The 558148-nt window shown below is 49.5% G+C and overlaps 10 protein-coding genes, 2 long non-coding RNA genes and 1 other non-coding gene across 20 annotated transcripts in view; 4 read left to right on the forward strand and 9 right to left on the reverse strand.

The window, feature by feature from the left end:
* The window catches only part of LOC134163401 (uncharacterized), a 17539-nt gene extending 14785 nt beyond the window's left edge, over positions 1-2754 (forward strand). The window contains exon 3 of the long non-coding RNA XR_009964725.1: positions 2033-2754. This is a non-coding gene — a long non-coding RNA (uncharacterized LOC134163401). The remainder of the gene's footprint in view (positions 1-2032) is intronic.
* Positions 2755-149044: 146290 nt separating this feature from the next.
* On the reverse strand, positions 149045-162902 carry LOC134163402 (uncharacterized). Its single transcript, XR_009964726.1, has 2 exons — positions 162048-162902; positions 149045-149699 (listed from the first exon to the last, which is right to left on the reverse strand). It is a non-coding gene; the product is annotated as an uncharacterized LOC134163402 (long non-coding RNA).
* Positions 162903-220716: 57814 nt separating this feature from the next.
* IRF8 (interferon regulatory factor 8) lies at positions 220717-430171 on the reverse strand. Its single transcript, XM_062618370.1, has 9 exons — positions 430168-430171; positions 226888-227062; positions 225729-225912; positions 224602-224690; positions 224030-224141; positions 223660-223707; positions 222596-222979; positions 222161-222276; positions 220717-221080 (listed from the first exon to the last, which is right to left on the reverse strand). The coding sequence occupies exons 2-9, from the start codon at positions 227059-227061 to the stop codon at positions 220904-220906; spliced, it is 1284 nt and encodes a 427-aa protein (XP_062474354.1). The 5' UTR covers position 227062; positions 430168-430171; the 3' UTR covers positions 220717-220903.
* On the reverse strand, positions 232461-244839 carry LOC134163495 (dual specificity protein phosphatase 22-A-like). The gene is given in 6 exon segments (XM_062618362.1): positions 232461-232913; positions 236925-237096; positions 238047-238121; positions 240935-240984; positions 244668-244773; positions 244775-244839. Coding segments are annotated over 6 exon segments (663 nt in total). The 5' UTR covers positions 244828-244839; the 3' UTR covers positions 232461-232706.
* LOC134163498 (cytochrome c oxidase subunit 4 isoform 1, mitochondrial) lies at positions 248894-253638 on the reverse strand. The gene is made up of 5 exons (XM_062618366.1): positions 253495-253638; positions 252726-252805; positions 251126-251293; positions 249919-250050; positions 248894-249158 (listed from the first exon to the last, which is right to left on the reverse strand). Exons 2-5 carry the CDS (start codon positions 252802-252804, stop codon positions 249022-249024), a joined length of 516 nt encoding a protein of 171 aa, XP_062474350.1. The 5' UTR covers position 252805; positions 253495-253638; the 3' UTR covers positions 248894-249021.
* EMC8 (ER membrane protein complex subunit 8) lies at positions 253591-263785 on the forward strand. Its single transcript, XM_062618363.1, has 5 exons — positions 253591-253926; positions 259255-259331; positions 260721-260790; positions 261314-261408; positions 261675-263785. The coding sequence occupies exons 1-5, from the start codon at positions 253717-253719 to the stop codon at positions 261832-261834; spliced, it is 612 nt and encodes a 203-aa protein (XP_062474347.1). The 5' UTR covers positions 253591-253716; the 3' UTR covers positions 261835-263785.
* GINS2 (GINS complex subunit 2) lies at positions 273926-278490 on the forward strand. Its single transcript, XM_062618364.1, has 6 exons — positions 273926-274335; positions 274861-274975; positions 276028-276127; positions 277204-277330; positions 277714-277840; positions 278012-278490. The coding sequence occupies exons 1-5, from the start codon at positions 274246-274248 to the stop codon at positions 277837-277839; spliced, it is 558 nt and encodes a 185-aa protein (XP_062474348.1). The 5' UTR covers positions 273926-274245; the 3' UTR covers position 277840; positions 278012-278490.
* GSE1 (Gse1 coiled-coil protein) lies at positions 278883-379117 on the reverse strand. 3 transcript variants are annotated; one of them, XM_062618361.1, is made up of 18 exons: positions 379102-379117; positions 376295-377989; positions 344345-344510; positions 296053-296271; positions 292495-292694; positions 290862-291043; positions 290522-290719; positions 290141-290332; positions 289705-290027; positions 288961-289285; positions 286967-287547; positions 286251-286363; positions 285197-285467; positions 284926-285048; positions 284440-284811; positions 283381-283656; positions 282911-283014; positions 278883-281317 (listed from the first exon to the last, which is right to left on the reverse strand). In XM_062618361.1, the coding sequence occupies exons 2-18, from the start codon at positions 377855-377857 to the stop codon at positions 281183-281185; spliced, it is 5343 nt and encodes a 1780-aa protein (XP_062474345.1). In that variant the 5' UTR covers positions 377858-377989; positions 379102-379117; the 3' UTR covers positions 278883-281182. The 3 variants fall into 3 exon arrangements, with proteins under 3 accessions (XP_062474345.1, XP_062474343.1, XP_062474344.1); XM_062618359.1 differs by lacking the exon at positions 379102-379117 and having other exon boundaries at positions 376295-378254; XM_062618360.1 differs by lacking the exon at positions 379102-379117 and having other exon boundaries at positions 284926-285033; positions 376295-378246.
* KIAA0513 (KIAA0513 ortholog) lies at positions 421762-449613 on the reverse strand. 4 transcript variants are annotated; one of them, XM_062618372.1, is made up of 13 exons: positions 448902-449613; positions 432586-433071; positions 431739-431838; positions 431264-431337; positions 431082-431152; positions 430073-430280; positions 429614-429654; positions 428964-429042; positions 428529-428606; positions 426903-426932; positions 424451-424531; positions 424077-424171; positions 421762-423967 (listed from the first exon to the last, which is right to left on the reverse strand). In XM_062618372.1, the coding sequence occupies exons 2-13, from the start codon at positions 432912-432914 to the stop codon at positions 423918-423920; spliced, it is 1236 nt and encodes a 411-aa protein (XP_062474356.1). In that variant the 5' UTR covers positions 432915-433071; positions 448902-449613; the 3' UTR covers positions 421762-423917. The 4 variants fall into 4 exon arrangements, with proteins under 4 accessions (XP_062474356.1, XP_062474355.1, XP_062474357.1 ...); XM_062618371.1 differs by lacking the exon at positions 448902-449613 and adding an exon at positions 439772-440041; XM_062618373.1 differs by lacking the exons at positions 426903-426932; positions 448902-449613 and adding an exon at positions 439772-440042.
* Positions 449614-455944: 6331 nt separating this feature from the next.
* FBXO31 (F-box protein 31) lies at positions 455945-484074 on the reverse strand. 3 transcript variants are annotated; one of them, XM_062618367.1, is made up of 10 exons: positions 483659-484074; positions 476511-476582; positions 474518-474604; positions 470223-470299; positions 468713-468880; positions 467321-467395; positions 465478-465587; positions 464602-464755; positions 463630-463979; positions 455945-462507 (listed from the first exon to the last, which is right to left on the reverse strand). In XM_062618367.1, exons 1-10 carry the CDS (start codon positions 484047-484049, stop codon positions 462285-462287), a joined length of 1707 nt encoding a protein of 568 aa, XP_062474351.1. In that variant the 5' UTR covers positions 484050-484074; the 3' UTR covers positions 455945-462284. The 3 variants fall into 3 exon arrangements, with proteins under 3 accessions (XP_062474351.1, XP_062474352.1, XP_062474353.1); XM_062618368.1 differs by lacking the exon at positions 474518-474604; XM_062618369.1 differs by lacking the exons at positions 470223-470299; positions 474518-474604 and having other exon boundaries at positions 483642-484074.
* Positions 484075-484422: 348 nt separating this feature from the next.
* Positions 484423-484495, reverse strand: TRNAM-CAU (transfer RNA methionine (anticodon CAU)). Its single transcript has one exon. It is a non-coding gene; the product is annotated as a tRNA-Met (tRNA).
* An 8841-nt stretch (positions 484496-493336) lies between these two features.
* On the forward strand, positions 493337-502716 carry LOC134163504 (microtubule-associated proteins 1A/1B light chain 3B). The gene is made up of 4 exons (XM_062618377.1): positions 493337-493485; positions 496267-496322; positions 498766-498872; positions 500918-502716. Exons 1-4 carry the CDS (start codon positions 493446-493448, stop codon positions 501090-501092), a joined length of 378 nt encoding a protein of 125 aa, XP_062474361.1. The 5' UTR covers positions 493337-493445; the 3' UTR covers positions 501093-502716.
* Positions 502717-506515: 3799 nt separating this feature from the next.
* Positions 506516-557759, reverse strand: ZCCHC14 (zinc finger CCHC-type containing 14). The gene is made up of 13 exons (XM_062618376.1): positions 556657-557759; positions 542686-542809; positions 520093-520166; positions 517271-517342; positions 516956-517065; positions 515016-515110; positions 514868-514922; positions 513547-513820; positions 512089-512180; positions 511036-511163; positions 510285-510425; positions 508726-510198; positions 506516-507536 (listed from the first exon to the last, which is right to left on the reverse strand). The coding sequence occupies exons 1-13, from the start codon at positions 557218-557220 to the stop codon at positions 507481-507483; spliced, it is 3258 nt and encodes a 1085-aa protein (XP_062474360.1). The 5' UTR covers positions 557221-557759; the 3' UTR covers positions 506516-507480.
* Between the last annotated feature and the right edge of the window lie 389 nt (positions 557760-558148).

Below are 558148 nucleotides of genomic sequence, written 5' to 3' on the forward strand. Positions count from 1 at the left end.
GGACCAAGGAAGTATCAGGTAAGGCAGACGGCCCTTCTAAGCATCATCTTATCCTCAGTTCCTTTGTAGGGTGATGAGGATGCTTCTAGCATAAGCTGCATCTGCGATACTGTGGTACAAGCAAAGGGAAGTATAAATAAGCAGAAAAGCCATAGAGGGGGTGATGACAGTCATAGCAGAAAGAGAGAAACAGCTCTGTCAGATGGTAGTAGATGGGTGTCAGCCTCAAATGGATGGAGATGCAGCTCTGTGCATTTGTTTCATCCATCATGGAACATTTCTTGTTGTGTCATGTGTTGGCGATCCACCACCTGCTGGCTTGTCAGCAGAAAGGATTACAGAAAATACCATTGCACTGGACAGCTGGATCCATTTTGTACACATTGATGAACAACCCCACCCCCTGCATGGAGACTTTGCCCTTTGGGATCAGGTTAAAAAATGATTTCATGTCAAGTTTCTCTGTGAAATTTCTGCTATATTTGTCTGAAAAACTCAAGTAACTGGCTTCATCCAAAAACTAGCTATGTAAGGGGTCACTGAATGTGGACTGATTGTCCGTCAAAGACTTTTTCTATGCTCATCAAACCACTTTCCCAGGACATGTTTTATTAAAGAGAAGGAAAGGGGGAAAAATGAATTTTCCAAGTAAAATTCTGATTGTTTTAAGTTGCTAAACTGAAATCAGGTAATTATATTTGCATGACCACTGGTGTATAAATTCTTCTTGAATGAAGGGGAAAACACAATTCCCTAAGGGCTGGCCTCAACAAAGACTCTGTTGCCCAGTGAAATAAGGATTCAGGGTCCAATACAGAGAGTTGCACGGTGATTTTTTCCCTAACTACTCATTAAAATAAGTTCCTCCAATTCCTACTGAACCTTTTAAGCAAGTGTCTCATTTTCAGAACCACTTTGCTAAACCTGAATTGAGGGAAGTCAGCGCTGCCCATCATCCAACGAGGCTATGCTTCTCTGTGATCCCATTCCCATCCTGCTGAAGACACTCGGGGCTGAGCTACCCATCGAAGTGTCCCTGAATTCAGTTCCCATTTCAGCCCTTGCTCTCCTCTGTGGCAGAGCATAGGAATCTCCTTCCTTTTCTCCCTCTTTCCCTCCCTTCCTCCCTCCCTTGCCATGCAGCTGCTCAGCTCTGCAAGGGAAAGGCTCCCAGATGTGCTTGGGAGGGAACAGTCAGAGCCCTGAATTCCACTCCATTCTGGGTGGACTCTTTGTATATTTTGTTTTAAGGAGAAAATATGTAGAGAGACCTTGGAGAAGGGCCGGGGACCCATCACATCCCTGTGAGCACACTAACCACAGGGCTAGGAGGTCCTGCAAGTCATTCACCTTTGGCTTGCCTTTGCCTGCAAGATGGACCGATGGCTGATGGGCAGGTCTTGGCATCATTGGTGGCTGAAGCCCATCTGCATCACACAACAGGTCCCTAAGCCCTTTCCTGGAGATGGCTCAAGGTGACCAGATCCTTTGAGAAAATGATGCTTTACTCCAAAGCCAGTAAGCACTGCAACGCCTAAACACCCACATTTGGTATTTTTGGCTTATAAATGATGTACCGTATCAGACCAATAAATATTCACACAGTTGTTAAGTCTTTTGCAGAGCTGGTTTTACTGCATTTTAAGTGCATTTAGCTACGGTACTTGGTAGCTACTTGATTATTGCGTGAGACAATACATTTATGAAGTGTTTGCCTTCATTTAATTAATCACTTCATTGATATGTAATACAAAAATGGTATGAAACTAATTGTTTCCATGGAAACAGGAACCCGACAAATGATTTCATATCACAGCTTGGCAAAAGAAAAAGAAGAAACTTCTGTAATTGTTCCCATTAACCAAGCACAAAGGATTTATGTGCAATCTCTACTACACTCTGCTTCACTTCTGTTGTGAATTAGGGGAGAAAAAGTCAGCACAGAACCACATAAAAAAGCACCAAAACAAGCTGTGCTTTATTGAGTATTTGTAGTTCTGCCACCAAAATAATTTTCCCTTCTGCTTTACAGGTTTCTGGCCAGCAACACCAATGACTGTCACAGCCAGCTGCTAATTCAGAGATGTCATGCACAAGGCCCTTAACCATGCATGAGCAGTGTGCGTGCAGGAGCAGGGAGAACATCCCCTACCATGCTGTGGGACTGAGCTATGGGTTGGAGACAGGACAATCCTCATCTCAGCGGTGAGTGCCTAGAAAGCGTAGGCAAAACCAACTTCTGGAGCAAGTAATTGTGGCAACCTTCCACAGCCCTAGGTAACTGAGATAGGCTGCCATGCAAATAAGCCTGTGTGGGCACAAAATAACCCAAACTTCACCTTAACTGAGGTTTTCCCCTATTGTCCTATAGGATGTATAGGGGTCATCATATGACTGGGTCATCTCAAGGGCTCTGTTGCTTTAGAAACACACCATTATCACTGTATTAGAACAACTCATATTTTCCAGTTCTCCCAGTTTCACACCAGACTGAGATTTCCTCATTGCGGGTATCTCAGTGAGGAGCAGGAGGTCCTACCAAGGTGCTTGATGGTCATGGACCATCACGTGCAAGATTAGCCTGCCTAGTTTTCATAAGACCCAGTGGCTTTACAATGCTATGGGGTGGCCTCCAAAACACCCTCCCACCATTCACCAATTTGCCTGGGAGGGGGGTCTGCCCCTAAACCCAGCCCCATCACACACAACAATACAAGGGAACCAGCAGCACAGACCCCATCCTGGCTACCAGGCCACTGGCCGTGCAACCCCACTAGCATCTCTAGAAGCACAGAGACATGGATTTGCTCCATCCTGGGAGCCACCACATAACAGTTTCTCCCTAGGCTAATTGCTGCTAATTGTGCCACTTTGCTATCTCACCAGCCTGAACAGGGCTGATAGGGTATCAGTGAGATAAAGAGCACTCAGCACAGGTAACTGGTAAATGTTGTCAGACCTGGGGTGGGGTGAGCTGCCTTTTGGAGGGGTTATCTCTCCCTTGGAGAGTCCAAAACATGGCTTTCCTACGGGAGACACTGCTGTCCTAAGGATCATTCCTACGAGAGACACCGCGGACCTAAGGATATGTGGAAGGTAGCTTCCACTGCCACGCTCCTCTAAGCTTTTTAGGAGATGCTATAAAGGATTTTGGTGAATGGGGATTTGCAAACACTAGAAAAGCAAGCTGGCATTTATTTTACAGTAATTCTTTTAAATTTACTTAACATGCAGTTTATTCTTTTGAGTGCTTTTTGCTGTTGCTAATTTAACACTGTGGAAATGATGGTTTCATAATTTCTCCCCATCTGTTTTTCCCCACAGAAAAATAAATTCTATTCATTTAACAAACACTGTATCTCTCTTTTATTTTTCACCATCTCTGCTGACCTACATGGGGTAATTCAGCTCCTTCACTGGCCTGAGCACTAGTTAGGAATTACTAACACCTGCTTACCAAAGTGGAAACTTGGACCAGGTGTTATCGGTCTGCACCATTTGTTGAAGATTATTTGGAATATTATCCTTGAAAATTTTGCAGCCAACTCAGAAAGAAGTCTTGAGTGTGGATGTAGATTCTGGCTATGAGTATAATCACACATCACACATGAATGCAATGCCGGGTGGCATCAGGACCTACATTTTGTCTTGCATTCAGGTGTCTTGGTGCTTGTTAGGTTATCACTAATTTGTTAGATGGATGAGTCAATAGAGCTTGTCCATGATTGTCAAAGTCAATGGCAGTGCAACTCACACACCTGAGAAATCCTCTGGGTCCTCTAAACCAAAGCTTGGGATATTTTCCACATCAAGTATCTCCACATCTTAGAGCAATGTAGGATAGATGGATAGGCAGGCAGACAGACCGAACTTTCACTTCCTCAAAGTACCTCAATCATCTGCTTTTCCTTTTACCCTGCAAGTCTGGTCCTCTTTCAGTTTGGTTTAAGTTACCAAAGTTTCTCAGCTTGTTACAGTAAAGCTCATAACAAAGTCTGTGGCCAGCTCGCTCTTTGATAATTCCTTTCCCCCCATTTGTTTATCTCAAGTACTGAGCTTTGTTCCAGGCCCAAAACCAAAAGCCTTTCCACCCTGTTCTCTTCTTGACTTGTTGCAGATGTAACAAAATAAATCTTTAGAAAGAACAAACCTTCACTTCCTCTCTCCTGTCTGATTCAGTCACAAACCCCAGGAAAGAAAAATAAATCACAACGTGGGCTAGCTCGATCTCAAAGGATACCACATTTAGTCCTGTAGGCCACCATTCCAATCGGACATGTCCATTCCTTGGAGAAGTCAGTGATCACAGTGACTGAATGAGCTGAGCAGCCTCAACCCAGGCTATTGCACGAAACCACCCAAAGCCCCATACATTGTCATGAGAAAGATGCCCATCTTTTCCATACTTCCCATTCTACATGTTATTTTTGTCCTCCATAGTCTGACAATTGGGAAAAAGATCTGATAACCATGAGACCCTTATATTAAACGTTGAAGTCAAGGGCCAGCAAACAACTTGTGATCAGCCTGAACTGAGGCTGGTATGTAACGGTGAGCAGAGGTTGTAAGCACAACCGAGCCGTTGGTACCTTGCCAGAGCATGTCTCTTGGGCACTGAAGGGTGATGTGCACCACTGGCTATTCCCACAATCCAACTGGTGGCTCTGCCCCTCTAGTCTCTCTCCTGTTACCCACCTAAATATTTGACACTGTAATCAGAAAAATCAGCTGCAAGATAGGTTTGTTTTGCTCAACTGGCCATAGCAAAGAGATAGAAATGTGTCTCCAAATAGAGCTTCTTCTTCTAAGAGATGTCTCCATGCAAAAGCTGTGTTGCTCTCCCATCAATCATTAAAGGAAGTCTCAAATGATCTGTAATTGCAACCAAACTATAGTGGATTACCAAACTCTTTTTTTTTCAGCCAACATGCCATAGATCCCATGTATGGATCTACCCAGTACCCTGTTCTAGCTCTGGGGTGAAACACATCATCCCAAAGCTCTTTCCAGTGCCCCATTTCACTATGCATTGCCTTGGACTAGGACCAGGCAGCTGTTCATGGCGTTCCCACCATGGGAATTGCTAGTGAAGTGGGGCACAAGTTCCTAATATGAGGTTAGCTACATTTGCCTAACTGTGTCTTCAGTTGACATGGGTCTAAGCTAAAGACAGACCTAGGTTTAAGCTGGTCAGTACTGGAACTGTATAAATGGGATGATTACACCAGATAGTATCTGTCCTATTGGTTTTTACCCTTTCAAGTGTTCTTGGGGTAAGAAGTACAGAACCATGAACAATGCTGAAGTCAGAAGACATTTGGGTTATGCCTCTAGTCTCATACCTTCAATCCAGAGGGATGAATCAAGACTTTTCTTTCTTTCTTTTTTTTTTTTTAACTTAAACAAGAGGGTTTTTTGCACATTTGAAACAATCTGTACAGTTAGCATTGAAGAAGGTGTAATTAGACACTTTGAGAACTGGAAGAAATTAACTCCAACCACAGACCATCACTCAGACTATTACTTAATAATACTTGCCAAATGTGCAAAGTACTTAGTTTTAGAATAACAGGAAAGCAGTATAACTTCTCATCGAGAGCAAAGGCTTTGGTCTGTGAAGTGTGCACAGAAAAGTCAAAAGCCACCATTCTCCAAAGCCAGAAGATGCTTTGCCACATCCCATCACCTGAGGGGTACCAAGGCACTGGGCCGGGACAAATACGCTTGGCCATGGTGCTGGTCTTTGAAGGATGTGATTCACAGTCCGCAGCCCCACGGTGCTTGAATGGCTGGAACAGAGTCAATGGGAGCGACCAGCCTGAGGTGCAATGATCTGCGTGCGAGAAGATCGCCTTCAGTTTCCAACATGCCAAGGAAACCGCTGAGAAATTGCTGTTTTCCGTCTTCTCCAGCACCAGGCAGAGATGTTGACTCACGCCATGCTACCGAAGACTGGCTAGAAAGGGATTATTGTGATTTCTGCCCATTTCTTTCCTCACTACAAAAGGCCCCATTCATCTGGCTAATTTTGAAGGGGAGAGCAAGGGGTATCAGTAGCATGAACTGTATCTGAGTGTCTCAACCACATTTCAGCAAGCCACGCTTGTTGGCCAGTCCAACCTGGTGAAATAGATATCTTTCATTTGGAGCTTTTTAGTGGATCGTTTCTCTGATTTTAAACAGAAGCATCTTTTCTGGCCATGGCAAGTTTAAAAAGTACTGACGAAGCAGGGACGGCCATTTCCATAGCAAAAACAAGAGGCCATTCAAAAAGTGGGGGGAGAAGTTGTTCTTGCAGCAGATACACGTTTCTGCTGCTGCAATCAGCGCTCCTACATTTGCCTACCTAAAGGTACCCTGTGTGTATGCAACAAGGCTGTGTCCAGAAGAGAGAATCTCGTGCTTTATTTCAAAGCACTGTTCAAAAATGGATTAAAAAGCCCCGAAAACGTACATGATGTCTTACATGCTTAACTGCTTGTCTTTGTGGAGCACAACTGGGACTGCCTGTGTGTGTGGGAAGAGCTACAACATAATTGCTTTCAGCAGAATATCACTGCAGTCTATAATTAAAATATATGAGGTTGCCGGTTTCAAAATCTTTAAGTGATTTCGTCTGTATTTGGGTGATTATGTCTCTCTGAGTGGCTCATTTAAGATGATGCTTCTATTTTCAGCACACAAAATGGTTGCTGGGCGAAAGAGAAGGGTAATTTTTGTCCTCTGCCTCTTACAGCTTCCAGGTATCAAGGGAAGCCTGGAGAGATAGAGATCAGACTTCAACATCATGTCCCATCACTGGGGAAATCTTTAGTGAAAGCTGCCCATGAAGTGTCATTCCAGAGATGGACTGGAAGGTGTCAAGAAGGAAAAGAAAAAAACGGGGGAAAAAATAATTAACAGAAAAATCTGGCACCTCCTAAATCACAGTGACAATTTCAGCACTGTGTTTACACAGGGTAGTAAAAATAAATTGCCTGAGACTGATTATACCCACATGCCACTTGCCAAGCAACAGGGATGTCCCAGAGTATGGGAAACCAAACACAAGGAAACACGTGCCAGTGGCAATCATCATCAGTGCGACAGCATTGGTGACAGGACTGCTTTGTCCCATCCTCGGTAAGTGGAAGCAGCAGTAGGAAAAGGGATGTGTCACTCCTCCCCAGCACTCAGACACGATTGTGTGAAGGGTGACATTGGAGGCCACCACAGAAGAGAAACCCTGTAAGGACCACGGACAAATCAGCAATGTGGTTTTAGGGTATCCTCAAGCTTTGATAAATTAAACCTGCATAGCCCCTCTGTGATTTCTGCCACAGGTGGGATCTTGTGAGATCAGCTGGGGAGTCACAACTCCATCCATGGTCCTCTCCTAAAGTCTTCATGGTCCCATCCAGTTTGCAGCCAGACCTACCCTGAACCGCATGCTAAAGGGAAGGGACCTCTCTGTAACTGCATTAGGAACAACAGCAGAGGAATATCATGGTCCCATCTTAAGGTGAATAACTCAGGGTATGCTTGCCCTTAACACATAACCCCCAAAGTGTCCCAGATTATCACAGGTGGGAGGTAACCCTTTCTGTATCCCCATCATAGTGCCCCTAAAAACCTGTCTTGCATTTCTGTCTTTAAGAAGAGGTCTTTGCCACAGGAGGCTGGATGTCTCCTCACAGTGGTACAGTCCCGTGTCAGAGGGCATGGCTAGTTTTGGTGGGTTCAATCTCCCCAGAAAGCTTGTAGCTCTAATGTTATGGCATTGTTATGGCACTGTTGTGGCATCAGTTATCTGATGCATTCTTATAGCAGTGAATGAGCATTATCCCTCATCAAAAGAAATTGCATGTACTGACACAATGGAGAAGGTAAAAAAAAGAGATCAAATCACTCAGCCCATTTAACATATGTGACCATGTACAACTGTCTCCAGCAGAACAGGGCCTCTGTAGTCAATATGGTTGTTTATTTCACCTGGTGGCAGGGCCAGAGGAGGCGATGCAGGCACTGAATTACCTTGCCAGGGCTCTCTGTTGCACTTAAGGAGAAAGGGCAAGAGAGAAAACCTCTGAAGAACAATTTTGAGCAAGAGAGGACAGTACAAGTGTGCTGACTGCAACATGCAACAGATTCAAAGGCAGCCGAACTACACAGAGATGTCATGAATGAATCTTGTGCATATTCCAGTCACTTGTGGGCTCTGGCTTTGAATATGTGTAAAATGTCTTGGCTTTGTAGCTTTCAGCAGAGCAATAAACCAGCTAGAGATGTGTTTGGCTCCTCTTGACAGATGCCAAGGCCAGCCATACCTCAGCACTGCTGGGAAGCATCCTCTTCCCAGTACAGGAGGGAAGCTGTTAAAGGTATGTCATGAGCTGTTAAAGGTATGTGTGGCATGCAGCGTTTTTGATCAAAATAAGTAATATAAGAAGGCAAAGATGATAGCATTGCTGTTATAATTGTAATGAGTCACAAATGCTATTTTGACGGTTTTCTTTGAAAGAAATATACAAAACCCAAGCGATTTAATTAAAGATCTCCAAGGCTTTGTAATCAGCATGGCCACAAATGAAGGCAAATCTACTTTCATGTGGCAGAATATATGAGTAGGTTCCCCATTAAAATAAAAAGAAAGAAGAGAAAAAGACATTTTAAAGAGTTTTGTTTATAACAATACTAGGATACAACATGAAGGATCTATATCCCCCCCTGAGAGAGAAAGACTGTGATTAGCTTAGATAATGCACAGAAGGTTTGGGGGTTTTCTAAATGGTTTCTGAATATATGAATTACATTACACATGTCTGCTGTAACACTGAGCACATCTCCAGTGGCTCCTTTGGCAAATACGTTTGGGAACAAGAAAAGGAAGAAACTCCCAAAGAGTCAAAGACAGTGACAGGTAGCTAAAAGCATTCACCAGGCTCAATTTCCGAAGCTCTTTCTGAGCTTTTCCAGATCAAATGCCCAAAACCCAGGATACAGAAGCAGCCTTTGAAGCTGCTGAGATCTTTAAACCAAAGAAATAGGATGGGTCACTCAGCAAAAGCTTTTTATTTCTGGCAATCAGGCATAGGGAAAATGAACGTCTTTGACCTGAGTTTGCATGGTGCTCTGACCACCTGGGACTGATCTGCTCAGAAGAGCAGGAAACACTGTGAGGGTTTGATACTGGTAGAAATAGCTACCATTTCCTTTCAATCGTATCACCCTTGAGCCTGTGAGATGCACAGAATCCTGCATGCATCCAAGATTTGCTGCAAAACATCAGAGAAATGGCAAGAGGGCAGATTAATCCCATTTACTCCAAAGAAGTCCATGATTAATGCAACTTGGACAGGGCTGTAGGAAGGGGGATGGCTTAAAAAGATGGAGGGAAGTCTGTGGCTGTCCTTAGTTGATACTATATATGGTATTTGGTCAGTTCTGTTTTAGAAGCTGCAGCCAGAATCACATTTTTATTGTATTTCTTTTTAAAGCAGAATAAGAGGTCAAATAACTTTACTGCTCTCAAAGAGCCCATGGTGATGGATAGTGCTGCGGGTGGCAGCTGCTAAGCTTTGAGCCCTGGGAGCAAAAGCAGGGGTTATGCCCCCGATTTGGCCTCTGCCAGACCAGTGAGCCCTTAGACTGTCTGCTCCTTTTCCCTTGGGACACCCCCAGCACAGATTTTGACCTGTGTTGACTGGCTTGGTGTGGAGTTGTATTGGGTTTGATGCATGAGCCCCCTGGACCAGAGCTGCGGTGTCTGTGGAGTGGACAGATGTGGATTAGCCAGAGCCAGGGCTCCATGGTAGAAAAAGGTCTGTCTTGTGCTGTTACTGATTCCCATCACACGAGTAACAACAGAGTAGTGCTAGAACCTGTATGGGTGGTGACTGCAGATGTTTCAGGTGATCAGAGAGGTTACTCATAGGTGATAACTGATGGCCACAGACTGAGAAACATTGTGTGGGACAACAGGACAAACAGCAAGAAGTGAGTTTCTGTCTACCTCAGAAAGATCCCAGAAGATCACAGTTCCTTCCCTGTCCCATCCTGCTGCAAAGAAAGCCATATGCTCACCTTTATCCTCAGCCCTCAGTGCTCCTTTCAACCTGTCCAATAGGTCAGGCTTGTTTAACGGGACTGCTTTGCTAGCAGGACAGGTCCACCTTTTATTCCCACTATGAACTGCCTGCCCCATCAGGTTGATTTCTCGGGGCTAGGGCCATCTGATTGACCCATGTCCTCTCCAACAGCACTTGGTTAGGGTCCAAAGCATCTGGGGACTGCAGCCTCACAGACTTTTCCCTCTCTGATTCAACCAGCACTGATAACCAACACTGCTGAACGCGCAGGAACATCCCCCATTCCCTCCACTCCCCTTTTACATCTGCTCTACATTTGCATCTCAGAAATTAGAGAACTTAGTTATGCGGCATTACATAGCTGGGGCTGGAGTATGGAACTGATTGGGTATTCAAGCTAAATAAGACGAGTTTAAAGATCTTTCCAGGAAATTGAGTGGAACACCCAAACTGACATTCGGTATTAAATATTATATTTGTGCAGTTGCTCTTTATAGCCCGTTGGCATTGAACATCTGGGAGCACGATTTATAACATACAGAAACTGAATACCTGCTCAAAATTATGCTCATCAGAGCTCAGAAATTAGAATATTACTGTGTACACTCTGAGCCAGTCCGTTCCTAAAAGGTAGGGCTATTAAAATATGATTAGTTGAGCCATATCTGGTCTCAGAAATGTCATACAACATTACAACTGAAAAGACCTTGATGCAATACTGTTGGCAAAGTCCCCTGCTTGATCAGCAGCGAGATGCCAAGGAATGAACCTTGCAAATACTTGCCCCAGCACCATGAGGGAAATTAAAGAGAGAAGGGGAGTCTCAGAGCCCTTGGTTGTACCGATTGAGGTGGCTTTAGGCTCTCCCTTAGGGCAAGCTGGAGCAGAAAGCTTGTAAGGGTTTTTTTTCTGATGTAGGAAGAGCTCTGCTTCCCTTTCCTGCCTCAAGCACATGTTATTTTCACCCAGGATGTGGTGGGATCATCCCCTACCACAGCCCCATCCCAAACCCCAGCAATCACAGCTCCCCATCCCCAACATGTTCACATTTCCAAGAGCTCTGCACACTCCATGGGTGGTCAGGATTGCATTTCCCCCCCTTTGCTGGAGAATAAAATCCAAACAACAACCACAGAAAACCTGCAGATTCTGGGCTCAGGTTGAGGTAATTAAGATCTTCTTGCTTCTTGCAACACAGTGTTATATATACATTTATATACATAAAAAACTCCTTTGCAATATATGATCATCTCTCCTAATGAGGTGGATTGACCTAATCAGGTCGGCATTGCACCGCATTAATCACAGTAAGTATTTCTGTGCCAAAACCTCTGCAAAGGGCAAATCACCCCTAGGGCAGGGCTCAGCCAAGGGGGGCTCAGCATTGGGTGTCCCATCCCCAGTACCCCCAGGCAGAGCCCCCCCAGGCCTGATCTTGGCTTCCCCGGCTGGCCAAGCGGCTCAAGGCAATCTCCTGCCCTGCAAAAGCCACTTCGAGGCACTGATGGGTCGGTGCAATTACAACAGCAACCAAATCCCCCAGAGCCAACCCTTGTTCTCTGTAATTGAAGACATTTCCCATAGGCGGGTGGCATATTCTGCTTTTCTAAGCGTGGCTGCTCTAAACCAAACATCTGAATAAGACTCAGTTTTGCAAAACACAAGTCAGAAATGCAGTCGGGGGTCTTTTCCTCCAGGTCTCAGTCAGGTCCCAGCCCTGGTGCCCCCACTTCGCTGTTCTGCTCACCCTACGCAGTGCAGAATCCCTCCCTAAGGCGAAGGCACTGCTGCATACCCGGCCCGGCGGGACCTGCCGCTGCCTGGCTTTGTCAGGGCTTATTACTCCGTGTTTTCACACTTATCCCCAAGGTGTTGAACTCGCCCTGAAGGTTAATTAGTAATTTATTGCGCTGTCATCAGTTCGAGGCTACTAATGGCTTCAATTTAGCCCCAGGGCTTTGTTTTTTTTTTTTTCCTCTTTTTTTTTTTTTTTTCTTCTTTTTCCTCTTTTCCTTTCCTCCTGCCTGCTTTGGAGGAGCTGGGAGTTGCAGCGCATGGGAAAGCAGCAGTAAAAGCACCCAGAATTAAGATCCAAAGGAATAGGTGAAGATGCCCCCTCTCTAACTCTATACCCCTGGCCGGACTTGCAGAGAAACAATGTGAAGCAATTCACAGAGAATTGCAAAGCTTGGGGTGGTTTTTGTGTGCTCCTAAACGCTCAGCTTGAAGTAACATCCTTTGGACAGCTTTTTCCAAGGCAAAGCAGCCACAGGGCATGAACCTTGGTCCAAATGGTGCTGCGTGAGCTGTCCCTGCGGTTAGCAACATCCCCCTCTCCCCTTGCAGGACGCAAAATCATCTTTGGCTAGAGAAATGTAAACCAGCTTCGTGCTCAGTGAGACATATGTGAGTGGGCAGAGGGCAGCCTGAGAGGAGGACACACCGAGCCCATCACCCCGCGTCGGGGAGCCTGCTTTTCGCATGCATGGCTTCGAGGCTTGGCTGGCTTAGCAAAGAGCTGTGGTTTGATCCAGCAAGGGCTGGGCTTGGGGAACACTGGGATATGGAGGTATTTTGCCCTTCCTGTGATGTGCGTCCATCGGGCCTCAGTTTCCCCATTTATTTGTATGGTGGATGTGCAAAGCAACAGGCATCCTGAAAGCAAACTGTCCTTAAACCCCACAAACCTGCCCCAAACCCCTCCATCCACCCAGACAGCACTTAGATGCTGTCTGATCAACAATCCCTCTTCATCCTGCCCTCAGATGCTGCTTCCTGGGGCTTGCCTGGTGGAGCACCTCTTGCAGAGCAGCCACACATCAATTTTTCATTGTTTTTTGGAAAATAAGCACATTTCCTGCGTTTATACAGGCTGTTAGGTAAACTGGTCATAGGGAAGGAGGATGTGAGGCGCTAATGAGGACTGGCTGGGGTGACTGCCGCAGCCTGTGTCCAGGGCAAGAAGGGATGGCTGGGATGGAAATGTCCCATTAGGACTGAGCCATGCAGGGTGCAGGGACAGGCAGCGCCAGTTGGCTTTGCCACCATCAGCCCTTCCCTACAGGGGACATGGGGAAGGCAAATGTGATTGATTCTGAGTGCCAGGCTCTCAGTGCATTGGGGATTCATAGGGAAGAGGGATTGGCTGAAAGGGAATTGTGACAGGAAAAGAAACTGTGTGACCTGTCAGCCAGAAAGGGAAAAGGTATGGATGTGTCTTTGGATTTTGATTTAAAAAAAGACCCCAATGAACCACCTATATTTAGTTTTCACCTTCAGCTGCATGCACGTGGGTTCCCTGAGTAACATCTGCTGTTCCCCTCCCCTGTTTAATTTATGGCCGTTAACTTTAGGGCTAAGGACAGTTTATGGAAAAAAACACCTGCTTTCCCCTACTCCCAGGGCAAGGGTGGAATTTTCTCTGACTCTGCATCCTAAATAAAGCTCCGTTACAGGCCCCAGTGATTCATACCATGGCTCATGCACACATGCCTTATGTTAGGAGGCCCTGTCAAGATGCTCATGCCCCTTTGGAGTTCGAGGACTCAAGCACAGGCTTTGCACAGACCTCATTTATACACATCACTGGGGCTTTCTGCAGGGCCCAGGGGAAACCTGAGCCCTGGGACTGGCTGCCCTGGTGTTGGGGTATGTGCTAACCTCTCATAGAGTGACATGGGGAGCAACGTGTATGTTATTAGGATGCCAATAAAACCACCCAGTTCTGGCTATCAGCCTGTTTTTGCTCCATCCCATATTTATCTCAGCAGGCTCCATCATTCCGAGCTTTTGTCCAAATGCACCTTTTGCACGGACCAAGCTCAGGCTCTGGTTTCTCAGCAAGGCAGTATCTCAGCCCTTTGACACAGATCCCTGGCTCTGGTTCTGTCATTATAAAAGATTATCTTTCTGTGATGGAGCTTTCACTCATGAATGCTTGTCAAGAAAAGGAAAAAAAAAGGGGGAAAAAGAGGCAAAAAAGAAATCAAAATGAGAAATGTTGGCAGCAAATGGATGATAAAACCTGGACGCTCATCCAAGCTTGTATTTGAAAACTGATAGCCAGCACTCAGGCAGCACGCAAAGACCCCACACATAGCAAACCACCCCTGGTCCAGAGCTCTGCACAGCACGCAGGGATATAGCATGGGGAGGCTTCAAACCCTCTGCAGCAGCCACCCCATAGACCCCACATCAGAGCAAGGGGAGGCTCGCTGGCTCTTTCCAAAGGGGAGCAAAGCAAGGTGATGGTGGTGGTGGTGGGGGGGAGAAGCCCATGACTAATCTGGTAACCTTTCCTTTTAGTGTTTAAGAGAACCCGAGTCTGTTTACAATAAAATGGAGTGATATTTTTCATCCTTCCAAATGGAACAAGGATTATATAAACAGAGCAACCTCAGACACAGCAAACACCTGTTGAAGGGAACCGGCTTGAAAAGACACGCAAAAATCTATCTGTCTATCTATCAAGGCCCCTGTCGACTTGTGGTCAAGTTCAAGTTGAAGTGCACGTCAGAGATCTGCTGATGGGGGAAAGCTGTGATAAGCAAAAGCATTAGCAGACGTCCATGGGTTTTAATCAGGAGGTTAGAGAAGGAGCAAAGAAGAGATATCTACCTCTTGAAACCAAAAGAGTTTAACTCTGCAAGTTGTAGATAATTCCTCAACCAGATCAGAGCAACTTTTCCTGTTCTCTGGCATCTCACTTCCAAGAAGAAACCCCAAACTGGGAAGTTACAGAATAACCTGTCAAAAATCTCCCTGTCTTCCTTCGGCTCAGGTTTCAGTCGTGCACCGAAACATGTAGGTTTCCATTTCATCCAAACTGCTGTGGTTTTGATTTTTCCCCGAACTAATCAAATTAAAACATAACCTTGTTCACATAATCCTACAGGCTGGGTCTGAAATCATTAAGTGCTTCTGCTTCAGCCATGTCTCGTGGTGGCGACTTCCAAGGATTAATTATGTATTTCTTACCACAAAATAGAGCTACATCATATCTTCCCTAATTACTGACCTAAAACAACTAAATCCGTTTTGCTGTTTTTTTCACACAGGTTTGTCAAAACCACCCAGCTTTTCAAGCAGAGCCATGCCAGGAAAGTCCTATACCTGCAAGACAGCCATGGTTTTAGGATGAGCTCTAAAGCAACAGAGAGATGAAAGATGCTCAAGTCCTGGTTTGGTCTGTTGTGCTAGCAGCAGACCAAACTCTCTGTGCTTTGGGAGCCTGCTGGGATGATGCACCAGGAGATGGCCTGGATTTTGGCCAGTCTGGTAGTACTTCCAGGCTAGCTAGAAGCTGCATCCCCCATGGACCACAGCAGCCCCAGCACTGGAGCCATGGAAGACTATCCTCCTGCCATCCTGCTGATGGACCAGGCCTGTAGCCTGGGGCAACCCACAGCTGAAGGATTTATTAGGGTTTGGCATATTTGACATCAGCAGTAGGTGTGCTTGATGACTCCTTTTATTGTGTCGTTTGGTTAGAACTGAAGAAATGAGCACAGACTTTTCCAAAACGGAACTGGAGGAAGATGTGTCATCCTTCAGAAGCCATTCCCCCTCTCCCTTGAGAAGTGATATTCCCCATGAGCTGTGAGAATAGGAATTTCCAAAGCTATTGTTCAAAACCGTGACAATTTCATCCTCATTATGACATTTTCCTTTTCCCACCCCTTCCAAGAGCAAGGAAAAGAAATATTACCTATTCCAGCACACCATAGGGCAGATTGCTCAGCTTGCATATATCAGCATAGCTCCACTGACGCCATGGAGGCATGCCAGCTTACACTTATCCCAGAACCTGGTCTCCTATTTTGTATATCTCAGATTTCGGCAGGTTTCCCTGGATGAGGATGAGGAGGGCTCCAGTAAAGTACAAACTACCTGTTTATCTGACATCCCATCCCAGCTGACAAACCGACACCGCAGGACCATGCGTATCGGAAACATGGCTGATAAAGCACAAAGAAAAACTTCATCTTCCGCTGTGTGCACGCTGTTGTAATTCTCCCGAGAGCTTTGCTTAAAAAAAAACCTATTTTTCCACCTGTAATGAGAGGGGCTGTCTTGCTTTGCCTGGGTTCTGGAAGTGCGCGTTGACAGGCTGTGTGTAATGTCATCTCCCTGTTTTAAACGCTGTTCCAAGCTCGGAAATCCAGCGGGATGTATGGAGGGCTGCTCCGGTGGAAGGAGGAGGAAGAGGGTTATTTTAGTTTTTAAGTTTTTTTAAGGGCACTGGATTTGGTCTTAACCTAACAAGTTGACACAGATGATTATTAACCAACGTGATTTAAAGTGGAGTCCTTCAGACCGGCGAATATTTGCAATCATTTGGTGCCCAGTTCACCATCTATCCACAGCAGCCTCTGCACTCATTTCACATAAAAAGCACCCAAGGTTTCTCTTCATATATATTTTATGTACACTATCAAATTAATTAATTCTCGCAACCTATTTAGGTCCAGAAATTAGAGGAATTAAAGGCTAGAAAATATCACTAAGTTGTTGTAAATTTTCTGTATGAAGTGTTGGCTCCATGCTAAGGAAATGTGCTCCCATGGGGATGCTCACTGGATGCTCATCTGTGCCTAAGGACAGGGGCTGCTGACTCGTACCAGCTCTTCCAAGCCAAGCACATTTTGCAAACTGTACTGCTACCCTGAGCCCTATTTTCCAAGAGACACAGGTCTGAGTCAATGGGAATAATGGAGTATGGTATTCCCAGTGCTGTGAGATAGTCCTTTACTGACTTCAGTTCTAAGTCTTTACAGTCTCAGCTCTTTCCAGTTACACCATCAGATATTGGATTAGTCCTGAAGTCATGGCAGTCATCCTCATGATCCTTCTTGGTTTCACACATCCTCCGTGCACCTCTTAACCTGCCTTTTTCTGTACCTATTTCTAAACCACAGCCAGGAGGAAGATCCATGGAAATGGTGACTTATTCCAAAATCCACCTTTTTCAGCCTTGTTTCACCTCACAGACTTTTCATGAGATTGTACTGCTGTTCACCACTGCCTTTTGAGTCTGTGGTCAGTGCACATAACTGAAATGCAGTATTTTACCAAGACATTCATTGCCCTGCAATATCAAGCCTTGGCCACAAATGTCTTTTCTGAATTCATATCTATATTTACCAAGACAGCAGTATCTAATAAGCAATTAATGGTAATTTGGTTTCCTGGCACAGCACGTGGGACTCTTTTTACCCTGTTTCTTTTTTTGGGTGTTACTGGGTTTTGTTTGTTTGTTTTCTGGGCTTTCTTTTTTCAGTTCTTTCCTATGGGATTCTTCATGTTGGAAAGGAGATAGTAAATCACAGAGCTCTTAACACTTTCTCTTTGTGGAGAAATGTGGCTTTTCATTTTTGAATAATTATTCAACTTGTTCCTTAGTATAGTCTTAATATAGCTGCTTTACAGTGTTCCAGTAACAGCCAGGCACTATCTCATATCCTTACAAAAACACACAGCTGAGCACTCTTAAATATTTATCTCATCCCCAAAAGAGAGAGGACTGGTATCAGTAGATCTGAGCCAAGGCTCACATCCAGGTTTAGAGCCCAAGTTCTTAGCTCACCCTGAGTTTTATAAAAGGGTCAAATTTGACCACCAAAGCCTTGCTTCTTGGCTTGGCTCAGCGGTCTTCATGCTGTTTCCTGCAGATTCCCATTTTCCTGTTCCATTCTGTCTTGGGAATTTCAGCTGGATGAACTGAATAGACCAACGACACAAGGGGTGTCTAATACACGCTTTTCAGGTTCAGTCCTGTGAGAGATTCTTAGGGGACAAAAGGATGACTGAGTGCCCTTTAGTCCAACATCTTGGAACCAGCAGGAGGGAACCAGACTGCAAGTTCAGTTTTGAGTTTCTAATGTGACGTTGTAGGATTGACTTGCTCTAGATCAGTTCTGACCAAATTGTGATCCAACCACTTCCAATGATTTTGCAATATTACAAAAAGCTCTGACACTAGCCAAGTCATTCCCATATAAACAAGAACAAAATCAAGCAGATGAAACTTGGATCTGGACAACGGCGCTCAGATCCAACTTGTTGGCTTGAGCTTTCCTGTAGCTAACATCCAACTTGGGCAATGAGAGCCGTAGAGCAGAATTTGAATGACTTTCTCTCCTTTCCCAGCCTGTCCAAAGAGTCATTGCTGTACCAGGCAATGACCATTGTTTCTAACACTCAGTGCTTTCTCTATTTATACATGCACTCTCTCTCAAGGTCACCTTTTGGCTGCTGCTTTTCCACCTCCTGGAGTCCAGCATTATCTCTACCAGTTGTTTCCAACTATAACACATTCTTGATGTTTTTTTTTACTTTTCAGATAACATCAGAACTAATTCCAAGCTACTTTGCCTTCCCGCCAGTACGTTTTCAAGCTGACAGGAGATGCATGTGTCTTGTATTTCACAAGATTGGCTTCTCACTCAAGGCATGTGGGCACAATGCGATCGTGTCAACGCATTACGTATAACACTAAATTGGACTAATACAAAGTTAGCTTTAAATTAATAGCAGTTTAAAATGTATCTATACGTTGTCTGATTACCAGGCTGTTAGAAATCCAAACTGAAGACTAAGAAAACAGGCATAATCACATTCTGGTATTACACAGCATCTCCACAAACTGCCTCATACAAATTCCTGCTGGGTAGGTGGTCTGCCTCTGGATGGAGCTCCACAGTTTGGTGTCTTTCACTGATTTCCATTGGACTATGCAAGGAACTAGGTACTGTAACCCCAATTCAATCATTAAGGGCAGATGATGTGCCCTTACTAAGGTGGTCCCACCAAAAGCTTTGCAGTCCCACAAGTCCGAACCAGATCTAGTTGGGCAGCTACAGCTATTTTATTTGCGCCAACCCAACCATAACCCTAGCCATTACCTCATGTAATGTCTCTCTGCCTTCACCTTTCTCCTCCAATTCCTCGTCCCACCACAACAGCAGCAAGAGCCCAGCTTGGCTCTGGTTCCTGAGCCTTTGGGCCACAACAAACAGCTTTGCCTAACACTGATGAGAAATCTCAAACTGCTTTTCAATAATCCCACTCCCACCAAGGCCAGTGTGTCAGCTCCTCGGTGGCTGCACATCCCACTGAAGCCACTGAAGCCAACAGAGCTGTGCTGAAACACACCACCTGACTCACTTGGCTCTAAACCTTTGATTATTGACTTCAATGAGATGAAACTCTGGGCCTCCATGACTTTTTGTTGACCCCAGAAGAGTTTAAGCAATAAACTGTTCTCTTGTCATGTACAACTCCCATAGGATCCCTCAGTCCAACAGACCACAAGTGTTTTCAAGGTAAGCAGTCCAGCACTTGGAGAGAACAACAACGACACTATGGCTGAGAATGGTAATTGTTCTCTATTGCCTCCAGTGATTTGGACATTTCATAATTCCCCTGCTGGCTGACAGCTGGATTCTTCCCTAATTACAAACCAGTTGTAGTTGAAAAATCAGACATTTCCTGGAATTTAAATAACCAATTTTCCACCAGTCAACATCCAACAAAACAATCTTACAGTTTCATTCTAAGCCCATTGGAAGTAAAAAATATTATCAGAACATGCTCAATAAGTGAGGGAAAAAAGGGATTTTGATGACTTCACATGATCAAATACACTAATCCTGGATCTTTGTAATCCAGTTTATTTTGTAAGTTGTTGAGGTTTTTTCTTTGCTTGTTTTTGATTCATTTTTTTAGGCAGAAATAGTACCATTCATATTCATTGAAAAAAAACCCAAAATTCAATGTTTTTAAAAGGCAGCATGCTCTTAAACACCGTGACTGTATCTTTTAAATACAGAGCTGGCATCTAACAATACAATTATTCATTTGTGCCTTAGGAAACATATCTTCATATGAACAAATATTGATTTTTCCTCAATCTGTTGGCACAGGATTTGTTCATTTCGTCTCTGCAGCAAATTGCTGTGACAGTAAGGAACAACTCTAAACTCCCAAGTCTTAGGCCATTGAGAAGACAAAAGGAAAAGCCCTTAGAGAGCTGCTGGCTTCCAGGAAACTCCATGAATGGAGAATGATGGTGCTGCATCCTAATTACATCCTTGGGGAACTATGGAAACAGTGGAGCCCCAAACACTCAACGCTGGTGCAGTCAGTAACAGCAGCACTGTTTGACAGTTCATCTTCTCGGCTGCTATGCTCTGTTCCAGAACCCAGTTTCAGGCACATGTACTTTTTTATTTAATCAAACTCTATCTTTTGTGAGATAGAAATAACCCTTCAGCTGTAACTGATTAAAGAGGATGGTGCTTGAGTTTGCAAGCAGCATGAAATGGGAGATGGTAGAAATTTTAAGAGCCTGCTTGTCCTTGCGAATGGTGTGACATGACCTCCTGAATGGAGGTCACTTAATGGAGTCTTTGCCTTAGCTAAAAGAGGACAACTGCAAATGGGAAAAAAGCATCTCATACTTAAAATGACCTTTGAAGCTGCGACTGTGCAAAAGAAACCTGCCCCAGATTTGAAACCTTGAGGCAAGAGCTTGGAAGTTGTAGAATATGGGGCATCCATGTACCAAATATTTTCCAGAAGGAGCTATTTTATTTGGGACAGAAACTAATGGAGCTTCCAGTTCTCTTTGCATAATGGAACTCAAAGAATGTATATATTTTGCATTGGGGTTTTTATTTTCCTTCCCTTGGGAGCAGCTGGGTTTTCCCCAGAATATCCCATTCTAATGGTCTTGTCTATTTTGGCATCACCTTCATGTTACTTGCTTTGCATATGGGAGGAGGGCTCCATAGACAGCTCAGCCCCTTCCATCTTCAGCCTCTGGGATGCAAACTGCCTCCTCGTGTGAACACAGTGCTGTCAGCTGGGCAACATGCTCAGGGAAGGCAACAGAGGAGCCAGGAGGTATTTGCACATGTGGGCTCATTGATTAAACCAGAGGCAGCTTAGGACTTCTCTGCTCAGAGCATTTGCACAGATGAGCCTATGAAGGGATGATGCAACTGGGACCATACAGCATTGTCCCATCCCCAGGTCATTTAAAGCACAGGTGAGAAGCTGTGGCAAATGCTCTGGAAACCACAGAACTCATCATGAGGTATAATTTGTCCCTAGATAGCGTGCTAGACAATGTAGGGTTTGCCAAAGGCATTTCAAAAGCTTCTTTGGTCTTTATCAAACAAAAGGGAAACCAAGGAAAAACACCTGTTTTAAGGAATAAGAGCAATTCTGGAGAGCATATGCAGAGGCTTCCAGAGGGGTTTCAAAATGGACTTGTCAAGCAACTTAAATGGAAACGTTATTCCTGAAGTTTATTCTAAGATTTGTGCATACTTAACCCATAAACCCACAGCAAACAAACACTGTATAAAAGCCTCAAGGGTAAATAGAAAGAACAAATCCCACATAGATCATTACAGTTGTGTTGGGGGAAATCTTTGTAGAAGAGACTGTTTGACTCATTTTCAGTCTTTCTGCCAGCACTTGGTTGTATATAGCACACAGGAGAATATATTTCATCCAGTTAAATTCTGCTTAGTGGGGGTACCAAAGCCCATTGAGCAAAATTGATGATGCCAAACTAAATCTTCACCCAGTTATTAGTGCTTGAAAGGTATGTGAAGATTTTTAATAATGAGGAAGGCTAAACAGAGATGTCTGTTTTTCATAATTGCACAGTGCTCCCAAGACAGCTGCTCAGCCATCTTGAAAATCAATGTTTTGATGCCCTTTGAACCTTCTTTTCCTGTTGAGTGTCTCTCCTACAGGTTGCTCCCCAGGATGAAAACAATAAAAGCAAATATATAACAGTAAAGGCCTGAGGTTAATGTCTTTAACAAGATAATGTTACTTAAGGGAACTGTAAACCAAATCATTCCTAAATTCCATTTGTTCTTTGCAATCTAGGATATATTATGAAACCATATGTGTGCATATGGATGCATACACAGTGAGCAAGATTTTTTACAGTAATGACTGCTTTTTCACATTGCACATACCAGTATTCCCATATTGCATGGTTTCCTGAGAATTACTATTATTCTAACCGTTAATCCTTTTATTAATAACTTGCTATTGCAGCTGCGTCAAAGAATCACATCGTAACGTAGCTGGCTATGAGTCTAACGTGCAAGATCTAAACAAATTTGCACCAGGTCATTTTACCAAGAAGCATTTCTTTCTTTGGATTTAGTATCAAAAGGTAGTTCATTCCAACAAACTGGCACATGCCCTTAATGGTTTTTAATTTTCACCAGAGAAGAACTTGCTAAAATTACTTCAAGCTGCATTCCTTATGTATATATGGATTTGGGAGGAAAAAAAAAGAAAAGAAAATATGAAAGGGTAAACAGTCTCCTCATGCACACGGGCTGTTTTTATACCACTGAAAATTTATCTCAAGACATGTTCAGGTTACTCTCTCCAGAAGTTACTATTGCAGCATTCCTGGATATTCCCTGCAATTCAATTAACCTTGGGCAAATTTGATATGGAACAATACCCTGTCCCTACGTGTGTGTCTTTTCTTGATTTTCATAGAAGTGGTAGATATAAATAAGTGTAGACCAAAGGAGTGAGACTAGTTTATTTAACTTTATATTATCTACAATACTATAAATCCTGGAAATAAACCAGAAGCATAATCCTACCAAAACATTTTGGAGGTTGTCCAGAAAAAATCCAAGGACACTTGTTTCTGCTGATATCTATATCATTGAACTAATTTCCATTAAAAAGAACAAATGAAAATCCCTGCCAGGGGGAATCACAGGCAATCGCATTCACTTTACAATGATAAAAGTCTCAGTTCCATGCGCCTTCAAATTTCAAACCTACTTAGATGCTGAGGTAAAGGATATGAGAACTTGATGACATAGTCACCATGAAACACCCTGTTTGGAAAATTGGAAAGCCAGGAGTCTGGAAAATGTCACTTCTTCCTCCTCTTTTCTTCCTCGTGGGTCTGAGTTTTGCTACTGCCCATACATAACTCTTAGAGGGCAATGAATATTTGGCACAAGGACTGCCATAGGCATCAGGTACTAGGGTATTTGACTGCGAATCAAGAATCTCTACAAATGGTCAAGAGGGAAAAGAGAAAGCTCTTCAAGACTATTTATAGCAGTAATAGGCTTAATCATCCCTTTCAATTATCAACACAATCTAGCTATGTTCCTGCGAACCATCACAGCTCTCTGGAGAGCATCATTTTGCCTTGCAGTACAGTATTCTTCATACAGCCACACAGACTGGAGGCTTTAGAGCACGGATGAGCACAGCAGGACTGCATGGCCTTACCCAAGAGACTTTCCTTCTGGGACAGAAAATAGGTACGTATGGAGACCAGGGCAAATTGTATCTTTTGCATGCTCCCTTGGGATCATTGAGTTTCTCATTAGCCTAATAAGCTTCAGCAGTTGTTTCCTCACCTATTCTTTGTAGAAGAGCAGTATCCTTAAGAACTCTGATGCTAGTCCAATCCACCCACTCCATGATGTGCACGCATCATCTATTAGCAAACCCTACAAGACACAACAGAACGAGACCTCCTTCCTCAAAGGGAGGTGGTCAGGGACTCTGCTTTGACATGGGCCACCAGTGTGGTGTCAGCATGGACTGTGACCTCTGTGGGCAACAAAGCCATGGTGCTCCAACAAACTAAGGTTTAAAAGGACTTGTGCAGGGTTTCAGTGCTGCCCTGTAAAATACCTTTCAGAAACAGGAACATTACCTCTTTCTCCTTGCAGAGATTGAAGGTTTTCACACCAAAACATGTTTTAGATAGGCTCCACGTGTTTCATTTCCTCTTCTAGCATTAATTACAGATTAACTTAACCTCACCATGCTATCACAGCTGCTGGTATAACACAGCTTTAGGGCAGTGAACATGTTTATCATTAATTGTTAAAACGCTTCTTTCTGCACCCTCAGCAGAAGCATTGCTGCATAGTCCAAAACAGAAGGGATAAACCAGCACCCTTGTGTCATCCTTCCCAACTCAGGTTACATCTACATTGACCCATGTAGAGTCTATAAAGGGATAGGAGATGCTGTTTAAACCAACAGATGCTTCATACTTACTTATTAAAGGAAACAGATGAGCATGCTGACAGATTTTCTTGATAGTAAGTATATTCCTGGAACTAATATCTTCTGTAAAGGATTAAAGATCCTACTGTATGAAGAAATGAAGAAATGGCAGACAAATTTCACTGTCACTCATCTTAAGCTTTTTGAAGTGGAGAAAAAAATGAATTATAGCTTGGGAAAACAGCTAAAAAGAGAGGAAGAAGATTTGACAAACATTTATCTATGAGTGGTGGACATAAGGCATAAGGAACAATTGCTCAGTATTTCTCAGAAGCTGGAATCTTCAAATTAGATGATGAGGCAGTGGTTCTGAAACAAATGGAATCTTTCTTTCTTTAAATACCTCATCATAGTATGAGGCAGAAAACATTGCCCTAAGGATGTTTTGGGTACCAAGTGTACAAATTTGTCCAAAATTCCACTGTCCTCTCTACTGCCACTTGGAAAAGTATTACAAATTTTAGTACAGACATGAGACACTGAATAAAATCAGCTTATTCATCTATAAAACCCTTTTAGCCCTTTTAGATCTCAGCCCTGTTTCCACTGATTGAAAGTTCCTCATGACTTGCAACCGATTTTTAAAGCCATCCAATACTGCAGCTTTTTACTGTGTGTTTACCAGTGTGAAACTTTCATTCTGGAAAGAGGAATCCCCTTAGCACACGATTTGGGATCTCTGGAGGTGGAGACATATGTATTTCTAACATTTATGCCAGAATGACAAACTGACACTCTACACTAATAAACATATTCTGAAACAACTGCAAAGAAACATTTAGCTCGACCTCCCACCAGCAGATTATTTTTAGATTATTTCTTTTTTAATAAACCAAAAAAGCCACAAAAAGCCCCCAAAATCTTTTAATCTAATCTTGGCTATATTTTCCCTTTCAATGCCTAAGGGATATGAGATTATTTATAACAGGAAACCTTTGATTTCTGAGCTTTTATGTTTTTGCAGTGTTCCAACTCACACACACACACACACAAAAGTGTGCTGATTCTTAAGCAAAAACACAAATTGCAGCATGCACCCAGGGCTAATTCTCCCATTCAACAACACTACCCCTGCTGCCTCCTGCTAGCATGACGTGGAGCAGAATTAGGTCCATGAAAAGGGTTTGGATAATCCCACCCTTAAGCAACGCAACCTCGGGAGCAAGCAAACCCATTGGAAGAGTGCCTTACAGGAACAGCCAGAAGACACCGGTGACAGACACATTAAGGATCCCCTTGGGCATTTGCCTTCCCATTAGCACGGTCAGTACGAGGTCTGCATGCCGGGTCAAGGCAGGGAATGAACATCTCCCTGACAACAGCACAACTGTAGGGTCCCCCGGTGTCCTGAAGGTCAGTGGAAAGTTTCTCGCTGACTTCAGAGGTTGGAATTAAGGCCATGAGAAGCTTGCATATGGCACTAAACCCATTTTTCCACATTGTACAACATGAATGTATATAACGGTAAGTGTAAAATCCCCCTTCATATCTTGGAGAGGAGCCTTATCACCTCACTATTACCCATCCTCTCCAGTCCCATCCAATGTGCCTGTGACCTTGCACTTGAATAAGTGTGTTGTAGCTCTGGCAACCTTCTTTTTAAGAGGACCTTGTTACATTCCTCCCACCAAACTGTCCTTGATTCTTAGATTCATAAACTAGGCATCTCCAATCCCCCATGAAGAAGCCAGTGCCTTTCCAAGTGACAGATCTCAGTCACTGAAAGAGATGATAGCATAAGCACAGGGCTTTGATCCAGTTTGGTGACTTGTGCAGGCACAGGTATGCTGTTATTGTCAGTTAAACTTTCCCTAAAGGGCACAACCCAATGGAAAAACTGCTTCTGACAAAATTTCAGCTGCATGGGGGCTTGTCCAGCAGAGAGTATTTCAGGATCAGGTGTTGGATCACTGTTTCCTTTTGAGTTCATCAGGGTCTGCAGTGACAGGACAAGGAGCAATAGGTTTAAACTAAAAGACGGAGGGTTCAGGTTAGATGTAAGGAAGAAGTTCTTTACTGTGAGGGCATTGAGGCACTAGAAAGAGTTGCCCAAAGCTGTAGTAAATCCTCCATCCTTGGCAATGCTCAAGGCCAGGTTGAACAGAGCCTTGGGCGACATGGTATCATGTGTGGTGTCCCTGCCCATGGCAGGGGGTTTGGAACTGGATGATCTTAATGTCCTTTTCAGTGCAAACTATTTTGTGGTTCTATAATTCTAAAAGCCTCTTTGATGTCTTGGTCATGGAATCATAGGTTGGAAGGAACCTCGAGGATCATCTGGGTCCAGCCTTTCTTGGTGAAGTGTGACCTAGTCTAGATGTCCCATCACCCTGGTCCATACAAGGGCTCAGAATAATGGTATGTTTGTTATGAGAGATTAATCCTTTTTTCTTGGAAATTTCTGCTTTGATTTATTTAACAGTTAATAATGTTGCTGAAAGCAAAATGAGGGCAAGAAGCTCCTCAGTGGATGAGAATTTACTGCCAGGCCCTGTCACTTCCATTGACAATTTCTTTCTAGTGATAAAATATACATTGAACAACGTGAGTAAAACTGAATGGGAATATGCTCATAGAGATTGGCATCAAAGTCTAAGCGATTGCAGACCTGGAAAAGCTAAAAAAAAAGAAAAAAATCATGTAGTGACACATTTCTTGCAAGTTTCAATGCTCAGAAAAACAGTAAAGTTTCTCCGCATGTTTTAAGGGAATATATATAAATATATATAAGTACATAAAATTAGGTCTTTGCAGATGGTATGATGAATGGCAAACTCAGCATATGAAGGGTAAATCAGATTTCTTCACATGGAAATTTTCCTCTTCCTGCATCTGAAGTTTAAATGGGATTTTAAAGACATTTAACCAGACCCTATATAATTTCAACCCCAATAGCGTCACGTGGTCCCTTTTAATCTTGCCTTAATTATTGTTATGAAGAATGTGATAATGGTTTTCCTTTTGCTGGCAAGCTAAGAAAACTGATTTTGTTCCTGGCTTAGCCAGTCACTTTTTTAAGCAGTTGGGCTGAGCCTAGTGCCGACTGTGGTCTGAGGCTGGTTTATCCTTTGACTTCCCCACTGATGTGATGAGGCTAGACAGAGGAGGCTTCAGAGAGGATGCTGCAGCACATCCCTGGCTGCATCAGCCAGAATCTTACCCCTGACCCAGCCATTCCTGGTTGTTTCTTCACTTGTATTCACACACACACACACAAAGACAGTGGCTTCTTTCAACCATGACAAAAACCGGCGCCATCGCACATGTCCAGCACAGAACCCACTGATGTAGGATCAAAACTTGGTTGATCTGGTTGAATTTAAAAGAAATAAGAATATTATTAGGACAGGAATTTACTCCTCAACCTTGGATAGAGGTTTTTCAGGGACAGAGAAAAGATGTGGCAGAGATGTGACAGATAGGGATGTTATTTGTCCCATCTTATCAAAGTTGCAACCACTTTGCAACTGCAATGACTGGTCCTTACATGGATAGAGGCTTGATCCAGTCTGGTTTACACATGTTTCAGAAGTGGTCACCTATCAGCTAGGAAGTCAAACCCACAGACTGGAATAAACCTTAGAAGATAGCTTTTAACTCACAACAGTCAGAATAATAAAAATAAAAAGGCTGCGCTGAACTGTGGCAAAAACATTTCTTTCAAAGTTTAGTTCTTTTCTTTCCCCATGAAAAATGATGGCTCCCCCTACCTTTTCTTTACCTTTAATCCCAGCAATGCTGCGTTTATTCTAGCTGACCACGTTCTTTCCTTCTCCTCTCCCCCTCTCTTGCACCGGAGCATTAATGAATGGGAACATTTTTCTTACTTTCAGAGGCATTGAGAAAGGTTTCAAAGTAAATTCTCTGGAAGCCCAACAAGAGCCCACACTTCCCCCTGTAGTGTGCTCATGGCGAGGAACCCAGCGAGGAGAAATCACCGTGACCCCATCCTCATCAGGAAAAATAAATACGTTTTCTTCCATCTGAGCTGCAATTCTGCGTGGAACAATTTAAGCTTTTCCTGCCACCTCCAGGCATTGAGGTTTGTAATTGAAATCCTGAGGAACAGAGTTGGCCAGCAGACAAACAAGAAACTGTCATCCTTGTGCATCTGCTTTGCTTTTGGATGATTTAACTGGCCAATTGATCTTTGCTTTTCATTAATATTTAATTCCAACCTCTTTCCTCCTGAACAGGGCAAGGTGTTATAAGTGTTACTCTTTGGAACCAGGAATGAAAGCTTCCTTCCACCATGCCCCTCTGCTGAGCTACCTCCAACACAGCCTGGAAAGATTGCTCCAGGGGGAATAAGGAAACCATCTGGTTTCTTGGGATGCTTAAAGTGCTTGGCTTTTCTGCCAGAAAGAAACTGATCACTGCCAGCTCTAGCAGAAGGCTTTCCAGTGTGATGCCTGCCTATAAGAAATCAAGCAGACTGGTAAAACCTTGTGATCTTCAAAGCTGGTCCTGTTTTGACAGCCCAGAGGACCTTCAGAAGTCCCTTCCAACCTAAATTATTCTGTGGCTTCTTTATCATAGTCTCAATGTTCATAAGGTGATAAAGCCCAGAGGCAGGCACTGATGCACAATGCTCCAGCCCAAAAAGGAGTCAACATGTTGTGGAAAATCACTTACAAGTAAATCTTCAATCAGAAAAGTGGGGAGAGGAACTGACTCTAGAAACCTGGATGCATCGAGCTCCAAGCCTCCAGCACCCAAACCTTTTCAAGGGCCCTTCCAAACACCATCTGTGACTGAAAGGAACCTAAATCCCTCCAGAGGATACCCATGTCTAAACACAAGAAGCTGGCAGGTACCAGCAGGGCTCCAGTAAACTCTTACAGACCTCCTGGCTTATTTACAAGGTGTCTTAGCTACTATAAACAGCTGCTTTTTTGTCCATGAATTGTACCAGGAAAGGAGCAGGGAGCAGGAAAAAAGCAAGGAAACTTGGCTTGAGAAAACACCCAAACACATCAAGATGAAGAAACTGTACAATGCTCGGAGCTGGCTTCCATCCTCTGCTCCCCCTTCCCTCCTAGGGTAGTTCTAGAGGCACATTAGGGATCTATACATCCGTTGTTATTTACCTTGGACTTGTGCTGATACTACTCATCCACCAGCTTTGGTGACCCTGACATAAAACTCTAAGGAACAAAAATGGGTGATAATCCCAATTAAAATTAGCTGGAAGCTATTCAACACACATTTTCCCCTTTCCAAGACATCAAGGCTTTGACTAACTAAAGATACTTGGGAGAAGTCATTTGTTTTCTCAAGGCTTGATTTTGTATTGAGTTGTTTTTTTCTTCTTTCTATTGGTGGAATAAAAACCAATATTCCACCAATATGGAAGGCCCAGATAATTTCTACAGCACCATTTCTCTTTCTTTTGGCTTTCTCTGTCTTTTTTTTTAATGGATTTTTAACCAGTTTAGGGCTGATAATTTTGAAAGAGTAAAAACATCCCCCCAAAACATAGTAAAAAATATTGGAATAAAAGAAAAAAGCTGCGGTCATGAGCTAACCTAGAAAGTTCAACTGACATCAAAATACCCTTTGAATCGATGGGCTTATCTACACATTTTCACACAGAAGATGCCCTAACCAGAAGAGTTTGCATGTCCTCCCACCTGTGTGCCCTGTTTTACCTTCAGAACTAGGAGCAACCCTTGTTGACAGCTATGAAAATCCTGCATACCTGCAGAAATCCCAGTCCTTTCATTAACTGTCTTCTAATTAAGGTGCAGGCAACTTCTCAGGAGCAATGTTAGTGGGGGAAGATCTCTGGTTTGTCACAACGCATCACAGGGAACTGGGAGAAAATAACCAAGTTGTATTGGATAGAAAGAGTTCAGTTTGGTCCTCCCACTTTTCTAGCTCCAAAGTTCTCTGTTTTGTCTTGGACTCTGAGAGTTTTGATGCCATTTTAGGAGAAAAAAAGCCTATATCGGCACATTAAAAAATGTGAAAAGATGATCATTTCGCTGCACTGTATATTCTACCCCAATGAGCACTCTAACAGATGTAAATAAAACCAGCTTTTCCTCTTCTGACTTGTCCCATGAAGCTCTAGCTGGGCCTCTACATAATCCATGGGATTTCTGAAGCTTTTAGTTTTAACTAAGTAATTTGTACGTCTGCCTGAGATGCTTCCAAATGTGCAGTAACTTGAGTTTGGTATGCTCCCAACCACCTAATTAAAACCATGGAATAAAATCATTTGGCTTAGGTGATTTTTAATTCTTCTTTCCTCCTCCTTTTATTTTTTAATCAAAAGAAACCTTCTGAGTCACATATCTAGGGGATTATTCTAAACAGCACTTTGGAAAGGGCACACTCTGGAAATCCTATATAGCAGCGGAGGAGAGTTGTCACGCATGTGTGTAGAGCTCATTTAGACTGAATGCCAAAGGTTATGGTACACACAGGAAAAAATCAAATTGCTTGTGATCCTTCTTTTACTGCAGCATCCCTTTCAGGATGATGTAATGAGGAAAAGAAGATTTCCTCTTCCAAAGCCTTAACGAGGATTTTGGAACAAGTGAAGAAGGAGCAGCCCTGGGGGGCCCAGTGCGGATGTCAAAAGCACTTGAGGAGTATCAGGGGAATGGTGCTGTTTGGGGCACCAGCTCTGTGCACAGTTCCAGAAAAACCCCATCTATTGTGGGAGAAGGGAAGAGTTTCATCCAGAGGAAACCTACAGTCTGCTACATGCTACCCTTTATGGGGAGAAACTTGAGCAACATGATGCAAAAGCTTTTCCCCTAACACACGCAGCCTATTTGGAAGCAGCAGCCTGTGAACAAGAAATGGCTTTTCTCCTTTCTGTGTTGATATAGTCAACAATCAAGATCTGTGCTTTTTGTTGTCATTGTTTGGTGCAATAACACACAGATTGAAGTTTGGTTTTCACGGTATCTGGCTAGGCATGTTGACCTGATGTGGATCAAAGACTACATGGTAGAATTAAGCAAATACAATCAGTGTAATATGATTCATTCTTGTCCTGCTCAACAGATGTTTGAACAGATGTCAGGTAAAAAAAAAAAGTGCTGGGGAATTAGTGCATTATTCTAAATTAATGTGTTTAAGAGAAGGGAGCACCTTTATTAATCCCATTTAAGGTGAAGGAGAGTACTTGTGACTTTGGTTACTGGGAAGTTATTCTCCCTTTGCCTTTTAGTGGCCAGCAATCACTAGTTCCCCTATCAGAAACACAACAATGTTGGTGGGCTAGGATGCTTGCCTGTCAGCCTTCTCTGCTTAAATCTCCATCACCTTGGGAAGCAATATTGAAAATACAAAGTAAATAGAGGTTTGAAAGTGTTGAGTCATTATTGGCCTACAATACGAGGAAAAGGTTTGATCTGGATTGTGTTGTACAGTTTCCATCCTTACATTCTTGGGAGCTTCCTAGGTGCCTTGTTTGCTGTTTGGTAAACATGGTAGAAAAACCTAGCTTTTCTTGGTATTTCTCAGTCAGCATTAAAAATGAGGGAGTCCTATTATGCACCTGATTAGCCATATAATTATAGTAACTGGATGCACATCTGGTAATTGTGGAGGTAATGTTTAGCTAAACACTCATTTACCCGTGTATCTGCAGACTTATTAACCACACAGAGATTCTACCACCCAATTTACAGTCTATAGACATAGCTAAAGCAGACCTCTAGCTTCCACACTTTGCTTGGCCACGAATGTTTCTTCAGCATTTAAAAGCTGTGCCTCCTTTGTCAGGGAAAACTCCATAAACACTAAAAAAGAACTAAAAAGGAAAAGAAGCCGATAAAGAGCTCCTTGGAAAAGTGCCTGGAGATGACTAACCCATCTCAAATTCTAGATATTCAGAGGGAAATTGCCTGGCCCACCAGGGCAGCAGTGCAAGACAGGTTGGTGGAGGTGGGAAGTGAATTTCTTACATATTCAGTGAAATTCTTGTTTGATTATACTCTAGATTGTAACCAACTGATGGGAAAAACCTCGGGTTACAGGTGGCCTTTCCTTACCAGTTCTATTTGCTGGAGAGCTGATGTTCTCCAATAACCACTCTTTAAAAAGGAGGACAAACCAAAACAAATAGATGGGAAGGTTTGGGGTGACTGTTCCTCCACACAGCACTTTTGTGTCAGAAAGGAACATCAAGCCCTTCGTCTTTGAGGGTCATTGATTTCTTCAGGGATCCTGGATGGCTTCCCTATGAAACTGTGGAGATCATTCTTTTTATAACTATCTCATGTCACTGGGGAGCATTTCTCCAGCCAACACATTCACTCAGCCACCAATGTTGCCTGACATTTACCCTATGATGTGGCTTAGTTAACTCTGTCTGGCTATGCAGAGGCATCCACATAAGGTCATACTTTGCAAGAACAAGGAATTCCCCAGCCACATTATATTAAGGCATCAATGTTTGGGAAAACCATGCTTCAAACAAATTGCTTTCTCTACTACTCATTACCTTCTCCACATTTTATTTGCCATCAGAACGTTACACCTTTGTCCACTGCACACAGAGAATTTCAGACATCTTGGTAACTTTTCAACTGGTGAACATACGTAGATACAAAACACAAGACTGTTGTAGGGATATGGATCTTGCTTCAGCTATAGGGCTTGGGAGTTCAGTTAGGAGAAGAGTGTATCAGGAGGCAGCAGCAGCCTGATGGGCAAAACTCTTCCTACTTCAGATTTGCTCTGCTGCTAAGGCACTCTGGGACCCTCATCACTTCACCTCCACATGGGCTCGATTCCTTCCTATTCACCTATTTTGCCTATTCCAGAGTCTGGTCCTAAAGCCAGCAAACAGGCTGGGTACAGGATGCAGATCCAAAAGCTCCTACCTGGGCTTATTTCCAGCAGTATATTTGTAAAATGGTTTTGCTGAAGAACCCTTTCAAAGGGCAGCGAGAGGCACAAATGCCCCCCTTTGCTGTATTTCAGAGCAAGCTGAAATAACCCCTTCAGCAAACCAGCATCCCTTCTGTGATCTGGTGGCCAGCTTCTGTCCTGTTTTTACCCAGGAGGTGCATCATAACGCTGCTGGTTGACAGGGACCACAGTGGTTATTTTAATTTTCAAAACCAGAAGAGAGACAGAAAAGAAATGCTCCAGGCAAAATTCTTGCACATGAAGTGCTCTAGCCCTAAAGGTGTGATGAAAGCATAATCCTGCACATAACCCTTAGTTCTGCTGCCTAAAATAATACTCCAGGATGCTGGCAGGGGAATACTATGCTTCCTGTGAGTGTTTCAGTTCACATTCTCCCAAAAATAACACAGCGACTGTTAACACCTGCACTTTTCAACGTTTCCTTGCTAACAACAAGGAGATTAATGGGTTCCATTCAAAAAGACCTTTTCAACCTCATTTATGATGTTGAGAAACTCAGGAAATTTCTTGCTAATCCAAACCTTGATAATCCCAGTATCCTTCGAAAAAAATCTCTGCCCAGGGCATATAGCAGGAGAGCAATTTTATCAAGGTAGAAAGGGATCCACGGGGCGTCAAAGCAGGTGGATCCCTGCATTAAACAGAGACGAAAAGATGGGGGGGGGGGGGGAAGCAGGAACAGAGATTACCCAACCTGCTGCCCAGTGGTGCAAACCCCAGGCACAACTTCATTTGACTGAGTTTTAGCTTCCATTTTGGAAAGCCTGTGAAGATGGGAGGCAGGGAGGGATTCCAGCAGTTCCCCAGGGGAGCTGCTTTAATCCAGTGCTCCCTGGCAGGATTAGACCAGGCTAATCCTGCTGACAGATGCCAGGGTGATGCTTGATCCAGCAGCTCCTGATGGCTTAGTGCCACAGCAGGCAGGGAACAGGCACGAGAACCAGAAGCTGCCGGTTAGCGGCTTCTGGGACTAGTTCAATCTGTGATTTCCAGAGGAAGTTTTCCTCCAGTTTTTCCATGTACAGTTCCAGCTTTCATCCAGTTGCTCAAATGACATCTTAATGACCAAGGTTTGCTAAGCACACTCATGAACCAGAAGTGCAAGGGTCAGGACCTGTGCAACTGCAGCACAACCAGAGGCGAAACAAAGCAGAAAACCACTGCCCAGGTTCAGCACACGATGGCCAGAGACACCAGGGTGGCAGCTGTTCACTTGCCACCTTTCAGAGGGCATGCTGAGGATGCTCTTAGAAAAATACCAGCCTCAAAGAAGGAAGGTTTGTACAGAACTCAACTACTGTTATTGTCCTCTATATTTTCCTGCACTCCTATAGGTAAGATCAGCTATCAATTGTCCTAGAGGAGCTACAGTTAACAGACATGTACCTCTCCTGGAGAGGGAGATGGGTATTTCTCATGCTAAGCTGTAACATCTTCCTTTTCCCCAACAATGAGCAAATTAACTTCTGTGCCTCTAAGATGAAGAGAACTGCTTTGCTCTGGAAAGCCCTGGTGAGTAGGGATGCTGAAATGGGTTGAGGCAAAGAGCAGCAGACAGGCGGCACACCTCAGGATTTCTGATTGAGTAAAGCTAACTAGACCCTTCTGCTGCCAGGGGAAAAGAACACATCTAGATGGTGACTCCATCCCAGAGAGGTCTCAAAGCTTTAGGTGGCCAGACTCAGGCAATACATGCCCTGTGCTGGTGCTCCCTTCCTGCTTGCTCTGATCCCCTTGCTTTCATTCCCACCACCCATTGATCTGACACCCTTAAATGACTACTTATGGTCTCTGTCTCATCCCCAAGACTCTGTTCAGCCCAACTGGAAGTCTTAATGAGGCTCAAAAATAGTATTTTTCCAAGTCAGCATTGGGTACAAAACCTTCCGGTATGGGAGCAGGAAATAACAATGTACCACCATTGTGAAAATTTTTACAAATTGTACTAATTGAGTTGTTTTGTAGATACCAAGCAGCTGGGGGAGGGAAACCAATGTGGTCATTTTAATCCATTCCGCTCAATAGGAAGTTTTCAGGCAGTTTCAAACAATTGGGGCTGAGAAAGTACAGCTGATGTTGTGTGTGTACACAACAGTGCGCAGCCGAAACACAGAAAGGTCAAGCCATTGAGGGCTGGTAGCTGAAACCCATTGTTCAGGAAGCCAGGTTCCCCATGGACCTGCAGGAAGCACAGGGCAAAGCTAAGGCTACCTTTGCCAAAGCTTCTGCAAATATTTTCCCAAGGCACAATTTGTATGCTGCTTGGAAAACAGAAAAAGTAAGGGGCATCGTAAACACATCAACAGGCATGGGGGAAAAATACCTTCTGTATGTGTATGTTTTCCCAGTGATGATTCACACAAAATATAGGGGTCTTGGTAGTGTCATCTTGAGTGAGAAAAGATGGTAGGTCTGAGCCTGTAAATGAAAAGAGATGCCACATCTAAGCAAAGATGTCTTCCATAAGCATAATCATCTCCTTGATCTATCTAACTAATTATTTCAGCTTGGGAGCTCTTCACAATACAGATTTAACAGTGAGAAGGATTTTATTTCAGTTCATTAGACAGTCTTCTCCTCTGGACCACTTTCTGGGTTGGACAGACTAAAATCAAAGAAATCTGGTCAAGAAGTGAGCAGAAACTTTGTTGTTTCTCTTAAGAAAATGTTGAAGCAGCCCTCTAAAACTTGTCCCGAAGTCACTGCCTTCTGATACCTTTTTTCCATGTTGCTCAGTCATTTCATTTTCCCAGAGGTAACTTCCTTTGCCTTTATATAGGGAAAATAAGCAGACTACAAAGAAATCTTGCTTACTGTCAGGTATTTGAAGAGCTTGGATTGGCTCTGGACTCAAGCTGCTGTAGGTAAGTGTCAGATCTGCTGCTTTCCCAGTGTTCATATCTGACCATCCTCTAAAAAATTACTCAATTCTTTTAAACCATGAACTACATGCTGCAGTCACTGCAAATAAACTGATGATGGTCATAAAGTTTGAAATAGTCTCTCAGGCCAAGATCTCCATGCTCTTTATGTTCCCTAAATAGTGAGAACATCCCAGAACCTCTGTGTACAGCTCTCTCAGCTGTGCTGTTACCAGATCCCTTCAATCCCAGTGGTTAGTAATTGCAACAACACAAATTGCTCAGCTAAAAGGTAAGCTGGGAGAGATGAGAAAAACATAAAGGAAAAAAAGGTCTGGAAAATAGTGCAGGAAGTTGTTGATTCTGAACAGAAAAAGCAAAGTTGGCATTTTTATAGAAGGATATCAAATCAAGAAGTCTTATGAACAGAAAACTTCTGGAAGAGCAGAGTAATAGGAAGTGCTGTAGAAAAAGTAAAGGATAACATTATAATGCCCACACGTGAGATTTCTTTCAGTGCTATTGCCTGCTCTACGTGCTTACTGACTTCTATCCTGATACAGTGCTTTCCCAAAGCTGAGCACATGTTTTCATTCAGTCTCTAGAACCAGCTACAAAGTCACTAGCAAAGCATATCATGATCTCAGACCCAGCGCAAGCCCATGCACCAGCATAGCATAGAAGCATTTGTGCTTCATTGAACTGCGGTAAAGATCTTTCAAAATAGAAAAAAGATGGTGAGAAATCACCATGTTTCAAAAGCTGGAAATATTTTACCCTTCAAGAGCAATGAATGAAAGATAAAAAAAAAGAAATAGAAGCCTGGCCAGTGCATTACTAAGTTGCATAGGTTTCATATGAGTGAAACAATCCAATGTCAATTTGGGAGTCTCAGGTTTCCCTTTGTCAGAACAACAGAATGAAATTCAAGGAAGTCTTCATATTGTGATGGTCCTAAACCTCCATTTACCCTGACTGACACGTGGCCCCAAGTCTGTTGGAAGCACAAGAGCCATTTCTGAAGAGTTCAAGAACAGTAAACAATCTTAAAGTTGCTACCTAAAGCCTTTTCTCCAATGGTGAGAAAAGTAGAATCTGAAATTCCATTCCCCCCCACCCAGGAGCTGAATTCTGATAAACCACTGAGAAGTGCCCCTGAATTGAATGATGGATTGCTGGTTTACCCCAGGATAAAAGCAGGATTAGGCTCAGGTATCTTGAATGCAACGAGTCTGAGGGTGGGCAGGCTGAACACTGTTGGGTTTCAAATGCATGAAGAGCCAGACTGCAGCAGTGGCTCTGCTCCACCATGAGTAATTAAGTGTTTTTCAGTTATTCTAAGAAATGAGATAGTAGATTCAGAGATCACGTTCCACTCGCGATCTGCATAGGATAAAGCAAATTTTCTCCTGTTCCATCCAGCCTCCTCTGCAGGGTTCCTGCTTTCTGCATTGCCTGCATGCCAAGGCAAACACAGATATTCCAAGGAACAGGAGGGATTTCAAAAACCTGCCCTGTTCCAGCAGAATAACCATAAAGCTGTTCCTAGATATGCACAGATAATTTTTGTGCTAATCATAAAGCAAACTCCTCTGCAAAATATTATTCATGGGACTGAACATCTGCCAACTGCAAAAACATTTTCTTAGCTTGTGGATAAACAGTCGTGCAGTATCTGCTTAAGATAGAAAGGCCTCCACCTCCCAGCATTAGCGTAATTTCACACTTTACCAAATAAAACACCCAGAGGTTCCCGAGCTGCATGCAGGAAAATTGCAGCAAATTAAAGAGTGCAGCAATTCGGTTTTGTCCAAACTGCTCTGGTCTTTGTTTCAATTTCTTTGCCTGATTTGAGCTGAGCTTCTGAATTAGGAACAGTGGGTCTGGGATTTATTTATTTATTTAGGATACCATTTTAGGGGAGGGTGTTATTTAGAGAGAACAGGAGAGGGGGGGAAAGGCTTACCAAGGTCAAGACAAACTAAAAGGAGCTAAATAAGGAGGCAGAGTATGCCCAACAGACCAGTTTAATCCTGCCTGTCTGCATCCATCTGCTGTTTGGATTTGAAACACAATGGCTTGGGACCTCATAACAAACATACAGACAGCAAACAGAGACCTCAAAGAAGTCCAAACGTCCATGCTCAGTATCAGAACTAATTAGAGATTTCTAGTACCATGTAGATGAGTTTTTGAATCAGGGCAAGTTCACCAAAGCCACACCATCTTCTCATAAAGCTTAGTAATTAGTGCCTTCCCAGCCATAAAAAAAGACGGCAAAAACTCTACCCTGGACATCAAGGACTTTACTCAGCCACAATCTCAACACAAAACCCACAGTTAATCCTTTGACTGTCCATGAAACTGAGTTCAGTTTATCCTACTGCACTATCCCCAGAAGAGGACCCCAAAGTCATTCCCTAACTTTACTGAGGCTCTGGGCAAACCCAAAGGTGTGAGCCAGGTCTGAACAGCACCATCTGTCAGAGGTGCTGGAATGTGACCTTTTAATCCTGGTCCATCCAGGAGAAAAGGAACATCTCTGTGCTGGCCTGTTGTGCACGTTTTGCCTCATTTTTCATCCTGCTCTTGACGTTCAGATCAGATACCTCAAGCCCTAGAACATTTAATTATAGCTCATGCCATCATTTACCTTGTCCACTAAGCCTTTGATTACATTAAGCAAGAAAGAAAATTTCATCTATGTTATCCATTTATTCCTTAGGCTGAAAATAAAACCAGAATTGGCTAGAAAGAGATGATATTTTTCTTCGAGACAGCTGAAGGAAGCATGAAAACCGCTATCCAGGATATCCGGAACTTGGCTGGTTCTCTTCTCTTCCCTGAGTTTGCTCACCAAATGATTTTTGTTTATTTTATAAAACGCCTGTTCCTCTTTGACAGGTGTCCTACAGGCAGAAAATGTGTCTTGGCTAGGGACACATGAGGGAATTAGCTCTGGGTTTCTTCTAGGGAGTAATGGGAGTTTCTCTGTCTGTGCATGGGCAGCAATATCCCTTTCTATGTTGAAGTTAGTGTGAGACATTCAGGCACAGAACTTCAGAAGTGATAAAATGACTGAGAATTAAGTGGCTATAACAAAAGTAGAAGTGAACTTGCAGTGGCAGGTGAAATCGGATGTTTGGAACCATGAATTAAACTGAACGGAAAAACCAAGTCAGGTTTGCCAAGGTTTGGCAATTTCAGTATGGAGTTTTGAAAATCCAAATTAAAAACATCCAAGTTCCAAATATGCAAAGTCCAAATTACAAAATTAAGAGAGCCAAATGGGCAGTTAGCCAGCATTTACCCAACTTTTACCTCTGCTTGTTTTAAAAACACTTGGTTACTATCAGTTGCATAAATTTAATTCAAGCTTAAGTATTCTGCAAGTTTCTCTAGTGAATGAAGGTGGATGAATCTATTCTAGCTGTAAAAACCATTTACCAAGAGCAGCGCTGCTCATTTCCACTTCTGCCACAGATGGTCTGCAAAACCTTGGGTCCCTTTGGGTGAGCCCAGAGTCACTAGAGCTGAAAAATCTCAGTTCCATTGGATATGATTAAATAAAAGGCACCATCCAACAACAGGAAGATTTACTGCATGAGCCACTGTGGTTTTTTTAGTTTAAGTAGTACCTGAACAGTAGTAATGAGAGGGTGGTATAAAGATACAGCCCCATTCACTTGTCCTTAGGACCAGCTTACATGCTCACCCAACAACATGATTAACCAATTTAGTAGAGAAGTGAGCCTTACAAAAATCATACAGCAATTTCTGCTGGCTCAATCAGGTCAACAGAGTCCTAAGGCCAGAAGAAGGGAAAGGATGGAGACAACACGGCGGGGGGGAGGAAAGTCAGAATCGCAGTGGTAGTGATGGAGACCTATATTATCACAATACACCCACATTATTTTGACATTAGGTTGCCATCAATGAAATAATTTCTCATTTTGATACCTTTTATTGCAGTGTCATCCAAGCCACCTTATAGTACATAAATTCAATGCTTAATGCTTCCCTGAAGGCTAAAACTTTACAGGAGTTAATGTCTAGATGGTAAAAGCTAATGAGCCAGAATTGTTCTTCACACCCCTCTCCCAGAGCAAGCTCAAGGAAGAAACAGCAAAGGAATGAATCAGCAAGGGCTGGGAAAGGGTATCAGATTAATAATACAAGTCAGGGGAGGACAGGGAGTAGCTGTACACATCATCCACATGAGTATAGCCCACAAAACTCAATATAACAAAGCACCAAGAGTCATGCTTTACTTGAAACATGTTCCACTCAGTTGCTTAATCACTGTAATAAATGCAAATGGCCTCAAACATTGAAGTGCTCTATTAAACAAGAGTACTTTAGGACCAACACTGCCAGAAGAACGGACTCCTTTTCACCCACAGGTAGGAGTCAATCAGTATTTCCGAGAAGTTTTGTAATAGACAATTCGTACCTTGAGTAGAGGTACCAGGACTTTCTAAGGAGATTATTTTTGCACCTTTTATCTCTCCTTCAAACTGCCTGTTTCGAAGCCTTGTTTTGAAAGAAAAGGCAGTGGAAGAACTCTATTTAGCAGATTTTGTAAATATATGGGCAGATTTTATTGATTTGGGGGATAAAATTTTGCATTTCAGCTCACACAATGGTTTTTGTATATCCCTGGCACTACAGGACTAATTGGGAAGGCTCTTCACGAGCCTTCCCAATTGGGGTGGTGACTAATAGGTGGATGAGCTTCCTCTGTCCTAGCAAAGTTTCCTTTACCACTGCAACTGCTCAGCATTAGGTTCAGAGGAGTGGCAACCAATTGACACGAAGATCTGCTCCTTGGGACCCACCAGACTACATCACGGTCACCTTTGGGGTCTAAGAAATCAGAAGAAAACTCTTTAATGTGGGTGGGACATTTAAACAATCGATGAAAGGAGTGAACCAGAGCCCAGCCAGCCATTTTAAGTGTCTTTAGCATATTTCAATGAGAGCTTTCATGCTATCCAATGTGTGTCAAGCCATCCTCTTGGCCTGGCAAGCATCCAGATGGCAGTTCCCCTTTTCCCCTCCACAAGTCGAGAAGAGAGAAGGAGTTAGAAAGTGACATGGCAAATCTCCAGTCCTCTCTGAATATATTTTACTAATATGGCAATTAATATCATGGACCAGTGCCTACTTCATAAAAGCAAATTCAATGTCGGTAGGAATGCAGAGTGCGAGTGATTTAGAAACTACGATTTCTTGGACAAGGGCATACTTAAAAAGCATGATCTCATAAATCTGTGGTTTCTCCACATTTTTAGGTTGTGTATATGAGAACTCCCACACCAGATAGCAGGACGTGTAACATTCTTAACTCCATGAACCCTAGTCACATGATGGTAATTACTGAAGACCTTGAAACAAAAAGACTAATAAATTCAGCATTAAGAGCACAGCTCCTGTTCAGTTGCTCATAGTACAGAGCTGAACTTGGACAGAACCCATGTATGGAAAGGTCTTATCCTTTAAAGCATCTTGATTTCTCAACATGTTGCTGATCATTTATATACCTCTGTCTGCATTTTGGACAATAGTCCATGCAAGTGCTTTTGAAGGGCTCAAAGCATCTAACCCAGAGGGTGCTGGCTCCTAATTCCTTTGGCCTCGTCAGAAATCCAGCATCAGTAACTTCAATAGGGAGGAATGATAAAGTCCAGCTCAGTGAAGTTTTGCTTTTCAAATATAGAGGCTCTTTAGAGAGCAGAGTCAAGTAGCTTGGACTGGCTTGAGAAATATGGGACCACATGTATGCTGGTGAAGAAAAGCTGCTTGAAATAGGAAGTGGGTAACTTGGCAGGAATGGGGAGGAATGGGGTGGCAAGCTCTCAAGAGGGAGAACAGTAGGAGCAGAAGTATTCGCCATCCACTGCAGTGGATGAGAAGCACCCCCAGTTTGGCATCTCCCCAGGTCAAACTCCTATGGATGAATGCAGGTTATCACACTAAAACTTCCCTGTCCTCCTCTTTCCAGAGCCATCAACAGAGGTTACTGTGAGGGAAAAACAAGAGATATTCTTCTCTTTGCTGCTGCTGTGGGTCTCTGCTCTGATTCCTGGTGTGGTCTGTGCATGCCTGGTGCTGTGACTCATTAACTGAACAGAGCACAGCTTGCCTCAGTGTTCAACTCTTCTGCCATGGGTAAAGCTGCCAGCTCTTTGAAGGAGATAATAGGTTCACTGCTTGTCCAGGGCAAATTGGCACCTCTCCACTATGTCAGAGCTTTACATACATATTCTTTAAATGAAGCAGTCATCAAAATGCTGCTTAACTCTGATAATTGCAATTATCCCATTCTTTCAGTGGCCCACTGTAAACAGAGAGTTCACTGTCTTGTCTTTTGCTCTTGCAATAGAGTCATCTCTGTCCCAGGACTTCCTCTTTGGCAACAAGCAATCCCATCTGAATCACTACCCAGCGCTTGCTTCATCCTTAGACTCTGATGGTCTGATAACATTTACTCAGGACTATAAGCAATTAAAACAGAGATGACACATTAAAACGATCTCAATTTAGAGCCCATCTTTAAATGATTATTTACAGCTGATTGGGAAATGGAATTTCTGTTCTGCAGGAAAGTCAAACGTTTCAAAATTCCCTTTCATCACAGACTGGAATGCAACCTGAATTTGGCTTAAATCCCATCTTAGTTGGACTTTTGGCACCTGGGACTTAGAAACTGCTTAATGTCAGCCATCACTTCATCCTAGAGAAAAGTGCAGCTGTTTCCACATGGGGCAACAGACTAGCCTCCATTAAAATGTACTTCAGCACCATCCCATTATTTAGTCTTGGGACAGGGAGAATCCCTTCTTTCTCCCCAGAGCTTCCACATGGGAACCACTGTGCCCAGACCACACATAACATGAGACAAACCCAGAGAGACACAAGGGCAGAAAACATGAACTTTAACCCAGTAGAGTCAGGACTTGTCCATGGAAGAACAGTTGCAAGTCTGAGACCTTTCTGTACTGGATGGAGATGAAATCTGTACCTCCGTCTTTTCATTTGAGGAATCTACCCACCAATTTACAGATAAGGTCACAACAGGCTTTTCCCCATCCTCTCCTATTGCCTATAAAGAGAAAGCAGCAGTTGGTGAATGCGAAAAGTCTCACTTTGCACATCAGGCAGATGAGATTTCCCCAGCAGAAGAGCACTGCGGTCTCCCTTCTTAGTCCTTTCACATTGCACACAAGATGAATCAGCAGACCCTGAATGCCCTCCTATAGTGATGAATTCATCTGACACAACAGGATCTGCACTTATGGGGAAAACCACTGTGATGACATCAGAACTAAATATGACCATGTTCCATGAAGTCACTCTTCGGATTGGAAAATAGATTGTTCTTAGAAGTAGTGCTCTTGCAAAAACTTTGAACTGACATTTTTGGCCATAACCATGTTTCATCATCATCATCTTTGACCAAACTCACTGCCACTTTTGGTCATTACTCACTACTCACTTTCCGTAGTGGGTTAAGCAAAACAGAGCTATCATTAGAGCTGATGTGATTTTTGACCAACCCCCCAATATTCAACATGGTTAAATACATAAATGTGCATAACTGCTGCTCTCCAAGCAAGATTCTGCCGCGCAGCTTCAGGATATCTCCAAAGAATAGGATTCTGAGGAAGACAACAGTGGTGCTGGGTCAAGATTTCTCAGAAGCACATACAAGGCCAGACGGCTGTCTCAAGGGTTTAGGAACATGGTTGGGTGAGGACAAGATGCTCCTCCGTCTGAGAAGGCAAGCATATTCTCCCAGTTCCCAATTCTGTATAGATGGGTGTCTTGCTGCTCTCCAGCCAAGGGTCAAAGCAAAACTGGTCACTCACTGTTCTACTCTTTCTACTGGAGTTGTTGGGGGAGTCAAGGGGGGCTGAAAGGAGGCTGTAGCAAACAATGGTCCCATCCCCAGTATGGATGATGGAAGGCCTGAAATCCTTCACTGTGCCACACAATTAATCTGCTGCAGTATTTGGACATGCCTTAAATTTTTGCCCAAGCCAGGACTGAAATCATGGCTATTAAAAGCACCATTCTTCACCTACATGCTGTAAAGGGCTTTTCTTTCACAACTGCTTGAGTGATAGGTCATTACTCAACTGCCCTTACATAAAAGCTATTTTCTTTGAGTTCCTTGCAAATCAAATGACTTTCTGGTTTATTGAAATTGCATTGGTTTGAGTACCCTTGTCATCACCAGGTCCCTTTGACACCTATGGCAAAAGAGCCCACAGGAAATTTGCCACAGAAAGCAGGTAGGGAAAGAGGGAGCAGTGGCCTTTTGTCAGATGAAAACACATTTCTGAATGTAAAGCGCTCCTGAGGGAGAAAATCAGAATATGGGCTCTGATTCAGCAAAGCAATTAAATACGTGCCTTAAGTCAAAGCCTTACTTAATTCCTTTGACTCCAATGGGATTTAAGCAAAAACTTAGGACTTAACTGAATTCAGGTCTAAAAATTCTTTTGACATTTTTTTCCTCCTGGATTATGGTGAAAGAAAGTGGTTACAGTGCATGCTTTTGGGAAGCAGGGGGGTGATGAACTGTGATGCACATTGAGGCTAATGTAAAGCTTTAAAAAGCACTTGGCAGGAACTGAGTAATAAATTAAGCAAGTTGCTCAACTGGTTGTGCTTTGCAACCAAAGCCATTGTCTTCCAAAGTCTTCAGCATCCTAACTTCCCAACTGGCCTCAACTACAGTGTGCCCCATCAGAGGAAATTTTACACTTGATAAGTCCTCTAATATGCCAGGGAGAGTTCCTCCCTGCTCTCCTGCCCTCCTCCTACCTCTTTAATAAGCATCACCATTAGCTTTAAAGTACAAAGGGAGTTCACTTTGCAAGCCTTTGTGTTCTTTGCATGTTAGGATAGCGAAGGAGCAGTTCAAAAAGCAATCTGCCCAGAAACCACAGTTTATTAGTCCCAGAAGTTTCATTTGCTCAGGTCAGACTGAAAGCTTGGCTGAAGATACAGTAGAAATTTTTCTCTGTCAGGCAACAGAAAGCAGTACAAAGAACCCAGCTGTTAGGTCTCATAGCCCAGGCCTCTAATTAAAACAGTGGAAAATTAGATAACTTCACAAATTCATCACTGCCACCACTGGCTGTCAAAAAAAAAAAGCTTGGGGGTTACCACCCACCTTTTGTTTATGTTGCTAACCAGTGTCTCCATCTCGTGTGTGTGTGCGTGCATGCACAGAGGAGTTTTTCTCCCTTCCCCCCTGCTTTCAGCCACTTTCTGCACCTCATTCAAGAAAGCTTCCGATGAGACTGGAAAGTAGGCTGTAAACCAGGTTTGCAGACATGCCTTCCCGGACAGATTTTCCTACAGGGAAAATGAAAAGGGCTATATTTTATTGTTCTCAAAGGAAGAGGCATTATTCTTCCCAAAAGATACAGTCAATGCAGTGCTTCTGAATGTCCGGCCCGAGGTCAACAAATGTCACTTGTAGGTTGTTATCATCTCCATATTAAAAAAAACCCAAGCAAACAATACTTTTGTGCCCTAAAATAAAGGAGGGAAGACCTTGTAGTGCAGACACTTAAACAGGCAAAAAAGAAAGGCTCCATCCTTTCAATTGTTCAATTGTTTGAAAAAGTTCAATCTGTGTTACAACTGATGAGTTCAATAACTCTCAAGACAGTGATTAAAAACATCTTTTATATTAAGCCTTGCTTAAAGAAAAAATATCATCTTTCAAAGAACAAAGGAGAGACTTACACCTTAACTATGCAGAGCATGAACCGGCTTCTTCTGCAGTTGTGGCACAGGGAACCACAAGGAATCAGACCATGGTACTACATAGTACAAGAACCAGGCTGAAAACACAAACAGTTCAAGAATACTTAGAGTGGACAACAAGTTTAGGGCTGCATCTGGGAACTGGTCTCAGCTTAGGTTTCATTTGGGACTACAGCATGGCAGATGCTCCCATATACAGTAGGGAAATCCAAATGAGACAGCCAGCTCCATGGTTTGGTACTTTTCTGGTTACAAACACTGTCACAATGCCCTAATATCTAAATCTGTGAGCAGAGCCCAAGCAGCCATGGCTGGTGAGGGCAGTAGGCTGTGATCTCTCCTGTCCCACATGTCCATGCAAAGGTGGGCTGGGGCACCAGCAGCCCCTGTTGCTTCTCTGCTTTTGTGCCCTTGCACTTGGGAAGGGTGGAAAATGAGCACTGTTTTGGCAGAGAAGGTAGGACTGCCAAAGCATGAATAAGAATAGAGCTAATCAAGACAACCTTCAAGGTGAAGAGGAAGATGAGGCATACAGCTACTTCAAGATACAGGATGCCACTGTTACATTAATTCATCAATTAGCTTGCATTCACAGAGCAGGAACAACTAGAAGCTCTTTATTTGCCTCCCTAATGAAACAAACCACATATGCTTCAAACCACCATGTAAGGCACATGTGGTTGCGTCAACCAAATGTATCTTATAACCAAGGTGAGACGGGAGCATTCAGTCAGCTCCCAGCAGCTCAGAAGTGGCTCAGTCAGAGACTTGTGTGACCTTACACACTACGGCTGCTCCTGTGGTGGCCCAAACACATACCCGAAGGACAGAGCGAAGGCGGAACACATGCCTACACAAAAACCTTGCTGAAGTCACTCCTGCTGCAATCAGACCTACATGGCTTACAGCAAGGCCAAATCGCCCACAGCCCATGGCGTTTTGCAGTGATTTGTGTCTTTGGCTTTCTATAATTGGCAAGATCCTTCTAAAAACAAAAAGCACCACCACCAACCCCTTCCCAGTTCTCACCAACAAAAGGTAAAGACATTGAGAAGGACGGCATTCTCTTATCACATGTTACCTTCTAAATCTTGAGTCTTCCTTTGTACTCTGACAGTAATTTCACATATAGACATGGCTGCCAAGCGAGGTTTGTTTGATGTTCTTTCCTGCCTTTGTAATGGAGTTTCCTTTTAAGCAGGAGGAGGCGGAGGGAGAGGGGATGACAGGGGCTTATAAATATGGAAAAGACACTTTTTGGCATAAAATTCGCGTCGCATTTAGAATATCTCTGACTCTTTTCTTCCCCCCTCCCATTAAACCGGCCACCTTTGGGATTGTCCACTTGGAAAATATTAAAAAAGGAAGCACAGAAGGGAAAATCATCATTGCTGGAAAACATTCAAAACCCTGGGACGCCAAGGTTTTCACCCAAAAAATAGCCCTTAACCAAGTCCTCTACAAATTCTGGACTTACGTCAGTATTACCTCTGCTCCTCTGAAAAGCCAGACTACCACTGATGCATCTATGGCAGCTGCTGTCAAAAAAGTAATGAGTGAGTTAATTTTCTCTGAAGTGACCAGATTTTGGCTAACTTATGCAGTCCATTGGAGAAAAGACACAATACTCATGGTAGGTCTTATTATTAAGGTTTAGAAGGCAGCTCCCATGTTCCCTATTGATAACACAAAGCCAGGGATGATCCAGTCTGCTAGGACAATAGGCAGAGAACTGCCCATCAGAGCTGTTAGCTTACACTATGCAATAAGTTATCTCAAAGATCTGAGTGGTATCCTCAAGGTTACACAGGAAAATGAGAGAAGGAAACAGCTGCCATCCAAAACACAGCCACCTCATCCTATAAGCCACTATGCTGATGCTCCCACATCCAGTGCCAGAGGACCAGACCTGGGGTGCTTTCACATCCAGAGCATGAGAATGGCTAATTTAAAGCACTGCATGACCAGAAAGGACACATCATAATTGCTCTGAGTGCAACACAGGACCTCATTGTGTTATCCCAAGAGTGAAGGGATTATGGGATGTACTTGGAAGTACACCTGCCTAGCCCAGAGAGCTCCTAGCCGCCAGTGGCTGATGAACCCAGACTCATTCAGTTTGACTCAGCTTCCTGCTTGGTCTTCATTTCCTGAAGCTTGGTCAGAGCAAGAGCTTCTCAAGAAGGCTCTACATGTCTCCCTGCTATTTAGAGCATAATGTATATGCATTTCATTTATCCCCATGACTGTTTTCTTTAGATTGCTCTTGACACTACACACTTTGCCTAACACATGAACCACCCCCCCCGCTTGATAAATTTATATGTCTTATAAACAAGAGCTAAAAAATGCAGCCAACTGCCCCACAGCCCTGCCAATTTGAGCATATGGAAGAACAAGAAGATGTCAATGGATCTTTTCTTTTTCTGTAGGAGCACTAGAATTCGAAGCAGAAAGATCCTTTAGTCCAGCTAATGAGGGATTGCTCCCTGTAGTATATTCCCCTCAGCACTAAATGACTCAATTGATAGCCCTCCCAACACTTCCCTGGGGGAACTTATTCCACAGCCTAATAGATCACACTGTCAGGACTTTTCAGCCAGCTGTATTTCAAAGGCTACAAAACGTGCTCTGGTGTTTGACTTGGAAGCTCTTTAAACAGTTTTTGGCTCTCATATTTGTGATACCACAGGCATGACTTCAGCTGTTGGGCCACACCATTCAAGTGCTGCACACCTCAGTCCTGTGCATACGCTCCCACATGCCTGGGACTGGACTCACACGACTTGCTCTTCAAGGAAAGGATTTCTGCTGAGTGATGGTGTATGGGGAACTGAAGCCTAAATTGTCATGCAAGCTTGGAAGCTTTGGGCTGACATTAATCTAGGGAAAATTATTCAAGAAAAAAAGAAAAATTAGGGTATTTGATGCCACCAAATTGCCAAGAAATGTCTATACCGCTAATAGAGAAATCCTGTTTGCGTTCTGTACTGCACTGTGGGCCCAGGACCAACAGTAAAGCTCCTAGTTTTCTGCAGGTGTCCTTCTCTTAGCCTGGCTTCAGACAGTATGCAAATCCCATCTATCTGTGCAGCAGGTGGGATCAGAGCTGAGTGCTTTACAGACCTGATTTCCCCCCCCTCCTCAGCCCTACCATCACTGTCTCAACAGCATCACTGTAAAAGCAGGGCAGCTGGAGGCACTGGATCCATTTTTCATTGGGATAAATAGAGCCAAAGGGAGAGCTTTTCAGTGTACTGCTGGAGCTAGAGGTATCCCACTGGAAGGACCAGAAGGTCTCTAGAGAGCTGGTCCTGAAGAAGTAGCTTGCAGTATTGGCGTTGTAGATTGAATCCATGGTAACGGTTGAAAAACTGGTGCTGAAGTTAAAAAAACCAAAGAGAATAAAGCTTTCCAGCATCTGGAAAGCACATACTGTTCTTCTGACAGCACAGGTTTAATGCTTCAGCCACAGATACACTCTGGGATGATGCACTGCTTGGGAACACTTCATAGCATTTTGTAGGGTTATTACAGGGGAGCAGAATACAGCTTTTACTGAAGCCTTCCTAGGACAGGTTCATTATCCAGACAGCAATATTAGACCTGGATAATTTACATCCTTCAACCACAGTTTTTTTCTCTCTAGAAGTTTTAAATATAACATCTCAGTTTTCTTTGAAATAGAGATTTTGGAAAAGCTTTGAGATATTTGGAAGTGGACAGAAAGTAAATCATGTCTCACCTAGAACAAGCTCCTTTTGTCATCATCTGCATTAACGTAATGCTTGTAGTTATCTGCCAGAATCATGTTGTGCTAGATGCTGTGCAACAGAAATAGGACCCACTTTACCCTGAAGTTTATAATCCACTTGAGCTAGGACTTAAATGTTCTGATTTTATACCTAAAAATAAACCAGAATAGAATGTACTCTTCTCCTGTTACCACCCCCATCACCAAGAGGAGAAATGCCACTTTTAAGCTTGAAATGTGAAGGTTTAAGGTCTAACGAGTGAAATAAAAACTGTACAAACTGATCTAAGACTTCAAATGTGCGCAGAATGCTCTCGCTTTCTTAGCAGAACAGAGTTTTTAATGCAATTTAGGCAGGGAAGTTACATAAGGCATCCCTCCTCATGCACTTTGCTGGGAAGTAAAGGTGTCACTGAAATTCCTGTGCTGTTAAAGTAAAGGTGGACAGTTGAGAAATATTTAGGGGAGAAACTGGCTTGAAACAAAACCTCAAAGGTGCTGGTTTCTTTCCCCTCTCCCAAAAGACTTTGCAGTGGTTTGAAACCACTGTACTGATTTGACTGAAGTTGTTTTTGCACACCATTCAGATCTTTGTAAAGGATCACACTTTCATTGTCAAAGTCAATGGAAACAAGGTGAGGATTTCGGCACTACAGACGTTTGACGTATTTTAGATCTCTGAAAATGGAGAATCTAAGTGTTGTGGCTTAAGCTGTTTCTTTAGCTAGAGGCAGACATTGATGGTCCAACAAAAATACTGGGCACGACTTCTGGGAACTAGGTCTGTTCTTTGATAGTTCTCACACAGGTTTTTCTTCTTGTTTAGGTAACATTATACCATGTAGATATGAAAATGAGAAGCTTTGATCGATTCCACTTTGCACAAAATTCATTGAACAGGCTCCGGGAAGGAAAGATGACAGAGGGGATTACTGTAGATGCTGGCTTCAGATAGCGTTGCATTCCTTCTACCACATTAAGCTGCTTTATACCATGCCATGACTTGAGAAGATATGATAATGTAATACAATAGGACATGATACCACATAGCAGCAGCTGAAAGAGGAAGAATAAAGAAGGAAAGGAAGGTTTTGTTTGGGAAAGGATTATCTGTTTCCGATGAGGGCATTCCCTCCAGCATTTGGGTGGGTATTCAGTCAGGGAAGGGTCTGCTAAAAGAATAGCTAGCTTTGAGTATCCTCTGGACTTCTGAACACTGCAGATCTAAAAGTACTACAATCAGGGGTTTACAGTCTGCTAACACCTTGTAATCAAGAGAGTAAAACTCAAGTGCAGGATGAAGTTTTTATCTTTCCGTATATCCAATCCAAACATTGTTCTGCTTTCTTAAAGGATTAGTAATTATTATGACAAATAACATTGCTTCATTCCAAGTTACTTGGCAATTTCTTATGAGCTGCTTCCTGAGACCTCACACTGCACGAACTTGGTGGAACAGCCACCATCTTTGTCACAAGTTTGGAGAATCATAGTTGGTAAGCCTGGTGTCTACAGAAGGCAAAGAGTTATTTTACTTATGGACTGACTGAAATAGGGCTGGTTTCATCATTTTGTCTTCAAATTATTCCTGCACTCTGATTTAACCCATTAAAAGCTATATCCATTTCTAGGTGAAAGGTATCCAAACTGAGAGTTCTGCAGCTTGGCAAAGATGCTTTCAATTTTCTGAAATATCTTGGTTATTATAGACAAACACCGGCTAAATTTAAATCTAAGTACTTGGTCTCATGTTAAAAAAGAATCATCAATTTTCATTGAACACACTCCCAAAATCCACTGATCTTTTCTTAGAATGTATTTCTGCAACCTACTCAGTTGCAGAAGGCACAGTTACCAGCTTGATGACTACTATGGGAGGAGGAAAAGGAGGAAAAATGGAAGGTATGTTCTAAAAAATCCCTACTAACAATCCTTTGGAAAGGCCATGAGAGCAGGGCATTGGAACAGAAACTGCCCATAGCAAATGTGCTCACTAAAATGTTAGTGCTTACTTAAGTGCTTTCCTGAATAAAGGCCCGAATTCCTGTTTTTATTCAGTTTAGTAACAGCGACAAAAGGATTATTTTGTAAAATGGCTTTTTGATGTCATTTCAGCAGATTGTACTAAGATTTGAGCAACAGCCCAAGTCCTGTTATACTCCTTTTGTGAGGAGATGGGACCAAACACTGAAAATTGATTCTTAGTGTTTGACAACACCCCTTAAAAATAGCTTAAGTCCATCTTAAATGGTTGTCACCAAACCTCACACAAAGCTGGGGATTACAGCACTGCAACACTTTTGAGATCTGGGCGAGGCTGTACCTGTCACCTGAAATAAGGACATGCCTTGATGCTAAGCTGCTGTGAGCCAGATTTCACCTCTTTCACCCCAGGTTTCAGCCCTTGGAAGCTGCAACCCACCATCATCAATGCTAGGCATCTCACAACGTTGTAGCTCATGTCAACAGGCTGGAGATAAATCAGTAGAGCTATCCTCAGTGCAGAAACACGAGTAGACTGTAAATCCCCTTCAGTGAGCTAAGTGTATACATACGTTAGCTCACACTGAGCTCTCTGCTGTCACAGCAGTCCCTGAGCTACATGGTGTAAAGTCATCTCAGCTAGGGCAACATGAGCTGCATTCCCAAGACTAGGAGTCTACATCTAGTCTACTGGTGCTGTATCAGCAACAGGGAAAATAAATAGATGATGCTTGTTTGCAGAGGGCTTTCTAGTCATATTCTAGTCATTTCATTCACCGGGATCACCAAGAAGCACATCTTCCTTGTGCTTGGATATAGCCAGCTTTGACATCCAGGGGTTAGAATGTATCCAGCCTTCCATTGCATGCTACGACCAGCTAGCACTGGATTTCATGGAAGTCTTAGAATCTGTCTGAAGTTTGGCACATCTTTCTAAAAGCATGAAGCCAAGCAATAGACTTTGGGTGTAATTTCAGGGGTTTTATTGTGGTTGCAGGTGTCAATACAGGTCCTGAGACAGAGATCCTGTAAACTGGAGGTACTGGTACCAGCCTTCACAGAAAACAATACCTACGCTCCTATTATGTTGTTTTTAGAGCAAAACCTGAGGTGCAGCCTAACCTGAAGCAGAAATACTTGTAGCTCAGATCTTGGTATTAAGCCCAGTATGGTGCATATGCCCACTACTGAATGCGACGGATGGGATCCACAGTATCCTCCAGTTGTTCTTAGATATCAATGTTCTAAATTCCAGAGTTCAAAACTGGGCCCAGTTGTTACTATTCTAAGATTTTACTTTTGAGACTATTACCATATAAATCAGTGTCTCACATACACCACAACCACAGTAAACACCAGCATCTACCTCATAAGGGTGGGGATGGGGAGAATGGTAGAAGGGAAAAAAGTAATCAGTTGGATTCTTGGTATCAGGCCTGAGTGCTCTCATAGAAATGGATTTGTTCATCACAAAACTTGAATTCACACCATTTCCCTGATCCAAGAAGACAGATGACATCAGACCCTTGGCAAGAGGTGCTTTAGAGGAGACTAAGCCATATACTGACAGGAATATTCACTGGAGCTATTGCTCATACTCTGTGTCCAAGGTTTCATCACGGCTTGAATATGGACCTCATCCTAGCTGACAGTAAAAATGCTTTGTGGCAACTGACAAATGAGGCGGTACCCCATAGATTTAAGTGTGATTGCAATACACAACATCAGCCCAAGAGCCTGAATTGAATAGGGAATAAGGGTTGACACCAAAAGTCTAGCTGGGCTCAAAACAGCAGCATGTGCTACATACTTCCAAGATTGCTGTATCTTCATCTCTGCCTGTGGGGGAAAATAAATGGATATGTTGGGTCAAATCTGTGTTCCCTGTTGTATTTTATCACTGCTTTACAGGCTTACAACTCATGAGTGAATAGATAAGGGTGATGTAAAGTAGTTATCTAGAAGAAAACACTGGATTCTTTAAGACATTGAGCACAGTAAAGGATTCATTTCCAGCAGCTAAAGGTTAGATCTAATGGGCTTTATTCTCCTCTATTCAGAGTCCTCTGCAGCTGACAGTGCTTTAGCAATTAGGCTTATCTTCCAGCTTAGAAGCAGCTGAATCATAAAAAAGTCCTCTGCCGTTCTATTTGGAATGAAAATTGGTGACCATTTTGGCTTCCTCTTGGAAAACAAGCTGGAGGATAATCTATGGGTCACCCGCCAGAGGAATCACGGGAAACAAGAAAAGAGCATCAACAAGGATGCAGGCAACCACTCTGATTCTGAACAACCAAAGTCTGGATTTCCATCTTGGCAGCTGGCAAGACTGCAGTCTCTGGTCCCAAGCCCAAAGTCATGATTCCCCTCCTCATGCGCACGTAAGCAGCTTAATCCAGAGCGATGCTTTTAAGTGTGACTCAGATGAGTGTGTTTGGAGGAGAGGATGTTTTGGGGGGGATCTCAAAGACCTGGCTGAAAGCCACTGGCCTTAAAAGCAGAAAGAACATCTCCACTTTTGCCTAGATCCTCAGCCAGCATCTGGAAATACAAGCTCTTCCCCAAAAGAGATTTTCTGATGCAGCCAGACTGATTAACCCAAGGTAAAGCACTGTCATGCTACCAGCTCTCAAAGAAGAGCACGGGGTCAAGGAGAACACATTCTGTCCCTCTTTCTGCCCACCTTATGCCTTTGGACTTATGCATTTTCCTTTGGAAGTAACCAAAACACCCAAAAATTTCACTCGGGAAGAGGGGCAGGCAAGGGATTTGTCTGGTTTATTAGTGTCCAACACAGAGGAGTAGGACTGGAAAATGCCAGCAGTTAAACCTTTCTCAGTACTCTCTACAGCTGTGCCTTGGAACTTGAATTGTTCTTGAAGTGCGCCACATGTGGACATGCTTAAGAAAAAAAGATGCTGAAATTAGGAAAACATTATTTCACTGTAGGAAAAACACATTTCAGCTGCCTTCACTGCTGTTCAATGAGAAACTTTTCCAGCAGAGAGAGAACTTTGTGAGGAAATAAAGACACACACGCTAGAAGAAATTCTGGGATTTGGGTCTGGGTGGTTTGAGGCATGGATGTCCAAGATAATATTTCTTTGTGTTAACCAGGCTGTGCTGCCCTTCATAGGGTTCAATGACTGCAAGAGGAGCACAGCTCCTTCAAAGGAGGTGCTGGCTTTCATACATAACCATCTCATGCATGATTAGAAATGGCTGAAAGCTCCACCTGGTACTTCTATGAGGCAAGAATGCATTGTGCTCAGTATGAAGGAGGGCTGGTGCCACCCCATAGCCTGACAATACCCTGACTCTTTTCCCAGAAGAGTCCTGGTCCTAGAGACAAGGGAGATGGCCAAAAGTTTACATGAACAGCTCTAGTGGTAGTAATTCTCTGGTAGCGACCAGCATCTCCAGATGGTCCTCAGATCAAAGCCAAGAGGAACCAAGAGGTGGATATATGTGATATATATATATATATATATATCAAATAACTTCTACAGCATATGTGCTTCTCTAACAGGACAGGAGCCATGCAAGACTTGAATTTACCTCTGCCAGAAACTGCTGCCCATCCTTTGTACAGGGTGGCCAGGTTAAATCACCCAACAGAAGCAGGTTTGTAGGTCATTGGCAGAGCTGCAAGAGCACAGGAGAAACTGCTTTGTACTAACAGCCATCCAACTGGACGAGACCAGAAACAGACTGAAGTTAAGGAGTGTTTCTGAAGGCAGTATTTTTGATAGTTTGTTTTTCTGGTTTGTTGGCTCTTTCTCAAAAGGGATAGTGTTTCTCGAAGGGAAGTTTCTTTTTGCAAAGTGACTGACCCGCTGGCACCAGCACAAAGTTTTAAGAGATGAACTCATACTTCTGAGTATGATTCCTTTGCACTGCTGAGAGCTGCTAATGAAGAGGAGCAGAGAGCAGCTAGAATCATAGAGGGAAATAAGAGCCAGCAGCTTGGGAAATGGAAAGCAGGGGGTAACAGAGGCCACAGGGACCTGATCTGCTGCAAGCATCTCTGAACCAGAGGGGCCAGTTCACCCCTCCTCCATAGAGAGAGGGCTTAAGGACCCTCAGCAGCATTTGAGCCTCAAAAATCCCTCGTTCCTCTTGCTCATCTGCTGCCTGATTCTGAAGGAGCCTAATCTCCTCTGGGTTGCTTTGAAGTTACCCAGGGATTTAGATTTCTGCCTCTTTTAAGGCAAGGCAGAGTGCTGCGGCCGAGCTAGGCAGCAACTTAACTGTTCCTCCATCCCCTTAACACAGAACAGGCACTGAAACGTGACAGCGTTAGCGGGGGTCAACTCTTCCCCTCCTCCTCTGTCCATAAAACACTTCTTTCTCCTGGCTGGTTTTGCAAGGGAAGGGATCCAACATGCTCTGTCCATCCCTTCTGACCAGCAGTAACATCACTGCCTTCTGCTGGCTCCCTCCTCCAGCCTGGCTGCAATACCCTGTGTAGTACAGAGCACAAGACATTTCTGCAAACCCATCTGCTTCCACTACCCCCCAAACTGGCCTGTGCATGCTTCCCAAGGTGCCTTAGTTCATAAAGATGTTAAAGGGTAACCATACCAAGCCTTGCAGCTTGCAGAAGTATCGCAGAGGGTCACAAATGCAGGTAAATCTCAGAAGCCTTGTCCCATCACAGTGATTTTCACCCTCAGAATCTGCCTGGCTTTGTACACAGCACCTTCCACTCAAAGAAGCCATTACACTTTGAAAAAGGGAATCTGAGATGTTAAGATATATTTAAGACAGATTGCTAGTCTGATTCTTGAAAAGGAAGAACAGAGCCAAGGTCATGCTGTGAGTCACGAGGAGAATAAAACTGAATTCTTGAGGACAACACTTGAAAGCAGCATCACAAGGGACTTTTCTCTCCTATTTTTCAAATATTCTTGAAATTTTTCACCCACAGTCACTGGACCATGGCATTAAAGGAAAAGCACCTTCAAAATACCATAAAGGCTTCGGGGTTTTCAGTTTCCAAACACCTGAAAATCTACTTGCTCACTCCAAATTGCTTATCAGTGCTGAGGATCTTGCTGTGCCGGGAGGCTTTTGATTCCTGTTCCACTCCAACCTTCAGGCCTTGCCCAGCACAATGAAGGCTGTTAGCAAAAGGAACCTGGCCAAGAGCAGATGCCAGGAAGGTTACCCAGGCTTTGTTCACATGTCAAACAGGGATGCACCCATGGAGACAGAAACAGGAGACTCCCAAGCTGATCCACAAGTCTCCATCCAGGAGAGAAGGTGGCTGAGATCATTTGTTTCTCAGTGGAAACCATGGGGCTTTATACTGAATATAAGGGAATTCCCAGGCAAAGAGTTTAGGGGAGTGAGAGATAGCACCACCTCTGATTTTTATTCCCTTTAACAGCTTATCTTCTCTTGCATCATGAAGCATCTGGGAAGCAGCCAAGGGCATACAGCAAGGGAGACAGCAAGTGGAGAGGGAGAGGAAAAAAGTCAAGGGGAATACAAGTATATTTATAAAAATCAGAACAATAGTTTCCCAGAGCTGTGATAAGAACTATTTTCTACTCACAAAACACTGATTTTTCCCATGCATTTCTCCTGTTTATTCTTAAAGAGCAGAACTCCTACAACTTCCCCCAAACCCAAAGCTGTCATGAAAGTAGAAGCCAGGGTAGGAGTTAATCCTTCTTCCTCCCAGCAGGGAAGCCATCTGCCTGCAGGCTTTGGAAAGACCATGAAGCTGGTGGTCCTAACTCAGTCCCTGGTGGGCATTTGTTCAGATTATAAAGATCAGCGTGCTTTATTATCTGCTCCCTCCAGTCTGAATCAATTGGCAAGAGCATCTCAAAGGGTGGCCTGGATTTGTAAACAAGCAGAGCTTTGCATCCCCAGCCAGCAGTACCGTGCTTCATTGGCAAAGCTGCCTTATGCTGTATCCCTCTGGCACTCTGCCTGGTTCTTGCAAGTGTTATCAATCGCTTGCTTCCATGAACATTAAAGAAATCAAACTTTCCTTCTTTTCTCCTCCTTTTTCCTCCCCCCCCCCCCCCACCCGTCAGCAACTTAAAAGGAACCAAACTTAGATCAGGGTCAGAGGCATAAAATGTCTGTTTCTCATGCTCTGAGGAAATCCTAGCAGTTGGATGGTGGATGAAGTTCTCTCTCAGCTCTTTCTGGACACGAATTCAGAGAAAGGCTGGGAGGGATTTGCCAGGATCTTATAATCCTGCCCTCATCCCCTCCTTCCTGTTGCAAGGAAGAATCCTCTCTGCACATCGTTCCCAGAGATCTCAGAGTAGATCCCACGTATGGCAACACGCATGTGTTCTGCCTCGGATGCACCCCATCCAACACAGCAGCTCTGGTCTGAAAACCCCTGAGCCACTCCACTGATTTTAATGCAATTGCTCACACAAGCAAAGACAACCCCAGGGCTGCAGGTGAGGATGAGGCAAAGTCACATGTGATCAACACTAGATCAGGAGAGGTAGTTGTGTGTGTAGCACCCACTGGAATCAATGCATCAACATCTCTAAAGAGAGAAGTCACACTTTCAGTATGCATTTACCCATGTAGAATTAGATATAAGCTTCACTAATTCAACACATCCTTGCAAGAAGCTAAGGAAAAATCAGGCTCAATGGAATCCATCCTCCCTATATAATCACTGGTATTTCAGTAGAAAGCCAAACAAGAGCTTTAGCAGTTTCTAGGTAGAAGAATGACCTCTATCACCCCTGCAACTAGCTTCTCATGAGCATATCTGACTAAATCTTATAGATAATTTATATAATATTATTATCTTTAATTAATTAATAATTTATAGTTTTTTTTTTATTAAAACTTATAGAAAAAAGAGATGTAGAGTAAATGAGAAGTGACCCACTCAGTAGTAAATGGGAAAACAGAACTGGGAGAAGAAACCAGCTATCACCAGGGTTCCTTATCTAGGCACAAGACATGTTTTCCCCCTCTGCACCCCACTTTCAATCACAAAGCAGCATCTCCTTTTTTCATTCATGCTCTTTGCCCAAATAAGAACAAATGGGGACTAAAACAAAGAAGGCTTTTAAGTTCATGTTTAAAATAGCCTATGCATTTTGGAGCTCCTTCCAGCTTCATCTCGGCAACATTGTGCTGCAAGCCAAGGTTTTATACACTGTGTCATCAGGGGATCACATTTACAAATAAGATTAAAAAGTGAAATAAAAATCACTTGAGATGGGGATAACTCACTTGCTGGCAGAAAGCGAGAGTCTGAATTGATCTCCTGGCCCATGCACACACTTTTCCATCTGCCAATAACACCCAGCAATTAGTCAGTGCCGCAGCACGCAGTGTTTATAGCCGAGGGTTGTAATGAAATCAGCATCTCACACGGGGAACTTAACCCCTTGGTAGATAATTGGGATGACAGAAGTTGCCCCTATGGAGTAGAAAAGGAATACCTAGATCAGTGCTGGCTTTGACACACAAAAGTCTCTGAAAGCATTCAGAGCCCTTAAAGGGCAATTGATAAACTAAAAGAAGTCCCTCTGGCATACAAAAGCCTGGAGTAGGGCTTTAGATCTGGGTACAACTGCCCAGGGTTGCCCTGAGGATATCCAAGGCACAACCACCCCCTTTCTGCCTCCAGGTTGGATAGACTTAGGTGAGCATCAGCTTGGACATTGTACCTCCACTTCCACAGCCCTTCCAGGAAGGGCCCAGCAGTTGTCTTGTCTGCTCAACATCAGGGAGCCATCTGCAAACACAGACCTGGAAAACAGTTTAGGAGGTGGGTTAGGACTGTTGAGAGCTGAGACTTCTTCATTTGTGACACATACCATCCATCCTGCACTGCTAAATGTACCCCAGGATGTGGGGATCATGCAGCAAACACACATCATGCAAATAGCTTTAAGATGCAGACAGCACCCTGGGTCTGGACACGTTAGGCTCATTGCAAAGCCTTCCAGAACTTCCAGTCATTAGGCCTACAGAGCCACATTCCATACGCTGGACATCTTCTCCAGCTGTAATGAGAAGGAATTCTGCTGGATCGTGCGCCCACTAACTCTGGACCTAACCACCAGTGCCCTGAAAAACTGATGTGGTGTAAATTATACTGTGTAGGTCCATTACGCCATAGCCTTCAATTTGGTTTTCCTTTCCCCTAACAAACTGTTTTATGCATGAGACATTTTTCCAGCCCAGGCTTTCCTAATGAACACTGCAAGGCTTACATAAACAAAGAAATGAAGCGCGGCAGTTCAAGACTAAGGAGAAAATATCACAACCATACCAACAACATCAACAGTTTAGAGAAAACGCTTGGAGCTGTCAATACCCTGAGATGAGTGGTGAAAGGTTTGGGATATATTCCAGCTTGGAGTAATAGACAGCTTGCCTGTTTGCTTGCAGACCTTTGGGGAAGACTGCACTTCAGAAATGGCACTAACTACATGGAAATAAGAACATGGAAAAGCCCAGACCAGGATAAAAGCTAGCAGCCATGAAAAATCTGAAATTCAAGAGCCTCTTTTCCAAGACAGGACATAACAGCTTGGCTCCCCAAAGCTCAGGTCTTAAAATATATCTCAGCACTTCACAGCTGTACATTCCTAACCCCAGGCTGCTGTCTGCACACGTCCAGGGCATGTAAAGAAGTCAAAGTGATCCTGGTAGAGGTGTCTCAAGCCATGCTTTCTTCCTTCCAAAACAAATACACAGTGGTGCAATGATCCCGTAGAACTCCTGAATGAAGTTCTATGAGCCATACTGATATCTTAATTCTGTGCTGAGACTGGGCATGAATCCACACGCAAGTCCAGGGCTCACCTTTTGGGCACAGATTTAAGTGCCCTTGCAAGCTTGGCACAGCTTTCAAGCTTTCAAAGCATACCGGGAACAGAGCCCACAAGTGGACGTCGACCAAGACGAGAATAGCCAAGCTCAGCAGACAGAGCCATGTTTAAATCCAGGGGCCAGCACTGGTGACAACAAAAGTGAAGAACTGAAGAAATCAAAGAGGTAATGGCCTCAAGCAGCTCCAGGGGTGGTTTAGACTGGATATTAGGAGCAATCTCTTCACCAAGACCATGATCAGGCATTGGAACAGGCTGCCCAGGGCAGTGGTGGGGTCACCATCCCTTGAAGTGTTCAAAAACCATGTAGATGAGGCCCTCAGTGATATGCTTTAGTGATGGTTTTGGCAGTCCTGGGGTAATGGTTGGACTTGATGATTTTAAAGGCTCTTTTCCAATCCAGTTGATTCTATGATTACTCACAGGTGACTTGCACTGCAAGCATAGCCAAGGACCCCAATCAAGACGAAGAACCAGCAATGGCAATGCAGCAAAACACCACCCAAGGGTCTATTCCCAGAAGAACGAGCAGCAGCCAGAACTGAGCTAGTAGAAATAGACCCCAGGAATGTAAACCCCACCTACACTGATGATGGGATTTACTCACCTGTCTGATGGACAAAGGGAACCATCAGACAAATTCAGGCCAGTCCCAGCTAATGGAGTCCTGTGCTCCTAATGAGAACCCTATGCTCCTCAGGACAATGATTGGGGTCAGATGCTGTAGAAGCTCTGGTACATGGGTATCTGTGAGGCCATGCAAGGCTCAGGACCTCGGCACAGCTGTTCTGCAGCTGCATTTTGCCTGTACACCAGCAGCATGCGGCTGGGCTATGCAGATGGGCCCAGAGAGACTTGCAGCTTCCTTGAGCTTCTGCGCTCAGGCTCAGCGCCCATAAAGCCGAGTTTTTACAGGCCTCCCTGTGTGTGTGTGCATGGATGTGCGTATGTAATCACTGGGATTTACAATACATTTAGGCATCACTTGGGGCCAACGTTTTCAAATGCTATATCCAGAAGCTTGGATCCACTGGGTCTTTGGTTTGATTTAAAGCTGGTTTGTTTTGGATTTGAAAACATAGCCCTCCTCTTCAGCACAAATTGACTTCCTGAGCTTGCTTGCTTCCCCCAGACTCTTCTTCTGGCAGCTCCTATTGCTTTAGGGTTTGTATATAACCTATCATCTCCTGGGGACATACCTTCTCTCTCAACCTTTTCCTCTTTTGATCACTGCATGCGTAAAGTTGTTTATTCAGTTGGCAATAAAACACTCCCTGTCTCAAGCAAAGCTAAGAGAATGAATCAGGTAGAGTTGTGTCAAATCTGAAAGGCTTTAATGAACTCAAATTTGCAATATTTGTCTTCTTCCCTCCTTATTTGGCTTCCCCTTCATGGCTTTCTTTCATGGTTACATTTCTATGCTGTCCATCTTCCTAGACCTCTGGTTTCTCAGTTTGTATTTTTATGTTTCATATTGCTTAGTTTAACCAAGCGAAGGGGAGTCCAGACTCTCAACTTAAAACCTTCATCAGCGTAGATTTACAGTAAGACATGTAGTTTCTCATGAGACTTGTCCCACACAGCTCTGCTGGAACGGAAGATGTGGAGAGCCATGGGGAAGCTGCATCTTAAACCGGCTCAGCAAGACTCGGAGCGTAACTGTCAGCAGCAGAAGTGGCTGGCCAGGGGGAAGGCTTCAGTAATGAAACCAAGGTGGCCAAGCTGCCGACAGCTGCTGAGCAAGCCAGAGGAGAGGTGGGTTTGGGAACGGAGGGGAATATTTCATCTTTTCTGACTTGATGAGTTTGCGTTGGCACAAGACAATGAAGAGCAGATGTCAGACGGAGATGCCAAACTACCCGGTACTTTTTTACAGAAAAAAATAATGACACTCAGACCACTAATGTTTTCAGTTTCTCAACAGCATCCACTCACTGTTTTTAGAGAAACCCTCCTTGAAGTCCTCCAAGAATGGTTTCTAACAAGTGCTCATTGCGGTGCTCCAGCAGCAAACCTTTCACGTGGTGCTCCACATCTGCAAACTAGCAATCAATAAAACCCACTTCCAAGAGGTAGCTGGATGCTAAGCAGACTCTGAGCCATCTGCATCAATCAAAGCAAACTTACCTGGGGACTGTTAAACATTAATTTCTTGCTCAGCACTTTCTCATAGTCCAAGTAACCTGTTTTCTTCTCTTTTGCTGAGGGGCTGTGTTAATTCCTAGTCATGGAAGCATTTAGGTTAGAAGAGATGCTTAAAATCATCAAAATCTCTGTAAAAAATTACTGTGTAACAAAAACACTTGGAAAACTGAAAAGCTTAGCTGGACTTATTTCATCATGGGTGCACTCTGGGCAAACCAAATTGAGGAAGTTTCAGATCTAGGAAACGTGCCCTATGAGCACCCAAAATAATAATAAAGGTAAAATCACAATGGAATTGTTCCTTGTAGCTGGCTGACTTAGCAGCTGCACTATGTCTGCAGCACAACCATAGAATACTTCTGGTTTACTAGACACTGAAGCACCCACTGAGAGCAAAACAGATACTGGCTGATGAATGGATGCTGTGGCCTCCAACCAGCCCTGAAACCCACCCAAACTAAAACTTACCCACCCTGTGCATGCATACAATCCCCTTTCCCTTGAGCTCTGGTTCCTGTGGGTGTTAATGTGATCCAGGCAGAGGGATGTGTTCACTCTAGAGTGTGAGTGCTGATGCTGTGCTAGAAGTTACAGGCACACAAGTATTTGGCATCTGTTCCACTCCCTGCTTACGCACTGTGAAAAAGCATCGCCTTGGTCCACAGCAAACTGTCATATTTGTGGTGTTTTAAGACATCTTGTTGCGGAAAACCTCCTAGTTTTCCTTCTTGTTTATAACAGGGTTGTGGAAGGTTAAACTGCTTTGAAATCTCTGGGATTTAAGGATGTTTTCTCATTGCAAATGCAGAACAATAGTAGTCTGGTTTGGGGTTTTCATTTCTTCATTCTGCTCTGCCAGGTGATCAGGTAAAGCAAAGCAAAGACAGGTCAACAGAGGAGGAAAAAACGTGGCCTTTGGTAGGGGAAAGAGGGATAAAGAAGAAGGAAGGGAGAGAGAAGGGAAAAGGAAGAGATGTTAATCCTGACCTCTCCTGACACCTAGTCCTCTTGGCTGGGGTTGACACCTGGAGACCGGCACCTCAGATGAAGATGGGGTGCAATTGCTGCCCATTGCTGCTGAGACCCTGATGTTTCAGGTGCTCATGGGAAGAAGGAGGAAGGAGGAATCTGACCTGTCACAGGGGCCACTAGGCCATTTCACATCCGATTGGCATCAACTGGCATTCCATGGGATTTGTGAGCAAGGAGCATCCTGGAAGAGGTAGTGCATGGGGCAAAGGGACTGATGCCTGAGCTTGGGCTGCTGCAAGGCTCCGCACAAGCTGGGACCATGTAGGACCATCGAGCTAAGCTGAAAATCCTCTGTTTTGGTGATATTAATCATTCCCAGAAGAGCGTTCTGCTTTTATAAGTGTTCCCCTTAAAAACAACAAGATCCATCCCATGAAAACATGCTGACCACCTGAGGGGTTATTTTTTGGAGAACACGAAAGGAAGAGGGAATTACACCATGATGTAATCAGATGAACTGAGATTCAGAAGCTGTTCAATTCAAGGGTTTAAAAGATCTGCATTTTTGCTGGAAAGATCATACAAATCTAGTGTCTGAACTATAGTTACCTCTTTACAACCTGCCAGATTTTTCTCCATTAATGAAACACAGCAAAATATTCCAGTTCCCCTTCTACAAATCTATTGCGGCATGTCCTGGAATCCAGATCATGTCTATAAACGCATATACTATTATCTTTACTTCCTCCTGCTTATTGGCAATGGCTAGTAATCTTTCAGTTGTGGTACACAAAGCCAAACATGAACCAGTATTTTCCATTATGGTTGTAATTTTGGCCTGTAATTTTATCACTCAAATCTAAATCCACTTCAGAAACACCATAAACTAATTGTCACAGGATAAACTTAAACTTCTGAGTGGTTTATAAAAGTAATTTAATAAAAGGAAAATAAAAAACAAATGTAAGCCATAATATTTTTTGGCAAAAAGGTCAAATATTTCTTTCTCTTTACCTCATCTGAATGCAAGAACCTGTTTCTTCTAAGTGCACTCACAGCAGGTTTGTTTGTCTTGGATTATGCAGTAGCAGATACAACATTTGTCCAGTGAGAGTTGTTTAAAAAGACCAAAAAACCTCCAAAAGCAAGGTAAACAGATCAAATTTGTATGCAGCAAAGATATCCTTGCCCTAATTTTTTAAAAAATATCAAATGCTAAGTGCTAACAATATGACCATGTTCTTATTACACAGTTTAAGCTGTTTTCACAGTTTGCAAAACCAAACACTTCGCAACCCGCTGTAAGTTTATGTTAGGCCATAATCTGAATGACTGCTGCTTAGCCTGCTTCACTTCATTCATATTAAGAAACAATATACAGAGGATATAAAGTGATCAACTGTGTTTACACTGATGGGGGGAAGAAAAGCCTTTGCATAAGTAGCAAATAAGGAATCCGGGTATGAACATTAAGACGGCTGCTGGTCATTTATGAGTGGAACGTTGTAGAGTACAAGACAAATGATAAGTTCCTGAGTGAGATCTCCATGCGTATCCCCAAAATAACCCCTGTGTCCCACGCATGACTCCAGGGGTCACACATACCACTGTGCTTCCAAGGTTTGCAGGGGTGCTTGGTATTTTGACGTTGACGCGTGAGGGTCTGCTTTGCAGGGGAAGGAAGAAAAAGCAGCCACATGTCTATTCATAAAAAATAGATGCTTCAAAACTGCAGTGGGAGCCTGTTTATAATAAACCAACAAATGATATAGAGGCTGCTGTTTGGCACAGGAATGGGCTGGGAGAGGCTTGTATTACATTTCTCTCTCTCAGTGTTCATGGTATAAGGCAGAGCAGGCTGAAATTTATGCTCTTCTTGGTATTGTCATTCTGGCTGTGCTGCTCTGGAGACAGTTCTGGCATAGCCCCTTGCTTATGCTAGACATTGCATCTCCCTAGATTTATTACCAGAGGTTAGGGTGAGGGCACAGGGGCATTTCTGGCTTCTTGATGGTGATGGAGGCACTTGAAGAGGCCAGGACAGACACAGATAAGTAGCCTGAGAGCCAGCTACTGACCACCACCCTCCCACTTTCCTGTGCTTTCTTGTATTATGGGCCAGCTTGGTTGTTAATACAAGATCGTTGTTGCTGTCTGGGTTATGTGCAAGTTTGCAGAAAATTAGGAAAATGATAATTACTTAATTTTTGTAGTATTTTTGTTTTGCTCAGGTTTTGCTCTTTCCTTTTGGCTTAGCAAGCAAAGCTATGCGATTGAGTCCCACCCATCCATCCATCCATCCATCCATCCATCCATCCATCCATCCATCCACCTATCCTATCTTCATCTTTGGGTCATCAAGACATTTTCTGCCATAGGCAGCCCAGAAGGGTTGTGTCAAACTTTCAAAGAACGAAGTCATTAAGTGACATGGTCTAGTGCTGGACTTAGCAGTCCTAGGGTAAAGGTTGGACTTGAGGAAATTAAAGGTCTTTTCCAACCCAGCTGATTCTATTATTCTAAGTCAGGAAACCCACATCTCACCAGGATTTTCTTTCCCAGTGCCTGAGCAGGAGCAAACCTCACTGATCATGCTTTCCTGGACCATGTTGCTTCTTTTGGATGCAGCAACTTCTCCATCACTGTAAGAATCAGTGCAAAGAAGATGTGTTGTGTTCTCCAAGTCTGACAGTAGAAAGAAAAGGCCTCCCAAATGTAAAAAAAAATGTTACCCTCAGCATCTCTATCTCTGAATCATGTTATGAAGGGGCATCTCTCACCCTGTGAGAGAAAAGCTAGCCCTGGAGAAGCTGTGCAGCCACTTCCATGATGTATTTTGGTACCAAAGCCACGACTATGGGTCCACAAAGTTTCTGTGCTGGAGATGCTGTGGTTCTCCATGTCCCTTTGCAGAGAAGCAGCAGCTCTTCAGACCAACTTCCCTGCAGGATTCCTGATCATAGTATTTTGGTACTGAGTTTGATAAACACAAAAGCTCAACGATGTGGGTTGCAAAACCAGTCTCCATCAGGACTAGGAGAAACCTCTGACTGGAGCTGCTTAAAAATTTTCTCCGTTAAAGTAATCACTCTAATGCTTTTTCCCTTTGAGAAATGTTGAAAAACTCTGATTAAAAGCTTTTTCAGAACTGGATATTACTATTTATTATTGTTATTATACAGAATTCACTCTCCACTGTCAGTGAAACAGGAGCAGCATAAGATACAGAGCTGGAGTTACAGCGTGTTCTTGACCCCAACAAATTACTCCTCAATGCAACAGCCAGGCAGAAAATGGAAATCAGGCAGAGAAAAAACAAGAGAAAAGTGGTTTAAAATACAAACCTCACTGTCTGTAATGTACATCACAGTTTTTAACATAATGTTGTTTCATCAGGGTACCACTCCCCAAATGCTCAGAAATTCTATTATGTGATTAATAATACATATAAATGTACATATATACACATACACGTTTACATTGCATATATACAGAGGGAAAGGAATTATTTTTGGTGGCAGGCCATAGAAACCCCAGGGTTCAGTTCCCACCAAAGTGGACAATTTATTTACATTTCTTCTCAGTATTATGAATTGATCTTTCCACCAGCACAACTCAGAGATACTTAGGTCATTTCTTTCCTTCTTCTCCCTCTCTGCTTTCTTTATGAGATAATAGTCAATTAGGACTCAAAACCAATCAGGACTCTTACACTTATTAGGACTTGATCCACTCCTGACATTACTTGATAAATTATTCCTCTGATTTCTCAAGAGACTCAGTGTCTGAAAGATACTGAGTCTTTTTAACCACTTTTTATGCTTTCTGCATGCAAGATTGCCTTTTCCACGTCACCTGGAAGAGGGACACAGCTTGTGCTGTTGAACTTTGGACAACAGCTCCCTCCAAGTCCCTTTTTCTCTTGGGTTCTTACGACATTAGAATCAGAATCATAGAATTTGGGTTGGAACAGACCTTAAAGCTCATTCAGTTCCAACCCCCTGCCATGGGCAAGGACAGCTTCCTGTAGACCAGATTGCTCCAAGCCCCATCAAACCTGCCCTTGACACACATTGGGGGGTCCCTGTGTTTAGGCTGCAAAAGAGAAGGCTTCTGGATGAGTTTTGTCACTTGTTTAAAGATAGTTTCCATTGGGGATTTTTTTCTTAATGTTGTTATTGTTGGTTTTAAATTATCATGTTCCCATTGGCCTCAAATCAGGTTTGGAAGTTGCAGAGGAGGGACCGGAAGAGGAAGGAGTGGGAATTCAGGGTGAAATATCTCTAGTGGAAATGTGAGGAGGGGGTGCAGCAAAGACCGAAAATCAATAAACGGAGTGGAGGGCATCACAGAGAAAGAGAGAGGAATAATAACACATGTGCCCTCTAGCCAGTACCAGTGTTTCTTATCTCCAGCTGGATCGAGTGTCCCCATGTTTAGAGCTGAGGAGGGGTTCCAGCTGGGGAAGGGATGTGATGCCTCAGAACTGTGGTGACCCAGGAGCTTGGCACATCAAGGCAGCCCTCATGGAGCCCCTGGTCCTCGCTCCACCCAGTGCATCAGCTGGGTTCCCCTCTCATGTCATGTTTGGACCAATAAGTCTGCAACTGCAGCGCTACCAAATCACATGCCCTGTGATATTATTTCCTTTCATGGCCAAGTGATTTTTTAACAACCCGCTGCCAACTGCAAGTGGTATTGTTGCAAATGGTGCCTGGAATGAAGAGAGAAAAGAAAGAAAAGAAGAAAGAGAGAAAAACGAAAGAAAGGAAGAGAAAATGGAAAGAGAAAAATCGAAAGAGAAAAATAGGGAGAAGGAGATAAAAAAAAAAAGAGAAAGAAAGAGAGAAAAAAGAAGTCAATGAAACAGAACAGATAATTTTGCAATTTAATTTTCCATCTTCTGTAATAACGGTACCAGTGTCATGCTTGATGGATGAAACTGCTACATATGGCCTCTCAAGATTAATTCCCCTCCTATAACTTCAGCAGTGATTTTCCAGAGCAGCCTCTTGGCTCCTTTATGCAGTCTTCCCCCCAGGTCCCTTTCCCTCTCCCTTCCCCAGCCTTCTCCTGCTTGGAAGAATGTTTTGGATCAAAGCCGACAAGGAGAATTAGACCGGGTATAAGGGCTGGCTTTCATGTTTGCTGAAGAGACTCAAATCCTTTTCCTGAAGGAGAGAGCGGCTTTTATGTAGAAAACATCAGCAAAGCAACAATCAGACCTGAATATCTTCCGTTCCTTATCTGAAACTGCTGACTACTGCACAAATACGGCATATCTGCTCCTTCCAGGATCTTGAAGGAACTACATTTTTTACCATCCCGCTTGGGCAGAAATCACTGAAGCCCATTAAAAGTTACACCGTAATCTGATCTCCATATTTTCTCAAGCCAGGAGATCTGGAATTTAAAGACAAGGTTTGATCTTATCTATTTTTTATCTGATGATGCTGGCTCCACCAAATAAGATTTATCTGTAAAGAAAATAATGCAATTAATGTCCCAGCTGCCAAAGCCTTTATGGAGACCTTTCAGTTTTTGCTACTCAGGGCACTCCAATTAAATGTAACTCTGTAAACCTGAGCAAACCAAACCCTTATCTGAGAACATGCAACGGTCCTAAATTCAATTTGTGGATTTGGTAAACCCTGTGGAAAGGGCTCAGGCTTTCTTTGCTTTTTGTGTGTGTGAAGGGGACGCAGAGACACTGTTCTGAATAAAACCCAAGTTCCTCTCCCTTAGCCTGGCAGGGAGCACGCATACCGCTAACAAGTGCTATTACTGCATTTACGTCATTGAAGAATTCTCTCCTTCTGGCATGCTCTCTGGCATCCCACATCTGAAGGAGCTCCAGGGAAAATGAGACTTGCTGTCCTGACACAGGGGCAAGGGATACACGTGAAAGGTCGTTCCCCAAGCACCACAGTGTCCTTGGCTCACCCTGAGTGCCAGACCTAACTGGACCTCACTGACCTCAATCTAGTAGGTTGTCCAGATGCTTGAACATCTCCAATAAATCTCCTCTGAGTAAAAACGCTGAGGGAGATCTTCCTCAAGCTGGGGCTTTCTTAGTTCTCCAGTGTTTTGGAGACCTCATGGAGTGTCCCATGGCACTCTTTAAGCAAGATGGATACCTTGGTCCTCTTATGCAAAGTGGGAATGGACACAGAAAACAGAGTTTGAGAGAGCCACAGTAGCAGGAGCAAGGCTGGGTTAGAAAAGAGTGGAGGGACAATCTGGGACTGCCATTCCTCTTTGAACTGAGCAATTCGTGATGCCACCCTGGGCATCACCCACAGAGTTTCTCAGCAAAAGCAAGCCAGATGCAGCACGTGGTGTGAAGGGTTGGCAGGACTTGGTTAGAAGAGGACGTTTCATAGTGAGCGTGAATGGGTTCATTCACTGCAACTCTAATTTTTGGCTTTACTTTCCCGTGCGAAAGCAAAACATCATTTCTGGCTGATCTCACCTGAATTATTTCCAAACTGCTTTTCCTCTGAGTTATTTGGGTTTGGAAACAGTCTGAAAAAATTAATTGTGCACCCAGTCCTAGGGTTTTACCCTATCAGCTGGCTTCAGAGATCCCCGAGCTGCATTTTGTCTGCAGCAGCCTCCAAGATGGAAAAATATGTTCATGTCCCAGAATCTTTCTCAGCCTTTCAACTACAGCACAGGTTTTTTTCTTTTTTTCAGAAACCTCTGGGAATTTACCATCCTCCTCCTTTCTGGATCACTTTTATTAAAGCTTACTTTCTCCACTTAAAACTTCATTTCACAGGATTAATGTTGATGGCCTTTGCCTTACCTCTTCATGATTGTTTCCCTGCTGCCCCCATTTTCTTTGTTCATGGAAGACCATCAACAGAATTCTCTTGTTGTAAGTAAAAGTCATTTTTTGATAAACATTGCTTGGTGTAATATGTCTTTTTGTTTATTAATGGTGATGCTACTTAATAACAAACTGAGGCCTTAACATATGAGCATTGCAATCCTGGCTGGAAATAATTTAAAACAACTTTCACAGATGTATAGGGCAGGGGCAAATCACAAATCCACTTCGTTCACAACCTGGAGTAATTAACCTGAAGCCATTGGCAATAGACAGAGCCCCTCTCTCTCAATGATAGACCCCAGATCTTCAGCTGATCTTTACACCACCTTCAACTGATCCCTGTTGATGATCAGATACGCTGAAGGCTTTGTAGTAGTTTAGACACGCTGAATTTGAGGGCACTGGCCACTCGACATGGAGAATGATGACCTGGTGGCCTTCAGAGTAGCTCAAGAAGGTGGTGAGAAATGAAGATGCCACCCTTGGCAACAACCAAGCCTGTCCAGACCTCTTTTTGACCTTGCTTTCCTCTGATAGGAGCCTATTCATCTTCTCCTGATCATGACAAAAGCTTTCATGTGGATGATCAGGGCAGAAGCAAGCATTTACCCCATCCCACCTAGGAACAGGCTTTTAATACACCTCTGGGATGTGATGGGCCTCATCAAACCAAAGACCTTGCCCACCACAAGCTGAGGAAATCAGTTACGTGCAGTAAAACTGAAATTTCCATTCCTTGTGTAAACACCATGTATCTCTCCAACGGTGTCCATAAAAATGCGGGAAAGTGCAAACTCAGCAGCTGGAATAGGCTGGGTACCTCCATGCAGTGAGCCTATACCAGGTGGTCTCTGTCACAGGAGGTGATTTATGTTAACTCTCTCTCTCTCGGGCTGCTTTTATTTAGTTAGTGGGAGTTTGACAGCCCAGAGGTCACAGACACTCCAGTCACTAGTGGTTTCTCTACTGAAAAGAGAGGGAGGGGGGAAACAGGATGGGATGGGGAAAGAAGAACTGAGCTGAATGCACGCTAGTGTCAACCACTGGAAAAACAGCAGGTCCATAAATAGTAAAGGGTTTGGAAGATGAAGGACGATGAATAGTGCCTTAATCACAAATGAAATGTCAAGGGAGGAGGGGGAAGGGGTTCTCTGTCCTCTCTTGCTTGAGATTTAAAACCAGGGAGACAGTGTCCTTGGGGACCACGCAGTGACTTTTTTCTGTGCATCCAAGGAAGGAGCCTGCCCAGGATTCTCACAGCTTTTTTTTTTGTTAACTTTTCTTTTTTTTTTTTTTTTTAACCATGTTCAGTTAAATTTTTAGAAAATGAGTTCATAACACTGCTGCTTTCTTACTTCTCCTTTCTCTTTAGACTTGTGCAAGACACTTCAGATAAATCCTTGCTTCAGTGTCATCAGCCCGTGGGAAGGCACGGGGAGAGCAGTCCTTCTTGAGATATCCTTGGAGAGCTCAAGGGGAAAGATTCAGTAAGGAGGAGAAGCACACCCCAAGGGCTCAGACACAGAGGAGGTCCTGTACATCCCTGAGATGCAGTCATGCTTTGGTAAATTGACATATTTCATGGTCTTATGGGAGGTGAGAGACCTTTGCTTAAATCCAGATGGAGGAGGATTCGGTGCCTGAGGTCTGCCTTGCTGAGTGTAAACGCATGTGTGCTCTCAGCACCCTCTGAAATGAAATGATGCTCTCCATCTGCTCCAGAATACTCCTGCAACAGCACTTCTGCACCCCTGCTGAAGAACCATGCCACAGGCAATATGGGTCTGCAAAAACTCCTACCTAGGTGCCTGCTTTTACATATAGGAACAGTATTAATTAGCATCAGCAGTCCTGATTTACTCAGGAAATCAATGGAAGAGCAACTCTGAAATCCTTAATACTTAAACCAATTTCATTTCCCCTGAGATTCAAGGTCTGAGACCTGGGACATTGCTACACCCTTGCTTTCTGTGCATGGCATGTGTTCCTTTGACTTTGTCTTCATTAGAGATGTGTAATTTGTGATATCAGCAGTACCTCTGCACAGAGCCAGGAGTAGTGCTATTGGCTTTCTTGGAGCTACTCTGGATTTACATCAAGGTGAATGAGATCAGTCCATTAGCCTCCCTGGCAAGCTCCCTGGAACGTGGTTACAATTTCATCTGGTCCCTGAAACGCTCTACTTCTAGCCAATGGCTTCCCCTCCCTAGTAGTTACATACATCAAGGTCACCAAATCCCAGATGTCCTCCAAGGTCCCGGGGGTCATGGTTTGATTTCACACTGGACAATTTGCTGCTAGAAGAAAAATAGTCTGGGACTTATTTTCTAAGGTTCACAACCCAGGAAATGCAGGAAACTGTTCAGTTCAGGTTTTTCTTGTGTGACAGATCAGCTTTTTTATACATCTGCTGATACAATGCTCAAGGATAATTTGACTTTCCTTGGGGAAAATCAACAGCTGGAAAAGTTACAGAAAAAAGAGCTTTTCCCAAGAAAATCTCCCCTCAAGTTCATAAGAAATTGCCGTGACCTAGAAAGTACAGAATAAGAGTTGATTGGGCTGGAAGGGTTTGAGACAGACGTTATAGATAATTCTTCCCCAAGGAAGATATGGCTTTTTCTGCTTTATGAAAGAGACCTATTCCATGGGAAGGGATTTGGACTTTACCTTGTGGGCAGTCCCTGTGCAGCCAATGGCGAGGCTTCTGAAAGGATAGTTGTAGAGCAGCAGAGGAATGCTATCAGGCCAAATTGGGCACTTTTCTCCCAGGAGTGTCCTGAAGGACCACTGAAAGGTCATAAGCACTCAAAGATCTCATGATAAGGTGGACTTCACCCATGTAATCCCATTGCAGAGGACCTGCTGTATGGTTTGTATCTAATGAAGATAGAGAACAGATGAAGGGAGGTCTAAAAGAACACTAGGGTTTTTGGGGATGGGGGGATCGCTGCTGTCTACAGTGGCTAATGAGAAGAGCAGTACAGAAGCAATGTGTTACCATTACACTGCAGGAATGACTCAATCCATGCAAACAAGGGCTACTCCTTGCTCCTGGCTTATGGACGTCCATCCTGCCGATGCCAACACAGCACCTATGGGACTCCAAACAGATCCTATGGAGAACAAACCAGTGTTGCAAATCTTATTTCCAATGTGGGATTTTTTGCTCACACCCTGACTATTCATCAAAAGTGTCATGATCTGCCTGCTTTTGGACAGAAAAACAGTGGAAAAATATGGATCATATTGTTGTAAAGCATATAAGTTTCATGACTCACACAGAGCCTAAGTCGTGTGTGATCAGTGTTTCTGAAAACTGAGCAAATTATTAAGGTACTCAGGATGCACTTTAAGCTCATTATAAGCAGCCAGTTAAAATAAGTCTTGTCCATACATGTTTTTTTGCTCAATGAGGTGTTAAATAGGAGATACTCTTTAAACAAGCTAATCCGTCCACGAGAAAATATACAAAAGAAAGGCTCTGGAATGACATTTACCGCTCCCCAGGCACGTCAGAAACGCCGCCTGTCTTCTCATTCACCATCTCTGAGGGAGAAAAGGATGAAGTGGGAAGGTCTCCGTCTTGGCAAAACAGCTGCCGCAGACTTAAAAGGCAAGTGGCAAAGGTAGAGAGGTCTGACTGAGATCACAGGCACTTCTGGGCAGATAGGATCTCCGGGAAGCGAAGACAAGGTGTGAGAAGTCTGTTCTTTCTTGTATCATCGCAAGGGCTCTTTTTTGAAGATAAGCCCATTTCAGGGGGGGTGGGGAGTGTCTTTGCACTTCAAGGGCGGGCGGGTTTCCACCTCCTCTCTGTTTGTTTTCTAATTTTCTTTTCACTCTCATGTCGGCTCTTCCTGACCCTCTCTCTCATCAGCATCACCACCACCTCTTCACAGGGCCCCGCAGACAGGGGTTAAGAGGCCTCAAAGGGAAGAGAGTTTTTTTTTACAGCTGGGTCTGGAGGAGATGGGCAGAGGCTCAGGTGAAAGGGATGTGCAGGAGGCAAGGCACAGGGGGAAATGCCAGGGCGTCCAAGTGTGTTTCAGAGCAGCTACCACTACAGTGATGGACCACAAGGAAGGTCCTGGCTCACCTTCCTAAGCATCATCCCCACACAGCCCAGATACAGAAGCAGAGCATGGCAGAAGAGCCCAAAAGAGCTCAAAGAAACACCCAAAAAGGGAGCATTTTAGCAGGCAACTAGCCTAATGCTCCTGGTGAGCGGCACTCCAAGCTGCTCATTCGAAACCAAACTGTTGGTTGTCTCCCACCACCTCTATGCAGAATGGAACTCTTCATTTATAGTCTCTGCTACTTGAAAAACCTAGTAATCCCTAACTTTATGAAGCAGAGGAGGGCAACCTTGCAAACAATCTATGGATAAAAAGGTTGTGGGTTTGCTATAAGTCCCAAGGATGGGCAGGTAGCAAGAGCAACACAACTGCACTGTTCTGCCACTTCTGTTAAACATTTTGACTCTGGGGTCTTCTGGAGATACGGGATGTACAGAAAGCAATGCTTTCATGTACGTGTGATGTTCAAACTCAACGCAGTGTCATCCAAACCAACACAGCAGGGAGAAATCCAGGTGTGGCTTTCTGTGTCGTTGAGTTGTTCACACAAAGCACAACCAAGTTCAGAGAACAAATAAGCAAAGAGAACAGAAGGGAGCATTGCCAGTGAGGAAGAGGGAAATGAAGTGGGAAAGGTCGGTAATTTCCCACTTAATTCAGCCCATGTCTCCTAACCCCCCACCGCTGATTCCCCTTTCTGATTACCCTACCTACAAACCCCGTAATACAATCGCCTATCTTTTCATCAGCTCTTCCTTCCTCTGGGTCTAATCTCTTATGACACAAATGAGGGAGTTCAGAGTTTTATTAGTAGAAACGGGGGATTTCAGGCTCTGAGCCCCCGCCGCCAAGCAGGGACCTGCTGGAGGGCTGCTGCCCGTGTCAGGTTGTTGTACAAACATTACCTCCTGCAAATCCCCGGCTTGGTCACCAAGTCAAGCGGTGGAGACAGTTTGCCCAGTAGTTTGACCTTTCACCTCCCCTTTACTAAATAGACCTAATTACTGCGTTTGTCTGTCATTTAAGCAACAAATGACTCCATTGAGGTCATTTGAGGGAAGCTGGAGTTCTTTGCTGTCATCTCGAGAGAGCTCGGCTAATTTTATCCTGCTGGGGAAGAAAGCCCTGTGAAATTTTGCTGGAAGGCTCGGTTACAATTGCTGTTTCCTGGGAAGGGTCTGGTGACACTGCTCAAGGAAGCAAGGTATGCCCCTACCACCACCTCCTAGTTCACAGTCCTCTGTGGTTTCCAGCAACCGTAAGAGAAACCCTAAAAGAGAAACTTCCTGAGAGTGTCTAAAGCAAATCAAATAATGATAGGAATAGTAATAACAACAACAACAGCATCGTGATATGCAATTATTTATTCTAAATCCAGGTTTTGACATTGGAAATGTCATAACTTCCAGGGCGCTGACCACTTTTTGTTCAGCCAAAAGGAGAGCCAGAAACTACAGATGCATTTGTTTCAATGGTGTTTCCTCTGCAGTTTTCAGTACTTGCAGTCCTGCTGAATCCCAGTCGTGTGCTTTGTGGGTAACATGGAAAATACTGATGAAAGCTGTTAAGCCTGAAGAAAACTCGGGGAAAACAAAATGTGCGAGTGGAAGGACTAGGCAAATGTAGAAAACGGTGGTGTTTCCCCTCTGCCAAGATACATAACAATCTCAGAATCAACTGTGGGGAGATAAATACACCTACCTACACACAGAGTCCCAGAAAACACTCTATGCGTCCATTTGCATACAGATTTGTATAGAAGTAGATCTGGAAGGGGCAAAAAAGAGGTCACCTTGGCTAACTCCAGGTTCAATCAGCTCTCCCAGACCCATTCCTGGGAGATGTGAGCCTGACTTATCTTCAGCACAATTCCTCTCCCAGCAGTGGAGACCCTCAGTCTCTCCAGGCCATCCCTGGCACATCCTTCCTTAACAAAACCAATATATCTAAGCTCAGGCACAAGAAACCCACAGAGTCCCTGCTAAGACGTGTTTAGACAAGCTCTGCCAAGGCAAGTACTTTACCTCATTTATATCACCCCTCTTGTTCCTAGCCTGGGCACATCCCTGTGTTTCCAGCTCCTTCACTTCCAGAATATTTCTGCAAATGATGTTTTTCTAGCTTGCCCCTTTGACTGCATCTCTGTACACATCATGCTCTGGCTCTTCTCTGCTGCATCAGATGTTAGCTGCCTATCCTCACCTTGCAGCCCACCACCACCCATGCCCTCCTTATTCTTTCATATTTAAGACATGGCTCTGGACCACAGGAAGCCCACCTCCATCCATGCCTTGCTTAATTCAAACAAGCACCTCCCCATTTTCTGCCAGGGTCCTCCTCTGCATGCAAGGGGTCCCCCTTAAACATCTGCAAAACCTCTCCAGCCTCCTCAGCCCCCTCCGTAAAGATATCCACCACCATGGTGCCTTAAAGACAAAACAAAGCATGACAGCAGCTTAGGTTGTTGTTGTTCCCATCATGCTAATGTCAACTGAGTGCTTCCTCAGACAGTTCCCTTCCATCTCCATCCATCTACAGCCTCTCCCTGTGGGCTGTACTCCACTGCTGCAGCAGACTGAGCCAAGGAAGCTGCAAGGGATGCTCAGCCTCTGCCACCAGCCAAAATCCCTCTTTGGGCCACCCCACAGGGAAAACACCTTGCTTGGAGCTGGTCTGAGGGATCAGAGCTCCAAATGGGAGCAAGGAATGGCTTTTTATCCTAAGTTTCTTCAGCCCCAAGCACAAGAGGGTCTTGGTGCCTGGCTGAGGCAAACCAGCAGCATGGTAAAGCCCAGGAAAGGCTGGCAAATGAGCAGAGCCCACCTTACAATTGAAAGAGACAAACACCCACAGCTGAAGTTTGAAAGGCGAGAAGACGGTGACTGATGCAGGCACACTCAGTGATCTGATTCAGTCCCATCTTTCAGCAGGGCTTAGATTAAGTTCATCAAACCCAGATCTTTCCCCCTTCTTTTCTCTGCTGACACAAGTGTGCACCGCTCAAGGCATGTATTATCAGCAAAATGCAGTGTTCTTCACAGACCAAAGCAATCCTGCAACAAGGCAAAGAAACAGTTAGGCTAATCCAGGGACTAAGTGTCTTGTATTTTCTCTTCCCTTGTAGGTGAGTCCCAGGGAGTCTCCCAAGGATTTATTTTCTTTCTATAAACAAGGGTTTGTTCGACCAGAATCACTATAGAAACAGTTGAACTAATCTTCCAGTGTTATCCTTGCCTGAAGGTGAGAGCTATACGATATAGCCTGGGTTAAACTGGAACAAAATATAACCAAAACCCTGCCTCTTTCGCTGTATTTAACAGCAGCTTGTAAAGCAGCATGAGCTGTAGCATGTCACAGCATTGCTGTCGCACAACATGCCACATGCATGTGGCTTTGTGGGGGGGGCTGAGTCTCCGATTACCTATGGGACAAAATGGTTTTGGGAAGGAGAGCCGAAAAGAAATGCATCCATTAACCGCGATTTGCTGGCAAGAGTTTTTCATGTGCAAATAACAGAAGCAGGAAAATAGAGAAGGGGTTTTATCATTCCCCTGCTGCAAAATTTAAATAAACATAATTTCTTATGCTCAAAGGACGTGTTGATGAAAAGGTTAATGTTATTACAGGTGCTTAAAGGGCTCTAAAAGCCTTATATCACTACATGGGATGAAAATGTATAGAGACAGCGAACATTGTAATGACATCCTTCTTAGTTCCTTCACTGACAGATGCCCTGTTTTGTTAGAACACAGGCAGTATTTTAATAAGGTTGAAACTCAGTCAAGTTTATAGCTCTTCATATGAAACAGAAGGATTTTCTGCCTTTTTCAACCCTTTTTATTTCTTCTTGTCCCCTAAATCTCATCTTCCTCTCACTGTCATCCGTGAAGTGAAGCATTGTAGAATACACGTCAAGGAAACGTGGCAGCACCTCTGAGGGCCAAGTGTTCCTTTTCCTTCTTAAGGAGATGACGGATTTAGTTTAGATTTTGGCATCACTGCGCTGACAAAAGGGTTGGTCTTACCTGATGTGTTTTGGTACCATGTTTGAAGTGACGTTAGAGGAGGTATCAACACCTCCCAGGACTGGAATGGAGAAAAGAAGAAGCATAAAAAAATTATTGGCATGTAAAAAAAAGCAAGAGGTAATTGCAACATCTTACCTAGTTCTCAGCACTTTTTAGTTCAAGGAACTGTGAGTGTACAATTGCAGCCATCATAATCTCCTAAGGCTCAGATCAAAGGCATGGAGTCTGCATACCAAAACAGGGGAAGTTCAGGCTAGATATAAGGAGGAAGTTCTTTACTGTGAGGGTGGTGAGGTGTTGGCACAGGTTGCCCAAACAAGTGGTAAATGCCCCATCCTTGGCAGTGTTCAAGGCCAGGTTGGGCAGAGCCTTGGGTGACATGGTCTAGGGTGAAGCATCCCTGCCCATGGCGGGGGATTGGAACTGGATGATCTTAAAGTCCTTTCCAACCCAAACCATTCTATGTTTCTATGATTCTATGATTTGTTGTGTAAAGGGATGGGGCTATTATTTGTTTCTGAGTGTGGGACAGTAGTGTACAAACCTCAACTGAAAGCCAAAAAGCCAAACCCAACCAGGGACTGTTATGTTTTATTGATTTGTATTGAGGATGGGTGAAATTAGTTCAAGACATGGCTTTTCAGGAAAAATAAATATCTATGGGAAAGAATTGTCAAACACGCACATAAAAAAAAAAAAAAAGGAAGAAATAAAATAAAATGAAGAGCATGGTGGAGACTTTGAGCCAAGCAGTGGGAGTGCTGACCTCCTGCTGTCTGTGTACCTTTCCTGAATAAATATTTCTGCCATACACAGATAAAAGATTATTTTTATAACAAAATTAGCTTCTGTCCAATGCTACACTGGTTTCTCTCTCTAGGCAAAATGCAGAATTTCAGTTGCTTTGTATTGAACGGGTAAGTGGAAACATCCTGATGCTTAAGGTGCTTTCCAACCCTAACTGTTCTATGATTCTGTGATGCTCAGAAATTAAATGGACAGCCTGATAAGAAAGTAGGGTCTGGATTTTTTTTAGTCCCTTTCATAAATCTACCTGATTGCTGCAGATGCCTGGTCCTGTGTTTGTTTCTTGTCTTAGCACTGGTCTAACACCACTGATAGATACTGGTCAACCCTGAGATGTGCTGACCTTGGGCTGTGTTGGTTTTTGGATAGTTCCCACTTCCCAAAGCATGCCATTTGTGCTTCGGGGTGAATCTCATACCTGGGGATCATCCTTTTGCCTCCCATCTGATGGTGAAAAAGGGAACTCCAACATCCAAACGTCATCTTATGGACATAACCAAGGTCAGGGCATAGCAATAGGCTACCATGCTCTGCAAATCCTCCTTGCAAGGCTACCTTTACAATAGGTGTTTCTTCAGAGGATGGTCTTTTAATAATAGCACATGAAGCAGCCATGGGAGCAGAGTTAAAGCCACTTTCCTTTGGCATCTCGGGGGCACTTGAGGACAAATGTTTACATCTTCATGTGTTGCACATGTTGGGACAAAGACAACACATAAAGAAGTCTGAGACACTCTGCTTCCTTCTAATCAGCAGCAAAACAGTGGAAATACAGTCTTTTTCGTTTCCTTCATGAAAAAAGTGCATGAAAGCCTGAAGCCTTTAGGACGCTGGCTATCCAACTGACTAGCTGAAGAGCAAACCCCATCTCCAGAGGAAGCTGGTCAGTGTTACTGCTAACATTGCTGCCTCTGATTTATAGGTTATTACTGCTGAAGACTATTTACCCCATTTTCTCATGGTTGTCTCCTCCTAGCCACGTATTAATTAGATCCAGCTACTAGCTGCACACCTATATTTTCATTTAGGTTGTGCTTTGGATATGTTTGAGTTAATTTTTAATAGACTCGTGTCCTTTTAAACTCCCTTCATCTTTAAAAGTCTTTTGCAAACCGGAGAAGAACAAACCTCATTGCTGTTCTCACATGCACGTACCCACACACAACTTGGTCACCCATGGTGGCTTTTGCAGGTTTGCCTTAGTTAAATAAATGTCCTTCCCTCCACATTTGAAGTGTTCCCAGTGGAAAAGTGAGGTAATGTTATTTTGTTATCTAAAACAACCAACGAGTTTTTTAAAGGATGACCTCCGTGTGTCTGTGTATATACAGACACACTCGCTCATGCACAAGCACATGCAAGCAGAAATGCACATAAAAGACCCCGTTATGAGTTTCAAACTTAGGTAAACCTCCTGTAGCCCTCATTAAGATTTGGGCTGGACTTGGCTCCAAGGTTCAAACTCCATCTGCTCCCCTCAAAAGATCTTTGTTTTCATGTCATGGGGATGAGGAAAGCTGATACATGGAGATTTTTTGGCTCTGGACTGCTCCCATCCTCCTTTTAAAATCTGGGGTAAATCAAGAGCAAAGTGGGTCTGGGTTTAAGGACTGGGAGGGTGGGGGGGATTTGCAGTTGTTGGGAGCTGCTTTGGCTGATGTAGCTCTATAGCAACATACTATTGAACAGCATTTTCTCTCTTCTTGGCTTTAATGTCATGCAGTAAGGATTTCAGATGGATTTTGCCCTTCTTGGAGCCCTTCAGATTCACACAGAGAACAAAATCAGCACAAAAAAAAAAAAAAAAGAGAAAAAACCCCAAGCACACACAAAATTCCAACCAACCAACCAACCAACCCAAAAAAATCCCATGCTCAAAAAAAAAAAGGAAAAAGAAAGTAAAACTCAGAAAAACTGCTGGATTGCAAAATCCCAACTGGTTTGGACCTGTTGCTGGCCTCTTCTACTTGTCATCCGCCTTCCTTATCTCTCCCTCTGCCCTTTCCCTTCCCCTTTAAACCACAGGGAGCATTGATACAGTCATTTATCAGTGTCTTGCGGGCATTTGTGTCTCCCCAGTCCTCCTGTGTTGACTTTCCACCCCTAATCACCCGCAGCCCTCACACCAGCATCCCCGGTGGGTGAGGAATCACTGCTGCCGGTACCCGGGTGAAGCAGGGTGGCCGGGCTGTGCAGCCAGGCGAGCACCACTGCTCTCTTCTGGAGGATTATATATTATATTCTGCTTATTTATAGGAGCAGAGAGGTATTTTTGCCTTTAGATTAAAAGCTGGAGACAAACAGATAAAAGGATGGAACTCTGTGGTAACTGAAAACCGGTTAATACCCCCCCCCCACACACACACTTTAAATGACCATGTATTGTATTTTGTAATAAATTAACTTCTCTTCCATGCTTTGATAAAGGAGGGATGAATCTCTCTGTGGTACCTTGGTTGCGGCGCTTAATTAGATTGGTTTCAGTGGGTTGGAAAAATAAAACTTGATTTCATAACAAAGAGTGAAACCACAGACAAGCTGGTGTTGTAATTGAAATTGAGTTGATAAGGAAGAAACGATCCCAGAGGCACTGGGGGGGGGGGGGGCAGCAATGGGGGGTGAAATCAGGACTTAAATCAGGTTTAAACAGATGTTCCAATGTCTGGATTTTGCCAAACATTTTATGTTCACAATGTCCAGGATTTTTATTTGAACCTTTGTCTAACCAGATGGTAAAAACCTGTTCAGATCAAAGAATCAACCTGCCTCTTTACCACCACATGACCCCAAGTATATATATATATATATATATATATATATATATATATATATATGAAGGACTTCAATTAACTCTATTTATTTTATTGTCTGGTTGCAGTTGTATTTCAGGAAGGTAGATCAATACTTTGGGGCATTGCTGCTCTCTCGGCTGATGGCAGCAGAAGTAGCAGGAAATGGGGAAGGAAAAAGAAGAGTCTGTCCTTGCTGGGCTGTAAACCCATGAGCGATAAGATTTTATTATCATGCAGTTCCAGGGAGGTTTAGATAAGGTTAGGGTCGATTTAATAGGATCCAAGCTGAACTTCCAGACCCCCAGAAAAGTCTTTATATCTTTAATTGCTCTGCAGAGAGGAAAAATTAATAATTTTATTCATTTCATTTGAAGTATTACGAAGCTTAATATATGTATTTTTATTTATGTAACCCCAGGATTAAATCATGTGATAACGAGTGGCTATAACTCCTGAACGAATATTGCTGCAAGAGCAACCAGATGGACACGTTCAGCTGCGGTATGTAAAACGCCAGCAAAACCAGACCTGCAGCAGAGGCAGATAACGGGGTGAAACACTGACCCTACTGCAGTGAGCAGCAAAGCCCCGTGATCGGGAGAGGACCAGGAATTCACCCGGCTCTGCCCCTTATCACTGGGCACAGCTGGGGAGACAGGGACACATCTGGGGCTGGGGGAAAGCCTGCAGTTTAAAGGCTGCTGCTTGAGTTGTGGGTCTGGAGCACAGGGTTTGCAGCCCACGGCCAGGCACGGCTTTTCAACCTCCTCTTCCCACATCCCTGCTCTGTTTTGAAAAGAAAGAAGTTTATCGCTTGGGCAAAGGCTGTCAGGGAAGATGGAGGGTGGAGGGAGGGTTTTAGGCTTCAGAATGGGGTTTAGAAGAGGGACATGGCAGATTGCTCCCCACAACGGTGATAGGAGACCCATATAGGGTGAAATACAGGGGACCTAAACCATTTAAGCACTCTCCAAGCTCTTGTTTGTAATATTAACTTATCTAATACCTAATTCAATGCTATCTTCTGTGAATAGTGTATAACATAAAAATCCATATATAAATACAAATATACATATATAGACATAAAAATGCAAGTACAGCCTAATTTATTAAGGCATTTAGAGCCTTGTAGTGAAGTAAATCAGGATTCATAAATACAAACTCAGGCTAATCAGTACAATTTGTCTGCACATTGGCACTATTGTTCAAGGAAGGTCCTGGTCTCATTCCTTGCTTTGTCTCTCCCTGAGTATCTGGGTATTATCTTCTTTATGCTCTTAATGTCTGTGTCTGTAAAACAGTAAAAACTACCTTTGGCTACCCAATCCTTAGTTTACACAGTTACATGCTACAGCTCACCCTTTTTTCCACTCAAAAAGCAGCATTTCTACTTCAGATCATGTCTCCTTGCAAATCAAAAATGAAATAACCCAGCAGCCCTAAATGTATTTCTAATTTCCTTCAAATAAACCATTTTGCTATGTCTGGAAAGTATATTCTAACGAGGAAAGTAGGGAGAGCTATCAAGATATTTCTTGATCTCTTAATTTTATATTCATCATAAGAAACACTTTTTAATTTTTTGAAATAATTTCTTCTTTTCCCTTCTCAGATTCCTTTTATCCATATGATATTCCTTCACCCACATCCATCAGGAATTTGAAAAGTTAATGTATTTTTTACAAAGGAAAAATGTATTTTTTACGAAGGAATACCTGTAGCATCAACTCTGTATAAAAATACACACAAAGCTCTGTACAAACCAGGCATCCAGAGAAGCTGCCAACACTTAAAACATGCTTCCCCCCCCCCAAAAAAAAAAAATAGAAAACTCCATAAATAAAGGTCAAAACTGTACTCTGTAAATGGTAGGAATATAACCTGGGTGTGAATACTTGCTCTTAAATTCTTTGTAATCCCGGCAGGAAGCAAATGTCATGTCGGAGGGGATCTGAAAGACAAATTGCTCCTACGTTTGCAATCAAGGCTGCGTTAGACTGATGAGTCCAAAAGCACAGAGTGTAAATTAATAAAAGCGTGACCAGGACTTCCAAGCAGATGCATGACACTGACATTTAATTTAGTTTTCCCAATTAGTTAAAAAGAGAGCTTAATCAGGATGCTGTTCCAAACACATGGAAATCAATTATTCTCTTTTATTTCCATCGAGTTTAGTCAAGGTCCATTTATTTAAAGAACAAATATTCACATTCCTGGGGCAGAGGGATCTGCTGGCATGACATCAGTTCTCAAACTGTAGGGAAGGTACAGTTTGTGCTCTGCTGATTTTTAAAAGGCATTTGGAGAACTTCATTACTTTTGTCTCTTAAATTTTATCTCTCATCTTGTAATAATTATCAGGACCATTCAGGTTTATTAATTCCTAAAGAGGAAAAGGAGCAAACCCCTGTGGTGCAAGCAAACATGCGGGGATCAGAAGGAGTGGAGCTGGTCAAATCTCTTCTTGTGATGATGGGAGAAAATGTATGTGCAGAAACACCAAAGGCAAAGCTTACCTGGGTAAAAGAAAAAGAGCATTAAAACACAAAGTCCTTGGGGGGACTTTGGGCTGGGAGGTCGGCTGGTCTCAGCCTTGTGGTAATTATAGACACCAAGGGTGTGGAGGGGAAGGAAACAAGGCTATATCCAAGTTGCATGTTAATAAATATGCAGGAGGTTATTCTCCTGTTTGAATGCATAAATCTTCCGTGAGTGGTCTGTGTGCGCCTGGAATGTGAGGAGCTGGGCTGAGCCAAGGCAAAGTCCTGTCCAAATTTCACTACTTTCCAAAACGATGCCTCATTTATTAGTGTAGGCAGCTCCGAGTCCCCTGGGATTAACGTCTTGGCCGCCCAGAGTGATTAGATTGGAGATCAGGAGGAGCCCCGGAGTCTGAAGCTCAAAGCACTTCATTCAGCAGCGGCAGGGACTTGGGATGCAGGGGAACTCCAGTTCTGTCGGGCGGCAGCACGGAGGACCTCAGAAACGCTCCCAGCATGGGGAAGACACACCAAGATACATACAAATCACTGTTTTCACACCAGGTGTGATATTTACATATAGCTGTACGTGGATATTTACATATACAGTTTATAAGTTAGTGTTTTAATATAGAATTGTTATCGCTTTTATCAATAACTGCGTAATAATTAAAAGTGCAGCAATTGCATTTTTTGTCTACTCTGTTTTTTTCAGAGAAAGCTTTAACTTTACAAATATTTAGATGAAAGAAGGAGGCTCAGCTGCAGGTTTGCTCTCTGATTCACCAAAACCAAGGGTCTTCCAGCAACAGATCCTCCACCCCATAAATGTCCCATTTGGTACTGGTGGATCTTCCAGAGTTGGACTTTCATCTTTCCTCGTTATTTAATCCAAAATCAACTCTGTAAATCACTAGACCATGCACAGTGCCTCCCTCATGAGAAGCTTCTGATATGTAGCAGAGTGGTGAAAGAGTTAATAGCTCTGTTTGCAACCAAAAGGAGAGAATCTCCTCTTACACCTTCCTGAAAACAACTTTGGCCCCCAGTGCCATTAGCTAGACATGTTATATGGGCATATATTTGAAATATCTTGGTTTGGAGAGCACTAACACTCTCTGTTCTGCCCAGATCTCTTGATTTTCAACAGATAGCCACCACAACAGGAAATTAATAAAACTGAGGTTATCCATTACCGAATCAACTGCAAACTAAATCTCATCCTATAATTGCAAGAAAACCTATCCCACTCCTTGTTTAGTGTTCAGAGTTAGCTGGAGGACACTAAACATAATTCTATGTTATAGATACACCAACTTATTAGCAAAGACTTGGGGCTAAAATCCTTTCCTCTTGTTTTTGTTTGCACAGGAAGGGCAAGGAGGGGAGGGATGGGAGGGAGAAGACAGCTTCTGGGCTCCCCTGGCAGTGTCGTCTGATATCAATCGTGCCGTGGGTTTTCCAGGTTTTTGTGGGACCCTCCTTGAAAATGGAAGAGAAATTACCATAAAACCTTTACAAAGACTCCTATGAAACCTCACTATAATTTGAGAGCATCCTCTTGGGAAAGGGGGAAATTTCCAGAGGCCCAGATTGGAGGTCTGGTGGGATCCAGGTGCCTCACCCTCCCTTGCAGGGCTCTCACAAATGCCTATGAGCAAATTTCTCTGCAAACTTCTGCAATTATTACTCGCTGACTATGGTCAAAGGCAGCAAAAAGGAACACATTCCTGCTTGTTTGGCATCCTAGTCCACAGTGGGGGTGAACCCAGCCCTCCCTAGAGAAGCTAAAATCCTTATTCCAGAGGCAGTTTGTATTTTGGCAGAAGGGAAGGGTGCTGAGCAGATACATTCCCAGTTTCAATCAGCCACCAGGGAACATCTCCCAGTAGCATTAGTATATCCTAAAGCCTACAGCTGCATTGGAGCATGGAGAAGGCATACGATGGGCCACTGAAGGTCACTCTCCGTCTTATCTTGGGGTGAGGTCCCCTCCGAATCCCAAATGGGCTCATTGCATCCCATCCCAAGGTCTTCGGACGCCGCAAGGATTTGTCTTGGAGAAAGAAGGATGGGCATGGAGTTTTTTGGCTCTTCTTTTTGGGTGAGCATCAAATAAGTGTCAGGGGGATAGGTGCGTACGTGTGCTGCTGCACACGGTCAGGCTGCTCCATGCCCCAGAATAGGACTCTGGAGCTAAAAAGAAGCACACACACACACATACAAAAAAAAAAATACATATTTTTTGATATTTTTCCTGCTAATTTCAGGAAACTGTCCTAAATTTCCACTGCAAGGTAACCCGCTCCAATTCACTGGGGAGAGGAAGTTTAAGCAGACTGTTTGTCCCCAGTCTCAACCACACACACAGACACACAGACTTACGGACACACACCAGAGGAAGGGATTGGATGCCATAAAACAAGGCAATTGGGAAAGGGAAAAGAAGTAGCAACATTGTTGGCCATTAATAGCTCTTTTCAGCCTGAAATGTAGGTCTGTAATTGTTAACAAACTGTAATAGAAACAATCAGCAATGACAGAAAAGCAGCATCCAAAGGGCCTGATCTAAATTTACATCTCCCATTTACTAGAAAGTGGTTTTGCATTGGGAACTCTTTCAGCATTGTTTCAGAGCAAGCTCTATTTAGTCTTTCGCAGGAAAAGCAGGTCCTAGGATTTCCTCATGAATTACAAATAGATCCCCCAATCCAAACTCCTGGTTAATATACTGCTCCAGTACTCAGTGAAGTTGCAGGAGGAGTCATTTGGCACTGGACCTCGGCCCAACTATAATTAAGGATGACATTCTTCACATGTGCCTTTCAGGCATATTTTATTTGATTTCTTTTTTTTCAATACTCTTGAGAATTAGGATAGTTTGGGATTGAAGAAAGAAAAGGGGAGGGAGGAGGAAAGGGGACCTGGGTGTTAAGTGATAAGCAATTGAACTGCAGCTATTTTCAAGCCGGTAAGAGCAAAAGCACTTAGAAATACAGAGGAGGTGGGAGATTTTTGGTGCCAGGCTCCAGGATGGACCAAGTGTGCTCCTGCAGCAAGATGACTTGGTGTGTGCTTGTGATGTACCCTGCTCAGAGCCCAGAAGATGCTTTCACAGACCGATGGTATAATCAGCGCAATTCAATGTGGTTCAAGAGGCTGTTAAATCCAAAGTGGCTTCAACCTGGAGCAGGGAGGACTCCTGTCATCACTGTTACTCTAATCCACCAGGCTCTGTGACTTTTGGCAGCTTATCTCTAAAAGCAGAGCGTGCCGTTGCCATCTTCACACTGCCTAAAAACCAGCTCTGCAAGCGCTTTACCTTGCACCTTGCGGAGACATCTGATGGTGGGCAGAGGATGTACAACCATGTGCAATTCTCATCTGCACAGATCCTATGGGAAAGGATCAGTGTGATTTATCTTAGCCAGTATTTGCAAGGTATCCTTTCTATTGTTTGCTAACTGCCGCTAGGTTTGGACAGCAGGCGGAGGGGTCAGAGCCAAGGCAGAGAACAGAGATTTGCCGGGATCACGCAATGCTCCAAGCCTGTCTGCAGTAAACAGAATCTCCTTAAAGGTCACATCTTCAGGATCCCACTGCAATTGCCAAAGGAAACTGCAATCATTTTTCAGTCCTTTAAACGCCAGACTAAAATGTACTCAGCCACAATTTTCCTACATGTTCCTGGTTTGTGAGGAGACTACTTAGGAGTCATTTCCTTGCCAAGAAAAGCTTCTCTTTCCTCCTGAACCCGGGACAGACCCGGGCAGCCCTCTGCAGAGTTAGGGGTCAGGGCACAAGGGATGAAACCTTGCAACTGGACCCCGTAGGGCACCCCAATGTAGACGCCTTTTGCAGCATCAGCAAAGCAGTTTGGACAACTAAACCACTTTCTTTGTCACTCCGAAACCCCTCCATCAGCAGTGTAAGAAGGATCAGCTCCAGGCTGAGAAATCATAATACCTTTCTGGGTAGAAAAGTCATCAATTGCATCTCTTTTTCCTCTCCTAAATCATCTATGAAAAAACTTACATTTCTCATGAACACTTCTCCCCCCGCAACTCAGCAACAACTGCATTTATAAAACCACTTTTCATCCCTTATTTACAGCAGGGAATTGGGTCTATCCTTGTCACTCATCCTCCCCAAACACACAGTAAAAAACTCAGCTTTCCTGGCACAGGCTGCAATCCACCCAACTAAGGCACATCACCAGCTCCAAAGCTTAAGTGCGACCCCAGTGTGAATTAAGTGCTGTCAAACCTGGCAAGAAAAGAGTCCACCCATAGGACTGACCCTAAATGAATAGCCACTGTGTTTACATGAACCACCCAACAGATTGCTTCTCTCTTACCCAGAGCCCCGACGTGTGTCAATAAAAACCTCTGGGTTTCATTAGGCAGCCCCTGCCTGGGTACATAAATAATAAGGCTGTTGTCAGATCTCCCTATGGTGTGTAAGGGCAGATCTGGAAACCTGAAGGCCGTGACCTTCATGTTTCTCAGCAGGGACCGAAACGCCCTCGGAGCCAAAGTAGTGGGAAAATGAGAGTCTGTGTTATGCTTTAACATGATACTGACAGGCAAATGTGATTTCTCAGAGTTCACTCCAGCGAACACTGATCTGTTTTATAATCTCAAGTGCTGGCCCTGCTGCAGCTCCAAGGCTGCTGCGGGAAGGGGATGGAGGCACAGGGAGCTTCCTCTTGGAGTTCCGCTGGGATCACAGGGGGGGACCTTCTTGAGGAGAGGGCGAAAAGGCACGGTCGTGTTTGGGATGAGGAATGAGGAGGGTTATAAAGAGAATGAGGAATGAGGAAAGTTAAATGGAGGATGAGCTCACTGCTGTAGGGGGGGGTTTGTGGCACAGTAAGATGTCAAAGGGGAGAGCTGGGAATCCTCACCCCACTGGGGTGAAATCTTATCAGGAATGGGGAGAGGCAATGTGCCAGCTGAGAGGTTACTGTGCCATTGGGAGCTAGTAGTAGTGAAATGGGAATGATCCAGGCTCTTCCTCTGACCTCCAGCCCCTTCCTACCACAGCCATTTCCAGGAAATCCCTGCTTTCTTCTATGGGGAGGGATCTGCTCAGCCAGCTGGGAGCAGGCTATGCTGGAGCAGCGTGGCCAGGAGAGACCCTGGACGTGCAGGTCAGGGTGGGAATAAAAAATGCCGTTAGGGTTTTTCAGTGCTGACACCTCCACGTCTCCATATGAGCCCAACCCTGGTAGGACTAGAACCAAAACAAGGAATCCCTTTGCCAACAGCCTCCAAACCATAAAACCCACTTAGACCATGGCAAGGCAAAAGATGGAGTGATGCTCATCGTCTAAAAACGGGCTGGGATGAAGGGAATGTGTATTCAGGATGCTTGCAAACACTGCAAGGGCTGGAGGAATATGTGAGTGAATGGCTCAGTGGGGTTCAGGGATGCTTCTACCTTCATCCTGATGCCTGCTCAAGGAAGAAGGATGCTGTGCAATGTCTGAGCATGTTTGTCATCTATCTTTTGTCAGAGGAATTAACTATACACACAGGCTGTCTCAGGAGGGTTTTCCCTGCCAAGGTGAAGTTTCAGGAATGGTCAATAGGGCTTTCAGCCTCAGAACAGGGAATCACTCCCAGAAGGGGCTTTTTGGCCAGCAAGGCAAGCTGCTAACACCGGCATCAGTGAGAGATGGGCATGGAATTGCGAGGTACCAGGCCAACATCCTAAATTTGAAGGGCGAAAAGGAGAAGGTCAGGAGATGACTTTATGAGTTGTGGAAGCAACGGTGGCGTTTTTCCAGGAGTACACTATGTCTTTAGCCCAAGAATGTATACCATGCACCGCGCGCCGGGTGACAGAGTTAATCACCCAGTGAGCAGGAGGAACCGGGGCACCCGGGGCAGGAAACGCTTCCCAGAGGGAGCAACCGTGGGGCTGGAGACCGGGAGAAGCTCCATCCCCACGTGGCGGGAGGAGAACCATCCCTCTGCATGCGTTGCGTGCAAAGCCAACGCAGCCCGGCCCCTGTGTGGTCTAGAGAGGTTTGCGTGTGTGGTCCTGCAAAGCCCTGCTCATCTGTCCAAAGGCTGCTAACTGCCTGCTGAATGACCACGTCTGTTTACTTTAGCTCTGTCTGCACCAACTGAACTCTGATCGCTGCCTTCCTCCAGCTGGGCCGGCTCAGGACCCCAACGTGAAGGAGAGCGGAGAGAGATCTGTGTGTGTGTGAGGCTCCAAAAAAAGAATAGGCTGCAAATGGACTACAGTGTAAATCACGGCGAACAATTTATGGGCCATTTTCTCTCCCATCATTTCTTCTCTGATCCCCAACCCCCCCACCCTCCTCACTCAAACAGACCAGGCTCATAAATTGCCCGTGTTGAGTGCTGGCAGAAAGGTTTTTCATGTTCCTGACAGCTGCAATAAAAATATGCCTGTGTGTCTGGTAATTGTGTGTGCAAGAGGGGGAGGTGGGTGCCTGTGCAGGGTGCTCATGTGTGGGTGCGGATGCACATGAGATAGTATAGCATGTGGGGGTGTTGGGGTGATGCACGTGTGAGCTCTGAACTCATGCATGTGCTGTGAGTGCATGTGTGTGCTGTGAGTGCATGTGTGTGCTGTGAGTGCATGTGTGTGCTGTGAGTGTATGTGTGTGCTACGAGTGCATGTGCTGCAAGCGCATGTGTGTGTTGTGAGTGCATGTGTGTGCTGTGAGTGCATGTGTGTGCTGTGAGTGCATGTGTGTGTTGTGAGTGCATGTGTGTGCTGTGAGTACATGTGTGTGCTGTGAGTGCATGTGTGTGCTGTGAGTGCATGTGTGTGCTGAGCGCATGTGTGTGTTGTGAGTGCATGTGTGTGCTGTGAGTGCATGTGTGTGCTGCGAGTGCATGTGCTGCAAGCGCATGTGTGTGTTGTGAGTGCATGTGTGTGCTCTGAGTGCATGTGTGTGCTGTGAGTACATGTGTGTGCTGTGAGTGCATGTGTGTGCTGTGAGTGCATGTGTGTGCTGAGTGCATGTGTGTGTTGTGAGTGCATGTGTGTGTTGTGAGTGCATGCGTGTGCTGAGTGCATGTGTGTGCTGTGAGTGCATGTGTGTGCTGTGAGTGCATGTGTGTGTTGTGAGTGCATGCGTGTGCTGAGTGCATGTGTGTGTTGGGAGTGCATGTGTGTGTTGTGAGTGCATGCGTGTGCTGTGAGTGCATGTGTGTGCTGTGAGTGCATGTGTGTGTTGTGAGTGCATGTGTGTGCTCTGAGTGCATGTGTGTGCTGTGACTGCATGTATGTTGTGAGTGCATGTGTGTGCTGTGAGTGCATGTGTATGCTGTGAGTGCATGTGCTGCAAGCGCATGTGTGTGTTGTGAGTGCATGTGTGTGCCCTGAGTGCATGTGTGTGCTGTGACTGCATGTATGTTGTGAGTGCATGTGTGTGCTGTGAGTGCATGTGTGTTGCGAGTGCATGTGTATGCTCTGAGTGCATGTGTGTGCTGGGAGTGCATGTGTGTGCTGGGAGTACATGTGTGTGCTGTGAGTGCATGTGTGTGCTGTGAGTGCATGTGTGTGCTGAGTGCATGTGTGTGCTGTGAGCATATGTGTATGCTGCGAGTGCATGTGCTGCAAGTGCATGTGTGTGTTGTGAGTGCATGTGTGTGCTGAGTGCATGTGTGTTGTGAGTGCATGTGTGTGCTGTGAGTGCATGTGTGTGTTGTGAGTGCATGTGTGTGCTGAGTGCATGTGTGTGCTGTGAGCATATGTGTATGCTGCGAGTGCATGTGCTGCAAGTGCATGTGTGTGTTGTGAGTGCATGTGTGTGCTGAGTGCATGTGTGTTGTGAGTGCATGTGTGTGCTGTGAGTGCATGTGTGTGCTGAGTGCATGTGTGCGCTGTGAGTTCACTCGTGCTTTGAGTACGCGTGTGCTCTGAGCACGTGTGTGCTCTGAGTGCATGAGTGTGCTGTGACTGCATGTGCGTGCTGCAATTGAATGTGTGTGCTCTGAGTTCACACGTGTGCTCTAAGTACATGTGTGTGCTCTGAGTGCATGTGTGTGCTGCAATAGGACATGTGCTGCAGTTGCATGGGTTTGCTGTGAATGAGTGTGGGTACTGACAGTGCACGTTTGCAGTGATTGCAGGCATGTGCTGTAAGTGTGTGCATGTGTTCTGATTGCACATTCATACTGTAACTGCATGTTTGTGCCGTGATTGTTCATGAGTGCGCATGTGCCATGACTGCATATGGATGTGTGTGCCATGACTGCCTGTGCGTGTGCTGTGATAGCATGTGTGTGCTAATTGCACCTTTCTGCTGCAATTGCACATGTGTTGTGACCACAGGAACGTGTGTGCTGTGCTCTGTGTGCATGGTGACTTCATGTGTCCATTTGTGCATTTGCCAGGCAATGATGTGCATGCATGCAGAAGGCCAAAGGTTTCCTATGCATGACAATAAGCTGTGAGCAGTTGTGGGTGCACACAGGCATGAGAGCATGTACAAGCAGGACACACTTTTAATGTGGACATGGGAAATGATTTTTGCACCCCAGGGGAATGCTTGAGATTTGAATCTTTTTTTTTTTTTAAATCAAGATTAAAAATTCTAATCATGATCTTTAGTAAACACACCCTAATTGAAAATACAGTGATTTTTGGGGCTGGATCAATCACAGTGTTTATTCTGATCATTCCTAAATACTCCAAATACTCCAAGCTGGGAATTTCTTACTTAAAACCAAGACGTCTAGGCTATTGCTTAGGTTAAATTTTGAGACCCAAAATGAACTGAGCTGATAAGCACAGAGAATTGAATTCTTCAAAGCAATGAAATCTCAAATCAAAAGTAAGTTTTGCAGCTGTAATGCAAATAATCTCAGTCCTGAGAGCCAGTTAGGGAGGAAATAATGCTCAGTCACAGGATTCTTAGAAAACAGCTTTCTCCTTTTCATCACTTCTCCATATTCCCTCTTTGAACGACGTTATTCTCACAAGAAGCTCAATGGGAAGAAACAGGCCAGCAAATCCCAGGGTGCGCAAAGTGTTACCCGCAAAAACCTGGGAGCTTTTGTCTGGGGAATGATGTTTTTCTCCTCTAGGTCTGTATTTTTCCTTGACCCAGTTTGGTTTCTCTTGAGTGTTCACCAAAAACACTCTTTCAAGAGTTTGCGCCCACATTTGCGTCACTAACGGTTTGAAAAGCTTCTAATTAGTAAAAAGACTAGAAGGGTGATGACCAAGATGCAGAGTGCCATGTGGGGAAAGAAATCAGGATTTAGTTAAGCAAAATCAGAGCCCACAGACCTCTGCATTCTGTTAATTTATAGCTACAGGTTTGTTAGGAAAAGCAGAGAGACCATAGCCTGCTCCAACACTATTCCCAACCAACTAAACTGGAAGAAACCCCAGACAAAACCCAAGCAGGGATGTGGATGTGTGCAGCAAAGAGGGGATCAAGCCCCCTGGAAAAGGGAAGTCTGTTTTTATCTGTGCTGTTTGCAAACACTGCAAGTGTGTCTGGGCAGGGGCAGGAGGAAAACAGCACTGGGGTGTTTCTGAGTCCGAGGATCAACAGCCCCGTGTATGCCTGGGCTTTGTAGCTGTAAGTGCCTCTGTAAGGAACAAAGAAAGTGGGTAAAAATTGAATTATCCACTTAAGGTTGTGTCAGCTTTCCATCATAAATCTTATTTTTCTTTGCAGAGGTTTATCACTCGTCAGTAAAAATTCCTCCCAGCCTGAACCTTTGCGTGCATGATATGGTTTCAATACTTAAAAAAAGGCTTCATAGGTATGTAATTTAATAGGGTATAAAGTTATCATCTTATGCAGAGAGAAATATGGTTTCTTGCAGCCATACCAGAGGAATGGAACCTGGGGCTGGTGGGAGTGATGGCTGCAGGGGAGCTCTGGTAACCCTGCGCTGTGAAGAGGCAGCTTCCAGGGGGCCCCACTTAAGGCAGGCCCCAGGCCAGGCACCCCCTTTGCCATCACGACCTCCACAGAGCCAAGGGGAAACCATGTGGGCACGAGGGATGCTCTGCTCCTGCATCCCAGGGGCTACCCTCCCTGTACAGTGCATCCTCAGATATTGACCACCTGTGTTGTAATCTATCTTTATTTAAAATGAGAGGCTCTCCACGTTTTCTTTATTTTCACCTTTCATTTTCTATGTTCCCTTTCCTTTCCCTTTCCTTTCCCTTTCCTTTTCCTTTCCCTTTTCTTTCCTTTTCCTTTCCTTTTCCTTTCCTTTTCCTTTCCTTTTCCTTTCCTTTTCGTTTCCCTTTTCTTTCCTTTTCCTTTCCTTTTTCTTTCCCTTTTCTTTCCTTTTTCTTTCCCTTTTCTTTCCTTTCCTTTTTCTTTCCTTTTCCCTTTCCTTTTCTGCCTTTTGCCTTTTTCACTTTTCCCTTTTCACTTTTCCCTTCCTCTCTTTTCCCTTTCTCCCATTTCCCTTTTCCCCTTTTCCCTTTTTTCTTTTTTCCCTTTCCCCCTTTTTCCTCTTTCCTTTTCCTTTCCCTTTTTCCTTTCCTGTTCCCTTTCCTCCCCATTTTCACACATTTTCCCCTATTCTTCAGCTTATTCCTACTTTTACTCGTGTTCTTATCCCTATCCCTATTCCCTCTCAGCCATTCCTTCCCCCTTCCCACGCGGCCGCGGGGGTCCCCGCAGGGCCGGGGGAGAGCGGAGGGAGCCGGGGCTTGGGGGCCTGCGGGGGGGTCCCGCCCGGGCGCCAGGCGCTGCCCCCGACCCCCGCATTAACCCCGCTGACACGGGCGGGCGCCGCGGAGCCAGCGCGGCCCCTGCTCGGCCCCGCCGCCTCCCCCGGGGGCTGCCCCGAGCACCCCCCCCCCCCCCCCGTCCCCCAGCTCTTAGGGGCTGTCAGCCCCCCGAGGCACGGTACCCCCCTGTGATCCAATCTCTGGTCTGGCTGCAATGTAGGGGTGGATGAAATGGGGATAAAAACGGTGGTTTTGGACAAAAAATTGTCACAGTCTAGGGGAAAAACCCTCCATCCCACCGTGTTGTGTTGGTGACCCCGCGATGTTTCCCATGCAGAAATCCTGCCCAGGGCTGGGGGATCCCTGCTGGCACTGAAAGCCCTGAGATGCCGCACAAGAATGGAGAACTTTCAATCAACAAACGTAAGCCCATAAGGAAATCTCCTTGCAGCTCCTTTTTACCTCCCTGCTCCATGCACCAGGGTGCTTGGCAGCCTCTAAAGCCTGGCAAGGGGGTTTCTCCTGCATCCTCCTCTCCACAGACCACGTTTCTCTTGCTTCTTGTATATCCTCCTTTTTCCTTTTCAGCTTTAGGGCTGAGGTCCGCGTTTGTTACGAGCCTGCTTTGCTCCCCTCCATGGGGGAACTGGGAGATGGGGCTGCACCCCTCAACAGGCTGCAGGGGAGACCTGATGCAAGGAGGATGCCCTGGCCCCCCAGGAGGTTGCGGGGTGAGGAGGACCACGCTGGGGATGCCCAGCCTTACCCCACCGCAGCGGGGATGAGGCACACGCAAGGGAAGGAGGGAGGGAGGGCGGAGGGAAAGCTGATCCTGAAGTTTCCATCATCTGAAATTGAAGCGCATGTGCCTATAATGAAATATTTCCTCCCATTTCATGGCAGCTCAGTAATTCCTGATGGCAGGGAGCCTGGGAAAACAGATCCCCCCTGCTCCCACCCACAGCGCCTGACCGCACGGCCAGGGACAAACAAGGGCTTCGTTTTGCCGGGCTGCAGCGGCTGGACACCTTATAGCATCCCCCAAACGCAGCCACCCCGTTCCCCCTCCTCCATCAACGGGAAATCTGCGTTTCCATCGATATGTCAGTGCAGCACTGCAGCAGCCTCGCCCCCCCCCATCAGCAGCACCGCGGTCCCCCTGGTGCTGTGACCAGGGACAACAACGAGCGCTGCCACCCCCGGCAATAGCCGCTGCTTTGATTTACTTTGGAATTATGTGGTTTTTCCAGCTCCCCTAAATTTAATTAAACTCTGACCAAAATTCTAAGCTGGGAAAAGAGAATAGAAAAGGGCTTTTGTGCCAGAACAAGCACAGTAATAATATTAATAATAACAAAAAGCAAAAACAAACCCTTACACCCTTACGGGCTGGGCTGTAGGAGTTGAGGCTACTGGACTGAGCCAGGCAGTGCACTGGGAGTCCTCAGGCCCTTTTGAAATCCTCCTGACACCGGCTCGATGCAGCAGAGGATGCCAGAAGGCTGCTGAATCCGATCTGATGCTGCAGCATCAGGTTTCCTTTTGAAATTGCATTTTTCCTAGCAAAGATAAGTGAAGCATGAGTAGACTGCTGGCTCAGAAATAGGCAGAGAGGAGGGTCGGATGGAAATGCAGCTCGTGCCTGGGAGCAGGAGGTGTTGATGGGGAGCTGGACCAGCTCTTGTGCTGCGCTGGTAGAGAGCATGCCATGAAGGAGGAATTCCATGGGGGGAATGCAAGACTTCAGCTGCAGCCACTCTCAAATCCTAACTATTTCTTGTCTCCATTTGTGTTACAGCAGCACCAGACCTGGACAAAGCCCCTGCTGTGGCGAGTGCTGCATCCCTTGTGCATAGACCTTGCTCCCACCCGAGTGAATTCCTGGTCTGCTGCTGTGACAGAGGGTTTACACTCATTTTAAGGCAACACAAACACCCCATGCCCATGCCCATGGGTGCCTTGCTCAGCTGGGGCTGATGCACAGGTTTTGCTATGCGAGTTAATACCTCCAAACAATCTACTCCCTACCCTTTGATGTAAAACCACGGTTGGTTTGGGCTTTTTTAAATCACAGATGCTTGTACCCTTGAAGAAAACCAATAACTTTCTCCCTCCTGTTCTCATTCTGTTCCCTTCTAGTTTGATCAGGAGTTGGTCAGAGTGTTTATTCAGGCTTAGCTCCTAAGATGCTGCAAACAGGATGAAGTTAGGATCATATAAATTCCTCAGCCAGATAAATGTCTGGTGTAATCTTGTATCTGTCCCTGACAGTAGCCAGTACCAGATGCTTCCCAGGATGTGACAAGACAGCTTTGCCGCATCTACAGATGGAATTACCTGTCCACAAAGAAACCATATTCTTGGCACCTATTCCTGGTTTGATGGACTTAAACAAAAAGAACAAGAGTCCAGAAACTGAGGGCTTTATTAATTGTATTAATTATTTCCTTACTTCTACCTTTTTTTTGGGTCAATGGGAAAACAGCCTCAAGGCTGTAAGTCACCTGCGGCTGCAGATGAGGAGGTGTGTGAGTGCCATGATATGATTCCCAAATCCAGAGGCTCTGTGTTCCTTCTGCACATGGGATTTGCTTTGTTCCCCTCATGCTTAATGCGTCATAAGAGTGGGAGGCAGGACCTTGGAAGTGTCCCACTAACATGAGTTTGCAATGAACATTACTCATTTCTTGGTACAAAAACTTAACTGGGGGATTTCAGGGTCTGATGCAAAAAGACCAACAGGGAAAATTACTGTATCCAGCATTTTACATGGCTGCTTAGGATTGCGGAGCCTCACACTTATTAATGCTCTGGCACTGATTAGATCTAAGTTTGATTAAATGATGTTGGGAAAACAAGGCATCCTAGATTGGAAGCAGAAGGGAGTCAACTCCTGCAAAGGAGTGTAGGACACAAACCATGAGCCCCATCCAGCAAACCCAGTCCAACACGTTTGTGTTTGTGATGCTCAGAGGCACTACTTAAGGGACGACCTATTTCGTTGTGCTGGAATTCAGAGAACAGCAATAAAGTGTATTTAGTGTGAGTGTTCCAGGACAAGCCAGGAGGGATTGAATCCTGGTGCATTCCCTGTAGGAAAAAGCTCCTTTCACTGCAGGTTTCCCCCTACGAAGCACTCTGATGATATCCCCAGCCAACACCAGTCATGGAGCCCCTTCCTTTAAGGAAAAGGAGTTTATTTAATAGCAACTCACACACATGGAGACACACACATTTACTCCTCTGTTCTTGGTGGGGCTGGATCGCCACCAAGTTACACTCATGTCAAACCTATCAGCACCATCACTGGCCCTCCACTTGTGTTCCTTGGCACCATGTAAGTCTCCTTCATCTCCTGCTCTCTTCCTTTTTGGCAGCACAAAGCTCCCTGCCATCTCCAGCTCTCTTCCTTCTGTCAGCAAAGAGTACATACACAGTGCAGTGAAATCGAAGGGGAGGATGAAGCAGCATCTAAAAGACTATCTGGGAAGCAGCAAGGAAACATCCTTCCCATCAGCTTTTCATGGGAAGTCTTGGCAGGGCAGCGGAATTCCCTAGTGACATCCTGCAGAATGGGAGCTGGTGGCCAGGGAGGCCTGAGGAAGGGCTGGAAGTCAGCCCCTGTCTTGAACAGTACTGGGAGACCATCCCTTATCTTCTCCTGGTCCCATCCCATGCCCAGGTCTATCCCTCACAGTAAAATGCTGCTTTTCCTGGAACATCTTCCCTTTTCCCACACCACAGGAAATAAGGACAAACATCAGCTCAGAGCAGACACCTGGATCTGAATGCCAAGGAGTGGCAAAGCCACCGCGCAGGGGTCTGAAGGTTAATTAATCGCCATAATTAATAACAAAGAAAAAATAACTGTGCTTTACCTCTTTATGTCAAAGATCAAGCTGCTCCCTCCTCTCCTTCCATGCCCTGAAAAGACTTTGAGGTGAGACAACATGAAGAGGGTAACAAGGCAGCTCACGTAAATGCCAGGCAAGTGAAAATGCTATAATTTGTATTACTCCTGTTGCAACTTTGCAAATTAAATAGGAATTACTTGAATAATTGGGTAATTAATACTATAGTGTAAATATAATGTTTTGTATTATATAAATGCATTTATGAGCTCAAAATGAAGCAAAACCCAGCTTTCTGAAAGCACAGTTTTTGCCTCTGTGGGGCATCACCCCTCTTCCGCTCTGGCTTTAGGGGTGCGTGATGCCATGTCTATGGTGCGCACATCTTGACTCACTGCTATCTCTCATTAGTGAGCACTCTCAAGAGAAAAGTAATGTTCTTTATTTGTCCATTTTGCTTTGTTTTTTTTCCCACAATCCAAAGCTTCTCTGAGTCCAGTTACTTTCCCAGCCACTCCATTTTCAGACTTTCCGAGTTCGAAAACCTCTTTATGTGGTGGTTTACTGGAAAAGCTGTTCACATCTGTAAACAAAACTTACTCTTCCTGATTTTATCTTTCTCCATTTTGTTGTTTCCGGTTGTTATTCATTTTGGCCGATACTTCTACGGGGACTTTCCAAAGAAGAGAATCCAAAGCCATATGAAAATGCATCTGAACAACATCCAGGAATAAAAGTGGGGACCGATTATAAATACGAAGCGTGACTACCTTTTACTGGAAGAACTGAAACACACAGGAAGAAATTCATGCTGGATGAAATCAGCCTGGGAGAGCCCACCCCGAGGGTGATCAGCTACTGTGCTTAGGTGTTTTGACGTCAGAGCAAGATGTAGGGAGAAAAGCATCAATCCCAACAACGCTTTAAAGTCCCCTACAAATAACTTTCAAGCCTGAAAGTTTACCTGCTTCTCCCCTCTGGCCAAAGCAGTTGGTGTAATGAGTGATATCCCTCCATCCTAAAAACGCTGCTCTGTTCAACCCTTGGCATGGCACTTTCTTTGCTTCCATGCTCCATTATTATCATCATTCTAAAGTACAATTTGGCTGCACACTGAGAGCCCAATCAACCTCAAAGCAGTCCTAGATGGGGGAAATGAAATGCATTCAATCAGCTTGGAAGCTTGTAAGCATCCCTCTGATTATGAATCCCTTGGCCAAACCCTATAGATACAGTTACAACTTCCTTGGTAGTTTTGCCATCCCCTTTTCCTGGTTCCCAATTTATGGAAAATTCATCTGATTTCTTTAGCCTGCAACCACATTTTCTCTGTCTTTTTAAAACCCTTTCCAACGAAAGAGCTCACATCTTTCAGTTATCAGATGGGACAGCGCAGCCTGATTTCCAGCAGGAACTAACCCTGCACTGATGAGAAGGGGTGCAATTTGATGAGCAAGCAAATGGGATGAGTTGGGAGCTTCTGCAAGATGCAGAACAGGCAGGACGAGCCCGCCAGCCTCCAAGCAGAGACCCTGACCCTAATCACACACCGTCATTCCTTGCTTTTTCCCTCTGCAAGAGCTCCTGGCAGCATCCCAGTTCAGCCCATGATGCCATGGATCCCTCCAGTCCCATCGGAGAGAAGCAGGCAGAGGTCTAAAGAGGCAGCAGCCATTGCGCAGTGGTGTATGAGCAAACTTCATTGCAGTCTGCTTTTCCTATGGAGCAGACCTGTTTTCTTTGATTCCTCCAGAGGAAAAAAGCTCATGTCCACCAGGAGTGAAGTGCAATAAATCTGCCTAAAGCAAAAGCAATCAAGCCCAATGAGTAATTGTGCTTCCATAAATGTGCAGGAAAGGAAAGAAGTATTCAGGGCTATAACGTACCCTCCAGGAAGGTTTCAGTGCTGTTAGATACAGCCCTCATCCAGCCAATTTGGGATCTCACTCATCCTCCCCAACACCACTGACAATGTGAATCTACCCAAGGGTTTAAAAGTCATGGCTTTAAAATCTGGTTGGGTCCTATTGTGTTTAAAAAGAAGTTTGTGGGCAAACAGGATGGTTTAGCCATCTGTGTAAATTCTTACACACCTGATACATTAGCCTTTATGGAGACATGGTTAAACACTGGGATTATCAATAATCCAATTGTATTAAGCAGTACCAGTTATAAAGGTGAGAAAGAGGAAACAGATCTGGAAGGGGGGTGTTGGGTTGCACAAGGGCACTTCAGAACCTGTCTGGATGTCAGTGATGGTGACATTGATCTCTATGACTTGTCAGGGGTTTATTAGGTCACTGCTTGGAGGCTGTAGGGACCTTCATCCAGGCAGTCCCGGTTCCTGAACCACATGTATGAAGTAAACTATGGATGGCACATAGGGAAACTGGGACATTTCCCAGCTGCAACCCACAGTGACATTAACTGGGAAGGACTTGTACTTGAGCACAGAGGTCTGCACTGCATGTGATGGATGCAAAAACCCATGTTCACCTGAGCAAGCCAGCTCTTCTGCAACTCATTACACGGCTGAGATCATGCATGGTGCAGAGCTGTTTTCCAAGCCTTCAGGTAAATAAAGCCTTCAAAAGTACCAAACCCCATCTGCTCTTCCTTCCTCACGTCCCAGGGCTTTCTTTAATAAATCCCATACCGGGGAAGTGGAAAGCAGTGTTGCTTTCTGCTTTTGGAGCTTTTCAACAACACTCTTTATGCTTTTTTTTTTTGCCAAAGACTATGAGGGCCAGAAGCCAGGTCTTCTCCTGCTTCTTCCGCAGAGAGGAAGAGATCCCTCATGGGAGGGACATTAAAGATGTGACCCCCTGAAAGCAACGGCCACGTCAGGAGGACAGGACTGAGACAGGAAGGGACAGTGGTCCTTTTGCTTGCAGGAAGCCACCGGCTGCCTTGGGAGGCTATGTTTTGGAGGGGGATTTCTGCAGAGCTCCCTGACTCCCAATGTCACCCCTTTTGATGGCAGCAGTACCAGTTCTATTCAATCTATGCCCTTGCTCTTGGCTTTCCCTCTGAGCACAATGGGTCTGTGGCAGAAAGACCCTTTCGCTTGGGGAAAGGCATTAGGATTTCTATAAACAGAGATAAAATATGCTTCTCGGTGACAAATGGGTTTTACTGCCTGTGTCAGGCATCGGCTGCCAAGTGCCAAACTGGCAACCTCCTTCCAGCAGTGCACATGTATAAGGCATCCACGCTCGTGGAATTGCTGTACTTTTATGGTCATGCATACAGGAGGCTTTAAACACTCTGGATTTCTGTGCATTAAGATGTGCTGGCTCAGACATCCCTCAGCAGCTCATAGGTGCTCTGGAGAGTGGGGCTGGCACAAGGAAGAGGCTCTGCAGCATGCCTGCCCTTGGCTGTGCCATCCATCACTGAGGAGCTGTGCTCTGCTCTAATGGCTCTTCTCACAGGTCTCTGCTCCTTTGTCCAAGTGACTAAACAAATACTGTCTCTGCTTTCAGGTCAGCATCCTTAGGTGGTGATGGCAATGACGGTGATGCCCTGGGCTTGCACAGAAAATGGTAGGAAACAGGCTCTTACAGGACAAAAGAAGAAATTCCCACGAGGAAACTGCAGAACCATGGAAAAACTCACATGGCTTTGAACGTAACCACCTTTCACCACTGCGGTAAAACCAAACATTGAATCAGAAGAGCAAAAAACAAACTACCGCCAAAAATGTGGCTGAGGACTACTGGGAAATAGGGCTGTGTTTTCTTTTTGTTCTCCAGACATATATGTATTTAAAGCAAGGAAAAGCTCTTGGTTTTGGAGCAAAATTTCAGCAAGCAGAGAAACATTCTGAACTACAGAGGATTTGGATGGGATGTGACAGCCCTTAAAATACACAGACTACCAGAAAACAATCTTTGCATGTCTCTTACTAGCTTCCCTAAGGAATACCATGACTCTGTAGGTGTCCATGCCTGCTTTCTTTGAAGGGAATGGCAAAACTTACATTGACATAACTAAAAGCAAAATTGAGCCCATTAACTGTAAAAGCTCACAGGCAAACACATATGCACCCATATGCACTTCTCTGTGCTTTCCTGGCCAAAATTCTTTCAGTGCGCACCTGCTTTCTGTTTGTTTTGGTGAAAACATGGAAAAGTTCTAACTTTACTGAAAACAGTTCTGATTTCTCTAAAAAAAAAGAAATATAGAAAAATCAAGTAAAGCATCAGTTGCTGATTTATTTCTCTCCTTTGGGTTTTAGTGGGGTCTCTATAAAATCCTCTGGTTGAGCCAGCTCCATTTATTGCCAGTATTGTACTTGACTGAATGAAGGTCCTGCATGTTTTGTTTGTTATTCTGAGTCATATCATAAACATTTTAGCAAAACGGCCAAAAACTAACAGGGAACACAGAGAAGCCAAAATCACCAGATGGAGAAAAGCACATCTTAAGGGGATGACATTTGGCACGAGAAGCAGAAGAGAATTAGAGTTTGGTTTGATCTACCCCGTATTGTATCACCGCTTCTACTTTGCAGGAAATTGTTGAGGTTGAGCTGAAATAAAGATCAAGTTTTAGAGCATTTTCTCTTTACACATTCCTTTGGGACCCTGCCTCTTTCAGTATGAAACCTATTAATTATAAATACATACACACACTCACATCCAATTCTATTATTTGGGCTTCATCCCACCTTTCAGAGGGAACCAGATGAAAGTAATAATCAGTTAATTCAGCTACAAAGCAAAAAATAGTAAAAAAAAAAAATAAAAATCAAAGCTAGATAAACATATTATGTTCTCATGGAAAACAACAACAAAAAGAGTTGAGCTGGCAAGCAGATCAGCAGAGCTCTCCCACACCTCTGTCAAAACGGGGTACCGTCATCTACTGATGACAAGCAACACTGAGCAGAGATCATGCTGTCCCTACTGTCCCTTGGGTGTGTGGGGTGCAGAGCATCCCTGCCTGGTGTTGGCATGGGGACAAGGCAAGGATGCTCAGGGCATCTTGGGCTGTTTTCAGCCTCATGGGAGCTGCTAGCTCTCCAGATTAGGTTGTTGGTGATGGAGCCTTCTATATGGCTTGACATCTTTCTGCATGCAGGGCAGGGGGAGAGCTAAGGGCAACAACCTGTTTCCTGACAGAGGCTGGCAACTTCCAAGATGCCTCTTTGGAGATTCAGACATCATATCCCAAGAGTCACAGGGCTCACATCTCAGCCCTGTATTGATTCAAAGTTGGAGGAGAAACAAAGGGAAGAGGACAGGACTTGCTGGATAACTCCTGATTTAACGGGTTTTTCTGTTCTCACAGAAAGCAATGATGGAGATGCTTTCCTAAAGACAATTCAGAGCACTTACACCAAACCACAGAGAGCTTCTAGCTATTTTAGACAGCAAAATGAAGTAATTCCATTGATTGGTGTAAAAGTCTTCACCTAGCCCTCAAAATTTCATCCTTTTCCTTTATACTGAGGGCTATGAATCATACCTGTGGTTATTTGATCATGTCAAGTATGATTATTAAAGCAACCAGGGAGTTATACTGGTAAAGCTTTAGGCCTTGGGGGAGAAACCATGATTCCCACTCCATTGTGGGGCCATGAAGGTATCTCATCCCCTAAAAAAATAAATGGTTGTGCTGGACTTGACTGCCTATTATCCAAAAAAAATAATAACTACAAGGGGACCACCTGAGAGCTGGGTAAATCCAGAGTTTTGCTAAGGATGAGCAATTACAGCAGCTGCAAAGCTGGACCAACACGCTTTGAAGTTACGTGCCTAAACGACTGCAGAGAGTTGTTATTAAGCTGAAAGCTGTTCTCACCATAAACTCCAGTAAATGCAGGAGAGCCTGGAAGAGAAGAGCCGAGGACAGCACGTATCCTGTTACATTTTGAACCGCCCGGATTCAATTTTGAGCTCAACATGAGACCCACAAAGAGAAGCCAGGAAAAATCAGCCTTTCCGAGTCAATGTGCAAATGAAAGAACAAAAAGGATCCACCTCCAGTAAAATCCCAAGTTAAGCAACAGCCTAATGCTCTGTGAAGTTATTTCCCCTTCAGTCATGTACGCTTGGCCCTCGCCGAGCAGCTTTGCTTTTGTCTCAGATTAGGTTCACTTTGTACTAATATCCAAAGTTTGCAGCTCGGTTAAAGTGCACTTGGGTTGCACAAAACAGGACATGGAAGCAGGGCTGGATTGCAGAGCATGTCATAAGCCGTTGCTTTCAGTGGCTGTATTATTCTGCAGCAACAACTTGTTCAAGGACGAGCCTTGACGCTGTGCAGAAGCACATCTGCGAATGGAAGCGGATGATGCTTTTTGTTACGGGGGAGTCTGGTATTAGAAATGAGATGCTGTGAGCTGACACCAGTCCCAACAGGTCTTCAGCCAGGCCTGTGTCTCTAGGGGAAGGGTGGTGTGTTTATGCACTGCAAAATCCCAGCACAAATCTGAACTCAAGTATTCTATGTATTGTATGAATGCATGGCAAGGAGCTTCCCTGCCACAGTGTGTGGAACACCCCAGCTGCAGAAATACATGTGTATATACTAAATCAATGGGGCAGTCCATGATTGGAGGTGCAAATACACATTTTTGGGGATACGGATCCTCCTTCTTGAGTAGAAGCATCTCTTTGCCTGAGATATCTTCAGCCAAGGACTTAAGTTTAAAACAAATGCAGTGGCTTTGCCCTTTTCATAGAATCATAGAATCAACTGAGTTGGAAAAGACCTCTAGGATTATTGAATCCAATGTTTAATCCAGGACTGCCAAGTCCATCACTAAACCATGTCACTAAACCCTAGGCATGTCCATCATGTGAGAGACCCATGTTTGCTTTGGAAACTTCAGTTCTGGAGAAATCCCACACAGGGTAACCAACAGTGTTCACAGATCTGGCCTTTGGTTTGCAGAGAGGGATCATAACCATTCCTATGGACCAGAACAGCCCTGGGCATCACATGCTGCAATAGGTCATAAAGGCATTTGTGAGAGAAGCAGAAGGCAATCTTTTGGGTCAAGAAACCAGCAAGCTGATAGTTTCTGCCCTCTTTGAGACTGATTGAAGATAAGATACTCAAACAACAACAACAAAATGCTTTCAATCGGGACTGTCAAGTATAGAAGGATACTTTTGGTAACAAAGAAATTTGCCACTCACTGCTGTTGCTTTGGTGTACAATTTCTGCTGTTGCTCTTTATTCAGAATAGGTCACCGAAAGAAACTAACACAAAAACAAATTCCAAACTATAAAGTGGGTTTTCCAGATAATGCATTATTTCTTAAGGGAAGAAAAAAAAAAGAAATAACCTTCTTGGATCAGTCTTTTTCCAATCATTCTTTGTTGGCCTTCTTATATTTTCCAGCATGTTTGCAGGATCCGCTATCATTCTCAGCTATTACTGAGAAGGTCCCAATCCTCTCAGCTGTCCTCACATATGTCCACATAGCAGGACCAGGTCATCATTCAGCAGGCCTAAAGCAAAACACAACCAAAAGCAAAGGTTGTTGCTAGCATTACAGAAACCTCAATGGCTTGTTCACAAGGCTTGGTTCGGCAACCAAAAATTTGGGCTCTGGCTTACACAAACTAACCAAAAGCCTCTTGGATTTGTGAAATTCAGCTGGAGTTTTGGGAACTCTTGGAAAGAAGGTGGGATGGAGAGATTTTGCTTTTTTTCTTGAGTTTTCTGTGGTCCAAGGAGTAGACAGGGTCCTGATGGTGGAGGAGTGGAGGAATTGTAGAGCCATGGCTTTGGGAGATGATGCAAGACCATGCATTGCAGTGGTAGCAGCTATAGAAGAGTTAATATTGTCTTTACCCTGACCTGCCCCCAGGTTTTTAGGGCCTAAAAAGAGAAACATGTGCTGCTCTAGAGTTTGGGGGCTGAGGTGTTACCTGATTTATGCCTCTAGTGCAGGAACCCAGAATATTTCAAAGTCATGGCGCTGTTCTTCAATGCTAGCACTATGTCATGCGCTTCCAAACCCCATCCCAAAGCTCACACTGGACTTCCCTGTAGGTCCTGTCTCATACTGGAACAGCCAAAAATCCATTAATCAAACCCTGATCTCACCTGCATGCCTTTGAGGAGAGAGCTGTCAATTACAAGGTCTACTTCTTTCCACCCATGCCACCGTAGATTCCTCATGCCCTACCACACGTGAACATGATGAAGACCTTTCCATTGCCTCTTTTCTCCCCCCCAAAAGGAGGACACTAAACCTATGGCTTCCTCCTCAGAGCACTCAGAACAGGCAGTGCGCTGGCTCAGAGGCTGGATTATTTCTCAGTGAGAATTAGGAGGCTTGTAAGAGAGTGCTCACATATGCTGCAAGCAGAATTTCCTTCCAGAGGGTTGCATGAGGTTTCTGACCACTGTATCTGTGTGTTCTTCAAGATGACGTATCGTGTTACTAATTCCCCTAATTGCATGTCTGGGTTAAAAACAGACTGAGTTTTCCTAAGAAGTTACATTCTTAATAACATTACTTAAAACACTGTGGTAAATTCAAGTAAATTTTTAACTGATGCACGTACATTATAAATCAGGATATACATGCAGATAATGTTTACCTTAAGCTTGTTTATCTGACTCTGCCTCTCATTTGTTCCGTGCTTTGCCAAAATGCAGTGATACAAGATAGAGTGACTGGAAGAGATTCAAACCTTCCTTTTTCAGGCTCCTACTGCGTGGAGTGTTTCCAGGAGCGCAATACCCCCAAAATAGCCACACATAATACTCTTTTTCCCAAGAAGTCCTACTAATAAAATGGACAATTGGATGCAGATTCTCCCTCTCTTCAACAGCCCAAATACAGTGCCATGGTGAGGAGGATTTGTTCCTGACTGAGTGCACACTTGAAGAAGGTCCAGGAGCAAATAGCCTCAGAGTAAACTTGGATGCAGGACAGTTCTAACTGATGCACTGATTTGCATGGCGTGTTAAGGACATCCAGCCCTGCCAGGATGTATTTTCATAATCTAGAGAATATTTTAGGTTAAAGCATTGTTTTTGCTCCAGAAACAGTCCCCCTGGAGACCCCCAGTGAGATGCCTGAGGTGGGCACCAGCAGTTGTGAGACATCCTTGACCCACCACGGCAGCAGCTGCCATTGCCTCCCACAGTGATCAATGGGACAACAAGGGGCTGAGTCATTTTAGGGGGGAGGACACAGCTTTGGCAGTGGAGACCAAGATGCATAGAGGCACTTGACATAGGAATGAAGCAATCTGGAAGGTGGAGTCTTTGTGATGGGTGGGTGTTGACTTTCCAAATCCGTTTTGGGGGTTTTTTTCAACCATGAATATCAGTCCTGCAATTTCCACAGAGACCAGGAAATGACACACATGTGCATTGTTGTCACCTCCAGAAAGAGCAGGGAGGCTGCTTTTGGCCATGGCCCAGCAGCAGTGAACATGCACTTTTGGGAAAAGCATTATCTCACCCCTGAAAGGTCACTTGCAGAGGGAAGCAATTGCTTTTCTCCTTTTAATGCCAGCATCTTCACTAGAGCATTAGGAAGCCAATGGTAAACACTCGGCATGGAGAAAATGTCCTTTGGAAACATAGAAAGTTGAAAGAAAACACTGCTCAGGAGGCAGCCAGCCCAGGGGTGGTATTTTAGGGGAGATTCCCCCATGTCTCAGAGTGCTGCCACTTTTTCTCCCCACTTTCCCTTTCCCCACCAGCACCACTTTGGGATGTCCTGCAGCATGAGTAGCAACATCTAAGGTAAATTTTGTGATGGATGTCATCTTCTTCCAGTGAAGAGTGAGCCAAAAGATCACCAGTCATCAGTAAATGTGACAAATCACCAAGAATTTACATGTCCTCCTAAGCCCTCTGACTGCACAAGTGGCCACTTCAAGTGCAGTGAATATTGGAATGGATGGTTTCTGAGATGTTTCACTACACTGGTTTCACCTCCTTTCTCAGATCTCCATTCACCCGCTGGTGGACGCTGCCAATGGAGCCAACCTTCATTTCAAGCACTAGTGAAATACATATTTATGCAGGGCTTACTTATTTAATTTGTTATTATAGATAATATGTAGACAGCTTAGGAGGCAGCAAAGAATGGCAGGAAAATACTCATGTTTTAGATATTTGAGGTGCATCACGTGTGATGCCCTCGGTGGAGCCCCTGCCATGCTGAAGTAATGAGCTTATTGCAACACACAGGAAGAAAGACGTTTGCATCACTTCCCAGCAGCACACAGATTTTCCTCTCCTGGGTGTTGAACACTCCAAAACTGAAAACAGTGGATTTTTATCATTTTTTAAGAGGTCAAACTCTTTCATTTCCGAAGACCAGTCTTAAAACCAATGATGACACTTCCTATCATTTTCCTTCTTCCTTCAGTTATCTTTCTCCTATTAAGATTAGCTAGATCTGCATTAGCTAAAATGCTTTCAAGAGCTCTGTTTTGCCACCAAGATCATTGTAGTGCAAGGGACTAAGTATGAACATGTCTCAGGCCAAGGGCAGTGATGTCCAGGAGGGAGAGGAGCTATTTTCCACCCCACTATACGCAGCCAGAGCAGCCGTAGAGACGTGTTTGCATCTTGCTGTGACTTTGCTATGAATAATGGATTTCCTGTTTGTTGGAACTGATGAGCTGGAGCAAATAATAACAATTAAGAAAAACTAAAACTGGATGGCTGTCCCGAAATGAGTGTAACATGCTTTTTAAGGATAGAAATCTTGTGTGGTGAATAAAATTGAAGCCCAAACTAGTTAGGTTTTGTTGTTTTTTTTCCAGTGCCAAGTTTGTTCAGCTCTGGACATTGTCCAGGGAGCCTTTATTATTATAGAGAGAAATAAAGGGGGGAGTTTGATGAGATTCTCTCTTCCACAGGTAAGAAGGGAGAGGCTGGATGCAAGCAACACCTTCTTGCTCCCATCTGCAGCACTTCAGCTTTGTGCTGAGTCCACTGGGGGTGGGCAGGTCCAGAAAATCCCTAAATCCCTTACAGACCTTTAGGAGGATTATTTTGACCCCCCCCATATCTAATTAAAGCAAACAAGCTCTTGAATTGCTCTTTATGGAGGAATCCAAGCACTGTCCTTCATGAACTAAGCCTGACCCTCTCTGACCATGCAGGTTAAAACTGAAGACCCCACCACCTCCATGTGGCATGCCTTGATTTACACATTCCTCCCCAAAACCATCATGTGGGCTGCTTCAGATGCCTATGGAGAGATGCCATCCCCTGCAGACTTGGCACGCTGAGAAGCAGCCTCCAAAGTGTTTGTGGGCTCCTCCTTGATTGCTTAGCGCAAGGCAGTTTAAATACAGGTTAAATTAATGCATATTTGGAAGTTAAGAGTTCATTTACAGGCCTCAGATGGTCAAACCCAAGGAACTTCTCCTGGTGTTGGTTTGCATTCTGTGGGCAGTGTTGCCGTAGGGCTGAGTTTCCCTTCACCACAAGCCTGGTCCCATTTTGGCAAGCTCCGGCAGGCAACCTCATAAAGTTGTTAGAGACACTCATCCCGTGTGCCCTTCATTAATGACACACATCTTTATTGAATTACTCACCCTCATTTTCCCCTGTGGCAAGCCCTTGGCTTGTTTTCTAGCACTGACCTGGGGTAAAGTGGCATCCGTGGCAGGTGGTCCCAGCAAAGGGATGCAAAGTTGGTGCTGAAACTTACCTGTACCATTCCCCTGCCTTCCCCTGCACAGCTGGAAGCAGCTGGGTTGTGACAGCTCCTAAAACATGGAAAGCATATTGATACCAGATGGGTAACTGTGGGAGGTATTCTGCAGGCTGGAGGCACTTCCTTGAGATGCAGGGTCCTCCCCTATTGCTAAAATAAGAACTTATTATAGGATGGCCTGCTTCTATTCCTAAAATAAGAGATGCCAAACCCCAGTAGCATCCTGGTCAGTCGATTTGGGTTGTTTCTGTTCGTGCTCTGTTTTCCCGTATATTCACCCCATTTTTCCTGCTCTTGTTGCATGGTGGGAAGTTGCCTCTCCCAGACATTCAGCCAGGGTTGAATTCCTCCTCTATCCCTTCTTTAGCAGATTTTTCCTTCCTGCTGAACCACCATTGGTGATACCTGCGATCTTCCTAAAAACCTTGTGTCATGGTGAAACCCTCAACAGAAATACAGCATTATCATTTTCTAACTTTAGTTTTAATAAGTGTTGTACAATATTTAATAAAATGGAGCTTTTTTCATGTAAGGGATAGCACTGGAGCAGCAACAGCACTCTCCAGGAGGCAAGCCTTGTAGTGCGAGGTCAGATATTTTATCAAACAGAATCTGGTAGATGTTGAACAAAGCTTGAATGGCTTTAAGGTTCAGAGTCCTTTCAAACTCTTTTTTTCTAGTCCAGGCAGAGAAAAAGAGCCATTTGTTAGAAAAACAGTGTCAGGGAAGTTACATATGACATTTGCCAACGTTACATCATCAAAGCTAAATCTCTGACAGATCTGTAAACAATAACTTTTCATATAAATGTCTACAGAGCCTAGAGTATGTGCCTTTCAGCACGGTGTTTCTGTGTTTGCAGCGAGGAGAAAATGTATCCAACAGGATGAGGTCTCCTTACATTGATGCTGGTTTTAGATCAGGATGACTTTTCATAGAAAACCCTAAACTGAGGATTAGGGATTGTTCTTTGCATTGTTTGAATTTATGACATTAAAATTGAGTCTTTCCTTTAAAATGAGAATAAAATACTCCAGCCTGGGGTAGTTTTCCATAGCACTTTGAATGTGTGCATGTTTCTCAGTGCCAGGTCTTGGACACTAAGGCAGGATCTGGCTGTGAAAACCAATCTCCTTTACAAAACAGTGTCCTGGGAATAACACCCAGGAAATGTGCAGTGAAATAGTTGCATCTTTCCTCAGTGTTCCAACAGGTCTTAGGGAAAGAGGCAACAACATGGGGCTCCAAGCAGGTCTGGGGGTGTCAAAATGGGTTAAAGCCACACGTTAGCTCTCCCAACACTCTCCAACAGCTCTTCCAGTGCTCCATCAGCACAGAACTCAAACCAGGGCACTGCTGCGCACGTGCCAGTCCTGCTGGCAAGGGCAGGACTTGGCTTGTTCTGCCTATCCAAGGATCAGGTACATTTTGATTTGAATAAACAAGAGATCAAGGTATTACAAAAGCCTTCCAGCAAGCTGAGAGGCTTACATCCTTTCTTGCTTTCCTAGCTGTCTGCTTTTCCTGCTGTCCACACTGCATGCGACCCTGCACTCTAATTAAATGGGCGTTGCTGAAAACACAAATCTGTGCTACCTTTCTGAAGTTTTTCCCTGCAGGGTGCACAGTTTCAGCCTGCTCTGAGGAAAAGGTGATATTTTATTCAATCTTTATATTTTACTGTCCAAGGCAGAGCAACTTGAAGCTCCAACTGATTTACAAGGACATCAAAAGGATGCGATGCTTTACGGCGTTGGGCCCAGCATCCCCAGAATGATTTTCCATGGGCTGGAGAGACCGCATGAGAAATTCTGCTGGACTGCTGTTGAAGTGACAGGCTCTACACAACAGCAGATTTTCACTTCATCTATGTTTATAGCAAAATGGAAACAAAATGTGCTTTAAAGTAAACAATAGTATTTCCAGAGTTGGGCTGATTTTCTTGCTTTGGTAAGCTCCTAACCAAAGCTTTTCACACTGCAGGCAATGACAAAGAGTAAAGCAAGGAGAGTGAAATCACATCCAGGCCAAATTCAGTGGAAAAGTTGCCACTGATTTTAACAGAGCCATGTTTTACCCCGAAACGTGTATAAATTGAGTCAAGGAGCATTTGGGAACTGCACAAGGAAGTAAAGCTGGTGGCTGAGATCTCTGTTCTTTTCTTCCCCATCTAATCTTGGTGGCATAATCAGCCTGGGGATAAAACCACAGCAGCACCTATTAAACAGTGCAAAACCTTCAAACACTGAAAACACTGGATTATAGGAGGAAACTTGATGTCATGAGGAACCACATGCTTGCACGGTTTGCAGTCTGGTGTTTGCATCCTTATGCTATTTGCACGGGCTTAAGAAGGGACAATTTGCCGTGGTGAGCCTTTGTTGAAGAACGTATTTACCAAAACCCAATTAAATCAACAATGTCTGACATCATTGTAGAGGGCTTTTGGGTTTTTTCCCTTCGTCATATAAGGAAGGGCATGAACCACAGTTTGTGTGACCACAAACTGTGTCATCAGGATTATTTGGCTAGCATGAGTTTTGGTTGCAGCAATATAGTGAACATCCTGAGGGCAAGAGACAAGCCAATGCCTGCAGTGTGGTACTGGCTCACAGAAGGGGCAGAGCTTGGTTATCAGATGAAGCAAGAAGAAAGGACAAAACAGAGATGTTTGTCTATGGAAATGTCTCCTCTGGCCATCAGCAGAAACATAGCAGGCTGAAAGGGATGGGTGATTATAAAAGAAACACCTTCCCTGGCTAACAGAAACCAGCATCTGCTTTTACTAGGTTTGATTAATAGTATTGATAATACCTTCAACTCCCCTTGCAGCTTGCATCAGAGGCTCTCGCAAGGCTTCACAAACCTTTATCCACCAGTGCTATTCCATCACACAGAGAGGTCCTGCAGGCATCTGTCACATCTCTTAGAGAGGCAGGAACTGCTGCAAGGAGTTCAAGGCTATGAAAAGTGATCTACATAAGGTTTAGTTCCTGCAGACCTGTATTTAAATCCAATGAACCACCAGGATTTACTGAAATAACTTCAGAATTCAGTTACCACCCTAGGATGAGCAGGCAGTGAGACCTGCCTGTGCTGAGCATGCGGTGCTGTGACTCCAACACCTCAGCACATCCTTTCGGAAGAGATTTTGGTGGCTTCTTGGCATCAGAAAAAGCTGAAAGAACTGATCCTCACTAAAAGCCGTCAGCAACAGAAAGACCTAAAATACCTCTTCGTTTTCAATTCTTGTTTGATTCTAGCGAGCCTCCTTCCTTGTTCTGATCAGGAGGCAGAAATTTCCATGGGAAAAACCCTGTCTATATAAATGCCAAGAAAGCCAAGAGGGAAAAAAAAACATAGTAAGAATAATAATAACAAAAGAAGGAGAAGAAACTAGCAATTATGCAAGGCTAAAGCTAGTCACTACAAGGGTGCTACAGGCCAACCACCTGTATTACTGGCAGAAGGAAGGGTGCAGAGGATGATGCCCCCATCCAAGACTAGTCTCTGCAGGATCCCATCTACCATATTGCTCCATGACATCCCCTTCTGACTTATTCCTCTGATGCTTCAATGCAAAATGCACCCTGGACTTCCCAGCTTGGCTTCAAATGGGGTATAGGCTGGGGTACAGGGCACAGCATCACTTATGTGACCTCAAATGTCATTTCCCCTGTGCTGGAAGGTTTGGGGAAAACATGACTAAGACCATGTGCCCACCAACACGAGTGTTGGACCAGCATAAAGATGAGCAGACTGGCCGTATCCTCAGGCTTTGTAGTTTGAGGTCATAGTGTGAGAAATCAGCGCAGCCGCTGGCCAGTGGCTGGTTTCACATGCAGGGGAAGAGTGATTTGGGCTTCCCAGTCCAAAGGAGACGCGTCTTCATCCTCCACTACCTCCCGAAATCCCCAGCCCTCCCTCCCTGGCTGCACCCTTATTCTAGTGAGTAATTAGCCTGGGCTCACTTTATGCCTTCAACTTTGGCCAGCCAAGCTTCGGGGCATGCTAAATTCAGATATGCATTTATTATCTTAAAAAATGTGGGAAATAGGCAGGGTTGCAATTTCCCAAATTATTTTTCTTCTCGCTAACAGAAGCTGGCAGCAAATATATTTAAAATGTAAATATTTAAATACTTACTTGCAAGGACAATTACCTTCTTTTTTGTTTGTGACTTGATTCATTCAGAAGCTATAAATACCTCCTCAGGAAGCAAACGTCTACTCCGGGTTTTGGGGGAACAGTTTTAAAACCCTCGTCAGCCAACAGGCTTAATAGCTGTAACAAGTAGGTGTACTTAGTGTGCATATGTGCAGCTTTTCCCCTGCATATTTTAAACCAGACAGCGCACATGGATATGAAATAAAGTGTATATTTTTGCAAAGCACAAAAATATTGCTCTGTCCAAAAAGGACAATACTTGTTTATAACATACAGATTAGTGCTGTGAGGTTCGTTTAGCCTTTAGCTTTCCCCTTGGCTTATTCTGAGCGTGGAATAATTCACCCGAATGCCTGAGAAATGAACAGGCTTCAGCATTTTTATTTATTTTGATGAGCAGAAAGCAAGGAATAAAAGTTCCTGCCTTCTCTCAAGGCAGAGAAATCACTGCGGCTCCTTTTCCCCGTGCTGGCCATAAAATGTACAGAAATGTAAAGCAATAAAGATTTTATTAGGGGTTGTTTTTATGATGTTTACCAACCTCATGCCTCTATGACGCTTTCCAGAAGATAGCATTTTAATAGGGCTTCTTTCAGTCCACCGCGATAACCATAAGGGAAAACCCCAGTTTTTGCTTTTTCAGTGCAGCAGAACAAGGAGCCTGGTCCTGCCATCTCTTCGCTTTGCAGTGCTTTTTTTGCAGCGATCTGCCCTCCAAATTTCTTCCTTTGTCTGTTTTGCTTCACTGCAAGACTTTTGGTCATGTTAATGCAAAACACAATATAGATGTAAGATACATCGTTGATGTAAAATATAATGTAGATGTAAAATGTAGATGTAAAACACAATGCAGATGTAAAATACAATGTAGATGTAAAATACAATGTAGATGTAAAATATAATGTAGATGTAAACCACAATGTAGATGTTAAATATAATGTTGATATGAAATAAAAATGTAGATGTAAAATAAAATGTAGATTTGAAACATAATGTAGATGTGAAATGTAATGTAGATGTGAGGTACAGTATAGATGTGCATCTGTATTTGTCAACAAGATTTGCATCTTTAGATGTGAAATGTAATGTAGGTGTGAGATATAATACAGATTGCAACTGTATTTGTCAATAAGATTTGTATCTTGTTGAAAATTAAAAAGCTTAAAGGGGAAAATGAATGCCTGAAAAAATATTAGAAAAAAGATAGCTGAATTGTTTGATAGTGTTATTAGTTTTGCTGCTAATTTAAATAAAGCACCAAAAAGACATCAAGGTAAGCTTGATTTTGAGAGTTCCTTTGAGCAGCAATTTTTGAAATACCCCATTATTGGAAACGACCCCCTGTATTTTTCTAAATGTCACAAATTCATCTTTTCCTGGGTCACTGTTAGGCTGCAGGAGCAGAGAATATCTCCTTTTCATAGAAGAACTGTTTATTACTCTCAGGTTCATCCCCTGATTTATCGATTTGGATTTCCAAAGCCGATGGGCTGGGTGCACAGCAACCCTGTGTGCCTGTCGTATGTTCCCAGCTGACGTGTTTACAATATTTGTGATTTACACCTTCCAGGTGCTCTTTTGGAAAATATCACTGCCTTCGGTTTACACATTTCTACGATATATTTGTGGTCCTCATCAAGCTTCCACATTCGTTACAGGGGATGTGCCAAGATGAAGGGGTTTTTCTGCAACGTGCTGGCAAGATATGGATTTTTGGCTTTTAGGGCAAAAAAATATAATTGATTGACTGAATTATTAAAATTCCCCAAAATACATATTTTAGATTAAATGGGGTTATTCACTCAGAGAGCTGGGTGTCAGGCTGGTGCTTCTGGTGCGCCTCTCTCAATTGCGGTGTAAATCAGCCAGCCTTTGCCCTAAAATGGGGGGTAACCAACCTCTGTAATTCTGCATTTTCACCTTTTTTTTGAAGAACACAAATTACCATCACACAGAAAATTTATGCTAACTAAAAATAATTTGTATATACCACTTTATTTCACTTTTCATGTATTCAAGTCAGAATTAACCAGCTCGGCTGAGTTCCATGGTTGCTGAAATGGTGTAAATAAAGCCATATTCTTTCAGTTTATTTTTTTTGATACTGTGTATGTTTAGCATAGATTTTTATGGTGGATTATCTCTGACTTTTAATTTCAGGTCAGAAACCAGGCTTTGGTTCTAGAAGGCTTAGGGAGAAAAATTATCATTAATTAGGAGGTACAAAGTAAATTCAAAAGTTGTTTTTTTTTTATTCAGAAGGGAATATACTTTCTGAGGCTCAGTTTGTGCTTGTTAGAATAGCGCAATCTTACCCTTTAGCACTCTGATTACTTTCAGCACAGTCAGTAAGTGCTCCGTTTTTGCACTGCTTGCTTTCTATCTACATCACAGAAAAACATTATCAAAATTGCACATAAATATTTCAGCAATATTCTTGAAAAGAACAGGTTTTAATAGAAAATTAGTATGATCCTGCAGCATTTTTCCAGGTAAATCTTCATGAGAATCCACAGGATTTACCTGCAGCAGAAGAAAACTAACTCAAAAACTTTGTTATTTTAATATTTTTTTTGTTAATGAAGCACTTTATTAATTTCATTTTATTCTCCCGCTTTTAGACCATCGTGGACTGGATTCGGACTCTGCATGATGAGTAAAAAGTCCAGTGCTCAGCTGAAATGAGAAACAGGAATAGCGCGCACATCAGAAACGTGAATAACGTGTGACAGAGTGTTGGAAAAACCACGTTGTGGCTGCTGCTGTGTGAAAGCCCCACCAGAAACAGGGGGCAAAGAAGAGTCCGCATTGCTCAGTGTCTCAGGCATCTTCTGCAGTGCCCGTCACGGTACTCCTGCTCTAGAAAATATTAGAGGAATATTGTCAGTCTTTTCTGCATGAGCTAAAAGAAGGAAATAAAACCAGCAATCATTTGGATAATTTTCTGAGTGTGTATTGCTGACAGTGAAAGGAAATCTAGAAACGCAGTTTAATGAACTTCATCTATTTACCACTAGTCCTTCGGAGGATAAGCGTTACTGCTTTCCATGTGCATTTCAGACACAAACACTGTCTGAAAACACCACCGAAGCTGCAAGTTTATTCAAGCTACCCTCTTTTATAGAGTTCACCCCAATAAGCGCACCAGTTTCTGATTCACTGTAGGGTAAAAGCTGTACTGCTCTTTCTGAGGCAGCTTTGCTTGGTGTTCACAAGCAAATCCAGAAAGTGAGAGATTGCATGTTAGCAGCTATTTTTCTGCTTAAAAATGCAATATTAAGCAAATACCTAACTCAGCCCAAAAGCCAGTAATAAAGACAAAAGGTTTGACAGTTGTCAATGCCTGTTCAATTGGTAGGGAGATTAGCGGCCTTACTTTTTAACATCTAAACATCTGAAACCCGTTTCCTGTTTAAAGAAAAAAAAAAGAAGAAGAAATCTAGGTGGATGACCTCAGGCAGATTTTTTTTTTTTTTTTTATTATTAACAAATGCAAATTGTACATCATCGTGGAAAAGGGGAAAAAAAAGCAAAAAAAAGCCACTCTTGGTGGTCCTGATGCATTCTGTATATGGGAGAGTGAGCAAGAGAAAGGGGGGGGAAATAGAAAAAATAAACTTTACCTTCTCACTTTCAGGGTGGGCAATGCCATTCCAGCTTTGGGGTCCTCAGCTCTGGGAAGTGTTAACGCTGTCACCGCAGCCCTGGTCCCACCGTCGGCGCTTCCACAGCGCTCTGAGGAAAAACATTCCCTGAATTCCTCCTCCTTCCTCCTATCTTTGCTTCAGATCCATGCGCTGCAGGTTCATGTCGCTACTGTCAAAATTGCACGGGACATGGCTAATCTAAACCAGTGCCGACCCATAGTCCGGCTCAGCAGCGAGGAAAAACATTGACAAGTTTGCTGTTTAAAATGCTTTCTACTCTTTCCAGTGTGTGTTGGCTGTTGTGTTTTGTTTTTTCTTTCCTATTTTTTTTTTCCTAAAGCTATAAATACACAGCACCAGCTGCAACATGTTGTTGAGACGCGCTTTATAGATCCAGCCATATTCTGACATAACACGTTTGGCTGGCTTTGGGTTAAAATTTGATATTGGAAGTCAACATTCTGATTTTCATGTCTTTAATGATAATGATGGCAGCTGGCTACTGCGAGATGTGTATTGCTCTCCCCCAGTGAGGAGGGACCTGCTTTAAAAGCTCATAAAAGGCACCCTATAAAGGTAACACATGCTCGAACATCCATTTAGTTATTATAGGATGGAAAACCAAAACAGGACAGCTATCTTTTTAAAGCAGTACATATTTTACATTTATATGTTGATGTAATGTAAGGTCCTTGGCAAAACACATGATTATTAAATTTACCTATTTTTTGCCCATCTCTGGATTTCATTGACCTGGGACACGTTCAGGTTTCCTACTGTACGTCTGTCATAACATTTGAAGGCTTTGCATCAAAATGAAATGAACACCTTGACCTCAACAAGAGGGAATACAGGCTGGATATGATCTAGATAGTTACTGCTGGTGAAATTCAAGTTTTTTTGGCCAGCTAAGGCTCTACCAACCAGTATTTCAGGGAAACTACAGGTCTGATAATTGTTCCAGTGGTAGTTCATAATTTAATATATCATTAAAACATACAGATAAAAGGTGCACTCCATAAACTGTGCAACTCTTATCCACCCATTGGTGTCACTGGGATGTGGCTCAGACCCAGAATTTATAATCCTACATTTATAATTTCACGTTATTATACATAATTTCCCCTTTATCATTAATAAATTGCCATTTCTCACCCAAAAAGCTCCTTCTAGGGCAGAGCTTGGAGAGAGGCATTAAGGTGTGCCCTGACACCCATTCCCCACAAATGCCAGCAGTTATTTTTCTAATGAGCGATTACTCTAACGTTAAGTAAATCAATTAATCTTCTGTTCACTCTTGCAAATGAATCCTCATATTATCTGTATATGCCGTCAGACAGGATAGTTTAGAAAATACCAGCTCCTATCTTATCTTGTCAGTTCATACACTGATGGGGGGGGAGAAAATAATGGCTCAAAGAGCCACAGGCTAGGGTAATTAGTAAAATCAAGTGACTTGCTGTTTGTTTGCTTTGCAAAATGAACTTTTACCCCTCCACCGCCACTCCTCCCCCCCAATTTTCACCATCTTATCATACAGCATTTGACATGACAGGTTAATGAGGAAACCCCCAAATTGGGCTTCTGCAGTTAATTGCAGCAACGGTGGCTCTTTGCTGGGAGGGCTCAATGATCCGGCTTCTTCCCCCATGAAATCTGAGCTCTCGGGGGGATGCAAAGGCTGTGATTGCAGACGTACAGAAACACTCATGTATGGACAATAAGTTGCTCTTGTCCCACTCGGTTTGGATTCTGGGAAGTGGAGCCTGCAGATTTTGCAAGATCTTCTCTTGCACAGTACACACGAGCTTTAACTTCTAGTTTTAATGCATGTCATAATTATTTCTTCATATAACCCACTACTGAAGAAAGTTTTAAGCATCCACTCTGTCTCCTCTGCAGTACGCTCTTTTGGAAACTGCAACTTTTAGACCGCCATGAATTGAACAATTTGGACAACAGAAGACAAACAGTTGCCGTCGGCGTGAGTAGAAAAAGAACCACATGGCGTGCTCCCGCTATTAATAATCCAATGTCGGCATAAGATCTGTCCGTGCTGGCCTGCCATCACACACTGCTACCTCCCAGCTTCTCCCCTCGCTCTGCTATTCACTGACTTCTCCAGGGAGAGTGTTTTGGGGAGTTTATTTTTGGGGATGGGTAGGGATAACGCAGAATTTGGGGCTTTTCAAGCACAACTGAAGTGCCGGTGATGGGTGAGCTGCAGCCGCGCTGGACCCACTGTGCATCCTGCCCTGATCGCCCCGCTCTCTGCATCCTTCTCAAAGCCCTGCAGTGGCTGTTCTCTCCCCATCTGATTTATTTCTTCTCTTCTCCCTCCCTCTCTGCTTTCCCTGAGAACCCCTCTGCATGCTGAGATCACCTCACAATGGGTTCTTTCCACTGAAATCTGCAGGAGGAAAATCAGCTCCTGTTTGTGTCCTGCAGGGAAACGCTGGAACCCTCAGTGACTGAGGGACACGGAGGTGAGAGGGAAAAATCCCTTTCTTCAGCTGCCTTTTCTCCATGAAATCCTTGATACTATTAATCAACATCTCTTTGGTGATATCCCATTTAAAAAGCTACCTCTTCTCCAGAAATAATCACTTTTATACTGTATGAGGCCACTCAATGGTGTCCACCGAAATCCCATGACCAATGCACATGGTCAGACTCTCAGGAACAAGCCACTCAGCCCTGTTTTGCATCAAATTTCATTTCCAGTCACTGGATTTATTGACATTATAATGGCCAGCCCACACAAACTGCAGCCATACAGCCAATTAATGGGACAGACAACAACAGACATTTGAGAAGTTGCTAAACTTGGTCTTGAAAACGATCTAGCTTTCTCCCTGTAAAAGGATCTTGTTCTGTCATCGTGTATTAAACTGGAAAGCTTCACATTGAAGAGCAGTAGAAAATCATATCCTGATAAGGCCTCAAGTAATATTTCAACAGATCATATCTTCTGCGGCTTAATTTCATAACTGCAATGGGAATGTGAGGGTGATTTGCTGAGATTGAAAGTTTCTACACACATTACTATAAATTTTTTAGTGCCTGTATTTAAAAGAGCTTTCTGCCAATAACCATGGGTCTCGCACCCAGCACTGCAGAAAAGATCCTTCTTAGTGAGGGTATGAAACGGGACCTCAGTGCTTATTTCCACCACCAGCTCTGAGAAGATGCGTTTTTAAAAGTTATATTATTGTCACGTTCCCTAACAAGACCCAAGTGCGTATGTATATCTGGAGATCAGTCTATCATTAGCATGAAATCCAGCCCAGCAAGACCTTTTTTTCATAAAAATAGCAGCAAAACTACCTCAAACACATATTTTCCCCCCAAAATTGAAATGCAGAAACTCAAATTGATTGAATCATTTTGAAAACATTTTGTTGATTTCTCTGAATTGTTTTCACCATCAAAAGACTTTTGAAGGTCCCCACCTTTCTTTTTGACATTACATGAAACATTGCAGATAATGCAATGTATTTCTTTATTTTAAAAAGTTCAAAGGTCCATTAAGGCCTTCCATGCTGTACAAAAGGCTTAATTCACCGGAAACCATTTTTCTCCCCCAATTGTTTGGAGCGGCAAGTGAACCAAACAATCTGTTATTCACACAGGTCTTCCCAGAAACGTGTTTCCCGTGCCCAAGAGGTCTATGTTTTGACTTAACAAAAATAGCTTTTCACTAGGTTGCTTGAAAACATCAAATTTATCCATAAACAAGAGTTTTGTGCACTGATCTGGGTAGCATTTTAGGTACTTGTGATAGGTGGGAACTAAATTGAGATGAGTGAGTACAGAAGAAAATACGTTTAACCTTTAGTGCCCGATATTAAGTCTGTATTTCATACTTTAAGCTCATAGCTCCAAGACGATGCTGTCAAAATATACAGTGAGATAACAAAATCAAAGTGATCAGGCCATTTTCTGGTGCTGTTGTCCATTTTTAAGCAAAATCTCTGTTTTTCCACCATCACTTTGGAAATAACTGCTCTCGGCGCTTTTGAAGAGACCTGCCTGAGCAGAGCTTGCTATTCCTACATCTCAGCTGTCCAAGTTGCCCTGTGTAATACCAATGTTATTTCCTTTATAGTATAAATAGGATTTGGGTTGAATATGAATAAACTCATACCCATTGGTATGCTTTGTAACTCTAATCAGCTTTTTCCTGAGAAAAAGAAAAAAAAAAAAAAAAGAAGGAGGAATGTTTATCTGGAAAATAAAGAGGTGCTAATTTTATCTTGTGAAAGTGGATATCTCCTTACGTCCCTCCAACTTCTAGGAAGATAACCAGAATGTATTATATCATCTAAATCCAGCATCCTATGAGATCAAACAGAATAATGTACACATATGCCAAAGCTGATTGAAGTATTGCTGGTGCTCACTTCCGCTTCACTAAGTATGTGTTTCATTGATATACGTAATTTGCCACTGCCATGAAAGAAAATTCAAAGTCCTCTGTTTGTGCCAGTTGATTTCTATGATATCTGGAGGCTTTTAAAATAGGGATCCAAAATAGATGTGCCCTTGTCACCCCTGTGTTTAAGCTCTCTCCAACAGGAAATGGCACGGGTTCAAATTTTTTTATACTGGAAGCCACATGTAGATAGATAAGAATCATGTCTTGTCTATGACTAAGCATTGACATTTAAATGTTTAAAATATAGTCAAAATGATCCATGGCGAACCCACCTGAGACTATTCTTCTTTGTCTAAAGTCCCACTTTCTAGCCTCTTGAAAGGGAAGGTGGAGCTCTCGGGGTTGTGACATGACGATGTTATGGTAAGGAAATGGAAGTTTGCTTTATTGTTGGTCTTCAAAAGACTAGAGGGGGTTTTGCTACCGGGCACTGCATCTCATCCACCAGGAGAGGGTTTTATCCCTAACTCCTCCATCCTCACCAACAGGTTTAAAAGGCAGGATGGAGGAAAAGAGTTTTGCTTTTGCCAAATCACGGATGTTGGATTCAACGCGCTTGAAAAGAAAGAAAAAAACTAAAAAGAAATGAGTGGTATTTCCTTCGAACTGCTGTTTCTCCTAGAGGAAGGGGCAGCTGGAGGGGTGAGGAGGGCTGGGATGTTTATGAAGTGTGCGGGGACTTTTGAAGGAAGCTCACTGAAGGAGGACAGATGGTTGGGGAACTGGCAACGTGATACTGAGCCTTTCACTTCTAGGTCGCCCGGTTCAAACACAGCCTAGGTCAAGGATGGCACAGAGCCATCTCCAGCAAATGGCTATTCTGGTGCTGCATGAGAAAACAGGCTGGTGAGGCTCAGCTCCCCATTGGACTGAGGACAGAGCTGGCTTTTGTCCTTCTGCCTTAGAAGACACATATGGGATAACACGCAGGGATGTACAGAGGAGACTTGTTTGGTGCAATGGATGCAGTGGCATTGTCCAGACACACAGCACCACTTCTCCAAGCCAAGACATCTCCATGGGATGCGGGTGTTGCTGTGGCCAAGAAAGGAGGATGTGTGTCCACCTGCTACCTCCAGCCCCCAGCCCCTGCACAGGGAAAATCTCCTTCTACATGTGTTTATTTTCTGATAGTGCTCCCATTTAAACTAGGCAGAACCATAGAGCAGCATCTTCCTTCTTTTCCTAGAAAACAAAGAGAAAATCATGCTTGTTCACTCAGATGCAAGCTCACAGAAACTGTGGCCTCACAGAAACATTCCTTGCCTGATGGGAGGCTACTCTGTGTTTTAGCCTCACTTTACTCTTAGTCTTTAATTTCACACTAAAATACCCAAAGCTTTGAGGAGCTTGGATTTTTAAGTTACAAAAAATTTTTTTCTTAACATTCTTGGATATTGGTTTTTAGTCAATGTACAAGGACAAGAAGTTATTTATTTTATTAGCAAAGTTATAGAGAAATGCAAATCAGGAGAGGAGAGGAAAAAGGAAAGTTCCTTGAAAGAAGAAAAAAGCAGAATAAAAAGGAAAAAAAAAAACCAAACCAAAAACCTACTCAAGTTTATAAGCCACTGAATATTTTATAGATGTATTTCCTTAAAGCAAAAATACCTGATTGCCGAACACCTCTTTTCTGCATAAATGTTATTTATACACATCGGTTAGGATCCTACGTCACCTCAGATTAAAATAATTTCATTGCATATCTTACGGTTATTGGGACAATTGACATATTAAATGCCTTATGACTTAAATTCTGTTTTATGAATTCAGCCTCACAGTGACATCCCACAGTGTCTCATCACAAATGAAATTGCCACAGGACAGCTACAGCCAAAGGTAATTACAAGGAGCTTAGTGATTTGAGAGGGAGAGGATGCTGCTGGGCTTCCCCAGCTAAAGGACTGGGTTTTGGCTATTTAATACAGAAAATAACCAATCTAATCAGAAGTTTATAGCATTGCTGGCAGCTAAATTGTGTCTGATGCAAACTGGTCTTCTCTCAGACACTGCTGGTGCCTAAGATGTTCAGGAATGTCTACAACCCTAAGCGTAACTAAGCAGATATATTAAGAAATTGTGCTGCCAGGAATTTGTGTCTTTCTAAGTCTTGCCCAAGCAAGACAGAAGTAGCTCATTGACAAAAGTAGCTGGTGATCATCCAGCTAATGACCATCCATGAAGGAGTGATCATCCAAGAAAATGCAGGCAGAGAGATTAGGATGGTTCTGAACTAATGAGTAATAAACTCGGAGTACAACTTCTGGACTCCATCGTGATTTCTCCATTTAGCACCAGGCTCAATACCAAAACCACTAAAGCTGATAAAAGATCCCTGTAAGATTCAGCCAGCTTTAAAGTGATCTGTGGAGCGCGAGTATATCTCGTTCTGGGTGATAGGCACATGTCACTCCTATACTTGACATATCTATTTTTATTAAGATCATCACTTTGCTGGGGAGAAGGACATGTAATGAGAAAGTTAAGCGTGAGACCTCGTCTGGATTTGCGGTAGAATTCTTCTGTGCAAAGGGGTCCTCCCGCCAGCAGAAGGAGCTCCAGTTAAAAACCTGGCACTGCTCATTTGGTTCTTTCGTAAACCTAATGGAAGAACAAAGGAAAAAGGTGAAACAGCCAAGTTCAGGGGGAAAGAAAGGCTGGATGAAGCTCCAGGCAGAAACAGGACCAGTGAGACAGTGATGCGGTCATGGTCAGAGGAGCAGAGATGGTCCAGCTGGCACATCCTTGTGTGCAGGAACCACAGCCTTCTGGACTGTGTTTTCCTTTTCCAAAGCAGAGGCTAGTTGCTGGTGGGGTTTCAGTAGGCTGCTGTCATCCAGTATAGGTACTGCCAGACACTGGTGGTGTCCCCACTGGAGCACAGACCAAGCCCCAAGCTCCTGGTTTCCATTGGCTTTGCAGATGCATTGCAAAATGGCACAAAGTAAGCATTGCTCTTTTGAGTGGGAGAAATAGCTGTCTGAAACATGTATGCTGGCTTCAACATTCAGTATAAAACAAGAGAAGAAATATAACAAAGGAGAAAAGAAGAAAAAAAGAAAAAGAAGAATAAAGCTCAGGGGAAAAGAGCAAGTTAGAATAAGCTCACAATTATTATTACAGAGAAGTTCTCAGGTTTAAGGAGAGAAAATAAAGCTGCAGAACTCCAAGCCAAAAACCAAAATGCCTCCAGCAGGTCTTTACAATTAGCCAACGTTTATGTTTGAACACAACCAAGTAATAGGATATGGGAAATGCAAAATATTGTCAGACTAAGAAACAAGAATGCCTGCAGTGCTGAATTCCATAAATAAAATACACTCCTTAGTTTAAAGTTGATAAAGATGATCTTCTGCCACAAGCTGTTTTACAGGCTGCATTTCCCTGCAGAAAGTTATCCGCACAAAGAATTAGCTTTCTTATCCTTTGTTTATATGTATTGGTGATAGGGTAAAGGCACTAAAGAGCTTTGATAAGAGATTGTTACTTCTGACTCAGGGAGACACTGCAAAAATCTTCCCCTAGGAGTAAAACATGAAAAGTACATGAATTGCACAGTACTTTTTCTGCAAGTTCATGCTAATTTGCTACTGCAGCATTCATGACTTTGCCAGCTACAAAATGCTCTGAAATGCCTTTAAAGAGATGGGTTTTTTTTGTGAGAACCGTTTTAATGTGTCACCAAAATTAATTCAAAAAGCAAGAGGAAAGGTCTTCATTATCTTACCGATTCATTATATCAGAATACTTTTCTCCCTTATAAAATAAATGCATAAGACAAATTAAAAATATGATACACATGAAAAGAAGCAACAACTTTTTGTAGTGTTTTGCTGATTTAAATACGTCTTATTTAAAATATATGTATTCATATGTGTATATATATGTATATATTATATATATGTGCATGTCAGGATAAGGGAAAAGATCTGCTGGCTGTTGTGCAGGAAAAAGAAGCAATTGGAAGAAGCAAGTCCTGCTGCTATTACCCTCTCTGCAACACTTCTAAGGTTAAAGGAATAAAAATCCATCAATTTGTACAGCCTGACCTTGCAGTGTTGGTTTTTAGCTGAATTCAGATGTGCAGGATTAACCCAGCAAAGTTTACATGACATTGATTTAAAAGCTGCGCTACAGGACCTTCCAGCAAGTTACATTAATCGGAGTCTTTAATCGGGCCTCGGGACGAAGAAAGAAGTTGCTTAGCAGACGTGCAACGTATGATAAACAGATGTCTCTGTGCATCAGATAAAAATGGATGCAGCGTGCTGTGTTAATCACTGCAAGCCCACAGTTTGTGCAGCACCAAGGATGGGGCAGTGAGCAATTTCATAGCCATGTTTTTGCTAAGGTGAAGATAGGATGGAGATCTGTAAGCTGGAAACATGATTTGTCACCTCCCAGTTCACACTCAAGAGCCACTCAACAGCACCCGTTTAAGCAATGGACTTTGTGTACCAACCCAATTGCCATTCAGCAGCAGACTTGAGAAATGTCCATGTGCATGGTTGGACCCCTCAAAATAAGACAGTGGCTGGGACTGACAAGCAGAGACCCTAAAGGGTTCTATCTGACAAGCACACACCAAGCAGGGAGTAGCCTGGTGGTTGTGGCACTAAAGCAGGAGGGGATGTGGCTATCTCCAGTGTGGTGTTTGTTGATGAATTTTGCATTGAAGAGTTCTCCAGCAAACCATGTTGGGTTATTAGAGCAGAAAGTTCATTCCAATTCTGGATATTTATGATTTTTTGTTAAATATTGGCTGCTCTCACCCAATAACTTGACTCCTTTTCAGTCTGTAGTCAAATTTTAAACCCATTTTTTTCAGTTGTTTTTTTTTTCCTATTCATTTTCTCTTTTCCCTGTATCTTCTAATACAACTCTTCTTTTATCTTACACCTTTCAAACACCATCCAGGCCATCTCTTCCATCAGGGTGCTTGGAGCCAGACAAGGACCAGCACACACTGCCCTCACCCTTGGGTCTCTTGAGTGTCCTTGGTCTCTTGGAAAGTTCTATTTGATGTCCCATGACCCTGCCTGGAGCGCACCCAGCACAAACCAGTATCTCCAAGGAAGTTAGCTGTCAAACCCTAGCAGATCTCCCATGCAAAACACCATTTTTCAACTGCTTATCGCCTTGTTCTGCTGGGGCAGCTCTTGGCAGGGACAGGAAAAGGGCAAACAGCCGCTAGGAAAGCCAGCGCCTGCCAAATCCCAGCCATTTCCATAGCGCGGCGGTGCCAGGATTTCACACAGAAAAGCTAGCCACGGTTTTTGGATGTGAGTTTGAAGACCCATTTCCTGAGTTATTAGGACTGAAATTCCCCGAAGATTAATAAGAATATGAAATCAGGCTGGGGTAAGAGATGTGTGTATGGAAAGATGTCACACAAGGAGGTAAAACACCAACCGACTTCTGAATAACAAGAAGAAAGGTCTTAGAGCAGGAGCTGTTATCAACTTAGTAATAGCAGGGCTGCGCTATCCATCTAGGTTATATGAAACACAACTGGTTTTAGTTTTACATCTCAGTGGAAATCTCCATTAACTGCCCACAGACCTCTCTCAAATTCACCCCAAGCAGTGCTCCAGGATTCCTAATGCAAGGATTTACACATGGAAGCCAACTTGCAGCTCTGAATTTGGCCCATTTCTTTGGAGGATATGCCAGGAGTAGCCTGTGATGTTGTTTTGTCTCTGGAGGCAACCCAAATGAGAGCAGAACAAAGCTTTGATGCAAATGAAAACCCACCAGTGAGTACAGCTAAATAAAGAAAAAAATGATTATTTGTTATGGAAACCACTGGAGGAAATCTTGAATTAGTCAGTGCATCTTGACCTCCCTGTGCCCTCCTGAAAAATATGCATCTTCTTAAAACACTTGGACTTTCAAATGCCAAGAAGGAGAAACTGTGTGATGTTTCCAGCCACCTGGTGAAACACCAAACTTTATTTAGCAGGAAAAAATAATCCCATTTGTACAAGGTGTATTAAAAAAATGAGTAAAAAGCACAACTTCTGCAAAGCTAGATAATTTTCAGTGGCTAAGTCCAATCGCTGAGCAGACAGGAAAAGCTTGAGTTGATATTGTGAATGAACCATGTGGTAATTGTTTCCGTACATCCTCATTAAGATGAAAAGCTACACAAATAAACAACAACAAAGCTGCTATGCACCAATCAGAGGGTTATTCAGAAAAAAAATAAAGGGAAAGAATCTGGATCCAAATATTTCTTCCCATGCTTCCTACTAGAAGGAGTATCTGATTGAACAGGGGCTACACGAGGTGATATTGCACGTTTTGCCTTGTTCCTTAGGTCACTTATAGGTAGCAACAGTCTGGCATGAGGCTCAACTGGGTATGAGTAAGCGGAAGGTGAGGAAGGACATGGAGAGAACCAGAAGTTAAAAGGAAACACGACAATTAACACCAGAGAAACTGCCCTTGAGAGACTCGACGGAGTCGTAATATGGAGAAACGTTGTCTGGAGAGGTGAATAATGATGTTGCCACCCACTATTTACTGGCATGATGATGGGGCTCATCAGAAAACTCTGTTTGAACTTTTGCAAGGGACAGGGCAAGGGTGACCTCCGTCTGAGAGCAGCACGAGCACCAGGATCCCTTGCTGTAGCATCACAAGAGCCCCCGGAACACACTCCCCAACACAACCTTGTGCCTGGTATGGGGACCTCTCTAATTTGGAGCTGGAGATGATCCCCAGCTGACATCCGTGGTACCCAGCCTAGCTGAGGGCTACACAAAAGAGTTGTGTACTCCCCATAATTGTCCTCTTTATCAGCGCTGGTGAGTGCGCAGTAGTCTAAATCACACAGTCATGACACTACACATGGCTGTGCAGGAAAAGCCCACTTGGCCAGGGTTAGATTAGTCTAATCCCACCTCCCTTTTCTGTCATAATACCCCTCCATCCCTTCACTCCCTATAAAAATATCCAGCTGTTGATTAAAATTAGTGAACTGTTGGCTTTAGAAACAGGGTTGGCAGCTTATTCTATGTATTTCCTAGATAACTCTGGATGAATTCCCCATTTACTCAGCGGCCTGATCCTGTGAACTGCCGAGTGCTCCCAGCCAAGCGGAATCAACCCTTCTCTCTCTGAAGGCGCGTATAAATCAGGGGTGAATGGCTTCCTCCTGTTCAGCCCCATCAACCTGCTCTCAGCATTCACATCTTCCCTTCACGGGTGTCAAGCTGCCTTTAGAAAGAGAAAAACAAACGCTTGCCCGTCAGCTGGTTGCTTTCAATAGTCCCTCTCCTTTGAAAGGGCGACTAAAATAAGCTTCTGGTTTATTGCCCCCTGGCTCCAGCCTGTGACAGCCCATGGGATGCTGCAGCAGTTCAGCTCCTCCGAGATGCAAAGCTCTCCTGTGCTGTATGTCTTGATAAGCAACCGCAAGCTGAGTGCAGAAGACCAGGATTTTGAGCAAACTGCTGTGAAATGCTAAATATTTCCATGTATCAGCCCAGATTTATATTACAGAGCCTTTGCTGCAGCAGTGATAGCTTGTAAAAAAAAAAAAAAAATACAGTAAAATAAGGGGGAAAGAAAACAGATAAAGCCATGGGTGCAGTTGGAGGAATGTTTTGGAGATGAGCATTCATTTTTTTATTGGCTTTCTTTCTGCACATTCTTTCTGGAGGGCTTGGAGAAATGCTGGGAATCCTCAGCTGGTGCCTGGCTTTAGAGCTGCTGGATCTATTTTCCAACAGCAAAAGATCTGCCTCAACCTCTTTGGAGTCTTGGGACAGGCAGCATAAGCATCTGGCTGTTGTTAGCATGACTGGGGGCTGAGGGCACCACCAGCAGCTGCAGGGCTGAACCCAAGAGAAGCAGCAACTCTGCATTTACCAGCCATTGATGCCTAAATCCAGTGTGCTGTGAGCGCAGTCAACCTCAGTTACTCCATCTAGTCCTGAATGTGATCACAAGAGTCAAACAAAGGCAAAGCAAGCAGTCAACGGCCCACAGTCACCCTAAAGCAACACACCTTAATTAAAACCACTGCCCTGGTCACCACTTTTAGGACCATCTTCCCTTCACACTTCTCCCAACCTGAACACAGATTAATTGTCCAGGAAAGTGTTGTTGGATTTTAATATAACTTTTGCATTTATAACTCTTTCCATTAAAAAGGACCTTCCAGCTCTGGTTTGTCAGCAGCAGTGCTTAAGCACAGTTTTGCTCACCAAGCAGAGCTGGATCCTCACCTATGGAACCAGAGCTCCAGCAGGAGTGCGAGTGGAACCAAGAAACATTTCACTAGTCATAGTGGTAGTCAGTTTCCTGTCATTTACCTATGAAATCTTGATTAGTTTTTTAGGAAGGGAGCGCAGTTTCTGACATGGTCTGTGCAGGAATAAGACTGTGACTTCAAGAGAAGGTTTTGATCATTTCTTTGCATATCTTGACCACTGAAACACTAAAAGCATAGCCCAGAGAGGATCTGTATGCATGCCTTAATCTATTGGAACACCATGAGGAAATTCAGGGCAGGAATAATTGTAAAACATTTTCTTGGAGATGCTCTTTCTCAGCTTTACACTTTCTTTATTCACTTTTGGGTGCCTGAGCCATGCAAAAGAGGTGTGAAGGATGGGCCAATGATGAAGGTGGATTCAACCTACCTGGAGGTACCTGTGTGGCTTGGTGCATTCCATTGGTTCTCTAAGCCTCTGTTTTCCCAACAGTAGCTCTGTCCTCATGGGGTTACTGCCAGGACAAACCCATGGCAAAATAGTAATTGTTCAGTCTGGCAGAGAGGTGTAGAGTACCAGAGACTATACTCACTTTCCAACAGAAAATAGGCATCATACTTAGACAGTGAAAGAGAACGGGTGTGACGAAGATGGGAGTGAGTTGAAAAGAAAGAGAAGTTGCATAAATTAGGTGTCACAGAAAAGAGACACCGAAAAAGAGACATCAGTCATACAATCTGAGTGAACATGAAGATGTGAAATCTCTGGGGATAAAAACAGTGAAGACGTGAGCTAAGGGGAGTCAAGAGAAAGGACACAGCAGTGCAAACGGACAGAGAGGAATACTGGAGGAACATACTGGAGAAATCACGGTGAGGAGAATTGGAGCTTTTCAGCATGCCAGGGTGAAGAAGCCTCAAAAAGTGATTTTGTCTGGATGCTACCAGCTTCATCCCCACCGCATGCAACTGCAGCATCTCCCTCCTCGCAGACGGGAGCACAATGTTAAAGCATTTTGGGTTTTGTCAGGATTCCAGTATTCTGCTCATTGGCTGCTTATTAGTTTAGTCCTCGAGCAATCTGGTTTTGGTATGTCATTAACTTATCAGCTAAGCCTCTATTTATCTGCATTCACCAAGATCTGAAGTTGTGATGTTTATTCCCACCACTCTGTGGGTGGAGGGAGATCCGCTGTGAAGATTTTCCAGTAATTTACTTTTTTGTTCCTTTTTAACAAAAGCATTTGATGCAGCTGCACGACTGTCATCTGGTCTCTGGGTGGAAGAGGAGGGACACGCGATAGACCAAGTACCAGCATGAATCATGTTCGAGCATTAAAACAATCTGATGGGCACTGAAATAGTCATTGTTTCCAAAGGTTTCATGGAATTTGTTGCCGACAGACTTTAGCCTCAAGCATGAGGCATGCTTAGAAGTTTATACATGCTTCCACCTCATACCCATTCAAACCTTCTGAGGGGGCTGGAAAGCAGACGTCATCTCAAATAATTGCTGTGATGCTATGCAGTATTTGAAGAAAAAGCCTTTTAAATGCAGAAGAGCACAATGAAAGTGAGGCTTCTGAGATTTACAGTGGGCATCTCAAAAGTTGGAGGTGTTAATTTCTCAAGAAAAGAGCGTCAAGTAGTTGTACTAATCAATATGGACACCAGTAATAAGGGTAGGAATTGAATGAGAAGTGATGCCTGGGGTTAGTGCTGTTTAACTTGGTATGGCAGGGATGAAAAGAAAACTCTGTGGAAGAGGTGCTTTTCCTTTCTGTTTCCCACCCAACCCATCATGCACAGTCCTTGGTTTTGTGAAATCAACTGAAATCTCTAATTCTCTCCAGAAAGGGCAGCATGGCCTGCAATATTCCTGGCAAAACCCAGCAAGACATGCTAGGCAAGAGGAACGCAGCAAGAATTTGAAGAGTCAATGCATTCTGCAGCCTACAGATCCTATGGCAAGCTGGGTCCTATCTCAAAACCCACAAAATGAAAGCAGAATGTGGAAAAAAAATTAAAAACTAAAGCCCATTTTAATGTAGATACTCATCTCTCTGTTGATCTCCTACCTCCGAGCAGAAGTGTGCTTACAAGCACAAGAAGAAAGGGAGGCTATGGATGGCATTTGCAGAGTAAAGGTTTAGAGCTTTGCAGTGCACTTCTCTGCTCAGGGTAGATCTGAAACACCGCCGCTGATGAAGATTTTTACTTCATGGATGCCAGTGTGGGCAATGCCCATTGGTTTTCTTTACTTCTGGTGTTTCTTTGTTCCACACTTTGAATTAAAAATGCTGAATGTAGGAACCATGTTACCATGACCCACCATGTTTGCCACAACCCTTCCCTTTGGTGATCACCCCTGGGGAGAGCATATGCAATTTTGAGGCTTTTTTGGCCAAGATAATGTGGATATTCAGCCTGGATTAGACAACCGTGTGCAAGAGCAAGCCTAGAGTAGATTTAGACAGAAGGGGACAATCTAAACAGCTTGTATTTTATTACCCTGATATGTTTAACTTTTTTCCACCCTTTTTTAAAGCCTGGAACGGTAAGATTTGCCCTTTGCAGCTGCATGAACTGTATGTTAAGAGTAACGGAGCAGCCTCAAATCCTTTTGTATTCTGGGGACATTTTTCCAAGGCGTTTTGTCTTCGTAACAATACCCAGAGCTCCCTAAAATTTGGGAAGGTCATTTGTTTCCTAGCAGATAGATTCCCTTATCCAGAGCTTACTAGAGCCCAAACAACAATTTATAAACTCTAAGCTCCTTTCTCCTTCAAGATGAAGTGCTTTAGTGTTGAAGCCAAACTAAATCTTTAAATGGTATAAGAGGCATTTGGACTTTTTTTTTCCCTACCCAGCTGACAGTAGGTTTACAGTTTATAATCTGGCCTTTGTAAAGGCATTTGTCAGCCTGTATATTTCATTTTAAAACGCGACCACCCATGAGGACGGATAGACAGGAAGCGTTTGTTCACTTGCACCAACAGTCCATTTGAAGGTTGGCTGCAAAATAACAGAATTTAGTCACAAAGGCAATTCTTTTTTTTCTTTTTTTTTTTTACTTTTTTTTTTTTGGCATTATCTCGCTAGCATCTCGTTTTAAAAGCAGCTTTTGTTTATGGGAAGCTAGCCCTCCACTCTAAATTTGGAAATTCTACGTATTCTCCTAATCCTGGCATCCTAGCAGGGATGCTGGCTGTGCATCTTTGGCCTCACAAAAGACAGATCTGCTTTTATCTTCTCTCACAGGGTCTCCAGTGTAACTGCCCCACCAAAGGAAGAAGAGTCTTAGCACTCAAGGGGCAGAGGGGAAATGTTCACCATAAGTTGGTGATTTAGCAGAAAGAGACCAAAAGGAAAGCACTGCGTCTTCTTGCTTGTCATATTTCTTCTGATGCGTTTCCATGCTTAGCAGAGATTTGGGAGGAGCAGTTGTGCCATATGATGGTCACTTTTGCAACTCCATAAAAACCTGTCTAACTCAAAAGAGAAAGTCAAGAAATAGGATCTTAAGATCTTCTCCAACCCTAACTATTCAATGATTCTAAGATTTTATGTTTAAAACCAAGTGGCCTCCACCTCCTAAGTGGATGCGTGCATGCGTGCGTCTCCATGCCTGGGGCTGAGAGGGGAGAAAGCAACTCCAGATGATAGGGGCTCTTCCAGACAGTAACAGATATAATATTGCATTCTTTCTCCCAGTATCACAAGTAACACTCACTTTTTATCTCTATTGCTCAAAGGTTTAAAGGGAGGAAATAGCACAGTTCCAGCAAATGATAAAGCTTTCAGCTTTTTTTTTTAACTCAGTTGCAAAATATGACAATAAATAATGATTACCTAAAACACCCATGACCTGGGATTTAGCACTGTGCCCCAACCACTTGGGCAGACCCCTTTAGTACATCAGAAGCAGAAGTTTTATGAGTACTTTCAGCCTTGCGGCCCAGAAAATATTTGTCTTTTCTCTCCACTCTGCCCTTCCTAGTGTGTCCGTTATCTGTTTTTCACCACAGAAAGTCTTTGTTTGTTGCTGCTACTAATTTTGATGCTCGAGAAATCTTCTTACAGGGGAAACCATGATGCAAATGAATAAGGGAGATGGGTTTCAGAAAATTCCCTATTTCTCCATCAAAGGCACAATAACTTGGTCACCTACCTCCATGGGGCTCTAGCCAGTCATGGTAGGGTAACTTACATGGGAACTTGTAGAATAACATTCTGCACATGAAAATCTGTGCAGTTCACTGTGGGAAAGCCACCCATGTGTTATGAAAGCATAAACCATGAGGTTCGAGCACTGGGACATGCTCAGTTAAATGCATAAGGTATAAGAGCCTTGAGAAACAGTCTTTAGCAAGGCTTAGGAACACAAACAACAACAACAACAGAATATTCTGGCTTTATATTATGTAATATAAAATATTATATTAAAAATAATACATTAAACACGTATTTATATTATAGCTCTGCTTTTTTGGACACTTCCCGTAGTATAGGACAGATATTCCTCTGATAGACCAAAGTCCCTGGGCTTTCCTGAACATGAAGCGCCTTCAGCCATGTATTATGGACCTTACAAGACAGCTGCAGGAGTCGGTGATCCCACTAGCACCTCTTTGTGCAATGAGGATTTTAAGAGAACAGGAAGGTTTGTAGGGAAAGACCCAAAGAGAAGAGTGGGGAAAACAATGGGACAATGTTAAACAGGCAAGAGGACAATTCTCCCCACACCGGCCAGGTTATTTTAAGTCCTCTCTTCACGTTGCAATAGCAAATCTCACCATTGTTTTGTCACAGGACTGCAGGTTTGTGGCATTGTGCTGCTAGCAACCCCCCATGCATACCAAGGGTGAACCTGCTCTGTGTCCGTCTGTCCTCCTGCTGAAAGCCTGGCTTTATTCTGCACGTATCTGGCGCTCCAGATCATTTTCTGATGCATCCAGGCTTCCTTTTCTTGGCTGACAGCAGCAATATTTAGAGGGCAGGACTGCAAAGCACGCCTGCAGTGCTAAGGCTGTTTCTGGTCATACCTGATCCCCTTCCTCCCTCCAAACTTGGACTGTGAGCATCTGCGGTCACCAGGTTGATTCTCTCGCTGTGCATAAGTCTTTCCAGGCATCCTAGAGAACAAAAACTCTTTCCAAAACAGGCATCAGGTTTCTCATGGTGGCTAATAACCTAAGCCATGCTTTTAGCAGTGAGGCTGTGTAACATAACATCAGCAGAAGGAAGATTGCCATATCCCTTTCTCATTTGTACATGTTGTGCTGATTTGCATTGTGCACCAAGGGCAAAAATCACCCCTCTGCATTTCCAAAGTAGGTGTCAAGGACTACAGGGAGTTTACCTGGACTTTGCAAGGGTTGTAGGGCTCATCCTGGCGACTGAAGCTCTCTCTTGCCCTGCAGTGCCCAGCCCAAACACTGAAGCCAAAGGAAATATTTCTCCTAGATATTACACATGCATCTGCAAGTGAAATAAACTCTGAAGCACTGAGTCTGGTTCCAAATTCAGGACTCAACTTGAGAAATAGGGCTAGGATATTCTGCACACATTCATATCCATACCTACTGATATACCCCCACAAAGAACAGGGAGGGTAAGATCTATGTATAAATTTCCCTTCACAAGTTTCCAGGGTCTTTGCATCTTCACTTTTGATTGTGGGTCAAGCGCACCCGTATTCTCCATAATAGCGCCATGATTTCTGCAGCTCCTGGATACTGATGAATTTTGGGCTTAATAAGATGAAAAGGTTAAAGTAACACGCAGTGTTACTGGCACAGTGACCAAAGAGCTGAGCTTGTTCCCAACCTGCCCAAGATCATAGAAGTCCACAGCTAGAATAAAGCTGGTGCCCTGCTTCTGGCAGCTTGCAGCCTTATTCTTCAGCTGAAAGATAACCTTTCCCATGAGATGATTCCCTTTCACCGTGGACCTGCTGCTCTCCTCTGGTACCTGCCAAGCTTTGCCATCCTGTCCTCTCTTTGCTCACTCATGTAAATCACCAGCATGGATTCCCGTCATCCTCACGACCATTTCTGCAGACATGTAAGCTTGGGCAGATAAAGAAACTGTATTTTCTCCTTCTTGCATATTGAAGGGTGCAGTTTTGAGGCAGACGAGACAGGAGAAAAGGGCTCTTTTAGATCAAACCAGTGGTCTACACGTAAACACAAACGATGAGATTCCATCAGTAACTTATCCCTGAGACAGGAGGATGGGGCTTGGTGGTGGGTTAGGGATAGATAATGCCCTGCTTGTCCTTCCTGCAGAGCAGCTCCTCTCTCTGCGGGCATCTCTACCTAAATATTCAGCTTGACAAAGAGGGCCTTTGTAAATAAAGAGTATCACAGGACCAGCATGACATCAGAAATGGTTTAAGTTGCTCATTCCCTGTCCATGCCCTTGTTCTTTGCATCTATTTGTCTGTGTCTTCTAACTAAGACAGGGACTGGCTTTAATTATCCATTTTGGGGTTTCTGCATAGTATACTGACTCCTATAGGGGAGGAAGTAATAATTTCTCCAACACCAAGATTGCTTCCCAAGTGGTCTCATGCACTGGGTTTGGGCTCTGTTAAAGCACAAGAAGAACCACCCAGGTGAAATGTGGAGCTGCTCAAGCCTCAAATATCAACGCTGATCTGTCAGAAGTGGGGCTGGGGATGTCACTCATCTTTCCCCCATCCCACACCCCTATCCTGCTCACCATAGCATCGCTCCCTGTAATGCCTCTTCTAGCACCTCGATCTGCTGCTGAGACAGCGCTGAACCCCAAGGCAAGGAGTGGGACCACAGCTTCTGGTCCAGCCCTGAACCTGGGCTTGCCCATCTGCCCCACGTCTCCTCTGCGGGAAGAGCATCAGGGATGTTCCAAAATGAGAAAAACACTTGTTGAGTAGTCAGACAATTACCTAAACTGGTGTTAACCTATGACAAATGTGGAGGTTTCCCTTTTCTTCCAGAAAAACTGCATTCTAGAAATAGAAAGCCCTAATTCCTCCAGAGCTGCAGCATCCCTTACTGCTGTGTGATTGCACTGATCGATACACTTGCACGTGTATTATCTTCTTTTCCCACACAGCTTTTAATATCTTCTTTTGTATTTCTTCCTAGTGAATAGATTCCATCATCACTAACCTACAGAATCTTTGGAGACAGCTCAGCGTTTAGTATTTCTTCTTTTCCTGAAGACTCACACAAAGACAAAACGTTTTGCCTTCTGTACCCTTCACTGTGTTTGAATGTAAAGCATTATTTTGCCTTACCATGGAAGTATGAAACACCACAGGGGAGGGATAATTGTATTTTTCAGTGGCTGGGGCTGGTACAAACAGTTATGTTAGTGGTTGTGCTATTAATTGGGAGCATGTACTCCGGCTCACCAGTGAGGATTTAAGGCTATGACCTCCTAAGCCTGGGAACACGTTGGGAAACATGAGGAATATCTCTGCCTCCACAAGATGCACTCGCTGCCCCTCGCTAGCCCTCATTTAACAGCTCCAGATGTGTGGGCTGGTGTAGTCTGAACTGGGTTGCATTGTAAGGCACATCTAGAGACATGAATTCAAACCTGGCAATACCAGCCCAGTTCATCAACTCCCGTTTCCACCATTCTCTGTGTTTTGTGGGAATCTGGAATCCCCTCAGCCTTGCTGAGCTGCCTGGACCTCGCTGTGACTATTAGGACTGAGTTTAAGTTTTCTAGGAAACCTGGAACAGCCCCACTGACCCACATCTTTGGCGCAGATGATAAAGATGATTTTATAACAACATCTAAACCGCTCCATAGTGGCTCAGTAAACACTAAATTCATTTTGGGATTTCATCCCAGTCATAAGAGTATTTCATTTTCCTCAATAAAGACTATTACATTATTAGTTTTAGCCTTCTGAATCCTATTCCCAACACTCAACCTTTATTTATTATTTGTAAGGGGCATATATCATTCTGCCTTGTAACTGTAAATATTCTACTTACACAGAGCACAGTACATCCTCTTTGTTTAAAATCCAATCCGCGATGTTTTACATAAATTTGTTTCCTTTCCAAGTTGAAAGGTCCAAAAGATAAACCCACGAGTATCCTAACATCATGAATGTTAGCCTGAGCCCAGCCTGCATGCTGGCCCACCCGAGGGATCCCCTTCCAGCTCAGCTGGTTGCAGTATCAACACCCAGAGACAAATAATAATCAGGGAAGGAAAAAGTCACCTTGAAAGCACGCAGTAACTGAGCCTAAATAGAGACAGGGAAAGAGGAAAGGAGGGACTCCTGGAATATATTCTTGGGAAAAACTATTTTATTGACTTTCATGATGGGTCAGAAGGCTATAATTATATATTTTATATATATTATTGTATATTTTATATATAAAATTATATATTTTATTTATAATTTATTATAGAGCTGAAATGTAGATATTAATACAGCATGGGTACAATGCTAGGAGTATGTCACCCATGGACATATAAATTAGTTAATTTGAAGGAGCAGCCTGGTAAAACAAAGGCAATGGAGCATCTTTAAATGGTACCTGCACCATTTCTGAGTGACCAAGTAAACAAAAAGACTCATTGGGCAGTTTTTCTATAGGCATGGCTTTGCAGGGTGAGAATCACTTGCTTCTCCTGCCTGCAAAATCCCATCCGCAGGCAGTGCGGCACACAGACCCCTTTTGAAGATTGATTTGGTTTTATTTCCATCATTTCCAGTTGAATGAAGTGAAGGATTCTGTTGGTGGGCCTGGAGGGGCTGATTTATTTTTCAGCATCATATGAGTTCAGAATTAGCCCAATGATGAGACATCTTTTTGAAGGCCGAAGTCTGAAAGTGGTTACTTCCAGAAGAAAGATAGAATGAAACCCTTTTTGGTTTATTTGGTTTCCTAATGGTTTCTGTCCCTTTGCTGAAGTCCTTTGGCTACTCAGACAAAACTCGCGATTAATTTTAATCCAAGTAAAAATGCAGCTGAACTATTAATTTATGTGAAACAGGAGACCGCAAAGGTCTCCTTAACAGTGGCATTAGCCAGTGATTATAAAGTGGCGTTCTTACTTGCCAAGGGTCTAATTGAGTTCATAGTAGAGATGGACAATATGGGGATGTGAATGTCTTCCTCAAGCCCTTACCTAACCCTGGAGCGTTGGTCCAGCTCCCAAATCCACAAGAAAAGATCTTGTTACTCCAGTGAATATTTCCTCTGCCAGAAGTCCCAATCCCCACTAAAGCTGCTTTGAGCCAACAAGTCCTTACCTCCTCTACAAAGGGCTTTGGCTCCCCTAAGCCCTAACAACTTATCCGGCCCCATCCAACCAGAAATGGGTTAACATTATCACTCCAATCCAGCAGGAAAGGCATTGTCATGAGCAGATCCATGGCAAAAGTGAGTCACCAGTGCTGGCTTGAAGGTCACACCGGCTCAGTAGCCTGGCCAGTGTCCAACACCAGAGGAAGAGAGTAAAAGGGACTGTAAACCCATGAAGGTATCACCAAACTCCCCCAAGGAGGAGGTGGTCCCAGTCAGGTCCACCAAGCCACCACCAGCCCTGTGTTTTCTTTGGAGCCCCCATATAGGTCTTTTTTGTGTGTTTTCCCCGCTTCTGCTTTCCTTTCAAGACGAGGGAAAGCACTGCTCCGTCTCCACGGATGGAAAGGAGAAAGGGCGAGAGGGATGCTTCACCAGTGATATCACCAGCACTGAGTAAATTCTCTGACCAAAAGTTAAGACCAACAGAACAATTTGTGCTGCATCCTTTAAATGCCAGATCTCCATTTGCTAACAGCATTACAGGAACAATCAGGGCACTTAATAGCCAGCTGCTAAGTCATCAGGTATAAATATTTACAGAGACCTATTGCAACATGGACATTCCTCCAGATGCAAAAGGACCCCAGTCATTTCATGGCATTTTCACCTTATACAAAAGAATCCTGTTTTAGACACTTTCTGCCTCATCACCCATAAAACTACAGAAATAGCATTTTATGGAAAACACACACCCGCTCCTTCGTGGCTGTTCCCTCTCTTCTCCTCTTACCCTAATTATCAAGCATCTCTGTATTTGTGTACTCAAATAAGATGTTACAAAGCAAACGCAGAGCTGGCCATTCAACACGCAGGGAAGCAGCGTCCTGTGGAGGGGAGGTAATGGCTGAGAGTGATAAAAAGGGATTAAATGGAGAGTAATGGGGTGGAATTAAGCAAAAGAAAATCCCTTTCTTATGGCAAAGCCTGTCCAAACTTGTCTAGCCCCTCAAGAGAAGGGGTTGGAACCTTATTACTGAAGATACCTAATATACTACTAATCATGGCGCTGGGGCAGATGGCTTAATGAGTAACTTTTGTGGTTACTAGTAGACCCAAGGACACACAGTCTAAATACACTGGAGACTTCCAGTGAGTATAAAATAGACCTCTAGCACATTTTGTGCATTCACTCCCTTTCCTCACTGCTGTTATTAAAACCATGCCTCCATTTCTGTTCAACTTCATCACCTTTTTCCTTATTCCACCACGAGTCCAAATGCAAATACTCGTGGAACAACCAGATTGCTGGTCCAGGTCTTAAGGGTGTTCCCTCTTTGTGTGTAATGTACAACTGATGGCAAAGTAGCTTCAAGCAGGAGTCTTTTCCTGATGGGGAAACATGGTCTTGGGAACATGGTGTTGCTTTGGCCTGGTGGGATTGACCATGACCAGCAAAGGCTCTGCAGCTTTCCCAGTTGTGTCATTTCTCTCCCCAGACACCTATTTTCACCCAATTGTAGGACCTTGGTTACCTCTGGGGCTCCTGTGTGTTTATCAGGCTTTGCCAAAAGGGGTTGCTGAGTTCAGAAGTAAAAGGTATACACCCCATTATCCCAGGGACCCTGCAGCAGAAGGTGAGACAGCAAAGTAAGTGGTGAGGCAGCACCTCACATCACTATCAGCATCAATTTCTAAGACCTAACATGGAGGAAATCCCAACCTAAAACCAGCCAGTTTTAGGGTGATGTTGCTTTCCTTCTCCACACACCAGCTGCATTCCTCCAGCATCAGCTCTTGATGCTCCAATTTGTATTGGAAAGCCTGGCTGCCCATTTCTGCTGTAGCACTGATGTTTTCCCTTTTTATATGCTCAGAAACTGCTCCCCTTAACTTTGGTGTGAAATGATTACAATGCAGTTCAGACCGGAGCCAAGATCCAGGAAATATGGCAAGTTTTCAATGAAAATCATATAGGTCAGTTTACCAAAAAATAATAAAAGGTGCCGATTTTGTGCTGGAAAGGGAACAGAAGTTAGCTTGCAATATGCCTGACTGCCTCCTTTTACTGATTCCAGACACCAGGCCAGGCAGGATCTGGCTATTTTCACTATTGTGTTATCACTCTACAATATGTCAGCAAATTCTTGTACAAACATGATTTTTTTGAAAGCCACGTTTTATCACTTCTTTTACATAATCATGAATGATAGTGAATCTAATCTGAATTAGGCTTAAAGAAAGCACAAGAACAATGAAGCCGCGTTAGCAGCACGGGGGAGCACATCCCGTCCTTTTATTTTTAAAGCCATGCATCACTCTATAACCTATTCCCCTTGATGCTGAAACAAGTGATAGGCTTGAGAGCAAAACATACATCTCGTTAGGCACCCGAAATCTGAAATAAATCATCTCCGTGCTATGTAGGGAATTCAGCAGCCGTGTTTCAATTTTACATAGGCATAAACAGCCCATTGGAGCTGCCTGTATGGTCTCATCAGAGCAGAAGTTATAGAGGTTAAATTTGAAACGCAGTGTGTTATGGATGGAGTTAATGTGAAAAGAGCAGGGCTGATCCATAAAGCAGCTCCTGAGGTCTCAGAGATCCCACCCTATAAAGTGAGGAGTTTGTATATTCATCCTCTTCGTCTGATTTGCATTTAGGTGCTTCTTTCCTTTTTTGATTTTATTTTATTTTTATCTTTCTCTCTCTTTGTTAAAAAAATGCATTCATTTATGTGTTATTTTCCTTCTTCATTTTAAGAATAGCATTTTCACTCTGAGGCATTCCCTCCCATTTCAGTTTCACTTTAAGGTCAAATAGCACGGAAATGTATTGACTGCAGTTTTGCTTTATTTCAGGCGGGGTTGGCATCTGACAGATGCCAAAAGGCAATCCTGTTGTGTGCCTCATCCCAGAAGTTCACATTTTCTCATGAAAACTAAATATTAAAGGAAATCAAAGCTCTCCTAGGCTATATTCACAAATGCAGTGCACTGAGGAACCCAGGGGCAGTCCCACTGATGACTCCAACAGATTTAAACCTTGCATTTCATTACCCGATTACTATTTTTGAGTCCAGCCTTTGGCAGCCAAGAAATATGACCTTTTCTTCCTGAAATACCACCTACCTATAGAAACATCTTCCCTAATTAAGAGAGATGACACCTTTCCATGACTGAAGCCTAAACAAGCCCTTGACGGTCTCCTTTCTGCTGCATTCACTGTGTTGACATTCAAATGGTGATCGTGGCAGGCAGTTTCCTTCACCAGAGATGTGTATTTTCTGGAAATGTTGCAGGAGAAAAGGGGTGGAAAATCAGCATTTTGGCAAACACAAACCTCTCCAAGCTGTCAAGGAAAATTAACCCTTTTCTTAATGTTTTTTAGGCTCTCCCCCAGCCCTTTGAGTGGAGCAAACCTCTTTGGAGGGGGAATGGGCTTTGTGCTGTCACACTCAAGGGGTAACCAAGACCTTCAAGTGTCTGATCTGACTTAATCTTTCAAAAATGCATCCAAATTGCAGGAGCAAGAAAAACCCCATCCATCCCTGCCCTCTTCACCAAATGGAGCCGCTCGCTGGGGAGATTCTTCAGAGAAATGCCTGCATACCAGAGGTAATAACCTCCAATACCTTAAGTCAAAAAGCTAAGTAAAACTCACTAGGTAATGCATTTGGGATTAAGTTTAAATAGGCTCCCGTCACTAATAATGCATCTGCTAGCGATGGAGAGATTTGGTAGGACTAACCCCGGCGTTGAGGGATGGAGGTCTTTGCACGGCTCTCCAAACAAACCCAGGAGGGAAGGCAGCATCAGGGGTGCAAGAGGAGAACCCCAACCCCACCGGATCCAGGGCAGCACACACTGCCCCCTTCTTGACTCCCACCCTGGCTTTACAGGAGGGCAGAAAGGGGGGTAAGGGGGAGAAAAAAGCTGGACTCGATCCATTTTTAACTCGCTCGATGTGTCTGGGATGTAGACAGATGCTGTTTAGACAGGCTGGTTCGGTGGGTGGCCGGGCGAGGAGACCATGGCTGTACAGTTTATAGAAGGCTCCCGGCATAAATGAACTGTTGAAGACCATTGGAAGCCTCAGTGAAATCACAACATGCAGAAACACGGGGGAGGGAGGGGAAGAAAAAAAAAAAGGGCTCTTTTTGAAAAGACAGAGAGAGAAAGGGATGTTTTGATGGAGTTTGTGAAAATTACAATGAGGTGGGTTTCACTAAAGCCTGCATTCATCGGCCCCCTGAATGTCGTCTTCCCCCCCCCCCCCAATAAAGTAAACACTCCTATGTGGAGCTGGAAAAAAAAAGAGAAATCTATAAAAAAATTAGCAGATTTAAATAGTTTCCCTGCATCAAGGATAAGAAACAGACGTGCCTTTTCCCTGCTCCTTGTCTGGTCTTGCTAGGTGGAAAGCTAATATTTGAATTCATGCTTCAGTGGGGAACATTTGTAAATTGAAAAAATAAAAGCTCTCCACACTGGTTTGCCCATTTGCCAGCCTGCACGGGATGGAGAAAAAGGAGCTGATTTTGAGTTTCCTGGGTTTATTTAGAGATAAGCTTGAGATGACCTTTCACTGCCACACACACACACCATTCACCTAAAAATTGAACCATCCGATCCTCAAGTCCTGTGTTGACAAAATTCCGTAGTTTAATGTGACAAATTTTGCCAGAATCCTTAAATTTTGAGCCTGACAGGGTCTGGGATCACAAAGAAAGTCACTGAGTCTGAACTCCAGCCTCTGCTCCCCCCTTATGCAACAGCAATCCACATAAGCTCTTTGTTAAATCACATAGACCACAAATCAAGTCATCATTTTGATCCTACATGTCAATTCTCTGTTTCAAGACAAAGGCCAAGGACTAGAAAAGCAGCTCTGGATGTCCCCGCTCCTCTCCCCTTTCCCTCCTTTGCTGTTACAGAAAAGGGACATTCTGAAACCTTCAAATTCAGGAAAGAACAGATAATTTTGCATGGATGCAAAGCATCCAAGTTACTATTTTTCCCTTCCCCACTGCAGGGTTGAGCTGGACATCAAACTGCTTGAAATCCCATGGGAAAGGAGTCTCCTGGTTTTATTCCTGAGTCAAACAGTGAAAGGCACCAAGCATCTGCTCTCCTTGAGCAAGAGCATCTGGATGCTCAGCTGAGCCTAACCCCTCAACCCCAGCCTTGCATTGCAGTCATAAAAGACCCTTCCTTTTTCTCTGCATCCACCTCTTGCAGATGCCAAGAGCACAGGCTGGCTAATAAATTCCTTTAGGAAACTTTGATAGACTGAAGATGTTTTGTTCACTTCCAAGGCAATCTCCTGCCTCCTCTGGTTGCCTGTGACCTCCTGCCCCTGCCAAACGCCCCCAGATCAGTGTGAGGGTCTGGGTGGGTGGCTAGGATGTGCTGAGGATAACACTTAATGCAGGGAAGAGAAAGAAATGCCTGGATTGTAATGAAGAAAGGAAGGGCAAACGGAGGGAAGAACATAGAGAACAAGCCAAGAGCCCAGGAGCAGCTTTGGTGCCCATGCTTGGTCTCAGTGGGCTGGGAGCAGAGGGCTTCTGCAGGTCTTTATTTATGGCTTTATGGTGGGACAAAACCCTATGAGATTAAACAAGTTTGGTGTATAACATGTTAAATAAAATACATAAATTTATTTCTCATTTTAGGGAGTTTCTCCGGCTTTGGGACTTTTCCATCGGCGTGGTAGGTGTAATGTTCAGAGACAGACACTGCCAGCATGGGAAGGAGAAGTCGGAAGAGGCACAAAAAGTCATCCATGGGTCTAGATCTTGAGGGATTTCTGGCAGAAACCTGGGTGCCCATCTCACCAGAATGGATTGAAACACGGCAGGCTGGGTAAGAGCAGCAAGCCCCAAGGTGTAGCAGGGGCTCACTGGATGGATCCACGTGTGGAGCCAGGTGCCCCTGGGCACTTCCTGGCATGCATGGGCTCTTGATGGTGACTCCTAGACAAAAAAAAACAAAACATCAAAACCAGAAAAACAAAACAAAAAATAAGCCAAAAAATCCCTGTGTGATAAGAATCTGTTACTAAACCACTGTCCATCCTGGAAATGTAATGTTTCAAGGCCAGAAAAGAGCTAAAGGTTTTGAACCACAAGAAATTGATCTCTAAAGTTCAGAGCACTTCTCTCCCTTTACTGCCATTTCATATGTTACAATGAAAAGCATAGCCATAAGAAATAAACCCTGCTCCTTTATGTTTAAACCCATATGGACTTCCTGGTCCTTTGAAAGAGCTCTTTTACTTCCTAAGGTCACAGAATAAAACTGCCCAGCAATTAAAAATGTGCAGCCTCATACCAATTAGTGGCTGATAAAGCAATGTAAACCACATTTCTCCCAGATTTTGGTCAAACAAAACTAAAATTAAAACATTTAATAATAAAAATTCCTTTTTACAGTTATTTGAAAAAAAGTAATCAGAGCATATTTCACCCAGTAAAGGTCAGCTTGCTTTAATTACATGTGCTACTGTGTATCAGAAACTAGAATATTAAATGATACTAATGCTGAAGAGGTATCTCCACAGCCATATATTACGCACAGAAGCAACAGTTCAAACACGACCCCGTTTACTTGTTCTGATGTTTGAAATATCTTCTGCTCCCACCTTTCCCCCTTCCAAAAAAAGCCCCATTTTGCTTCATCATCCTGGGATCAATCCTGCTCCCATTCCTGCTAAGGGAAAAGTGCCTGTCCACCCTGATCCCTGCTGCCTCGTTTAAATTGATTGCAAGAAAAACCAAGGCATATCATCAGTGATTTTTCTTCTGTCTCGCCCCTGCTGCTGGTATGATAAGGAGAGTACTCTCCTTGCGGGCGACTCCACATTTAATTAGCTCCAGATGCAGCCTAATTAGTCAGTCTGCAGGGCGAGCATTGTTCTGTTGTCACTTGAGCCTTCCCTCACGGCGGAGTAAAAAAGATGAGATTGAACATGAAAACCAGATGCCATGTGTGTGCCTTGCTCTGGTCTGTCCATCGGATGGGTTCCCCCTAATCTGGGGGGCGAAGGATAATAAATGTTGTGTTTGAAAGCCACGGGCATGGATGGAGCTTCACATGGTTCAAGTAAGACAGTAGCATGTGCTGAGCGAAAGGGTCATAGCTTTAAACAACTGATTCCCACTAATTCTCCTTTAGAGGAAGGACTGTGCATCCTCCAGCAGGACCCGTGCTGGGGTTTTGGTACAAATTGCTTTGACATCTCACACAGTTTTGCACAGCAGGCTTTTGGACTCTACCTTTCTTCACTGGATTAAGCCCTTAATGCCTGTGTAATACCAGGGAGATACCTATAATTTTAATGCAGAGGTTTTCCATTCCTTGTTCTAATTTAAAAGGCAGGAGGTTTGCTTGCTGAATTGGCGTTTCACGTCTGGAATTAGGGATATAGGGAAATCAGCAGCATGCAGAAAAATCAGATAGGCAAAGGGGCTTACCATAATGGCAGCTGACACACTCATAAGCTTTACATGATTTGTACAAATCATGAGTATGAAACTCTACCAGAAGCCTCGTTTGTGTTCTCGGAGCAAAACGATGAGGAGGGAGGGAATTTATGTTGATGTGGTTATAAAATTGTCTTAGAGTATTGACTAAGCAAAGCTGGAAGTGGTTACTCGAATCACTGCCAGGTCAGTTTGCTGGTCTCTACCTGGTTTTATCAGGTTGAAATTAAGAAGAAAAGTGTCTTGCTGGGCCATTGGTGTTTCAGCACCAGTTTGACTCAGCATTGCCTTTTGCCAGTCTCAGTGTTGCTAGAATGGGATGTTAGTGCCATAAGAGAAAGCAATTTCCCCATATTCTAGGGGGAATTCACAGTCTATAATCACAGGGAGAAATGGCAGCACCAACTCATGAATCTTGGTGGCTTTGCTCTGCATTTTGCAGAATGCCCATGGCCACACGAATCAGAGTATTATGTAGGAGATGCAGGCAAGGCGACTGACCTAGCAGTAGTGTATGGATGAGTTGTTGAAGAAGAGTGCCTGAATGAAGGTTTCTTGAGCTCAGAAGAGCAGCTATGTGGTATGCATTGCCTGTTTATTATGATTTTGGAGGAGGAACTAGCCTGACTCTCAGTAAATGACATGAAACCCCAAATTGCTTCAGGAGAAACCTCATCCATACATCACGACTGTGTTATCACCCCAGCTGGGGAAAAAGCTATTTCCTTAAAAACAATATTTAGTTTAATTGGAAGTCAAAATTACTCAATGGACAAGTCCCATAGCCCAGAGGGGTACAGTTGCAGAACAGGGTCCTTTCATTTCTCAGATGTTTTGAACGAAGGCCAATAAAATAAATAGGAAACGTTCCAGCTCCTCTCCATCCTCTCCCATACCTGCCCATCACAGTGCTGGGCAGACTCTGCAGACCTGAGCCCCACTGCTCCATCACACCCACCACTCATGTCCTTGTGCTAACACCATCCCTATGGACATGATGATTATCTCAACAGAGTCCTCTCTCACCATGGTTCCTCCTGCCCCAGGGCTGCTGATGAGAAGAGAGATCCATGCACTACAATAGCCAGTCCATTTCTGTAGACCATCGACTCAATCCCAAGCAGTGTTTTTGAGCATGTTTACAACTCTTTGCATGCTTACCGCTTGCCTGATTACAGTGGAGCAGCAAGGTATCCAGGTATATGTTTCAGGCTTGTAATGGCTTAGCATGGCAGAGGGGTAATATGCTTGTTTTGCAGGGAGCTGAATGGAGATCATCAGCTGCATTTGAGCACCAAGGGGCTAAAGACAAAGCATGGTGTGGCCTTCAGTTCTCCTTCACACAAAGTCCATCTTGCGATTGAGCTGAACTCACCCAAAGGAAAAGGAAATTACAGAAAATTACAGAACTGCTATTTTTTCACACTTTTGGCTCCAGTCTTACCAAGCGCCCCAGCCTCCAAACCACAAAGATATTGAAGCCTCAAACCATCACTGAAATCAATCAATGAGTGTCAGGAACCAAATCCTCTCCATGGTTCCAGTCCTGGATAACTACTTCTCCAATGCAGCCAGGGAAACTGGAAGAGACAGGCTGGTTAGGAGGTTCCTGGGGATGAGGGCTCTTATTTAGCAGCTTTGGAGAATCCTTCTGCACTCTTTTGAACTGAAACCACTCAATCATTGCCATCCCCTTGGGTCCAAAGAAACCTTCTCTGCTTCAAAGCCTCTAGCTCACAGCACAGAACGAGACATGGAGAGAAATGGAGAGGCTGATTCTCCTCCTACTGAGACCTGTTTCCGTATGACACCAGGTTTTTCCATTTTAATACACTTCCAAATGTCTTCTCATCAGGTTCTGCAATGAATTCACCAAATGAAACAAAGAGAGTGCAAAATCACTTTCATAGAGTCTGGAAAAAATAATCCATAGAACTTCCATAGTACATCAGGTTAAGGAAGAGACATCTGGCTTTTATTATGTTTTATAACGTTGATAGCAAATAAGGGTATTAGAGTTAATTTACTTACTTAGAGAGAAACGACTCAATCACAGGAGCCGTGATTGTGACTGCATGTTAAGAGAGCTCCAAAATTCCCCCCATTCTCCTCTGGGAGGTAAACAGGGCCAATGATAAAGCAATGTTCATTTTCCACAGAGGTATTCCCCAAAGGAATCAAACATCAGAGTAAACCCACCAAGAATAAGTCCTTCCCAGACAGCCTGGCTGCACAGGAAGACATATTATTTAGTTGTGTAGGTGTAACTGGAGGCTGAGAACAACACTCTGTTGTGGTAGTACCATAATTCCATCACATGGAAATATCCTGCCAAAGAGGCTGAGATGTTAACAGGTGAGGCAGAGGAAACAAGGAAGAGAGACTATTGGTTTGAAGGAGTTATAGACTCAGAGATGTTGCTTGGAAGGACTCTCTGGGGGTCTCTAATTCAAAGTCAAACTGTCACCTGAATGAGGTCATATCAGGGGGTCAGAACTAGATGATCTTAAGGTCCTTTCCAACCCTCACTATTCCATGATTCTATGTCCACCACTGAGGACAGGGCTTTCTTGACCTCTCAAGACTCTGATCCAAGACTACATCATCCTCCCAGTGAAGAATTTATTTCTAAAGCCCATCCTGAAGCAGTGGCCACTGTCCTTTGTTATTCTGCTATTTCTAAGAAGGGCTTGGCTCCACCGTCTTTATAATCCCTCTTCAAGCTGCCCTAGGCCAGCAGCAAACCTGCTCATCTTTTTGTCATGCATCTGAAAGAGTCCAGCATCCCAATGACTCCTCACAAGCCCCACAGACCCCTTTCAGAGATGCTCTTAAGAACCCAAGGCAGAGCATGGACAAAGCAAGTTCCCAGGGACCAAGATATTACCTCTTGCCCAAGACTGGATGTCCTCCCCAGGCTGGCACTGACAAACCATTATCATTAGAGGCTTGATGAATCAGACACGGCTGCTTTCCATTCAGGAATGGTCCTTCCATTTTGAAGCTTTAATTTTTGAATTAAATTTTTAATTTTGAAGTTTTAATTTGAATTTGGAAGCTTTAAGAGGAGGCAGATTTGCTTTATATGAGAGTTGTGGGAGTTTTATTTTTTCTTTTGGGTCAGTCTTGCAACTTAGAGTGAAAAATGGGCAATGGAAAAGTGTAGTTCTCCCCCCTAAGCCTCCGGACACCAAAGCTTCTGGAAGGTGACTGCAGAGGCCAAGATATCCTGCAAAAGGGATGGTGGGTAATGGATTCAAACTAAAACAAGAGAAGTTCAGGTTACTTATAAAAAAGAAGTTCTTTACTGTGAAGGTGGTGAGGCATTGGCACAGGGTGCCCAAAGAAGCTCCACCCCTGGCAGTATTCAAGGCCAGGCTGGACAGGACTTGGGTGACAGGGTCTAGTGTGAGACATCCCTGCCCATGGCAGGGGGTTGGAACTGGATGAACTTAAGGTCCTTTCCTAACATAACCATTCCATGATTCTATGCTATGGAGAACAAGAGGGTTTAGAGGAAGGCACAACTTTTGAGAAACACCTGGAATAAGGAAAAGGAAGGGGGGGAAATGGTTTGAATATTCTGCCTATGATGCTCCTTTCTTTCAGAGCTGGCCTACACTCAGAGGCGATGCTCTGATTTACGAAGGAGGACAACAGCTCCAAACCTTTCAGCACCAGTCTGACATTTGCGGGTTTCCCTCACGCTACTAAAATACCTGATTGTTTTCATTAACCCCCATCACTTCCACCCCTCGTGGACACTGCCACGCTCCTGCGCTGCAGTGGAGGATTTCATCAGCTGTCCATCTCAGCCACCCTGGGCCTCATCCTCCAACGGCGAGGAGCATCAGTGGTTCCGTCAAGGCTGTCATGCCTTTGGAAACTCGGTGAGTACCCCCCCAGCTGCAGCCAAGAACAGAGGTGGGATATTTACACAGATATCAAGTACATCCAAAGGCGCTCTCATAAACAGAGATGATTTCAGAGGGGATAGCCAACCTTCTGCTTTGGCGTGCAGCCAGCCTCCAGTGAATCCTCCTTTCTCCTGCACTCCCTCCCTTTGCCGGGTCTCACTAGCCATGGCACTGCTCCCTCTCTGGGTCCTTTGTACGTCATTTTATTCCATGCCTTTGGCCTTTCTGGAGGTCTGCCACGTCCAAAAGGGTTCACAGGGCACATGTCTTCATCAGCCGCAGCCAATAGCCTGGGAGGAAGCTGGTCTCTGCTACCAGCACATGAATCATGAGCGCGTTGAGCTGTATGGTTTGGTGAGGATTGCGAGGCGGGATTGCACGCTCCCCACAACAATACCATTTCAATTACATAACCCATTACTGTTTGCTCAGGGCCATTTGCAAAATTCACCAAAAAGGGCAAAAAGACATCGTCCTCCCCAGAGAGGCTTTTCAGCCTAAAAGGAGCTAAGCTGCACGCTGCAGAAGTGCAGAAAGGCAGCAGTGATTTCTTTGGGAGTTAGGTGTTAGCAAATCAGTGCCGTTGTCAACGCAGCCTAAACAGGAAACTAAAAGAGAACCCCAAAATCTTTAAGGATATCCAGGTGGGAAGCAAAGCATGTACCCAGAGACCACACTCAATAACCTCCAAGCTTTTGGCAGAGCAAGGCTTACCCTGGGATGCTGGTGCACGCGTTGAAGCATCCTTGTTGGGAAATGCCCTCTCCCCCCCCCCCCCGTGGAGCTGGCATCTTGACAGTCCATCAGCATGGGCTTGCAATTCTCTATGTCTTATGTTATCCTGGGAAAAATATAGGTCTTTTTCTAAAACAGAAAGGTTTTAGGGTACTAGAAGGGAGGGAGAGCTGGGAAGATGTGAGTTGCTGTAGAAATCAGGTTCCCTTGGGGGTCATTACATCCCTAATGGCACCTGATAGCTCCAAGGAAGCTTTCAAGTGCCCTTTCAGCACACCTCCTCTCCACAGACACATCCATCCCAGTGCACTCTGTCATCAGGTCTATCTGCTGTTAGCTTAAATGCCCCCATTTTAAGGAAGCCATAAATAATTTTTATTTCATTTTTGAGCAACACACCTGAGATTTCCAGGGCATTGCTTGTAGGAATTATTTCTAAGGATTTTATTTATTTTTTTTTTTCCCCTTTTTAGTTTCCTGGTTTACTTTTGGTGGAAAAAGAAATTGCTGCTGCCACCAGCTGGAGCTTTTTGGAAATAGCATTAAAAAGTTTTCTTCCCACAGTCGCTCGTACTTTTTATTCCTGCTCGTTGCAGTTGACTGAAAACAAATTTAAACCCAGCTTGTTTCTTGGAAGCAGAGACCAAAATTATACGGGATCTGATGTATTTTGCTTGAGCTTGATCCTTCAGTGTCAGTAATTTAGCTGGAAGTTAAATGAAATTCATTCTCAGCCAGAATGGATTACCAGTTAAAACAGAATGGATTACCAGAATGGATTACCAGATTTAAAAGTTAAAACAGGCGCAAGGGGGAGTTTAGAGAGTCAAAAATGGCCTGAAGAATTTGCTTCTATCCATAATTTAAAACTAAAAGAAAATCAGGCCTGGAGAAATAGGTTAAATAAAACGTAGGCTTGTGTGTTCCATTGATTGAAAAGGAAGAGCTGTGGGTTTGAGAGTGATCAGCAATATGGCTAGGGATGGCAGAGGCTGAAATTGCTTTTCATGGACCTGAGTAAGAGGTTTCTGGGTTTTTAAAGCCTTGCAACCAGCTGCAGTTAGAGAAGTCCCTGAAAACCTCAGTCCAGAAAAGAGAAATAAATAAATAAATAGGTGAATTTCACTTGTATTTTCTATAATGGATTTACAACATAAGTAACTGAGGAGCAGTGCTGGAAAAGGAAAGTGAGCCCCTGGACCCCAACCAAGCCTCCAGGCAAGGTGATTTATGCTCAAGGTGGCTGAGTTTTCAGATGGATGTTCTTGGCCAGTTTGCAGTAATGCCATTCAGAGATAATTTTTGATTCAATCCATGCCACATGAGGCAGTGGTGGTGCTGACCCTTGGCTTTTAACCCCAAGACCTTCACTGTTCTGGCTAAAGGAACTACTGTCTGTCCTCTGATAACCCCCTTGACACAATTCAGATGGGTTTAGTATCTTCTGCTGGTGTTTATTGATAAAGATGAGGAATCAGCAGGTCACGTTAACAGCTATAAATGAGCGCCCGTGCAGCATACTGTATCTAAACCTTGTGTGAGATTTTCATTGCCTTTTTGGCCTTGAAAGCATTCAGTTTGGAGAGATTCACAAATCCCAGCTCACCACAGCGGATGTAAAGGTTATCCCCAGAGAAACACTGCTGCTGTTCCCCCTATACTTATTACCTGAGGCTTTTAAAACAGCACAGGGTTTTCTCTCAAAGTATTCCCATGCCACAAAACCCTTTCCCAAACCACAACATAGAATCAGAGAATGGTCTGGATTGGAAAGGGTCCTAAGATCAAGTTCCAATACTCCTACCAGGGCCATGGACACCTCACACTATCAGTCCCAGTGCTGGATTTTGCCAGGCTGGGATTTAAGAAACTATTTTTTAATAAAGAAGCCAGCCTCTATTTTATATATATTTCTTTTTCTACCAGCTCAAAGCAAACTTGGCTTTTCCAGCCCGGAGCCATCACTGTCTTCTGCACTGGGAGAGTTCGCTGTGTTCGTTCCCCCTGTTAGCCAAAGCTTCTTGAAATGATGCCTTCTTTTATGTGTTGCTAAAGAAAACTAGAGCCCTAGCAGTCTGATTCCTGCCCTGTAAAACCGTCATCTGTTGGGGATCCAGACTGGTTACTAAACTGCAGCTCTGATGGCTCAGCTTAGCAGAAGAGGGGAGACAAAACCACAATAGGCATGTTGATATCCAACCCTAACTATTCTATGATTCTATGATATGTAAATCAAAAAGAGACACAAAAAAAAGGAGCAGAAAAGATTATATGATGGTCAGAAAGACCAGAAATCCCTTGAGAAAGAGCAATGCCGCCTGGAAGAGGCAACACATTCCCTGGCCAGCGTGTGGTGGAGAAGAATTCATGTCTCACCTGCCCCTCGCCCTGTTGGGATTTATGGCTCCACTCCTCAATGCCCCAGCAATGATGGATTTGGTGCGCTGATGGGAAAGCAGCAACGCTCCCGTGGTAACCAGCAATGGTGGAGCCTGCAGAGTGCCGGCAGTGCGTGGGGGCTGGATGCGTTTGCTGATAACGGGATGGGTTTTATCTCAAACAGAACTTTAGGCTAATCTGGGCTTTTAAAGAGAAATGTGTTGGGGAGAAGCCTCGCTGAGCGTGCAGGTGGCTGTGGGAAGGGGGGTTTGGTGGAGGGATGCTCAGCATATTTCGGGTAAAGGGGGCTGGCTGCTGCTGCAAGGAGGTGATGGAGGTGGGTCGGTCACAGGGTGGTCCTTGCAGGTCGCTGGGAGGGCAGCAGAATGGACATGACTGGCTTGGCAGTACCTGGCCTATAGATAACACCTAACAAGAGACATCTGCGCACAGAGCTTCCCTGCTCGGAGCAGGGATGCAAGCTTGGGAGCAGATTGGCAGGGGAGAGATAAGATGCTGACACCCTTTTAACAGGCAGAAAAAGCAAAGCTTTCTAAAACTCAGGTTTCCCCATCCTGTCTTTCTCCAAAGGCTATGATGGTTTGAAGTCCGCTATCTCCCTCCCCACCCTTCTTATTTCAGCTCAGCCAATATCTGAAGGAGGGACAGAGAGGAATGAAAGCAATAAAAAATTGCTATAAAATGTTTAATATCTATAAATCAAGTCTCCAGCTTCAGCACTTCCATCTGCCTCTCCCTTGCAGAGATGACACTTAACAGTCACATAATAACTTTCAACCTCATCCATCCTGCTTGCAATCAATAAGATCAGCAATTAATTCTGGAAATGAATGGGCATAACTACACTTGAAGGAGGCAGGTGAGAGGCCGTCCAGCATTAAACAACAAAATAAGCCTCAGCTCAGGCACAGAAGGTGACATACTTATGTACTTCCCCTCCCATTGCAGGCATAAATAAAACCATTAGTAGAAATAGGTTGGACCTGAAATGATAAGGAGCAACACTGCTGACAATGGGATCTGAGCAGTGGAAGGTTTCCAATATCTAAGAAGAGCCAGTCAGATGGCTTACATCTTCACGTATTGCCTGATTGCTGTGGAAACTATTGCAGTAAGGTCCATAAACATCCCACGCTTTATCTGGAACAGTGGAGGGGAGGGTGGAGGAAAGGACTGAAGGAACTATATGCAGCGATTGCCTTTGTCAGGATGCCCCATGCCCATGGCAAGGGAATGTGCTGGTTCCTTTTGGGAGCAGCCTCCTCCTGCACTCACAGCTTGCTGTGGCGTTGCACCGCACCCCAAGATAAGATTTTACCTTTCTGCACAGATGCTTTTTTCATCTGGAGCTTTATACAATTAACAGAATTGTCCAGGAACAAGCAAAACCCTCTTTTCGGTGACATTTCTCCAGCTTTGGCTGGATGGGAATCACCAGTTCTGGTGGCTGGGACCTTCCTTTCGTGCAGCTCCTCACCCCTTCATCTTTCCCACCCTGGGATGCATTCCCACAAAGTCACACTCCAGGAGCTTGTAAGGTCATTCTCAGTTAGCATCTTACATTGATAGGGAAGAGAAGAGGCTGCAGCCACCTTTTGCCTTTGCTTCCCCCCCCCCCCCGCCATGGGGGACCTTTGGGCTTTAATCACTGCTTTTCACTCCATTTTTAACATCCACGGTTGTACCACACCCAGCGGAGCAGAGTCCAGAGTCTGGATCTGCTGTCCCAGATGCAACAGCGAGATACACAAGTGTCCCGAGCTAACAACAGGAACTTGGATGCAGCCCCTGTACCCAGCACTTGCCAAGTATTTGTATCTACATATTAAAAATAACCAATGACACTTTTCTTTTATAAAGGTAAGCACAGAAGAAAAATGTGAGGGAAATGCTTGGTGAAACATGGTGGCCAAGTTCTGCTGCTGCTGCCTGGAGGGTGCCAAGGAAAATCAAAACAATAGTCTGGGAGGGACAATGGCAGGGGCGGAAGGATAAGGCTGCAGTTCCCTGTGCCACAGGAAGGCTTTGGTTTAACTTGAGCAGGGATCTTTTAGAGACAAACCCTTAACCCTGCTTCTGTGAAGGCCTCTGAAGCTCAAGCATCTCCCTTTGGTGTCAGTCCACGGTGGGTGTCGTGGTTGGTTTGACCCTATGCACCACTTCACATCCCTGCCCACCACTGCAGGGCTCCAGTTCTTCATTGGTGGCTTGGACTTTTGTTGTCTTTCTGGAGCTCTGACAATGTGAAGTTTGCATGTTACTTTGCCGGTCTGAGTCTTTGCCTAGGACTCATCCATCACTTTGCTAGTTAAAACAGAGCTGCTTGTCCAGAGGAAGTCATTTGTCTCTCACGAAAGAGTCACCGTCCCACCCCTGCCAACCACTCTGTTGCGGTGCAAGTGAATCCATTAGCTTCCCTGGAAAATGCATCATCTGATGCTGGGACTAAACTTTAGACTAACAAACCCCTTGAGAGGACACGAAGGAACCATCTCTGTCACGGTGCTCAGTGCTCAGGTCAAAGCCTGACCTCTCTTTCCATTAAATCTTCAGGATCTATGTTTAAGGGAAAACATAAATTAGCAGCAAGTGTAGGTTTGGTGACCAGAGTCAGTGTCCTGATTTCCAACCTCACAAGCAGGCTCCTGAAGCCCACTGCTGCCTCTACACACTCCCTTCTTGCTCTACATAAAGGAAAGAGGGGAGGAAACGTCTCTTGGAGGTGAATGGCTGAAAAGACCCAGAAATAAACTCTCCAAGCAGTAAGAAGCTAGGAACCAGCCACTCATGCCACAGTGTCCGGCAGCCCTGGAAGCTCCACACCATGTAGAAGCAGTGCTGAGGGCAAGGCTTCAAAGCAAACACCCCAAACTCACATTCACATTCATTTTCTCCATGCTTAAGCCTGTCTTCTAACATTAACAATGCCTTCTAGGTGGGTTCCTCCACCGCACAACATCTTCATCACTGGACCGCAGTCTTCCTTGATTGCTTATGACAAATGGAAGGACCTACCAACTGCTACCCCTTCAAGTATAAACTCCCATGTGCAGCCAGGGGAAGCTGTTTGTCAGGGTATTTCACCCACTAAACAACAGCGTGTTGGAATTTGGGGCTGGGAAGTTTTCATTCACATTGGTTTTAGTTTCACACCAGTGGAAGAGAAGATCGTTTACCTCTCACGTTGAATGATAATGGGGCTTTTCCTATTATTTTGGAGTTTTTCTAAAATTTAACAGCCAAAGAGTTAAAAGTATTGATCATCCAAAAAGCTGAAAGAACCCTAACACAATAGGTGTTCTGCTCACCAAATTATTCCTTTTCTTTTTCTTTCCCCAGGTATTTTGCTCAAGCAGCAAACTCCAAATTATTCATATAAAGTCTAAATCAAAGAGGAGAAGGAGAAACTTTCCCCCTCTATCTGATCAGGAAGTGAACAGTTTGTTATTATATGCATTGGAAAAAAAAAAAACCAAGAAAAATTAAGAATAAAGGTAATTATAAAAATCTTAAGAATTAAGAAAAATCAAGAATTAAAGATAAATATGTCTCTAGCTAGTGTACCATAAGGCAATAGAACAGGTTTCTAAGATCCCTAATGAAATAAGAGGCATCTTTGAAAGTTCATTCCTGGGCTTTCTGGGATAGAGCTGTGAAAGCAAATGATGGCTGCCTTGAGACAGAGGTTGTAACAGATTCAGATTTAAAGACAACGACTTTATTTTCCTATGGCCTTGAGGGGATTAAGATAGGAGAGGAGTCCTGCCTCACCACTGGAGATATAAATCCTGGAGGGTCACTCTGTAGCCATCTGTCAAACGAGAGGAAGGGAGGAGGCAGAGTCATTTTCAGTAGTAAATTTTGGGAAGAACAAGCACTAATGGCCTAAAATTAAGAAAGAAAAACATCGGGCTAAAGAGTAGGAAATGCTTTATAATGTTAAGGTCAGGCAGACAATGGAGAAACCTGTCAGGGGAGGTCAGGGGCTCTCCAATAACGGAGATGCTCATGGACGGAGCCGTGAAACAGAGGCTCTGCTGAAATGCTCATCCCTCAAGCCCCTTGGATGGGGTTACCCCCATGGGGATGCACGTGATCCCCAAAGCCTTTTGGAGTAAAATGCAAAGCTTCTGCCCAGCTTTTCTGCTCTTTCCCATCCAGGAGCAAGGTGCAAGGAAGGGCAGGGGGGGGCTTGGCTGCAGCCCGCTCCCCTTGAAAGCAGGAGAGATCTGCCCCAGCTGTTCCCCTTTCCAAAGGAAAACAGAGGCTGCCCGAAGAGGTGGGATCGTCTGGATGGGGAAGGAAGAAAGAAGCCTTTCAGCAGAGCCCTCCCACCAGGAAACCGGGAGAGCGATGCAGCAGGCACAGGATGAGCCGGGGTGCCTGGGGGTCCATGCGGATGCCAGCGCAAGCCGTTTTCTTAAGGCTGTCACGTTGATTTCCTCCCGGCTCCCCGCACGGACACCTGCGGTCTGTTACACCACACATCATTATATTATTGCAACTTATGGTGTCCATCATCACCCCCAGGCAATCACTGTGGAGCCAATGATAAATGATACACAGGCGGTTTATTATACACACTAAATCCTCTTCACTTGGTGGTCCAAGGGTGTACCTAATACATTCTGCTCCTCTTCTGCTTGGATTTGAGTTGTGGATCCATTTAATACCTTTATAGCAAATGCTGAATAGGTGTTAAAAAACCATGCGTTGCACCTAGAGTGATTGTTTCCTATCACCTCCTGTGTGGTGAGAATCCACTCAGCACTATGATTTTTCTGCATTACTAGAAAACCTGGCCATGTTAGAAAAACTAACTAGCAGAAGTGGGGAATGCCACTCTGACAGCCCAAAGCTCTCGGTAGAAAGCTGCTGGAGATCTGACAGCAGCTGGAGGGGAAGGAAGGAGATGCTGTGATAGCTGGCTGAGATCACAGGTGGCATTTAGGGAAATCCAAAACAACTCACTCCCGTTGGAATATGACCGTGCAGGGGCCAGGATGCTTGTTTTTTATAGGAGGGATAACGAACAAGTATAAGAAATTAAAATCCTGGCTATGGGTCTGGCCTGAAAAAGAGCACAGGAACACACATCTGCATCCTTATGTCTGCCCTCTCCTCTAAGAGTCCTTCCTGCTTTGACGTGCTGTCCAAAACACCTCCTGAAGTGGGCTGTTGAGGGCAAGGGAGCGTTTCTAATGTATAAGGTGTAATTAAGTGCTGGTAACACATAGCAGAGGGCACAACTCAAAAAATCACAGACTCCTTCCTCCAAGTGCACCCTCCAGCACCATCAGAGCAGGTTTCCACCAGCCCACTTGAGAAGGCATTCCACACACATGTCCCTCCTTGCCAAGAAGCGAACAGGAAGGATTTTTCCATGGCACTGCTGTCACTCAGGCATTTTGAGAGGCTGTTCCCGGTTTTCCCCCTCCTGTACCAGATCCTCACTGCCGGGGTGGTCCAGGACAAAGCCGGTGAAAAGATGCCTGGTCATGGTTTCTCGGCTGGGGAAGCCAAGGGTACTACAGAGGATGCTGAAGGAGGAGGACAAGGAATGCAGAATTATTGCAGGAGGTCATGGGAAGCCCGCGAGGGGAATCCAAAGAGGGTCAGATGGGATGTCAGGGAGGATTTTTGCAGCTGCTTTTGGACAAACTGAGAGCACAGAGGGGGTGTCAGAGCGCCGGTGCCTTCCGCTTGGGTGTAGGTATGGAAATGGCTGGGTTTGCAGATGAGCAGGAGGGGAATTAACAAGCAGGGTGAGCGTTAACCAGGAGGCTGAGGAGAAAGGAAGAACTTCAGAGGAACAGCACAGTCTGCTGGACTAAGGGGCAGCTCTTTCTTCTCTGAGAGCTTTGTTTCTGTCCGGCTCCGGGGGGAGGAGAGTTGGCCTACAGCTACAGCAGTAACTTTGAGTAACTTCTCAGGAAACAGCTTATTTAGATAGCACTGCCTATTCTTCAGAGGAGAGGATAGAAGAACATATTGCCTGTTACTAATGAATGGCTTTTCCACAACTAATGATGTTTACAGGGATGGATACGCCAAGGTCTCCAGAGTATCTCCACTAATAGGATGGATTTTGGCGCCAAGAAAGCATGGCTTTTTCACACACGCACACCCCGATAGGAGAGAGTTAAATATCTTCTCTGTTCTTAATGGAAAACTAAGCAGGCATGACGCATCTGTTTAGAAGACGTTTTTCTTATCTCCAGGATCGAAAAGAATTCCAGAGCTCAAAGACCAGAAACTGAGAGCAGTTCATTCACTGCCAACACAGGCAGGCCAGAGGAGTTCAAGTTGAACATAAGCTAAGGGTTGGACTCTCTACCCACTGCAGTAAATAGATTGTTTCCACTGGCTGCAGTAGGAACAACTTTAGGCCTTGGTTTCTCTACTCAATTTTGCAGTAAATAAAAGCTTCAAGCAGAACCCATTAAAGCTGTTTTGATTTCTGGGCTCCAGTTCTTCCAGAAGTTAACTCTTCTAAAATTCAATATACACAAATGCTTTTTGGCTGGGTAGGGGAAGAATTCAAATCATCAGATGTTCATCTTAACCTTCTGGGTCAAGGATTTCCCTCTAATGGGGTCTGTGAATTTGCCACCCCAGTCTGGAAAAGGCTTAAGCAAAGCATTTCCAGAGGTAATAAAGATTTAAAGGGGGAAAAAAACCCAAACAAGCAAAAACATAAACACAAAAACGCAGAAAACTTTTCATGAACTTTGGCAAATTGTGGTGTCCATATTCTGCTGAATTTTTGCACAACAGGAGCTGATGCTCAGCCTCAAACCCAGGTTCCCTTTGCATCTCGATCCACAAAGCCGTGCTGTTAGGAGCTGGTTTCACATAAGCCATGTTTTCAGGTGTGAACTGAGTTCAGACCCCAAACCCCACTCTCTGAATGACCTAAGGTCTCTGGGCTAAGCTTCTCCTCTCAGGCATATAACTGCAAAGCAGAACTGAAGTCACTAAGACCTTGCAAATGTGCCTTTGGCAGAGACCAGCCTCCCCACTGCTGCTTCCCCAGCCCAGCTCAGGATGCATCTCTGTGCTCAGTACTTTTACACACAGCAATACTCAGCCAAACCTCTTCTTTACAAAGCAGTCACTCAGAAAGAAAGCAAACAAAACTTAATAGCTGCTACCTTGAAGAAGTCAACTCCATATTCCAAAACAGGGTAGGTCTGTAACTCAAAATTGTTGGCTCTGGGAATCTTTATCATGGCTGGATTTTTGCTGCATCTGGTTGAGCAAGTTTTTATAATGTCATTTCTGATCAAGGTAGTTTTCAGTAACAACTTTCAGCATATTACAGGTCAAGGTTAAGAGGGAAAGGGAAATTGCAAAGGGGAGGTGCTGTTGCTGCTCTTTGAGGTGGTAAGGGCTGCAGGGCTTGTTCAGAAAGTAAAGGCATTATTGTAATTCAGAGGAGCTGTTACAAGGAAAGGGAAAAGAAGCATTTGGGACAGTGTTAGTAAATTACAACAATGTGCAGCTGCCTGGAAATGAACCGAACACCAGCTCTAAAACCATCCGTAGCGAACTGATTTCAAATCATTAGCTGTTTGGTCCAGCCTATTACAGCAAAGGCTGGTTGTCTTGTGGAAACACACTGTGCGTTTGGAAAGCAGTTTAACTGAGTCTGGAAAACATCTTGCGAACCAGGATCTGTCTCCCAGCAGAGTCAAAACTTACATAAACCTTTCACTTATGCTGGGCAGGTTGAGAGCAGTCCTGCCGTGTTGAATAGTAACTCAAACCACATTCGCAGCTTGACCCTGCAGCATCGTCCTCTCCAAGTCCACAGGGCCCACGTGAAGAAGCTTGAGCTCACAGATGCTCACCATGGTGCGGGGACCAGAATGGGTGACACAGGCTTTGCAAAGCACAAAGGCACTTTTCCTCACCCACAACAATATGGAATGAATGGATCAGACGTCCAAGCTAAATCCCCAGGCTAAGCCAGTGTGATGCATTTAAGATGCATCAAATGATTTCTTGCCCTGTAATCCTGTGATGTTTCACGACCTCTGAAACACTGAAGACCAGCTTGAGAAGCCAAACAAGCATGTCTGTGATTCATTCTCATTAGAAAATATAAATAGAAACCACGTTTCACCAAGGCAGAGGCAGGACCCCTAATTTCCCAGGCTTGAATCCATCGGGCTGGAAACAGATTTAACGAGCTTGGAGGGTGAAAAAGCACCCTCTGCTTTTAGGTATTGGTTTATTGGGTTTCTTGTTCAGGACACCCTGAACTTCATTTCTGAAGATGTCAAGGACTTCTAGCTCCTGCTAATTTGATGCTGAGTTGTGACTGTTCATCGCTTTGAAGAAAGATCACGCTCCAGGGAGGCATTCTAGGGAGTCTGTGGGAGTTTTGCCATTATCTTCGACGTAACCAAGACTTTTGTTCTAAAACTCAGCTCTTCAAAACCAGGAAATTGTAGCACTCAATACTAAAAGTATTGCAGGGCAAAAACACTGCAACGTGAAGCTGTGCCAAATCAGCGCATCTTTCTCAGAGGTGTGGGTGGAATTAGTAGCTGAATTTGGAGATGTAATGTAAATCCAGCAGAGGGGCACTTTGGCTGTTAGGTACCCTCAAGGACATTACTTGACTTGCTGCGATTCCATTTTTTCCATGTCCAGTCTTCCATGCACTTTGGGATATGCCCAGCCTCAGGCAGTGAAAAGGATTTCATTAACATTTTATATTTGCTTACCACTGTGCATCTGATTTCAGGTGGAATCCCAAAAACATTCCAGAAATGGAGAAAACTCCAAAGGCAGAAATGTCAGATGCAGAAGTATACAAACCCCAGACTCAATGGTGGCACCTATGAATGCAATAATGAGCTGATTAAACCCCTTTGCATTGAGCTTGCAGAAGTCATTGAAGTCAAAGCCATAGCACTGGCAGATGTGTTACCATGACCTTCTCTCTAAACAGGAGTGGAATCCTCCTGTGGACATAGCAGAGGTTTTCCCCCTCTCAATCTGATCCCCTGTCTAGTGGATTGCTAGCATTAAGAAGGATTTATCACTTAAATGTACTGAACACATAAAGGGATGGTCAGTGAAACGGAAAGGTTATGAGTGGAATAAAAGAATGAGATTTAGCTAGCAAGGGGAAGCAGAATAAGAGATACAGCCTAAATATAAGAGGCAAACCAGTAAGCTGTCAGAGTATTTGATGTAATTTAACATAGATATATAATATTTAGAAATAATTTAAGATATCTAGCTGTATAATATTGCATCTAATCTAGAGAGAGAGAATATATAATAATCTATAATATTTATATATGATTATTATATATAAGTATACTAGAAATATAATAGAAATATGGAAATAAATATTATATGTGTATTTTATATATATAGAGAGAGAGAGTGGAAGAATATATATAGAATATAGAGTGGAGGAGCCTTCATTTTGAGCAGATACAGCAGGCTGGCATTCCATGCACATGGCTCACCCTTCAGTGCACACTGAGATGCTAAATGCCTGGTGCCCACCTCAGCCCCACATGGTCCCTGAAAATCATTTGGGCCTCAGTAACCAAGCTGCTTTTGTTACCGGTCTGGTATTTGTGAACTGTCTCCCAGTTGTAATCTTTTGGTTTCTGGGATCACCTTACAACCACAATTGGATTTCAGCAGCATGCGGCAATAGCCTGACTCCCAGCGTTATACCAAGATGTTTTCTTAGCTGCATTTTCTGTTTAGTCTGAGTTCCACATAGTTTGGGGTTTAAGAAAAAAAAAAAAGCACAAAAAAAGGCAAAAATAAAATTGGAAAAAAAGAAAACCCTCAGGTAGTTCAAATAACCCCTGTGTCCGTATCCTTGGAACAGGGCCTGCTTTGCTCACAGCCCCTCCAGATTTGGAGGATTATTTGCCTCTGCTATAGGCAACCAGCATGATGTTAGCAGCAGAGATTGCTGTGTTCCATTCATGGCAGTGCCCTGGAAGCCCTCCCTCCCCTCCACCACATCCCCAAGGGCCACCAGTGCCCACCAGCAGCCCCAGGGAGCTCTTAGCCAGTGCAGAAGCGTTTGAGAGGGCCAGGAAAAAACCAGCTCTGCCCAAAGAGCCCCCCAAGGCATCCTCAGGGCCTCAGAGGGTGCTCTTTCTGCATCAGAGGCAACTAATGGGCAGAGCACTGACCTGGCCCTGAACGGTGTCCTTTGGATGCCAGATGACCCCAGGGCAACATCGCCCTGCTGCTCCATGACCTGGTTTCCCTGGGTGTAAAAGGCAGAGCTGACATTTAACCTTATGTAAAGTGCCTGACGTTCCTCTATGGGAAATGCTGCCTCGCTGCTTTAGCACTGCAGGGGCATGGCTGCACATCACCTCAGTGCCATGCATCCTCGGGCATGCCCAAGGATGCTGCTGTCAGCCCAGCTCAAGGCTGTGCCATCGCCACCAACCGATGTGAAAATACAGCAGAGTTAATGGGATGTACAGCACAATTCTCTCACACAGAGAGGCACTTCAGATACCAGCTGCTTTGAATTTCATGTGTGCTTGTGATAATTAATCTTTAATGCCTTCTGCTGCCCACAGAACCTCTGATTTTTAAGAGTAAAAGCAAGCCCAAAACTCAGACTCACAAGTATACGGAGGGTTTGCAGCCAGCGGGCTGAAAGAAGCGCACACAGAGCACAAAAATTGACTCTTTCTGTCACTAAGGCAGAAATAACACAGCTAGATCTCTGTGAAAAACCACAGCCCAGATGAATCAATCCCTACCACAAGCAACCAAAGAAGACATTAAGTCTTCAGGCTGCAGGGAATTGCCAGAAGCCAGGAATGCCGCACCAGCTTTGAAGACTAATCGTCAATGACAGCAAAATTTGATGATACCCTTTCAAATTCTCCCTGTGAATTAGGGATCACTGAAATGCCTAGGAGGATCTCCCTTTGCTGAGGGTATGGCTGATGGGATGCAGAGAGCAGGGTGATCCTCAGCAAAGGGAACACAACTTTATCCCTGCCAGCATCTTTACCCCCATCCTTACGTGGGTGCCTTTCATATTGCAATGATGAGCTGGGACAGAAAAAATGGGTCATAATTTGTATATATTGAGGCTGTTTGACAGGTAGGAGGCTGTCCCCACTTAGTTTTGGGGAAAAATCAAAGTATTTTGCATGTGGTTCCATATTCTCTTGGATCGTACCTCTGTAGCGTGCAGAGTCAGATGTGGGTTTTGTAACTGGAGTAAATGCAGACCCAGCTGCTGGAAAGCTTGCAATCCAAACCACTCTGGTGGAAAAAAACATCCCTTGCAGACTACCAGGGAGCCCGTGAGCAGCCTCAGACCTGTCAGAGAGACAGCCTAAAAGCATTTGAATCCAGCTGATGGGAAGAAAAGGCACTTATAGAGCAGAAAGGACAGGATTCATCTAGGAAAAGATGCTTGACACAGTTGCCACCTCTGTCTTCGACACTGGGTTTGGTATCACCTTACTGGCACCCACCTCTTTACCTATTCCCAACGTGCCACAGGCTCTGGGACCCTAGGAGGGAGAAATGAGGAAATGCCACCAGCATCCCCATCACACACCCATGTGCTTCAAAGCAGCATCTTAAAGGCCTAGAGGAAAAGCTATAAACAACCCCTGTGGGATGGTTTGAAGGCTGGTTTCAACCCATGGCCCTGATTTCATACCTCCCCACTTTCCCTTCAGCAAACTGCCTGGACCAAGCCTGTTGACAAAGCTGGGGTGTTCAGATCATGGTCTGCATCTCCAGCTACTAATACAGCCAAAGCGCATCACCGCTCCTTCTGCGTCATCTCCCCCTTGCTCGCCCATCCTCCCCAATGCCCCTTGCTTTTCTCTCCCACAACCCTGAAAATGCCTTTTTTTGTCCTTTTTAAGAGCCTCCTCATTGTTCCTGGCAGGATGGGCAGAGCAGCAGGCCGCACAATGCAAGTGCCCTTTTCTCAGGATGTACGTTGGTCATCCTAGGGCAGGAAAATGCTTACGGTGGGGCTTCCTCAGCAAGCTGCCTTCGGCGCCTCATTTTCCCTCCCCCTTCTCAGCAGACTCTCACGCTGCCCCTGCTTGTTTGATTACCAGCCACCCTTGGTATGGAGTCGCTGTAGGCAACCAAAACGCTGTGCATCATGCACAGATTCATGCAAGACCCCATCAACATTCAAACCCATCACTCTCCACAGGTAAATGCTCTTCTCTCCCAAGACCATGTCACCCAGTGCTGGAAGAGTAACCCCACAACACCAAGAGTGTTGTGTCCATCTCATCTGATGACAACAGCCTCCATCCCCACTGACGTAATGCATGTAGACACCGGTGCAGTAAATGAGTGCTGGAGTCCTTTCATCGCTTGCCAGCCTTTGTCCTTGGGTACGCATGAAACTCCTGGGCATCCTGAGCTTGGGGCCAGAACTGGTCTCCATCTGCTCGGTGGCCCTTGGATCAAAGGGCTCTCTGGATATGCAACCCCACACCCACAATACACTCTGCAAATGACATTAAGTGGAGATATATAATTGGTGATTAGGACCGCATGGTTCAGAACAGTGTGTACCAGTGCTGAGCACAGCATCAGCCTCATGTCGTAGACATCCTCCCTGGGGGCTTGTACAATGCAAGGCACTCACCCTCCTCCCAGACGTCACTGTTCCTCATAAAACCAGATCTGAAGTGTCTTTTTACATCTTTCAGGCTTGAGTTCACATCCTAAAAAGGTTCCTGGTAAATCACTCATGATACCAAAGCCCAGCCTACAATAAATGGTGGGCTTCTGCTGTTGCAGTCCCATGTCAATCCCAGACACCAGTTGTCTACTAAACAGAAACAACGTTATGGCTTGAGCAGCTCAGGGTACAACACAGACCATGTTTTCTTGGGGCAGTTGATGCTGTTTCAGAGGTAAAGACCTCTTAAAGAACTAGCTGTCAATGCAAGTCATGTCACCCTCTCATCCTCATGGCTGGGACCCAGCCCACGTGCAGCAGTGAGTAGTGCTGGTGTGTAGTAATGTGAACGGCAAGATCTTACTCAGCTTGTCTGCAAGCATCAAGACATAGTCTGTCATAAAGAGACCACAATAATGCAGTGACTGCCTCACCACAGACTTTCTTCATGCCTTCTCTGCTCTTCTCAACACCCATCCAGGACACATTTCATGGGGAGGATTGATTTCCACCACAGGACTCATTCTGCTTCCCCCTAGTCATGCCTTACCTCACCTTCATCTCAGCTTCACCACCACTGCTGATGGGTACATGCCTGTGAGGGTGGTGAGGCACTGGAACAGGCTGCCCAAGGAAGTTGTGAATGCTCCATCCCTGTCAGTGTTGGACAGAGCCTTGGGCTACATGGTCTGGTATGAGGTGTCTCTGCCCATGGCAGGGGGTTGGAACTGGATGATCTTAAGGTCCTTTCCAACCCAAACCATTCTATGATTCTATGTTCTGTGGGAAGCCCATGAGATGATCAATGCTTGATCCCTGTGCGGAGTAGGGAAAGCAAGCACAGATGAGGCCACACAGTTCCCAGAAGTTCTCATTGACTTTATACAATTGAGTGAATTCTGTGAGTGTTCGCAGGGGCTCAGCATCCAAGACCTTTCATTTTATGTTGGGTTGCAGACCAGAACACCTACAGGGATGATGTCTCAGCAGAACATCTAAACCTGTTTCCACCACTGGAAAAGAATCAGTTAAAAATACCAAACTGGGTTGAATCCTTTTTCCTCTGAGGCTTGAATGAACCTTCAAGAGGAAAGTGCTTCTCAGCATCCTGACATCTGAATGTGTTGTTAAGGAAGAGGTGTGTATCACATACGCAGTAATTCATTTGGGCTTGAAAGCTACAAGTGGCGTTTTGAATGACAATTTGCTTGCAGAGTCCATAAATACATGACATGATTTATCAGGCTTTGGTTAACATGGGAAACAACCCAAGAAAGGGATTCTGTAATTGTGGCTTTGCGTTACGCATTTAATGTATGTTCTGTCCAATTCATAAGCCTGAGGAAGAGGAGGTGTTCAGGCAGCGGTGATCATTTGTCCCAGCAGTGAAAAGCAAGATAACTTTTTGAGTGCAATTAGCAACTTAACTTGCTGTCTGTGGTTACCTTTCTTTGATTAAGTGGGTGCAACTGCCTGGTGGAGATCCCAGATTTTAGGAGGAAGAGATGTTGGAAAGATGGGAGAAGGGAACAGATTTAGTATCTCAAGTGTGTTCAAAGCCAAAAGGAACCTGGAGAAGCCCTGTTTCACTGAGCAGTGCAGGAGGCCAATAGATACAGTCATAAGAAGGTGCATCAGACAGAGGATGGAATCTAGCGCCTCAGCACTGTCTAAGATACACCTCAGGTTTCCTGCATAAAATTGCTTTGAAAGCAGAAAACACCCATTCAGAGGAAATAATTGATGACAAAAGTTGGTGGAAAACTCTTAGCCCAGTGCAAAAACTGGGGATATTCTTCCAGTGATGTCCATGCACCAGTTGGAAAGGTTGGAGAGACCTTCTCCTGCCCAGAAGAGTGGAAGCTCACCAGGTATCTCCTAATTTTCACCATTCCCTTGAACCTCAGTCTTTTGCACACCACTTAAACACAAACATCATGCTTCCAAACCTACTAAAAATTAAAATGTTGCAGTTTGTCCATTTAACCATCAAAAATGACTTCACTGCTTCATGACTTTGTGCATGTGTATCAGAATGACTGCACGAGAACATGGCAAAGAGGCTCACTTGGAGGCTTCCCTGGGTTGTTCTACCACTGGTGAGAGATCAGACACGTGAACATCCTTTGTGGTGTCTCGGACAAGTGCTGTAGCTGTTGGACCTTGGCTAAACCAAGGAAATCATAGAATCATAGAACAGTTTGGGTTGGAAAGGACCTTAAGATAATCCAGCACCAACCCCTGCCACGGGCAGGGACCCCTTCCACTAGAGCAGCTTGCTCCAAGTCCCTGTGTCCAACCTGGCCTTGAACACTGCCAGGGATGGGGCAGCCTCAGCTTCTCTGGGCACCCTGTGCCAGCGCCTCAGCACCCTCACAGTAGAGAACTTCTTCCTCATATCTAACCTGAATTTTCCTTGTCTAAAACCCATCACCCCTTGTCCTATCACTACAGTCCTTGACGAAGAGTCCCTCTCCATCATCCTTGTGATCAACAGCTTTGTATGGACCTCATTCAAGGTTTGTTTTTTAATCAAAGCCAAACAAGAGTATTTTCTGGAAGCATCAAAGACTTTTGCAAGGAGAAATAAAGATTCCCAACCTGTCTTTGGTTGGAGTCAAACCTGTGCCCTCATCCAGTGAGGGCTGGTGATGGAGAAAGGGTTAGAAGGGAAACACACTTAGCTCTGGAGGAGAAGAAGCCTGAGAAAGAGGAGAATCAAATGCCTACTCGCTGAAGTAATAAAAAAAACCCAAAAGGAAGTTCCAGATCCCTCCTCATGACTCATGCCTGCAGCACTATTCACCAGAAATCATTCAAAATGACTCTTCTGGCCCACACCACTCTTCCCCACCTCTGGAATCCCCGTGCATCCTGCTTAATGGTGCATTTATGCAGCGCGGAGCCCTGGTACCCACCTTGCTTCTGCCTCTGATAGAGTACCAAACCCCTCCAAAACCAAAATAACTCAGAAAAAAAGCCCTCTCTGCCAGCTCCATAAGGAGAAAAACAGGGTACCCTTGTTTTTAGTATCTATTCAGCTGCTTAAAAGAGCAGGAAATTCGGGCCATTTGTTTTAACCATTGTATCTTCTGTTATTCATCAATTTTGGAAAACAGCCTCTAAAATTGTTTCCGGCTCCCCTTTCCCATGTAAATCACTCCAAGGTTTTGTGTTTTTGTTAAAAAAAAAGAAAAAAAAAGGTAAAAAAAAAAACAAAACAAAGCAACCCAGCTAAACATTCTGCTGTTCACAGAAATATTTTTTCACTTCTTTCTAATTTAGCAACTCCCATTTTGAGCTCTCCTTTCCCTAAAAGCCTGCAAACAGAGGAAGCAGTTCCTGCCTGCGGCTGCACGCAACCAGTGAATGCCACAGCTGAATGTTTTTTTCCTGTCCCCTTTTAATGCTCTGTCAGCTCCCTTCAGTGACGGAGGGGCATCGGTCAGTGCAGGGAATAGCCCCTGGAATAACCCCACTTTTCCAAGTGCTGACTCTGCTTCAGACCCTCTGGAGGGTATTTGAATGGTAGGATTTGCAGTCAGAGAGTGATATTGCACACTGGAAGCTGCAAGCCAGGTATCACAATCATAGAATCACAGAATGGTTTGGGTTGGAAGGGACCTTAAAGACCGCCTGGTTTCTATCCCCTGCCATGGGCAGGATGATAGAACTTCTAACACAATGCAGCAAGTCCATATTATTAGCTATTACTAGACACTGAGAAGTGTTTATATCATAGAATCATAGAATAGTTAGGGTTGGAAAGGACCTTAAGATCATCAAGTTCCACACCCCCCCCACACCAATAAGACGAGTAACAGAAAACATTTTTCCACTGAACTATCACAATAGGTTCAAGTATAGGGAGAAAACTTGGATTTTCAGTATCTTTTTCCAAACTCAAAGGACTTCTCCAGGTTTGGGGGGAGATGCGCAAAGGCAACTGAAATTGGGATATGACCATAACCACTCCTGTCAGCGTGATACCCTTATGAGACCCTGTCCTGGATGCTTGAAGAGGGGAAGAGGCAGAGTCATTATAGATTAGGATTAATAACGAACCCCTTTGTATTTGTACCAGGGTCCTGCCCTGATGATCTCAGACCAGTGTCTGCTCACAGAATGTAGATATTCCTGTAGGTAATTTTGTGTATTTTGTGTTTATTTTTCACACCACATTTCCCTTGAAGCCCCAACTTCAAAAGTCATGTGAAAAATACCCCAGTGCATGTTGTTAGGCTTTCTTAAGCTCTGTTCAACTGCACACCTATTGAGCCTCCCCAATTTACCTTATTGGAGGTGCAAGAAGACACCGTAGGCATCCATGAGGAAGCTGGATCTCCTCTAACCTTCCCCAGAAGGATCTGCAACCTCACAGCTGAATGCAGCCATGCAGTGCAGAATCGGGTTTTCAGAGAGTTCACACACATGAATAATAAATACATTAAATAAGCAAAGCAAAAAGGAATATTCATGCTGCAGCTTTTGCTTCTGGAAATCCTCGGTTTAGCCCTGAGTGAGTCAGCCAAAACGGTGACCTTGGAAGTACGCTGGGAATGTCATCGGATGTAAAAGGAGCACGGAATCATCGCAGCTGCAGCACGGAGCAGCACAATGAGCCAGGAGCTGAGGAGCACAAAGGTCCAACCATGAGGCTCATACAGCTTTGGTGGCTCTGGTATGGGACTGCTGTTTTCCAGCACAAAGGTGCAGCCAGGGAAAACAGCTCCTCAGTGGTTGCAACCTGTGTGAAAGCAGCTCATCAATCCCAGCATCCACAGGGATGGATAAGAAGCAGGTTAGGTGAATATTTTAGGGGAGTAGTCCCATTTTAAGCAGAATTCGTCAAGGTTTCAAGGAAGATAACCTGAAACTTCGTGCTTTAAGGGAAATGGAGAAAGAAAATCCAATTGGTCATTTTTTGGCCAGAAAAAGTTTCTCAGAAAAATGTCCTGGCAAAACAGAGCTCATTTTTTTGACCAAATCCACCCATATTAATGAATCTATATCAGCGCTGTTGACAAAGGGAGCAGATACGTAGGAAAGGAAGGTGGACCTTAGTCATGGTTGTGAGAAAGGTCAGATCCTCCAAAATGAATCCCAAGTTGGCTACCCACAATGAGCCCAGTTATTGGCATATGGGTTGGTTGGGTCGGTTTGGAGGCTGATAACCTGTTGACTACAGATTACCCTTCCTTGCCTTTAGACTGAACAATCCTCTGCTTTCTTGGAAGGGATAGCAAGAACGGGGGCTTGGAGCAAGCAAGAATTAGGAGGAAATTGCAGTGATTTTTTTTTTTTGTCCTTAAATATTTATTTGGTTGATATGGGGAAAATCCAGAAAACCCAGTCAAGCTTTGGTCAACACCAAGAAATTTTATTATGGGTGTACCTTAGAAATCATCACCTTTGCATCTGATGTTCAGCAGTTCCCTGACCACACGAGGGAGTGTGACTTATTGCTGGAAAACTCTACTGACTACAGAAACGTCGGAGTAACACATCAAGTGTATCAAGTTGGAATAGACATGGAGGGCTTAGCATGAAAGGATGAAGCGAGTCTCTAGCTGAGGATGCAGCCAGGAATATTGCTGCAAGAGAATTGTAGTATCAGTGTATTTCCCCCAGCATTTCAATACACGTTTTTTATTCACCTCCTGGTTTCCCAGGAAAGCAAAGGCTGGGCTGCATACTTGAGAGAGATAAGGGCAAAAAGGATTTCCTCTAATCTCGTGCTGACCTCAGCAGTAGTGTCTCGCTTATACCCTTTCTTTAAAGGATATATGCCTGTTGCAACTGGCCATCTGGTCTGCCCCGTACCTCCTTCACTCCAACTCTGCCTTTCTTAAGAGCAGGAGCAGGAGATAAGTGCCTAATGAATTAGCAGAGCGCATAGTTTCCCTGCAAGAAGCATCTCTCCAGGCTCCTGCCAGATGCTGAGCCTCTCCCCCACACACAGACCGCCCTTGGAGCCAGCCCTGAATTATCCGGGGATTTCAGAGACTTCCCAATGCGGCACCAGCTGTGCAGACAAGGAATCTGCACCCTCTGCACCTCCCAAATCCAAGTGCAGCTTCTCACCCCTATTTGCAAGGGGAAAGGGTGATGGTTTGAGGGGAAAAGCTCTGGACCATGCAGAAAAAGGGTTTCATTGAGTTTAGGGCTCTAACAATGGGCCGGGTTCACTAACGCTCTGAGCAGAGGAAGGCATTGGGCTGTATTTCTTAGGTCACAGCAATAGCAGAGGAAGTCTGGCAGGGCCATGATGTGGGATGGAGATTGCTCTCCAGGGTGACTCTGAAAGGCAATAAAAAAGACAATAAGGAGAAAGATAATAAAACCCTCCAGCTTTTTATTTTATCCCCGCAACGTCAGGCTCTTCAGGAAGGCCTAATGTTTGTCTACAGATTTACTGCCCCCCAGGCACAAGGTGCAAAGGGACAGTTGACGTTACTTGGCAGCTCCTGCAAAGGGCTGCGTAGCCATGACTGATCCACTCAGCAGCGAGGACCAGCCAAGGCATCTTTACCATCCACCCAAAGAACACCATGCCACTGTATAGAAAAGAGAAGTGTCCCTGCCATGAAGAGCCCAAAGAGAGGACCAGCTTCAGGACCTTAAATCAGAATTATTCCTGCTGGAGGCTGCTTTTTTTTCCCTACAACAAGCACCAGTTTGTTTTTCTGGGAATAGAAAAGGCCCTGAGCAAACAACGTCACAACCTCAGGGCATTAATGTCACTGAGCATCCTTGGGGTGATAGAAGCTGACGCTGGCTTCTTCAAGGGACCCTCAGTGTCTCCTTTCCCTGCAGGGTCTTTGGTATCTCAAGGAGATGCTGCTCAGCCTGCACCCCATGTAGGAGGTAAAGGTCATGCTTTTTTCTGCCCACTCAACCCCCTTAAAAGTGAGCAAGAACCTTCAAAATCTCCATCCTTCTATTAAACCCCACTCAAACTGGGTACGAGATTTGGAAGCAGTGAAGGAAGGTGGGAGGGTTGAGTCAAGCCTGGACAAGAGTGCACTCCTTTCCAAGCCCAAGCTGTCCAAACCCTGGTGCTGCACATCCCCAAGGGATGCTTCTGGAAGAGAACCAAGCTTGTGGGTCCAACTCTTTGATGATGATGCTCTGAGGCCAGCAGACTGGAGTGATGGGCTGGGTTATGGGATGTGGGAAGAGCAAAAAACATCTTCTGAGAGGAGTTCCTGAGTCTTGTTTTCACCCTGAGGCAGTCTGAAGAGTTGGCACTTGATGTTCTTCTCTTTTTCCCTTGGACAAGAACGCCTAGATATATATATTTGGAACCATTGGAATGTTTTGTTCCAGGGCAATTGAAATATTATGCTAATACTAGAGGTACCATGTGATTATAGGATTACACGAACATCAATAGGAAACAAGTGAGCTCAAATGGATCTCTCTCTCATATTCTCCTCTCGACATTTTTCAGTGAAATGGAGGCATTTCCTGCAAAGTATTCGATTGCAGCAAAGCTATTTCCAATGGAAAGCTGCTGTGCCTGGCTAGATCCAGTGACAGGGAACACAGGGTTAGATGGATAAATGCCAGTAACATGACTGCTGGTGAAAACATGAGACATGGACCGGCCAAGCTGAGCATTACTGATGGCTCCAGAGGAAACCCCTCAAATAGGTAGAAAGGGTTTATCCTCACTGCAGACAAAGAGAATAATTCATGGGTTTAATTTCTTCTATTGTTTTGCTGGGTTTTTTTTTGGTGCTTTTTAACCAGAAAGCCAAAATCCCTCTCCACCTCTCTTGCAAAGCACAGATATACCTTGACCATGTTTGTCAGGAGAGTTCTCATGAACGCACTCCAGAAACGCAGCCAGAAACGTTTTATAGCACTAAATATCATGAAATTGGTAAAAGACACCAAAGAAGAAATAAAAATCCATCTCTTTTAACTATGTGGTTCTGCCCACGGTTGAGAAAAACACATTAATCTTGCCGAACATGGCCAGCGGACAGGAGCCAAAAGGTTGACTCTGGGGTGTGGTGAAGGGGAGACATATTTACATGCTATTGCTCAGCAGGTCACAGCAACAGGATGCTGATAACATCCTGCAAACTTCCTCCCTCAAAAAATGAGATGATGGCCCCCGAGGCACATAACGACCAGGAGCCATTCACAAATCCACCTTCTGGGAACCTCGCATTTCAGAGCAGACTGGCAGACGCGCTGCTTTTCTCTGGTTATAAAGAGGATGACTTGAAAGCTAGGAAAACGGGGCAGAGGCAGCGGCTGCGGGATGATGCGGTGATGGCTCAGCCAGCGCGGTGCTGGCACGGTTGCTCCTTTTATTGTTCCAGATGTATTTTAAATTGACCAGCACTAGAAGAGAGGCTTTTTAATAGCCGGGTTTACACGCTCTCCTTGTCCTCTAGACAACAGAGTTCAAAGAGGTTCAGAGACACATTATGCTCGCAATGACACAGAGGTAAATCCAGATGAAGTCAAAGCAACAGGCTTAGCAGGAGAGTCACTGTGGGCTTCCACAAAAGGGCAGGGGCAGATTCTCAACACTTCCAACATCTTTCAAATCCATAAAATAGATTCCATTTAGACTTTGTTAAGAGATGTGCAGCATTTCTGCATTGCAGCCAGGCTCGTGGAGGGGGCAGCAAGAGGAGAATGGTTTGCCAAGAGAACCAAGGGGACTTTTTTTCCTCCCTTTCCAATTGAAAACACAAAGACATGCTCAGAAAGAGAAACAAAACCTGCCTGAAGAGAAAAAAATAGGCTGAGAAGAAGAATCTAAATTTATCTTGGTTTGAGCAAAATAATTTCCTTCCGACAAAGTCACTAAATTACAGCACACTCCAGTCATGACACTTGCTTGGTGTTCAAACCAAGGGAGGATGTAACGAGGATCTCTGAGAGATACGAGGGCATTCACAGATTCCAAGGAAGGGGTTTTTGCCTCTGAGCATGACTCATTTCCCCCAGAGTGTGCACGCACAGCCCATTTCCAAATATTTCTTCTCTGTATTTAATTCTCCCCCTACAAATAATCCTAAATATCAATTACAAGAGATCTCCAGTTGCAAGAGCTCCTATCCAAATAAATCATCTGTCTTCTGGGCAAGCAGAAAAACCAGAACCGGGATGGTACATATTTTAGTTATGCTCCCACTAATTTTAACCATCAAGGGCTGCTCTTCACCCTCCAGCAGAGCCAGGCCAAACTGGTCCTATTACACCTATACCAAGGGCTCTGCTTTCATTTATTTGCTCTGATAATACGATTACCAGGGTGGGATGAGGTGGTGATGCTAAGCTGGTGCAACCACCACCACATATAATATGACAAGGGGGGGCTGCCCCATGAGGTGATGCTCAGGAATGAGGCAGGAGGTTGCTCTGGCCAGCCAGGACCCGATGTATGGCACTGTATGTGCCCATAGCCCTTTGGCCTCACACATCCTCACCGAGCCCCAGCAAACGTCTCCTCCCTGAGGCAAACTAAAACCTCATTTGCAAACACACATTCTTAGAGTCGTACTCTCAATTCTGCTTTATTTTGCCAAATTCTGGAGAAATGCAATACGACCACACCTCTTTGGGTGGTTGGCACACGTAACACACATGCTTATACACGGGTGCGTGTTTGTATTTCCTTTCAATAGCAAAGCTGTATTTTGGAGCAGGCCCAGGATGCCCTCCCCAAAACTCATGTTTTCAGAGGGGCTGACTGCAGCACCACAGCATCTCACAAAACCCACTCTGTCGTTTCTAGTTCCTCCTCCCCAAAACACCCCTGTAAAAGCAAGACATGTCCCGGAGCAAGTCTACCTATTGCTTGGCCACTCAGAAGGAGTTCTCTTTGTAGGAAGTATGGCCATTTACTTTGGCAGGCTCTCCAGTGCCTGGCATGCAACCTCTGCTAAGCAGCACCTCGCCCAAGTCACCCACACGCACAGGTAGTGGGGCTGCTTTGCCCATGGAGGGTTTCCAGCCCCACCTACATCCCTGTGCCTACCGCCGCTCTGCTCATGGATGCTTTTGGTGGAGGGGCTGCAAGAAGAATACACCCAGGTTTGCAAAGAGAGAGGATTTGCTCCTAAATTGAGTGAGTTGGTGGTGGAACTGTGTTTTTTCTTGCCTTTGCAGCATCTTTTGTGTTCACATAGGTGAGTTTGGGGGTTAGCCAGCAGCTCAGCAGTCACAGCTCTGCAGTAAGTAGAATCCCGTCCACCAGCATTGTCCTGTATCTCCCTCCCACCCATCAGTCCGTGTGGAGAGCATCTCCTCTGAGCTCATCACAGTAAGTTAAGGACCAAATAAGGCTAATACCATCTTCTGGGGCATCACCTGCTTGTTGAGTTTCATTTTGTTCATCTAAAACTGGGATCACAGCATGCCCGGTGAGTGCTGGCAAGCAGGGGCGTTCTCCCTCTCAGGCTGGCTCCATTTTCTGGCCGAAATCAGGCATGATTTACCCTGTTTCATATTCAGGTCATTGTTACTGGAGCAAGAACAGAGAAGCAGAGCCACAGAGCAGCCAGGCCTGCTTGCACAGACCCAGTGGGAACACTGGAGTGAACACATGGGGACCAATGCAGTATCCCAAGCAGCAGCATCCTTGCTCCCATCATAAGCTCGCAATGCAAATCCACTGAACACAGGCTTTGTGCAAGCTAAATGCAAAGGTAAGTGAAAGCTTTCTCCAGGTTTTGCAGTGTTTGGGTTCATCAGTGTCCTGCCACAGGTATTTTGGATGGACTTTTGAGCTGGATTCCTGCTTTTTAAGGGTCATATCTTCCTGGGAACTGCATGCAATGAGTGTCCGGCAGCAGGAGTGAGGAGCGTGATGGAAAGCATTTCTTATTGTGGAAACTGGGTTTAATAAAAATAAATAGCTTTGGCAGCTCAAACATTCCCCACTCGCTGCTTTAACACCAAAGGAGGTGGCACAAACAGCAATTTCATCCGTCTCCCTTCCCCACACACACACACCCCTACCCAGACTTAAAGCAGACAAGGAATGAAAAAACTCATTGCTAAGAAATGGGCTCAGATCAAAAACCTGGGTTTCCTTCTGATTTTTCCAAGAGGAAAAAACCTTATAAACACAGAAAGGTCTGGAAGCTAGGATCTGCCTCTTTCCAGTTTGAAATGGCCAAGAAAGGTCTATGCTGAGAGGTGAGTTAGTAGGTGAGTACTGGGGGACCCTGTCCTGATGTATGGCTATAGGGGCTAAACATCTCCAGCAGTGCAAAGGGGTTGGTGCAGCATCAGGAGCTCCTGGCCATGAGATGGGTGTCTGCCTTCACACTTTCCACATGGAGAAATGGCTCCTGGGGTTTTCCAGCTCCACTTTCACTGCATGCAACATCTGTTTTCCAGGCAGGATCAGAGCTTTGAAATCACTGCTGTGCTGGGGAAACCACCTCTAAGAAAGGGCTTCTTCGGATGCTTGATTCCATTCCAAAAGTGAAAATAAGGTCCCTACAACACATCTCTCCCTCTGGCCCAGCATTAGCAAGTGCAGGGAGGGAGAAGTAGAAGCTGGAGCCTTGAAAGAGGGAGGCACCAACAAAACCCATCTGTGGACATGAAAGTGAGAATTAAAGGAAAATAAAATAATAAATAAATAAAATAAGGTAAAATAATAAATAAAATAACATAGAGTAAAATAAAATAAAATAAAATAAAATAAAATAAAATAAAACAAAATCTGAACTGAAAGGAGCTGCTTCTCTGCTGTTCTGTTTCCCACTCCCCCCCCAACCCAAGCCAAGCTCTTTCCCTGGATCCAGACCCAAAAGGCAGAACCAGAAGATGCTCATAAGCACTGGTGGGGCTGACAGAAGCAGGGCAAGGGCAGAACAGCAGGCAGGAGGTGGGCACCCAGGAACACCCTGCTTCACCAGGCACTTCTATGCAGCAAAGACACGCAGCTCCAAGGGCTGGTTTGTGCTCTGAACCAAGCAGGGTCAGAGGCTTAAAGCCCCAGCAGAGAATTCGATGCTGCTGATCCAACACATCCACCCCTGATGCCTTGCACTGGGAAAGAGCCATTTCCATCCACTTCCACCTTTTCCCTGCTGCCTGGCAGCACAGCTCGGGTGGGATTAACGCCTGGATGACTAAATAATAACCCCTTGCACAGCAATGCAGTGCCCCGGCCCCCTCATGTACTGAAGGCGTTAGGTCTCCGCAGCTGAACTTCCAAGCCCTAGGAATGCGATTGCCAGGGAAAGGGGAAAGGGCTGGGGACGCTGTCCCCGTTGCTATCTGTTTGTTCCAATTAACACCTTTGAGCTGCAGCCAGCCGCTGGCTGCAAAATGAACTTTCCTCTGAACCCATTCCTTGCGCCAGAGGGAGCTTGTCAGCCCTGCCTGGCATCCCTGCATCCTTTATCTCCTCCCGGAGCTTTCCTGTTTACATTTCCCATTAGATTACTGTAATTAACGCAATAACAGCAGATACTGTTTGGGAACGTGGCTGGCTACCACTCAACGGAGGAGGGTTTGGTGCTGCTCATAGGGATGAACAGCAGCTCCTTTGCAGCTGCTCTGTCCTATGCCTGGACCACTGCATCTTCAACCACCCTGTAAAGCTGGTCATGGATTCGTCTGAAGGTTTATCTCCAACAGGAAAATATCCAAGTTATCTCTAATCCCTTTCTAATGGACCCAGAGGGGTTTGGGTGTGCAGCAGGGGAATAGACAGAACCAGCCCTTGCGCTGAGGGTGTGTTTTTGGCTGCACACCCCACAACCAGGCTGAAGCTAGCCTTGGCACTAAGGAAGCACCCTGGGGAGGGGCAATGGGCACTATAAGACGTGACAAACAGATCCTCCCTGCCTGCAGCCCCATTAATCCTTTAGTAGGTGCAGTGTACAGAGCAGCACTGCAGATATTTGCATCGCTGCATGGCATAATGCTGCCTTTTGTCAGAAAATGGGCAACTTCTCCCTGTTTACCCCTTACCACAGTTTTGCCCTGCAGACAAAAGCAGAGGCACTGGGCATGGATGCTGGAGTCTACCTGGTCCAAAGGCAGGGGAGGGATGGTAAGAGTAGTACTTCTGTATACTCAAGTACAGAAGAGAGCAGCAGGTCCAAATACAGCCTTTACACATATTTCCACTCTTATTTCCCCAACTAACTCTAACTTTAAATGAAACGGGTCACAGGGAATCTCCTCTCTTGGTCTGGGGGCAGGTCAGGCTCAATTGCCACCATTCATTTTATTGGAGAGAAGAAGAAGAGAGAAACCTGCCCCAATTTCCCTGCACCCGTCATCTCCCCCTCCCAAGAGGAGACCCCATTTACTCCATAGCACTGCTGAGGGTCCTGATAAGAGCCGATGCCATTCCCTCTGATGCCTACGAGCAATAACAGTCTGGGGGAAACCGGAGTCATAAACCCCATCCCTCACCTTTAACTGAAGGCAAGCCCTGTGCAGATCACTATCTGAATCAAAGTCCCCCAGCTGATGTATGGGCTGGGCTCTGTGTCAGGGACCCTTTGGTGGAAACAGCCCCCTTGCTGTTATATGGCACCCAGGGGGACTGTAACTATCGGCTTTCCAGACCTCTGGAATCCTGAGGGATTTAGAGGATATGGGGAGGGGGGAAAGTCAGAGGGAGGCCTGGAGCTGCAGCACTTCTCTGCTCCCCCTCATGGACGTGTAGGTAGCAGGCTAATAGGTGCTATATAAAAGCCCAAGAGCAGGGAGAGGAGATATGTATCTTCAAGGAGGGAGGAAATTTAGCAAGAGGGTGAAGTAAAACAAGAAGAAAAAGAAGGGGAAGGCTAAAAGTGTGGGGGGGAAACAGGCTTTGAAATCAAAGCCCTGGCTGATCCCTTCCCAGGGCTGGGAAGGATGCACAAGGAGAGGTGGGATGGGAGGGAAAACTACCCCTGGGATGTGGATGTGGTTATTATTAACACATTTTATTTGTGGGTTGTGCTCAGAAATCAAAGCAGGCTGGCTCCTGTGCCCCAGCAGAACCAGAATGGCCTGTGCTGGTGACTTCCAAGCAAATCTCCTTAAGGAAAATCAATTTGGCCCCAGTGCCTGTGAGCAATTCTGCTTAGCTCCAAAAGCATCGACTTTCAGCCTTTATCAACACATGGCAGAAACAGGAACAAATCTAAAGGGAGGGGGAGAGCATCTCATGCTTCAAAATGCAGAAAAGAGCAAAGCTGTGTTCTGGTCTTGGCCCACGGTATTGATTTGTTCACTAACTGGCCAAACGACACACATATACCCTGCGACATTACTGCTTGGCACGTACTTCTCTCCAGACCCCATTTTTTCTAGCACATTCAGCTCATTTATAGTTTTTGCTTTCCAAGCAATAAATCCTGCTCCTTCACTAAGTGTGATCAAAACAGACACTGCATTCTGCTGCCATCCCCTGCATTTGCCACCCACGGGGTGATTTCTCGCTCCTCTATCACCCAGGGACCCTTTACAGCTGCCAACCGTTGCCACGCTCATCCCTGACATAACCCTGACACCTTTTCACTTGAGGCACTGAAATGAGCGTTTCCCTTCTGAAGCCCCATCAGCTGCCAAGGCAGAAAGGATTGCAAACAACCCCTCTCTGCTCTCGCTGGCTGCCCTTGCATATGTTTCCCAGCTGGATATTTGCAGTTCTCATGTCAGCAGCACTGACCCGGCTGCAGCTCCTGACCGAGCCCCCAGTGCTGCTGTGATTTGCAGCACATTGGATGCCCAAGGGGTCGCTGGTTGTGTGGGAAGGGAATTAACCTATTTAAGGATGAGCGAGGGAAGTGCTGATCTTGTTCTCCCCCTCTGGCTCTGCAACATGCCTCATTGCAGCAGCCTTAACTCCTCCGGATGGAAAAAGCATGAGCCACAATCGTGGCTGCTGGGGCAATAAATATGTTGCCCTCCATCCATCTGCACAGCAGGGTCAAGAGCCTACGGGTCAGGATGGAGGAGCAGAGGATGCTTGTAGCACGCTGTCCTGCTTGCCTGCAAATCGCAGCATTTCTCCTGCACATCCCCAGTGAGAGCCGCTGCCTGGTACTGATTTAGGATGGCATCCAAATCCTTCGGAGCCAATAGCTATGTCTATGCCAGGAGAGGGCAAAGACCAGCAGTGTGACATGCACTGCCTGTGCCCTGCTAGGGATGTAGGAAGGGAAAACCCTTTGGTGGCGGTGGTGATGGGGTGGTTCCATTTTGCCTGGTTGCTAAGGACAGCCTGGAGGCGCTGAGCTGCAGGCAAGCCCTTGAGGATGTGGTGAAATTACACAGCTTGTTTGATGAAATCATACCCTCGCTGGCAAAGGAAGAACCCAACAGCACAACAAGCCCTGCCCGGGGCTGTAGGATTAGATGAGAAACACAGCAGCCTCTTGACACAGAGCGCCAATTCAGTGTAAATTCAGGCTGCGGTTCACAGCTGCCCGTTCATCTGTGTATTTGCAGGTCCTGTGCCAGAGCAGGAACTGCCTGCACTACTCCATCCTTCTGTCTCAGGCATCACCGCTGCTCCCCATGCAGCACTGCACAGCACGAAGCTGCTGCAAGCTCAGCTCAGGGATCTGGTTAATCCCAGACTGGTTTGGGTTGAAGGGACCTTAAAGCTCACCCAGCTCCAACCCCTGCCACGGGCAGGGACACCTTCCACTAGAGCAGCTTGCTCCAAGCCCCTGTGTCCAACCTGGCCTTGAACACTGCCAGGGATGGGGCAGCCACAGCTTCTCTGGGCACCCTGTGCCAGCGCCTCAGCACCCTCACAGGGAAGAGCTTCTGCCTAAGAGCTCATCTCGATCTCCCCTCTTCCAGTAATCTATCACTCACGTTATGCACAGCACACAAAGCCTATGCAATATCCAAGCATATGCGCCTGAGACACATGCACAGCACCTGGGATGTGTGCAGCACAGCATCCACGACATCCACAGCACCCTCAATGATGTATGCAGCACTAATGCATGCAAAACAGCACCCTCGAAGCACGTAGTGAAGCACCCTCAGTGCACAAAGCACAGCATCTGAGACATGCACAGCTCCCTCAGTGATGTATGCAGCACTAATGCATGCAAAACAGCACCCAAGAGGAAAGCCAGGGCCCAGCATGTGGGTCGCTCTCGCTCTCACTAGAGGGAGGCAGTCTCCAAGAGAAGCTGGACGAGCATCTCTCTGGGTAGCTGGAGGTTTCCAGTCTGAAGCAGGCTGTGCTCTGGGGAGTCTGTGCTACTATCCCTGTGTAAGGCATTTCTCCCGGATCAGTCTGGATTGGAATCTTTCTGATGCTCAATAGATAGAGGGAAGCTTTGGCATGAGCTGTGTACAGTCTAAAGGAGAGCTGGACTTGGTCTGGCACTGTTTTGGGTAATTGGGCTCATCTGCCCAATTGCCTCCTCAAATCTCTTCTCCTAATTCCATCTGTCCCCAGAGACATCACTCAGCCAGGGACCATCCTGTGGTTGCTGCAGACCCTCTATGGAGAACTCCAGGTACAGCTGAACCCCGTCTCGGCCCCATCTCATGTCACTGTTTCCTTCAATTCCTTATTGCTCAGAGAGAAGTCACCAAGAATCAGCCCTGAGTGAATTAAAGCAAGAGGGGAGAGTGCTTTGAGATCCAGGTCACACTAAGCATTGCTCAGGTGTGGTTTATACCAGCACAGAAAATAGCAGCTCTCCTAAATTCATTATAAAGTGATGCACCCGTTACAACCAAGTGGTAAAACTGCAAGTCCTTTTGCTAGTATCAAGCCAGGGCAGGCAGGAATGGAAGAATAGCATTGAGAAATGCATCTTTGTGCTGCATAGAGACTTTCTGTAGGGGAAAACTTACTATGGAGCTGCTGAAAAGTGTGTAAGTCGCCATTGAAAGAGGGCACAATGGACAACAAAAAGGAAAATTCAGGCTTTTGTCTTCATTTATTCCCCAAACAAGTTTGTTTTGGAATAGTTTTTAGCTGGGACATTAATTTTTCGAAGCCTTATATATTTATAAAGAGCATTATTCATACCTACAATATAAATGTGCTGGTTTTATGTTGAGGCATGCATATACAAGATACAGTGTAGCTGTGTCTAGAAATGAAATCTAAATACCACCATTCTTAATAGGCTTTTAAGAACAAGGGAACACATCTTAAAAGACGGTGTAATTGTTGTATTAAGGTATTTAGAAGAATAGCTGCTAGGGGCAACTTGTTACATAGCCATTCAATATGTAATTGAAAGATTAGTGACATGGTGTAGTGTGAGGCATCCCTGCCGATGGCAGGGGGGTTGGAACTAGATGATCTTAAGGTCCTTTCCAACCCTAATTATTCTATGGTTCTATAATTCATTCTATCTATCTATCTATCTATCTATCTATCTATCTATCTATCTATCCATCAATCAATCATATGGTAGATATGTAGATCATATGATAGATAGATAGATAGATAGATAGATAGATAGATAGATGATAGATAGATAGATAGATAGATAGATAGATAGATAGATAGATAGATCAGCCAGAGAAAAAGTATAAAATGTTAGTTGCAAAAGCTATTCCTTGAACATTCAGCTTCACATCTAAATACGGTGTTTTTCTGAAGCTCTACAAAGCATTCTGGAATAAAACCAGATAGCTTAAAATCAATAGATGGTTCCACTTCTCTCTCGCCTCAGAGAAAGGAAGAGCCCAGTGAAGGAATAAGTTAAATTTTTAAGGAAGTTTGATAAAAGGTTAGATTTTGAAACTCAAGAGTGCCTTCTCTAGGCTGATTTAGGGGAAAAAGCTGAGTTTCTGCTTTCTCATTAGCACTCAGGATGACATTTCTGCTGCTCAGCTGCCAGGGCAGCGTCTCCTCCAGCTGAGATCTGTGCAAAATCCCTCCCATCACAGCTGCCTGGTGCAGGCTGCTAATTTGGGTGGCCCAATTGCAATGCCTAGTGCCTTCAAACAGCTCCTGGTGTGCTCCATGTGCTTTGGTGGCTGCGTTTTGCTGAAGAACTGATATATACTAAAATACACTCCCAGAAGAGTGCAGAAATAGCTGAATGAGTGCAGCCCTGAGAGAGGTCGTTAGGAGCTGACCTTGTTTCATGACAGCTATTTATCTAACGAGACAGGAGATCACCCAAAGCTTAACTCCAGGCAAATGGCACAGTCTTGCTGCTCCTGCCCTCGAACTTGATGGCTGCAAAAGGCATCACTTGGTGTTCATTTAGCATCCTAAATATCGTGCATATAATGGGAAAAATAAGTGAGAAAAATATGATCTAATCTCCACAAGGAACTCCCGTAGAAACTGTGGGGTTTTTTTTTGCCTTCCAATGCAAATAAAATAATCACCTAAATCACTGTGTTTAAGCATCCATCTGTTACAAGCGCTGCTCAATATTCTGGCTTGGACAATTCAAAAGGGATTCCAAGTGTCTCAGTTGTGAAGGGATTTATTGATCTGAATGAAGGCCCACTTTAATCTGGGGTCTAAAAGCAGGTTTATTCCAAGAGAAGCTCGAGCAGGACTTGCTCCCTGCCTGTGTGTAGCCCCTTGGCTTCCCACCTAAAGATGGTCGGTCTCTACCCAGCTCTAAGGTACAGACCTGGCAGAGGTTTTTGGAGCAAAACTCAGCAAAATAAGAAAGCCAGCTTCTTCAATTGCAGTTTCTTGGCAGTTGAAGGCACCGCAGCTGAATTTGGGTTGAGGCAGAGCCCTTCTGCATCACGTTCCCACCCTGTGCCTGTTCTGAGCACCCCTGGGGAGTTGATCCGGCCAAAAAGAGTCATTGGTCTCTTCAGAAAGGTTATTTTTGGCAGGATCAGCTCCTTGAAGCCAAGTGTCCTGGTCTCTGGAGCACCAGAGCCTGCAGGAGCCATGTCTCCAGGGACAAAGGATGGGTCAGGACTCCTGATGCGAACCCATGGCTGCGCTCATTTCCTCCCACTGCAGCTTTCCCGTGTGACCTCTGGGGCTACCAGGAGGGCAGCCTTGTCCTCAATGGGTTCTCTCCCTGCCTGGGCAGAGCGGGGCTCCCCAGTGCTGACCCTGCCCCAACCCCTCCTTGTAGAGCCTGGTCCACCTTCAGGGCTCTCCCTCTGCATCTCAGCCCCTTCTCCTCTGCTTCTCATAGCCCAGGTCTTGCCCTATTAGGCTGAGGATGCCTGTGTTGAGGCCTCTGCTTCATCAGCAGCAATCATATGTGTATTAACCTAACAACCTTACATGCAGCTTGCAACTTGCACACAGAACCCAAGAGAGATTCCTTCCCAGGCTCCTGGGCAAAGGAGCAATCGTGAAGGTTGGCATCACACATTAACTGGTCCTAGGACTCATCAGGAGTGGGATGTTGCTCCTCTGAGAAGGAAAACCTAGTGATGGAGCCAGGATACTGCATTCTTACCCTCTTGCATACACAAGGGTGCAAGGTTGTTTTCCTGCACATGAGCATCAGAAAAGATAGTGTGAAATGTGTGGTCCATCCTATTTTCAACCAGCACTGTGCCCAGAAAGCTTTTGGCAGCCCTTTCTGGAAGCTATGTCTCAGGATACATACCCAAGCTTAGTTTGATGCTTTCATGATCTTCTCCCTCCACTTTTCTGCCCTTTTTTCACCCAGTTTTGGCCACAACTCCTGTTTTAAGCACCGCTACATGTTAGCTTTGGCACAGAGGTTTCATGAAGGAGCTCTCTTGGGATCTCATGGAGATGAGAAGAAGCATCTCATGGGATGCAACAAACATGGATTGGGTCCCAGTGTGATCCAACCCTTCTGCAGATGAAGGGCTCCACCAAGGATTACCTGTGTGTGTGCACAGCCCAGTCTTTGCTTGTTTTGGTCCAGTTTAGCTAGTCACACTATCAGACACCTATCAGCTGATCTAAGCCTCCCTCTGCTACAACCTCACCTCCATCTCCCCAGGCAACACACGCAGCACCTGGGATTTGTCCTACCTGCCCCACAGCACCCATAGGTGCCCATGAGCTCCCTCCAAACAGCATTCACATCTATGGGTGACCAAGCCCACATGAGACGGTTGCAGGGCAGATTTCCCCTTCCATGCCAACGCTCCGGCTTTCAGCACAGCAGAATTCAGCACAGCCTTAGGCTATTAGATAACAAAAGGGCAGATTTCACCACCCCACCACCTCCCAGCAGTTAAACTAAACCAAACCAGAAGGAGACACACGGTCAGAGCTGTGCCAAACCCCACAAGCTGTGTTTGTCTCCTGGCTCACCAGGGCATCTCTCAGAAAGAGGAAATGGTTTGGAGGCTGCTGCTTTTCTGTCCCCTCAGATGAACCGAGCGTAAACTAAATGCTGACATGAAGGAGCAACAGGGAAGGAGTTTTGCACCAAGAGAAAGTTCAGCAGTTCCCACGAGTGCTCTTCTTCAGGAGGGCATCAGCTCTGCTGCAGGACACAGGGCTTTGTGGATTAAATACTTAATGCAGTGTTGCCTTCAAGTGCCCAAGCAGATTCAGAGCCAGGCAGCAATTAACTGGAACAGCTAGTGTGGGGATTAGCCTGCAATCAACACTGGAACAACCAGTACTGGGATTTTTCCCCTTGCAAAAGCACCAGGTAATTCCTGCAAGAAGGAGGATGCAGATTTTACGTTAAGCCCTGTGCCTTGGGAGCGTGATTGAGAAAACCGTGTCTTCTTAACCAGAGGCTTGCTCAGGGCCCTCCTCCCTCAGAACTGGTACTGACATCAGGGTTTGGTCTGGGGTTTTAGAGATGATCTGAGGCTTCTGGCCCTGAACTCGCAGTACAAACCCACACAGAGCACATGGGTGCTCCCAGATTACCCCTAGGAAAGGAATTCTCCTGTTCACGCGCCAAAGTTTGCTTCGGCAAAGGAGGAGGTCAGTGAGAAACAGCACCTTGGGGTGGTGGCTGAGCAGTACACATGGGGCCTGGAGCACCTCCCGTATGGAGACAGGCTGAGAAAGTTGGGGCTGTTCAGCCTGGAGAAGAGAAGGCTGCGTGGAGACCTCCTAGCAGCCTCCAGTGTCTGAAGGGGGCCTATAGGGATGCTGGGGAGGCACTCTTCATTAGGGACTGTAGTGATAGGACAAGGGGTGATGGGTTCAAACTTAAACAGGGGAAGGTTAGATTGGATGTAAGGAAGAAGTTCTTTACTGTGAGGGTGGTGAGGCACTGGCACAGGGTGCCCAGAGAAGTGTTGGATGCTCCAGCACTGGCAGTGTTCAAGGCCAGGTTGGACAGAGCTTTGGAGAACATGGTCTGCTGTGAGGTGTCCTTGCCCATGGCAGGAGATTGGAACTGGATGGTCTTATGGTCCTTTCCAACCCAAACCATTCCGTGATTCTTATTCCCTAGTGATGGAGCAGGGAAGGGAGCTCATTGCAACACACATCTCCCCCCATCTGCTGGGACACAAACACACTGCAGCTGGATTTATCCACAAACACAGGTGCTGCTCTCCTTGTAGATCTGCCTCCTGGGATTTTCTAAGAGGAAAACTATGAAGGAAGGGAGCAGAGCAAAGGAGAGGGGACACGCAATCCCCTAGTATGGGGAGGAACCTGCAAGGCAAGGGGAGCAGCTCTGCTACCTCCACAGCTAAGGAGGGAGATGGACAGCAGCTCAGCACTGGCAGCATCCCCACCAGCCATTGCCTAAGCTTGCTGAAAGGGCTTCTGCAGACATAATTATCCCCCTGCATCTTTGGGATCAGGTAATTTATGCTCAATAGCAAGCCTTAAAGAAAATCTGCTGGCAGCCATTAGCTCTGATGGATCTCTCCCCAGGCTCAGGCAGCTATAGCTTAGGAACAACCTACTCAAAGCATTTCTAAGGGATGCAGTGTGAATGAAATTCAGGGAATATGCTGGTCTCACAGCTCCAGCAGCACTGTAAGCAAAAAGGAACAACCAAGTGGCTCAGCCTCTTCATCTCCCTTCACAAACACATACAGCCCAAGCATAAAGGTCACACAGCTTGCAAGCCTGCTCCAACTGCTGAAACATCAGAAAAAAACTCAAAACTCATGCTGCAGTAAAAGCACTTCCTTCCCCCCCACTCCTAATTAGTCTCATTAGCCATAGCAGGGTGTGTCCTGCTAAGTTTATAGAGACTGTGGTCAAATAAGCATGTGAGGGAGGTGGCTATGTAAAGGTGAGGCTTGTTTGCTATGTAAGCAATGGAAACAAGGTCAAGAAAGCTTGCTTTGGAAGTAGAACTGTAGGCAAGAGGTGTAATTCTTTGTTGCTCACTATGTCTTCTATAGGTGATGTTAATGCACAAATATGAAATGTACTTGGAAAGGATCACTAGGATTGCTTAGGCAGAGGAATGCAATGGCTGGAGAGGGTTTTGCTGTTTATACTGTGAGCAGAAAAATAGCGAGAGCAGAAAATGTGTCCCAGCCTAGGAGGGATTAGCTGGAAAGCCATCTAAGCCCAGACCCTTGCAGGACCCCCATGGCTGGGGTGTCTTTGTGTGTGCTGTGATGGAAAGTTACAGCAACCAGAGATTTGGAAACTGCCTCCAGATTTACGGTTTGTTATGACCTGAGGAAGAAGCTCAGGGAGGGGAAAAGGGTTCTGGAGATGCTTCTCTCAGGTCTGTGCTGATGATGAGGGGTTTGAGGACGGGGTCTGCCACCCTCTGTAGTGCCTTGGCCAGTGTATGGGCTGAGGTGTATCAGAAAGCTATGCAGAGATTCAATGAGTGCCAGGCTCAGCAAACTCAGCAGCAGTGGTGGACTAGCACTAAAGAAAGCTGGTTTGTATCCCCATACACAGTCAGACCATCCTGGCTGGGGAAGAGGAGTGCAGAACCACTGTGCCGCAGGGCTCACCATTGCTAAAGAGGGGCAAAGCAGCAGCTTCAGCTGCCAGATCTGTGCTTGCAGAAGCAAGGCTTTTTTTAGGAGTTTGCAAGGCAGGAAGGCAGCACAGTGTTTGCAGCCACTGGGTGGCAATCGCCATCTGGCTGGAACACCGAGCCAGCACCCCTGGGACCCCCTGAGCATCCTTCACATCACCCTGCATGCAAATGCGGGAACATCTGGTAGCAAGGACTTATAAAGATAGCCCTCAGCTAAGCAAATACAGGAACACTGTCTCAACCAAGCTGTCATGTAGTTAAAGCTTCTATTTTTTTTTTTTTAATTATTCCTTTTTTCAATGCTCATTTGCCTGTTGTAGTTCTCCCTGCTGCATCATGGTCGGCTTTATTGCCTGTCTGCTGTGTGTGGCCCAGCATGGCGTTAGTGCCCCATCCTGCTGGGGAGAAGTGGCCCTTTGATAAGGGATACTGTCCTTTGAAAGGTCTTAATTATCCTTAAAAGCCTCTGGTTTACTCTCCCTGGCTGCTTTGAGCTCAGGATCCAGGCTGTGCCTGGTACTCAGGTTTGCCAGCATCCCAGGGGCACCCAGCAGTGCTCATGGGGGTTCTCTGAAGTGCAGTCAAAGCGTTTGTGCAATTCCATCTTCCTCTCTTGCAGGCTGGTTTAGGGTTAGGACCGAAGGGCTGAGGAAAAAAAAAACTGTGGTCTGGGAGACTAGAGCCTGCTCAGGGTGGGAGCTGGAGGCAGATTCACCGTGCTTCTGCCACAAGCTTCCTTTGCAGCCTTGGTAAATGCTCCCATGTGCCATGGCCTCTGTTCACTGTGCAACGGGGACATCAGCAGAACTCTGCCCTGGGGAGGTACTATGAGGACAAAGGTATATGTGAAATACCCATAGGGCATAAGATGAATTTCCAGCAAATTTTTTTCATGTAGATTGCAGAAGACCACAGTTTAGACCAAAAGACCTGATGATTCAATCTACGTCTTAAACTGCAGCAAGCACCAAACCACTGCACAGACCTTTGGTTGGGTTGGCGCTACCCAGGTCCCCGCTGCAGTTTGCAGGGCTACTTTGCCACCAGCATTATCTTGAAGCACACTGATAACCTTCAGCCACCATCTTCATCCCTGCCTTGCAAAAGGGGCTTTACCCAGCCCATGGCTCTTGCAGCCCAGGCTGGTTTTGGAGAGCCCCAAGATGCTGGGTTGATGGCCATGGAGGAAGCCAACCCCCTGGAACAGGCATTCTGCGCTGATATAAGCACAGCCACCTCTTCCCCCTCTCCCCAAACCACTGCCCACCGGGAAGGAGGTGATGGGAGAGCATCACTCTGGTGCCAATGAGTAAGGCACTGTGGTTCCCCTCTGGTTTTGTGGAGCCAAGCTCCATGGTTTGCGATGCTGCGATAGGTCCCGGGCCTCACCACTGCGGTCACTGCTGAAGAAATAGCTGCAGTGGTAACAGGCAGAGAAGCTGTAGCGGGTGGTGGAGTGAGGAGAACCAGGGCACTGCTACCACGGGAGAGCAAAAGGTACCTGGGACTGGGGCAAGAGCAGAGAAACGGGCCTTATGGAGAGGGAGATGTGGGGTGATGGTGCAGGACCAATGTCGCCAGTGCTTATCCAAGTTGAGTTGCTTGCAAGGAGGTGGGGAGACTGGGAGGGAAGGGTGGATGCAAAGAGGAATGGGGTGGAAAACTGACAAAAGGGATGAAAAGAGCAGGATGTGGCATCTGTGCAAGGGGCATCTCCCCTGGACTTGGATGGACTCACCAAAGGAGCAGGAGATCAACGTGATGTTGCATTGAGGGGGGACCAACACCCCACTTCATTTTGAGGAAGGAACCAAAGGCTGCCAGACTTGCTTCTTCAGGGAGATGATCAGTGTAAACATCCTCCAGCACAGAGGCCAGGCGTTTGGGTTCACCCTCCCATTGCCTTGCCACCCTGAGCACACAATGCAAGGCAGAAGATTGCCATCGGCTCAGTGACAAGAGCTCATTTCAGACTCCAGGAACAACATTAACCATAAAATCATCTTGTTCTTATTGGATGAGGACAACAAGGGAAGAATTTACCTGGGCGCGGCCTTCCCAGAAGGGGTGAAGCTGATTCCTCAGCTGCTGCACACAAGTACCCTCTTTCAGCTGTTGGATTTCTCAGGCTAACCATTAAATAGGAAAATGCCTTTATAGCTTACAGGAACTTTGACTGCTGCCAGCATCTGCCAAAGATTCCAGGAAATCCTCTCAGCCTCTTTTATTGCATTTATTAAGTGCTGTAACTCGGTGCTGGTGGCACGTTTTGGGTGACTGTCTTAAGACATTAAAGTCCTGGGTTTAACCATGCAAATAGCCTAACAAGGGCTGGGCAGAAGAGATGTTCAGGCATGAAGGGACTCTGTTCTGCTGGTTTTCAGGCATGGATATACAGATACCCAGTGACAAGAAGGTGGTCTTTGGGCACCCCTAACCTAAGGATTGCAGTTGACAGGAGGTGGTTGCAGTTCTGGTTTTTGGCCAACACAGACACCAGATCCTTCCAGTTCACATCCAGATGGTACCCTAGCTGGCATCAGCTTGTCTGTGGTTACAGAGATAGGTTGATAGGAGGTGGTTGCAGTTCTGGTCCCCAGCCAACCTGGCTACTAGATCCTTCCAGTTCACCTCCAGGCAATGCTACCCTAGGTGGCATCAGCTGGTTGTGGCTGCAGAGATGGGAACCAGGAGCAGCATGTGGCTGAGCCACTGTGCCCATGTGGAAGTGATGGGCCCTGCTTCAGTTTCACGCAGGTGGAACCAAAAACAACTGGAGACACCAACACCGAAAGTCCTGCCTTGGTTTCAATGGTGAACCACACGGTTTTGTTGTATTGTTTTTATTCTCGGCCCAAAAATTACTTTGATCTGGTTATTTCCCCCGAAACCATTGTGAATCGGCACTGAGCCAATCGGAGCTGAGCTCCTCACCAAATATTCCGTTCTTCCCTTTTATGGTCATAATCTGGCCTCTCCAAAGTAAAAAACAAGGTGAGAATGGGCCCATCGAGATGCGCTCAGTTGGTTCCACGTGACGGATTGTCCCATGATCTGCTCCTGTCAGCACACCACAGGGTCAGAAAAGGGGAAAAAACTGGTCGGACAGAAGGTGATGATGTTTGTGGGTTCAAAGAAATGGAGCAATATCACGCATCTCAGATGGTGAGATAAGGAGACCATCAGCGGATGTGCTGTCCTATACCCCTACTGCCTGTGCTAATGAAAGCGAGCCAAGTGAGGCCCAGGAAAAGAGTATTGAGCACCATGACTGACACTGGTTGTGGTTCTGGGAAGAGTTCAGAGGCTTGGCTTTGAGTTGAACCCATGTTACTCTTGTTCTCCAACTGACATGGAGGGAGATGCTGACAGAGAGAACTCAGACCAATTGAGGCAAGGTCTTTGTCTTCCCACCCATAATCATGGGAGCAGATTGACACTGATTTCTGTTCATGGGTAGTCGACAACATTTACAGTCTTCAGCCTTTGAGGTGAGCTGGGACTGGAACACCTCATGCCCACACCAATCAGTTCATGATCAAACCCTGATCTGAGGTTCGTTTGCAAATTCACATTGCAGGTCCTGACTGACATACCCCAGAGGTCAAATGCCACCTCTAGGTGCCAACCCAAACCTTCCCAGAACTGAAGATGTTTGGATAATCAGACGTTTTTTCTGAGCTTCTCCTCTTCCCAACCAAGTAAATACATATTAGTCTTTGCCCATCTTATCCTGCAATTGAAAGGAGGCAGATAAGGAACATAACTAAGAAGCCATAAAGGAAACCACTCTCCCACTACAACCTTGAGCATCCTTCCTGGGGGACCTTTAGGGAGCACCAGCTTTTGTTCCTACCAGCCACAGGATTTGCAATTATTGTGTCTTTTCAAGTGGGATGAGCTAGCAGAAGCTGTCATGAGGAATCGAGGACCAAAGCCTGATCTCTGATCAGTGCAACTGCGCCAGACCCTGATGTGGGTACATACATCTCAATCCACCCACCAGTACTTACCGTGCAGCTGCATGTTCTTGCCCTTCAAATGGTGCGGAATATTTCACAAGCGGAATCTCTCATCATGATTTGTGACTCTTTTAATTCCACTCTTAGCAGAAAGAGAAGCGAGTTACTGGAAGAGATAAAAAAAGGCTGCTTGAAGCAAACTTAGAGCAACGTTTGGCTCCAGTCTCACCCAAACCTTAGTCTGGGGCAGCCCTGTAAGAGAAATGAGCTCCCAGGGAGCGTGTTTATTCCAGCACCCCAATGTATTTACTCACAGTAAGCATACTTAAGACACATCTCCCCACATGAGCACGTTCAGGTATTTGGTTAGAAGGCAGATTCCTTGCCCAAGCAAGAAAAAGCAAGTAGTGTTGCTTAAAGAGGATATAAGGAATAACACGTTGGGCCAGTGTTGAGTCTTTACCATATAAAACCCTCCGACCAAGGCAAGAAATTTGGTTTTAATGAACAGGGGAACAGCCTTTGAGTTTCATCACCCCTTCTAAGGCAACACTGTCACCCCAAAGCTGTGGAGGAGATCTCGTTTCTCTCATGAGCTGCTTCTGACAGCCCCGTCATGTAAAATTAGAACATGGGAAGTTTCAGGAACAAATGTGCTTCAGCAGCAAGAAGAAGAAATCAGTACCGTGGGGAAAATTTCCTCCCAGGCTGAAACTCTTGTCTTGACAAATGAAGACAGAAATGCCCTGCCGACTCAGAGGTGTAGAGAATGCAGAAGGATGGAGCAGATCAAGCTCCAAAATGCTCAAAGCATGCTTTCATGACTCTTTACACCAAGAGTTCCGGAGCAAACCACTTATGCAGTTTCTACTTTCTAATTTCTACGTATCTGCTCATTAAAGAGATACAGTGACAGGAGAGGTAGGAACAGAAGGAGCATTTCTGGGCATCCGAATCAGCCCCGAGACTCATCTGAAAAACCTGTGTAATGTCGCTGTATAAATTCATGAGCCTCTTCCTCTGGGGAGCTTTGCTTTAGTGCCAAAAGATATTGCAGAATTGCAGCAATCAGAAAACAATAAAGAGCTTGGGAAAACGCTGATGAGAGAAACTGGAAAAATTAAGGTAGTTAGAAAGACAAATGAGAAGGAATAAAATCCAGGTATTAAATAATTGGTGGGAGGAAGGAGATAGATTAAGAGCTGTTTTCATGGCTTATGCTCCAAGCACAAAGAGCCATTAGATGAAAGGAATAGATGGGAGATTAAATCCCCCCTGCAATGGGCAGCACTTTTGCTTGGCAGAGGTAATTAGAGCGGGGAGCTCACTGCCACACGTCCCTTCAGATAAAGCCACCATCTGAAGGGGTTTATGTGAACGACAAGAATACCATGTGCTACGCTATTAGCAGTAACAGAAGCAGCACTGAAAGGGGTTTCAGAAGCTGAGCCTTCTCCCTGCCTCTCTTGCTATTTTCCTTTAAACATCTGGAGGGAAGCAGCCACTGGACCACAAGACTGAAGCAAGAAGTTTGGTGAAGTCTTGATATTAACTAGGAGAGACCTCAACCATGTTGACGTCCACAGGAGTCTTCCCTCTGAGCCTTGGCTCACCATATCCCAGAGATATTGAAAGTAAACCTAATCATTACCCCGTAAGGATGACCTTAGCTCAACAGATTTCTGGTAATCCAGCATCACGGCAGCTCATTAATGTTTAACTCCAGACTGAGGGGTTGCTGCTATGAGTGCGCAAGGGAGGCGATGTTCCCACTGAGCCCTGATAAGAGATACCACATCCTACAATGAGGATTAAATAATCAAGGATTAAATAACAACGACACCCTATAGCTAATGGAGGTTTATGGCCTGACTTGCACACTCTTTACCCCAGGTAGATATAGTCTTATGCAACGAACCATATCCAAGAAGCAAAGCGAAGGTACCTCATTGCAGAGCTGGTTTAACAAAACCAGAGGGAAGCGCAGGTGGTTTCTCACCGCTTTAGGATGAGTTATACAATACTTGGGTTTTTTTCCCCCGCGGATCTCCATCTCCTGGAGCCCTGTTGTTACAACAGAATTGTTCTTCCTTTTTTTGAAAAACAAGAACTGCAAAGACTCTCCGAATGGAGAGACTGAGACACAAAAGGGTACTTTTATTTTTGCAAAGACTGTGCTTTTGAACGCGAGTTTCCTGGCTGACTTGTGGCGTTTCGGAACGTTTTGATTTTGTGCATAATTACTGACCCTGTCCAAAGCAAGATGACCTGGTGGGCAGCAAGATAAAATAGCTGGGAGGATTAATCATGCCTCTTTAATTCTGCCAAGGTTCTTAAACTGCTTGACCTCTGGAAAGCAAGAGCTCGAAAGCGAAAATAAAAGACAAGACAAAGGTCACTTATTTGATGCTGAGGGGTGGTGGAATGTGCTTGACTTTCACAAATACTCTCCCAGAAGTTTTACGAATGGCTCGTCAGGCTTCTCTGCAGCTCCCACATCCCCAGACGGCCTCGAGCATCTGCGACCGGTCCAGATCCATCACATGGGGATCCCAAACTGGGATTGACAGCTCAGGGGTGTCCCCATCGAAAATCAGATTTCCTTTCCATTTCATTGCAGCCCCTCCAGGTGAACAAGCATCTCTAAGGGAACAAGGGGATGGCTGCAGTCTGTCACGTTCCTTCACAGTCTTCCTACCTCTCCCAGCATCAGGAGGTGACATTTGAAGCTGAACAGCCCAAACACTGAAGACCTTGACATTCAAAGCTGCACTGCAGATGTCCTTCTCTAAACAGGTTTTTTTTTAGATCAGAAGCAGCGTCTCAATCTGTTTCTTCCTCCTTTCCTATAAGTTAAAAAAAGAGAAAATTCCTGGAATTTTAGGTCCTGGTTCACTGGAATAAATGCTGAACACATAAACCACAGCAGCCTTGCAAGTGGCCATGGGGCTACAGTTTTAGATCTCATCATGTTTCGAGTTTTCCTCATCACTGGTCTCATCAGTTTGCTTTAATAGTAAAGACCAGTTTCCAAGCAGCCAGAAGGACTCAGAATTTAAACCAAATTTTCCCCTCTCTCCAATCAGAAAATGTTTTCCTCTAGAGTAGGAGAAAATGTGGCGCTGTGCATGGTTTCTATCACTACCTTGCAGGCAATGGTGGCCAAAGGATGCAGCTGAAGCAAGGTTTTATACATGGAGTGGTATTTTTTCCCAGCTCACAACCCACGAGCACCTATAGGTGTGCCTGATGGTGGTCACAGCATCTGACTTATCTCCTGGGGGGGTACCACCAGGTCTGGGTTGGAGATAGGCTTGTGTGCAAGATTTGCATGTCTATTGGCTGGTCCAGGGCTTCGCCTTCATTTTCAGTGGGTCTCTTTCTGCCATTTGAAAGGTTTCAGGCAGAGCTAGTGTTTCCTCAAGCCAAAACTAGGCTTTAAAATGTCCTTGTCTAAATGCCTTACTTCAGGGCGCATGCAGATTGCTGCTGCAAAAGCCATGGTGTACTAAGGATACATCCTCCTATGGCTGGCTCAGGCCAGCAAGTAGAAATGATACTAAATTGAGGGGAAAGAAGAAATCAATGGGAATAGGAACCCAGAAGTGTCACGCACTTTGGTGTAGCTGTGTTTAGTGAATGGCTATTCAGCAAGATGCTGAAAATCTGTTTCCCTTTGAATTAATTGGCCCTGCTCCTGATTCGAGCTGCACAGGCATCCTTTGGTAGGATGCAGACACCCTGCTTACAATTCCCTTCCCTGATGCTCTTTAATCAGATTTGGGGTGGGGTTATGCAGGCTCAATCACTCCCTCCATGGCAGCCATCAGCCCCGGGGCAGGACGGATGCTGATCAGAGCCATTTGCTCTCTCGCGAGGGACCTTCACGCACCGGTGGGGTTCGCGTTTCCTTTCCTGGGAGGGCAGGCGAGCTGATGCCGAGCGCGCAGAGCTGGTATTGCACAACACCAGGACAGCGCCGGCTCCCAACCGTCGGGGCTGGAGGGGAGGACGTGCGAGTTGGTGCCTTTTGCGGCCCCCGGGGTCTTTTTATACTTTTAGAGAAGTTGGGCTCATCCTAAGTTCCTCTCCCACAGATTGTTCCTGTTGTTGCTGCTGCTCCGACCCCGCAGATCATGTGGCTCGGTGTGACCTGGACGCGGCAAAGACGGGCGCCGGCGGCTCCGGGTGCCCCCCAAGCATGGAGGGGACAGTGGGGACAGAGGTCCCTCTGGCTCCAGCGGCTGGGTGCTTTGCCATCCTTCTCACTCTTGGTCTGTTCCTTCATCAAACTCGGTCCCCCTTTATCATCCTAAATGCGGAGCGCTCTCTGTTGCTCTACCTTGGAAGTGAATTGGGAGCGACTCTGGCTCTAGGACCCCAAAAAGCTGTGTGAAGGCAGAGAAAGGGGATCTTCTTTCTAGGGTTCATCCCCTGAACACACTCAGCATGAAGGGAAAGGTCATGTATAAAGATAAAGCTTTCCCACACAGATCCTGGGTCTCCTTTAACTGCTTCATCAGATTGAGTTCGAAACCCCTGTTGTTTGGATGCAATAAAGCATCATTTATACGTGGGAGCAGCAAAGTGAGCTGCAGCCATGCTTTAACACATGTTAACACAGCCACCCAGCCAAATCCACACACCCCTGACCCCAGGGACTGCAGGGTGGATATGGAGCTGCTCCAGCAGACACCAAGGTAGGGACAGAACCGACAGCACCTATGTCCCCTGCTCAGTGCTCCAAGGAGCGTACCCAGAGCCAGGTTTATATAGAGAGCTCCAAAACCCAGTGTGAGGACAGAGGCGTTGTTGTAAAACGAGCCATTAAGCAGTCAATTAGGCAGCTCATTGGGATGGGCGTGTGGCACCAATTCCCACCAGTGCTCTGCTTGGAGCTGCTGAGCTCGGATGTGGGCTCAAGTACTTTCTCTGAGGGCGCCAGCATCGGTGGGTCCCAGTTCCAGAGAACAGCTTAAATTGTACATGCCAGGGACTGGTTTCGGAATGAAGTGCTTTGATTCACAGCATAGATCCTGCTGCAAACCCTGCCCGCAGGGAACAGCCGGTGAGTCAAACGGGCAGGCAGGTTGCTCAGTTAATAATGGCAAATAACAGTGAGACTCCAATCGTGCCATTGCTTTTCTGGCTGGAGTACATGGGGAAGGGCATTGAGGTTTGCAGGGAGGAGGGAGAGAGCAGGGACAGAGCCAAATCAACCCTGAATGAAAAAAAAACCCATGCAATAAAAGGTGATGGGTCTTGTTTTCTTCATCTCCCAGCCTCAAATTCAAACATAGGAGCTGGTGATGGAGGTGGTCTTGCACAATGCATGCTCCAGATCCCTGCTGCTGCAGAAAGCAGCAGACACCAGAAGCCCCAACCAGGATCATGCACTTACCTCACTAACAAGGCTGTTAGAGCCATGTGAATTTCTGACAGCAAAAAACCTCATGGAAAAGTCACAAAATCATCAGTTTTGGGGTTTGGACCAAGGGGCAGGGAAATGGGTCTTGGAGAACCAGCCCCTGCTTGCAGAGTAGGGATTTCACTGAGTCCTCAAGGCTCTCCATCGTCTGAGCATGCTGTAAGCACATCCCAAAAGCCAAGCAGAGCTGCATCCCAGGATGGTTAGAGCCCTCCTTCTCTAGGCTTCGGCTCTGTTTTCTCCCCCCAGTAACACACAATGGACCTGCATGATCTCTGCAAGGCCTTCAGCCCTTCCAGTGGTGAAACAGCAGCAATGTTTTGAGGAAGTGGTTTTTCATGGCCCTAAAACTTTCTCTGGACAGAGGAGCACCCTGAGGCAGGACTGATGACTGGCACCCATTCACTGCCAGTAAGGCTGGATCCAGCCTTGGGTACCCTGCCTGCAGAGAATGGAAGAGAAGAGCTTCTAAATTCCATGGGGTTCACCTTTTAAGGTGGAAAACAGGGATTTTAGAAGCCCTTCTCCTCCACAGGGAGTGCAGCATCCTGACTGCAGCAGGATGGAGCAGGAAGGTTTCTAAATTCCCTGTTTTCTATCATTTAAAGAAAATGTGGGAAAAGTGTTTTTCCACCTTTTGAGGTGGAAATCGTGGAGTTTAGAAGCCCTCTTCCTCCACAGGCAGTGCCTTTTCTCCATCCATGTTCCTGCCTTTACATTTCCTGGGATGCACATCCCTAGCAGGGATGTGAGGTCTCACTCACTCCCACTCTGAAGACCATCCACCATCCCTCTCCCAAGCTTCCAAATGTGGCTGGTGCTGGGGACCAGGCAGCACCATCTCCATTAATTGGGACTACTGCCCAATTCTGGGCTCCTCCATCACTCACAGCCATGGAAAATCCCACCTGCTCATGTATATGTATACATATATATATATGTATTTATTTTTCTTCCTCTAACAACTTACTATGTGGTTTTCACAGTGACTCAGTACAGGCTCTGAGCAGCCCTGTGAGCAGAGCTGAGCTCATGTCAGGCTCTGGTTTTAGTCAATCAGCCCTAATTAATGCTGACTGTAATGGTTTTCAATGGCTGTGGAGTCTTCCTGTTCATACATAAGAATATTTCCACTGCTCACTTTCCAGTCTGTGGTTGTTATTTCTAGCGAGGTATTTTCCCCCATGATCCTCATATGCATTTTCCAGAAGGATTTTAAATTCCCAATTTCAGAGACTGCCTTTGCTTTCTTAAAAGTCATCTTTTCTTTTCACGAGCTGCGCTGCTATATATATAATGAACAGAAAAACATGTTTTGTAATGGCAACAACCAAGAATAAGCAGCTAAAAAGAAATCCATACACTAAATAAGCCACTTTTGTCTTAGCTCTGTCTTTTAGTTACATTGGGATTAGGATATCTGAATTTTTATAAGACATGAGAAATGTTTGTAGCAGTGAAATGTTTCCCAGTCTCCCTATAGAATCCTCGGTACAAACATCCACACTTTGAATGATTCAGAGGGTTGTTTTGGGGGTGGAATTGAAAAGAATCCACAAAGAGAAATGTTTTCAGCCCCTTGAAGTGCAGAGGAAATATTGAACATAAGCAGAGGGAGCGGTTTGGCTGGGTAAGTGCATGGCACAAGGGAATGCAGGATTCATGGCAAGCGTAAAGGAATACACAGCGGGTTGTCCCTGTGCCTTAATGGCTCATATAAATAGATGAGGCTCCTCTGGATTTGTTATTGGTGAGCTTAATCTTGTCTCAAGGAGCGTTTGGTGCCTATGGAAAGTTTATGTATATTGCCTGTTAGAGCGCAGAAGATTTAACAAGCTTATCATAACCTAGGAGAGGTGTTATTATATGATTGATGCTGTGCTATCACTGGATATATGGCCCTACTGCACAGCAGTCCAGCTCTCATGCCATCGTCCTTGGTGCCAGGGGTGAAGCACAATGACAAGGCAAAGCAAACCCGAACCACAGCCCCATGGTGCTGAGCATCTTGTGCTATGTCCTGGCCGGAAAACAGGTCAGAAAATGAAAATGTAGTTTCCCTAACCAGCAAAACTACTGCAGCGAGGATGGTAATTTTAGGTGATAGCTCCACCCAAGCAGAACCACAACTGAGCTGTCCCCCACCTTCGAGCAGCACCCGCTGTTCTCTCACCTCTCTCTAGCGTGTTTCCTGCCCTCACCCAGCCCTGGTGAATTCTGGGATGGTTTTTGCAATTAATCCCCAGCTTAATCCCATCCCATGGGATGAGAGAGGGGCCAACACCATGCCCAAACCCTCTGCCAGCACCCAACACCATGCCCCAGCTCCCCATCAGCACCCAGCAAGAGGGATGCAGGCGATCGGTACAAGGTGCTCCATGCACATACAGCTGGAAAAGGGCTCCATTACTTCAACGTAAAGCTTTTTCTTTCCCCTGCTGTGGCTTCTTGCATGCAAGAAGCCGTGGCAAAGCTCTTCCTCAGTAAAGAAGTGGCTCTGGGGGCTGGATTTTGCAGGGCAGCCTGTGCAGAGCTCTCCCTATAGAGGAAGGGAATGGGGAAACATTCCTGAGATGGTGCCCTGAAAGGCTGAGCTATTTTTTCTCTTATGCTATTTGATTTTTCTCTTCGGTTTTGCACTGCTTTATGGCCTTATGGGAGCTCACGGGAGTCTTTCGGTGAGGAGCATTTTCATTAAGGAACAAGAATCCTGTTTTCTTACACACCTTCCTCATCACCAAAACCCAAAGGGAAGGAAGCAAATCATAACCCAAGGGACACTGAAAACAGGTCTTCCTAAACACATCTTTCTCAGCTTGCTGCCCCTTGCAAAGGCTACAAACAGCAGGCACAAGCCCTTGTGTCCTTTGCAGAAAGGGTGGTGCGAATGCCATCCCAGTCAGGATCTGCAGCCCAGAGCAGCATCTCCAGCTCCATCTGGGCCATACAATGATGCTTTGTACATGGGGAAAAGCCAGAACCTCTGTTAGCCGTCCCTGCAACCCCCCTCACATTTCCTAATTGCCTTTTTGCAGAGGTTTATTATTGAGTAATGCCTATTTTGTTGAAAAATTGCACCATAAACAGCCAACAGGGAAGGAAATAAATAATTGCTAATAAATGTTGAAGTAGATTAGCAAACCAGAGAGGCCAAGAAAGAACAACATTTATTCTTTTCTTGGCTTGGAAAATAACTGCGGGGTTCTTGCAAAGATTGTATTTAGTGCAAACTACTCCAGTACCTTGCAGGGGAGTTAATGCTTTGTCATTTCCTCAGACTGGGTTAAAATGCTGTCTGACTCCTCCATGGTCTGCAGTAAGGCTGGAAAATAGACTTTACTTCTGTCAGAGAAGGAATAGAAGTATAAAACTGATGGGTTTCTACTGAGCACATTGGGAGCTCGGGGTACTGGATGCAAAGGGCTCTACCAGGCTCCAGTGTTCGGAGATCTGGGGGTGTTTATTGGATCTCCAGAGTCTCGAATTACATGAGATAATGTCCAACTCAGTGATATTTAGCAAAAAATATGCTTCCAAAGCAAAGCCAAGCTTGTGAAGATAGAATTTAAAGCCTTAAATAAATCGTAGAAACGTAGATAAATAAGATTAAAAGGGGAAAAAAAATTCAAGTAATAAAGATAAAGGTGCTGTTATTCACAGACAGTCTGTATTAGGAATTTTCTGCATCTCTGATGCCCTGGACTGTGCTTCCTCAGCCTGGAAGGAGACACAACATCTGAGTTGGCCACCACAACCCTCCAGCTTGCCCTTTGATTTAAAGACTCATTAACATTGGTGCAAAGCTGTGCTTTCCAAAGTGACTGCTGAGGGCTGTAAAAGTGACTTATGGAGAAGGGGAAAAGGGAGGAAGAGAGAAGAAACCCCACTCAGCTCTGCCCATGGACAAGCGCAACGCCAGTGTCCTTCCCAGGGTGTTATCCTTGCAGAGAAAGGGCTGTTTCTGCAATTACCTCAGTTCTCAAGGTTCAGAAAGCTGCTATTTTTTTAACAATATGCAAAGAAATGGCCCAACACGAGCTACTCTAGCACAAATCCTGGGCAATTTTTTGTCCTTTTCATTTTCTCCTCTTTACTCAGCAGAAACCCATATTTCCTCGCTGTTGTACTGAAGAAATAAAAACCTCAAGAGCATAGAGGATGCAGAAATTAATAGCTAACCCTTCTATTCCTCGTGGCTCCCCTAACTACTGCCAGCTCAACTTGTGGTTGAGATTACAGCGATAAATCACAAGCTGCTCTTTGAAATAACAGCTCTGATTTCACCCAGCGCGAGGAAGGAGAAGGACCAGAGGATTGTGCAAGGTGGGGAGGGGAAATGGGGCCATGATGGGCTCCCCTAGGCTTGCTGGTGGGTTAAGGGGACATGAATAGGACCACACACCTTCATGCAGGCCACTAGCTCGTGGTTCATGGCTGGAAATAGAGATAGATCTCCAGCTGCCATCCTTATAAAAGGCTAGAAGGGTTGAGCATCCTTTTGGGTAGGATGGGGCTCAGCCAATTTGCACGAGTTCTATTAGGCATGTGTGCAACTACAGGAGGATGCTGAGCTGGAAATAAGCCTGGACCCATTGGATGATGCAAGGGACCCAAACCCCCAAATTTTCCTCCCAAAGGGAAAATCTGTGCCTACAGCATAAGTTTAGCTCCTCTTGTCCCCAAGAAGGCAGCCTCTTGCATCGGTGGTGACCCCAAAGAGCAAACATGGATGATGCACAGAGGTGATACCCCACTAAATCGTCACACAAAAGCTACCATGCTCCCACATTAGCCCTGCTGAGCCTCCCTGAGCAGAAATAAGCCCTTTAACGTTCTCAGCTCTTCCGTTAACCCGGACCCAGTTTCACCTTGCGTTTCGGGATCTTCTGAAACACCATGCCCCTATTTTTAGCCCATCTTTTCAGCCCCAGCTGCTCTGGCTGTGAGACCCTCGCAAGACGCCTGCGGCCAGGCTGTGTTTTTAGGTATTTATAGCCATGTCCATCTGCGATGGGCCAGGCTGGGTGAAGGCGCGTGTGGTTTGAGCATCTGCAAGCAAGGAGGAGAAACGGCTCCAAGGGTTTTTGGGCCATGGCTGGCACAAAATGTGGAAGTGGCTCATCGATCCTGGGCTAGGGGAGGGTTAAATAAAGAAAAGAGCCGCTATGGCCGGTGTGTCTTTTTGGGTGCAGCTGAGACCGAGCTCACCGGTGGGATGTGGCTGTGCAGAAGGAGGAACAATGGAGCGGCACCATGCCCAAACTCCTCCGTGTAAAGCCCTAATGGGGCAGATGGGGAGGATATTGGGAGGTTTCTCCTCTTCTGTATCACTCGTGTGTCTCATTCTGCACCTCCTGGCTCTGCCACAGAAACCCCAGCGTTGCTGTTGCCTTGCCATGGTAACATGGTGACATGGAGACATGGCCTAGTGTGAGGCATCCCTGCACATAGCAGGGGGTTGGAACTGGATGACTTTGAGGTCCTTCCCACCCCAAACCTTTCTGATTCTATGATTGCCCAAGACCTGATGCAGCCGCGGGTTCTGGGGCTCATTACCCCCCCCCCTCCATCTTTGCTCTTCTGAGGGGTACCCATATGTGGATGCACAACCCCGCAGAGCCGATGGCCCGATAGCTTCCCCTTTCTCAGAATACAGCATGATGCTTCTCCGAAAACAACAGCAACAACAGAAAACAGACCCCCCCAAAAAAAAAGCAATGCTGGAACTTTCACTTTTTTTGTCCCTTTTTTAGGTGAGTTTTGCTGCTTTGCAGGTGGAATTTGGGAAGTTGCCACAGGTTTGGAAGCTTTCGACTTCTTGTTTTCACTTTAAAGTCTGCTGCAGTGACTAATATCTGCCTGCCCTTATCGCATTACCTTGCTCTGGAAATACCCACCAGTACATGGAAAATGATGAAAAACCATCTCCCAAGGAGCCTCTGATTTCCCTGAAGATCTTGTGAGAGTCCCCAGGGGCTGTTGGGGCCCAGGAACCTATGGTGGGAGTGCAAGGCCACCTTTACCCTGCCTCTGATGCTGAGCAGCTTCTCCAGAGGTGGTGGCCAAGGCCAGTGACGCCCATAGGACGTGAGCATTGTCCATCTGACCTCACCAATACAGCTTCCCCATGACCCAAACCTCCATGGGGACATAGAGCCACCAGAACTTCAGCCCCAACCAGATGGTATGGGTTGCAGCCTGGCATCACCATCATCAACCCAGGGGATGCCCATGAGGTCCTTGATGGAGTCTCAACCCAAAGAGCAGTTGCATAGAGCTGCTCAGCCCAAACCCCATCATTCTCAGTGTCACTGCTGGTATCTCATCATCCCGTGTATCTCACAGCATCCAAGGCTGCCCTGACCCTGACACACACACCGGAGTCAGGCTTTCCTTACCGAGACGGCTGCTCTTCCCCTTGCCCTCCCCTGCACACTTCCTAGCCCAACAAAAGCGTGTGCTGGTCTTCAAAGTGCAAAGCTCAGGATTTATAAATAAAAGAAATAAATAGGGTCTTTTTATGTTCAAAATTAGCCCCAGGCAGACAATGTGTACGCGCAGCGAAAGACTCGGTTTCCTGTCTGTTTGTCGAGGCTCTTAACAAGCTTCCTCTGTATAACAAACCCGGCCGGAGGGCGGAAAGGGTAAGGACCGAACTGAAATGTGTGGAGTGGGATTGCACAACATCCCTGGCCACCGGCAGCCTTTGGGGTTCACAATCCCATCATATGGGAGGCTTGGGGTGCAATGTCCCTTCTGCATCCACCTAGCCGGCGTGGTTTGCAAGCATCAGCATGGGACTGCCGAGGAGGCACAGGCTTTGTCCCAAGATAGTTCTTTAGATCCACAAATGAGTCTTTGATTTCTTGACCAAAACTGTCTTCCTTCACAACACACGGGTCCAAAAGAAGAGCAGGACACCATCTGCACCAGGCACCATTCAGTGATGCTGCCCTTGGAGCTGCAGCCAGCATCAACGTATCCATAGCCTGGAGGATGCCTGGGAGGATAATCCCTGCTGGGAGTGTGGGAAGAGCAAAGCCAGCGCTGAGAATGATGATGCAGCGTTGTTCTTGCGGTATTTCTGGCCCAGCCAGAAGTGGGAAGTATCAGAAATCTCATCAGACGCAGCTTGGCCTTGTGAGATTTCCAGCTATTTTGCAAACCTCCCGAGGCCTGGATTCATCTCTGACCTGTTTTTCTCCCTCTTTCTATTGTTTATCCCTGTAAAACACCCTTTTACCCCAAGGGGAAGTCTTGCTCTGCCTCATCACCCCAGTGCAGGTAAAAGGATGGGGCAAGAGCACAAGGGTTAATGTGTCATCACACCCTGCCACCTCCAGCACCAAAAATTAGTGGGAAAAAGAAAGGATGAGTAGTACAATGGCATTAATAACAGCAGCAAAAAGGAAATACATCTCTTATTCACTGGCCTACACAATAGGGCAGAAAAACCTTCCTCCCCAGCCCTGCAGCTTGTCTGGGACTGTGTTTATTGAATAAACAAAGTGTGTGATGGAAGAGAAGCTCCCTTGTTCATGGATAACTGTATTAAATGTGTCCCTCTGCAGAGGGATGGGTCCTGCAGTCCCCAAGCTCAAGTCCCACGCTCATGCTCAGCAAGTTGGGGCTGCAGGAACATTGGACACAGCCACCCGGAGCATCCCAGTGTCAGGCCAAGGGAATCCACGCTCCTAGCAACCAGCATAGCAGGTGGAATGATAGCTCCCCTCCATCAGAACACTTTTATTTCCTTCAGGGCCAAACATTTGGTCAAAATGCGTGTTTTGAGTTTTGCTGGGGATGGGCAGAGCTTGAAAATTGCAGAATTGAAGATAAATGGGAGAAGAACGTTATCTTCACTTTCCATTCTGAAGTTCAACGCGGACAAAGACAAACAAACCCTTTGATCACTTCTAGCATGCATCCGATGGGAAGGTACATCCTGGAGCTGATACCTACAGTTTCCCTTTTTCCTACCTCCTTCACCTCCCGTCTCACCCGTGCTATGCACGCAGAGGAACGGATGAGGCTGCAAACACTCCGTTTCCTCTCCAGCTACAGTTTTGCCTCTTGTGAGCAATCCAGCCCAGAGACAATGACAAAGAAGCAGCCCTAACCCCAGCAGTGTTAAGCAACCAGCATTCTTGGGGTGCAAAGCCATTGTTTTGCAGGCTGCCCCACTGTGTGCAATGGCTACAGCAGTCCCTCAGAACTGGGGACCTATGGAGCCACGCACTGAGGAGTTTTGCAGCAAGTCAATGCACCCTGATCCACAGTATCACAGTATCACAGTATGCTAGAGATTGGAAGGGACCTCGAAAGATCATCTAGTCCAATCCCCCTGCCGGAGCAGGAACACCTAGATAATGTTACACAGGAATGTGTCCAGGCGGGTTTTGAATGCCTCCAGGGAAGGAGACTCCACAACCTCCCTGGGCAGCCTGTTCCAGTGTTCCGTCACCCTCACTGAGAAGAAGTTTCTTCTCCAGTTTAAGCGGAACCTCTTGTGTTCCAGTTTGCACCCATTACCCCTTGTCCTATCATTGTTTGCCACTGAGTAGAGCCTGGCTCCATCCTCGTGACACTCCCCCTTTATATATTTCTATACACTAATAAGGTCACCCCTCAGTCTCCTATAAACTATAGAGACCCAGCTCCCTCAGTCTTTCCTCATAAGGGAGATGCTCCACTCCCTTAATCATCTTGGTTGCCCTGCGCTGGACTCTCTCCAGCAGCTCCCTGTCCTTCTTGAACTGAGGGGCCCAGAACTGGACACAATATTCCAGATGGGGTCTCACCAGGGCAGAGTAGAGGGGAAGGAGGACCTCTCTCGAGGTCCCTCTTCCCAGAGCTCCTCTGACTTCCCTGAAGGAGAGGGACCTGCAATGGGACACAGCAATGAGTGCAGCTTGGCACGGACAATGTGTTGCACCAACCTAACTGAGCAGGGATAATTCATTCAGGTGGTCCTGGGGACATCCCCATTGCTCCTGGAGGTCCCAGGGGTGCCGTTATCATTGGCAATGGCATTTGCCTCCGTGCCTCAGCTCTACCTGATTTCAGCAGCCTCAGAAATGCTCAATTCCTGCAAACCTCTTGTTCAGAGAAGCTGCATGGAGACCTCATAGCAGCTTCCAGGATATGAAGGGGGCCTACAAGGATGCTGGAGAGGGACTCTTCATCAGGGACTGCAGTGATAGGACAAGGGGTGATGGGTTCAAACTTAAACAGGGGAAGTTCAGGTTGGATATAAGGAAGAAGTTCTTTACTGTGAGGGTGGTGAGGCACTGGAATGGGTTGTCCAAAGGAAGTGATAAATGCTCCATCCCTGGCAGTGTTCAAGGCTAGATTGGGCAGAGCCTTGCGTGACATGGTCTAGGGTGAGGTGTCCCTGCCCATGGCAGGGGGTTGGAACTGGATGATCTTCAGGTCTTTTCCAACCCAAACCATTCTGTGATTCTATTAAATAGCAACTCTAACGTTAGAGATGATGAAGGAGAGGCCAAGGCACATGCTCAACCCCAGTACTAGACAGCAGCAACTGCACTCACAAGGAGATGAGGCTTGACAGCTCACAGGGCTTTTTGCCCTATGCGTTCTCACTGCTAACCCTGAGAAAGATGAAGCACATGGGGGGGAGGATTTGGGTCGAGGCCGGCGCTGACAGGAAAGAAGCTCATGCCTGACTTCTTGCTCGAAGAGATGTAAATGAGCCCCGAGGCCACCACCCCAGCACAGTCCCGGTGCCATCAGTCACCAGGACCCATTGAGTCACCTTTTCTGCCCGAATTTCTGATGTTTTAAAGCAGGGGCAACCCCGTGCTCCGCATCCCACAGCAGGAAACCAAAGAGCCAATACCTCGATAAGAGCAGCGTGGTGCAGGTGAATTCGTCCCTGGTAGAGGCCAAAGTGCAAGCTCAGACTCAAGGCTCTGTTTGCTGCCAAAAGGAATGGACCTCATCCCAGTGGTGTGGCTGATCCCAGCAGGAAAATTCCTTCTTGCCTCTTCAGGGAGCTCCGGTTGAGCAAACTAAATATTTATTTGGTAGATTTTGCTTTTCTGTGCACACAGGTTTTGTTTAGTTTCTATCTATCTGCTTTTCAGAACCTGGTCTCAAGCCAGAATCCCTCTTCCAGTCTAGATGCAGTATCAAACACAAACATTAAATAGCTGCACAAAGGGCAGGGGTTACAGGACAGGGAGGCATTTTCTCAGCTCATTTCAGTGAAACTCCAGGTTTTGGCACCGTATCAAAATGAGAGCAGCTCTCAGTGTGGGGGGATTTCTATGTTCTTTATAGCTTTGTGGATTTTCAAAGCTTGGGCACTTGTTTTTCATAGGCAGCAGGGGTATTTCGGGGCCAGAGGAGTATTTCCAGCACCTGCAGCATCAGAAGCTGAAGGGTGTGATGGAAAGATGCTTGGTTTGGATGTGAAACAGCAGCGGAGCTGGCTGAAAGCAGCTCTGGGTCTGCCAGCCTCCTCTTTTGGCCAAGAATATAGATATATATAAAATGGCTAAAATTGCAGAAAAGGACAGAATAGGAGAGAAATGATAGACTGACAATTATTTCTCACCTCAATTAAAACCAGAGGTGCTTAATTCAGCTCAGATTGGATTCATAGGCAAAGCAATGGGTTCATGGGTCACTGCAGGTATGATTCCCGGAAAGCCTGGATTACTGCACCGTGCCCATCTGATGGCTCAGGATGGATGCAAACATTCCCAGTATGTCAATAAAAGAGAAAAGAAACGTTACACTTCATTCCCATCTCCTGTTTTAAGATCTGGCCCTGCCCTGAACAGCAATCACTGCTTTGGCAAGAACTCAGCATCCATCCATGCAAAATCAAGAGTGAATTATTCAATTCCCTGGGCTCATTTCCAGCCTTACCTCCATCGATCGCCCCTGGGATGATAAGGCACACAAGGGTTGTGATGTGTCAGTTCCTGCTGAAGGACTCCTGGAGATGAATGAAATCGTGATGGCGCAAGGTGATAACCCGTGCTGGCCCTGGATGATTCAGCCTTCAGCAAATAAACCTTCACGCACCGCCAAGGTTTTTGCTGGTCCTGCACTCAGAGTTGAATCAACATCACTGGAAGTGTTCAAAATCCAGGTAGATGAGGCCCACAGTGACATGGGTTAGTGTGGCCTTGGCAGTCCTGGAGTAAAGGTTGGACTTTATGATCTTAAAGGTCTTTTCCAACCTAGTTGTTCTATGATTCTACGATGCTACTGTGCAGAAATGCTCTGCAGGCTGCAGTCATGGTTTCTATCTTTAGAAACAGACTGCTCTAAACTCTACCAGTTTCATAAAAAATTAGGGTGAAATCCTCAGTTTTCCACTCAAGAGCCAAAATTAAGAAGAAGGGCCAAAAAAGACACAGCCACGACCAGCACAGCAGCCCCTTTTGTCCAGCAGCTCTAACTGATGTCACTTAACTAGGAACATGAAATGATTTGTGAAAAAGGCAAAACCAAGGCAAGGTTTTGTTTTCATGCTTCTGTTTTCACACCAAAGACTGCAAACCTGCAGTATTAGACTGCTACATTGAAAGGCAGTTTCAGACTCATGGCATTAAGAGCTCCAAGCTAGGATGGGCGCTAGCAAACCAGCCCAGGCAGACACATGCCTATTACTCAAAACCCTCCTTCAATGACTTCTCTATGCTTCCTGGTTCATCCTTGGTGTGAGAAGCTTCACCCAGAAAGGCTGATGGAAGGGAAATCAAGCAGATGGGCTCTACCATTCACACCAACCTTGGAGCACATCTTCCAGTGCTTTTTCTAAACACCCCAAACCATTGCCTTCCTCCAAAATCCATTTCCCCTGAGCCATCACCACTGTATGGTGATGTATCCCTCGCTCTGCAGAGCCAGAGGAAGGGGATTCCAAGGGGATGGCTGAGGGCTCGCACTGATCCTGCCCCGCTTCACCCCATGGCTCAGTTGGGGCTCGATGTTTCTCCTGGGGGAGTTGCACACCGTGACTTTGACTGCCCAGCACAGCAACCTGTAAAGCCCCTTGGTTTCTCACAACCCACGGCAGGGCTATAATTACACCAGAATTTCCAGTCTCTTGTAGAGACCGAGAGTTTCCCACAATCCACCCCAAGGGCACCCCAAGGCTGGGCACGACAGGTTCATTTTCCCCTGCCGTGCTTGGCCTCCTGCCTCCACGAAAGGAGACTCAACATCGTCACTTGCTGTGGCAAGGAAAGAGGAACCAATACAGCACCGTGCATTAGAGATGCTCTCAGGCTCATCAGGAGATTCCCCCTTCCCAGGAGTCACCAGAGGTGTTTTCTGCCCGATGGGGATACCCTTCTCTCTCCTCTCCTCTCCCTTCTCCATCTCTTGGCCATCATTTCATAAGGGATGGCCAACACACCCTTGAGCAGGTTAAGAGCATTAAAGACATCCATGGAGAAGAGCAGAGCTGGGGACTATGAGCTACCACATTGCAGGCACAGCCAGGCTGTCCCTCAGCCACTGTTTTCTGGGGTTCAGAACCCCAAGATTCACCTTCCAGGCTTGCTCCTTCCTCTCACAGGGATCTATTGACTGATGTTGGGTGTAAGACCTGGGCTAGGTGGATATTTAGCAGGCCTTGGTATGGCACATGTTCACCATTCTCTATTGACTTCCATCAGCTCCCCCTTTGTTCCATCAGTAACAAATCTTTTCCTCCGTCCACCCTCCTCCCTCACTTTTTTGATCTGCTGCTTGGTGGTGAACACCACAGCCCACCTTCCCCAGCTTCCCCACCTTTCCCACCACAAAGCTCCTTCCTTCGGGCTCCCCTTGCCCTTGCTGGTGACACCACAAGGACACATTTCCGACTGCTTTTTCCTTCCTTGCCCTAAGTGCTATCAAATTGTCCTTTCTCCACCCGAAAGCACCCCAGGAGACAGAACTGTGAGGCTTTGCCCATCTCTTTGTGGAGTGGGTCCAGATCTCAGCAGCACACTGGGGAAGGAGGTTGTGTTTAAGGTGATGGGCAATGACAGCAGAGAAAACCCCAGAGCAGGAGCTTGGGTAGAAGCAGCAAAACACAATGGCAAATTATAAATATTTGGGATTTTTTTGGAAAGAATAAAATGAAACCAAACTATCTTCACTTGGGCAGAGGTGGAAAAACACAGAGTGGTTTGGATTGGAAGGGCCCTTAGAGATCATCTGGTTCAAGCTCCCCTGACACCTTCCAGTAGACCAGGGTGCTCAAAGCCCCATCCAAGCATCTCTTGGAAGCTTGGCTTTAACTCTACAGCTTTTATTCCATGCTATGCATTTACATCACTTAACTTCAAAGGCAAAACTAATACAGAAGCTTATAATGTCATTGATTCCCCAGCCTGATGCCTCTCTCTATTATCTTACTGGGAAGGCAAGCTGCCTTCTGCACCCTGTGGACGTGTCCATGGGCCAGATTTATCTCGGGGAGAAGTGGTTACTTCTCAAGAGAAATACAGAACAGAAAGATCCAGGCGAGGGAATCACTTGTTTCGAACCACCGTGCTGGTTCCACATACCTTGGTCCCCCCACCCCAGGCCTCCCCCAGGAGCTGCAGCACCCAGCTCACGGGGACCTGCTCTGCACAAAAATGGGGAAATGCTGATTTTGGTGGGAACCTCACCAGGAGCCTCAAGAAGTTTCGGGTCCCAGGGTGGGTTTGCACAGTGTTTTCCTAAGGTGCAGGGCTAAACAGGGAATGGGTGTGGGAAGAGACCAGGGTTGAATAAGGAGAAGGGCAAACTTGGTTTAACCAGTGCAGGTGACTTCGCTGTCATGGAGAGACCAAGGCTTCTGGACATGGCCACTGCAGCGTGGCATGGATGGAGACCTAGCTCCAGTGCAACAAGGCATCTGATTTCAAGGAAACGTGTGTTTTCTTTATGGTCTCAGTGAGCAAATAGGTTATCGCTCAATTACAGCTCCAGCTTCTGAGCTGGAGCTCAGCACCACACTAAGAGGTAGATGCAATCCCCAATCACAGCCAGGTGCAAGCACTACATTCAGATCAGCTGGAGACCAGAACTGCTGTTGAAGGGACATCACTGATCTCTCCATCCAGATCTGCTCCACACACCTCTCTCTGTCCAAAGCATAGACTCATAGAATGGTTTGGGTTGGAAAGGACCTTAAGATCATCCAGTTCCAACCCCCTGCCTCACACTAGTGCAGGTTGCTCCAAGCCCTGTCCAACCTGGCCTTGAACACTTCCAGGAATGGAGCATTTACCACTTCTTTGGGCACCCTGTTCGTGCCTCAGCACCCTCACAGTAAAGAACTTTTTCCTTATATCTGACTTGAATCTCCTTTGTTTAAGTTGAAACCCATCACCTGGCCCTAGGTCCTGCAAACATCTTCATGGCACAGCCACCTCCTCCAGCACTCAGCTTGCAAACAGAAGTCCCATCCACATGCTTTGCTCTCCAGTGTTATGGGAGGCTGTCTCTGCCATCTGCCCTCCCTCAGCCTTGAGTTACAAACTATGGGGTGTTTATGGCAGCTGAGCTCACAATTTGGCTCAGCAGGACCCCAGTCAGCAGCAGAGCACAGCTGGATTCACAGCAGCAGCTCCCACACCCAGGCATTGTCTCCATCACTTCTTGGCTCACTGCAGTGGAGATGCAGGAGATGAATCACAGAACTCCCTTTGAAGAGCATCAGAAGAACCACAAACTGCAGCACACTGGAGGTTGATACTATTGAAATCCATAGCCTGCTTACTCCATCATTCATACTCAGAATCATTCATTGTAAGGCGCTGGCACAGGGTGCCCAGAGAAGCTGTGGCTGCCCCATCCCTGGCAGTGTTCAAGGCCAGGTTGGACACAGGGGCTTGGAGCAAGCTGCTCTAGTGGAAGGTGTCCCTGCCCATGGCAGGGGTTGGAACTGGAGGAGCTTTAAGGTCCCTTCCAACCCAAACCAGTCTGTGATTTGTGGTTCTCTGTAAAACATCCAGCACAGGTAAAGGAAGATTTACATAAGCCACATGAATTGCACTCTCAAAAAAGCTGAATCAACTTTTCGGAGCACCCAGCTACTCTCACACAATGGGGATGGGAAAAAAAAAAGGAGGAAAGGGAATGATTCTCCACCTTGGATTGAGTTGTTAATTGCCACATTACAAAACTCTCTTCGTGCATCAGCCTGAAATGCCCTTTTGCTTCTTCCCATCTTCTTCCCATCAATAGAACTTCCTGTCAGTTCTAGGGCTGGGGCAAAGCTCTTCCATGTTACCCTTCCAAGGAGCAGCAAAGGCCCAGATTACCTGGTATACACAAACTGTTTGACTCTATTTTATGGTTCCAGACACTTTGATGCATCAGGGTGTTAGTGTTATTACAAGAAACCACACACACTAAAACCAGGCTCAGAGCAGGACACACCATCTAGGTGCATACAAACTGGAGGGGAAGGGACGGGACGGCATTTCAGCCTGGACCTCAGTTTCACAGGCTTGGTCTCATAATAAACCCAAAGCTCTGACAAACCAACACAAGCATCACTGAATTTCTTCTCTTCTCTGTGTATTTTTGCAGCTGTGGCTTGGGTGGAGCCTGTTTTCATGACCTTGTGCCTTCTGCTATGGCAAAGACTCGCAGGAGGAAGGGGCCCTCTGTCAAAATGGATGCAAGGAAATAAGTGGCTGTCACGCCTGCTGGAGCTTGGGATCTCCTTTTCCTCTGCGTGAGACCTTTCTGCAGCCAAGTTTAGCTTGAGGAAACACAAGCTGGCTGCCTCCCCCGGCTCAGACCCTGCAGCTTCAGCATCCTCATCCTCAGGTCTTCCCACTGCCCTTTCTCTTTTTGGACAGTCCTGATGGAGCTGGGATGCCCAGAGCTGCTCCCATCGCCTGCTCAGGTCTGGCTTTGAGCGCTGTGGTTTGACACATGAACCAAGTCATGGCCATGTAGGCTGCCATCCAAAGCAAGTGTGAATTGGAAGTGCCACATAACTGCTCATTGAGCACTCACACAACGGTGCGCATCCCTTGAGGTCCACCAAAGACAGCTCTGGGTGTGTTATCCTTCCACTCTTCCATCACATGGCACCCCAGAGGTATCCTTGGTGATAAGACCACCAAAGGGGACACAAACACTTTGGAGATAAGCCCCCATACCTCTCTCTTGCCTTCCCAAAGGCAAGGGAGAAGATGTCCCATCGGTGGTGACCATACGAAGGAGGTTGCTTCCCATATTACAACACGCTCACAGGAAGAGCCCAGAGATGCTCACCATGGACAGGCTGCTGTGCTGAAACGGGGCATTGAGCAATCAGTGCTGGAAACCCTGGTGTCTAGAAATAAAAAGCGACTGTTTGTTTTCTAACGCCTATGGGGGCCAAGCAGCAGCAGGTTGGAGGAAGCAGCTGTAGCTGGTGCATGTTGTATTCCCGAGCAGTTCAACTGTGAGCTGGGACCTGTGGTCATCTCTGGGTGCAAAGCACTTGGCCCCCAGAGATGGATGAAGGTATCTGCAAAGCCTCTCTGCTTTTCCAGGTTGAAATGGGCTAGATCTTAGTAGTTTTAGCTGGACCAGTCTTTACCTTCCTTCTCCCCAGCCCAGCAAGCCTGTCCTCTATGCACATTTGCCACCAGGGAACTCCTCACACTGTGCTTCAAGCATGTAGGAGGAAAGGGTAGGAGCTGGTTGTATTCACAGACATTGAATTCTGCTCCTGAAGCCACACTCAGTGATCCTTTTTGTATTTGTTGAAGGGCATGTCATGGAAAACTACTGAAGCACATTATGAACACTAATAACACGGAGGGGTATAACCAGGCTTATTTTCTCCCAAGGACAATGCTTCATGCCTTGAGTCATGACAAATCTCAGAAGGCTGGCTTTGAACCCAAATAACACCCCAAGTCAGTGAAGAAAACATCAGGTGGGGCCTGGAGTGCTTATCAAGTCTTTTGCAGCACCCAGAAATCAAAGCGTTCCATGAACACCAAGGAGTAGATGTCTTTATGCTGGAAGACCTTAGAGACAATCAATAGAAAATAGAGGATCAACAGAAAATTCACCCTTGTTGTCTGCCCTGGTCCATCCTTCTCTGATGGCTGATACAAGAATTGGGTAAGCACACTGCTCCTTCCCAAACACACTTGAGGAGAACAGTGTATCTCTTGCAAGTAAAGGTCACTCTTCCTCCATGGAAGCCTCCTTCCCATGAGAAACTTCTGCTCTGCCCTTCTGTTTCTGAAGGTAGGAGTTTACTATGGGCATGTCCCAAAAGGCACCTTCCCATGTCCACAGGGATTGCAGCCCTCTCCAGAGGAGCAGCAGGACCTGGCACCTGGTTTGGCCTTCACAGGAAGAAAGGAAGTATCTCTATATTAGGCAGGAGTTTCATGGTATTGCTGCTCCAACCCAAATACATGCTCCTACAGGTGTAGGAAACCACATTTGGGCAAGCAGCATGCATTCCAAGGAGGACAGCCTTTTATCTTCTCATTCCTGATACCCAGGATAATTAAGTGTAGAGGATGCAGCCTGTGCCACAGATGCAGTGTGCATCCCCAGGATTTGGAGGCAGGACCCTCAGATGCAGACACAGGACACTGTTAGTTCGTGACAACAGATAAGTCATTGATGAAGAAGCGCCAACACCAGGCACAAGGTTTCACTTCAGTGAAGTGATAGAGAAGAACCCAAGTGAACAGAAACCAACGAAAGTATTTGAGTCCCAGTCACCCAAAACCACTGAGACTTGACACAGATGCACTTCGCAGCTCACCCAAGGCCAGGCGAGGCGCAGAGGTGGGGTGAGGATGCTCCCGGAGACCACCAGCACCAGATTCCCAGCCAAGGTGATGGGATCAGCAGTGTACTGCTTGCCTGGCCAAGGAAAAGCATGAGGGGTGGAGGAATTCCTCCTGGCTTTGATGAAGTCTGGGCCAGAGCATCCCTCTGTGCCATCTGGCACAGTTGCCTCAAACCTGCTCCTATCTGATGGAGTACCTGGTCCTTTGTGAGTAAGCATCAGCCTTGAAGGCTTCTCCTGCACTGGAAATGCAGCTTGGGACAGGTAATACCCAACACTGCAAGTCCTACCCGAGCCCTGAGCAAACAAGGGGACCCCTGCCCACAGTAATGCACCCCAACGTGTTATCCTTCCTGCATCCCACCTCTGCCACGTGATGCTGTGCCACAGTTTCCTTCCCATTCCCTCTACACCCACTGGTTGCCTCCTCTTGGACATGGCTTGGAAGCTGTTGGGGATGGGAACGGTGCTGCTGGTTTTGTGGAGCGAGGCACAGAAGGGACCCAGACTGAGCTCTGGGCTCTGGTGGTAGCACTAAAAACAAGCGGTGCAGCCGCATCCAACAGAAGGCACCTCTGCTCCCTGCTGCTTCTCCGTGGTCTTGGGGTGGAAATTGAAAAAGCCCTGAGGATGCAGCACGTGGCTCCAGGCAGCTCAGGATGGTGGTTTCTGAGGAAGGACTCGCACCAGCACATGTAGGGAAACCGCAAGTGGCATTTATGGTGTCCCAGCCTGAGCCCGTCATGCACTTCACAAGAGGGCACACGTTATTCCAGCACAGACCATAGCAGGTCCTTGCTGCCAACTCACCCATGGTGGGGCGAGTCTTCCTCATGCTCTGAGGGAGCAACAAGGCCTGGGACAGGATTAAACCCCATGGGGACACTGTGGTGGTCCTCAGGAGCAGAGAAAGGCTGGGAGGGAACGGTGATGGTGCACCTACAAGGTGCCATCTCCATCTCTGTGACCAAGCATCCCATTAGTGTCCTGGTGCATCCTCAAAAATCTTGGTCCACACCATCTCCACTCACAAGCACCAAAGCCACAGGCTGTAATGCCAGAAAGGGATGTGCATAGGGGAAGAGGCAGGACTAAAAGCATCCCACCAACACGGTTGGGGCACAGAGCACATATTAGCCATAGAGAAGGCTGCTCATTGTATAAATACCTTGGAATGCAGGGCCCCCCTTAACCCTAAAATATAACCCTAAAATTCCAGCTGGGTCTCCCATCTCAGAGCACCTTTAAGTTACTCTATGTGTGTCTCGCTGTGCACCTACTGTTCCTTGGGACTGTAACCTCAGGGGCTTGCCCTGGAGGGATTCAGGGGGGTCAGCTTCAAGTCCCACAAGAGCTAAGCACTTAATTCTTTCAGGGAGTCTTCATTGGGAAGACCAAGCTGCTCATCCAAACCACTTGTAAATCCTGCAGATAGAACAGCCTCCTGGCAGAAGTGAGCTGTCGTCAACTCACCCCAAGTCCAGGTGTGTAAGTCACCTTAAACATGCCCTCCCCACACACTCATGCTTGGAAAGATCTCACCCAAGCAGGGAAGACAGCTTTGCATCCATCTCCTAAGGACAGATGATGCTCCAGCTGCTTGGATCTCCAGGGATCCCCTTTGCAAGTGCCTACATCACCCAGGTACGTTGGGTACCAGGGTCACATCATGAGGACTAGTACCTCCCGGTCTGCTCCCGTTAGCAGGGCTGACCTAGAGCAGGTGGCAGAGCCTGCTATGGAGATGGAGCCAGAGGTCATGTTTGTCCTTCACAGTGGGCAAGAGACGGATCAAACGTGGTCCTCCCACCCCTTCCAGAGCCTCTTGATGCATTGCCCCAAACACAGCCCTGACATGAAGGCAGGCGAGTGTGCAGATGCTCTGCCTTCCCCGCTGCACCACTGACCTCATTCTACAGTGGTGTGACTCCGTTTTTGCTCTTGGCTCTGAACAAACACCACCATCCCCACTAAACAAGGCCCTGTGAGAAAGCTGGATGGAAAGGACAGCGGGGAAATGCTCAAGCAGGCAATAATGGGAGGAGGATCATAAATAACTGCCCCCACCCCATGACCCAGCTCAGTGCTGTGGAAGATGAGCAGGGATCTACCTTCACACCCCCTAGAATTAAGGCTCTACAAATGACACCCTTTTCTTCCTCCATTGCATTACAGCATTTTGGCTCCATCCCAGAGATGGAGCGAGAGGGAGGTGACAGCAGATTAACACAGACCCCACTGCAGTGAAGACCAGGGCAGGAGCAAGTTGGAAATAGCAGACTCCCCCCATCAGGTTTGAGCTCCCACTCAGCACAACCAAGAACCACATTGCAAGAGAAATACAAAACATAGCACTTTAATTGAAAGGGGGATAAAAAAATACAAAAGAGTCAATAAACCACAGGCATAAAATAAATAGGCAGCTGAGTAGCACGCACACATGTGCAGTCCTGGTTTGTGTCAGCTGCATGAACATGCTTTCTGTCAACCCACAAAGCATGTTAATGAGGATTTACACATGGATGCCACTGCCTGGTCATGCTTGGGAGAGACCAACACATGCGTTTGGGAGGGTGAAGTTAAACTATTCAACTAAGCTGTGATCTTGAAAATAAAAGATATTTAATATTTATATAAACTCTGTCTCTGGTTAGGAAAAATTAAGATTTCTAAACTCTCATATTCAACATTCACATATATAATCTGTGCATTTCCAAATTTCAAAACACTTCAGTATTACATATAGCAAAACTAGAGGGATTTGAGACGGTCCTGCTTGGAAGGCATACCCTGGCTTCCATCAGCAGGAGCCTTTGGCGGGGGGGGAAGCTGATTTACAGAAAGAATTTCCTATATTGGAGCATCTTAATTTCCTATATTGGAGCCTTCTGAAGAGTTATCCCCTAATAAATTTCCTATATTGGAGCCTTCTGAAGAGTTATCCCCTAATAAATTGCTACTCTCAGAAAGGCCTGAGCTGCAAACCACTAGAGCAGGGCGTTATAGCTGTTGAGCTTTGGATCTGCTTGACTGGCCATGAACAAAGACAACACAAAGCCAGACACTTCCTCCTCCCTCTGCCATTAGCTACAGACAATGGGACTACCCTACTGGGTACAAGTCATTTCTATCAGCGAAGGTCATGTTGGCAGGATGGATGCTGAGCACCCAACCTACAGCAATTTTTACTGTTGTATCTATAGACTCTGGACTGGAAACAGCAGACAACAAAAGCCAACTTTCCAGAAAGGGAATTCAGGTACTAAGAGGACCAAACTGGGCCTAGATCACCCCAAACCACCACGCTATCACTGCAGAGAAGGAGGCTCAGACAGCAATCTGCTGGTTTTCCCTGAAGAGCGGCCACTGGTGCGTTGCACAGATGTCCTGGAAGATCCTGTACACTTGGTCATGCTGCGTCTCATCAGCTATGGGGAGCATGGGGCTGCTGCTGCAGGTCTTCCCAGCCTCCTCCACCACCTGCCTGACACACAGCTGCTCCACCTGCACAAGAAGAAGTCATGAAGACCACAAAAAGAGTCATGGAGACACTGAATGAAGAGGAACCTCTTTGGGCATCTCCCACTGATGGCATCCACCCGCATCAATCCAAGCGGTAGGGAAAAGCGTGGGAGAGACACAGCAGAGCCATTGTGCCACCAGACATGGGTGGCCAGGTCCAGCCAGGCTAACAGGTCCAACTGCCCAAGCCACCTTGGCGCAAATACGTCTAGAATAGGAACTCCTCTCCCAGCAGAGCTATAGGGAGGTAGGAGACAGCACATGGAAAGCACTGGTGCAGACACACAAAGCAAAGGGGGTGACCAGGGCAGAAAGATGTGCAGGAGGCAAAGGACCAGTCTCTGAACTTGTAAATCAGGACCTCACAGACTTGGTGGGTCTGTTTGCTCAAGGGCAGATGCAGCACCCTCCCTGTGTCCTCCTGCCATATCCCTGCTTCCACAGCCTAGTTAGCCCAAGGGGGTCTCACACTGGGTGCAGGCTTCAGAAACACCCTGGTTATTGCCCTAAGGCTTTGAGATCCCAGAATTGTTCCAGCTCCTCCAGGGAGAATTATCTGGCCAGAGCCATGGGGACTGCACCTCTCATCCCATCTCCTCCTTCACCCTCCTGAAGGTTTCCCAACCCCACTGCTGTCCACCATGGTTGTTCACCACATTTATTGGCTGTTCAGCTTGAAGCTTTCACTTAACCATTCCAGGGATTTATTCCACCATTTCCTAAATGGGAGGGCACTGGTCCCAGTGCCAAAAGGCACAAACAGAAGGAAGAGAACAGATTTCTAGGACTTTAAAGAAAGCTTTTTCCATCTGGGAGCTTTGTTTGCAAACGTGATCTACCCAGATCAAGCAGTCTCTGACAAGCAACAGCCTAAAGCACCTCTCAGGAGGCTGTGGATAAGCAGATACCCATGCCATGCCACCCCATCAATTCAGGCACCCAAATGACCACGGTTCTGGGGGATGAAGCTAGAGCCCTACTTGAGAGGGGAAAAAAAAGGGAATATGGTCCAGACAAGGTGGGAAATCCAGCATCGCTGCTCCAAAGGGCAGCCCTCCATACCTGCACAAGGATGAGCTTACACCGCAGTGGCACTGCATCTGGGAACTCCTCTCCGAAGCACAGCATGACTCTGCTCTCTGGGAAGCGGCCCTCGTTGTTGTAATACTGCTGCAGCTCTGCAAGGAGAGAACAGTTGGAAGCTGCCTGCCAGCCTTTGCTATGTGGGTCTGGGACCAAGCACCCTGCCATAAAGGAAAGCCGTGGGCTCAAGAGAAGCTGCTTTGTTGTGCAAAAGCCTCCAATTGGGATGCATTCACCAAGTGATGCAAAACATCAGGTTATTCCTCCCTAGATCTGGTAGCATCAGCTACTCATGCAGAACACTTGGGTAACCCATCAGTGATGGGCAGGGACGACTTCAAAGTGCTCTAAGGCAAAAGGGCTCTACCCTTCCAACCCCACCGAGTGGATAAAGATGGGAATGCTCCTACAAACCTCTAAAGAACGTGCTGGTATCAAATATCTTCACCACCTCATCCCGGTCCAGCTTGTTGGGCCTGTCCTTGTAGACCATGGTGTTCCCACTCCAGAAGACCCTGCCCTGGCAGAGCCTCTTGATGAAGATGCCCTTCTTGTTGCTCTGCAGCAGGACCCCCCTCTCCAAGTGCCCAAAGAGCTTCTTGGTGATCTGCTTCTGGCGGTCATTCTGGATGGCATCAGCAGAGGGGAACCGCACGTGCTCCAGGCCATCCGGGGCATAGAGCTTCTCCCCATGGCTGGAGGGCTGGCTGAGCGAGAGCCGGCAGCCCTCGCTGCACGTGGTGATGCGCCCCACCAGCCTCCCGCTGTAGAAGAAGCTGATCACCATTGGGGAATAGCCTGGGGAATGATGGGGATGGGAAACACCATCAGCGGAAGACAAACCCTGCCTGCTCTTCACTGCAATGCACAAACCCTGCGAGAGCAGCACAATTTCAGGGGAGAGAGTCTCACTTGATGGAGGAGATCTCCATCATGGAATCAACCAGGCTGGAAAAGACCTTTAAGATCAAGTCCAACCATTCCCCAGCACTGCCAAGGCCACCACTAATCCATGGCACTGAGGGCCTCGGCTACATGGTTTGGGAACACTTCCAGGGACAGCGATTCCATCACTTCCCTGGGAAGCCTGTTCCAATCCTGATGACCTTGTTAGAGGACTTCTCCATCACCCAGGCTGGTAGCAGTGCTGATCAAGCAAGAGCTCCTGATACCAAACCCCTTCCTCTTGCCTTTGCTTCACACTTCCCTTACTGTGGGCAGATCTCTCCACGCCAAAGACATGGTTGATCCCAGGGCAACTCCCCGTGCCAGCGCCATGGCCACAGGACACAAAACAGGATGTGACCCTACTCTGCATGCAAAGCCTGTGCATACTCAGGAGGGTGCAGCACCCCCAAAGCAAAGCCTCCCCCAAAAAGGCAGGGAGCAGTCAACTTCTGCCACAACACACATGAGGCCGAACCCCAAAGAGGCATCTGATGGCCACAGTCTAGAGCCAGGCTGAGGACCTGCCTTACCTGAATGATGCTGCTCATAGCTGGAGTATCCATTCATCGGTGGTAATGCTGTGGGTAAAGAGAAAGCCAAACTAAGCCTACATGCCCAGCTCCCAAATCCCAGTCCCCTTCTCTCCCCCCAGCCTCCTGGTTTTCTGTGCCAGGCACATCAGACTTCCCAGCTCCCACACAGGAGACACCAATAAACACTTCCAGGTAGACTTAATCTTGTGCAGTACCTGATTGATTGCCTGGTACCAAGCACAGTGCTCTTAATTAGTACTTTAAGCATTAATAAGAAAGATAAAATACAACCATTGTCCATTACACATCGTCTCCTGCCTCAGCCATAAATCTCAGTCCCATCAGACATCATATAACAGCTACTTACCAGGGCTGGGCTGCTGCACCCACCAGTCAGGTATTGGGGGGTTTCTGCAGGTCTCCTGGGGTGGTGAGGGGCTTCTCTTGATGACTCCCAGGTATTCATCTACACAGGGGGACTGTGAGACAGCAGGCACTGAGATCAGAGCAGCTTCAATACCTCAGGCAGCCACTGACCTACACTGAAACACTTGCAGGGCTCAGAGAGGGTCCAAATGGCAACACCAACAGGATGCCAACGAATTTGGTTAGAAAGATCAAGTCTGGCCTTCCCAAGGCTGTACACTCAAATAACACCCTCCAGGGCTACTGAGCAGAAGCAGCCCAATGCAACACGGCCAAGAAGGGGATCAGAGTGCCAAACCAGCCTCCATCCCCCATCAAAGGTCTCACTGGCCCAGATGCAAATAAAGCACGAGGTGCTCATCACAACCATGTGCTGGCTCACATGAATGAGCTGCAATACCCAGTGCTGCTCTCCCCAGTGCTCAGCAGCCTGAACTTTAGGAAGGCAACAAACACTATTAGGCCATTGGACACAAGCCCACCTCCAGCAAGTCACCCACAGTGAAGGCTTACGTCTTTCATGAGATCATCGATTGCAGAGGAATTGCAGTCCATCTCCCTGACATCATTCAGGCTGCTCCCATTGGCAATGCCTGCTTTGCCTGCAAAGGGAGGCTAGGATGCAGTGAGGACACACACACACCCCCCACACGCAGCTACAGCTTGTGTCACCACTGGGCTTCAGAAACCCTTCACCCCATAGAAGTCATGAAACTGAGAACCACAGGACAGCAGAGCCACATAACAGCACCTCAGGGAGGTCACAGCCCATTCCAGAGCTGCGTTTGCAAAACCCAGCTTGCAGCCCATTGCCCCACTGCATAGTGACCAACAGTGAGGCAAATCGAGTCTGGCCAGCAGCAGAGACAGAGCTAGAGCAGAGGAGAGGGATGGGGTTTTTCTGAGCACCCCAGAGACTGGGCCTGCTGCTTCTCCTTTTTGAGCCAAGCGCAGTCATGCTGCTGGTGGGAACCTGCAGTGCCATTTGCATAGCAGCAGCACGTCCCCCCATGTGAATGTGGCTGAAGGGGACTGACAGGCTAAAGGCAGATTTCCTGACAGCAACACTTCTTAAGTATTTTACACTTAAAAGGAAAAGCACACACACACCCACAACCACAACGAGATATACTTAGTGTGACCTGTGCTGTACCACACAGCACAGCAGCAACTGCTCTCTGCTGCTAATCACTGCTGCCAAGAGAAGGGATTTACTGCAGCTCCTGGACATCCACCTAGGGCAGGCATTGGGAAGACAAAAGGATGGGGCTCAAGTACCCTCATCGAGGGGGTGATGACATTGGATTTGCCTCTGCACCATCTTTACCGGATGGATGCTCACAGCAGTGGGGTTGAACTAGATGATCCTAAGGTCCTTTCCAACCCTAACTATTCTATGATTCTGTGATGCTGCAGTTATCCCTGATTTCCTAAGCAGCTGTTTAGGGGGATAGAAAAAAGCCTGCCCTTCCTTGCTACCACAGTGACACAGGGGACATGTGCAAAGCAGGACAGCAAAGTGTCATAGCACAAGAGCAGAGACTGGCCAAGAAGAAGCAGATGGCTCAGATATAGATCAGCAGCAGGAGTGTGGCTGCTCAAAGCACCCACGAGGGTCAGTCATTTATCAGGGCACTCACTTTTCTGTTCCTCCTCTGGCACGATCCTGTAGACCTTGTAGGGCTCAGAGATGTCGAGCTGGGACCTGTCTGTCACCTCCTCAAAGTCAGGGCTCTTGTTCAAAGCGCAGCGCAGCCGCGTCTTCCACGTAGCCGGTTCCGCTTTGTCACCTTCTTTGAACTTGCCTTTGAAAACAGCCCAGGCCTAAAACAAAGCAACCACCACCACAGAATAACCCTCCATGCGAGCTCCTAGACTGCAGACACGTGCACACACAGGGACAAGCATCTGGGTGAGGAGCAGCACCACCTGCCCCAGTGATGCTCGCAGGTGCGCAAAGGGCTGCAGCACCCAGGCTTTAGAAAGCAGAAGTCAAGATCATCAAATGTGGCTTCATCTCAAACCTACAGGTCAGGAGATGCTGGGGATTTGAGGAATCACTGTAGAAGTAGTGATAACACTGATAAGACCTCAATTAAAATAAAAATAAACCTAATTTTCCAGCTTCTGGCTAATAAAGGAGAGCTGCTTTCTTTGTAAGATCAGAACATGCTCTTGGTGGGAGAATACATTTTATCATTGAAAGGAGATTGAAAAATTGGGGGGTTTCTACACATATTTACTTTTAATACATATTTCTATATTTTCAAATAGCTGAATTCAATGCCATCCTCATAACTCAGTGCTCCTGAACCAACCACTAACTAGTGGTCACTGCCTTGAAAGTGAACTTGCTCACCAGTACAGATATTTGGAAGTGGGGGCAGAGGAAGGCAATTCCTGACCTTTTTGGTTCAGGATGGAATTTTCCAGTTTTTCCCCAAAAGTGGAAACACCTCCCTCCACCTTCAGTGACATCCAAGACTTCCTTCCCTCCTGCAAAGTCCTTTTTGTAAATCCAGCCTTTTATCAGTAATAGCCTGGTAAGAAGTTTAGAGCAGGTTAAAAGGAGCACATCCAGCTCCTCCTCCTGTCAAACCTAAAAGTGGTACCAACATTTGGCAAAATGCAATAGATACCCCCAAAAGAGCCTGGGAGACCAATTGTGGGGTGAAGCATCTCTTCCAAAGGTTAGAGATGCAAAAGCTATAGACAGCATGGACATCTTGCACCAGCAGCACTATCAGCACTATAGAGGTCAGGAACTGTTGATAAAACACATTAACCATCTGGCCTTACCTTGAAAATAGAAGCATCCACCTCCTGGTTGTAGTCCTGCTTCCCGGCATGTTTCCATGGGATACGGAACATGGTTTTCTCCTCATTCTCCCAGATAAGCCCAGGGTAGAGCTCACTGTCGATCTGCTCAATGAGCCACTGCCGCAGCCGCCGGCCACCGTTGCGGTCGCACATCCTGCATGGAATGAGAGATCCAAGCCCCGTTAGCTCCCCCAGGATTGTCCCAGCACAGCTGGGGTACAAGGGATTGTGTTGTGCTCGTGTCCCATGTCTGCACAATAAAACATCCCCCTGCTTCTTTCATAATGAAGGAAAAAAATCAAGGCAATTTACTCTTGAGTTATTACATCTTCCTCCCGCTCTATAATCAAAGCTCTGCTCACAAAAACAGGGTGATGGTGCTCTCCTGCAGCAACAAAAGGAGTAAGTTACATAGGAAGCAGATGGAAAGGGTCTAAAGCACCCGTTTCTGCTGTCAACTGAGCAAGTGACTCTGGGCAGGTCATCCCAGGGCAGCCACCCATTAGCATCTACAGGAGACAGGGATGGGGCCACACTACCGACCCTCTCCAACAGAGGATGGATGCCAAGATGTGGGATGAAGTCACACCCCTATTACTGGGGACCTCTGGTCATTTTGAGCCAAAATCACTGAGTAACTTAATGGAGGAGCCATGGGAAAGCTTCTCCTGCCCAACTGAAGGCAAAGCACCAGGGATCAGCCTTCCTGGCATCCTCCATCACCACTATGGTAAGACCTATACAGACTTTGGGAGCTGGTGGCCTGGCAGGAGGGCTCAGCAGCCCCAGGACCAGCTTCGAGGCTCAAAGCCCTGCTCCAAGTTTTACAGGACTGCCTTTCCCCAGTTTCCTTTTCTTTACTGCCCCACAGGAAGGTTTTGGGGGTGAAAACAAGGACATTTCCAGTACAGCCCGTACTGGTGGTCCCTGCTTTGCTCACACCAGCTCAGTGCCACCAACTTCTGTCCCTTCCCCATTGCCCTACTGCCATCAACAGCACACCCTGTTTTTGGGGATGGTGAGAGCTAATACCATCAGCCAACAATGCTGGATCCCAGATGCCCCTCCAAAGCTGGATACCCCCGAGCACATGTCACAGATGGGAGCAGACAACCTCTGTGCATGCTCTGGATTTATACCAAGACGAAGAGCCTCAGAAACACCAGTTGAAATGAGACTCTCTTCTAGACCTGCAAGCTTTCTAAACAGCTTGCTCCCATCATCACTGGCAGAAGCTAGAGCTCCATTCCCCTCCATGGAAGGTTGCCCAAGCCCTCCAGGCTGGCCCCAGTGACACAAATCAGCACACACAACACAGGCAAAGAGCCCTCCCTGCAGCATGCAGGACACCAGCCCCACACCAGGACAATCAGACAGAATATAGGGCTGGCAAAGGCAGCACTGCACCATCAGGCCCATGGGGATGGGTTCATCCCAACTAGTTTGCGTTGGAAGGGACCTTAAAGCTCATCCAGTTCCAACCCCTGCCACAGGCAGGGACCCCTTCCACTAGAGCAGCTTGCTCCAAGCCCCTGTGTCCAACCTGGCCTTGAACACTGCCAGGGATGGGGCAGCCACAGCTTCTCTGGGCACCCTGTGCCAGCGCCTCAGCACCCTCACAGGGAACAGCTTCTGCCTAAGAGCTCATCTCAGTCTCCCCTCTGGCAGGTTCAAGCCATTCCCCTTGGCCTGTCCCTACAGGCCCTTGTCCCAAGCCCCTCTCCAGGTTTCCTGCAGCCCCTTCAGGCACTGGAGCTGCTCTAAGGTCTCCCCTTCAGGAGCCTTCTCTTCTCCAGCTGCCCCAGCCCAGCTCTCTCAGCCTGGCTCCAGAGCAGAGCTGCTCCAGCCCTCACAGCATCCCCACAGCCTCCTATGGCTCCGCATCCCTCCCGTGGCCCCGCACCCGGTACCCGGCACCCCCATCCTCACCCTCTCCACGCCGCCGCACCAACGCCTCGCCCGCCTCTACCGCCCTTTATAGGCCACCGGAGGGGGGCGTGCCCACCACACCCACACCGCCAGCAGCCCAGCCAATAGCCAGCCTTACACCCCTCTCTCCCCGCTCCCACCCCACCCAATGGGGAGGTGCCTCCGCCTTCCGCTGTCCAATGGGAAGCCGCCGCCTGGGCATGCGCGGCTGGCTCCGCGTTCTCCGAACCGCGAGCCCTTCCGAGAAATCAGCTGCTTGGAGGGGGCGTGGTCTAGGGGGGGGGGCGTGGCACGGAGAGGCGGGGTTTGGGATGGGGCGTGGTCAGCGAAGGGGCGGGGCCTCCACGTGGGTGTCGGGGGTCCGTCGTGTCCTGCCTGTCCCCCGCTGAGCGCACGGTGCCCGGGGTCGGGCCGGCCACAGGCACAGACCGGGCTCCGCAGGCTCCCATTGATCCCTGCCCATTCCCAGACCAGTTCCACACCAGTCTCCCCAGTCCCAGACTGGTCCTTCCCCAGTCTCCCATCGATCCATCCCCAGTGCTAGACCAGTTTCCCCAGTCCCAGAGTTCCCAACCAGTCCATCCCAGCCCCAACTGGTTCATCCCCAGTCCGAGATCGTTCCATCCCCAGTCCAAGTTCAGTCCATCCCCAGTCACAGACCAGTCTCCCAGTGCCCCATCAATCCATCCCCAGTCCCCAACTGGTTCATCTGCAGTCCTAGACCTGTCTCCCCAGTCCTAGATCAGACTATCCCCAATCCCAGACCAGTCTCCCCAGTCCCTGGTTGATTTACCCCCAGTCTCAGAGCAGTTTCCCCAGGCCCTGATCAGTCCATATCCCAGAAATTCACAGTTCCCTCCTGGATCAGCCCCAGCTCCTGGACCAGCTCCGGGTCCAGATCAATCCCTCCCTCACTGCTCCAGCTGGGATCAGAGCCCTGGCAGAGCACGGCAGCCCCAGGCCATCCCCATCATAACTAGCTGGGGCTGCTGGATGTGATGGAGAATAAAGGATCCTCTGCAGCCTGACCTCAGAGGGGTTTTTTTTCGGGATTACCAGATTACACACACATTTCTTGGAAGAAAACCATAATTACTCCCATGTGGGTAATAGAGAGAAATGGGAAATGTATGGAGCTGCGCAGCTGCTACGATAAAAATAATGATCTAAGGTACACAACCTTTACTGTCATTCCTAACAAATAACATCTGTAATAACCCTTGTTTTTAAACACTCAACTGATCCTAATCAGATCCCCCACACCCCCATAAGATTTGAGGGGAGCCAAAAACTTCTCTTGCAATCAGACATGGTTGGGAGGGTTATTTTGGGTTTTTTTTTACTGAGAAACAAGTTCAGCTTTGCAGAGGGAGCTGCATCTCTGCCCCTCATGGCACCAGTTCTATGCGGGACAGAGACCCCCCCCCCAGTTAAAAATGGTTTATTTTGTAGAAGTCGTGAGAAATTTAGGATATTTCCAAGGGGAATTGTATAATCCAGCTTCTCCATTGACTAAACGGGACCCTGCTGCCAGCGGGGTGATTCCATCGCCTTTGCCTTCGTTCTGGCTTCACAGCTTCATGGGCAGCCTGGAAAGGCAAAATGTCACCTCTGTGGGGTAAGGGGAGTCCCAGTGGGAGGAGAATAAAACAACAACCCCCTTAAAACGGGGGTTTTGGCCGCTCCTGGTGCCGGCCGGCTGGAATGGAGCAGGATGGCAAAGGGAAAAGTGAAACACGCCCTGGGGCAAGCGGCAGAGCCGGGAATTTCTTGTAAACCACTTCCCTGTGTGTGAGCAGCACCATGGGAAGCTCATTTACACTTGAACACAGCGGTTTCCCCTGCAGCAGAGGCACTTGGCAAAGAGAAATCATTGGGGTTTACCTCCTTCGGGGCTTGCCTTCCAGTGCCGAAAGCCCTAAAGCCAACACAGGTGGCACTGATGTAGGCCACAGTGTAAAAATACACATATTTGCCTGGGACACCCTCAAAACTCAGGGGGAAATTGGGTTTAGGAGATGCTGTTTGGGCAATAGGTGCTGCTGTGATGAGGGCACGGGTGATGCTGCATCTTACGGGGAGCATCCCTTGTGATTCCCCAAATCAGGGCATTTTCCCAGGGGTAACAGCTGCTTTGGGGCTGCAGTTCCTCTGGGAATGTTTGAGCCCTGGATGGCCAGTGGTGGGATGGGAAGGGTGAGGTGACAGAACAGCAGCGCTGCATGGAGGTTATCACACCTACTGCAAATCTAACCCCTGCTTATCACAGATCTCCAATGACTTCCTATTTACACCAGAAACCAACTTTCTTCTCTTTTCCTCTTTTTTTTTTCTTCTCCTATGTGCAAGTTCTATTTTTTCTGTTTCCTAAAATGATAACAGAGGCATTAAATCCAATATTGACCCAGTTTGCTCAACTTCCCTTCTGTCCACTCCACCAACAGCATTTATCCATTTATGGTCCTTGATCGCATTAATTGCTTTGCTTTCCCATGTGTGCTGCAGGCACAATCCACTGTGTTCTTCCATGCAGAACTGCAGCCAAAGGGACCCTTTCTCAACCTAAAAAGACAGGGAACAGCATCCACAGCCCTTTTTTTCCTGGAATCCTATGTTATGGCTAAACACTGAGTCCTTAAAACGTTTAATTTTGCTGGTGGTTCTCATCAAGAAAATAGGAAACAGGACATAGCAGCATGGCCATGTCAGTCCATCTCCCCATTCCCACCAAAAGCACCACAAATCAAAGCCAATTATCCTTATGGATTTAATCACTCTCCCCTTTATTAGGAGCTTGTCCCCTGGCACTCTCATACTTAAGTACCCAGAAATTGAGGGAATTTCTGGAAATACTTTGCATGCTTTTTTTTTTTTTTCCTCAGAATAGATATTTTTGAGAAGCCAAGCAAGGTATTTATAGCAAAAGGCAAAGAAGAGTTAAGGGTTTAAATATAGAAGGGCTGCATCTATGGATTAGGACCTTCCTTGCAGGGTGGATATGAAGACCTTGGCAAAGGAAGCCCACACTTTGGAAAATGATGGGTTTGGGATGAAAAAGGGACAAAGTCATCATCTTCCAATATTAAACAGGCAGTTAGATAGGGACAACGTTAAATTGGGCTGAGGGTCAACTGAGTCCAACGGAGCAACCGGCTTCTTTTGCAACCAGGGACATTCAGATTGGGCAGCAGGGGAAGCCCAAACCTACTCTGGCTGCAGGGATGGAGGCGGTGGGGACTGGAGGCCTCCAGCACAGCTGGATTTCCCCCTTCACTGGGTAAAGAAAGATGCCAGATGGACATGTGCCAAGGATAGGCTGGACCAGGAGGGACATCAGCAGCACAAAGAGCCTCCAGCCCCTTATCCCCATCCCCTGGATGACAACCAGGGTTCAGCAGCACTTCCACATCCCAGCACTCATCCCTCCCAGGGCTGCATCAGCTTCCAGCTCCTCTGAAAAGCAGGGTACAAGGTGACCACCTATTCTATGACGCTATTACATCTCCCCATCTCATCCCACCCTGGTTTCCAAGGTATGCATTGGCATCCCTGTTCGCAGCCAAAGGAGCCCTGGGTACCATGCTGCTGGAGATGGGGTTTGCTGCTGCTCTGGGTGATGGGAAAGGGGAAACAGATCAGATCAAGACACTGCCATTAATTTACTGCCTTGCCATGGGGAACACACAGAGCTGGCAGCCAATGGGATGGTCTGTGAGTCCTGACCCCCCTTGCTCCAACCCTCGAACCACAGCTGAGGTTGGTGCTGGCTGCTTTCTGCCCTAGACATGAACCCCCAGAGGCACTTGGCAAAGGGAAGACCTGGTTTTCCAAGCCCCGGGGCCAATGTCTGCCTCTGAGCAGCCAGAAGCTTATCTGTTCATCCATCTGCTTCTGCTGGTGCCACCTGCATGGTAGGGGAGCGGGTAGGTGGGAGCTGGAGAGTGGAGCCAGGAGCAATCCCTGCTCCCCAGCTGCTGCTCCTTCTGCCTCTCCTCCTGCTGGGCCAGCAAGCTCTGCAGCTCCTCCTGGTCCTTAAATGGGTTCCTGCCATAGTCACGGTGGATCCAAGCACGATACTGCCAGGAAAAAAGGCAAGAGAGGTTGTTAGAGCCATTGGGGGATGAGACACCCCCAGGCTGAGAGATGGGGCTTGCAACAGCAATGCCCACAGCATCCCTGTGAGGCCGGGGCATCCCCAGCCACAACCAGCAAGCAGAAAGGCCCCAGTTTCTTAGGAGCTCACACACCACAACCACATCGTATGAGAGATGCAACAGTTCCCCCCTCAATGAGTGCTTCCCGCATCCCCAGCCCGGCACAGGCAGACCCGGGAAGCTGGCAGCATCCTCACGCCAGCTGCAGCTTTATTTACTTTACATTGCCAAGAAGCTGCTGCTGTTCCCTTGTGTGCCTGAATTCCTGTAAGGAAAGCTTACAGAAACAGCCTCCAGAAGCTGGACTCGCTGCTACAAGCTGCACGGCCAAGTCAGCTCCTGCATGTAGAGGCAGGTTTGTTTGCAAAGCACCTTGTTCCCTGCATTGGTTGAGGGGTGCCTCCTTTCCTCCCTTTATCCCTGCATCCAGCTGTAAAGGCTGCAGGAGCATTTCAGTGCCTGGGGATGAGCTGGCGGCAGGATGAGGTCCAGAGGTGGGTGGGAAGTGAGAGATGGTCCATGGAAATGCTTCCTGCTTCCAAGGAGAATCCAATGGGCTCAGACTGCATCACATGGGAGCATGGGCAGGAAGGGGCAGCTCTGCTGGACCCCACCAAGGCTTTGCCATCTTCCTAAGGAGCTGGGAACCAGTTGCTCCAGTGAGCAGGAGTTACTGGGATGAGTGGTAGGAATATATCCAGAAAAGCCCTTAAGGATGGAGGACATGGAGTCGGGAATGTGAAACCTGTGGATGCAAAGGGTCAAGAGAGGGAGCCAGGGTAGCACTGGGACAGGCACAGGGGAACCAGAGGGAGGGGGCAAGCAGCACCCCCAGGGTGAGAGGTCCCTGCAGTGGTTCCAGCTTCCCGGGGTGCCATGGCAGCACCCCATGGCCAGGAGCCATGGAGCTCATGGCAAAGGTGAAGGATGCAGGAAAATGGGATGGCTGGTTCAGCCCCATCCTGCCAGCACTGCTGCAGGCACAGGGATCGTGAGCTGAGACTGACCCTGGTGGCATCCCCACCTCCTGCAGCCAGGGGAAGTCAGCTCAGACAGAGGGGATTTCCACCAGGAATGTCGGGATTTCCTAAATCCACTCCCTCGGATAGCGGGATTCACCACTGCTGCTACACACTTGCCTCCTGCAAGCAGACAGACCCCTTGTTTGGGGCGGACCCCGAGAGCCAGACCTGATCTCTTTGGGAAGTGAGTCCCAAAGGATTTGGGACAGGATTTGAAACATTCCTCCTGTGGAAACCATCCAGAGGGATGAAGCTCCATGGGCAGACCAGCCTGGCCACCAAAGCTCAGCACCCACCAGGACTCAGCACACATCATGTGTCCAGTGGGAGCTGGCTCTCACCATCCAGCAAAAGGAGGGAAGGATCCATTAGGAGAATGGGGAAAACACCCTGCTGCTGCTGCCAGGCATTCCCCTTTAAAGTGAGAGCAAGAACTGGTTACAGCCCATTTCCTCCAGTGCTGACCACTTACCTGCTGCCCTCCTCTTCTCTCTGGAGCCAGGAGCATCCATCCCATGTGGGACAGCACCAGGGTGGGAAGGCAGCCTGGCCATGGTGTGCCAGCACCACAGGGGACAGGCCTGTCAACCAAATGCCCATCTGCACCCTCTCTCACATTCATGCTGTCTTCTCTGTGCTCACTTACTTCCTTTTCTGACCTTACCCATCATGGTGCTGCTGCTCTTGGTCTCTTCCTTCCTTCTTTATCCATTCTGATAAGCACCATTTGCCAGCTTGAAACCACAACTGCATGCTCCATGCACACTTTCCGGCCAGTCCCAGAGAGCATCTTCCCCATTTCTACTTCCCAGGGTAACATTTGAGGTCCCTGCTCCACATCAAGGAACCTGAGACACTGAGGGATGCTTGTCCAGAGCCTTCTCAACCTGTTCCTCACGGGTTTTAACCACAAGAAATGAGGCTTTTCCTCCTGAGCAGCCTGCCTAGCCCTTATCCATGGCTGCTCCCATGAACTGTGTTTCCAAATTGATGCCTGATGGGATGGCAGCTGGGCTAAATGGGGAAATCCAGCCTCTTCTCTACCCTCATCAAGATCTGAAGCTCTGGTCATGATACCCTTGCTCTTGCATCCTACCTACACACAGAAAACAATCTCAAAGCCACAGGAACAAGGTGCAACCTTCCACAGCCAACACAAGCAAGCCAAATGCTGCTTGGCATGAAGAAAGGGGCAGGACCCATATGGTATCAGGTCCTATGGGCTGATACCATGAATACCTACAGCATCCACCACCCCATGGGACCCTCGGCTCATCTTCCTCTTGCAAAGGGAGAGGATGCAGGGATGAGCTGGGAGCAGTTGGAGCATCCATCCTGGCTCTTCTCCTTCTCCAAATGCAGCTGAGGGTGAGCAGCACTCCCTGCTCCAGCATCCAGCAGCAGCCCCCTTCCAGGGCCTTCGCAGCTTCCCTCCCACTGCTGGGACCACAGGGAATTCACGGTGTTCCAAGGAAAAGGCAGCTCTTCCTAAACCCCATCTGAGTGCCTCGACCCCTGGCTCTGCCTTTGGTGTCCTCAGGGAAACGCTTGCAAAGCTCCAGGCAAAACCTCGAGGAGATGAAAAAGCAGCATCCAAGGGAAAGGAAGGGGAATGTGGTGCCTGCTGAGCCCAGCCTGGCCTTTGGGGAGCAAGAGACAGCAAACCCCACACCGCAGCCTATGCTGGGACACAGCCAGAGCGTGGGAAGGGCTGGGGACCGGATGGGGGAAGCCCCATAGGGAATCTCCAGCGCTGTGGGTGTTTTGTAATCCCTTGGACCACTCTCTGCCCTCCTCCATGGGTGTTTTTGCAAGGCAGCAATAACGGGTCATGGCTGTGTCCCGCACGTGACAGTGCCAAGGGAATGGGTGACATTTGTGACCATGTCACATGCTGTCCCTGCTTATAGCCTGGGGGACAGAAACCCCCTTGACCCACTCAGAGTGGTCAGAGGGACTATGGGGACACTGCGTGATGCTCATGGCTGCTGTGGATGGGGCGGGCTTTGACTTCAGTGATGGGATCAAGTCTAGGGTTGATGTGGGCTGTGAGATGTCAGGCTGTGGGTTAATCTGTCCTTGCAGAAGTCCATCAGATGCAGTTTTGGACCCTGGTCCTCCGCAGAGCCTGAGGGTGGATGGAGAAGCAGGATCCAGTGTGGGAGATCTGCTTTTGAGTGCCTTTCCCTTTGCTTTCAATGGCTTTCTGGGTCAACAGTGTATCCCTGAGCCCTGCAATTAGTGCTGTTGTGATTAAACATGCCACTGTCACCCCCAGCTGCCAGTATCAGGCTCAGCCCAGCTACATCATCCCTCCCTCACACTGGATGGGGATGCACTCAACCAGGGCTCTTGCTCTCCTAAACCCTGCTGCTCCTCATCATTTGGTTGAGCAAAGATGACTTCTCCATCAACACTTGTCACTTGTCTGCCTCTAAAAGCACTGGATTTGGTATATGGGAAGCCCAAGCACACCAAACACATCCCAAAGCTGTTCACAAGAGCATCCCTCCCTTCCTTTCCCCCTTTTCCACCTCTCACTGTGCTGCATTCCAGGCAACCAGCCCAGCACCCTTGCCGTGGTTCCCAGGGGCATGCTGCTCACCCATCCCTCCTGCTGCATCCTAACTGAGCCCTCAAGAAAAGCACTGGGGGTTAAAGAGCTTTTCTAAGTGCATTCACACAATGTCAAGGCACTCCCTTATTTTTAAGGGTTTTTTTGTTGTTTTTGTATGCAAAACCCCAAAATCCCCAGGTAATAAATAGCACACACAAAGGCCAGCTCAGGCAAACAGCTGGCCCTGCATAGAGCTGCATGCAAAAGAGCCATCCCTGCTTGCAAACCTTGCAGACACGAGTATAAGGGGACATTGCAGACACACACATAAGGGGACATGGATGCGGGATGTACCTCCTGCAGCAAGGTCTCCTCGTACTCCTGCAGCTGCTGCTGGAAGCCGAAGTTGGGGCTCACAAAGGACCTCACGGCCCTGGTAGCGGCCAGGCAGCGCTCCCAGCCCAGCTCGGTCACCGTCATGAGATAAGCCACCAGGACAGTGGTGCTGCGGGATACCCCGGCCAGGCTGGCACGGAGAGAGGGAGCAGTGTCAGGGAGAGGTGTTCCCATCATAACGATTAACACACGTCATTTGGGATGCATAGGGATGCACACAACATAGGGTTGCATCTCCCTATGGACGCCCCTCCTCAGTGGGGTGCTAGCAGGGCTATGGTGGGGGTAAGGAGCTGCATGGACATACAGTGCTGCTGGAGGCTGTGAGTAGATGGATTCCCCCATCCCGCCTCTTTGGATGCTCTGGTTTTCTGTGCATGGAGCATACATCGCTCCCTACAACTACCTGAAAGGAGGTTGCAGTGAGGAGGGGTTGATCTCTTCTCCCAGATGAGTGATAGGACAAGAGGAAACGGGCTCAAGCTGTGCCAGGGGAGGTTTAGATTGGATATTAACTCTCTTATCTAACAACTCTCCAATCTAATCTGAGTCGAATCTAAGCCAAACTTTTCTACCAACTCATCTTGTTGCTGCTATCCAAGTACCATAGTGGAGATGGCATTCTCACTGTGAAAGTAAGCATGGCTTGCTGTCTCCTTGTTAAATATAGGCTGTAGCTGTGAAAGGCAGCTGACATAGGAATAATCTCTTCACAGAGAGGGTGATCAGGCACTGGAACAGGCATCCTAGGGCACTGGTGGTGTCACCATACTGGAAGTGTTCACATACATGTACATGAGGGCCTCAGTGCCATGGGTTAGTGGTGGCCTTGGCAGTGCTGGCGTAAAGGTTGGACTTGATGACCTTAAAGGTCTTGTCTCACCCGGCTGATTCCATGATTCTGTGATCCCCATGGATCTCAGCAGCAGAAACCTTCCCCTATCACCCTCCCACTGTTCCTTCTCATCTTCCTCCCCACCACAGGTGACACTTGATGCTGAGGACCCTTTCTGGGACCCCATTCCCACCTCCCAGAGGACCAATGCCAAGGGAATGCGATGGGGTTCCGGCAGCTCTCACCAATGGACGAGGCAGGCTCCCCCACCAAGCCGGCATTCATGGATGAACCGGATGCACTCCCTAAAATGCTGCAGCCTGCAAGGAGAGAGACAGGAGGTGAGGATGGGAGGCTCCAAACCACCCCAGCCGCAGCCGTCGCATGTCCCCCACAACAGGGCTATGGGATGGGAGCAGGGATCCTCCCTCTGCCAAGCAAAGGCAAAGAGGATAATGGTCATCTGCAAGGAAGGAAGTGACCTGAGAGGCTTTCCGGGGTATTTCCTGCCTCCTGAGGGCTCGGGAACAGCAGGATGCTGTCAGCCAAGGCAGGGCAGGGAGACAGCCTCCAGGGGATGCCGTCACCTTATGCCCAAGGGACATGCACATTCCCATGTTAGAGGCTGCCCTGAGCCATTGGCTCACCCCCAATTCCCAAATGATGCCAAAAACACCCAGTTCCCTCCAAGGTGAAGATGCTGGTAGGGAAGAAGGCAGGAAAAGTTGGCTCCCAGGGTTCACTGCCTGCAGATCCCAGAATAGTGCAACTCGTTTTTCCTTCTCACCCAAAGAGCACATCCAGCCCCTTCCCACCCATTACAGGGATGTAGGATTTAGGGCTGCCAGCCACAGACAGCTGCCTACATCCCTCAAAGCACAACCAGCACCCCAGCAAGGCAGAAGCAGCACATTAACCCAAACCAGAGAGTTTCACAGCAAAACAGGGCAGGGAGCCAGGGCTTTCTGCTGCAAAACCCTATGGTGCTCCTCTGCTTCTGACCTGGATGCTTGGCCCTATGGGCAGCACCCATCTCTTTGAAGGTATGGAGACATAGAGAACAGGATAAACAACTCCACATGTGTTGATGAGACAGAGATGGGTGCTTGTGGGAGGGTTATGCAGGGTCTGGTGAGATGCATCCCTCCTGCTCATCACTGGATGGGATGCTGGACACTGCTGCCAACCCTTCCCAAAGGCAGCGAGCACCTCCAAGAGCCCACACAGAGTCAGGTACTCATCTCCTCAGTGTGTGTTTGCCATAACCTGCTCACCCTCGCAGCTGCACTGAGCCCTGTGCCAGTTTTGAGGCAGAAAACCTGATTCTGAGTAACTCGGGCAGCAGTGACTGTCTGGCCCCCATAGCCCCAGCTTTATGGGGAGGAGAACAGGGTCCTTTTGGTGCCTGGCTGGGAGTGCAGGAGCAATCAGCGCTCTGCCACAGCTCTGGACTTCCTCTGGCTCCGCATGATGGGGTGGGTGTCCTCCTGCACAGCCTTCCTGATTTCTCAGAAGCCAAAGCATGAGCTAGTACAGAGCCCAGGGCTCATTCCCAATGGGGCTCAGAGACAAGGCAGAACCCTCCTAAACCTCCTCCATCCCTGCTAGCCCATCAAAGGGTAAGCTCTTCCCCCTGTTCTACACCTTCAGAAACCAACCAAGGACATATTCAGTAACAGGAGGGGGCTCTGCTGGGATGGAAGTCTCCAAAGCTGTGGTCATAATTACAAATATGGAGCTTTTCAGACCTGGATGTTGTCAGTCTATTGCTAATCATGGCCTCCTCAACCACTACAGCAAATGCAGCATCACCATCTGGGTGCCTTTCCCTGCCTAAAGCTTATCCCAGAGCATTTCAGCTTATCCTGACCTGCAGAACATTCCCCAGGGCCTCTGCATGTGGTGCCTACACAGATCCAGGCTCTCCAGATCCCAGTCCTGCATCCTTGGCTTGGACCAGCAGGGATGCACAGTGCTTGCACGGATGTGATGCTCTCACCTCCAGCTCCCTCTGCCACCCTCCAGCCCACTCCATGCAAGCAGCATCACTCTCCCACCCCATCCTGGAGGGAGGTGAGCACTTCATCCACCCCATTCACCCTCACCCACCCCACAGGGGCTTTTCCCCCTCCAGGCATGGAAAAGCTCTCTCCATGCTTTTCCAGCCTCAAAGCATGGAATTGGGGCATGAAGCCAGCAGTGCTGAGAGCCGCAGAGATCCGGAGTCACAAGCATCTCCTCTGCAGGACACAAAGTTCACCAGGATTGTGAAATTCAAGGCATAAACTGGCAAGCAGAAAATAGTTCCTTGAATAAGTCTTCCTTCCGGCAGCCACACTTTTTTTTCCCTTCTCCCTTTTTTTCTCTTTCCCTTTTGGTAGATGTGCCTCAAATGCAATGAAATGGGGGAAAAAAATAACACCTAAAAAAACCCCATTTCTTGCTGAGGCAGGGTTTTCTTGTAAAGCTTCTCTTTCTGCTCAGCGGGAGCATGAGCAAGCAGAATCCCATCCCGGCACAAGGCTGCTCACAAGGATGTTGGAAAACCGGTATTTCCACAATGGGGCTCTGTCCAGTCACTTTGCATTAAGATTTGATGCTTTTTAGTTATTGAAGAGGAAAAAAAAATGCCCATTTTCTGGTTGAAGTGCGTGGTTTATGGATGCTAAAGCAGCATCACAGTGCTGCAACCCCCGGTGCCATCACACCCCAGCACCACATCCCATGAAAGCCTGGGGCTTCCTTGCAGCACTTCCCACCAGCTTCATTCTCAGAACATTAGGAGTATCTGTGCTTTGCAGCGTGGGTGAAAAGGATGGTTTAAACAAATATTTTACTTCTCTTTCCAAGGAAATTGTATGGAAGAACACCACAAATCACTGTCTTTCTAATGCTCCAATTCTTAACCTGCCCAGTAGAAAAAAATCCCAGATTTCATGGAAAATTGAATGCAAACACACACAGAAACACATTTTAAGCCCTACAAATGCTATTTAACCTGAGAATGCTTCTGTCAAGCTCTGCAACAATACAAAGCTTTTACAGCACAAATTGAACCTTCATCCTGCAGAATCTGAGCTTTTATTGATCAAAAAAGGTCAATACTGAGGAAAAAGGACGGCAAATGACTTACAGGTTTTGACTGGAAGAATCTGAGGCCGAGATACAGAGATAGGTCATGTCCTGCAATATAAAAATGGTTGAAGTAATAGGATAAGTAATAAAATACTTGCAAGAAACACAAAAAAGCCTTAATTTCTCTCTTTTTCCTCGCCCCATATGACCCTTAGGTGAGGAGGAAGCCACAGTGAGGTGTTGGATACCACCACCCTGCTCCCTATGGACAGAGAGAAACACGACAGGTCACATCCAACCCACCCCAGGGTCTTACCCCCCATTTCATCCCATAGGAGAATCCAGGCCATGTGAAACTGCTACAGGAGCCCCTCAAATCTGAGCCACCCCTCTCCTGGGGCCCCAACCAGCAAGCCCCATGAGGAAGATGTGTATGAACACGCACTGACGAAGCCCCTCTCATCAATGAGTTATTTCCTGCCAGCCCTTTCTAATACACAATAAATCATCCTGCCGCATGTTGGCGTAGGTCAGATTACTTTCCTTTCCTTAAAACATCGCTTCCTCGAGCCTCCCTGTTCCGAGCTAAAATTAGATCCTTTTCATCTGAGGTTCTTTTTTTTTCCTCTTTTTGTGTTTTTTATTCCCTTTTCTCAGCGAAATAGATGGAAATCCTGACAGACAGAGCCAAAACAGCCGAGCACAGGGATTGCCCCATCTCCAGTGGCATCATAGATTGGTTTGGGTTGCAAAGGAGCTTAAGATCATCCAGTTCCAACCCCCTGCCATGGGCGTAGCTATGGAGAGGTCCCCCTCAGGCTGGCCAACTCCATGGGATACCCTCGAGCCCAGGGTAAATTGGGAGGCTGGAAAACCAGGATTATATAAGGAGGGAAGGGGCAGCACGGGATGGGCAAGGGGATATCTCAGTGCTGGAAAGACCCATGCTGTAAGCACAAGCACGGGCAGGCATTCCCATGCATCACATATCCGTCCTATCCACCCTCCCTAGCCCAGTCCCATGCTCATTCCTGCCACCCTGCAGCCTCTCATGGGATGGGGACAAGGTGGCACTTGCCAGCTCCTCATGGGATGCCAGCAGGCTGCTCCCTGCCTGGAAAAACACTTGGAAAGGCCAGGATAAGGGGAGAAATAGAGCCAGTGGGCTCCCCATCCATGCCCCATCCAACTGCGGCTCCTCAGCACACAGGGGATGGTGGATGCAGGCAGGAGCTTGGCAGGTAGAAGGGGACCATGTGTCAGGCAAGGGCATGAGGACCAACAAGCAAACAGTAGCAGGTTTTGTGGGATGATGGATCCCCAAAACGTGGGAATCCACCAATCCTGGGTGTGGATTCCCAAAACCTGGAAATTCATCAATCCTGGCCATGGATCCCCAAAACCTGGGAATCCATCAATCCTGACCATGGATCCTCAAAACCTGGAAATCCTCCAATTCTGGCCGTGGATCCCCAAAACCTGGAAATCCATCAGCTCTGTCTGTAGATTCCCAAAACCTGGAAATCCACCAATCCTGGATGTAGATTCCCAAAACCTGGAAATCCATCAATCCTGGACATGGGTTCCCAAAACCATGCCTGGTACTAACCAAACCTCCCCGCAGCAAGAAGAGCGACCACATAGTCCAAGCCACTGCACCAACCGGTACAGCAGCCAAACCGATCCCACTCTTCCCTGTGCCCCGATCCCTTAACAACTGCCGGGCTCCCAGTGGCTTCCCCTTCCCCGTGGTGCCCCCATCCTGCCTTGGGGAGCAGGGCCACTCGTGGGAACAGTGCTGGGGTTTGTGGTTGCGGAGCCGGGGCAGTGATTGACACATTGCTCAACCCACCATGCCTTTCCGGTTCCCCTTTCCTCCCGCCTTGCTCCGTGTTGTAAGTCACCGTGTGGTTTGTTACCCATCTGGCCGTGCCCTGAGCACCGCCAGCACCAGCTGCTGCCCCTTCCCCAGCCTCGAGCCGTTTCTCTGCACCCATTTCATGCAGCCTCCTTCCTCCTCTCTGTGCCCCACTGCACCTTACCCAATGCCTTAGGGAGGAAAGGGCTCAAGCTGATGTTTTGATGGAGCTACCTATCCATTGTGGTCCCAAAGGCTGAGGGGGATCTGCAGTCCCCTTCAACCCCTGCAACGTCTGAGGATGATGGATCCCCGCAGTCACTTTTACCCTCTGCAGCATCCCAGGATCATAAAACCATAGAACAGTTTGGGTTGGAAAGGACCTTAAGATCATCCAGTTCCAACCCCCTTGCCATGGGCAGGGACACCTCACACTAAACCATGGCACCCAAGGCTCTGTCCAGCCTTGAACACTGCCAGGGATGGAGCATTCACAACTCCCCTGGGCAACCCATTCCAGTGCCTCACCACCCTCACAGTAAAGAACTTCCTCCTTATATCCAATCTAAACTTCCCCTGTTCAAGTTTTAACCCATTTCCCCTTGTCCTGTCACTACAGTCCCTAGTGAAGAGTCCCTCCCCAGCATCCCTATAGGTCCCCTTCAGATACTGGAAGGCTGCTAGGAGGTCTCCACGCAGCCTTCCCTTCTCCAGGCTGAACAGCCCCAACTTTCTCAGCCTATCTTCATACGGGAGGTGCTCCCGTCCCCTGATCATCCTCATGGCCTCCTCTGGACTTGTTCCAACAGTTCCATGTCCTTTTGATGTTGAGGACACCAGAACTGCACACAATGCTCCAGGTCAGGTCTCACAAGAGCAGAGTAGAGGGGCAGGATCACCTCCTTCGACCTGCTGGTCACGCTCCTTTTGATGCAGCCCTGGATACAGTTGGCTTTCTGGGCTGCAAGCACACACTGAAGCCGGCTCATGTTCAGTTTCTCATCAACCAACACCCCCAAGTCCTTCTGCTGCTCTGAATCACATCTCTGCCTAACCTGTAGCTGTACCAGTCCCCTTCATCCTCTGCAGCATCCCAGGATGATGGATCCCAACAGACCATTCATCCCCTGCAGCACCCCAGGATGATGGATCCCAACAGACCATTCATCCTCTGCAGCACCCCAGGATGATGGATGCCAACAGTCCCCTTCACCCTCTGCAGCACCCCAGGATGATGGATCCCAACAGTCCCCTTCACCCTCTGCAGCACCCCAGGATGATGGATCCCAACAGCCCCCTTTACCCTCTGCAGCACCCCAGGATGATGGATCCCAACAGACCCATTCACCCTCTGCAGCACCCCAGGATGATGGATCCCAACAGACCCATTCATCCTCTGCAGCATCCTTTGCACCTCCGGCACCAACGCTCCCGCCTCAGTGTCCCCACCCGTATCCCGAGGGCTCTGCAGAGCTCCGGGCTCAGCGAGGTTTGAGTGGGGACACAAGGACCGGGATCCTTGTCCGGGTGTGCGGCTGGGCTGCTCCGGCCCCGCTGTGCCCCCCCGCTCCTCCCCGTCGGGGCCATTGACGGCCCCGGTGCCGCCATCCGCGGGCCGCCGCCGCCCTCTCGCGGTGCTCCCGGCCCCTCCAGCCCTGCGGCCCCTAAAACCCAAAGAGAGAGGGGCAGTGCCCCCCAAAACAACCGGGTCCCCACCCCAAAACCCAAGGCTGAGCCCCTTTGGGTGCAATTCAGCATCAGTGGAAATCAGCACAAGTCAGTGCAAATCAGTGCAAACCACTGCAAGTGACTGCAAGTCCAGCACTGCTTCTCTGCCCCATGCCAGGAGAACACTGTGTGTGTCCCAATTACACCCTCCCAGTCCCTAACGCCTCTGGAATGGCCCCACAGGCCCCCCAGCCGGAGCACTGACCTCCAGCACTGGCTTGGCACTATTGTGGATGGAGAGGATGTGTGTCACCCCGTTCCTCCGCAGGCTCTCATGGTCCTCAGAGTCTGGAAGTGGGAGAAGCACATGAGTTACCTGGGAGATCTGACGGCCCAAGCACCCACCAGCACCCCACATCCATCATCACAAGCCCCTTTGTCCCCCATTCCCACTGCTTTTCACTCTGCAGGGGAAGGAGACCAGGCATCACGATGCACCTCCTTAAAAGCAAAATTCCCCTTGGATGAACTGGATATTCAGCAGACTCCCCCCAAAACCAGATATTATGCTCTTGGAAAAGGCTGTTGTGTCCTCACTGTTGGAGAAAACACAAGCTTCCTGCTCCCTGCAGGGCCCAGCAAGAAAGCCAGGCGTTGTCCCACAGTAAATATTGTCTCAGCAAACACAGGGGAGGTTTCCAATGATGCCGGGGTTTCCCAGTACTCCAGCACTCCCTATGGATATCCATTTCCTGAGCTAGACTGGCACAGGGCCACTTGTGATTGGGATGGGGCTATCTGGGGGATTAGGATCTCTGGATAATGCTGAGGTCCTCAACAGGGAGCAGGCAGAGGGAGCACAGAGGGATTCCTCCAGCCTCATGGATCTCACAGCAACACAGAGGTAGGAACACAGGGAAACACAGGGAAAAGCACTCACCACGGATGTTCCCAAGATAAAGTCCTTTGACAACCTGGGAGGTGACAGAAAGGAGAGAGATTTAAGGCAGTGCCAGGCACAGATTGCATCAGACATGGTGGGAGCATCGAACTGCATGTGTGGTACCAGCAGGACCAGAGCACCTGGCACCAACCCCCCCAGGCAATGATAAACCAAGCACCTAATTAATGAACCACCTTCATTAATGAACAGCAAAGCTGATGCCCACTGAAACCACCATTCCAAACCCCTTTAGGAGCACAGAGCTCAGGAAAACTCAGCACATCAATGGAAGGGGCTCGCACAGGGTCCTGTTTTCCCATCAGAAAAGGGCTGAATCAAACAGCTCAGCCCATCCCAGCTCCTCCTTCAAGGTGGGGGTCCAGCAGGGACCCCCCCTCTCCATCTCCTGCAGGCAAACCAGCCCCGCTGCAGCTGGGATTTATTTATCTATTCTATAGCAACCACCTCTTGCAAACAGTTTCAAAGGTTGCCTCTGTCAGCGACGGATAAATAGGCAAAGGCACAGGCTATTTATAACACCTCTCTGGGCAGGATGCTGCAGTAAGTGCCATCAAGTATGTGGAGCTGGGCAATGACTCACTGCTGCAGCGTTATGGAGGAGAAAAAAGGGGCAGCTCAGAGTATTTTTGGGCTGTAAGAGCCCACCAGAGCCATTTACCGAGGCATAGAAAGGAAGAGCTGACCTGTTTGCACCCATCTGGCAGAAGACCCTTGGTTTGAGAGGCTGTAGGAATGGCACTGGGTCACATCCAGCCCCCCTCTAATTAAGCTGAACACCAGCCCATCCATGGGGTGCAAACAGCAAATGCCTGTCACCCAGCATGGCACAAGCTGTTGCCAATAGAAGGGGGACACTGAACCCTTTAGCTCATCAAATCAAAGCAGCACAAACATGTCTGCACCAACCCATCCCCTGGCAAAGGCAGCCTGGGCTCCCCAAGTGGGGTCGGTGGCACCAGGGGGGCTGTAAAAGCCACTCTGTAGGTGAGGCTGCATGCACAGGGCATGAAATGCCGGTGTTAAACCACACCAGAGCCATGCAGAGAGAGTTTGCCCTGATCTGGTCTCGCTGTTGTTGTCTCAGGGTCTAATTTTAAACTGAATAACGCACATACCGAACGGTTATTTAAGGACAGCAGCAGAAATCAATCCCCTCTGTCAGCCCTGGAGCTCAGCTGAGGAGCAAGCAGCAGCAAAACATCGCATTCCCCTTTGCTGTGTGTAGCTGCTGGGCACAAACGTGTCCCAGGGGTGGCAGGGGGAGGAAATTCCCCTGCAGGGACCCCATCAGCCCGGGGGATGCTAACGCCACTGCCTTACCACCCAAGGGACAAGCGTATAAAGCTGTACCGGTCCCCTTCATCCTCTGCAGCATCCCAGGATGATGGATCCCAACAGTTCCCTTCACCCTCTGCAGCATCCCAGGATAATGGATCCCAACAGTCCCCTTCATCCCCTGCAGCATCCTTTGCACCTCCAGCACCCACAGGCACCCAGCAACCACCGTTTGCTTTCTTAGTTGCCTAAGTGCTTAGTGCTTCAAATGGGAATGAGAAAGGGAATATCCAAAGGGTTTTATTTAGAGCATAATGGATGACATGGTCTAAGTGGAAGGTGGGCAGGGGGTTGGAACTGGATGAGCTTTAAGGTCTTTTCCAACCCAAACCGTTCTATGATCATGGTGGCTCTGAACAAGAATCCCCCTGCGCTGCAGAAGGTCCTGCCTAAGGACAAGCTGGCCACCGTCCCACTGGCCCCCAGTACCTTGGTCATTCCACTCCCCATGGTTTTCCTGCCCCCAGGATCAGGATTCAGGTGGCTTCTCAGTATCCAAGGCTATCTGCAAACAAACACCCCAAAATCACAGTCAGGACGGTGAGATCCATCACCTCCCAACAGCGCATCCCTCTGCCAAGAGCAGGAGGAAGGGGAACATGTGCCAGGAGAGGAGCATGCAGAGCCCTGGCAAACTCGGCTCACTCACAGGCCATAAGCTGCTCCAGCAGGTCCCTGCGCCGTGCTCTAGGGTGAAAGGGTTGGAGGAGAGTGGCTGCTGCCAGGCAGGGGAGGAGGAAATAAGGATCCAGGGCCATCGTGAGGCTCAGGTTTCTATCCTGGGCTCCATGAGGCTTTCACAACCCTTTAGGGAGAGTGAATGGGAGGTTGTTCCCGGCAGGAATAACTCCCTTGTCACAGAGATGCTTCTGGGCATCATTCTGGCATGCTACAGGCTGGTACAAGACCTGCACTCCATGGGATATCTCTCCCATTCATGCTAATTCATCCCAGCCACAGGAATGAGAGCAGAATGCAGAATAGGGAACTTACCTCAGAAATCAGAGCGTGGCACAAATAACCGGCAGCTAATGGAGCACTGGGGATAAATCCATCTCCCCCTCCCTGCAGGAATGGAGCTAAGAGGAGCTGTAAAGCAGCACTGCTATTCTAGCACATGCTTCAGAACATCCATTTCCAAAGCAGATCTGCCTAGCAGCTTGCTGGCCCCTTCCCAGCTCAGCGCCAGCAGCCTGCCAGAGGCACCAGCTATATGAAGAGCAGAGGAAAGCAAACCACAAGTGTAGCAAAAACCCCGCAGCCATCACCAGGCTGTGATTGTGTCATCCTTGTTACATCCTCCTCAGCGCCCCAGAGATAAGCACTTCACCTAAGGGATGTTTCAGATGTAGGAAAGGGAGCTCATGGCTTAATTCCCATCAAATCATCTCATCTTAAAAACCTCCATCTCTCTGGAAGGGAAAAGCTGGCCAGCCGCAGCACAGCAGGTCACCACATGCAGCTGAGGCCACCCCAGGGTTTCCACCTCAGCTGCTAAACATGCACATGGATTTAAAACCAATGCAGGAAGACAGCAAACTGAAGCTGAAGCTTGTTTTAGTCTTCAGAGGGGTGTTTTTAAGATGACAGCAGAAGTCTGCCTTCAGAAAGACTAGCCAAAGGGAGAAAGTCAGCAGCTACAGACAGAGCAAAGCAAAGGCACCACCTTTCTTAGCTCAGGCCCTGGAAATACTAAGCCATGAACCAGAATGTGTCCAACCCACTGTTTAATAAAATTCCATATGCTCCCACTAAACACAGATTTTTTTCCCTCCCCACTCTGCAGTGATCCCCTCCAAGCACCATCACCTCACACATAAGGCAAGGTGTGGGGTCTAAACCTATTCTTGGTTTAACTAGATGTAGTAATTCCATCTCTTCCTCACATTCCCTTCACAAGGACAGGCAGATGGAGCAGAGCTGCCATCCACCACACCCCCTGCTCTCTTCGACTTGGCCTTTTGGAGCACTGACATGCTATTTTTGGAGTGGTTACGGGATGCAGAGTCTCTGCCGTGGCTGGGATCTGCTTACCTTACATGTAGCTCTGACCTCTGCACAGCAGGATGGCTGGCTGTGCCCCAGAGACATTCCCTTGAACACACACCATCTATGATGAGATTACCCAGGAAAGCTCTGCCCGTCAGATTCCCATCACACCACACACATCCATACACCAATAAAAGGACACCTTCAAGTTCACCAGACATTTATTAGCCTCTATGTAGGTGGAGAGGTTGTTCCAGTACACAACAACGAGGTCACACATAGGTGATGGAATCATTTCATATTCAAGCAGAACAGGCTGTACTGAGTTGCCTTATTTCTTCCACTCGTTCTTCTCAAAATCCCACTGGGAAGAGATGCCTTCCACTGGATTAACCCTCATGTCCAACATTCTCTTCGTCTGTGCCGACACCCACTCATCGGAGAAGGTGTGCGGAATAGGGCCATACACTGCAATTCAAAGGCAGGTGGAATCACATTACAATACGAAGCTGGGAACTGAAGTTTCACTAATGAAAAGCTTTTTCCCCCCAAAGCCACAGGTGCCGATCACCCACACACCATCATCTCTCCAAACCTGCATTCCTTACATCCGAGTCCTGAAGCACTCAGCTCAGGCGGGATTCTCACATCGATTCCCTAGCTGTTTCCGTTCATCTCTAAAGGCTTGTACCAAGACAACAACCCTCTACTTTCACTGCAAGTAGATGAAGCCTCAGGACACAGAACAGCTCATTTAACTGCATGCTCTGCCTTGCGGCAGCTGGAAGGCTCCCCTGGGGGAGCAACGTTGGCTGGGAATGAAGCCAAACGTGGCAGAAACCCAAATGTTTACTACCAAAGCAGCAAGAAGCTTTTGCAACAGCAGGTTTCAGAGAAGGGAAGCTCTGGGATCAGCGGTATCACCGCTCTTTCCCCTCCTTTTCCTCCCACCAAAGCTCTCTCCACCACCTTCACCTCTCAGTGAGTGAGCTTCTTGAATACTCACACTACACCCCTGCTGATCTCCATAAAGAAGATCCAGAACTGAGTTTTCAGAGACTAACAAACAGCAAGTGCGAGGAGGGCACCAGCATGGCTGATGTATACACCACAGACTCCCTGGAGTGGCTCACAGCAAATCTCTCATTTCCCATCACTGTTTTCCCCATCAAATATCAACTGATCTTGCTCTTCATTTAAGAGTTAGCACCGTACGGTGTTTACTTACTGAAGTGTTTCTGCCAAATGAGGATCAAACCAGTTAAACCGAGAAAGAACAGCACTCCACCAACAACAGTCTTCCATTCGTTTGTTCCTTTCTTCATTTCTGCATAGGTCTCATTAAATTTGATACGATACACTGCAAAAAAAAATACAAGTTAAAAGCATCAAACTATTCCTTTCCCTTCTGCTGTGACTTGCAGCCCACGTGCCATGCTCCAGAAGGGGGTTACCAAAGCTTAAAGCCAAATCAATTTAACATCGAAAGTGATGTTAAAGAGCTTCTGAATTAGCTGGACTCTCCTGCACCAAAACCAAGGCCCTCGTGCCACAGTGTTGCTTCACCATCACCATATGACTCGCCCCCAGCAGGTTGATGTTTACCTCTATTTTAGAGATTATTGTAAAGTTGCATTATCAGTCCAAAAAAGGAGGAGGAACAGAGCTCTTCTTCCTCCCCTCCAACCCCCAGCAGTTACTGCAACCAAACCTTCTGAGCACGAATCACTTCAACAGGAGCACTTGTATCTCAGAAGGTTTCTCTCACCTTTGTCACCAAGGTCCAAATGAATTTGACATTCAGAACATCACACCTGGAGCGTACTTATGCATATTACAGCCATTCCCAAAGGAGTTTTAAGCCTTCTACCTTTGACAGGGGCAGACACAGCATGTTCTCAAAGCGGGTTCTCACTGGCATACCATGATGTTAGTTTGAAAAGGCAATTCAGTTTTATTTGCAAGTCAAAACACCTGCCTGGCACTTTAATCAGCCAAAATCTGGCAATGCTGAGGTCAGTGGTCATTAACATTCCAATCCCCAGGTTCATTTTTACTCAGCTGGACTAACTACTGCATATTGTTGTAGCGAGGAGATCTGGCTTGTTGAAAGTAGACAGGAATCAAGAACTAAGTATAATTATTATTTCCTAGAAAAAGAAGAAATTGCTGGACTTGACCTCAGGTACATAACAGACACAACAGCAGGAATGTCTGACTTTGAAACAGCACCAAGGATCGCAGGAAGACCAAGCACTGACCTCTGCATGTGTAAGCACAAGCAGCTCCACTGGAATTAACAAAGCTCCTGATGGCAGAGCCATCAGGAGGCCCAGGGGTTAGTGGCTACACTACCAGGTGTCAGTAATTAACACACAACAGGTTAGATCGCTCTACTGGTAGATGTGAGGTGACTTAAAGCCCCCATTACTCACGTTCAACTTTCTCATCAGCAGACAGTGCAGTCCAAGATGACTTCTCCTTCTCTTTCAGAGCCTGCTGCTGAGCAGAGAGATCCCTCACAAAGGCCACTTCAGGCAGGGGAATATCACGGCGGTCAACATAGGCTGGGAGGCTGAAATCATCCGCTTTGACAACACCAGCTGCACAGGGGAACAGAAGAGACACACAGCTTCTGACTCCTGCACAAGCATCTCTTACTGATTACAATACAAAAAAAAACCAACAGCTCAGTCAAAAAAGTGATGTCAGCTAAAGAATCCAGGAAGGAGAAGACTTCCAGGTGAAGCATTTAAAATGGGTGCTATTTTAAGAGTGAAAGAATAAAGCAGAAGGGGGATATATAAAAAGGTTATACCCTAAATCACCTTATTAATCATAGAATCACAGACTTGTTTGGGTTGTAAGGGATATTAAACCTCATCCAGTTCCAACCCTGTCCTTGGTTCAGCAACAGAAGTCATTTTTCTCCTTCTTAGTAGCTGGTGCAGTGGTGTGTTTTGGCTTTAGCCTGAGAACACCATTGATAACACCAATGTTTTAGTTGTTGCTATGTAATGCTTACCCAGATCAAGGACTTTTCAGTCTCATGCTCTGCCAGTGAGGAGGGGCACAAGAAGCTGGGAGGAAGCAGAGCCAGGGCACCTGACCCAAAATAACCAAAGGGGTATTCCATGCCACAGCACGTCATGCCCAGTATGGAAACTGGAGAGAGTCACCTGGGAGGCCCAGATCACTGCTCAGGTCAGGCTGGGTATCGATCAGCGGGTGGTGAGCAATTGTGTTGTGCATCACTTGTGTTTGTTTTCCTTTTCCCCTTTCAGTTTTATATTCTCTGCCCTTGATATTACCTTTATCATTATTATTACTGGTGGTAGCAGTAGCGGTTTGTGTTATACCTTAGTTACTAGACTGTTCTTATCTCAGCCTGTGGGAGTTACACTCTTTCAATTCTCCTCCCTCTCCCTCCGGGAGTGAGGGGAGCAAGCAGCTGCGTGGCTGTGAGTTACCAGTTGGGCTTAAATCATGACAAACCACTTGAGCCACAGGGAGGGACCCCTTTCAACTAGAGCAGCTTGCTCCAAGCCCCTGTGTCCAACCTGGCCTTGAACACTGCCAGGGATGAGGCAGCTGCGGCTTCTCTGGGCACCCTGTGCCAGCGCCTCAGCACCCTCACAGGGAAGAGCTTCTGCCTAAGAGCTCATCTCAGTCTCCCCTCTGGCAGGTTAAAGCCATTCCCCTTGGCCTGTCCCTACATCCCTTCTCCCAAGACACTCTCCAGATTTTCTCCCTTCCGGCACATCTCCCCAGAGCCTTCTCCAGGCTGAACCAGCCCAGTCTCTCAGCCTGTTTCCATTTTCCATCCTGGTTTTTGCCTAGCCCTCAACCTTGCCTGCACCTCCACAATGCCATCTGCTGGCACAGCCTGCTCAGCTCTACCGCCACCAGCCCCGCCATCCCTCCTCTATCTCAACAAAAAGCAGCAGCTTTTTGTGTTCTTCCTCTAAACTGCTCCTCCCATTACCCTCACTAAAATACCAAAGCAGTATTTGGTATTTATACAATACCACCTACCATGTCCATGAGCTCTCAGGCAGATGGAGGTGGAAATGGCTCTCTTCCCAATAAGGTTGAATGCCCTGGAAGCCAACATCCTGTCAGCACAAAACAGCAGCAGGTAAGTCAAGGTGAGGCAAAGACATCAAATGCACAAAGGTGAAATAACGCCGTTTTCCACGAGACTATAAAATAGCCAGACCAGAGGCTTCCTGTCCTTCCAGTACTCGGTTTTCAGGGTCATTCCCTTACCTAAGTGACTGGGATTAAACCTTCCTCTCCCTGTTCCAGTGCCAGCCCTTGCTTAAGTCGGCCCCTCTAAACGCTTTCACTCGGTAACAAATCGTTACTTGGCACAACCCAGGAGCTCGAAACGAGAATCTACACGCACCTCGCATTCACTAAACGCATCCCGCATCCATTAAACGGCTCAGCACCACCCAACGTTGGCGCGCCCGCGACAAGGACACACGCCCTGCTAACGGTGTATGCCGCAGACCGGCACCGGCGCTGCAGGACACGGTTCTATCACTCCCCCACAACCCCCCAACGCTATCACGATAACGCCCGACACAACGCGACAGCAGCGACACACCGACGCGGGGCCGCGCTGAGGGGCCTTCAAGCGGGGGAGGAGACCGCAGCGCGCAGCGGCCCCCCCATCCAACCACAACCCCCCCCCCGGGACGAGGGGGAGCCGCGGGGCGTCCCCGCTGTGGCCCAGTAACCCCCTCCTTGTCCCCGGTGTCCCCCCCCTTAGCCCCGGGGCCCGTCGCGGCCCGACGACCTGACACCGTCCTCTACGCCGCGCTGCGACGGAAGAGCCGCCGAACCGGAAGCGCGGTGCACACCGGGAAGCGCGGCCCCTTCCGAGGGGCTGATGGGATAGCGGCGGACTGTCTGCCTCGCTTTTACGACAGTGCTCGGCGGTGTTTGGCGACGCTTTGCGGCAAGCGAGAGACCTGAGGGGAGGCGGCGGAGCCGGTGTCGGTACCGGGGCCGCGGCAGGATGAAGCTGACCACGCAGGCCTACTGTAAGATGGTGCTGCACAGCGCCAAGTACCCGCACTGCGCCGTGAACGGGCTGCTGGTGGCCGAGCGGCCCTCGGGAGCCCCGCGCCGAGAGCAGGCCGGGCCCCCTTCGCTCTTCGTGGACTGCATCCCTCTCTTCCACGGCACCCTGGCGCTGGCGCCCATGTTGGAGGTGGCACTCACGCTGGTAAGGGGCCAAGTTTGGGGGCTGTGGGGTGGTGGGCACGGGAGGGATGGCTGCCAGGGCCTGGCTGAGCTTGGGGTGAGGAGGGGCTGGTTTTGAGGGGCCTGGGGTGGTTCTGGTATAGGGAGCAGAGTCTGCCTAAAGTGGGGAAACCCCGAGGCCTGTCCACTGGGGAAATAGCAGTTACAGAGCCCTTTAGTTTTGTCTAATTTCCTTTTAAGTGCAGGGAAGCTGCTATTTATATTGGTGTTATTATTCCCTGAGTAACTCCCAGAGGACATTCCCTTGTTCTACAGCAGAAAGAGCATATCCCAGTTTACCTTTAAGGCATCTCAAAGCAGTGTCAGCTGGTTAGAAAAGGGCAATCTTTGATTGGAAAAGGGCACTCTGAGTACAGACACAAGTATCTCTTGCGTCTGAGTAGCTCCTGTTGTCAGTGACATGGACAGTGGGATTGAGGACACCCTCAGCAAGTTTAACAACACCAAGCTGCGTGGTGCAGTCAGGACACTGGAGGGAAGGGATGCCATCCAGAGGGACCTGGACAGGCTCGAGAGGTGGGCCAGTGCCAACCTCATGTGAAGTTCAGTAAGACCAAGTGCAAGGTCCTACACCTGGGTCATGGTGATCCCAAGTACAAATACAGATGCAGAGTGGGTTGTGAGCCTCCCTGAGGAGAAGGGCTTGAGGGTGCTGGTTGATGAGAAGCTCAGCATGAGCCAACAGTGTGCACTTACAGCCCCAAAAGCCAGCTGTCTGCTGGGCTGCACCCCCAGAGCGTGAGCAGCAGCTGAGGAAGGGGTTTCTCCCCCTCTGCTGCCCTCTGAGGAGACACCGCCTGCAGTCCTGATCCAGATCTAGGGCAACAGCACAAGAGGGACGTGGAGCTGTTGGAGTGAGGCCAGAGGAGGCCATGGAGATGCTGCAAGGATTGGAACACCTCTGCTCTGGAGTCAGGCTGAGAGAGCTGGTCTGGGTCAGCCTGGAGAAGAGAAGGCTCCTGAAGGGGAGACCTTAGAGCAGCTCCAGTGGTTAAAAAGAGGAGAAACCTGGAGAGGGGCTTTGGACAAAGGCCTGTAGGGGCAGGCCAAGGGGAATGGCTTGAACTTGCCCGTGGGGAGACCGAGATGAGCTCTTAGGCAGAAGCTCTTCCCTGTGAGGGTGCTGAGGCGCTGGCACAGGGTGCCCAGAGAAGCTGTGGCTGCCCCATCCCTGGCAGTGTTCAAGGCCAGGTTGGACACAGGGGCTTGGAGCAAGCTGCTCTAGTGGAAGGTGTCTCTGCCCAGGCAGGGGTTGGAACTGGATGAGCTTTAAGGTCCCTTCCAACCCAAACCATTCAATGATAAGTATGTATTTCTTAATTCATTTTGTTGTACTTTCCCCATTTATGGAAGCTATTAGCCTAATTAGGAAGAAAGAATAATGTCTCTTCATACTGCAGGTCTTGTTTGTGTGTGAAATCTCACTTAGTATCTTGCCAGCTTGCTGTCAGTCCATTAACCATAGGGTAGCTAGGGGCAGCCAAGCACTCCTGGTTTGTATCCCGCACCTTGCCCACTGCTGTGAAAGGGCCTTACAGTAAGTCATCATGGGATAATCCATTTCCCCCCTCTCACATCGTACAAGCAGGATGAGAGTGATGTCAGGAATGCAGGACCAGCACTTTCCCATCTCAACTCCCTGTTCAGGCAGAGCAGGAGCCACCCTGCACTGGGCCACAGCTCCATTCCACCAGGCATCTGGGGAGAGTCCTCAAACCAGAAGGAATGGGGAGCAAAACATGCTTGGATATATTGTAATAGGGAGTTGGCGTGGATTGGGGCAAATCTGGAGGCAAAGAAGTGTTTTGGCACCTTCACTGTAGGCATAAAGTGAGATCTGGGTGTGATTTGAGCTCTGGACTTTTCTGTCCATTTTGAGACTTGTCATTCTTATCAGGAGAAAATCTGTCCCTTTTTATACCTTTAAAAGTAACTAATTCCTGATCCTTCTAGACTTCTTGTCCTGAATGTTCCCCTCAGTTTAATAGATAGCCTAATGAAGAAAACATATTTGCTCATAAATAATTTCCAGTTTTCTGTAGTTGAGATGGTGCCATGGGAATGTAGAGATCATTCCAAAGCCTGGAAATGACGATGTGCAGCCAGAGGCGTAGGAACAGGAGCTGAGCCCAAGCCCTGGCCTGTGCCCTTGTGAAGCACACAATATTTGTCAGTCTTAAACACATTTACACCAGTGTAACAGTGTAGGAGTAACACTGTGAATGTAATCATTTCCTGCTTATGGTTTTCCTCATGGTAGAGCCTGGGAAAATGTAATAATCCTGTTTAGAATTGCTTTAATGTAGGCAGGGCTTGACTTTACCTTTTGGAACAGCAGTAATTTGTTTTTCCTGTGGGAATGAGTGGAAGTTGCTAGTGAAGTATAAAATAACATGCATAATAAAGTATGTGTAGGATTTGTCTTTAAATAGAGATGTTTTTCTGTATGGTTAGTTGCAGTGAATTTTCATGAATTTTAGGCTTTTGGTGTAGTTTTCTAGTGTGAATCTTGCTCCAGGATCAGATTATTAGGAAATAAATCCTCTTTCTTGCAATATCTGAAGTATCTTACCATATCTACAGTAAGCCGATCGTTATGGAACCAAAGAAACACTAGTGGCTTATGCATTTGCTCTTGGGTTTTGATTCAAAAAGCCGAAGATGGGAAACCCCTGGCATTTCCCACATTAATTAGGACTTGCAGAGGGCTTTGCAATCACATTTGATGACTCCTGTGATGCTTGGCAGCTTTAAAACTCTCTGCTCAACAAGAGCCTGGGGCCTTTTGCTCCCGTTCTTTGTTTAAACAGAGGCAAAGGTGTCAGTAAATACTGGCTCGGCAGCTAAGAGAATTGGGTTTTATTGTTGTAAGGTTGAAGAGGAGAGTGTTCTGTGCCACATAACACATGGTTACTGAATAAATCGGTGAGATTAGCATTGAAACTGAGAGTTTGTAACGAAGCACTTCTGTTTCTAAAGGATTTTACAGCTTTGGCAGGTTTTGATGTGATCTGTCTCTCTTCAGTTCAATTACTGCTGATTCTTGGTCAGCCTGTGGTCTGTGTGAGGGTTTTATAGAACCAGCTCCTCGAGCTGCACCTCCTCATCTCACCTGAATTATCCCAGAACATTAAATGGGAGCAGTAGTCTCCAGATTTAGCCCGAAAATATGCTTATCCACGTGGTAACTCCTAAAAATTGTGAGGAGCAGTTAGGTACAAGGAATCCACAAAATTAGATGTTGTTAAACACGCAGCAGCACCTGATGGTTTGTAGCTCTGAAGAAGAGAGCAGAAGCGTGTGCATTTAATTTGCACTTTGGCTCATCAGTTTGAAATCCCTTTTGAAAACGGAGTCATTAAAGAAAAAGTGAATTAAGTTTCACATCGGGGGGGGGGGGGGGGAGTTGTTTTTGTGCTTTTGAATTTCTCATCTAATTGATGTGGGTTTGCAGCCATATTCTTCTCAAAAAGAGCACAAACAGCACCACACCGAGCAGCACTTCCCGTGGCCAGCTTCCCAGTGCTTGGACCCGTGGTCAGAAGGGTGGTAGGTTACAGCCTTTCCCCTCCCTGGGCTCTCCAGGCCCTCCTACACACGCTTTAGTGGCTGCAGGAAACCCAGGGGCAGGCTGCTTTTGACACATGCCGTATGGAAGCGAGATACAGTTTATCTCCCGCTGGCTTGTCCTTGGCAGGGCTGGGCATGACTAAAAATATCGGGGGTAATTGCTGCTGAGGCTACATGTGGCGGCAGGGCTGTGGTTAGAGAGTGTTTGGAAAGTGCATGTGGAAACTGCTTGAATTCCAAAAAGATGGGTTTTTCCTGAGTTATTTTTTTAACAGAGGCAGTTTTTAATTACCACTCAGGGAACAGAGAGTTTAAAAATCTTCCTCTCTTTCATTGTTTTAAGTCATTTTTCAGTACACAACAAAAATTGATTTAGAACTAAGGTTTTTAATTTTCAAATTGATTGACTTCTTTTTTTTTTATTATTAATTTCAGTGTCTTCTCTTCTGGCTTTAATGCCAAGCTTTCAAGCCACTGACAATTAAAACCATAGTCCTAAACCCTCAAAATGGGTTTGTAATTGAAACAGCAGATGGCCTTCAGGTATAGGAGGGCTACACAGCTCCTCTTTTATCACGTAAATCCATGTCATCCCTTTGTAGGGGCAGGATTATTTCACATGGCTTTGTTTGTTTATGCAGTCTAATACTATAATTACTGCTAAAAATGAGGTTGATTTGACTTACAGGATGTGACAGGTCAGCATCAGTTATTTTTGGACTCCCATTTTAATATAGCTGTTGAGGTTTTCTTGATGCATGCTCTCTAGGGACTGCAAAAGAAAATTCTAGGTGCTTTCTCCACTTCTGTCTTTCAGGGCTTTGTATTATGCTGACTTGATATCCTCAGTTATAAGGAGAAACATCATATATATAAGTATTTTAAAGAAAGATGGACTCAGCAGGAAGAATTCAGATCCAGCAAGAGCCAGAAAGAGCAGCAGCGTGTGCATGCTGAGCCTGCACTTAATAAAGCCCCAAAACTACATAAAGTTTTGTACTTGTGTAAATCACAAGTTACATCAGTTGTGTGCAAAGTGCTTACATTTTAGCATTTACATGCAGGTGTTAAATAAGGAGGAGCTCTCAAAGAAAAACAGTTTTACCACAAAAGCCTTTTTTGTAATGGAGTGGGTTGAAAAAATGGGGCAAACTTTTTCTGCCTCACACCTTTCACTTCAAGCTTTGTTTTCTAATGAAGGTAAAAAAGGTTACATTCACCCTAGAAATACTACATTATTATACTACATAATACTGCATAGAAATAAAGTCAACAATCTCTTTTTGAATGACAGTACAGTCACACATCCACATGGTGAACGTTTTCTAGAGTCTACTGAATAAACAGCCACCAAGGGCAATAGGTAAGACCAAGACTCCTTTCCCAGGCAGCATTGCAGAAGTTAATAGTCCTGTCATTAAAATTTAGGCCAGGCTTTGACTGAGGTAACTTCTTGTTCTTTTGCTCCATTTGGTTAATGTTTTCCACAATTCTCTTAAATGTTCGGCTTGATTTCTCTGTTCTAGTTAAATTAGCCAAACTGTGTGAGTCTACACATAAATACATATAAATATGTATATATTTAAAGAAGCAATTGGCAAAGATACCATAATGCTTCAATTACTATTCCATTTGCAGGGCAAACATGAGATTTCCGTAGTTCTGTGGGGGGTTTCTTCTTTATTTTTCCTGGTCTTACTTGTTCCAATTACTTTTTCAGATTGACTCTTGGTGCAAAGAGAATAGCTACGTGATAGCTGGATATTACCAGGCAAACGAACGCGTGAAAGATGCCAGGTGTGTTGGTGCAATATTTCCTTCTGTTTGCTCTTTTATGTTGTACTTTGTACTCTGCCAGCAAAAATCATCGACATAAATCATGCGTGTTGATTAACTTTGACAACTGTCATCTGCTTTCACATTGTCTTCTTGGAGCCTGGTGGGTATGGCCTTTGTTCAGGTGCAGAAACCCCAGTCTTTCCAGAACCACTCCTCTTCGGTGGATACTAAAAAAGGCCAGTCTTTGAATGACTGCCAGCCAGTTTAATTGCAGTTGTCAGGGAAATAGCCAAATTTTGCAGGCATGTTTGCTTGTTCAGTACAGATCTTGTAGACTCGACTGACTCCAAGTATCTTTGAAAGTCTTTCAGAAGTGACCTAATTCTTGTTAAACTAATAGTCTGCAAGTTTTATTGAAGCATTTTCTTACATGGTGACAGGACGCTCTCAAAATGGAAGGTGATGTCAGTCACACAGCAGTATCTCTTTTCACTTATTTTCCCCACAATTAGTCATTTTTTTTTTCCCTCCTAAGTAATGCAGATTACTCAATAAGCAATAAAGGGGCCTTTCTGTGGAGTCACAACAGTTTTGGATATGTGTGTCCAATATTTTCCCCTCTGTCTATTAGACAAATCCAGTTTCAGGACTAATGAGAGGACATCACACTTGCATTTAAAATAAATATGAACAGCTTGTTTAAAGTATTATGCTATGTTGTTAATGTATATCCTTCAGTCTCAAGTATGTTATTTAAGTAATCCTTGTGACTGCTAAGGTGTCTAACAGGGATAAGAGCATTATTTATCCTTTCCTTACAAGGGAAATAATTCTGCTAGGGGCATTTTTAAGGAGAAGGTACAGTTTGCCTGTTCTATTTGAGGTTTGAAAGAATATCATAGGCTTGGTTGGGGTTTTCTTTGAATTCTGATTTCATTTCTGAAGATAACTGGCACCACATAGAGATTGACATTCTTTGAAACGGGATAAAGGTTTTTCTTTAAAAGATTATCTGATTTTGGTAGAGGAGCTGGGCAGCGCGTGGGTTCAAATGCAGACTGGGGAGCAAACTTGGTTTCTTTTTTAAATACCTCTCTGGACAAAGGTGGCTGCAGTCTTTGGTCTGGTGGAAGAAAGTAGGGGGCCGCAAAACATTGATTCAGTGAGCGTTTTGCCATTCCAAACCCCATTGCCTAAGTGTAGCTGAGATCCAGATCAGGTGCTGAAGAGGGGAGCTGGGGCTTTCTTGGCTTTCTGACTTCACTCAAGTGTAGCATTAGCTTAATATCTGGTTCCTGTTTGTAAGCACACAGTGTAATTTTCACATCTTTTTAAGCATATTTCCTGCTGGTTTCAGCTGAAATGTCTTGCTTCACCTAACACAGTTGCTTCTATCTTCTGTTGCAGCCCAAACCAGGTTGCAGAAAAGGTGGCCTCCAGAATTGCAGAGGGCTTTAATGATACAGCACTCATAATGGTAAATTATTTCAATCCCTCCCACCTCTTTCTGTGTGGTTAATGTTATAACTGTGGTGTTGGACTAACCATTTATACACTAGTCTCTGAGTCCTTTAATAGTGAAGTAACTAATTTTCTCTTTCCCTCCAAATGCTCTGGGGAGGAGATGCAGTGACCTGTAGCCGGTGCAGTTCTTAGTATGTCTACAAAGAAACTATGGTTACCTTACTGCCACCTAAAAGGAAGTGGAGGCTTTCTCTGCTTGCAAGGCTAGAGTGAAGACAGTGTGTTCATTAATTCGGACCCCCTTCTGTGACTTAAACTCTTGCTTAACTCTTGTAAGACTCGGAATGCTTTGCCTCCTTGCTGCAGTGACAAAAGGTGTTGGCAGTTTACGTTTAAAATTCAGCTCATTTGAAGGCAGCAGAGTGGATGGGTTAGCATAAGGTGCTCTGTTAGTAAAAACTGACTGGGTTTTATTTCATCTCTTTACTTGAGATCTTGAGGAGGAGACTAAAGTGGTGTTTTACTGTACGCAACAGGTCGATAACACCAAGTTTACGATGGAGTGTGTAGAGCCTGCCATTCACGTATATGAGCTTCACGAGAACAAGTGGAGGTGCAAGGACCCGCATGTGTGAGTAAACTTCAGAGTTTATTTGTGTTTGGGTAGTAAGGAAGAGCAGGTTGCCCGGTTAAGGGCAAAGCATTGATTGTAGTTGAGAGACACTAAGGGTGGTGGGTGTAGCTGACAGTGATTTTTAAAGCTGTTTTTGCTGTAGTGACAGAGAACTGGCTTCTGCAGCCAGGCAGAATGACCTGACTGCAGAGAGCATGGCTTAATTTCCAGAGTGGAGATTTTCCTGGTGATTACTATTTATTCCTGGTTATTTTACATCCTAGTGATTTTTGTGAAGATTGGACCGAAGCCCAGAGAATCGCTGCATCTCTCTTGGACAGCAAGTCCTACGAGACACTGGTAGATTTCGATAATCACCTGGATGATATCCGGAATGACTGGACAAACCCAGAGATCAACAAAGCTGTCCTTCACCTGTGCTAGAGGGGTTTCTACTGACTAACTTACAGGCATTCCCACTCTGTACTGAAGAGAGAAAAATGCTATTTTTAAATGTAAATAGAATAATACTCAGTACCCTGTGTGGAAACCTGCTTAAAAAGCAGTGGCATGTCACATTGCAGGGTGATGTGTCCATAAGCAGTTAAATCCTTTTTGCAAGATTCCTTGAAGAACTGCAAACTGTCAGTTACTGCTGTCCTTATGGATGCCTTCCCAGTTGTAGTGAATGTTGCTATTCCTTCAAAACCAAAACTACTACTGCTTGTCCCTACTGTTCATAATACGGAGTTTTGACTAAGCTTTTCTAATCTGTAGAGAGGTTACTTTTCAATGATTTATAGAAATACCTTCCAAGGAAAATTAGTCCTGTCCTCAGGTGGGAAAATTTAAGGTCAGATATGTAAGGTTAACAGTTGGAAATGTAGTTCTTTTTGACACAGTAAAATGCAAAATGCTGAGGACAACATACGATGCTCATGTGTTAACTGTTTTGTAGTGGTTTAGCATGACACAGCTACTACCAAGGATGTGTTAAAGCAGCATTCCCAAACACTATGGTGATTCCTGCTCTCCGTGGGCATACAGCCACAGATATTGCTTGAATATGTTAAACCCAAGGTAGAAACCAAATGTTAACCTAGTGATGCGTAAAAAGGACTGGAAGTGCACTAATGAGTCCTGAACCAGTTTGAATCTACAAAAGAAGAGTGAAATACCTTATTAATTGTATGCAGTCGTCTTGGGGTTTATAAGCAGATCTCATTTTCAGCTGGTTCATTTGTTGTCCATTTAAGTAGGTCTAAATTGTGTCCCTCCCAGTTGAAGGCAAGTGATCTAAATACATTGAATTAAGGAGCCTAGATACAGTCTCGTTCAGCTTCTGCCTGTCTCTCTAATTAATGCTCGTTTTATACGAAAAAGTTTAATGAAGCTTTATATCAGACTGGCACACTTCTTGTTGCCTTACTGTTCATCGTTGTTTGTCAAACTAGTTAAATGTAAGCCCAACCTGCGTCAGTTTCTCTGGGTTTCCTTCTCTTCCAACCCAAAAGTGGAAGATCCAAATGATCTGCCTGTCTCCAAGTTCCTGCCTCTTCCTTGGTGTTCTGATTTTGAAACGTGAGGGGTGGGATTGTCAAAACCTCTTGGTCTACTTCTGCTTCTACTTAAATAAGCACAAGTTTTACTCTTGGTCTTAGTGAGAGGTAAGGTGTAAGGATAAAATCCTGTTCTGAAGCAGTGAATAGAATCAGGATGCTTCCATCTAGGTCCTGCTGTGGTGTTCCCTGCAGTTCTGATTCCATAAAACTGGGAGGTGAGATGTGAGGTTTGGTTCCATATCCAGTGAGGAAGTGAAGAATTGAACAGTTGGGTTTGTCTCCCTAAGGTGTGTTAACAAAAGGGACTGGCAGTTAGTCAGCAGCTTTTCCTAAGCGTAAGTCAGATATGGTTGTGGGAAGGGAAAATGTTTTCACCTGTTGAACAAGAACATATATCTAGCTCACAAACAGTGAGATAAACACATTCCAGTGGCTATTTTCACTGCATGTCCATGGCTGTATGAAAAGATACCCTGGGAACAAGAATGCTCTGAAATGTATGTTTGGCTCTGGCTCTGCAGGCAGAGGACTGTTGGCTTACTTTGTACAAACACCTCCTGAAATCTAACCTATTGTTCCAGAGGTAGATGTTATCTTAGGGAGATGCAGTACATTAGTTATGGGAGATTGTCAGTCAGCACTGCTATATAACCTGTTATGTCTCCTGAGCCACAGGAATTGTGTTTCTTTGTAACTCCATGTCATATTCTGTCTTTGATCATATATATGCTAATACAGTTTAAATCTTGCCTTTTTCCCCCGAAATGTATATCATCACTCTGTAACCTGATGGAAACACTCCCTGTGACTAACAATGAGACATGTTTCTGGAAGAGGAGCAGTTTTTAGTGCTTTGTCTTTTCCCTTTCTTTATCTTCTGCTTGCTTTTCAATGAGGTCCTTTGAGTGTTTTGCCACCAGTAGAAGCCCAGGCTGGCTTTAAGTAAAAAGGACAAGCTCTGCAATGCTCAGATCTTATCTCACCTGTCCTATTTGCATTGAAGGCAGGACAAAAGGCAGCAGTTTCATAAAGCCAGGCAGCCCGCAGCCACCATGGCTCTTGTGAAAGAATGAGGAAGCCTCAGGCTGTGTTCCCCTTTCCTGCTGATGTACCAAACCTACCTGCAGGAGCAAATGCTGGTTTCCTGGCCGCCTGATCAATTGGATTCATCAGAGCTCAAGGTAACTCCCTTTAAACCTTCAGGGGGGGGAAGAAATCTTGGGGCCAGCATCTGTGTCTCCATTGCTGGAGCCCTTGTGATACCTGGGAAGACAGCACAGGGAACGGGTGTCCTACACTTTTTTGTTTGTTTGTTAGCAATTAATGACATGAAGCATTAATTGTTTTTTCCCCCTTATTCACCAAGATTTGGAAATTTGGCATTTGCCTACCCAGACATTTAAATCCCAGCATTTTACCTCATCCGCAGGGCTTCAAGCACTTGGAAATGCAAAATGTGGGATTCTTTTCTTTCCACTCTCAACCCTAATATTTCAAAACAGTGATAGAGAGACCCCACAAGTATCTGAAAATACCAGTTCAAAGTGCTTGGGTTCGAGTGGGAGGACACACTACTCTTTGCTGGACTCACGTGAGTGCTTGCCTTGAATCCTTTAGTCACAAGGGGGAGAACAAAGAGCCTTGAGTTTACATTGCTCAAACATCCATTCTGTTTGAAATCGAGGACCAGAATGACCTGAGACCCAGCAAGCCCCAAGTAACCCGTGGCACTTCCAACAGTGCCAGAAACTCCATATACCCATCCAGCTTGAGAAACATGGAAGGGAACAGTTTGGGAGGGGCTGTAGGCTGTAGGGGTTGTTTTCACCAAGAAGTTGTTTGGAGAATTAGGGCTAGATGCACAGGGGAAGTGGTTTCTGCTCCTAGCTTATGGAGCATCCTGAATGGGAAGAGCAGATGGGTGGCAAGAGCCAAGGGGTGTCTATTCCGCTGTTCTTAGGGGTGCTCACAAGCAAGGTACCTGTTCCCAGGGAATGCACTGGTATAATTTTCTCTCTGAGCTCGTTGATGTGTGTATGAATGAGGATTTTAGGGGGTTTTCCTGCATTCAGGAAGTGAAGCAGTGTGCTGCTGGGGTTTTCCTCCCTTGTCCCTCCCATCTGCCAGCTGAGCTGTTCACAGGATGTTCCCTAGTCTTTGTCAGTATGAAACAAGCGAAGACCTACCACTTAACCTCCTCCAGCTCATTAGAGCTCATGGGAGGATGGAACTGGATAATATTAAGGTCCTTTCCAACCCAAACCATTCTGTGGTTCTGTGTGGGTGTGGGAAGCAGACGAGCAGGATGAAGGAGCCACCACCTCTTCACCCAGCACAGCTGGAGCAGGGGGCAGACAGATGTGCAGAGCCCATCTCCAGCACTGTGATGTGCCCTGTGAGACAGCCCCCTGCCCCCAAGAATTCCTCACTGAAGTGGAGGAGCGGTGACAGTGACAGATGCAGGAAGTAATCCCCGGTCTCTCTGCTCCCTGGCTCGAGGCCTAATCGCTGCACTCCAGTGCTGCTGCTATTTGTAAAACGTCTCAAGATGCTCCTCGGTGGAGGGCATTGCTGATAGGAAAGAGCACGTGAATGCTAATGGAGGAGGCTGTTAATGGGGTGGACTTGCGGTTGACTGCAGCTTGGAAACTGGCCTCAAGGGGAAATGTGCTCAGCGTGCATTTGTGAGCTCTGCTTCTCCATTGTGTTTTAATTCAGCTCCTGGAACGGAGCTCGGTTGCCCACTGTGTCCGGTAGGAGCTGGGCTGTGTTGAGCTGACCAGACTGCTTCCTTCCCATCCATCCCAGTCTCTGCTATTCCCATCTTGAGTTAAACATCTCCACACATCACACTCCTGCGCCGCAAACTCCTCTTTTGCTTCACCAATCGCCCTGCAACCAGTTCTCCCGCATCAGGAAGCGACCTCACTGAGCCCAAGTATCTGCTGAAGTCTTGATCGATCTATTCTCCTTCTTCCTGTCGCTTTTAGACCACATTTTCACCCAGCCTCCTCATCCCAAAGTGCACCCTGGCTGCGTATATCCCTTTGGGTTTCAGCTGGGCAGCAGACACGGATCCGGAGAGGACGGAGTCAGTTTGCTGTTCCCATAAAGGGACCGGTGAAAGCGGTCCGTGATCCAGGCAGCCTGCTGGAGCCATGCTGAGGGAGACAGGGAATGCTGCTCTTAAGAACACCCGGTAGGTGGGCTGGGGGTAACGGGTAGCTCCGTGAGTGCTTCCAGGCAGCGCCGCACCGGCTGCAGCGTGGCGGCACTTTAGCTGGATGCGGGCAGGATCGGTGCCAGGCATGTCCTGCTCTGCGCAGCATCAGCCCACGAGGGCCAAGAGAAACAGCGCATCCCTTCCTAGAAATGCGCTCTGGAGCTTAAAAGATGCACCTAATTGAAAAACTGTACTGGGGTTGTACCAGGGGATAAAAGGGGAAAGCTGGGCTGAGATTAACCTGGAGCTCAGCGAGCTGAGAAGCACAGAAGCCACGGCCAGGTCCCTAAGCCAATTCCCAGCCACAGCCTCCCAGATCCATGCCGGGCAGGGAGGTGGTTTTCTCTGGATGCAGGTCTGGCAGGAGAGCCCGGCACACTCCGGTTTTGTGCTTCAGGTATGTGCTCCCTTCCTGCTTCGCTTCCTACTCCCTGTCACAGCAGCTCCTGCCTCGCTCGTGGGGCTGCTGACACAGCCCGATGGATTCTCTTTGGGGGTGTTTTCCAGCACAGTTCCTGCTGGTTTTCGCTCTCCCGGTCCTGCCAAGAGCCTGTGCTTGGGAAATGCTGGAGCTGCTCCAGTTTCCCCACAGCCTGCATCTTCAGCTGCTTCCTCGTGACATCCTCCTCCCTTCCCACGCCTGGCAGCCCCTCCGGGTACCACTTGCCTGTCCTGGATGGCAGTGGAGCTCCGTGCAGGGTTGGGAGGGAGTTCCTTTGCCTCTCCCAGCACCCACTGCCTTGTTGTCACCTCTGGTTTCCACAAGGCCTATCAGTGGCCCTGCAGCCCCCTTTTCAGGGTGATTTCTAAGCCAGGATGGGACTGGAAAACACCCAGTGCAGAAGTGGGGAGCAGTGGCCTCATTGTGCTGTTAGCAGGCAGCCAGGCTGACGTGTCACCTGCGTGAGCAGACCCTGGGACTCTGTGACCCAGAAAGCCTCTTCCCCTCCTTCCTTTCTAACACAAGCCCAGCTGGTGTGTGCAGGAGCAGCTCCTTTGGAGGCAGCCAACAGAGCAGCTCCGGTGCTCTCCAGCCAAAGCTTGTCTTGAGGCCAGTGTTTGCAAAACACATCCCTCTCCCTGTGGTTCTGCTGGCGTCTGGGAAGCCGTGAGCTCACTCCTCCCCTTTCAGTGAAGTCGCGAGCTGCCCTCCATCCTCACCCCATCACCACTGCTTCAGCCTCATACACCAGGGCAGGAAGGGACTTGTGGGCTGGGAAGCACTGACCCTGGGAGAAGAACTGGGAGCCAGTCACCAAAGGACAGTGCGGGGCTGGAGGGACAAGCCTTGCCCAGAGTGAAGGTGGCTCCATACTGACCCTCCAAGGAAGCTTTATGAACCCATCCTCTTCCTCCTTGTGGCCAGCTGGCTCTTGGTGGTGTTTGGCCGGTGACCCCAATCACCTGGGTTGGATGTGAATCAGAGGCAGCAATCACCTGGTAAGGATGTGAATCAGAGGCAGGGCTGTCTACCATAGAAAGGGGATGTCTGACCCATTGTGCTGCGCCTGTACTTGTGGCTCGGATCTGCTTGGTGCTGGTCGACTGCTAGCAAACAGGGCTCCATAGTGGGGGGGCCCTGGGCCACAGCTTGTCACCTTGAGGTGTCCAAACCTCATGTTATGTACATGCGCAAGGGTGTCTTTGCTTCCCAGCCCATGGAGAGGACAGGAAGGGGTGTGTGATGCTGTGCTTGTGCCTATCCGTGTCACCACACTGTGTTGCAGCCCGCAGAGCTAACCACAGTTATTTTAGCGGGCTGATGTTTGTGTTTACGTCCCCTGCTGCAGCAAGACATCACTTTTGGTTGCTAATGGTTTCAGCAACAACTGCTCCTCCAGGTCAGGCTAATTCCAGCCCTCCTGTGTTTTGGAGCCTTTTGTTCTCACCCAAAAGTAGTAAACAGGTTAGTTTGGAGAGAGGCATCGAAATAGCTCATATGGAGGGGAGATTTCTGCTACTCAGACTGGATTTGTGCTGGTGGTGAGGGGTCCCTGGCCCCATGGGATGCTGCATGCTGTTGGGATGGGATTTGGGAAGATCAGGCTTGCCAGGCTCTGTCTTGGACTTTGTCCTTTAGCTGTTTGCAGCAGAACAGGCAAAACAAAGCAACACTTAAACCAATTTGTTTTCTGGGGCCGAACTGGAGCCTCAGGTTGCAAGCATCTCTGCATCTAGGATCTGGGGCTGCACCCTTTCCCCTGTGCTGGTTGCCCAGCTCTCCACGCTGAAGCTTTGCAATACTCAGTCACTTGGTGAATCAGAGGAGCCAGACGAGGAAGGAAATCAGCCCTTTCCCTCTGTGTGTTTTCCACTGAACATAACAGGACCAGACCAGCAGAAACTAGAGCAAAACCACCCGCTTCCCCTCCCTGCTCCCCTCTATGCCCATCCCAGCAGGGCTTGTTCTCATCCATGATGCTCTGATCTCGCCGGAGACCTCCCAAGCTCCTGGGATCAGTTTGCTGCGATCTCCGGGTGAAGTTCAAAGCTTTCCCCTCGGTTCCTGTGCCCTCAGGCTCTGGGTGTTTAATGCGCGCTGGCATTCCCCGCACGCCGGCGCCCTGGATGTGAACCGCTGCTTTTCAGCTCTGTCTCAGGGCCGGGCCTCGCCTCTTAATTGCGGAGGAGGTGAACATGAAAAAGCCTCTGGCTCCTTTTAATGCAGGCAAAGGCGGCTGCTCCGGAGGCAGAGCCTTTGCCCGGGCATCCTCGCAGCGGGGTGGTACCCAACCCCTTGAGAAGCCCTGATGCTGGTTCCACTGCTGGGCTGGCTGGGGATGGAAGGTTGGACAGGAAGGGGGACAGGCACTTTCTGGAAGCTGGAGGAGGTGGGGATGCTCCTGGAGGCTGCAGCATCGCTCCTCTCTTGACATTAGGATCTCAGGGATGCCAGAGCTGGGCACCCTCGCACCAAACTGGCACTTGCCTTTCTAAGCACTTAGTTGCCCCTCTGACTGTTTGTAGGGATGCTCAGTGGTCCAGGCAGTTCAGTTGCAGGGAAGAGGCACTCCTGCTCCTCCTTTTCTTGGCACCAGGCTGGTTTGTGCAGTGGGGTGAGAGTAAAGCAGCGTTTCCTCATCACCCAAGGGCTTTGCTGGGCTTGGATGGGGCTGGAGCAGGGGATGGATGGGAGGAGCCGGGGCTCTGCTAACCTGATTAACCAGGTTAGAAACCAACCTTACCCCAAGCTGTCTCACTGCAACCTGCTCCTGCCTCACTGGTCCTGAGTGGGAACCCCCCACCCAGCCTCACACTCCTGCATCCCAGAGCAGCTGGATGCTGTGGGAGGTGGGATGCAACGGTGGGCATCGTGCTTCCAGCTCCCAGGACCGGGTAAGTGTCATCCCCTCGGAGCACAATGGCTGGTTATGGTCCCACTCCTCTTCCCCGTGCATCCCCAACCCCACATGTTGGGTGAGCATCCCGCATCCATGCCTGAGCAGCGCGGCCACCGCTCAGTGATGCTTGTGATGAGTGTCTGGGGGTTTTTGGAGCGTGAACTCATCGGGAAAGCAAATACTCCTTGGCCTGATGCCGACACGGGAGCGACGCTGAAGCCATCAGCCACCAGCAATCCTGCTGGAATGCTGGCGGGGTGGGTTTCTCTATCTAAGCATCTCTCTCAGTGCCGTGGTGCGGATGCAGGGCTAAGAGCCAGTGGCATGGGGAAGGGGCTGCTTTGTCATGCAAGGGCTTAGCTATGGGGTCTGGTCCAAGAGGAGACCTCTTGTGCCATGGGGCTGGGTCTCCCCAGCACAACCCTCCTCCAACCCTGAGCGGATGGGGATGGCTGGTTTTGGTAGTGCCGAAAACTGGAGAATTCACCTCAAAACAGTTTTATTGATGCTTGGGCTATAGTTGCAAAGTGGGAGGCCCACGGTGGGGGTCTACTCCCAGCCCTGAGGCAGCTCCTTGGCCAAAGGGGTGCCAAGGCTCAGTGTGATTGTGGGGAGCTGATAAAGGAAGCAGAATTAAGCCCAGCAATGGTAAGCTCCCACTTCCTCTTGCTGGCTGTGGCTGGGCAACCTCAGGCTGCTTGGAAAGGTGAAGTGAAGCTGTGGTGTAGGTTGGGCAGGGGGAGCAGAGGGTTTGCTTGGCTCTATGCGGGCCACAGGGCTTGGAAGAACCGAAATGAGTGGCTGACCCTCATCCCAAGGAGCTTTTCCCAGCAGCTGCGTGCAGGAGGATGAAGATTTCCCATTAAAGGTGGTTTTGCTCAGAATGGGTTTCAACATCACTTTCATGATGTCCCACAATGGGAATTACCCACTTGAAAGCTCTTGGAGCATCAGTGATGTCCAAATAGAGCAGGATGGAGCTCTCATTGTCAGTGCATCCCCAATTGGTGCCCATTGCTCTGGCTCGTCCCCAGGGGATGCAATGCCACAGACCAGCATCCTCTGCGCCAGTTACCTTCACAAATAACAGCCTGATTCCTTCATTCACCACCTTCTCACCTGCAGATGTTTGCAGCATTGATCCCAGGAGCAGAGAAGCCAGGATAGGACCAAAAAGTTCCTCCCAAAACTCAGTGGCTGAGATTGACTCACTGAGTTGCTGTGACATCACGGGTGGTTTTGCTGCCGTGCACTCATGCTTCCTGTTCTACCCAGGCACCTATAGATGTATACATATACATATGCACACACACACAGAGGTGCATGCTTTCAGTGAGCAACCCAGTTCACTCCTTCCTCCCAGCATCACTTCCTGTATCTCTCTTGCAGCTCCAGCAGCGAGGACCAGCGGTGGGGCTGGAGAGCTGGGTCCTGCTGAGAGGATGAAAACATGGGGCTCAAGTTATCCTGCCTCAAAGGTAGGTTTGGGAAGATGCTGGGGTCACTCCTGCTCCATGAAGGCATCTGGGGATGGTTATGCAAGGAGGAGCTTTAAGTGGGCAGGACTGGTGTGTTTTAGTGTGCTGGTGGCATTTAAGGAGTCCCATGAGTGACATGATGCTCAGGCATCACCCCGATGTCCCAGTCCACTATCCCAGCCCTGTAACAATATAAAGGCCTGGTCCTGTGCTCCATCCTGCATCTTCTACCCTGGAGCATCCTTGGGCTGATGGCATCCCACAATGGGTTTCCCTAGAGGTGGGAAAAAGGCAGCATGGATGGGATGCTCTGGGTATGGATGCAATGCTCGAGCCTGGAGCATCCTTCATTGCTCCACTCTCCCCAGGGATATTCCACCCCAGGAGCTTTCTACCCATCTGCTTTTCCCCTAACTTTAATTCTCTTAATGGAGTTAGGCTGGGGATGGCAGAAGTGATGTCTGCAGAGAGAGGGAAGTGGGAGCTTTTAATGATCCCGGCCTCGCTGCACTGGGTGAGCAGGGTAAAGGCTGGATATTGTATCTCCCATTAGCGCTGCATCCCAGTGCTGACCCCTGAGCCTCTCGTATTAATCATCCTTTGGGTAGTTAGGGAGGGGAGCTAATGAGCATCCCTCTCTAAGGAACAGAGCTGCTTCTTCCCAAGCTCAAACCCCATGTGTGATGCTGGCTGTGGTAGGATGCACTGCCCAAAAAGGAGCTCTGCACCCATTCACACTCTCCCTGCGTTGAGGATGCTGCCACTTGAGGTTAAGGGATTTGGGGGTCCCACAGACCCTCCCTCAGCCCAATATGAGGTGACTGAAGAGGGAAAAATGAGGCATCCAGGGAGTCCCTGTCCAAATCCCCAAATCCAGGGCAGAGCCTCAAAACATCCCCCTGTGCCTCCAGGTCCCTCTGGTGAGCTTGGAGTCTGCAGTAAGAGACAAGACACCCCCCTTTTCCAGCTGCCTTATGTAAGGCAGGCCTTTATCCTTAATTAAAAAGAGATTTAAAATATCAGTGTCTGTCCCCTCCGGGCATTTTCCTGCTTGGGAAGAGCTGAAACCTCCCCGGCCGCTGCCTGCACCGCACGGGGCTTTTCTCATGATTAAAAAGGCAGATTAAAGTGATCCTTTACCCAGGGGCAGGAGATCGGGGTGGGGGCTGGCTGCTGTATTCACCTCTATGGGGCACCCCAAAGCCAGGAGGTTTGGTGGGTTCTCTAGTGGCTCGTAAGGGGGTTGAGCCATGGAGATAGGGAGGGAGGTGAGGGAACAGCATCCCCTACACATGATTTTCCCCCTTGGTTGCCCCTTCAGGCTTGAAGATGTGTGTGAGCAGCGGGAATGACAGCGACGAGGCAGGAGCAGCATCTCCAGGAGAGAAGCACTTGCATGTGCCCTCCATCATCGTCACGCCACCAACACCGACGGGGACCATGCTGGCCCGAGAGGCACGGCGGGGCGGGGGGGCACCATCGTGCAGCCAGTGCTGACCATGAGCATCCTGGGGATACAATCCCCGCTCCACAGGGATGCACGTTGTCCAGGGCCAGCTCCTTAGGGACACACGGGGCTCCCATCGCATGGGTGAGTTTGGACACCGGTGACTGGGGTTTGTCTCTTCTAAAAGCACAGGGAAGGGGATGGCACCGTGCGGGGCCACCCTGGTGAATAAAGCCCCCCCGAGGCTCCGCACCCGCAAAACCACCCCTTGTCAGCATCACCCCATGCTGCCGGGCAGCACAAAGGGATACTTCCCCCACTCCGTTGTCCAAGTGGATCGAAGGAACCGATTGCAAATGAGCTCGGACATCGCCCGCATCCCGCCCCGGTGGTCCCGCATCCCGGGAGGGAGCCGGGGGCGCTGGTTCCCGGGGAGCGGCGGCACCGGGAGAGGAGGGAGTGTGAAAGCAGATGGAAATCTCGTTCTTTAATGACAGCAGCAGATGGCAAAAGACACGCGAGTGGAGCCGGTTACAGCGCGCCCGGTGGAGCTGCGGCGCCGCGGGGGCTGCTACGTTAACGGGGGGCGGAGGGACACCCCCCCCCCCCCCCCAAACCCCTTCCTGCAGCCCCCGGTGTGGGGCAGCACCGAGATTTAGCCCCATAGCCCAGCCTGCGGGTACCCCCGTGGTGATCCTCACCCCAAGGGCTGGGGTTGGGCCCATGGGTGTCCTAAGGCTGAGCCTAAGGCAGCTGGGGAGGGGGACGGGGGGGAGCTGGCAGCATTTGGGGAGGGGGGGGGGGGGGTTCGGTTTCCATGGCGACCTGCAGGGCAGATGGAGGGAGGAAGGAGGGGATGGATGGAGGGAAGGATGGGGGGAGGAATGGGTGAAGGGATGGGGGGGAGATGGAGGGATGAATGGGGGGGGTAGAGGGGTGTGGATGGATGGTTGAATGGAGGGAGGGAGGGAGGGATGGAGGAATGGTTACATGGAGGAATGGGGGGAAGGATGAGTGGAGGAAGGGAGGGATGGGCAATGTGGTGCATGGACAGAGAGCAAGAAGAGGGCTGATTGCTGTTCTAAGGTGTGGGTGAGTGAACAGAGGATGGATGGATGGGTGGGTGGGAGAGGAAGGAATGGAGGCATGGATGGACGGCTGAAGGCATGGAGGGGTGGGTGCACGGAGGTGGGCATGGAGGGGTGGGTGGGCTGATGACAGGAGGGTGTCTGCACAGGGACACCGGGTCTGATGGAGGCCGGTGGGTGCGCAGGAGGACACCCCTCCCCGTACCCCACGGTAACCGGCCCCACGCGTGTCCCCCCGGGGCGCTGCTCCTCCCGGCCGCCAGGGGGCGGCAGTGGCGGGAGCCGCGCACACGCTCAGAGGATGAGGGCAGGGCCTCTGCAGGCCCCGCAGCGCTCTGGCAACAAGTGCTGAGCGCTGATTGGCCGAGCTCCACCCGGGGCGCGCCGGGATGTCTCTGTGTTAGCCAATCGCCGGCCAACTGACGCCTGGGAGAGACCAATCAGCGTGCTCCGAGCTCCGCCAGGCTCCGCCCCTACGCTAAAACCGCGAAAAGCGGCGGGAGGCGGGAAACGGCGTTTTGTGGGCGGGGTTTCACCGGCGCGTAGCCAATAGGGAGGGCGGGCGCGTAAGGCGGTCAGGTCCTGGTACCAGCGCCGGTTCGGTCCCGATCCCGGTCCCGGTCCCGGTCCCGGTCCCGGTCCCGGTCCCGGTCCCGATCCCGATCCCGATCCCGGTCCCGATCCCGATCCCGATCGCCGTCCCCGCTGCCGCCTCCATGGAGCCGGCCGAGGTGGAGTTCCTGGCCGAGAAGGAGCTGGTGACGATCGTGCCCAACTTCAGCCTTGACCGGATCCATCTCATTGGGGTCTGTGGGGCCGCGGGCAGGGGCTGTGGGGCTGGAGGCAGGGCCGTGGGGCTGGTTGGGGAGGGGGGGATTGGGGGCTGAGGGGCTTGAGGACAGGACTTGGGGGGGGGAGCTTGGGGCAGGGTTTGGGGCACTGAGGGACAGGGATTAGGTGTGGGGTAGGGTTTGGGGGGTTGGGACTGAGGGGCAGGAGGTTGGGGACGGGGTTTGGGGTGCTTGGGAGCAGGGAGAGGGGTTGGGGGTCTGCTGTGATGGGCTGGAGGGATTGAGGGTTGGGATGAAGGGCAGAGGGGAGGAGGAGAGGGATGATGCGCTGTGCCCATGTCTCTGGTGGGGGGCAGCATCCCCTGAGCCTTGGCTGAGGGCTGGAGGGTCCCTGGCATCCTTGGGTGCTGAGCTCTGGCACTGGGTGCTCAGCCTGAGCCCAGGGGCTGTGTGTCGAGGGTAGCTGTGGCCAAGGCCACGTTATCAGGTGAGTTCTGCCGTGTGCGAGCCCTTAACCGTTGTCTTTGGTTCATCTTCCAGGGAGATCTGGGCCCTTTCAATCCCGGCTTGCCAGTGGAAGTGCCTGTCTGGCTCGCCATCAACCTGAAACAGAGGCAGAAGTGCCGGGTGATTGCTCCGGAATGGATGGATGTTGGTAAGGATGGGGCGTCGGGGCTGGGCTCCAGTGGGTGCAGTGGAAAGAAGAAGTTCAATGAGAATCTCTGTTTTGCACCATTATAGAATCAAGGGATGGTTTGGGTTGGAAAGGGCCTTAAGATCACCCAGTTCCAACCCCTGCCATGGGCAGAGATGCCTCACACTAGAGCAGGTTACCCCAAGCCCCGTCCATCACTGCCAGGGATGGGGCAGCCCCAGCTTCTCTGGGCACCCTGTGCCAGCGCCTCAGCACCCTCACAGGGAAGAACTACTTTCTTCTATCCAACCTGAACTTCCCCTGTTTCAGTGGGAAGCTTAATTCCACAAACACAAAGTAAGTCTGAGGGAGGATCTGATTTCCCACTGCTGGAATTCTTTATATTGACAGGAGATTTAATCTTCCCTCATGTATTTACCTTCTGTTCCTCTGGTGAGGAGGAAGAACAGATTGAATCCCCAGCCCTGACACTTGCATTCCCCAGTGGTGAATGGGTGTTCTGAGCAGCACTTACAGATCTCACAGAGCTTCGGGAACCTCAGATGACCCTGTGTGAGGAGGGAGACCTAAGAGAGCACGCTTGTGTGTTAATCACCAGCTCATTCACTCCATGAAATGATCTTCATCGGAAATGGGAGGTTCTCACTCTTAAAAGTGAGAATGATGACACCTTCCCTTTTGTAGTCCCAAGGGAAACTGAGAAGCAGGAGAAGTAAACACTCAACGGAGCTGCAGAAAGAGGGAGACTTGCATTAAGTGCTCCTGCTGTATTCATTCAGGGGCAGAAACACTCATTACTGACAGTGCCTTGTGGCTGTGGGGAACACCTCCTGACAGGCTTGGGGATGGGGCTGAGGTAGATCCAGCCTTCCGGCATGGTGTGCGCTACGCGCAGCTTCAACATCCATGTCAGCATCCCTGTGTGCTTCATTCCAGAAGCCTTTTCCTGTCCTCGGAGTCCTGCAGAAACAGCACATGGGGTTTTCTTGATGGGGGTAAAAACGAGCGTCGAAGCTGTGTCAGTGCCTGACCGTTCCTGCTTGCATTGGTAGGGAAACTGGAGGAAATCCGGGACCAGGAGCGCAAAGAGGACACCTTCACTCGGATGCCCAGCCCCTACTACATGGAGCTCACAAAGCTGCTGTTGAACTAGTGAGTGGGAAACGTCTTGTCACGGTTTCCACCCGAGCACACGCTCAGCACAGGCTTTGGTTGGCAGCAGCCCCGGAGGGCGATGGGGAAGTGAGAGTTAATGGGGTTTCATTCCATGATGTGCCAAGATCTCGCTGCAGCAGTTCTCTCCCGTGGTAACTTTGCGCCTCATGGATTTGCTTGTTCCCTGGCCTGATAATTGGGGCTGTGCCGCGCTATTGAGCGGCAGCTGAGCGTAGAGGCCTTGAGGATCAGCAACACGTTCCATGGCTGCAATCTGTTCGGCAGCCTAAAGCCCACAGGCTTCTTTGCTTGGCTCTCCTGCAGGAGGAAAGCTCCTCTTTTCCTCAGCCTCAGAAGCAGGAGACCGAGGGCTGTTCAGAGCCTGCACTCCTGCCTGCTGAGGCATTTCACTTGTGAAATGTGCTGGCTCGTGTTCGCTCAGCGCAGGCTCTTCTGACTTTAAGCCCTCGATTATGGCAGGGTGGTCATTTAAGCACTGGCTTTTCCTCTGGAGATGACACTCTTGGCACGCAGCTCCTTCACTCACGCTACAATAACCCTGACAGCTCTGCCCGTGCGAATTGAGCTGATCTCTCAAGGTCCTTATGGCGGCGCTGAATTGCCTCGGTGGGAGGATGTGGCACAACTCGTAGAGCCCTTTCAACTTAATACTTTCTGATAGAGCCACAAGAGCACAGAGCTGGGGCTCTAATCACAGCTGAGCCCTTCCAATTCCCTGGCTGCTGGTGACTTTGGCCGGGTTATTGGTCCTCCTTGCACCTCGTACCAGCTGGGCAATTAAAGAGCAGAAGGATTTTAGCGAGAACCAGATGCTGCGTTAGAGCTGAGCATTCCCGGGTAAATAAACCATCCCAGAAATCCCAGCAGCAGAAGCACCAGGCTGGATTTGAGTGTTGACTTGCAGGGTGGTGTGTTCCCCCCCCCACACACACCCCATAGCAAACTGTTCTGCTTATGCCTTAGAGGGCTGAAGAGCTGCCAACGTTTCTTATACTGGTGACATAACATACGAGTCCCTCGCCTGTTCTGATGCTTTCCCTCCCTTCCTTTAGTGCCTCAGACAACATCCCCAAGGCCGACGAGATCCGCACGCTGGTGAAGGATACCTGGGACACCCGGATAGCCAAGCTGCGGCTGTCTGCAGACAGCTTCGTCAGGCAGCAGGAGGTTCATGCCAAGGTGCGGCGGGGACGCGCGGCGAAGGCTTTGCCAAGCGCGGTGCTTGGGAGCGTTCCAGATGCCGTGCGATTGTGTGGGCTTGTGACTGATGAGAGCTGCTCCTGGAAACGCTGGTTGGGGCATGTTTTTCCTTTTCCCTGGGCTGTGGGTACGGCAGTTGGGAGCTCAAGCCATATGCTGAAACCTCGCTTTATGGGCTGGTTGCAGCTCCCGGTGCCGTATGGAAACGGTGCTCTTGTACCTCGTGTGCTCGTGTTTGATGGGTTGGGGGGTGGCAGCTGGGAATAACCCAAGTAACCAAAGGCAAAGCATGGGCTGTGGAGCTGCTTTCTAGTTCCTCATCCTCCCTTGTTGTCACAGATACCACTATTCTTCTCTTCTAGCTGGACAATTTAACCTTGATGGAGATCAACACAACCAGTACTTTCCTCACACAAGCCTTAGATCACATGTACAAGCTCCGGACTAACCTTCAGCCTGGCGAGGCTGCCCATTCCCAGGATTTCTGAGGTACCAGCCAAGCCAGCCCCAAAACCCTACAGGAGAGGGCAGAGGAAGGGAGCAGGCTCCACATCTTGCCCCTGGTCCTTCATCTGGCCAAGCCTCCATCTCCCTATGCACATCCAAAGCCACCCATCTCCATACAGCACCTCCTCAGCAGCCTAAGCCCTCTCTTTGCAGGCAGCCTTCCAGCCAGCTGGGAATGGCTCCAGAGCTGCCGATGGAACGGGAGCATCCCTGCACGGGAGCTCCTCACTTCAGAGGTGGGCCTCTTGGGGTGAAGAGATCTGCTTTAATGCAGGTGGTGGCTTGCCAACGCTACCCTGCTGCTTGCCTAATGGGGCCGGGCGGATCTCTGCGCCCTCAAGAGTGGATGTACTTCATAGAGGGAACTTCTGAGGGCAGCACAGGCCACACACTGGCTTGAAAGCAGTAAATTTCCAGGCGTTGCTTTGCCATGGATCTTTCTCAGAGCCTTGGAAAGGGAAACTGATGTGCGGGCAATGAGAGGTGTCTGCTGGGGAGATCAGCTGGGAAGCAGATCCAGCTGCTCTTTGGAGGAGGACAAAAGAAAAGGGTTTTCCCCTCTCCGTACCAGGCTGTCTTGTAACGTCACATCTGACTTGTTGTTTTAACCTGAAACACTGTGTGTGTGTGTGTGAAAAGAAAAGGAATAAAACCAGTGATTTCACCCGCGTGAATGGCATCATTCTGCACACAGAGCATCCACGGGTTAAACCATGGAAAAACCCACGTCTCTGCTCCTTTGGCTCCAGCCCCATTCCCCCTGCAGCAGACCGACAGGCAAGGGCAGGATCCTCCCTGGCGTCGGGCTGTGTTGATGGCAGATGTAATTATTCCGGACGAAGGGGAAATGCCGGCTCCAACCCAAAGGGTGGCGAGCGCTGCCCTTCCCCGAGCATCTGGGCAGCTCCTGCCTGCCATCTGTGCCCTGCCTGCAGCCAGGGCTGCCAGCAAAGGGCTATGATGACAAGGTGAGGATGCTCAGAGCTTCCCCGTAGTGTGTATGTGAGCGAGGGAGAAAGAATCCTTTTGCCGTTGTTGTGGAAGAGTTTATTTTCTTTGTTTCTTTTGGATGTTTTCAGAAATTACAGCAATATATTCATAAATACCTAATTACTACATTCAACAAATAATATATTACATTACAATTAAGTCAAACAAGTACACTTAGAAACATGTTTAGGGGTTGTTTCTTTTTTTTTTTTTTCCTCCTTTTTTGGGTTTTTGTTTTCTTTCACAGCATCTAAACTGCCCCCAGCGGGCTCTGCCTTGCCTTTCCCTCCTCGCAGCCCTCCTGGGCTCTGGCACATCTGCTTGAGATCAATTCTGCATAGGGTAGGTACAAACACGACCGCTCACCATGGCCCTGGGGGAGTAATACTGAGGAACTGCTCCAAAAAACGTGATTTTTGGGCTGGTAAATGGGGGGGAAAAGCCTCAGTATGGGAGCTGCTACGAATACAGGAGCTGCTGTGAAGTGATACTACAGCCCAGCCAGGCTCCTCCACCGCAGCGCAGTGGAGGAGAGGGATAAATCGCTGATGATTTCCCATCCCTGGCTTCCTCCCCATCACAGCGCAGGGGAAAGGGAAGAAGCGAGTCGAGCAGCAGCGTTATTTTGCTGTGTTAAAATTCATTGTGAAGCCCGGAGTTGGCAGCAGCGAGGCCAGAGGCTGGCGACGCAATCGGGGGTTTAAGAAAGATTAAACTAATTTCTGTCACAAGGGCTTTTTGCTTTTTAATCTCGCACAGCTTTCTTTTATTTGGTGAAGCCAATGGCAGACCAGGGAGCAGGGAGAGGGGAATAAAAGCGGGGGGTGTTTTAATGCTTTCTTTGCGAGTGCAACAAGGGAATTTAAAGCAGAAAGCAGAGGTCACCTTTTCCCGTAGACGTGAGCTTGTCTCGTGGTGAATTAAGAGAAAAATAATAAATAACTATTATTATATCTTACAAAAAAAGCCTCCCTGGGGAGCTGGGGCATGCGATGATGAGCAAGTGGCTGCAAATGGTGACAAGGCTGAACCTGCTGCCCCAGCCTGAGGAGGTTGGTGGTGCCACCAACACCATGGCAAGCCATAAGCCCCTATGGGCAAACCCCATCTCCCCATGGCCAAACTGCCTACTGATTGTCTTGGTGTTCTGGGGGGGATAAAGACACCCCAGTATCACCTATCCCCAACAATCCTCTTGGCGCAATTGATTTGTGTTATTGGTTTGATAAATGGAGCCTGCACCCGGAGCTGTGATACCCACAATGGAGCTATGACCAGAAACAGACCCAGGAAACAAAGAAAATGGGTAAAAAGACAAAGAAGCTAACAAAAAAAGGTAAAAATATCCCCAAAATCAGGTGGGAGAAGGCATTGGAAGGGCTCAGCTCAGATTCCAGAGGGACAGAACCTGCCCCCACTGGAAAAGGTGATTTGTTTTGCCTGCTTTTTAAATGCTTTTAAAACACTTCAGCATCTTTTCTGTCCTGACCAGCAGCAGTACAAACACTAAAAGCGGTTCAATCCTTTTGCCAAAATAGAAAGATAATAAAAAGGGGCAAGGAAAAAAGCAAAAAGGGAAAAAAAAAAGGCAAAAACATTAAAAAAAAAAAAAACAAAAAGGCAAGCTTTTTATAACAATAATTAAAGTAATAAAAACATACAAAACTTTTCTTTAATATATATACACAGTATGAGGCTGAAGCACCTTTTTCCTCGGCTTCTAAACTCGGGGTGGGGGGGTGATGGCTCGGACAAGGTTTAACCCCACCTCGGTGCCCCATTCCCCACCAAACAGGAACAAAAAGGTACCTTCAACCAGTTTATTGACTTTATTGTTTTATAGCCAAGTGCATTTCCAATGGGAAGCCCCAGGAAAGGGGGGGCTCTGGGGAATGGGAGGGGGCCATTCCGCACCCGGCCCCACAGGGCTCCTCCGGCTTTAGTGTTGTCGGTGGAGTCTTGGAATTGTCATTTAGAAAAAGGAAACAACAAAAAATGAGCGCTATAAAGTGTGGGGTGGGTGGAAAAATAAAGGGGGGGGGGGCTGCAGAGCCCTGGCCCCCAAGAGGAGAGCCCGGTTCTTGCAGAGGGCAAGGGATGGGATGGGATCTGCTCTGCATCGGGTGGGCTCCCCGTGCTCCTTTGCATCATGCATGGCACATTCTCCATTTTAGTTCTTTTTTTTTTATTATTGTTCTTTTTTTTTTATTTTTTTTTATTTTTTCTTTTTTTTTTTTTAGCTTCAAACCTCCCAGTGAAAAATATTAAATATTCAAGGTAATAAAATAGATTATTATTTCTAGACTATATGTTCGGTTTATCCCCAAAGGAGCGTCACCTGGGATACCCCTTGAAATAACCCCTAGACCACTGCATTGCAGGCAAGGCAAGGCACTTCCGCAGGTGATCCAGCTCGGCTTGCAGGCGCTCGCGCTCCGAGACCATCTTCTGCTTCTGGGTCCTTAATTCCTGCAGGAATTAAGGAGAAGGAGTCAGGGCAGGAAGGCACGGGAATGGGATTATTCATGGGGTGCTGGGCTCACCTGGCTGCCCCATGGGGATGCGGGGTGCCTGTATGCGGATGCTGGGTACCTGTATGAGGATGCTGGGTGCCTGCATGGGGATGCTGGGTGCCTGTATGAGGATGCTGGGTGCCTGTATGAGGATGCTGGGCCCCTGTATGGGGATGCTGGGTACCTGCATGGGGATGCTGGGTGCCTGTATGGGGATGCAGGGTGCCTGTATGAGGATGCTGGGCTCCTGTATGGGGATGCTGGGTACCTGCATGGGGATGCTGGGTGCCTGTATGGGGATGATGGGTGCCTGTATGGGGATGCTGGGTGCCTGCATGGGGATGCTGGGTGCCTGCATGGGGATGCTGGGTGCCTGTATGAGGATGCTGGGTGACTGCATGGGGATGCTGGGTGCCTGCATGGGGATGCTGGGTGCCTGTATGGGGATGCTGGGTGCCTGCATGGGGATGCTGGGTGCCTGTATGAGGATGCTGGGTGCCTGTATGAGGATGCTGGGTGCCTGCATGGGGATGCTGGGTGCCTGTAAGGGGATGCTGGGTGCCTGTATGGGGATGCTGGGTGCCTGCATCGGGATGCTGGGTGCCTGTATGAGGATGCTGGGTGCCTGTATGAGGATGCTGGGTGCCTGCATGGGGATGCTGGGTGCCCGTATGGGGATGCTGGGTGCCTGCATGGGGATGCTGGGTGCCTGTATGGGGATGCTGGGTGCCTGTATGGGGATGCTGGGTGCCTGCATGGGGATGCTGGGTGCCTGTATGAGGATGCTGGGTGCCTGCATGGGGATGCGGGGTGCCTGTATGAGGATGCTGGGTGCCTGCATGGGGATGCTGGGTGCCTGTATGAGGATGCTGGGTGCCTGCATGGGGATGCTGGGTGCCTGTATGGGGATGCTGGGTGCCCGTATGGGGATGCAGGGTGCCTGTATGGGGATTCATGGTGCCTGTATGAGGATGCTGGGCCCCTGTATGGGGATGCTGGGTGCCTGCATGGGGATGCTGGGCCCCTGTATGGGGATGCTGGGTGCCTGCATGGGGATGCTGGGTGCCTGTATGGGGATGCTGGGTGCCTGTATGGGGATGCTGGGTGCCTGCATCGGGATGCTGGGTGCCTGTATGAGGATGCTGGGTGACTGCATGGGGATGCTGCGTGCCTGCATGGGGATGCTGGGTGCCTGTATGGGGATGCTGGGTGCCTGCATGGGGATGCTGGGTACCTGCATGGGGATGCTGGGTGCCTTTATGGGGATGCTGGGTGCCTGTATGAGGATGCTGGGTACCTGTATGGGGATGCTGGGTGCCTGCATGGGGACGCTGGGTGCCTGTATGTGGATGTAGGGTGCCTGTATGGGGACGCAGGGTGGCTGTATGTGGATGTTGGATGCCTGTATGGGGATGCTGGGTGCCTTTATGAGGATGCTGGGTGCCTGTATGGGGATGCTGGGTGCCTGTATGTGGATGCTGGGTGCCTGCATGCGGACACAGAATGCTGGCACTGGAGGGTACCGCTGTGCTATGGGAGCTCCACTCACCGCCATGCTGTGCGAAAGCTGCTCTGCCGTCAGGCTCAGGCTGTAGTGCTGGGCCTCCAGCCGCCGGCACTGGGTCTGCAGCACTTGGCGCTCCAGGTTTTGTTCTGCAAAGCCCAAAGGACAAGGGGTGAGCGCTGATTCCTCTGGCTCCACGCACAGCACAGGACCAGGGTACCGCGGAGGATGCCTCCAGCATCCCAGAGCATCCCTGGTGCTCACACTGCCCACAGCGAGCCTCTAGGTCCTGCTGGGAGGACACTGGGCAGTGTGAATACATGAATTTTTCACATATACATCAATTTTCAACAGTGCCTCATGTTTTCATGCTGCTCCTGCACTGCTGGGAGCCACCGGTGCTTCCCAGCTTATCCCAGCAGGAGCTGGAGCTGCCTGCTATGGGCGTGGGGTGATTTCACCCAAGTGGAAACTGAGGCACAAAGTGGGGTTTACCCCCTATTCCCATCCCCTACCTTCTATGTGTTCCTGGTAAGCTTCAAAAATTGCCTCGATCCCTTGCCACTTGGGCCTGGGGTACTCTTCCTCCTCTTCTTCCTGTTCATCCTCCTCCTCCTCCTCCTCTTCCTCGGATGCTGAGTCATGGGGCAGCGGGGGCAATGCCCGGTGGGGCAGCGGCCCCTCGGCTGTGCCATTGTGCGAGGGGGCAGCCAGGCGGCTGGAGGCCTGCAGCTCAGGGATGTTGTAGTGGATGGAGGCATCGAGCTTGTGGTTCTGCTCCGCTGTCCCCCCTGTGGGTGTCAAGTGTCAGCTCCAACCCATTTGTGGTATTCCCAACCTGCTCCCTGTGTGTGTGCCCCATCCCACAGCTGCCCTCCACTGAGAAAGATGCTCCCCTCAAGGTATTTATTTTCTTTCTCCCAGGCCCTTTTGGGGGCGGTTGCAGCATCTCCCATGGGTTTTCATCACCCCCTGCACACTGGAATAACTTTGTTTTCCTCACTCACTGAAATGCATGAGTTTGGGGAATGGAGCTGTATTATAGAACCATTGACTTGTCTGAGTTGGAAGGGACCTTAAAGCTCACCCAGCTCCAACCCCTGCCACGGGCAGGGACCCCTTCCACTAGAGCAGCTTGCTCCAAGCCCCTGTGTCCAACCTGGCCTTGAACACTGCCAGGGATGGGGCAGCCACAGCTTCTCTGGGCACCCTGTGCCAGAGCCTCAGCACCCTCACAGGGAAGAGCTTCTGCCTAAGAGCTCATCTCAGTCTCCCCTCTGGCAGGTTAAAGCCATTCCCCTTGGCCTGTCCCTAGTATAAAGTCCCCCTCCAGCTTCCCTGCAGGCCCCCTTCAGGCACTGGAAGCACACTGTCCTGCTGGGATCCCATTGCCTTATCTCTAGCTTCATCAGTGAGCTGCAGGGATGCTCCAGCAATGAGGTTCCCAGTGGATTTTGTGCCCTCAGTGGTGCCGAACCCCGGGGGGGGGGGGGACACACACAAAGCAGATCTCCCACCCCACATGGACGTCACCCTAGTGGTACCCAACCAGCTCCCCGCATCCCTGCCCTTACCTTTGTGCTTCTGCAACGCCTTCTGAGTGGACTGCAGCACGGATTCATGGAACTGATGGGCAAACTCCTCAGCAATGAATGGCTCCCAGGGCTTGCTCTTGCCATTCATGCTGTGGGACAGCGGCACCGGGATGTCCTTGGGGAGCGGACCCCTGACGTAGCTGAGGATGCTCAGTCCCTTCTTCCCAGGGTGTGCATCACTCAGCCGTGGCTTCTCTGCCGGCGCAGCACCCATCTCCTTAGCCCTTGGTAGCTCCTGTGGTCTCAGCTGGTCTAACCTGCCCGGCTCTGCTGTCTTCTGCCCCTCCGGCACAGACACGGCAATGCCCACGGGTTTATCCGGATCCAGCAGGAGCGGCGGCACCGGTGGCTCTTTGGGTAGAGAAGGAGCAGTCAGGGCTCCGTGTCCCTCAACAAGGCAAAGCCGTGCCCACAGGGATGCTCCCATCCAGCCCAGACCCAGGGAATAACACCACGGATGCTCACCAGTGGCAGGGCCGCTGGGGCTGTCCCGCGGGGAGCTCTTCACCACCACAGCAGCCGGCGTGGTCTTCTGCTTCATGGCCTGGAGCATCTCCACCAGCTTCTCTTTGTCTGCGGCATGGGAAGCTGAGGTTTAGTGTAGCCTCTGCTCAGCAGAGCAAGATCAAAGACCCAGGTAGGACCCCTCAGCAGCACCCCCCAAACCAGGAAATGGGGACCCCCCCGCCCCCCCAGGCAGTGTTGGTCCCCAGCGTGCACGGGGCATGGCTGTTACCTTTCCTCTTCTCGGCACTGATGTGCGTGAGGTTGAAGATGGTGAGGAAGCGCTTCTTCTCCTCGAAGTTGGGGCTGTTGTTCATCTCGTCGGGGCTGTACCGGGTGGAGAGTGGGAGGCGCGGGGAGGGCGTGCGGCGCTTGTTCTGCACCATGGGAGGCGAGGGGCTCCTCTCCCGCAGCATCCGCCGGCGTTTGCGCCGCTTCTGGCTCAGCAATTCCTCCTTCTGCTGCTGCGTGGTCAGCCCGAAGAGCTGCAGGAACTCCAGCTTCTGGGGCGCCGAGGGGGAGAGCGGAGCAGGGTCACCACTGGGGTGGTACCCAGCCTCATCCCCACTTCCATCCCTGTGCCCATCCTCATCTCCATGCCCATCCTCATCTCCATCCCCATCCTTATCATCGTCCCCATTCCTGTCCCTTTCCACATCCTTCCTGTCTCCATTCCCATCCTCATCTTCATCCCTACCCTTATCCCCACCTCCATTCCTGTGCCCATCCCCATTCCTGTCCCCTTTCCCATTCTCATCCCTGTCCTGATTGCCATCCTCATCTCCATCCTCGCTCCCATCCCCATTCCTGTCCCCATCCCCACCTCCATTTCTGCCCTCTTCCCCTTCCTCATCCCTGTCCCCATCCACATGTGCATTCCCAACTCCACCCTCGTCCTCATCTCCATCCTCATCTTCATCCCCATCCTTGTCCCCACCTACATTCCTGTCTCCATCCTCATCCCTGTCCCCATTGCCATCCTCATCTTCATCCTCATCCCTGTCTCCATTCCTGTCCCCATCCCCACCTCCATCCCCACCCTTATCCCCATCTCCATTCCTGTCTCTATCCCCATCCTCATCCTGATCTTCACCTCCATCTTCATCCCTGTCCCCATCCCCACCTCCACTTCCATCCCCACTCCCATCCCTGTCCCCATCCTCATCCAGAACCCCTGCAGCCAGCTGGGGATGGTGACAGCACCATAGGCCTGGTCACTGATGCCCAAGGAGGGGCTGCCCCACTGGGGGACAGCGGGGACAGGGTACAGCACGTGCCATCAGTACCTCAGAGGACGTGTCCAGCTTCAATGGGGGCTGCTCGGCCACGCAGCGGAGATGGGCCCGCACCTCCTCCTCATCACTGTCATCACAGGAGTCATCCAGATCATAGTAGTAACCTGAGGATGGGGAGGGACTGGTGTGAGACTGGGGAGACCAAGGCATCCTGCTGGGACCCCGGGGAATCTGCTGGGACCATGGGAACACATTGGGAGCCCACCGGTGCTGCGGCAGTACACGATACTGGGTACATACAATGGGTTCCAATGTGGGTCCCACAGGGCAGGGGGTGTAACCTAACAGAACCCTGTCCCCCCTCCATCAGCTGTGGTACCCTGGAGGGCATCACCCACCCCTGTATCCCTGCTCAGCATCGCTCTGGGACAGCTGCTGGGGTGCTCAACAGGCAGGTTAATGGGGTACAGCCAGGGGGATGCTGCGGCTGAGCCTCCCCAAGCCATCCATCTCTTCCTCACCGCTGTTCTTATCCCCGCTCACACATTCCCATTAATATTTAAAGGCTGCTTATTAGCCTCAGTTCATCATTTATTAATTGGGCATGTCTAGAGCAGAGGATTTACCGCGCTGCCCGCCTTTCCGGAGCATTCGCATCGCGGGATGACGGCATTCCCGGGAGACCCACCGGCTGCCCCAACACCACCACCAGGTCCTGGTGCTGGTGTAGGGGGGATCCCCGGCATGATTCCAACCCGGCACCTCACCTTTCTCCCGGGCCTCCCGCCGCCGGCGCTCCTCCAGGTCCAGTTTGCTGACCAGCCTACGGTGCTGCTGCACGAACTCGTCATAGATGTACATGGGGTCCTGGGCGCGGGGCTGGGGGGGTCTGTAGGGCGAGCTGGGCTTGGTGGCATCGGTGAAGGGGGTGGCCGGGGGTCTTTGCTGGCTCAGGATGCTCTGTGTGGACTTCTCCAACTCGGCTAGGAAAGGGGCATGGGTGAAGCTCCCGTGCTCCGCAGCAACAGGCTCCCGTCCTGGAGGGTATTTCTCCAGAGCATCCCTCTTCCTCGTCACCTCCTCCAGCTTATCCGGGCAGAAGACCCTCTCCACCTTCACCAGTGGGATGCCCTGACGGCTGGGCTCGAAGGGGGCCGGGTGGCCATGGAGGGTGTGGGGCTCCGGGAGGCGCCGGGGTGGATCAGGGGGGCTCTCCATCAGCGAGACGGGATTCCAGAGGGATGTGGTGACTGGGTGGTGCTGGGGCTTGGGTGAGATGAGTGGTGGGGGCCCGCCGAAGTGCTGCCCTGGCTCCCGGCTGCTTGGCTCATGGCGGCTGGATCCTGACCTGTGGGGAGAGGAGAGGATGAGAGAGGTGATGGGCTGGTAGTGCTGCTGGAGAGCCAACCACACACCAACACTGAGCTGCTTTTGGGGGGGAAACGTAAGTTAGGGACACCCAAGAGGGGTTTGTGCACTGGGGCTGCCACACACATCCTCCTCCTGCGCCAGCTCCCAGAGGGATGTGGGACAGAGTTACGGCTGTGTGGGTTGAGCAGGGATGCAGCTGCATCCCTGGGATGCTGAGCAAGGGACTGCAGGGCTGCCCACCACGGGGAAGACAAGAGAGCCATTGGGGCCGGCACAGCCCTGCTGTGCAATGGCAGCGCCCTGGTGCAGCCCTGCTCCGACAGCCAGGATGGAGCCAGCCCGTTAGCAGGATAAATATTTCATGTGCCCAAGCTGTGCATTTAACGCTTTTCCGCTCCAGCGCCCTGGACCTCTGTGCAGGGAGCAGTGGGATCAGCTCCGTGCTGCCATCCGGCACCTTGTCACTGCGGGTGGGAAGCATCGCTTGCCCTGCTGGGACTGGTCCTCATCAGCCCCAGGATGGGGATGGGGATAGGGATGGGGATGAGAATGGGGGTGAGGACAAGGATGAGGGTAAGAATGAGGATGGGAAAGGGGGTGGGGACATCCTCATGAGGATGGGCATGAGGATGAGGATAAGGATGCAGTAACCCCATCTGCAGGTGTTTCGGGGTGACCTTGCTCTCTCCTCTCCCACTTGGGATGGAAGGAGTGTATGGGGAAGGGATGCTGTGACAGGCACTCGCCTTTGTGCCACCCCATGATCCGCTCCTTATTATCCTCCATGAGCCACGCTAATCCCCTGGATACCCAAAAATAACAAAAGGAGCCAGCGGCAGAGCTGGCTGGATGAGCCTGCACCGCTTAACAGCCCAGCAAGCCAACCAGGGGGTGCAGCCACACCGCTCTGCCCCCCAGCAACACCACATGCCCCCCAGCAAAAACAGAGCATCCCATTGCCTGGGTCCACCACACAGTGGGGAGCTGCAATTAGCGGTGCCGGTGCCTGGGCAGCTCCTGGCCACTCGCTGCTGGCCCGTGGCCACCTCCCGGGCTCGCTGCCTGCCGCCGCGCAGATGTCGGGCACCGGTGATGCCCGGCGCTGCCAGCACAGCCGGCCTGGCTGGCACCGTGCGGCGGGGACCTGCTGGCACCGGCCGAGCGCAGCGGGGATGTGCGGGGGGCACGGCGATGGAGGCTGGGTACCTAATGGGGAGGGGGAGAGCTGGCTAATGGGGCAGGCACAGCAATGGGGTAACAGCAAAAAACCCTATAGGTGTTATATAGGTATGTTTGTAGATGTATAGATGTTACAGAGGGATGGGCTGTGAGCTGGGAAAACAGCTACGGTCTGCGGGGAGAGGCTTCATCCGTGATGCAGCATCCCTACCTGGGATGCTCGGGGCGATGCTCGGGCTCAGGCTGGCTCGGCGCACGCCCCATGTCGAGGTGCTGCTCCAGCACTTGTTGCCGGAACTCTGAGACTTGGGATTGCCGATCTTCCTTCTCCTGGCGCAGCCGGCGCTGCCGCGCCAGCCACTTCTCCTCTTCGTTGGTGCGGTGGATGAGCAGCGCCGTGGCAGCACTGCTTCCCGGCAGCGGGAACACGTTGTGGTTGGGGATGAGGCTGGGCACGGGGTGGTGTGAGGCCGGTGGTGGGTGCAGCGGGTGCTGGATAGGCTTTGGTGTTGGCAGCACCGTGTCCTTCAGTTTCTCTGCGTTGGAAAGGGGGTACCGGAGAGTCAGGGCATGGAAAGGGGGGACCACGCTGTTGGTTATCAGAGTGTTATGGGGTGTGCAGAGCATCCCCCAAGCATCAATATGGGCAGAGCTGTGGGGCAGCCACCAGCCAAAGCCCAGTACTCCCTCCCTGCCATCCCTGCTGCCGGGCATGCCCGGCACTGGGCTCACATCCACACCGGACCGAGTCAGATGGCACCGGCACCGCGCCGCCTCCCCGAGAGCCGCGGCAGCTGGGCTGTTGGCACAGCGAGCTGGCAGCCCGGCTCCATCCCCAGCCACCTCCCGGGGCCACTGACCCCCTCGGCTTTGCCATCTGGAGGGGGAAAGGGACCTGTGGCGAGCTGTGCCGATGGCTGCATCCCCCCCAGTGTCACCCACAGGGATGCTGTACCTGGTCTGATGGGTACCAGTGGCTCTGCTGGCTTGCCCCGCTCCTCGGCCGGGTGTCCCCGCAGTCCGTGCAGCTCTGCCACGGGGAGGAACGGCCCTTCCATGGCTTTCACCATGCTCAGCTCCTTCTCCCGGGCGCGCTCCCGCTGTCTCTCCAGCTCCCGTTCGCGCTCCTTCTCCCGCTCCCTCTCCAGCTCCTTCTCACGTTCACGCTCCCGTTCGCGCTCCTTCTCCCGCTCTCGGTCGGCTTCTCGCTCTCGCTCCTTCTCCCGCTCCCGCTCGCGCTCCCGCTCCCTCTGCCGCAGCTCCTCATCCATTTGCAGCCTGCGAAGAGAAGCCCAACAGGAAAATCCCAACCCCAAACACCCCCCGGATGGACGTCGGCATCCCTTGGAGCACCCTATCCATCCCCTGTCCCAGCCATCACCCCTCCGTACCTCTCTGCGGCGAGGCTGGAGATGCGCTCGGACTGCAGAGCGGAGAGGGAAGAGTGCGAGAGCTCGGGGGGGTACCGTACCCCCGAGAGGTGCAGGTGCATGGCCGAGGGGTGCAGGGGTGGCAGCGAGCCTGGCGCTGGCAGCGGGTAGAAGGGGGACCGCAGCGCTGACAGGCAGTACGACTCGTCCATCCTGGGGAGACAGGGATGCTCAGAGGGATGCATCACACAGGGTTAGGAAGAAACCCCCAATTCCCTTCCCATCAAGCTGGATGTGGGCTGCCTTGTGCTCAGAGGTGGGTCTGGAGAGCCCCAAGATGCCCTTAAGTGCAGCCCAACCATCCTTCCGGGGCTGGCTCCAACCTTCCCTGGTGATACCCACCTGAAGGCAGGGTGTGGGAAGGGGTGATGTGTCAGGTAGCTGGGGTGGTAGTAAGCAGCAGCAGCAGCCGGATCCAGGCCGAGTGGCGGCAGGGAGGACATGCGGAGGTCCTCGGCGGTGTGGTAGGGACGGAAGCTGCGCAGGTAATCCTCGGTGACCGCGCTCGGAGGCACCACGTGGTGGACCGGCCGCTGCAGGCTGGGGGTAGCAGGGAGATGGTCACATCCCAACCTGTTCCCCCATGGGGATGTCACCCCTTCAGGATGCTCAACAGGACCAGAGCTCGCAGGGGATACCTGCATCCCGCAACCCCTTCCCCATCCATTGCCACTGGACTCACTTGAGAGGTGGGAAGCGGGAGTCTTGGACCACGGAGCTGGGGGGCAGCCCGAAGGAGTAGGGTGTCCCCAGGAGATGGGAGGGAACCGTGGGGGCCCCTGCTTTCTCCTGAGAGAGGGGGGGCTCCGAGATGAGGCGCTCGCGGCCACTGCTGCTGCTGCTGCCCCGAGACCCTGCTTCTTGCTAGAAGGCAAGGAGACAAACACCAAGACAGGCATTAGGGGATGGCAGGGAGCACACAAAGCATGCAGGGGTCCCTGCTGTCTCCCCACCCCAAGACCCTTAGTGGGTATCCCAGCTGGCACCAGTACATGGAGGAAGATGCATCCACCGGAGCATCTTCCTGCATCCAGCGCATCCGAAGACAGGCTGGGAAGAGTGAGGGTCTGCAGGGGTTATGCAGGGGGGGCACCAGCAGAGAGGGTGCTGAAGCTGGAACAAGCACTGCTGATAGGTTACCTATTAATTAATTACCCATGGAGGATGCAGACACAGCCTGTGGAAATCCAACAGGCCTTTGATAGCGGCCATAAACCAGAGGTCAACCCATGAGCATCCCAGCCTCCCCGCAGGCCCTCATCCATCTTCCATCAGCCCCCCATCCCGGCACTGGGATGAGGCTTGCTCCCTTCCATCGGCTGGGGATGGACCCCATGGCAAAGGTGACAAGAAACCCCACAGGGTCTGGCAATTAGGGGTGTGACCTCCATCAAGTCAAGCTGGGTTTAAAAGCAATCTTTTTCCATCGCATCTTCTCTGTTTAGCGGCTATAGGAGCAGAAAGGCAGCATCCTTTATCACCCCGCATCCCTTCCCCATCCAGTCCCGGTCCCTGTCTCACGTCCCTGGCTGTTGGGGACAGTCCCAAGGTCACCGCAGCCTGCACAAAGGGTGTTGTCATTCCCCCCCCAACCCCGTCCCCACCACCTCTGCCGCCTGCATTAAGGCTCATTGTGCGTGCCAGGCTCTGCTCTAATTACCTCCCTGTCTCGGGGCGTCACGCTGCGAGCGAGGCGCTGCCAGACAATAACCCACGCTCGGTTAACCCCGGTGCTGCGGGGTCACAGTGGAGGGGGTGACACAGTGAGGGGGGGGGGGGGGTGGACATGGCGATGGGGAGCACCTGGATAACCCCCCTGAGCATCCAGGGATCACGATTCCATTTGCTTCCCCCCGCTCCCCGCCCTCAGCGTTTCTCATCCCCTCCCATCGCCTCTCTGCTTTGTGGTTTAATTAGTCTTTCCAAGTGGCATAATCCCCCCGGGAATCTGCTTGTAGCGTGTGGAGGAGAGGAGAACCACTAACGATGCTTCTTAATTAGCCGCTCTCTCCCCCCTCCCCTCTTCCTCACTCTCCTTCCCTCCGGATGGCAGCCTGGGGATGATGGAGAAGGGATAAAAAGGGAGGGGGGGGGGGGAGCCCCGTGGCAATGTGGATCCTGGCACTTTGGACTGCAGTTGGCACTATCAGTGCCGTGCATCCCACATCCTCCATCCTTTGAGGGGGGGACCACAGTTAGCACTGTCATCCCGCATCCTCCACCCTTTGTGGGGGACCACAGTTAGCATTATCATCCCGCATCCTCCATCCTTTGTGGGGGGGGATCATGCACCCCTCAAACGCATCCATCCATACCTGTCTGCCCTCGCTCCTCCAGACCCCATTGACAGTCTTTGTGGGTGCAATGGTGACAACGGGTGGCGTGCTGGGCACGCTGTGCCCCCCTGGGGGCACAATGATGGGGCCCATGGGGCCACGTTTGGGCGTGCTGGCAGGGGAGCTGTGGTTGGTGGCTGGTGAGGAGACCGGGGATGATTCGCTGCTTATTGAAGACCCTGGAATTGAATCAAAAGTTAACGTAAATGGGGGGGAAAAGGCAGTTTTTAACCAGCTAAAACCACTCTCCTGACAAGCTGAAGCTATTCCTGGTGGGATGCCCCTCTGCAAGGACCAGGGATGAGGCACAGGGATGCATACAGTGCGGTCAGCATCCCTCCAGCCCGCCAAGTTGGACCCCCATCCTCCCATCCCCAAGGATCCCTGTCCTAAGGGATTTAGCACTGTGTCTGCAGTGCTAAAAGGCTTTGCCCCACACAGTGGGACGGGCACCTTCAGCTCCCATCTAATAGGGGCTGTAAAGCCCTACATGGGTGCAGGAAGCCCTGCCTGCACAGCTCGCCTTGGCACGAGCAGCACCGATGCGATGCCAACCCCAGGCAGCAGTATCTTTTCCAGCCGAACCCACAGATTCCTTAATCCGTCTGTGAAAGTTGCCGTGTGCTTCCGTGCCAGGGCACTCGGAGGCGCTGGGATGAAGGAAGGAGTCGCTCCCCATAACCCTTGGGCAAAGCTTTGGCTTTATTTGCATAATACATCTGTATTTTAAATTATAAACCACCCCGGGGATGCTGGCCGTGTTTCCAAGGGAAAACACAAAAATGGAATTAAAGCGGAGAGCAGAGTTGGAGCAGGAATACAAATTCAATGTGAATTAGGGCATAGGCACAGGGGCTGGTCCAAAGAGGCAGACGGGCAGTTTGGGAGCTACTACCCTCCAAACCCTGCTCTCATCATCCTGAAATATGGGCTAAGGGAAGGCTTCCCATATGCCATTAGAGACCAGATACTGGTCACCAAGGGCTGGCCTGTGGTCACCAGAGGATGCCAGCGGATAGGTGAGGATGTTCCCCATTCCAGCACTGAGTTGGCACTGAGAGGGGCTTTCTCTACCCTAAGCGTGCAACCTGACTCCATGCCCTGCAAGCATTCACACCAGCTCCCCATAGGGTATAAGGTGTCTCCTTGCCTTTCAAGTGTGAAAGTCTTTGCCCAAGGAAGCTGTGGATGCTCCATCCCTGGGCAGGTTGGATGGGGCTTGGAGCACCCTGCTCTAGTGGAAGATGCCCCTGCCCATGGCAGGGGGGTGGACCTGGATGAGCCTTAAGGTCCTTTCTATCCCATAGACGATAAGCCAGCCCCCCTGCATAAGCTAACAACCCATCCAAAAGCCCCACGCTCTCCTCACCACACTCAGCATAACACCAGGAGGGAGCCGGGATGTAGCAGGGCCAGGAATGCCACAGGAAAACCCATCATCCCCATGCGTTGGGAAGGATGCTCGGAGCAGCGAGGCCAAGCGGAGCAGCCTGCTGCCATCCGTCCTGTCCTATTAATTATTCCCGAGTCGCTCCGAATCGCTTTCATTTCAAGAGCAGTGAGACTCAGGGCAAGAGAAAGGCTGCCCGTGACAAAGGAGGCCGCCGATACGGATTTGACACCCACTGAAGTCTATCTTGTCAGCGCAAGGCCAACAACAATTAGCAGCCTAATCCCCTCTGAGCTGGGAAGCCATTACTCACCACGCGATAGCGTTAACAATCAATACCATTACAATGAGCCCGGCAATTAATGAAGCTAAAGTCTTACTTCAGAACCTTAATTCTCGCTGTGTGGCTTTAAACGGGAGGGTTTGTGATCGTTATAATTAACTGGTGGTATTCAGCCAGGAGTTAGTCAATGAAACTAATCTGGATTGGAGATGACAAGAGGCACAGTGTGATGGTGTCACCTTTGTTTTCTGACCTCCCGCTTTCTGCTCCGCGATAGCAGATTAGCAGCCCAGGCTGACAGGCAAATGTAATTAACAGCTGAGACCCTGAAGGAGGAGAAGGGGGGGGAAGAAAGGAGAGAGGGAGGGAATAAAACCCACCCTGCTGACAGCCTGGGGTAGGATGAGAGGCAGGAGCCCCCAGCCAGGCGACGGCTTCAATGGATTTGCTGGGATGGAATGGTTCAGGATGAGCCCCTGCAGCTGGGGATGCTCTGTGGGAGCAGAACATCCCTACAGATGTCCCATAAACCCATAAACCCAGTAGAAAAGCTGGATGGACTCATTTGGCATCACCCCATCAGCTGCATCTGCCACAGCGGAGCATCTCCCATTGTGGGAAGCGGGGTGAGGGTTTGGGGGCAAAGCAATGCATTTCCTAGGGCTAAAAAGCCACGGCGTGGAAAGAAACACCCTTCCCGACACGCACCCACACTCATGCCTATTAAAAACCCACTCTGGGCACCCAGATGGGCAAGTCGTTATGAGGAAATCCAAAGGGAACGCAGCTGCTTCCCTTCAGCACCATGAAATCCATGCCAAAGCCTGCTGATGTCCTTTCAGATGGGCTGAGCAGAGAGGAGGGGACAGGAGCTGTGAGGCGTAGGGGGGAAGGAAAGGCAAAATAATCCCCTACCCACATCTGACCACCCCAAAGAAAGCAGATGGGCTCTGGAGGAGGCAGCCAGGATGCTCCCAGCCAGGATGAAGCATCACCAAGACCAGGTCCCATTGGCATCACAGGGACCTGGCATTCCCATCAGGAGCAGCTAATGCCAGAGGCTTTGGGGCATGGCCGTGCCAGGACATTTCAATCTGATGGGGGGGCTGTGGGGAGGGTCCTGGAGATGGTGTTTGCAAAAAGGGAACGTCCATAAAGTACTTTGCAAAGGGTCGGCATCCTCCCCATGTCCCAAAGTGCCTGGGAGGTGGGCGACAACCCAACAGGGAGCACCCACCAATGGTAACAACAGGGATGAATATGACTGCATTGCAAACTGATGATGCCAGGAGTCTCCTGGTGAAACTCTGGCACTCTGGGGACGCGTTGCCTCCTCCTGTGCATGTGGGACAGCCCTGGCTATTCCCATAGGACACACTCCCTGCAGCAGCACAGAACTCGGGATCAGCAGCACCTAACATTGCGAACTGCACCCCACATCCAAGCAGGGTGGGTATGTGACAGAGGCCATCAACCGGGCCGTCACACTGTGATGAGTGCTGGGGACCTCCTGGAGGTGCCAAAATTGGCTGTTCAGCTGGGAAATTCAGCTGGAAAACGAACAGGTTTGAGGCGCCTCTGGATAAAACAGCATTGAAGTGAAGCATAGGAGGAAAGAACAAGGCTGGAGGGGCAGTGAGGGACAGGTCCCCCCATGCCATGCTCTCCCAGGCTTTCTCCCGGGGTATAACAAGTGATAAAGCACTAGGATTACCCCGGCTGAACTGAGTTTCTTAACTGCTCCCTCGAGACACAACGCTAGGGAAAGACATTAGCTTGGGAAATGGGGAGGGAAACGGCACCGCGGGTGGCAGCAGCGATGCTCAGCATCCCCTGCATCCCCATCCCCATCCTCATCCCCTACCTCTGGGCTCCTCGGCTTGCTTGGCGAGCTTGCGGAGCGCGGCGGCGAAGCTGGAGGAAGGTGCTGCCTGGACGGACAAAGTGCTGCTGGCTGCAGGGCTGCCATTGGGGACGATGGAGCCGTTGAGAGGCGATGGGGTGAGCGGGCTGACGGTGGCGGTGGTGCGGGTGGCGGTGGAGAGCATTCCTAGGGACGGCGACTTCGGCTCATGGCTCATGCCTGCGGATGGGAGCAGTGTGTTAGAGCGGGATACAGGGATGGGAGCGGGGAGAGCGGGTCCCAAATCCCCCTTGAAGCTGGAACAATGAGCAGGATAAGCGAGACCTTCCATCTGGTTTACCACCTTATGCAGTGGGTGGGATGCGAGCAGGCAGGCACAAGCAATTCTTATGGGGCAGCAGCTTACCTAATGGAGTAAGTGTGCCCATGGAAAACGAGGTGATGTGGGGGACAGGAGCTGCCATCAGCATCCCACAGCCCCACCAATCCCAAAGGCTCCCAGGAAACAGCAGGGGGGGACTCAGCAGAGCCCCATGGGAAGGGGGGAAGGTGTTTTGGGGGGACATTGGGATATCAGCATCCTGATGGAGGTGATGGGGAAAGGCCTAGGTAGCCTCCTGACTTGCATGGTGCTGCCAAAACCCGAAGCATCACACCTGCACCCCTAACTGCCACCATTGCACCCCAAATCCCTGCCCTCAGATCTCCAATACTGCATCCCTGGGTCCCCACCACTGCACCCCCGAGTCCTCACACTGCTCCCTCACATTCCCAATATTGCATCCCCCTATCCCCGCCACTGCTCTCCCAAACCCCCACCATTGCACCTTCAATCCCCACTGTGTCACCTTCAAATCACCACCAGCACATCCCCAAACCCCTCATATCACACCCATAGTGTCCCCCCCCCTTCATTCCCAAGCTCCCACCACTGCACCTTCAAATCCTCACCATTGCAGCCCCATTGCAGCTCCAAACCCCCACCACTGCCCCCCCCCCCACCACTGCCCCCCCCCCACCACTGCCCCCCCCCCCCCCCCAGCGCTGCCAGGCTCAAACGCTCACCATGGCACCCCCAAGTCCCCACGGGTGCACCCCATAGCATAGGGGCGCTATGGGGCACAGCGGTCCCTAAGCGTGAGGGTTTGGGTGCTGCTGAACAGGGGGGTGCCCCCCAGCTGTCACAACCAGGCTGCTCCAGGGCTCTCCACCTCCCAAAACAGCAACTGCTGATGTCAGGGACCTTAAAATAGACTTCCAAACGAGCAGCTTCATTAACACCAGCCTAAAATTAGCCCTGCTCCCAGGTGGGGAGCAGAGAACAAGGGGGTACCAAGGGGCATCCCCCCACCATCCCAGCTCCCAATGGAGGCAATGGCAGAGACCCCAGAGCATCCCATGGCAGAGGGCTGGCCATGCAGAGCAGTGGGGATGGGGGGGGCCAGCAGTGCCACTCAGCATTGATTAATCTTTGCCCCCCGGCCCCAGGAGAGGCGGCCGGCGCTGCGGCGTGCGCTCCCCTCTGCCCTCATTATACAAGCATTTATTAACTCCGGTGCTCTCAGCCATTGACTGCCGCCTTGTCGACACGCTCGGCTCATGTAAATTCATTACCAGAACAGCTGGGGAAGCCAACGCTCACACGGACGGCCTTGGAACGGGCACCCCCCCCCTACCCCCCAAGCATTGCACTGGCATGGGGACCCCCATAGGAGTGAGTGGGTGTCCAACAGACAGCAGGATGTCAGGATATGCATGCACTGCGCACCTATGTGCTGTCCCAGGGCACTGCCCTGCATCCTTTGGGTACAGCCCTGCATCCCCTTGACACTGCCAAGCATCCCCTGGGCACTGCCCTGTATTCCCTTAACACAGCCCCCCCATCTCTACAGCACTGCGCTGCATCCCTTTACCACAGCCCCACATGTCCGTGGCACTGCCCTGTATCTCCTTAACACAGCCCCAAATCCCCATGGCACAGCCCCACATCCCCATGCCACTGTCCTGCATCTCCTCGGCACTGCTCTCTATCCCCTTCACACAGCCCTGAATCCTTATGGCACAGCCCCACAACCCCATGACACTGCTCTGCATTTCACAAACACAGCCCCACATACCCATGGCACTGCCCTGCATCCCCACGGCACAGCCCTGCATCCCCACAGCACTGCCCTGCACCCCCTTAGCACAGCCCTGCACCCCCTTAGCACTGCCCTGCATCCCCATGGCACTGCCCTGCACCCCCATAGGACACTTCCCCATACCCCCTTAAGTTCTCCCCACCCATTAACCCCACCATAACACCCCCCCCCCCCTCAAGCCCCCACCCAAGGCTGGACCCACTCTGCTATAAGCAGCCGGCGGGGATTATCATGCTCACACACGCTCACCGGGGCACGAGGGCTGGCGGCACAGCGTCACCCGTGTGATGCTCAGCTGATCTCGGCAGCCCCAAACGCCTCCCAGCTAACTCATGATCCCACCGGGATTTGCCAGGCGAGCACAGGGCAAGCTCCAAGCCAGCAGCTCGTTGGAAACCATATCGGGAACTCATCCCCCCCCCCTCTCCTCTCCTCTCCTCGGGCCTGGCTCGCTAACGTGAGCTCTGCCGCTGCCCCAAACCAGTTCTGCCGCTCCTGCCCCGTGATAAAATCAGTGCCTCCGCCCTGGCTGGGGCCCGAGCAGCGCCACTCACCCGTCTTGCCCCGACGGAGCTGGCGTCCGTCTGTCCGGGCGTCCCTGTGCTGCTCCATAGGACAGCTGCCAGATGGGGAAACTGAGGCACTCGGCGTAGGAGTGGGGATGCGGGACCACGCGGTGTCCCTCCATCCATCCATCCATCCATCCATCCATCCATCCATCCATCCATCCCACCGGCATGCCGTCACCGGTGCGGCACGGGTGCCACTCACCTCTGCGGGTGCCGCTGTCCCTGTGGTGGCTGGGGACGCGGTGCCACCCCACAGCGAGGTGGGGCTTCTTCCCTCTCCTGTCCCTCCCTGGCTGCTTCTCCCGACAGGCAGATCCATGCGGAAAAACAGGTCAAGTCCGCAGCCAGCGGATGCCTCACCAGGGTGGGGTGATGAACCCTGAAATGGGGCCCTATGGAGGTGCAGGGAGAGGGGCTGGCACCCCCCCATATTCCTGCCCTCGGGCATCACTTGCTGCCTTTGCCCCTGCACGCAGGCAGCTGCCTGTACATCCACCACCAAGCCAAGGCAGGATGCTGCAGGGTGCCTGGATCCCCTGCTGAGGCTATGGGGAGGGTTGGGGACCGGGGACCAGGCAATGTGTCACCGTGTCCTTGTCCCTTTCCTGAGGCATGTGCCGGGGCAGGGAGTGTCTGGCATTCCCAGTGCCTTGCTGGCTGCCTGCCCACAGGAGCATGCATGTCCCTGCCTGGCAGCAAGACGAGAAGGGGACGGCAATGCCATCACCGTGTCCCCTTCCACCCCTCCTTATGCTACCCCGCATCCTGGCACCCCTTCCTGGTACCATGTGGTTGGCACCCCTAACAGAGCACAACCCCAAACCCCTGTCTGCTGACGGTTGGGGGGGATGTCCCTGTCCCCCTGTACCCCAGCACCCGCTGTCCCCCAGCATCCCCGGCGCAGGGCTGGGAGCTGGGAACGTGCCATCTCCTCTCCATCTGCTCCTGATGATGCTGGCGGGTTTTTTGGCAGCGGGTGCCTCCTCCGGCAGCGAGAGCAGAACCAGTCTGGCTGCCTGGTGGGGATGGAGACAAATAAGACACGCCAGCAGCCACACTGGGGCAGGGATGGGCTCCCAGCACCCCAAAACCCCGGGATCCTTCCCCTCGGCACCGCTGCCCTTCCTGCATCCCCATTCCCACTGCAGGCAGCTGCTGGGAAATGCAGGTCTAGCACCTTGGTTTCAGCATCCTCTCCCCCACAGCACCTTGAAAGGCCCCTAATGAGCATGAAGTGCCCTTCAGAGCAGATTGCCATTGAACTCAACCTGCACCAGCTGCCCGCTTTAAAAGCAGCTATTTTGAGCTCCCGGGCTCCCGAGCGCTGGAACTAATAATTTATTACCAAATACGATCAGGCAGCAGCTCCAGCCTCTGGCAAATGGAGCGGAAAAAAACCCAGCGCGGCGGGAGGCCGAGGGGAGAAAGGGGGAGATGAGCATCCTGCATCCCTCCCCGGGACAGATGCACACCCCACCACACAGGACCTCAACTCAGACAGAGCCCACTTGGCCAACCCCTTGGCAAGGATCCTCCAGGCTCGCTCTGGATGGGGCCCTAAAGGAATTAGGGGTGATGCTCTGCGCCATGAGGTTTCCTCCTGTCTCAGCGCCTCGACTCCCACTCCACAGCCGGATCCAGCTGCACGCTCCAAGCAGGAACAGCTGCTTTGCATGGATTTTCAATGCTAATGGCCTCACATTGTGGAGCCCCCCCCCTTCCATTCCCTTCTCCCTTGTGCTGCCTGAATGCAGCAGGCAGGGCCCCGGTGTGCGAGCAAGGAGGGAGGGCAGGAGGCCAAGGGCAGCGTGTGCCCATGGTCCCTGTGTCACCCCATTGAGAGGCAGGGGACAGGCACTGGGGACCACCTCCTCCACCAGTGATGTCACCCCCCATTAGCGCAGCTCTACCTACAGCACCCTCCATTAATTAATTAATCGATCGATGGGAGCCCCACTTCTGCCCTCCCACCCCACCGCCCTGCATGCAGCCAGCACAAAGGGCTTGGTGTCCTCAGGAGGGATGGAGAGATGCCCGCACAGCCTATGGCCACTCTTAGACCCTCCAGAACCCATCCCATGAGCACTGCCCACCTTGGCTGGCTCCCCAGCACCCTCAGAGGGATCCGGATGGGTCTCCCCTGGGTGAGGAACACCCTGTGGTGCAGTGATGGGATTTGGGGGTCCCCAGGGAGCCTGGCACCGAGCGCCAAGCGCATGGCGCTATTAGCCGGCTGCGTCTCCATCGATCGCTCCTCCATGGACCATTGATCTGGCAAATGACAACAAGCAAACTAATAAGAGCTCGTTTGGAGGGCGCAGCACTGGGGAGGGGCCAGGGCCGGCGTGATGGAGGTTATTTCTCTCCCTTCCTTGCCTTCCTTTGCCCAGCATAACCAGCCCTGTGCTCCTATGTTTAAGACCATAGGAAATGAGGCCGGTAGAAGATTTGCTTCAAAGCAACTTTCTTCCCCATTTCTGCCCTGACAGGACGAGCAGGGGGGCTCCAGTGTAAAGTACCAGTGCCCAAAGGATGCTGCTGGCCCCCAAGCCCCATTCCGCAGTGTCCAGGTTGGGAAGGCATCTCTTAGCTCCTGATACCCAGTCTGGGTGCCAGATACCTCTTGATCCCTTACCCCTGCTTTGGGAGAAGTAGGGTACAACCCTTACCCCTTCCCTTTGCATGAGCTGAGGGCTTAATGGCTAAATGGGGTGCACGTATGGGTGCCAGGCATCACACAGATGGGCACTGCACGGTGCTGTGGGGCACTGCATGGTGCTGCCATGCCCTGCGCGGTGCCGCCAGGCATTGTTTGGTGCCGCTAGGCATGGCAGGCTGCTGCCAGGCATTACACGGTGCTGCCAGGCACCGCACAGTGCCGCCAGGCATCCAACGGTGCCACTGGGAATTGTGTGGGACAGGACTTGGCACCGCGCGGTGCCGTTGGGTAACGCACCAAGGGCCAGAGCCAGGCAGCGCCCGGTGCTGCCAACCCTCACTCGGTGTCACTGTGCCGTGACCGGTGCGGTGGGGCTGCCCCGGTACCCATGTCCCTTGTCCCCACGCCGCGGGCAGCGCCGGCTTTGCCGTCAGCAGCGCATTGTTCTCGGTGCGAGGAGCCCTTGCCCAGCAGATGGCAGGTATAACAAAGCAGCTTGCTGCGGCCAAGCCAATTATTTATCTAATTATGATTTACCACTTAACCACATGATCTTTCTGCAGAGTTGTAGGCAATTAAAACCAGGGTGATTATGTGGATTATGCAAATCGGCTGGAGCCTGGCGAATAGAATTGGGAGATTAGAGTTTCACGCAGGCTGGAGCTTGCACGGGGCAGGTCCTAGCGGGGCAGGGGGGCTGCAGGCAGGGTCAGGAGGGGCCAGGGTGATGCCTCTGAGGTGCTGCAAGCAAACCCAGGGGGGTCACATAGCCAAAAGGTGCCCTGCATCATCCTGCAGGGGATGAAAGCATCTTGGTGACTCCCACCAGCACCAAGGGTCGCCCAGTGCTGCACCCCAAAAAGGTGGTGGTGGGGTTACACAACTCAGCCTCCCATCCCTTGCTCCATCCACGGAGAGGATATACTAACAGGTATTAATAGCGAGTATTAATAACACCACCTGGCAGATTACTCTGCCTGCCCGGCTTGATATGAGGTTTATACACGGCACAAACTCCGGAAATACATAAGTATTAATGGTAATACCTCGTGTCCTAGCAAAGGTCATGGGCAATCTCCATCAATCCCACTGTGCCACTGGCAAAGCCGGGGGTCCGGGTGGGAACAGGGGTCTCCGCTGTGCTATCGGGATGACCCCGGACGCACTGTGGTTTATGACTGTGCAGATGGCCCCGCACAGGCCACAGGAAAGGTTTTACCTTGGGATAAGAAATTAATACTGGCAAATGGGAAATGTACTCCGTGTATTTTCATTTTCCTAATACCACTGCCATCTGCTAGCAATCCATACCCTGTCTCACCTGCTTTTAGTTAAAAGATGCTGCAGAGGTGTTGGTGAGGCCTTGGTGTGATCCTCACCTATGAGCTCTGCAGCGTCCCATGGGGACAAAACGGGATCCCGCCACTGCTTTGATGGGTCTCATCCTCTTCATGAAGCCTCCCATGAAATGGGCATCAGCGATGAGGGTCTGAAGCAGGAGTGATGCCCACGGAGACCGGAGCCACAACAATGGGACAAATCTGGCACGTTATTCATCATGGGCAAGCATCAACCAAAATCCATGTCCAGGGGTTCGGTACCATAGGGATTCAGGGTGATTAGCAGTGGTGATCCCATGTGCCGGTGCTGAGCAGGCTGGCCGGTGGCCCCCGTGAGCACAGCATCTTCCCTTTTCGCCTACAGTAATCCTCAGCCTTTCGAGCAAATTATTAAAATTCACTTATATTTAATCTGCCTGCTGGAATTAATTGAATTTTTACGCTTGGTAAATGTCAGTGGGTGCACGCTGCCTCCCAACGGGGACCCGGCTGCAGGTGCAATGGGCGCAACCCCGGGCTTTTACCAGCTCCCTAGGGACAAAACCCATCATGGGACATGGGGCAGGGTACCCACAGCTCCTTTTGGGAGTGGGTGCTAGGATGAATGGGTGTCAGCACCCTCCCAGCTATACAGGGGATGCTCGATGGCACTGGGGATGGGGCTCCCAAGCCTGCGTCCCTCCAACTGAGTTAATAAACACTCCCCACATCCCTTTGGATTCCTATGGCAGGTCCCAGCGGTGCCTTGATGGCTTTGGAGGGGACATGGAGAGCCCTTTGCTTTCCACCCCACAGCCTTGGTGGAGAGTGCCAGCACCCTTCCTGCTGCTGGCAGGAGCCTTCCTCCCCTCCCCATCATCCTCATCGAAAATTGCCAAAGTGCCCCTAATTTGCCCGCTGGGAAAGCTAAAGGAAAAGAGCCTCTATTTTGCCATAATAAGCCCTCCAGACAAAGGTGGAATGAGCCATTCAGTGGTGGGAAGGGGGAAGGGTCCGGCCCCGTGCCTGAGCCGGGCTGGCGGCTTGCAGGAAGGGAGAATTCCCTCCTGCTTGGGGGAGCCAGCACTGCGACATGCATCTTGCAATGACCTCAACCCATGCATCCATGGGCTCCTGAGCTCCTGGATGGGCTCTGGGATGCGCAGCACCACCAGGACACTCCTGCTCCACAACGGGACCGATACCCAACTCCTACATGGCCTCGCTCCCCAACCCCTTTCAGCACGGAGATGGAGAGAAGTTCATGGTTGTCTTGAGCCACGGGGATGCTGGGCCCAGCAGACAACTTCCAAACTTGACTGGCGCTCGCCCCCCTCTGCCGCCCGCTCAGGATTATCATAAATTAAGACGTAATTACTCCATGGAAATTTACAGCACAAAGCTGTGGCGCTAACAAGTGTGTTTGGCGGCACCGGGGGAGACATACAAAGCGCTATTGTCTGGCGGGCGCCAAAAAATCTGCTCTGCCCCCAAAACGCAGCGAATCCCGCGGATACGGGATGGGGATGGGGATGGACCGGCTCCATCGCAGCTGCCCGAACGCCGCGGTGAGCCACGTGCGTGCCCCACGCGTGTGGGGATGGAGAGGAACCAAGAGGAGGGTCTCACCATGCAGGGTGATGGAGGGTGAAGGCTCAATGGCATCGATGGATGCCCTCACGCCCCATGACAAGTGGTGCCATGGCTCTGCTCCCACCAGCGTCTTGTTGCTGATAACAAAGACAAGGTCTCCTCTATCCCCTTGGAGCCTGTCAGATACCAATGGGTGCTTCACCCATCAAACCCCCTTTCTCCAACTTCAGCATGCATGGAGTTAAACATGAATTCCCTAGGGATACGGGAAGGGGGGGAAAGCACATATAAAAGGGGGGGGGGACACCATTGCTAGCGTGTGCATGTGTCCCCCCCGGCTGCCTCCGCGCTCCCCCAGCTGCCGCCTGCATTAAAAAATCATAATCAACGTGGATAAAACAACCCCCAACAGCACAGCGCGAAAGAATCCAGGCGGCTAAAACAAACCCAGCAATAAAGGAGCCGGGGATCCTCGCAAAGCTGGCTGTGCAATTAAGCAGTTTTCTGCTGTACGCCGATAATCACCTAATTATACTATTAATGACAGTTCAACCTGCTCAGAAATAAAAGGACATTCTTCCATAACAGGGTGCCAGCTGTTTGTTACAGATGTCAAACATCTTTAAAGCATTTTCATTAAAAGAAGAGGGGGAGGAAAGAGGAAGCTTGGTGATGCAGGAACGCAGCCGCTCTTCCCCCCCCCCCCCCAAAACCCCGTATAGGGGTGGGTTGGGGTGTCACTCCCTCCCTCTTTTTAATGCTGATGAAATAGTCTATCAAGGGGGGTGTTGTGGTGGGGGAACATGCTTCCCATCAACGTTAGGTGCAATAAATACCCCGCGTTGGCTCGCGGCAAGAGGCGGCTGCGATTAATTAAGCACAGGGAAATAAAGTTAATAATAAAAGGGGGGGGGGTGGTGTATATATGCACCCCTTTGCCAGGCTCAGGGCAGGGCTGGCCCCATTCCCCCCCCCCCCCATAGCCACCGGCAGTGCCTGCACACGTGCCACGGTGCCGTGCCAAGGAGGAGCGTCCCCAGCAGGTGCCATGAGCGTGTGCCAAGGACAGGGAAAGGGGGGGACACAAGGAAGCACCTGCTCCCCTCTTTGCCACCAAGCAAAGCCCCAGGGTGGGTTTGGAGGTTGAGCGATGCAGCAGCATCCTGGGTACCGCTGGGTGCAGGATGAGGGATACTGGGAATGACGGTGGTACCCTGCGCGCATCACAGGACAGACTCACACTCATCTCTCCTGCTCTGCCTCGGTGCAGGGGTCCTGGGGGACAGCCGGGTGCCCACCCGCCATGGGGTGATGCTGGTGCCTTACCCAGCTTTACACCCTGTTCTTATAGCTACAGGCAAATCTGTCTTTAAAACCATAGGGAATTTGGTTTAGCTCAGGAATAAAGAGATTATGGGATGGGGGGAAGAAAAAAGGAAGAAAGAACGGGTGTTTGGGGATAATTCACCCCTCTCCAAGCTGTGTGGCTACTGATGTCCCAGTACCTGGCATGAGCAGGATGGCTACAGGCAGGCATTTTGGGGTGCCCACCAACCCACTTAGAGATGGGGGGCTCCAACTGAGCCCCCTCCCCATGGCAGGACCCCCGGCCCTGTCCCCTTGGCACTCATTGATGGGGCTGGCACTGGCCCCCGCTCACCAGACGGGACTCAGTGGGGAGAAACCATCTGGGAAGTGTCACCCCAAGCCCCTGATCCCAGGGTGATGCCCCTGGTCGTCCCCCCCAGTGCTGGCATACAGCCCTCGCCTGCCACCCCCCTTCCCCTGGCTCCCCACTTCCCTCCCCTCCTCAAACCATCGCAGGGAAGCTGGAAAGTGGTTGACATGGTTGCCATGGTGACCGAATTTAGGACTGGCAAGAGGAGGAGGAGGATGGTGGGGTGGGAAAGGAAGGAAAAAGCAGGAGGGCTTCCCGGCACCCCAACACTCCAGACCCCTCTGGCATCATCCGGCACCCCCTTTACACCCGATAAGCATCACCCTCCACCACACACGGGGTGGGGATGAGGAAAGGGAAAACCCCAGTAGGCAGCAATGTGGGGGGCTGCCAAGGATGGGGCTCAGCCCCCAGCACCCCAAACCCACCCCGGGGGTGCCTGTCCCCTCGCGGCGGTGCCAAAAGCAGCCGGTGACTCACGGCTGCGCCCGCGGCACCCGCCGGGCGGGTGTTTACGCGGCATCACCAGCTCCTCCATCTGCTTTGATCCAGGGGCTAAATATTACCGGCCCTGGCGTAAAAATAGGAACCATTTGGGAAGCTCCTGAGTCAGCAGCATCCGCCACCCTCCCGGCACGCTGAGGCACACAAGGGCCCCAGTACCACCCCATGGGGGATGCGACACGGACCCCCAAGGTCCCTCCAGCACCCGGGGGCTGCTGGTGAATTGGGGACACCCATATGGAAAGAAGGGACCCCAAAAGGCTGCGTGCCAGGCTCTCCCGGGATGCTGTGTGTCCCCAAGGGGTGCTGCTGTCCCCAAAGGATACTGCTGTCCCCAGAGGATGCTGTTGTCCCCAGGGGACACTGGCACTGGACACAGGGTGACAACTGCACCCATATATCTCAAAGCAAGCCAACATATGTACTGGCAGGGAATGGAGTCCCCTCCCTGGCCCCCCATTCTCAGTGATGCTTGATGCTGGGTCACCACTGTGCCCAGTGTCCCCTCGCAGCTGGCTGAGCCATGCTGTCTACCTCCAGCTCCACCACCAGTGTGGTAGAGGGGACAGGCCGGAAGCATCAGTGACCAGAGGGATGCAGGGGACAGAACACTGGTGACCAGAGGGTAGAGGGGACAGGAACATCGGTGACCAGAAGGACACAGGGGATACAACACTGGTGATCAGAAGGATGCAGGGGACAGGAGCATCAGTGACCAGAGGGTAGCAGGGACAGGAGTGTCTGTGACCAGAGGGATGCAGGGGACATGAGCATTGGTGACCAGAGGAACAGAGGCGACAGGAGCATCAGTGACCAGAGGGATGCAGGGGAGAGGAGCACCAGTGACCAGAGGAACAGAGGCGACAAGAGCATCGGTGACCAGAGGGATACAGGGGACAGGAATATTAGTGACCAGAAGGACACGGGGGACACAAAACTGGTGACCACAGGGACACAGGGGACAGGAGCATCAGTGACCAGAGGGAACACCGAGTAGCTGGCTGCATCCCGTGCCAGCAGAACCGGGCGATCAAGCCACCGAGGAGAGGAGTGTGTGACACGGTGCATGGCCAGGCAGTCCCTGAGGCGGTGACAGTCCCCAGCAGGACTCGAGCCGCTGAGTCACTGCCACCGAGCCCTCGGCAGGGGGAAGGTTCACGTCTCCATCTGCTCCCGCACGACCTGGCCCACCAGCATCTCCCAGTGCTGCCGCCGGCGATTTCTCCACTTGCCAGCACCTCCAGCATCATTTCCCCCCCTTAATTGCTTTAAATCTCGCAGCCTGACACTTCCATGCTCCTCTCCGTCTCGCTTTTCCCCCTCCAGCTTTTCGATTTCCCCTCCGAGCTAGCTGCAAAGCCAAGAGCCAGCCGGAGCAGGGTTTTCCAGGGCACAGGAATTAGTGCATTAGCAACAAAGCCAGAAGTTTCACGCAACAGGAGCCGCCGCCAGGATCCCCCGCTCGATCGGAGCGTGCTAAATATGGAATTTAAGAGGGAAAAGAAAAAAACCCCAACCCCAACCCATCTCCCTCGCACCTGCAGCCTATGAATGGGGATGGTACCAAAGCCGAGGCAGGCATTGCCCGGGCAATGCTAGGGGCCATGCAAGGAGGGGATGGGGTTTGTGGAAGGGGATGGGGAGCGGGACCCCCGTGGATGGCAGGGAGGAGGGCGCAGGGTCGCAGCGCGCCGGGATGCTATGGATGAGCGGGTCACCCCTATCCCCGCCGTGGCACAGCCCCGCAGGGGATGAACACCCCAATCCTTCCCATAGGGAAAGGACACCCCAAGTTGAACCCCGGCGCCCCTCCGCCGCCCTTCCCGGCTCGCCCTCGCATGCTCTGGCGCAGGCGCGCTTGGGCAGAGCCGCTCGTTCCTCTTAACAACTGCCACATGCAAAAGCCATTTCCTGAAACAAACAACCATCCGCGGGGGAGCCGGCGTGGGGGGACACGGACCCCCAACAGCGGGGGGCCCCCAGCACCGCCACCCTGCACCCCGAGACCACAGCCGGAGCCTGCATCCCCGCCAGAGCACCCCTTGAGCTCGCACCCAAAGCTCGTGCCCTCAGTACGCATCTGAAGCGTGCACCCCAAGTGTGCACCCCGGAACAGGCACCCCAAGCGCGCACCCCCATACAGGCACCCTGAGCGCGACCCCTGAGCATGCACCCCAGCCACCGATGCTCTCAGAACACCCCAAAAACGCCCTTTCCGGGGGGGGTCCCCCTCTCTCAGGGCCGGCACTGCTGGCTGGGGTGGCACAGCAAACTTTGGTGCCCCAAGTCCCCGCGCCGCAGCGGCGGGGCTGCGAATGGGGACCCCCCACCCCAAAACACAGCACACCCAGTGTATGTCCCCATCCCTTCTCTGCCAGACCCCCGACCCCCCCCTCGCTCCTTTGGGAGGGGAGAAACCCCCAGGGTGAGGGAGTGGCAGCAGGAGAAGAGGGGGGGATCCAAGCACTCCAACACCCTGCAGAGGCTTGCCGGAGCCCCCTGCTCCCCGCTCTTAAAGCTCGCCGGACCCCAAAACCCCTGTTAGGTGCTGGGAGAAAGTAACTTAACCCCCAAATCGCCCTCGGCTGCCGCTGGCTGTGGGGGACGACAAAGGGGTGTCCCCAACCTAGTGGGGGGAACACCGGGAAGGGAGGGAAGAGAGACCGGCAGCAGCATCGCTCGGCGCCTTACCTGGTAAGTAATAGAGAGGTGGTTTCAACCCAAACATGATTTACGTTACAGTTCCATTGCGGCCAGGGGGAAAAAAAAAAAATTAAAAATAAAACTAAAACAAACCCAAAAGGATGTGTCAGGAAGAGGCAAAAAAAAAAATTAAAATTAAAAAAAAAAGAAAAAATTAAAAAAATAACCCAAAAATTAGCACCAAACCACACGGAGGGGGTTGGAAAAATAAACCAGAGGCGAAAAAATACGGTGGAGCGGGGAGGGAGGAGGAGGAGGAGGAGGAGGAGGTGGGGAAGGAGGAGGAGGAGGAGCGGGGGGGAATCAAGTGCGCGGGGGGGAGGAGGAAAAATAGGAATTGAAATAGCAGCGAGCGCAGGGCGCCGGCGGAGGGGTGGCGGTGGTGGTGGCTGTCACCCGCGGGGCCAGGGCAGCAGCCTGGCTGCCATAGCGCGGCGGCTTGCGGGGCTCGTCCTGCCGCTTGAGCCGCGAACCGAACCGCACCGCGCTACGAGGAGGAAGAGGAGGCGGTGCGGGAACGCACCCCCGAAGCTGGACGGTGCGGTGGGGTCCGCTGCCCGCCCTGGACAAGGGGCGCGGGTCTGTCCCATAAAGGCCGGTCTCGCCCGCGGGCTGCGCTAAGGGAGGGAGGGAGGCGGACTTGCCCCTCGATCAATTTTCATGCAATAATCATTGTCGGTAAATTGGAAATCTGGCTCCTTGACAGCAGATTTGTCTCCCCTAATGAAGGGGAGCGGGCAGCAGAGCGGCAGGCAGCTGCTCGCACCAGCACCCTCCTCCCCGCACCACGCCGCCCCGCTTCCCATGGGATTCAACCTTCCATCATTCCCCCCCTCCCGCCCCTCCTCCGTGTCTTCGGGGCGGCGAGCCCCGGGGTGCCGCGCCAGGCGGGGACGGGAGGGCAGGAGAAGCCGCCTTCCCCCTCAAACCCCGCTCCTCCTCCTCGCCTACAGGCAGAATCATCTCTATTTTTCCCTTCTTACTCCCCCCCCCTTTTCCTCCCCGGTCTTTTCCAGGATGCTGTTTTCAAACAGCTGCCAATGGGAGGTGAGGGAAAGGAAAAGGGGGGGGGGGGGGGGGGGATAAAATGAGAATAAAATAAACAAAAAAATCAAGCCCCCCCACTCGCTTCAGGAGCAAAATTAGGAAATAAAGGAATAAATAACCCAACTTTCCTGCCTGCAGGGAGCTGCCCGCTGCTTCACAAAAGGCAGGCTGCCTGCCCCATTCCCTGCATGGGGGACCCCCTCCCCTCCCACCTTGCACCTCCAAATCCCCCCTGCCCGGCCCTACTCGCCCGGCGGGGGCTGCAATCAGCCTCCCGATAGGATCTCCCCCATTCCCTCTCCGCTGATGCATTAGCAGATCCGGGAAGACATGCTTGCAGGCAAATAGGGCTAATAAATGCTATTACGGGGGAGAGCGAGGGAGGCTGGAGATCCTGGCTGCACCATAGTAACGAGGGCCCGGCTTAATTTGCTTTAAGCAAACGATCAGCCAAGGCGGGGTGGAAAAGGAGGGTGAAGGGGGGGGGGAGTGTTGCTCGCTCCAGGCACGCATGGGCGCGCTTGCATGGGCGCACGCTTGCACGGCTGCGCGCCTATGGGCACGAACGTATCGGGGTGCATGCGTGCTGCCCCCCTTCCTCTGCATGTGTGTGTGCCCCCCATCTCCGTCCCTTCTCTTCCCAAACTGCCGTCTGCTTTTAACACCAAAGTTCACGAAGGCGACGTGTGATATCTCGCCCCTGCAAGAGAAGCCACATCCTGTATGATAATGACCAGCCCTTCAAACAGCTTAAAGATACAGCCCATTCCCAGGCCCACGCTGCTTGCTTCTCACTGTGGGGCCCGAGGGGTTATGGGGCGGGGGGGGGGGGTCCTGGTGTCATCCCCCAACCCATCGGCTCCGTGATGGGGAGGTTGGGTATGGTGGGTGCTGCAAATGAGCTTGAGGGTCTTGGATGCAAGCACACACTTACACACACCTGCATGCACATGTGCATGCACTCACATGTATGTGCGTCTGCCTGCATGCAAGTTTATGCGTTCATGTGAGTCCATGCGTACACGCATGTATGCACGCACTCACACATACGTGTGTGCAAGCACACGTGTGCACACACGCACCCTTTCAGCCCATTTGGCAAAGAGGGAGCCGGTGAGAAGCTGCACCCTCCTCTTCCCCCCCATTAAATATTGCTTTTCTCATTCCAGGTCGGGGGATTATTATTATGTCTTTTCTTCCTTCCTAACCTACATCTGTCAAGATCGGCGCTGGGAGTATTTCTGGCCTGTCCCCTGAGTCATCATCACTCGCATCCCGCTCCCTCCGAGGCAGCTCCCCTGCACCACTGTGCTCCCAGAACACGGTGCCGGATGCTCCTTCCCCCTTTTCCCTTGGCCAAAGTACCCCTGCACATCAGGAACCATGCATGAGGAAATGTCACTGATGGGGTGCTCCAAAAGGCACTCATAGCGTGGGGTGCAAGAGGGACCCCCCCACACCCTGCGCTGGAAAGGCGCTGGGGTCACCCAATTGCATCACCCCATCAATTACAAGCTTTTTACAGGGGTTGGATTTGCTAGATTGGGGGGGGGGACGGGACGGGACACCCCTCTTTTGCTCCCCCCTTCCCCCTCCATAGCATGAGCCGTAAAAATTAATTTGCAAACATGTCATTACACAATAGCTGTACAGGCAATAAACCTGTAATTACAGGCGGCTGGGGGAGCGGGCAGGCAGGAAGGGGAGGGGAGGGCAGGCAGGGAGGGCAGGCAGGGCTGCCAGCTCCGGCTTTGGGGTTTTGCCCCCCCCCCCCCCCCCCCCCTTTGCTCCCTTTGTTCATTATGCAAACGAGAATTGCTTCACTCCTGGAAGTTGGGCTCCACTTCAAAGGGGCTCGCTTGCCTGCGCTCCCCACCCTTGCCAAGGACGCCTTTGCCAAGCAAACCCAGCACCCCACGCCGGGACCCACCGTTGGGATGGGGAAACGGAGGCGCAGCGGCCAGGCAGCCCCATTGGGAAACCAACCCTTTGCGACATCAACCCCAACCGTATTACCCGCCACCCCTCCTCGGTTGTCCCCGCTTGCTGCGCACCAGCATCGCCGTGCCCTGCCTCAGTTTACCCACTTACCACGCCGCGGGGGGAGAGCCGGGACGCAGGGCAGCGGCGCAGACACCGGCCCGGCCACCCAGCAGCCGGCTCTGCCTCACCCCTCGTTAGCGGGAGAGCCTGACGAGCCTGACCCACTTCCCCGAGCGCCGGGAGGATTAATTGGTTCCTTGCTCGCGCGAAGCCGCCGGGAGCTGGGGCAGGTGCCAGGCGGGATTAGCAAAGCATGAGAGCACAGCTCGTGGGGCCGGACGGGCAAGCGCGCACACAGCCCTGCCCATGCCGGCCAAGCGAGAGGTGGGGATGTGGGTATGGGGCGCTCCGGGCCATAACTGACCCCAACCCAGCCTCCTTGGGGATGGGGATGCTCGGCTTCCCCGTGGGTATCCCCACAGAAGGGGATGCAGCCGTGTGGTACCCAATGGGATGCACGCCCCTAAGTAAGCGCGCCCTAGGGAAACTAAGGCATGGTTCCATTGGGGTCCACCGCACCCTGCAAGCATCCACAGTTGGGGATGCACAATCAAGAAGAGGAGCGAGCGGCTGCCTCCCGCCGTAAATAAGCGGCTCAGCGATGATTTCCTGCTCTTGTTGACCTTTGACTATGCAGAATAAAGACATAAATCCATATTTTAAACCCATCTGAGCGCCAGCCAGGCCCACAAAGCCATTTACAGCCTGCGATTTGGACGGGGCAGTGAGCAGGAAAGCGATGGTTTCTCGAGGTGACATTCCCCAGGAGGGAAATGAAGTGTTTTATTCGCAGATATATAGGGCACGGTCGTTCCTCCGCTTCCCCTTCCCTCCGCCCTCGGCTCATAAATAAAACATACGGCCGCGTAACCGGCTAATTACGGGAGGATGGCAAAGCCCCGCCGGTCGCTGGGAAAAGAAATCAGCTTTTTAATCAGCCCACTTTCCTCCCCATCTAACTTAAGGAGAAACGGGCATTTCGGGTGCCGGGATGGAGCCGAGACTCTCCGGTGGCTCGAAGGCACCCTGCGGGGTTGTGCCATCCCGCTCCCTCGAGGCAGATTTGGATGGCAGGGGTTCAATCTCCTCGCTATGTATTTCCCCCCCCCCTCCTTGTCTCTCCTCCCTGGCTGGGAAAAGGATGTCTTTGAAAAGTCTAATTGTTCCTTACACATTAGATACATTAATGAGGTCTCTGATCAAGCGGCTGGCGCTCTGGCAAGGAGGCTTCAAGTAGCAATTTTCCATTTGTGTTTCAAATTTTAATGAATGTTCCTGTCTCTCCGGCTGCGATGCGCGGTGATAATCCGCGCGGCTCGGGTCAGCGCCGGAGCAGGGGCTGCCGCGCGGGAGGGCTTGTACAAGGGTTTGATTTCTTTGGGGAATAGTTCATACAAAAAATGGTAATGGCAGAAGACAGTCTTCCTTCCCCCTCGGCTGCCAGGGCCCCACAGCTACAAATCAGAGGGTTATTATTTCTTTCCGATGTCCCTAAAGTATCCTATATCTTTAGCGGGAGAGTAAAGTTCAGCCCCGATAAGATTGTGGCGCTGGGTGAGACAACGCTTTGCCTTTCCTCCTTTCCTTCTCCATGTCCCCCCCATCCCTGGTGTCCCCACCAGCCCACCCCAGGGCCACCCGCAGGCTCATCCCACCCCATCCAAGGGCCAGATCCGGAACCCACCCCGCCAGGACAAGATTTTTATAACCTTGTTTTGGCATGCCTGCCATTAACTTAATTTAACATCCATATTGCCGCTACTTAATTAAATAGATGAACTCATTTTACATTTGCAAGTCTTAATTCATCCTGAACAAAATTGGCCGTGTTTCGTTCTTTCTACGCTACCAGCTCCCCGGAACAAATGACTGCCTTTTGTAGTTAACTGCTAGTACAGGTTAAAAGCTAATTAGCAGCCCGGGTTGGGTGTTAACTTCCTTATTTATCACCCGGCGCCACTTGGGGCTGGCACTTCCTTGTCCATGCGTGGGCCCCGTTTCTGCAGGGGTGGTGCTTGTGCTCCTCGGGCAACGGTGCTGCATGTGTGCGTGATGCATGGGGCTCGGCGCATGGTGCTCAGTGCATCACACTCCCGCAGCACCCAAGCATCACCCAAGCACCCCTCCAACCTCGCCATGCTGCCCACCACAACATTCCTATAGGTATTTAGAGAAAGGCCACCAAAAGCAAGAACCATCCCGTGCTTTCCAAGCGTTGCTCCCACCCAGACAGCTCATGGGATGCCCACACTAAACGGCAACGCTTGGAAGCCGCTGGTGAGAAACCGCATGGAGGGACCCTGCATCCCAGAGCTGCGGGATGCAGGGGGGACCCCACCAGTGCAGCAGGAGGAGCGATGCTGATGCTGATGCTGGCAGGAAGCTGCTCCAGGAAGGCTAGTCTGGTTTGACTAGCAAATCACTAACTGCTTCCCCCGAGGCAGGTGGAAGGAAACAAGCTGTGGATGTAAACACCCCCTCCTCCCCACCACCCCGCCCCCCGGCCCCCCATTTCCCACCCACAGCCCCCTGTGGGCCCCCAGGGCACCGGCCAGGGGCAGGTTGAGACAGGAAAGCTCTTGTGAAACACCCTGACGCAAGCCCTGGCGAAGGGACAGCCCCCCCCCCAGCCCATGGCCGAGCCCTGGGGACGCTGGCACTGCGGGCAGGGTGTGGGGTGACGCAGAGCTTGCACCAGCGCCATGGGACAACACCTCACCGGCACCCGCCACGCCACCAAGGGTGCCGGTGTGACTCAAGGGGACAAGCCGCTGCAGTGGTGACACTGTGGTCCCTCCGTCAGCATGAGCCAGCGCAGGGATGGGTGCACCCCATAGGGCGAGGAGACCCGGTGGCAATCGCCATCACCGGTGATGCCCAGCCCCGGTACTGCGGTGGCAGCGCGGTGGTGCATGGGGACGATGTGGCGCGAGGGGACCGATAGGCATCTGCCTGGCCCCGTAAACTGATCTGCCCCCGGCTGCTGAAATAACAGCGAGGGGAGGCAGCTTCGGTTACCGGCAGTGCCGGAGGCCGGCTGGGTGCCAGGGCCTTTGGCTGCGGACCAGGCGGCTCCGCAGGGATGGAGCGGGGACCCCCCGTCCTGCCCTGCTCCCCACAGGCACACACGGAGCTGCTCGTCCCGCTCCCCGGCGTCACCACCCCACACCGGGCTCCACACCCGGTATTTCAGGTCTGGTACCCCAGCCGGCGCCTTCGGGAGGGACATCACCCCAACCCGGGGCCACCGCCAGCACCGGCTGCATCGCGTAGGAGCAGCAGTAATTCCCAACCCATGGTTATCCCGAGTGGTTTTGGCTGCATATCCCCCCCCAGCACAGCCGCAGGACAAGGAGCCACCGCAGCCAAAAGCAAAGCCCGAAGGCCAGACCTAGCCCCTTTGGGAGGAGGAATAAGCACCACCAGGTCTCCTCTCTCCCCTGCAGACCTCATCAGGACCCCATCCCAAATCCCCCGCCATCAGCAGAAGGAGCTGGGCCGTAAGGAGCGAGGGTGATAGATAACAGCCCTCTGTGCTGGCGAGATAAATAGCCCCAGCAGCGCCAAGCTGTACTCGGCCAGAAGCTAATAGGGGCTGTCAGGGCGGTTTAGAGGAGCAGAGCATCGTTTCGGGGCCCGGCTGGGAGGACGCCAAGGGGAAGTGACAAGGAAGCTGAGCAGAAAGCGACAGGCAGTACACAAAGAGCATGTCCTCTGTAAGTGGCGATAAACCTTGGGAAAAAAAAAGAAAAGCTAAATCAGTTGTTTAGCCGATGTACCACATGCTGACAGGGCAAATGTGAAGGCTTTTATGGCCACATGGGTTTTCATTTGCAGTTATTCATAGCGGAGCCGGAGCGCTTTATCTCACTTTACATTATGTGCAACCACAATGCAGACACTTGCACCGCAACGCATTGCCTCCCTTGGAAAATATTAATATGTAAATGTCAGGCTTGGGAGGGCAGCGGGGGAACGGCAGCTGCGGGAGCCGAGGGGAGATAAAACCTGCCCTCAGAGGGGGGGTGAGGGACCCCCACCCCATACAGCGGGGTGCAGCAAAGGGGGGAGGCGATGGCACACATGTGCGTGCACACATGCTCACCTGGGATGAGATGCACATGGTCTCTGCAGAGTGGGATGCATGTGTGCGTGTTTGGGCATGTGTGTGCAACGTACAGCCTCTGCAGAGAGGGATGCACATGTGTGTGCTCACACATGTGGGTGCACAGCATGTGTTCTGCAGAGCAGGGTGTATATGTGTGCATGCACACAGCTGTGTACAAGATATCCTTTCTGCACAGTGGGATGCACACGTGTGCACACACATGCATGTGAACACACGATATGCTCTGCGCAGCAGGATGCACCTGTATGCACACACATGCACTTGAGCACGTGATACCCTCTACACAGTGGGATGCACGTGTGTGCACACACATGCACTTGAGCACATGAGTTTGCAAACACGTGCACCCAAGCACACAACATACACCTTTCTGCATAGCAGGATGCATACACATGTGCACACACATGCACACACACATGCACTTGAGCACATGATACCCTCTGCACAGTGGGATGCATGTGTGTGCACACACATGCACCCAAGTGCATGATACACACCCTCTGCACAGCACGATGCACACGTGTGCACATATGTATGCAGATATGCAATACTTCCCCTCTGCACAGTGGGATGCACACGCGTGCACACACATGCACTCAAGCGCATGATATACACCCTCTGAACAGAGGGATGCACATACGTGCACACACACATGCACTTGAGCACACCGTATCCTCTGCACATGTATGCACACACACAGATACACCACACAGCCCCTCTGCACAGCGGGATGCCCACACGCATCACCATCAGCACACTGATGGCCATGCATCACCACATAAGACGCGGGTGCACGCACACCCATGACGATGCCCACCACCCCTTGCAGCACCCACCCCGGCTCCCTGCCTGCCCCAGTGGGGGGGACGCGTGGCAAGGCCATGGGGTGAGGCGGGTGCTGCTGGTTTGGGAGGAAGCCGTGCCGGGGCGAAGCGCGGCGTGCCAGCGCCTGCAAAGCCCCGTCGGGCAGCGCTCCAGCCATGCCTGCTGTTCCTGGGCTCTGTTCCTCAACGAGAGCCTCCAGCCCCGGGGGTAGTGCCAGACTGACAGCCTGGAGGCTATTTATTCGCAGGCAGAGGCAGCGGGAGCTGCTGGCGGATGCAGGCGCCTTTGTCCTGCAGGGAAGTTTGCTCCCTGCCTCCCAGGCTGCCCCCTCTCTTTCTGCCTTCACATCCCTATGCACCTTTCCAAACGCAGGGAAGCACTGCGGGGATCCCAGCTCCAAAGCTCGCCGTGCCATGGCCGGACTTGTCACAAGGCCCCAGCATCACCCGAGGGTCTGGAGGTGGTACCCGAGGGTGGCTGAGGGCAGGCGGAGTGTGGGCACCCAACGCTGAGCTTTGCCACTCGGCACCATTCCAGGCAGGATGGGGGGCACCTCCGAAACATGGCCCCCTTGGCCGTTACCAGGAGAAGCGCTGGCAGCCAGTGCTGGCACAGGGACAAGCCCGGGAGGGAGGCTGCCCCCCAGCACCTCGGGGAAGGGAACAATCCCCGGGCATTTCTGTTTTGGCAGGCCCCGGGTGCCCCCCCCTCTGCTCCCCTCCTTCCTCCTCCCGCGCTCGGGCACAGGGATACAATTAAATCAGTGTTCTGCTAACAATCTGCCAGCTAATAAGACATTTTCCTCCCTCTCCCTCCTCCCCCCCACTCCACCCCAATCCGTGTGTGATGGGAGCGCTTTGATATGAGAGTGGACTCTAATGGGTTCGGTGTAAGGGAGCCTTAATTTATTACGTGCCTGTAATTGATGTTTGTATAAAGTAGCTCTTACAGCTCCTCAGAGCGGGAGATGAAAAGCAATCAGTCAGCCATTTGCCTCGAAAGGAAGGAGAGAGGCGAAGACAGACAGCGAGAGAGAACCAGACATACTCATCAAGCCTGGAGAAAAACCCAGAAAGCGAAGGAACAAAACAAAACCCCCTCTTGTGCAGCCTTGCCAGCAGCTCCAGCACCGCTGGGTACCAACATCAGCATCCCTGGGTACCACCACTAGCATCCCTGGGTATTACCGCCAGCATCCCTGGGTATCACTGCCAGCATCCCTGGCTACTACCACTAGCATCCCTAGGTACCACCGCCAGCATCCCTAGGTGCCACCAGCATCCCCGGGTACCACAACTGGGTACCACTGCCACCCCATCACCTCCAAGCTTGAATCCTGCCAGGGTGCTGGGGGTGTGCAGGCTGGTGTAGCCGTGCCAGGGCAGGATGCGGACCCCTCCCACGCCAGCAGCATGTGTGGAGCTGATTAGGGCTGCAGCAGCCGGTGCTGAGCTGCTCTAATGACGGCGGGCGCTGGGGAGTCACGTGCCGCCCAGCGCCGGCTGGGGAGCCGTACGTCACCGGCCCCGGCAAAAAATCGGTGCTAAATTGAATCAATCCATCTTGGAAATGGCTCTTGTCAGCCGGTGTCAGCGAGAGCGTCTGCAGGAGAGGGATCAGGCGGGGGCAGGCCGGAGAGGGCCATAGCTCTGCCACATCTTTCCTGGCCCCACCACGGTGCTGGCTGGCCCCACACTGTGGATATGGGGGTCTTCCCACTGCCATGGGGGACAGAACAGAATGGGATCCCCGCGCAGCCAAGTGGGAAAAGCAGAGCTCAGAGCAGACTGCACCGTGCTGTGACTCAGTTTCCCCATACAGGGCACCCACCTCACACTTTCCCTAGGGAAGGAGGGCAGCTCCAAGGGATGGAGACCTCTCCAGTGCCCATCTCCACCCCAACACCGTGCCCAGGATGCAGTGTGCCAGGTTGGGAAGGACGATGATGCTCTAAGGAGACAAAGATGCCGGCGTTTGACACAAATATAGATGGATCCTCAATGTACAGACCCCGGAGCCTGGCAAATTAAAACATAGCATGAAAGGGGGGACGGAAACGGCCCCAGTGATTGATTTTCCATCCAGACTTTCAAACCAACCGAATATGTCACCCAGACAAGCCCTCGGAAAGCCACAGCTAGCCCAGATTTATCCTCAGCTTGGACTGAAGACTATCAATCCCTACCCATCCCTGAGAAATGGCTTAACGGCCCTGTCCTCCCACACTGCACAGTGCCTGTCCCATTGCAATGCCAGAACAGCACATGGGATGGGCACCATGGTGGGAAGACAGGGCAAGAGGAGCCATCACCACAGTGGGAAAGGAGATACGGGCAAGGGGACACATACCCAGGCTTGTAACGAAGGCAATTAGAGGTGAAAGCATCCCTTGCGCCGCTTCTCCTAATTAAGAACCAACCAATTCCCCAACCCGCCTGTTCTCCAGCTCCGGTACAGCCTGTTATTTACCTGCAGCTAATAGGCTGGGCGCAGCTAATGATAGTCTTGTATCAAATGGCTGGATCTTGGCTTCTGACAGCTTTAAAGACCCGTCTCGGGGACACGAGGGTTTCTAATTACGGGGTTCGTCACGGGAAGGCTGGGTTCAACGCCAGTCACTCTCCCCGGGTGACATTTCTGCCCGGATTGGAAATCTAAACACAGCCCAGCCAGTTAAGGTTAAAAATACGGTGCTCGACAAGACAAGGGATCATAATTTGGGTCACTGCCGGGTTTAATTAATTGGAATAGAGCAATCAAAGCACCGCGTGCGGTAATTACAGACCGGGCTTGGGCAGGGCTGGGAGAGGTGGCGGTGCCCGAGTGGAGGGATGCAGGGGAATGCTCCCCACTATGGGAGGCATCACCCTGCCCCGGGTGCAGGCAGGCATTGAGCACAAGGAGGGAGATGCTAAGGAAGCAAGGCAGGAGCTCACAAGAGCATTAATGCCCACCAAGCAAAGTAGGGTCTGTCCCCATTGTCCCCATCCCCACAGTGCCATAGCCCCGGCTCCCAGCCACCACCGCATCTCTGCCGGGACTGTGATGAGTGATTTATTTTCACCAATTACCAGGGCACTTTTCCCTTGCCGGGACCATGCTTAATTGATTGGAATGTATTGAAAACAAATTAACCAGCACCGGGGCGCATGGACTTGTTTACAGCTCCTCGGCGGGGAGGACATGTGAGTGATGCCAGCAAGGACCAGCATGGGATCAGGACAAGGAAGGTGGGACAGCCCAAATGTTGCTCACCAGCCCCTCTGCAATGGTTATGGCTGGTGAAAAGGGAAGATGAGGTACACAGCAGCATGCCCAAACTGGTTCTTCCTTGCTGGAAGATACCCAACATCCCTGGATATTACTGCCAGCATCCTTAGGTACCACCACCAGCATCCCTGAGTACCACCACTGGGTACCCAGAAACCCAACTCCTGGTGCTTCCTCATTGGAGAAACACTCCATGGTATGGCCAGACCTGAAACGCTCAACCCCCCTAATGCTGCCCCAAGGAGGGATGCTACCAAGAAGCCAGCGACAGTGACCCCATTAAGTGAGCCCAGCTAGCATTAATTTGACCCCATCCGCCGCGTGCTAATCAGCTGTAACCGTGGCACCCAGCTCAATCCAAATTGATTTACTGAGGCTGGAAATGGATACAAATGTGATTAAAGGCTTTTTATTTTCCATAGGTCCTCTCTAAAATGATTTAAATCAATTGCTACGTGCAGGGTCCATTCCCCTTCCCCGCTCGACCCTGCGGCGCCGCAGATGAGGCCTCCACGGCGCCGTGGGGTCAGACGGGCAGCGAATGACACCCCAATATCCACCACAGCACCCCAATGTCCACCACTGACCCACCCATGCCCTTCGCTGGACCCCGAGCATCCTTCTCCAGTGGGATGCCGGCGCGCCGGAGGGCCCTGGCGAGTGATCAAAGCCCATTAGGCTGAGCGCCGATGCGCGCCCGTTGTTCGTCAATTATTCAAACAATAATTGCACCCTTATTTAAAGTCTAGTCTTGCGTGCGCAGCACTGCAGGCTGCCAAGGCCCACGTTAGATTTACACCCCCGGCGCGCTCCCGACGCCAATTAATTAAGCAAACACATTCCTACACACGCTCTCAGGTGTGCAACCTGGCCCGGCGATGCCGTGGTGCATCCCTGTATCCCTGCCGCATCCCCACCTCGCCCAGGGGTCCCTGGGCAGGGGGGTTATGGGGTTGTTACTAGGACCCGAGCTCTCCCTGGAGATGGGGATGGCTGCTCTCACCCTGCACTCCAAAGACAATTAAAGATTAAGCAATCCCCTCGTCCACGCTTTCCAAGAGGTTTTCCCTTTGGAAAAAGGAGGAAAAGAGAGGAAAAAGGAGGTGGGGAGGAAGGGGGTGACACCAGCATCTGATTTTAGGGGCTGGTTCATTCCCACTGGCACCTAACGAAGGGGGAGGCTGGGAGTGACAGTCACCAAGAGGTCAATTCGTTCATGTATCCATGTTATTGCAAGTCCAAATTTATTGTCACCGGGCCACATTAGTGCTGGCACCGAGGACATGGGGTTGCACCCCTCCTGAATAAGCAGATAAATGAAAGACATCTGGAGAGCAGAATGAAGGGGCAGATTATTAATGCTGAAATTTAGAAGCCAAGGTCTAAGCCACGAATCCATCAGCGCAAACCAGTTATGTCCAATAAATTAGGAGAGATAAGGATTGAAGGATGGTATATTAAAGGCAACATTCATTTCTGGACTGGCACGAGGGCTTGCACGCATCCTTCCCCTCCGGTGTTAACCCTTGCTGGCCAGTGTGCTGGATGCAGTGGCCCTGGTGATGGGGATGGGTCCCTGTGCAGGGCCCACCCTGCCACCCCCTAATTTGGGGTTGTCCTCAGTGGCCACAAGTGGGTGTGATAAAGGAGAGAGCACGATGGAGTGCACATACGATGGAGCATGTATGATGGAGCATGTAAAACAGAGCACATGTGAAGACAGAGAGCACGGTGATGGAACGTGTGCAATAACGGAGTGTGTGATGATGAACTGCACAAGATGCAGCACACATGAAGCCAGCATGCACAATGATGGAGCTTGAACAACAGTGTACGCACAGTGATGGAGTGTGCATGACAGTGAAGTGCCTCCAAAGATAGAGCTCACATGAGGATGGAGTGTGTGAGGTGATGGAGTGCGCACAGCGATGGAGCAAGAAAGATGATGGAGGATGCATGAAGGCTGCATGAGCACAATGATAGAGCTTGCACAATGGCATGTGCATGACAACGGAGTGTGCACACATGTGGCAGAGGTTGGCAAAGGAGAGCAAGGCAGGGAAGGCAGCAAGTCCTGCAGCCCATCCATCCTCCCCAGTTAAAAGGGGCTAATGTGCCTGGGGGCCTGTTGCAGCTCCTTACAGCCACAGCATCTATGGCCCACATCTCGGCCTCTCCTCCCTGACCCCAGGCTGGGGTTCAGTTGGCCTGGATGGTCATTTGGGGACTTGTTACCACGGAGGACAGGCAAAGTCCAAGGGGACAGAATCCATGTGGGCATCCCAGCAAGAGGGATGGCAGTGTCTGGCTTCATGTTTGGTCCCCATCCTGCTAGCGCTGGAGTGATACTGTACCCCAGCACCGCCCAGCATCCCCATAGCCAAGAGCCAGCACATGGGGTGCATCCCTCAATGAAGGCGAGGGGACAGAGTGAGCTGAGGGCTCATGACCTGCTCTGTGGCATGGCAGTGGCATGGCCCCAGGGAAAGCGAGCATCTCTGCAGCGTGATGCCTGGAAGGGATAAAATCAGCCTGGAAAGGGGAAGAATCAAGACTTTGTGCTCCCAAGCAAGCAGCTTGGGGAATGAGACTGCTTAGCAGTGTGTGTCTCCCCTTGGCACCCCAAAACTGGTATTTGGGATGAGAAGTGGCTTAAGAAGCCTGGCACCCTGATGCCGGTTCCTCCTGTCCAAGCAGCAAAGAGATGTAGAGCAGGAAGGCCACCCCAATGCTAACCTGGCCCCTGTAGCATCACTGCAGCCCCCTGCCCAGCCCTATCACCCTCACATCTCCAGCCTTCCCGGTGCTCCAGGGCTCCAGCATCCCTCCCCTCCCCACGGCATCTCCTGAGCAAGTTTCCAACAGCCTCATCTGGCATAAGAGGGACTTGGGATTTGTTTAAGCTCTTTTCACCCACTGGACTTTAATCACTGCGTTTGCCTGACCTCCACCCCGGCGAGACCACATCCATGCCGGCGGTGACGCCGGAGGGTCCCGGCTCCCGGCCATTCCCAGCACCACAGCCCACGGTTGCCCCCGGGCCCTGGGCCCGGATTAGCTATCAAATAACTTTGCATTTAAACCCTTTTTAACAGGGCTGGAGGTCAGCAGGCAGAGGGCAGAGGTTAAGCCTGGCCATGGCCGGGCACTGACCCCGAGGAGGGAGATGCTGGGGATGGATACGGGGCAGCACAAGGGGATGGAGGGGCACAGGACCCTCGCCCTGGCCATGCCACCCACCCCGCATGGTGGGACCAGGGAGGGGGTGAGTGGTGGGGACGCCATAGGGGTCTGCAGCAAAGATGACCAGCTCTTCATCCCCAGCATCAGGGGGGTCCTGTGGCTCCCCTTCCCCTACCCCGGTGCTCAGGCTGCTGACGGAGCCCGGCACCATCCGCATGCTCCAGCAGCGAGATGCACGGCACCGGTGATGCACTGCCGGCAGGAGACAGCGACCATTTTATTCCCTTTTAACTGTGCCTGCGTGTCTCCAGTGCACTCATCCTCCCCCTCCCCATAGCCCAGGGCTGGTCCTGAGTTCGGGGAGCTTTTGCTTTCCCCTCCCTTCCCTCCTCCTCCCTCCTTGCACTTGATAGCAGCCTTGTCAAGACTGCTGAGTTGCTGCTGACCCCTGCCCCTGCGCTGCTAATTAAGGCTGCACAGTGACAGTTCAAGTGCCTCGCCGCCAGTTTGCAGCACCGCTGCTTCTAATTGGAGACGCCATGTCAGGGATGGGGACACCGGGGGGGGCTTGCACCCATCCCAGGTGGTGTTGGTGCAAGGGGGCACGGATGCAGCATCCCTGCCCGCACCCATCGGCACCCAAGACATCAAGCTCCCCACGTGGGGGCAGGAATTATTGCAACGGTTGGTGTAGAGATGGGTTATAAAGACCCTGAAGCCAGGAGGAAAGTGGGAAAGGGGAGGAAGGAGGCGAGCGATTCCCTTGGGAAGCGTGCGGAGCACCTCATGTTGTGTTTTTGGATGGTGAAGAGGAACGCAGGCAGCAGGGAGCCAGGACATGGGGCCGTATCTCCCTGCAGCAGAGCAGGGTCTGGCTCCAGCGTGAGTACGGGATATCACACAGGGATATCATCCGGGACATCTGTGTTCTATCCCCATCCCTCCCTACCCCACCGCTGAGACCCTGCAAACATCACAACGCTTGTGTGCACCCCATAACCCGCAGCACGGCCACACCAGGGTGACCCCAGCACCCTCCCAGCCGCAGGGCTCTGTGTCCCGTCGCGCGCGCGCGCGCGCGCGCGCGCGCGCGCGCGCGCGCGCGCGCGCGCGCGCGCGCGCGCGCGCGCGCGCGCGCGCGCGCGCGCGCGCGCGCGCGCGCGCGCGCGCGCGCGCGCGCGCGCGCGCGCGCGCGCGCGCGCGCGCGCGCGCGCGCGCGCGCGCGCGCGCGCGCGCGCGCGCGCGCGCGCGCGCGCGCGCGCGCGCGCGCGCGCGCGCGCGCGCGCGCGCGCGCGCGCGCGCGCGCGCGCGCGCGCGCGCGCGCGCGCGCGCGCGCGCGCGCGCGCGCGCGCGCGCGCGCGCGCGCGCGCGCGCGCGCGCGCTTTCCACGGCGTGACATCCGTGCCAGCAGCCTGACGGATCCATTGTGTCGTGACAGACGAGCGGCTTTATCGCGGCGAGGGAGCCAGCGCCAGCCGTGGTGCTGACCCCGCCGGCGGGTGAGGAGAAACAGAAGAGGGCTTGTATCATCCCGGCGGGTCAGAGGCCAGCGGGGGACCCCCCCCCGCTCCCGAATTCCTGGGATGCGCGCCCGGGCAGGCAGCTGTGCACGGCCCCTGCCCCGCAGGTGGGGGGGTGGCGGGGTATGGGGACAGACCCCCGGTACCCCGAGTGACCACACTGACAAACAGCATCCCCTTGTCAACGCCTGCCATGGGGATGACCCTTGAAGGGGTGTCACCAGCATGCCCCATCCTGCAGTAACCCCATGCTGATGTACCCGACCTGCTCCATCCCACAGCACCCCTGAAATGGTGCCCCCAACCTGCTCCATCCCACAGCACCCCCAAACTGATGTCCCCAACCTGCTCCGTACCACAGCACATCTGAAACACTGTCCCCAACCTGCCCCATCCTGCAGCATCCTCAAACTGATGTCCCCAACCTGCTCCATACCACAGTACCCCCAAACTGATGTCTCCAACCTGCTCCGTACCACAGTACCCCCAAACTGATGTCCCCAACCTGCTCCATCCCATAGCACCCCTAAACTGATGTCTACAACCTGCTTCATACCACAGCACCCGTAAACTGATGTCTACAACCTGCTCCATCCCACAGCACCCCTAAACTGATGTCCCCAAAATGCTCCATACCATAGCACCTCTAAACTGATGTCCCCAACCTGCTCCATCCCACAGCACCCCCAAACTGATGTCCCCAACTGGTTCCATACCACAGCACCCATAAAACATTGTCCCCAACCTGCCCCATCCTACAACACCCCTGAATCAATGTCCCCAACCTGCCCCATCCCACAGCATCCTTGAGCTGATGTCCCCAGCCCGCCTCATCCTGTACCACCCCTGAACCATGCCCCGTGCTGGACACAAGCTGCCACCATGGGGGGACACAGAGAGGGACAGTGATGTTCACAACCACCCCAGCGCTCCCCCACAAGAGCCGCTCCAACGCCCCCCAGCCCAAACCAGTGAGCAGGGGCATCACCGTCCTTCTTGTGCCACCCCCAAAACCAGCATCACCCCCATCCCTCTGGGACCGATCGCACTGGAATGGTGTCCTAAGCACCAGGCATGGCCAAGATGCAGGATCACAACGGTGCCAACCACGGGGATCAGAGCACCAGGGGTCTGTCAGGGGCAGGGGGAGAGCAAAGCCCCTGTGGAGCCTCACCAAGCCCCCCCGCCCCGGTCCTTTCCTCCCTTCCGGCAGCCTTTGTGCTGCCATAGAGCCGGCACCTCCGGGGTGGATGCATTAAGGCAACACAAAGCAGAGCCGAGAGGCATTTGGGCTGCAATTTTCCCTGCTCCATTATTGACAAACAAGCTGCTTGGCGCAGGTGACGGCGAGGCCAGCGCGGCAGCTGTGGCACCACCGTGCACCAGCCCTGTGCCGTGCCAGCTGGCCTGTCCCGCTCAGCCCCCCCTTGTCCCCATCACCTCCCACCCTCTGCGCCCCAAATCGCTTGCTCTGGGTCACACAGAGATGTCACCTTTATACAACGGGGAGGGGAAGAGGCATCCGGGTGCGCTATGGGATGCATCCAAGATGCTGGCATCGCCACCGGGCAGCCCCTTTCCCCCGGCCGGGGCGGCTGGGTGCAGCGTGTGGCGAGTCTGTCGTTAGCGCGGTGCCAAACCCAAAGTGGCTGCTTCGAAACGGCAATCCAATAAAAGTGCTACTTGTCTATTTATCATCCTCAGGGCTTTTTATCACAGTGCAGATGGCTGCTACCTTCGCAAGGCACAGCAGTGTGCTGGCACGCGCCTCGCCGCACAGAAGCTCGAGCGACGCAGAGTCTGTGCTTACACCTGCGAGGAGCCACCGCGCTTGGTGAGCCGGGCACCGGTGCTTGCCAGCGCCACAAACACCCCTCCGCAAGACCGGTCCCAGCCTGGATTGGTGTTTGCTCTGTGGGCATCGTGGATGAGCACCAGGCATTGGCGCGGGGTGTTTGCGCCATGCATTTGCATCGGGTATGTTGCATGGGGCATCTGCATCCTGTAATTACTCCAGCCCCGGGGTCCGTGGGTAGCAGCAACAGCGGGCGCAGGGCAATGGGTGGGAGCTGCAGGAGCCCGTGATTAAAGCTGTATTAAGTGTCTGTCTGCACGAGGGAGAAAACACACCTAATTATCCAGCCAGGGAGGAGCGGCACGATTGCAATCATGTAATGAAGTGGAACGCGGGGCCAGGCCTGGCGCGGGTGGTAATTAGGAGACAGCAAAGCCGGGATGGCAACAGCCATGGGTCCCATGTGAAGACAGGGTGAGAAAGTTGGGGCTGGAGAAGAGCAGCTGCGTGGAGACCTCAGAGTCTAAAAGGGGGCTACAAGGATGCTGGAGGGGGGTCTTCATAGCGATAGGACAAGGGGTGATGGGTTCAATCTTCAACAGGGGAAGTTCATGCTGGAGATAAGGCAGAAGCTCTTCCCTGTGAGGGTGCTGAGGCGCTGGCACAGGGTGCCCAGAGAAGCTGTGGCTGCCCCATCCCTGGCAGTGTTCAAGGCCAGGTTGGACACAGGGGCTTGGAGCAAGCTGCTCTAGTGGAAGGGGTCCCTGCCCATGGCAGGGGTTGGAACTGGATGAGCTTTAAGGTCCCTTCCAGCCCAAACCACCCTACAATGCTGCTGGTAGTACCCAAACACACTCGCTTGAGAACCCCTCCTTGGCAAGCCCCTAAGACACGGCAGTCACATCCCAGTTCCGCAGCATCGTCCCATGTAACCTGCTTGCACCAAACACCCTTTTGCAACCCGTGTGCTACCGGCATGACGCCGGCACAGCCTGTGGCTGACCCGGGTGCTTGGGGCACGCTACCGGCACACCCTGCCCTATCCGCAGGCGCCGGCGAGGCACCGTTGCATGGGCGTCAATGGAGATCCGCTGAGCGGAGAGAGGCGATGCCGGGACACGGAGGGCAGGCGCCGCTGGAAAAGGCGTCTGCGGGGCGGCGGGGGTGGCCAGACACACCTCTTGCACCGGAGCCAAAGCCAACAACCCACGCCAGCGCTCCCCGAGCGGGTCCGGCGGGTCCACAGCGCCTTGGGGTGACGCTGAGCGCCGCGGCGTCCTGCCCGCGTCCGCAGCACCGCTGCAGGGACCCCACGCCTGCGTCTCTGTATCCCGCTCCCTGGTCTGGCTGCTCCAGCCGGTTGGGAAGCGGCCGGGCTTGCCCGGGAATGCCGCTTGCATCAGCTCCATCCCAGCTGGCACCGCTCGCAGGCAGGTACGTGCAGCGCCGGCAGGCACGCCGGGGTCAGACCTCGCTGTGTGCAGGGCTGGTGTCCTTAACAGGAGAAGGACATGGAGCTGATGGGGCAAGGCCAGAGGAGGACATGAGGATGGTCAGGGGACTGGAGCACCTCCTGTGTGAAGACAGGCTGAGAAAGCTGGGGCTGTTCAGCCTGGAGAAGAGAAGGCTGCGTGGAGACCTCAAAGCAGCCTTCCAGTATCTGAAGGGGGCCTATAGGGATGGTGGGGAGGGAGGGACTCTTCATTAGGGACTGTAGTGATAGGACAAGGGGTGATGGGTTCAAACTTCAGGGGAAGTTCAGGTTAGATACAAGGAGGAAGTTCTTTACTGTGAGGGTGGTGAGGCACTGGAACACGCTGTCCAAAGGACGTGGTAAATGCCTCGTATCTGACAGTGCTCAAGGCCAGGCTGGACAGAGCCACAGGCAACATGGTCTAGTGTGAGGTGTCCCTGCCCATGGCAGGGGGCTTGGAACTATATGATTTTAAGGTCCTTTCCAACCCAAACCAGCTGGTGATTCTGTGATTCTATGACACCAGGAGCAATGCAGCGGGGATAAAGGCACCCCCGGCACCACATCCCCTGGGAATGGTGGCACAGGAGATGCTCAGAGCATCCAGTGACCCCACAGGAGCAGCTACCTGCACCCATCCCATCTCCCTGACATGCCCCACATTCCAGCATCCCCATCCCCATCCCTTGCACTGCGACAATCTCAGCTCTCCACTACAAAGCGGCAGCACGGCTGGAGGCACAGGGGGGGGGAATGGAATGGGGGGGGAGTGGGGGGTACTGGAGGACATCCCCTCCCTTCCCCTCTCCTCTCCCTGCCTTTCTCTCCTGTTTTTTCCCCTTCTCTCGAAGCTCTCCAGAACAAAGTACACACTCTACCTCTTCAAACCCACCACCATCTGCCCGTCCGTCTGAGCGCCGCCGCCTCCGAGCAGATGGTGACAGGGGAAGGACAAGCCGCTGCCACGCAGGGCCTTGACGGCGGTGGGTCACGCCGGTTCCATCGCCCCTGACCCCCCCCCATCTTCCCCACCAGCACCTCCTTCCCCCGAGCACGGTAATTACCCACTGCACCGAGCAAACAGCCTGCGCCGGGTCATTGTGCGGGACACCAACAAAGGGCAGCCGCCGGCGGGACCTCCCGACCCCTGCCAGCCCCTGCTGACCCCTGCCCTCCGCCAGCCCCTCTGCCAAAAGAGCAATAAATCAAAGGGATGGATGGGGACAGGCGGGGATGGGGACTCCCTTTGCCACCAGCATGTGGCCCTGCACCCATGCACTGAACCCCCCCTACTTGGACGGCAAAGCATAAGGGGTGCATCCCGCTCCCCTGATGCCCTTAGGGACAGGCATGCAGCCTGTGCGTGCTCACAAGCAGGGCAGGGAGGGGGTGAAGGATGCTTCTCCCTGCGGTCACAGCCTGTTAATGAGGAATTTCATGGGTGCGGAATGGCGGATCCTGGCCGGGAGCGTGCCGGAGCCATCTGCTCGCAGGACCCGGAGCTGTCGAGCTGCCCTGACCTCAACATGGCAAACAGTTTGCAGGAGCAGATGTCGCACCCTTCCTTCCCCCAGGGCCACCCGTGTGTGTGTGTGTGTCCCTCCCTATCCCAGGCTCAGCACCACTGCAAGTCCCTGGCACCCTAACTCCGAGCTGGGGACAAAACCAGGATGAGAGCAATGGTGCATTGCAAAGACCTGGAAAACTCACTGCAGGAGTGACACCCAAAAAGATGGGGCTCCTTTGGGGATTCAGGGATTCAGAGGCTCCCTGGTCCTTCCCAGCATTCCAGGCACTGCAGCCACTTGAGCAAGCTGCCATTCCTGGGTGCTGCTATGATCTGGGATAGCCGCCTGCACCCAATTCCCAGCCTATGGAGCACTGCACAAAGGCAGCCTGGCTCCGCTGCCACATGCACATAGCATAACACAGGAGCAAAGGTGCTGGTGCTGCCTCTCCGTCTGTAGATCCCGGTTGGATCCAGGCTGGCTTCCCGCAGGTCCCCGGGAATGGCTATCACCGGTGTCTTTCGGACTGATTAGAATTCATTCTGCATGATTTAGGACCTAATCTCAGTGAAACTCCACAGCGCTTTATTAATAGCGCATTAGTGGATAATTCATGCATTCGGATGAAAAATCAGCCTGTGTTACTCTCTGGCAGGGGGGAACACGGTGTTGGGGGGGGGCTCACAGTCACGGGAAGGGGGGTACCCCGCTCACCCAGCCTCCTGCACCTCCCCACCGCCACCGCATCCCGCCGAGGCAGCAGCCCTTCTGACAACTGCCACCACTCATTAATCTTGACGAGTTTTCTGCTGAATATTCTTCCACAGGCTTTCAAACCGTTCACTAATTGCAATTAATCACTTACCGAAACAGATGTCAGGAACAATGGAATTGGGAAGTCTGGAGGCTTGATAAAGCTGTCAGAGGAGCGCGCTCGTGTGGCGGCGGGTGCCAAAAGGCGCTGGCAACACCTTCCCCCAGCCATGTGCTGGGGGGGACACGGTGACCCTGTGCTCCCGGCACGGCATCTGTCCACCCCAGCAAGGGAAAACACACAGTGAAGGGATACGGGAGCTCTGTGTCTCCCAGGGGATGGGATGGGGCATGGGTACCAGGTTGTGGTGATGGGAGGTGGTGGAGGTGGCTTTGCTGGGGATGCCACACCAGTACCCATGCCTGCAGGGCATCACCACGGACCCCATTGGTACGGCTTCACCCCATGCCTGGCACCAGGGTGGCTCGGTCTCTCTGCTCCATCGGGAATGCCACAAGGAGCCCCAGCGGGGCGTCACGTCCGCCGTGCCTCGCGCAGGCGACGGCACGTTCCCCATCCCTGCCAGACGCCGCTTTAGCACCAGCAGGGATCCAACAGCCTTTCCCGGCAGGCGCGCCGCGCTGTTTACCCATCACACATGAAAGGTGCCGCGCTGACAGCTCCGGAGACGGGAGAGAGCTCCCAGAGACACTGATGAGGCCGAGGCCATCTGAGCGCCTCCACCTCCTGCCCCTTGGAGACCCCAAAGGCCACCCCATAGGTGACCCCAGCAAGGGGGACATCCTTTGGGAACACCATTGAGGACAGGATGGGAAAGGGAAGGCTTCCCTGGTCCCCACGGATGCTGCAGAGCCTGAGGCCACCAAGCGCAATTAGCCCTGCGTCCAGCCAGGATGGGGACACCGCTGTTGGGGACGTGACACCGTCCCAAAACGCAGAGCCCAGGGGACCAGAGCATCCTTGTGGGGCTGACACGGTGCGAGCCAAGCCCGCGGCTTGTGACCGGCGCGGCCCCGACACATGTTACAATAAATATTCCGCACAGACACCGTTCCATATGTATGATCCGGTGGGGTGATGATTTTTCTACTGATCACTGGAAGTGACAGCTGTGCGGAGAGCACAAGAAACAAAGGCACCGACTGCTCTCCCCCGTTACACTCCGATAGCGACATGATGGTGTGACACAGAGCGGCGGCAGCTGGTGGCGCAGGGACCCACAGCCGGGACGGGATGCCTGTTAGCACCGGGCACAAAGGGGTGGGCATGGGGATGGGGTGGCAATAGGGGCAGGATGGCAATGGGAATGGGGCGGCTATGCGTATGCGGTGGAAATAATGATGGGGTGGCAATGGGGACAAGATGGCCATGGGGACAGGGTGGAAATAAGGATGGGGTGGCAACAGGGACAGGATGGCAACGGGAATAGGGTGGCCATAGGAATGGGGTGAAAACAGGGACAGGATGGCCATGGGGCCACCCCATTCTTATTGCCATACTATCAGGATGGAAATAAGGATGGGATGGTAATGGGTACAGGGTGGCCATGGAGATGGGGTGGCAATGGAGACAGCGTAGAAGTAAGGATGGGGTGTCAACGGAGACAGGGTGGCCATGGGGACAGCTCCCATCATGCCTCTCGTGAGCATACAAGCACCCAGCCCTCATCCTGCCCCCAAAGCAGCCATGGGACAGCGTGCTGGGGAGCACGGGGCCATCGCAGCGCCCAGCCCAGGCATGGTCAATATTTGCATTTGATTTGCAAGCGTTTCCTCCCCGCAGGTACCAGTGGGGCCACGGCACGTACAGGAGGGAGAAGCTCCGGGTTCGGTTAATTATTAGCGAACATGCAAATTGCCCCTACATGAGATAACAATAAACACCGTGATTTCAGCGAGATAAACAGCACTTTAAATTTCCAGCAGCCTTTACTGGTGTAAAAATAAGCGTCCCTTATTTATTTAGCTCCTTTGAGAAACCGCATCAGTCCCCAAACACAGTCTTTTACTGTCAAGCTACAGTAGAAGCCTTTATAGGCGGTGAAGATCCTGACAGCTACCCCTAGCACAACCATCTTTTATTCATGCTCATAATATAAACTGTATTGCCTCGGAAACAAAAGGATTTAACTCGCTGATGGCCGGGTGGCAGCGGCCGAGCATAGGTCTCCAATGGGGGCACGTGGCTGGGATGACTTTGCTCCAAATGGGGACATCCCATAGGGCCACCACCCTGTCCACGGGCCAGCTCCAGGACAATCCCCACTGCGTTGGCACATCCAGGGCTCAAACACAGCCAAAATAGCAATCCCCGACCCCCAACCTCGAGCCATTAGGCAAAGCCTCCTTGCTCTGCACCTCTGAATCCCACCCTGCCTGCACAGAAACAGGCAGAGCAGCGGTTACAAGAGTGGTTTGTATTTAATAATGCAATTTATATTCCACTCTCAACATAAACTATTGTAAAGGCACACTAATGTAAAAATACATCTGGCTTGTCAATAGTTTATCTTCTGGATCTGCATCTAAATCCCTGGGCATTCTTGACTTATGGCTGCACCAGTGTCTAATGAATAAAAAGGTGCAAATTATAGGCCTTGCTTTAATGCTCATCATAAAATTAGATGATAGTTGCAAAAGCTGCATTCTCCTGCCCACAGTGCAGCAATGGTAAGCTATAAATAAAGTGTATTTAATGTATCCCAGCGCTGCGCAGAGCCAGGAAACAGTATGTTACTGCACAGCCTTCAATGGATCCGCCACAAGTTCAATGAAGTGATAACTGATCCATCATGTGAATTTATGTTAACTGTCTGCTCGCAAAGTCACGGCCCCAGCACTGTAAATAGCCGACAATCCTTCCAGCCCGGCCTGCCTGCCAATAAACCTGTCACCGGCAGCTTGGGAGCAGCCACCTTAGGACACCGCAGACAAACCATTACGCTCCTGGGTTTCCTCTTGGTTTCTCCATCCCTCGGTCCGTGCGGCACATCGCCACCGTGCCTTGGTTTACACGCAGCCAACCCCGTGTGATGCTCTTCCACCTCCCCGGAGCTGTCACATCAGGGATGCGGGAAGCCCAGATGGGATCCAGGGGGCTGGCGGGCATGTAGGTGGGATGGCTCCTGCTCGGGTGACAGGCAAATGGTGGGAGGATGGAGGACAGGCTGGAAGCGGAGCTAGCTCCCTCTGATACAGTGCTGTGCTGGGATGAGGAGCCAAGTGGGTACATGGCGGGGATGCATCACTGCCTGGTGGGGAAAGACTAAATGCCCTATGGAAAGCATCCCCCTCTGGCAGAGACGTGTGTCCCCGAGCTGACACCCAGGAATGAGATGTCCCTGGGAAGATGTGGTCCCTGGGAAGGAGATGCTCCCAGGAAGATGTCTTTGGGAAGGAGATGTTCCAGGGAAGAAGAGATCCCTGAGAGGATGTCATCCCCATGAAGGACATGTCCCTGGGAAGGTGTCGTCCACAAGGAGGTATCCCAGGGAAGAAGATGTTGCCGGGAAGGAGGCATCCCTCCTCCAAGCAGCACAAAGCCAGTGGGATCCTCACCCCTCCATGTTCAGGAAGAGACCCCAGCCAAACGACACAGCCACCCATGGGGAGCGAGGTGGCAGCCAGGGAGGGCGCAGGGATACCGAGCCCACGGGAAGCAGCGTCTGGCATCACCCATCCCTCATTAACGTGGTGCTGAGCAGCCCCTAATAATAGCAACAGTAAATTCTCCTAACCAATTCGGGTCCATTTCTATAAATAATGTAGAATCTTTTTATTTACTGACAGGTTGTAAAAGTATCAGTGAGAATAATGTGAAATCAGGCGCTGCTGAATAATTCATGGCAGCAGCTCCCCTCTCCCCATCCCCTGCGCTCCCCTGGCCCTGGCGTTTACACGACAACACCTTGCGCCCCGGTTTATCTCATAAACCCCAGGACTAACGACCTGGCACTAATTCTTTATCAACCAGCGCTTCCACAGCGAGGGGAGGAGGGAGGGAAATAGAAAGGAATAAAAATAACCCTGGGTGCACCCTATAAAAGATGCATGGGCCCATGTGCGCGCCTCCGCACGGAGCTGGTGATCCCCGGCGCGTTTGGCAACTCCCACCAGTAATTCCCTACAGCCCTCCAAAAACTGGTATTCGTTAACATTGCCTGCAGCTCTGTGCTGGCATCCTGGCTGCTCGAGGGGTGGCACAACCCTGCTGGGACCCGGGGACATCAATGAGATCTATAGGGATGCAGGCAAGGACCCATAGGGATGCAGGCAGGACCCATTAGGGATACAGGCAGGATGCTCGCTGTCCCCATGCCACCCCCTGCGCCGCCGTCTTGGGGCATCGAAGGGCAGATGGGTTAAATTTAGGCAGAAAACCCAGATCACTGGAGCAGCTAATCCCTGTAACAACCTGATCCGGTGTCTCTCATCCCTACTGCCATGCTGAGGGTGATGGAGATGGCGGGGACCCCCCTGCAGCATTCCCCCCCATCACCTCCCCAGAACAATACCTATCCACCGCTGTTTTGATGTGCGGCACAAAGCCGGGAGAGCTTTCCGTGTAACATGATAAAAGCAAGTCCCCAGCCAGCACAATTATTTGATAATTCTCCCTTAACACCCATCAAATTAAAGCAATGTCCAAGGGCTGCCTGAAGTGGCACTGATAGGTATTAAACTTTAATGAGATTTAATGGCACTGCCCTACTTTTTAAGCGCTCGGGCCTACATTTATGAACATTTAATTTCCCGGGCCCTGACCTCTTTTCCCCCCCCTCCTCTTTTCCCTGCGGCCCCCCTGCCCACACAGCTGGTTTCTGTTAGCACTGGCAGCCGGCCCCGACCCGGGATGCTCAGGATGCTCAGACGGCCCCGAGCCGATGGAAACCCCCAGGGATGAGATGTTGACTCTAGAGATGAAGCTGGGAGGGGGTAGCCTGCAGGAGAAGGTGGGGCAGATGCAATTCCCCAGCGGCCAAATCTATGGAATGACTTAATTAACCTGCTTCCGATGTGACACCATGGGTTGGGTTGGTTTGAGGAGCCTCACTATGGTGCTCCATTGCACAACCCCTGCTGCAAACGTGCTGCGCCGGGGCAGATTTGGGGGTGAGACCCCTCAAAGTACCAAACGCAGCCCCGAGGCTCCAGTTTGCTGCTGCCCTCTAGTGTGTATGGGACAAGCCAGACCCTGCTGTCGCTTGTCACCCTCCAGAATCCCATGGGCTATTTGGCCATGGAGGATGCTGTGTCTCAAGTGGGGATGGCTGCTAAGAGCTCAGAGCTAAGATAACCAGGGTACCAGAGGGCATCACCCCTGCGTGGAGCTTGACCAGGTCCCTAAAACTGGGGCTGCAGGATCAGCACCAGGACACAGACCGGCACCAGTGAGCACCATGCATCACCTCCTGCCCTGCAGCACGGCCCTGATGGGATATGGGTCGCCACATTTCCATCCACACTGGGATGCAGGTCGGAATCAGCATCCTCCAAGAGGGACTGCTGGCCTGGGTGCCACCACGGGTGAGCCTGGGGTTAGTGAAACCAAAGCACGCACCACTATGGCCAGATTCCATGCTGGGAATATCCCTCTCCCACCTCCCCAGCACCCACACCGACTGCAGGGAGGCCGGCGGCAGGAATGCAAAGGCAGGGCAATAAAAGGGAGCGTTATCAAGCCCCAGCAGAGCCGGCAGCCTGCGCGGTGAGCAGGAGGGAGGGAAAGGAAGAGAAAGAAGACAAAACCCCCACCCTTAACCCCGAGATCAGTTATCATTCAGGCTGCATCACGCATCCAGAAAGTGCAGACACAAAAATGTAATGTCATAACATTCGCAGTTCAATAACCTTTGCTTCACGAGACGGCTTGAACTGTCAGAGGAGCTGGAAGGTAAATATTTCAGCGCACAGGCACTGAATGCAAAGGCGTGGGGAGGGTGGAGGGGGGGGGTCGGCCTCGTCTTCCCCAGCTTGCCTCGACACGTTCAAATATCCCCCACCATAAATCCCAGCCAGCGCTGGGGAAAGGCCGTGGAGCGGATAAAATACGAGCAGATATAAAGCCAGACACCTTTATTGTTCGGCAAAGGCTTCCAACAAGTTATGAACCCGCAGCTTGACCCTAACCCATCATCTTGTTATACGGCGGAAACAAAGCCAGTGCCGGGAGCCAGGGCTGGAAGGGGCAGGATGCGGGTGGGAAGGAGGAAAACCCATCCTGCCTCGTCCAGGAGGGATACCTGGGTGTGATTCAGCCCTCCCTGCACCCCGCATCTACCATGCTACAGCCTGATAGGAAGAGGCCCTGGCCATCCTTTGGGAGCAGACCCATGTTAGCCCCTTCCAATGAGCCTCCCTGCCAGGTTACAGCGGTGCAGGATTCCTGTAGCCAGGGTCAACGGGAGCAGGACCCTGGCAAATGCCACCACAACACTGGGTTAATGGGGATGGCTGTGCCGAGCAGCACAGGAGGAAGGATATTGCATAGCCAGGGCGGGAGCAGGCAGGGAGCAACGGTTGCAGGAGGGGCGGCATGCCAAGATGGTGAGCAGAGATAACCCTCCATGTGGAAAACCCCCCTAACAGCGCTGGAAAACCTGGGAACAGGCTGTGGATCCAAGGGGGCTGGATGGCAGAGCGGGAAACACCATGTGCATACAAGAGGGCTGCACGGCACAGTGGGAAACACCATATGCATCCGAGAGGGCTGCATAGAACAGCAGGAAATGCCATGTGCATCCAAAGGAGCTGCACGGCACGGGCAGCAGTGACAAGCAGCTTGCACAACCCATAGAATCACAGCATGGTTTGGGTTGGAAAAGACCTTCACATCACCCACATCCAGCCCCCTGACATGGGTAAGGACGCGTCGCCCTAAACCGTGTCACCAAAGGCTCTGTCCAGCCTGGCCTTGAACACTGGCAGGGATGGAGCACTCACCACTCCATGCATGGCACACACTGCCAACCACAGGCACTGCGCTGCGCTGCCCGTGCACCCGAAACCCTGCACGGCGGAGGACGCAGCACCCCGGCTGCATGTCCTAGGGCAGTGCCAAGCCCTGGCATCACCGCTACACCCCAGGGGGAGGCACAGAGGGGATGGATTCGACGTGCAGCAACAGGCAGCATCGCTCCCTGCCCGAAACACCTGCTAACGCCGCGCTGGCACCGCGCGAGCGCCCGCGGCGAGCAGGAGGAGCGGCGGCGGCAGCGGGGAGCACGCCAGGGCCCGCAGCAAGAAGCGGCATGTCTGCAGCTTGGCAGCACAACAGAGAGCAGGTGACAAGCGCGCCGGCGGTCGCGTTATTACAGGAAGCGAGCACGCAAGCATCTGACGCCGCTGCACCTCCAGAAACACACGCGCTTGACATTAACCCTCAACGCAGCGCGGGAGGGGGACCCCGGGACGCAACGTGGGAAAGGGTGAGGGGTTCAAGGACGCCCCATCCCCGGCGGCATCGCGATGCGATGAGCGAGTCCCTCTGCAGTACAAACACACACGTGTGCGTGCACAAACAGTCCAGGGATGGCAGAATTAGCTCCCGCTCCCGCGCTGACCCACTCCCTCTGACACAGCAATTAGAGGCAGGCATTAATATTTAAGGATTGCTGGCTCTGGAGGAGGGAAATCAAACAGAAACGCTGGTGCGCCGGTGTTAAGATCCCGCTCCAGCAGCCTCAAACCTCGCTGCAGAAGGGGGTCCTGTGCTGTGCACACACCACTGGGGACACTGGGGCATCGATTCGATGAGGAGAACCCCCTTTCCTGGGCCATACCAGTGGTAAGCAACGATGCTCTCAGCTCAGTGATGATAGGGGGGAGCTTCAAAGAGGACCCTGAACCCATCCTTTGGGGAGGGGTCTCCAATCTCTCCCAGCCATAAAAGCACCCGCAGGAGGATGCTGGGATGGGGGGCACACACACAGCCATGCAGCCTGGCCCCCATCACCCCAGGAGTCACCCGTTGGCCCCGCGAGCGCTAAGAGGCAGTGCCGGCACAGCAAAGAGGATTTACTGCTCAGCACAAGGGGCTTTGGAGGCAATAACTTTCCCTCCTCTTGACTTAAATGGATTTCAAACTTCAAAAAGCACAGAGGGGGCAGGTTGCCAAGCGGCTGCACACACACACACACACACACCCCCTCCAAGGGGCCGACCCCGGGTTCTGGTGGGGGGGCTGTGAGCCCAACGGCTAAGGCAGATAAGGGCGATGGGGGCCGTGCTGCCTGCCCTCCCTTGCAGAAGGCCCTGTGATAAGGCAGTTGCTGTTATCAGAGGGCTGGGGCGCGCTTCCTCATGCACAGCGCGGTAACCGCCAGCGGCACCGGGCTGGGGGGACATGGGGACACCACGGGGGACACGGAGACACACACACATGGGGCGGCCCCGGGGCCCAGCAGGCAAAGCACGAGGCACGGCAAGGGCTATTTCAAGGGCAATCCCACTGGCAGCCTGCCCGGGTAGCTGTGCAGCGCCAAACACCGTCCTGGCGGCCCCTTCCTGGATGGGAGCTAAGGATAGGACCCCCCCCCTCCAGGGCACCCCATCACAATGCACTTGAGTAACGCTGGTGTACGGGGGTCTAGGATGGGTATTCCCACCAGGATGTGAAGAGAAGAGCAGGTAAAGGCCGTTTTCCCCTGCCCATGCTGTGACCGCCAACCTTGCACCCAGGACTGGCATCGGTGCCAGAGCTTGGGGACAGAGGTGTGACCTATGGCACCGTGCCCTATAGCGTGGGGTGGGAGCACCAGCACCTTGCACCCCAACAGAGCATCCCCTTCCCAACCTTCCTGGCTGTGACCAGACGCCAGGGTGAGGGGCAGCACCCCAGAGGGGAGCCAGAGGAAGGAGCAGGAGAGCGCAGATTAAACCTAACGCTTCCCCCTTCCCTCCAGCTGCCCCCAGCCTGCAGCCCTGCGCTGTCAGGAAGCCATCAACCACCCTGCGCCCCACAGACACCCCCCAACCACCAGCAGCCTGGCCCCCTTCCAAAGCCACTGTCTCCACTGTAATGCTCCCTTGCCCTGCAGCCAACACACAGACACACACACATGTGTGCGCTCGCACCCAGCTCCCCCCCCGTTACACATACCCCAGGCGTGCACGCTTGTGCACGCACACACGTGCACAGGGCCCATGGGGACGTGCACACGCACGTGCACCCTGCAAGAGGGATGAGCACGGTCAGCGCTCGCAACAGCGCGGCACGCTTGGGTTGTGCAACACACACGGATGGGGGCCCCCCATATACACACACACACACACACACCCCGGTGCCGCCGTCACACCCAGCACCTCCCCACCGGTGCCAAGCACACAGGCAGCCCGGCGCACGCTCGCACACCCACAAACCACACGGGCTCACCCCGGTGCGCACGCGCGCGCTCGCAGGAAGAGACATGGGCTTCCCGCTGCGCTTTTCCCTCCATTAACTCCCTCCGTGGATCCCAACGGGCAAGCACATGGCACCCCGGCACCCACCCCTGCGCCCCTTCGCCATCGGTCAATGGTGGAGGAGGAGGAAGAGAGCCGGGCACTCGCCCTCGCTGCTCCAAAGGGCTGGCAATGGGTTGAACCCAAGGGTTTGGGGACAGCAGCAGGGCGCTGGCAAAGGCTCCACCATGCAAAGCAGTGCGTTGGACAAGGTGAACCGGCAGGCCCCAGGGCGAAGGGCAAGGCAGGGAAGAGCCAGGATGGAGCACAGCAATAAACACGGCGGCAGACGATGGGCCGGGCGAGACGCCGAGGCATCACCCTGATGCGGTGCCAGGGGGATGCATCCACGGGCTTGGGAAGTAACATGGACCCTTCTGGGTATCCAGGAGCATGGGTTAATACAAGAGCTGCCTGCTCAGGGGCAGCGGTGTGTGGGTAAACTGAGGCACAGCCCTGCGGTGCTCGGCTTGGCGTGTGTACCATGCCAAGGGCACTGCTGAGCCCCCCCGTACCCCAGTGCCCTGCCAGCCCATGGGATGGGCTCCCCTCCGTATAACAACCCAAAGGGTGTTGGTGGCAGTGTGGAACACAGGGATCAAGCACCTCAAGGCCAGACTCTGAGTCTGCAGCACCCAGTGGGTCTCATCCCCACTGCCATCAGCCTGTTGGATCCCAGCTCCAGGGGAAGCACCATCCTCACGCCGTAGGGCCCCACAACCACCACACAATGGGGAACCACATCCTAAGGTGACCTCTGACCCCACACAACAGTGTCCCCCAACCCCAGGGTGACCTTCACCCTTCCCACGATGGGTCCCCCAAACCAATGGCTACCCCCATACCACACACTGCAGGGTCCCCCAAGCTCGGGGTGACCTCCATCCCCTAAACAATAGCGTCGCTCAAGCCCAGGGTGACCTCAGACCATAAGCCAAGGGGAACCCCAACTTCAGGGTGACCTCAGTCCCCCAGACAATGAGGTCCCCAGGCCCAGGGTGACCTTGTCCCTTACACCATAGCCCCCCCGCCATGCCCAGAGTGACCTCTGCCCCACACACAACAGGATACCCCAACTCCAGGGTGACCTCCATCCCCACACCATGGGGTCCCCCAAACCCAGCACGACCTCCATCCACTACACCATGTTGCCCCCCACCTCCAGGGTCACCTCCATCCCTACACCACGGGGTCCCCAAACCCCGGGGGTGACCTCTGCCCCCCATATATAACCCTCCCAACCAGCAACAGAGGCAACGGCGCTGAGCTGGAGCCTGCGGGCAGCCCATCAGCCCCATTGCACCCCCCCAAGCACAGCCCCACCACCGCAGCCCCCACAACCGGGGGACAACCCCGGTCGTCCCCCCCCCCCCACTTCTCCTCCTCTCCCGGAATGGGGGTACCGGTGATGGGGGGGGGGGTGTCAGCACTCACCCGCGGGCCGCGCCGTCCAGCGGGGGCTGCGCTCGTCCATGGGCAGAGCGGAGCGGGGCGCGGAGCCGAGCCGAGCCGAGCCGTGCCTAACCCCGCCGCTTCCTGCTTCCCTCGGCGCCCGCCCGCCGCCCCGGGAGCCGCACGGCTGGAGCGTGACTCACCGGGGGCCGGGCCGGGCAGGGCAGGGCCCCGACGGGGCGGGAGTGGGGTGGGGTGGGGGGGGACGGACGGGGACGGGCGGTTGGTACCGTCCCCACAATGGGAGGGAGCAAAGAGCGGGGGCACCTAAAAGGGATGATGGGGAAGGAAAGGGGGGACCCCACCAGAGTGGGGGTCGTGGCGCGCCGAGAGCGGGGGAACCCCCCACGATGGGGTGGGGGTGAAGCACTGGAGCAAGGGAAAGTGTTGCCAAGAAGTGGGGTGATGGGGTGACAGCGCTGACCACAATACACAGGAATCCCTTCACAGTGAAGAGGTGGGGGTGTCTGTGTCAGGCCCCCCCCAACTGGAGTTAAGAGACTGAAGTGGCATCTGGCCCTTTGACTCCCGTCCCAAACCTCCTTGACACTCCAAATAGGGTTTGGGACACAGGGTCCTGGTGTCTGGACCCCAATCCTTAGTCCAGACCCTATGGAGATTAAGGGGGGACAGTCCCCTCCATGCACCCCAATGCCCCACGCACCCCATGCACCAGGAATGGTCAGGAATGTCCCATCCCATGTGGAATGCAGTGGTCACCCCTGTGCCGCTCCACCAGCACCCCACGGACTTCAGGTTTGGAGCCACCAGTGAAAGGAGCGGGGTAGGGCTCAGCCCAGCTGCAAGCAGAGGAGGTTGCCAAGCATGTACCGGCCATAAGAATCCATCCCATGTGCCGGACAGGCTCCAACACGCTGGACCCCGACCATCCCCAGGCAGAGGGGAGGAATGTGATCCCAGCTCTGCTGGCCATGAACTTGCATCTCCGTGGGAGGAGATGCAGCCACAACAGGGACACCCAGGCATTCCCAAGCAAGCTGCCACTCACATCAACACACAAACCCACCCACCCGAGCCCCTTCACAGCTCACCCTCGCCTCTCCATCCTCCTCCTCCTCTTCCTCCAACAGCCTCCCGCAGCCCTCCCTGCCGTCAGCATGTTCTCTCCCCCCCCTCCATCTCCCTTTTCCCGTTCTATTTTAAATTTTTATTGCATTCTTTTTAAGGAATACGGAGGAACAAATGCCCTTATCAGCAATTCTCACAAGGTATAAAGAGGCGCTTTTATCTCCCTGCCTTTACTAATCTAGAGCGAGCCAATGCCTGTTAATTTTTTAATTTTCCTAGTGAATGCATTTGTGGCTTTGTCAGCATCCGCACGCACGCTTCCCCTCCGCATCCCAGCCCGATGACCCCGGCATGGGATCGCTGCCGTGCATGGTAAGCGTGGCCCATGGTTTTCGCAACCACGAAGGAGTCTGTGAGACGGTTCATCCTCGTGTGTCACGCAAGGCTCGCAGGGACACCCTGGGATGTGCCACGGGCTGGGAAGACCCAATATAGAGTGGTACCCGAGGGATCACAGCCCTGCTCTGCCTGGCCATAGCACAGGCAGGGAGCGCGGAAGGGGCGATGAAAGAGCGGGTCTGCATCCTCAGCATGGGGATGGATTCCTGCGCCAAACCATCACCATCACCCAAGGTCCCTATGGGGGACAAGGAAGGTTTCACCCCCGTCCCCCCTCCCAGGGAAGGAAGGGCAGGCACAGGCTGCTCGCACACCAGGGCTGGGAGCGCCGGCAGCCGGCCGCGGTGCGCAGATGAGATGTGGCAGGCGTGTAACAAGCCATTAGTCACTGTCACCTTTGCCCGGCAGCCACTGGCAGGGTAATAAATCCCGAGCCGACTCCGGCAGGCCCGTTCCAGGCCACGGCTCCCAGCTTGCTTCCGCGACGCTGTGAGCAGCTTGCAAATGCATCCCGGCCCCTTGACCCCCATCTCCCCTGCAGGGAGGCGGGGGGGGACAGGGGACGGGGGACGGGACAGGACACACAGCGCCTTGCAGGGTCCCAAACCCTGTGGGGCTGATCCACGGTCACCACAGGGCACCGTGTCCCCAGGTAGCAACCCTTCCTTATGGACACAGGGAGTCACAAATCACCCCACTCATGCACGCCCTGGTTCCCTGCACGCCCTGGTTCCCTGCACGCCCCAGCTCCCTGCCCGCTGCACCTTGCGGTTCCGGCTCTCCCCAGCCCAACGCCAGGATCTGGCCTCGGCGGTTGGTGCCGGATCAAAGCAGCCTGGCGTGGCACGGCACGGCACGGCGCGCCCGCCGGGAAGGGCTGGCAAACCAGCCGGTCCGGGGAGGCAGCAGGCGGGAAGCACGCATGATACCTCTCCCAAAAAATGCTGCCGCTCCTGACGGACGGGGAGGCCGAGTCCCGGGAGCCGCGGCACAGCCCAGCCTTGGGGCCACCCCCCCCCAGCTCCCCACTGCGGCCAGCCCAGCACCGTGGCTGTCCCCGGTACCCATGGCCTGACTCACAGCCCCGGGGATGATGGGCAGGGACGGAGGTGCTGTCAGGGTCACCTCCCTCGTAGGGGTTTTGGAGCCCCAAACCACGGCGGCGCACAGTGGGAATGATGTGCACCAAGGGACAGCCCTCGGGGATGACATCCCCGCAGCCCCCAGCATCACCTACTTGTGGTTCCGACGTCGATGCCCTCCGCGTCCAAAGCCGTCCGCTGGCCGATGTCCAGGGCAGTGCCACCACCGGTCCCTGGGCTTTCCCCAGTGCTGCTCACCCGGTGCCGGGGCTCACCAGCCACAGGCTTGATGGCGACTGTCTCAAGGGACGACGATGACGCCTGGAATAGAAGCAGGACAGAGACTGAGCGCCTTTCCCTTCCCTTGGGGAGCACGGGGCCTGGGGGACCACGGAGCACAGACACAAGATGCTTTTGTTTTGCTGCCGGCCGGTGCACGTGGCCGGCGCGGGGATCCGCACGCCAGCCCGCGCCGTGGGGCTACAGCTGGATCCGGCCGGTGGCTCCCAGACAAGAAAGGCTGGAGCAGGGAAGGGAGAGGACATGAATCAAAGCGGCGTCCCCTTGCTCGCCGGCAGCAGCTGGCCGGTTAGGCAGCTCCTGATTACTCAACTGGGCAGTGTTTATACTCCACATCAACACCACCCCTCCATTGCCTTCCCTGCTGGGAGAGGGGAGGAAAAACGTGCTGCAGGGATGGGGATGGTGTTGGCACCGCTTTGAGGTCGGGTTAGGGACGGTCCCCAGCGCCCTGACACCCCCCCCTCCCCGGGTGCTGCTGTGGTTTTGTGTTTAGCTGTAGCTGTCACCGCACAGGTACACAGCGTGGGCTGTCACCTTTAATAAAGCAACAATCAGCATCCCAGCATCACCACGCTGCTCTGGGACAGGCACAGGGACAAGCCTGCATAGCAGGAAGAGGGTGACCTCCCCTCCTACCATAGGGGGCATCCATAGGATATGCCATGCTCCTGATTGCAGGGCATTAGCACCAGGGCTGCAGCACAGTAAGGATTTTATGTTGATCCCATTTTCCTTTGGGATTAGTCCTCTAAATGCGGAGAGCCGAAGCGAGATGGATGGTAGGTGCGTTTTGTGCTGGGAAGCCCTTTAGACTCAATGAGCCACGCACAAGAGCGGACGTATAAATTTGCCATTTGCTTCCTGGAAAGGTTTAATTTATGGAGTCCATATGGCAGCGCCGCACAACCGCGAGCACTCGGCACATCCCGCGAGTCCTCGAGTGCCACCAGGTCCCAGCTCCAACTGGCGAGGTGCCACCAGCTGCCCCGGACATGGCAGGATGCTCTTCTCTTCCCTGGTGATTAACACAAGGGGACAGCAAGCAGGGGACCAGTCCCCATCCCCAAATGCTTAGCGTGGCATCCTTGGAGACGGCAGGGTCCCAGTGGGAATGCTGTGCCAGCGCTCCTCCTCCAAGGGTGATGCCACAGGCAGCAGCAGGCAGCAATCCCCTACCTGTGGGCATGGGAAAGGGCTGGGGTGCACTTTGATACCCAGAGCAACTAATCATTAATTAGCGCTAATCATCCCCCATCATGCACCACGGCAGCACTGGGCAAGTCAGCAAGCAATGGGGTTGTGGTGGGGAAGGTGGATTTTGGCTCCCCATGGAGACCCACAGCCCCCCAGGCCCCAAGCCACCCATCAGCCCCATAGCGGTGGCCCCCTATTTTCCTTCTGGGGGATGCTGAGATGGGTCCTACCGGCCCAAGGAGCATCCCCTCTCCCTATTTGTATCCCTCAGGAGCCCCCCAGGCAGCAGCCGGAGCCAGCACCGAGCACCGGCCACCTCCTTGCTTTAACTTCATCCCGCGCTATCTGTCAGCAAATCATCCCCGGCTACACAGATAAGGAATAATTGATGCAAAGGAGCCATCTGTTTGCGAACACGGAATATCTGCTCAATTAGGAGGGATCTGTCCACCCAGATAAAGCATCGCAGCAGCCTCTCAGAGCCAAGGGGGGGGGTCTTCTTCCCCATCTATGTCCTCAAAGACTCACCCCCAATAAGAGGTGAGCGGGTTGATTTGGGTGCTAATTTGCTAAGCAGCACCCCGAAGGGCTCAGGCAGAGGCCAGGAGGGAAGGGTGCGCTGCCACCAAGCACTGGAATTGAATGGAAGGGATGGCAGCACCCTTGTGTCCCACTGTGGTGATGCTCAGCCCATCCCGGGCTGATGCATCCCTATGGATGGAGAGAGGGGACAAGCAAATGTGCCTGGGAATGGCACTGAGCTGAGGCCATCCTGCTCACTGCATGGTGGCTGCCTGCAGAGACACGCACAGGGAGCCCTGCACACAGGCAGAAGGACTCAAGGACAAGCCTACAACAGCTCACAGCACACACCGGCATGCACAGCCTTGACAGGGACCAGGGCCACAGGGCACAGCCCCGGGCAGCATCCAGGGTGCAGCAAGGTGACATCAATGTGACATCGCTCTGTGCTGTTATTAACAGGGGAAAAAATGAGCTGGCGTGCAGGTCAGGATGGCAACAGAGGGGAGGTGGGCAGGGAGGGCAGGGCAGCTCCAGAGGTGACAAAAACAAGGGAGAAAAGGCTCCAATCAGAGCTGCCCCACAGCATGGCGCTCCCTCCAACCCCACTGCATGGCATCTGCCTCTGTCTACCCCACCAGGCCCTTGGTGTGAAGGATGTGGAGAGCTCGAGGTGGGCCAGAACACAGACGGTGGCCTTAAGGGACAGGCACAGAAGCACTGCCAGATAGTGTGTCACCCGTGCCCCCCATCACTGGCACAGCAGCACCATGGTGCCCCATGTGCCCTCGGGTCAGTGCCCAGGGCAACAGCTTGCAGTCAGGGGACACGATGGCGGCAAGGGCAGGTAATGGTGTCCCCAGGTCTGTCCTTCCCTGCCAAGGGCGCATTCCTTCTGCTCCCATCACTGGGATAATACCTGCTGTGGAACTCGGCTTGGCTCTCCCCCGTGGCCCCGGCTTTGGGACGGTGGTGACGGAGCAGGAAAGCAAAGGGCTGTGGCAGCTCTCTCGTGAGGGATCCGGCACGCAGGCAGCCACACCGGCGTGTTTCCTGTGCCTTCGGGACACCAGAAAACACGCTTCCCCATTCCACCTCCCCTGTGCCTTGCCTGACGCTGGGGCAGGCTGCAGCGTGCGCACCGGCAGTGCTGCCCATGGGGATGCTACCCACAGGGATGCTGCCCACGGGGATGCTGCCTATGACAAAGCCCCCCCCCACACTCCATCAGCACCATGCCCATGCAGCCCAAACCTCCATCCTTCCAGGTGGCAGCACCCTGGAAAACCCCCAAGCTCCCAGCAGCCAGGCACTGAAATGGATGCGGTCATGGTTCTTCACCTCTTGGCTGGCATCACCCCAGCAAGCACCAGCACAGCTGCACCAAGCGATGGGTTTTGGCACAGCCACACCTCCCATACGCAAGCAAGGGATGAGGTGGGGAGGGTGCTCAGCACAGAGGGGCCGCATCCTGCACCTCAGGGGGATGCAAAGAGCCTCAGCATGGGGGCAGCAGCACACCCCAGCACCCAGCTGCAAAGGCTTGTGCGGGGATGAACCATCCCTGCCTTCCAGCCCCGGCATTCCCCAGGCCTCTGAGGCAGCACTTGAAATAAAAGGTGGTTTTGGAGTGCTTTGGGCTGCAGGGAGCAGGCTCCCCCCGGCTCCCTTTGTTGCTGAGGCCACTGAGCCCCCTGGCTCCCGCTGGGGCTTTATCACCACCACCGCAGGCACAGAGCCTGCTGTGTGTTCACCCAAGTGCTTTCAGCTGCTCTTCCCTCCAGGAATCCTTTGCTTTCCCCCTCCTCCTCCTCCTCCTCGTCCAGGTGGCCTGAATCCAGAGGGTTTTCCCCCCCAAAAGCAGGCTGTTCCCAGAGACCTGGCACAGCGGGGGTCTCTGTCACCGCAATGGGAGCCCACAGGAGGGGTGGTGGCTGGATCCGCGCATCCCCACCGCTGCCACCGTGTTTAAAAGTTTCTCAGCCGTGTTTGCAGGCGGAAAGTCGGAACCTGCAATTACAGCTGTGCTAACCCCTCATTAAAAACAGGAGGGGGGGGAGAGCAAAAATGGGAAAGAAACAAAAGCCTCCAGAGGACACGCACACGGTGCCGTTAACCCTTCCTAAACTGGGGATGTGCCCAACGCAGGTGGCCCCATGCAAAACCGATAACGGCACCAAGGATGCTTCGCAGCGGGGACGGCGGTGACCCCATGCGCCCATCCATGCCAACCCACGGGGCATCACTGCCCGTCCGGCTCCATGCCCCGGGTCCTGGTGCCGTCGGCGCCCGCGTGGGCACGGCTGCGGCGGTGCCGGAGCCGTTTGTCACGGCGGAGCTGCGGTTGCTGCTGGCTCTCCAGCAGCGACACCGTGACGCCTGCTGCAGGAGCCCACACAATATGTTCGCACTCATCTCGCAGCTGCCCCCAGACAGCCCGAGGTGCCGCGCTCCTCCCCGGCGCGGGGGCCGCGCTGTGCCGGCATCGCCGCGGCGAGCCCAGGAAGGCAGGCGGGCACCGGCACTGGGTGCCACTTGGGGAGGGCATAGTGGGAACACCGCCCGCACTGGGGTGGGATACGCTGGTTCCCCCCCACCCCACCCCTCCATTCCCGAGCCTGGGGAACACAAGGCGGGGGATCCCCGTATCACTGCAGCCCACCCTACACCGCGCCGCTCAATGCTGCTTTAGGGATGGAGTGTGGCAGCCCCCTGGAGCCCGGCCCCAGCAAGGGCCTGACCCATATTCCCCCTCCTTGTGCCCCTATCCCTGGGGAGCAGCGGGTTCTGCGTTGCCCTCCCGCCTCCCCCCCCCCCCCCCCCCCCGGCGACATCATCTCACCCACCGCGGCCGCAATGGCTCTGACAGCCAGCTAACGAGCTGCAGGCAGCAATTTGGGTTATATATAGCCCCAAAGTGACTGCATCTAATTGCTCCGGCACACACCGGCCACGCCGCGGGGTCCGGGTGATGGGCACAGGGGGCCGGGGCGGGTGGCACAGGCTCACCCCTCCCGTACACCCCGTGTGACTGACTCCCTAGGGCCCGTTGCGGTGCGAGCACTGCTGCATCCCATGCCAGCCTCAAGCAGCAGCGCTGCTCTCAACAGCTTTGTGCCGCACCATAAGCGGCTTTGCCTAAAGCCGCCGTCCCAACCCGTCCCAGCCAGGGACCCTAAGGAGCTTTTGTCCCCTCTCATTAATAGGTTTTGTCCGGGGTGGGTGGTGCAGCACCCAGCGCCCCTTTCCACACCCCGCAGGCTCCAACCAGCTGCTCCGGCATCCCTGGGAGAAAGGGCTGGATGGAAGGAGGGATGGGTTGGTCCTGCCACCGGCCCCCAGCCCTTTGTGGCAGCGCCGTCCCCTCGCAGCAGCTGCCAGGCGAGGCGGCGGGCGCGCAGATGCAGCCGTGGTGTGTGTGTGTGTGCCTGTGTATGCGTTGTGTGATGGTGTTTTGCGGAGGGGGGGGGGGGGGGTGTCCCCCGCAGCGGCTCCCCACGCCGCGGCAGGGCGAGAGGCGTCCCCCCCGCCGTCGGGGAGGGGAGCCGGAGCCCGAATTGTTTGCTAGCTTCCTCGAGACGGCACAATGGAGGGCGCGCAGGCGGATCTGGGGTCAGGGGTGAGAGCAGCAATAAGTGGTTTATGCCTTTTGTGAAGAGGCTGAACTGACAGCTCGCTGGATTAACAAAGACGTCCTCTGTTCCTGGGCAGGTCATGTGGAAAGCGCTGCGCCGACCCCTGTCACTTCTTTTTTTTGCAAGAACAGACATTTGTTCGCCGGCGAACAGGGAGGTGATGGAGGGGGAGGCGGGGGGCACGCAGCCGCTCGATCCCGGCTTCCCTGCGGCTCCTCGGGGGTTCGGAGCGCAGGGGACCGGCGGCTGATCGCATGCACCGCTCTACCCATGCGGTGGGGTGAGCCCTGCATGAAGCTCAGGGGGATGCCAGCACCTCCACACACCAGCGCCTGGGCTGTGCGGGCTCCCGCATCACCCCAGTTCCACACAGAGCGCCCCCCATGCTCGACACAGCACTGCCCCAGGCTGGATGGTCAGGATGGGACCCACATTCTGCTCGGTGCCAAAGCAGCTTCTGTCCCATTGCAGGGACACACAGCCCTTTCTTACGACTGCCGACCCCTGACGGGCCTGGAAATGGTCCCTCCACCCTGATTTCAAGGCAGGGAAACTAAGGCAGGGGAGGATGCGAGCATCCCATCCATGCACAGACAGCTCCTGGCACTGAAAGGCTCTGCAGGGAACAACCAGCCCTCTCAAACCCACCAGGATACCCCCAAGGCTGTGCAGCACAGAGCCTTCACTGTCATCCCTGGACTCCAGAGAGAATAGCTGAAATGGTGCCATCTACACTGAGACAAACTACCCTGGCCAGATCAGAGACCCTCCTGGCCTCTATTGTCCCTGCAGCTCCCACCATGCCACAGCCCCAGCTCCACACCAGCACTACCTGTGTCCTGCTGGGACCATGGTGTGCTAGGATGGGAAGGGAGGGATACAGCTCTCTGTGGGCTGCAGACACCCCATGGGACAGGCTGCTTCTCAGCCCTGGGACCCTGCTCCACCCCCTGCGCTCCCCATCCCCGAGCCAGGTACTCCACAGCACCCAGCTCACCTACCTCCAGCTCCGGAGCTGCCAGGTAGTCAGTGGCCACTGCCCCCTCCCCATTACCCTAAATACCTGCCATGGGGAGAGGCGGCTGCCCCAAGGGGCTTTTCCTTTTGGAAAATCCCAGCCTCCCCAAAGCAGCTCATGTTTTCGGGGCATTCCCACACGTGCAAAACCCAACGGCACTCCCGAAGGCAAACTGAGGCAGGGAGAAGCAGCCAGATAGGGATGGGGGACCCCATCCAACTCAAGGGGTGCACATCCCAGCAATCACACGCCCGCCTTGGTGAAGGCCACACACCATCCAGGCAATCAGCTTGTGCTGAGGCATTAAAGCCTCAATCCTCACCGTGTCGTCCCCCCCTCTTCCTCATCCAGCGGGCAGCTTAGCGCCGGTTCTCAGCTCCCTCCTGCCATCTAAAGACGGACTTACCGCCAAGTCCAGCGCTTCGTTAAGCCGCAGATTAAACACACACCATCTGCAAGGGGAAACTTTAATGCAGGGTGATACCTGCAGCACACGCTCTGCCGTGTCACCATGCACCCCGGGCAAAGACAAAGCCCCGTGGTGTCACCGAGCCCCATGCGTGGCACCAGGACTCTCGGCAGGGATTCTGAGGGCTTTGCAATACCCACACTGGATGTCCCCATGGTTCCTGTTGTCACTTCCTAGCACATATCCACAAAGACCCATGTCTGGCACCCCCAGGCAGGGGACACCCAAGCACTTGGGGCAGAACAGCCATCACCCCGCCTGGTTGATTAAGTGATTACGCTCTTCATCAGGATGGATTAGACCCTGCAGCCTGGTCTAATTCCCCCACATCCTTCTTTCCCCAAGGAGCCCTGCCTCGTCCCCGGTTTTAAGAGCAAATCCCATCTCTCCAACCCCACAAAGGTGGCCAGGGTCCCCCCAGCTCAACAAAGCCCCCCAGGGACACCCAGGCCAGCAGCATCACCCAGGCTGTCCCTAATGAGGTAGGGACAGAGGTAGGATGAGGGTCATGCAGAGGCAGGAGGGATGCTGGGTACCACTTGGCAGGCAGGAGGGATTCTGCCAGCGGACAGTGCACCCCAAAGCACATAGGGGAGGACAAGGCATTCTTCTGCCGACTCAGCACCCTGATGAATTACACTGGATTAGAGGTCCCTGCTCAGGTCAGCAGGGAAAGGAGCCAAGGAGGCTTTCTGCTTCCCAGCTTGCTCCCAACGGAGAATTTACAGCCAGGACGCCACGACGGGCTGAGTAATTAGTGCCGGGAGGGAAATGGCTGAATTAGAACCCAGCAATCGGTGCTGAAGGGATGGAGCTGGAAGGGTTGTGGGAGCCACAGCAGCCCCCTGGGATCCAGGGGCCAATGGGCGACCCAGTAGTGTGTGCCAGTAGGGGTCATCCCTATGGCTGTGAGCACTGGGGAAAGCCAGGCATCCCATCCCTGACATGCTGCGCCAGGATGAGAATCTTTGAGTTGGTCTCTTGAGGAGTCACTTTGGGAACACCCCAGGATGCAGCACTGGCACACAAGAGCCCCCCATCCTGCTCTGGTCCTCCCTTCATGGTTGGATGCTGGCCATCCCAAGATGCATCCCAAGATGCTGAAGCCACGGGATGCCTGAACATCTGCCCAGCCATACCCAGGCAACCCCCTGGCCTTCATGGCTGCCCATCAATTTCCTGGGGTTGGGAATGGCAAGGCTGGCTGCCCTGAAGAACCGGCCCCTGCTCTGCAGCTGATTACAGCCATTTCCCTGCCTGTTCCCCCTCCCTGCTGTCTGCCTCCTGCCTCCGTCTGCTGCCTGGTTTTATGAGGGCCATTTCCAAGAGGTCGCTGGAAATAGATTTTTATCACCTCGTGATAAATATCGTTTACAGTGACATTCCTGCTTGGAGCAGCCGTGCAGAGGAGGGAGGAGAGGCAGGCAGGCAGACACCCACTTGCAGCCCCCAGCTCCATAGGGCACCGCCTGGGCCCTTTCTCATCCCTGTCCTCATCCCCACAGGTTCATGCAGCGCCAAGCTCTGACACCATCCATCTATCCAGGCGGCAGGAACAGAGGGAACTGCATCATTAGCCCCGCGCGCCATTAAGCACTTAAAAAGCCATAGGAATAAGCCGCGCCATTAGCTGACAAGCGAGCTGGGAGGGGAGGGATGCTCAGTGGTGGCAGGGGGGGAACTGAGCATGGGCTGGGGGATCCCATCACTGGCAGGCCCAAAATCCCCTAGGAGAGAAGCTCTGGTCCTTTGGGAGCTCCAGTGCACTGGGGAGTGGAGGGGGGGGGAAGAACAGCTCCCTCCTGCACTTAGCACCAGGGTGGAAAACCAGGGGCTTTCAGAGCTGACACATCACTTGCACAGGGGTGAAGGCTCTGGGCATCCCTCCAAAGGGACTTTACAGCAGGGCAAGGGAGAAGCAGCTCCCTCTGAGCCAGAGATCTGCGTTAGGGATGGAGCTGGCAAAGAAACCCAGCAGGAAAAGCCACCCGCTGGGCTGAGAACTGCCAACACACGACAGCGGTGGCACCGACCCCGGCTGCTATAACCCATGCAGGGGTGACCCGGCAGCCCAGGGGAGCGCGGGTCCTGCTCCCGGCTGAGCCCGCAGGCAGCACTGGGTGCCAAGCCGTGCCCACAGGCAGCTGCCTGTGGAAAAGGGCACGGCGATGGGCAGGGGGCCAAGGCCAACGCGCTGCCTGCGCCAGCCCTGCCACACACAGCGCCGGGGGGGGGGGGGGAACAATCGCCCCTTTCACCAGCGCTGAGCTGGGGGTGTCACCTATGGGGACAGAGCCACGGTCCCCTACCCCTGTGCAGAAACAGGGGGGGAAGCAGAGCCAGCCCCTAACAACAACCCTCGCCTACAGGCGATGCCAAGAATCCTGTTTTCTCTCCCCATCCCTAGCACTGATTCCCCTGGGAAAGCTGCCTCCTGCCTCAGTTTCCCCAGCACCCCAGAACTGGCAGGGACATGGAGGTACAGACATAGCAGGGAGCCCAGCCCCACGTTCTGGCTGCTTCTTGTGACACACAGAGCTTGGCAGGCAGCCCCGCAGCATGGGGCCCAGAGGGAGGGAAGGAATGGGGCTTTGTATGGGGACAGGCCCCGGCGAGACAGTGGCAGAGGCCACCTGCAGTGAGCCACTGCGGCCATGGGGCCCCTCCTCTGCTCCCCATAGCCGGTGGGTGGAAAACAACCCCAAATGGGACACACTGGTCACCACGGCACAGGGGACAGCCAGCCCTGCACGCAAGGACACCGGGTGCTGGCGGTGCCCATGCTGTCTGCAATAGGGACATTGCATCACTGCCAGCGCACGTGTGTGGGTCACCCAGCGCTGCCCATGTGCCACTGCACCCCAATGCCATGTCTCAACTGCATCCCCTCACAGCCCCCGGCGATGATGGAACCCTCATCCATGCCAAGGACCCACGCAGAGCCAGCTGCCTTCAGTGCAATGAAAGGGGGTTTGTTCACCTGGTGAGCGCCGTGGTGGCCCCCATGGCCAGCTCCCGGCACACCGGAGCCAGCACAGCCCTTGGCAATGTCACGTCCCCGGCGGTCGCGGTGACCTTACGTGTTGCTGCGGGCAGAGCCTGTGTGCTGCTGCCAGCACAGAGCTTGGCCGGGCGCACTGCCCCTGTGGCTTGGCACCCATCCTGCCTGCCCACTGCGCATCCCGCCCCTCTGCCCCGCGCTGGCACGGGGCGGAGGAGGTGCAGATAGACAGACATGAGAGCAAGGACACAGACCCCTGTGACCGCTGCCCCAAGCACCGGGGTGCTGGTTTGGGCAGCCCCTGCCTGCACCAGGACCTGGCAAAGCCCAGGATAAGGAGGCTGGAGAAGAACAGGACAGTCCCACAGGGATGCTGCGTGCTCCCAGGCATCCCTTGGGACAACAGCTCCAGACTCAGCTGAGCACCCAAAGGGAGCTCTGCCCCATATCATCCACAGAGCCTCCCACTACAGCATCCACATGGAGCAAAGCCCTACACCCCAATCCCAACCATCACCCTCCTTTCCCCCCCCCCTAGAAAGTCCGACCCAAACCCCCCCGCCAAGGATGAGTGCACGTGCTGCAGCCCCTCAGGTTGGGGTGCCCCACTGTGTATACCCCAGGATAGCGGCGCACAGGCCTGTTGGGGTGCACAAACCAATTTTACCACTCTTTTTGTGGGGTTTTTGGCAAATCCAACAAACTCCCTCAGCGGGGTGGGGGGGGAGCCTGCCCCCACCACCGAAGTTTGCAGCAAGTTACACAGAGCCCCCCAGTGTGTACCCACCACACATCGGGGTGCGCAGGACTCCCACCGTACCCCCCCTCCTTATGCTCACACCCACCACAACAGTTACAACCTTCATCCTCCCCCTGCCATACAGACCCACACACACACACACACACACACTTTATGGGGTGCGCGCAACAAGTCTGGGGGGGGACACACAGATCCCCATAGCGCACCCCACTCCCCCTCACGGGCCGCCGCGGTGCCCCCCCCCCCCTTCCCCTCCCCTTATACCCCGGGCAGCGCTATGGTTACGGTGTTGGGGAGGGGGGGGGATGCTGCTGCCCCGCACCTACCTTTGCGGCAGCGGCGGAGCCGGGGTGCGGGAGGGAGCGGTGACCCCGCGGGCGGGAGGAGCACCGCCGCGCTCACACACCATCAAATCCCGGAGCCGACAGCGAGAGGCAGCGCGCGCGCGCGCGCGCGCGCGCGCGGGGGGGGGGGGGGGGGGGGGGGGGGGGGGGGGGGGGGGGGGGGGGGGGGGGGGGGGGGGGGGGGGGGGGGCAGAGAAGAGGATGGAGGGAAAATGGGCGGGGGGGGGGTGTCAGGGAAATTAATAACCGAGAAAAAGGCACTTACCCCCTCGCCGTGCCGCGGGGGAGGCTGGAGGGTGGCGCTGGGGAGGATGCGGGGGGGGGGGGGATCAAAGGCTGGCGGAGGATTGGGGAAGGGGCGGGAGGTTGGCTGGGGGGGTCCTCGCCAGCCCCCGCTGCCTGCCACAACAAAGAGCCAGACACAACAAAAGCAGCATATGGCCAGAGCCGCGCGGGGCTGTAAATTAAACATAAAGGGAAGATTAGATAATTAATGAGCGCTCCCGGGCCGGCCTCAAGGGGAGGGGGCTGCCTGCTGCGGGGAGCCCTTCGCACTGCGCGCATCGCCACCGCGGGCAGCGCGGGGGGGGTATTGGGGGGGAGGAACAAGGGCCCCCGGGCACTTGGGAAGGGAGGGGGGTACTGGGGGGGGCACCTGTTGGGAGGGGAGGATGGGCAGGGGCCGGGCTCGCCAGCTGCTGCAGCCGGACCCCAGCGCCTAAGAGGATTAGCGGGGGCATCCCCACCGCCCCCCCCGACACAGGCCTGGAGATGAAGGGCTGAGGGGGGGGGTGTTCTTTATCCCCCCTTCTGTGGTGCCACCTTTGCCCCAGCATCACCGGGGGGTGGTGTCCTTTGTGCGTGTGTGTGTCCCCCATCCCGTGGTCCCTGGGGGTAGGCAAGCATCCCTGCTCCCCATCACCTCGAGGACCAGACCTCACGGCCACACAGGGATGCGGTGCATGAAGGCATGGATCAGCGTGCCGTCCGTCCCCCCCCCCCCCCCCCCCAACCTTGTGTGTTCCCCCCACCGCGATGCGGGCAAAGTGGGTCCTGCGCTGCCAGATTCGCAATGCCCAAACCCACCCTGCTTGGCAAGAGGGGAAACTGAGGCAGGGAGTCCATAACGTGCACGGGGAGGGACATCACCCTCGGCATGTCCCGGTGCGCTGGGCCCCCACCCCGGGCAGGCAGGAGGAGGGGGTACCCTGGGAAGGGGGTGCCAGAAACGCCGTGAGGCTCGTCCCCGGCCAGGGGAAGGAGTTAATCCCATTATTGGCAGGCTCACAGATGGCGACTGCACCGATTCCCCTGCTTAGCAGATTTAACAGATAAGGAGGGAGGGAGGGAAGGAGGCGGGGGATCCTCCGCCCAAAAACAGACACAGCAGGGGCACAGGGGAGGCGATAAACACCCAGCACTGAGCCCGTGAGCACCCGGGGGTGCACGGCACACCCGCAATGCCAAAGGGTGCGGAGCATCCTGGATGCGGTCAATGTGCAAACACCACGTCCATGGACATGGGGTGGCACACTAGGCTTGGGGACACCCAGGCGGTATGCTGTCCCTTTGCCAAACCCACTGCCCCCCGGGTTTCTTGGGGAGGTCAGGGGCCAGGTCCCGCTTCCCTGGCTCGAGATATTTAAGCAGCTGCTCCCAACACTTGGGAGGCGGCATCAACAGCCGGGGCTGGAGCCTGGGATTAAGGAGGTTGGGAAAAGACTGGCAGGAGGCCAGGGATGGAGAGGCGGGAGCACAGGACAACCGAAAAGGGTTGGAGGGAGGGAGGGATGGATGGATGGATGCACGGAGCAAACAGTGCCCCATCACTGCAAAACCACCGCATACCCTCACGACTTCGCCCTCCATCCCTGCCACGAGCTGGGCAGGGCTCAGCGACATTCCCATTTCCCACCGCGGCCCCCTCTCTCTCTCTTCCCCCCCCCCCCCCTCGCCTCCGGAGCCCCGGGATAACCCCAGCCGCAGCCGCCGGATCCCGGCGGCGCCCAGCGGGCAGGATGAGGCCAGCAGCATCCAAGCCAAACGTGCCTGCTCTCCTTTCAAGCTGCAGGAAAACACTAAGCCTTTGATTCTGCGGGCGGCTCGGGGCAAACAGCAATGCCGAACCAGCCCCCCCCCCGCCACTCGCCACCCGCACCAGCCCCACGCAGCCTCCTCCTTCCCCCTTGGGGGGGGGGACCCCAAGGATGGGGAGGGCATATGCGAGACATTGCCTTGAGAAGGCGCCGAGTTGCCATGCCCGAGGTTGCCACGGCAATGGGAAAGCAGGAATCTGGGTGGAAAAGGGGGGGGAATGCAATCCCTGCAGGGTGCGGGGGCACTGCATAGTGCTGGGGGCACCCCCTCCAGAGCCCCGGTGTGCGATGGGAGATGGGATGCGGGGTAGGAGCAACCCCCCCATCTTCTTCAGGGAATGAGGCTGCAGCCACTCCTGTGCCCAGCCTGGCCCCATTGCTCATGCTGGGTGCCTCTGTGTCACCCTCCTCCCACTGGCATCTCCCCATTTGGGGGTCACTGGCAGGTTTGGGGGGGCACAGAGCAAGCACAACCCCACCACCCTGACATGGCTTGTGTGGTCGCACTGACACCAAGGCAAGTATTTGACCCCAACAAGAGGGGACAGCCCCAAAGCCTTGGGGACACGCTGCGTTTAGGGGCTAGGGGCACCAGGGGAAGCCCCACTGGGCACCCTATCCATGCTACAATGCAGGACGGGCCCCAGGGCAAGACCCCGTTCGGGATGGAGGGTAGGCTGCTCCCCCACCCCACCGTGCCTCAGTTTCCCCTGACATGAAGGCTTTACTGGCTGCAGGCAGGAATGCCGCAGGCAGTTTTCCTGGCAGACACCCAGCCCCATGGCTCACCCGGCCGGGAGCAAGACGCCAGCGCTGCTTCCAAACCTGCCCATCCGGGAGCTCCGGCACAGCTCCCGCACACCCACCCCATCCGCTGGCACAGGGGAGAGGGTGCCCAGTGACCGGAATGCAGGCACCCCTCTCCTTGCTCCAGGCACCAACCAGCCTGTTTGTGCCCCAAGAGCCCTCCCAAAGCCTTTGGAAACCCACCCTGTGGAGCTCCTGCCTCCACCCCACATTGCCACAGGGCTCCCCACGCCAGAGCATCCTCAATCCAGCTGCTCCCACAAACCATCCGGGATGCTCGGCCATCACCAGGCTCTCAAGGAGGGCTCCCTTTCCATGCCTTGTCCAGGCAGCACAACACAGGGACACCCCCCCCCCCCCCTCCTGCTGCCCTCCCTGCTGCAGCACAGCAATTTCCATACATTATGGATCTGATGATCCATCAGCTGGGAGCAGACAGGTTGAGGCTGGGAGCTGCCTTCCCTGTGCCAGCCCAGACAGCGCTCCCAGGGGACTAATACCGGCATGTAAATATTAGATACTTTTGTCTCCTCCGAGGCCAATTACACAAATCGTGGCAGCTCCCGCAGGACTCTCCGCTTCTACTTACTGTATCATCATTAACAGCTTATTAGAGAACAGCTGCTCAAAAGAAGGGGGGAACAAAAAGAAACCAACAGGAGGAGAGACGGCAAAGAGACGTGCACGTAGGAGGGTAAGCGTGACCTACACCCTGCCCTGGCACCCAGGACACCCTCACACACCCCCATGGGGCTGACCGGTGCTCTCTGCAGTCCCAAAACCATGCTGGGATCCGCTTGCCAGGAGGGAAAGGGGCAAGGGGATGGTCCCTGGGGGTAACCCCAGATTTCCAAGATAAGCAGGAGATGAAGCAGAGGCAACAAAGCAGCATGGCACCCCCCACCCCCCCGACCAGGGTAATATTGGGGGTGAAGGTCCCTTCATGCCTAGGAGGAAGGATATTCCTCAGTCTTCATGTGCTTGCCACCTACCCAAGGACAGCAAGTCCTCCCCGGGTGGCAGGAATGGATAGGTCTCATATGGGGGTTAAGCAGGGGGTGTTGAGGAGGGGGATCAGCCCCTGTCTGGGGCAATGCTGTCCAGTGCGTGTTCAGTGCTGGAATAGGGGGCAGCAGGTTTGGGACGAGGCCCCCAGCACAGCACAGCCACCCTGAGGGTGGGATGCGCTCCCTAAGCCAACAACAGGATCATTAAAAGATGCAGCTAATTGGGAGCCGGATGCTCCTCGCCCCTCTCCTGATCCCCCACGGGTGGCGCTGGTGGGAAAGAGGCACAGGGATGTTCCTTGGGATGTCGCATCCCCCCCCCTCAGCCCCCCCGCCTCCTCCATAGGGCGAACCCCCAAGTACAATTAAGCATCATCAATCACAGCCCTGACATCCACTAACGATGTCCCCTGCGGCCACCGAGGGCAGATGGGGTCCCCGGCGGGGTGCCCCCGAGGGCACCCCGGGATGCCGGTGGGCATGTGGCCGGGGCAGGTGGCCCCGATGGCTGCTGCGTCCCCAGGAGGATGCCACAGCATGCTTGTGGTGCGCTCTAGCGTCAGCCAGCATTAATGCATTGCCGGCGCTGCACAGCAGCACGGATGGACACGCACACAGACACTGGGCACCGGCACCGGGACCCCCTCGGAGGTGGGGGGACACGGCCGCAAACGGGTGGCTTTGTAGGGCTGTTGTCCCATAGTGGGAATGGGGGGTGCAGATATCCCATGCTGGGGGGGGGGGGGGTATAAAAGCAATGCATCCACCCCATGCAGGAGGGAGATGGTTGGAGAGTAGGTCCTGCGAGGCAGAGGGGGAACAGAGACCCCCCCGGGGCTTCGGGGGATGGCACACGAGTGGGGAGCAGCAGCTTCCCATCTGATTGCTAATTATCCTCGTTATTCCGTGTCAGACACTTTATAAAGCACCGGAGTGATTTGCTCTTTCCCTGTAATTAGGCACATTGCAATTACCATCTAATTCAAGTTCAAGCTCCGTGTCCTCATGACCTTCCCAGCCCTGACACCATGTCCCTGCTCATCTCACCAGGGAGCCCCCCAGTGTCCCTTCACATACACCCCATGCCTTGCTCTTCTGCATGCAGGAAGGGAGAGGGGTACCACATATAGGGCACAAAGCATCCCCACACTCCCCATCAAATCCCCCCAGACAAATGGGATGCCAAAAGCCCCAAGCCAGTCTGGGTTCCCATCTGCAGGGATGGGAAAGGGACAGTCCCCAGCACAACACTCTTGAGCATCCTTGAACCCTATGGATTTTGTTCTGGCCACAGCAGAATCCGGCCCGGGCACAGCTCCAGGCCAGCTGCCACCTTGTCCCCTTTAGGGTCATTTTAGACCCCACAGGATATATTTAAGCATTCCTACCACATCCAGGTCACACCCTCAGCTCCCATTCCCAAAAGGACAACAGCACAGGAACAACCACGCAGCAAGAAACCTCCCACAAGGCTTTTTCTCACAGCTTCCCAGCGTGGTGCTGGCTTGCTTGGGGATTTCCTCTCCCCACGGCAGCGTTTGCTTCAGGAAGAACTTGCAGCTCCTTTTGGAGCATCCTCTCCCTTCATCCCTCAGCCCCGAGCCAAAGCACCGCAGGTACCACAGCACCGTGCCGTGCCAAGCTCCTCCACTGCACCCAGCATCACCGCAGAAGGATGCCCTCCTCCTCCTAGCAGCTAATTAATCCTTCTGATCAGGCACAGCTCATTAGCACTGGTGCAGCACACAGGGCTGCTCCGGCTCCTCGCCCTTCCCGGCGGAGAGCAAGGTCAACATGAAGGGCTGTCAGGCGCTGGCATCACCACGCTTGATCTGGGATCTGCCTCCTGTCCCCCTCGGTCTTTCCTGAAGGATGGTGCTGTTTTTCCAAGCTTATACCATAGGAAAAAAAATCAGGAATAAAGAAAAAAGAGGGAGAAAAGGTAAAGAAAAGCCCCTTCCCCCAAGCACGAAGGCGATGGAGAAGCAGCCAAGGAAAGCAGAGGAGTCAGCCAAGTGCCTCGCTCCGTGGCAGGCAGGGCGCGAGTGGGCCGCCCTGTAAATGTTTTCAGTTTCCAAAACAGGAGGGAGAAGCCAAGAGCTGCCGAGTTCCCCCACACGCCAAGAAGGACAAAGGGCATCCCTGCATGGTGGAGGGGTGGGCAGGCACCCAGCATCCTGGCTCCCCCACATCCCAGCGCATCCCAGTGCATCCCAGCTCCCAACGCGGTACCCCGGGATGCACAGTGATGGGGGATGCGCTGTGGGTACCCCCATCAGCTCAGCCTTCAATATAGCCAGGAGGAAGCGCAATGGTGCTGGCTGAGGGCAGACTGTGCACTGGGACCATGGGTGGCTGAGTTTGGGATGGGAACCACTGGGAAAGCCTGGAGCAGAGAGATTCAGCACGTGGCAAAGCTCCCCCCTGCTCTCCATCCTGGCAGAGCAGGAGCCTCCAGCTCTGGAATCTGCCCCCTTCCAGGTCCAAATCTGCTGGAAAAGCCCAGGAGGCAGCACACTGGAGGCTCTCCTTGCTGCGGGATGCTCCAACACTGATCCCTGCCACATGCCGGAGGAAAATCCCAGTGCCCACCCCAGCAGCTGGCAGGGATGCGAGGATGCTGCATGGGTGGTCCAGCCCCTCAGAGCAACCCCCTGTGCCAAGGGGTGATGCTGCACCCCAAAAACCAGACTGTGCCCCATAGGAAAGAAGAAGAAAGGGAGATGGGGTAGCATCCATGGGAATGCCAGCAGCACAGCCCCCATACTTGGAGGGGGGGGGCATACCCCCCCATGACATGTTATAACTTTGCAACATCATAATCTTAAATTACGATCTTCAACACATCCAAACCCCATCTGCTTTATCCTGACACACACCCCCCCCCCATCACACCCCCCCCCATCCTGGATGGGGGGGGGGAGCAGGGAGACAGAGGAGGGGGTGAGATCATCCATGGGGGACCCCCCCCCCAGCAACACACCGCCTGGTTAGGAGCAGGCAGGGAGACAATATAGTGCCTATGCGGCCTCCTCGCCGCCAGATGTGTGTTAATAAGGCAGCTGCCCCCTAAGCTAATAAGGTCACTTACTGGCTCCAGCAAGACGAGAAAACAAGCAGGGGCTTGGCTGCGGTACAGCCTGACTTGGCACTCGCCGCACGCCGGCTTCCTGAATTCTTGCCGCTTCCAGAACAGCACAACGGGGTGGAAAAAAGCAGATATAAACACCCAAAACACCCCCCTCCCCACATAACCGACCCCTCCAGTGCTACCCTGCACCCCGGGGATGCCGCCTCCTGCAAGAGGGTTGGTTTATTCCCAAAGGAAAACCTCATGGAAAAGGGGTTGGGGTTGGGGGGGGGGGGTCCTGCAGACTTTCCCAGCATAGCGAGTGCAGCAGAACCCCCCCTTGCCTCTGCTCCCTCCCTCCCTCGGCTGCCCCCGATCATGGCGCCTAGGACTCCCTTTGTTTTAACATTATAAAGCGACCCAGATGCCGGCTTTAATCCCCTCAGCTGGTGAGGATTTGCAAACACATCAGGAGGCAGAGCTGCTCCCCAGCCCCACGCCCCAGCTGCTGCCTCCGAAAGGGGATCCCAGCCCCTAATTGCCTCCTCGTGTCCACATGAGGAGCTGACAAGGTGTACGACAACGGGGGGACACGGGCAACCCCTGTGGTTGAGGGATGCTGGGGAGGGCCTTTTGCTTTCTTTGCAAAGCCTCTAGTGTGGGGTTTGGAGGCTTTGCCACGGGTGGTGTGATGCCAGGGTGATGGGCGCAGCACGGATGAACTCAGTGTGGATGCACACAGGGTTATGGGCCGAGCATCCTTCCCGGTGCAAGGATGATGGACGGTGTCTATCCCAGTGGATAACACTGGACCAGAGCACGAGCTGGCTCTCCCACATCCCTGGCAGACACAAGATGCTTCAGGCAAAGCTCTGTGAGTCCTCCCTGCAGTGCTAACAGGGGAAAGGATTTTCATCCCAACCTCCATCGCTGCCAGCTCCTGCTCTCCAGGATCCGCTGCATCCTTTCCCCTGGGTTCCAGCACGCAAGGCTGAGATTAAACAGGCACCAGCAGCAAGAGGAGTCACTCCGAATATCACCTTCTCTCCCACCAGGGGACCATGTTTGTCCCCTGAGGCTGACAGCATCCAGGCCAGCTCCCAGGCACACATGGACCATCACCACAGTTGGGAAGGGGGGAATTGAGCTCTGGAAAGCAGGGAGAGGTGCCTCCAGAGCCACAGGAGCTGGAGGGCAAAGGGGATGCAACAGGAGAGCAACGGCCGTATTCTGCAGCATCCCAACAGGGGAAATAGTGAGGCCAAGACGCCCAAAAACCCCCTCCTCACCCAAGGGCTGGCTCACAGGCACCTTCCTAAAGGATGGGGTTTCCCTCCAGGCACCCCAATCCAGGCTGGACTGTGGTGCGGGTACCAAGTCATCTGTCCCAGGGCATCCCAACATCCTCCCTAGCCCTGTGGTCACTCCTAACCAGGGAAGCACCACGCTCCAACCCAGCACTGCAGGATGGGTGCACTGAGCTGGGCTCCTGATGGGAGGCTTCTGCTCTGGCTCCCCAAAGCAAACAGCTCCCAGAGCACCTCCCTGAGCTCCCCATAATTGCCCTGCAAAGGCAGAGGGGCTTTTTGGACTGTGTATTTCTCGGGGTGTTGGTTTTGTTACTGGTGGTTGTTTATTCCTCAAGGCCAGGATCCCCTCCGTACCACATAGCAGCCAGGAGTTCAGAGGGAGCAGAGCTCCGTGCTTCGAAACGATGCCTCATTTGCCAAGAAATAATCCCAAGGAACAAGGAAAAAAGCCCCCAGAAAACCCCCACCACCAAAACCCCAGACTCAGAAGATAATTAACTCCACAAAGCAGCTTAAACCTCCGCTGTAACTACCAAGCCTCTTCTCCAAGGGCTTATTTCTTGCTGTCTGCAACACCACAGCACCAGCGCTTGGAGGCCTGGGAATTTTATTAGCAGGACCCCCCCCCAAAACCCTGCTGACAGATTTGTGTGTCGTCCCCCCCAACGGGCTCAGTTCACTGCCAGGCACGGTGGGGGGCCCATCTCTGAGTGGGGTTGCAATAGGGTCACTCTCCATCCCTGTGGGGAGCTGCAATCTGAAGGATGCTGCAGGAGGGGATACAGGAGGAGCTGGACAGGGGGCAAAGGGATGCTACTGCCCCTGGCACCCATCAGCATCCCTTGGCATGGAAGGAGCTGCCCTTCATGGTCCCTCCTGGGGACAAACAGCAACAGAAGGCAGGGCAATCCAGCCAAAGGGGTGCATTTCAGCCCCCCCCCCCCCCCCCCCATTCCCTATCCCACCTTTAGGCCCCACCAAAGGGATGCACCACCAGGAGCTGGCACAAGCAACCCTCGCCAGCAGCATCCTCCCCCTGCACCATCACCCCCTGCCCCTTCCTGCTGCTCAACAGGGAAAGGAATAAAAGAAAGAAGAGCCGAGAAAAAGCTCTTTGGAGCCAGCCCTTCCTGCTGCTGCTCCCCCCGGCATCCCCCTTCCCCTCCTGACCGCAGAAAGCCAACATCTCCCCGCGCCCCTCCAGCCAGGGGATGGGAATGTGGAAGCAATTGCACTTGGCAAGGCAGCAACAGTGAGTCAAAAACAGTTGTTTGGCTTGTCAGCCACCCAGGCCCTGCAGCACTCTTGTTTTCCTTTGCCTGCTTTAACCCCTTCCAGCCCCAGCCCCTTTTCCCAATGAAACCCACAGCCTCCACTATGGAGAGGGGTTGGGTGCTGGGATAAAGCCTCATCCCATCTCCTGGCTGCCCTGCTCCTGGAAATGGGATCAGGGGCAATTCCCCATAATGAAAACCTGCAGGAAGAAGGTGCAATGACCTGTGCTGACTCTCCCAGCATGGGGTAAAGGGACATCCCGAGGCCACCATAGAGCTATAGGGTACCCAGTGCTCCTGGAGCATCCTGCTTGCTCACCCCAGGAGATGCAGGGAGGTCTTTGCCCCTGCTACAGAGGGCATCCAAGATGCCCCTTGGTAGGGCAAAGGGACATGGCCATGTGTGCTGGGAGCCCCACATCACCCTGGGGTGGCCAGACCCCCACACAGAGCCAGCCCGGTGGCAGGGAGCTATTGAAAGCCCTGAGCACAGGCTCCCCACCCCGTTTACAACATCCCAGGCTGCTTCCCACTGGCTCCTCCAGCTCCTTCCCTGCTGGCCATATGTTGACAAGACCAGAAACACACCCAGAGCCAACACATGCTGCATCAGGGTCTCTTCTTCATCCCCAAGTCACCCTTCGCACCTCAGACTGAGCGCTTAACGTCATCCCCATCTGGCATCACATGCTGGTGGGACCCCATCTCCATTCAGGCCACCACCAGTTCGGGGCAGGGTAGGGGGTCACCAGACTGGTTTGAGTTGGAAGGGACCTTAAAGCTCATCCAGTTCCAATCCCCCTGCCATGAGCAGGGGCACCTTCCACTAGATCAGGTTGTTCCAATCCCTGTCCAACACTGCCAAGGATGGGGCAGCCACAGCTTCCCTGTGCCAGGACCCATCCCTACCATGGAAGGACACTCAAGGAGGTCAGGGCATCCCCAGCCAGGACCTCAACCCCTCCATACCCACACCCTGAACACTACACCAAGAAGAGGATGGAGCCCATGGAAGGGGCTGCTCCATTCAGGGTCAGCCCTCCCTTCATCCCCACAATACAGGGGGAAAGAGGATGGCTGCGGAAGAGTTAAACCCCAGCGAGTGGATGAGGAGGAAAAGCGGAGGGCAAGCCTGCACACCCGCCTGGGAGAGACAAAGCGAGATGCTGGAGCCAAGAGATGAAGGCGAGGATGCGATAAGAGGGGGAGCCGGGCTCTGTGTGTATGTGTGTGTGTGTGTGTGTGTGTGCTGGAGCGAGGGAAAGAGGAGGAGGAGGAGGAGGAGGAGAGGTGGGTGATGACCAAAGTCATTGAGCATTTTTTGGCACGCCTCCCCTTCCCCCCCCCCCCTTTCCCAGTATCCTGGCCGTTGGCCCAGCTCGGAGCTGAACTTAAACAAACTCCTGTTGCAGCCATCTGCTTGATTTTAAAATAAATCAAACAATCTGTTGAGCCGTGGGTGATCAAGTTTCCATCTGTGCGGACGCCTGCTCGCCTCCTCGGAGCCTCCGCTTGCCTCTACCAGCCAAACACTCCTGGCAGCATGTGGCCTCCCCTTAATTCCTCCAGGAAAAGGAGAAACCGGACCTCCCCCCCACACCCCAACACCACCACCATCACACCCCCCCCCCCCCAACTTCCCTGCACCCCAGCCCTTCGCCACCCTCCGAACTCAAACCAAGAGCTATTTTTACAGCCACCCACCAAACAGGATGGGTTTAAATGGGATGGAAACAGTGCTGCGTGATGGGGGAGATTCCAAAGGTTCTGAGATTCCCCCTTGCTGCCCACACTGGGTGGGGGGATTCCTCATCCCGTCCTCGTCCATCGCATGGGTCCAAGAGGGCAGCAATCCCAGATCCTGCACTGGTGAGCGCAGCACAGAGGCCAGAAATAGCAGCTGTGAATAGCATCATGTGGCTGCCTAAAGGAGCAGGACATTGGGAGCACGTCACCTTCAGGTGCCCAGCTCCTCCAGCCAGCACGCTGGCCCTCGTGCCCACCCAAAATCACCCCATCCTGAGGGTTATTCCCATCCAATGGGGGCAGGAAACACAATGGGAGGCAGTGCAGCACCTTACCCCAAGGTCCCCAAAGTGCCACAAGAGGGGTGGCACCTCCCTCCTCCATTATCTCCTTGGGTGCTGCAAGACCCCAGCTAATCCCTGGCTGCAACCCAGACACCAGCTCCACACATGGGGACCCATGAGGGAGACAGCACCCAGCCCATCCATGGCCCCCAACGTGCTCTGATCAGTTGGTCCTTCCTCCAGTCTCTGCTGGCATCACCCAGGCTGTGCCCTCCTTCCCTCGGAGCCCTTCCTTCTGCCCTGAGCAGAGGGCACCGGGCATGGGGCCAGTGCAGACAGAAACAGGGCAGCACAGCAAAGGCACAAAGAGCAAAAGAGGGAGGAGAACGTTGTACATGAAGCAGAAAGGGGTGTGATGAAGGATGGAGTGTGGTTAGGGCTCACCAGACCCCACCAGCTCAGATGCAGGATGGTCAGGCTGCTGAGAGCAAGGGTTGCCAATGCATAGGTCGAGGAGGACACAAGACACAGCAGGATTTACCCCTTGAGCTCTGCAGATATGCATTGCTGAGGGTGCCCATGGCACTGTGGAAGCAGCAGTAAGGAAGAGGAGGTGCTGGGACACCCAGCACCCAAGCACAGCCCTGCCAGGAGCCGGAGCCAGCCGCAGGATGCAGAACAAACCTCACCCACACAGGATGCTGCCAAGCCATGAGCAGTCCTGGCCAGCCCAGAAACAGGCTCGCCAAGCTGTTCCCTGCTGGAAATAATGGGGATCCGAAGAGGGAGGGAGGGATTGGGATAAGGGTGGCCCCCAGCCTGCTGCAGCCCCACATGCTTCCCAATGCAAGCTCTTGGGAGGGAGCCATGGCCAACAAAGGCGTTGAACACTCCAAGCAGTGCCCAGGCTCTGGAATTCAGGATCAGACCCCAAAGCATGAGGAGGTGGGAATCAGCAAGGGAAAAGTGGGTGGAATAAGTAAGTGATGTAGCAGCTTGTGAGACCCCAGTGCATCCCTGTGCCATCGGCCACCCACTTTGGGGACAGCCCCATGGGATAATCTGCTCCCAGGGGAATCCACATTCCCAACCATATTCCAGAGGGTGGCAGAGACAGAGGGACCCCCAAAAGAAATCCCTGCTTCACAGTGGCTGCATGGAGTAAAATCCTGGCACGTCCCCAGCAGGATACACAGCAGGGAGCAGGTTACAAGGGAAAAAGGAGGAAAGAAAAAGGGACGAAAAGCCCAACCACCAAAACTCCTTTTTGGAAGAGGAAAGAACTGACAGGACCTGGCGGAGACGCAGGAGAAAGCCCAGATTTCCCAGTTACTGTGCAGATGTTCTGGACTGAAAACAGAAGACGGCAGAAGCGAATCCATCTCCCCCTCCAGAGACACCGCAGCCAGGGCATCTGGACTCTGTCTGCAGGCAGGAGAAGCGGCTTGCCCCCCGGCTCACCATGGAGCCCTGAGCACCAGGGCATGGGGAGCCCCTTGAGGTGCCCACCCTGGGGCAGCAGTGGCAGCCAGGGCTCCATCCCCTTGCTGGGTTGACCTTGGCACCGTTTCCTCACGGGGAAACTGAAGGGCCTTGTCTTTGCCATGTTTTCACTTCAGGATAACTCATGCTGCCTGCTCTGAGTGTGGCGGGAGAGATGGAGAGAAGGGAATGCAGCTGGTTTAGCAGTGAAGACAAGGAGGGAGGGCGGGAGACACACATACACACACACATATATATATATATATGTATATTTCCAGCCAGGGTAATAACTGGAATCACTAGCACTTGATCCCCACTCGATGAAAAGCTTCACAGCCAACCAAAGTCAGCCCGCTTCCAGAAACATGCTGCAAGCAGATGGGAGGTGATGGTGGCAATTTGCTGCTCACCCCACACTCAGGCCCTGAGATGCCTTGGATAGCTGTCTGTCCATCCGTCCCTGCCTACGTCTGCCCACCCTGCTGTGGATGCAAAGCACCAAGGTTGATGCCCTGGATGTGATCCTGCCGGTGATGCAGCACCTTCGTGTCCAGCTCCCTGGGGACCAAGGTGGCTTCCAGTGGCCCCATAGAGCCATTGGCCATGGAGCCCTCCACAATTCCAAAGAGGGCAAAGGAATTGGGGGATAATCAAAACCCATGGGAAACCACCCTGCACACGGCTGCGGTGGGTCCTGCAGGGACAGGAGAGAGCCCTGGATGGGCAGGATGCACCCACAATGGAGTCCCTAGTCCCACAAGCAGCAGGTGCCAGGGACACCGTGGGTTCCAGCATTCCTCATCCCTGGAAACAGCCTGGGCTCTGTGCTAAGTGTCCCTGGCTGGAAACTACCACAGCTCCTGCCCTCCAGGCTCAGCAGGCAGCTGCCCTTTCCTATGGCAAAGGGGGGATGCTCCTGGCTGCAGGATCACCACCACCTGCCTCCCCTAATGTCCTTCCCTGGTATTCCAGCTGGGTCTCAGCCTTGTTATAGCTCTAAACTAGAAGCCAAAATATCACCAGGAGGAGCAGGGAGAGAACACGGGGGGCAAACCAGTCCCTGTGAACCCTCCTGTTCCCTCTGCATCCCTGATGGGGGCACCAGGACCATTCCCATGCACCCCCAGTTGAAGCGAACCCCAAGAGCCATCACCCCGCTGCTCAACCCCTGCCAGCCACAGCACCTCTGGCCTCTCCCTGGGTACCAGGATGGGCATCCCTCAATGAATCCTGTTGTGGGTCCTCATTGCAATGGGAGCAGTCCCTCCATGGCAAGTGCTTATATACAGGTACTGAAGTGCAGCATCTCAGCACTTCTCTAGTTGGAAGAAGCTCCTACATGGATACCCCTAGCCCCATTTTGCACGCACTGACAGCATCCAAGCCAGCCTGGTGTAGCCACAACGTTCATGGTGACCCATTGTGGGTCTCAGCATGCTCAGCACCAGCTCCTCACTACAGACAGCAGGTTAGAGAAGGAAAGCCGGGGCAGCTGCTGCTCGAGCATGGGTAAACAGATGACTTCAGTCTCCTGAGAGCTACTAAAGCCTGGCAGCACTTGCACTAACAGAGGAAAATAGAGGGAGAAGCAGCAGCATATTCACATCAAGCTGCAAAGTGTACCCAGGTAATGTCCTTCTCCTCCTCCTACCCCAAACTCCCTCCTGGATCAAACCCCTTCCTTCCTGCTCTGCTACTAAGATCCAAGGGGGGGGAAAGAGTCACTCTACAGCCAGACCAGCTGCGTGAGGCTGTTTGTCCAGCAAGGCTCACGCGTGCCGGGATGGATGGGGAGCAAACCACAACCTGACCGGGGCTCCAGCATCCTCACTGAGGCGCAGGGATGGGAACCAGGCTCTGATGGCTGGGAGCGATGCCTTTGGCAAACAGGGGTGCGTGCAGGGAGCAGTTCTGCATCCCAAAGGCCGCCTGTCACCTGCAGACGCGTGGCGCTGGTTCTGCAAGGAGCCAAGGCACGCTCGGGGCACCGCTGCTGCCCACCTTGGCAACGGGGGGACCCGGAGCTGACGGAGCCCTCGGGCTGGGGCCCAAGGGAGGATTGTGCCGCTGGAAGGGCTCCCATCACCGGCTGCTCACAGCCTGGCATGGCTGGAAGCCTACCGCTGCCAAGCTCCAGTGGCTGCTCCTCAAGCTCCCACCCCTGCTCCTCATGCACCGGGATGCTTCTGACCCACCATCCCCCTGGATCTTCCCCAAGTCCCCAAGGAGGGCAGTGACGTCCCCAGCACACATTAGAGGGACATTTCCACATCATCCCTTCAAGCCCAGACTGCCTTTTGCTGCAGGCAGGGACAGCAGCATCTGGCCAGAAGCTGCCCCGCAGGATGGAACCAGCAGGAGCTGTTCGGCTGACAGTCCTTCCTGGGGAGCCAGGGAGCATCCTGCTGCGAGCAGCACATGCTGGGAGCTAACTGAGTCCCTGCCACCAAACCCAGCACCGGAACAGATCCAGGGCACAGCAGGTGCCCATTGCAGTGAGTGAGGTGCAAACAGGCTCCTGGCAAACCAGTTGTGCCCAGAAACTTCACAAGTCCCCAGAACCTGCTCGGATAGAAGGAGACACCTCCCTGGTTCCACCTCAGCCCCCAGGGATGACAACAGTGGGGATGCTGGCACAGCACCAAGCTGGCATCAGGATGGTGAAAGGCAGTTCTTCCCATTACCAGGGTAGCTGCAGCACCAGGCATCCACAGTGCTATGGTGGGGAGGTTCCTCCTCTCCGGGAAGCAGCTGAAGAGCATCCCATGCTGCCCTCTGCAACCACGCTTCCTGGACGGCTGAGAAAGGCCAAGTGTCTGGATAGAACATCTGTCCACCCGCAACAGCCAGAGCCGGCCGTCCCTCTGCCCCATCTCCCGACTTGGCTCCGCAGACTTGGAGCCTGCTCCAAGATGCTCCTGTGGTTGCGAAAGCATCCTCACTGCAGGGGACCAGAGCGGAGCCAGCCCCTCTCCCCAAGGAGCTGCAGGGGATACTTTGGGGTGTGTGTGTGTGTGAAAGCAGGGATTCCTGGGCAGCATCTGCCTCAGGCCAGCATCCTTGGGCAGGTGCCTGCAGAAGGGAAGCAGCGCCGGAGCGGCTGCCTTTGGGAAAGGCAGGGAGAAGGCAAGGGGTGGGTGAAGAATAAATATATAGCAGCCAGCTGGTGAGCTGTGGAGTCAGCACAAGGTCTGGAGAACGCGGCGGCTGGCAGCAGCGAGGGAGCCCTGGTATTTCAGACAGCTGGTACAGCAAGGTCAGCCCGGCCAAAGCAAAAGGCCCCTTTGCTGTTCCCCCACACTGGGGTTGAAGGACGGACACCCCCGGTTGGAGACCCCAAAGGGGAAAAGCCGCCCATGAGTGACACTGAAACAACGGGTGAGGATGAGGAGGGAGGGAGCGTGGTTGGGGACAGACCAAACGCTCCCTGACCTCATCGGCAGGAAAAAGTAAGCGGCACATTTTCCTCATGTTGTTTCTTTGTTTGCCATCTGGGAACACGATCCCGCAGGAGGCCGTGTCCCGAGACATGAAGTCATATCATGATTATATTGCCACCTCCGTGCCGGGATTGAGATCTCATCCGAAAATGCCAGACCCAGCCGGTGTTAGCCTGTGGAGGAAGCTTGCTTTGCTGAAAGGCAATGGAAGCCTCGCTAAAAACATCTTTACATAGACATATGCTGCAAACCAAAACAGGTTTAGCCCAATAAAGTTGGCTCAAAATACCTTGGCCTGATTTTGCTCTGTATCTGCTAGAATTAGTGATGGCAAAAACGGGCACGAGCACAGACAGAACCACAGAAGCCAACCCAAGCTGGAAGCCAAAAAAACTGGGATGAGCGAGACCAGTTCTGCTTTTCCCTTAGGTTTAAGGAACAAGCAGAAGCTCAGTGCTGCCCATTCCATCCCTCTGGAGCCTATACATGAAGCCGGGGCTGGGGACATGCAGAGGAGCCGTCATCAACCACCCAAAACACTGCCAGTCACCAGGAGGGTCTTGGTTTGCTCCAAAATGAACAGAAGATGAGAACAAGCCAGAGGCCCTGCTCGCCTGGCCGCAACCTGGGACCCTTCCTGCACAGGTTTATGATCTCTCATGCTGTGACACATCCCAGTATCCGTATTCCCACTGGGAATTCAGCGTGGTGCAATGCGGGAGGAGGGTCAGATGTCACCTCCCACCTCCTGGGTTTGCTTTACGCAGCACCCAGGAGTTTCAGCTGCTGCTCAGCACCAGTGGGACGAGGTCCAGTTAAGAACACAAGAACTCTTTGATGTTGGCCCAAAACCCCGTGAGTCTGTGCCCCCTGTCAAGCACAGCCCCATGCAACAAGACCCAGATATCCCCCATAAAGCAGGAAAGGGACATGGAATAAACCAGAGGATGCTCAGACACCAGCCTGAGGATGAAGCTGGAGAGATGGCAGCAAGCTCTGTGTGCTCCCACCAAGTGGGATGGCAAATGCATCCAAAGCAAACTCGAACAGCTTTGCTTGAGTTATGGTGGGATTTGAGAGCTTTCCAACCTGAATATATTTGCAGGAAGTTGCATGGATGGAAAAAAATACTAACAAAAACCCCACAAACCAACGGAGCTCACTTTTACAGGTAGATAACTGCGGCAAGAGCAGCGACAGGCAAAGATGGGATGAGTCAGAAAAGCAGGGAAGCTTTTGCCAGTGCTGGCAGAGAGAGAAAGGATTGAGCAAGCACAAACACGATCCAGGTCAAGCACAATCAGGACTTGACCTTGGAACAGCAGTGACACAGACCTGCGCCCCTATGGAGAGGGCAGCAGAGCTTAATTGGTGACTGAAAGTCTTCAGCAGGTACCGCTGGCCAGGAACATGGGTCAGCATCACCTCTGGGCACTGGCCAACCCTGGTTGTTTTATGGCCTATTCAATGCAACCAGCCTCAACACCTGCCCTGCTCACAGCCACTGCCTGTCCTGCAGCACTATGGGAACAGCAATTCCCACCTGGCAAAGGGGGCTCAACCACCAGGCAGGTCATCTGGATCAGGAGGATGAGGCATCATAGTGGTGGCAGCAGCCACCCCAAAGCCAGGAGCCTGGCATCCATAGATCAGCAAAGGCCCCCCTTGCAAGGGGCACAGCTGGAAAGATGCATTCTCACAGTGCACATCTGCATGCCTTGGGGCGTACCAAGGGTGACAAGCCATTTGGTGAGGTTCCCTTACCAAAGTTCAGTGTCACCATTATTTCTCAGTGGGAAAACCCAATCCCACCCCACACAAGCCAACAACAGCAGGGTTTCTGTAGCAGTCCCTTTGCCAGGCTGACCCTCTGGCAGCAGGCAGGATCACAGACACCACAGAGCATCTCCTGCCCCACTGCTCCCCAACACTAAGCCAGCAGCAGAGGCACCATCCCACCCAAAATACCCAAATCTCCACTCTGATGACCCTCAGATGTGAGGTTCCCTTGTCAGCACCTCCAAGCTGTTATAGACAGGACCTGAGCCCCGTCCTGCTCTTCCTACTCTGCTAAGAGAGGGGGTATGGGACTGCCTGGTGGCATTTGGCACATTTATCAGGTGCCTCAAACTTGAGCTCCCTCAGGACAGCAGCAAACCACCAGTCCTATGTGCGAGGGGGATGTCAATCCTGGGCATGGGAAAAAGCACTTGTGTTCAATAAATGAAGTTGCAGAGATGCAAGGAGGAACAGGGAGATGGCTTTAACCCCTGGTCCCATCTGAAAGGGGTCCTGGGTGTCACATAAGGCCTGTCCAGGGTGACTTTCAGCAGCAGGCGTGGCTGAAAGAGGGTACAGTTAAATTAGCCAGGCACCCTACCCAAGCATTAAGCCATGTTTTAAATAACCTTAACATCTGCGATGGGAAGCATGTGCAGACAGGGAGGGGAAAAAGTAAGAGGACCTTCTGCTCAGCCAAAGAGTTACCACCAGGACACAGCAGAGCCCATCAAAGGGAAACAGTCCCTGGATCAGCCGTGCCCTCCCCAGGCAGCTCTGCCTTGCCTCCTTTGCTCTGCCCATTGTAGCAGCCCCTTCGATTGCTCATTCCCAAGCCCAGAACAAGAGGGAGGAACTGAATAGCATCCCTTCCCCAGGACACCCTCTGTGTCCCAACGGGAGCACGGGAGGAGGACTGGTGTGATAAGAAATACAGGTTCCAGGGAGGGTCACTAAGGAACACCATGGGAATAACCCCCAAACACCCAACACTGACATCCAAGCTGGGACAGAACTGCTCTTCAGCATGTCCCTATGACATGGCCTAGGGACACTAACAGGGCAGAGGTGTGAAATACCAGCTGTGGACATGCTCTGCTGAAGCATTACCCCCAGGGTCAGCACCACAGGATGCTCGCCTGACTCCCAAACTCTCTGCAGCCACCCATGAAGGGTTCCAGCACCTCTCAAGTACCCAAGACCAAGGGACAGACAGATGGACAGCGTGACCCACATGGGCATCACAACCCATGCAGCCCCACACCAGCTCCAGCATCCATAAACTCTCTACCATCTCAGAGCAAGTCATGCATCCAGGAATGACCTACGATGATGCCGAGGCTGTCCGGACCGGGATGACAACAGAATGGGGGAACCCACCCGTAAGCAACAGCATCCAGAGGATTCCCATCGCCGACGCCAACCCATCCTCTGGTGCCATGCTGCTATTGTCCACAGCGGCACTGCTCCGGTGTGTGCAGCTCCTGCCCGGTGGCTTCCCAAGCTCTGGAGCCGGCTGAACGGAAAACTCTATTTGCAAGCAGCCAAGGGAGAGTGAACGGGGAGAAAAGGAGCCTGTCTTGGAAAGGCTGGTTTACATTTCTAAAGAAAATGCCAGCGCTCCGGAGAGCCGCAGGGTTCTGGCTACAAACGGAGCTGAAAGGCTTTGAAAATGAACTCGGGGATTTAGGATGCTGGCATTTTACAGAACCTGGCCTGGGGCCTGGTTTGCAGATACAGAGCAGCGGCTCTCCAGCACGTTCCTGCAAGATGGAAATTGGAGGGTGGGGGGAAGCGGTTGGTTCCCCATCCCATGAGAAAGGCAAGCTTGTGAGTAGTAAACCTCTGCTCTGCTGTGCTGATGCCCCCAAAACACCCTGTGTGTACCCAGGGGAAGAGCAACATGGGGACCTGGCAGCACCCGGGCTATGGATGAAACACAGGACACCCTTCAGAGCCACAGGGCTCCATCGTGGTGGCTCAGGGATGCTGCGTGGGAGTCCCTTGCTGGGGGACAACCAGAGCAGCACAGGTTGGGGTACCCCAGCCCTGAGCCTGCACATCAGCTCCCTGGCTGCAGGAAGGGCTGGGGTTTCTCCAAGGGGAAACACTTTGATTAAAGCTTGGAAAACTGGAGATAACTTGGGAAGTTTCCTACAGCACTGGAGGCCGTGCGCTCCTTTGAGCTTCCCAAGGGTGCTGCTGTGGAGGGCAACACCTCTGGCACCTCTGACCGCCCTCGATGGCCAGTGTTACGGGATCAGGATTTCCTCCCTCGTGCAGGGCTGCAAGCGAGCAGGCGCCAGTAACACAGATACTTCTGCAACAAGACAGGTCTTGGCTCTCCCCACCTCCTGGAAGGATTTTTATCTGCTCTTTCACAGCTTGACAGCTCCAAAAGTTCATTGCTAAAGGCACGCCATCCATTAGCGTTCGCCCCTAGGGACCAGACCCAAAAGGAGAGCATCCATCTATGTCACCGCTCCACCTCCTCCTCCATGCCAGAGATGGGAAATGCTGGCTGGGGAGGGATGAAGGGATGGAGTCTGTGCCAACCGCCTTACCTTGGGGATGAGAGCCGGGGGTACCACCACCAGTGGCTCCGCTGGGGTCATGCTCTTGCCAGCCAGGACCACGGCACCGCATTCGGTACAAGCACCGATGGTCAGCTGCTTCCCGTCATCCACCAACAGGCTGTTGGGCACACGGAGGGTGTAGAGGAAGACCGGCAGCCTGGCCACTTGAACCGCTTTTAATCCAAGGCATCGCTTCTTCTCCTGCCGGCAGAAGAAGCAGACGAAGGTCTCCACTTTGTACTGCCGGGACCAGGCGCTGCTGGGGTGGTGGGAGTTCCTGCCCTCGTGCTGCAGCCACTGCCCCAACAGGTCATGGTAGCACAGGATGCAAGTGGACACCAGCCCCGTCGAGTCGGCCGGCCTGGCCCTTGGGGCGGGTGGGTAGACTGTCAGGAAGGGGAAAAAGGGCTCTTTCTCCCCAAATCGCCCCGGTGGGTTGACGTTGAGCTGGAACTCTTTGCCGGCTCCCAGCTCGGCACCGCAGATGTAGCAGACAGAGGTGGGACCAGGCTTGATGGCAGGGTGGCCTGCCAAGCCGCTGGGGTCACCGGCGGAGAAGACCTGGTGGTACCTCCCCAGGAAGCTCTGCACAGAGGTGATGAGCTCCTCGTTGTGGCAGGCCCTGTACATGGCCCAGAGGTCCTGCAAGACGATGAAGCACTTGCGGCAGCTGCTCACCTCCCAGTGCTTGTTCAGTCCCTTGGCACTGGGTGGGCAAGGCAGGAGGCTGATGAAGGGGAAATGCATGGTGTTCTTCGCATTGCCGTTGATGACCTTGGCCGCCACCAGCCTTGCCTCCTTGCTGCACTCCTCCCCGCACAGGTAGCAAGCCTCGGGTACCAGCGGGACGCCTGCCCCATCCTCCTTCAGCACTCGGCGGCCCTTGGCAGGCATGGCCCCGGCGTTGAGGGGCACCACGTAGAGCCGCTGCAGCACGGGCACGTTGGCCAGCTCGAAGCTTTGCCACTGCTGCATGAGGGAGGCGAAGCAGCAGGGACACACGAGGGTGCTGCCGGCAGGCGAGAGGGGCTGGGCGCCCGGCGGGGGGCTGTGAAGCCAAAGGAAGGGGAAGAAGGGCGCTGGGGAAGTCTTCTCCTGCTTCTGCACGTGGACGCGGTGCTGGGTGGTGGGGGACAAGGGGCTGCCGCAGATATAGCAGGCGGTGCCCGATGCCCAAGTGGGCCGCTCGCTGCCTTCCTCCTCCTCTTCCTCCTCCTCGCTGGTGATGTTGATCTCGCTGTCCTCCGAGGAGCAGCAGGGCGGCCCCCTCTTGCCCGCCGCCGCCGGGGGGGTCCGCGCCGCGCCGCCCGCTCCTTCGGGCTCCGAGAGGGGCTCGGCGTCGGAGAGCTCCGAGAGGTCGGAGCCGGCTGCCGGCCCTTCCTCCCCCTCCTCCTCCTCTTCTTCCTCCTCCTCCTCCTCCTCCTCCTGGCCGGCGGGGCGGCGCGGCGGCGCGGTGGGGTCCCAGCCCGCCGCCCCCCGCCGCAGCCCGGCTCCCCCCGCTGCCGCCGCCGCCGCCGCCTCGCACTGATGGGGCCGCTTGAGCCAGTACATGCGCTTCTCCACCGGCGTGCGGCTGCGCTCGAAGGAGTCCCACTGCTCGCCCAGGAAACAGCGGCAGACGGCGCAGACCAAGGCGCAGCCCTCGGCCGAGACGGCGCGGGCGCCGGGCGCCGGTTCCTGGTGCTGGAGAAAGGGAAAGAAGGGTCGGTGGTCGCGGGGGGGTCGCACTTGAAGCTTCAGCTCTTTGCCGCGGCTGATGCCGCCGCCGCAGATGAAGCAGCAGAGCGGAGGCGCCGGGGGCTGCGGAGCCCCGGGGCCGCCCGCCGCCGCCTCGCCGTTCGTTAACGCGGCCATCAGCCGCTGCTTGCGGGAGAGCGGCGCCGGCGCCCCCGGCCCCGCCGCGCTCATCGCCGCCCCCGGCTCATCCCGCGGCTCCGCCGGACACGCAGGCTCGGGGGGCGGGTTTGCCGGAGCGCTCCCCCCCCGACACCGCCAACCGCCCGCCTCCTCCCGCTGCAGGGAAGGCAACGGGAAAGGAGAAAATGAAATAATAAAAAGAAATTAAAGGAAAAAAAAAAACCAAAACAAAACAAAAAAAAAAAGACCCAAAAGCGACGGGAAACGCAAAAATCTCTTCCCCACAAACAACAACAACAAAAAGTTCGGTGCGAAAGTTTGGGTGCCGCTGGCGGCGCGGAGGAAGGGCGGCTGCTGGCCGCCTCCCGGCCCCGGCGCCCCCGGCCCGGCTCCTCCCCGGCCCCCCCGCTGCGACCTGCCTGCGAAAGAGGGGGGGGGCCCGGGGGGAGGAACGAGCCTCTGCAACACCCCCCTCACCGACAGCGCGGAGGGACCCCAAGGGGGGGAATGGGATAAAGGGGGTGGGGGGGATTGAGCAGCCCACCCCACCGAGGGGGTTTATCGGGGGCGGCCCGCACGCGTTGCTCCTTCCCACCCCATCAGCGCCGTCCCTTCGGCACTGCACGGCCTTTTGTGCGGCTCCCCCTCCCCTGGGCGGCGTGTTCCGGCACCGCGTCCGCACGGGCAGGACGGAGCCCGCAGGACTCTGCCCTTCACAGCGCTGCCCACCAGCCCTTAACTCAACGTCCCAACCGCCCGGTGATTTATTTCGCGTTTAAAAAGCCCTGCTGCTGTTCCAGTTCAATACCAGATTCTATTTCCCGCTCGGTCCTAAAATGCTGCATCGCTTTGCCACTCACTGGTAAATAGCTGATGTGTTCCCAGCCGGAGTTGGCTGCGTTTCAGCGACGCATGCAATAATCCCGGTATATCCTTACCTGCCTTGCAGCCTGTGATAAGATTTAATGCTTGTAAAGCACTTTGCTGTCCTTGGACAATAGGCACCACGGAAGTGCAAACTGTACTGAGGTCCAGCCACAATTAAACCTGACTTATTAACCACCCGAGCATCTAAGTCAGCATGCCCATTGGCTCGGCACAGCTCTCCCAATAAAAACAATATATTAGTAGCTGTAAGGATGTATTTAAGCAGTCATTTTAGGAGGAAGCCTGCACACGGCAGTACCGTTGAGTTTGAGTTCATGGAAAGTCACTGCAACATCCCTTGTCCTGTCCTTGCGAAGCCCTGAGCCCGTGTCCTGGCTCCTGAGTTACCAGATGGGCTTAAACCAGAACAGCCTGTCCTGCTGAAGGTGCTGTGCAGGGTTAAACCCAAAGAGGCAAGGCTGATCGTTGCAGTAGGAACACAGGGACGTAAGGGACAGGGGGCTGAGAGCCTAAGCCACGCATCAGCACAGCCTGATGCGGAAAAGCCGCGTCGTCCCCGTTCCTCTTCCTCATCATCCCCAGTGTGAGCACAACCCTCACCCTTGGGGCACCGCAGCTACCCCCGTCTTGTGTTGACCAGCCCTTCATGTCATCTCCCACCCCGACCACGGGTGACGGCGTCCGGAGCTCCCCGGCAACTGGCCATGAGATCAAGCAGATTGTGTGACATCAGCTGGAGCGCGGGCAGGGGCCAGGAGGGCTCTTCGGGGACCCGGATCCAGTTTCCACGCAGATGGCTCCGGCAGTAGAGAAGCAAGGGGGGGTGGGAGGCGACACACAAAGCGGGGAACACGATACCTTGGGGAGAACGGACTCGATGGGGCTGGGTTCTTTTTTCCAGGGGTTTCCAGAAGACAGCAAGGCCTCGTTTATTTTCCCTTTATTTATAGGCCTGATGTGGTGGCTGCTCTATGCACTGAGGGCACGGGGAGCGGGGCATGTGGTGGGATGGCCATGACTCAGATGTTCTTTAGAGGTGCACGTGGTCTCTCAGTGTAACCCCCCTTTGCCTGGATGGGAAGGGGCAATCCGAGTGGGATGGGGTCCTGGACGGCGGGCAGCAGCACCACTGGATGGGGGAATGCTTGTGTTCCCTTTGGGTTTTCATGGAGCACGGGGGGCTCGGCTGCCCATCCGGAGCTCCCCAGGGGAGATGCGGCCACCGGCTCAGCCCACCCTTCGAGCGCAGCCGACAGATGCTCTCCCGCCTGCTCCACAGATGGGCGAGGAAACAACGCGCTGCATTCAAGGACCGGAGCTCAGCAGGGCCAGACCCCTCCTTTCCCTCCCCTTCCCCACAACACCAACCCTCCGTGCCACTCTCCGGAGGCGCCGTGAGCCCCCCGGCTCTCCCCCCCACACACCCCGGGGATGCAGCAGCTTCCCGGGCCTTGGCTGCGCAGGGACAGAGCAGCTCATTTATCATCCTCTGCCGCCCCTGCCCTGCGGTTGCTGTTTGCAACAGAAGAGCTGGGAGGGAGAGAAGATTTCTCAAGTCAGCCTCGGCAAGAACTGAAAACATATGCCCTGGCGGCAAACGCATCCCCTGGGGCTCGCGGGGATCCAGCCGAGCCTAGCACAGGATTTTCCACCGCGGCTCCCGCCGGCTCGCAGCCCTCCTGCTGGAGACGGCGTTTTAAAGCAACCCCCAAGGGCTGGGGATGGTGACAGCTCGGGCTCCTCTTCCAAGCCCAGCACCATGGGGACAGCGGGATGCGGTGCAGCCGGAGCGGGATGCGGTGCAGGATGGGTCCTCTCTCAAGCTGGATGGCTGCGGGCCAGGTTCAGGAGGCAAACATCCTCCCTGCGCCCATCCTAAGACCTCCTTGCTGGCTTGGCACGCACAATTGTCCCTTTGCACGAAGTCAAGCCCCAGGGACAGATGTCCCTTAAAGGCAGGGGTTGGACGGCTGCTGCGTGACTGCGTTGCGTCAGGACATGGTGCTGGTTGTGCAAGGTGCTGTACAAACAGCCCTGAGCGGCCTCATGGTGCAGAGCTCCATTGGCTTACATCGGGTTGGGATGGATTGACAAGCAGCTTGCCCAGTGCTGTGATCATCTCTACTCCACTCCCATCCCCATCCCCATCCGCATCCCCATTCCCGCCTCCATCCCCAGCACTGCAGGACGGTGCCCAGCAGCACCCATTCACAGCACACAAGCAAGGTGCCACTGCACCCTCCGGAGCAGGCACGTGCTGCAGATCCCCCCCCCCCCATCCCCAGGACCGGGAGGTTAATATGGAAATTACCAACTGCTTATTCCTTCCAGCTGTTGCTGTGAGTCATCAAGTGCCTTAAAGAGCATTTCAAACAACACAGTGCCTTCGAGACAGCATGACTGTTCCCCCCCGCCGCCCCCTCCGGATAATCCTCCACAAGGTCTGCTGTTTGAAAAGGGAATATTTCTCCAAGGAAGCAATTCCCAGCCGTGCGTGGACAGGGAGGAAGAACAGTCGCTGCCTCGCCATGGTGCCTGACCAGGCTCCCACCTCTGCCCATGGGCTCCCAGCATCCCGCAGAGCAAACCCTGGCACCGTGCCTCACCATCATCCCTGTTCTAAACCCAACGCTGGCACATAAATGCCACCACATACAGGCGTGGGTGACGATGCCCTCTGTGCCACATGGGGAAACTGAGGCACAGGGCAGCCAGCCTGAGGGTCACAGTGTCACCTGGTGAGGATGACACTGTGACCACTGTGTGGTCCCTGCGGGACACTGGGTCATTGGCCTGGGGTTCAGGAACATGAACTCTGCACTGCACAGCTGTATTTTTCTCTGCCAGTTTACTTTAGTCTTTGTTTCATTTTAAAAGGCTGATCTCTGCACTCAGCACTGATTTTTCAGATGGAAAAGATAGGGCTGGCTCATGGAAATAGCTGGGATACATCCTTTATCCACTGCTTTAACCTTCCTTTGAACTTTTGGGCTTTCTTAATTGATTGTTTTTTCCCCATTCATTTCTGCTTGGAAAAGCCCAGCCAGGTTTTCTCCTGCTTGTAAACTCTTATTTCTCCCTGTCCTTTGCGTGGCCATGCAGGTGAGTCAGGGATGCTGTCAGCCAAGATCACGCCGGTGTGAGCAGGAACATCTGCCCCTGTGTGGGCGGGAGCCTGAAATAACAAAAAAAGACACAAAATAAGCTGCACACAGGGACAAGGAGCTGTGGGGTGAGTGGATGGGAAGGGGACACAGCCCCATAACCTGTCCCAAAAGCATAGCCATGGACCGGAGCACAGGGACTGCAGCAAGGGTGGTCCATGGCTGGGAGGGAGGGATGCTGCTGGGATGGTCCCCATGGAGAAAGGTGACTCTGGGCAGAGGAGAGGGTCGCTGATGGCCACTGCAGCCTGAGCTGCTTTGCTCTGCCAAGTGCTTTTGGAGATGCTGCAGCAAACAAAACTGCTGCTCCTGCTACAGCCAGGGGATAAAGGCACTACAGGGATGTGCTCAGTGCCTGGACCCAGTGGCCAGGTCCAACCAGGAGCCTTAGGTCCAGCCCAGAGGTGCACATGAGCACGAATATACATGGAACAGAACACCATGCACCGAGTCCCTGCTTGGCCATCGGGTGGTGTTAACCCCATCCTGGACCTCCTGTCTCACTCTGGCCGAGCCCAGGCACTGATTCACCCTATGGCACAGTGCCCTGCGGGGCAGGAGGGAGCCACGTCCCCTGCGAGGCACAAGGGCTGAGTTGCTGGGGTGTTTTTAAGAGGTTTTTTTTTTGCTTTTCCTTTCCAGAATGAGCTGCTCTGCAAATGCCAAGTGCTGGTGCCAAAGGGCCGTGTCAACAAAGAAGAATGAGAGTGGCTGTTAGAGGCTGCTATTAAAAAAGGGTGGAGAGGGGAGCAAGAAGGAGGTGGGGAGAAAAAAAAGGAAGAAGAGGTTTGTCAGTGCAAATAGTTTCAGGAGCACCATGCAGTGCCCTCAGGGTCTCACACCACGCAGGGACTCTGCACCCTACGTCCTCCTGGGGTCCTGGGGCACAAACCCCTGCCAGGGCCTTGGCATCCCCCCTGGAGGCAGCACAAAGTGATTTCCAAGCTCAAAGTGTTTTCCCATCCTGCTCAGCTCCTGCTTGGCTACCAAGCCCCAGTGCAGGGCTATGCGTGGCATCGGCTCCATGGCACGCGGCGGGGCAGGTCGAGGTCCTGCCCTGTGAGCGCCAGGAGCTATTTCTAGGCAAGGCCTGGCCGCTGCTGAGTGGGATGGGAGAGAAGGAGCCTCTCACATGACGCTGAAGATGCAACGGGAAGACACGGTCTCTGGTTTCAGCGTTCTATTCCCAGCCCGTTATTCACCAGTGGAAGATGCCATCTGCCCCACCGGGCAGCCACGGGAGCCAGGGCTGGATCTGCAGTTGGTGGAGCTCCAATAGAGCCCAAGGGAGTTAGGTGCCATCATCCCCCCTGGGCACAATGAGCTCCTGCTCAGCCAAAACTCCCGTTCAGCATCATGTTGCCCCTGCCGATACCTGGTACCCGGGATGTCAAACCCAGGATGCAGCAATGTCTGCGATGCTCAAGTAGCACAGCATGGGAAAAGGCAAAGTTAGCTGTATAAATACAGAGGGAGAGATAACCAAAGGCCGAATCTCTGGAATCCAGATTGAAAGTTGTCCTAAGGTTAATATGCCAGTTTATTCCATTTTGACTTTTACAAAGATATTCTAGCTTGCTATATTTGAAGCACACCTCAGGCTTTCCTTAGCCCTGATTTTACTTCTACCCCTGTGTGCTCCACAACCCACCCCCTCCTGCTCATCTCCAAACCAGTGTTAGGAGGAAGGCAAACCTCCCTGAAAGGCCTGCTTTTTAAGTATTCTCGCCCCCGAAAATTTGGTCAAAATTGAGATGTTCCCACAGAAATTGGTATTTCCCGGTGGAAAAACATTCCATCAGCAAAACGCTGACCCGCTCCGGTTACAGCCTGGTCATGGCGATGAGGCAACGCAGCTGGGAAAGGAATTAAAAGGGAGCTGGAGAGCTGCATGGCTTCACCACATCCCACAACCCCGGCTGTGAGCCGGCAGCAAGGACCATGCTCCTCCTTGGTGCTTCCCGATAGCAGGATGCGGATCAGCCGTGAGGATCCAAGCTGTTAACACAGCACCCAGCCAGCAGCACCCTGGGGTCCTGGCAACAGTGTCTGTGACCCAAACCCATCGTAGCCCCAACCCTGAGATGTCTCAATGGGGTGCAAACACCCCCAGTCTCTGCTACCCTGAAGCCAACTGCTGCGTATCTGAAGCTTATGTGAACCAAGGGTACCAGGTGTCCCCAAGGATGAAGCTCTGCAAACAAACTGATCCAGGCCCATGCTTGTTATTGGGATCGTCTTGCAGGATTTAGTGAGCTGTGGGAGGAGATGAGGAGACCAAGGACTGGGAACTCAGCAGGTTCGCCACAAGGACTGGAAATGAAGGGCTGCCATCAGTGTCTTTGCTCTAAGAATTGGTGTAAGCGCTTGTTTGGGAGGCTCTCCTGTGGTTTCAGGTGGCCAGGTGATGGACAGGGCTTGTTTCCTCTCTTTTTCAAAGGTAAAATGCAAGATGGAGTGGATCAGGAGTCAATTGTCCCATCTGCAGCCAAAGGGTGAGAAACTTCTGTATTGGAATGATTTCTTGGGCAATAATAGGGCAGAAGCCTGCAGCCGTGCAAGGTCTGGCCCCACTGTGGCAAGCAGTGATGTATGAGGAAAGTACCGGCCATACAGTAGAAGCAGGCACTCATCCCTCCTGCTGCAGGCTCACCTTCCCTGCATGGCACTGGATCCCATCATCCATGACAAACACATCCCTTCGGATGTCATGCCTGGGGGTACTGAGGTAAAAGGGCCAATCTGCAGTGGTGTGAGCCCAGACCTCCTGAATTCCTATAACCACCAGCTCATCCCTTCCCTGTACCAAGCCCCTCTCCTGCTGTGCCTATGAAGAGGCATCACAAGCCCCCAGAGCCCCGTCCCCAGCTTCACAAGTACCTCTGTGGCCGTGAACCCCTTCTGTCCTCCTCCAGCTTCCATGTGGGCCAGGCATTTCCTCCTCTGCTAGCTCCTGTCTGGTCTGCCCTGTTAAACTGTGTCCTTGTGTCCTGCTAATGTCTTTCCCAACCAAACTTGGGTTTCCAGAGGGATTTGGCCCCCCCAGCCATGTGGATGCTGTCAGCACACAGTGGTCCTTGGGACCTTCCCATGCCTCCAGCCATGGAGTGTTTAATGGGCAGCATGGTCAGAGTGAGGAGCACCAGCTACGATGGGGGGACACTGAACCTCATGACCTGTGTCCAGGTTCTCTCCCAGGCAAGCAATGTCCCCTTCCCATGAGGAATTGCTCCTGCATGTCTCCCTCTGACTTCTGCTAAATGCATCCATCCCAAGGGATGCGCTCACTGCGATCAGCAGAGATGAACCCTGATCGCACTGGGCAAATGTGCCTTCATCCGAGAGGACTCTTTGCACTCCCAGCCTCAAATCCAGGTGCACCAGGGATTCCCCATCCCCGGCCTCTCCCCATTCCTCCCCACTCTTGCCCCTGCTGTAAATCAACACCAGCAGCATGAACCAAAAGCAAGTTTATCTTAAAGGCTTTTTTTTTTTCTTTAAATAAACATATATATGTATATATAAAAAATCACAGCTCCATCGGAAAGGCTTTTTTATTTTTTTTCTCCTTTTCTTTTCTCTTTTTTTCGGGGGGGGTGGGGGGAAGGTTTATGCCTCCTTGGAGACCTCCTCAATAAAACGCATTCTGGCTCTCGGAGCGTCTGACTGCAAATCAGGTTCCAGCCGTTCCCTTCCTGTGCCGACCTGCTGGAGTCGGCTGTTATTCTTGGCAGGGAGCCCTGAAGGAAGAACCCCCCCCCCCTCCAGCTCCCAGCGGCTGGGAAATGCTGATGACATGACACCTTCCAGCATTCCTCAAGGTCAAGAGGGGAGGGAGGGAAATGAAAGGGGAGAGGGGTGTTTTTTTGTTGTTGTTGTTGTTAGCGTGGGTTATTGCTTTGCTCAGGCATTTCCCTTTGATGCTCTCGCTCCTTGTTACACAAGAGGTTCCAGGCTCACCGTGCCGCTGGTGAAGTGCCGTGGGTACCAGCTCACCCCCTTTGCTGCTCCCCAGTGGTGAGGGGCTGTGCTCCCAAAGGCATTTTAGCATCAGCATCATATGGGCTTGGTTTAAAGCCGAGCTGTACTCTCCTGTGTATCTCAAGGAGCATCACGTTTGTTCCATCTCACACTGCTCCACAGAGCTCCATCCTCCACGACTGCAGGGACACAGACACCCCCATGGCCCTGGCTGTGCCAGTGAGGAGCCCTCAGAACCTATTCAAAACCATGCAAGCAAATAGCTGACTCCATGGCATCTCTCCATAGCACTGACCCAGGCAGAAAGCCCTGGTCCCTCCCAGCAGGCCCTGGGCACTGGAGCGAGCTGATACGGGCACGCAGCATCCTTCGGGGTCCCCTGCTGCAGGACTCCTACTCCAGCAAATGAAACTTGGCACTTATGTCCTTGAGATCTAGCAAATCTCTGCTAATCTCCCTGCTCCTGGCTGCCAAATCCTCCTCCTCCTTTCCCCGGCCAAGGTGCAGAGCTCTTCAAGGCAAGTTGCACACAACCATTAATCCTCACAACAGGGAATTGCCCTTCTTGGTGCAGCCAGTACAGAGGGGAGCAGGCGCAAAGGAGAAGCACCAATGTCACGCATGGACAGCATCAGCGGCAGGGGGAGGATGCTGTAGCCCTCAGACTGGTTCCAGTTGATGCCTCAGCTCTGGACTGATGTGGTGCTGCTGGAGCAGAAGGCTCTGGCTGCTGTGTCCCAGTGGATGGATGCTTTTGCTCTCCTGCTTTCCCAGACTGCACTGGAAGGAACATGAGAAGTGATCCAAGGACAGTGATGAAGGGAAGCAAATCAGATGCCAGCAGTGGTGGCCAGGGACAAGGAAACCAGCCAGGGACAGTGATAGGGCACTCCCCGTGTTTGCACACAGGCTCGGACTGGGGTGATGTCCTGGTCCCATGGGAGCCCCGGTGCATAGCTCACATCCTCATTGCAGTGCCTGCGGTTCAGGATCTATCCCGGGGGACCATGCTCCTCCTGCCTCATGTCCGGCCAAGCTCTTGCTGGCACGCTGGTCCATGGGACAGCCACGGATCACCTTTAGGGGCAGATAAGAGGTGAACTGTCTGCACTGAGGACCTCATTGCCCCCTTTACACAGCAGTTTTGGGCCAGGGTTCTGAATGAGCCTGATGGCTGTGCTGGATCAGGCCAGGGCTGATGGGGCTCCCACCTCTTTGCCAGCTCTCAACCCTCCCTTTTGCCATAGAGACTGGCCCATCCTTTGCAGAGCCCCATTGGGATTACCCTGTGTCTGGCTTGAACAAGAGCAGAGCAGGGTCCCCAGACCACCGCAGCATCCCTGCAGGCTGCAGGTTCCCCTGGCAGCCGGTGCGCGGCCGCATCCTGCTCCAAGGGTTGCCGGAGGAAATCCTGGAAGGCCGTCTTACAATGCAGCCCTTCCTGTCCCCGAAGGACCGCCGAGCACGGAAAAGGCACCGCGGGCTGACGGCACCGGCTGGCCCCGGGGGGAACGTGGTCCTACCCCACGGCACCTCGCTGTCCAGCCCACCTGGGGCCCGCTTCCCCCTGGGCTCCCAGCCAGCGGCGCTGCTTTGGATTAAAAACACACAAACACAACCGGAGCTGAGGGTTCATTGCTCATTCCTATAACAACCAGCTCATCCTTCCCCTGTACCAAGCCCTTCTCCCGCTGTGCCTATCAAGGGGCATCACCAGGCCCCCCAGAGCCCCTTCCCCAGCTTGGCAGGTATCTCTTTGGCCATGGAGCCTTTCCATCCTCCTCTAGGCAGAGACATGGGGGGGATGCTCCTCTTCATGCCCCAGCCCCACAATGCTGGTGCCTCTGTTTCCCCTCCTGGCATAAATAGATTCATCAAAACTTTGCAATACTGGGATGTGATTTTCCCACATGGCCAGTCCTTTACTTTGGGGAGTCCTTCAGTTGGCCATTAACTCGTTTATTTTCATGTTATAATTAGCCCACATCAGATTAATCTTTGATCAGCTGTATTCAGGGGTGAATTCCTATCATCCAGACAACCCCATTAGGTTGCTGGGTGGCAATACCTGCGGCGTTAGCATCCATCCCCTCTTACCTCCCAAGCCTTCACAGCGATAACCCCTCCCTGGCACAACACCCCACCTGCACCACAAAGGGAGATACCTCCTTATCTCCCCCGAGTTACCCCTCCTTGTGCCGCAAGCATCCCTTCTGCTCCCTCCAGCCCCGTGTCTGGGCAGGAGGTGGTGCAGGGTGGCAGCGGGTCACGTCTCAGCGCTGCCTGCGCCGCGGTGACAGGCTCGGCGTGGGGCTCCCGTGTTATTGTTCCCGGTTGTTTTCCAGCGGGGAGGCCGCGGGGCCAGCTGGCTGCCGCCGGCCTGGAACAGCGTGGCCTATTTTAAACCGCTTGCACAAGGAGTCAGCAGCTCCAGCTAGGATTTTTTCCGAACTTTATTTGTCCAAATGCTCTCCGCAGGGAAGAGGAGGAGGAGGGAGGGAGAGCATGGAAGGGGGGGGGGGAGCAGCTCCCGGCTTGTTCCGCTGCCAGCAGCTCACCTGCATCAGTGGTGGTCCAGCAGCAGTGAGGATGCTGAGTGTGATACCCACCAGGAAGAGCCCCCCAGCCGTAGAGTGGTCCCCAAACCCTATAGGGTAAGCACACATGGAGAAGCTGCAGGCAATGAGAACAGAGCATCAAAGCAGTATCCTGCCAGTAAAAGGCAGCAAATACCTGTCTAGGAGCCAAGCTACAGCTCTTGGAAGCATCCAGAGGGCAGGCAACTCCACTCTGTGCAGGGGTTTATGCCAAGCAAACACACATATGGAAAGACCCACTGGAAAGGCAGGACAAATCCCAGGCAGACCCTGCTGCAAATAAGCAGCAATGCTCAAACAAGCAGATAAAGGGGCTGGAAAACCATCCCACAATGTCCCAGCCCCATCCTGCTGAGGCTGCTATGACCTGTAGATGAAAACAATGGGTTTGTAGTGATTAGGCATTGGCAAGTTTGATTTAAGATCCCCTATTTGCTCTTTTCCACATTGCAAACTTTTTGGAGGGGCGACCCTTCCCTGAGGGTCCTGAAGGACCCAGTGGCCTTGAAGCACGGAACAGCAGCCACCACAGGGATGGATTCTCCCCAGCAGAACATTTCAGATTCCACAAAGCAACGAGGGCATCCATCACCCAGGAGTTGTTTCCATGCCATGTCCTTTAGACCAAGCTGCTTAACTAAACCTCTTTATGAAGCTACTCCTCCTGCCCTGGGCTGAGGTGAGCTCAGAAGAGCCTTTCCAGCTCTTTTGTCTGAAATCCAGCATCCCTCACAAGGATCATCAGCCAAAGTGATGTAAAACATGATTGCTGGTAGGAAAACACTGGAGAGAGGAGGGGGATGACTATGGCTTAAAAAAATCTAATTGTGCTCAAGGATTTTTATTGTTTTTTACCTTTTTTTTCCCCAAAGAAGCTGGAGGCGTTGTGGCCAGTAGAAATAAATCACCTCATCCAGAGTTACCAGACCCTTCACTCACTGGGGGAGGGACCACGCTTCTGCATGGGGGTCCTGGCCCATGTTGGGGGTCCCAGAGCAACCTGGTTGCCAGCTTGTATGGTTTGTAACCGCTAAACCACCCAGCTCACTAAACCTACATCTTGGGCTTTATGCTGTTGGCTGGAGGCCCTTGAGAGCTTTGTAGCTCGAAGAACAGCTCAACTCTTGGAAGGAAAGGGGAGGGGAGGGAAAAGTTATCAGCTGTTGAGTGCTAGCTGGATGCGAGAGCGCCTTTGAGCTCCGTGCCGGCCGGGTGGATGGCCGGGGAGCTCCGCGGATGTCACATTGGCCCAAGGCAATATGTTTATGGCCTTGGCTGGAAGCCCTTCTGAGAAGCCCATCGCAGTGATTTACAGTGCTTCCGATGTATACGAAGCCATTCCTCTTCCACTGACCAGCCCGAGCAGCAAACATCTGCGATACGTCAAAGTCATCCCGAAGAGGGATGAGGGCGTAAACAGGCTGCAGGGCAGGGCGACACGAGTCCCAGCACGTCCCATGTGAGGACGCCCAGATCCTGCCCGCTGCCATCCCAGCGCTTTCCCCTCCAGCTCAGAGATACCAAACCATGCTTTAAAGATGCAGGCTTCCGTTTGCACCACAGCTCATTAGGGAGGATGGAGCACAGCTCTGGTTAATGCTGGATTTACCCTGGCAAGGCTGGAGCATGGATGGGAGCGTACCCAGAGCGCCTGTCTCATAGCTGCAGCTCCACTGAGCCCTCCTGCCCCAGCTGAATGCCATACCTACAGCAGCTTTCCAATTGTTGAGAGCAGGTTGGAACATCTTGGCTATACCCACACCCTCTTGGTGTTGGTACTGGCAGGTACTGCTCATGGAGGGGTCTGGTCCCCCTTGGTGTCATGGCTTTCCATCCGTCATGGTCCACAGGGTGTGGGATGCAGGAGACACATGGGATCACTGCACACCAGCGATGGAGCTGTGGAATGGACAGAACTGTGGCTCCACCACTCTGGGGAGCAAACAGCAAATCCCACCATGGAAATGGAATTTCTGTTAAGCACAAAAGCCCCAGAAGCAGTGTACCAGAACAAAGGCACCTGTGTCCCAGGCCGGGGACAACGTCTTGGACCCAAATGCCAGCTGTGCAAACACACCAGTTTCTCCATTGTTAACAGTGCATGCAAACACCTTGTACAAATGGCTATAGCCCAAGCACGCACTCACGCATGACCCATCACACTGTGGGCAGAGCTAAGGACAAATGTGGGCCCAGGACACCAGGGGATCTACTGTGCAGACCAGCCAGCTCCTATCGTACCCCTTGATCCCATGCAGTGAGCTTCATCCCTCCTCCACATCCTCAACAATATGGCTTGGACCCAACTGCCTCCACAGCCAGCAGCTTGCCAGGTTATGAGAGATCTCTCTGCAGCATCACCGTGACTCTGCTTGGACCACTCCTGGCCTGGGAGGTGACATCTTCAGCTTCATCCCGCAACTCCTTGGCAGAGCCAGCATCCTGGCACCCTATGGTGTCCTGCAGAAGATCCAGAGCTCTCCCAGCACATGTGAAGGTGGCTACAAGAGCCAAAGGAGACCCTGGAGAGGGCAATCTGCTCCCATTCACACCTGCTCCATGAGCAGGCAGCTCCTTCTCCCTGGGATGAAGGAGGGATGGGGAGCAAAGCCCGTCTCTGCCATCTTACAAGGTGCTGAAAGCTGGGTGTGCATACATAACAAAATCCCCATCGGGGTTTCTGGGGTGTATTCCCCTGCTCCAGCATCTCTCCCTGCATCCCTATTGCTTTCCCCCATGCCAGCAGGGCAGTCATGATGGAAACAGACTCAGGTCACAGAGGGTCTTGGCAGCAGCCCCAGTGCTGGGCCACAGATGTGGCTGCAATGGCTGATTTCCTCTAGATTTCACTTCAGCTCCTTGTGGGGCAGCAGGAGGATGGGTTTAAGTCTATTTCTGGGTACCAGAAGTGAAACAGCAGCATAGAAAATGGACCGCAATCCTCCCACAAGCCACAGTGCACCCATTGAGCCATTCTCCCAGCCTCAAAAGGAGAAGTGGGGTTGATGCTGCCAGTCATGAGACCCCCCAAACTCACACAGGTTTTCACACACACCTCAGGTCAGCAGAGCAGCGAGGCAGCATTGCACCAAAGCATAGCTCTACCCTGGCTGCTGCCAAGTTTTGGGTCTTTTTTGCTTTAATGAGCCTAATTTCATAGGAGGGAAAGAGCTTTTAATGCAAGTGGGTGACTGGCAGCTGGCTCCTGGGTACCCCTGTGTTGGGGATGCTCCTCCTTGGCATCCCCTAGCCCCTTTCTCTGCTTCAGCTCCCCATCCAGCCACTGCAGGCTCAGCCAGGTTGCAAAGCCTGCACGGCAGAGGCTGAGAAATGCAAATAGGGAGATTGCCCAGGCAAATAGCTCCTCCTCCAAACCCCTTGGAGAAAAGGAACCCAACAACCCACACACATGGAAAGAGCCAGATCCCACAGGGATGCAGGCAAATCGCATCCCCACGGCCTCCCAGACACAGAGGAGGAGTGGGCAGTCAATGTCTGCTTGAGCTTGTGCCAAGACCTGCCCCTCTTGCCTGGTTTGGTGCTTGGATGCTCCAAGACACTGTAAGGTGCTTGGAGGGGAACAGCAGCATCACCCTTGGCTCTGCCCTTACCGGTAAGCCCAGCACCTTCCCACGCAGCATCAGCCAGAGCCCTGCAAGGCAAACGCCCATGCAGAGCCATGCCTTGACTTTCCAAGCCTGTGCATGGGTGGAGATGACTTGAGTGCTTCATCTTCATAAAAGGGCAGAGAGATTTGGACGTGGATGAGAGGCAGATGCTGCTGGCTCTGCAACCCCCTGCTAGACACAGCCTTCAACTTCCCCCATCCCAGCTGGTTCCCAGCACAGGATGCATTAAACCCCCTCACTGCAAATACAAACAGCCCCCCAAGTGATGCACACCAGTAAACAGGTCTCATTGCCCCCTCCCAAGGGCCAACCTGCAGTAATCCCAGCCCTGCAGCCCCCAGGTTGGGTACAGTCAATCCTCCCAACAGCAACCATCTGGTTACAGGCGTACAACCAGCTCCTACACCATCCAATGAGTCACTGCGAGCAGGCAGGAAGACTCCCAGGGGCCATAAGGCAGCCCCCAGCGTGGCCTTTGAGCAGTAAATAGCTATATTCTCTTCCCAGCACTCACACCATTAAACATGCATGTGTTCCTGCCACCACTTGAAGTGATGTCAGATTGGAAGCGGGGGGTGATGGATATAAGAGCATCCCCAGGGAAGAAATGCCAGCAATTCCCTAATCCCTCCTGTTGTCTCCCCCCCCCAACCCTGGGTTTATGAATGAGAACACACTTCGCTTTGGCACTGCAAATTTCCTCGATGCACACGGGCAAGGAGGGGGGGGAAATCCTAGAATTATGAGGCTCCAGCACCAATTAGGGCTGTTTACATTGACGTAAAGTCTGGGTGAAGTCCCCACCCCTGCTCCCAGCATATTTATGGAATTACTCCTGCTGACACTGACAAATGCAGGAGGGAAAGTCCCGGAGAACACGGATCCAGACTGGAGCTACGTGGGGCTTTTCAAACCAGCGCTGAGGCAGCCAGTTCCCATCAATATCAGCCTAGATCCCCACCAGCCACCCTCATTCACCCCAATTGGGACACCCAGCCCTCTTCCACTGGGAGCCTTCAGCATCCCCACAAGGGCTGGGAGTCCCAAAGAAGGAGGAAAAGACAGCAGCACACCCAGGGTGTGCATAGGCAGCCCCTCCATGGCTCAGAAGCACTTGGATAAAGGCGTCTTCCCAGTTTAGACACCTCGAGTTACCCTCATCAGCTGGGAGAGGGTGCTTGGGTGGATGCAGAAAGGGGAATGCTTTGGGTACCCCATTCTCCCTTATCCCAGGGATGTCCCAGGCTCTGTGTGGAGCATTGATGTAAAAGAAATAGCAGCTTTACAGCTGAAAAATCCCCAGGAAAGCCTGTCTTCCCCCTCTGCCATAAAGGGAAACCATCTGAACCTGCTCCCCACCACCCACAGAGCAGCCCAGACGCAGCGGTGGGCGCCAACACGGGCGCGTTGGATGCAAACCTTGGAATTAGGGATGTTGGCCAAGCCAAGATGTTCCCACTAACGGCTCCTGGCACGGGAGCTCGCCAGGAGCCGAGCAGGATGCGTGCATGGAGGGAGACGCCGCAGCCGGTGCATGGCGGGGGGCACAGGGGGTGGGAGGCTGCATGGGAAGCGGGCGGAAGGATGCAGAGCGCTGCCAGATGCTGCCACAGCCTTCACGGAGGTCAGCAACATCAGGAGGGATGCAAATAGCTCCAGAGGGAAGGAATTGAGGCCTGATCCAGCATGCCCGAGGGGGCCGTGAGGCCGGCGCCGAGCGTGTTTTGGGGGGGGGTTTGGGGAAGGGCTTTGGGCGAGATGAGTTTTGGCAGCGAGGAAGGGACATGAAAGATGGAGTGAGCAATTCCTGCGTGCTTGAAACGGGCCGGAATCCCTTGGGAAGGAGATGCAAGCGTGGTGGCAGCCGGATCAATGCTAACCGCTCTGCTCGCTGCGTGCCAGCGGGGAGAGGCACAACCAGAAAGGAAGCAAAGGCGATGGAGGAGGAGGAGCTGGAGCAGCCCTTCCACCCAGTGCTGCAGGCTGCTCCTTCCTGCAGTGAAACCAAGCAGAAGAGAGGGAAAGGAGGAAAAAAACCCTGGGCAATGGGATGACGAGGGACCAGGAGAGCTGCAGAGGAAACAATTAAGCAGGGGGAGCCAGCCTATGGAAAGAAAATTACTTCCCTTTTGCCCCCTAAATAGAGCTCAGCGTTAACCTGTGGAACTCCTACGGCTCTATGGGAAAGCTAGAAGCTCAATGGGATCAAAGTCATGGATTAAATCCTTCTCGACAAATAGATACCTATTAGGCAGTTATATGGACAGTAAGGGTATCTGTGGGTGCATTTATTGTGACAAAAAGCATGGACATAAGAGGAAATCTCAGGCTGTAGAGCCATAATCCAGTCAGATCTGAAGCTAAATTTCCCTGCTGCCATCCCGGTGCCCAGCCACTGGAAAAACAGCAGGTTTGTTCAATCTGATAAGAAAAGAGGAGGCTAAAGCAGGTTCTTGCAGCCTGCGGGTACACTGCAATGCACAAGTGATGCTCAGCAGAGCAGAGCCCATGCGGCTCCAGATGCGGCACCTGGAGCATCGCCTTACCCTGTACCACAGAGCTCTTATTTGTTAACAGATTATAAGTCAGGAATTATTTAACATGGGCTGCAAAACGACACGTTTCCCATCTGCCAGAACTGCTCTCTTTTGCTAAGGAAGCTCCATGCTCATGATGCTCACACCATGCCAAAGCAAAATCCCCGCACCAAGGGGAATAATGGGACCTGCCCCCCATTGCAGTGCCCTGACAAGATGCCAGAAAACAGAACTTCCAGCAGTTAAACTGAAAATGGCAAATCCTCTTTCATCCTCCCAGCATTATCTTTACCCAGTGTCCCAGCGCAGGGACAGCGCTGTCATTTCAAAGCTTAGACTTGAGCTTAAAGAGCTGGGGAAAGCTCAGTGGTGTCTGCGAGCTGTCTTGGGTTGAAAACAGCAGAAATTAGCTTGAATTTTGTCATGAAATAACTCCCAGTGCTGGGCCATGGCCCCCTTTCAGGGATGGAGTTGCTGGGTTTGGTGTAGCTGGAGTTCTTGCTGCAGGTAAACTCTTAGGGGTTACCTTGGGTAGAATAATGCAGCTTTTTCAGCAGCAGCAAAACAAGACCCCAGTAGGGAAAGGAACCTTCCCCGTTACCACTTCCCTGCCTTATCCACTGGGATTTCTGCTCTGATTCAGGCGCTTGAGGACCAGCAGCACCAGGGATGGATATAAGGGGAAAAGCCACATCCTCATCCTGACAGCCAGGGGCAAACCTCCATCGTGTGGAGAGGAAGGGAAGCCTGGGGGCAAGGGAGATGGGGACTTCAGGAGCTGGAACCTAAGCAGGCTGACAACATCTGCCTGACAGGGCTTTGAGCCGGCGCACTTGGTATTCCCACAACAATAAAGCCATGGGGGGGAAAAGAATCCCTTTTGTTTCCAAGGCCAGCGGCTGGAGGAGTTCCTGTTCCAGGGATGATATTAGTGGTTTTGCTGTAACACTGATCATGCAGCAGTGGCAAGGGGGGAGGGCTCGGCCCTTGATTTGCTTCTTTTCCCCCCTTAAATATCTCAAAGCAAATAAGGAGCATGCAACAATGGAGCAGGGAAGTCGTGGCACACATGCCCCGTTAGCTCCTGGTAGTGATCTTATTTGTCAAAGCCTGGCCTGTGATGAATGCAGCCCAGGCAGACCTCAGCTTTGATGTGGAGGAGAGGCAGGGGAAGAGGCTGGGATGATGCTGTAAGCTGCATCTGTGCTAGTGCAGTGGGGAAGGGGAGGAATGCATATTCCCTCTTTCACATTCCCCTGCAAACACTGGAAAATTAGGTGTCTTTTCTCCCTAGAGGTCCATATAATCTCAGTCCCTTCACCCTGAATGCAATAGCACGGTTCCTCCACCCCAGGAGCTCTGTCATGGTGTGAAACCTCACTCAGACCCTACTGCAATGCCTACCATGGTCCCCATCCAAGCCATTGGAGAAGCTAGTGGGGAAAAGTAACTTTTGGGGGCTGCCACCGGACCCACAAGCTCCAAGCAGCACCTCGGCTCCCTGAGCACCTATAGGAGGAAGGGGCTGCCTTATTTTGACAGTGCTGCTCCCTGTATCCAGGGGATAATGGGTAGCATGGATAATTTGCCTGCTGACCTTGGATTTGTTCTCCAGCCCCACTGGGCAGCCTGGAGGTGCAACAACAAACAAACCCCATTGTTTTAACACTATCCCCATTACATGGCTGCAGGTGCAAGATCTGCTGTTTCAAACGCCATGGAAAAAAGATCAAGGAAGCTCCGAGTCCTATCTCCCAGATGAAGGGGAGGGAAATGAACCATGGAAAGGAGAAACATGGGAGCTGAAATGAATGGCAGCAACCCAGACTTTCTCTGGGCACGCCGGCACCACCCGTGATGCTCTGGGTGATTGTGTACCCTATCAGGAGTGGAACAGGCTGGGGAGAACTGGCTGTGCCTCCAGGACTGACCTGGCTCCAGCCTGTATGGAAAACAAAGCCCAAAAGCTCCCATGTCTCTGTCAATGTGCCCCAGCTCTGGATTTCATGCCTGGATGGAATTTGGAATAGCAAAGAGCTCTAATAACTGGGTCAGAGCATCCATCCGTGCAGGCAGAGCTGGGGAGGCTGGGGCAGGAGGACCTGCTCAGGCCCTGGTTCACCAGCCTGGGCATGGTTTTGGGACAGCAAACCAGAGACACTCACAGAAAAAGGGTCTCTGATTCATCCCCACAGAGGCCCTGCAGTTTACACAGCTCCATTTCCCTGCCCTGGCCCTCATCTGCTGTTGACAGTGGGACCAGGAAGACTCAGATACTTCAGCATGGAGCCAGGGCACAACAGTTCCCACCAAGAATCCTTGGGGCAGCATTACTGGCAGGCACACAGTGTGCTGGGGGCATCTGTCCCCTTTTGGCCCCTAAATCCCTGGAGAGGCTCCAGCAGGCCGTTCCTATCATGGAGCAGATGGCATGGCACAGAGAGGCAGCACAAGCAGCACCAGCTCCATCCCAAGCCTCCCTGCTTGATGCATTTCATCCCCGGAGCAGGGAATACATTTTGCCTGTCGCTGCAAGCACGGCAGTGAGGGGATGGAGTGCTGCAACCCACTTTTATGGGTGCTTTCCCCATTTATACGGGGTTTGGTGGCTCTTTCCTTCCTCCCCTCATCCACAACCTGGGGTGGTTTTGTGAATGAGCTATTGTAACTGGACTGGGGAGAGGGAAGGGAGCAGATGGGGAGCCAGCTCCTCCTTGTCCTGCTCCAGTATCCCCTCTGAGCAAGACACCCAGGTGCTGAAGGCCAGCCTCGTGTGAAGCTTCCCCCCGTCAGAGAAACCTGAGATGCAAAGGACCTTGCAAAAGGGTAGATCCAGCCCTCACCTCTGCTAAAGGAGCTTTGCAATCCTCCTCTGCCACCCACTTGGGAAGCAGGCAGGGCAGCAGCTCCTGGTCTCAATGCATTCCAGGGCAGGAGCAGCCCTGAACATCCTCCTTGGTTCAGTTTTGCCTGTGCTCCATAAACATCCTGGGCCAAGCTCTGACCCCAAATACAGAGGCATTTTGGCCCCTGTTCCCCCCTCCTTGACGCACCTCTGAGCCTGCTCTTGCCCTGGCAACAGGTTCCAGTTCAGCACCACAAGCAGCCAAGGGGATGAAGGCAGGGGCAGGATTGCACCCCAGCTCTTCCATCCCTGACATAGGTGTATAGACGCCCTTAGGCATCACCTCTCTCGCCGTCCCTCCTGCCTCTTGCTGCTCCCCCAGCAGCCCCCTCCTCTCGCAGGAGGACCTCAGAGGGGGACAGAGCAGAACCCCCACCTCAACACACACACACATTCCAGTGGCTTTACCCTTTGGAGTTGCGGCAGCTGGAGAATTCCAGCTATTCCAACATCTTTATCTTTTTTGGCTATAATTCCTCTTTCGGCCACGTTATAAATTAAAAGCTGCTTCGCTTTTAACCTCCTCCAAGCTGCACCTTTTAACCTCCCTCCTTCAGCTCCTGGCAAGAAGGGGGCTGCTCCTTGCTGGGGCCAATGCTCTCTCCTTGGAGGTCTGCCTCAAGCCAGCAAGCCTGGTTTTCCCCCACTCCCTCCTTCTTTCCTGGCTCGACACAGGGTGCCAACAAAGGCTCCTTGCAAAAGGAGCTTGTCATCACTGATGGATGACGTGGCTGCATGCGGCTGGAGCCAGGGAGCCGGGATGTGTCTGCGCAGGGGCTCAGCCAACCACCTGGATGGCACTGACAGGCTGCCTGCCAGCAGCGTGGTGGCTGCTGGGGCTCCATGGTGCTTCCCGGCATCAGGACAACCCTGATCCATGTGTCCATGATGTGTCCTTGGGGACATGTCAACCTGGGGGTCTCACTTCGCAAGGAATCAAGGAGGGAAGGACCGCCCTCGCTTGATCAGGGACACATCACTTGGGATGGAGGGTGGCACGCTGACATCCCAAGCCGTATCCCAGCGTCAGTGGTACCCGGTGGGTTCAGAGGGGCCGGATGGCAGCTAGGGAATGACAGACAGGCAGCTCTACTTGCTGAGCTCCCAGAAATAATTCTCTCCATCCTATGTGGCTTCCTACATAAGGTATCAGTGCTGCTCTTGATTAGAGAAAAGCTTCCCATATTACAGGCTTTTGGCTCCGGGGAAGAACGAGTCGGCCAATTGCAATTATTAAGACATTTAAAGTGCATTTAACCCAGGAGCCCTTATTTTCCCCTTTCAATGTAACCACTAATTCCTCCTAAATGGTCTGCTCCGAGCTCCCAACCAGACAAAGGCTTTAATGTTCGCTTGAAAAGGCTTATGGCACAACCACCGCAAGTCCAAGGGGAGAGAAATGAAAGGCTGGTACAGCCTCTGAGGGGAAATCAAAGGTGGTGACTGGAGCTGAGCAGGGCTTGGAGCTCATGGAGGGGTGCAGGGTCCAGGCAGGAGCAGGTTGGGTCAGACCAGGCTGGAGGCACAAAGTGAAGCTCAGCAGGACAAGGAGAGGCATGGAGAAAGGTTTGCATTGCTCGGAGCATTGCAGCCACAGGACGGCCTGGACAAGGCCACCACTGGCTTAATGTGGGAGCCAAAAGAACCAGAAGGGACATTACCCCCTTGACCATGCCCTGATCAACCAGGTGTTGGAGCCAAGGGATCTCATCCTGCTGCCTCGAGGGTCCCAGTCCACAGCCAGCAATCCCTCAGGATACCAGCTGCTGGCCCTGCAGCTCAAGAACAGCCCCCAGCCACAGGAGCCCAGGACTTGCCTAGGAGCTTTGTGCTTTAATCCAGGGCCAGGGATTTATTTGCCTTTTTGCTAGCTGCTATAGATCCCCCTTGGGAAAGATCCACACAGAGGCAGAGCCTGGAAGGGATGGATTTGTACCAGGGATGAACCTAGGGCTGCAGTCTGCGATAACATCACCGTATCCTCCCGAGCCAAACAGCCCAGCGGCGTTCCCAAGTGCTCCACATCCAAATGAAAGCGATGCTCTGGAGGGATCGTGGCTCTGCGTGATCAGCATCCCTATATTATAGAATCCTAGAACAGCTACGGTTGGAAAGGATCTTAAGATCACCTAATTCCAACCCCCTGCCGTGGGCAGGGATGCCTCACACTAGACCATGTCATATCCCCTCCTCTCTGCCTAAAATCCCAGGATGGATTTATTACCTCCGAAGGGTTCCAAGAACCCAATGGGACACTCAGCCTCTCACATACCCCCACATTTCTTTGCTCTTAATTCCTTACAGGGTAACTCACACCCAGAGGAAGTTCCCCCCCCCAGCTTTGTGTTGCCTGTGGGCTCCCATTCCCTGCTGAAGTTATCATCACACTCGGACCCGATGGGTAAACCAGATGCGGCAGCAGATGCGAAAGTCATCGTCTCCTTTGGGGTGCGGGAGAGACAGGCCAAGAAAAGCAGAGCAGGATGGGCAAAGGGAAAACAGATTCCTGGCGCTGGGGTAACCAGGAGGCGGCACAGCAAGAGCCAGTGCGAGCCCGGCTGCGCCGGATCCAGACTTTGTCCCTGGGGTTTGTTTCCCAAACAACAACAACAAATTGGTTGCAGATTCCAAGCTGGGTGGGGAAATAAAAGGAAATCAAACCAAAATCCTTTGACTGCAGAGATTAAAGGGGATCAGAGGCCAAACACACAGTCAGCACCCAGCTCCTACCACTCACATGATGGAGGCTGCTCTGCATCCCGGCTGTAATTAAACAGCTGTGTTTTCTTTAAAGTACAATTTAGAGTTCGTTCAAACACCGTTTTCTATTTTTTTTTTTTTTGCAGAGTGTCACAGGATTTCGAATGAATAGACTTTTAAAAACATATTTTGCAGGGGTGGCCTTGGGTTTGTGACTGGGGAAGGAGGCAGAAGGTGAAAATTGCCTGCAGAGCGAATGCAACTGAGCAGCAAGGATGCTCAGACCAGGGCCAGCACTGCCATCCCTGTGAGAGGAGAAGCAGATCATCACCAACCACCAGCAAGCACAGGGTTAAAGCTCCAACCGGTCCCTCTATTAAGAGCTGAACACATTTAATGGTTTAATATTAACCGAAGCATGACCGCAGGATCTCAGCCCAACTGTCTCACACAGATCTCCAGCTCCCCAGCGAGCAGGTCCAGAAGGCAATGGAAAAACTGATACCTGCTCCAGCATCCCTCTGTGCCATGAGATGAGATGCCAGCAGCCCCTTGCCACAGCCAGTGTGGTCCAGCCACCCCTTGCACACACACACAGCGATGGGGAGCGTGGCTGCTTACAGCAGGTAGCGCTGCCCAGCTCGGCAGATAGTCAATACCTAATTTGAGGTTTAGCCTTTCAACCATTTCCCATTCATTTCAGCAAATGGATTGACTCCCACGTCTGTGGGAAGATCGAAGGCCCCCCCCTGCCCACCGTCCCTTGGTCAGGGTGGCAGGGCTGCGGCTGACACACTCCCCCTCCCAGCAGCTCAAGGGTGTTAATGGGAAGTCGATTCCATGGCTAATGACCATTCCTGGTTTGACCTTCGAGGGGGATCAAGGTACTGAGCTATTTCATAGGAAAACCAAGGTTTCAGCCTGATGGCTGGTTCAGGAGGCTAATTGCAGAGGGGCTGCCAACTAGGAATTGAAGATGCTGGTTCACATCCAGTCTGGGTTTCAGGTTCCTCAGCACTCACCCTGCTCCAGCATCCAGAATACAGCTGAGGTGGGTCTGGCTATGACCACCTCTCACATTCCAGCCCTCCTCCAGCACCCATGCAAGGACTGCTCCACCACTCATTGCATCCCTGCGCATGTGGACACCCACAAGCCGTGCCCCCCCAAAGCATCATGGCGGCAACCTGGGCTTTGAGGCAGCACCCAACCTTCTTTCATGTGTATTATAGTGCATTTACTTGAAATCATGTCCATTTGGACCATGTATGATGCATGAAGCCCAGTCTCTGCTAACAGCAACACCATCTCCCCCCAGGGCAGTGCCAGGAGCAGAACCAGCCCTGCTTAGGACCAGTGTTTAGGCAGAGAGGAGCTCCTCCTGCTTTGTAGCCCACCTAGGAGCATATCAACAGGGTGAGGACTCCCACCTTGGAGCCCATTGATGGGGTGAGGACTCCCACCCTGGAACCCATCAACGGATGGGGTTACCAGGGCACATCTAGCATGAACCCCCCCCCCCAGGTTCCACAGCAGATGATGTGCAAAGCCTGCGTGTCATGGGGAAGGACCAGTGCACCCACTCTCTGCCATGGGACCCCGCTATCCCCTGCAGCTGGGATGCCCTGGCCACGCAGCCCCAGTGCAGGGAGGGCGGTTGTTTTGGGGACCGCCGCTTGCAAAGGTCACTGTTGCCCTCTGCTGGTCCAGGGACAGCGGGGATAGCCCGGCTTACACCCCAGATCCCTGCTGTGCCTTGCTGCCATACGTGCGCTGAATGCGCCTGTGCTCAGCCCAGCTGCCGTCACATCAGCAGCGTGCACACTGTTTGATCCCCATCATCTTCTGGTCCTTCCGGTCCCAGGTCCATTCTGTTTCTTCATTAAGGCTTTTTTTTTGCAGTCAGCACTATGGGCTGAGCCTGCAGAGACACTCAGATGAGCTGGGGGACAGGTCCCATGAGGGAAATAAATCAGAGAGGGGCTCTTCATCAGCTAAAGGACAAAGGGGAATGGGTGTTTTAAACAGGGGAAGTTCAGGTCAGATATAAGGGAGAAGTTCTTTACTGTGAGGGTGGTGAAGCCCTGAACAGGTTGTCCAAAGTGGTAAATGCTCCATCCCTGGCAGTGTTCAAGGCTGGGCTGGACAGGGCTTGGAGGAACCTGGTCTAGTGTGAGGTGTCCCTGCCCATGGCAAGGGGGTGGAACTGCATGATCTTAAGGTCCTTTCCAACCCAAACCATTCTATGAAATAAACCGAATCTCCATCCCCAGGGAATTGCAGTATGTCCTCCCTCCCACCCCCATCTCTATCCATCCCCAGGCAGCTGGTCTCCATCCCAACAGGTAACTCTCTCCCCTTGCTCCAAGCTCAGTATTTTTCCCTCTTCTAAAGTAAATAGGAGGCCCTTGGAGGCTGGTGACCAGAAGGCAAAGTCCACAGCTTGCTAAATTCAAAGCTGTCTCTACAGTCCCAGTGCTGGCAGAGGGCCCGGCTGAAGCTGCCCTGCCTGCGGGTCCCCACTTGGCACCATGGATGCTGAGCCAAACCCTGCCCTGCAAATCCTGGCCTGGAAATGCCCAAAGCACACAGAGAAGAGGGATGCTTTGGGAGCGGTGGGGAGGGGTCTCATGACTCCCTTGGGAGCTTGGTTATGTGGCAGCAGCATCAGATGTAGGTGCTAGAGATGGGCACATCCATGGGTGAGGTGAGGTCCTTGTGTGTGTCTGGTACCTTCTGACCTCGGTCCCCTGCGCTTGGGGCTGTGCTGAGCCCCAAAATCATCCCCCCCCCACAGGGCCAACCCTGTAGGGAGATGCTCCAAATAACCTTCCCTGAGATGGGAACAAGGATCACCATATAGCTTCCTGCATGTCCTACACCTGGCTCCTCTATCACGCTTGCAAAACCCTGTCAATAAGCATTAAGAAAGCATCCAGCTCACTAGGGAGGGACAAAATCTGTAGGGTTCAGATAAAGACATGATGACAGAGCAAGGCAGGGTGTTATCTTGGGCACAGTGAAAGGAAACAAGAGCTGGAAAGGAGGGAGGTGGAGAGCAGGGCTGTTTCTCCCTGCAGAACAGCAGTCTGCCAAGCTGAAGGTCAACAGAGGTCTGTAGCAAATCAGCTTTTAATTGGAAACGAGCACAGCAATCACACACATCCGTGGCTACCTGGTGATGATGCTGCGAGCTGGCTGCCTACAGCTTTGCTCCCGTACACAGAGCTTTTCTCCCACCAGTGTGAGTGATAGCACATCCATAGGGAAACCGTGTGTATGGATGTGCAAACCCCTCCTGCATCCCTTTCCAAGGGAGGAAAGCAGAGAGGCACACAGCCTGCTGTCCTGCTACCTCCCAGCAAGAGTGAGAGGTGGAACAGAAAGATCCTCTTTGGGTCTGGCGTTTCAAGACCCATGCAGAAACCACAGTTTCCTAGAAACTTTGCATCTGCTGGAGCCCGGAGGCTGCTCTGACAAACGTGGCTTGTGCTATATTGGATCCATACGCTGTGCCGTGCAACTGGAGCCAAGGATCTCGCTGTGGGAGTTGCGGGGCCTCATCAGGAAAAAGCACCAGAGCCTGAGAGATTCCCAGGCAGCTACAACCAGGATGCAGACCCCTTCATCCCACAGGTCTTCCTCCTGGCAGCGAGGCTCTTTTCAACCCCACCACCATGCTATGTGTCAGGTACCCATGGTGGGGAGATGCTAGGTCTGGTTGTGGTTCCCTAAGCAATATGGGATCACGCCCATTCGCCTGGATGAGCTGGGGACCAGAGAGAAGAAAGAGCTGGGAACAATAAGGGAGAGGTAGGAAGAGCTGAAATGCAAGTGAAGGCTGAGGGACAGCTGGGAGGTCTGATGGCAGATGTGGGAGATGTTTTTGTCTCCGGAGATGAGGGATGTTCTTGCCGTAGCATGAAGACACTGAGTGGCGTGGGTACTGAGGGAACTCCAGAACTTGAGATATGTAAGGTCCTGCTAGTTATCAACCCACAGCCCACCAGCACCATGCACTGGGGAAGGGCAATGGGGAGCCTGGAGGAGTGAGCATGGACAGGCATGGATTGGTTGAAGTCATGGCTTTGCAGCTTCAGCATCATCTGATGGATGGACATTGCTGCTGTGGAAGCAAGTGGTCAAGGAGAATGTACCTTTGCCATTGGGGGTGTGGAAAAGAGGGTTCTTTGCCTGCATTGATGAACATCATGGAATGATTTGGGTTGGAAAGGACCTTAAGATCATCCAGTTCCAACCGCCTGCCATGGGCAGGGACACCTCACATTAAACCACGTCACCCAAGGCTCTGTCCAACCTGGCCTTGAACACCACCAGGGATGGAGCATTCACCACTTCTTTGGGCAACCCATTCCAGTGCCTCACCACCCTTACAGTACAGAACTTCTTCCTTGTGTCTAACCTGAACTTCCCCTGTTTCAGTTTAAAACTGGCTCAAATCCCCAGCCCTGACCAGTGTCAGTAGCGATTCCATCCAGCACCCATGCATGTCCACCAGGATCAGCTCATGGAGAGAACAGCGGCCAGCACAGAGCAGTCCTTGGCCAGTTCTGCATCCCAGCAGCTTCCTGCGTGCAGAAGGTGGCCAGCCTCCACAATGAGATGGATCTCCTGGGAAAGGCAGCCTGCAGACCGTGCCACACCGAGAGCCTTGTGCTGCAAAGGGGCTTGCTATGGAGTTAGAGTGCAGGATTACAGGCAGCCCGAGGTAAAGAGTGGTTGAGACCACAACCCCCTAACAAGGTCCTAAGCAAATAGGTCCCAGATGTGGGCCTCCCCATCAGGAAGCAATAAACACACACCTGCAATAAAGTGAGCTGTGAGTACTCCGCAGCATGATAGCCACTGGCTTTGCTGAGGAGGGATGGGCTCCCTCCTGCTCTCACCATCTGCCAAGGGTTGGACCATGACCCAGCTCTGCTCCTCACAGCGTTTTGGTGTGGAAAAGGGGGAAATGACATCTTCTTCTCTGTGCTGCCTTCCTACAGGAAGTGGTACCTGGAGGGAAGCGGGTCTTTCAGATGCTCTGGTTGGCATCACCAGCTGGAAGACCTCCAGGTCTGGATCTGGTCCAGCCATGCTGGCTGTTGGCCTGCTCCATGTTTGCTCTGCCTGTCTACCTGGCAGACCAACATCCCCTTTCCTTGTACGTGGAGAGGCTGGATGTGAAGGTCGTTGCACCCCTGAAGTGCCTTGGCGCACATCTGAAGACCCAGATATGCCTCAAGAAGGCTGCTCTGCCCAGCTCTGGCCAAGACCCAGCTCCATATGGTGGAAAGCTGGTCTGGGAAGAGCATGGATGAGACCAGGACAGGGGGGATAGGCTCAAAATGGGCTTTATCCTTCAGCATCTTTGTGGTCCAGGATGCAGCCAGGAGGTGCTGTGATCTGAATGGCTCCCGTACCTTAGTGCTAGCTACAGAGATGAATCCCTGTCTGAAAACACTTCCCCTGAATGAATATCCATGTTTTTCCACTAGGACTTTTGGCAGAGCTGCTGCCTGCAGGGATTCAGAAACCAAAGCCCAAAAGCTGGGAACTGGGGGGTTGCCCCTCTCCCCAAAGTTCTGCACAGTTTAACAAAACCCAATTATTCCATGAGCCCTGCATTCCCACATGGACCATCCATGTGTCTCAGCACCGGGAGATGCTGACTCCCTGCCACTGCCTTTAAGGGAGTTATTCCTGGTTTACACCAGCGCCAAGCATCAGCTCTGAGCATCCCTAGCAAGCAGCAGGATGCTCAGGGATTAAGAGTGACATGCATCACCCCTGAGGGACAAGGAGAAGCTGTCTCTGCAGTTTCCTATGGGAAGCGGGGGGAGAAGGGGGAGAGCCATTAAGCAGCTCCTTACCCTGGGAATAATTAATCTGCAAAGCCCTCGAGGAGGGAACGGCTGTGATGCCCTCTCCACGCTCCCGCTTCCAATGGGGACCCTTGAAAGCAAATCCCTGTCTAGTGGCAGGTGGGTCCCTGCTTGGTCTCCAAGTGCATGGTGAGGACCACTGTGTCCCTGCAGAAGCAGCATCCGGAGCAAGCTGAGCCCGTGCTGGTGCCTCGGTGGGCAGCTGGAACGTGCCATGCCCTGGGAAGGCTGAGCCCCCCCACCCGCCTTTGCAAGCTGGTGTGTTTGTAATCTGGTGCTGTAGATATTTGGGCTCCTCTCCAGCCCTCTGAGCTGTTTTGCATTTCAGCTCTGCTGGCTTTTAGCTACTGCATCCAGGGCAGAGGCAGGAGCACGGCTGCCGTCCCCACTGGCTCTGCCCCATTGCCAGCACATCTCCCTGCTTCCCTTAGGGCTCCTGAGAAAAGATCATCAGGAGGCTACAATCCACCATTGTCCATGAGCAGTCCCCCCATTCCACAGCATCCCCAGGGTGGTATTTTAGTCTTGGAGGCAAATCCCAGTCCCATCCTTACTGCTCAGAAGGTAGTCCCCAGAGCATCCCAGTTCAGTGGGGTGGAGGACAACAGATGCGGATGGAATATGTATCCCCTAGGACACCCTTTTGGGAACAAAGCATGGGTCCAGAAGGACACTAGGTGCTAGAAGTCACTGGTCTGTGGCTCTGTAGAAGCAGGAGGGTTTGGTGTAACGGTGCCTTTGGGATGTGCTCTCCTTGCTGGCTCCTGCCACCTGCAGCAGCCCCTTCCCCAACCCCAGCCTTTGATCCACCTCCAGCTCCCGGCTCTCCTCGGCATTCCCTGCCCCGGTTTCTCTGTTGGGATTTTCCAGACCACCTGAGTAGAAGCGTTCCTGCATTCCCCCATGCAGCCCGGTGCTGGCGTGGGAACCCGCAGCAGCTGCTGCAGCCAGCCTTGTCTCTGCCTCCGTCGCTGCCTTGCTGTCCCGTGCCAAACCAGGCCCTTAAAATCAGCTGGGTTTCCAGAGCAATCCCTTTTCCCCAGCTCTTCCACGCTGCCGGCTCCAGCGGGGCCCACAGGCAGGGATTGCAAAAGCTTTTTATCCCAATGTGCGAACATCAGCAGGTCTAAAGCTGCTCTTTAGCCAGGGCTGGCAGGGCTTAATCAACCCAGGGGTTCAGGAGGGTTCACCAGCCTCACCTGCCTTGTTTACCAGGAATACATTGACCAGGAATACGACTGTACAACGGCACATCCAGACCTGGAATATCCCCGCATATACCCCCCCAAAACCAAGGGGCTTGCTGTTGGGTTTCAATCCAGTGGGAATGCAGAATGGCTCCATTGATGCTTGCAGGATTGCAGGCTGCTCCCCATTGGATGGGGCTGTTGGGTCTATGCTGGCCCCTACTACCCACTCCAGCATCCCCTATAGCATGAACCCCCCCAGCTCCATCATCAAAGCCAAGCCCCGGGGGTGTCCCTGCCATCCTATCACCTGCCAGTGATAGACACTGAGCAGGGAGGACCCAGCCTGCAGGATACGGCCCCATGTGTCCATGGAGAAACAGCCCCCGGTGGTTTCGCCCCCCTCCTCCTTCCCTTGCAGGCTGTTTCTCTCCCCCTCTCCTTCTTCCATCAAGCAGCAAATATGCTTTCAGAGCAATAAGACGGCTGTTCAGCCTTTGGAACAAATGTTCTCTGCCAGGCTTCGAGCACAGGGGCGGAGGGGGGACTCACACTGATTTAATGACAGTGATTTAAGCAATTTGATCCATTTTTATGGCACATTTACAGTTAGGGGAAAGGAAAAAAAAAAAAGAAAAGGGAAAAACTGGAGAGAGAGGGAAAGACAGGAGTGGAACGGAGGCAGGAAAGGTTAGGGAACGCACCCCAGCAGGCATTCGGAGGGGGAGAGATGCTGCTGCAAGCTGTTCCCCTTGCTGCTCTGCCAAGGCCAGCCCTTGCCAGCCTCCTGCGCCGTGCTCCCAAAGCTGGCTCCTGTCATTGCCGGCTCCCTGCAGAGCCCATGGGATGGGAATGGCTGCGGGATGGGGAGACCCACGGAAGGGCTGATCCTGCAGCAAAGGTTGGGGTGCAGCCTGTGCTGTGTGAGAGCTTCCAGCTCCTCTTGTGGCCCCCTGTGTCCGACGGATCCTGGGGCTGTGGAATGAGGGCTGCACCCACCTTTCCTTAGGGAAATGCAGCGAGGGCTTATCCAAGCCCCAGCTCTCATCCTCCTGCCTTCATAGAAGAGGTCCTGGTTTGCCATCACTCCAAAATCCCATCCACTTCTCGATGCCATCCGCTACAGAGGCTGCAGATGCTCCTTTGGGGTGCTCTGGGATGAGCTGCCCATGTTAAACGCACCGCATCCGCTTGCAGCAGAGGCAGGAACAGAGCTCCCAGCGCAGCCAGCTCAGCACAACACCAGCCCCGGCGAGCCTTTCCCGTTGCTGCGCTGAGACCTGGCCTCCTCATTTCACATGCTCTACACAGCTTCATCCCGGCCCCATTCCGAGCATGGGGAGCACAGCTGCTTCTAAGGACGCAGCATTCCCTGTGTCCCAGCTGGTTCCCAGCACTCACGGGAATGCCGGCCAGATGAGGGTTGTGCTGGTGCATCCCTCTGTGTATGAAACCTCATGCCCCATGGGGCTCTCTGCAGGGAGCTGCTGCCCCTGCTGCCAACCCCAACTGCCCCATCCTGCCCTGTCCTTCACCTCCAGTCTGGACTGATCCCTATTATTTCAAGGATGCACCATCTCAGGCATCCCTGCCATTCAGCACAACCCCAGAGCAGTGGAATTGATGGACAAATGCCGTCAGGAAGAGACCATGGAGATGCCACGTTTGGCATGACAACAGCCAGCTTGGCTCCTGTGGGGAAAGAGAGATATCCCATGCAAATCCTATGGGATCCCTCTTTTGGGGGTCCCCTTTGCTGCAATTGGTGGCTTTGTGGGACTGGAGCTGGCTTTGGCCTGTCCCTGCCTGGCTGTGACCACCCTCATGCTCCCTCCAGTGAGAATCTGTCCCTGGCAGCACCTCAAGGGCTTGGTACAAGGTAAAACACATCTGGATCTTATCCTGCACCCTGGGATGGAGAGCAAACGGAGCAGTGCTGCAGGAAAACTGCCGGGAACCATCAGTTGGGGGGAAAAAAATTCGTTCCAAGAGAGTAAACCTAGCTTTTAAATCAATAAACAGAGGGAAGCAGCATCTGCCAAATCCCCTCCGTGACAAGCTGTGAACTGCGTCCTCCCACCCCGGCTGTGTGCAGAGCCCTGTGCAGGGATTGGGATGCTGTGGGTCCCCTGCAACAGTGGAGCCTTCACCTCACCAAGATGCTGCACACACCCACATCATTTATGCCTGAATTCTCTGGCTTGATGCCCTCAGCATCCCATGGGAATGAGATGCAGTGGCTTGGGGGGTTTATGTGGGATGAGGAAAGGGGCACCCAGTGACAGTGCACCAACGCAGGGGCTCCCAAACTGGGTTTTGGCAGTGCACATCTTCCTTGGGAGAATGGGGAAGGAAAGGGCTGCACATGGAATACACTTTCCTGCCCCATTGGTCAGTCCCACAGCCAGGAAAACTCTTCCTGGATGCCTGGGGGGGGTTATGCTTGATTTGTGTATGTTTTTCATATCAAGGCTTATCTGAGGGCACAAATGCCCTGCAGGCCTGTAAGGGAGGGGGTTTAACTCACCCCAAAGGGTCTCCATTTCAAGTATGGGAGCTGGTGGCACTGACACTCCCATGAGCACAGAGACATATAGGAAAGCAGCACCCCCAGCCTGGTCTTGGCGGGGGGGGGGGGGGGGTTGTTGGCTCTGAACAACCCCAGGGAAGATTGAGGGGGGAAAGATTTCCAAGTTGCAAACAAAATAAATCTTCCTCTCAGAGCCAAAACAGAAAATAGCCAGGGACATTGGCCGGGAAGCTGTTTATTATAGTCATGGGATTCACTGCCAATTTCAGCAGTTGGACAATTTCCCTTTTTTCAGCCCATAAATAGCCATCCCTTTGCTGAGCGGCCCCATGCGCTGCGGGGTGGGCTGCTTCCTTCACCTTGGAAACTGCTCCCAGAAACATCCCCGCTCCAGCAAACACCCCGACCTGCCTGGAAACAGCCCCTCTCAGCCAGCGAGAGGGTTTGCTTTGGCAAAGGGATGCGGGAGGAATCACCTGCAAAGCTGGGATCCGTAAGTGAGGTCCTGAGTGGCCGCAGCGATGCTCTGCGGGGTGCAGCTGCCCTTGTGCTTTGTTTGGAGGGGATTAAAAGGAGAAGGGGAAAGAAAAGAGAGGAATAAAGCTCAGGAGAGCACAAGTGATAGGCACACCTGCCTATAGCATAACCTCGGCCCCGCAGCTGCTCCCCTTCACCCTTATCTCAAGCCGTTTCCCTAGGAAAGGGGCAGCTGGCACTCGGAAGGGTCTGGTTCTCCCATGGGAACAGGGGGACGGCGGCCCCAGGGCCGGGTGGTGCTCGGTGGCCTGAGGATCGCCCTGCTCCCTTGGCTTCTTTCTCTTCTTCCCACGAAGACGCGCAGACAAAGCCGCGCTGGGAAAGGCAGGCTCCCTCCAGCACGCGGCCCTTTGTCTCCCAATTAAAACCGAACACAAGACAATACCCGGGAGGAACCCGCCTGCTGCGGCCGCGCGGCTCCGCGGGCTTCCCTCAGCCGAAAGGAATCTGTGGGATGAGAAATCAGATCCACATGGGATGCGACAGCAGGCTCCCACGGGGACGTGCGCCCCCTCAAAGCCCCTGATCATCCCTCCCCTCCCTCCCTCCACCCCGAGGGGATGCTCCTCCTTCGCACAGCTCTAGATGGCATCTCTCCACCAGCGGTCTTGCAGCCAGGTTTCTCCTCCTTGCTTCTCTCCAGGCTCGCTTTTCCTCCGTGTTGCCTCCCCAGGTGGTCCCCAAGGGAGGGCAGGGGATGGGGAGCTCTCGCCCTGCACCCTCAGCTGTGGAGGCAGCCTTTTGCAGCCCCTGGGAGCCTTTGGGTGCCCAAAAGACCCTGTCCCAGGAGTAGATGCTCATGTCAACATCCTACCTTCTGCACAATGCCAGAATCACCATTATTGGGTGACAATGGTTATCACCGTTTTTGGGTGACAATGGTTTAATGGGAGGTGTCCCTGCCCATGGAAGTGGGGTTGGAACTGGATGATCTTAAGGTCCTTTCCAACCCTAAGTGTTCTATGATTCTGTGATTATCTTCTGGTGGTGATGGTGGTGGCCATGAAGTCCTGGTTGATGGTGGTGAAGAGGTGGGTGCCAAAGAGGATTAAAGACAACCCAGTGTCACAGAAAATCCCTGGCTGAAGTACATCTGGACATCAGGAAGCACCAAAGCCTCACTAAGCATAGGGCACAACTCAACACCATCAATAGCTTCGCGCCTTGCCCCAAGACTGCTGAGCCCCATTGTGGTAGGGGACAGGGCCTCTATGGTGATGCTCAAAGCCTGGGTGATGTCCAGTCCCTTCTCCTCAACCCATAATCCCACTGGGAAATCACATTTCCCTTTTACAGCATCTGAATCTCCACGGCCAAAATGTGCTCCAGAAAGCCCTTTTCCTTCACTGCATCGCCCCTATCTCCCATAGCCTCTCAACCGCAGCAAGGCAAGGCCACGATGGGCTTTTGTCCAGGGCCCTGGGAACCTGTGCCCCTGCTTTGAGGAGGAAAGACTGAATTTCCACTCAAATTTTCACTTCGGCCGCAGATGCATCCGCTCAATTTCCCCCCACTGCTTCGAAGCCTCCGCTTTGCATGGGAGAAGCGCGCAACTGAGAGTTTTCAATTATGAAGCACACCCAGATCGAGGCAGGTGTATGGATTTTAAACCTCAAATAATAACAACAACCAAAACGAGGAGCGCTCAGAAGGACACGTTGCCCCAGGAGGGAACTTTTGCTGCTTGGCTGTGTGGAGTGACGCCAGCCACTTCCCTGCCAGACCGCATCGGACCGCGAGGGCTGTGCACGTGCTTGGTGTGACTGCAATGCCAACAGCTTCAGACACGATGCTCAGCCCGCCCCCAAAATCAGCCCTGTAGGTCTGGCTGAGAGAGTGCCAAGGCTGAGCTCAAGGCTTTAAGCTGGAGCATGGGGCAGGTTTGGACGCGTGGGGCAGGATGCGTGGAGTGGAGGTATTGATGTACCCTCTTCCAAAGTGATAGAAGAGGATGCGTCCTCCTTGCAGGGCCAGGGATTCCTAGTCTGGGGATGCAGTTGGACTGGAAACTGCTCCAAGTTTCATCATCAGGCTTGGAAAGGCGGGTGGGAGAAGGTGCCCCACGAGTGATGCTTGCTCACTCTGGAGCCCCAAAAGCAGCTCATCCTGTGCTAAGAGTAATTTCAACCTACATCTGTCAGGGATGTCTCTTTGAGATTCAGTTGGGTTGCTGGGCTCCTCAAGGAGCAGATGCCCACAAACAACTGAATCCTATCCCACACCAAACCCTTGTAGATGCCAACAGACCCACGACCTGTGGGAATAGCAGTGTTACCTCCCCAGGCCATCCCATGGAGCATGGAAACACAGCCTGGCCTCCCTCCCTCTGGCATCTCCCTGCTCAGCATCCTTGCTGGGCCTGCTCTCCCCACCATCCTGGCATCGAGGTGGGTTTAGTCCCCGTTTCTCCCTGCCATCCTCCCTGTTGTGCATGTCTTTATGGGAGTGTGGCATTAGTCTGCTTTGGGGTGTCCCAAGGCACGCAGGAGCTAATGGGATCACATACCCACATCATTTGGGAATATTTGGCACCCATGGTCCCAAAGCCAAGACCAAGTGGATGGCTTTTGTCCACCCCTTCCACGAATTCCCTGGCAAAGCCACTGCTGAGTTCAGCCAGATGAAATTCCACCCCATTGGAAGATGCTGAAGTGAGAGATGCCTAAGGGGGGGGTACCCATGCTCCTGGCTTCAGTGACCAATGGGACCCTATAAAACTGGTCTGTCATTTGGCTTCTCCCAGTCCATTGGGAAGGTGGAAGCTGTCAACGGGGTGATCCTGACACAAAGCAGGTCTTGAGCCTGAAATCAAAGCTGGCAGAGGTTTTGCCCATCACCACACGGGAGGGCATCACCACTGTGGTACCCAGCAGGAGCCAGGCATTTTGGGATGGAGCCAGCCACTGCCTTAGTGGTCAGTGGGGAAAGCATGCATCCTCCCCAATGGGCATGCCACCCCATAACTAGGGAGAGACCTCCCAGCACCTCATCACAGAGCCGGACACAGCCCATGCCATCCCCTGGGATGTCACAGTGAAACAACCCCAAGTATCCCCCCCAAGCTGCCAGACCTTGCAGAGACAGGAGAAGAAAAAGCTTTGGGGATGCATAAGCAAGACCTTGCAGGAGATGACACTATTGACCTGTAAGACACCCCCATGAGGTTGGTGTCTCCCGACAGACAAGGCATGAGTCCTGATCTCCAAACTGTACCCATTCGGACAGGGGGAAACCACATGGCAGTACCCCCTTCCCAAATCCCATCTCTTTGGGAGGATCAAACCCCCCTTCCCAAGAGACCTTTGCAAAAGCAGCTTCCTGCCCTTCCCCCAAGCCCCCACACTGTATCTTAGGGCTGACCATCAGCATCTCTCAAAGCCATCCTGCATCCAATGCTCACCCCTCTCCAGCCTTTCTTTTGCCAAGGAGGGGGGGAAACCAGCAGTGGGTACCCCCACCAAGACCATCACACCGAGGGGCCACAGCCCTCAGCAGCTGCTTTGGCATGGATTCAAGCACAGCAGCTTGTTATTTCGGTCCTGCAATGGGGTTATATTTAGAAAGCACTGAACACCCCTTCTCTGGAATCACTCCTTGAGGTCTGACTTTGCAGTGCTGCAGCTCGGCTCCCCATCCCACTACCCCTCTCCTTGGGTACCAGAACTGTCACCCCCTCCATCATCCCCATGGTCCCCAGCCGTGCGCAAAGAGAGCAGCATCATTACACCGCGGCAGCGGGGAAAGGGGATAGATGGAGCCTGAACTCCATCTCAACCCCTGACGCCATCCAGGTTCAGTCCCGGTTTCAATTATCACCTGCTGGAGCAGCAGCTGCCGAGTGCTGGGGAACTCAAAGGCAAGTCAACAAGGTCTTGTTGTTTCAGCTGCTTGAGGGCACGGAGCTATGTGTGCCTCCTGCCCGGCGCCATGGGGATGCTGCAGCCCCCCTGCATCACGGCTGCCGTGGTCCACACACATCCCCTGTTCTCCTTTCCTGGGCAGGTAAACACTACAGGAGCTGCCAAAGAGGCGGGGGGGGGGAACAGAGAGAAACCTCAATAACAACAATGGGAACAGGAAAAAAAGAGAAAGAAAAACAACAGGAAAAAAATCCCCACCAAGCCAGCCGCTGCACAGAGGTTATCCGGGGGACAGAGCAAATAATTGGCGAGGCGAACAATGCATTTTAATTAAACCTCTGCAGGAAACGAGGGGAGGGAATCAAGATAATTGCACAGAGCAGGAGCAGGAGATTAAAAATGCTCTTTGCTCGGAAGATGGTGGCTCCCATTCGCCTTCAATGAGAAAAACAAGGCCCCCCGCAAAGGGCTGTTGCTGGGGCTCTGGAGGGGCACCCTGTGCCATGGTCCCCTTTGATGGGTGCTGCCATGGAGGGTACAGGATGAGCCCAGCCATGGGAACAGCTCCTGGGGAGCCCCATAGGGATTGCTTGTGGTTTTGGGAGCAGGACCAGAGGGCACATCGCATCACAGCACAGCCCATTCCCTCGGTCCATGCTGCTCTGTGGCCTCAGCTCATTGCTTGGTCCAGGCTGTGCCTGGCGCTCTCCCCATGCCCCAGGCAAAACCATCAGCCTTTACTTTTTCCTGCCATGGATACTTCATGTTTCAGACTCTTCCAAGCAGAGAGAAGAGTTTTCCTCACCTATTCCCTTCCCTGATCCTGTGCTTTTGCTCAAGCCCTTCTCTTTACCCTCCCTCTCCATCCCAGACATGGTTCAAATGGAGAGGCCCTGACTTGCTGCCAACAAGACTGATACCAGCAGCATTGTCCAGCTCCCATTCCTTCCCAGAAAAGACTCACAGGCTCCAGGATGCTGGAAGGCCATGGCAGGAGCTGAGTATGAGCGCTTCCATACCTGGTACCAGGCCCCCCGGGCACCCAGCATCCAGGGCAGGAGGCACCAACCTCTGCTCCAAGGCAATTTGTGAGCTATCGCACTCTGCCCTCCATCCAGCTGCCTGCTAATGAGCACCAGCCCGGCCCTGCGCCTGCAATGAGAGCAGCAATCAGCCCTGCTGTTCGCCTGCGAGGAGCAATCGCCCTCCTTCCCTCCTCTGCATACATTTCCCAGGCTGTGGTTTTCAGACTCCGATCCCACATTGCTTTATTCACAAGAGAAGTCCCACTGGGGGCAAGGAAATTACTCCAGTGAGCAAAATTACTCCGTGCATGGGATGCACAACACAAGGGTTGGGGGGGGGGGGTTGCACCATAAATAAATCCACCAAGGGAGCTCCAAGCCAAGCCTTGCTCCTGACCATGGGCAAGAGCTGGACAAATCACAGCAATTAACAGGAAGAAAGAACCATGTGGACTTTCATATCCACAAGCCTCAGGATGCGGTCGGCGGGGGGACAACATTTCACAGTCACACACTAAAACCAAAGCACATCACAAAATACTCCCTTGTCCTCAGAGGCACAAGCTGTGCCCCTCGGGAAGGCAGTGCCACACTGTGAGCAGGAGGCTGGCACGCATCTGCTATGGATGGATGGATGGCTTGTGGGTCTGGAGCAGGACATAGGCAGTGTTGTACCCGGAGCAGAGGCTTTTCTTGAAGGAGATTGAATAGCAGGTTGTGCACAAGTGCTGCCCTGGTGGGAAATGAGGGCTCAGCTGTGATATTCCACTTTTTCCCTGCAGCTGCAATTGGATGGGCAGAAAACCCCCAGTGCTGTGCTCAAACACTCACTCTTGATGCACCAACAAGCTTTCCACAAGCAACCGGCCAGAAAAATGATGCTGCTTTAGCACAAGCTTAAAACAATACTGGGAGGGAGGGAATTGTCCAGTATTTCCAACCTAAACCTGGGTCAGAGCCAGGAGGTGAAGCCCACCATGCAGGCAGTAAGGTGGCTGCAGCATCTCTGGCTGTTTGTTCAATAGGAGCATCCCAACGGTGAATAAGGCGACTGGATCAGAGCTCAGCATCCCTAAGAAACAAAGGGCACCCCTCTCCCAGACCCCCCTTGCAGTTGCCTCTCCATCACCCATGTGGCTGCCCCAGCCCATGGTGGGATATTAACTGCATCCCCAGCACTGTGTGAGGATGCTCTGGCTGCAAGCAGAGATGTGAGCAACCTCCCCTCTGTGTGCAGTGCTCCAGGGATGGGACATTTGGCAGCTGCCTGCGGGGAAGGTGTTTGAAGTGTACTGCTTGTGTTGGGAACATGAGTCAGAGCTCCCCGGTGCAGGAACCTGACATCTCCCTCCTGCTCGTTTATTCAGCACGTCAAATATTTGCCCTGCACAGTTGCACCAGATGCACGTGATCCAGGAGGGTTTTTTTTATCTCCCCTTTCTGCTGCCTTATAGTAAAACACCACAGTGCCATCTTGGGAAACCTGGGCTCCCAGATAAGCACGTTAGAGCACCCTTTTACCCTCCTGCTTCAGGGACCAGCTCCTCTCCAAGCATCTCCTCTGCTGTATCACCCAGCCCCTGTGGTGGCCAGGAGGGTCTGGATACCAAAACCCACAGGCAAAAGCAACCACCCCACAGTCTGCAATGGGGAAAGGTCATTTCAGACCCATTTCCAGCACATTTGTAAAGCTGGGAGCCTGCAGGCAGTGAATGGTCCCCCTGTAAATGCATCCAGCCTGGAAGCTGTGCAGGCAGTGGCAGGAGAGGCCAGCCAAGGAAAACGGCTCAATTTTGCCTCCCTTTAGTGAGGAATTGGCTTTGCTTGCTGCCAGCTCCACAATAGTCCCATGGGGACCTCAGTCTTTTTTCTTTGTGCCACATCCTTGGATTTCTTATTTCTTATGCCTTGAATGTCCGATTCCCAGGGAGGAGGAAGAGGTGTTTATATCATTAACAGCCAAAGGCTGGAGGAGGTGACCTTGTGCAGAGGTGACACAAGAGGCCTCGTGTCCCACATGCCCCCCCCCCGCCCTGGGGTTTCTAGCCTGTGATTGCAGCCAAAAATGTCCTGTTTCATCAGGAACTGCAGAAATGGGTCATAAAACACAAGCTTTAGGGATGCAGCACCCGCATGGTGCACTGCTCGATCAGCACAGCGTGCTGCAGGGAAAACACATGTCCCTCCACACTGTTTGCAGGAGGAACATCACCTTTCAATCTCCAATTGCATCCCCAACAAGTACACACATAGGGCTTTAGGCCCTCAGTTTTCCAGGATCAAGGCTCCACTAAGAAAGCATCCTTGAGCATCGTACTTAACTGGCTCCAGAGGGATCTGCTCCATCCACCTTCATGCTGGCAGGGAAGGACCAGCTTGTCCAGCCTTTACAGAGCTGCACATCCTGCTGTGCTTGCAGGGAGGGGGAGTTAGCCCGTGCCAAAAACTGCCCACAGCTGAGCTCAATGTCCTTTGGGAAGTCAGCAGTGAAAAACCAGTGCTTGGGTAAAAACAATACAGCCAAGACACCACCATGTGCCCCCACGTCCAGCCAAGGAGCTGCAGTGACCTAGCCCAGACTCAGTGTCTTGAGTTGAAAGTGCAGAGCAAGAGGATGTGACTCACATCTGGCTGTGGCTGCATGGACAGATGTGTTTGGTTACTGTCCAGGGCCTTATCTGCAGCTCTGTCTATGCACACAATGACTCAGCCTTGCCTTCGAGCCCTTCTGAAAGAGGAGCTGCAGCACATCTCTTCCCAGCAGCATCCCTGTGCTGCCATAAAACAGATTTGGGACGTTCAGACTCCTGCAAGGGAAAAATAAAACAAATCAAAGTCGTGTTTCTCCATGGGAATCTTCCAATTTCAATTGTAAATCATTCAGAGAAGGATAAAATCAAACGCTTTAATGATGGAATCTATCTCACTAAGCTTAGAGACTTAAAAGCTAAACATCACCCCCATCCCAGTGGGAAGGCACTGGTAAGTCCCCTGTGTTTTCTTAGACACTTACCATAGGGCAAAATGAAACATCTCCTGGAGATGCTCTGTGTCTGGAGGGAGGCAAAAGGGGATTTCAACAGGTCTCCTTCCTATAATCCCTAGGAAATTCAGCAGCATTTAGTGGGGAGAGCCTCAAAGCACTGAGGTAGTGCTGAACCATCCCATATTAGACATCAGATGGTCTAAGGATGGGAATGCTGCAGCCAGCCAAGCACAGCACATCCATGAGTAACCTGCAAAATCCAGACCCAGACCCCATCTCCCTCACCTTGGGCAGTGTTTCCCTTCCCATATCACCCCCCTTAAGCAGCTTTTATCATACTCACCTTCACTGTTGTCCATCACTGCCTATGGGGACCAAGGGACAATGGGGTTGATGGCTGGGGGTCCCCTGGCAGCAAATCAACTCCTGCTCTGCACCAAAACCCACTTCACACCAATGGTTTTTCCAGTGGGAAAGCAGATGGGGCTGCATCTACTGGGAGCTTTTCCCGAGCACATCCTGGCTTTGAAGGCATCGACAGACTCATACTGGGGGGGGATACCAGGCCAAGCGCTGCCTGACCTGGGGGCCAGGAAGCTGCGAGCCAGCAATGCAGTTCACTTGGCAGACACTTGATGGGGCTACGAAACCGATTACCAGCGCACCTGGCAGAAACGGGGGGGGGGCAAACCAGCCTCTGACAGATGTTTTGGGGTCCCGTTTTTGCGGGCATCAGGCTGGTGTTGCAGTAGCCAGCAGCGTCCATGCAGGATGCTGGCCTTGGTGCAGTGGTACCCGGCGCTGACAGCTTAGCTTTAGCTTTCAGTTGCGTTCTGCACACTGTGGCAGAGTGAGAATTAGCAGCAGATGGATAAAGCTGGAGGGTTTTTTGTCCCCAGAAGATTGTCCATTGCTCTGCTTTGATAAGCACTGTGGTGATGGAAAGGTATGGAATGGGCAGGTCTGGCAGTGGCATTGGTCAAGTCCTACACTGCTGCTGCTGCAGGGTTTAGTAGTGGTGTTGGAAGTGCTGGGGTAGCGGTTGGACTTGGTGATCTGAAAGGTCCTTTCCAACCCAGTTGACTCTATGATTCTATATAGTAGGAAGTGACCTTGCCACCTCCTGACCCACCACTGCCTAAACCCAGGCTGTTCACAGGCTGCTGCGGTGGGATTTCCACGTTTCACCCCAAAAGAAGGGGAGGATGGGGAGATGCAATCCCGGAGCAGACCGTGAGAGGCTCAGCCCCGCATTGCAGAGCCCACTGCAGGCAAGGCAAGGGCCAGCCCTCAATTCCCTGAACTTTCCAGCATGGCTCTAAATCCACCAGGCCCTGCCTGGCTCCAGCTGGCTGGGCAAGCTGGCAGCAGCCAGGGAGCAGATAGTGAGAGTCAAAGCTTCTCTTGCTGGAGGAAAACAGACCAGAAAGAACAAGAGAGGGTCTCCATAAATCACGAGCTTGTTACTGATGGAGAGAACTCCCCTCCCTCTTGCTCCACACACTGCGGCACGAATTATGGCCCCAACTTCACTGTTGTTCAGTGATGAACATCTGAAAAGGCTGTGACAGATGAGAGAAGGGATGATTTAACAGCCATAAATCCAGCCAGCTTAGAGGTGTTTTTACAACCAAACCCATCTTGAATCCCCTCTGTTATGAATACTTATCACTCCCAGACACTACTACAATGGAAATATTTTTAACAGCTTTAATAGAGACGCAATAAAACCCCCCAGAGCCCAGCAAGCAAATGTCCTTTTTATCCCTCAAGGGAAGGAGAAGGGGGCTGAGAGCCATTTGCTGTGCTCAGGCTCGAAGGATCAGAGCTGGAGCAGCCACCACTAGCCCTTGTGTTTAATGGATGGGTGGCATCAGCGGAGATCTGTATCAGCTTTCCTAAAGCTGCTGCAGGGAGGGTGTAATTAATACCTTGTAGGGAGGGAGGAACGGGGGGAACAGACTGTGCCCATGATGTGCAGCCCCTTCCACCTCTCTAGAGCTGTTCTTACCTCTGTCACGCCTCCTCCTGCAGTTACCCAAGTCACATCTGGTCTAATTCATCCTGGGGGGTTCAAAATGGGGCTGGTTTCAGCCCAAACACCCTCATGGGTTGGTGCCACCCCTCTCTGCTGTTAATGCACCTCATTTCTCATGCACTGAAGGCTAAACAGGCTCAATGACCACCACCCAACAGCAGGATAAAGGCTCTGCACACTGGCACTTCGAGGAGGCCAGGAGGCATCCCAGCTCAGGGTTAAGAAGCCAAGAATCTCACTCCCTCTTGCTAGATGTGCTGCCCCTATGGCCTCTCTATACCCTTCTGCACATACAGGCTGCACCCAGACAGCAGTCAGTGGCTGAGAGATGCCAGGGTTGCATCCACTGCAACGGGCACCTGGTGCTGAGCAAATACCTAATGAATAAGCTCCCCCTTTCTTATACGCACAAACTTATCAGGCATAGCAAGGCAATAAGCAATCCATGGGATGGAGGGAGCAAAAGCGCTTCCAGGGCAGGTGGCTTCTGGTTTTCTATAGCTGGAAAACCCCAGGTTAAACATGCAAGCACAAGCTTCAGGGACGATGGGTTTCCCTCCTGCAATGGTGAATCCATGGAGTGCTTCAAGGAGGAAAACCAGAAGGAGCAGGGCAAGCTCTTTCCTAGGAGAAAGATGTCCATGGAACCTTGTTCTTGGGCTATTGAAAGAGACACCAGCATGACAGGGAACAGGCTCAGATTGACCATAGGGAGACAACAGCAGACGTGGTCTCCAAAGCCTGTGTGGAGGATGACGCTTCCAGCCCATTAATCTAAGGGAACATCTTCTTTTTTAATAAGATAACAGTGAGTAATTGATTTTTAAATACACTGAAATCGAATGTCCTGAGGCAAGAGCAGGATCCCAGCTCCATCGTCACATCAGCAGTGAGTGGCAGGGATTGAGAGCACAGGGGAAAAGGAAACAAACCTTAAAGCTCCTTCATGTGCCTTGCTGGCCCCGGGGCAAACATGAAGGTTTCTTTTAGTGGTGCATCAATCCTCCTCTATTAAATACTAGGTCATCAAAAGGGAGAAGCCGGTGAGGGCTGAGCTGGGGAAGGCACCAGGGACCATGGAGGCCGAGCAGGCAGCATGGGGAAGATCCATCTGATTAAAACACACGAGAGCTGAGTGAAAAAGTCATTTTAAAGACAATTTATTCCATCCTTTAGCTCTGTCTCACCCCATCCTTCACACAGCTGGGAAGGGCTTATGGATGTTTTTTATTCCATTTTAATTCCTTTTTTTGGTAGAAAAATACACGTGCAAATAATATACACTTCACTGCTGAGCTTCTTTTCATGTTGGGAAAAAAGGATGATAATAAAGAAACAAAGCAGGATCTGGGAAAGACCTGAGTGGAGATAGACACAGGGATGCCATAGGGATGGGATGCTCCAGGATGCAGGTCCTGGTGCTGAGCTGCCTGATATCCGTGGTCCAGCACATCTTCTCCATCAAATAGGTGCACATTAGGCCTCTCTGAAAGTCCCTTACCCCAACAGAAACCATTCTCTGGTAACACTGCCCACACTGGGAAATGGCCAAGAGGAAGCCAGTGCTGGATCCAATTCTTCATATGAGACCCAGCATGGAGCAGATCCCCAGCCCCAGCAGCAAGGAAAGCCCAGCTCAGGCAAAACCATCATTCTCATGGAAGAAAATGACACCAGAAACAGTGAAAAAGCCCTGTTCTGCTGTTTATCTGACGGGATACAGCCAACAGCATGGGGGAAAATGGACTGAGGATTGCTTGGAACCTGGACTTGTGTTTCAGGACAGTATTTTGGGGGTGAGACTGCATGATGGACCCTTGGCTGCTTGGAACGGGGGTTTATTGGCCCCATGGACTGAGCTGACCAGGTCCCATCTGAACAGGGACGTGCCCTGTGGAGGGGAACAGCAATGTCCCCGTGTGCCCAGCCTCCCTGCAAACCCTGTGCCAAGGAAAAAGCAGATACACTGCATACCAGGTAGCTGCCATCACTGGAGCAGAATAGATGTGCTTAAGACAGAGCTATTTCAGGTTTGATCGATGGAGCAAAGGGGCTGGGGAAGGCGAGGGCAGCGAGATGCCGGCTGGGGAAAGAGGGTGATTAATCTCATAACGTGGCTGCTTTGGGAGGCCAGGAGGCTTTGGGAAACACCATAAGCCCATGGCAGCCGTGATGCTGAGGATGCAGCAGGAACGGGTACAGAGGGAATCTGCCTTGGCACTGTTTTGCTATCTCCTCCCAAGCATCTTCCATGAGTGCTCCTCTCCCAGCAATCCTGCCCAAGGCCATGGTTTTTCTCCTGCTGATCCAGGCTAATGATACGGAGCAAACTGCACTTTCTCTCTGCCCACAGGTACAAAACCACACATGCGGTGCAAGGAAATTGTCCCAAGGGAAAGATTTCTCCCCAGCTCCCAAGGAGCCTTATACAGAGGAAGGCAGCAGCACTCTGCCAGCCCCATCTCTGCTCCCAGCAAGCCCCCGCACCGCCCATGCCCCCAGGCAGTGGTGACATCCTGGGTGCACAACCCAGCCTGTTGCCCTGACCCAGATGCCTGCTGCATCCCATTGCCATCCCCAGCAGCCAGATCCTGCATTGCCAGGACAAACCCATGTGGTGAGAACACCCAGTGCCTCACTATGGAGGGAGATGGGTCAAACTGGAAGCTCCTTTCCCAGGGGAATTGGCTTCCCTTGGTGGCTGCATATGGCCCCAGGGGCTGGATGTGGTCCCTGCCATCACCTCCCATAGCCCTGGTCCAGCTCCAGCCTCCATGCAGATGCCAGTAGGGAAAGGCAACAGGAGGGTCGAAGCCTGGGATTCCTTTGGATTTACCACCATCCACAGCAGCCTGGGGAAGGCACCGAGCAGTGAACACGTTTGGCAGCTCTGCTGCTGTCATGCCATGGAACACCCCGGACCACTGGCAGCATCCCATGGTGGGGCTGGAGACCCTCAATCCAGCTCCCGCAAACACACCTGGAGCCTGCAGCAGTCACTCTCTCTTTGCATTTGTTTGGGTTTGGTTTTGCTTTTTTACTCACAAAATACACTTTTGGGGCTGTCTACTCTGAAAACAGATGCGAGGGGGCTCTGGCGAGGGGCAGGGGGGCTGTTTAGCTCCTATTTCTACGTGCTGCCTTGGTGCAGCGCTAAGGGTTGGTGGATGATCATGCAGGTTTTATTGCAGCTTGTGTGTGTGATTTCTCAAAGCAGCACAGCTTCGGTTACAGGTATATCCCCAAAGGTGGGTTTCTTTCCCCATCTTGCCTGCTCCAACCGCAGCGCGATGGCCAGGCAGCTATTCGGTAGCCATCTGCTCAATGTGGTCACTGAGCAGCTTGAATTGCTCTGTGGAGGAGAGAGAAAACGGTGCTAGGAGGGTGCTGAAGCATCCCACCCAGGTAGGAGGGCTCCATCCCTCTGGAATCCCATGGAAGGGGTGTGCATCCTCCCCTACCTTCATCCAAGTTGCCGATAGTCGCCTGCTTCTTCAGGAAGTCACTGCAGAGCTTCTTGTTCAGGCCGAACGCCAGCATGTTGTGGATGAAGGTGCTGAGGAAGGACAGAGATGATCTTGGTGAGGGAAGGGCCAGGCTGCCTTTTTTTCCCCCACCTTTCTCTTTGCCCCTGCACCCCCTTGTACCAGGCACTGGGATGATGCTCAGCTATGGGAAAGCATGCCAAGAGACACTGCAGTGTTGAGATTTCAATTTAAGAGATAGGAGCAGGTCCTAAGGAAAAGCACCAAGCATCCTCTGCACCATAAGGGATGTCCCCAATGATGGAACACCTATGATGTGCCCCCCCATCAATAGCCCATGCCCTGCTCACCCCAGCTGCCCGAAGGTGATGTTCTCATTAAAGCGGAGGCTGTCATCACGCTCCTCCTGCGTCATGTGGCACCACTTCTCCCTGCAAGGCACAAACCCGTCTGGCACCATCATCGCCCCAGAACCCCCTGCCTGCATCCCCCCGCCCCAGGACACAGAGAACACCAAGACCCCTTGGCATGTGGGGTGCAGGATGGGCTCCCACAGCTGCATCCATCCGCAGGTCTCTTGCTCTGGGGCAAAGAAAGAGATGTCGCAGGAGAAAGTCATCTTCAAGCTTGGCTTGCTCCTGAAGGTTAAGAGCTAGGAGGAGCATTGGCCTCTCAGCACAGAGCTTGCATCTCTCATCTTCAGTGCCATCGCTTTGGCACGGGGGATGAGTGAGGAAGCAGGGGGTCTGCGGTGCATGCTGAAGGCCCCCCAGCCCAGGAGGGGTACCACGAGGGCACCAGGCACCTCTCCCCCATCTGCAGTGGGGCTCCAACACCCCAAACCCCAAGCAAGCCATTCCCCAAACATACCTGCCCCTCCGACAGCACAAGGAGCTCCCGTTCTCTTTCCTATGACCCCACTCAAGGGCCAAAGTGCCAACATCACAGTGCAGCCCTGAAGACTCCCTGGCTCTACTCCACCTCCCAAGCAAATGCAACTGCAGCATTGCCTTAAAGGAAAGGGGTTTATGTGCTCTAGATGTTGGCAACCAACTCTAGGTGGTGAAACGACTCCCAATCCAGGTGTCCCACTTGTGGGGACTTTGGGAATAAAGCCCATGTCATGGAATGTCACTGTGTTGCTGTGCTCAGGTGGTGGCAGCAGGGGCTCAGTGCATGCACACCAGGTGAAGCCAGCCCCATCCCGAGAGGTTACAGGCAAGGATAAGAGGAGGAAAAGCAAGGAAAAACAGGGATAGGTAGAAGAAAAATAGCTCTATGGAGGAGAAGGAAGAGGAGAACACCAGGAGCGCATCACACGCTTACAGCTCGCACTAGCTCGCCAGCACACCAAGCGGGATGGGAGGAGCTGCGCTGGGTGAAAACAGCAGTTGGGATGAAGGGTGTCTCACAGTGCATTCAGGGGGCTGAGCTCAGCCCCAGAGCGTGTTTGTGTTGCTGAAAGTGGAGAAGGATGAGCGCCCATCCAGGCTGACCCCATGGACGTGAGGCTGTCCTCACCCCAATCAGCCCAGCCCATGCGGAAGGTGCTGAGCCGAGCCTCAGGGAGAGAGCTGCTGCTATTCACAGGGCTCTGGAAACTTGTATGGTATATTTAGAAGTATTTAAAGAAGAAAAAAGAGGTGTAATTTCTTCCAGATAAAGCTCACAATAGCAAATGAAAACCACATCCAAATCTGGAGGCTGCAAAGAAAGGAGAAGAATCAAATTAAGGGGGCTTTGAAATCTGGAAGCGAAACTTCACAGACCTCACTGGCCCACTTACAGAAGCAGCATGTTTGTAACAATTTTTTTCCTGCCTTTTTATGTTTTTGAGGGAGGAAGGAGGAGAAAAAAAAACATTATCAAAGAAAAATCTGGCTTGTTATTCGGGAGTAACATGCCTGGGAAGGGGGGAAGCTCACATGTGGCTCTACTCAAGCCCTTTGATCTTCATACTAGCACAATGGGGGAGGCACAGGGGTGTGTAAGCCCACGGTGTGCTAACACCTTGCCTGTATTTTGGTGTACCCAGGAATGTCTTGCCATGGGCAGACAATGGGGAGAACTGTGCCTGTAAGATGTGGCTTCATCCACTTGGCATCACTCGTCTTTCAGCAACAGCATTTCACCCCACACAGCCGACCTGAGCAATGCTTTATCTGAGCAGTATTCCAGTTATCCATTTGCTGGTGCATGCCTTAGCCACGTGGGAGATTTACTGCCAAGCTTCAAAGAACCCTCATCCTCTTGCTAATGCCATCACTTGCAGTGATTTGCTCCGAGATTGACTACCCCATGCTCCAGCAAGAGAGCCATGGCTCTCCCCCTGCCCCAATCCCAACTCAGAACACCAATGGATGTGGCTGCATTTGAGCATTTTCAGTTGGCAAAGGACCCTCAGCACCTCTATGTGGCAGCAGAAGCCAGGAGCAAGCAGGAAAGACAGGAGAGGGGGATGCTTTCTCCACGAAGAGACTCAGTTCATGTCCAAAACCTGCCTGGGGAGCTGTTCCCAGCGTAAGCCCTTGGCTACCCCATCAGTGAGCATCTGATTCCCATAGCAAAATACTACAGCTTGAAACTGGTCAAGTTTCCTTATAAAAGGCCACATTAAAAAGGCCCTTTTCAGTGGGTGATGCACATGGAGTCGAATCTCTGGTGGCCGTTCCTCCTCAATGGAGAAAGGGCCTTTCAGAGCCCCCCTGAAACACGTTACCCCCCTCCCCAGGGCAGGGTTTGGACCTGAAGTGAGCATTGGCCTCTGGACTCTAACGCACTGAAGTAGAGGGACAGACACACCTCTTCTCCTCTTCCTCCCCAGTGTTCCCTCTGGAGCGGCAGCAGAAACAGGGCCGACAAGAGTGGTGCGTGAAAGATCATGCAAGATACAGGGATGGAGGGGAAAGGAGGGAAGAAGAGACAGAAGGAAGGTTGTTAGAGGCAGAGAGAGGAAAGAGAGAGAAAAAGAGGTTTAGTTCTGGTTCCTTCCCCCATCCCCTGCCCTCCCCACCGACAGGAGCAAAAACCTCCCCTGCTTTACTGCAGCCCCAGAGGATGCAGCCCTAACACCACAGAGATGCCCTGACCACCCCATTGAAATGGTCACAGCCCTGTCACCACGGGCCATCCAGACACCTTCTGTGGCCAAGCAGCACCCCTGGTGTTCCAAACCCATTCCATGGGACACCAGCCCTCACCAACCAGCTCCTCCTGCCAGGGTTTTTAATCCTCAGTCCAACAAGCGGCATCCGTTTGCCCAGTGGCATCCATTATCCTCTCCAGAGGACTGAGGGGGGATCACTACCACCTTCCAACCCCCACTGAGATACTCAGAGCACTCCAAAGGTGCAGCTCTTGAAGCTCATTAGTTAGGTGGGCTTGTTTCTGCAGCAGAAGCAGACTCAGCCATCAGTTTAATTGAGAAAGGCACTCGGAGCAGAGAGCAGCTGCCGGTGGCGTATGTCCTTGTGAGACACTTGCTGCTGCTAATTTGGGGCTTAATCAAAGCAAATGCAGTTATGGTTACATTAACTGTTCAATAGGTTCTCTCGGTGGCTTGCTTGGGATGAAAAGAAAGGCTATAAAGGAGAAAACAGAGATTGATCGGCACGCTCAGCCTAGCAGAGCAACCCATGGTGTGAGGCAGGGCTGCTGTGGCTTAGCTCAGGTTGTCGGGGGGACGCAGGAGGGCTGGCTGCTCAGAAAATGGGCTGTTCAAGTGCTCTCAGCCTGAGAGCTCGAAGCCTCAAAGCACTGCACAGACACGCAGCAAGGGGGAAACTGCAGTCGAGAGAGGAGTGAATTGCTCAAGTCCTCCTGGCAGCTCCATAATGGAGCAAGAGATGGACATGAGCCTGGTGAGCATCTCACCCACCCTTGCACCCTGTAGGGTTCCCATGCCCAGGCACCCAGATGCTCCCAGCACACAGCCATCTTCCCAAATAAGCAGCCCCTTCCCTTTACAGAGTTTGTTCCCATCCTACAGCTCTCAGGGGTGATGCTGACATCTCCAGCTCCCATCCCTGCTGGTTGCCTGGTGTTGGTCCTCATGCTGTGCTGGCAGAGCATGTCCACAGCTCCCATAGGGATAGCTGGTACCCAGAGCATCCCTTCCCTATTGCTGCACTAAGCATCTTTCCCCATACCTGCTTGCAAACCAAGCACTGACAGCCTGAACCCAGCTGGGTTTTCTGGGCACACCTCTAGGGCTTTGTCCTTGCAAAACTGGTGCAAAATGAGCAAGAAAACCTTCATGCACCTAAATCCCTAGGAGGATGCACCCCACAGCCCAGTAGTCCCACGGGTTTGCCATCAGGGGCAGAAAGCAAATTGTTTCCCCATGGCTGGTGATGCTTAGGACCATTGGGAATGCTGTGAGGCTGGAGGGGACACAGCATCTCCTTTTCTGATGGGAACACATCCTACCTGGTGGTGGGGGACCGCTTCCTGCGCTCGCAGTGCACAGCGTCGAAGAAGGCAGCATTCCAAAACCGCAGGTTGTGCCTGCAGGGAGGGAGGGAGATGCTGGGAATGGCCACTCCCCATCTCCCATCTCTCCTATGCCTCCAGGTCCCCCCAGGGCCAAGCTCTCCCACTTCCCAAGAGCCAGGAGATGATTCAAGGGGGTCTAAAGCAAGTCTGGTGGATTTGGTCCATTTCTGGACCAGCTCCTTGAGTGGCTGCAAACACACTCTCGCTGGCACAAGAGGTGTGCAAAAGCCATCAATGTCCTCTTTTAGGGGCAGCAGCAGCTTAAAAGCACTCATAAACATATGGAGAAGGTGTGGACAAGGAAGAGTAATCCCCTCCCCAGGGAGAACAACACTGGCCAGGACCCAGCTCGCTGCAGGCAGGCTTTACCAGATGGGCTGCTGCTTGAGGTGCATGTACAGGTAGATCTTCTCTCCTTTCTTCTCCTCCTCTGGGCTCTGCACGGAAACTGTGGGGACACAGTTATATACCAAGGTCTGGATGGCTCCCACCGTCCCACCCATGGGCAGAGTACGTGACCCCCTTCCAGCTTGGTGCCTAAGCAGCTGTGATGGCATGGTCTGCAAACCCAATACTCATCCCCAACACATCCACAGCAACAAGAACAGGAGTTTTGGCTGCCCTTTGTGGGTAGGTATAAGCTCTGACCAAAGCATGGATGTCCCAGAAGGATACTTGAGGGACTGGAACACTGATGGGTAGCACGCATAGCCACTGAGGGGAAACTGGTGCAACACGAAAGCTCAGGGGCAGTGGATGCCCAAACCTCTGCAAGCTCTGCCACTGGGGACAAGATGCCACAAGATGTCCTGTGGGATAAGAGCTGTGATTGCTCCAAAGCAAGGAGCTGTGAAGGCTCCTTTAGAGCAATTCTCTAAGGGCTCAGAGAAGATAGTATCTTCCTGCCCTTCTCCTGGCCCCACAGGTCCAGCAATGCATGGTCATGGTTATCTCATACTACCTCCAACCCTTGTTCCTTCACTGGGGATGCCATGACCAGCAGCACTGGCTCTACTCACCCGTCTTCTTCAGCTTCTCCTTTGGTTTGTCCTCCCCTTCACTGTGGCACAGAAATCAGTGTCAGCTCCCAAAAAACCCGTCCCCATGACAGGATATATGGTAAAGCCCTGCCCACACCAGAAAGGGGATCACCCTCACTGAAAGCCCCCCTATTTCCACGCCACTGTCCCCCAAGGCCGGAAAAGTGGCTAAGGGACTGTGTTGTCCATCCCAGTCAAACCCAATACAGAGGTGATGCAGAAGATCACAAAGCAACAGCACCACCTCCTAGAACCATACATTTCCACCCCCAAGGGACATAGGACTCCCATACTATGTGATACCCAATGACCAAAGTACAAAGCATGGGACCAACCCCCTTCCCATGGCCATGATAACTCCTGCTTCATGGTGACCCTGCGCCCAGGAGGTTTCTGCCTTGGTGCCTGCCTCATCCCACCCAACAGAGAGGTACCCACTCGCTCTTTTTGCTGGTAGGACCCTTCAGTTTGGTCTCCAGGCCCCCGAAGAAGCCCTTGACGTTCTCTGTCTTGGCTGATGTGGTTTTCAGCAGCCGCTCCGCGACGTCCTTCTTCTCTGCCAGCCAGCTATTTGCTGACTTCAGGTACGAGTCGATGCTGCCCATGGGCTTCTCCTTGGCCTCCAAGGGCAGTGTGTGGGTCTTGCCTGTGGGCAACACATCAGGAGCTCAGCTGGACGCATGGTCCTGAGTGCTGTTAGCTCCTGGGGGACCTGCTCCCAGCACAGGCCGGACCCATCCCAATTCCCATAGGTCTTTATCCTCCCCTTAGTTTTGGATAAGAAACCCGGAGTGACCACCACACACCAAGCAATAAACCAAGGTGGTTCTGGGCTGTGACATTCACAACACAGCCCCAGGGTCAGGGAATATCTGGGGATTGCCACACATAGAATCATAGAATGGTTTGGGTTGGAAAGGACCTTAAGCTCATCCAGTTCCAACCCCCTGCCATGGGGAGGGACACCTCACGCTAAACCATGTCACCCAAGGCTCTGTCCAACCTGGCCTTGAACGCTGTGAGGGATGGAGCATTCACAACCTCCCTGGGCAACCCATTCCAGTGCCTCACCACCCTCACAGTAAAGAACTTCCTCCTTATATCCAATCTAAACTTCCTCTGTTTAACTTTTAACCCATTACCCCTTGTCCTATCACTACAGTCCCTAGTGAACAGTCCGTCTCCAGCATATTCGCTACGTACCTATAGAATCCCTGTTACCCTTAACATCCCTAGCCATGAACATCCCTGAATAGAAACAATGGCAAACCAGCATCAGCATGAGCATCAGCGAGGGTCTCTGGAAGGTTTGTACTGCTTCTTGGCCATGGAGGCTCTTTTCAGCTCAGTATCAGCCAAGCTTGGGTACTCTCCATCACCCTTCCCATGCACAGGGCATGCTTCACCACCAACACAAGCAGAGCCCAAGGGTGCAGGTGCCTCTTACCCACGTAGTAGTAGGTGAAACACATGGTCATAAGGTTCTTTGCAGGGCTGAAGTCATCCATCTGGTGACACCTATCACAGAGGGATGGTTTGGTAAAGAAAGACACCCACCGGTGGCAACCCATGGGTGCTGCCTGTCGGCTTTTGGTGGTCCAACAAAGCCCCATCCCACCCCTGACTTACTCAAACAGCACAAGGGCAAAGGACTGCATCAGGCGGTAGAAGGTCTGCTCCGAGACACACTTGGAGTTGCAACGCTGCAGGCACAAAGCCCAGGGTTTAGCACAGGTAAAGCAGCAACCTCAATCCCCACCATGGCCCCCATGCAGGGAGATGGGCAGAGCCTCCCTCCCGGAGACAGGGGTTTGCCTCTTGGAATTGTTTTTGTAGGGAACAGGACATTTCTGAGTGCTGATGAGATGTCATTTTACATAAAAGAGGTGACTTCTGTTCCTACATTGCAATAAAGATGTATTTAACTGCGTCAAGATGTATTCATTCACTTCTCTATCTCCCTGTACTGAAGTTCCTCCTTTTACCCCAATTCCCACCCTTCATAAGTATCACTTTGGGGTGTTGCTGTATTTCCCTGGCTCGAGCCTCCTGGTCCAAAGCCCCAGTGCAGGGTCACTGCTCCTTTGCCCATCTCTCCCCTTACCTGGGCACTCACGTATCTTGCAAACCACTCCCTGCCCTTCCCATTCTCGCTGCTGCAGAGCTCACCAAACCTGGCCTTCTCTTCTTGGTCCAGATCCTCTCTGAAATGGGGTAGAAAGGGGGAAAAGCACTATTAAAGGTGAGGATGTGTCTGGCATTCCCTATCCAGCCAGCATGGCTCAGCTCCTCCACCTCCATCCTGGTCCTGCGATACCGGGAGAAAGCAGAGGAAAAGGAGCATCCATTTTGCCATCCTTCATCTTATGCTGCTCTTTTGTTCCTCCCTGGCAGGGGGAAAACCAAAGGCAAGGGAGAAGGGAAGAGCTAAACACAGTCCAAGCAGAAACTGAGCTCCAGAGACAAGCACTGTGCCCCAGAGCAAAAACAACCCCTGTTGCTGCTCGTCACGCTCCGTTTGCTCAATCCTGCTTGACACACCGAGCCACAGCGTTATGGAGACCACAGTGATGGGAGCTGGGGGGGATGCAGGGCTGGGGTGGGAGCCAGGGGCTGCTGCAGGACCAAGGGGCACATGGTGAGCTGCTGGTGTTGGCAGGAGCATCATTAGTGGGGAAGAAGAGTTGGAGACCATGGCATGGGAAGAACCCCAGCATGGGAAAGGGGAGAAAGGAGAGGGGTGGGAAGCTGGGGGTGAAAGGTGAGCTGGGATATGCCTAAGAAAGGGATACAGGGCAGAGCCTGCATCCTCGCCTTAGCTCTGACAACACTGGGGAGCACCAATCTGCGTTATCCAGGCACAGGGAAGGACACAAACCAGAGTGGGAGAGCACCCAGACCCCATCCCATGGGATGTCCCTTAGCAGCCCTCTCAGGCCCCATTCACTTACCCGCCAGTGAAGATCTTCTCCACGTAGTGCCGCATGAACTCCCTGCGCTCGGCCATCTCCTCATCCCGAGCCGACTCGGTGCTCTGGCTGGAGGAGAAGGACTCGTTGGATGAGGAGCGGTGGTACCTGCCCCAGTGCTGGGGGGAGTCACCCATGTCATTCTCGCTGTCTGCAGACTCGGTGGCGTCGCTCTCCTCCCCAGCCACATCCCCCGTGTCCCCCTGGTGCCCGTTGTCACTGGGGGCTGAGGGCTCTGAAGGGATGCAGGCGGGTGTTTCGGTGTCGAAGTCGATGAGATTCCCTACAGGCACGTCTGGGGGGGCCTCCATGGCTCTCCCAAGGGATGTGGTGGTGGTGAGGGGCACTCGGTCCTGGTCCTGTTGTCCTCACTGGGGTGTTGAGGCCATTGCTAGCGGGATGCTTGGCAGGATGGGCTGGCTAAGGCAGGCAGGTCCTTCTGTGCATGGACAGGTTACTGCCGGGCATCTGAAAGACAAGGGGAGGACAAGAGTGAGGACAGGGCCCAGGGGAGCCTCCACCATGGACCTTAGGCAAGGAGATCACAGGCCACCACCTACTATGTCCCCAGGATGCCCATCAGCAGCATGGAGAGACAGGACAGGGATGCCCTGATCAGACAGAGCTGGCTGCTCTCCATCAGCCATGTGAATAAGCAAACCCATGCAGTGCTTGCGTGCTTTCTGCACTGCTCAAGAGGGTTTTTTATCCGTTAGCCCAGAAAAGAGACAATTTGAGCCCAAGCTCCATATGCCACGTTTGGGATGTGACATCTCGCAGCCTGACAGGCAGAACTGGGCCAGCGTGAGCCAGCAGCTGGCAAGCACACTGGTGATTTTCCATGGCAGCCCTAAAGCATCATCCTCTCCTCTTCCATCCCCTCCGCTCTTGGGTCTGCCTGACCCCATTTGTAAATGGGTCCTGGATGGAGCATCCCAGTGTTGAACATGCACCGACTCGAACTGGGAGCGGAAAGGGGATGCTGAACGCAACAGAGACTGTCACGGAGTGCAGGTGTAGGGCTTTGGGCTGTGATTAGATTAATTTTGTCACCCAAGCCACATTGTAAAAATCCTGCAAAGCATTCCAGGCAGTACTGCATCAGTTGCTGTGCAGCAAAAGGAGCTGCCCTGAAGCTGCCTCTTCATCAGAGTCACTCATGTCCTCAGCGAGCATGTTTGTGCCCCAGGAGGTGGAAGTGATATACCTTCTGAGAAGTGAGCTTGGTACAAGCATCCCCACTGCAGCAGCTGGGCATGGGGTCAGCGCGGGGCAAGGGAACGCAGCACAGGAGCAGGGACAGCAGCACGTCAAAGCAGTGACATCCCCATGGCAGCACCACAGCAGCACTGCCATTGCGTCTGCTGCCTTCGAGGACACAGGCAACCACCCCCAGAGCAAAAGCAACCCCAGATTTCCTTCAGCTCAAAGAGTAACATAACCCAAAGGGCCAATGTGCTGCCCATCAGACAGGAGTTCAAAATAGAACACATCTGAAGTGTTTCACCAAGCTCGGAGGCTAGGAAAATAACCCATCTGTGGCAGGAGGAGCAGCATTCCCAGCAGTGCCCTCCTCCTCCTCCTGCTTCCCACTGCCACTTGGGGTGAGTGGGGTCCTGGGACCCACAGGACAGAGAGGGAAGCACTCACATGCACCCACACTGAGCAGTCAGCCCCCTGCTCTACACCCTCCCTCACACTGAACCCTGCTCATCCCCCTGCACGCACCTAAACCAGGATCCTGGGAGAGCTGTGAGGATGCTGCTGCAGTCAGTGAGCCAACGGGAGCAGAAGCTACTGGGAGGAGAGGAGCAGCCAAGAGGCTGCGGCACAGGAGGGACTGGCCTGGTGCCCACAGGGAGCCAGCCAGCTGCAGCACAGCTCAGCCCCCTGGGCAGTGTGACCCTGTCCACCCATCCACCATCCACCCATCCCTCATCCACTTATCCATCCCTCCACCCATCCACCCATCCATGCACCCATCCATCCATCCATCCATCCATCCATCCATCCATTCATCCATCCATCCATTCATCTCTCATCCATCCAACCCCCCATCCATTCACTCCTCCATCCACCCATCCGTTCATCCACCCATCAACCCATCCACCTACCATCCACCCATTCACCCATCCATCCACCCATTCACCCATCCATCCACCCATTCACCCATCCATCCATCCATCCATCCATCCATCCATCCATCCATCCATCCATCCACCCACACATCCATCCATCCATCCATCCATCCATCCATCCATCCATCCATCCATCCATCCACCATCTATACATCCATCCACCCATCCATCCATCCATCCATCCATCCATCCATCCGTCCATCCACCATCTATACATCCATCCACCCGTCCACCCATCCATCCATCCATCCATCCATCCATCCATCCATCCATCCACCATCCATCCACCCATCCATCCATCCATGCATCCAGCCAGCCAGCCACCCATCCCCAGCCCTTCCCACTCCCAAGGCAGCTGCAAGGTGCCTCTTTGCACCCATGGAGCAGCAGCACAAGCTCATTTCTGACCATCGCAGGCTCTATTTTAAGAGAAAGAGGCCAGGATGCATGTGATGGGCTTTCACACAGCTGTGCCTCTCTCCCTGAGTTGCTCATCCCCTGTGCACTGCGATCAGGAGCAGGCCTGGAAGCAGGAGGCAGCACATCTGCAAACCGAGCTGTCAGAGCTCTTTGAGCAGATTTTCTCCATTCAACACTGAGTGGAAGGGAATTGGTGGGGACAACGAATCCATCTGACCATCCATGCATGGATGTGGCACTGAACAAAGTCTGGTGCAAAAGACTTTGTGCAGGCACAGTCCCAGATTCCTCTTATCATGTACATCCTGTAAAGAAATAGCAGGAATTCCTCTACCAGGTGAGCAGCCCTGTATCCTTATGAGTATCCATCCCAATCAGATTTGCTCCCACTAGGTCACCTGGGGAGACAACAGTGTTTCTGCCCAGGTACTTTGCAGAGTGCCAAGCCCTGTGCGTGCCTGAACAAAGGGCTTTGCAGAATCTGCTCCAAGCAACACATTGCTTAGGAGCAAAACACAGCCAAGATTAGGGAATTCCAGCTCTAGAAAACAAGTGTAAATGAAGACAGATCTCTTGGCATCACCTCTGGCTCTGGGCAGGTCTGTCCTGTCCCAGAAACCCAGCACCAGCACAGCAGCAGCTCAGGGGGAAACCAGCCACTTCCAGGACTGTATTTATCCAGACACCACCAGAAAGGAACCAGATGTGCTGGGGAAATGCTGGCTCCTTCTCTGCTTGAGCCCATGCCTGTACCCAGGAGGGCAGAGAAGCATCCCCAAGCTCTCTGCCAGATGTGCACAGCAGGCAGATGGCACCGCTGCTGACCAGGCTCTGCCCGTCCCCATCCCCTCCAGGCAGCAGTTCAGGGTCTAAGGGCACACAGCAACGTGCAAGAGCTCACACACAACACTGCCCAAATGCATTGACCTTCTCCATATACACACATCCCACAACCCTACGAGAGAGAAGGACTTGGGGTGCAGGCTGAGCCAGACCCCAGGGCTTGCAGTGGGTATAAGGAGCATTGCAAGCCAAGCAGAAACCTGGCCAGGGCTGCAGGCAGCATTGCTAAGTGCATTTCTGACCACAAAGGGTTTAAGCACTCGCTGACCAGCTCTCAATGAAGTCCTGCCCTCGAAGGAAGGCCACAAAACGAGATCCAAGTGCTCCAAGTTTGCTGGGTTCTCAGCACAGAGCCTAGAAGAGCTTCAAAACCAAACCAAGCCTCAACCTCAGCCCTGTACCCAACCCCACAACCCAGTTGTTGCTCCAATGGAACAAATACAGGAAAGGGATGGCCAAAAATACAAACCAAGAGCCCCAGGTCCTGCGTTCTGAGCACTCAGCTCCATCAGCACATCCCAGCACAAGCCAGACACAGCTCAGAGCATCCTGCTCCTGGCTTGCCATTACTGGGTCAAGCTTGAGAGTGAATGAGGGCTGTGCAATAAAAGGGACTTTTTGGCTGCTTGGGAGCCTTACCACAGTATCACAAGCTTCAGCATCATTTGGGTCCTGCAGTTCATGGGCTGACTTTAACCACGAGGCTAAACCAGACAGACAAGATAGCACGTAGCTGACTACAGGCTTTCTCACGAGCAAGCATCTTCTAGTGCATCTGTATTCCCTATGGACATTTGGAGTACAACAAATCCACGTCTTCCCACTGGAGACGCCAGCGCAGGAATACTGTCAATGAAGAAAGAGTTGGCTGGAGCCATGCATGGAAATGATGCAGGAAACCTGTGGTACCCCGGAACTTTGGAAAAGGCCTGATTTTAACTAAAAAACATGGGGTGTTAAAACCTGGTGCCAGGAGAGGAATGAGTGAGGAGCTGGGATGCAAAGCAATGGAGCTGGGGATGAGGTAGGACCTTTTTCTGCTCTGTTTCAGAGGAATGTCAGGAGGATCTCTGCCATCATCCTCCCATTTGGTCCCACAGCATCCTCTCCAGGGAACAGGACCACTCAGTGTGCTGTTGAATTCCTTTTTCCCCTTGCAAAACCTGAGGATATGACACAGAGGGGCAAAAACTCACCCCCAAAGCCTCACTGAGTGATGCTGAAGTGGTACTCACGGGATCTAGACCAGAGAACAGCAATGATAAAGGACATGACACAGCCCATCTTCAAGCACAGCCTTTGGGGAGTCCTCTGTGCCCATATGCAGCAGCCAGCACCGGTGCAAGCAATGTACTGAGGTGTGATGATCTCCCCAGGGCAATAGCTTTGACTGAGATGAGCGGCCTGGCCAAGGTGACATGGCAAACCCAAAACTGTCCCTCCCACCAGCATCACAGACCCCATCATCCCACCCAAACCCAGCAGCAGCCCTGGTCCCTGCAGTACCAGCTCTGTCACCATACCAGTAGTGTGTCGCTGTGCCATGGGGTACATCCCATCAGGCAAGGGGATTCCAGGATGAGGTGCTTTCCCAGCATCCCTAAACCCTGTGTGGTTCCCCCTTGGGGTTTGTTACAGGTGTGATGGGTGCTGAGGCCAGGTTTGCTGCAGGACCTCAGCAGTTCACAGCTGGGAAGTGGGATGCAATCCCAGTTTGATGTGATGGAAATCCCAGTGTGGAGCAGGATTCAGCCAGTCTGTGCCTCGTTGCTCCCCAGCCCACTCAGTCACCAGAGATGGATGACAAACTCCACTAATTCTTGTTACCAGCTCAGGCTGTGGGTGCATCATGTATAATGACACTGCTCGAACCCACACTCGCATCTGCCTCCTACGCAGAGATGGTGCTGCAGCCTGGAGCCTTCAGGGGTGATTAAATACTGTAATTAAAATGAAGGAACCTCTGCCTATTCGCATAGCTGCAGCATTGCACCCTCCAGTCCCTCTGCTCACTGGGATGCGCACAGACACTTAGTGCAATGGCTTCCCTGTGGACATCCAGCCCATTTGCATCCCCACCAGAGATACTGCTTCAGGGAAGGAGAAAAGACACAATGAAGTCTTGCAGGACATACCCCATGTCTCCATTTCCCAGCCATGTCAGGGGACATGTGCTTCCTAACCTGCAGGAAGGGGGATGATGCACTGCTACCTCCTCCCACCGACTGTTCTGCTGCCCTGGGGGGGATGCAGCCTGGATGCAGGGGATGACACGGGGAGTCACTGCTGCTGGTGTGACAGCAAAGAGCCGTTGCTCAGTACTGGCACATTTCCATGCTGCAGCTCACCACAGAGCTCCTCTTGTCCCATCCTCCCTGTGCACAGGGAGTGCATCCAGATCCCGGCAAGGAGACCGTGCAGTCACCCTCCTCCATTGCATCCATGGGTCTGTGCTGGCACAGCACCTCAGCACCAGTGGGAAGTGCCCCGGTGGGCGCTGGGCCAGCCTGGCCGGGCCCTGCAAAGGCACCCTGGACAAAGCTTTGTTTCTGCCAAAGAAAACTCCCTGTGCTCTAAGGGAACGGCCTGTTTCCTCATGGGGAACTGGTCAGTCTTGTTCCCTGCTGTCCCTCCTGCAGTGTGAACACCTGGGCAGCTGGGTCATGGCTGAGGGATGCTGACCCCTTGAGTGCCAGATCCCTCAAACCACCCTGAAAACAGAAGCACAGCACCTATCCATCTTCCCAAAGTGCTCCATAAGCACCTGAATGCCCAAACCTCCTTGTTTAAACGGGCCCTGAAATTCCCCCTCTGTGAGCCTGCTTGTCCCCATGCGGACCTGCTCTGCTCCCTGTGTGGCAGCCAGGACATGCTCCTTGTTCTATCGGGATTCAAGCTGCATCCTCCTCAAGGCACAGCCGTGTTATCCTGATGTTGCTCAGCCACTCACAGGCAGAGAAGTTACAGCCTCTGCAACTTAATAAAAGTAATACCCAGGATGCTAGGCCTCAGCATCAGTCCGTGATGCTGGTCACAAGCAGGACCCTTTGCCTCCCCAAGCCAGCATTAACCCACATGGATAGCTCTACAGACCCAGCTCGTTCAGCCTTAATAACAGAGCTGTTTCAAGACAATCTGAAGCCCCGCACCTTGCCCTGCTTTGCAAAGAGCCCTTTTTTCCCTGCTGCCATCAGACACCATCTGGCAGCTCCCCATTTGCCTGGACTTCAGAAGGGAATTAAATATCTCTTGAACAGACCTGTGCTGTGTAAGACCAGCTTTTGTGCCGAGCAGCAGCTTCTCCTTTAACACTTGCCAAGCAGCATAGCTTTCATTGCCCCCCCCCCTCCCTTGCCATGCACACGCATCTCCAGGGAGCCCTGAAACTGGAGCTGTTTATTCTGCAATTCCAGCATTCATCCAGCTTCACATCGGAATGCTGAGGGGCCAGCCTGTATGTTGGTCATGAGCTTCCCTTCCCCAGACACGCTCAGCCCTGTATTCCCATGGGAAACACTGCCTCCATGGTTAAAGATGCAGCCTTTTGATGAAGGAGCGCAGGGAACGCATCCTACCCCAGGAGGATGAATGCATCCAACCCACAGGCTGATCTTACAGCAAAGTCCAAGTCCTCCCTGCAGGAGATGGGGAAAGAGAACGGGTTAAACCTCAGCGGGGGGGGGGCCATGCACAGCGGGCCTGTCCTCACGCAGGGTCACAGCGGAGTCCGTTCGGATGCTGCCCTCCCTTCCTACCCTCGCCGTTACCTGCACGCAGGGCCCTCCTCGCACCGTTGTCAGCGGCATCCGTCGGGGCCGTACCCCCGTGTCGGGCGCACCGGGAGCCCGGCGGCTCGGGGCCGGTGCGGTCGCTCCCTGCGGAGCTCAGGCGCATCGCGGGTACCCACGCAGCACGCACGGCTGCGCGCAGAGCGCTGCCGCTCCGCCTCGGAGCAGCGGGATGGGAAGCGGCTCATTGTGTAATTCCCACACAGTTTTCACGCCCGGGAGAGCTCCTTTCCCCTTGCCACAGCGCTTGTGCGGCGGGATGCCCGCACCGACCTCATCACCCGCCACCCCCAAATCAGCCTGCGCGAGCCATTCCATGAAGCCACATTCGGGGTGCTCCCCAGCAAGAGTTTGTCATCCCTTTCCATCACTTTTAGCTGGTATTTAAGCCCCCCCCCCCCCCCATCACTCTGAGCCCTGCAGACTGGGTTACCTGCTCCGCTCCTCCCCATAATAAGGCACTCCAGGAACAGAAAGTGCGAGTTTTGATCAGGGGGAGGAAAAAGCCCCAGTGGGGAGGAGAAACCGGGTGAGGGCAGCTGGTGCAGTTGACAGGACAAGGGCAGTGCTTCAGTGAGTTATGGCTCACCTGGAGGGTGGTGCTGCCAGAGCCTGGCTTCTCCCCTGGCACCGTTAGGGAAAAGGATCCAGGAGTTCCATGGCAAGAGATGGGAGAGAGAAGAAGGGCAATCCCCCTGTGAGGGATGTCCCAGAGGGGGTGTTGCATGCCTGGGTGGCAGCTTTGGGGTGCTCACAGTGATGGGGAGTCTCTGATGTGAAGGGAAGCAGTAGAGGAGGCCACTAACCCCTCCACCTTCTGCCAGGCCCTGTTAGGGCATTCAGCCCTCCCAAAAGGACCTTTGTCACTTGGACAGCCACTGTTTGCATTAATCCCATGGGCTCTCTCTCCAAAGTGGGGTGCTTTGGGGAAGCTCCAGCCTCCCCAGCTCTGCTGCCTTACCCATGACAATGAGGGGAGGCTGGAAACCCTCTGTGTCAGCACTGCATCCCTGGTCCTGCTTATGCTCCCTGCTCCAGCATCACCCCAACTCAGAGCAGAGCCTCTTTTCATACTCCTGTATCCAAGCATCACTATGGGCAAAGAGGCAGTGATCCCTTGACCCAGCACACCCCACAGGACCAGCAGCAACAGCCAGCCCTGTTCTGCTACCCATGGGGAGCAAAAAACAGGCTTGGTTGCAACAACAGCATCTTCTCCCCTAGGAGATGTCATGGGGAGATGGTCCAAGAGCAGCAAATTGCATGAACCCAAGGAAATATTGCTGGGACTGCAGCATCCCTGGCAACGCCTGTCCAAACCCAGCTGCTGCTGCACAAGGGCACTCTAGGGAGAGAGTCGAAAGCCTCCACATGCCTTTTTAGTCTTTTCAAGCTACACAGGAGATGGGTGAGTCACTCCTGCCATGGAGCATCCTCATCTGGAGAGCTCAGATGCTGCCAGTTAATGTGGAACTGCTCAATGCCCCTTTCAACCCTGTGCAGAGGGGATGCTGCCCGCCCCACACTCACATCATCATCAGCCCACGGAGGAAGCAACGCATTTGTGACACAAAGTTTGAGCTCAGCAGAAATACAAGAGCGTTACTAATTGCCTGTCTGCTGAGGGTGATTATTATAATTAAGCCAGGCTTCAGAAATGGCAAATGACATGTGAAAACACACCCCAGATCCAGATTTTATATACCACCACAATGAGGGGTTTGCTGCCTTCACCTTGGTTGGGCTTTCATGTGGATGCCCAATCATTAAAGCACAACTTGAAGGTCGTAGGTTGGGTTTTTATCTGTTGCTGCTGTTGTTGACCTGGGTTTTGCACTGGAGCATGGGAGATGGAAACCCCTGGAGCACACATGCTCCTGGCACTGAATAGAACCCAGTCTCCAGCACTAGGATGGGAGATGGGCATTTTTGTGCCTGCTCCATCTGGTTTGGTAGCCCAGGAATGGTTCTCCTGATTGAAGAAAGGGGAGACCCCAGCATGCCAGGAGAGCATCCACCATGGGACTTGGCCATGGCACACTGCCTGCCCTGGAAGCAGCCAAGGACCAGGGCAGCCCATCTCCATCTCCATCTCCTGGAGTTGTGGACCCACCTGCACCCATATGAAACATAGACTGGTTTGGGTTGGAAGGGACCTTAAGATCCCCCAGTTACGATCCCCCTCCCCTCACGTTAGACCCTGTCACCCAAGGCTCTGTACAGCCTGGCATTGAACACTGCCAGGGATGGAGCATTCACCACTTCTTTGGTCACCCTATGCCAGCACCTCAGTATCCTCACAGTAAAGAACTTATTTGTTATAGCTAACCTCAACTTCACCTGTTCAAGTTTGAACCCATCACCCCTTGTCCTATCACTGCAGTCCCTAATGAAGAGTCCCTCCCCAGCATCCCTATAGCCCCCCTTCAGATGCTGAAAGGCTGCTCTGAGGTCTCCACACAGCCTTCTCTTCTCAGGCTGAACAGCCCCAGCGTTCTCAGCCTGTCTCCATACAGGAGGTGCTCCAGGCCCTGATCATCCTCGTAGCCTCTTCTGGATCCTCCTGACCCCCCTCTGGACGTATGAGGACATATGAGGTGTTCAAGACTTCCCAAACAGCTTGTGGAAACGTCTCCATGGAGGTTTCCCCCCTAAAACACCCTCATAGCGCAACAACCCCTCTCCCCATCTCCATCCTCAGCCAGAAGCCATCTCCCATTGCTCCCCACACTTCCAGCCTCATCCACCCTCCAGCATCCACCTCCCTCCATGGTGTGTTTACAGGCAGCCTGTGAGCATACACAGACGATGATGCCCAGCTGCCTCACCGGCACATTGAGAGCTGCCTCTGCCCCCGGACTGACGTGGGTATTCATCACTGCATCCCTCTCTTCACAGACAAAAGGCTCCGGGGGTGGCTGTGTCTGTCGCACACGATAAGTGGCCTATTTTCCTTCCCTGATCCCAACACGGCACGACTCCAGCAGTAGGCGGGCGCCGTGAGACAGCCAAGCTCACATCTGCCTTGTGGTTCTCCAGCACCAGGAGGGAGGAATCGGTGCTGAGCAGAGGGTGACATCCCTCCCAGCAGGCAGCTGCAAGGGGAAGCACCTCTTCTGTGGAAGTTACTAAAGAATTGGGCAACGTTTTGCTTCACACCCTTGAGCAAAAGGCAGCCCAGGAGAGCAGGGCTGGGCATGAGGCAGAGGGGAAGGCAGCGACAGCTCCGGAAGGGAGATGGGGTTTCAAAGACTGAAGGATGTGATGCAAAATCCTACTGTAAAGAATGGAGCGGAGCCAGAGCAGGGAGAAATGAGGTAAAAACACTGAGAAAAGGCCCAAAGCCCAGCTCCTGCATAGAAACACCATGGGGTCAGCCTGTAGGTTGAGCCCCACAGAAGAGGGCAGCCCCTTTGTTGCAGCCTAGGCAAGGCCATGCCCATGAGCGCAGCAAAAGCACATGGATCAGGACAGGGACACCAAGGCACTTCCACACCACAGAGCCACATGCATAATGATGGATTAACTCACAGTAAAAGACCCACAACAATATAAAACCATCCAAACCATAACGGGTACTCACCCTCTGCGATCTCATGGGTAAGGGACTTGGCTCAGACTCACAAGACAAGGAAGATGTCAGATTCCTGATGCTTATTTAGCCGTGCTCTTCCATTCCCTCCCTCCCTTGGCCACCCAACAGCATCTCCCCTGTGCCCAGCCCTGCTGCTCACTGAGCCCTCAAAGCCAGCACCCCAACGCGAGCACGCAACGCAACAGCGTGTTGCAACACCAAGTATAGTTGTGACACGGCTGCTAAAAACCTAAATAAGCTGCTCTCCCAGTCTGTCCCTCTGCAAATCCGTCCTAATCCAATCTGGTTTATGGCATTAAGCTGGAGCCTCCCATACCGAGCACCCCTTTTGGCACAACGGTTGGGAAAATCCTCTCGTTTCCTTATTCCTGGTTGAATCTCTAATGCAGAGGTCACCGAAGCTTCCTTTTCCTTGCTTAGGAAAGGGACTAACGACAGGGATCTGAGTGCGCTCCCAGCTTTACACGTTGCTGGCACATCACATCCATGGCACAACAGTGGCTCAGGCATGGGAGACCTCCCTTTGCGCCGGCTGTAAACGCGCCGGATGCAACCAAGCACCTTCCCCTTTGCTGGGTGTTTAAAACACAGGGCTTTCTCCACCTTAACCAGACACAGCAGAATAACCATGGAGGTGGGATCCCTGTGCTGACTTCCAGCTTTCCCAGTAAATCACAGCTGGGATCCAGGTGATGAAATGAACCCCAAACTACAGGGATTTGGTGCACACCAACTAACCCCAGAGCACACGCTCCTCACCTCGGTTCTGGTGATGCTCTGCCCTCCATGAGACCACCCCATGGCTGGACCTACGTCAGGGTGACACGGCTGCATCATCAGCCACCCCTTTACCTCCTGCAGAGCAGAGGAGAGCAGCCAAAGACACACACCTCCTTGATGCTAAGTTCTTCAGGGAGGAAAAACCCTCTCCATGACTCCCTGGGGTCCTCTCAGCAAACATCTGCCACAGCACGAGCTCGGCAAGGCAGGCGGGCATCAGCGAGATAGGACCAAGGTGTTGTAATTACCCTCAGTCATCTGGGAAGCTATTGCCATGGGAAAGGAAAGCAGCAGAACCTATTTACAGCCCCTTTCCCATTGAGACGCAGGTGGCTGGGCTGACACGAGCCTGAGCAACAGGAGCGGGGCTGCTCCCCCTCTGCTTTCCCTGCACACACCCGGATCACGTTTGGCTCCATCCAATACTTAATGCAGAAATAGCTGGGGCCCATGTGGGTGTTGCTGGCACCATTGCTGGCTGCACTGAGAGGCAAGAGCTCCAGCTGCACCTGCAGGTTAAACAGTCCCCCCCCGAGCGCTGTTCTTTGTCCTTCCCCTTCCCTGTAAACCAGCCCATGGGAGCAGGGCAAACCGCACAGGGAGCGCTGGCAGCAGCGCAGCTGGGAGGAACAAAGGTGGTTTTGATCCCTCCTGCCCGTGCGAGGCACCCGGGATGGGCAAGGAGCAAACAGGAGTGATGGGAGCGCAAAGGGGCAGCTCAGCTCTGTGCCAGCAGTGCCGCAGGGCTGCAGTGGCGATGGGGACATCAATGGGGAGGCAGTGGGGACATGCTGTGAGGTGGCTCCCTAAGGAGCAGAAGGGGCCTCAGTGTGGTGGATAGAAACATGGAATGGCTTGGGTTGGAAGGGACCTTAAGATCATCCAGTCCCAACCACCTGCCATGGGCAGGGACACCTCACACTAAACCATGGATGGTACCCAAACTCTGTCTAACCTGGCCTTGAACACCACCAGGGATGGAGCTTTCACAGCTTCCCTGGGCAACCCATTCCAGTGCCTCACCACCCTCACAGTAAAGAACTTCCTCCTTATATCCAACCTGAACTTCCCCTGTTTCAGTCTGAACCCATCACCTCAGCTTGTGCGAATTCCAGGTCTCAGGAAAGGTGGTGTGCGCAGATTGATGCTGGGAAGAACCCCATGGTGCCTCCACCAGCCTCCCCAGGACATGCTGCTTGCTGACACCTGCATTGCCTGCAAACACTGCTCCTGTGTTTTATGTCCCCTCTCCCTTCCCTTGCTCAGTGGCTAGAAAGGATGACAAGCCATGGTTAAATATCACCCTAAACCCAGGCACGGCGGGGTCCTCCACTGTCACCCCACACAAGGGATGGAGGAGCTTGTGGCAGCCCTATGGTCCTCAGGGTGTTCAGACGTGAGCAGCTGAGTGGATGCTCAGGAGATGCTGGTAGCTGCAGCACCAAAGGGAAGGTCACCAGCAAGGTGATGCAGATGACTTGAGCTCCATAACATGAATGCTCAGGGCACAACATGCTGCCAAAGGAACGAATGCTGTTTTCCTGCTTGTATCCCAACATCCTGACAAAGATGCAGATTCCTAAGCAGGCCAGCTCACCCATCCTCTGCTTAGGTGTAACCTCCCCACAGACCACCCTGCTTTCCCAGTTGTCATTCCCAAGGGGTGGCTGATTTAACTGTAACATCACCAGCATCCTCTGCAACCCTCACTGTGCTGCCTGCAGCACCAGCCACCACCATCAGCCTTCCCAACCAGCAGCACTTGGTACCCAGCATCAAGCAGGCAGGGACAAGGGAGGATGAAAGACCCGTTGCATTTCCAAACAGGAAATCACTCCATTCCCCAGGGAATCCCGTCCCTAATTGTTTTGCATTAAGAGCTTCCAAATTCATGAGCGTGATAACCAGAAAGAGGAGAAAAGCAATTAAATTAGCTCTAGGAGCCATGAAAAGCAGCCTTGCAATGCAGCAATGGGATGGGATGTGACGCCAGTTAGACGGTGCCACTCACACCAGTGTCTATGCAAACCAAACTCATTTCACATGCACCCACCGAAGCTGCTTCCCCAGCAGAGCCCATCACGCTCTTTTGGAGCGCTTTGTGCCATATAATTTCCTTTCCAGTTACAACAGCCAGCAGTGACTCCCGGCTCTCTGTTTGTGTAAAGCTCTATCACATGCCGGATAACAGCCCAACAAGGAATTTATAAATACAGGCAGTAATTGTCACTCCAGCCATCTGTTAACATGGAGAGCCAGGCAGCGGCGCGGCGGAGGTGGAAACACAGGGAAAAGCATCGCAGTGGTGCCATGGATGACAGGGAGCCAGGGAGATGCTGTGATCTGGGATCTGCGCTGGGATCACTGGCCATTGGTCCTGTGGCTCATCCTGCTCACCATCCAGAAAACCTACATGGTCCCCAAACGACATCAGATTTGCCAGCTTTCCCCATCCCACACTTTCTCTTGCCATGTGGGATGCAGACCCAGCAGACTCCATCCTGGCTTTGGGATACAGCCATGCCGCAGGGGGATGCCCACCCTCTGGGAGCCCCAGCCTGCTCCCCATGGTGCTCCAAGCACCAGTTTGACTTTTACCTTCACCCCACGGGTGCTGGGTGATGGGGATGCTCCTTCCAACAGGCAGGAAGCAGCTGGTAGAAGGTGATGCTCTGTGTGCCCCAGTGATCTTGATATGGCCCGGACACAGCCTGATGCTACAGGGATAGCCCTGCAAGCATTTACTGGTGCTTAATGCTTATTTAAAGCTACAACTACCAACATAAAGGGAGCCAGTGACGCATCGGGTGCTTTTCCCCCTCCCTGGGTGCCGCCCCACTGCAGACGTGCCCAAGAGCCGCAATGGGAGCTCCGGAAGGGACCGCGTGCCAAAATGCAGCCCAGGGCAGGACTGGAAAGACCTGTTGCTGCTGCCGGAGCCACGAGGGCACGGGGCTGGGAGGGGAGGTGTGGCAGAGGCCAACGAAGCCTGTGCTACCGCCACCAGCACTTGGGAAAGGGCTGGAGCAATGGAAGCAAGCAGGGGTGAATGGATGCATCCCATAGTCCAGAGTGAGCCCAAACACATGTAGACCCTTGGGAGGCTGTGCCTGCGAATGGAATACAGTGATTTAATTCTGCCCTGGGCCTGCAGGGCCCTGACCCATGCCCAGTGCTCAGGTCTAACCCAAATCTGATATCCAGAGTCAGTGGGATGACCTGATGCAGCCGCTCTGGTGCCATGGTCCCCATCTCCCATTGCTTCAAATGCAGCACAAAGCACTGACAAACCAACCAGGGAAAAAAAGGAAAAAAAAAAACCACAAACCAACCCAGAAAATAGAGGAAAAGAAAACCCCAGAAAACAGCAAAAAAGCCCCAGAAAACAGAAAAAAAAAAAGCAGCAGGTTTATTTCTCCCTGACATCTAATAATGTTTATCACCCTCCGAGCAGCAGTTTCCCACTCCAAGAGCCAGCAGCAGGGCTGATCCTCCTCCAGGCTGGAAGCAGTTTAAAGCCTGGCATCTCCCCATCTCCCGCCCTCCACCACCAGTGAGAAGACCAAAAAGGTTCAAAAGGCACAAAACAGAAGGAAACTCCATGGGAAGCAACAGCCCTGGATTCTGGGGCCGGGCTGGCTCCTATAGAGTTCACTGCAAACCCTGCATCCCTGCTGCTCCCAGCTTCGTCCCGCAGGATTCCTTGGGCTCTGTGGTTGTTTTCCAGCTCTGAGCTCATACAAAAGGTGCTGGGGCCACAGCAGAGCATCCAACCCACTGGATGAGGTAGTTACTAGGCTAGGGGGAGAGCTGCTGACAACTTGCAGGAGGCAAAAGGAGAAGTTAATGGTGCTGCAATTCCCACTGCCTCTGTCATTAGGAAAAGAAAATGCATTCGAGCATCCTCACTCGAATGCGCAATGTAATTTGTTTCAAGTTTAATATCATTTTCTTTCCTGGAGATGGGCTGAAGCTGGGGAAAGTCTTTGGTTTTATCAGCCGTGCTGCAGGGCAGATGCAAGGAAAAGGAAAGGATTTGCAGAGTTTTATAAAGGGGGAAAACTCATTTAAACCTGCGCAGGGTGGCTGCTGCAAGAGGCAACCGGCCACTGAACTACTACAGACGCTATCACCCTGAGCAGTGTGCTCATAAACCAGCTCAAATTAGCTCAGTATTTAACACAGGTTGTTAATGGAGGGTGCGGGTTTTCTCCTGCCCACCAAACTAAAGCTGCCTGTTGCCACCATGCTCCCGCACGAGGCAGTGGCATCGCCTCACCTGAAAGCACCGGTTTTTGGGGCAGAACAGGAGGAAAGGGGGAATCCCGGTTTATCTGCGGTTTAATCCTCTCCTGGAGACCTGGGCTTTGCACAGAGAGGTTGGGATTTTCCCCCGCCTGCCTCATGCCGTTTCCTCCTTGGGGCCTCTTGTTTGTACAGGCGGCTGCAAACGTTTCCTCCTCCTGGCGCCACGGAACAACACTGCTCTAGGGGGGGAGCATCCTGGAGCATCCGCATCCATGACCCACCCCGAGCCCATAAACCACCACGAACTAAAGCATCAGATCTGCACACACCCCCCCAAGAAAAAGGAAAGAAAAGCAGCAGAGCTCCCCTGCACCTTCTCCTTCTGGCTTTTAACCCAAGAGCACAGCAGGGCCACCAGCCTTGTGCTATGTAATATAAATCAGGTTTCCTGGCACTGCTGGAATAGAGAAATGATAAAATACAGACCTGGTGGTCCCACGGCAGCGGAATCGACAGGCTTTTTCTCTCCAGGCCTGGAACAAGGAAGAGATAAACCACGCTTGCTCCAGAGCACAGGCAAACAACCGCTTATCACCACGTTAGCAGCCTCAAGGCTATTGCACGGCTGCAGGAAAAGTATTATTCCTCCCCGCTCGCGGTAAAGTTTCTATTTTGGGCCCCTCCGTCACGCAGAGCTGCAGCCTCAATCCATGCTGGGCTGGGAAAGCAGCCAGCCATGCAGCCCCCAGGGACCCCTGCAAAGCCCGTTTCCTCCAACGCTGCCAAACTCACCAGCAAAGGGATAAACTTTGGGTGAACCGGAGGTAGTTTTTTTGTTAGAGCGGCCGATTCCCGTCAGTTCGCCTTGGTTTGGGTGTTTTTTGTGTTGTTTATTCACTTTGAGTGGTTTATTTCCTAGGAGATGTCCTCAATGCACCACCCTGCAGCCGGCCCTTTGCGGCGTTGCCATTGCCAGCACAGATTTGCAGGGGGAGTTAAATCAGGGCGGTTGAAACGCATCCACCTGCAGATGCCGAAGGGCATTGAGTGCTGCGAGCCCGGGCTGGCTGTGGCAGGGAGGCAGCTCTGCCCTTGCTGCTGATGGAGAGCCTGCCCTGGAGAGCAGGCATCAGTTTGGGGGTGGTTTGATGCTGTGGAGGGTCCAGCCAGGGATACCAGAGGGTTTGGGGCTGGGGCTGGTGCACTGAGGGATGCTCGCCTGGCTCATGGGGGAGAGAGAATCACAGAATGGTTTGTGTTGGAATAGACCTTAAAGCCCATCCAGCTCCAACCCCTGCCACGGGCAGGGACCCCTTCCACTAGAGCAGCTTGCTCCAAGCCCCTGTGTCCAACCTGGCCTTGAACACTGCCAGGGATGGGGCAGCCACAGCTTCTCTGGGCACCCTGTGCCAGCGCCTCAGCACCCTCACAGGGAAGAGCTCCCTTACACTCAACCTGAACTTCCCCTGTTTCAGTTTGAGCCCATCACCCCTTGTCCTACCACTACAGTCCCGGATGAAGAGTCCCTCTCCAGCACGTTTAAGACACCTAAAGGGCAGCTGCAAAAAGCCAGACTTCATCCTGGGCTTTCCAAAGACACTTTGAGGGGTTCGGGGTGGAAAATGGGGAATTCTCCATCCTCAGAGGGGCAGAAGAAGCCGCAGCTGATTCGGCCCTGCAGGGTCTGCCAGGTCCTTCTGCCAACACATCTGTGACACTCTCCTCCCTGCACCACGTTTTCCTTGGCCGGAGAGAACAGATCCATTCATTTCATGTCTCTGCTGGTTCCACTTCCCAGATCTCATCAGAGAGCCTTGGTTGCGGAGCTGCCGCCGCGGTGCCCAAATCCAAACACTAAATACAGCAGGAAAAAAGAACGTTTTTGATAATTACGTTCTGTAGGACGGTGGGGTCTGTAATTGAGGGTGAAATTACATCCACGGTACATTTCAGAACTGAAAATAGCATAATAAATTAGCTCAGCTTTTTCCTGGTTGACTCAGCTAATCCTTCAGACGCCAACAGACAGATCTGATTGTATCGCCTCTCCTTAGGCTCAGTTAATACGAAGGCCAAGTCGTGGCAGCTGCAGAAGATATATACAGAGCTGCTGCCTGCAATATATAACCTGCCCTTGTTTCTGGATGCATCACAGCTCGGCAGCAGAGCTGAACAGAGGTCGCTCCTGCTCCTGTTTTGATTTATGAATATGGATCGTGTTGGTTAAGCCATTAGGAGCGGTGATGAAGCAATTCAGCGTACATCCTGAGCTGCAGCTTGCCTTATTGGAAGCCCCGCTCTGCAGAACATTCTCTGCGCCTTCCCCCTGCAACGCTGTTCATGCAGGGAAGATTATATTAAGGCTTTGTCTGTAATGCTGTAATTCCACCTTGAGCCCTCTCAGATGTGAAACAACCCAGCCGCAGGCAAGGAAAGGGTTGCGAAAGGAGATTTGCACCCATGCAGGGTGGGAGAAGCCAAGATCCCACCCAAAGGGCTTAAAGAAAAGCATTAAATCAGCTCAGACCCCTGCCCTGGCTGTTTGTGGTGCTGCCCCAACGCTTCCCATCCATCCCAAGGGGTTCAGGGGTGCCCTGGGGTAGCTGGGGTGGGAGGACCCATCCCACTCTGTTCCATGGGCAGCGTTCCCATGGGAGCAGCCCTTCCATACCCCCTGGGAGCAAAGCACACGAGAGCATAGTTACCATCATGGCCATGTCCTGCTGAGAGGCCGAGCATTGTTCCCCAGGGAAGCCGAAACCGGTTCTATCCCTCTTCTACGGCCTTTATTCCCAGGTCAGCACGTTCCAGCCCCATTCCACAGAGCTTTGTACCAATGTGGAGTAAAGAAACAGGCTGTGCCCGGCAGGCCCCACTGTGCAATTAGAGAAAACAAAGAGGGAGAGGGGAATTGTGTGCATGGGGGGGCCGGGGTACGGCCCCTGCTGCCTGGTTCCCAGCTGCCTGCCTGCTCTCGGCCCTATTTTTCCTCATTGCTGCCCTTATCTGCTTGTTTTGGACAGGAGGAGGCTCCCCCCCCGGCTGGTGATTGCCTCCAGCTGCCCTTGTGTCAGGCACCGTGCAGTAGAAGGCCAATTTGGCACCTTCTCCCTAACAAACCATCACGAGCCAAGATGTGGTCGTGGATGAATCAAACGCGTTATCCATGTGGGAGCCTTTGGGAAGGGTCCCAGCGGGGGCAGGCTTCTCCTCTCTGCAGCAAGCAAGATGCTCAGAAAGGGGCACACATCATCTCCTCTTCTTCCTAGAGTGGCAGAAAATCACATTTTCACATTATTTACCTGAGCATCTCACAGATCTCCTAAATGGAGCGGATCCATCCAGCATCATTTGCCAGCCATACCCCTCCTCGTTTGTTTTTAATTAGCAGCAACATGCAGGGGGCTGAGCCAGGCAGCCCTAGCACTGCTGATGCAGTGACAGATAACAGGAGCTTGCCTTCTTCCAGCTGGGATTAAGGGATATCAGGCATTTGGCTGCAAATCACCCTCCTAATATGCTGGGAGCAAGGGTGGGATAAATGCAGTGGAGCAGGTAACAAGGTCAGTGCCAGAAGGACACTTGCTCTAGGCCTCAGGTATTACAGTAATGAGGGTTGAGGGACACAGGATCAAACGGAGCTCCATGAGAAGAGCAGCGACTGCAGGCACCGGGGTGAGCTGTGAGACCTGCCCTAGTCCGTGACTAATTTGGGTTCCTGGAGGTGAGGAAAGGGATGAGAAGGTGAGAAAAGCCCCAGGGAGAAGCGAGCCACAGAGAAGAGCATTTGCAAGAGAGGTGAGACCTGAGGGCTGACAGGGAGAGAACTCACACACAGATTTAAAGCAGCTGCATCCTCAATGGCTGCTTTTGAACACAAAACCTTCGCAGTGGCTGAGGTGGGTTTGGCAAGCGACAGACTGAATGTGCTGATGAGAACCGGCTCACCTGGAACGCATGGGGAAGGGTGCATTGGTGGGTGAGCAGGAGAGATGCTCCAGCCTGGCCCCACAGCAGCCCATGGGCCCCAATGGGAGACCCAGCCACGATAGGAACATCGTTGTTGTCACTCTGGCTCCATACAACCTGGGCCCTGCTCGCACTGGGGGTTGTTCCAGCAGCCTGGACTGATGGTCAGTGGGACAGAGCAGGCAGCAGGGAAGTAAGCACATCAAACAAGCCACTTATTGAACAAACCAGAGAGAGACAACGGCTGGTGGCCACAGACTCCCACCACTCTCCCTTGCCCTTCGCACCAGCATTCTGGTTCATCCCATGCTGCGTTCCCAGAGAGGTCAGTGCCTCCTTAACCAGCTCAGCACTTCCCACTGGGTGTTGGTGGGAGAAAGCATCATCCCCATATCCCCCTGGACCAGGCATCCTCCAGGCACGGAGGTTGGTAAAGCCGAGGTCCACAAGTCCCCCATGGGGCAAAAGTGGAGACCAGTGGCAGAGCACCCTGAGGGTGCTGGGTCCCCCGTGTCGTGCTGGGTCCCTGTGGGTGCCCCCAGTGTCCCCATCGGGGGTTACGGATGCTCTGGGGGTCCCCGGTCCCCTCGGTGCCCGGTCCCGGGTGCGCTGTCCCGAGCGTGCCCGTGCCCAGTCTCTGGGCTCCCCCTGGCGGCCGCGGAGCAGCATAGGCCAGCATGGCTGCAGCGCTTCCTGGAGCCAGGAGGTTGGGATGGGGACCCTGGATTCAAGGGGGGGGGGGGGGGTGATTCCCAAAGTGGGGTTCAATGGGGGCGATGTGACATTAAATCCTGGTCCCAAAAGCGCAGGACAGAACCTCGGTGATCCAGGAGCTGGCAGTGAGAGACAGAACCTCGGTGATCCAGGAGCTGGCAGTGAGAGAGCCAGAGGGTGACAGCTCCAGGGAACAGCAGAAATAGCTCAGGAGTCTTTAATTAGCCACGTAGAGCTTGGTACTAATTAACCTTTTGCACTGGGAAGAGGAGGAAAAAACAAAGCACTGCTGGGAAGCGGGGTGAGCAAAACACACTGCAAATTGCTCATCATCCTCAATGTCTGTGCAGCAGGGAGAGAGGCAAAGAGGAGAGGGCACACCCTGGTTTGGACAGCCAGACATTTCTCCACATGATTTGGAAAGTGGGAATCAGCAGTGCTTGGAGCACAGAGTGAAGTGGGTAAAGTTCCTCCCTCTGCCCCTGGTCCCTGGACTCAGCATGGACTCACAGCCCCCGAGAGTGATGGCGTGGATCTGTCCCCTCCATCCCCTCCTGCAGAAGGGAAGGCAGATGCTGCTCCCTTCTCACAGGAAGGAAAGGCCTCAGAGTAAACCAAATGGCTGACAAGCACAGAACAGTGAGAAATTCAACCCTCCCAAGTGGCACTGAACGAAAGCCTTTGTTCCAGCCCATTCCCTAGGGAGCAGGGAGACCAGGCAGGCAGTGTGCAAGACAGGGTTTCACACAGCTCAAGGGTGCTGATGCTCTGGATAAGCTTACACAACATCTGGACCAAACACAGCTTGGCTTGCCAGGCCAGTTGGCATGAGAATACAGCCCAGCCCAGCAGTGCTCATCTGAAAAGAGCCAAAAATAAAACCAGCATTGAGCAGAAAGGCAGAAGGATTGCATTGAGCGGGAATGGCAAAATTGATGCCACTTCCACACCCCATCCTTACCCCAGCGTAAGGTCTCCAGCTGCTGCCAGCAGTTGGACTCACAGGGAACGGGTTTTCAGCCACACGCTTGCAGCACTGAGAATGAACACCTACCTTCCTTCCTTCCTGAGTGGAACCAACAGGCTCTGTGTTAAGGCACCGAAGCCTTGCTTTAGAAACAAGCCAAGTAGCAAGAAGCAGCATCGCCACAAATGGCAGTGGTGGCCTCTTTGGCACAGAAGAGACACAGACCTAAGAGGGGATGAAGATCCAGCTGCAAACACCGCCCCAAACCACCGTGGGATGTGCCTATTCACAGCAATCATCTGCCCAAAGAGGGAAAAATCTACCCTTGCATGGCCATAGTTTCTAAGCTAACAACTATGAGACAACCTCCTGCCTGTTGCACAGCTAAAAGCCCATAACTGCCCCTGACACTGAGGACTTCACCCCTAGCAGATGGAAAAAGCAGTTCATCCATCATCGAGCTGGGAGGAACAACCCACCTGCTGAGGAACAGCTCATCCAGATCATGGATATCTCCTTACCCCTTGGCGAGGGGCTGCAGCAAAGGAGGTCTAATGAGGCTTAGCCCCACTCCTCTCCAGGAGGTGTTAGGCTGCCCAGCACTGAACCTTCACATCTCCAAGTTTCCTTGGAAGGAGAGGGGAGGCTGCAAGCCAGCATTCGGGAGGTGCATGTGGTTGGTGTTCAGAAACGCTGCCACTTGAGAAACTACATTTGTGCTCCTCGAAGGCCAAACATATGGTTGGAGTTACTGCGTGTTACACTATTCTCCCTTGCTAAGGCTTGAACGACTGCGTGATTATATATAGAACACTTCACATAAAGGAGTGGGGTCAGATGTGCCTTTAGCACCAGAAAATTAACTCGTGGCATTAGGGGAAAGCGGCGGTGGTAACAAAAACAAACAGGGGGGAAAGGAGGTCACACGTTCATTGCAAACTGCGCTTGAGGAGCTCTAAGTGTGTGCTCTGGCCTTGACTAACTGCCAGCACCAAGGCAGAGCCGTTTCCAGATTAAAAATTCATGTGTAAACTTTGGTAGTTTAATGCCCCACGGCCAAGGTTTGTTCTTAAAAATAGTAATAACCCGCCAAGAAACTTACTGGCAGAGCTGGGCTGCAACGCTCGAAGCACAACATCTGCTCCAGTAAAGACAGGCTCAGGCCATTCGCACAGAGCTGGGGACTCCACCGTGCACCCTGGCACAAGATGAGCAGCTCCTTGGTGGCGGCTGAACTTACACCACAAAGTCTCCCATTTCAACACAGCCACTATTTTGGAAAAGCAATGAAAGCAGTTCAGATCTGAGGTGGGTGTGAATTTGAAGGGGTGTGTGGGAAACATGAACAAAGGAGTAAGGAATACAGACAGGTTAGCCAGATTCCATAAAGAAGGGGGCTTACACCATCACACTGTCTCCCCCTCATGTTAGTTTTGTGTCAACTGATCTATTTCAGACCAAACCAAAGGAAGAATGAAGAAAGACCCCCTAAATTCAGGACTACCATGTGCTTCCATGCTTCCTTTTGGAAAGAGAAAGCTACGGCTTGGAGGGCAGAAAGACTTGGTCAAGGCTCAGGTCGTTAGTTCTGCCAGCCTCAGCATCTGCTGTTGGAAGGAGCCAGGTACTACAGGCACTCCTGGGTAGATGCAGGGGGAACAAACATAAATAGGACAAGGGAAGCTGGATTTTGCAGCATGAGGTGTGGGGGTGAGTGCCTCGCATCTTCAGGAAATCAGTTCAACTGCTCATCAATTATCCAAACGAGGGAAAATTAATTCTTACGACGTGGTGGAAGACAGACTGCTGCACGTCAGGAGGCTGGAACTCATCGCCCACTTTCCTTTGGAACAACAGAGGAAGAAGAAGCAAACAGAAGTAAGTTCACAAAACTTTGCTTTTTATTATTTGAAACTGGAAAAGGCTCCTTGGGTAACAATGATCAGGTGTAAAAGTAACACACGCGTTTTGCTCAGCTTTCTGATAGCTGGGATGAAGTAGGCAAAGTGTTGCAAAGTCACATCTAGCTTTTATCCAGCCTGTTCCTCTCAAAACCCAGGACAAGCAAAACAACTCAGACAGGTGAGCTGTTTAAACTACAGTTACCATGTTCCACAGGGGTATCCGTGACATGAAACCACGGTGTTTGATGTCAAACAGCCTTTCCGAAAGAAAAGCTCACCTTTTTCCTCTGCACTATGCTCTACATGGAACATGGATCTGATGTTTTACCTTCATTTTTAAGAAGTATAGAGAGTTACATATACACAAAGCCTACAGTAGATGCCCAGATTAATCCACTGGTGTAACCTTGAAGTAGTGAGTGCAAAACACACATGGAAACAGAGATGTAGGATTATTAATCAATCAAAAAAAGTGCAGATTGCTTTAATTAAGCTAATGAACACAGTTGATCTGAGTGCTTTTTCCCCCAAAATTAAAAATACTGCAATCCAAACAAAGAACAGAATCATAATTCAGCACGCACACACACAAAAAAGGTCAGTGGCACTCACAGTTTGGTAACTTATCTTCCACTCCACCTCCTGATCACACCTCTCAAATCTTTCACTGTCCAACTGGTAAGTTACGCTGTGTGCTTGGCCTGCAGTGAAGGCCAGCACATAATCCTTTGGCAGCTGAATGCAACAGAAAATTATTGGCCACGTGAGCAACCAGCTACAAGACAGAGTTAATATATTATCATTTCCTAAACTAGCAAGTTGAGATTATACAACCCAGCTCCACACAACACCCAACACCCCCATTAAGTTCCACTAGTTTAAAATGAATAGGAAGCAGTAAAAAGTCACCCTTGTTTAAAAGTAAACATTGAGCCAGCTGCATTTTGTTTTTTTCCTGGTAGCTTACAACTCCAAGAACACCTTCCAACCTGAATTGGCTATATCCCCATTACAAGTTTCCTACCTCACTGCCATCCAACCTCTGCTGTCCCATTCCAGAGCAGCCATGGCAGTACTGCACTGTTCACTGTTAGCAGGAAGCTGACAGCCAAAGTTACAAGTAACTCCATCCTCTTTCCTTCTCCTCAGTAAAACAAAAAGCCTGATGAGTCCACGTGGACTGCAGTGAGTCTCCTAAAACCCCAACACCCGATCACAGCACTTTTATAGCTATGAAGTCAGGTCCAAGGCAAACAAACAGGCGGGATGAGGATCTTTGATACTTTTGTTTTCCAGCTGGCCAAACCCATGGGTTTTGACAACTCCAAAAGCACGCTCTAGGAGCACAACACAGCCCAAGAACGTAAGCCAGTCACTTGCATATTGTTTCTCAGCTAGAATTAAACCTAAGGTCTTGCTGTGGCAACTAGGGCAATGCTGCTCTGCAACCTAATTGCTAGCGTTTTAGTCCAAAAGGCTTCTGCCAAGAGTATTCCTACCCCTGACAAGTTGTTTTCCATCTTCCCCAGCACTTCCCACCCATCTGGGATCAAGAAATAAAGCAAACTATCCCCAAGGTTTTTCTACAGAGAGGAACAGGACAAGGACACATCAGCACCAGAAATTTATCACCATCTGCAAGGCACCACCACACATTATCCCTGTCAACAGCTCACAGAATTATCACAGCAAGCTGGACAAGTAGGGAACAAACAGGGGATGCAAGGAGGTGGTGGAGCCCGTACCAAACATGAACAAGTACAAAAGTACAGGTCAGGTTGGACAGAGTCTTGGGTGACATGGTCTAGTGTGTAGTGTCCCTGCCCACGGCAGGGGGTTGGAACTGGATGGTCTTAAGGTCCTTTCCAACCCTAATTCTATGATTCTATGAAAACACTGTGCTGCTAGCACTGCTTCCACAGGCACCACAAGGGAAGGCAGGACCAGGGCTGCAGCCACATCCCCCTTGGCTGATGCACAGATCCAAACCGCCTGCTGCCACATCTGGCTGCACTCCTCTTCATTCCCCTCTTCCCAAAACTTTCAGAGCTGCTACTTATCTGAAGGGGGCCTACAAGGATGCTAGGGGGGGACTCTTCATCAGGGACTGTAGCAACAAGGCAAGGGGGAATGGGTTTAGGCTGAAACAGGGGAAGTTCAGGTTAGATATAAGAGAGAAGTTCTTCACTGTGAGGGTGCTGAGGCACTGGCACAGGTTGCTCAAAGAAGTGGTAAATGCTCCATCCCTGGCAGTGCTCAAGGCCAGGTTGGATGAGGCTTGGAGCAACTTGGTCTAGTGGAAGGCATCCCTGCCTATGGCAGGGGTTCAAACTGGATGATCTTAAGGTCCTTTTCAACCCAATCCATTCTATGATTCTATTCTGCTTTTCTCTGGAAACACTGATGTAGTCATGCACAAAGGAACCAGCAAAGGCACAAGAGCACCCAGAGCATTGATGCCAATCTCTCCAGATTCACCCTCTCAATAGCTTTCTTCTCCCTAAGTCACATCAGAGGAAATTTTCTTCCGATATGCCACAAAAGCCTGCCAGGCTTTGAGGAGCAGAAGGTGATAAGAGAAGGTAGAGGAGGAGTATTAATACAAAATTTGCTACTTTCACTGCCTTTGCTCTAGACAGAATAAAGCCACAGGGTATCAGCAGTTTTGCTTTAATCAGGACTAGCACACTGACATTTTGAGGCCAACCAGGTATGCTATAAATAAAAAGATGCTACTACAGGGGCAAAGCTGAGCTATGAGAAGTTCCTGCAAGAGGCAATCAGTTCTCTGCAAAGCCCTTTTCTCCAGCCACCCAAGCAGGTCCCACCTTCAAAAAGGAGACCCTTACCACTGCCACTACAAAGGTTTGGAAGGGACAAGCTACAAGCAGAACAACTGTCTTAGTCTGGAGAACAGTAGATGCACAGCCTGTGCCAACAGCCAACCAACAGGTCCTCATCCAAGTGACAAAGCAGACCCGTATCCAGCACTGAGCAAAACACCAACTGCTACCATAGGTTTGCAATCCCCAATAGACTCCTGGTATCAAGGGGACTTTAAGCTGCAGGTAACAACTACTAAAAACATCCTGTGATACATCAGTGGAGCATACCTACACCACCTTTACACTCCACTAACCCACCACAGCAGGTTACAGTGAGGAGAGTAGGTACAAAAGCAGTGTCTGTTCTTAGGAAACATTGAGGCAGGTCTCAGGCCAAGTGCTCACAGTGCATTCAATGCAGTCTGGATTTTCACTCTTACTTTAAAAAACAAAAACCATTAAATCAGTTACATAAAACTTCAGGATTTTTATCTCTTTTGGGTGAGCAGGGACATCGAGGGAAGGAGGAATCCACAATGCAAATCTGAAGCTGAAGCAGAGCTGATTTTGGGAACAAGCAATTTAAACAGCTGCCCAAGGGGACCTCTCTCATCCCTTGAGGCTGCTAGGCAGAACACAAAGCAGTCAATGTACTGGCTGCACCAGCCTAACAGCGAGCTCCAAGACAAAGTGGCCACCAGATGCCAGACTCCTAATGTCTTTAGGTATCCCAGAAATCTGCTTTCATCGAGCTGGAAACCTGTGTCTGCAAGATTAAGCATTAAGGTTATGCTTAAGAAGAGTTGTTCTTCTGCACACAGCTCAGAACCTGGCTCAGCAAAACGCTGAGCTGCCCAATTTTTGCTTCAGCTCACCTTCCTGCCCATGCACCAAGGCTCAGAGAACTGCCACCCTTCCTCTCTCACAGCCTTACGTGTTGGGGTCAGGTCCAAGTCAGCTCTACCCTCTGCTGATGACAACAGGAACACCTCTAACAGGCTGCTCAGAAATAACCTGTTTTTTATAGCTTGTTCACTAGAATGGTAATCGCACTTCACATCCTCACCTCTAACACTGAGGCAGGTTTTCCACTACCGACAAAGCAGTAGGAAACAAAGGAACAAGTGCCCCAAATCAACCTTCAAATTCCCAGAGGTTTGTAAAACTATATTCAAGGAGACAGGAATTAATCCTGTGAGTGACGTGACCTTCTGCTCCAAGTCTCTGCTGGAGACTCGGTTCTCACACAGCTTGAGTGAACATTCAAGAGCCAGAAATGGCTAAAAGCCCTTGTGAGAGCAAGAATAAAAGCTGCTCGCAGTGAAACCAGGCTGTGACTGAAACTTCTCCACAGAAGGGGTCTGAATTTTCCCTTCCTGGCCCAGGGGCTGAAGAAGCACAGCATCGATGGGTGGGACAAGGCAGAGCAGACACCCCTGCATCTTGCTTGTGCAAACCGATGTTGTTACATACCTAATAGAAAACAAGTGTAAGCTAAACTTTTTTGACAGTGATTACAGTTCACCACTGATGAAGGCAGTACAGCGCCAGCAAGGAAAGTGTGTGGCTGTTCTGCTACAGCATGATGCTGACCTGAATCTGACAGATGCAGATAGCAATACTGCCCTTCATCTTGCTGTTATATATCCTAATACATCCATAGCAGGGCTGTTACCTGACCATAATGCCAGTATTGATGCCCAGAATAAGAAGGGATATATCCCGCTTATTCTTGCTGTCTCCAAACATCAGGAAGAGATAGAAGAATTTATTCTACTACAGACATGTACAGACTGTACACATGTAGAGACACATTTACAAACCAAGACCTGAAGAAGATACAAAGGCAGAGTTTTGTTAGACAGAGATCTGTCTGGTAGCAGGAAGAGAATAAATATGGAGCTTATCATCACAGCCAGAGAGCAGCTGCAGCAAAGGATGTATTTTGAATGTAACCAAGACGTTCCTTACTAACAGCTCTTTTCTCTCCACACAAGGGTCCCTATCATCTCTTTCTACACAGGATTAATAACAGGCGCTGATGCAAGTGCTGATGCTTTATAGCACAACTCACAGTCTGTACATTAGCACTGGCCAGAATTTTCCTGAATAGAACAGTCAATACGGAATCTGCTTTGCAGCCTGCAGAGACCTGGAAGGTAGGGTCTCATTTCCAGTGGAGCTCAGGTCTGCCACAGAGAATGCAGGTATCACGGAAACAAACTAAGCCCAAGAGCTTTCTGTTAAAGCAGCAGTCCTCCAGGATGAAACAAGCACAACTAGGAAGGGAATAGAAGGTTCTTAAGAGAAAAGAAGCAGCATCCACCTGACAGCATCAACTGTGAAACATGCCAGAACAAGCCACTGCAATATTAGGAGAATCCCCCAGTGCTCCTTCAGACTTCACAGGGCAACCTGATATGAGAGTGACACCTGAAAGGAGCTACAACAGTACCAGTGACGCATCCCACCTTCTGCTGCCCATCACAGACAGCAGTCATCAGATTGCAGCTAGGCTTATTTCACAGTTGGTTTTCTTTTTTCTTCTTCCTTTACATTTTCAGACCGACTTTAAAGATCTGAGGTTAACTGTTCAGGTACAAAGCCAATCTGAATGCACCAGCATCTGCAATTTACAGTCACTTCCAGCTCCATACCCAGCTGCTGTAAGAAAAATAATCTCCTTCATGCTCAGGGAGACACCCAGACTTGGAGCTCCAGGGACAGCACATCCATCAAGCTCCAGAATCCAGGGCAACACTACACACACTGTCATTTACAGTGGGAATCCTCCCCTTGCTGCCAAGCTGAGGGAAATTCTCAAAGGAAATTCTCAAAGAAAACCACCCACTGCAATGACTAAACCAAGGACTGCAGGTATTACACCAGCCTCTCTTAACAATGCTGCACCCAGAGAAAGGTTTCTGGAGAGGAGGATATGCTTTGTCAATGGTGACATTAAGCAGCCACACAGTTTGCAGCTGGGGACTACACAGCTTTTCAGGACAGTAAAGCCAGTCTCCCAGGGGGACAGATCATCCTACAGTGTAGCAAAGGCTTTAAATGAGTCTCCTCCTTGCAGAAGAGCTCTTTCCACACGAGACTGCTAATGGTCAGAGCAGAGGGCTTGTGTCCATCCTGTCAATTAGATGTTCTTCTGATCCAACTCTGACCTCGAGTTACTTTTGTTCCAATACATTCGTTTTCTGCAATATGAAAGGTCTGTTTCCTCCTCTGCAGGATCCCTTCAGCTATACAAAGCTATGTTACAGACTGGGTAACAAGAACTGCTAGGGAGCAGTGTGGAGTGGCAGGGAGGAAAGGACAGTCATGGATATTTTAACCGGGATGTGTACATTTGGGGTAAAAAGGCTTTATTAAAAGTGCATGCTTTTCTTCAGAGGTACCAAGAGCAAGGAATCCCCATCTAAGCTCTGGCTGGGGGAGTGCAGCAGCCTTTGCAACCCCTAGCCCTGTCCATCACTACCCGTCAAGTAGCCAGTGACTGAATGTTCTTCAGCATTTCATCGAAAGCCTCACGGGAAGGTGCGTCGGCGTTCTGGAAGGCCACCTTGATCCGGCTGTAGAGACTGAAGGACTTGAGGTCCAGCCAGATGAATCCGAAGCGGTCGTCATCGAAGAGCACAAACACACCCGGTGTTCGCTCAGGGCTGGTGAAGCCGTGGCCAGCAATAAGCCCCGTCCCATAATAACTGCAAAGGAGAATAGCAAAAAAAAAGATGTTAGGTAATTATGGATGTTCTCACATTTCATAAGAAAATAAAAAAAAAACAAAAGTACGATCAAGCCATTGTCAAACACACTGCCAGGTGCTACAGAACAGCCAGTTTTATACTCAGCTCCTACCACACAGCTCAAAACACTGTTGATACCATTTTAAGTAAAGAAACTCTTCGCTGCTATTTGGAGGTTGCTGCTTTTGGCTATCCTAACTAGCCCCTGCACACTGAGGCTGGTTTTTTCCTGTAATTCATCCCAATAATCCATCTGAGATTTACTCCTGCAACTCAAGGATCAACCAAAGCCCAGACAATCCTCACAGAAAAGGCATGTTGAGAGAGTGACCATAAAGGCAAACCTTGTGATAAACCTAGGGGAAGGGAGAGAAAGGATGATCTAAACAACAGGAAAGTCTAACTGGAGCTGGGGAGGAGTAAAGGTCAGCCTAACCTCCAAGCAAGCAGCAGGTGGAGCAGGGTTTTACTCAAACACAACTCGGTTGTGACAGCAGGGATCTTTGGGGATTAACCAGCTATAGGTAGGTTTTTCCATGAGCACAGATGTTTGGCTGAAGGTCACCTGCCTAAGCCTCAGCTTTTGGGCTTTTTTTCCACACTTCATTTAGTATGCTGCTTCACTGACCCCAGGTCTCTTTCAACAAGGCTCTCTGCATACTTGTACTGACTGCTTAGGGTGCTCAGCACCTTCCAGAGCTTGCCTCAAGGTACCAGAGGTCAGGGAAGGGTGGGAGAGAGCACTGTGTTCTGACAGTCAAGGAACAGAAATGACACACACAGGAATGGGAAGCTGCTTGAACAGATCTTCAAATACAGAAACTGGGCAGCTCTGGAAAACAAAACACATACAAAAGAAGGGGAATGGGTGAATTATGGGAGAGGTGCTTGCTTCAGAAGAAACAGGATAAACACCTAGCAGGGCAGTGACAGCACAAAATCTGAGGACAAGAGGCTGGGAGATCCACATCCAGGTAACGGGCAAGCAAATAACAGAACAGATCTCAAAGATACACCCTCCCCTTCTGTTTCAAAAACTGCCTGGCATGACCAGGCTCTAAACCCACCACCCCCCATTACCAAATTCGGCAGGTCCGGGGGTAATCTTCATTCCTCGATATGACTCCTATGGGCAGCACGAAGGGCTGGGAAGCTGGTGCCTTGTCCTGGGTTGACCCCTCCGTTCCTGCTGCGGTGTCTTCCCCCTCGGCACCTTCTCCTCCCAAGGGCTTTGCAGCAGGCTGGGATGGGTCCTCTTCCTCCTGCCGGTGTTCCTGTTCCTGCTCTTCCCGACGCACCTGCTCCTGGACCTCCAGGACAATGCGAGAGAGCTCACTGAAATCACGAAGGTTCTCAATGTCAGCCAGGTGCAGAGGATGCGCCAGGTCAATCTCCACAGTCTGCTGTCCAGCCGGGATGTTGGGATCTCCCTACAGACAGAAAACAACAGCTTGGCTGCAGAGCTCAGACCAGTATTCTCCCCATGTCCACCATCTGACTTCTGCATAGTTCACCCTATTCTACAATCACCAATCTGGCAACAAAATAAAACCCCTCTTGGACCTTGTTTGCTGCTCCCTGAGATGTCAACATCACGTCTGACTTTTGCCTCCCAGAAAGAGAATTTTAAATTAAAAGCTGCAAGTCAGGCTGTACTTGCAAGGGTGAAAGAAAGTCAAAGCTGTAACTGCATTTTGACAGAATCCCTCCCTGCAGAGAGAAAGGAGCTCCCTAGCCTGGCCTTAGTGAAAAGCTGCCAACATTTGGTACCTAATCCTCAGATAGATGGAAGTGATCTCCAGTGACCTGCTACCAGCTGCTCACAGAAAGCAGCTGGAAGGGAAAGGACAGGAAAAGGGAGCCAGGTGGCATCAGGAGAAACTTAGAACAGCATGTTTTAGCTGCTCTGCATGTGTTAAGATTCACCTGATGCATCAATCCCCACAAGCAACAGGATCTGGGGTGACAACAACCTTCCAAAGGCCTCTCCAATGGATCCATAACATTGAGAATACTTTAACAAACATCTGAGAGAAAGACAAATGCACTCACAGTGATTTTAGTCCCCTTTGCTTTCTTCCCATGAAAGCTCAACATGACAATCTCCAGCCCATGGCTCCCATAGGTTCCTTTGAAGAGACCTGGCTTTATAAGGTCATCAGGGCTACTAGGAGGGAGGTAGATGCGTCGGTATGTCAGGCAGTTGCTGTGCAAAAACCAAAATGTTAGAGAGATTAAGACAGAATCCCTCTCTCATGAGGTATGTGTCTGCAGCCAGTTCCTCCAGACAGCTTTGGGATGCTGACAAGAGAGAGGTGGGTTCTGTGTTTTCCACAATACAAACAAGCTCAATAGACTTTGCTTTAGACCTATACAAGCATTCCCCTCCCTTCACTTCTCTCTACCAGTACTCAGCACACCAGAAGGCTCCAGCAGGAAGACCACAGTAAACCTCCTCACTCCTTGGGATTTCCAGAGAACCCAAGAGTGAAGCATACTAAACATTTGCTACAGTGAGGCGGCTGCTACTATCATAGAAGCATATAATGGTTTGTGTTGGAAGGGACCTTAAAGATCATCTAGTTCCAACTACTAGAAGCTGGAAGTGACAGTTTAAAACCCACCACGTTCTCCAGGACTGACTGATTCCTGCCTAGCACACTCCAAAGCACACAGTGCTTACTAATATGGATACTGAGCAGATAGCTTCTTGAGACTACGGGTATTTGGTCTGTCTCCAAACTAAACACAGTGAAATGACTGGAAAGCACTGTCCTTCACTGTGTCTTTGCACAGAACCTGCAGAGACACAACATCCCTCTGGCTGTTAAAGCCCATTGCAAGCACCCTATCTTCAGAACAAATGATCCAATGTGGTCTCCAAGTTGCAGCAGCCTCAATTCCCCCCAGAAAAGCTGTTGACCTTACTCATATTGGCTGGTGTAGATGAACTTCATTAAAATGAGCTCTTGCATGTGTTCGTGGAAGATGTCTTCCAGAGTTCGACCCCACTCTTCCCGTAGCCAGGTCCGGAATTCCTGCAGCACAAGAAGAGAAAATGGGGAAGATAAAGGCATTTAATTTGTGACAGTGATGCACCTCAACATGACTTCAACTCATCAGCATGATTTACTGGCAGAGCAACAGAGAGAGCATATGCTCTGTCAGACAAGAGGATCATGGCTGAATTTGGTAACTAACTAGCATGTATTGCTACCGAGCTGCCTTGGAAATACACTTAACAAGTAACGATAATGGTAACTGCCCTATACCTGCCAGACACCACAAAACAGACATGTGCCACTTCAAATACATTACAGGTAGAACCAATATGCCTCCTCAGAATAAAAGCATAAGCATCACCTGTTACTGCAAAGTAGCTGATCTACTACTTCTTTACATCCCAACTTACCTTGCAGTTGCTCATTTGTGTACCCATAAGCCAATTCCTGTGCCCTATCACTGCATATTAAACATAGAAGGGGAAGCTTTTGAAAGGCACTGAAGATTTAGAAGGTTAAACCCTGATGCATCTAAATCCAAAGGGTGCTTTGAAAACATCTCCTAAAGTACTTTTACACCAGCTCTGAGAAGTTAATACCCTACCATGAGTTACAAGTGATAACAGCTTACACTAAGATAGCAGCCTACCAAGTGATATTCCAAGCCCGCTTGCTTTATCTTCTAAGGCCAGATCCTCCAATTACCATAATGCCACGCACATTTAACACAGTGCTTTGAAAGTATTAAAGCATTTCTCATCTGCTTCAGAACCAGAAAACACTTAACTAAACCTTTCACCCAGCTGTTTTCCATTAGTAGACAGACATTCTAAAGCATTTGCTAGAAGCAACTCAAGTTTATCAGATTTGTCAAGTTTAACTAGCTGGCAGCAAACAGCACTACCTGGAACAGGTATTAGCTGAAGGTTTTCATCCTGACATTTATACCTGCACCTAGAAACATGTAGTTTGAGTCAGGAATCTATCTTGCTGGGTATAGCTGACACACACACAGGATAAACAATTAAATGAAGCTTTCAATCCCTCAACCAAGATGATAAGCAGTAGAAAGGTGCCCCACTGACAAGCAGGTATTCAAATGCAGCTGGTACTCTGTATTAGGCCTGTGTCTGATAGATCTTAATTACACAGACAGCAATACCATGAGATTAGTGTCTGGCAAGTACTGCAGGATGTACAATGCATATTGCTGTCTTTGGATACTCCTGCTATCAAGCAGGAAAGGTATCAGAGCACAGGAAGGAAAAGTTGCTGGGGCTCCTCTAAGCACCTTGCTCAGAGAACTGCCTGAAGGGCTTTTTGCTCAACAGGATGGACATTAACAACCTCCTCCAACACCCTGACACACACTGAGATTAAGGCATGGGGTCTCCACACAGACATTCTGCAGGTGCATGTGCAACACTGAACTGACCCTATATACTGGATCCTTAAATGATACCTTGTCAAGTACAGAAGAGGTTCCCCAAGATCCTGCTATTACGCAAACATGGCCACTTTAAGTTTTGATTCAAGTCACAGATTGATTCTACTCACTTAAAAAAGATTCTAGTAAATCAGCTAGAAGCTACCAGCCTGGGTTTTTGTGTATGTTCCATGTATGTTCAGATACACAGAAGTTAGAAGGCAGAAGACCATCTCTCTGACCCCAACACTAGCTAAGAGCTTTGGTAAGACAGAAGTGCTTTAGCTTTAGAAAGGGGACATACAAAGAGCCCTAATGCAGACCCTTGACAAAGGACTCATACCTCTTGTCTTCCCCCTGACATCCGATGATGGTCTGTCTGGTTGCATTTCGTGGAGAACTCATCCTTCTTTACAATCTGTAGTTACCATGGAAGAGAATTTAACAGGTTACAAATCTGTTTAGAGATGCATAGGATGATGTAACTAAGACTGCTGAGAGTAAATGCTTGCCACAACAAACATTACTGAATTTACTACAACAGAGAAATCATTAAGTGATACCAAGTACATCAGCTACAGAAATGAGAAATAAAAGCAATAAAACCCCAACACATTATAATGAAAGATAACAGGTTTAAGTTGCCTCTCTATTTGAGCTTCCCTCTTCAAAAGAAAAGGAAACAAGCTCTCAGGAACCTTTTCAAAGCATCCAACGTACTGAATGGATGCTACATCACCTTCTCAAGGTCTCATCTTAAGAGAGAGCTGTAAAACAGTACAGGTCTGTGTGTCTGCTTGGACACACTCACCAACCAACTGCACAAGGACATGTTACATATCCTTTCCCCCAGCCTGTACACGTACTGGTGCTCCCACACTCCCACCATGCTCCAGCCCAACAGAAGACAGTGTAACAGCCTTCCTGTACTACTGCCAGTGAACAAATTCAGAGTGGGGAACAGCCCACACAACTTGCCAGACACATAATGAGCATAAAGCTGGCATCCACACATACAACAAGGTGGTGAATGCCACATCCCTTAAATCAAATTCTCATGCAGTTTTTTGATGAGCCCGTTTCCAGAGCCAATGTGCATGATCGAAAGAGGTGAAGGAGGAGCAGGCTGAAGGAGGTGATCCTGCCCCTCTACTCTGCTCTCATGAGACCTCACTCGGAGTACTGTGTGCAGTTCTGGTGTCCTCAGCATAAGAAGGACATGGAACTGTTGGAGCAAGTCCAGAGGAGGCCACGAGGATGTTCAGGGGCTGGAGCACCTCCTGTATGAAGACAGGCTGAGAAAGTTGGGGCTGTTCAGTCTGGAGAAGGGAAGGCTGCGTGGAGACCTCAGAGCAGCCTTCCAGTATCTGAAGGGGGCCTATAGGGATGCTGGGGAGGGACTCTTCATTAGGGACTGTAGTGACAGGACAAGGGGTAACGGATTAAAACTTAAACAGGGGAAGTTTAGATTGGATATAAGAAAAAAATTCTCTACTGTAAGGGTGGTGAGGCACTGGAATGGGCTGCCCAGGGAAGCTGTGAATGCTCCATCCCTGGTGGTGTTCAAGGCCAGGTTGGACAGAGCCTTGGGTGGCATGGTTTAGTGTGAGGTGTACCTGCCCATGGAAGGGGGGTTGGAACTAGATGATCTTAAGGTCCTTTCCAACCCTAACGATTCTATGATTCTATGATCACACACAGGATGGATGATGCTGAAAGTGCCAGAAGAACTCACCTGGATATGGCCATTATGAGGTCCCTTATGACCATACATACACTCAACCGTTGCAGCCTTCCTCTCCATGAGATGAATCCTGAAGAGAGGTTTGAACCTCATTGGATCATCAACATGAGGGTCATGAGGTGGCAAGTACATCCACCCGATGATGAACAAACCATCTACCTGCAGAGGGGTGGGAGAAAAAGCACATGAGATCATCTCTGCATGTTTGATGAGTATGCAGCTAACAGATCTGGGGCCTATTCTGCAACAGGGTGGGAGCTGTGGAACAGCTTGCTGCATTTCCAAACTGCCTTCCAGCAATTAAACCAGACCATATGCACTCACAGCACACCCCTGGTGAAGAGGGAGAAGGTTTGTTTACCAGGCTTCCTGCACCACTGGAAAATGATCAGGCCTTTATTACTGCAAACGACTTTGTGACGGATGCTTGGTGTGCAGGATCCAGAGGGAGAGGCTGCACTGAAGAGACCACACAGCTAGTCAAACTGTAATTGGTTTGAGAGCTCATGCTGGCAGATACTCAAGCAGACGAATTCTGCTTCTCATGATTATCCGTGCCTTTTGGACAAGGAATTATTTGGCTCCATTACTCATAGACAGCACAGGAAGCAACAATCTCCTCTGCTGAGAGGTGCAAGTGCCAGCCCTCTTCCTGCACGCCTAACAGAATCCATCCCCTCTATCCCAACAGTTCCAGAGAAAGGATATTTTCCAAAGAGAGATCTGAGACAAAAGAGGAGCAGCACCACAGAGGCACTCTTGTCTTTATAAGGTCGTAATAACATGTAAGTATTGGTGCACTCGGATGCACTCTTCTACTAGTTTATGGAACAGAATCTCGCAAAACCCAAAGGTCTTGTGATTTGTTACACTTCAACATGTCAGCTATTGAACCCTGGTGCAAAGAACAAGGGCCTCAGGCAAGCTTCTGGCCCAGCTCTTACCAGTAGAGTCAAATGTTGCTCATTAACTACTCTTCCCAGCAGCACAAGAGCTGCCAGGCTCCACAGGTCTTGCACGAGTCATGCCCCTGTATCATAACATCTGATGCCTTAGTCTTAGACATGGCTGGTGAAAGAAGGGAAGGAAATGTGCATGAACACAAATGCAAAACCCTTTGCAACATGATCAGCTACAGGCAAAGATAACGGAGTAAGTGATGGGCCAGTGCCAAAACCTCTGCTGTACCCCACACACAAGGAATGGACTTCTGTGCCAGTTACTGGAATAATAGCACTGAACTCTGAATCAAGCCTTTCCCTGAAACACTGCTCATGTTTTCTGTGTGCTCCTGTGGCTGCCTGGAGAACATCTGAAACACAAAAGGACTCCCTGTGGAAAGGTGGTGACGATGAAAAGGTCAAGAAGCAACCCCTGGGTCCCAATCACTTGCTTCAGGGCTGACTATCCAGAATCCTCAACAGCTCAGGTCTAGAAAGCTGTATACAAAAGACTCACGTGTCCTCAACATCACAGCCCCCAGAATGAGGTACTCACTCACCACCACGTTCAGCAGTCCCCCATAGGGCCCGATGTCCGGCTGCCATAACCCCAGGATGTGTCGGTATCGGTGCAGCACTAGGGAACAGTGAGACACCGGAGTGAGCACACCACAGTAAGGAACTGGGATTTTGGGGGAAAGAAAATAAAACACTGCTACCAGACCGCACGCAACACCGCCCAATACCACCCACAACTGCCTTTACTAATGAAAACTGGTTACTTCAAACCACAGCCAGGCAGTTCTGAACTGAGGCCTCCCAGAAGCTCACACGGATTTACACTGTTCCCTGCAGCCCTGCTCCTGGCCTGGTGCAGGAGTTTACACAAACAGAAACCTCACCAGGAATTCACAGAAAACATGGTCCCATCAATGCAAATCGTATTATCAGAGCTAAAAACAAATAAAGTATCTGCTGTCTCCAAAACATGTTCTTGATGCCTCAGGCTGCAAAGCTACCGAAAATAAGAAAGAACAGAAATGCAGTAAGGAACAGGGGAATTTGAGTATTTTTAAAGCATTTCTTTGCCTAATCTAGGCAAACTTGTCTCCAGAGTTCAGCATCCTTAAAAACAGCCAGCAAAGCGTGCAGACCATGCCAGCTCGGGAGATCTGGTGGCGTTACCATGTCAGTCATGGCTTTAAAAAAATCTAAGCAGCTACATTTTAGCACTGCCCAAAAGCTGATTCAATGTCACCCTCAAAGCCTACTGCAGCAGGTGAGGCTTCTCTGTCATCTCAGAGATAGGTGCACTTTCAATCCCACCAAAAAAGGACAAGTAGGAACATTATCAGCAATCAGGAGACAACAGTCTTAATAAATCTCCAGTCCTTATACAGTCAGCCATTAATTCTGTCCATGTCATCGCCTGACATGACCAGTACAATCTGACATTTTGGTCAGAATCAGGATGCAAATTTCTATGTAGGTGGCAAGAAGATACTACCCTTGCCTTAAAATGATGCTCCTGGCCAACTCAGAAGGTCACAATAACCCATTTAACTTACAGGACTGGCTTGAAGAACAGTTTCTGCTTTGCATCAATTTATATGAAGAATTGTGTTTCGGTGCAGTTGCTATAACAACTTTGTTTCATTTACCACCAAAGATAACAAGAATTGTAAGAGTGGATTTATTACACCAAAGCAGAGAACTTCCACAAAGGTTTAGGACAGCAGGGAGGGTTGTCCAGAGCTGCTGCCAACTGGCCTGGAGGAGCCTTTTTCCTGCGCAGTAAACAACTTAAGATTGATAGCCTGGATGACCCAGTGAACCAAGTGCAGCACAAATAGCACTGAGGCAAGCAAGCAAACCACATTCCCAGTTTTCTCATCTCAGTGTGGTAATGTCACGTTAATAAAGGCGCTGAGCATAAACTGCACCACCCAGCACAGTCTGCCTTCTACTCTGTCTGGCATGGAGCTGATAAAACCCAGCTTAAAAAAACCACTACTTTTAGGACAGAAAACTTGATGCTAAGCTATCCAAGAGCGATGAGGATGCCTCTCTCCCCAGCTCCTGTCACAAGCACTTTCAGAGCTGTAGGTACAATTGATGGGCTTTTCAACAGCCTGGTAAGTGTCTCTGTGACAAGGCAAGCCCTTCCACTGCAAGCCACATGCCCGCTGAAGATGGTTTGTGTGCTCACTTTGAGTAAACAGCTGGCTCCAGCTGCAGCTCAGTTCACCAAGAGCCATGGTTCAGGAAACATGGCTGAGTCACAGACACACGGCTGAGTGTGTTTCACCATCTGTCCCGAACACCCAGAAACCCAAAGGAGGCAGGAGGCCAAAGAAGTCTCATTCACCTTCAAAAGAATCCTACCCATTGCATAACAGCTTCTGTGCTTGGTTTACACACCGACAGCAGGGACACCTTAATGGACAAGTCATCTTCCCCACTCGCTCAGGATGCTGTGGACGCCTCCTTCTGTTCTTTCAGGAAAGGAAGTGACTGGGGAAAATGCTGGTACTTGGCCAAAGCCTCAAACAAGTCTCAAAGCAAAAGCACAGCTCCATTTTCAAGCCTGGAGTGTCTCTGGGCTCCAGTGCGCCAGCAGCTATATTCCTAGCAGAGAAAACCTGATGAATTCCGGCTCTGGCTGTTCCTGGAGGGAGACAGGATGGATCTGACAGTTGTTTCCCTCCCTGCTCCTCGAAAGAAAACAGCATTTGGGTCTTTCTCCAGCATTTTCCTCTGCTATAAATGTTGTCCATTTTTCTCAGTCCTGAAAAAGCCTCTTGCCTATCTGAGCCACAAATCCTCCCAGATGGAGCACAAATTAACATCCACTGGATGCTTCAGTACAACCCCCATCCAGCCTGGATAATACCCACATTGACACAAGCAGCCCAGCAAGCTCTTCAGATGAGAAGGCAGCTTGAATCCAGCTGGGAATGGGTGAGGAAAAGCAGTGAATGACCAAGCTCCCACTAAAAGAAGGCTGCCTGGGAAAGGACTAAAGCCTGTGCTCTTCACTAAGAGTTAAGACACGGGACAAGGAGGTGACACTGAGCAAATGCACAGCGATTCAAGCAAGCATTGCAGTGCTGGCACACCACAGACACTACAGGTATGAACAGACAAGTTACAAACCCAGAATGGGTTATTAAGATAGGAGAGCAGGTGCTTTCAGATCTGTTCTAACTAACTCTTATTCCATTACTGCGTTCAGCTTGGGGAGCACAGGCAGAGAAATGCAAAACCCTAACACAGAAGTTGTCAGTGAAATCTGCAGCCTTTAAAGCAGAAGTATCTTGCTTTGAGTGGAAAAAACCTGATCCACTACAATTCCCAGGGCCTCTCAGGATGCAGCAAGGTATCTCTAAGCAAAATGAGTTGGAATAATACAGGCAGTTGCTGCCCCCCAGCTGGTGATAACTGACCTGCTAGTGGGAAACACTAAGTGTTTGAGCCAGGCTAGTTTAAAATGCTGGGGGAAGCAATCTGAGCTGACCTGGCTTGTGCTGCAGGAATACAAATTAGGGAGCACTCATGGTAAACCCTGGCAACAAGGTCTTAATAGTCAGGAAGGGAAAAAAAGGAGGAACTGGGCAATTGCATCTTAAACCACACTTGCTTTTCCCAGAGTAATACAACATGCCTCCAGAGAAAAGGGGCACCAGACATCAAAAGTGTGGGGTTGTGGCTAAACAATTAACTGAGGGAACAGCACAAAATGCCATTTGACAGCCACCAAAAAGAGCACATTTGGAGCAAACACCCAGGTAGCAATCTACAAAGCAATCCCTCATCCTGCAGGACAGCTTGGATGTGCCTCTCCTTCCCACCCAGCTCCAGAACAAGGCTGCTGTTGATGCACAGGATTGCTAAACCTAAAATTTCCTATCAATTCCTGCTGTAGCACTGCTGCTGCTTGTCTGTCGTGACTCACATTAATGACACCATCTTCACTCTGTGGCTACCTGTGCTTTCTTTAGCACAGGTAAGTCTGCACCATCCACTCCACTCAGTGTGTGTGAAAACTACATTCCCAAGCACCAGTGAGTTAGTAACTTGACTTGGCAAAACTGTGCAGACCTAAAGGAGCATTAGAGACAGCTCAACACCCCCTCTGAAACACAAGCAGTAGTAACTTTCTTAACTGATGTTAAGAAAGGAAATACTCATCAGTATTTCCCCTCCAACTCCTGCTGAACAGTGAGTGTTAAAATCCAGCATTTTAATACTCTTCCCTCAACACAACATCAGGAGGGAAAGAAGTTTACCCAAAGCAGCTTCTTGACTAAAGAAGGTAAATCACAACCTCTAAAACACCAGGAGAATGTTTCCTAGAGATGGAGATGGTGCTTTAAGGGATTCACTGTGCGGGGAGGGACTTAGTATGGGAACCCTCAGCATGTTTCACTGGGAAGGTCTGTGGATTAAATGCATCTTAACTGGACCATGAGAAAGCTTTTTGCCAGTCCAGAGCTTATTCAAACTTGCTTTTGGGAGCCCTTACCAGGGTATCTGAAGATTTCCTTCTAAAAAAAGGAGCAATCTGTGAGGAGCAGAGGGAGTGCTCCCTTTCTGTGAATGGAGACTCACGATTTTCCAACTCAAAGCACTTCAAAAAGAGGCTCAGCATACCTCAGAGGCTGCCCTACTCTCATTGCCACTCTGAAGAGCCAGAATACCCCCTTAACGTGCGACAGCATGAACTGACTAACCGGCACCCTCTACACTATCCCAAGGTCCGCCCCAAAATAATTTGCTTAAAGCCACGTCACACTCCATGCAGCATCTTGTGTGTGCTTAGTGCAGGAAGCATCAACCAGCAGGAGGTACGTACGGCAGGTGTAAACATCTCTGTACTCCATGTGCTCGTAGTCGGGAAGGATTTTCATAAAACGCCCCGACTTCACTCGTGGGTTTATACCTGAACAGACACAGCAGGGTAAGTACCAGCAAACTCTGCTCCACTGTAACCAGCACTGTTAACAGCATGATGAACCTGGACCAACCACGCAGGAAAGCCAAACTCTTTTTCGACTTCACTTCCAGTTGTGGGGCACCATTTGTTTGCATCAGCCCAGTCTCAGGTATACCTGGTTAGCAGGATTACTCACACAGAGCTTGGTATGCTCAAGATTCCCCACAGACAATATGTATAAATGGCATTCGGTGAATTCAAAGTGGAATCGGGGTCCTCTTCAAACTCTGTAGTGGGACTGTAACAAGCCATGCTGCCTCATGAACACACTTAGGCCAAGTAAGTACATGGACAGCAGCCCATGCCTTGAATTAGTTATGCTTTCTGTAACTTAAACTCAGTTCCCCATTCCCCACACTACTTCTTAGAGAAACACATTCGGTGGACAGAAAAGTGTATGTGAGCCCTGCCAGCAGCCCCAGATTAACTCTTCTGCAATTAGAGAGGGGTTTATGGGACAGTAGAGAAAATGAGGTCACACCACCAGGAAACTGTTCCACTAAGAGCCTGCAACAGGGCAAACTGCTGAATCTGGACAGGAGAGCAGAGATGGTGCCAGAAACTGTGGGCAAGGATTCTCACTTCAGATTTACCATTGCGAGTTAGGACTGTTGAATGGATATGGACACATTCCTTACTCAGAACTGCAATAAAGTCTGTCACAGAGGTACTCGCATGTCAAGTGTGGCTCTCTGCCAATGAATGCAGAAACTACTTTAGTATAAAGGAAGACTGGAAACACGTGTAACACAAATCCTGTCTGATTTTCCTGTGGATGCTCAGCAAATCTACTAAAGGTGGGATTAAAACCCTTCTGCCTGTTGTTTTTTTCCAGCATTAAGATCAATGCTTGAGGTCATCACTGTTTCAAGGTTTAACAAATACAGTATATGTAGAAGCTGAGCCAGATTTTGAGTCTGCAAATCTACGGAGACCTCTCATGACTGACCTCTCTGCTTTTGTTTCATAAAGCAAGACCTTCTTCAAACAGCCAGAAGCCATAGCTCAAGTGCTTCAGGTCATATCTTGTTTTTTATCCTAAGAACCACAGGTAAGTCGGTTCTTTACAAGATCTGTGATGGGGAATCAAGACAACACAGCTTGGCAGTGCTGGTATGGGAGCTCTCAGGGGCTTTGCAAGGCTCTCTGAGCAACCAGCCCAGCTTCTGACTGCAAAGTGCAAGGTCTGGTTACAGGGGAGAGAGCCTCACCATGGACCCAGGCCTCCACTCAGCCCTTAGCCTACCTTGGTTTCTCTCATCTGATGATGCCCCCACCCCTCCTTACTGTAAGACAGAAGATGCGCATTTGCCTTGCATAAGGCATGGTGGGTCTAAGGATTTGGGGTTCTACTATTTTACTGTTCCTAAAACTCACTAACACCTTGCAGAAGCCCAGCCCTGCTAAGCTCTCCTCCTTCAGGAGCAGCTCAGAGGAATGCTCATTCCTTTACCTACTGTGCTTTCCCACTTGACAGCATCTAACAGTGTCTTCTCACTGAGATCAAGACTTAGCTACATCAGGGCTATGAAAAAATACCAGTTAATTCCTTAGCGAGATCTGAAGATGGCAAAACAGGAAAGGATGAAAAAACTCCAATACACTTTATAATAAGGTTAAATTACACTCTCTTTTCCCATCAAGGGATTGAGGGGCATAGACATCCCACTTCTTGGCATCTGCTTAAAAATAAAACTCCAGACATATCAACTTCACAGATGAATCCCCAGCCATCAGCAAGTAAGTCCAAATAACTTATGCTGTCAGCATTTAATAAATACTCAACACATATATGCTTTCGAAATTGGTACTAAGCAAGGACATATGGATCTAAAGCAGCTTTATCACTTACGCTTGGCATAAACATCTCGACAGGACACTCCTGTGATCTCCAACTTCCGCAGGTTTTCACAGACCCCATATTCTGCAATGACACAGATAACAATGTCAGCTCCGGCACAAAGGTGTTTGCTACCCAGGATCTTGAGATCCACTGTTCGAGAAAAAACAAGATTTTATTAGGTGCCTATTATCTTGCAAGAATAATCTTATTATTCTTGCAAGCTGCTGCATGAGTCCAAGAATCTTATTTCTGCTTTGAAGAGAAAACAGAAAGTTAGATGTAATTTCACTAAAGTTTGGGAATCTAATACATTTTACAAGCAATGCCTGCAACAATAAACACACCATCAGGAACGTACAAACACACCAAAGTTACAGGTGCTTATACTTGACCACAAAGAATGTGAAATGTGGAAGACCTACTCATTGCAGCTAGGACTGTACACCCATTTAGATCAAATCATGACTCTGTGTAGTAATTATCTGCTCCCACTGAGGTACCCAACAGAGAAAACTGCTTATTAGGATCCTACAAAAAAGGTCACACAGACTTTAAAAAGAATGAAATGGAGACATAAGACAGGCATCAGCGTGTACAAATATGGTTACATTTGAAAGCAGATCAGATTGAGATGGGTCTGTTGTACATTCAAATGCCTTTGATTGCTTACAGAACACCCTGAAAACAAAGCAATACAGAGATCTTATAGGCAGCTTTGAAGCAGAAAATGAGATTCTCCTCTTTCGTTTTCAGGAAGTACACACTGAACTTCTGAGAAACCTTAAAAAAAATAAAAATAATAAAAGCAAGCGCTCACATCTCAATACAAGAAACCTTTAGAAGACCAGAGGGAGGAAATGAGAGGAGGGAGATCCCAAAAAATCATCAGCAATGAAAACCACCATGCTGCAGCGACCCTGATAGATCTCAGTACAGAAAACTACACTCCTTCACATCAAAGACATCTACACCACAGATCAAACATCAGCCTTCCTCAGCAGTACCAAACATCTGCCAAATATGTGATTAAAGCGTATCTGTGAAGACCCTTATCCAATCATTAAATATTAAACTTATCCGCAGTAGAGCTTCCTTGAATTAACAATTTACTGTGGCTGCCAAATACCACTACTGAATGCTGGTAACCTACTGCAAACTGAGAATTCATTTTTCATATACAAGAAAACCAGAAGTTTCCCTGAATGAATTCAACCTCCTCCGTTCTATAAATACACTTGTGGTACATGTACACGATGAGACAGCACATGCAAAGCTTACTGTCAGCCTGCCTACAGGGAACACACATTCTGCACAACATCGCTTTGAGTAAGCAAGTTCAACGAAGAGTAGGCAGAAGGTACAACAAACACGTTGCCCTTCATTAAAAGATGCAAAGGTCAGTGGGAGAGTTCCTGCTGACTTCCCTCGCAACAGCCAGAGGAAGCTCTAAGCATTATCAAACACAAGGTGGGATGAGGAAGCACCATCAGCCAGGGAGCAGACAGACGAGCTTGCAGTAAAGGACTTCCAGCACAAACAAGCTATTTAGTGCTGGGCTGCAGCCAGCTGACCTGAGACAGCTCATTCTGCAGATGGGTGAAACCAGAGCTCTGTTGGAGACTGGAAATTCAGACCCAGGCAAGCAGCTCGCCCAGCCCTCCTGCCAGAGCTATCAAGGCTTTCAACCACTGGTGTGCATTATGTGCACAAGTGGGTATGTGTTTGCTAATGGAGGGAACAGCATGTCTCCTCAGCTGATCTGAAAGTCAGAGATCTTTATGACAGAAACAGGGTGGTCATAGCCTGCTGTTTGCAAACAGGCAACTCTTTGCATGTAAACAAATACTCACCTGGCCACAGAACCAGTAAGATGCAGGCACTGTGCAGCAGGCATTGCAGCTAGATTAAATTCAGTATCACTGAAGATATCTGTGCTGCATCAGAAAGGGAGGAGACATGCAGAGGGTCCTGCCCAAATGGCATTTCTCCATGTTGCTCTAACAGCACTACTAGCACAGTCATATTGTCTCTTCCTCCAGAAAGTGCTAATTTTTCAGTTTTCCCTACTAGAGCTATAAATCACTTTTGAGTGCACTGCCACAGTAAATCTATTACCAGCAGGTATCTTAAAACAACAGGGTGGGGTGGGAAGTGATTGAAGTTAAAGCTCTATCCCAGTTTCATGCAAGTGCCCTTGATAACCTGCAGTGAAATATTAATTTCATGAAAGCCAAACCACTACTAAAGGTGCATTTCTAACTGCTGGAGTTTGTATCTTTCCTGAAGAGAGTCAAAGTTCTTCCAATAGCAAGCTCACTTAATTTAAAAAAAAAAAAAGACAAAAATGTAGAATTTAGATATGCTACATGTGATTTGATGTTAGATTCCAAGGCTTGTAAGAAAATATTATCAGAATAGAGAAAAATAATCAAGAATAAAGAAAATAACCTCAATTTTGTGCGCTTTAATACATCTCATTTTCTGACAACTAGTCCGTATCCTGTCTTGTACAGCAAACGACGACAAAGAGTCAAAATCCCATAGTGATGGCTAAGCTTTGGTTAAGTGCATCACTTCAGCTTCTCTGATCCATGAGATGTGAACACCACAATGGCCTCTTGATGAGACAAAATAGTCCTTTGGCTCACAGTGCCTACAAAGCCTCCAAATATCACAAGCAATAAATGTAAGCATCTCTTTAATCCATACATAAAATTAAAAATAAGTAGAACTTCAAGATAGCTACGGTAAAATAAAATGGATCTTTTCTTAACAGAGAACAGAAAGCCTTTTCCAAGAAAGCTCTGAAGGGCTCAAGCTTCCTAGGAAATTCCACTTCAGTGCAATTAAATCTATTTTCAGGAAACACATCTCAGTGCAACAGCTCCCTGAGAAACGTATTTTAAAGAGTTAACAGTCACAGAAATCCACACAAGAAATTTAGACTGTTAGAAAATGGCTACTTAATCCTACTTCAAAAGCAAGGCTGGAAATTGGGTTTAAACTTCTTCCTTGACCAGCTGGAAAGCCTGTTTTATTAGATTTGTAAGAAATGCTTGAAAGATTTACCAAACACAGAGTGACACAGTGCTGTTTCCACGGTCACATGCACTAGAATTTAAAGGACTTGTGAAGGCAATTCTCCATTTATTAGGAACTGCACTAATGCAATTTACTCCCTGGCCTGCCTCTCGCCATCTGCTCTTCTGAGCCTCATGTTCCCATCTCCTTTCTAGAAGCCATGCCATACATCTCCTTCTGTGTGGCCTGTGCTGAAGCTTAAAAAAGCAAACAAACAAACCAGGTTCTTCCAGCCCAAGTAGGGAAGAACCCCCATACTCTTGTCAAAGACCAAATTAATGCTTTTCCTCTCCATCCTTCTCAGCATGGCAATGCTAGTCAGCAGCTGCAAGCACTCAATGTGGACATCCGCAATTCAGAGGAAGTGAGGATGTCTGGAAGAGCTTGACACCCTTATCACTGCTATGTTTGCAGTACCCTGCCTAATCAAGTCCTCCAATTACTCGTGGATAATTGTGTGTTTACAAGGCTGTGCACAGAACAGAAAGCACAGAAACTGACTGGATTATTTCAGAGAACACAAAAATGGAAGATTCTCAGGCTAACACCCCCGAAATACCAGGTGGACAAGCTTGGAACCAGCTTCTTGTTTCCAAAGGCTGAACTACCAGACTGAAATACACCAAATAGTTTCCCAAACACTACTCCCAAGGGCAGGCCTGTAGTTACCACCGAGGTATTTTGCAGCCACAGATAAAGAGACCTGATCTGCAACAAATGAAAGCATTTGTGGAAACCCTGAATCAAAAGATGGGTAGCTCTAGGTCTACAGCTTACAAGCTGACCCAAGGAAGACTCTCTGAAGGATGGCTACAGCTAGTGAGCACCTGCCATTAGCAGTGAGAAACAGCAAACCATTGCCAAGTTGTGCTCTAAAAGCCAAAGAAAATGGTCAGAGATGAAATAAAGCCCATGATGGTTCACCAGAGAAAAACGTAATACAGTGTTTTAACCTCATATAAAGGGAGATTAGAGCCCTGAGACTTATTAAAATCACCTCTGCGTTTACTAGACTGCAGCACTACAGGAAATTGCTCCTGTTGTGGGAACAGTTGTACATCAAACTCCTATGTGGATTCTCTGGAGTCCTGTAAGAGCTGAGCTCCATGCATCAGCTCCCTCACTGACTGTATAAACAAGATTTCCCACTCTTCTCCACAGGCACCTCCTTCTGCACAACCTACTGGAGGTCAGCATCTTTAAACACCTTGGCTGACATTTTTCATCAGGTCCAAGAACTGCTGGAGGTCGTTCTCACAAACAAAAGCCTTTTCATTCAAGTTCCAGATTTGGTTATTCTGAATTACTGGCCTGTTTCCAGGTGTTCTGCTGCACCTGTGCTGTTTTATTTTAAGATGAAAGTGGTTACCATTTAAAATAGACTATCAGGTGTTAATCAAGGTAGGTCAGGCCACCAGCCAGGGTGAAAGAAGCTTTAATTCTGCTCCCACTGCAGAGATCAGCAATCTCCTATTTATAGAAAACATGAAAGTGACTGCAATCCTCTTCTTGCCAAAGAAGCAATAGAGATATTGTTTACACCAAACAGTCGCAATGATAAAAGGACAACAGCCCTAAAAAGCCATGCCAGCACTGAACAACCACTTCTGGTTAATCCCAGCACTCTTCCAGTTTAAAATCACCAGCAAAAGCCACCCTGCTTTCAGGAGGACAAGTCCTCTGAATGCTTGCACTAACCAGATGTTCTCAAGTCGAATCTACAGCTGAGTCAGCCCACAGTAGTGCAAGAACAAGACACCAACACTCAATGGCTGACTGAGGCAATGGCTGGGCTTCTCTCAGAGAACTGTTCCATTTAATTTTAGAATCATCTTTCTTGTTTCTTTACTGCTGTGCATTTCTGAAAAAGCAGACTGTTTTGCATATGCAACTGACACAAAGTTGAAGTTTACTAGTTACTACCTCAGAGAGCTCAGCTCTGGAATATCATCAGCAGGCCTCAGAGTAAATAAGACATCAGTGCAAGGAGCACACCAGGAGAGGTGCACATGCTCTCGTTCTGTTTCTAGGACACATAGCTTCACAAGAAGACTCAGGCAGATACAAGCACACGTTGCCCTCAGCTGGGAAATGGCTTGCTTTGGAGAAAGATAAATTCCATTTCATGTTTGACTATCATATAGTAACCAGCGTAGGGTTATACAGAAACACAGTACTTCTAAATTTTACATGTGCATTTATATACCTGATGCCCATGCAGGTCCTCAAGTAGTTGTACACTCACATTTGAACACACTCAGTAGCTGACTATGTGCAACAGATCACTGAAACACACACAGATAACTGCAAAACAGCTCCACAAAATGACAGATTTCATATGTGTACAAATACTCATAGTAGCACTATCACAATGGTGATTACTTATACTGCTGTGTAGAGCACTATGGACAGTGCAAGTCCTTATGAAGAACTGCTTGGAGAACCGTGACTGCTTAAAAGACTGCAGTAACAGTTTCATAGATTAAAACTTGCTTTATGCACCTCTCACCTTGTACCTAGCCAAGGGTCTTGAGACAAAAGTGTAGTCTAAAAACTTCCCCTTCCTGTCTGGATCAGTTTTAGCCATATAAAGCCCACTTAGCTTTTGAGCATTGTTTTATGTACTTGCAAGAAAATACAAGCAGCAGTGACAAATTCAGTAAGCAAATTTATTTCTCAATCAGGCCTAATTTAGTGGGTCCTTTTGAAGACGATCTAGCTTCATTCAGAAGTTGTATACATTTCTCTGTAAACATACTGCCAGGATCATAACCTATTAAAATAACTAATCAGTGAAGTTTGCAAACCATTCATAAAACACATGTTCATGAGGATTCTACGTTAGTGGAGGAGAATAAGGAAAGAATGAATACTATTTTATTAGCCTGTCTCCAAAAAACAATGTTAAGTTACTGGGACAACAGGATTATCCCATGCTGAAGTGAGGAACAAGAATGCTTTGGTGCACATTTTCTAGGTACAGCCTTTGTACTGTCCAAGGGTTCCTGGATAGTGCTGATAAGGCAAGAATTCAGTCCTTCAAGGCTGAATGCATCTGAACAGATCCCACTGCTGATGGCAGGCAGCCACTCTGCCATATCTAAATTCTTCATCTTGATGTCCCCACTGGTATTAAAAACAGAAAACAACAACAACAAAATATACATGACTTCATGTGCTGGCAGCAGATGCACCTGGCAGGATCATGCTATTTAGAGAGATGATGAGCACAGTAGGACAGCCACTGGATTAGCAAACACGGAACAGAGAGCCACAATGTCGTCAGGAAAAGCACAAGGAGGAAAGAGTAAGAATTTCAGTCTAACAGGGCCACAGCAGCACAGAACTGAGACACTGTACCACCAATACAGCTCCAGGCCTTTGCAATAATGCAGCACAGCATCCTTGTAACAGACATTCCCCAGGCAATGCACATGCAAACCAGGAACCCCCAGAAACCGGGCCCTGTGCTTCCCAAGATGGGACAGGAACGGATGACCTTACCCAGGGCTGCCTTTCTCCATCTGCTCACTAGACCCCAGCAGGATCCCTGCTCCTGCTTTACCCACTGTGCCTCCACGCCTCCAAGGCCCCCAGCTCAGCCCCACTCTGCAGGGACTGATCACTCCCTGTCCTCTCTGCCTGAAACACACCATGCTCAGGATTCACCCAAGGACACCCTACAAGGAGGCATCACCCTCCAGGGCCTGGTCCCATTCCCTTTCCCATCCAGCTGCCACCCCGGGAAACAACCCCAGCTCGATGCCCTTTGCTATAGCCGCTCACACCTGACTCCTTCTGCAGCAAGGTCCACCAAGTAAGGACCGCGCCCCAGAGGACCCGAGATGCACCCTCTTCTCCACCTCCACCCCTAGAGCCCTGCCTGGCGCCCTCACGACCCTACAACCCGCAGCCCCCAGCTCTTTCCTCCCCCCCCCCCCCCAGACCTCCCACACCATCCCCTCCCGTCTCTGCACCACTCCACCACCTCCCCATAACCCCCGGGTGCTTCTGCATCGCCCGGCACCCTGTCCTTGCACCCCCCCAGCCCCCCCCAACCTCAGGGCGGGCGGTACCTTCGCGGCAGCGCCGCCGCCAGATCGTGTCAGTGCGGAGGATGCGGCGGAAGGTGGTGCAGACGCGGGCCAGGCTGGGTAGGTCGGTACCGGGCAGGGAGCCGAAGATCTGCACCAGGAGCTCAGGGGGCAGCTCCAGGATGGACAGCGGGGCCCGACCCGCCGGGCCGGCCTCGGCGGGGTGCGGCAGGGGCCGCCCGCCCTCGATGCGCTCCGCCGCCTCCTCATCCTCCTCGGAGCCGCCGCCGCCGCCGCCGCCCGCCTCCTCGGGGTCGGTGTCGGTGTCCGGTTCGCTATCCCCGGCCCCGCCGCGCCGTTGCTCCCGCGCCGCTCCCCGCCGGCGGCACCCGCGGGCCGGGCCTACCCCGCACAGCCGGGCGCACACCGCCATGACCGACACCGCTCTGCCCGCCGGGGCGGGGCGTCGTGCCGCGCGGCGCCGCGGGACCCGCCCCCCCCGCCCGAAGCAGCCAATCAGCACCGTCTCTAAGGCCTCGCCACGCCCCCGCTGGCATCGCACCCAGACCCGGCGCAACTGTCTGTGGGGAGCCGCGACCGCCCCCTAGCGGGCGGGGGGACCGAGCGCCCGGCGAAGGGCCCGGAGCGCGGTAAGGGCCCGGCGCTGCAGCCCGCAGACCGCGGCCCGGGTGACGGGGCTGGGGCCGGGGCAGCGAGGCCAGCGGCCCAATTCGGTTGGTAGAAAAATAACCCAAAATGGCAGTTTTTCTCCTGCCGAGGGGAAAAAAGACAGAGGACACCTTCCTTGCCCCGTGTGAGGATCGAACTCACGACCTTCAGATTATGAGACTGACGCGCTACCTACTGCGCTAACGAGGCTCCTCAAGCGCTCTCCTGCACTGCGCACCTCCGCCTACCTGCACCCCTTTGAGACCCTCCCCTGTGCTCACCGCCAGTTCGTGCTGCTTCGTGGCGTGTTGCACGGGAAACCTCCCTTCTTTGCTTCCTTTCTTTCTTCACAGAAAAACCTGCTTTGTTTTTTATCCCTGACTCGTTCTTTCCCCATGTTTTGCTGCAAGAACTGACATATTTTGCAAATGGCTCCTCTTTCACACGCTGTTCTGCAAGAAAGACCTTGGGTTTGGATTTTTGTTTCAGTAAATGGCTATTTTTATCCATGATCTGCAAAACAGCTGCATTACTGACTCCTGAGCATCCTCATCCAGGTCTGATGGCCAGGAACAGGCTGCGAGGGCTGCACTGACAACATGCTCGCAAGGAAATCAGGTTGTTTTCACATAATAGGAAAGATTAAAGCCAGCCTTGTTTATGTTTCTGCTGAGCAGAGTCGCTGCTCGACTGGGATTTCTGCAGTGAAATGAACTCTGTGCATTCAGTGAAGCACTCGGCAGAAGAGGCTCCCTTGTGATGCCACAGAAGTGCTGCCCTGAATCCTAATTGACAGGCCTCACCCTTAGCGAGGGTCTCCAGGCAGCAGTCACCATGACAATCAAGCAACACGTACCTAGATTGGAAGAAGATGGGAAAAGAGACGCTTAATTGCTTTGGAAAGTCTCCAGACCTCACCCACGAGCATCACTGCAGGGAAGATGTTCACCTGCAGAGCAAGCAACTGGCAGAAGATGAAGGAACAGACCTTTAGGCATCAGTCCCACCATACAAGAAGAGATGTCTGGGTCAACCCAAGGATTTTGCCAAGGGTCTGGTGGGCAGCTTTTGTTGTCGGGGGGAGCAATACCCTAGTTTTCAAGGATCAGATGGACATTCAGGTGTTGAATTCAGGCTGCACGGCTGGTGGTATGAACAAAATCACTGCAACCACAGGATGAGTAAATCCAAGGCTTCTCACAGCCTGAACCACTGCATTCCTCCCTCCAACACTGACCACGTGCAGAATGAGGATGGCATTTTTAAGAACGTGCTAATCCTTTGGTGCTTCAATGATGGACAAATTTAGTGCCCACAGTTCTGATCACATCAAGAAAAGCTGCTCCAAGCATCTAAACCAAGGCACATGGACAGTGAATCACCTAAAACAGACATCAACCATTGGGAAATGACTATAGCTGGTTTCCACCTGTATTGAATCACATGTTTTTGCCCTCACTATGTTACACTCAGCTGGTAATCAAAAGTTTCTGACACAGCTGTAGAAGGCCTTGTCATATCTGTTTGCTTATGAACTGATGGATTCATGGTGAGGACAGGAGAAGTACTGATGGCAAGGATTTTCATGTGAATGAAACAAAAGATGTCCTTGGTGATACTGCCTCGAGCAGAAACTCAGCAGTCTGCAGCACACACAAGCTTTTCCCTCTTTTCCATTTTTATCTGGACTTTCTTCTTTTCTCCTTTTCCTCTGAATATTCCTGCTGTGCCACACAACCTTCTCTCATTTTCCCTCTCCTACCTCTCCCTATAACCTTATCCCCCAGCCTTGGCTCCATGGATGCTAAGCCACTGGCCCACTGACCCCCTTTCCAGCCCAGCCCAGCAGAAGGCAGGACAGCCCATCATAAATCCATGCCAATTCCCACAGAGCTCCATCACCCCATGCCATTTCCTCCAGATCAAGAAAAGAGGGAAAAGTCCATCTGGCTGAAAGGCAGTGCCATCTCCATGATGCACTGATGTCACTTGGCAGGGAGCAAAGCCCAGCAAAGACAAGGCAATGCAACAAGCCCTGTGGGCTCCTAGTACTTGGGGTGACTGCATTTCCCCTTCCCATGGATCAGAGTGGGGGAATGTCAGCTTTTTGTTACGTTAGAGAGGAGAAATGATCATTGTCTCCACCCCAAGTTTCACAACCCAAACATAAAAGGTTTTCAATGCTGAGAGCTGGAGGCTGGGCACAAGGAAGATCCCTGGGGAGAGCAGAACAGGGTTCTTATAACTGAACATAACTTACGAACTCACTGATAGCCACCCCATCATCAGACAATAAAACGGGCACTTTCTCCTCTCTGTTACTGAGTCCATTATCTGAATCTACCAGCTTTGTTCTTGATGATAGGCAAAACCAGTAAAAATGCGTTATCATCATCTTCCATCCTCTGTGGCGCTACCAAGTGTCTGAGCACCTTCCTTTGTAAACATCGAGTAATAGCCCTGAGCTTTCCAATCCTGCTGTTCCAGGCAGGCAGTTTGCAGCCATTAACAGAGGGCTTTAAAAAAAAAAAAAAAAAAAAACCAAAACAAAACAAAAAGGAAAGATGTACCAAAAGGTGAAGATTTTATTGTTACATTTCCCTTCAGCTATTAAGGAGCTGATGCAGCTCCCGCTATAGTCAATTAGTCTCCTTGCTCACTCTAAAGGGCTTTGGATTGGTCCCAAAGTTAGTGTCCTCATTTTCTGTAATCCTGGACGCATTTACGCTTTCCCAGCCTTTGAGCGGGGATGAGCCAGCTGATGGCACATCCAGCCAATTATAACCTGGGCGGCTAGGAGAGAATCATTTATTTTCCATTTGGCAAGAGGGACAGAAAAGTATGGCAAGGGAGGCTGAGACAGATGAACAAGCCCTCTTTGCAAGCCCTCTTTGCCACGTGAAGTATTTGCAGCATAGCTTTTTTGGCATAAGCCTGCAGTGAGATTTCTTTGTAATAAGCATCGTTGGAGGCAGGACACTTTGAAGGGAGAGTATTTATATAGAAAGACCAGAGAATTTTTTTTCGTTTTTTGTGATGTACGTATTTTCCTCTCAGATATTCTTTCTTTGCTTTTTTTTGTAAGCTGGAAAATAGCTCTTCTCATCATGATTTCAGTGTTTTTCCTTCCTTCTTCCTTTCTGTCTGGACATTGATTTTGCAGGATAAACTGATTAGTGGACAGACTGGGCTCTTCAGGGACAATCCAGAGCACTGCAGAAAATGCTGCAGATGACTCAGGAAGTGTTTTGCATCCTTCTGCTTTAGAGCTGAGCCCGGTGCCTTCTCGTTATGAAAGAGATTATGGTCTTTCTTCAGCACACTGTCCTTGCAATGTGGTATTAGCCAATCCTAATGATCAGCTGTGGTCATGAGTACCTGGGGTCACCAAAGACTTTCTAGCACTCCTGCTAGAAGCAGTTGTTGTTCTTTCAGCTCTGGCCATGGTCCAGCTTGAATGATTTCATTGTGCCCAGCACTTCTGGTAGCTCAGTTCGCAGAAGCATTATCCCTGTTCAGGACAGATCACAGGACAAGCAGTGAGGTGTCTGAGATGCTATTACTGGGTCGGCTGCTGAGCAATGGTTGTGCAATCACAGGCAGCTCACTGAACCTCCATGTGGCTCAGTTTCTCACGATGTAAATAAGGAGGGTGTTTACTGAAGCCACAGGCGGTGTAGTACTCAGTATTTGAATGTGTGTGGAATTGCTTAAATCCTAGGAGTATTAAAAATTAGTGGAAAACTTTGTTGCATACTGTATTATCCCACAATTTCCCTGCTATGCCTTCCGCACTCATGCGGTTGTTACTGTTTGCCAAGAGGTTATGGATCTGTTTGAGCGACAGGTAGTACATAAACATAAGTTGTTATTGCTTACACCAACCGATTTACTGTGTTTCGTTGTGAAACAAATGGCTGCCGTTTAAAAGGGGATCCTGAAGCCAAGAAATGTTTGCTGGAACAGCAATAGCAGCAGTACCTGATGTCGGGGCTGTGGCACATGGCAATGATCTCTTAGGCAATACTTCTTGGAGGGGGAGTGCAATGAGTTTTACCCAAACGTTCTAAGGAAATTGTGATTTTGTGATGACATTGCACAAGTCTGTGTGCTAGTTTGGGTTTACAGTCCAAAAAAGCATCTGTCTATTAATCTCAAAAGTGTTATATTCCAGAAGTTTTGTGAAATATGTGGCCAGATAGAGGAGAGTCAATGTTCCCGCTGGGGAACAGCTTAGATAAGGGATGGCTTATCTGCTGTTAGACCTCAGAGAAAACTCACATATGGAAAATGTTCTGCAACTGGTTTCTTTAGCTTCACTTTTCTCAAATTACATTTTTATATCCCCCCAAAAGACAGATATTTTGTCATTCTCATCACTTCTTTGCTAGAGATCTCCTAACTCCGAAAGTGACTTCCGTAGAGAAATATGAAGTTTGGGAATTTGTTCATAGGGTAGTCACCGTCTTAGGACAAATTTAAGATTAAAACTTCTCAGAAGATTTATTTCAAGGCATTGCAAACAATTCAGTACAACTTACTCTGTCTCAAAATCTTCAATAGCAGCTGGGTAATGGCTGCACACTGTGTTAAAAAATCAAGGCCCGCATTGATCTTTACCAGAGCTAGATCAATAAGAACAATTCATGAGAAAATAACTGAAGGAAGGTGTTTTGATTCAAGTTTAAATGCAGGTTACTCTCAGCACAGTTGTCCTTCCTTTTATTTTGTGTTTTCTCTCCATGTTTCTGGTGAATTTAATACTGCTGACAGCTGCTGAGCTAATAGCCCTAGACACTAAAGTGCTGTCTTCCAGCAAGGGTGTAGCACTGCAGAGGAACAGCTTTGTCTGTTCACTGTAAAAGCCTTTTCAGAGCCGTTGTGCCAGAGAAGTGAGGGGATGGTTTATAATACTGACTGTGAAACACACTCACTTTGTTGTGAAGCAGCTCATATGTAAAAAAAGAAAGAAAAGTGGGAGTTTTTCCTCAGGGAAATGCTGTAAATACCAGCTTGGGTTTGGGTTTCGTGCTGGCTTTTAACAAAAAAAAACAAAACCTGTAACCAACCTCATGGAAGAGATAACAGCTGGGAAAAGCTGGTGCTTTTTTCAGCTTTGGATTTGGTATAGCCTGCTGTATAGGGTGCAGACACAAGAATCTGAGATGGAATCCAAATCCAGCTTGTGCTCTAACCTGTTTCGTCAGTTTGGGCAAATCGCATCTCTTTGCTTCATGAAAAAGTAGGGTGGACAGGTGTTGTAATAGATAGTTTACCCCATCCTTCTCCCTGAGATGAAAACAATTCTCCCTAATCTCTTCAGAGCAGATGTTTTACTAATTTCTTGTTAAACAAAAATATCCGATAGTGATTATTCCGCTGCTTTCCTAGGCAATTTGTTCTGGTGCTCAACTCTTCTTACCCTTAACCCAGTGTCTAATTTCTATTGCCTTTTCCAAGATGTAAGCTCATTATTTCTTGTCCTAGACCCACTGCATGCAGAGAGGAACTAATTCCCTCCTGCTTTGCAGCAACCCTTTGCATATTTGAAGACGATATAATGTCTCCTTTCAGTTAAGGCTTCTCTTTTTCAGGCTAAATGCTTTGTAAAGTGTTCTAGGACTAGAATAAAAATGCTCTGCGGGCTAGATCTTTAAGGGGCTCTGTTCCAGCACAGTCACCAAGTTTGAAGCAAAAGCAGCGTTTTCTCACTAAGGATGGAGAATTTGGGTGGTCCCAAAGGCTTTGTCCATTCTGTCATTCCAACTGCGCCTAACACCTTTCTCAAATCCAGACTCACCAACTGTCTGTGCTGTCGACACGCAGACATAGGCGAAGGCTGACATGACATGAGGAGGGAAAGGTCAAGTGAGTCTTGGTGTGGATGTAAGTTTTCCTTCTCACAGTCTATGCAGATTATTTATGAGTGGAAAATGTGATAGCCCAGCCTGTCAGCAGATACTCTGATTGTGGCTCTTCCTAAGCACCATATGGATGCTTTCAGCCTGAGCTGCAGCCCTGCTAACAGTTGGTAGTGTGGATGGAAACCATGCGACATGCAGTGCTCAGTACTGTCAGCCCTGCCACTGGGACTGTCCACCCCAAAAACAATGCTATGTGGTTGCACCAGGGCCTGCCATAGAATCATAGCATGGTTTGGGTTGGAAGGGAACTTAAAGCTGATACAATTCCAACACCCTGCTATAGGCAGGGACCCCTTCCACTAGACCAGGTTGCTCAAAGCCCCATCCAGGCTGGTCACACAGCCTGCGGCAGCCCCTGGCATACAATTCTGAGAGCGTAGTGGAATTCCCTCATCCCAGGAAACGTGTTTTAAAAGGCAGTTGTTTAAAAAAGGAAGAATTCTGTTGAAACAAAACCTCGGGATTGCTAGTTTAACTTTCAGATGTATCAGCCTTTTGATGATCATCCACAGTGTCTCACCTGGTGTCCCTGGACAGTGATGTGATGGACAGAGCATTCATAGACCTTAGGGCTGTTTTTCTTCCCTTGATTAGTCACATCTTTAATAGCCTCATCTTCTAATTATACAAGCACCGGAACTGGATGACCCTGAATCACAAACTTACGTGAGGAACACTCATTCCAGCGTGTGAGAGCAGCATCACTCTTAGCTTCAACGCATCATCCCACCCCCAAAACCCCTGATAATCTCTATGCTGGTTACAAAATGGTCCTTCTCCCTGTACTCATAAGGGTACTGCTGGCTGCAGCTCCCTGTCCCTTCAGCCACAGAAGCTGGATTATAAAGTGAGATTGTGAAGCCCTATTGCTGCAAAATCACTCTTGTATTTCAAAACACGGAGCCGGGAACATATGTGAGGGAAAGAGAAAGAAAGGCAGCTGAAAGTCTACAGCCAACAGCTTGTGTAGGAAAGCTGCTAAAGGAGGAAACAGTTGGGCCTTCTTAATCGCGATGCAGTTATCTGCAGGGTGAACACAAGCGAAGTTGGCTTCCGAATGAAGTGGTTGTGATCCAATCAATTCCTGACAAACCAAATGAGACGGGGTGCTGGGCTTCCAGGGGAACGGCAACACCTGCCCCTAAAAGGTTGTTCCCTGAACTAAACTTTACCATGGCCTCATCATGCTAGAGTCTATGGTGGTGGGGGCAAAGTGAAGGCAACTCAGCTTTGTATGGAGGTGAACTTGCTTGTTAAGGGGGGACATGGTGGGCCTCTCTGAGATGGCCATGGCTGTGTGTCACTGTGGGGGTACAAAGGCAGGATGCTCTAAGGGGGCCGTGGCTGTGTTTTCACTGTGGGGGTACAGGGGGTACAGTGACCATGCTCCCTTGAGGTAGCTATGGCTGAGGGGCCACAGTGGCAGTGCTGAGGAGTCCATGGCTGTGTGTCACTGAGGGGGCACAGTGGCAGGGCTCCCTTGAGGTGGCCATGGCTGAGGGGGTGCAGTGGTAGTGCTCTCAGGGCGGCCATGGCTGTCTCACTGAGGGGGCACAGGGGCGATGCTGAGGTGCCGTGGCTATGGGGGTACATTGGCAGTGCTCTCGGGGCAGCCATGGCTGTGTCACTGAGGGGGCACAGGGGCGATGCTGAGGTGGCTGTGGCTATGGGGGTACATTGGCAGGGCTTTGGGGCAGCCATGGCTGTGTCACTGAGGGGGCACAGGGGCGATGCTGAGGTGCTGTGGCTATGGGGGTACATTGGCAGGGCTTTGGGGGCAGCCATGGCTGTCTCACTGAGGGGGCACAGGGGCGATGCTGAGGTGCTGTGGCTATGGGGGTACATTGGCAGGGCTCTCGGGGCAGCCACAGCTGTGTGTCACTGAGGGGTTGCAATGGCAGTGCTCTCGGGGCAGCCATGGCTGTGTGACTGAGGGGGCACAGGGGTGATGCTGAAGTGGCTGTAGCTATGGGGGTACATTGGCAGAGCTCTCGGGGCAGCCATGGCTGTGTCACTGAGGGGTTGCAATGGCAGTGCTCTCGGGGCGGCCATGGCTGTGTCACTGAGGGGGCACAGGGGTGATGCTGAGGTGCCATGGCTATGGGGGTACATTGGCAGAGCTTTGGGGCAGCCATGGCTGTGTCACTGAGGGGGCACAGGGGTGATGCTGAGGTGGCCGTGGCTATGGGGGTACATTGGCAGGGCTTTGGGGCAGCCATGGCTGTGCGTCACTGAGGGGGCACAGGGGTGATGCTGAGGTGCTGTGGCTATGGGGGTACATTGGCAGGGCTCTCGGGGCAGCCACAGCTGTGTGTCACTGAGGGGTTGCAATGGCAGTGCTCTTGGGGCGGCCATGGCTGTGTCACTGAGGGGACACAGGGGTGATGCTGAGGTGCCGTGGCTATGGGGGTACATTGGCAGAGCTTTGGGGCAGCCATGGCTGTCTCACTGAGGGGGCACAGGGGTGATGCTGAGGTGCCGTGGCTATGGGGGTACATTGGCAGGGCTTTGGGGGCAGCCATGGCTGTGTGTCACTGAGGGGTTGCAATGGCAGTGCTCTCAGGGTGGCCATGGCTGTCTCACTGAGGGGGCACAGGGGCGATGCTGAGGTGCCGTGGCTATGGGGGTACATTGGCAGGGCTTTGGGGGCAGCTATGGCTGTGTCACTGAGGGGGCACAGGGGTGATGCTGAGGTGGCCGTGGCTATGGGGGTACATTGGCAGGGCTCTCGGGGCAGCCATGGCTGTGTCACTGAGGGGGCACAGGGGTGATGCTGAGGTGCCGTGGCTATGGGGGTACATTGGCAGGGCTTTGGGGGCAGCTATGGCTGTGTCACTGAGGGGGCACAGGGGTGATGCTGAGGTGCTGTGGCTATGGGGGTACATTGGCAGTGCTCTTGGGGCAGCCATGGCTGTGTCACTGAGGGGGCACAGGGGTGATGCTGAGGTGGCTGTGGCTATGGGGGTACATTGGCAGTGCTCTCGGGGCGGCCATGGCTGTGTGACTGAGGGGACACAGGGGTGATGCTGAGGTGCCGTGGCTATTGGCAGGGCTTTGGGGCAAACACGTCTCCGCGCCCGTGCCGGCCCCGCCCCTCCGTGACGCCCGTTGTCAGCTGACGGCGAAGCCGCCGGTGGTGGTGGTGGCGGCGGGGGGGCGGGCGCGGGCACTCCGGGCTGTCCGCCGCTGCCGTGCAGAGCCGCCGCCGGGCCCGAGGCCGAGCCGCCGCCGCCGCGATGCCCTCGGAGAAGAGCTTCAAGCAGCGCCGCAGCTTCGGTGAGTGTTTCCCCCCGCTCCCGCCGCCGCGGAAGGGATGAGGCGGGGCCGGGCCGCTGACAGGGCCCTCAGGCTGCCCCGCCGCCCTCCGGGCCTCGTCGCTCGGCTGGCGGGGCAGGGGCAGGGGCAGGGGCAGGGGCGGAGGGATCGGGGCAGGTCCGTGTGGGAGCCGCGGAGAGCCCCAGACACGGGGGTGGCTCCCGCTGACAGCGGGGCTCAGCGGCCGGAGCGGGCCCGGCCGCCCCGTCCGTGGCGGTGCGGCTCCGCCGAGGGCTCCGCGGTGGCCCCGGTGCTGCGGCGGAAGGGGAGTCACCGCCCTGCTCGGCCGGCACCGGGATGGAAACAACCCCCGGGCTGGGCTCCGCTCCCCGGCGAGGTGGGGAAGCCTGGGAGCTTCACTTGTGCCAGGGCTCTGTTCTGGATGTCCGGAGGCGTGAGCGAGCTATGGAGGCGGACACCGTTGGTGTGCCAGGATGAGCTCTGCGTCGGGAGAGGGGCTTGGGATGAGGAGCTGGCATCTCCGAACCATCCGTTATCGACCGCAAAATGCCCAGGAGCCAGGAGACATCACTTTATGTTGTGTGCCAGGAGCTGGGCCCGCCTGCACCTCCCGACGTGTCTGCTCAGCGCCCGGCCGTGTCTGTGCTATTGACAGGAGAATTAAGCTCCGCTTACAGCTCGGTGCTTGGCTCCGGGTGAGGAGCTCTCTACCCGAGTGGACTGGGTTGTATGCCTCCTGTCTTCATTTAGTTACTGAAAACTAGCAAGGCATCAAAAAGAGCTGTGTAATGGTGGCTGGGGAAATGAGATTAGTCCCTTTCTAGAAGGAACAGCCTTGATAGAGCCGTGCCAGCACTTCTGTCTGTGCTTAGGATGGGACCAGAGCAAGCAAAGATCTTGGTATCTGTTCATGTGTGTCAGTGAGGGAGGCTGAAATGCTCTGAGGGTAACAAGAACTGGCAGCGTAACCTATTTCTTCATGAAGTATGAAATCCTATACGTAAAATTGAATTGGTGGAAGTAATTGATCCAGATTTTCTATTCCTTCTGCCTTTGGGTTAAAGGCAAGCAGCTTAAGAGAGCTTTCTGATGCGCCCACCCTTTGCTGTTCAGTTGAGCGTAAGCCACTCTCTGCATAGAAGCAGTGAGAATGTCAATCTAGCAAAGTCTGGTTTTAAGCTGCCCCTTTTCTTGGACTCCTCCAAAACTGTTGTTGACCCCATTGCCTGTCAGCAGCCTCTCTTGCAGGTATTAAGTTCAGCTAGGATGGCAGCCAAGCAGTTGCCACTGCAACTAATGTCGTCAGAGAGCAGTGTTTATCTGTGGCTGACTGAAGCCTGATTTTGAACACACCATATACAATAATCTCAGTGATTTGTCCGGTTTATGTTCCTGCTACTCCAGGGAGTTCTGCTGAATAACATTGCTATGGACAAACCTGTTTCGATTGCAAAATTAATCAAACCTCCCTGTGCTTGCTAGGCTGACGGTTGGTCTCATTTACTCGCCGTATCTTATGTTTCTAGTTAATCTTAAAAAGTATTTTAATTAGCTAGTAATCTCTGCCTCTGGCCTTGAAGTGTTAATGCTGGTCTGTGAGAGCGTGGCTCACGCTGTGGGATGCGAAGCAGGATGGCTTTCAGGTTCTCACTCCTGCAGTCAGGTGAAGGCTTTGCATGCTCCCTGCCTTAGTTCAGCTTGATTCATCTCCAGCTCAAAACCGTGATTCACGTGAGTTGCATTTCCTTAACCAGGCGTCTAAAAAGGCACACGGATGTGTTTCATGCACCCAGATTCAGTATAGACTAATGGAGAGCTGAGTGATGTTACTGCTGAGTGACAGGACAGGTAATGTGTCCTATGCATTAACATACCAGAAAGGAGTCGGCCTGACGGGTGCTGATCTAAGCTCTTCGTCTTCCACGAGAGGCACGTCTCCCTAGCTGAGTGTCTGTTAAAGCTGTGATGCAACATTAAATCTCCTCACTGAGAGGTGTTTATAAGATGGAGATGGCCTCGAAAGCCCTGACCTGCTGAAAAGGACCAGAGAGGTTAAAACTGAGTTTGCTGAATCTGAAAGTAGGCAGGGTATAAGCAGATGCAACTGCCTCTGAAAGCAACTGTTCCTGTTTACTTTGCTTTGGACATGTACTTTAGCCTGGTTTATAATATCTGTGCTATTAATATTTACGTCTGAGGAGAGATGAACTTTATCCTGAAAACTGGCACAGGGAGCAGTGCAATGTTTAGGTACAGAAGAACCTGCCAACAGCTTCTGCAACAATGAGTGCAGCATAATCAAACCAGAAAACTGTAATTGGTAATACTAGAATGGACAGGGTAAGCTGATGCTGCCAGGCTTAGGCTGGTCTCAGCTCTCACTTAAGCGTTGACTACCTCTTCTTCTGGGATCTCACAGACATGTTACAGAAGACTTAGTCATTAACTTGGGTGGTGTAATTTGGTGCCATAAATTTACGAGATTAAATGTCTGCTTTAGTGGGCAGAAAATGAGGGGTGTGTGGGGAGGAAGCTGTCTCCTTCAATGCTTTCTAGGAGTCGCAGGTAGCATGCATGCAGTACTTGTCACCTTGGGTTAAAGAGCAAAGTGTCATATGTCACAGGAGAGGTTTTACTTGTGACAGTGCTTTTCCATTTGGAAACTGCTTTACCTGAATTTGCTGTTGCTAACATGCAGTCCCCCTCTTCAGTGGTGGAGAAATAAGGTAATAACACCATTAAGTGTGGATGTAAACCAGACTTTTTTTAAATCTCTTGCAGAGCAAAGAGTGGAAGATGTACGACTGATTCGAGAGCAGCATCCAACTAAAATACCAGTAAGTCTGGTTCTGTTTATTTTTCACTTCAATTTCCAGTCTCATATTCCTGTTAGTAGTTAGAAGCCTGTAAAAGAGCTGTCCAAACAGGTGAAAGTTTGGCTGCTCAGGGTCACTAAGCCTGGGTTTCAGAAACATTCTCAAACGAGTAGCCAGCAGTCAGTGTGGCAGAGCAAGGTGCTAGCTGGGTCTGGAGGAAGTTGGGTTTCCTGTGTATTGCTGCTTCGTGTTGTAACTTCAAAGAAAACCACGCCCCAGCTGAGCTCTGAGATCCTCCTGAGTGTTCAGCTCTCTTCAGTGTTTTTCTTCTCCAAAAGAAGAGTCTGCAGGGGCTAGCCAAGGAGATGACACAGTAATGGAGAGACAGATCTGCCTTTCGTCACCAGTCTGTACTGAGAGGGGTGGAAATGCTTGTCTTTGGGAAATGGGCTTGTCTTGAGGGTCCAGAAATGCATCCTGGCTATCAGACCCTTCCACCTCACCTTAAAGAGAAGATCAGGCCTCACCTTCTTACTCTTCTTTAGCTGGCAGCTCCAAATGTTGCCTGTATTTTTGTTTTCTTTCATTTATGGCACCGGAGAGGTTACAAATGCAAAGTAAAGCATCCTAGGAAGCAAAAGGCATGGGTTGTGTTATATTACTAAAGAGTTCTTTGCAGCTGGTGGGCTTTGTGTGATGGCTGTCACCGTGGTAGGCAATAAATGCTTAGGGCTGGAATAGGGAAGGTCTTAGGAGAGAGAACTTGGTTGGTGGAAGAGAGAACTCTATTGGATGCATCAGCCTTTGGTACTTAGGGGTGAGAGCTGATGATCCCTGTGAATGGAAATTCTGCTGTGAACAGGCTGCTTGCAAACTGTCTGCACTTCAGAACAAGTTCATTCACAAAGCAGTCGTTGCCTCCATGTCAAGTAGAAACCAGAAAGTTTTCAGCTTCTGCTCAGCTTTAAAGCTGTTTCATCTTGAAGCTGCTGCTGCTGTTTTACTGTGTTGTTGGGCATAGGAACAAGTTCTATTTTACAGCACAGATTTGTTTGACTTTTCTGGAATGCACAGTTTTCCCAAGGCCCTTTCCTAACAAATCTTTCCTGACAGAGGATTGCTTTTTCACCCACCTTTCACAGATCACTTCACTGTAGTCCCCAAGCTCTGTGACCACAGATGGAAAGACAGTGATTTATAGCAAAACTCTCATTTTAAGTCAGCCGTGGACGTATTACTAGCAAAAATTCAGAGCGACCTAATGAACTTGGTGAAGATGCAGTGATGCAGACTCCCAGCGATGGCAGAGGCCTGCTGGGATCTCTGGAGGCTTGCTGGGGTTGCTTGTCTGTGTCCTAACTTGGATCATTGCCTCATTATTATCATTAGCAGCTCTGCATGAGATAAGATGTCAGTGTCACGCTAGCTGGTACATCTCCCCATGCTATAAACATCCTTTGCCATTGGAAATACTGTCTATTGGTCATGATATGCCTTTTTAAAAACAGTGGTGTATTTTTTCCCAGCATTTGTTTACACTGCTATAAGGAAGCCTTTGTCTGAAATCATTAAATATTGGCTTGCTATCTCTTCACCTGAGCAGATTCTGAATATCCACACATCCAGGCCTCGTGAGCGTGGAAACGATCCAAGCGGATGGTATCACATTGCTACCCTTGCTTTAAAAACAACAAACCCCAAATGGCTGTGGAAACAGGAGTGCACGAATTCTGAGATCATTTCTTAAAAGCAGGAACTATATACAGTTGCTGGGCAGGGTGCTGCTTAAATTGGCAAATCTGCAACTTCCTTGTGAATTCAGTAGTTACTACCTAGCGATCTTGACGGAATTAGTGGTTCCTGCATGTGCTGTCTTGAGTCTAAGGAGGAGAAAGTGCTCTCCTTTGAGGCTTTATAGCCTACAAAGGTAGCTTTCTCTCATCTGTTAGAGCTACCATGGGAGGTGAATGGAATCATGTACTAATCTGGAGGTGTAGTTCTTAGAAAGAGAAGATCTTAAACTGGAGAAATTCTAGCGAAAACTGCTTGGATTGGCAGGCTTCTATAGCAGCCAAAGTCCCTAGTCAGCCACTGTAATGTGTTACAGTGAAGTGTGCTTTATCTTTTATTGGGTTTCCTTGTTGCTGGGTAATTCAGTGCTAGATGAAATGACTCCAGCAAATGAGCTGTTCTAAAACTGCTCTGAAGCTGTGATATGTACTGTTAAAACCCTGTTTGTTCCCTCTTTGTGCAGTGACTCTTGTGAACAGCACAAGAGGAGCACATGAAGATACTTGTAATTGTTGCTTTTCAGATGTGAGAGGCTGCATTCACAAATGAGGGGAAATGGAGTTCAGCATAAATGCTTGTACTTTGTTTAGAATGGAGGGGGGAGATGAAGGCACCGGACACCGCTTCTGCCTTTCACATCTTCAGCTCCTTTCTTTTTTGTGCTTCTCCTTAGGTGATCATTGAAAGGTACAAGGGAGAAAAGCAGCTTCCAGTTTTGGATAAGACCAAGTTCCTGGTGCCAGATCATGTTAACATGAGTGAGCTAATCAAAATTATCAGGTAATATGCTTTGGTTTCAGTGTAAGATGAATCAGCCTAAGATTATGTTTATTTGTTAATTCCCCACCTGGTGTATGCATTTGGGAGCAACACATAGAAGATTCATCTCATGAGCCCTCGGTATCATCACTGGGACAGACTGGTGTTTTTCCTTTGGCTTTGCTTGGGGAAAAAACCAAACCTCTGAAAACTGCTGTTAGTCTGCTTTCAAGAGACATAACTGTCTCCCAGAGATGTAGGAGAGAGTGTGGGGCCATGAATCCCTGCCTAACATGGGTGCCTCTGACCCAGGGCTTCAGTGCTTCCTGCTTGGCTATTTTAGGCTGCCTTCCTTTCCAGTGTTCCTGCTGGGAGTCCCTCTCTGGAGTGCTTGCCTCTTCCCACCCACTGGAGGGGAGTGTGGGCTCCCAGCCAGAGCTCTGAGCTGCTGCTCAGGGTTGATGTTGGCTCCCTTTGATCCTGAAATGAGGTTTTCCTCAATGATAGTATCAGTGTCTTTTTGTCCAAGCTGTTTGCAGACCACGGCTTGAAGACTGCTCCGCTCGGGATGCTTGAGCTTTGCTTACAACAGAAGTCAAGGAGGAAATAGGCATGGAGTGGATGTTGTGTGGTCTGAAACTGTGGTCAGAAGTCCTGCTAGAAGTGCATGTCTCCTGGCTTAAAGGAAAAGCTGAGTTCTCAAGTGGTAAACTTGGAAGTCAGCAGCAAACCAGAGTTTGCTTTTTCATTGGTCACGGTGTAGCCCGGAGCTGGTTCATGGAGGCCACAAGCTACAAAAACTGGGAGTTGTCCAGGTTGTCCAAACAATCCCCTGCCTCCAGGGCCTGTACAGAAACTGCCTGTAACAAACAAGTCCCAGCTCTTACATGAGTAAGAAAGTGAGATAGGGCTTTGGAAGCATGATCCAGATTGCTTAAGTCTGACAGAATTTCTCATGGAACATTAAAGACCTTGGGCAAAGAGATCAACAGCAATTGATGGAATTTTCCCACCTTTTTGCTCTGGCTTTATTGTTAATAGATAACTTGGCACCAGCTGGACTTGGTCCTCTGCCAGCCCTTCTTGTTTATAGCAAAGCCTGTCCTTCCCAGTCCTCAGGTAGCTGCTGCCTTCTCCCAGCCTGCTGTCCCTGAAGGTTTGGACGGGTTCCTCTTCAGGGAGGCTAAATAAAGCCTTGTTCCCAGCTGCTGCTGCCCCTCAGCAGTGAGCAGCACTGTGTTGTTTCCTCCTTTCTTTGATTGCACCTCTACATAGAATCATAGAACAGTTAGGGCTGGAAAGGACCTTAAGATCATCTCCTTCCAACCCCCTGCCATGGGCAGGGGCAGTTGTCTAACCTCCTCTTGCTTACTGTGAAGTAAGGTCTGCAGACCTGCTTTCTGGTAGGCATCTTAGCAGAAATACCTGTGTCCCCCCCCCCCCAAGTGGAATGAATGATCCCAGAGGAATGCTGAAGTTAGATGTTTACTGTGCCACACAGTCTGTGCAGTCTGTTGCTCTCTGCCCTCCCTATGAGGCTTCTCCTGGGCAGGATGAGATGAGGGTGCAAGGTGCTCCGAAGGTTAAACACAGGCTGTTACTGAGCTGGTGACAAAGTGACTTTAACAGACCCAGGGCCTTCACATGGAAGCCCTGCCCGGCCTCCCTGCCTGCTCTCTCAAGGTCAGCTTGGGTTTATGTTTCCAGTGAGATGCTGCTGAGCTAAGGTGCGAGCCAAAGGGCCCACAGGCTTTGCATGCTCCCTGTTTGTCCGGGGATCACCTTGGCTTCTCCTTTTTCCCTTCAGTTTAACACCCTTGTCGAGAGGAGCTTTCCCAGAGGAAGAAGGGCTCCTGCCAGTGGCTATGTCTGACTGCACTGAGTAGGTGACCTCAGTAGAACTTGGGGGTGGGAAGCAAAAGCCTTCTCCAGTGGCAGAGCTGCTTTGGGTGGGGACATCTTAGAACTGCTGCCAGCGGTGAAGGACTTTGTTTTGCTGCCTGTTGTAAAGCGATGCCGAGTCACCCCTGTCACACTCCTTCCCCCTTTGCTCCCCTCACCGACAGGCGACGCCTGCAGCTGAACTCCAACCAGGCGTTCTTCCTCCTGGTGAACGGACACAGCATGGTGAGCGTTTCCACACCCATATCCGAGGTGTACGAGAGCGAGAAGGACGAGGATGGGTTCCTCTACATGGTGTACGCCTCTCAGGAGACTTTCGGAGAGCAGTCTTCTGTCTAAGAGCGAGTGGCTTCTAGCCTAGGATTCTGGTTTACCCTTGGCCATCACCCCCACTCTTCCCCACACGCACCCCAGGGAAGGAAATGGATGTCACCTATGCTCTCAGTACTTTAGCATAGTCTTGCTTTAGCAGGTGTCTCATCTTACCTTGCCTTGTTTGTAACTATTAAACAGTACAGACGAGCACCTCCAGCTTTGAAACCTGCTGTAATATTCCACACAGGCACATTTGCATTTCTGGACTTTATGAACGGAACCCGATCGTGCATGTGACAAATTGCAAACAAAAGGGACACTCGATTGACTTCTAACAAGCAAACAGGCACCAGGGAGGAGCTAAAGTGTTTCGTGTGACAGTTTTTTGGAAAAATCTCCCTTTTATTCCTTAAAACTTTCTTTAAAAAAAAAAAAAAAATAAATAATGGGAGGGCTTCTCATGAGAGCAAAAATGTTTTAATGTTCCACAGCAGAACAGCTCGATCAGACTCGTGCCAGTGCTGCAGCGAGTGAAGGCGAGCGCTTGGGGTGAGCTGGGGGGAGTCCAACTCTTTTTATCTCTTGTTTTTTGTGGCACCGGAAGTGTAGGAAGGGTGCCAGTATCTGAAATACTCATACCAAACACCACAGCTTTATTGTAGTTTTAGGAAGTGTTTTAACTGTAAAGTACACACCCGGACAGGTAGCACTGAAATAAACTCCAGTCTGTAAAGAATTCCCAGTCCCTGTGTTCAGTGAAACACGGTTTTCACCATGAGCTCGCTTCCAGAAGACTTCCCCCCTCCCTAACCTGGAGTTTTGCTGTTCCCTTGAGAGGAGGAGGTAGTGGAGGGGCCCACTGGGGATGCGTGTGGCCAGCCATGGAGCGGGACAGTGTCTCCTAAGACACGAGCAATGCACGTCCTCGCTCTTCCCATTGGCTTGGCAGGGCCCTCCATGCTTTGTTGTACTGCTCCCGTTGTACCTGCCGGTGGCATTACCAGCCCACGCTGCCCAGCCAGTCTGGCACTTGTTTGGGTCAGGGAGAATGGCTTTTGGAAGCGGCTCAGGCCCAGGAGCTGCTGCCCAGTCGATGAACAAATCCTTTTTGCCATCACTGATGTTTCCTGCCACTTGTATGGGGTTGGGACGATGCTGGCGTTAGGCCTGACCTGAGACAGGCTTTGCAGAGGAAGGGTATTATATAGGGCTGGTGTTTGTCCTCTGGAGTCGTTGTCAAGTGAAGCATAGCAGGATGAGATTACTCGTGTATATTATGTGTCTGTAAACTAACTGCATCTGTTACTGGAAGCTAACTACTATAACTGGGGAAAACCAAGCAATACTACTGCGCCTCGGCACTCTAGCTCAGCAAGGTGTACACTTTTTACTACCTACACCTCTCTGCATGCATCTCCTTCACAAGGCTGACTGACTTGGGATTTTTTTATTGTTTTTTTGTGTTTGTACTCCAATGTAAACTTCTAAATGCAGCTTGTTCTATGTTTAGTTTTTGTTCGTGTAAGGAATTGTTTAACTCATAACTGACAACCATACTTGTAATTACAACGTGATTGACTGATACTCCTGTACAAATGTTGCTTTTTTAAACTTAATACAGTGCTGATACGGATGGATTACATCCCAATTTCCCTATGGCTCGTGTGGTTATTTCTGGACAGCTTGCTTAGGCACAGGACCCGCTGGTGCTGATCAGTGGGCACAGCTCAGGGAGGAACCACAGGTAAAACTGTTCTGCTCCATAGCCAGGTATGGCCCAGGGTGTTCCTGCACACCCAAGGCTTCCCATATTTTGCTGTTCCTGCTTCACCAGCCTCTCCCTCAGCTTCCAATTCCCGGTGCTCTCACAACCAGGACTCTGTTCCTTGGGAATGGGCCCAGGCACTGGCCATGGAAGGTTTAAGGACGCAGCAAGGTGATGATTCCTCCTGCTCACCCCAACCTGTGCCTTGCTCTGCAGTCAGTGCACGAGGGCCAAGCCAACGTGGCCAAGTGGAGCCTGGAGGCTTGGCTGCTGCCTTCCCTGGGAACAGGAGGCAGAGCCTCCCTGCTCATCCTGCCCACAACACTGCTGTGGGCAGGCACTGGAGTTGGGCCACTCTGGATAAGAAACCCTTTCAGAGCATCCTTCCTTGGCTCAGCCAGCGGTTGCAAGCACCACGATGGATTTGTGCTTACACACAGATGTCTGTAGGTGGAGAGACAGCAGCAGCAATTGAATTAAAGCCCCCGGTAAGTGCCAGGCAGGAGAAGCCCCCACACAGATGGAGCCCCTTTAAATTAAAAAAAATACAAAGAGATTCTGTTTAATTCTTTATTTTCCATACATTAAATTTACTCAGATAAAAACATTCTAAAAATGTACAATTTTACTTTTAACAAAGTATAATAAAACATAAAAATCCCAATACCAGAATACTTGACATTTACAATTCAAAATCAAATTAGCTGAATATTAAATATTTACAAAACTATTTAAAATATTTATAAAGTTACATGCACAATTTGTAATACTAGAATTGACCGAAGTAAAAGAAATGGCTCAAATGGAGCAGGAGTTTCCTTCATTCCTAGTGGAAAGTTATGTCCAAGAGAAGCTATTAAACTGCACTTGAAAACACACAGGATTTGCTTTCTGTTTCAGTACCAACACGGTTCTTCCTTATGTGAGGAAAAATGGAAGGGAGCAAAGGGCTAGATCCAAGGATTCGGTACAGGAGGTGTCGTCAGGCTGCCGCCTCTCCCACCCAACGCGTTTCCTGGCCCCTGGAAGCGCTCAGTCACACGGATTTCTCTCCAGCTCTGCTCACATCCCTCTCATTTAACAGCATTCCAGACTATCCCGAACGCACAGCTCCGAGCTCCGTGCCCTCTGGTAACCAACCAGGCAGCGAACCCACGTGCTGGGGTTTCAGATGATGTCAGGTTTATTCTGGGGAGGAACCAGGCCGCGTTTCATTTCTGAGTACCCTCACCCTGCAGCTCCAGCCAGGAACAGCACGGGATGGAATGCGGGTAATGGCAAAGGCCTGGCGTTAGTTAACCTGTTATTTTTGGAAGCCTGGCACTTAATTTGCCAGGATTTACGGACCATGGCATGAAAAGGTTCCACAAAAAGGGGAGTGCAGCGTGCTCTGAAGGAGGAGCCTCGTGGAGCGCTCTCATCCATACCCCACTTGATGCAGTGAGGCTTCCCTCTTCACCCTCCTGCTGCTGGCCGTCGAGCCTGGCCTATTTATTAACACTTCACTCCCAGGCTGCCAGCGTGACGAGGAGCTTGCTGGGAATTCCATCCCATTTCCACTATTCCCAATGCCAACGCTCCCAAATGGAAAACGCTTCTGAGACGGCACCGCGTGTCACTCGCTCCTCCCGAGGGAAGCCTCGGCGCTAACTTCTCCGTGCCCCTGCAGGGAAGGACTTGGGATTCCCTTTCTCCTATTCCACAGTGAAATCCATTTTGAGAACTAATTCTTTTGATCCTTCTAGGACACAAGACAGGAATAAATAGCTTTCTTTGAAATCCCCATCTCTCAATGTATAAAAATAGGTTTTAAGAACTGGTTCTTTCAGCCAGTGAAGCCAGAACTACAATTCTAAAACAAGCTGCCTTGCTTTTTGGGGGGTGAAAAGATGGATTTGTGCCTTTTAGAAACAGATGTAAGGGTTGTTTGACAGAACTGAAGTGCTCTGTTCAGACTTACCAACTTTGGTGGTTTGTGGTGCTTTGAACAGCGTTTGCTCACAGATCCAGAGCCACAGCTCGCTGGGTGTAGGGAAAGCTTGGGAATCGCTGTTAGCTCATCAAACACGCACACTGCTTTAAGGTACTTGAGACTTCCGAAGTTGAACTTACCCAAAAACCAGACTTTGCCACTTAAAACCGTTACCTAAAAGTACACGTAAGCCACTTAAGAAACATCAGCCTTAACTTCACACAAAGGAAACGATCCCAAAGAGAGCTCTGAAGAAAGGAATGAAAGTTTGCTGGACACAGGTTCAGTCTGACAGTCCTTTTGTGATGGTTTCGACACTGATGAACGTTAGACAAGATGCTGTGCCCAGCCCTGGGCATTAAACCAAAATGGAAGTGGTACAGAAATTAGTATTCCTTACTTTTTTGCTGTTGATTTTTGCTATTTTGAGAGGGTTTGTGACACCTGCATGTGTGTTAAAGTAACAGTTTTCTTCAATACAATTCAGTTTGAAAGTATTGTTTAAAAACAAAAGTGAAAAATCCCCACTAAAACAAAATAAAGGTTTGGCTTTCAGCACATGTTCCAGGCCACTGGAGAGACCCCCCAAAGCTGTAAAGAGTAAACATCACCACTGAAAACTGCGCGTTTCCTCAGCGTAACACAGTACGACAGATTGTTCCTCCCATTGTCTCAAGCTCATTAAGGCAAAGTAAATTGCATTGTCAGTTTTCATCACTTTAGTGTTGTAGGTCTGAAGGTCGGTGGTTAGAACTCAGGGAACCTCCTCCAGCGCGGGCAGAGCGATGGAAGCATCTCCACAGCGCGTGCGGTACCGTGGGACGTGTGAGCTGGGATGAGGATGCACAAATCTTTCTGCTTCATTGCATAGGAAGTAAAAATTCATCCATTTTGCTTTAAAACCAAACATTATGCGATTTTAGATTTGGGTTTCCATGAAGCCACATCCACTTCGAGCCACACATCACTACCTGGACCGAGACTGGTTCCGGGCCATCTCACGCTGCTGTGCCTCTCTGGCAATGCTCCTTTATCCTGCTCTGACGAGGCTGACAACTGCCCCCTGAGCACACAGGGCTGAAGGATGGCCCAGAACATTCCTTTGCTATGATCCAGAAAGGTCTCAGCTGTCAAGCTCCTGCATCACCCCCTCATATGGACATTTCACCTCCAATACAACTTCCCTCGCTTCCAAGCAAAACTGGCTGCACCACTACATGTACCCTTCATCCTGGTGTGGTTTAAGTTGGTGTAAGAAATACCTCCAAGTGTAAACAAGGCTTTGGACTTTCAAGATGTCTTCCCAATTACAGTAAGGAAATAGCTCTACGATACAGAAGACCCACCTAATGCTGTCAGATTCCCTGGTGAGCCATGAGGATCAGTATCTTCTTTCAAGCAGGCAGGACCAAACTTTCAAATGAGCAGTTCAGGATTTGTTTGGCTTCCTCTCGAGTCCTAATTTAGATTTGTCACCCACAAATGATGTACGCTAAGTAGTTAATACCAAAGCTAGTCATCTACAATCTATTGCAACGAAGGAGGCTGACGAGAAACCCGCCAGAGTCTTGATAATAATGAAGTTTACTACCTTTTACATGTTTGACTTCTACCACTTCTGAATCCTGTAGCAAAAGCCTCTGGGTAGGAGTCAAAGGGGTATTTTTTTATATGAAGTAAAGCAAAAGCTTACAAACTCTGCTGACAGAGTTCTTTTTTTTTTTTTTCTTTTTTTTTTTTGCATTTTTCTTTTAGGATGGTTTAAAACTCATTTACAAAAGCAGAATAATAAGGTTTCTGTGAAAGAGACCTATATACAGTAACAGGACTTAAAGGTTTTGTGTATTACAGGAATATATCCTTGAAGCCTTTTTGACTCTGGAGTCTCTGGGACTTGGACCCTTGGAAACTAAAGTCTATTCCACCGCTGGGAACCCAGCACTACCTAGCAATAAGTGAGACAGTGAAGCACAAGTTTGTTTCCAGAAGGAACCGAAACCGCCGTGTTTGTGTTCTTTTGTTAGGGAAAAAGGAGACACTTACTTCAGACTTTTATTGTGTGGTTAAGTCACGTATCGCCTGCTGGTGCCAGCTGTTAACAGCTGGAACTTCTTTGCCTCTTGCACTGGTCTCAGTGACACTGCTGGAAGTGCAGAAAGCTCGAAGGGTTTTACATTCTTCTGTAGTGCAATCCTCAATAATCCCAGAGATTAGTGCCTGATCACTTTTGAAAAAAAGTAGACATTTTACCCAGCCCAGGGGTGCCAAAGTCCTTCCAAACGGCTGCTCCCACCTCCAGCCTCCAGCTTCCACCTCAGAATGAAGCTGCCCTGGAGCTCGATGCTTCCCCCCTTTGGAAGTCCACGTATGGCAACGTGGCTCAAGCAAAAAGAAAGTACCTTGGATGTTGTACTCGCATCAGGGCAGCTCCACCATCCATCGATCCTATGACATGGGGAGTCAGAAGTTCCAGCAACAAGATCCAAGCTTGAATTTGGCAATCAAAAATGGGTTCGATGCACCCCTAAGCTAGATTTTCTACCTAGTCTAATAAAGTAAAGCACCTTTGGATTAAAAAATACATTAAGCTTAACAGCAACTGGACGTCTCAATTTGTAGTTCAATCTCCTTGTATCTCCATGGCTTACAGTATTTTCTTGCCAGATGATAAAATATCAGTCTGTGGAGTCAAGACTTTCAGAGGGAGGGGCGTACTTCAGCCTAAACGTACCTGGAGAAGGGGAAACAGAAGAATTAGACAACATCAACTCCCTCATGTCCATTACATCCCTGCACTTCCTAAACCAAACTGCTTCTTACTGGGCACATAACACAGTGTTACGTGTGTAATTACAGCACCATGCTAAGGTGCTGAAGCTGCAGGAGAGGCTGACAAACGTGTGTCTGCAGTCGATGGAGGTGAACATCCAAGCTTGGTTTTATGTAGTCGAAGTCAAGTCACTCGCTTAGATGCACTTTTAGGGCTGGCAAAAATTCATTTCGGGTGATTTGAATGGAAATTTAATTAATGAAATGAAATTCATCTTAGAAAGGCACTGGGCTGTGTTTCTGAAGTTCTCTGAATTAGGACTGATGAGGCAGTGTTGCTTCTTCCCCACTGGCCACAATCAGTATGTTATCCACAGAAACAGCACTAGTTACGTACGTTTTAGCAGTGCTGTCAAGTTCTGCCTCAAAACCAAGTCACTTGTTAATATATAGTGTTCAAATACTTGGCTGCACCATATAAAACCAATTAAGAGACACCCACTACGGACAACACACTGTGTAAAATGAACCCCTCAGTGCAGTTCCCTCCAGTCCAAAGTTCACGTTTCATTTTTGAAGCCTACACCACATGCAAATTATCCCAACACAGTGTGTCAATCCAGATGTAAGAGAAAAACGGGACTAGAAAGTGCTCTCAGTAAATGTAATGTTCTCTCTTAGTTGTTTCCCACCTGGAATTAAGGATTTCAGCTCTCTCCTGGGGAAGCCAGGTCTGTAACTGTGTAAGCAACATGCCCTACAAAATAATTACAGCAGCAAACACGGGACCTTCAGAAGCATCTGAACAGTAACTCACCATTTGGGTTACTATTTCAGGAAGGGAAAGGGGGAACAGAGCTGTTCGGTTTGTAAACATCCAGGGGAAGTTGCCCATTAGAACCAAAGATGACCTGGATGACAAGGTGTAAAGCAGCAGACCCTATGGGCCCTATGTACTTGCATTGGGCCTGCACAAAAGAACTTGCAAATACAGCTAAAACCCCACCAGCTTCCAAGAACAAGATCTCTTTAAGCGAGTCAGAAGTTAAAGATAGGGCACTGCCATCAGCCTCCCTCCAGCCCTCAGGGCATGCAGCCATTCCCCTTGGCTAAGCACAGCACTCTGCATCAGTCCCTCCTCCTGCTTTTACCTTGTCGATTGAAATCCATCGGAGGCTGTTTGCAGTCCTGAGCTCTGTGACCACTGGCCCCGCAGTTGTAACAGGAGAGATTCCCGTTTTTTTTGTGACTCGAACCATTGCTGTTTCCCATCATCCCCTGTGCCTGGTACACCCCTGCTGTCCCTGCCATAAAGTTCTGCATTGGTGGTACCGCAAACGTCGACTGCCCGGCCATCACGGAGTCCGGTGCTATGCCGCTGTTGTAAGCGGTGTGGACCACGGGGAAGGTCGTGCTGCTGTTGTACTGCTGCGTGTTGATGTAGCCGTTACCACACAAAGGGTTGAAGGGCAGAAACGGGAAAGTAAACATCGACGGGCCTGAAAATGGGTGCTGGAAATAGTTGGCGTAGCTGACGGTCATACCGCCGGTGCCGCAGTTCCCACTGCACCCGCAGGAGCTGCACACCATGCACCCGGGCGGCTGCGGCTGCTGCTGCTGGTGGTGATGGTGGTGGTGGTTCTGGTTTGGTACCGGGATGCTCCCTGCGGATCCGCTGCTGCTGCTGCTGCTGCTGCTACTGCTGCTGCTGCTGCTGCTGTAGAAGTTGTTGTCGGCAACAGAGGAGAGCGTGGGGCTGGAGCTGGGTGCGGGGCAGCTGGGCAGGTTGGCCATGGTCGCGTAGGATGTGGATGGGTGGCTGCTGGAGGAGGCTGCGTTGGTGTTTGCACAGAAACTGCCTTGCATTGGCGCCACTGGCACGCTGCTCATTGCAGAAAAGGCAACTTTGGTGTTGGCTGTGTACAGAGCAGTCCGGGGATTTATTATTGCAGGGGACACCGTTATTTGCATATTACTGGAGCAGGAAGTCTGTCCGGCAATGGCAGAATCAGTAGGAAGAGATGAAGACACCAGGAGTTTGATGGGTGGACGAGCCACGTGGAAGACCGTGCTGGATGTTACAGTGGCAGCAGTACTCGTTTCTACTATTAATCCCGGCTGCTGAGCTGTTTTTATCACTCTGTCCAGAGTTGAAGCATGTACAACTTTGGTTCGAGGACCAAAGTTAATAGTAGAAGTGGGTGAGCTGTTCTCAGCAGCACCTGACAGCACTTGCAAGGGCTGGTGGGGAGAAGATGCAGACATTACATCCACCACTGTATTTCCAAAGCTCTTTTCCATTTTAATGCTGCCCCTAGATCCAGGAGAAACTTTATTTCTCTCTTCTAAAGATAAAAGAGAATGCATAGACGATGAAAGGAGCTTCATGTCTGCATTGCCACGCTCTGATTTATGGACCGAGTTTAGCATCCGAATGGGGGTGATGTGAGTAGAGGCCGCTGACATCATTTGCATGGGCAGAGCGTGGTGGCTGGACGGACTGGAGCCTGCGTCATTTTGCACTGGCAAGACTTGAGCCGTGGGTCTGGCAGAGCTGGAAGCAAAATGATTCAGTAACATCACTGGCTTCTCCTTTTCAGAACCATCTAAGTGAATCTCCAAACCTAGGGACAGAAACATCCGTAAGTACAACAGCTTCACGAGACAAAGCTGGGCAACACAGGCACCCTCTCTGCTTGGTTCTGCTTACGTCTGTCATTCTCCTCAGCGCTGTCTGAGCTCTCTTCCCTTGCCTGGATCCCCATGGGGCTAGAAGAAGAGCTGGAATACTCAGATGAGCTGCCCTCACGGGGCAATGGGTGAGCTGGCTGATCCACATCCACTCGCAGCTCTGCAAATAAAGGGTGTACAAGCCATCAGGTAGTGCAGATGCGAGCGGTGACACCTACGTGGCGGGACTTAATTACAGATGTTTCATGACACCATCTAACATACAGTGATGCTCAAGGTTTACAGACACACATCAGCTAAGGAGCAGGAGCCTGGAGCTGTAACAACTGCTGACCAGTGCAGCCAGCCATTCACATGGAACCCGCAAGGAGGAAACCACTTTTTACTGCACTACACATACACAGGAATCATAGAATTCCAGAGTGGTTTGTGTTGGAAGGGACCTTAAAGCTCCTCCAGTTCCAACTCCTGCCACGGGCAGGGACCCCTTCCACTAGAGCAGCTTGCTCCAAGCCCCTGTGTCCAACCTGGCCTTGAACACTGCCAGGGATGGAGCAGCCACTGCTTCTCCGGGCACCCTGTGCCAGCGCCTCAGCACCCTCACAATAAGGAATGAGACTTTTTGATTGCTCCCCATTAAGCCAATGACATTTTGGAAGATAAAGCTTATGACGGGTTGTAGTAAAAGCACTGTAAGAATGAGCTTGCTCTCGTGCAAGGTCACATTCAGCCCCCAGAGCAGAGCAGTGTCCTTTGCTCCTCTTTCTTACCTGCAGCATGGTTGCCACGAATACTCTGGATTGGCCCTACATGTGTAGTAGGGGGAACCCTTGCCACACCACTGCTGGTAACTGAAGAAGGTGTTGAGGGGTTTAGGCACCGTTTCTCCGACTTTTCTCTATGGGGTGATGGAGAAACATATGAGGAAACAGAAAATGGCTAATGCACAATGACAGATAAATCAATTTCTGAATGAAACCGAAGCAGACAGAGCCCACTAAATAATCCACTAAATGCTATGCTAATGTCAACTGCAAACATTTGGAAATCACATCAATTGTGACCACAGCTTCTTGCCAGCAGTTACATTTGGACTGTGCAATGTCTGGTTACAAAACTAATGCTCTTATTTGTACAGGGTAAAATATCACCCAACAGTGACTAAATCCTACCACACATGATATAAGCACATCCCAAGCATAGCCATGCACACCAAAACCAAAGAGAAGACAAATGCAGCTCCAAGTTTTCATTTTGTAAACACAATCTGGAAAAAACTAAGACTGATGAAAAGTGCTGTCAAGGAGCTTTGACAAATGGGCCTGGATTTGGATTTTTAATTACTTTTAAAGTCACTGCAGAAGCTTCAGAATAAACATTTCCCTCTAAGAGGAGATGCAAGAAAAAGACAGTCTGTTACATCAGTTTCCCCAAAGGGCTATTAATACTGCACAGAGCACTGGAAATATTATGTCTGGCAATACTGAGATCATGAAGGTGCGACCTTCATGAGAGGAGGTGACAACAGGTATTTATTATATGACTTTGTTGTTGTATCCTTTTAAAACAGAGTTCACAAACTCTTTCCATTCGGTTATGCCTACCACAACCATGGACAGGCGACAGTGAACCAGTAAGTAATAGATATTATCTGCTAAGAGCTTTTCACAGTAACCAACACATCTTCAGAGGATGGGAGATAAGCATTACCCACATTGACAGCTGGGAATCCTGGCAGGTATATGCTCTAGAAAGCAAAGGCCATCATAAAACTTGCGTTAAATATGGCCTTAAAAAGACAGTTTCCCCCCACACACACTTACTTCTCCAACTCTAGCTGGGTCTTGAGCTTCTTCTTTGCTCCCATGGTGAGGGATTCAAACTTATTCAGATCTTCCTCAGTAAGACTCAGAAACTTGTAAAGAAAAACAATGTGTGCTTAGTTTTACAGCCTGGTATGTTCTTATTTACATTGTTAATCAAGATCAACTCTGGAAGGCAACTTTAAAGCCATTTTTTAACACGTTAATTCAAAGAAACTCTCTGCTCTAGTTTTTGGTTATAGAATCAGTGTAGGCAGAAAGTGTGGGAAACCAGCGCAAAAGGAAGAACATCTGCAGATTAAATTTAATTAGGTATGTACTTATACTAACTACTCACAATAAACACGGAGAAATTTGTGTATATATTAAAATAGAATTTTGTGTTATAAATGGGTTTAAGGATCTGATTCTCTGGAAAAAAACCCACTCTAGTCTTCCTAGTTGTGTCGTTTAACACAGAAATCAATATGCAGTCAACTCATCAGTTTAATTAGAAAATATACTCCAAAATTAAATCTTATAACAAAATATAGACATAGAATATGAAACTGTAATATATACATTTATAATGTAATGAAAATCAAAGCCAGCAAAGTATGCATAATAGCACATGCTTATTTAAAACACACTAGAATATACACGGTTTTGCTACTTTATTAGAGAACAAAACACTATAGATTTCCCTCACATAATGAAGAAAATCGAATCAGAAGACTCTGGTAACAGATTAGGATTAAATCTGTCCAATATTCTACAGCCAGCATAAAGCCACTCCAATCTAGACCTGGACCTAAGCACTTGCTCCACTGGAGGGCGTTCAAGGCTAAAAAACAGAAAGATTACGGGAATTTTATAGATGGAGCTGGGTAAATGCTGCAAACGTATTCCATTTAGACAAAACCCAGCACACAGAAGTGTAATTTGTGACTCTTATTGTGCAAATATACAAGTGATTGCTTTCCCACAAGAATTTCAGCAGAAAACAAAAACCTCACGTTCCATTACAGGTATACGCACACTGATGTTCATTTCAGAAGTCTCTGAGTCTATTCTCTAAAATCAGGATAACCAAATAGTTTTTGGAGAAAAATCCACCAAGAAGCAGAAATAATAATAAGAAAAGCCCCTACAAATTTTAGTTATGTGCTGCGCATCGAAGGGATGAACAAGGAGCCAAAGCAGAGCTCCTGAGGCTGCATGCAAGATGGATCTTCAAGCATTCAGTGAAGCATGCTGAAGCAGGAGGCAGCTGTGGAACAGCTCAGGCCCGGACACAACACAGAGCCAAACAGAAAGGTTCTCATCAAAATATTACTGCTTCAAGAGAGCAAAACATTCACAACATTTGCCAGTAACTTCTGCAATTCTCAATGCAGACGTTTGCAGCCCCTCTCTCTGCACTAGAGAACACGAGTATGATTTAAAAGCTACCTCCCTTCTCTTAATCCACTGCCCTACCTTCTCCATCGTGAGCTGTTTGAAGACAGGATAGTATTTGTGCAACCGCAGTTTCCTGAGCCAGTCTAAGATCCCGTTTTGCTCCTGTGTCTGAGGAGTCTGTGGACTGGAAGACATTAACATGGGTGAAGAAGAGGCGTCCATCTGGGTGCGATAGGCCAGCGATGAGCCGGTACCTCCTGCATGGGAACAGTGGGGTAGTGCAACGGGAGCAGCAGCTGAGTGTTGAACGTGATTCTGAGAAGACTGAATGCCAGCCACTCCACATATAGGTCTGCAAAGGAGTAATACAGTTCAGTTTAGCACATTGAATCTGTCTCACCCATAGCTCAAGCTACTGTGGCCATACAAATCTACCACTTCCAGGATTTCTAGTAAATTCTGAACTATTGGATCCAACTTGGAGATTTGTATCTCTGCTGTTCAATACCACAATAAGAACAGTGCAGCTTAGGGCAAATAGTGTTATCTTTAAGTTAAGCAGAGGTTTCTTTCTATAATCACAGCCAACATACAGTCTACTACCTCTGTGATTTAAAAGAAATTTAGAGAGAATGACCATAGTTTACCGTAATTTTTGGCATTATTAAAAAGAAGCCCAAATATAATCCTGTGGAAATTTTTACATGTGTAAGTGGGAAAATAACCCCCAATATTGGCTCCTTGGAAGATCCTGTTTTTGTAGAAGAAAATGAAAATTGCCTCTTCAGAGAATGAGTTCTAAGTTTATTAAATCCTAACAAAAGGCAAGACAATTTCTTTCCTCCCAAGGCTGATTTCTCCCTCCCCTGGAAGAGGTCTCCTCTTCTCTCTGAAATGAAAACCCCTGCTGTACAAGGAAACATTCAAACATGCTGTAGAGAGAAAAGAACCCTTTCAGAGATGCTCTACTCTCCCTCTGACCACAAAGACCTGCACTAGGGATGACACACCTACGATTCAGTTTCAAAACAATTCCTTCTAAGTATGTAATTGAGACCATTACGACTTCTGCAGTAAGCAGTGGATCACAAAGGAATCATCAATCACCACAGCTCAGCATTGAAGTGTTGATGCCAACTAGGAGCTACAGCTGTAAACCTTTAGAGAAAGGCTGCTCAGAGCAGGTTTTACTGCCAGCCAGCAGGATCACAGCAATCCTCTGATCTTATCTCCCATGTAACGCTGGTCAAGAGGTTTCCTCAAATTCTTCCCTGAACATACAAATTTCCTAGGGCAAGACAGCCATTGCTGATTTCATAACTTCCAAGGACAGATAGTTCCTGATACGATGGGGTTTTGCAACTAACCAGAACAAACGTAAACATAATAAATGTTTCACCTTCCAGATGTTCCCAGAGTGGTTCCTACTTTATAAAGGGAGGGATTGCCAGGATCTAGAAACAGGGAACAGAAGTTACAAGTGGTGTCTGTTTATGAAATTCGCATCTGTACAAAAAATTTCGGTTTTAAGCTTTATTTAAACTTACTTGAGCTCTGAAGTTGCTGTGAAGGAGATGAAGCGCTGAAGAACTTTCTAACGTGGTCATTTTTCACCACATGGGAAGGTAATGGTGCCAAATACCTGCATGTTCATCAAAAGCAAACAACCCCCCCCCCCCATTCTGTTATGTTTGTTTGATTTGGAGCTGCCTATAAAGTCAAAATTACAGACTGTAAATAACGTTTTGAAACTGAATTGGAAATTTTAAAACTGGAACATAGAAGACCTTTCAAATTAATAACACCACGCAATACTGAATCAAAGTATGGATGTTCTTACACTGAATACTACTTAAACACGTTATCATTGTGTTGCTTTCACTCTCCTGAGTGTTTCGGTAAAGATGCTTAATTTAGGAACACTGAATGTGTGTAAAGCAGAAAATGTTCAAATATAAACTTGAAAATTTCCCTTCAAATTCACAAATCTGAAGACCACAAAATATAGATGTATCTGTTATTTCATTCTCTCCTCTTGGAGATAAACAGCAGATGCAGAGTCTGGCAGTGTAGGGAAAAAGGCTGTAAAACTTATGTCACATTTGCTTTGGGATTGCCGTGCCTCTTTTGAGGGAAAATCTCCTAAAACTCTGTAATGCATAAAAAGTGTGTTCCATCAACATGTATAAACTTCTCATGGTCATTCAAAAACTGTTGCCAGATCTACAGATGTCAAAACCATACAGAAAATGGTTTTAAAGAGACCATTTTGACTGTATCTTTACCATTTTAAGTGTCTTTTGAGTAAAAAATAACTCAACTGTACACATGCACACAAATATGCTTTCCACCTTGAAAAATCACAGTTAAAATTCTGAACATTTCACCCATGCAGCATTTAACAGAACAGCTTCTTTCTCTGCTCCAGAGATGCAACCACTGCTTTGTGAACACAGACTGCTGCTCCATTAACCTAGATTTGCAGACTGTTGCAGGCTGAACAGCAGCAGCATGCATTCTTCCTTACCCTCCCTAAGTCCTGTCAATAGCCTGTGATCCTTAAAGCACAGAAGGGACTATGTGAAACGTTAATGCTGTTTGCCATTAAAAATAATCTAGGCATGTACCTGCTGGCTCTGACTGTGGAAAACCAATATCCAGGGTGGCTCTGCCAGTCTGGATTTAGGGAAAATAGGTGCTTAGCAGAAGCTCTAACAGAAGTTAATTAGTATTTTAAAATGCCATTCAATACTTTGCACAGATAAAGACAGTAGTAGCTGACAATAATTTAAGTCCTTCGAATTCTCCTAGCAAAACTATTGTGGTATCCAGAAAGAGAGATCTGATGTGACCTGCCACAGATTGTAGTTTAGATTAGATAATGGCCCGGTGATTTGTGATAACGTGAGGAGGTACTTTAAAAACGTCTTGGCTGCTAATGGCTTCCACAAGTTTAATGTCTATTATATCTACATACATATATATATATACACATACCTACCTTTTAAAAATTAAAATAAATACCATGACAACCTAGAACAACTGAGACAATACAAAAACCCTCTAAAGGGGTAAGGGTAAAAAAGAAAATGCCCTCAACCCATCCCTCAATATGGAAGGATGACTACTGAGGCAGTTGTATTTTTCCTGAGTTTCCTGGCTATTTTCTGAGCCCAAACCAAGCTTCTGCAAAGCCCATGATCCTCTATTTGTTTTGAATAAGGAACTAGGAAATGTCAATTCTCCAAGAAGCTTAATACTGAATATTATTACCATCTGTATTTCTGAAGAAAAAATTCCTAGAAAATTCTTCCATGCTGGAATTAGTAGAACATCAAGAAATAACGCTCAGGATGAGCCTCTAATTTCTTGAAAGTAATTTGGAATAGGAACATATTATTTCTATTTCCTGTTTTTTTTTCTTCCAGTTGGTGAAAAAAGCCAGTGTTAAGGAAAAAACCCCACAACAACAGAAATCTCAGCATACCTAAGGTCCGATTCCAGGTCCATGTGGTTCCGTTCTAGGTAAAATGAATCTGGACCAGCTAGGCAAGGAATGAATTTCTCCAAGTTTTCTTCTGGATACAGCTGAGACAGCTAAATGTGGAGGATATTACAAATAATGAGTGAAAAGAAGACTTGTTACTCATAGGAGATTCAATGCACAGCAATTTATAAGTCAAACATTTTATGAAATTCAATCTGTACTATCTCAGCATATCTGAAAAATGTCATTTGACAAAGCTACACAGAGGGATAAAACATCTTCCTGTGCTCAAAGTGTTTTTGATATCGCCTTTACCTTTGAGATAAAATCAGTCACTTCAGAGGAAGATTTGGTTACCAACGTCACTGAAGAATCAGACCACAGGACCTTAGGAAGTAAAAAGTATTCAGTTTAGTAACTAATGGTCAGGGACTTAAGTTTGGTTCCAAAAGATCAATTATGGTCATCAAATGTCACCCCCAGACTTCAAGAGAGTTTGTAATGTGTGAGAGTAATAAGGAAAATCTCTCTTTTGTGCACAAGTAACTATTACTCAGTCCTCCCTCTCTGCCTGGTTCTTGCTGTTATACTTAACAGCTATTCTGAATGCTTAAAAAAGCACTTCATAGTTTACACAGCCATTGCAAGCTGCAGACGTCCAGTATTAAGCAACAGACTACTAAGTAATGGAAATTTTTTTCTCTCATTACTGTTAAAGAAAACAGCTGGTTTGTAGAATCTGATGTTCAATATGAACAACTCGCCACAGCACAACAGTGCCTATTTATAATTAATCAACTCCATATGCCATGCAAAGTTGAAGATGGCAGCAAATCACCACACTGCAAAGAAAGGCAAAGCCTTAGAAAGGAAACCTGCAGCTCCTGCTCTAGCTACACTCTTTAGACACCATCTTGTATATGCCCTAGAAGAAGGAAAGGGTTCAGTATCTCTTCCTGTATGCATTAAAGTCATTACATTCTTAGATACAGAGGCTTTTATTGCGCGGTAGATGATTAGTTTAACTGAGCCAAAGCCAGGATTTCTTGGCACAAAGGACATCAGCATGAGACCAGCCAACGATAAATGCCTTCAGACTTCAGGTATCTGCTCACGGCATCTGGGAAGCATACGGATCTTCATCAGTTCTATAGGGGAGGAAGCTGGATTTACGTGTTAAGAACCAGGCGACCATCTTCTCACATGACACTAGTTTCAATGACAACTGAAAACATGCACAAAGTTTTTCCAGCCACCAGAATGCTGCCAAAAAGACTGGTGAGAGGAGAGTATTTCAAAATACATTACATAATGGAGGAATTTCCTCTCTGAAGAGCTATTACACAAAAAAAAATAAGGAAAAAGAAAAGAAAAGACGAGAACTTAAGCAGTTTCTGTTTTTACAAAGCCTGTGGGGGTTTTTTGTTGGGTTCTTCTTAATGTTCATGATAAGTGAATACTTTTTTTAGAATTCATGAGAAGTTTCAGAAAAATCTAGAACTTTCTCTTTCTTTCTAGTTTTGTAACAACCCAGTATTTGTTATGACTTCCATTTCGCCAACTGGTTATAATTTTCAATACTTATAAAACAAAAATATGAATCATAAACACAGAGAACAATAACATTACAAAGCGATGCTGAAAACACTAAACTACTCTATTGACCTTCTATTCCCAAGCTGCTAAACAAAACATTTAATAGTTGGGTTTCTAACCGAGCAAACAGCAATTTATTAGCTCAACTAAATTACATACTATTCCTTCAGCTATAAGCTGTCAAGTGAAATACTGGTGAAAGTAATTTCTGGTATTCACAGAAAAATTCATAACAGAAAAAGATGTTTCACAAAACACTAATATGTAACTGCATGTTTCATAGCAATTTTTAAAATCTCTTGAAAAACTCCTTTCTAATACTGATGTTTGGAACAATCATGGGATTTGGAAAACGCAGAACAATATCAAGTCACGCAGAGGTTAATGCTGTCAACATCACAAGCAGATGCTGAACTGATCTTGGGTGGTAGTTTTAAAGAGTAACTTTTCCTTTTTGATAAAACTGCAGAGAATTGAAATTCTGCTGTTTTCTTTCGAGTTCTCCTTTTCTCACCAACTGTTTGGCTCTGCCGCCTCATTAAGCAAACCAAAGACATTTTCTGGGCTTTGCAAGTCTGAATTTTGGAATACATCACTCCAACTAGATGGAAGAAAAGCAGTTTGCCATTCTTGCTCGCCAGCACCCAGAATCCAGTCTCTGCTATTAACACGAGGCTTCACACAATGAAGTCATCCCTCCACAGAAACTGTGAGCAATGACCAGACCTCCAAAAGCTGCGTGAATAGGAGGGGAAGCCGCTTCTCCCAGCAGCCTGTGGCTAACCACCCTCATTCCAAAGGAACTATTCTCACTTCCAGTTTGAATTAGTCTGGCTTCAATTTTCAGACCTCGGTTCCTGTTATGCCTTTTTCTGCTAGATTAACACTGCCTTTACAGTGCAACATTTTCTTCCCTTTGAAAACACTTTTATAGGATACCGAAAATCATCTTTCAGTCAAGTTCTTTAAGTCTCTCACTACATGGCATTTTCCTCAAGCTTTGAATAACTTCCAGGGCTATTTTCTGTCCTTCTCATCACTCCTTTTATAATCAGTAATGCCTGAAGGACACACCACAGTCTCACACTTCCCTCAGTGCTGAATGCAAAGATAAATGACCGTCCTACCTCTTTTCCAGTATGTGCAGCAGTGCCCACAGAGTCTAAACTCTCATCTGTCCAGATTAAAACTTAAATTCTTTCTAGCTTCTGCATTCAGCCCAAGGGTAACTGTTCTGTAAGCGTGGCATGATATTTCCCCCTAAATATATACTTAGCCATAACTTGCTGCATTAGAGTGAATGTATCTATTTTGCCTGTGTCCCACTTACCAGACAATCTCTGCATCACCCACATATGTTCATAACCAGCCATTTATGACTACTTCCAAATCACTGATTAAAAAAAATAAGACTACCATTTGTCTCAAAGAAGCTCCACTAGAGCAATTTCTGGGATCTAGCACTGAGGTTTGAGAATTTCTTTAACTTCTCCTTAAGTATTATTATCCTCCTTTCTTTCATAGTAGAAAACCAACCTTACCTCAAAGGAATATTCAACATTTCTTTCATTCTTCTTGTGTGCCAGTCCCTTTAATTCCACTTTTTCAACACTCACTATGAAAAAACAAAGAGATAAGAAGAATGAAGCAGATATTCAGAAACGCATGTAAAAGTGATGACTCTCTGATACTGCCACAACTTGCTCTGAGAGCACCTCATACTTGTAGCAGTGCTTTGGGTGCACAGCTCAGGTAGGGAGGTTGATACCACTGCTGTATGATGCTTTCAACTCCAGCCTTAACTAATACCCAACAACACACCGAATGCAAAGTTCCTCATGGCCTTATCATACCATTCATCTATATAGTAAGTGTGCTACACAAACTGCATGTACTTATCCTAATAACATCAAGTAGCAAACACCATCCCTCTGAGGGAAATCTGGTGCACAGAAAATGAAGACAAAAAAAGCCTCCATGTTTTCAGAGGCTGATTTTGCAGGCAGTTTAGTGTGGGTTTATTGCTGCGTTGACATCATGACAACTCCTCGACCGCAGTTTCATGGAAAATTTCAGCCTCAATTACTGCAATTGGAGTAAGTTGTAAGTAAAAACAGGATCTTACTGTGGAAAGGGTTGAGTAACAGCACAGGTCACTGCTTCCATCTCTACATGTGGTACACAGCCATCAAAGACACGGTCTTAAGCATTAGATATTTGATACACTGAATTCCTGGAGCCTCTCATTTCCCTGCACCACAGATAGAAATTCCACCATGCTAAACTTTATGAAGATTATTTCACTGACTTTCTATTTGTCTTGCAAATTTCTCCTTGTCTTTTGACTGCACACATGGGGATACCGACACAGGGAATTTTCCTTACAAAAACCTAATGTACATCAGCTTAACTATTCAAAAGCAATTATACTAAAACAAAGACACCGGAATTTTACCTCCAAGTGAGGTGCCTGAAGGGATGCATGCTGTGTATACAGTGTCTCACTTAGTGCTTCTCACAAAACCCAGAGATCTACCATTTTGTTTCTGGTGAATCACCATTTACAACACGTTTACCTATTCTCAAGGCTATTTATACACTATATTACCTGTAAGACTCAAACCCATGTTTATCACATGTAACTTCCTCATAACATAACTGCATGACAGAAGAGCTGCAATGCAAAAATCCATAGAGACTGCATTACAACAGGCAAACTGTGTCATCAGCCTCACGTCTCCCTGCTCCCCACAGCGAGCTTGATTTTTTCCTCTATCTCGAAACAATCACGACCTGAAGTCTTTATTGTGGCCATTTAAAAACTCCTTGTGTGTCCTGTTCATTTAAAAATGTTCCAGCCCAGTTCCTGTCTCTTTTAAAGACCTCCTCTTCCAGTCTCATTTATTTGCACTTGAAATTTTTGGAACAGGCAAGTTTTAAATAGATCTACAGATGTTGATGCCTGTCTTTAAAATACAGAATTCACATTCCTTTTATGATCCTCTCAACCGCTCCTTCTCCATGTAATTCCCAATTACAGTAACATAAATCCATGAGCTCACGAATAATGTCAGTTCATTATTCTCTACTTCCTCCTGCATATTATGCTTTTTGTAGAGATTTGCTCATCTTCAAATTTTCAGTGGGTTCCTCACCTGCTTCCTAAATGATTTTATAGTACTACTGAGCTGGTACGTTGTGTGCTGAGCGCCACAGGAATCAATGTGCATGCCAGGTATTGAGGAGCTATCTAGACAGTATGAGTGGCATTAACATTTTACCATGCACATGGTACAGAGGTTTTCTTGCTATTTTAAGGAAAATCTATCTTGGTACACTTAAGAGATTTCAGGCCACCCCTAATTGTGATCACAGTTGAAATACACTGAGTATTGGTTGGAACTGTATGTGCTTCAAAATTATAATTAGAAAGAACTCATGAAGTGGATATTGATAAGGGGTATCACCATGCAGCTGGTGAAACAGCTGAAGGATGAGCAAAGAACTAGCAGAAAGCCTACCGTCAACTGCTGCAGCATCTCTTCTTGGAGTGGGATAAAGAAAGCCAGAAAGGCATTGCAAGTCAAAGCCTAACAAAGACATAGTAAGTGTTCCTCAGCACTTGTCATTCATAGCAAACCCAGTGCCACTTTACTGAACGCGTTCTTATCATTGGCATTTCTACAGTATTCAAACCCCATTTCTTTACCTATCCTCCTACAGTAATTCAGGCAAAATAGGATTACCTATCAATGCAAAATCTAGCTATTGCTTTTTTACTATGTGGGTTAATAACAGACCTTAAATCACCTCATGGATTTTGTTGTGCTGACAGTTCCATGACCTTCTCATGCTAAAGTTCTGGTCTGAACTTGCCCAGTTAGTATAATCTGCTGAAGTGAATTCATCCTCTGGAAAATGATTGCAATTAGCAAAGTGGACCATTGCATAGTTATTTCTGCACCTTGTAGCAATTCTAAACCTAATCTTGTAAGATTAGGTCTGTCCTAGAGCATGAAATATAGTTCATTGTGCTGCAGCAATATGCTTCTAGGGACAACTGGCTAAATAATTACTAATTATAGGAAGTGCTCCAGTAATTTTCTCCTAATTATCTAATACCATGAAAAATATAATCTATCTAAAAAATTACTCGAGTTCCTGTTTAATTTGTCCAGTTGTATGTTTCTGTTACATGGCCTCTCAGATAATCTTTGTATTATTTATGTTGCAGTTGGTTTTATTAAAATAAGCCTCATAAACCTACTGTGAAGCTCAACTTTATTCAGAGCAATCAATTATACAATATTCAGGAAGAATAAGGTGCCATCTACCAAGCAGAAATGAGTGGATATTAAATTTGCTAACTAATAATAGAGTGAAAAATTATGTATTTTCTTTAAACTGCATTTACTATCAAAAGCATGAGAAAATGCTCAAAAAGCTGACTCCACCCAGTATCACTATAAATGATTCCATAACCAGAAAACCTTTGTATGGAATGAAGGACACACGAATGCTGTTTGTCTCTTCAGGATGCTGAATTCAACAACAAAAAAAAATAATCAAGCTTCCCAATCGAAGGGATAAAAAGAGTAAAGTTACCATTTCTAATACAGGAGATAGCCTGAGATCGCATATCTGCACTTCCTTACATCTGAGCTTAGAGTCTGGAACTAATCAATGGGAGCTCATCCCCAAGTAGTCCAGCTACGCTCTCCATGTTAGGCTTTGTTGCGTGCATGGGGCAGGAACCACATGGAGCAGATTGGCAGGACATCAGTGACAACATATCTCAGAGACATACCTTTTGCTCCCCTCTCCCAGCACTTCCCTGTAAACTGATCCAAGAAAAGTGCCTGCACATTAGTGTACATGCCTGCCTCGCTGCTAGGCTAAGCTGCATTGGCAGAGGGGCACAGAAGACTTTCATTGTGGAGATTTATCCACAATTACCTAGGGAATTAAGGCAGGGAAGTGAAAGTGTTGGACAAGATCACAAATGACATATGAAGGGGGTAGAGAAATACAAAGAATGATGAGGCCTTTGGGTTACAAGTGCTTTCCAACACCATTCAGAAAAGGGCAGAGCGCTGCAACCTGTCCACACACATACATATTGCTCATCCTATGCACCAATGCATAGTTAGTAGGAACCAGATTTTTCACTAGCTGAGCCTCTGTTGTTTGCTGAAGTCTACCTTGAAGGGGCAGCAGACGGCACAAAACCATCTTCATTCACTCACATATTTTCTGTAATCAAATTTCCCAAGTTGTTTTCTTTATTATTTTTTTAATATTACTTTATTTGCTGCTTTCTTTCACACACAAAAGAGAAGCCTTCTTCACGTAGTTTTCAACTGTACATAGAACTGTATTAAGTATGGAAGCTTGCATTCGAAATACAGTACAGAGGCAGAAATCACACCCGTTAGAGGTGCTTCCCCCCAGTCCAAAAATGTCAAGGTAAGAGAGTTAGTGGGCTTGAAGACATTTTATTCAGTTCTGTTTTCTTATTCATGTCTGGGATTTTTACCCATTTGACTGGTACTAGTGCATTTGTCATCAATCAGTTGAGGTTTTCCATGAAGGCACAGACAACTCCTCCCCTCTTCCTCAGGACCACATATTCAACCCTCTGGCTTTCATGATACCAGCCCCTATCAGCCTCTCCCTGGTGAAAGAGCACAATCTTGGACTTCCTCCTCCCAAAATGGCAGCAGCTATATAAAGTCAAACACTTCAGGATTAGCCACTCCTGGCAGGCCAGGGTAAAACATGCACTGGATATAGGCAACATTAGAAGAGACATCATCTGTGGAAGCCACCTTAATACCCCATTGTTGGCTGGGGTTTTTGTAACTCCCTTTTTTCAGCTTCTGTATCAAGCCCCTATTAACCAGTAAAAGGACTGGAAAATTAATGTCTCAATCTACACCGAGATATTTTTTTCTATTCCCCCTGAAAAAGTAAAAAAAAAAAAAAAAGAGTTAATCACACACATGCTGATTGAAGGCTACACTTTTTTCATAACATCCAATATTTCAGCCTTAGCACAAGCACTCTAGAATTAAATCAAAGATCTGTTCCATCTTTCACTATTTTTATTATGCCTATCAGTACAATTTATACCAGTATGTGTTTGCTTTGATTTCATTAACAGCTTTACAACAGCACCTTTTTTCTAAGCCATTTTCTTTACTGAAAGAAAACACATTAGAGTCTAGAGCTTCATCTGTACAACACTAGATGAAAACCACAGAGCAGGAGCACATCACAAGAGCTGAGCAACTGAACAACACTGAAACTACCAGGAAGAATTTACCCCATCATCTGAAAGAGTAATTATACTCCATATCTAGCTCATTATTTTCCTTTTTATTAAAACCTGCATGTAGGTTTAGCTTTTATGGCATGTAGCATGGAAATACTGTTCTCCAGCATTCATGTAGTAAAATTTGAGTGTAAAGAACTAGGTTGGACCTGTATAGATCGAGACAATGGTACAAGACACAAAAGTAATAATAAATCAGCATTTATGTAAAGCAGGAAAAAAAATCTTAACTAAAACCCTTTAGTTTGTGTTATACGGGAGGCCAAGCACATACTCACAATTGACGCTTCTAAAGATTTATTAATTTTCATTCATGAAGTTTTGCCTTCATGGAAACAGGCATTCAAACACAAATACAGCCATTGAATTTTTGCTGAAAAGGTCTACTTAACAAAAGGGAACTAATAAAATACTTTCCATATCCTTATTTACAGGGAAGTGGTAACCAAAAATGCAAAGCCAAGGCTTTCATATGCCAACTCCTCTTGTTTTGCTAAAAGCAGTACTTCAAAAGGAGCATTACTCAATTACTGTTGTACATTAGACATCAGAAGGTAATCCCAAATGACTGCCCAAAACTGGAAACAAAACCCCACAAAGTCTCCCCACTGACCTCTCAAACCCACCAGTATTTACATTCCCATACATACAGACAAAGGAAGAGGAGAAAAAAAAACAAACAACAAAAACCAGTTTATTTCTAATTTCAAATTTATTTTTGGCTACAAGCACATGAAAGTAAAGTTGTTGGCAATTGCTTTTGTTTAACAACTATCAACTGAATTGAACTAAAGCAGAGAAACTGCTCCTAAGAATGAGCTAAAGATGTTTGGGCTTTTTTATCTGCCTTTTTTCAGAAAGACTCCTGCTTTCACATTTCTTATATTTTAGAAGCTTTTTATTTAGGCTACAAGGGAGAATGGAAAAAACCTAAGATCCACTCTCCTTACTAGCAAACACATTGAACCTCATCTGCCACAAACACACAAGACTAAGTTTTCTCATCAACTAAATACATTTTATTTCCTACCCTGCTACTTCTGATAAATTATCTATTAACCAGAATACTGGAAGCCTAAAAAAACCTTGCAGATCAAACACTAGGTTTTCAAAGCACATATGGAAATGGTTGACCAAAGTCTATAACATGAGCAGATAAGAGAGAACAGAGATCTACACAACGCTGGTATTAATCAGCAACTTTCAGAACCTGATGTTAATGATAACATCCCAGGATGTCAAATAAGGTCAGCCTCATGTTTATTCACTAAAAACCCCTGTAATAAGTCAGAGATTTAATACTAATTACAAGAATGAACTTGTAATAGTTTAGTCATTAAAGCCAAGAAAGAGCTTGCACTGTTGATCTGTCCCCAAGACTCCTTTAGAGGAAGATTTCACTGGAAGCATGTCCCCAGAGCCTCACTTCAAACTTTGACCTAACAGGTTCTGAATCACTCAATGTTAAGAGGACACTGAAAACATTCAGCTTGAACTCTGTTCAATTCAACAACCAGCAAAAGCACACCCCGGATTGTTTCATGACTCATTAACTCACAAACTAGTCCTTTTAAGAGATACCAATCTGCATCAAAACACTGATGGGCCAGAGTCCAAATAATGGAATGACAAAACAGGCTCTTTTCTATTAAATAGTTTGTACTTACAGAAACTGTGCTTCTGGGGAGGGAAAGAACATGAAAAAACAGGAAACACAAAACATTCTTATAATGTAAGTGCATCAAAAAATTAAAAAGCATGACACAAATTTAACTTAAATGATAAGTGTAAATCACTCAGTTATGAGCTTGTCTATCCACAGCTATACTAGAGGGAAAAAAGCTTCCACTGAAGAGCATCAAGAACCATCTTTAGACTATTTCCTTAAAAGTAAGGGAAAGCGGGTAGGGATGTGTTTCTTTTTGAAAATGACTTATTTTAGTACCTAGAAAAAGTCAAACCTAGGAAAGGATGAAGAGATTTCTCTACAGTTCACTACATTGAGTTGTCATGTAATAATGACCTTTCATTACAACATTAGCGAAGAGAAATGACATCTCATTCTCAGAACTCTCCAGACACAGCAGGGTAATTTATTAAGATATTAACCTATTTTTATATAATACAGTGGTTATGGATTGAGAAAATGTGTGAAGAGGCATAACTGGGACACTGAAGTGATCCCAAAACCTTGGTATGAAAGCACAGTGAGATCTTTGCTTATTCTCCCTTATCAGGTATCTTCAAAATCCTCCATGAAGCCCGACACATCCAGGAAATTATGGACTGTGTTCCAGGGATGAGACTGGTGCATGTACAATAGCTCTGAAACTTAGTTGTGACCATTGCAACACAAAAATCATTGAAATGTTCTTGAAATACCACATTTATCTAGACTCCAAACAGAGCAAATTCTTTAAACCAAGTATCCTGTAGAAACTAATTTTGCTAACACAAACTCAGGAGACAGGACTAATTACCATCACAGCTTTCATTTATGAAAACAAAGGAGGGAAAATTTAGCAGAGGACAAAAAGGGGCCTCTGCTTCTTGCCTGAAGCTGGTCAAGCAGTGTGTCATAGCACATGACACAAGACCTACCGGCCAGCAGTTATTTAGCATGTTGTATCACTTGCTGCTCCTTACATTTCCACTTTCTGGCTTTTACTTCTCTTAATCCTAAGGGTTTGTGGTTCCTTAAGAGTCTGTGCTAAGTTGAACACCTTCTCTTACTAAGAGAGATGGTTTTATGAAGAAAAAGGGAGAAAACAAAACTCACGTTTAAGGTATGTTAACTTGTTAAAACCCAGTTCAGCCTTGTAACGGGGTCCACCACCCTGTCTTCTGCTGGTATCTCTTAAAACTGAAAGTAGAAGAGCAGACAGCAGATTTTCTATGGTGTCTGCTTAAAAAGGAAACTACAGCTAGGGAAAAACTCGTAACCAGTTTTAGTAGTTAGCAAGAAAGTCTTCTGGCTGGTTGTTGCCACACAGGAAGGCAATGGAAATTAAAGCTTCGTGAACATCATGAAAAAAATTCTGTTAGCAGCAACATCAGCAGAAGAAATGCTCTTAAAACTGTCATTTTCTTTGTCAGAAATAAGGATTCTTCCAATTTATAGGACAGGATCACAAACAACACATACTTGTAACGTGACTTTTAAGTGACAAATTAATTTTTCTTTAATTTAAAAGCAAGACTTAAGATTATGAACTGCAATATTCCACAGGAAATAATTACACTGCTTTTACAGAAAATCAAAGACATCGGTTTGCTTTTGGCAGCATACAGGAAGCAGTAATACACTGACATTGTATCACTCACTCCCAATCAAGCTGGTAGTTTTCATGTTCCTGCTATTTCCTGTTTGGCTTGTTTAACTTTCCAACTAAGTGACCTTCTTATGTTTCTAAAAAAAAAGAAAAAAAGACAGATATTACAAAAAAAAGTCTGTATATCTTAGGTTTTAAGATTTAATTGAATTCATACATTGTTTTGAGTCTGTTGAACGACACTGTCAGCACTTCAGCCAACCACAAAAGCCGATCAACGTAAAGAATGGTTTCGCAACTTCACTGGATTCAAAAAGCTTAAATAAACAGAAAACTGTCTGTGCTGAAGGCTGGAGAAGACTCCCATCTGGAAAGGAAAATGTAAACCCCAGAAGAATCAGTCAGCTGCTTTCAAGAACCAAGCTACAGCATCAAAAACCAGCATGAAGGCTTTTCTTACCCACTACTTCAAGCCAAGAGCACTAACATTCACATCGCTGCTGAGCTGCCTGCCACTGCCACTGAAGAGAACTGCCTTACAAGTTGCCTTGTTTTCTTTTCTAAGGCCAGAAAAAGCTTTTGCAGAATAAATTACCCAGAAGGGGCTGCTGTATTGGACATATTTGCGTAACAGCTCCACTGCCTTACTAAATCTGAGCACCAGCACATGTTACTGAGCAGGTGCTGTGCCTTGAAACATATACTTACCAAGGATATGCTGTTGAAATATATATAATAACGCTCTGGGCTAAAGGAGAGCTATGATATAGAGCCAGGAGAGTCTGCAAGAGTTTTGACATTAGCTAGGGACAGCTGAGCAAAAGGTAAACCATCATTTCTTAATTTAAGTAGCTCTAATCAAGCAAAGATGGATCTCTTTGTACCGTCACAGAACATATCCTGAAAGAAATGCTTAACTATGTTTTTTAATACCATGGAAACACTTTGGCATTTTCAAGCATCATTTTAGGTGAATACTTGCAACACTGAAAGCTTCAAGATATCCTACAACAAATTCAGACTAGTTGCAGTGTTTGGGAATAATAAGCATGTGCTCAAATTTTACTGCTTGGTGGTTGGGGGACTGCTGCATTTTTAAAGGACTTCAGAATTTAACTGATAAAATATACTTACTGCCTAATTCCCCAAGCTGGCTAATTCTATATGTATCAGCAGCTAATTAACTATTTTCATACAACTGTGAAAAGCATGTGTTAAGTTATGAATGCAGCTGTGTACTTAATTTGCTTGGAGATCCAGCCCAGTGCCTGGCTCATCTTTCTTCTCCAATTAACTAGATTTCTCTTTCCAAAATTCTCCTGTAAAAGTGACCATAAGCCCAAAGGCTCAGCGTGAAGGCAGCACCAGTAATCACTGACATACATTCTTGTATAGGCAATTAAAATAAGCAGGCTGCCCATATCTAATTACACAGCCCATGGCAGTAAAAATATCTCTGCAATCAAGAGCGATGTTCAAGTTAGTATATAAATACTTTTACTTACTGGGTAAGTAACAGGCTGTATATTTAGTCTAGTTTTATCTGATCAAGTAATTATTTTAATTGCTGTTCTTAGATCCCCTTTTAAAGAAAATATTGGCTTTATTTCTTATTTTTAAGGGAAGGTTAGCTCATCCTACAGAAGCCTTATGCTCCCCTAGAAAGGATTTCCTCTAATTCACTGGAACACCCACAAACCCAAGGCAAGCCAGATGATTAGTTCTAATACGAATGCTGTATTCACTGACAAAACTAAAACTGCAATCTCAATTTTCCGTGGAGAACACTCTTGGTAATGTAGGCCCTTTCCCTAATAACAGATTTTGTGCTAAAGTGTACGAAACACGAGGCTTCACTAAATCTAAACATCACCAAAGGAAACAACCCCAATTCAGCCAAAGCCTCTGAAGTTTCTATGTCTGCGTGGAACAAACACCCTGAGTTTAGAAAGGGCATATAAACCTGAAAGGGAACCAGAGGAAGAAAACGTGACACATTCAGGTAGTCTCCACAGCAGGGAATCCAATGGCATTTGCTTTGAAGTTTACATCAGTGTCCGAAATACAGCCTGACAAATGGAGTGTCACACCAACACAGCTGACCCACCACTGAAGCAATGCAAGATGCCACCTTTGGGTGCAGCTTGAACTAACAACAAACCATCTTTTTCGGAAGGATGTGGGAAATGGGAACAGAGTTAAGGCTGCCTACTATCCATTAGTTTTCCTTCATCACACAAGATTTCATTCATTTAAGCCTTCTAGGTCCCACTCCGATAATTATAATCCACTGTTACTCTTTATTAACAAGACCCAGTCCCCACTGCATAAAAACAATTACAGTTGTAATCACAGTTGCATCACATGAGGATTTGCCCAGCAACACTTTAAGCTTCTAGGTCACCAAGTCAGGACCTGATTATTACTTGTATACATGTATTACTGATCAAATCTTGTCTGGTGTCCAGAATGCAGGAACAATGATTTATATGAACGTAGAAAAGGGAGCAAGAATACATGTTAGTTTTATATATATATATATATATATATATATGATATAAACATATGTTCATAGATTTTTTTTCTACAGCACAAATACCACTTGTGGGCTGCAGTATGTAACCATATATCAGCATAGCTGGACCCCTGTCAGTGAGATTACAGCACAGCAGCTGCTCAGCCAGCATGCCCTGCCTTGAAGGGCAATCTGGTGATAAAACACCAGAGCTCTGAGATCAGATGCTGCCTGCTCCAACCTTGGCAGAAGAAACCCTTCAGCTACCTAAAGGAGTTAAGAGAGTTTCCAACTCCAAATCAAACATACAGCAGCCATGTGCATTTCAAACTCAAAGGCACATGAATACACACTGCTAGTCTTATTTGAAAGACAGATACTCCAGAACAGCACAGTTTAATGCTCATGTAAATAAGCATGTGCTGTTTTCTGCACGTTAGAGAACAGCACCAGCATCTTGAAGCTCGTGACTTAAGGTCGTAGCAGCAGGGACAAAGTAATTTTATAGCTTTTTTTCCACCCCCCCTAAAGAATTACGACATGAAAACCTTGTTAACGATGAGAAAATATTCTGTTAGCATACTATGTAAGAACACCAGGCTCAGGGACTAATAGAACAGGCAAAACCTTCAGTACATACAGTCTTGCCAAGAGCCACAAATGCATTCAAGAGCTTAGCTCAGTGAGAAACAAATATCCCTCTGCACAACCACTTCTGTGAGTTTGTTCTTTTGTTGGCAATTATGTCCTTGTACATTCTCAGGTCTCTGGTCTCAGGCTTTAATATTCTTGTTCCCTTTTCTGCTTTTGTGTAAATCAATTGTTCCTTCATTCTGGACCCCCGACAAGATTTTACTAGTAATTCAAAGAGACAGAGAAAAGTTCTAATTCAGCATTTAAGCTTACTTTGAGATACTGTCTACTATGAGACAACTGTTTTTAACACATCTATGATGCAAATGTAAGAAGGAAAAGATGAAAGTAGATTTTGTTAGTATTTGCCAAGGCAGTGCGAGTGCCCAGAAACTGAAGGAAAGAAAAAGAAACAAAACAAAACCTCATCCACTAAAAATCTCAGTTTTAAAGCTTTGACTATACTTGGCTTTAGGTTCTTCAGCAAGCAGTACAGAATGAGGCAAAACATACTTCTGGCAAAACTAGGGTTTAACACCCTTGCTCCCCACCATCTTTTGCAATAATAGGAGATCCATCAAATCCCTGAACTATTTAGTAACAGGGACAAGAAGGAACACAAACTTTGAGCTTCCCAAGCCACTAACACTTATTTCATACCTATCGTTTTTGCAGACAAAGTTTGGTTATTACACATTTCCACAAGACCAAACGAAGTCTGAACCCTTTGCAAATAAACAGGTGGTGTCCAACTGTATCTCTGCTTGCATGATACGAATTCATACATCCACAGAAGTGAAAAACACAATAGAGATAATCTAAGGCACAGTTGTGTTTTATGCTGTTTCCTTTCAGCTGTGTGTATTAATGATGTAATTTTAGCAGGGCTACCCCTTCAAGTTGCCGTTAAAAATAGCATCCACACCATACACTGATGAAATGCATCCACTCCAGACAGTGAAGTAATGCACCACAGCAAGTTCACTGCTTTCTTTCCCAGGGAAGTAAAAGAACATCAGAAAGCAAACGAAACATTAACCTTTTAGTTTAGCATTTTTGTGCGCCTAAAAATAAACAATAATTTTAATCAAGACCACTGTGTTGCATGATTGCAGCCTATGACTTTCCAGCATAAAAGAGCAAGAGGAAATTAAATTAGAAATAAAACCTGACCAAGCACCTCAACACCATCAAAGCTGACTATTTGTCTTGTCCTCTACCTGTGTGGCACACAGTATACACCATATGGATCAGAGCCACTGCTCCTCCCTTGCAGGAGTGCATCTGATGGCACCAGCATCAAATACTTAAGGAAAGTACAAGATACCCCACTCCACACAGGTTTGGGGCAGCACGACCCCTTAAACTGCTCCCAGTTTCCACTACCTGCAATCCACAAATGAGATTTTAGTCTCTACTTCTTAGCATCAACCCAAAATACATAGATCCTTTCACTACCATTCAGCTGCCAAATCTCTTAATCCAGGTCTCAGTATCTGGCTCTCCTCCGGCATTTTTCAACAGATGCAGTTTATGAAAACCACGTGAAGGCTGCATGAGATGGAAGAATCCAACTTTCTTTAAACAACCCCAAATAAAACCGAATTAATACACAGAATTTTGCTGCTTTGACTTTCAGCTTCATTTTGATTGTATTTATAATGAACCCAATGTTAATAGCACCATTTTCTTGTCTGGCTATTAGCAAAAGAGATACAGGTTAGTGAAGGCACATTTAATTTAAGAAATAGTATCTATGTAAGCAAAACAAAGGAGAGGAACTTGCCTCTGTCCACAAGGATTGACCAAAGAGCCTTTCTGTCCACCAAATGGAAAAATCCCAAACACTTTGACACAAAACTGAGCTTTTCCTCACAGAGCTATACAAACATTAAGACAGCCCTGATGTGAAGCAACAACTATCCCAGCTTGATGGATACATATATAAGATGCTACAGTAAATCTCAAGCAAAGCCATATCTAGAACACCAGAATCTGAAGCTCTGGCACAGTGAATAATGAAGTCAACCATTGTCTTCTGACCTGTGAGTGCAGGCTGGCAGCAGCTGGTAGTTAAAATGCAGGAGAACACTGATTAAAATGTCCTCCCCTTTAGCTGCATGCCCTGCAGTAAGACTCGTGAGTTACCGTCTGCAAAGGTCTCCCACTAGCATAAGTATTATTACATTCATTGTTTCTTCTTTGCAGTCCATCTGTTCCTTTATGCCAGATACTGAACATAAGAAATCATGGAAATAAAGCCTTGTCCTTTACTAAATAAGGTCACTTCCAGATAAGAAAGAATGGAAGCAGAGTAAAGAAATGATGTAGTAGTAGGGAAAGAAAATTGCTGGTAAAGTAACCTCTTTTTTGGTGACATATTCTCATTCCTCCTCTCCACCCACCTCCTCATTTCCAAACCAGATCAGTCTGTCATGACAGTGCTCAGTACTAAGGAGAATTAATCTCAATCCTGTGATTTACTACCCTACGTGAAACCACAATTTATTGTTTCCAGGTCCAAATATCACCAATTTCTCTAAAGTTATCTCAAGTCCTCTATGCTCTACTCTGATTCTTTTGAAAACAGCCTCCCATGCCTGCAGAGAAAAGCCCCAGTGTCAGAATTCTAATCCTGATTTTGACATCAAAAGTCAAGCACAAAAACCAAGACTTACTTTAAGTTCTCATGAACTTTCAGATGCACACAAAAAGTATCTGGGAGGAATGTAAACATTTCTAACTTACATACGCAGCCACCTATAAAAACTCCAGCTACTGAAGAATTGCTTTACTTTAAGCCTATCGCCCTCAGAGAGGCACATTTTGGAAAAAAAACCACTCTAAAGGTATGTAAAAATGAAAAATACGTTCTGGAAAACAGGAGATTTAACAGCAAACTGATATGGGAAGGGAAGGAACATCTACCAGCTAACAACTAACCAGCTATAAAAGCTTATGAAGCATGCCATACACAAGAAAATTGCCTTTGTGTCATTAGTACAAATGTAAAAGTACACCATGTAAAAAAAAAATGGGCAAGGAGATGATGGTTTTCCAGGAACACATGTAAATCACTTATTTTCCTCTTAAAAGTGATTTTTGGGTCCAATTCAGTCTGTAAGGAAAAGCAAGCCACTTATTTTAAATTCCTGTATCCCTCTGTTTAACATGGCAGTGAAAGGGATTATTTCAAAACAGACACTTCCAGATGTTAAGGGGTGTTAGGTTCTAAAGGGATGCAATGAACAGCTGAGCATTTCTGAACATTCCACACAACCCTGAATCTTCAAGCAGTAGACACAAGAAATGTCCACCACTAGTGAGAGATACTTGCCATCAGGTTGCAGCAGGAATTGCCAAGAGCCAAGAATCAGCAGCTAATGTTCAACATCACTTTTTTTGAAGTCCTGCCTGACATGTCTTTATCCTTCAATAAGTTTCTAGATTTCACATTTCCTCTCCCCACCCCCTGCCTTTAGAAAGGATTTTCAGTATTAAAGTAGGTTTAAGCATTAGTTCCACCAGGTGAAGCTTTCACACTCATTTTGTTCTGACTCTGCCACATTTTTTTCCCAGCAGATGCGCTGCATTAAGCCATTACCTAAAGATCTGAGAAAAGCTGGGTTTGCTCATTAAATGCGATTTTAATTAAAAGCTCAAGTTGCTTATGTTGTTTTCATTACTGGCAGAAGGTCATGCTATTGCTTCCATAGCTATTGATGTAATGGCTCTTAATTTCATCTGCATTAGCAACTGATGTGCCACTGTAGACACTTCCAGGACTTCATGAACATGAACTGCCAATACAAGAAGGTCCTTCTAGGAATGTACATGCCTCAGTGTTGCCTCCTGTGCTTCTAAAGAGCCATGAAAATAGTGTTAAATATGAGTTTATAGTCTCACTTTAGATATTGACAACTAAGATCAGGAATCTGCCCAAGGAATGCATTACAGTGAGGCAAACCCCTTGGCATGGCTGAATTTACCAGCATACTATTCTTAGAATTTTGGGTTGTTTTTTCTTTTTTTTCGGAGTAGCTTGATTCTAATTCATTATAAACAGAAATATCATCCAACTCCCAGTAAAGCCAAATTGAACAGGCTTCACAGTACTCAGAATCAAGCGCTTCATTGACAAACCTTACTTTAGCAGAAAGCTGGTAATTTTCTAGTGTTTAATAACAAAAACATATTGCCCAGTACACAAATTTGGACTGAATCTTCATATAAGAATAAATAAAAGCAAGATGAATAAGAAAGGAGCAAAATGAAGCCTTAATTTCCAGGGACCTATGCTGTATGTCTCCTCCTCTGCAGTGACTCTAGTCCTACAACAGACCTACAACACTACTTTCCGTATTTACCAGATCTACCTTAAATTTTCCACATATTCCCTAAACATACACTCATAACTAGCTACTTTCCTTCCCCAGGCACCCACACCATTGCAAGTCACCTGCCTCTCTTGCACACCCACTTACTTCCTCAGGATGCCAGTTCAGTCTTGCATCCCCTACAGTGATTTGCACAGGACTCTCTTGAACTGCCAACTAGGCAACCATCAGCACATGTTGCTTCTAGTCCAGAAAAAACAGTGAGTGTCTGGGCAGACAAAACAGGATAAGGGCTGAACTGTTCTCACCTCTCCTCCTGACGGAAGCATGAATGAGTCTCTTCTATTCAGACACTACTGTAAATAACACCAAATGCCTCTGTCAAATTTGGATTAATTTAACCAACAGGCTCAACAGCTAATAAGGTAGGGACAGACAGAGCTGCCCAAGCAGAGTGATTCCACCACCTTTACTGAGGCAAAACAAGCAAGCAGCCCAAAAAGAGGCACTCAACAGCTTCAAGATAATGCCCTTAAGCATATGCTTGATATAAACATTGTATGAGATGAGTATGTGAACAAGGCATACAGTATACGCAAAACAAAACTGCTTACAAGAAGCGTGCATTAGTGAAGTCTTACGAACTTGAACCGAAAACACTGGTAACCACACATACAATGACTTTCCACTGAAGTCAACTCACTGCAGCTCTTGGCCACGGGGTAGACCTGAGGTCATAGTCCTCATGTAGAGTGCTGGTGAACCAGAAAGGGCTGTGAAGGAATCTAGGCCATGACTTCCAAACTTCAGTAAGGAGCACCTTGGACTATTTGCACAAAAAGGTTATGACAATTACTGCATGAGTAGGCAGATCAGAACCTTTGTTTTCATTCGGTTACAAGAGTCTGTGCATTCTGGCCTCCTCCCCCTTTGCATCTTGTCATAGCAATCCCTGATCTGACGTTACCAGTCTTGTTATGTGGAAAGGGTGGTAACAAGGGAGACAAACCCAAACCAACTCCAACATCTTGAGAGTACAAAAGCTAACTTATTAACAGTTAACAACACAAATTTGCCAGAGTCCAAGTACAGCCCCAGGAGTGTGGAACTCTTCTCCCAGCTCTGACACAGCCCAAGGGTGAGCTACTTAACCTAGTGTCTGACTTGGAGGCAGAAAATGGGCTCCAGTGCCTGCCTACATAAGCACATTGTACAACTGCACAATCAGTAAAGACTTCGGATGAAATGCAATGCTTTTGATTTTTTTCTAAACCATATTGAACAACTCCTGAGTATTGTCCTTGTTGCCAAAGTAGGCCTGCAACCTTAACTGAACTCCAACACCAGAAGACCAAGCTGCATCTTGGTCTTTATGCAACATACATGCTTCAATGTATTTATGCAACATACAGGCTTCAAGATACCACTTTATACACAATAATCTTCTAGCAGAGGGGAAAACATGCAACATGAAAACAACTTTTTTTAAAGTACACTAATCCTTGGATTTGATTGCTAGAATTAACTCTAAACACTTGATACTCATAAGACCACTATGTTAGAGACAGTAAGTCGGGAATGCAATGCCTTTTATGTGATCTAACAACCTACACTGCTGAAGTTTGAAGTCCAAGCTCTACTTCAGAGATAAGATGAATGAAGACATATATAAACAGCTAAAAAAAATTACATACAGTTGGCAGAGGGAGACTTTTTTCCTGAAGGATTATCATAGCCCAAATATTTCTTTAAGCCCTACCCTAACAGTAGCTGACCCAATATTATTAGAGATGATGTATATGCTTAAAAATAGAATAATCCCGCTACACAACTGATGCAGAACAAGGCACTGTAAAGTCTGGACCCTGAACCATAAGGATTTCAGAGCTTTTTTCCTCCTGTTTTCTCCCTGCCTATAGGTGGGCAGTATTTCAGGAGAAAAAGACTGTTGGTTGCCACTAGCAGTGGCAGCTGAGAGCTCCTGCAGTCTGGTTTCTTGTGGACAAAGAACGAGACAAGGGAGTGGGAGACAGACAAAGGTGTAAGACCATACAAATACATTTTGCCAAGGAAAATAAATCAGGTAGCAAAAACAGTGGTTAGAAGTTCTGGATAGAATACACCACACATTTCTACTGACTACTGTAATGCAAGCTCAAATACCAAAGCTTGCTGCACATAACAATCAGTTTAACCTACCTGCAACTCGTACCCTACCTGAGGTCAAGAGGGTTGCTGCAAACAAGAATACATTTTACCATTTAATATTAACTCAAAATTATATCAATACACTACTGTATTTTCTCTCAAGATTGTTTTTCCTCATGCCCACAAACTGCAGCAGCCTTTGTCCAGTAAGTCATGTGCTATTCTGTGTATTTATTCTAGCCTGGCACACTGTTGAAGCTTTCCAGAAACCTGTATGTGGGCTAACAGGACCTTCAATTAAGGAAGAAGTTTTACTGTGCTCAGCAGGAGTACCAAAATAGAGTACAGATTGTAGAATAAAGCCTGCTGCACCCATTTTACATCTTTACTCCTCGCTGTCCACAGAAAGCAGTCTGTGTCTATCATTAGATGCATGTGTTGCAAGGATTGTGATTCAGCTTCACTATATAAGGATCACATTTCAACAGTTGCTTCATTTGAAATCAGACTGGCTGGGAAACAATTTTGAGGTTTTGTGTGGCAACAGCGGAAACACAAGATAAATATACAGGAAAGACAAGAATAGGGGATTTTTTTGTCACTTTGCACAAAATGGGACTTGCTCAGTCAAGCAAACCATCTTCCAGACTGCTTTATGGAGGAAACCAGTGGTAAGTGCCACCTGCAAAGCCTCATAGCAGCAATGAACATCTTATAAATACCAGCACAGAACTTCCACTGCAGAAAATTTAAAACAGAGGCTGTGACAAATCAAAATTTTACTCAGTATTATGAGAAATTACAGTATGAAGACTGCATGGTGTTGTTTTGCGACTTACACTGCCTTTATTATAAACATTCTTTTGTTCTGCACTTCAGCATCTGGTCTAATATTCTTTATTCCACTGTGCTTTTGGAAAATATGCTGTGACCACTGAGCATATTTCATACATTGCTAAAATATGTCACATGCACAGAGTAGTATTTGCCTACAGTGATTTTCACCTATCAGCCAAATCATTCTGCTTGGAACCACACAGTAGGAATAATTAATAACATCTCTGGTGGAGAGGAAATTCCTATCACTTTTGTATTTTAAAATACAAAATAAGCTGAATTTTTCATTCAGATTTGGCACCCAAGTACTCCCTTTTGGGAACTGCCACACAAGATCAGAACAACTCTACATCAATAGGCTTGTTACAGATTAGCTCTGTGAGTGGGACTTCCCCTAGGTCTGATAGCTCCTTCTGGACTTTGACATGGTAATTCCATTTCCCTTAGCTACCAACACAGGATTGCCCACAAAACATAAGTTGCTAGTCAGTATTATATTTTTAACCAGTGACCTTCTTTAACCACCCAGGTCAGAAACCAGGAAAAGGTCTGAGGTGGCTCTCCATAAAATGCAAGGTAAAATCCTTAGTTTCAGACAACCAGAATCAGAATACCTGCAATAAGTTTGCTGACTTTGTTGGCATTGTGCTGGGAAACACAAACCTGCCTACAGAAGGGACCATTACTATGCAGCTGCACTGTTGCTAAAGTATGCGCCTATCAGGCAAGCATTTGCAAGCATGAAATCTTATCTTCATGTCAGAAATGTAGATTCCAGTTTTGGACACCTGCAGCTATGTTTGCACTGGTTCAACTTTTGTAGTATTGTAGGAAAAAGCCTAGGGCATGACAAGAAAGATAGAAAAATACGCAGCTCACACAGTATGCAAAAGATGCCCAACCCTCATCTGAATTTAACTGTTTTGTTCAGATCAGTGTTAAAGCCGTAGTTAAAACCTGGCTAGATTCTAGAAACAGTGGAAAAAACCACGAAGATACAGTGATGTATCATGCCTGGAATTACGGTTATCACAACAGTCTGTATTTACCTATGTTTTCCTTGACCTGTGAGATGTCAGTATCTTAAAACCTCTGCTTGTGTGCAGCTTACAAGCACAATAGCCAGTCACTGAGAATAGGGAAAGCCTCCACTTCCTGAAGTTACCTTCAACTGACTTCTACATCTGTGGGAACAGGTTTGAACAACCCTCAATCACCAAAAGATATAAGTAAAAAGCAAAATTCTTAACGTATGTTACAGCTACTAGAGTCCAAAAGAGGTTCACATCCTTCTATGTCAATACCCATCCACAATTTTTCTAAACTGGATAGGACAAATTTTTAACTTTATTTTACAAATTAAAGTCCAGATAAAGGGCAGATATCCGAAGTGCTTATGTTAACAGCTACATGATGTGCCTAGTGTCATAACTTTTACTTTGCAGAAATGTCCATCTGGTTTGCCTTGCTTTAGCACCGACACACGCAGAAAAGAGAGGGGGTTTTAACTAAGACTGAAGGACCAGTATAAAAATTGATGAATTTTGCTAAATAACCATATGATTGCCCCCAGCTGGTCACCACTCCCAACAACTTGGGCATTACAGTATGGATCCAGGAGCCCAGTGCCTGGCAGTGTTCCCACAGTTAGCTGGGCCTCTGAAATAAAGGCTTCTCAGTGACACTCATTGTATAAATTCGTTTCCCAAGGCAGCAATATTCTGTGCAGGTAGGATGGTGAAATTGTTCAGAAGTTATGTATTTGACAAGTCTCTACACGAAGCGTGCATGAATGTTTCCAATTAACCACCTGATGCAAACAGAACTGCGTACAGACTCTCACCACAGTTAGTACAGGAGTATTCAGCAATATACTCCACTCTTCTCATCTGTCTTCAATATACAAACTAGAAATCTTTTATACTAAAAGCTAGATTCAAAGTGTGGTTTAGGAGAGATACAGCCACTGATAGCTTTCAGGTCCAAGCTTACTACAAAGCCATTCTCTGTTCAACCACGTACCGAGTATGTTAAATTACTAACATTTCTGCAAATCAGGATTAAAACCAGTCACTGGATTAATACAAACTGTCTCTAATCCATCTAAGCACAACGGATACTGCACCTTTCATGAACTTGCTCATTTTTCTTCTGTTTCAGCTACAGCCTTTTTAACTGAGACACTTTCAATTCCAGTACTCTGCCAAAAGTGGAACGACTGACTTAGGCAGCTCACTACTTTCTGCCCGTGAGAAGCAATCCTGTCCTCTCAAGCTCTCTGAAACAAGGCTCACTAGAAAATACCAACACAAGAATTACACAAGTGGTCATGCAACCTGTCCATCCTATACTTGCACGACAATTTCATACGCTCTAGGTTAAAAAGTCTGTGGGTCCTGCCAAATTAAAAGATGTCTGTTTGCTATGAGAATCAGAAATTTAAGTGAGCAATGGTGGCTCCAGGCTGGCAAATAATCTTCAGTGTTACTCCAACCCGAAGAGGCAGAACTCCCTACCAGACACATTGCGCATCAAGGAGAACTCGACACAATCTTTCCTGCTGTGGATCAGATAGCAGAGTTATCAGTTAGTAAGAAAACTGTATTTGTTTCATGACTCCTTTTCCGACTATCTCTAAGGCAATCTATAAATTAAAAAGCTACATTCTCTGAAAACTAAGGAGATATTCTATAAAAGAAAAACAGATCAGAGGAAAACCTAATTAATTTTCACAGTGCTCCATGACTAATCTTGGCATATATGGTACTGGAATAGCAATCACTGAGTACAAATGAAAACAGTGTTGAACCCTGTCCTATTTTTAATCAGAAGAAAGCCACAAACCTTAGCCATGCTTCTGCTTAGTGGTGCATTTTCTTCTACCCTGATGGTTTTTACAGCTGGAGAAATAGCACTATTCTGCTATAAAATATTATTGCTGCTTGCAGCTTCTGGGATTCTAGTTGAGTGTGTCACAGAAAAGGAGGCCTGGTCCAGGCAAGCTAAGAACATTTTCTTGGGATATGTAACCCTTTCCGACCCGTACCAGCTCCTCTGAGTGAAAATGTGCTTTGAAATTCTTCAGCACCATTTATGTGGCATTAAACTATATGTGCAAAGTGATGCAGAAAGCCAGTGGCAGAGACCAACTCCAAATAAAAATAAACTCCAAATTAAAAAAGAAAAAAATTATATGGTCCATGGCAATATATTTTAGTTACATTTAAAGGCTATATACTAGTGCTGCTAATGGGATGGTGCATTTCCCCTACATTAGCTCTGCCATAGAGAATATTTTTATTAATACCACAAAAAGTAGCTATTTGCTACTACAAACAGCAGCTCACAGTTCAAAGGCTTTCCTCACTTAACAGTGCTTTTCATATGCATTGAAAAAAAAAATTACTATTAGTCACATTTTCACCTCAACATTTTAATATTTGTAATCATAGCCTGGAGTGTGGAAATGGAACGCGTACTTGTTAATGCTAATTTGCTAGGCCCAGCTTTTAGCCAGGTCAGCATTGCAAAAATAAAGCCTTATTTTGTAACAGCATTCAGGGTGCACACTGAGTAGGAAAAAGGTGCAAGTTTTCTCTCCTGTCTTCCACTCCTCTTCCCCCAGCTTCTCACTTACACATTCTGGAACTAAGAGAGAGGTGGAAGTAGAAGCCTAACTGCTGCTTCAAATGCCTTCTCCTCTCTCCCCAGTAAAGCAACACACCATATGTTTCATCCAAGAAATAACCTGCTACTATACGAATGAGAGGTGGAGTGTCAAGAGATAGTCACTCTGAGAATACAATAGTCCATGAGAGCTAAGCTGGTATTTCAACTTATAAGGAATGCTCTTGCTTATTTCTGCAACAGAAAAATAAACATACTTGTCTCCTGATGACCATTTTTCACTGATAGCCTTACTACAAGACCCCTTCTGTGGCTTCCTTTGCTCAGAAGCAAAACTCCAGTCTCCAATCACAATTGAAATAACACCAGTTGCCACCAAGATACATGACTTTGTTCCCCCATTGGAAGTGTGCATGTAGAAAAGGACACACCTTTGGAGTGTTTCCCCGAAGGCCTCTTGGGTAATGACTCCTCAATGGAATGTGTTGATGTATGTAGTACATTTTCCAGACTGTTGCTGACACTGTTGATGGGGGTCTCGGGCCTTGGCGTGACCTGGAAAGACACAAAAATCCAATAAAATAAACTGAGGGAATGTGCAAACATCACACCTTCCTCCAGAGTGAGCAGAACCACTCTGACAGCAGTCAGAAGTTTGCCTCTTCTAGAACCAAGGGGTGTTACTACTGATATTCCACAAGTAACAGTTCAGGGGAGTTGTTTCAGTCAGCAGCTATTCACAAATCTAGATTATTTTGGCTAATCTACAAAGCTACTTAATGTTTAATTCTTTGTTAAACAATAGTCACACAGCAGTCAATTGTAGAGATATTGCAAGATCCTTAACCTCTCCACACTGCAGTTCTTAACTCTTCAAGAAGAAAACAAATCCCATTTTTGTTACGTCTATGTGCTGTTTGTGGCTGGGATAAAGTTAATTTCCTTTATTGTAGCTGGTATGGGGCTGTGTTTTGGATTTGTGCTGTAAACAGTGTTGGTAATACAGGAATGTTTTAGTTACTGCTGAGCAGTGCTTAGACATAGCCTTTTCTGGTTCTCACGCCAGCAGTGAGCAGGCTGGGGGTGCACAAGGGGTTGGAAAGGGACACAGCCAGGACAGCTGAATGCAAGGGATATTCCATACCCTATGGCATCATGCTCAGCATAGAAAGCTGAGGGATAAGAAGGAACCAGAGGATGATCAGAGTGATGGCATTTGTCTTCCCAAGCCACCAGCCAATGGGAAGTGGTGAAAGAATTCCTTGTTTTGGGCATTTCAAAGTATTTCCATGCAGAATACAAAAATGTATTTCAATTTAGTGGGAAAAAATAAAATAAAAATAAAAATTGTCTTTGCCATTTAAAAGCTTGCTATCGTGATGGTATTTCAATGAAAAATAGCACAGTAAAAATGTCCAAACAGAAAGCTGCATCATCAAAATAGACCTCATGGCCTTCACCTACCTTCTAAACTGCATTTAGCACAACACTTACTTTCACCATTAAAGCTACATTAAAAAAACAGAAGTCATTAGAAGAGGCAGAACTGAGCACTGCCCACAAGCTGCTGTCCACAAGAGCATTCAAAGTTATGTAGCAACAAAAACACATCTATTAATTGTAGCATAACATTCAATGCCTGCCTCATAAGCAAGGCAATTACTCTGGTTTTCTAGGTAATGAGAAGCAGGAGTGGATGAACAGTTACATTAGCAGCACTGAACACAAGGGTTCAAATCTCTTAAAGAGGAAAGCGGGCTCTAAAGAGGTAGTTAAGACTAACAAAAGCACTCATACTAATGCATCACTTGAATTTCAATTCACACATTTTAAATCAATGAAAAATCCTGGTATGGAGAGCTGTAATGAGAATTTAGCATTGATTTCAGCCTTTCACAAATCACAGGAGACAACCTGTGTCTCCACATCACAAGAAGCTATCCTTTATTCATGGTAACCAATACCAGTGACTAAAGGTCCCTGGAAGGAAAAAGGCTCTCTCAGACCCTGTTTACGTGAGACTGGTGTGACTTAGAACAATTTAAGCTTAAAACAATACTTTGCTCACCCTACCATTAGCCTTAAACATCGACATCAGCCAGAATACACAATGCAAGTCAAAAATAGCACATCCTTACTCTAAAATTACCTATTGTAAGCTCCATTTTAAGACTGATGTTTATAGATTTATATGCAGTTTAAAGCAGTAGCCCAAGTGAGAGGCCTGGTATACTTGACATCCAAAAGAAAGCTTATACATGCGAAGAAATCAATTTGAAGGACAGGCGAGTGTCAGAAGACAGCAGGATTACAAGAACCTGCTTTCCTTGTCAACACTGTTAAGTCTACTTTTTGATCAAAATATAAAGTTTACTTGTATGGTTCTTCAGCACAGCTTTCCAGCAGTAACAAAACCTCAATACCAAGCTTTTCCATAAGGAAGACCAGCCATTAAACATCAATGGGGGGGGGGGGGGGGGGGGGGGGGGGCAGAGGGTGAAGAATAGCTTAAGTCTCCTTGCCAGAGTCAGCCTTTACCCAAGCTTATCCCACACTGTCTCTCTTCTGGAGCTGATTAAACACTCACTCTAATGGACTGCTGCTGAGAGGAAGTTCCAGCAGACTGAGCATTGACACCACCATTCTCCTGGCCATGGGAGATGTCATAAGAGCAAGCAAGTAATACAGCAAGCTAGAAAATTAGATTGAAGCAAGACTATGTTATCCGTAACAACCAGGTTCTAAATATTCAGAACAGTCAGCAAATACAAACACTTACATGAAACTGAGTAAGAACATAGCCACATGGCTTCAGAAAAACCTCTCTAAGCAAGCAGTTTGTTACAACATACTGCTTCTTATCTCGTATTCCCTTCTCTCCATCATCCTTACTATAAGCATCACGTGCAGTTTGAAGTTTGCATCTTGTTTATACATAACATACAGTTCTTTCCGTAAAGACTTATTTTTTTTATATATTTGGTAAAGATTAATTTGGCCCATATGTCTTGAATGACTGAGCTCAAATACTGTCTGATTCAGCCACACATCAAAGGAAAGCAGTTTCAAACTGGCCTAGAAAAATCACAAAGCTCTGATTAGTTCCAAATGGAGCACTTTGTTAGTGAGCTGAATGGGGTTATAACCAGTGAATCTGACTGCTTGAAGCTTTCATTCCAAATTTGAAATATTTTTTTTCCACTGACTTAAACATACCAATACTGCAAAGGTTTGGATTTGCTTAGGAAAAGTAAAATGATGAAAAATGTTTTGCAAACCTAAGTTTTATTTCCAAAATAGTAACAGCTTTTCTATTTCAATTTTAGGCCAATCAAACCAGAGGAACAATAACCCATGAGCTATGAACTGCAGATGATACTCTCCTAGGAGAGGTGGGAGAAATATTGGCAAAAGCTTGACAGTAGAGAGATGCCCAGAAAGGATTTGTGTGAATTCAGCTGTAGAAAGTCAGTGTCCTACCAATTCTGGGAGGAACATTCGCTGTATCTGAACATTACTGTAATCCCATAAACTGGGCTCAGCACAGCTACTAGTATGCAGTCACTAGATTCTGAATAAAGAACAAGGTATTCCAGGGAGATAAAGATTCTGAGAAATCGTATGTAAATTGTTTTAAGTCTTTTAGGGTCTGTAACATCTCTCAAGAAAGCCAAGATGATACTAAAGAGTAAGGATCTGCTGTTCAGGAACTGTTAAAGGCTTATTTTCTAAACCAGTAAGAGTCCACTGTAAAGGCGGATAAGCTGGCCACACAAACCAGAAGGGCACAGGCTATAGATCATAAAACCACAGGAGTGACAATTTGTAAGTGCAGAAAAACTCCTGAATCATTCAAGGTCTAAGAGGGTACAGCATCAGATATCTGAACAGAAGACTTTGGATCTTTCAACTGAAATTATTTGAGAACATCAGCAGAAACACGCCATGAAGACTGATCAAATACAAGAGCAACTTCAGAGTTAAAGGAATAGAAATATTATTCACTATACCTAATATTGCCGTGAGCACAGCACTTTGTAGAGGGCCAGGGAGAAGAAAAGCCCTCTGTTCCATCTAGCCATAGTTTCACTAAGATTATCTATAAATTGTTTTAACATGAGTGGCTTCTTCAACAACTCTAGAAGATGTACCACTCAAATGGGTGCAGAAGAGTTTCTTAAACTATTTTTATGCAATTCTTAATGATGTCTACTCCCTCCATAGCAAAGCATCTGGCTCACAGATGAACTGCTGATTGTCCAGATTAAAACGTAGACTGTCTCTTGAATTTCAAGTTAAAGTACTAGTCATAACCAAAAATAACAAAGAAAATTCATCACTACTGTCCTGGTTTAAGCTCAGGCATAAATCAACCACACAGTCCTCGCTCACTGCCCCCCCTTTCCTCCCTCCACTCCTGGAGGGATGAGGAGGAGAATCGAAAGAATGTACCTCCCACGGGTCGAGATAAGAGAAGTCCAGTAACTAAGGTATAACACAAACCACTACTGCTACCACTAATAATAATAATAATAATGATAAGGGAAATAACAAGGGAGGAGAATACGATACCACCCGCCGACCAATACCCAGCCCGACCTGAGCAGTGATCTAGCCCTTCCAGGTATCTGATCCCAGTTCTACATCATGGGCATGATGTGCTGTGGTATGGAATACCCCTTTGGCTAGTTTGGGTCAGGTGTCCTGTCTCTGCTTCCTCCTGGCCTCTCCTCCTCCCTGGCAGAGCATGAGGCTCACAAAGTCCTTGGTTGGACATTACTGAGCAACAACTAAAAACACTGGTGTTATCAGCGCTGTTCCCAGGCTGAAAGTCAAAACCATAGCACTGCACCAGCCACTGAGAAGGAGAAAAATGACTGCTACTGCTGAACCCAGGACAACTATCTAAAGACAAAGGCTCAGCCTGAACTCTTCTGTGCGTCATTCTCCATAGTAATAAAATCAGTACCAGAACTGAAAAGCACATCCTTCCCAACAAGGGTTAGACTAAAGGATCACAGAATGACACCCTGAAGCCCTTCACACCCAGGAGTCAGCAAGGAAGTGGAACAATTGCTTTGACCTGTTCGTCATCAACCCCTGAGTCAATGTGCCAGAAGCCACTGCTAGAATTTTAGCCATTATCACATTTTCTCCTTTCTACCTGCCAGCAAACAATTGTATTATTTTTTCGGCAGTGATTTTTTTCTTTTTTTTCCTTAGCACCAGAGATACATTAACAGGCATAGATCACCTTGGGAGAGGAAATAAAAAAAAGAAAGTTCTAGAAATCTCTGTAAACCCCCATGATCCATCAAAAAGTACACAGAAAACAAAGACATTAACTGCACAACAAAACCAGAAGCAGTTACTTCAACAGGCTCTCCTTCAGCCACTGCTACCTGAAAAGGGTCCGCCACTGTCCAAGACAGTGGAAGGCAATGGAAAACAGTAAAGCTGTGAAGCCAGATTCAGTACCTGTTAGCTTGGCTCCTCAGGGACAATCCCTGACATTTAGTATAGCAGAGTCTTTCATAAAAATAACAGGACTGACAGAAGTCAAATTTCATGTGGTAAGAATTTTACCAAAACAACAATTACATGTTCCTTTTAAAAATAACTAAGCAGAACACAGAAAATGCATGGTTTAATAGCAAAGTATTCACTGACTTAGTTTGAAGTGGAGCCAATATTAAAAATCAACATAGCTTACTACCTACAGTATGCATGCAACCTCAGATACAGGATCTGAATGAATAAAATATGATTTCTATTCCTAGTTAGGTATGCAATTTAGGTCCTGCACATTACACTGTTCACACAGGAAAACCTAGTTTTCAGAAAACTTAGTTTTCCCAGTGATACACTGGGGAAGTCCCAATGATAAATGCTTCTGACAATATTTGCTTTGGAAGCCTCCATCAAATAAGGTTTTTCATAATCATAAACTGACCTCCACGCTTGAGGGTGATGCAGGTAACATGTAAGAGAGCATTCAGGGCTTGGAGCACTGAAGTCTGGGGGGGGGGGTTGGAATCAACTTTGCTCCTGTCATTTTCATATTAATGAGTATTTACAGCAGCTTATTTTAAGGTCAACACCAAGGTCTTTAACGTGGAGCAATCCTGTTCACAAAAATGCTCCAGCAGAAGCTCGGTGGCAAGAATACAGCCCTGGCATGCTGAGGCAGATAAGCTGCTATTTCCCAATGGAGAGACGTAACTCAGGTTCCCAAATTATCTGGAAAGAAGAGCATTGCTGACACTCAGATGTCACTCTGTGGGGGCATGAGATTGTTCAGTAGGCTAAGTCTGAGCCAGAAACAACCAGTGCAAGGACCTGAAACTCAAAACCTACTGAGACTACAAAACCAAGAGGACCAAAACTGAGCAACCGTCTTCCTCTTCAAAGCAACACGCCATTAGTCTGCCCAGCTGCTTGTGAAACCATAGCCTCAAGCACCAGTTCTGCAGTTACTTCTATATGCAAATACTCATTTTGAAGATCTGGGCTCTTCCACAAGGATGTTTAAGGAATAGTCACACAAACACAACCAACTTTTCACATACCTACTGAAGTCCTCAACACTACTCAACAGTTAAATTTACACGTCTATTTTCTTTGTTGGACAAGGACATAAATACAACTGAAAGTGTTTGGCTTGTGCTAGAAATTCATGCAGTTCTAAGAGCTAGGTCTACCAAAAAAGATGTTAAGCGCTAGGTCAATCAAGTCAGGTGTGCCCATGTTTCTCACATGGGAAGCTGGTAAAAAGGTATCCATCTCTGAACACAAAGGGTGAATAGGTAGTTCACAGTGAAATGGGGTAATAGATCACATGCTATTGTCCTGTGAGACTATTACTGGGATGAAATGAGGCATACAGTACTTAAATGCCATGGGACAATCACACACCTGCTCCAAGGCTCCATTATAAATTCAGCAGAACAGATGGACCAAAAAAGTGAGTTGTAATTTATAGACTAATTTACACCTAAAATCCTTTGCTTAAATAATTGCAAATACTTTGGCAATATTAGGAACATAAACCTACCACAGAGTAACTGGACTAATTATGTTGTGCTGTGCATTTGTCATTCAAGACAATCAAATGAAACCCTTGAAAGTACCTGACAACACTAGTCTGTGCACTCGCCACGAACAAGTGAAGCTGTGCTCTGCAAAGAAGTTTCAGAATTCTTTAATGTTAAACTAATGCAATGTTTGCTGCCACCACTACACAGTCGCCAACAGTTAACCACAGGAGATGCCAAACAGGCACAATTCATGAGATTTCCTGCTGAAAAGCTGTATCGAGTGAAAGGTTTGAACTCTAAAGGGAAAAATTATAGAAGGCAACAAAAAACACCCACAAGCATTAATACAAATAAGCTACAAAACAACAACCGCCTCTTTCACGTACCTGATCCTCTACAATTTACTACATAGAGAAGCTGCAAATGCAACCAGTTCACTCAACATAATTAATTCAAGGCACTTCCATTCTAGATTTCTGGTGCATCAGGCATATTTAATAATAAAAAAGGACAGATGGCAAGAAATATTTTTGTTTTCCCTCCAAACAAACAAAAAGAAATCAAATCTATATTTTACAAAGCAATCATGAAAGGTACTTCAGAATCAAAACAGGTAACTGCTTAACCAGACCTTGAAAGAGGTACTACTGCTCTCTATCCCAGCATTGATGTACGAACATGTCCCTGTTTCTTCACCTGAATGCCACCAAAAGGTAAAAGCCTAAAAGCATAGCCACTAGCAGGGAAGAGATCACCTTACACTTACCATGAGAATTCAAAAAGTAGCATGGTCCTTCCTACCCATTCTACAAGCCTCCATCCCTTAATAATATCTGCCTTTAAAACATTATGTTGACTTTGGAGCTAGCCTACTTCTATTGCCAATATATGGGTGGGAAATCACTTCCACTGGGCCAGTGTTTACATTTGGGAGGTAAAAGGCCAGTCAAAGAAGCAATTCTAAAACTTGAAGTATAAACCAAGCAATGACTCCACAAGCTTTTCCCTGGTAGAATGGTTCATTGCCACTCCAGCCTCTTCTGCAAGAATTCACCAATTAACAAGGTTGGCAGATGTTATCTGACAAGACACAAATCCACTGAATTGGATTTCTCCTTCCTCCTCCCTCCCCTCCAATAACCACTTAAGTAATGGCTTGAGTGTAATAAAACTACCGTGGTGGAAAAAAGGCAACACTGGAAAATAATTCATAATATGCATGAAAAATGTTCACTTTCACTATTTACACCATGACTTGGCAGGTCTTTAATTCAAATTGAGATCTTACTCTTAAGTAATTGATCTTATTATTTCTGGATCGCTTCAGCTATTTACAAATATCCTGAAGCCCATTATTGGCCAGAACACCCAATTAAAAAGTAGATCCCTTCCAATGCTTACTGTCGGATAATTACACCAATGGAACCAAAGCAAAAATTCTATTTTAGCATGAGGCAAGAGCAAGGAATTTTGATGTTTGCTCATTACAAAAGCCATGCAATGAAATATATATCTGAACCATATCAGCATCTCTTTGCTATATTTAATACCCATTTCAAATATAAACAGAGAACAAGTTCAATTTTATTTGCTCCAATTCTTTTGCTCAAGAGTAAAGTCAAATTCTAGTTTAAGCATGACAATGGTTCTCATTTCAACAGACAAATTAGATATAGCATTTCTGTGGATTCATAGAAACGGAGTCATAGAAATGCTTATCTATACTCTTAGGAACAACATTCCCATATTTGCCTCTTGTTTTTTTCTGGAGGAGGAGAAAAAAGCATTCAAGAGCAAGAAGTAAAATGGTCACTGCAGTATTTGAATACAGAAGACGACTGTAGTCATCCCTTTACAGAGCACTCAAGGGCAAAATAACACAGATACTGAAGCACTGAGAAGTCCATAGAAGAACCAGAGCTCTACCCTAACACTAAAGCAAATGGCTAAATACTGCCAAAAAAGGATGCTGTTCAGTACCCTTTGAAGTTGGACACTGGAATGCTTGTTAGGTGTGGTTAATTACTGCTGGCCCCTGCTTTTCCAAGCAGGATCTCCACAGAGCTTTTACAGCTTCAATTAAAACAGTTTCAAGTATGGTACAGTTCAAAACACCCAACACCTTACAAGAGGCCTTTTAATTCCAGGAGACATAAGGCCTTCTAAGGAGAGATAAGCAACTTCAATGTTGCTTAAGTGACAACTAACAGTTACAAGGTAATTAGCAGGAGAAAATTAAAAAAGAGCCAATTAAAAAACTTAGGTGAAATGTACTCTTGAAACAAAAACTTGATTCAGCCTGCACAAAAATATGGGAAAACAGTTCACGGAAAAAACAACAACATTATTAGCTCAACACAGATTTTTTGGCCGAACTGGCCTTGATGTCTGGATGCAAAGTCTATTTCCCAAGCAAATTAATTTAGGTTCTTAAACTCAACGATCAGGCAAAGTGAATTCGGTGGCAATTAATATTGTTACTACATGACACCATTGTCTTCCAAGGATTCCTTTGTATGCCAAGCTCATTTCTGAAAATACAGCAGGTTTGAGACTCAAGTCATTTTATCAGAGTCACAAAAACTTTTAAACGAGAGTATCAGTAAGTAGTGAGCCAGAACTGGAAACCTCACATTTCTGAACTGGAACATGAAGAGGTGCATGTAAACAGTGTTGCCTCAAGTACCTAGAATACCAAAAGGACATGCAAAGACTGGCACATGTCCACAGCAGGAAGCTGCAAAACCTGCCCCTACAGCTCCTGAGGTGAGGTTTGTATGTTTTTGAAAATGAGATAATTCCTGAGATAGCAACTACTGATATCAGTGAGTAAACACCTCTAATCCTAGCTAACTGCTATTAGCATGGTAATCTACCAAAGCTATGAAATCTAAAGCTATGAAACACGTTCAGTGGGTAAGGAGGCTGAAAATTAGGTTTCTCTTATTTATTCTATCTGCACAAAGCTAGCAAAAAAGCCATAACGGCAGCTGGCATAGATCACTGAATAGTTAGATTGCTGACTCCATGAGGCCTTAAGGGCTCAGTTTCAACCCAACAAGTAATAGGGCTTTTCTCCAACTCATCACTCCACAGATGAAATAAAAATCAGAATATTTCTGAAGATGGAGTATGTAACTTCAATCACCTGAGGTAAACAGTGCAGAAAGGTGCAGTTATTTGAAATGGACCTCTCAGAACATCAGCTCTGCACCACTACCAATATACAGTCTTCAGTTATTTTGAAAGTTTGGATGATCCTATTGAATTAACAGAACCAAAAAATAGCATCTTATGCTAGAAACTTGAAATAGATGTTGGTGCAGTATTTGGAAACTGACTCGGCAAGAACCCTTTTTCCCATTCATAAGATAGCAACCTGAAACAGCCACATAACCACAGTGTCACTGACTCTTATTTCCTTTGAGCTGCAAACAAACTATAGTCAGACTTACTATTTATGACCCCAGTTCTCCAGCTGAAGCCTCAACTAGATCAGGGCACTAATTGCACTGAGGAGCTCCTGCCATAGCTGGCTTGCACAGCTAAGTAAGCAACCAAAGCATTATCTTATTTCCTTGTTTTTACAGAATGACCTCAGCAGATGAAAGCAAGTCCAAGAAATACAAAGTGACAGATTCATTAATAACTTCTCCTTTAGTTCTGGGAGTTATGTCCCGAGTGATTAAGTTTTCACCTATAGCAAAGTCAGATGTTTGTTGTCACAAGGCACGCACAACAGAAGCCTGAATGGGTGGTTCAAGATGTTAGGAGACAGCTTTGACACATTTCTCCCTTTTCTGCTGGTCACAGATTCAGCAGTGGCAGTTTGCCTGTCAAAGCGCCTGCATATATACATGCACAACAGGAGACATTTGACTACTGGTTTTCGTGTGCCCTGAAGCTTCCAGCCCCTCCCTCCTCTAGGAAAACAGGAGAATTTGCAGCTCTAAGCACTGTACTTCAGCATAGAAATGAGCCTTCGGATGGCTGGCCAGAAAACCATTCCATCTCCTTTGTGGCAAAGGTATAAGACACCCGAATAGGCATCTTCAGGTGTAAAATTAGCCTGAAAACTCAGCTGCATCATTTCCAGTTAAAAAAAAAAAAAAAGCCTATTACTGTTAATCTCAGGAACAAAAGTTTTTAAAGACCTCAGACATACGATTGGGCTGCATTTGAAGACAATTTGCACTGTTTCAGTCTTTAAAAACCATACTACCACCTCAGATTTCATGCCTACAGCCAAAAGGTTTGAAGAATTTACAATTCAAGTCCTGCAAGCACTGATACTATTCAAAACAAGAAGAAAACAGACGACAAGGGGGCAGAAATTAACATCTTTGCAAAGACTAAAGCCATAGTCTGCTATAGAGAGGGCAGACTTCTCATTACTTAGGGCAAGGAAAAAATGTTAATTTTGTACTATCAAGTAGAAACCATGAATCTAATAATTACTGACCTACGTAAAGCCAGCCACAGCCACCTTTTCCTGTTAAGATTCATATATTCCAAGAATGATTCTGAAAAGCACAAATTACAGCAAAAATATACGGGCAGCTCTTTCGAGCCTTCTTGTGGTCAGCAATTGCAGCAGACAGTAAAAGAGAACAGCAAAAAGCAGTTGTTTGGGGTAGATAAAGCTGGTTAGTGAGGCAAAGTAACTTAAAGGCTCATGAAATGTTTGCAGTAATTTTCTATCAACTGTTCAGTCTCTTCACAATTTCGAGACATTTCACTGCAAAATGTGAAAGAGACAGGAGATGGAAAGAGGACTGCAGGCTCCAATCCTCTGGAAAAAAGTTGTAGCTAAGATCAAGTTGGGTCATACTTTAATAGGACTAAGGAGGAGCACATGTCCATTTGTTTCTGCAAAGAGAACAAGAGCACTGTTCAACTTTTTTTGTTTCAATTCCCTGAATAAACAAGTTAAATGTAAGTCATCAGAAACTGTAACGGACCTCTAGTTATACAGAAGAAACTGTGGTCACATAAGTGTTAGTCCCCATTCCCACACTTGGCACAAGAGAAACTCTGAAGGATAACTAGCCCTGTTCACAAAGAGCTCCCTATTTGCATGCCGTAACACATCCACGCCATTCCAGCTTCCCAAAGTTTCTCAGGACCTCAAATGGTGGCCATTTCTGCAGCTCATTTTTTTAAGGATGAGCTCAAAGAGGTTTACACTTGAGAATATAGGAGCAGCATTCACACAGTTTAACACACAGCACTGACTTCAAGGACCAGCTCTACATAGCTCCAGCTGTAGTAAAGCAACAGGAGTGATGAGAAAGTGCTGGCACTGGGGAAGAAACTCTCTTCCAGTTCTGAAGAAGATGAAGAGCACGGGACTCTTGGCAGGCAGCAGCCCACTGCCGCTCACTTTCTCTTGACATCTGTACTGTTGTTTTTTTAAGTGATGTTACAGCACAAGTATTGTCACAACATAACTTGGTAACATCGCAAGATCGAAGTCCACAGTGTTGGAATTTATTTGTGCATATTTAAACTGGGCTGAATGGAGAAAGACATTGTTTTTTCCACTTGCTTCATCCAACTCCTGTTTTAAGCCAACTGCTTACTCTCAAAGTAGCAAAATTACCCAGCTATCAACACTGAAAATATTCAACCATCTTAAAGGAAACCTGTTCAAACAAAATACATATTCAAGAGACCATGAAAGCAAAGTCACCTTTTTGTTCCCTCCAACTATCCTGTACTTGGAAGCCAGTATTCAACACTTATTTCTTAAAAAATAAAAAAAAAAAAAAAAAAAGTATTTTCAAAGAGCCAACCCTTCAATGAGTGCAGAAGAATAAAAAAAACATCAACTGACTGTCCTATTGCCTTATGCTGGCACAAAAAATGCCAGAATGGATTCTCCGTCCATCTTAGATTGACATAAATAGTGGAAGAGTTTTTCAGCTACATAAACTGTGGGCTATTGTGAAGCTTTGAAAGCATACTCTAAAAAAAAGTTCCTGCCCACAGAACTTTATCTTTTTTTACTCACCTTATTTTGGGAAAACTTGTATCTGATTTACAGTCTTCCCTTTCAAGCCTGGGTCCATGCATCTTTTGAATAAAGGAAGTTGCAAGTAGTTAAGCATCTGAAAGGAAGCTTTTTCTGGTTTTAATTATACCCTTCCACACACTGCATGAAATCTTTCATTCCATGTTTTATTCGCATAGAGGTTTAAAAAGAAGGGCAATCCCATACCTTGTTCTTTCCCCTTAAAATGTCAGGAAAAAGCACTGTTTAAAGACACACGAAGGGAAGATCAGGAGACATACGAAGTTTAATAATACTCACCTAAATTTTACAATTGAAGCAGCAGTGTTCAAAGAAACAAAACTGGAAGGAAATTTGTATTCAGGGGAAGACTGAGCATAGATTGCTCTCTCAGTCTGGAAACAAACACTCAACACAATCTGTACTGAGCCCTCAGAAAAAGCTTTATTTAGGATCCTACTCCAACACAGGGATTTTCATAGCCGTTAGATATACACCATCTTTCCCAATAAAAGGGTAACACAGTTATTTGCTGACTGAGACCATACACCCTCAAAAGCTACAGCCTGTTAACTGATCACATGCGTCCACCTAGCTAGCACTTAGCTTGAACTTTAAAGCAGGTTAAATTCAGTCAAAAAAGACAGTCTGACTCCCTAAGTTGCAGCAGGCCAAGAGTACTTAAGCACTCAGTAACATATGTAATAATTAACAGCACATCTTAAAATGTTACTGCCTACTTTAATTGCTGGCAGCTGAATGAACAAATAGCAATTTAATAACAGTGAACCAGTGACACCAAGATCAATACTCAGAAGATTCAGAGGCAACCACCACACTTCTTTTAGAATCATAAACTGAGAACGTTTGCCATCACAGTTGTTTGAAGAAAACCCAGACACACCAAGATGCCTTTGCCACTGGACAGCTACTTCAGCTGATCCTCCTTTCCAACTTATTCCAGGGAAACTTTTAAACAGATGCTTGTTTCCAAACCTGCATGTTTGCTTCCCATACTAAATCACTAGTCTTCCACACAACTGGCAGGACTGTCCCCTCAGCACAGGTACTGCCAAAAGCAACCAGTTAAGGTTTACACTGCTGCCTGTTGATCAGCTTGAGAACTTCTCCCCACCTGAATGCCACAACCCACAAGAAGTCCATGCATCCCTCTTTTTGCCCTCAGTTATTCACCCCCATCATCAACCAACCAAGTGATCACCACCAGTCTTTCAGGCTGCCATTTATCACTAGAATGCCTGTACTAAAAGAAAGGTTTAAAACCAGAGCTTAAGACACAACCCAGTGCCCTGCAGCAGTACCACCATGGTGTGCAAAAGCAGGATACCCACCTTATGGCAGCCAGGATAGGTTGCCATGGTGTTGAGGGTAGAGGTGCTTGGATTCTTGCTGGTGCTGGCCATGATATTCTGGATCTGGGTGAGCTCTTGCCTCAGGACCTGTTTCTGGTGGAAGCTGAAAGCAGGATGGTTGGATGCCATTGTAAAGAGCAACAGGAACTCATCCCCTGTGCGGCCCTCGTTGAGTTGTAGCCCATAGTTGTTGATGACCGAATCGATGTGGGTGAGGGTACGGAAGAGGACCCCGGCCGCTTCTCGGTGTGCAGACCCGAGCAGGGCGAGAGACACCAACAGTTTGCTGCGTACCACCTCGTCGGTCAGGTTAGTGAGGCTCCCCAGGTCTGCGGGGTTATTGGCCTTGATTTCGGAGTCACGCAGCGAGTGGTAGTCCTTGCGGGCCAGGTCCTCCAGGCAGGCGCCTAGGAAGCGCAGCTCCAGCGGGATGCACAGGTCCAGGAGGCCGCACAGGAACTCCACACGCTGCGGAGACGGCAGCTCGGAGAACCAGCGGTACACGCCGTCCCGCTGCAGCCGCGGGCACCGCTTCTCCACCATGGTGCTCCGCCTTCCCCCGGCCCGGAGGGCGCACACCCTGCTGGGGGTCGCGGAGGAGAGAGCGGGTGGCAGCGCACCGAGAGGGGCCCGTAAGCCCGGCGCCCCGACACCCCCTAAGCGTCCCCCTCCGCGCTCCCGCCCCCCCGACAAGCCCGGCCCCCGGGGGACAAGGGGGCCCGGCGGCGAGGAGCGCGGGGGGCAGCCCCCGGCTGCGGGCAGGGCCGGGCCGGGCCCCGCCGAGGGAGGCCGCCGCCGGCGGCGCAGGCCCGAGCGCTAGAGGCGCGGCCTGGCCGAGGGGTCTCTGCCCGGTAGGGCCCGGCAGCACCAAGCAGGCCTCTACGCTCCCGCGTCCTTCCTCCCTTACGGGGCGGCTCCTTCTTCCAGCCGGGCGCCGGCTGCCTCCATCCGCCGCGATGGAGCCGCCCCGCCGCCGCCACTACCGCGGGAAATAATCCCTCGCTGGAAGGCAGCGAGCAGGCGGAGGAGCACGGAACCGTGCGGCCAGTACCGCTTAGGCGCGGAGGGATCCCGCAGTGAGCAGTCCCAGCCGGCAGCGGAGCGGCAGGCAGAGAGGAAGGAGCAGCGAAGCGCCTTCACTCCCGGTCTGACCCCGCGGCGGGCCACGCCCACCGCCACAGGGATTGGCTGAGCTGTCTACGCGCGCTCGGTGATTGGCCTGGGTGACTGACTGCCTTCCTGTGCTCGTTGCTTGCTGTAATATGGGTTAACGTGTCCTTTTCCCCTTGCTTTGCAGTTCAAAAGCATCCTCATTCAAGCCAGGAGGCGCTTATGGAGTAGCAGAGGGAATGGCCATGCTGCTCTCTTCTCCTAGCTGTTGTTTTAGGATGGTGAAGAGCCTCAAAGGCACAGCAGAAGGGTGCAGTATGGCATGAGATGTTGCTAGGTTTGTGATGCCAACAGCTTTTGG

This window comes from Pezoporus occidentalis, unplaced genomic scaffold (genome assembly GCF_034315485.1).
Source record: "Pezoporus occidentalis ecotype Australia unplaced genomic scaffold, CSIRO_AGI_Poc_V1 ctg20, whole genome shotgun sequence".
NCBI classification, from domain to species: Eukaryota; Metazoa; Chordata; class Aves; order Psittaciformes; family Psittacidae; genus Pezoporus; species Pezoporus occidentalis.

Bases quoted from the DNA above. Each gene is read 5' to 3' on its own strand.
- IRF8 (XM_062618370.1), bottom strand. From the start codon at position 227,061: ATGTGCGACCGCAACGGTGGCCGGCGGCTGCGGCAGTGGCTCATTGAG. The intron at 222,980-223,659 runs GTAAGGCAGGTC...ATCATTCCCCAG, and splicing joins CTATGAGCAGCATCATTCAG to GCTATTCCCCAATGGTGATC. The intron at 222,277-222,595 runs GTTTGTAGGAGC...CTCTCCTTGCAG, and splicing joins TACCAGCACGTTCTTTAGAG to AGCTGCAGCAGTATTACAAC.
- LOC134163498 (XM_062618366.1), bottom strand. From the start codon at position 252,804: ATGTTGGCTTCCAGGGCATTCAACCTTATTGGGAAGAGAGCCATTTCC. The intron at 251,294-252,725 runs GTAGGTGGTATT...TCCCCTGTGCAG, and splicing joins CCTGAGAGCTCATGGACATG to CTGGTGTTGTCAAAGCGGAT. The intron at 249,159-249,918 runs GTAAGTAAACAC...TTTGAATTGCAG, and splicing joins CATTTGGCAGAAACACTTCA to TGTATGGCCCTATTCCGCAC.
- EMC8 (XM_062618363.1), top strand. From the start codon at position 253,717: ATGAAGCTGACCACGCAGGCCTACTGTAAGATGGTGCTGCACAGCGCC. The intron at 259,332-260,720 runs GTGTGTTGGTGC...CTTCTGTTGCAG, and splicing joins GAACGCGTGAAAGATGCCAG to CCCAAACCAGGTTGCAGAAA. The intron at 261,409-261,674 runs GTGAGTAAACTT...TTTACATCCTAG, and splicing joins AGGTGCAAGGACCCGCATGT to TGATTTTTGTGAAGATTGGA.
- GINS2 (XM_062618364.1), top strand. From the start codon at position 274,246: ATGGAGCCGGCCGAGGTGGAGTTCCTGGCCGAGAAGGAGCTGGTGACG. The intron at 274,336-274,860 runs GTCTGTGGGGCC...TTCATCTTCCAG, and splicing joins ACCGGATCCATCTCATTGGG to GGAGATCTGGGCCCTTTCAA. The intron at 277,331-277,713 runs GTGCGGCGGGGA...CTTCTCTTCTAG, and splicing joins AGCAGGAGGTTCATGCCAAG to CTGGACAATTTAACCTTGAT.
- GSE1 (XM_062618359.1), bottom strand. From the start codon at position 378,214: ATGAGCGCGGCGGGGCCGGGGGCGCCGGCGCCGCTCTCCCGCAAGCAG. The intron at 292,695-296,052 runs GTAGGGGATGAG...ATTCAATTCCAG, and splicing joins GCAAGCCGAGGAGCCCAGAG to GGTCTTCAATAAGCAGCGAA. The intron at 291,044-292,494 runs GTATGGATGGAT...CTTGCCTTCTAG, and splicing joins GGAGGAGCGAGGGCAGACAG to CAAGAAGCAGGGTCTCGGGG.
- KIAA0513 (XM_062618372.1), bottom strand. From the start codon at position 432,914: ATGGAGGCCCCCCCAGACGTGCCTGTAGGGAATCTCATCGACTTCGAC. The intron at 429,043-429,613 runs GTGAGTAGAGCC...GTGTCCCCACAG, and splicing joins GGAGAAGCTGAAGAAGACGG to TTTCCGTGCAGAGCCCAGAG. The intron at 428,607-428,963 runs GTAAAGCCTGCC...CCCTCCCTGCAG, and splicing joins CTCAAGCAGCAGCCCATCTG to GCACAACCTGCGGTTTTGGA.
- FBXO31 (XM_062618367.1), bottom strand. From the start codon at position 484,049: ATGGCGGTGTGCGCCCGGCTGTGCGGGGTAGGCCCGGCCCGCGGGTGC. The intron at 470,300-474,517 runs GTACGTACCTCC...ACTGTTCCCTAG, and splicing joins CAGAGATGTTTACACCTGCC to TGCTGCACCGATACCGACAC. The intron at 463,980-464,601 runs GTGAGTGCATTT...TTCTGTCTGTAG, and splicing joins CAAAGGGGACTAAAATCACT to GGAGATCCCAACATCCCGGC.
- LOC134163504 (XM_062618377.1), top strand. From the start codon at position 493,446: ATGCCCTCGGAGAAGAGCTTCAAGCAGCGCCGCAGCTTCG. The intron at 493,486-496,266 runs GTGAGTGTTTCC...AATCTCTTGCAG, and splicing joins CAAGCAGCGCCGCAGCTTCG to AGCAAAGAGTGGAAGATGTA. The intron at 498,873-500,917 runs GTAATATGCTTT...CCTCACCGACAG, and splicing joins GAGCTAATCAAAATTATCAG to GCGACGCCTGCAGCTGAACT.
- ZCCHC14 (XM_062618376.1), bottom strand. From the start codon at position 557,220: ATGGTGGAGAAGCGGTGCCCGCGGCTGCAGCGGGACGGCGTGTACCGC. The intron at 515,111-516,955 runs GTATGCTGAGAT...ATGAACATGCAG, and splicing joins GACCTGGAATCGGACCTTAG to GTATTTGGCACCATTACCTT. The intron at 511,164-512,088 runs GTAAGTGTGTGT...ATCACCCCATAG, and splicing joins ACCCAGCTAGAGTTGGAGAA to AGAAAAGTCGGAGAAACGGT.